At 38.7% G+C, this 471,779-nt stretch overlaps 3 protein-coding genes across 12 annotated transcripts; 2 read left to right on the top strand and 1 right to left on the bottom strand.

Moving 5' to 3' along the window:
* Positions 1-9,535: 9,535 nt before the first annotated feature.
* IRX3 (iroquois homeobox 3) lies at positions 9,536-13,378 on the top strand. Its single transcript, XM_065641063.1, has 4 exons — positions 9,536-10,067; positions 10,620-11,733; positions 12,297-12,363; positions 13,067-13,378. The coding sequence occupies exons 1-4, from the start codon at positions 9,849-9,851 to the stop codon at positions 13,119-13,121; spliced, it is 1,455 nt and encodes a 484-aa protein (XP_065497135.1). The 5' UTR covers positions 9,536-9,848; the 3' UTR covers positions 13,122-13,378.
* A 111,653-nt stretch (positions 13,379-125,031) lies between these two features.
* FTO (FTO alpha-ketoglutarate dependent dioxygenase) lies at positions 125,032-364,971 on the bottom strand. Of its 3 annotated transcripts, XM_065640793.1 has the most exons (10): positions 364,798-364,971; positions 323,528-323,605; positions 318,459-319,119; positions 310,376-310,519; positions 301,980-302,059; positions 300,059-300,202; positions 293,128-293,247; positions 259,576-259,700; positions 126,600-126,753; positions 125,032-125,250 (listed from the first exon to the last, which is right to left on the bottom strand). In XM_065640793.1, the coding sequence occupies exons 1-9, from the start codon at positions 364,834-364,836 to the stop codon at positions 126,603-126,605; spliced, it is 1,542 nt and encodes a 513-aa protein (XP_065496865.1). In that variant the 5' UTR covers positions 364,837-364,971; the 3' UTR covers positions 125,032-125,250; positions 126,600-126,602. The 3 variants fall into 3 exon arrangements, with proteins under 3 accessions (XP_065496865.1, XP_065496864.1, XP_065496866.1); XM_065640792.1 differs by lacking the exon at positions 125,032-125,250 and having other exon boundaries at positions 125,357-126,753; XM_065640794.1 differs by lacking the exons at positions 125,032-125,250; positions 364,798-364,971 and adding an exon at positions 364,387-364,504 and having other exon boundaries at positions 125,357-126,753.
* Positions 364,972-365,077: 106 nt separating this feature from the next.
* On the top strand, positions 365,078-436,127 carry RPGRIP1L (RPGRIP1 like). 8 transcript variants are annotated; one of them, XM_065640714.1, is made up of 27 exons: positions 365,078-365,132; positions 367,587-367,728; positions 369,344-369,435; positions 370,206-370,350; positions 372,701-372,999; positions 375,830-375,929; positions 376,874-377,017; positions 383,110-383,215; positions 386,923-387,069; positions 388,263-388,336; positions 391,316-391,455; positions 395,781-395,887; positions 396,120-396,170; positions 397,370-397,549; positions 398,197-398,314; positions 399,027-399,479; positions 401,036-401,187; positions 403,473-403,839; positions 405,616-405,830; positions 407,033-407,116; positions 407,923-407,994; positions 409,036-409,213; positions 410,353-410,450; positions 419,396-419,579; positions 425,782-425,866; positions 432,743-432,876; positions 435,571-436,127. In XM_065640714.1, exons 3-27 carry the CDS (start codon positions 369,351-369,353, stop codon positions 435,681-435,683), a joined length of 3,831 nt encoding a protein of 1,276 aa, XP_065496786.1. In that variant the 5' UTR covers positions 365,078-365,132; positions 367,587-367,728; positions 369,344-369,350; the 3' UTR covers positions 435,684-436,127. The 8 variants fall into 8 exon arrangements, with proteins under 8 accessions (XP_065496786.1, XP_065496787.1, XP_065496788.1 ...); XM_065640715.1 differs by lacking the exon at positions 365,078-365,132 and adding an exon at positions 366,082-366,111; XM_065640716.1 differs by lacking the exon at positions 365,078-365,132 and adding an exon at positions 366,611-366,757 and having other exon boundaries at positions 403,476-403,839.
* The last annotated feature ends 35,652 nt before the right edge of the window (positions 436,128-471,779 follow it).

Raw genomic sequence — 471,779 nt, 5'->3', positions numbered from 1 at the left:
TCGGAAATAGAATGCTTAAAGTAATGACAGCAAACTAAATTTGATAGACTTGAGTCTTTAGGAAGGTTTACGGTGAATTTTAAGGAGCAATTCATAACAAGGTATTCCTAGGCATTGCAGCCATTTAGCACATGCCACAGCTGGACTAGCAAGACGCGAAGAATCAATACTGGATCAATACAGAAGGCAAATCAATCACAAGGGTTTTCTTTTCAAAATATTTAATTAAATGTGGTGGCAAATAACTTCAGGATTTATTGTTTGATGCTAAGAGCATTACTGATTTTTCTTTTCTAAATTTCCACATGGGGACTGCCTGGTTCCTGGTCAGAGGATTATAAGAGACTAGGGAGTGGAGGAGACAGATTTCCAATATATAATAACTTGTATATCTACATGATTATAGACTCACATGGTGCTTTAAATAATCCGCTCCGTCGATGACTCATTCCATTAGCCCTGAAAAAGAAGGCATGTCTGACTTTAGTAGATGGTTTTGTGTTTACCCCCAACATAAAATCCATTCGGCCTTTAAAGTTAACTATGTAACGATTTCCATCCTTTCCCCTATTCGCATGTTTTTCCCCAGGTTCTTCATCATCCCTGTAGCCTGCTCTGCACCCGCGGAGCTGAGCGAGGGGACACACACAGAGCGGGTTTCTTTTAATGATCTGGAGCCACGGGTACGGGTGATACCCAGGGCCCTGACGGGAGGCAGGGGCGCGGTGGATGCGCGGGATGCGCAGCGCTGCCCGGAGCCAGCCTGCCCGCTCCCTGCCGCCCGCTGCCGCGCAGCCCGGCCCGGCCCCCGGGAGCTCCGCGCCCGCCCCGCGGAGGTTCCGCCGCGGCTCCGCACGCCCCCCCCGCCGCCCGCCCCCCGCTCCGCCCCAGCCCGCTCCGCTCCGCCCGCGCTTTCCCTCCACGGCTGATCCGGAGCTGTTCTCCGCACCTCCTGCTCACCCTTACTTACTTTTAACAAATCACTACAAGCCCGTGGAGCAATCAATAGCTCTGAACGATCGCGTTTGACCTGCTTAAGGAGAGGAAAGAGCAATAACGCCAGTGCCGGCCCGCTTTTTCATTGAAATTTTGCACGGTCCCGGCTCCGCGTCCCGCCGCGGCTGAGGCACAGGGGATTGCGGAGAAGAGCCCCCACACCCGCTCCGGCCAAGCCTCCCCCTTGCGCCTCCCGCAGGCTCCAGGTGCGCGGCCGCGCAGCGCCGCGCCGGGTCACTCCCGGCGGGCCTTGCCCGGCAAAAGCTGCACACCCCGGGGGGGTCCGCCGCCCGCCAAGACACGGGGTTCTCACCGGGCTCCCGCTTTGCCGGGCCTAAATCCACCCCCGCTGATCTGTACCCCTTCTCCGGGCTTGCACGGGCACCCTAAGGAGGGGGCTGAGCCCTGGCGCCCGGGAGCGGGGGTGCGCGCAGTGCCACACCACCCACTCCGCCCCCCCCGCTCCACTCGCCCGGGGCGCCCAGCTCCCGCCGTCCGCGCCCCCTTCGTAGGTGGAGAGCGGTTCCCTCCCCTGACGCGCTGCCGCCCGCCCCGCCGGGCCATCCCTCACCCACCACATCATCCATTTCCAGCCGCACCTCCGCCACGCTGGGCCCTATTTACGGCTCCACGTTCAGGGTCCCCCCCTGCCCCGCCGGTCTAGTGTCCCTTCCTCGGTGACAGGGAGCCGCGCCTTCCGCCTGGGGGCTGTTTCCAGCCGTGGGGCAGAGACACACACGTCTCTGGCACACTCAGCTTAGCTCGGGCTGCACTGGGAGGTATTTCCTATTCTTTTGGCGAGAGCTCTTCCTTTATTTTTCTTTTCCACATTTGAGGAAATGTTTTAAAATTGTCTAAAAAAATAACAACTTAGAAAAACGTCACAAGACTAGGCGTCCCTAGTTCATGTTGCACGCCGACTGCCTGTCTTGTTTCCCCGTGCCTGCCCACAGCCTCCTCACCCGCACACACGGGCAGCTCCAGCCGCCTCGCACCCTCCCGGTGCCCATCACTCTCCCAGTGACAATATCTCCTCCCCGGCATAGCACAGCAAAGCTGCCGGTCTCCCACCCGGCGAGCGGTCGTGAATTACTTCTCTCTCCGTATCGCCCCAGTTCCGATTTTGGGCACGGGGTTACACCTTACACCTTCTACCTCCTCCTAAGAGAGGTTTTACCCTCGGTGACTCGCCCCGTGTCCCGGTGTTGGCCAGCTGAAGGCGACAGTCGCGATTGGAAATCAATGCGTGTCACCGTCCCGATAACGATGGCAGAGCTGTGAAACCCGGCAATGGAGAAAACAGCGGATAAACCGGGCCAAAGGCGGCCGATACAGAGAGCTCTGGTCATGCTCCCACTCATCTCCTAAATCACTCCCAAAATACACCGTGGACCCTTCCCCCGGCCGGGCGGGGGGGACGCGGGCCGCAGGCGGGGCCCAGGCTCCCGTGCGCCCGGGAGTTTATAAAAACATATTTCCCTTCGCTAAGTGCTAACACCATCTGGTTATCTGCGAAACGGAGCACGCTGGGTTTCTGTTACACACTCTGAAGTATTTTTTGCAGCTCAGCTCCGCCGCGGCCGAAAGCCGAGGGGAGCCGAGGGCAGAGCAGCGCTGGACCGGCGGGACGGGCCCCCCCGCGGCCCGGGCACCGGCAGGGAACCCCTCAAACCTGCTCCCTGCAGTTCTATCCGGCGTTATTGCAGATCCAGCCTCTTCCACCAAACAACAGATGCAGCCTCTAATGCAAATATTGCCATTTCCCTGCTGAATTAGCCTTGTCACTTAGCCCAGAAGCTGGCAGCGTTAAGCCAGCTTGCATTTTAATTTGGCCCTGAAGTTACTTATTTCATTATTGATCAAACATAATGCTGAATCAATGTTCATCTTGTTACCTGGGCCATTTCCATGTAATACAGTGATAGCACTGCCTGGAGTTACTCATTCCCATCCCAAAGTGACTTTACCATAAAATCAATGCTTGTTTGTTACTGATATAAGGCAGCATCCGTGGGATGAAGAGCAAATAAAGCAGTTACGCCATCGCGACCTAAAAGTTTGGACGGAATATGTACGTGAATAAAGACTTTGATATTTAAATGTATTTTATCGGCATCAATATCATCCTACCCAGGCCGATGGGACAGAAAATCTCAGGCTGCAAGACGACGGGCTTTGATACTGTAGCTGTTGCCATTTGTAAACGCTACCTGGGACCTAATAGGGGAATCGTTTCTAAACCAGAGCATCATTACACAGCAGATGTGGGCTGTAAGCTCTTCCGGGCAGGGACTGTTTTGGAAAAATAGCAATTAATACAATAGTAATTAATGATTGTGTCACAAGATTAGACTCCGCGCAGTGTTATCTTCAGTGCAGCTGCTGCTCCTTTTCTTTTCTGGTATTTTCCCCTCCAGCTAACAAACCCAGTTACAAATGACACGAAGCTGCCCGCATCCCCCGCTCTCCCATGCGGCGGCCGGAGAGCACTGGAACATCTCACCCGGGGATTGCCCCGCTTGGCTTCCATGCAGACGCTAAAAGCGCCCAGAGTCGTCGTTTGAGTTGCATGTCCCTCGCACGGCGCTCCCACACGGCCAGGTGTGTCCCCCCCCCGCTCCAGATGCACCGTCCCCATCCCGGGGGAGGCACCTCCCGGCGGGCTGGGGACGAGGGAAGAGCGAGGGGGGTCCCCGCTCGGGGAAGCCGGAGATGCACTGTCCCCTCGGGACCGCCCCACGGCCGCAGTCCCGGAGGGGCAGGTCAATACCCGGGGCGGTGCGAGCCCCCGCGGTGCGAGGACGCGGCTCCCCGCTGCCCCGTACCGGAGGCTCCACCGAGGGCACACAAGAGGGGAGCAATCTGGGTTTAAAACTGCAGGTGAAGGTCGATATACCCGGGGGATCTCCGGCTTACAAAGGCTGCAGCCCGCCGCGCACATCCCCGCAGCCGCGGAGATCGGCGGGGGCTCGGTCCCTGCCCGGCCGAGGAAAGCCGGGACGGGAGACGGCGAAGGGAAGTTTCCACGGTTGCGTGCACTTTCTGTCCACTTCTCGGCTCCCGAGGAGCGGCGGGAACGGCCCCCGCCTGGGGTCGGAGTCAGAGAGCCACACGGACACCAGCGAGACACAAAAGCCACTCGTTCCGGTGGAAGATGGAAAGTCTAACCGGGTGCATAAAATATATTGGCATAAAATTAGTGAACTGCACTAACAGATTGTAAATCACCTAAGCGGTCAAACCACAGATATGAATCACGAATTCCTGTAAAGATTAATGTTTCCTAAGATTCACAGCAATTATGCATTTTTTGGACAAAAGCCTTCTCCCAGCCTCTCATTCCTGAGCCCTGTGTTTTAGGGGTTTTTTGTGTTTGCTTTTTGTTTTTGTTTTTGTTTTTTTTCCTGAAGTCTTTCCAGGTTTCGGTGGGGGTTCTAATGAACGATTTACCAAAGGAAAGGTTTTATTAACACCCTTAAAAACTATAAAGCTAAAAGGGAGGGAGAGAGGGAGCAGATAGGAAGTAAGGTAACACAATATACTGACCTACTGGCAACGGTCCGAACGCAAATCAGCAAGGCACCACAATGGTGGGAAAAAAAAAATCAGTAGAAATGAAAGGAAAAAAAAAAATAACAGCAAGAGGCCAGCTTTGCCCGAGCGGGGCCGGGGCTGCTGTTCAGAGCTGCCTGCAGCATCTGCAGCATCTGCTGCTGGCCCCTTACCTTTGCTTACCCCCTTGTGGTACACGGTGTAGTCTGAGCTGCTTAAAAGCAGCAGAAGGAGGAGAACACGATTGCTAGCAGAAAGGGGACATTATCTCTCGAGGAAATAGGCTGGCAGGAGGTGTACGGGACTTCAGGTCTCTCAGGCACTATTTTTCCCTTCTCGCCTCTGTGCAGAACTGGAGATAATAGTTGGGGCTGCAGGTAACGGAGTCTGTTCTTATTCAATTTCCCTAAATGGCCTGGAGAGCACTTAAAAGCCCGGAGAGCTTCTGGCCAGCACTTTCTTATTAACTAATTTCACTTCGATCCTATTAAAGTCTATGCTTTATAACCTTCAAATGAACCTCTCCTTCTCCCTCTCCCTTCTAAAACAAAGCCAATATATTTTAATGACAGAGCAAAGATTTTTAAAAATTTTGCTCCTTCCTTTACTAAAACTGCAGGTCGCGTGTCACACGAAGAGCCCCGGGGCACCCACTGCTGCTGCCCTCCCGGTCCCTGCACCCACAGCACCCAGGCGGGCTCGGCCGAGGCTCAGCGGCCCCAGCGCCCGGGAAGGGGCGGCGGAGCCAAGAGGAGCCATGGACAGAGGGCGCTAGGAAATGGGATTGGGGAGATTGGCTTCATTTCGCTTTGGGAAAAAAATCTCTGCAATAATGGGTTTTAAATGGACACATATATTTACCATATCAAACGGGTTCTGCTGTTTCCTGGTAAGGCTTACCACAAATGGTAATAATAACAGACGAAGCATTTTTTCTCACCTTAGGTCATTAGATTTACAGACAAGTTACTAAATCATTTTAGCTCCCCAAACCTTGAAGGAAAAGCGCGCACGCACTCCCGTCCCCTCTCTCTTCTCCTCCCCATTCTGAAGAAACTTGCAACGGGAACGGAGACAAAACATTCGCCGAGGCATGAGGAATGCCACCCTTTAATAGTTTACTAATAATAACAATAATAATAAAAAAGTTGACGTTGGCTGCAGAGTGCAGATTGTCAGTGGCCTCGTCCCAAAGCCTTAACATGAAGGGTCATTAATTGTGTTTTCTTTCCAAATCATATGTCACTGCAATTAACAGATTCTGATCAAGAGACTCCTTTCAGATTGATTCCATATGTGATAAGGAATGTGCAGCTTGTTATCTATCTGTCGCCTTGGAATTATGGAAAAGCTTCAAACGTGTAATTTGAAGAGTCTTTTACCCGGCGCTTTGATCTTTCCCTCTATTTTTTTAACCCTTTTTAAACTACGGTCCTTCTCCTAATCCGACTTGTTTGTTTACCCCCCCTTTTCCCCGGTGGCTGCGCCCCGTCCCCGCGTGTGCTGCGGCACTCCAGGGCTCCCACCCTGCCCGGGGCCCGGCAGGAGCCTGCTGGAACCCGCAGCCCCGCCGACAGCTGTCCCGCACCTTCGGGCAGGCAGCCTCCAGTTCCCCAGCAGGGCCCTGCGGCAGAGACAGGCACCCCCGGCCCGTGGCCACCTCCCGGGCCGTGTCCCCCGGTCCCCTCCGCCGCCCATGACCTGGCGGAAAGGGGCGCGGTGGGGCGTGAGCGATGGGAACCGGGACTGGAGTCCCAGGGGCGCCGGGGCGGGCGGGATGCTGCCCACGGACGGTGCACCTCCTCCCGGCGGGGCTCGCCCTGCAGCCCCGGAGCCGGCTGCGGACTCGGGGAAGCCCAGCTGCAGCCGGAGGGAGGTTTGGTTTTAGCTCGGCGACCGTCTGAGCCTGCCGGGAGAGGAGGGAGGCGAGGCCGGAGGGAGGGCGGGCAGGCAGGCGGGTTGGGGGGGGCGGGGTGCGTGTGTGTGTGTTTGGGGTAATAAATCAGGAGCCGCTCTCTCAGCTTTGACAGATCCCGGCCAGAAGACACGTGTCTGTCCGGCCGAGGAGCGCTCCGCCGCCGGGGCTCCCCCCGGGGACGGCGGCCGTCGGGCCCAGCGCGGCTCCCCCCGAGGACGAGCCGGCTCCAGCCTCCCCTTCGCATCTCCCTTCGGCTCCAGCCAGGCAAAGCGTCTCCCGCTCGGCTTCGCTCTCCCTCCTGCCCGCTCCCTGTCCGCGAGGAAAGGGCTTTGCTCCTTTCTCCGCTCCCGCCGCAGCCCCCCCGCTCGCCCTGCCCGGCTCCGCTCCCCGCCTCGCACCCGTCGCTTCCCGGCCCCGGGCTGGTTCCGTCCCCGCAGCGACGCTTCCGCTGCCGTGGACATCGCTCCCACACCCCCACCCTGCCCCCGGGAAGATCTCTCCTCTCCTGCCTCTCCCCCACCGTTTGCTGTCTTCTCCGCCTTTTTTTTTTTTTTCCCTCCCCTCTCAGCCAAGAGCTGCATCCTTGTAGATTTCTCCTCCTGTTCATTTGGTCCGGCTACGTTTCCTCTCCGTTTCTTTCCCATTAATAAACCATCCCTCACCCTCAGTCTGACCTGGATATATTCGCACCCATAAATTTCTCGCCTCCCGCGTCTCCCTCCCGCCACGCAGCCCCCCGGGGACCCCCCGCTCCCGCATGGCCCTGGCCGCTCCCACCCCAGCCCTGCTCGCTACTGCCGGCGGATCCCGCGGGGGAACAACTTGTATTGATTGTGCTGTTGTTTAAAAGTCACAAAATAATCCCGCCAGCTTTGCCACTCCATGCCAGACGTGCAGCCTCAAAAAGATGGGACCGGTTATATGGGACAAGCGTGTGACCCCTTGCCCGCCCGCAACACCAGCGTGGCGAGCACGACTGCATCAAACGGCGACTGATTTCTCCGATTTTTCATATTCGCCCCTTTTCTCTCCGAGGCAGATATTTTTAAAACTTGTGGTTTGCATCCAAACTTTCCACCGACCCCACCAACATCACATAGCCCCAACCGAGCGCTTCCTACAGAAAAGTTTAAAGCAAATCAGGACGGGGGGCTCGCTGCCTGTTTTTCTTCTGAACTAGAAAGAAATAAACTTATAACTGAATTTAAAATTGTTATCTCCCTTGCATCATACTATCAAAAGCTATCACAGGAGCAACGTTGAATAGAAAAAAAAAAATAAATTCCTCCAACCCAGAGTTGTTTTTGCACTAGATTAGCAGATAGGAAATGCTATAAAGATGAACTTAATACGATTAGAGATGTTTCCTACAGATTTTCATATATTGATTCAGGGAATTTTAATTCTGGAGCTTGCTTTGCTATAATCCGCATTTATTACAAGCTGATATAGTTTTATTATAGCAAGCTATCAAGGTCGATTCCTTTAACTGCATAATCTGACATGAATTTCATTTTAAAAGAAATGTAGTTATAAAAATCCATACTGTGGGCACAGTGGTTATATTGTACCTAAATCATATTTTAAAGGCAATAAATCCAGAGAGTATTTAGGAAAAGAGGGAAATATGCTTAAACAGCTCTCCTCCAGTCTCAACTCCTCAAAAGACCCTTCAAACTTTTTTAAAATTTAAACATCGGGTATTTCAGAAAGCAGATAACGGTGGCAGGATGAGGTCCACTCTCCCCTGCCCGCAATCCCAGCCCCACAGGTCGGATGAACATTTTCGGTTTCCCTCCCTCCGCCCGGCCGTAGCGGAGCAGGACATGCCGGCGCTTGCCAAAGACGAGCCGTGATTGAACTGTATTTTAACTACTCTGAAAAGGCTAAATTGCAAGTCACACGCTGGTTTCGGGGGAGTTGGGGGTGGGGGGGCGGCTAAAAAAAAAAAGAGCAAACCGTCATTTAAAATGTGTTGGCCATTAAAAAAAAATCTTATTAGGTAATTAAAACGTATCTTGACTCCTTCCCAATAGCTCCTTACAAGCCCTTGCCACTGCTCCCTTTGCAAATGTTGCACGTACCAGGTACTTCCTTCTAAGCCTTGTAGTGATTCAGAACAGAGGGAATAAGCAAAATGATCATAAATTTCCTAATTAGAGATTTCGCACCAAGACAAAAAGGTGTTAATGAGTTTAATTCCAGTGCCTGTCATTGTCCCTTTTTTCACACCACTTATTTACTAATGGCCCAGAGGGCTGCTCCCGTCTCTCCTTTGTTAAGATTTTAATTTGCCTTCTTTTCTGCCTTTGATGTAAAATTGTGACCTACAACTCTTTGAAGTCCCTTATTAGGAGGAAAATTAACTTAGCTTTTCCACTGTATCTGCCCACTGTTAGCCCAGACAAAATGCAGAGAACTCCTTAAAGATTCAGCACACTAGGAAAATTTTCAAGGTAGCTCTGAAAATGCAAATTTAAAAAAAAATCTAATAGACTTTTAAAGCTATATTAGGAGATGTAACCCTCTCCAGGGCTGGAGAGGGGGAAGGGAAGGAGGGAATATCTTAATAAAGAAAACAAAATGAATCCAGGCAAGGAAAGGCTGTAAATTTGAAAACCTGAAAAGGGGCACTGGGGCGGGGGGGGAGCCTTTATTTTTAAATGTCACAACTTTTTCCTGTCCCTCTCGTGTGCCGCTCACAGCTGACACTCCGGCTTCCTATGCTCCGGGGGAGAGGGGGGCTATGAAAGAAATTATATCTAAATCTATCTCTATATAATTAGACTACCATGAGGCAGGGTTAAACCTTTGTAAAACACACAACTGATTGGCGATCGCTAAAACGAGATTTGAAAGCAACTCAAATAAAAGATCGCGACGTCAGTAAACAGATTTAGGGAAGAAGAAAAAAAAAAAAGCAGCTAGTGACAAACCCGGCGAGAGCGAGCTCTGGGCATGAGAGAGAGAGGGAGGCAGAGGGAGAGAGAGAGACTTAAAAGAAATAGGAGGGGCTTGCGAGAGACTAGAAATGTCAATCAGAGCCCGGAGTCCCAATAATCTCAGGCAATCTGTTAGGACCTGACCTGGGTCCACTCAGATCAATAGGAAAAGTGAGAGAAGAAAGAAGCGATCGGATCGTTTACCGCGGCGGCCGAGGACAGGAGGGAGCCCGCGGCCTCCGCGCACCCCCAGCTCCCCCCCATGTCCGCCGGAGTTTGCGGGAGGCGCTGAAAGTGCGGGCGGCCGGCGAGGGCGAGAGACCCGACTCCCTCCTCCGCTCCCGGCCCTGCTACTTTCTCCCCTTTCTCTCCCTTCTTCCTCTCTTCTCCCCCCCCTCCTCCTCCTCCTTCCCCCCCTCCCCTGCCCCCGCTCCCCCACCATGTCTTTCCCCCAGCTGGGCTACCAGTACATCAGGCCGATTTACCCAGCGGAGCGCCCGGGGAGCGGCGGCTCCCGCGGCGGCCCCGAGCTGGCCCCGTCCGGGACCCTCTCGAACGTGCTCTCCTCCATGTACGGCGCGCCCTACGCCGCCGCCGCCGCCCAGGGCTACGGAGCCTTCCTGCCCTACGCCGCCGAGCTGCCCATCTTCCCCCAGCTGGTAAGAGGCCCCCTCCGGGGCCCACCGCTCGCTGCCCGGGACGCTCGGGATGGGGCCGGCCGGGGCGCCGTTAGCGCTGGGGATCGGCGCGGGGGACCGCAGGGGAAGACGCCGGGAGGGCTGTCAGTGGAGACGGGGCGTGATCGCCGCTCTGCCCCGGGAGCGCCGCCGCAGAGGTGCGGGGCTGGAGCGGCGACCCCGCGGCTTCCCCCGCTCCGCCCGCAGGGCTTGACGGCTGCGGCGAGCGGCCCCGGCTGCCGGCGGCCCCGCCGCGCACACGCACCTGGGGAGCCGGTCCCTCCGCCCGGGTACCCCGCGGGCACCGGCCACCGGCCTCGGCCGGGCCGGGGCTGCCGGGGCCAGAGAGTGTCCGGGGCGGCGGGACCGGGGTTGGGGAGCGCGGCGGCGCGCGGAGGCAGCTCGGCCCGGCCGCCGCGCTGGTGTCGAGCGGGCTCTACTCCCGGTAACGGCAGCGGGGCGGCGGGATGGAGAGGCTCCGGGCCGGGCCCGCCGCGCCGTCTCAGCCGGGCCGCCCCTTCCCTCTCGCTGCAGGGCGCCCAGTACGAGCTGAAGGAGAGCCCTGGGGTGCAGCACGCCGCCTTCCCCCACCACCATCCCGCCTTCTACCCCTACGGGCAGTACCAGTTCGGGGACCCGTCGCGGCCCAAGAACGCCACCCGGGAGAGCACCAGCACTCTCAAGGCCTGGCTCAACGAGCACCGGAAAAACCCCTACCCCACCAAGGGCGAGAAGATCATGCTGGCCATCATCACCAAAATGACCCTCACCCAAGTGTCCACCTGGTTCGCCAACGCGCGGCGGCGGCTTAAAAAGGAGAATAAAATGACCTGGGCCCCCCGCAGCAGGACGGATGAGGAGGGCAACTCCTACGGGAGCGACCACGAGGGGGAAGAGGACAAGAGGGAGGACGAAGAAGAGATCGACCTGGAGAACATCGACACCGAGAACATCGAGAGTAACAAGGACGAGCTGGAGGACGAGCTGCAGGACGCCGATCTCCTGCACTCCGACTCCAAGACGGACTCGGAGGGCTCCGAGGGCTTCGAGGACCTGCCCGGCTCCGAGGAGCGCTACCTCAAGGCCGCCGAGGGGGAGCCGCACCACCTCCGCCACCATCACCTCCACCACCATCACCACCACCACCACCACAAGTGCGAGCCTCCCGCCCCCGCCACAGCTGCCCCCGCAGGCCTGGAGCCCCTCAAGCCGCCCCTCCAGCCGTCGCCGCACCACCTCTCGCCCCCCTCCTCCACCTCCTCCTCCGCCGCCTCCTCCCCGACGGACGGCGCTTTGGCCGGCACCCTGCCGAAGCCCAAGATCTGGTCGCTGGCCGAGACGGCCACCAGCCCGGACAACCCCCGCAAGTCTCCCGGCGGCGGCTCCCCGCCGGCGGCCGGCCCCCAGCCGCTGCCGCTGCCCCCCCCGCCACCCCACAGACTCGTCTCCTCCTGCCCCCTGGGCAAGTTCCCCAACTGGACCAACCGCGCCTTCCCGGCCCACCACCACCCGGCCCCGCACCCGCTGGCCTTACTGAACACTCCCCACCTGCTGGGGCTGGGGGCCACCCCTGCCGCCCCCCCCGCCGCCGCCGCCGCCTTCCCGCGGCCCGCGGACCAGGCGCAGAGCGCGGAGCCCGCCGGAGCAGGTGACCGCTGAGGGACGCGGCGGGGACGGGACGGGCCGACGGCCGCCGCGGGGGGCTCGGCGGTGCTGCGCAGTGCGGCGCGGAGCTGCGCGGAGCGGCGCGGGAGGCCCCGCGGGACCTTGTGCGAGGGGCCGAGGCCGAGGGGCGCCGGCCCCGCGGTTTTCTGACGGTGCCCCCGGCCCGGCGCAGCCGTCGGGGCGCAGGTGGCGGCGGGCGGGCGGCCGCGGGGCCCCCGGGGCGGCGGCGGCGGCAGTGGGGGGGCCTCCTCGTCCGGTTAGTCTCAAACCCCGAGAATTACCTTCCTCCGACGGAGATGATTTTTGTTGCTGTTGTTGTTGCTGCTCAAATCGTCCTTGTGGGAAGGACCCGGCCGTAAGGCTTGCTCCGGGGCTGGTTTGTTTTCCTTTTGACGGTCACTCCTGCAGCAAAGCAGTCGTTTTGTCGTATTTGCAACTTGCTAAGAAGAGATCTTAAGTCTAGAGATTTAATTCAGGGATGTGGGGAAATAAAACGGGGCTATAAAGGAACTTTTTTTTTGTTTCCTTTGTTTCTTCTCTTTTTAGATCGATCTAGTGCCTTGGAAGTAGAGAAAAAGTTAATAAAGACAGCTTTCCAGCCAGTGCAGAGGCGGTAAGAGATTGCTTCCTCAGTCTCCTAAGGATATATAGAGGGAGTTGTAAATGGTTAGCTTATTTTATCCGCTTCTTTAGTTCCCTTTCCAGGGCGGTTTCTTGTTCTTCCTCTGCGTGCGTAGTGGGTTATTCTGATATTTATATATTTTTGCTGTTCTCTCTTCCGGAGCTCGGGAGCAGTGCCCAGGGCAGGCCGGGCTGCGGTTGCGGCGCCGGGCGGTGCGGCTGCCGTGCCCGGGCTCGGCTCGGCTCTGGCCGGGCGGGAGCGGCCGGTGCCGGCCTTTCCCCCGGGCACCACCGACCCGGCCTGCCCGGGACGCCGATAGCAACCGCCGGTGCCGCCGAGCCTGAGGGACAAATACAGCGGCAGTGGGAAAACAATACATTAAAATAAAAAACCTCAGCTAGTATGAAAACTTAAGAGACTGAGCCTTGCTGTCCCGAGTCTGGTGTAGCAGTCGCTGAAATCGATTACCCTTTTGATTGATTGAAACCACTGGGATCGAGCCCGTGGCATTTTCGTAGCTAAATAAATTTCCTATAACTCACTCTGAAAACTTTTTATATTTAGAAATCTATTTTTTTAAAAAAAATAACAACAACAACAACAAAAGTAGTGCTACCTACACTTAAATATATTGTGCCAGCACAATCTAACTAGAAAACCTATTAAATTTTTTTTCTGTGTCATTTTTTTCCAGGCCCCAGAACCAACTTGATGCCGCTATGGTTCTATCGGCGTTGTCATCATCATAGTTAATTTTTTATTGTTGTTGTAATGATTGTAAAAATAAATCTCTGTATAGTTACAACTTGTAAGCATGTCTGTATATTAAAACTAAAAAGGAAAAAAAAATTACCCGCTTCTGTATTATCATCTGGATTAGCCGAGTTTGTGAGGTTTTTGGAAGTCCAGTGAGGATTAGGTGTTTCGATTTTTTTGTTGTTGTTGTTTTTGTACATATGGTAAAAATGTACATATGTGTGAACCAAATTGTACAAGAAAGTATATATTTTTGGCTAATAAATAAACTGTTGCCACTTTGACTACACTCTCTTTTCCCACCTCTGGAATTATTTTTTCTCCTACCCTTACCCCCCTCCCGTCCCCGCCGGTGACTTGTTTTTCCGCGGCAGGCGAGGCCGCGCTGGGAGCGGCGCATCCTCGGGCGGAGCGCGGGCCGGCGACGCCGGGGCCACCCGGAGGCGGAGCGGGTGTTCGCGGTGTCCGGGCGCCGCCGGGCAGCGCGGCCGGGCCGGGCCGGGGCAGCGGCGGGGCCGGGCGGGCGGGCGCGCGGCCCTTCCCGCGGCAACGTCGCGGGGCCCAACGCTGGAGCCGCAGCGCCCCCTGCAGGCGCCGCCGTCCCGGCGGTGCCGGAGGCGGGGCGCGGCGGGGGGGGCGCGGGGAGTGCGAGTCCGTGTGCGGATCCGGGGACAGCGCCCTGCCCCAGGGAAGCCGGGGATGGCGCCGGGGGGGAGCCCGAGGGCAGCCGGCAGCGGCCCGGCGGTGATCCATCGCCCCCCGAGGACCTTATTACCGGGTGCCGGCTATTGATCCCCTGCCCTGTCGGAGCGCGGTGGTAGCGCGGAGCGCGGGAGGGGTTAATTGAAAGGAAACTTCGGGGGTCGTCGTTGCCGCAGCGGGTCGGGAACGGAGCTGCGTTATTTCTCCTCCCCACCGTGCGCATCCCCGGGGTCAGTTTTGGGCGGGGGGGAAGGTTTCCCCCGGGCCCGCTGTGCCGCTGAGAGAGCCAGGGGCTGACCGAGACCGCGGGGAGGGGGCGCCGGGGCTGGGGACATCCCCCCCAGCCCGTTCCTGCGGGTTTGCCGCCGAGCGGGAGTTACCGACCCGACCGGCGGCACCGAGAGTCGAGGCGCGGCGGCACACACCCGGCAGGGAGCTCCGCTCCGCTCCGCGCCGGGCGGGCTGCCCGTCCCGCTGCCCCCCCGCGCCGCCCCGCCGGGCTCCGGCCCCGGCAGCCGCAGCTTCCCCGCCCCGCCCGAAGCCGATCCGCGGCCTCGAGGACTTGTAGCTTCGTTTCTTCGGCGAAGTGCTGAGAATTGTCCCGATCCGGGAGAGGTCCGGCCGATCCGGGAGAGGTCCGGCCGCTCCGGGCGGCCCCGGCCCCCTCCCGCCTCGCAGTCAGATGAAAACCATGCCAGGGGGATTGTTCGGGGCGGGGGGGACGGGAGCTTCTTCCACCTCCCCTCTTCCCAATTATCCGTTAGCAATCGGTGCCCGCGGGCGGCCGTGCCCATCCCCGCGCCCCCCGGCTGAAGCGGGCAGCTTGGGCAGGTAGAGCCCACGGGCCGGCCCCCTCCTGCTTTTGTTCCCAGGCTCTTCCTTAACATCTCTGGGCGGGGGAGCGTGCCTCCCACCCTTCCTCTCCTTACAGTCCTGGAAATGGCATAATTACTGAGGTGGTGATTAAATAGCTGGTGCTTTTCTCGTTTTGGTGACAGACACTATGGAGGGGGGAGGGTGCTCGGAGCTAGGAAGCAAGAGTTAAAATGAAGTTAAAGTACAAACAGAAGCACATAGCTGACATGCTTCAAGTTTAGACAGTACAAGATATGCAAATGTGCAGGGCTGCGTGGTATTGACATTTTGAGGTCATAGTGATAGGAATGTATTATTTATAGGATTGGGTTGCACTAGGCCGATAAACTACATTTTAAATCCTAGGCATTTGTAAGTGATAAGATTTATATATATGTTTACACTATATATATATATGTTTACACTATATATATGTGTGTGCACACACACATTTTATATACGTGTTTTAATATTTCACGATTAATATTCCTCCTGGCAGGAATTATGGGACCCGCAAGGTTTGCGGCAGTGTTGCGATCTCTGCTTTCTTCCCCCCACGTCCCTTTCCTTTCCCTATATGTCCTCTCTGGTCACAGCTCACCCTGGAAACAGCGTTTGCCTCCTCGCAGCTCTGTCCTTCTGCCAGGAACTGTTCCCCTCTTTCGCTCCAACGGGCTCCTGAAAAGAGGGGAAAGTCTGTGGGTGGGTGGTTAGAAAACAGATTGTTTCTCATGTAAATTTTACCCAGTGTCTCTACACTTTGCATCCCTGCTTTTTCCTTTATCCAATTCTTGCTGAAGAAAAAAAAAAAAAAAAGATTAATGGCATGTAAAATGGGAGGGGTAGAGGGAGAGAGGGCTAGAGGCAAATTTCCACCTCCCCTTCCTCTGGACAGCCTGGTGCGTTTTCCATAGAAACTTTCACACAGTGGCCAGACAGATGCTTAAAGGGGATGGAAGAAAATAATGAGACCACGATGAGAAAACAATTGTGTGCCCAGCTTTCCACCTCCATTAAAGGCTCCTTTGCCTTTGCAGCAGAGCCCTCTCCCTTCGCCCTGACCGCGGGGATGCTCCCGCAGCAGCGGCGGCTGCGTGGCGGCCATGGGAAAGCCGCCCCTTTGGCTTCTGGAAGTGAGAACTTGGTTTCTCTGCGGGGGGAAAGCAGCCTTTGTGCCTGCCTGGCTTCCTTAATGTGGAGAAAATTCCCATTAATTTTGTGAGGAAGCATTTTGTTATGCGTGTTTCAACAAAACGTTAAAAATCCTACTCATGTTTTTTTTTTTTTTTAGAATCACTCTCGCAGCGTGACAGCCTCGCTGGAGCCCCAGCCAGGCCTGCCCGAGACGGCGCAGAGAGGCCTCTCTCCCTCTCTGTTGGCTGCTCTTTTCCTGTCTAATCAATTATCTCCCTAGCTAGTCCTTCTCAAAGGTGAGAGCTCATTATGCATATTCATAAATCACAGCTCCCAGACCTGACACTGATTGATGTAATCATCCCCCGCTCGCTCCCTGTCTGCGCGGGGCCGGCCGGAGGAAGCGCCGGTGAGGAGGAGGAGGAGGAGGAGGAGGCAGGAGAAAGAGACTTCCAACTTGTCAGCCCCACTTCTGCTGGGAGCTGCGCTGGGTGTAGCGGCCGTGTCAGGCTTCCCATTCACCACAGCCAAAGTGCCCATCGCAGCCCTGGGAGCTGAGAAACGCCAGCGAGCTGCCTCCAGCACAGCTCGCTGTTACGCAGGCAAAATTACAAGAGTGAGGAAAAGATCTAGCATAGTTTTCATAATCAGGCAACAGACCATGCATTAAAATAACCCCCCAAATCTTTCATGTGAGCTAATGTGCTTGCTGTTGGTTTTGTTAGATAGTTAAAGCTGATTTATCCCCAGATGTATTCTGGTATGGATTCTAATCGTGAGTATTTAGCTATGTGATATAGCAAATATACTTAATGTTACACCTGCAGCTCTTCTCAGTAGCTATACTGTAAAAAAAAAAAAATAGAAGGAAAAAGTTGCAAATGATACAAGTTATTGCTGCAAGGCTTTGAAGGCAAAAGGGCTCCTCCAGCCCAGCCTACCAGCTTCCCTGAGAGCGACATATACCTCAGCTAGGATTTGTTTCCCAAAGCATGCTTCGGCATGGCAGTGTTCAAGATGCTGCTCGGTTTATGTGGTTTACCTGTATGGTTAATATTTACACTTCTAAAATACCTCTTTTTATCACTTTGATCAGAACGATCAGTGTACTAAAGGAATAATACAAAAATATATGCCCTGGAAATCATAACAAGATACAAATCAAAGGGAGTCCTAATCAAGTACTTTTGAGGGTGTTATCTTCCTTGTTAACAAATGGTAATAAGAAAATTAGGGCTTATAGCTTGCTTGTGTTTTATCTAAGAAAACCAATAAAGATATCAGATGTTCTTTGTTTTATATGTTTGAATGTAAAGCAGAATAATGAAGAACATGTACCTTCTAAGGCTTCATTTGCTTTATGGGTATTAACCCTTTAGGATGCCAGTGACATTGTGAATTTGCAGAATGAGGATGAGACCGTGCTGCCACCCGCAGTCGTGAGGTCCATCTTTGCTGCAGTCAAAGACAACATTTTTTTTTATTAAATGCTGCAATTGGAACAAAGCAACAATGGCTGCTTGCTAACTATGCATGTCCAACAGGCCTCTTTACTATTCAGCAAATGGAAGATATTAAACAACATTTTGCTTAAAGGTACACTGAGGCCATTTCCATTAGGACATGGTGTCATTCATTTATTCACATGTTAAGTGGATGTCCTTGTGGCTAATGAGTAATAATCAACAGTGACTCCACTTTATTCCTTTGCTCCCAGCAATGTTAAATACTCTGATGGAGTCTCTTTGCTGACACACTAGAGAATATGGTTAAAAAGTGCTAAAGGACATTTTCAGCGTAGAGCAGCCACTTACACGCATGCTGGAAATAGCACTTTTATTACCGACTATTCTATTAGGCTTTGTTCCTGTTTAAGACACGGTGTGTGGAAACCACTGATGTTTATTTGAAGGCAGTTTATGCCTTAAAAGCTGAGAACTGTCTCAGTTTGAGAGTCAATTTGGTTATTGCTGGGAGATGAGCTCTTGTCCAGCTGGCTTATTAAAAAAAAAAAAAAATCAAACTACACGTCCCAGCACCCTCTCCAGGTTTTGTACCTGACTTCAGAGAAATGTTTAGTGGAAAAGTGATTTAGGACAAAACCTTTCCTGCAAAAAATCTAGTTTGACATTTATTTATAAAATAAAGTAACTCCCCTACCAGCTAATTAATCCATTTTATTACATCAGCCTCAGCAGCTAAGTAGGTTAATAAACTCTATTAATATATATTTTTTCCTTTACATGATTGCTTACTCTGGAGTCTGCAGCTTGGTTGTCTCCTGTGTCAATTCCTAAAGTCTGAAAGGTATAAATGAATCATCCTTGGTCATGATTAAGCTTAAGTTAGAAATAAAATATGTCAATCAATCTGGTTGGAAATGTTCCTGCTGTCTAGGTTGGTTATGCAAAACACTCTAAGGTGTGTAGGCATGCTCAATTAGGTCAAGGGATCTGATGGCACTTCTAGCCATAAATGTGTGTCACTTGGATTCCTCATTATTTTTAGCAGTGGTGAAAATGCATGTCAGTAGGCCAGCTAGCCAGGCTAGAATAAAATTACTTACTGAGTATGCATAAAACTGAGGTTTTAATACATTAGTATTATACTTATTCTCAAGCAAAACAGTGAAAGGAAAATATGTCTGTCTCTCTCTCAAATATATGAGTCACGCTATTGAATTTCTCAGCAATCGTTAGTATAATTCACACTGGACTATGCAATACTCAAGATACCTTAGCAGTAAAATTCAAGTGCCTAAAAACATAGATGTAATGTGAAATTAGATACAAGGAGTAAAACATCAATTTGCTCTGTTACAGTCTAACTCGCTTCCAAGAGAGGTAAAGCGCAAGCTTCACTAGGAGATTAGACGAGCCCCATTCCAAAATAATGTCATGAAAAAGGACACTCGAGACGGGTACTGAACAGTGGTGCGAGTGCTGGTGCTCTCAGATGGAGCCTTCTGCAAGAGGTTCCTACAGAAGACCATGTCAGAAATTTATGCTTGATAGACAGGTTTCCTCTGGTGTACTAAATCATAGCCCAATACCAACAGAAATGTTTCCATGTAATTCCCGGGGAAAAAAAAAATGCCAGGAAAAGCAAGTTTTAGTGTTCGTGGCTGCCCTCCTGGCATCTGGTGGAGTCACTAAGGTTACCCGAATTGGTGAAATGACCAGGGTTAAATCCTCCGGTTTTAAACTTTCCCTGCTGGTACTTTGCACCACACTGAGATCTTGGGCTCGGGCACAAGAAATGGAAGGAGAAATCGGCCAGAAACAACACAACGCTCCAGCCTAGTTTTGTTATGCAGAACAAAAATAAACAAACTTAATGCAGGGAAGTGGCAAACTAAAATAAAAACATTGCTTCTGAGAACAAGAGGCAGGACTGGTACTGCAGGTAAGGCTGGTGCTTCTTAAACACCGTTCTTAAACGTGGTGTTAGAGATGGCAGAGTCCCTTTAAGAACAGCACCACGCAGCTCATATTTTCTTTGCTGCCAATAAAATGCAATTAAATCTCATGAATTAATATATTAACTTCAGGAAGAATTCCCATTCTTTTCTTTGGATATCAAAATGGAGCCATCATCAGTCAGTTAGTTAAATAGGAGAATCCGGAGAGTAAGTAAATGGAAGAGCTTTCAAATGCAGGGCTGAAAATGCCCAATGAATGTGTAGGGGGCTTCAATAAAAAGATTTTGACTTGTGTTTTCACCCCTTTCCCACTTTGCTCATTGTTTAGTGACACTGCTATGGACACAGTATTCAGTCCCTGCCCGCCCCAGCCCTGGGATGTAAAAATGTCATCTCTATTGTGCTGCCGGGCCGGCTTTGATGCTGCCGCGGCCCTTTGTGTGCCCTTCTCAATCCCTTTATAAGGCTGTCCTGATTGTCCATACTGAACATCGCCACAAAAGCTCGTCTTATTGAGAAAATAAAAAAAAGTCAGAGAGGGGCCAAATGACGGGAGATTGGGCCTTTGCTGTAAAAGACCGACTATTCACATTCAGCAGTCATTTTTTCACTAAGGAATTACAAAGTTGGGTCTGTAGCCGTGCCAGCAAAGCCACTTTAGACACTTTCTCCTTAAATTTTATTTATAGTTACTATTATGGCTTTTGCAAAGATCACGTACTGAGGACAAATGTTAAATCCTAGAAGCAGTTGAGGATAATTTCCCTTTTCTGAAGGAAAACAACTGCGTAACTCTCGTGTGCGTGTTCCATTTGAGAAGTTTAGACAGATTGTACGGAAATTCAACTACATATATACTACAAAAAGTGTTCGTTGTGACAATAAAATAAAGTCAGAACCAGACCCCATCTCCCCTGCTATGTCGGAACACACATCTTTGCAACCGAGGACCCGAGACGCTGCGTTTAAATTATCGGTCTGGAAAAACCTCTCCCAGTTGTTCTTCCCCCTAATGCTACCCTGACTTGTACCGAGTGTCCGTGGGCAGGACGGAGACAAAGGCAGGATAAGGTCTTATTCTTTGGGAACGGGCTATCGGAATGGGAGGACGGTGATTTCATGGCTTTTGTTACCGAGGTTAGGGACCGAATTCTCTCACTGAATTAGAATGGTAACAAGTGGGACTGGGGATCTCTGGGGCTTTTGTAGTGCACTCATCTGAGAGATTGCGCTTTTCTCAGCCCTTCAGATTTATTTTGCCAAAGTTACAGGGCAATTATGGAAATGCAGCCTTTGAAGCTGGGCCGATTTCTCTTTATTTTCTCTCCCCCCACCCCGCAAAGCAAAGCCTCCCTCGCCTCCTTTCTTCGGCAAGTCAGCAGTCATTAGGCAGCGGGGTTTCGAGCGGCCATTCAAATATTCTTTTGAATAGCGCGAGAAAGTTTTAATAAATATATGTTAAAAAAAAAAAAAAATAGACTTCGAAGCTTTTTGGGACGGAAGTGTAAAATAACAGCAAGGTAACAACATTAGAAAGCAGGCTCTGCGTGCACGAGGTGCCAGGACGTGAAATGCTGCCCATGGAGAGAGGCTCCATGTGCCCTGCGACCTCCCGGGCGCTGCCGGTCCCTTGTCACCCCCACACAAGCCACAGCTCTGCGGCAGCGTTTGCTCCTCGTCCCTCACATCTCCCTAACGAGAGGCCCAGCACAAACAGAGTTGTAGTTTCGCACCTTTGTACATTATTTATCATGGGGGTTTGGAATCTCAGTGCTGCGTGTGAACTAAGACGACATATTTTTTTACTTTACTTGGCACACTCAGGTTAAGGAAATACATCTGAAACCAGATGTCTAGACCCGGAGCTGGGCAGGCTGTGACCAGCACTGCTTTTTGCCCAGAAACTCAGTTCTGCACATCTCTGTTTACTCTCTATTCCATTTCTTATTTGTATCGAACTGTTTTGCTCTTGTAAGATAGATCAGTGTTTTCCTAGGCCATTTAACAAATACTATGGGCCAAATTCAGACTTGATGTAAGGGGGAGGAGATATTATTGGTATCTCTGAAAGTTATATACACTTACACAGGGCCTGAGCTTGGTCTGAAATATGGACCTTCCATCATCAGCAAAACATGGTAGGAATATTAAAGTTTCCTCTCTGACTTTTGTAACTGAGGTGCAAATCTCTTTTTTGCTTTCTATTGAGTGTATGAGGGATCCCAGGACCTCATCTACAGCAGCATAGAACGTAAGAGATTTGTGTTTTCTGGATGTTAGGGCTTACAAATTTTGCAGCAGGAAGTTCCTGCTAATCATGAATCTATTCAAAAGCACGAAAACCTAGCTCAGACCTCTACAGAAGTGTGCTTACAATAAATTAATACTAGTATTTCCCATAATGGATGCAGAAGGTTGAATGCTGCATCTATAGCACTCAGCACTGCACACGGAAGTCTCAGCATATGAATTTCATATGAGCTGGGCTTAGTGGAGTTGCAGTAGATACCATGGGAAGAGCACCAGCTCTCCAATCTTCTCCTCATCCTCCTCCCCTAGTTCCCTTTCACACATCTAAATTTCTTCCCCAGCCTCACACAAGTGCTGAGGCCTCCCTCCTATTCCTCTGTACCTTTACCCAATCTGGAATCATCGTAATTTTTTCTGGAACTCATCCCATTGTTAGGGTGAATTCCAAAACCTGCTCCGACTGGATCCATCATTTAAAAGCCCTTCAGGAACTTTGGGGTATCTGATTCACTTCAACACGCAGCTGGGTATGGTGTGCTCTCATTGGGTTTGTGATAAAGAAAGGAGGACTTGTGGGATACAGATCTAGGTTCAGTTTTGCGTACAAAACCTTAAAATGGGTTCGGGTTCTAATATGGTGGTCTACTCCAAGAACATTTCTAACCTTAAAAACTCACGAGTCAAATTAAGAAAAGGCAAACTTGCTAATAACATTAAGAAGCTATCCCAATTGTAAATATAACAGGGTGGGGAGTTGACTCCTGTGAAAAATGGTAGTATTCATACTGTTGGTACCTTCTGATGTAACCCTGGGAAAAATGCAATGGCAAATGACCATGCCTTGCTGAGGAAAACATTCAGGGAAATGAAAGAAACCCTTCCATTTCTGCCTTTAACAATTTCTACTTGTTTATTTATTTTAAAATCAACATAAACACCAAACAGCACAGATGCTGCCAAGGGGCAGCTGGCAGCCCACAAGCCAGGATCACGCTCTGAGGCACAGGCTGAGCTTGTCTCCCACGGCCTTTTCCTTGGGGGAGATGGAGAACAGACGGGCAGCACAACCTGCCTCTCCAGCTCTGTCCCTGCTGCACCCAGTTCCCAGGTCTGCACAGTCCCCATGGGAGGAGACACATCTTCATCCTACCTCTAGGTACCTCCAAGGTGAGGAGAGGACAGTTCCATGTGCCTTTGTTGTCCTTTATAGCTATAAGTAATTGCCACGTGCATCTCCCCTGAAAAACACCACGGTGTGACATGGTTCGTGGGCTCCTCAGAGAGTCGGGCTTTCTACTGTTCTAGGCTTTAAATATCAATAATTAAAAAGACTTTGAATCATACCTGCTGACGCGGTTTGTGGGCGCAGGGCTCTCCAGCATGCCCAGGTGAGGGCCCTGCAGCAGTCACGCTGCTCCTCTCCGGCAGCCCCAGCCCGCAGGTGGTTTTGGGGGGTGCGTTTTGGTAAGCTGGCCTGAAGCCCACAGAGACACAGATCACCACGACGAAGCCTCTGCCTGGAGGTAAAGGTCACAGATTTTGAATACTTCAGATATTTTGTAAGCCACTTTTGAAGACTGTAAAGAAAAGAGGTTTCCATGCTTGGTGCTGTCAAAAACGACCCTCGGGATGCAACGCTTCTCTGCGCGCTTGGGTCAAAGCCCACCAATAGTACAACAGTCATCAACGGGGTGAGATCTTCCAGATGTCTTGTCTTACAAGGAATAATTCTGGCTCATCTGGGCTGAGTTTTAACCCCTGGGCTTTGCATTTACTCTGTAGTGCAAGCAAAACAGCAGGTCAGAGTTGTGACAGTCAGTGTCTTGAAGGTTTAGAAATAGAGGCGTGGGCATTATAAACTAAAATGATAAACTAATTTACGGTACACGAGACGATGTTGTCCTACTGCTTCTACAAATAGACTTCAGACACGGTTGTCTACTATTTGACTGTCAGTGGGAAGTGTATATCTCATAAGGCTCTGACCTGGTTATCTTCTAACCCTGAGCAATTAATCACCAACATCTAATAGGGAATAGCTGCGCAGAGGAGCGTTTGGTGTCCAGCCTGTTCAAAATAATGCTTTCACCTTTTCTCCAGCTATCAGACCTATGGCTTCCCTCAACGTGGGACCTCTGCTTTCCTTTGGAAGAAGACGTGGCACAAAACAAACCTCCCTCTGCAAGGGGAACCCACCAAATTCAGTCTCTTTAAAAACTAAAAAAAAAGCCCCAAAACAGAGCAGCTTGTGCAGTAAAGCCACCAAATACCAAGGTCTCAGTTATCGGCCGTGCTGCACATGGGAGCAGAGGAGATAGAAAGGGTCCCTGTTCCCCCGCCATGTGGGTTACCTGTGTTTCTAGCGCCTGTGCCTGCAGGAGGGGATGGGGAGAGAACCAAAACCCGCTTATTCTTTCCTGCTGGTGGGGGGATTGGCGACTTTCCCCACCGTTTCAGCTGTAAGCGAGAAAAATGGCTTTGTCTGTAGTGGGCTGTGCAAAGTTGGAGTAAGGTAGTGAAGAATCAGGCCCCATCGATTCTTTGTAGTACTGGAGCTGTGTTTTGAAGTGCAATAAAAATACAGGTGGTGGAGAAGATAATGCACGGTACCGTTCCTTTGGGACACTCGGGGAGACGGTAAAGAATTCCAAAATACAGAGCGTGGGTTTTTCTCTAGCATTGATCACAAGCATTAGTTCAAGAAAACACCCAGAAGTAGTAAATATGCAAATTTGTTATGAAAGAAGAACCTAAAAGTACCCGCTATGTTAGAGAATTTGTTTAAGGATATTTGATCCTCATGCAGAGTTTATCAGATTACGGTTTAATTTGTGCATTCAGGTTTGTTTGTTTGGTTTTTTTTAAAAAAAAAGGGGAGGGTTCCCTTTTAAAAATATTTTCTTTCTCTTCTGCTCCACTACTTGTACTGGAGCTATTTCACTTCTGTTAAGATACAAGAAGTGTGTTTACGGTGTAATATAAATCTGGGTTGGAGAATACCAATTTCATATAAATTAGATGGCAGAGCACTGTTCCGCTATTTTGTTGTCTAAATTATATGGAAATTGGTCTTATGCAAGGAGTAAGTCCTCACAGAACAGGGCCCTTAGGCTTTTGGTTTAATTATCATAAGCTTCCATTTAATTAAACTTATTAAATGGTTTGGTGTAAAAGCAGACTATCGTTTTGCAGAAGCTTTCTGGAAGAGAAAAATATTTATGCCCTAGTTGCTTGGGAAGTTGCTTTCCTTCAGAGATGTTTCCCTAGGTACAAGAGTGAGGGTCACCTGGGCCATCCTCCCAGGCACCTTCACACTCTTTGCACCCAGAGGCATTTCAACCTGTTCCTTACTACAGGGCCAGTGAGCAAGCTGAGTTTTTCCCATGGCAGGTATTTCAATTTATGGGCTGGGAATTATAGGATAATACCGGCATAAGAAGCAGCAGATGTAAACGAGTCATGAATACCTGGAAACTAAAATAAGCTCCTAAACCATCAGAACAGAGAGGTTCTGTGACAGCAAAAAACCCCAAACCAACAAAAAGCCCTAACCCCCTAAACAAGCCCTTATTTGCTTTCAGATCAGCTTGATAAATTAGTTTTGGACATCACACGATGTGGTGTCTGTATTACCCAGAGATGACACACGAAGCCTCCTCCAGCCTTTTGTTCATACGCAACCCTCCTGTGAGGCTTTACTTTCACAAAAAATACGTAGCTAATGGGATTCACCCCAAATGTGCCGGCCACTTTAATATGCAACCATTGTCCACAGTATACACCAGTTTTACCAGGAAAGAGCTTAGCTGAGATTTGGATATTATAAAAATCCTTGTTCGGATGAATTTGACTTTCGGTGGCTTCCTACAGAATCCCAACTTTAAGTCTATGACACAATCACTGGCATTGCTAACTTCTGGGAAATGTTACACCTCTTACTTTATTCTGCAAAACATAAACTTTATCTGGGTTGAAAAACAAATATGTATTGATCCTGTTTCTCCAAATACAACGTTGTGGAATAGCATTATGTATTCCAATGTGCGGTACTGTCTACTGACTCCTTTAAAAAAGGAATAATTAGACGAATAATTAGCTGAATATGCGAAATTGAGATGCTTCTTCAGAGACATGTGAGAAACTGATTAATAAGAGGAAGGAGAGCCGCTGTGTGTCAGGGATCTAATAAATATATTTAAGGACAAATAAGTAGGAAAAGAAAGCACACATTACTAATGTTGATAGAAAGCCTTAACCGTCTAATGAATTTCAGAAATTGGTTGAGAATAGTTAATCTGTGTGATAACATGACCCTCAGGGTTAGTTAGATCTGTGAATTCTTATCCCCCTCGGGACTTAGCAAGTTTCCAGAGATTCACAGCAAATTCTTACAAGGAAAAGGCATTCACAGTTGGAAGATTTCATGCAGGTTTTCATTCTGAATGCTCGTGTTACGCAAAACCCAATATACTGAGACAATGGCAGAGAGTGAAACTCAGAGCTAGCCACACTGTTAATTAAAATTTTCACTTTCTAACAAACGATCATGCACATTTGGATGTATTATGGGATCATATATAGCTCCAGATGAAAGGAAGAATTTTACCATAACAATACTTGATTCTTAGTTGCTTCTCTCTGCTAAATTAAACTCTTGTGTGTATGGCGAAAAGCAAATGTATCAGTTGGTATTTTCTTCATTGGATCAGGCATTTCTTATACACCCTTTACAAAAATTTCACGGGAAACTGACAGAAAAACCCACCTAGCTTATGCAGAGTAGAGCTATAAAATGCTTAGTGACTGCAGTCCTATCAGTGTTTCAGGAACACCGGCAATGGCAAGGCAAACCCAAATATTTCAGAGCGACTGACCCGAGCAGCAGCGTGATCCTGAGGTTCCTTCTCCCGGAGCTGAAGGGCACCAGAGCTGCTGGGGGGACAAACGTGTCCTTTTGTGAGCAGAGGGGCTGGAAATGCCGCTTCTGGTTGGCTTGAGATGCTGAGTCCTGGCTGACCTGGGGGTGCAAAACAAAAAAGAACATTCCCTCACGGAAGGCAGTTTTTACACCCCCCCAGAGGACTATTAGACTAGGGTTTCCAAAAGAATTTAGGGCAGTCAGGCACCCAAATCCCACCGAAATCTCCTCTGAAAAATCTCAGCTGTAGCTCTTAGTGACACGTTATAGCCGCAGCTTTTTCTTTTGAAGAATGGGATGGATTTCATTCTTCTTGATGTGGATGTAAAGGTGCAGAAGGGGGCAAAAAAGGAAAGACCCTGAGTCCGCAGAGTTGGCAGGATCACGGATTGAACGGATGAGCGCGTCCCCATTTGTGTGGGGAAAATGTGTTCATGTCCAACCTGTGCTCTTCTCCAAACTGTAATCCAGGGCTTGCGTTCCTGCACAGTGATCTTCAAAGAGGTGAGAACAGAGAGTGATGATCCTGAAAATAAAAAGCAGACACACCTTTTGTGCGCACATCTCTGACTATATACCTCTGGCTCACCCTCTAAAAAGAAAGATTTGTTCGTAACAGTGACATTAATATAAATGGTGTTGAAGGCATACTTTTCAGCTGATATTGCAAAAATGAACGTTCACTGCATAGTTGTGCATAGGAGGTCCTGCTGAAAATACTTTTATATAATTTAACAAAAAAGAAGCTTTTGTACTAAGAAATTATGTCTTAAAGCTTTCTTATTTGGGAAAATTCCAGCCTTTGTGCTCATATCCCAGTTATTACAGTAAAGACTTCCAAATGGGAGATATTTTAGAAGAAAACAGTACCAGAGTGATAAGGGTACTGTGCTTATTTTTCTTCAAGCAGTGGTATGCTTTTAGTTTGAGAAGGAATTTTAAAAGGTTCTAGATGAGATGGTACAAATCAAACATATTCTTATAATATTTATCTAAAATATGTCAAGAAAAAGGAATAACAGGGACTAACATTTCCTGAGAAACAGAACAATAGCAGGGCCAGAATGCGTCTTATTTACCATAGCTAAATAGAGCTAAAATATATGAATCTGTCTGTAGCACAGGTCACTAACAATGATTATAGAAATACAAACCTGCTACTAAACAAGAGCAACATCTCCATCAACATCATTCCTCTTAACTGCCCATTAAACACGGCTGTTGCAGGCAGACTTGTGCCTGGAGGACTTGCATGGACTGCTATTGCTAAAAGTACACACTCCGGCCCAACCAAGGTGATGTCTCTTGACTCTGAAATTAGTATTTGCTACAACAGTATCTTTTCCTGTAGGGATATTAACATACAGATAACATTAACAGAAAGACGATTTATTAGCAGTGACAGAAAGGCAAGGAAGATTGGTGAGCAAGATCCAAGGGTATGAGGGGAAAGATCAAAAAACATCACAGAGTCTATCATCAGTCTGTTCCCGGGTACCTACAAGAGAAAGTGAAGCTTCAAAAAGATGAGAAGAAAGCTGATGATGGGGTGACAGAAGCAGCTCCTCTCCAGGACAATGACAGAACAGTAATTATAGACAACGATGACATGTGATGGAGAGTTTTACCCTCCACCTTTACAGGGAAGGATCTAGGCAAACACATGTATCAACATACTCTATGATAGGAAGGATAGGGAATGAAAGGAAAGGTGAAACTCTTCCTCCGCCACAGCCACACTACCATGCGTACGGTATCAGGAGGGAGGAGAACCTAAGGCAAGAGCAGCAGACAGACGTGTCCCTCTGCAAAAGACAAGCGGGGCAGCTGAGCAGCCCCTGCTCCGGGACGATGCTGGGGGCTGCGTGAGCCTTCCTCTCGCCACGACACACCGACAGCCTGCAAGAATCGCACGTCAGCGCTGGATGCTGCCGGCAACGACTCTGAGAAGCGGTACTTAGGTATTTATTTCAATTTGCAATACAACTATTTACAGTGCTTCCCGTAGCCTGCAGATACCACGCAGCGAACAGAGCGTCACGGGAGATATTTGACCCACAGCCTCTCCTCCAGAAGCACCGAACGACGCCGATGCCGAAAGCCAACCAACAGCCCCTACGGTGGCGACCAGCCCACCGGTCAGAGCAGCACGGAGCGGCACACACACGTCCTGCTCCAACTTGACCGACGTGGGGATGTGGGATGAGCACCTCGCCAGTGGCTCCCCACACACCGCAAGGACTCGCGCTGGACCCCAGTCCCTGCCCGCACCGCAGGACAGCAGGGTGCCTCAGACCCAGCTTTCCGGCACGGTAGCTTGTGAGCTGGCGTAGTTTTATTCCAAACAGAGGTTAAAGGATGGCTGGGTGTGAGAACGACGGAGTCAAGAGGCTGTTCCAGGCTATTTGGTTGTGGTTTCTCAGTGCCAAGTCCCACCGCAGCGCTGGGCTGGTCGGGATCACAGCACCGCGGCTTCGCCCTGTTCTACCGCCTCGGCACAGGCCAAAGGGGTTTGTTTTCATCTGGCTCAAAGTGGAAGTAAAGCAAAATAAAAAGATTCCACGTTTCATTTGCAATAAGGCACCAGAAAAGTACCAGTTAAAAAAAAAAAATAGCTTCAGTAAATAACAGTATGTTTCTGAGACCAGCTCTCTTCCTTTCCTTTCCTTTCCTTCCCTTTCCTCTTTTTGTCAAAAGAACGAGCAATTAGTTTATTAGTAATATTCAAAGTCACAATTTTCTTTATATCTCAAATTGAGTCCAACTGACAGCAAACAACCCACTGCCAAACTATTTGAAATTATTTTCCATCAAAACGTTTCTAGTTCATTTGGCTGTAGTTCTTAAAATTTCTTTATGTCTTATCTTGTCAAGAACAATTGCCTCCATGAAGCTCCTGTCAAAACTGCCTGACTTTTTGTTTACAGCATATTAGCATCTAGGGAACCAGCCAGGCCTGTAGGACAGTACTTCCTTCTAAATAATACCTCAGGAAAATAATAAGCACTGAGGACACATTTATGATGTCCTGTAAACTCAGAGCTCAAGCTTGCGCTCCGTGCATTTCTGTGCCATCCTAGTGCTCACATACGGACCTGTCCCCTGCCTCCAGCCTGCACCAGGGCACTGGGTGACCAGCCAGGGAGCACTGGGAACACTGGGAGCACCCCGTGGATGCTGCTGGTCCATGCCAGCCCACGTACAAGCATCAGATATAACCAAAGGTCCCTGCTGCCAGCTCTGCACAGTGTATCTAGAGACCGCTGGCAGACTGAAAAGGAGTAATTGCAGAATTTTTTCCTCTTTGCATGCACACATGCCTGCTGGCTCTCTCACACACACGTATACTATAAGGACCAATAAAAGATCAAAAGCAAATAAACGAAGCAAATTAATGAAAATGAAGTGGAAGACTGTAATCACACCCAACCACGCCAAAAAAAAAAAAAAAAAAAGCTCAGAACAAATTAGTATGTAATACACTACTTCAGACAGATGTTCAAATAGGAACAAAAGGAAATAAGGAGGAAAACCATACAATACTGGCTTGAGAACTTTCAGGAATATGAAAAAAAAATACAAAGGATAATTTCCCATTTTGCCTGGAGCAAGCAGAAATAAGGCCGGATTCTGATCCATTGAAGATACTCTTCCCATTGCCTTCAACAAAATCACCATCCAGCCCCTGCAATAACAGCTGAGAAACACATTTTCCAAACAAAAAAGAGCAGGACATAGGTTAGCAGTTAACCACAGGCACAGCATTCTGCTTGACTTTCACAGTATTTTTCTTTTTATTCCTCTGTAACTATTAAAGCCCACTATTTTTAACCAGGAAAATCACGAGTGTTTTCTTTGACATGCTAGGATATTTAAACATTTGAGTTCAGTCCTGCTGATGAACAGATGAACAAACTCCTGCCAGCAGGAGAGCTGCAGTAGGCATGCATCTGCACCTTCTCACGCACAACCCTCAGCTCCCAAAACCTCAGGAGTTTCCCAGTCTGTTCTACCTACTCGCTCCAAAATAATTACATATATCACTGTTTGGAGCCAGAGGGTACACACAGTCACCAGTGATTCACAGCAGCTTCACGTCCTCTGCATTTTCTGGCATCAAAACATTCAGCGTTATTGCAACCACATAACTGGTTTTCAATCTGCTCCTTTAAGACAAGCTGTACTGGACGTGGACTGATGCCAGTAACCTTTTGTAAATTTATCACTGTAATTTTGCCATTTCAAATTCGCATTCTCAGATATTAGAAACGCGTGCTGTAAGGTGTAAATATACAATACATCAATTAAATGGTGGTCTTGATGGTGCCTGATATTGTTAAGAAACAGAAGGATTTCGGAGTGAAACCAGTTGTTTAAAAGTGAAGCAAAACACCTTCTCAGAAAAGACATTTTGGAAAACTCGTTGCCTTTCTTTGTCTCACAGTACCGATGGTCCCAGGAGCACCTGTGCATTCACTAACGTCCCCCCGTGACCTGGTTTGTCCCCGGACCTGCAGCATCGCCAGGTCTCTGCCGCACATTTGGTGTACCCTCTGCCCACAAGCAGCCTCCAGCCCACTGCCCTCCACAAGCCTGGTCTCAAGCAGGTGGTTATCCTTCATCAAGCAGATGCTTAAACAGCTGGAACTTCCCCCTCAAAAATGCATCAAACAATTATTCTTTTCTGTAGCTGTCTGTTTTCTCATTGTCTCATGTCTGGTGTGGTTTCACTGGCTGACTTTACTCAACCACCTGCAATACCTCATGTAAAGGTCAGCAACCTTTACGTGTTGATCTTCCTGAAGACCCATGTTTGTTATACAAACTATCCTTAAAAATAAATAAATCTTGAGCAGCTTGAATTTTCTACGGAGGACTATCCTTTATCTTTCCTTACTGACTCGACTTCCTCTGTGGAAAGGCTTTCTTTTTAGCATAAGAATCCGCATTACCCACCTTGTTGTTGCTTAGTTTAAGCCCCACTCAGCTCTTTCTTCTGCAGAGAAACATGACCCCAGCCACAACCATGTGTAATCTAAATTATTGACTGGAACCGTGGGGGAACTCCCTGCCTCAACAAGCCTTTCGTTCCCGAGAGGGGCAGCTCATCAGTGACCTTCCAATTTGCTGTTGGATTGCCAGGCTGCCTTTAACCTGAGCTCTTTTCCATCACGGTTCTCTCCCCTGCCTTCTCAAGATAGATCCAGAAGGTGCCAGGAGACACCAAAACCTGTCCATCGTTGCCTGTAATCTTGAAGCTGACACTTACCTTGCTGTTGGGCAGGATGGAAGATTGAGTCTCTTCAAATGGGGTTTTGAGAGCTGGATGAATGATTTCTTGTCCAAACAACAAAAGCAGTTCTTGCCTTATCATGCCAGATGGAAGAAAATGCCTTTTGGAAGCAAACAAAGAAGTTAAAGACTTTCCCATCCACTTATTTGAATTTTTCACAACCAGAACTTAGCGCACTGTCCTATCTGCACTTGGAATCTCTGAAGAATTTCCGAAGAAATCAACTCCCTGAGCGGTGAGACCATGCGTTTGCATACAGTGAAAAGCCAGAGACCAGGAACAGAGCCACGAAGCTGAAACCTCATCCCTCCATATCTCAGTTACATCTGAGAGCTGGGGAAAGGCAGAATTGCTTATCAGTCATTTTACAGCCCAGAAGTTCAGGCCTGACTTCTCTCAGCTGTGCAGGAGAATGACTCATTACACCACCAAACCAACCAGGGGTATATTCTGCTGCTGCTCGGTGATAAACACGGGTGAGAGGCACCGGAGATCCGGAGCACTTGTGAGAGTCGCAGCGACACCAGCGCAAATTGTCTTGCGTTGTAGTTATCAAGGAAGGAAAAGAAACTGGCCCCTGCTGAGCAGTCTGCTGCAGCAGCAAGGTTGCTTCTTGTTTCTGACCTACCTTGTTTATAAAGTTATACATTTACTTTCGAAGTCAGCGGAGCTACCACGGATTTGAAGTTCATGTAAGCAGGAGAAAGCGTCAGGTCATAAAAATGCAGAGTATGTCCTACCAAGCGAGGCAGGCGGGATTGGGTGGTCTTGACTGGAAGGGAAAACACAGAACCAGAGAAAGTATATTCGACAATAAACTGCAAAAATTGCGTTTGGCTGTGACACTCATCTTGATGGGCTTTACAACATTACGGTTATTAATTTAATCTGTCTTGTTCCATTTTTCCCATCTGTCCAGCTTCTTTCCCATCCACACAAACACTCTCTCTGAGTTGGTACTTCTTACTTTGTCCTGAGAGAGGTGTCTCTCTTTTTCTTTTTTTAAATAATTCCTATCCCGTTATGCCAAAAAATAAACATGACAACTCATTGAAATAATTAAAGGCTTATTATTAAAACAGAAAATGCTGAATAAGTTAATACAAATATTTAATATTTAATGCATTGTGTCTTTCCACTATTTTACATAGTGCACCAGGCTGATACTAACATGCTTTTATAGTGAATATACTCGGAGACTCAGCTTCTATTCCAGCTGCAATAGTACAGAATGGAAACTACGAGCTGTTGAACAGAATTGCAGACAGCAAAAGGTTTAACAGAATTAACAGATAAAGATGCCCATGAGCCTCCATTTACCCTCAAATTGTATATATTTTTTTCAAGTAGCATCAACTCTTTTGGAAAAAAACCCTACTTGATTGAGTATATACATATTTGTGTGAGGCAACAACAAAGTCTGAAATTACATTATACCAAAATAATTTTGTAATTGCCCTTAAAAGTCAACGATTTTCTGATGTTGTATTAGATCATAATACAATACCCCTTACCAGCTGAATATACAGTCAAGGCCAAGCTGTCCTGGAACAGTATTTATGTTAATTAAAAAGAATTTCTTTGCAAAAGTTTTGGTCTTAGCAAACAATTTAAACTTAATGTGCACCTCTGAATTTACCTTTCTTCTTATGTCAAGAAAGTATTTGCAGCAACATTGTCATCAGGCAGCTTGGTTTGTGATATTAGCTACATATGATGGCAATTAGAGGCAGAACCTCCGAAAATCCTGGTAGTCCAGCCAGGCATAGCCATAGCTATTTTAAGCAGATTTATACTTACAGCATCAAAGAATGTCACAGAGAGAAGAAAATATGGTAACTGTTGCTTTAAATTATAGCTATCATTACTTCAAAAGGATATTCAATCAGAAACCACTGCAGACTAAAACTATTTATGTCTTCTGACACTGAAAGGAAAGTAGACAGTTTCAGCCTGTCATCTCTTAATTTTTTTTTTTTTTTTTTTTTTTTTTTTTTTTTTTTTTTTTTAAATAAGAGAAAAGTACTGTTTGGTCTGTAAGAAACAAGTTATACATCCAGGAGGAATGAGTCAGAACAGGTCTCCTGCTTGTTTTTGACCTTTCCCTGCCTGTCAGCTCATTAAGTATTGCAGGTTCTTTGCTGGTTATTTTACAAATGCTATTGGAAAAATGAAACAAAACTGTGCAGAGGTGCTTTGGCTACTTGAATGCAGCACTCTGCAGTGTTTGCCCAGAAAAACAGTTCACGTGCCAAGAAGTAACAGGTAGAGACTTTTTACTCACACGAAAACCTTTCCCTACAAATCACAAAGACAGAAGCAGTGAAGCCACAGCTGCTTACAGAGTAAATTGTGAACAAAATCATAAGATCATGACTAAACTATCCAGAGGGATTTGTGACCTCTTCTAGCAACAAGAACAGGCCTCCCATTAGTAAAATGCTTGAAAGCAAGCAACTTTCTGTTCAACAAAACCTTTAGAGGTTGGCCATGGGATGGCCCTCAAATATTAGCAGTTAGAAGTTTCAGAAGCTGATCTTAAATAGAAGTGAAAAAAAGCCATTTTCTTTTGGTGCGCCTTCTACCCCTTCACTTCCAGACGCACTTAATGTGCTGAGCGAACTGTGACAAAGAGGTGTCATTACATAAAAAAAAAAAAAAAAAAAGAGAGACACCTAAAAATGACAAGAGAGAGGAGAAACAGATGTGTCACCCATGCAGAAAACATTCCTGAAGCAAAACAAGCATCTCGCATCCCAGCTGCAGGGAAGGTTGGTGAGTGCAAAGGTGAATTTTGGATAATGTTGTGGTCCAGGGTTTGGGAGACCAGCCAGTGGAGTCTGTGTAATTGAGCAAGGCAGATGGAAACAGCTCACAGCTCAGCTCAGGGAGTTCCTGCATTATGACAATGTGATATATAGTTTGAATTCCAACACGTTCATTACACAGATGTATGTACGTGAGGCAAAAGAGCCCAAATCAAGAACCAAGCCCATTTCGCATTTTCCAGAAAGTGGGACCGTTTCTGGACAACGTTTTGATTTTGAACCAAGTGTCTCCAAAACCACTGGCCACAAGCACGACAGCGACTGAGGGCTTCTGTGAGGGGCTCCGCCGCACAGAGGGAAGCCAAGCCCCTCCACTCTCAGATGTTTCCTGTTCATTTTTTTCTCCCAATATAGCTGGTTTAGGGCCGCACTACCTGGCAGACTCGCCCTAGGCAGGATCATGGCTTGGTGGAAGGCAGAGGGGTGCGCCAGACCAAAACAAGGCTGTTTCCAACGCAGGTGACTCCAGGAAGATGCTGCCGTGTCCCCAGCAACTGGTCCTCCCCAGGATGCTCCGGAGCAGCCGCTCCATGGCCTGGGATCACTGACACCATCCTGATCCGAGCACCTGACCTCACCAGTTCTGCGTGAAGTTGATCCTACGGTGACAGGAAAGTCAAAAATCAAACCAGTTCAGCACAGAACACAGGATCTGAAATCTAGAAAAATGTCCAGTAAAAAACAAGCAAAGAAAACAACTGAGTGTAACACGCGTGGCCAGTCTTTTCCTTGTTAGCACTTCGGCTGTATTTTGAAACACGCGTATAGCTTTTTTAACAATTTTCTATCGTGATTTTTTTTTTTTTTTAGTCTTTCCTTGGTAGAATAAATTTCTGCAATATCAACTAATTAGCAAGCAGTTTGTACTGTTTATAGATTTGTACCAATTGGCACAGTGAAAAATCAAGTTACCTGACTCGCATCTAAATAAATAAGCGGTCTCCTGCTGAAATCTATTCTCAGCAAAATTACTGATAGTAGTTTGCTCAGGCACAGAGTCCAGAACAGCTTTTCCCCACTGAGATTCTCGTGCCTTTCGGTCAGAAATGTCATCCCAGCTTGCAATTTTTTTTTTTTTTGCTGCATGAGCAGGAGAGAGCACAAAGACTAGGGAGCAAGAACAAATAGCTTCCCTTATGCAAATTAAATAATAATAATAATAAATAATCATTGAACGTCTAAAGGAAATTAAAGAGATAATGAAGAGACAAAAGATACTACACGGAGAAGTAGCTGAAGAATACGTACATAAATGACACAGGAAACGAGAAGATCAAAACCTTCTAAACGTTTCATTCCACGGGGCCGCTGTCCCTTCCCAAGGGGGTCACTCTACTTCTAGATGTCATAAAGTCCCTCCCTGACGATAGTGAGTGCCATTGGTGACACAGATGTGAGGAGCTGTCGGCACAGTCTCTGTAAGTCCTGGAGAAGGAAAACGGCTGCTGACAGTCAGCTATGTGTCTGTTCATTACAGGTAACTACCACTTTACGCAAATTGTTTCAGGGTTTGGAATGTAGCAATAACTGATCTAATTAGCGTAGGCTGTAATTTAGGAGGGTTCATTATGTCACAGACATTATGACTCCTGGGTATTACTAAAGGACTTATTTGTAGTACTTGAAATGAATTTCTCTGAACACATATGTCACCCGTACAACTAGTATGTAGCTTTAAGGTGATCTGACATATTTAAAATCTCTGACTTTGAGTAGGATTCAGTTTCCAGACAGTAATAAACAAATCAGCAAATAGTACAGATTTACCTCTTGCCAAGAGAAGAAAAAAAAAAATTTAATGGCTATTTCAGATAGAAATGGCAAGTAAAATCTGTGACAAAACTACAAAGAAAACTAATAAATAATGCCAGAGGAAATATATATTGTGATTAAAGACACACACAAACTTGACAGAGACTTTGCATTTCCAGGTACGATACCTGTTTACTTCATCTAGCAAGGAAAAAGTTTAACGGCTTCTTAAGAGAAGTCAGTTATTTATTATTTCTGCTCTAAAAGCTCCCGTGAGCCTTCCTGCAGCAGGAAAGCAAGGCTACACAAACCCAACTACATGAAATACATGATGAGACAAAATGCATTAAAAAGTATAAGCAGGTTTCAGTACTACAATGCTGAAGTAAAAAACGAGTTATAATTAAGTTCAAATGCATAATCTGAAAAGGTTACAAATAAAACCTCTATTATTTGCTTCCCTTCAGGGGTCTCTCACCAACGTGGTGTTTCCTAGTTCTTTGCTTTTATGACCTAACAGGTTCATTCGCACACAGATACAAATACGCTTTTCCTTTTTACTTACATAGTGTCTGATATGAAAAAAAAGAAAATTCTTCTGGAGAGCACTTATCCATGTGCTTAATGTTAAGCAGTCCTTAGGGCCCCTGCCTGCACCTTCTTAAATCAATATTAAAGCTTGTGGTAATTTCATTTGTTCATGATCCCCATTCAAAGGGAGACTGCTATCAAGACACTGACACTAGTGACTTCTATGGCATCCTATTCTGAACACACTCCTCTCCAGATCTGATCTAAAAATTAGCTGAAACCGAATAATTCTTTGTTTCCTTTCATACCATTTGCATTGGACCTGCCTTCTTTGTGAGAGTCAGAACTCACATGTTATTTCTTAGCTTCCTTTTGAAAACTTGAATTTTACAAAATTGATTTTAAAAGTCCTAGTTTATAAAGTAGAATATTAGGATTAAAACCTATGCACAGAATACAGCATTGCTTGATCAGAAACGGACATGTTAAGTTGTGTATGCAGCATGAGCTGCTTTTGTTTCATTGCAATATGTTCCAGGGGCCCAGAGCACCCCTGGACTAAAATTAGGAACTTTAAAAATTATTTTGAAAAAATTATTTCATCTAGAAAGCGAACGACCTAACTGGATGACTTACTGCCACTACTTCCTAATACAGGTGGCGGTTCAATATCTCTTAAATGGTTTTATAAAATCTCAGATATAAATTTAATTTCCAGATACAAATTAGATTCCCATTCTCTTACAAAACCTTCTTTAATGTTGTTACCACTGCTATCCTTCTTGGCTGTCTAGGTATCAAGTCTAAGTGGGTACTGAACCAGCTAGAAGGACCGACTGTATTTAGTCCTTAATTAAATGCTGATGGATTTCCTTCAATAGCATTAAGCTCAGAAGTGAAAAAACATAATTAAATGATGCTCCTACGCAGGCAATGATCAGCATTCTCGCATGCAAGGTGTGGTAGCAGAGTAAGCCGAGGATTACTTCTCAGTTTTAGTTTTCATATTGAAGTTCTCACAGCTCGTGAGAAACCTTATTCTGTATGCACGAAACGCAAACCAAGCAATTGTCCTAAGGATGCCGTGGATTTATAAAAGTCCATTAATCTTATTAATAATTGGATTGCTGACAAGTTAAGTGTCTCGGTGCTGTTAAAACTAAGTATATTTTAAACATATCTGACTTCCTCCCATTATCTGTCATCTCCCTGAAGATGTGGGCAAATAAAAGGTCGCTACCATAAGAGGCTGCTGTCCCGTGGAAGCCTTTGTATCGTTAACAGGCAGAGGAAACCCCAATGTGAAGAGCTGGTGAACTGTACAAGGCTTTGGAACATACCGAGGAACTGAGTGACAGCAGAAACGGAGGGCTGTTAAGGTTAATCTTTAACACTCCTGTTCTAAACTGATATATTTCAATACTAGTGAACTCCTGCAATTTCCACGTGTCTAAAACATTCCTTTTTCGCGAACGTGTTCTACGTGATGGCTTGGCAGAAACCAAGAGATACAGACTCTGATCTTAGCTTCGCCACTGACCTGCCCTGTGACCCTGGATAAATCATTCCACTGTTCTGTTTATCTTCTTACCTTTGCCTGCTTCGCTTCTTTAGAGTACAAGCTCTTCATATGAAGACCTAATCTCTAGTTATTTTTTTGTCCAACATGTTGAACTCAGATGAAGCCTCTAGGTGCTCCTGAAAATAAAAAAATGCTGCTGAGGAACTGGCGGTACTGACATTCACAATCCTCATTCCGTCCGAGCGTATACACCAGCACCAGCACAGCTACACCTGCAATACTTCATCGTGGATTTTGGCGGTGAGTTAGGGGCTGGAGCAGCAGCCATGACTTCGTGCGGTACAGGTGAGAAAACAGACCTCTGTCATCATTACTGCTCACTGCTGGAAGTCTAATTTACATAAATAATGGAGTCATTTTTCCATATTGCAAACATCGGACTAAGACCACAAACTCAATTAGACTGAAGAGCCAAAGGAAATTGTATCACCAATCCAGGCTGAAGGGAGACGAGCCATTCTTTGACTGCATCCTCCAGCACCGTGCTGAACACAAAAATGAAGAACAAAGCCCTGCTCATGCTAGCAGAAGGTGTAGCTACTAGTCAGGACAGTCCCGAGATGTGAATTTGAACCCCTCCAGCCAAGCAAATGCCACATCTCACGCACCTCAGAAAAGTATTCAAACAGTCACTCTATTTTATATAAGCCTGGACATACTTTGTCCTCTTCTTGAGGTCATGTTTCACGGACCCTGCTCTGGTATTCTGAGCCCCAAGCTCGGGAGATTTAAACCCTGCTCTGACTTAGGGTCCCCATTAGGCACACAGAAGGGCACAATTCCAGAAGGGCAACCTCTGGCACCTCCTAAACTTTCCTTACTCAGTGTGCTGGCCGCTGTGACTCCTACTCCAAGTTGCCTCAAATCAGCTGACTCGGTTGAATCCCTCTACACCCTCGTCTTACCCAGCAGACACGCTCGGGCACGGCCTCGGCAGTGGTGACGCGTCAGGAACCAGGTCAGAAAGCCAATCCCACCCTCCAGCATGGGGACGGCCGAGCGGCGACGCTTGAGCTTCATGATGTTGATAAGCAGATTAAGCGTAGCTCCCATGCTAAAACTCCATCACGTGTTTGGCACCAGGACTGCGTTGGTGGAAAACTTTCTGGGTAACTCAGATCTTCAGCTGTGGGATGCTGTAAGTCAGCAAAAACCGCCAAAAATGGTATTCCAGGACTAAGCTGGGATGCAGCTGCATGTGCACTCCAACCCCATCAGGTATTGCAAAACTGTGATCCCCTGGGCAGCTTCCATCACCTTATACCTGCAAACTTCTGCCTGCGTCTCTGAGGTACGTACCTGACCAGTGACTCTCAGCCATAGGAAAATTTTGGTGTACAGCCCACAAATTGGAGGAGGATTGACCGCTTCCTCACTATCGCCTCCATCCTCACCAACGATACCATACAACTCCTTCAACACAAGAGTTTTGGTTCCCCAGAGCTGTGAAAGCTGCCCTAAGGAATCTAGATAGATGAATAAATCTGTCCTAGCAATTTAGGGCATAAACTATAAAAATTCTGTGTCACTTTAGAGTTAAGTCACACAAAAAGCAAAGGAAACTAGTGGCGGTTTTGGTAAACAGACTTTACTAAAGAAACCACTGTGGGCCCAAAAACCCACTCAGAAATACTGAATAAAGCTAAGAGGGCAAGAAATAAGAAACGAACAGTTTTCTTCCTTTCCTCCCTTTACCCTTCTTCCTTTTTTTAAAGTAAGCTTGACCTAGTATGACTCCTAGAAGTTACCTGCTGAGCACATCAGAAATATATCAGTAACTAGAGAATGAAGAATATATCTTAGAGCATGGAAAAGAAACCAAAATGAAAGCTTTACCATTAGGAATATTAATGTTGGCCCTGTCTGAGTTAAGACAGTTACCGACTGGAAGACTCAGTTGCTGCTCTTAGTTTGCACAAGCAGGAATATCAGCAATTCATCCTGTGAAAAATAGTACTTCAGCTGGCAGAGCTGGAAGAGAAGAGTGAGAGAAATTGAGGCCTTTTTGTCTCAGATTACATGTCTAAGGGCTAGAAAAACCCTACTACCTTTTTTCTGCGCCCCCCCCTCCTTGTAAAAAACAAATAAAATGAAACAGAAGGGAAAAAACCCCACCAACAACATAGCAACATGACAGTCATGTGTATAATGATCTCTGGCAGCCTCAGATAAGATCACAGCCCTTGGGACTGGTGGAGCCTGGAGCTAATGGACCCCTGCTTTGGGGAAAAACTAGAAGTGTGCACAAAAAAAAAAAATTCAGTTCTCATATTAAAAAGAAAGGAGAGGTATGTCGCTAAATCTATTCCTTCTGAAGAAGCCTTTGAAAATATAAATGCATGAAAACATCTGAGTCACTTCTGCATCCATGAGTGAGTGATCCCCTCTACCCTGACCACTAACGCAAGGAACTTGCCTTACTCCCGGTTTGCCCCAGAACTACACCATTTTCGGTTAGTTCCATCAATTTTTTCAGTACAAGTCACATGCAGATATAATTCTCCTGTTGAAGTAACTTTATTTTTTTTTTATGTAAACTTGTGCATAAATTTTAAATCGAGCATATAAGGAATGGGGTTCATCTAAATTACTGCTGTTACTCCCCTATCCCCAAATGTCCCTCAGATCTTGGGAACAACCTTGTTCTTTTGGAGAGGTGGTTTGGAACATCTGTAAGATAATTGAATTTTTTTAAAAAAATCGGTTCTGTTCCAAGAAAAGACCCAGAAACTCAACAAAGCTGTTTGTGGACTTCAAGGTTTCTATTGATTTTAGAGGGAAGGTGTGAAATCCGATGACTAAATGGCAGCACCACTGAAAAATCAAGTTATGTATGGTTCTCTTCAGTTGGATCAGTTCCTCTAAATAATTCCTTGTTTATCTGCCTTAGTGTTTGGACTGGTGCAGTGCAAGGCAAGAGCGGGATGGCACCGGCTCGCTTTTCTGGGGTGCTATTTAAGCACAAGTCAAACCGTGCCCTGGCTGCTGCCGAGTCCTGAGCTCTTACGAAAATCCAGCCCTTTCACTGAGTGCTGAACAAAGACAAGCCAGGCTCCTGGTTAGCTTAAAAGCCTGGTGCCGAAAAAAGAGAAAATAAAAATCACGGGGTTGGCAGCCCTACGCATGCTTGAACAGAGGAAAATAAACTATAATCAAATGCTGAGTGGGCGGAAAGCGCAGGGAGCAGCGGGTCTGTGAATCATGTCCTCCCCCAAGGCCTCGCTGTCATTAGGAGTACAGGTGTGTGGTTTTAAAAACACATGTTGTCCATACTGATGTTTTAACAAGCGCTAGTCAAAGCAGGAGCGGTTTTAACAGGCATTTACTGGTAAAGATAAAGCCTAAGCTCCCTGCTCTGGGTTACTGCAGTCGGTTAACATGTTAAAACTGTAGCTGCCGGGTCCAAGAAAGGATTTTAACATGAGTTAAAAATAAAGTCCTTTTTGTACATGCATGGCTTAAGAGAGAAGAGTCCAAATCCCTTCTACCAGCAAGAATAATAGAAAGAAGCAGAAGAAAAAGAGGATTAGAAGAAGCATATGTGCTCTGTCCTCCCTGTTTTCTTCCCAAGCTTTTATTTTGCTTTGCTCCTCTTACCGAGCGTGCCTCTGGATGCCGACCCAATTAATTTCTATATTACCTTTCAAATCAGGCTCCCATACAGACCAGGGCCAAGGCACGGGTTTCTGCTGCCAAGCACCCGCCGGTGCAGGAACAGGTACATGTTCAGCAAAGCAAACACTTCTGAATGCGGCGGTTGTCATCAACTCAGAATCTGTCATCTCTTTAAAAGCATTAGAAACAGAGGATGAGGGGGATGCTCGCACATCCATCCAGCTCTGCCATTGGGAATGCCTCAGAAAAGCTCTCTGGCATTTTCTGAGGTGTGAGATGAGGCAGAATTTGCCCCAAAAGCATGAAAGCAAAGTTTACATCCACTGCTGTGAGACTGTATTCACACTAATACTGAATTTGGAGCTCAGTGCCTGGTGCTAATCACTCATTCTGAGTCAATTTGAACGTACCCTCTCTCTAGAGGCAACAGAAGTCTAAACTGAAACACTGTAGGAAATAAAATGTCATTTAACCAGAGAGAGGAAAGAGCCATGTGAAAGTAAGGGAATTCAAGGGGCACTCCTTTCTGCTGTCATTTGTCATGTATGACACAGGAATGTTGACATCATCCTCTGATAAATGACACTGGCACCTGCATCAGAGGGATATTCTTCAGCAAAATAGAAGTTTGAAAATCCAGCAGCAGGGCACTACTAGTAGGTTCCAGGAGCTTGCAAGAAAGGAAAGATAGATGATGGTAATTTTCTTCCAAAGAGAAACATAAGACTTTTTAAGAACCATTCTCTTTTTTCTTCCCCTTCTGCTCCCTCTGGGCTTTGGGAAATGATTCTGTTTTCTAAATCTAATAGTGGCTCAGACACAAGCTATATGTTATCCAAGAGCATTCATGCCACCGCCCAGTCTTAGGGGACAAGTGTCGAGCAGAGAGCTCCAGAAGACATACCCAAGAAAGGGCCCTTCAAAGAAGCCAGCCTGGCCTTCTCCTGTCCCAGGCCAGCTAGAGATGTCAATGAACCATCTATTCCAGCACTAATCCTTCCAAATCTCACCTTTGCATTCACAACCTGTAACGCAGAGATTTTTTTCCTTAGAAACAGCAGGAATAGATGTCTGCATCCCACTCCTGGCGGTATTCTGTACAGCTGCAGGCTGGGTTTGTGGCAGAGACAGATTCTCAAGCAACTTTGCATAGCCATGCAAAGTTTGCCATGGGGTGGTTTGACATCAGCAGGCAAAGATAACTAAATAAATCTTTTTACTGCGTCGTCGTAAGGTAGACACATCACAGGTTTTCTGTTTTGAAAAGCTGAAGACCAGTGGATTAACTGTATTTGTGAGGGAAAGTCTTGCTACTCTTAAAAATGAAAAGTAAATAGATACATTCCCTCTGTCAGATTTTCCACTTGGTTGGCTCACAGAATTTATACACAGCTTGATTTTTCTTCTAATTGTATGATTTATTTATCCCAGAAAAGAAAGAAAGGAAAAAAATCTATTTGATTTGGAACAGCAGGTTGGGAAGCCCACAAGCTCTGTGACCCAGGGAGCCTGGTTCATCCTCAGGAAATCTGCGTTCGGTGCCAAGGACCTCACCAGCTACCGGCTAGTCCCAGTTTGCTCTAACTTGCTAACCACTGTCCAGTCTATTTATCATTTGCCATCTCTAGGGACCCCTGTGCAGTGATACGGACTAATAGCCCAGCAATATGCCAAGGCATATCCTTTTCATCCCACACAGCCAGCACCGTCTTCCAGACCTCTTAGTGCATGAGGGAGACTGGAACCTGGATGAAGAACAGCTGGCTTAAAACACGCCCTGACAAGCCAATGCTGGCTGAAAGGAGAAAACACTGGAAGAATGAAGCAGTACACAGGCTCACCTTCTTTTGGCGGGCTCTTTCTCCAGGAGAGTTAAAATATGATGCTGCTTTCGGGTCTTACTGAATCCATCCACTGGAGCAGAAGCAATCACTGTGCTCTTGATTCTCCTGCTGGAATAACAACCACACATTCATGTCTTCAGTACCTTCAGGTTGGATTATTGCAACCCGGGCTATGTAACAAGTTCACCAGGAAAATACACTGTCATTTTCTAACCCAAAGAGGTAAGAGAGAGTGTATCATCCCGATGTGCTCTTCAGGCTGCTTTGGACTAGAGACTCTTCAGTGAGTGACTGGTGAACCCCAACCAGCTGGGCTGAGCACCTGCCCCCTCCAAAAGCCCAAGAACGAAAGGGGAATGATAACCGCAGCTGCTGATCCCTTGGCTTGATAGGGTTAGATCAGCCCCATTTGAAGAGGCTGCTTAGCAAAAGGCAATCAGTTTGGTCTCATCATGTCACACCTGTATGGCTATGGTCATCACAGAAGACAGTGACACAATTTTTATACTCAAGCATATACCAAATTTTAAGTGCTCAGGCTTGGGTGAGCAACTTTCAGCAGCCTGTTCTTTACAAGAAAACGGTTACTTCAGGGACTGAGGGAGAAGCTGAATTTTTATGAGGCCGGGCAAGACAGGGGATTGGTTTTTATTGTACGTATTTTCTTCAACAAAATATGGACATTTGTTATGCTTAGATTCTTGATACTCATAACAGCTTTCCTGTAGCAACCTATTACTTGATTAGTTTATACTGTTTTAAAGCACAGCAATAATGACATAATTTTTTGTAATGAGAATAAATACTGTCTCAGAATGTCAGAAGGCACCACATCACCCGTTAAGCACCATAATTCCAAAATACCCTGAAGAAAAGTCTTCTGGGCTTGTTGCAGGAAAATACATACACATACATGTCTGATTTTGATTAAAATACAAGTTATTGAAATGCTCGGTTCAGTCCAAGACTAGAATCAACTGTTCAGCCCCACAGGTTGAAACACAGAATAAGAGAAAAAAAATCCTCCTAGGGACTCTCCATATTCTCTATGCATTGGCCAGACAATGATCTAATAACAGCCGTGACTTCAGGGGTATTTGTTTATCTACTCTGAGCACAGTTGACTCAGAGGTAACACAGCGTTTTACCGATGTTCTGTTGGACCAAGCCATGTTGTACGAGTAACTTTATCCTAAAGGAGGCTATTCACAGTAGGCATCCAGTGATGCTGCAAAAGGGGTAATTCGAAGACGGTTGCAAAAACATCTGTGGATACAAACGAGGCAATCACAAGTCTTCATATTTTATTTGTGTAAACGAAGTATAAATTGGCAGCGCGGGAGTCCTGAGGGTTTCTCCCATGCTAGACTGATCCTTCATCCAGGCAACGGGGGAGGTCTTTAATAGTTTTGATTATTAGACTCCAGACTATTAGTCAGGAGCGCAGAATCAGGCCCTTAGCACTGACTAAATCCTGTGCTCAATCTTTCCCGACCTCTCATTTGAACATATGTTTAGACGCAAATGCAAAATGCAGAAGATTAATGGGAAGCGGGCTAGAAGGAGGAAAGCTGAAGGAAAATATGCTGTAAATATGAACTGGGTCATATAAAAAGTTTAAGTATAAAAGACAGCTTTCTTGTAATGTCCAGCTGTTTCTCCTAAATACTTCTAGCAAACCTACACATGTACCATTTCAGAAATGTACCAAGAGGGAATATTAGTACTTCACTTGAAAAAACTCCATAGGATTGCTAGTGGTTTTGAAGCTCTAGTGCTGAGATCTGTCAGGATAGGACAGGAGCTATTTCAACAGTACTAAATAGCTCTCCCACTGCTTTACTGTGGATTGATCCATTTTCACCCTTTCTTGCCTTTCTGCAGTCACACACAGATGTAAAACAGATTAAGGCTCTGTGGAAATAAAATAAAATAAAAAAGACACCTAGGACTTTTTTGACTTCCCCTACAATAAAGTGCAGGGAGAGGTGAATAAAGCCACACAAGAGACAGCAACAAAATGACAAAGGTCCTGACTGATAGTTTATCGAGATGACAAGTCAGTGAGTTTTTAGACAGCTCTGGCATGAAGACTATTTCTGTCTTTCCACAAGTTAAAACATATGTACGATCAAGACGACTGCCTGCCTATCTGTTGAAGCTTGTTTCTCCCCATTACCTCTCTCTAACAGAGTCGTACCTGACTGCAAAATATTCCTTCTGCATTTTAATGTACTTTGGAACAACAGTTGACAATGCTTGAAAAGAAACCAAAGCAAAAGAACAAACCATTATCAATGTATTATTTATGCGGGATCCAAAAATCTGAGCAACATCACTAACAAGTCACTTAAATTTTCAGCCACAGATCCGGAGTGTGGAAAAGCATCATTATCCGCACCCGGCTGCTGGGGAAACAGCGCATGGTCGCAACGAGAAGGGGCTGATGGCTGCCTCTTGCAGCAATTCTAACCAGTGCAAAGGGAACACAAGAGGCTTTCCCTCTGCCTTGGCAGCATTTTGTACTCGATTTCTTTTGGGGCAGAGCTCTGCAAAAGCTCCAGAACTGCAGGAAAATACATACACGGATCCCTGGGCTCCTGCTCCCCGCGCTGACCTCCGGCACCGGGTCTTTGCCTCCCAGCCCAGAGCGCTGTCGCCTGGACCTTGCACCCAGTATCCAGGCTCTGGAATGCCTCAGGTTTGGCTTCAGACACAATAAAGATTACAAATTATAGAGCACAGTGGGAATAAAAGAGATGGGTTGCCCCCTCTGACTATCCATCACTGTTTCCCATGTCTCTGGGCAAAAGCAAAGCAAAGCTTTCTCAACAGCCCAAAGACAATAATAGGTTGTATGTATTTTTTAAATGTTATACTTTCCCACTCTTAGGCTAATAAAAGTCAGAAAATAGAGAAGACATTGATTTTATACTTTCCAAAGTCACTAGTGTAAAAGCGTCACTACAATTTATATTTTCAAATGATAAAATAGTGAAGCAGGGTGAAGTAGTTGAAATAACATTTTTCAGCTCAAAGTGGCTTGCCACGGTTTCTCTTACACTACACGCAAGTTTTGCTATCTGTTTTTTGCCTACAGTAAAGTTAGGCACAAAACAATTAAACAAGTTGCTGCAGTCACATGGCAAGTGAGGACCAGTGAGTTGTTTTGAGGTCTAAAATGTGAAACTGACTGAAAACTGGAAGGTTTTTAAATTAAGAGAATGCTCATACCAAACCTGATCCTGTAATATGTTCATAAGCTCTTAGAGATGCCAAACAGAGTTTAAAACAAACTATTTTTGTGATGAAAATGCCAGAAGTCAGGACAATATTGGCCATTTCTAGAAGTTCTGGTTTGTTTCTTCTTGGCCAGCTCCAGGAATTTGTCAGGGACAAGGCACGACTGTCACTAGCAAGAGATCAAAGATCTCCAGGTGATGGCTGCAGCTGGGGCAAAGAGAGCGCCGAGTTACACATACATATGTCTAGCAGTTTATTGTTAGTAAATTTTAGAAAAGCCCCGAATACATACACAGATACACACAAACTCTCACGCACAAAAGCACGCATTTTAGAACAAGGCTTCCCTGACAGCATTTGTTATATGTTGATGTCAGTCTAAGGAAATATGTTGGCAGCTCCTCCACGCAAAATCTGTTTTCCACAAACAGCACATTCTGCCAGTATAAAATTCATCATCCAGCCATACAAAAGACACAGGGCCAAGGGGCTTGAGTGACACACCAAAAACCTCAAAACACATGTCTGAGCTGCCACATGACTTGCATAAAACACTATTCACATACAGCATGAAACCGGAGCTCTGTACGCTGCATCTTCATAACAGTTTGCAGCATCCTGTAAGCTCATTGCAGGGAAACAATAACAGATACTAAAAGTGGTTTGGCCACTGCAATGACAAAGACCCTCTAATTAATTTCTTTTTTTCTACAAAAGGTCAGATGGTGAACGGAGGGGAAGACAGTCACGCTGTTCATTCAACAGTAAATACCCAAGCCATGTATCTTGGTAAAGAAAAAAAGGTACATCCTCTCAGCTGCTTTTCACTGGAAATAAGGTACTGCTGAGGTCATATAATTGGTGGCTTGAGGCAACAAGTCACCTCTGAAACGGAGATAATTCCAAAGGAAATATTTAAATGATACAAGGAAAAATGGCCACTCTGGGGAAATGTCTTAATAAAGTCGGGAAGAAAAGGCCTTCATGGAATGTTGATTTAGTTGGTTCTTCAGGATTCAAATGGAAAGATAAATTTCATACCTCAGCCAAATGTGTTTGTGAAAGAGATAAGAATTATCAACACTTCTATCCCAAATTTATTCTATTTTTGTCCCACTTTTCAACACTGGGAGAACAATTTAGAAATTGTTCATTAAATTAATACTACTGAGCACAGAGGAATTTTATCATTTGTCCTGATGGGTAATTTCTGAGAAGGCGGCGATTTCTGCAGCCTCTAGCATACTGCAAATAAGCCAGCAACAACCCAAAACTTGGAATTTAAGAACTGCAGGAAAAGGGAATTCAGCTCTGTTTTCAAATCTCAGTTTAGTAAATCTTTTTGGTGGTTTTATGCCTAATGTAAGACTTTGTCTTATTTCATGCTGAAAGTAGGCAAATTCCATCTGTGCTTCATCTGAGCAGGAGCAAACACGCAGCAACAATACAATTTCATGAAAAAAGTGCTGGGCGATTTAACATGTGATCTACGATATTTTAAAGGCAGGAAGCACCTTTGTCGAAACGCCCTTTTTACTTAATCAGAAAAATCAATACAAGTTGAACAGGGAGAATATTTATCTTTTAAATAATAGTGCAGGAGATCCTTACAGAGCACTTCTGGTTTACTAATGAGTAACTGCTTCACCTCCCAACACAAAGACGTATATTTACGTGCTGGATAAGCAGCCTCCTTGCACAACCCCTGTGTTTCCCTGTCTGAGGCTGGGCCACCTCAGCACATCTGTCCAGGTCCTAACCCCCACCTTGCTCCCGTTGGGCTATACATCCACGCCACTAGGAACCTGCAGCATCCAGCTTATATTAATTTGCCTTCTTAGAAATGATTCTTAAGACTGCTGGGGACCGCGGGGCAGCACCTCGCCCAAGGGGGATTTGTTCTCCTTGCAGCAGCCGTCTCCATTGCTGCTTCTTGTGTTATTGAGAGCTGCAGCAATTCCTGTGACAATATTTCAGGGGCAAATTCTCTTTTGATGCTGTCGGAAAATCCTTGCCAAGCTGACACTACATATTAAAGGGTTCACAATAACAGAAGGTAGAAATTAAATTGAACAGGATATTAATACCTTGTAGTTGAGGAAATGATATTTCCTTTTGATTTTACTTTTTGCTTTGTGAATTAGCCAAAACCTGCAGCCCTGCGTAAACTGAACCAGCCCACCAGGTTCTCCACAAAGGAACAGCGGTGTCCCTCCTCCCCCCGAGAACGCAGCGACAGCAACTGCCTCCAACGCCTCCCTGCTAAAAACTCTCTTCAGAAACCTGGCAAGCTTAAAATAATCAGGTCTGCTTCATTCCACATCCCCTCCAGATCTTTCATCCATCCTATTAGTTTCCACAGCAGCAAATATTAGTTGGCTCATGATTAACTCATCTGAATAGCCCACAGATGTGAAGAGAAGGTTTAACGCATGAAAAAGGTTTTTCATAGTCCGATTTAATTCTGTTTCTTTCTTCTGTGCACCAAAACCTTCTATTTTCCCACTCTTTTATTGCTACAGAGAATATTAGAGTGCATGGACCCAAAAATGTGAATGAGCACTACCTGGGCTAAGACAGTTGGAAAGACGGAGCCCCCCTCTGATACCTCCTCTGTGTTTGAAGGGAGCCAGATTGAAACACCTGGATATGTTAAATAACAACACAAACTTAGTGACAAGGTTATTACCAAAAAGATTACAAGTGTTTTCTGTTGCATGACACATTCTGGTGGGTTGAGGACACTTTGCTTACGCAAGAAACTCTTACTGACCCACTGTGACTTACTCATGCTTCACACTCTGGAGTAAGCGGCTATTGCACGTGGCTGACGATGAGACACGTATATTAAGGTTCACATAGGGTGAAACATTTAAAAAAAAAAAAATCTATCACGCTTTACTAAGCTAGATATGAGAAGTGTGGTTTGGTTGTGTCCAGGGAGCTCCGCTCCATCATGGAAAAACCACTTCAGGAATGAAGTGCCAACATATCTCTGTCAACTGGATCCTTGCTAAAGTCCATATATTGGCACGAGAGGTGCATGCATAAACACACGTATGTAACAGAAACCCAGCTGTATGTATGCTCTTTAGGGACTGACCGTTTTAAAAAAAACCATTAGGTTGCAGTATTTGTACATTATCCAGGCTCAATTTAATTCAGCTTTTGGAGTGCTGGCATGGTGAAAATTAGTTGGTCTGCATGCCAGCAGCCATCACTAGCATAACAGCAGAGCCCAATTGGGGAAACATTAAGAAGCACATTTTGTGTACATAATTGTGTGTTTACAAATGAGGCATTTGAATATTATACAGTTAGTCCTGTGCAACATGGGGATGGGAGTCATAAGAGTAAAGAAAATTTGGCATCCTAGTATGAAACCCTGGCCAAAAACATCATTTAATCCAGACAAGAAAAGAGATTGATCAATTATGCCAGTAAGTTTGAAACAGCACTATAAAAAGTGACATGGCATAGGTTTGTGGTTCCCAGCTAATGGAGCTAAAACCTAGCATCAGATGGTTTGTATTTTACGTTATTGTCAAACAAAAATAAATCATAAAAAACATGGCAGAATCAAGCCTAACTGGCAGGACATACCATAAAAAAAAGCAGCTAGTGGTTGAAGTGAAAATTAAGAAGCGCTGTTCATTCTCCCAGAAATGCCAGGGCTAACCAGAAGAAGCAGCTCGCACTTACAGCCTTTGCAATTCATTCTCTTTTTTTTTTTCCTGCAAGCAAAAGGCTGTTTGGCCACAGCTGAGTTCTGCTCCAGTGAGATTTTGCTTCCTGATACTCAGAGATTAGCATATTAAGTACATTATGTACTGTATTTACATAACTATTGTATTATGGCACAGTTAAAATTTTGTTGGCATTTCCATTGTAAACGCCAGTTTCAGAGCCTAGAGTTGTGATTAAAGATTATCTCCAGACAACCGCCTTTACAGGGGTCGGGGAAAGGGGAGATTTTGTATTTATTTTTAAAACACATGTCAGAATTTCAAAAGAAACAATAAGCTGCCAAAGACACAGCAGTCTAATCAATACATCAATACCAGAAGGGAACAAGTATTCTTCCAGGAAGAACTGATCTTTCAAACGTGAGAAGTGACAGGCAGATGCTCAAATGACTTTATCATTCTTCACATTATCGCCAACTCCAAACATGCACCTTCCATGGCCTGGGTCCCAAAATTAGAAGCTCGCCTTAAAAATCATGGGACCTAAAGATTACAAATTTAGAGATAATTTTATGTTTCTTCTACTTTTTTTTGGAAACGATCAACTTCAACGTCATCAAGCTTTTCCTGGCCACTGTATAGGCTGTGCACTTACCAGCTAAAGAATACACCATCCTTTGAATCTGGGAGTCAGACCTGCATAAATGACAGTCATGATAAAGACAACAAAGTTGTCAGCCCTGTATTATGCTATATTCTAGGCTATTCTATGTTTTTAATACCTGTCAGAAGAACAAAAGTAGCTATTTCATCAAACAATTCCTAGTGTGTATTTCCACATGCTGATTTTCTTTCCACGAGCCCTCCCGGCTGTGCTGTGCTTTTCTCCTGGGCCAGTACGACCTGAGAGGTGGCACTTTCAGTGCAGACCTGGAGCTCTGCAGAGCTTCTGCTCCCCCCAGCCCCACGACAGCTCCCGTACTTTATCGGGTTAAAATAATCATTGGGCTTAGGGCATGGATTATCACCAGTGGGCTGCACGTGGCTTCAGCCACGGACTGATGCAGAGGGGCCAGGAAACCAAGCAGGTCTTCCAGGAGGGTTTGCCCTGCTGAGTTCTGTCCTTGTCTCTTAACCATGGTCCTGGCATCACGGGCCACCCACAGCCCTGAGCATCCCTGATCCCTGCTCTCCTGGCCAGTGAAATATACAACGATTCCACGATTTCATCTATTCAAGGCCCACAACTATAGAAGCACTGCTGCTGAGTCTCCACCAGCAATTTTCTTGCAGCAACTGAAGCAGAGCACTGGATTGAAGCGTTTGCGCTTGATCTCCTCTCGTCTTTGCTACAGTTAGGATGAAGAATTAATTTAGACTTAAACAGCCACATCAAATACTCAAATAAGTTTTCCTTTAAATTGCTAGCATAGACAAATGCATTGCTCCAGCTGACTTGGCATGGTATCAGCTCACGTTGTGAGCGCAGGACACTCAGATGTGCCTCAGGGTCAGATTCCCAAATGCAGCCAGGTGTCTGAAAGAGCAGAAAAATGTCTATGTGCATTCAAAACACAATTAAAGTGACTATTTCAATCTTTAGACACTTTAATTCTGGTGTATAGGATTCTAAATCCCAGTGACTCTCAATGAGACTCAGGCTCTTAAGTGCCTTTATTGCTTTATTGAGAGTGAGTCTAAAGGCCAGATTTTAAAAGCCATTTGGAGTCTTAACTCTCATCTGGCCCTAAGCCAGTGACGAGCTTTGAAACTTTTATCCACACCCTTGTCTAACCAGAATGGAGAAATGGAGAGGATGGTGGTGTATTTTAGAGCGAAAAATTAGATTGTGCTAAAATGGAACAGGACTCTAGAGGAACACTGTGGTTGTCCAGCACCATAGCCCTGCTTCACACACATCTCAGATGCCTTGTCACTCAGAAAAATGAACAAATGAAGGCCTTATTCATAACTTTTCAATGAAAAGTTACTTCTTCGGAAAATAAATAATAGAAAGCTACTTGTAAACTTCATGTTGAAACAGGTTTTGTTTCTAAAAAAAAGTTTTTTGGCTTACGTCACATCCCAGATCTTTGCAATGGGAAATGTTTATGCATAAATTATAATGTTCTGAAAATAGGTGGCTATAGTAGGAAAACACATCCAGACCATTAACCGTAATGGCAGACTGGGGCAGTGTTGACACATACACACACATATCATATTTATTGACAAGTTACACCGTTTACCAATTTCTAAAGTTCTGAAGCTGGAAAGTCTGTACCACATGTGGAGCCAAAGGCTAAGGGCAATATTTCAGCACTGAGGTAACTTTCTTAACCCATGAATTTACCTGGCAGTAGATCATCTTAAAAAATATCATGTGGCAAGTCTACATCAATGAGCAGTTCTTTCAATCCCCAAGATTATCATAAGTTATATACATTGCACTATGCAGACGGAGGCAAAACTCTTTAACATGCTGCAGCATCTCACCTTGCTAAAGTAAACACCTACTTTATTTTGATTAACAGGAGCAACTGATTTAGAGCAAACTTGGCCATTCTCCACTCAACCAAACACTTACGAAACCTCAGTCAGTTTATCCTTCCAACACATTATGAAAATATTAGTATTTGCCGCACTGAAATATACTTTTTCTTGGCATCTTCATTTCCCATCTCTATTCTAAGGTAAACACTGACAGCTGATGGTATTCAGGAACATTGCCATAAGCTCCTTTAGAAATGGAATTTTGAAATATGGCTGTTATCCACCAATAGGCATATTTACTAATTAGCACAAGATTGCTCAAATCCATTAATTTCTCCCCTCGGGGAGACTCCTCCTGAAGAATTCTCATCTGATGCATCAGGATCTCCTACTCACCACTTACTCTCACAGTTTCTGATTTAATGGTTAACACAAGGAATCAAACGACTATTCAAGAGAGCAAAGTCAAACTGCTCAAGCTGTCTATCTTCTATTGCTGTTTTTTCCAGACAAGCAATACAAACAGCACTCATAGAGTTAATATTTGAATGCCTTTTCTAATAAAACAGGCTTCCACTTTTTCAGCCTTTTGTGCAAGTTTAATAAAATAAATTTTGAATATCAATGGAGTACATTCTATTTTTCTTGGCATGTCTCTGCCTTGCTGTGTCCTTCTATTGCAGGAGTCATGCCATAGGGAGAGCACTTTTCCACAGTCCATTGAAGTTGTGCCATAAGGGCTGGAGATGATTTGCTAAAATGCTCCAAAAGTATTCAAATTTCTTTAAAGAAGAAATTCAATTTATGTGCATTTATATTGCAGTGTCTGTCAGGAAGAAAGGTTATAATCACCAGCATATTTTAGATTTACATTTTCTTCTATACATGAGGTAATGGTATTAGAGGTAAACTATGAGGTTTAAAGTTGAATTCGATGTATGGTACTATTTTCATTGCTGCTAAAAGCATGGTTTTGAAGTTCTTGAGGAAAGCATATGTTAGCATATGTTACTGAAATATCAAGAACAGGATGCTGGGTGGCTTAGAGGATAAACCATTTGTCTTTCTTCTCTGCATTCTTATATAAAGTCCGGCTGGATTTCATGAGCAAAATGAATAGGGGATTCTCAGCTCACAGATTAGTTCGCATCAGAAAGCTGCAGCACAGTTTTGTTAAGTGGAGCTATCAGGTGCATTCCTGAATTAACATGCAAGTTAAATGTGCCTTTAGTTGTACCACGGAGGAAGGGAAAAAGAAGGCTTAGAATTTTGTGATATCGCTTATGTAACCCTCAGAAGAACAAATACTCATCAAAAATTAAAAGGAAACCCCGTCTCAACCATATTGCTGTAGGAAGCACTTCGCCTTATTTTTCCTCTGAAAATTTACTTCATTTAAATTTCCTGTGACCGTATTAAATATTTAGATGTTTTCAACTCAGTGAAAATATCAACATTATCACAATTCTTATCAAGTTGGGTTCCTTTTGAGCATATGTTAAAGTTATCTGATAATTAAATTGCCATGCTTATCTCATTTAAGGCCCCACTAATTATAGCCCAAGTACTTCAGTGGTATATACTGCAACTGATTTTGGAACTGTAGCCAAATCTCCTCTTTTAAATCAACACTCACAGTTGGCTTGTAGATTTATTTTATAATTTCACTGCTACCTCCGCAATCTCTGTCAATAAGGGAGCATCAAAGCTATTATGATGGGTTTTGCACAGCAAGCTAATTGTATTTTAAGCCTACTTCCAAATGAATTCCCGATAGCTACCCTACTTTGTAAAGAGCTGTTTAAGGAGTGCGCTTTGGGGAAGTCTGTGTGCACACACACACATGCTATTTGCTTCACAAATTTCAATAGATAAAAAAATCCTGTTTCATTTCTCACAGAGTGTTTATTTTTAATACATTATAACTAGATACCAGGCCAGATATGACAACAGCAGATATTGGCTGAGTACCCGACTGGCCCTTCCATCCTGCAGTCGGGTTCATGAGCTACGACCCCATTGTGACTTTTCTGTGAGCAAAGAGTTTCAAGATGCAGAATTTCTTGGGGACAAGAAAGAAATCTCAAGAAAGGGACTCTTATTTGTGTAATTTCATTTCCTACCTATGTCTAAGCCCAACTGAGTGAATACTCTTATCCTTGCCCTTCCCTTACAGGCTCCTCCTGACTATCAAATCTGATGTGAAACATTGACATAACATGGGATACTTTGGGATTCCCTTTTTAAGATCTCTTTGTGTAAAGTTTTGTAAGGTATTAAATGCCAGTGTGTGTGCAAACACACATGCACACACAAAGCATTTCCCTTTGTCAATATGGAAATTTCACTTGGATGCACAAAGGTCCAGGTCCGATGCAGGATCTGAGCATCTCCCAAGGAAATCCCTTATCTTCTCACCAGAAAATGGCTAATCAATTGGTTGGGAGTTCTCCACTGACACGGATGGACCACGAAGTGAACTCTTATTTTCAGTGTAAAGTCTTATCCCAAGCATTATTTACCACCGTCTTCCCACCAACTGAAAAAATCTAACAAAACCTCATCTACAAAAAATGACTCATGGTGACACAAGCAGGATGTAACAAGGCTATTATTGAAAAAATAATACAGATGGAAAAATAAATTTAGGGTATACTCTGTGCATTGGACCATGCAACAAGGAGTTACTATAAACCAGACAACTAAAGCAACTGAAACCAGGAGAACTACCTATAAAACAGGGGTATGTTTCCCTCATTACTTTGCACCGTCTGAGCTTTGAATGTACCTGAGTGTGCTCAGTTTTGGAGGGCTTATTCTGAACATTTTGCATTCTGTCCCTTTCTAAATGGAAGTGACAGATCAGTAATGCATGCAATATCATTTATTTAGGATCTGAGGACTTCTAATTTCTCTCGTCCATTCCTGCCTTCCAGTTATTTTCCAGAGCAGCTCAAATCTGTTTTAATTTTGTTTCTTCTCTGCAGTGAAACCAGTCATCATTAAGAAGTTCAATAAACCGCACCTACCATAAAAGACTTTCACAAAAATAAAGTATAAGTTTCCAAAAGTGTATGCTTAGAGTCAACGTTAAAAATCAATCGCCAAACTGTTCCCAGATTGCTATTTACATTTCTGTTCACTCATCTGAAGGCCATTTGTTTAGCATTGGAAAATTAAAATGTTGCACATGATTTACCTGCTCTAGACTTGCCTGGGAACTCCTCCAACTTGCACTATATTTTGGTGCAACCAACAGTGGCAGCAGTATTAATACACAACAGATAATAACATTCTTATTATGTTGTATTATCTGGGTGGCTTTTGTTCTCTTCCCATTGTTGTTATCAGTCGCTGGAAGATATTCCCCAAATTCTAGCTCAGGGGCGTCAAACTCATTTTCACCAGGGACTGTATAAATACAGGAGTAGTTACATTTATACAGCCCTAAAATTATATTCAGCCATTTGAAGGCAACCGTGAGGCTGATGTGGCCCCTGGTGAAAATGAGTTTGACACTCCTGCTCTAGAAGTATTCAAAATTAATCCAGCCACGAGGCCTACTATGCATATTCCAGTCTATCCAGTGCAATACCAGTGGTGGTTAAAAAAAAAAAAGAAAATAAAAAAGCTTCCGAGAGCTCAGTTGTCCACGGCAGAACCTGACTCTATAATAGTATGCGCTGAGCTGAACATGCATGAAGATGCTATACAGTGTCCTTATACTTCCATAAGAGAACATATGTTACCAACAAAACGTAGCAACACACACTTTCCCTTGCTAAAGAGGCACACTATTCCTAGAGGCAAAAACTAAATCCTTCCTTAACACCGGCACTGATGTTCACAAGAAATACAAAGGCTGAGAAGCTTAGTTTATATTTTAAATGGATCATTTCCATTCTTATTGCAACATCTAACATTCAAATTCCTTGAAGACTCCTCAAATGCACTTTCTGATGCTCAGTTCCACCCCTTTAAGCAGTAATTTCTTACATCGCGCAATAACCTCCTGCCCTTGCACTCACACCTGTGCCCTGTCAGGTCTCCATTTTAAGTGGGGATGGATTGTATTTCCTCACATTTGCATTTTCAGTTGTGTTACCCAGGACAGGACGTAGCTCCTTTACACTGGCAAAGCAGACGAGGATTTGAATTTATGATGATGCTGTACATATAAGGATGCAGCCTTGTGTTTCCACAAGGCTGTGTAACACTTGAAGTGTCTGCCCATGTTAAACCTCTTGCAGGACACAGTCTGTAAACTCTTCCCAGATTGAGAGGAAACTGCACAATAAGTAATAGTAATAAATCTGTATGCTCATCTGCTGTCCCAACCTAAAAGACATACATTTCAATTACTGACAAGTCCATGTGAAATTAAAAACATAGGAGAAAATTTTAGGAGCCCCAAAGAAGGCAAATCAATTAAAAGAAAGGCATATCTGAAATTCAAAACAGTCCTACACGTTCGGATCCGTTGAAAGGTATTACATAAGAAAGCACAACCACAGTCAGTTCAGTGAGTGGCACTGACACTTGTCTGCACTGTGTTTCATTGCATCCCTGCACATGCTACTTCAAAAAGCATGGTAATTTGCAAAAGTAATTCTGTAAAAGCTTCCATACATCTCCTGTTAAGAGCAATTTGGCTAGTATCTGATGCTAGCTGTGAGCATGCTTTTAGATATGAGATGGATGAGTGCAGACTAGCAGGAGGAAAAAAAAAACACAGAGAGGATAAATTCTTGGCAGTTCTCTAACAACTTCACTAGAGGATCACAAAGTGATTTACAAACATCAATTAATTAAGCCTCAAAAAGCCCCAGCGAGATAGGTAAGTATCATTACTCTCATTTCACTAATGCGTAAACTGAGACACCAGGAAAATAAGTCTTTCACCCAAGGTCACACAGCATGCAGCTGGCAGAGCCAGGGATAGAAACCAAGCAGGCTGACTTGCCTTGCTCCTTACCTACTAGACCATTATATTCCTCTTAAAACAGTTTCTAGCATCTCTAGCACTTGATATTAGCAAATGCAATGCCCTGCAAACTCAGAGAAGTTTCCTTCTACGCGTGGGATCGCAAGTCAGAAGACCTCGTTGGAGCCAGGCCACACATTACTCCAGCTGCATAACACACGAAGGTTCCTGACATTTGGTTCCCACTTTCTATTGCCCAGTCCCAAACTGATCATGGGGGCAAAGAGAAAAAAACAAACCAAACCAAAAAACCCCCCAAACCACACCAACAAACAAACCCCAAACCACAACCCCCCCAGTTTTCAAGGCTGAAAGCACAACCAGAACTGATGGTTTCTGTGCCCTGGCCCTGGGAAATGTTGCACTGACCAGAGCATAAAAATCACTCGGCCATAATCAAAAATATCACTTGCTGTTTAATGTGGCTCCGCTGAGGAAGTGGTCAGATTCACAGAGAGCACTACTCAGGGTAGGCAGAATATACACACAAATGCAGACTCACACAATACAGAATAAAAGCCAGAATGGTCATGTTGACAGCACGAGGTAACACCATATGCTTGGAAAGCAGCACATGTTTCTGTTTTAAACCAGCAATTTAAAAAAAAAAAAACCCAAACTTTTGATGCCTAGGGTTACTACTGAATACATTACCAGAGATCGGTTTACAAGGATTTAGGGCGTTACTTAAAAAATTGGAGTACTGTCTAGAAATAGAAATTGGCAATATATATTATATGCTTGATATGGCTGCAGCAGGACACAGACACTATGTACAAAATATTTTAGAAAACACCTGACCTCCGGTATCAGCAGAAATAAACTCCGAGCAAACAAACAGCTGTGAATAGATTTGTTTCGGCTCTGAAAATATTTGTTTATATACATACATATATTTATATATCTAGACAACCAACAATGACACCTCACAGGCAGACAGATAAAGGATAGAAAACCCTTGCACTATTGCCCAATAATTCTCAAATTCAGATGGACCAATGGGGCAAATAAGTTCCAAAGTCTCTGAACTACCCATATTAACACAAAAGTGCTCGGTTTGGTAATAAAGTTAACTAGTTAGCTTCCGAGATTTGGCAGCTGACTACAAAAAACCCAACAAAACCAAAAAACCCTGCACAACAGTCATGTAGCTGCCTGCTGGATGGTCATGCAGTCAGGAAACAAATTATTGTCCACATGTGTAGATATCACAAAAAAAGACACTTTGTCCATTCAGCTATTTAAAACGGAAAACAAGAATCACTGAAGAAAGGAAAATACTTGCCGTTTGCCTATCCTGTTTTCCCATGGAAAGACCTGCAAGGACTGGCAGAGGAAAGAGCATCTTCTTTCAGACGGATCCAGTGTTACGGCCAGATTCCCTCACTCGAAAGACTGGTTCTCTTTTCAGCGTGGAGAATTAGGTAGCAGACCCTGTGATTTTGCTGCTGAGGAAGGCCCCTGTAGCATCGCTTGGGTAACGGCTCTGGGAGCTGAACCGAAAAGGCTGCAGGAGTTATGTTCTCCCAGACCTTCTGCGAAGTGAGACCCTGGGGGAGAATGGGACATGGCCCCTTCTTGTGCTGCCCCAGGGACCACATCGCACCCACATCCTTCACCTCTTCCCAAATGATTTAGTCTCACTTTATTTGGTACTTACTATTGTTCAGCATTGAGAAAAGAAGGCTCGGGGAAGATCTCATCACCACGTTCCAGTATTTAAAGGGTGGCTATAGAGAAGCTGGAGACTCCTTCTACAAGGAGTCCCATGCAAAAGACGAGGGGCGATGGGTACAAGTTACCCTTGGGAAGATTCCGACTGAACACAAGAGGAAAACTTGTCACAATGAGAACAATCAGCCATTGGAACAATGGAATAATTGGATTCCCCAACATTGGACAGTTTTAAGATTCAGCTGGACCAAGTGCACAGCCAGCTTGTCTAGACTGCGCTTTTGCCAAGAAAGGTTGGACCAGATGATCCTTGTTGTCCCTTCCAACCTGGTATTCTATGATACAATTGAATTACAGCGAAGAACTAATCAAAACCCATTCTTGGTTCCTCATGGGTGAACTATCAGGTTGTGGATCATCCATGTTCCTCACTAATCCAGTGTTCTGCCTGGAGAGTGTACACTGCTCACTCCACTTGTTAATGTACACAATTTGTCCTTAGAGGCTAATTTACATAGATTTTATAATGTAGGAGGCTCTGTTTTGCATTTGCCTTGCCCCAGCCCCTCCCCAGCTTGCAGATGACTGACAGAAGACAGATGGACAGAAGGAAGTCAACATTCCTACTCTTCCCTCCATGCACCCTCATTTCTATTCCTTAGAGCCAATGCCACAATCTAGCTGCAAACCCAATCTGCCAGGCTAGCACATCTGTAATAACATAAACATAAGAAACAACTAAAATCCAGGCCAGCTACACATAAGACCATTTTTTACATTTATCCATTTATGTGAAAAGTAATATTAGTAAAACTGTTGCCTTTTAAAAGCAATTGGTTAACAATATTTATGTGCAAAAAAAGGATATATGTGGTATGCTCAGCTATTGCGAATAATTCTGGTGTACTCCCAAAGAAAGAATTTCAATTTGAATTATTTATTCAAGATTCCATATTAAATCATATAACAAAATACCATTCCTACACTGAAATTAGATTTATTGCACACAGATGTGCTAAAAGCAAAACATCTGCACATGAAAAATCATCAATACCATGATTTTTTTTTGTCTACTTTGTGCAGATAAAGCAACCAACTAATTGCTTTCTGAAAAATTCCGGGCAAAATTTTAATGCACCAAATATTTATGGGTTAAAAAGAAATGTAGTAATTACAGAATCCTGTATCACTTCCATTTGTACATAGTATTTTGGGTGTACGCACGTGCCATCAGCTCAAATTTTGCCCATTACTAGATTCTAGGACCACGCCCTCTCAGAAGACAATCCCTTTCCAGAACCATATGTAAACTCTGGAATACGATCTAGAACCTTCAAGTGACTGAGAATACACTCTAGAACCTTCAAGCGAACTCGAACCTGTTCTAGAACACACTCTAGAACCTTTAAGTGACCCAGAACCTTATCTAGACACACATCCACTCCCACCAAACCAAACAGCTCCAGAATTCATACCTGCTCTAAAAAGGAGGATTTTTTTTTCAGTGAATGGGTTTCTGATATTTTTGTCAGCAGAGCTGGCTGCGACAGTGGAGGGGAACATGTGTTTTACTGCAGTCCCTTCTTAGATTTTGAATTTTATATCATTTAACTGCATTTTTTAAGGTACTAATTTTGGCTACACATCTATCTCACTGACACTGTCCTGAGGTCTCCAACTTTTAACATTCAGCCATTCGTAACATTTTCAGACAGCTTTTTGGGGCTATTGTTAGTGTTAAGCTTTATAGTACAGGACTTTCTTAGAAAAGCTGGGATCTGACTTAGCTTGGCACTTGCTCAGTGGCCTGTCATTTACAGACGTCCTTCTGCATAAAAAATTATCACAGAATCACAGAATGTTAGGGATTGGAAGGGACCTCAAAGATCATCTAGTCCAATCCCCCTGCCAGAGCACCACTTCTGCTTGTTTTACAAAATCAGATGAAACAGAGGTAGATCTTTTACTTCTTCCTAACTGGCTGCAGTTAGTAGACAGACATTATCGAACAGGATTATTGCATAATTTTCTCCCCAATCTAATCTGTTTTGCAGATTTCTGAGTAAAAATGTAAGCCAACCACCTTAGCAAACAACTCTGTTTATTACTTTTGATAGAAACGTTCATTACGTCTTGTCATGTGTACGCATTTTGTTTCTGTCTGGCTACTAGACACTGAAGTCATTGGGGACATTTATTAAAATGCATTCAGCTTCTCTTTAGTATGATGTTAATTCTGAATTTATGCTTCTGTAGAGCACGATGTATAACACTAAAATGACACTCGTTTAGTAATTTATCCACATACAAAATTGTTGGCTGTAAAAATGCAGGGCATGTAGAGAGTGGTTGAGTAGTGTTAAAAAATATAAAGGTAAGAAATCTACTGAAGTTTGGGGAAAGTATTATTGCTTATTTTAAAATATACATTTAAAGAGCAAGGACATAGGTGGAGAAATTTGATTAGTAAATGTGATTTTGTCTTTGCTTTACAAACTAAATATCTACGAGGATGGGTTTTGTACTATAGGAAGTGATTTTAAAATTAAAAAATTGAGATACATTATATCCTAAGATGTTGTCTTAAATATTTGATAGATGCAGGTGCCCGACTCCAGAGCCTACACAACACATCTGATCTCCTCAGATAACAATACTACCATCCTCATTTTTATTTAATAAATCCTGTCAAAAAGAAAATAAAAGAATGGTCTCTGAGTAGAGCATGTATAATTTGAAGGAATAGGCAAATTGTGACACTTGGGCAGCTGTTACCGTACCCAAACAAGACACCAAACCAAACCTGCAGCTGTCTGTAGGAAGGATGGATACAAAGGTACCAACATTTGGTTTGTGATCAATGCAGAAAACACGATGAAAAAGATATCAACATCCCAGATGTATTTCGCCTATAGCACCAACCTGGAAACCAGACTCACTGGAGAAATTTCCCCAAGGAATATTCCACCTAGTCAAAGGTGGGATAAGCAGACTTGCTTCTTTCCCACTATATTTAGGAAAAGTATCGCATTTCAAGCCATTTAAGGGAGAGGTGGCCTTTCAAGTTGGGTCTTGGAACTGTTATTGCAGCAACCTGAATTAGCGGCTCTTTAACTCTACTTTTTCCACATGTCCAAAATCCGTGTGGGCGGACATGATAAAAAAAAAAAAGAAAGAAAAAAGGAAAGCCCTCTAAAAGAGCCTCATACCAGAAACTGTTAATTTGTCAGCCATATTACCAGAGGCAGTTTCCACTTGCCTCTCCAGGCCTTTGAAACATCATGGTACATCCATCTCTCTGAAACAACGTTTACAGATGCTCTTTTTCTGGCATGTGTAAGGTGCCTGGACTTGCGCTATTAACATAGCAAGCTCTGTTTGACACCTTGCCTGGCCTCTACATAAGAACACATTTAAAAAGAAAAATTAATACGTTCTATCTTCCTTATTTGCAAACTGTGAAATATATTAAGAATCAAATAAATAAGTACATTTAGTATTATGAAATGTTGACTGCTCCTACAATTAAGAAACTGGATAACAAGCAACATCAATATTATATTGTACATAATTCAATAAAATCAATAGCTAAATAAATTCAGGATTTTCTTCGGCTGCGTGGAATCATGAATGCCCCAATGTTTTCAAATGAGACACTGTCAATGTTGCTGCTATCTAATAGTACTTGTTTGGTTTGGAAAGCAGCTTTTATTGCAGCTGAAATGAGTTGAGAATTTGAAAGAGGGATAAAGACAGCCAAAGGTTTAGTTTCCTGATCGGTCTGGGGATGAGATGTTCATTTGAGGACAGCGGAACAAGCGCAGCGTTGCGGGCGAGCTGGAGGAGTGAAACACAGCTATAAATCGGCTATCGGTGCCATGTTCAGCACTTTATGGCTTAGGCTTCAAAAGCACAGACCCATACAAACGCCTTCATTTGAGCACATAAACTGCCAATGTTAGGACTAAGGACGGCAAGATAAGGGTGGACAAACCTTTTCTCTGGTATCTCCTGGAGCCTTGCCGTGTTCTGGTTTCTCCTGCATGAAAACTCAACGCCTCTCCTCCACAGCACTCTGCCAGTTTGAGACACTTCTGCTCTGCAGTGCTGCCCATATATACAATCCATACCTGTGTTTGTAGGGAGTTGTGGATAAGCCATGGGCTATATTGCTGGAACCAGCCGAGGAACCTTTTCCTCTTGCTCATAATTACAACTACTCATTATATCTCAGGCTAGAATTTAAGCACCTCTGAATATAAGCATGAAACATAGTGTGACAGGACTGTTCTCGCAGCTGAGATACTCAGGTCTTATCACAGGTTGAGTACATTACAGGGTGTTTCAAAAAGGCGGACCCCATTTCAAAGATATTTCAAATTGGGTCTATCTTTTTGAAACACCCTGTACTCAGTTTAGTATTCTGTGAATGCTCACTGTATAGTCACGCAAAGACCACAGATGGAACCTTGTCGAGGTTGCTCCAAATCACTCAACAGCTGCATAAAAAACCAGACAAACTAGGGATACAGACCTCAAAAGGAAACGGTTGGTTATAAATTATATAAATTATCTAATTTCCTCTCTTTTCTAGGACCACTGTTGTCCACTATTTAAAACTGTGATTATTTTCTTCCTTTTCATCCACCTTGGCTATACCAGGCCAGTTTCTACACAATCCAATTCAGAGAGTTTTGTGGACAAGACAGGTTATGTCGCATCACTAGTGTAAGAATGGGAGTTTCCATCACCAGGAAAGCAGCGTAACGCGTACTCATTCCTGGAGACAAACTGTGCCACGTCCTCCAACCCCACAGCACTGAGCAGACACAGGAGTTACAAGGGCATCTGCAAATTCAGGTCCCATATTTTGTGCCGTGTTGTGCTACTTGAAGGCAAGCGGTACAAGAAATATTTTTGAAGGAGGATTCTGCCCTTCATTTCTCGTATAGACCTTCAGAAGCAAGAAAATGACAGAAATGGACATATTCTGTGAATAACGCTTCTTGTCACAATTTTGCCAATGCATGCTTTGACATCAGAGGAATCGATGTTGTCTTCTCACAGCGCATTTGTTTAATTAGAAAATAAAGACTGCCAAGTGTAGGCTGTGATACGTGTGACTGAAGACCATTCTTGGCTCTGAAGTTGGGTACGGCAGTTCCATTTGGTAAGACGGGCTGGAGGAGATGACACGAGCACTCTGATGGTTGGGCAGTGGGGTTCAGCAAACCTCAAGAAGGCTCTGGGAGACCTTCATCGTACTTGATTGGAAAACCATTCCACACGCTGACGCTCGTGCTCAACTGTTATAATCCAAACTTAAAACCCGTAACAGGATCTAACATTGCATTCTTTAATATATGTGTTAAAGAAACACTAGCAAAGCTTTGGCTACAATCAGATTTTAAGAACCACCAGCCGTATCTCCCTGCCACAAAACTGTTTTGTTGATAATCGTGAAAGAATACATCCATTTTTCATTATTACTTCAGGAACTGAAAAAACGTCATTTTTCAGTCACAGACTGTGATAGCGTTATCCATGTTATGTATGTGTACGACCACATACACGTATACATGTAAAGAAACACAGATTAAAATGAGCAGGTGGGTAAGCATGTAAGTACATATGCAATAAAGACAGGTAAATGTCAGCAAGCCCTACCTTAACTGAAATAAACTCCCAAAATAAAACATTTAGCATAGGGCTGCAGAGTAACTCCTCTTTCTTTTTGCCGTGTTCCAGAAATCCTTTCCTAGCCACCCATTACATTTCTTCCTGATTTTTTTCTGTCCTTGTTCTCAAATTTGGTTAAGCCTTGCCAAGGGAAATGTAATGCCACTAATTTTATTCAATGTTGTCGATCAGCATTTTAAAACATTTTTCTTTTAAACTCCTCTAGCTACTTTTCAAGCCTTTTTTTTTTTTAATGGCTATTACATTTCAATCATTTTAGGAAAATGGATGGAGGTAAAATAGCAAAATCATATGAAATTGCTAAGTTCAGCAGCACAATTAATGCAGTCATCATTGGCAGGTTGGGAGAAGACAATCAACAATCAATGGCTGGAAGGTGACCTGGCATCACAGTTTTCTGCCACAGCAATCAATATTATTCTTACTGCAGACAGGCTACTCCTGATATGTGATGTTTCATCTCAATGGCTTTTATTCTTGTATAAATGCTTTAAATAAATAGCACAAGAACAACACCTAGGGCTCCTTTAAATTACATCCATATCATGCAAAGGTGAAAGTAGTTCCACTTGCCAGAATTCACCCATCTGTCCAAGACAAGACACTTTAAAAAGGAAAAAAGGAACTTAATATAGTGTTATTTACATACTGTGCAAGTTTGCATCATACTGTTTTCACGTTATAAGAAATTTCAGTTTGATAGAATCTAGCCTTAGTAAAAAAAGTTGTTATAATTTCTTTTGTTTCCATATGAAACTTCATGAAGCACTTATTGTATTTACTTGTTATTTTAATAACAACAAAAACCAGTCCCAAAGCAAGTAGCATTTGCCTAGGATGTGGTATGCTGCCCTTTTTTTTTTTTTTCTTCTTTCTTCAGAAAACACTGTATAATTTCCTTAAGATTATATTCGATAATTTTTTTTAAAAAAATCATTTTAAAAGCCTTATCTTCCATCTCTTTTTTTTTTTTTTTTTCCTGATATGTAAACAGGTTGGAAAATTTTTGTGCAGATGTTCTCAGGTAGGAAATAATACAAACAGGTTGACAAACAATTCGTTTGGGATGTTGGGTTGTTGACTAGTAATATTACTTATGTTTGGACCAATTTAGTCAGGAGTACACTGGGCAGATCCTTTACAAAAACCACTTCTTCGATGTTTTCCATATATGCAAGGTTTCCCACAGCATTAACAACTTCTTTTTCATCTCTCCACCCAGACTAGCTTCTACAGAAGCCTGTGGGAGTCTTTCCATCAGCAGACAAAGACAGAACTGCAAATTTCTTTCAAGTGCACTCCGTTAATTTGAGACAGGCTAAGAAAATCCCCTTACCACTCTGGAAAAAAAAAAGTTTCAATAGGCTAGCAACTAACTTCCATGCCAGGCACAATATTCTCCAGATACTTCCCAAATAAATGCAATAAGATAAAATTATTAAGATAGAATTTGTAAGGAACAGTAACACACTGTTTAATTATATGAAATCAAATATTTGAATGGTGGTGCATGACCTCACAATTACGGCTTGAAAACATACTTTTAATTATCTGAACAAATGCAGCTTAGTAGCTCCTTATGGTACCCAGATTGCGAGACAGTTCGGCACCTTCTTCAAAGCCCTGAGCACGGGGTGACCCCGATCACAGGGAGATTTGTCCCCAAGGCTGAGCACGAGAGGGTCTGATGGAAGCAGCTCGTTGCTTCCCCACGCACAGATTATGTGGGGAATGGCAGACATGTGGCACGAGTTGTGGAATTATTTTCAGATTTGTTTTGCGGTGGCTGTTCTTGTAGCAAAGACTGAAAATATTATACTAAATACTCGAAGCACGCCTATGGCCCCCAGGGATAGACAAGTACACTTTATGATCAAATTACTGTATGCTTCTGGCTTTTAATTCAACAAGCTCCACCAGTACACACGTCCTTAAGTAAGAGTATACGGAAGCATATGCTTAAGGACAAGCACGCCACTAAATTTTTTTGTATAACCAGAATCTGGGATAAGAAGAGCAAAATAAATAATTTAGACCCGTGATATCTTTAGGAGGAGGGCAGCAAATCTCATCCAAACTAAAAAAAAAAAAACCAAAACCAAAAAAACACCATAGACATTAAACTTTCAATGCTAACCAAATGTCTGTTTCAAATTATGCCCCAGCCTTGCACCAGTTCATCCAATCTCAAAAAGCTTTAGCAAATTAAAAGAAAAAAAAAAAGATAAGTTAAAAGCCAAACAGAATGGAAGTATATACTCAAGTAACATTATTTGTCCTACAGTTGTTAATGTTACATTCCTTTGGTTAAAGAAAAAAAGATATTCAAATCACTTTGTTATTGAAAGATTATAAAATATCTATTATAAAAGATCTATTTTTGCTCTGATTAATAGGGGGTTTTTTAATTGCAAAGGAGGTTCATCACCAAGCTTTCTTGTTGCTGGAGTCTATTAAAGCACCTCAAAGTTGCTGAGCAATGAGCTTTTAACAGCCGATAAGCATATGCAAGAATAAGGCCTGGTTTTAAAAGCACAGATGTAAGTTATCAAAAGTAACCATTCATTTGATGTCAGTTTTAATATTCTCAACTTGATATACTTTTGATGACTAACTACTTGACTTGTATTCTTAAAAACGATAGCCTTTGACTCGTGGCACTCAAAATGAAGAATGGTAAGTAGAGTTTCAGTTCATTTAAGCACATCAGTATTCTTACCAACTTTGATTAAACTACTTACATGTTTAAAGTTGGGCAGATGCTTTAGTAATTAGCTGGATTGGGCACAAACTCCAGTAAGTATAGTTAAATTTCCTCACGTTCCACTATATAGAAATCAAGGCATAAAAATTTTTAATGAACATCAGAGAACTGTGTCAGCATTGTTCTAGTAGAACTACAGATTTGTACAGTTTAGATATGTTCTAATTTAAAGATTTCCACAATAGGGAATTAAAAAGACCTGAATTATAATTCCTTTAATGGCAGATCATTTGATAACACTGCCATCTCAAGCAGTTCTATTTTAAAATGCATGGTAGTGCAGACAAATACTTTTTGAAGGAAAAGTGTTTAACATTATCTTTTAACTTTGTCTAATTAGCTGAATACTGTGTTTTTTCACCCTGCAGCTCTTAAAAAGCCGATCTAATTTCACAACGAACACTTAATGCCATTATATTTGGAAACAGTTGCATTTGCCAACTCTTGTGCAATCACCATTTATCCTGCTGCACTCACCCCTTGCTTCTGTTTCCTTGGGAAGGATTCTCTACTTTCTGCCTAGATAAGCTCCTTCCATTAAAACAACTGTTTTGCTGATTCAAATAAAAAAAAAAAAAAAAGTCAGAAAAGTTTCTCTGTGGAGGTATGCAGATATCCTCATACCACCACATACTGGCTCCTTTTCAAAGAGAAGATGTTTACCTTCCACACGTACCTTTCATCTCTTCCATCCATGGAACCTCTTCAGCACTGCTGAAATGTAGATTCAGAGGAGGTTCCATGCTCACCATATGCCCTTTGCAATTGCTGAATCACAGAGTCGCCCAGAACAGATGAGGTGGGAAGGGACCTCTGGAAATAGTCTAGTCCAACCTCACGTTCAAGCAGGGTCAGCTGGAGCAGGGTGCCCAGGACCAGGTCCAGTTGGCTTTTTAACATCTCCGAGAGTGGAGACTTCACAACCTCCTTGTGCAAACTGTTGCAGTATTTGACCACCCTTACAATAAAAAAAGGTTTTCTTATGTTTAAACAGAATATCCTGTTTGTCCAGTCTGTGCCCATTGTCTATTGTCTTTTCACCAGACACCACTGTAAAGAGCCTGGCTCTCCATCTTCTTTGCTCCCCATGCCATCAGGCATTTATTCACACTGATGAGGTCCCCTCGAGCATTCTCTTCTCAAGACTAAATAAACCCACCTCTCTCGGCCTCTCCTCATATGACAGATGCTCCAAACCCTTCATCATCTTTGTGGTCTTCCACTAGACTCTCTTCAATACACCCACGTCTCTTATACAGGGGAGCCCAGAACCAGACACAGCACTCCAGATGTGGTCCCACCACTGCTGAGCAGAGGGGGAGCGCAAGTCCCTACCACCATTCACAAAGTAAATTTATCACTCTCAGAAGCCAGCGCATCCCCCACGTCCTAGGCTTTGGGCACACCCTTCCTTCCAAGGCCAGCTCCAGGAGCAGACTGATGACTGACAATACCCACCTGTGATCACTGCCCTAGCAGAGGGTACAGGCGCTTGGTAGAGCTCATGCGAAATAATCAAAACTAGATTACACAGCTTATGTGAATGGTCTATGTCGACCCATCCGCACTCACCTGATGTGAACCGAGCCCCCAGCAGACCAGGAATGGCAGGAAGGCCTCGGAATGGGCAGGGAACGGCAACCCACACCTGGGAGCAGTAGCTTCCTTCAGTGAGGCAGCTAGATCTGGAAGAAGAGGTCTCTCCACAGCTTAACTCGTTAGCAGCTTTGAGCGGACTTTCTGGATAGTGACAAACTTCACCTGATGTGTTCTCATCACTCCAAAGCCAGGGAAGCTGATTTTGGCAGCACAGGCAATACTGCTCCACATCCCTAAAAAGATTTCTGCAGCGATGTGCACCACTGGGGCTGCCCGAGATAAAATACTAATGCAATTGATTAATCACGACAGCTATTGAACATTTCACCAGATCGGAGGATAAATACGTTATACAGTAACAGGAGATGTTGCCTCAACCTCTCTTTGACTCTGTGATTGCAGAGGGAGAGCAGCTCCCAGCTGGAGAAAGGGGACCTCAGCTCCTATAAACCGCCCGAGACATGTCTGCATACATTTTAGACAAACATTTCTTCAAAGCTGGGCAATTGTTTTTTCTTCCATTTTCATTTTCCATTTGCTTGCTCAACCTCTGCAGCCCCTTTGTTGCTTGGTAATAGGTGAGATTGGCAAATACGGGCTCCAGAACGAAAGGGCCTTTCATGTTGTCGGCACCGCAGAATGAGCAAACGGTGTAAGCCCTCTCTGCGGTTTACATACTGTAGTGGCCTGCTATAGAAACTATGTAATTTGGTTTGCTTTGTTATTTGACAAACGGCAAGGAAAGCTTTGTAGCGTGTTGACTGACCCTACTTGTAGGGTCATAGGCCAGCGCTGGAGTGAGGACACAGCCGTCTGCGCGGTCCCGGCATGCCTCGAGACTGCCTGGGAGAAAGCAGGCTTTATTAGAGGTACAAAGAGCTTGCCATGAAGAGCAGCAGCTCTTAATTGGGAAAAAATATCAGGGGAGTTCTCTCCAAAAGGATACTGAGAAGTCTTCACGTGTAATGTAGCACATAACGTACAATATAGAACAGTGAGTCACAGAAGTGATACTACCTACTTACAAACCTACTGTCCAACCCAACCACGGCTTGTTCCTTTTATGACCCAGACGGGCCCGTTCAAAACACGTGAGTTGTAACACCGAGACTAATTTATATTTGAGAAAATGTATTTGAGTGAAAGATGTATTCGCTTCACCGAACTGTTACTTGTGACAACACCCAAGGAGGAATGAAGAAACAGAGAGTGGAGAAGATGTGTCAGACTGTTCACATCAGCTTTTACATCCAGGAGCCGTTTGTGACACAAGTTGGTTAACAGGAGACTGTGCCCAACAGTGGCTCTGAACTTCAGGGACTTCTGGACTCAAATTAGTTGAAACACCTAGAGATGGAAGATAAAAGGAATTTTAGTCAATGATTTCCATCTCTGCTACACTCTGCCCCTGCTCCCTCTCCCCTCATGCACCTGTGAGATCACAAACTGGGACCATTTCTTTAGCAGGTCTGAATTGGCTGACACGTATTTTTAAAAAGCTCCTGAAACACACCAAGGAAGAGGCTGCACGTTGTCGGCACGTGGCAGCGCAGCGGGCAGACGGGAGGAGCAGTCTGAAACAGGACTGTCCACCTAGGACTGAAGAAAGGCTTTGAATCGGAGCACAGTTACAGTACGAGCCACTTTATATATAACGTTTTTTTTCCCCATGGAAATACCTGGCACACTCTAGTTGAAAGCCCTATATTTCACATGTACCATTACATCTGTCCCACTGCTGAGAACTCACCGACACCAGCAAGGACCTGACCCCAAAGACATTCCATGAAGATACCCACTTAATGGGAGCAGCTACTGTACACAAAAAATTTGTCTCTCTGCTGCAGAGCACACAGAGCAAAAATTCAGTTGTCATTTTATTCAATGCCTTCTGATATATAAACTTAATACTCCAAGGTAAGTACAGATGTTTGACTTGTACTGTCACTCAAAGCAGGGCAAATCCAAACTGCCTCTGTAAGGAAGGGTGGGAAGTTTGCAGAGACAACGACGGACCCTGAGCCACAACAGCTCTGACCAGCTGGCGAGATGCTGATCACACACAACTCCAGCTAAAGGAGCCGGCTCAGTGCTCGAGACAAACCTGTTGTCAAACGACAGATGTGTCAGAGAAGTAAAAATCAGTGTGTGGGAAGCCTGCACATTAAATCTGGAATTTACATCTACCATTTTCATAGCAGATACAAGGCAGGTGACACTTAAGACAAACTGAGATCCCTCTTCTGCATTATTTGGCTTGCTTTTTTTTTATTTTATTCTCTCCCAGCTCAATTTTGTGAGTCAGGGAGAAGCACTGAGTGGAGATTCCTTGTTAATCACTTGGTCAGACCCGCACTAGAGAGACAGTCTTACCAAGAATCTCTGCAAACACAAAACAAGGGCTGAATTAGCCCAGGAAAACTCACCTGGAAGCAAGCTGTTACAAAGGGGGCACCAAAGTTTGACAGGCAAGGAATGACACTTAATTAAAGCTGAAGGCAGAGAAGAAAGGAAGAAATTAAATGCTATTTGGGAACACACAAAACATAAATAACTCAAAAAATGAAATATTTATTATTTGTAGCTGTGAAGGGTTATTTGGGAATATTTTATTGCTCTTCCTCTGTCCCCAGTGCTTTTTATAGGAAGGGAGAAAAAGTGGAATACTTCAAAGGATGTGAATCAGGAACAGGAGAAAAACTGGGGAGGGTGTAATTCATGTACTTCTGGTCTTTCTTTCATTCTCTTATTCCACCTGAACCTTGATCTTACTTGGGTTGAAAAGCCAACACACACAGATTTGGAAGCAATGGGACTATTCTCACTCCAAGCGGTGGTTAACTCATTACAAGGACGCCAGATTTGGGGTAACTCGGGGCTCTCTGGTGTTGAAAGCCTCCCAGTTTTGGGCAGCAGGAGGGGATGTGTTACCAGTGGGGGCTGTGGATGTATCCTCATCCCCTCTTCAGCCATCAGGCTGCTCACATCAGAGCTGGAGCCGTAATACTCTTTGAAAAAATGCAGTATACATGCATATAAGCCCTTCTTTAGTTACTACAGAAGAGGGATTCAGCCTACTCCTAGCCTCTTTGAGGTGTCAGGCTTACTGAATTATTGAGCTTTTCTGCTCCTTTGAGCATGGTTTCAAAATAGGTACTAGGCTAGTCTTTAAGTATATAGATTCTCTATATTAAGCAATACTCCTTGCAGTATCTGGGTTCTGTTGATTGCAACACCACTATCCCTTTAATCATTGCTGTAAAAATCACAAACTTTCTGAAAAAATAAATGCATTCTGGATTTTTTTTTTCCTTTTTCTCTGATGCTAATTTTGTTACAGTTAAATTATTTTTTACATTTTTCTCCACAACCAGCTAGGCTACAAATTTTTGTGTATTTTAAACGAGATCTTAAAGCTGGGGTCCAAGAAAAGCATCAGTTATCATAAGACATAAACTCATAGAAGCTTACAAAGCTGGAATCTTCATTCTAAAGGTGCATTGTAATTGTTAAGTGATCACTGCAATATCCACCTGAGTAAATAGTACTAATTTCATGTGGTGGGAATGGGCTAAATTCAGAAAGGAACCGTGTACGACTGAGCCAGGCGGTGCGGTCTCTGACTCCTGCTGACTGCACAAGCCCAGAATTTCACTCCCTTGCGATGCTCTGCAGAGCTGAGCCCCATGTAAATTCAAACCCGAACAAGTCAAACTGCTGTATAACTTCACACACCGACACATTTGCTAAGGTGTTTAAAGTTTCTCTTCTATTAAATACCACAGTTATTCAGGCCAACCTGCTTATTCACATAAACCTACCCCCCTTTTAAGTTTTCCTTCCCTTGAGAACACTAAACACTCTTATGTGACCGTATCTTCAAGTTAAACAAAGCATTGCAAATGCCTGTCTTCCAAAGGAAATGCCATACGGAGACGGTGCAGTGGGGGATCTACATTAACAGGATCCTGACAAAAGGGAACAGCTTAAAGCAATACAGATAGAACAAAATGAGAGATATTCAAGAGTCCCCTGTCCCCCTTCAAACATCCTAAAGAATTCAAAAGTGCATTTAAAAAAGAAAAATCTCTTTATTACCCTCAAGATTTTGGTATGGAGATACTGCATAAGTAAGGTCTACAGCCAAAGATTTAAGGAATAAGGTAGCGCTGTAGGACCTTTCAAAACTGCTCACAGCTTCAGGCAGTAGAAAAGGTAAAGCTAAATCCACCAAAGGACAATAAAGTTATGAATGTAGCCTACACTATTTTTGTGATGGAGACTGCTACTACCACACCAGAGACAGCAGAATCCCTTTATGTTCACCAGCATGCTGGTATTAGCTGCTCCATCAGAAGGGTAAAAGCAAAGCAGAGCTAAAACCGCGTCTCTGGGTGCAGACAGGTGGCTGGGCTCACTACCATCAGGTGCAAACCCACTGGCCAGATATTCATCCAAACCAAATCAACACAGAGACGCTACAGCCTGAAACCAAGAAAATTACTGCTTATTTCCCCAAGGCTACTTACAGGTCATCTCCAAGAGGAAGCCCCTTCACCGACTGTGTCCTTCTGCAGTATGGATACCTGTTGTCCAGGCCAAAAGTAGGGGCCACCTCACCTCGCCTATCGTGGAGTGCGTGGGCCAGCTGCTCCCCGAGGGACGGGGATTGCACAGCTCGCAGGGCAGGACCCGTCCCATGGTACAGGGTGACAAAGCAGAGCCGAGGTCAGGCGAGGAGATCAGCTGAGTGGTTGGGGTCTGGATGAGTGGTCCATGGCCAGGTAGGGGCACGGCTGAGCTGGAGCCCAGGGTTGAACTGAAGCTCAGCACGTGGAGTGGGGGAGTGGGGAGGACCCAAGTGGGGCTGGTCGGGGCCATTGAGACGTCTAAGTGCCCTCAGGGCCTTGACAGCTTCAGCCCTTTTATCCCAGCTATAGCACACCCAAAGCGTTCCCTCTGCAGTCCAGGGGAAGGGAAATAAGCCATGCATGTCCACTGGGAATGGTCTGTGCCCATCTGATAGCCAGGGACGGGCAGTCTGAATGCATGCTGAGCATCCTTTAACCAGGCAACACAATCCATGGTCTGCTGTTCAAACCTGCAAATAGCTTGAGAAGATAACTAAGGAATTAATTGTGGGTTAAGGCAGGATGTGAATTTATTTTGCTACAGCATTGTAAAACAACTGAACTAAGCCCAGGTAGGAAAAAAGCACTTTTAGTGTCTGGTCCCTGGTTGCAGCTGAGATGGGTTGGGAGGTGTCTACCCTGTGCTGCTCACCTCCACTGAGCCCTCATCTGCTCTGCCAAAGCCATTGACTTAGGAAAGTAAAAAGTGTTCGAATTAAACCAGATAATCCTGACAAAACACAACAGAAAAAATGTGCACCGTTGTGCCAGGAGATATGTCAAGACAGTGAACTTATGTAAGGCGAGTGCTCGTGTGTACGGGGGAAGCTCCAGAACCTCCTGACCCTGCTCAGCTCAGGTGGGACAGCACAGCTGGCTCTGCCCACCTGTGTCACCCAAATTTCACAGCTTGGCTGTTCTCATCTTCCTAAACCAGATGTCCCTAGTCAGTTCTGTGCTCACTGGGATATCCCACTGACTGGATCTGGTTATGTACCTACTCATAAATTATCCTTTGAAATACAGATAAACAGTCCCTGCAAGAGAAAAAAAAGAAAGTAATAGAAAACATAACCTGAATGGTGCTTGTGATATTTCCCATGTAAAACACTAGGCCAGTATTGAACAATTATGCAAACTTTCTGAGAGAACTGGCCATAAACCAGTTCTTTTACCAGGTGTCAATACCATGGCGAAACAAAATCTTTACACATTATATTGATCTGCATCTATCACATCTTGCTCAAAGTTTCCTGCCTTCTGTTAAGGAGCTAATGATTTCCTAAGCAAAATCACACACGGCTACTTCAACTGTCTGAACAAGTTAGATGAAGTCACTTTAATTGCTGACTTTGATGCATCTTTTCTTGCATACTAATTTCAGCCAAGTGAGATGGCGAGCAAGCATTACACTATGAAAAAACGCAGTAGCAGAGCCAGCTGCAGGTGATCTTGCAAAAACCATCTCACTCATTCCTAAGCCTCAGTTTCTGGACCTTCCTTTTTGTTCTGTGTTCACACAGACCCATAACAAGAGGACTTGTTCCACAACTAATTCTTCAAGGCCCAAATAAATAAGAATATCCCAATGACAGTTGCAATATTGCTACAAATACAAAGATCCACACTATTTTCTAACATTATCACAATACCACTATCTGCTGCATCTAATTAATCACCTTTTGCTCAGATCTAAAAGGGGAATCTGAAGAACAAAAGCAAAACTTAAAGATGTAGATGGCAAAAGGTATTTAAATATGTAAGTCTAGTGTGCACATGTTGGCCCCCGCGAGGTACCGGTGCCTCGGCCCTCGGCAGCATCTTTTCTATGTGGCTCCATCTTTGTCTCTTTACAATTCCACATGGAGAGGCTCATATTTTCTGTCTGGGTTTTCAATATGATGAAAGGGAAAAATTAAAGGGAATGGGGTTCTTATAGTAACATATTAGTATTGCTATTGTTAAACTAGTGTCAAGATCTTAGAACTTGACCATAGAAAAATTGGTACTCGGAGGAATTCTGGAAAGAAAGTGCTTGGCCCTGGAGGGAATTTCCTAAAATACCAAATTAAGAAATGTCAATTGGGTTCTTAAATTACGCAAAGGCAAGGCAAATAAGATACATCAGCGGCTTCAGGTGCTCTTTTGTAATCAAATGATTTGTGTTTGAAACCTGACATTAGGCAAGTAATTAATTCCTTCTACAGATTTATTTTGTATTTGCATGTTTAGAAAAAGATAGATCACGTCATAATGTAGTAGAACATAAATTTTATTATTGTGGCATGAATTTCTTAGTCTGTGTCTGATTTCTTTTTTCTTTGTAGCATACATAAGTGCTCTTGGAAATTCTTTCTCCAATTTTACAATTTGCGTCTTGCAAATTTTATCTCTCAACATGTTTGCTTAATTTTTGGATGACTGCCATTGTGTGCACAAATTAGGCCTCCTGTTTTGAAGTGCCAAGCCCCTTATCCATTACATTTCCCATTGCTTTCAACAACCATTCAAGGTAGGATGTAAAGGACCTCTGCACTGTGCAGGACAGGGCCACTGGGTCACATGTGCCTATCAAGGAGTTGAACATCTCACCTGCCACTTGGTTCTCACAAATACTGCTTGTGAACTTACCGTGTTTGCTCACACGAAGATTTCCCACAAAAGAATAAATGAAAGAATGGTTTTCAGCTCCAGTGGGACAGCTTAGCGCTCAGGACTTCTACAAATCTCTCTCAGAAATGCTTAGCGTAGATTTTAAGCAGAGTTGATTAACAGCTGGTGGCTTCTGAAAACATGGGGAAGTCTTTTTAAATAGGCACATACACGAAGTTATCATCTGGCAGACACTCTTAATTCACTTCTCTCCTTTTCAAGTCCATGCCTGAATCACGATGTTTTGTACCTGCGTTACACAACCTAAAAGTACACACACCATGCGTTTCACAGTGCAGGTCACTAAGAGATTGGTCATCTGCAAGCTACAGCTTTCCATCAGGCAAACTGCACCGAAAAGAATGCGTGCCGGCTATTGTTTCAGTAAAGTCAAGTACATTTGGAAAAGTTCAAATACACACACAATTACAACGCTAATTTTTGCTGTGCTGTCATATGATACTTCCAACGGATTCACACTGAAGTTTCCCGTCTGTTCTGCAAGGCACCGTGTCCATCTGCCAGGCTGCGGTACGGCCCCGGGGTTCTGCAGCCTAAAGTAACCTTGTGCCTGGCAGTGATGGAGAGGTGCCACTCACTGCCGGCCCAGTTCTGAGCAGGATGAAGGGCTTTGCCACTCATGGAAAACACACACAAACGCCTCAGCAGTGAGGTGGACATTGACCCCAGTTGCACTTGCAAGAAGCCTGGTGCGAAGCCGCCTTTCGGTCTTGGGCTCCTCTTCTCCAGGCACAAGTAACCTGTGCTGGGGGCAGAAACAGAGGCCATTGCCAAGATGGATGTGTTCATATAAGCAAAAGTAAGAACTTCAACCCCTCAGGAGGCCCCAGCCCCTCACACTGATGCCCAGCAGCAGTCTCTTTGTGGGACATCAGAGGAGGGAAGATCTGCCAACCATGCCTGGTGCCTTGGGTCAGTTCCCCAGGAGGAGAGACCTGGTGGAGTAAACGGTTGCTCGGTGTGATGGGAGATAGCTCTAATACATGAAAATCTTGCATTTTCATTTCTACAGGCAAAACTCTGTGATCGTTGAGAATGCCACAAAGCTCTCATACATTCAGAGATACACTGGGTGCAGGATAGGGATAAAACAAAATGATTTCCTAAGGCCTAGGACTCTAAAGTCCCATTTTCTTCAGCCATATTGGTGATCTCATTATGACCAGTACGTAAAACTGTTAGCACGAGTCTAGCCTCATAATATTTATTATCAATGCATAGTATTTATTACCAACAGAAGGAACACATCCCTGCCTCAAGTAATGAACACAAGTGCTCTTTCAACGAGAGCAGAACAAGGTATCTTTTTATATACTACAGGCCAAATTGCTTCCCTCATGAAGGGCACGTAAGTCTCCTTGGGAGGAATGAATATGTAGGGGTTTTTTATTTTAAAACGATTTGCTATCCTTTCATATAATCTGAAAGTCCTGAACCTTCATCATCGGGGTGAAACAAACTACATCTTTTCCCTTCTCTTTTTGTATATACCGTAGCCAACGTTACTACCATGCAAAAGGTAAGCTACTTTGGATTTGTATTTCCCTTTATGCCGTAACACTATTCACTTAGCTTTAACAACAAAAGTATTTACAATCTCCAGGTTTGAATGAATGCATTAATTGTTCTTTATATTCATGAAAGGCTTTGCTTTTGAGGTTGGGAAATATTTCTACTGTAAACATCAGACCAAGGAGCACAAATTCGGCTTTCTTTTTTCTCCATAGTGATCTTTGCATACAACTTATGACACAAGTGAGTCAATATGTATAAGAGCAGCAACAAAACATTTCAATAAAAAGAAATTCCATTTTGTTAATATTTCAGTTGCCTCTGCAAACAAAAGATTTGCTGCTATGCCTGTGAATGGCCGGTTCAGGTGCAAGGTGTAAGGTATGTGTAAGGCTTACAACGTAAGTGTTGCCCTTGTACTGAACTGCCCTGAAGCAGGAGGATCATGAAATGTACTCCTGATAAACTTATTTATATAAGACTGAAAACCAGCAAGACTTAGTTACAAAGCTATAAACTCTTACATGTATGTGGATATATGTATTACCGAGTAGAACTAACAAGAAGGAGTGCAACTCTGAGGCAAAACCTAGTATGCCTCACCTACTTAATGCGTTTGGTTTTTTTTCCCCGTAGAAAAGGAGTTTGGTTATTCATTAGGCCATTAACATCAATTATATGTTACTCTGTGTGAACATACATATAGGTCACTCCTAAAAACTACACACGCATGCAATATTTTCTTTTTTGTATCGATATTGTATGTACTAAAGCCTCATCAACAGCTAGATAGCAAATAGAATACTTGTCCTCGACGTCCAATTTCCACTCTGCTAAAGGCAGAGACAATTCCCAGTTTCAGCCACCCTCACCAGCACACCCATCTCAGTGCTGTGTATAACCAAAAGCCATGGAAATTCCAGCCCGAAAACCTTAACGTACCTCTTTGACTGACAGATATTAGGTCCTTTCTTACAATAAGTGATCATTGGCTTAAAATCATATTCATGCTGGAGACTCTACAATCCATTTTTCTACTTTTGTGTTAAATTATTGCATTATGTAGTTGTAACAATTTTAAAAGTCCAATTTCCCTTTATCAGCCATAAGTCTAAGTCACAGTAAGATTTTTGCTATTAAAGAGTCTCCCTAGGTACACCGCTCTGCCACAGATCTTAACTCCAAATCATTTATTTAACATCTGTTCCACAATCATTTCTTAAAGATTTACTTCCTTTAAACACAACTGGGACACTTGATCCTCCCTTGTTTCAATCTGCAATATCCTTAAAAATAACAGTAAAAGACGTTATGAATACAAAACCAAAGCTGACACCAATAAATTTCAGTGACTCATTTCTCATGCATTATTCCTGCCTGGCTGCTTTCTAGGAGGAGATGAACTATAGAGACACTCAGAGGCAATTCAGCGGTATTACAGAAAGATCCATTCATTCTGGATTGAAAAGATCCTCTCAAAATGACAGGAAAAGTTTTTTTGGGGAGGTGGGGGGAAAAGAGAAAGAGCAAGTTCTCCAGAAAGAAGCCCCGGATCACTGCTGGAGCTGCGTTTGGAGCGCAGTGTGCACCAGAGCCCGGCGCACTGTCCCTGGAGAGCAGGTAATGCACAAACACTCTACACGGTCAGACTAAAAAGTTGTTTTTCTTTCGCACTGGAGGTTATCTTTGCAAAATTCACTGTGGGGTTTTTTGCCTCCATAAAGCTAATAATATATTAAAAGTATGAACAGATTTACCAGGTGTTAGAAGATTTTTTGTCAGGCTACGACGATGTTGCCATGGACTTGTTCCTCTTTTTTTCTACCTGGAAATTTTGCCTGGGCTCAATTTAAAGCTTCTGGCCATCGTTCCAGGATTTCTGGCAGCCCAGTCAGAGCAGTAACCGCTGCCAAGCCCGCGGACGTCCAGAAATGCCGAACAAATGGCTCCCAAGCAAGTACAGATCAACCGTAGCGCACGAGCACCCATCAACTGTACGGGACACGTGCTGTAGGTCTCGTGTACCAGAGCTTTGCTGCAAATGCATAGGCCATCTGTGCTACACATGAGCATATATTTCAGTCCAGGAAATCCTGGACAGAAATAGGGCTACCTGAGCTGGCGGCTGCCCTCCCTGTGCTTCAGATTACAGCTGCCTTCCCACCCGTACCCTGAATTTATCGGGTCTTGCTGAGCACCACGGGCTGCTTTGCCCTTCAGCAAAGCTCAGGACCCAGAGCACACACAGTGACCAAGCCAGGTTACGTTTTCAAGCAAAGAGATTAAGCGAACATTGCGAATCTTACCGTTTTTATCAAGGGTCTTGCAATGTCTGTTGTTCTTATAGTTTGAATTTCTGGAGTCATTCGGATTGTGTGGGAATCGTAACTGTTCATTTAAGAAAAAGGCTTTACAGATCAGAACTCTGCAGCTGAAAAAATGTAAATTATCTGATGATCTGACCCCAGACTATAGTTTGTCCAAACACATAGAATAAAGAGCTTGCAAATGTGACCTTAGGGACTTGAAACCCAGAGGTATATAAAAAGAATCCATAACACTCTGTTCCTTGTTAATAATTTTTCAGCCACTCATAACTCAAAACTATCAAGAGCTTTGAAAGTCCCTATCCTGCTGGTAAACTGGGCAATTTTGTGTGGATGAAAGTTTGATTTTAAAATTGGATTTAAAGTGCATTTTTGTGGGGCTGAAGTGTTAATAATAATTGCTAGATTTTCCTAGATGGAGGCTGTAGCAAATGATCACAAGCACTTGTGCTGGAGCTGTTTGTCACAGTGGGCACCGGGGGTCCCCTCCCAAAGGGACGGAGGGTGCGGCTGTTGGGTCGTCTCTGCGCCAGCCCATTGCAGCATTTCAAATGGTGGATGCTTTGGATTGAATCAGCACGGTCAGAGATCATGGGCCTTGATAAATTGTGTCAAGTATCAAGGAGAGAGAGCAGAAAAAAAAAAAAAAAGGAAATCTGACACATAAAAATTGTAGCTTATTAAAAAAAAAGGTATTTTTCTCAGTCCTATAGCTTCATGCAAGCATTTGTAAGAGGTGACAACTACGTTTTCAGTTTGGTTCTCAATAGCAATGCTCGAGGAAAGAGTTTTTTTAGAAAAGTGAAATAACTAGAAGTCTAATTCAGGTCAATCTGAAAATTTAGGAACATAAATTTTCTGAATATATACAGACAATCTCTACAGAAGAGCTGTTTGTTAAAATGATTCCGTATATATCAGCTTATAGATTTGTCTTTTTCCAGAAGAAACTCACTGAAATTGGTCGTGACACGTCAGTATAGGAATGGTATGAACAGGTGGAAAATCCATCACGACTGGAGTAAGGAATTAAGCCTGGTCCTCCCTCAACCACAGTTACAGAGCTCCAGCCAAGTTAAAGTACTTAAGAAGGGAAATGAGACTCATGGTGTAATGAGAGAAGTCTCATGGGACATTTTATATGTTACTGAAGTACCGTTTTGGTGCTGGCAGTGCAGATGCTGCGAGAGGCTCTGCTCACCCAGCACCTCTGCCCCGTGCAACACGCACCCGGCCGCATCGCCGCATCCTACCAAGAGGGTGCTTTATTCAGAAAAAGCCATTCCACATCACTTAATATATTAAGCTCGGTGTCTGTACACAAGAACAAGTAACTGAAAACTTTTCAGGCATCTCAAATGCCATCAGGACTTGAGGAATCCTGTTTTCAGAGTGACTCACAGCTGCCCGAGATGTCACTGGGCAGCCCAGTGACCCTGTGCTACCTCCCTCTCTCTGCATTACAAATCCCTGGAGTTACTGTACCATGCTCCTTCACAACTTGACAAAAACCACCAGTTGTTCAACCAACTTGTGAGCAGCCGGTCTGCAGTTCTGCTCTGTGAACCCATCGGACGGAGCCCTGATGAGCTGTGTGAAGACAGGTTGCAGGGCTGGAGCCTGCGGCTGTACTTGGAATAAACTAAAAATAACCAGGAGTTATTTTAGTTACTTTGGTACCTAAAGGGCCATCGTGTTTCTATAGAATCAGGTCCTCAGACCTCCAGAGCCAAAACTGAACCAAACTCCTTGAAGCTGCTCTTCGTCGCCCCCATATAGAATGTGAGAGCTCGGCGGTGGCTCCGCTGTGCTGACACCTCTGCTGGTCCCTCTGACCCTCAGCACTGTCCGGGTCCCTGTTTTCTTGGCTTTATTGCCATGTGTTCACACAGTGCCGAGCACAACGATGTTCCTGAGTCCAGCGAAGCATTTTGGTCCGTAACTACAGCTCCTTGATGTGAAAACACTGTAAATAAGACATGACAACTCACAACTCATTCCTTTAAGAGCAAAGTGATCTTCATTTGAGGACATGCTTTTCCTACTTATGAATATCCACATTTAGAATATTTTTCAAAACACTAAGTACAACAGCAGATTCCCACACAAACGTGCATATATTTTGACTTCACACACTCCTCCTTTTTTGCTGGCAATGACTTGTTTTAACTATTTGTCAGCGCTTGCAGCAATATCTCCTGCATGCAGCAACAGGAACTACCCCCAGCTCTATTTTCCACTGACTCCCCAGCAAGTGCAACTCTGACATCTCACTCCAATGGGAATCTGTAGCTCAAGCCCCCTAACGTGCTGCCTGCTGTCTTTTTCTTACTCATATGTTATTATTATACATACTTTCATTATTTTATGTTTATATTATATTTATTTAATATTTCTATATTAAAGATGTTTATATAAATATATAAAATATATTACGAATATATTGTTAAAATCTATTAAACATGATATTTATTTACTAGTATATTTTATATATACTATTATTCTATATTACACCAAGGTTTGTGGACTTTCTGGCAGCAGCGATGCTGTGTGTTCCCCCAGCTTTTCCTGGCAGCCCCGGTCCTACCCGGCTGAAAGCCCCATCAGGAGCTGGGTGGATGGGGAGAGCCACGTGAATTTCGGAACATTTCACCAGAACGCATCAAGGTTGCTGCTTGTATTTCGGACCTGAAAAACGGGCTCGTGTGCCCGATTGCTTATCTGGTTTTCCGTAATTCTGTCTAATATAACTATAACATCTATAACGCCTATAACTAATAAGAGATACTGAATCTTCTTAAATATCTAGGCTATCATGACTACAACACCACTACTAATAAGAGCACTTTACAATCATTAATGGATTAATCTTCACAGCACTATTGTAGAGATAGAAGACAAAAGCACAAGAGATAAAGCAAATCGCTATTTAAGTCAGTGACACTGCAAAAAAGGGAAAAAAACACCCCAGAATTTCCAGTTCCTCTATGTTTTTGTCTGCATTGCAGCTTGGGATTTTTTGTTTTGATTTGTCTTTTATGTTTTTTTCATAGCTTTTTAAAAGATATCAGAACTGAAAATTTTCAATGCTATAAAAACCTTTTTATTTTCAATTGCACAGAATACTAAACTTCCAATATTACAATCCAAAGTAAAGTGTTGTGGTCAGCGTTTTCCATACAATTCCGACCGGATCTGGTTTTGACAACGCAGCTACCAAAGCAAAACATGATTTTGCTGAAGGCTTTATCGTAAAAAATAATGGTTTCCTCAGTAAAGCCAGCCTTACAACAAGTCTAATTACTTATAGGCAAGAAATTACTTGTTATTTTACTTACTGGCATAAAGATACTAAATAACTTGCGAGATTAGGATCAGATAGGGATCTAGGGCAAACCCCCGACTTTGTGTAGGTGTGAGATTCTGTGAAAACTGTGTTCATTTGTGAACGGGGGAGTCTGCATTTCCAGAAAAACTCATTTTCACTGGTTAATGGGCTAAAATGACCAACATGCCTGAATACCAGCGAGAAATATGTCCAAACATTTACACTTGTGGAAACACAATAAAGTTAATGCTATCCTTGTGTTGATTTTTCATTCCCAGTCAAGCATATGAAAAACTGGAATTCATTTATCTTAAAGCTATTGAAAAAAACCTCCTCTGCTGGATCTGCTCTGGATTTCCAATTCCTTTACTTTTCTGTATCGGCTATCCTGTACAGATGCTTCATTCTTCAATGAGAGAGCCAGAAAATTAAAATCAATAACTTCATTATGTTTACAGTCTTTTTTCTTTTCACCTGAGTTTTCACAGTCTTAATGTCTGACTGTAAGTTAAAAATCACTGCTTGGTTTTACTGAAGTATTCCATCTTTATTCCTTTCATATAAAGGTTAGGAATATTCTAATGTATACCTTAATGTTTTATAAAGTATATTCTGAAAGGACTAAATATAAATCTGAGTCTGCTTCCACAAAATATCCAACTCAGTGCAGTATAAACAAATATTTTTATAGTATATTCGACTGGATTGTGAAAATAATAATAATTATTTTAAAAGGTAACCATTACCAGGGATCTTTTAAATTCATATTCTGACAACAATAATTCTTCCTGCACAGTTCTTCCTGGTTTTTTTGCATATACAAAAAATAAATAATTGACATTTTGTACTATATGAACTTCATGTATTATTAATTTGATGGAAATGAACACATGATGGAGCACCTTCTTTATCTTTGTGATTGTTTTCACAGATATGTCAGTAACACTGATATGGAATTGTATGATGTGTCCTAGGGACTGTAACATTTCAACAAAATATCTCCAGAAATATATGTGCACCCACAATGTCGTCTAACAAACTCACCTTTCATTACAGTCATCTACAGTAAACCTGAGCTTGCATTTGCAAGGCAAATCTAGAAACATATGAAACCAACGTTGAAGGTAAAAAAAAATATTAATATAGCAACAAAGCCTTAGAGATTACTTTTCCTATAATTCTAATGAGACAATAAAAATAAAAATCCAGAGATTCAGATTTGATGGTAACAGAGAACTTCCTTCAAAAGAATACTTGGGGTCTTCATTAAACGATATACTATGTGCTATTTCTATCTCATCTAAAATTCTGGCATCTCCTGACAATGTATTCTCCCAGTGATATACACGTGTGTAATCACTCATTTACATTAATGGGATTATGGGTGTTTTGTATCTAGGAGAGGATACCTTTTTTTTTTTCTTTTTTTTTTCTAAGAGCAGTTGCTCACTATGCACTTGGCAACTGAGCTGTATTACGTTTTTTCCCTAAACAGGAATTAAGTCTCTACTGTACAGCATGTCATACTTGCCTGAAAGCAAAAATGCTGCCTACTAAGCAATAGACACCCTAATTAAACTTGCCCAGCATAATATCAGCCCATTAGAATAAACTAAAGACCAAAGAGAATAATGGAGGTGGTATTAGTATACCACAAAACATAACCTAAGGTCAAGCAAAGATTACTTTGCTTTGGGTAATTTTTTTAATTTATACATTTTCGACCAATTTTCAGAAGCTTTCCAAAGCCAAATATAGACGGGAAAATGCGTGTCAGTTTTTAAGTCCCTGTCAAAGCAAAAATGATAACAAATAAACAGCAATAAAATAATTGTCAATCAGATGCTTTTGCATGAACATTTTGCAGTAATGAGATATAATAAATATTCATCAACACATAATCCATAAATGTGCATAGGAGCACACTTTATGGCTCTGTGTAACATATTCTGCTGGACGGTCACAGCTGATCGTGGAATAGTAGCAGTCTTATAAAGCTTTCTTGCACATTTACAATTTCTTTATCCTTTATACATAGTCTAGAAAATCTCAACCCTTATAAATTGTGAGGGAAAGAGGGGGAAAAATTATGCCCTTTTCAACCCAGTCCTTTTGCAAGGCATTCTTTAACGCGGACGGGCCATGCTCCGGAAAACAACCAACCCTGGAATTCCCGTTTTCAAACTTCATGTTTCATCCATAATCACATCCTTAATGGCCTAATTTAAATATTCTTTGATTAACTGTTTCAGATCAAATCACTTCAGAATACCTCACAAACAGAAAAACAATTCATTTGGTAATACTGCTGAGTGATCACCCGTTAAAACGTCTTTTTTTTTTTTTTTTAATATGATCCTGATCCTGACAATTAATCAAATAAAATGGTAAATTATCCAGGTTCATTAAAATGCTTGTATGGCACTTTAACAAACAGGAATGTGTTTCAAAACAGAGGAAAATCCTCCCAGAATGGCTGATAAAGGAAACAGCTTGCAGAGAACCTGGTTTTGTTTCGTGATACTACAAGCAGAACCGAAATGGTTTCTGCTGAGTGTCTGTCATACTGTTCTTCGAGATATTTATCACTGGATTCAAGAAAATTGGCATTAGGTGGAGTCCCAGGCACTCCTCAAATTAAGACAAGGGGCCAAATCCTGCCCAGGCACATACCCCCTCACTGCAGGATATACTTTGCAATAGGGTCTATCGCAGCCTCCACCTCCTGTAGAGGGGGAAAAAGGTGATTTAGGGAGTCAGGGTCCCCCTCATCTGCTTCAAGGGGGACACAAGAGAACGGCACAGTCCAGCCCTTGATCGGTTCCCCCCACTTTTAGGAATAACCTGAGCACTTTGGTTTGCAATTTAGATTGAATTCATTAAAATAGAATGTATCATGCCAAGGACTCCCTCTCTGTTGCACCAAATTAATTAATATGTATATAAATATTTATCTGTTCTCTCTGTAAACAATTACCAGAAATGCTTCTACATCTGGCGCTTGCGCTGGCTTTTATTTTTCAAAAGTTAGAGTGTGTGATCGGGTATGTTTAAATTATAGGCTCATGATCTAGATTTATTCTGAATTTCTTCTATGAGAATCATGCCCAAAGACCAAATGTAAGAGGAACACATCAGTAAGGATATATTCAAAACCTGATGCCCCGTGCCTGGAAAGCAGAGCTCAGATACGGTGCTTGCTTTGTAAGAGCAGCTGGAATTTAGACATGACATATCTGTCTATTAGCCAGTGGTCTGCAAGTATTTGATAGTTACAAAATTGTCACTGGTAGGTTGTTTGGCTAGAAAATAACAATAGCTGCAAGAAACATTTGAAATCTTTTGCCCGAGTGCCTGCTTTAGTGAAGGCCTGAGCTGTTCTCATTAAAAGTCAGCGGAGAGGATCCCACTGCTTTCAATGCCACCAGCTCGAATCCTGCGAGCATCATTGTGCCGCTGAAAGTAGGTCTGTATGAGAACAATTACAGAGCACGGATCCCAGATACTTGAGCTCTCTTCAGCTGTGCAAGACTCCTGTTATCACATTTGGCACCGATACTCAAAATAAGGCTTTCACAGGTTTAAAATGGAGATGACGGAATATCTTGTAATGGGACCCTTTGGGTGAATGAATTCCTTTGCTCCTTGAGCAGCGTGATTAGACAGGCCTTGCAGGGAGGCACGGAAAGAATGACCGATCTGTACCAGACAGGAACACGTTTTTTGGAAGAAATGAGTTAGACCTCTTATTATGGATTATGATCCTCCTAATCTTATACATCGCAAGACAGGCAGGAGCTGCTGAAATAACTACGCATCAGGCAGTAACTGTCATGCTCATGTTTTACTCTATGGAGAAATTAGGAAACTCAGGTATGGCTAAAACCCCCAAAGGTGGCATGGAGGCATCAAGAGCAGCTTTCTGGACCTGTCCTTGCCATCATTTCTACCTGGGACTCCCGCAGCAGGACCGCAGGGTTGCCAACCCGCCCGTTGCCTGGTGCTCCGGTGGGTACCCGTGGGACACTCCTCTCCGAGAAGAGCTGTGCAAACGACCAAGGTGACAGCAGCACATCTGAGGCTCGGCCAGCCCCAAGCCCTGCTGAGTCCTGCAGGGTTTCGGCAGGCTGGGTTTTAGCTGGGCCAGATCCAGAGTCTGTTGGGTTTGATCATCGCTACGTTTCATCACGGTAGCCTTGGGCCACAGTCCAGTAATTGCCAGGGTTTTCCAAACGCCGGGATGAAAACAAACTCCCAGCAAAATTGAGTGGCTCTGCCAAGTTCAAAAGGTGAAATAAATGAATCTTTACACATTATAAGAACAAAATCAACATTCTTCTGTGGCATAAAGTGCCTGAAAAACTAGCAAGTAAAAGCAGGTGTGATGTGCTCCCTGTCAGCTAACGACACTGATAAGCTTGCCATGCCTGGTTCTGCTTCATTTCAAACAGACTGCTGGAAAAAAGGGGGAAAAGCCAGAGCAGAAATAATTGCTGAAGCTTCGAGTTAGCTGAGAGAGCCTGCAGGCTAAGATCAACGCGACTGATTTCATCCTCTTCCTTTTATTTCTATAACCTTAAACGTTCTGCTATTATAAAAGTCATCATGTCAGCTTTCCCCCAAGCCTTAGCAGCGGCCTATTTTAAAATTGTATCAATTGGTAAAGCTCTTGGCTGGAGTATTTTCATCTTGATTTATGGTTTTTGAGCTTTAAAGATGAAGAAAACTCCATTGACCTGATCCAAGCGTGTATGTGCATTGTCCCACGCATATGTTTATAATCAGACCCTACAGAAACAATGCACGCTTAGGGAAGCTTTAAAATTACAGGCAAAGCAGCAAATTGCAAGGGAACGCTGTTTATCCTGTATTTGTCTCCAGAAAAAAAAAAAAAAAATCAAAACAAACCAACACCTATTTTGATTCTAAATGTTTTCTTTCTCTGCTTAATATCAGGGATTTAGGACTTCCTGAGGCCATTGATAAGGTAAAGGTTTCAGAATTAAGAAACTCGTAAATCAGTGTAACAAACGCGGACATATAATACTGTGGCCTTGTCCTTGCTTCTAGATCAATGTAGCTGATAAAAGAACTCTAGGCTGGTGAGGAAGGGGGCAAAAGGACTTTTGCTTTTTTTTTTTTTTTTTTAAAGCTTGGACTGATCAAAAGCAACCCCATAACTTAGGCTATTTCAGCAAAGCAGCAGCCATCCAGCGCTAACGCATATTGCTGCCTTTTAAACACTTGCAGCACGGACCCCAGAGAATGCATTATTAAAATGTTCAAGAGGATCATATTAGGGCTTCAGAATAAATACTAACTTCCCACAATAATCTTCACACATTCGTCCGTAGGGAACGACGGAATAATGACCCTTTGAATTTGTAATACAAAGGCGAGGCTTTTCTTCTCCCCCTCTCCTCGCCAGCGGTGCGGTGGCATCGCACACCAAAGAGCCGCCGCGAGCGGGGAGGGAGCCGGAGGAAAGAAACTTAATCTGAAAAGATGGCGACTGAAGCGGGCACGGGGAGGTGAGGCTTCCTCACCTACCGGGAAACGCGGATCACAAATCAGACACGCTCCTGCCGCCGCGGGGCTGGGGAGGGCGCTGAGCAGCGCCTGCTTTCAGCCTGCGGCGAGATGCCCGGGATTTACCTGCGGCGTTGCTCTCGTCAGCCCGCGCGTGCCATCGCACGTGGAAAATACTAAAAGGGTTTGAGCAGAACAGGTCTTTTTGAGGCCCTCCGTCCAGATGCTTTCATTTTTAGGCGTGAGAACTAACCCAATTAATACCTTCAATAACCTCAGATAAGTTATCCATCAAAAGTGCCATTTCGTATAATGTGGGCAGCATGGAAGCTCAATCCGAATCAGAGAAAATTCTCTTTGGATTAAGTGGAATTTCGATAGTCCCCTAAAAATGATGTGTGTCTACTCTTCAGACAGACAGCAGGTCAGAAAAAGCTGTTGTTCTTTTAAGGCGAGCTGGTAGCCGTGTTTCTGAAACAATTCTTTCTCCCTGTCTTTTCTCTTCTCTTTTGAGAAATGGCTCGACAGAGCTCACCTTACCGAGGGAGATGCTTGATAGATTGCACGGGAAAAAATCCGATCTAACCCTTCTCCCAGGACAGAATTGTTCCCTACAATATACTTCGTATCCGTTAACAAATGAATTAAAACATGCAAATAGGAGAAAGGTCTGCTAAGTTATCCCATTGCTCTGAAAGAGCCTAAAGCCACAATTTATGGCAAGTGGGAGTCTTTTAAGAAACAGCAACTGCTTTAGCTGAGCTGGGGGGGAAGAGAGGTTGAGCATGCAGTCAAAGCCATAAACGCAAGCCTTAGTCTGAAAAAAGGTAATTGTGCTGCAAACGCTGACAGGTTTGACAGAAAGTGTCTTCATTGAGAAATTGCATTTTGAAGTTCTTGCCGTTCCTTCAGAAATAAATGGACTAAAGCACCAGGGCTGGCTCTGACAGGAAGCGGGGATTCGGGACTTCAAATACAAACATTATGAAAAACAAGCAACATCTGCAAACAGTAAGTACTTATTTATATTTTATGGAGTGTGTGCTTGGGATTTTGACAGGTTTTTAAACAGAGCCTATATTAGGCCCATACAAAGGTGAGAATGTCCCTTTTTAAAAATACATTATGCTGCTGAAAAGCAGTCTAAATCTGCAGTCCAAGCCTCAGGTGAGCTCTGACCCCTCCTAACCTGGTCTAACAAAACACACATGTGGTGTTTGCAATGGAACAGTTTACTGCTACTTTCTCAAGGTCAGGACAAGACAGACACTTGAGGGTTAGTATTCAGCAAGCTTTTCCCTCAGCTGCCAGAGTGGCTTTGAACTTTTCCCTTTTGAACAAATAGGAAACGAAACTGTGAGGAAACAAGTGCTTGGAATCATAGAGAGGAACACATAACAAAAAGAGAGGTGGGGAAAAAAACACCAACAAACCAACAACAACAACAAACCTAAACTATAAACAGACCTTTTTCAAGCAAATAAAAAAAAAATCCAAAACCAAAACCAGCCTGACATCTAATTTAAGGGTTTAAAATTATTCTGTGTGTAGTTCTGAAATTTTAACACAAACTCCTTTTCACATGCTACCCCTTTATTTTTTTATATAACAAATAATAACCAGTTGGCAGGTATGGTGCACTGTGCACTATAAAATATTTAGGAAGGCAATAACGACTCCCTGGGCAGCATAAGAAAACCGCGATTATATTCAGAGAGAAAGCCATGAACAAACAGAGGGGAAAAAAATACAAAGAAAGATAAAGGAAGGCCTTTCATCAGGCCTTCCTGTCCAATAACACACTCAGGCTTGATCCATATGTTTTGAGAAAAATCAAAGTGTCACGACTACCAAAAATGTCAATAGCTCCAGTAAGGAATATTGTCTAACATTTTCTATTACACCGTTGAAGAATTTGCCTCCCAGCGCAATTTGGAAGAAAAGTCTTTTATTTCTAAAACACTAAAAAAAATGAACAAGGCACGCTTCTGTGCAATGTGTAATACAATAATGCTGTGGGCTTCCAAACTATCCTGGAAACTGATACTTTGATGAAAGTGAGTCCTTCTCCACACCTCTCATATTTTCTGTCCTCCATGCACAGACAGGGCTGCGAGGCACATCCTGGGCAGTGGGATCCAATAGCCTCGTACACCAGTCGGGGGGAAACTGGAGAAGCCAAACTTTCATCAGCATTAATATTTTTATAATCCTGTGTAATGACCCCCAAGGATTGGCTAACCCTCCTCTCCCCCCCCAAAAATCGGGGGGGCTGTCCAGGAAGGGGTTATTAATTGCACTTTGCTCAAGGATGTGCATCTGCCTGGGCGCTGTTTGCATCCCCGTGCATAGCTTGCTTTTAAGGACATCCCATTTCTTCCTGTCATCTGTAAACAAGCAATTTATTGCTGTCTTGGCAAAATGTAAACAAAACTTAGCACCTTGCCCTGGGGAGAGCTGCAACTAACATATGGTTTGTCTGTACCTTGGTGCACAATTTCTTTCGTATTTGTCTTTTCCAGCACCCTTCAAGTTCCAGGGGGAAAAACACATCAGTGCTGCTGTGTCTTTATCCTGTGGAATCTAAACTAGAATTGAGCGTGTTGCAGGCAATCAATATTACTGTGCAAATTAGCCTTTATGACTGAACCACTGTTTGCTCACAGGAAAAAAAAAAAAAAGCTGGCACGAGTACAGCGCACTGAACAAATTGCTGCTGTGAGCACTCTGCACCTTCCCCCAGGTCCTGGGGTTCTTTTCCAGAGGGAGCAGTGCCACAGGAGGTACGTGGGGTTCTCAGGGACATGGTTTAGTGACGGTGTTGGGTTAATGGTTGGACTCCATGATCTTGAGGGTCTTTTCCAACCAAAATGATTCCATGATTCTAAGAGTCAGAGAGCTACTCGGCACTATGAAGGACCCAGAATTATTTTTTTTTGGCTTCTGCACTAGAGTTTGCTCCTGTCCTCTGGGCTGGAGGAGCTTGCTGGCAGCCAAGGAAGCGTGTGGGCAGGGTGCTGCTGCTGTCAGCAGGGCTCAGTGGGTGCTGGTGGTGCTTGGTACATCCCCAAAGAAGCAGGAGCAGCAGGTCCGTGCATCTGCCCCACCAGACTGACGCAGAGGTCCAGCACGATGGCTGGGGATGGAGCGCGTGTCCTGCAAGGACAGGCTCAGGGAGCAGCACTGCTCCAGCCTGGGGGAGAGAAGGCTTCGGGGGACACAAAAGCAGCCCCCAGAACCTGCAAGGGGTTATGAGGAGACGGAGCCAGCATCTTCACTGTGGTACAGGCGGGAGGATGAGGTGCAGTGGGCAAAAGGTACAGACCAGAGATGAGGAGAAACTTCTCCCAGAGGCTGGCCAAGCAGAAGTGCAGGTTGCCCGGCGAGGCTGGGCAGTCTCCATCCTGGAGGTTTTCAAGACCTGACAAGAAAAAGCCCTGAAGAACCGCTTCAAAGCCCACAGATGACTCTGCTTTCAGCAGGAGGTTGGACGAGAGATCTCCTGAGACCCCGTCCAACCCAAATTACGAACCCTCACTGAGTTACTCACAGGAAAGCCTTTTACTTCAGTGAGACAGATTTTTTGAATGAGATGCATGGTAAACCATTTCAGAACCTGGCCTTTGGCATACTATTTGTCATTAACTTTTGTACTAAATTTACATATTTCCAGTATTTGCACACTTCTCCCATAAACACACCCCTTTACATATTGCTGCATGCAGAATATCCCACATGGCTGCCCTTGCAATATTTGGTTTTATCACTCAGTGCAAAGCAGTTTTCCACCTGTATGTTATTAAAGGGGAGAGCTAACACAGTAATAGACATTAGTAGTCAATAAACTGAGCATTGATACTCATCATGTTAATAACAAGGTGTTCAAAAGGAAAAATAAATATTGCCTGCCTAAACAAATCATGTGGTAAGTGGAAGAAATGTTCTAAGAATGTATTTTGTAGAGGATAAACAACAGAAAATAACTATTACCGAGATACGTGCAATGAACAAGTTATTCAACAAATGTAACTCCTTTTTCTTGTTTACAAATTACCTGCAAACAGAGAGCGAGCTATCTGTGTATCTGTTTGCGATTTAGAACTAGTCAGCAAATGGGTCATGTCAGCAAACTGCTGCCAGTGCTTTACTGGCAGGTTTTTTACCACAACTGTTACTTTGAATATATGTTTGTGCAATCAGCAATTTGTGCTCAGCACTCCCTCACCTGAGTCATGCGGCATTTTCCCCCTCTCTCTGCTCTATCGGGTTAGCCTGTTCCCGTGCCAGCAAAAAAACAAGCACAAGACGACCAGCTACTTTTGGCACCAGCCATTTATAATCACACACGTTCTCGCCGCAAATGTTTTCGTGCACAGAAAAGAGCTCATCGTGTTGCCAGGAAGTGAACAAAGATGGAGCAAATACTGTCAGAGTCACTTATTTCATTTGAAATAACACTCCGAAATTTTTTTTTTCAAGTATTTGCACACCACTAAAAATAACCCCTCTTAACTTCCTGCTATAATAATGGGCTATATTCTAAATACTATATTTTAAAAGGACCATGGAATCCACGAAAGCTTCCTTCCTTTATGCACTGGATTTAGGGTTCTTTTTATCTATCGTGCAACCCAGACATTGCTTATGAGATGAGCATACACGGGAAAAATAGCCAGAAAGGATGCAATTGGACTGACAGTCCATCCATCCATCCATCCCCGTTCCAAACCCAGGGCGGGATGCGATCCTGCCCCTCCTGCGCTGCTGAGGGCACATGGAGCCTCAGCCACTTTGTCAGCAGCATTTTTATTTGCGGTCATCCACCACCCTCACTGATATTCCTGCAGGTCCATTAGCTGTGTTTTCAATGTATATCACTCTAGCTGTATCACACAAAGAGCTACATGAGAAGCGTTTCAACCGTTTTCACTTCCTAAGTTGTTTTTTGAAAAGAAGTCTGGCAAGAGATACTACGGCTAAGATCTCAGGCATAACATTGCCAGGGAGATGACACCGTCCTATTCCTTCAGAGGAAAAACGGTCCCCGGATGACTGAAATTTCCCTCTAGTCAGTGTCAGTAAACAGCAACAGAAATCAAAAGTCACAAGGGTACAATTGTCATTAGTATGTAAATTTTAAAAGCTCAGTCAAAAATATCAATACTTTCCACTTAATTTATTACTATATAAAGATGGATGACAGTAAAGTGAAACATTGATTTTCAATGCCCTTTAAAAAATGGTGATGAAGAAAATACTCAAGGACAACTACTTCAAAATACACAGACTCAAAATTAATTATTGTATTTTTTTACAACTGCTTGTTCAGTTCAGTCCTATTTGATTGCTTTTTTTAATGAAGAAAAGGAATAGACCATTTATGTAAAGAGCCATTTCAAAATTGATTAGATGTAAAGACAGGTTAGCATTTTTACAGTATTGACAGAAAACCATTAACCAAGCAGCCTATAGACACGGTCACTGAAAGTTAATCGAAGTGACTAGTAATTTGGTCGGGCTTTGCGTGACAGTCATACAAGCTCACTGCTTCTATTCACAGATTTTGGTTGTAACTGATCTCTGAGACGCATTGAACTGTCTCTTTTGAATGCAGTGTATAATTACTTTTTTATTATAATCATCGAATTTAAGCATTTTTGATAGTGTGTAACTACTGTCGCATGCTTGTTTCTAAAATTAACTACAACGTCTTTAACACTGCACTGAGACTTGGATTTAAAAGCACTGTAACCCGTCTTGGGTAATAACTTTCCTTTGATTATTTACCTTTCAGATTACTTGAGTCTACGTTGTAAGATAAGACTAAAGCTAAGAAATTATTTTTAAGGAAACAATACTTGTGGGCATTTTGGGTCGATGGTTCTGCAAGAGATTCTGTACCACCTGACAAATATCAGATGCTTGCAGCAAACATGTTCTTAATAGTGATAAGCTACAACTAACCACTTTTTCAAGTGGTTCTGGCATATGAAACAACCAGCAGAAGTGAAAAACAGAGGGCAAAATAGACAGAGGGCCTGATTACAGATATACTCAATTTAACAATGTAGACAGCAAACGAGCACATTTCCTTCCACATGTAGAACTACACTGCAGATGGTTAAAATCAGGGCAATTTTTAAAAAGAGGGTTTTTTTACTTTCTACTTCACACAATTGAATCGACGTTATCTTTGTTTCACTTTTACATTTTTTAGTGCATTATTTGAAGAAAATGCACTGCAGGCACCTTTTAAATTTTCATGTTATTGAAAACATAGGCAGCAGCTTCTGAGTGTAGCATAGCTCAGTCCTATATTGCAGGGAGAAAATATTTGGGGCTTTAAGCTTCTTTCCACATTTGAAATAGTTAATCAACTAGCAACTTTGTTGCCATCTTCCTGGAAAAGGTTCATTCTAGATAATTAAACTTTTGATAAAGTTTTATTTGCTATTATCTGTAATGTCATGAACATAATACAGAAAAGATGAAACCAGGGTTGAATTTCATTTGCATTTTCTGCACCCTGGCTTGCATGCCCACCTGCAAGGTTCCATCAGTGACACCGCTGAGCTGGAGAACAACGTCCTTGTAAAACTTATTTGTTTCACCATCTTATCCCAGCGTAAGAACAAGACGACTGAAAAAGATGGAGCTTTTTGAGACAACTTCCAAGTGATTAGGAGGGAAAGCCCTGCTTTCCACCAAGTCCTGTGGCAGAAAACCCCTGTGCTGAATTTGGAAAGGAACCGACCACAGCACGGCCATCCTGAAGAAGTTTTTATTTCGACGCACCTCTCTCTGGAGGTAGTTTTTAACACAGCAGTAGGGGGCCTATGAGCTTCTGTTCCCTGCTGGCCCCACGTTACTCAGCTGACATGGACACTAAACGCCACCGGAGAGTCCTTGCACAGGTCATGAGCAACCGAGGAGCTACCACGTTAATCCTCCAAAGAAAAGGGCAGAGGCCATTTTCCATCACCACTGCATAATGCCCCAAAATATAAAAGGGATTTTTTGCTGAAGGTCGAAATTTGGCCCTTGGGCAGTACAGTATTCCAGCTCTAAGGGCATTTTAAAGAGAACAAAGTGAGAAGCTGGAGTACGTTCCTTGTCAAACTGAGATGTGGTCCAACCTTAAGTTTGAATATGTGGACCTGGCGAAAAGGCTCTGTGTGCAAAGACTCAAATTGTTTCCTTATTTGTCTTGAAAGGAAAACAGGAGAAAAAACCCGCAAAGATGCCAAAAGCTCAGAGGCATGCAAACTCAGAAACACAAAGTAAAGGCTGTCTCAACCTGCAGCTGTTGCACAAAATACACTCAAAATCTTCCCCAAGTAAATATCTTCCTTGCCTGCCTCTTTATTAGCAAATGCTATGAACCCTGACCCAGCTTAGAAAAATTTAATATTTTCCTCCTAAATACTTTAAAAAACATATTCAAGGGGCCTGGTGGAGTCAGGAAGTCTGGCGAGAGGTAATTTGACATCTGAATTATTTCAAGGCCAATATGGAAAGGTATTCAAAGGCTTATTTGGAGATACGTCAGTCAAAGGACCACTTCTACCACAGAGATGGCATTGGAAACCTAGAGCAAGGGAACTACGCAGAATGTCACATCTCAATTGAAGATGTCTATGATTAAGAAAATTATCTGGGTAATAGGCCTATTTCCACACCTGTAAAAGCATTTAGAATTTATTAAAAATGATAAGCGTAAACAATGAACATGGTGTAAGACCTTCCCTCTGCTAATTTGGTTGCACTGATTAAGATTTTACGTGATGCTTCAAAATCGGGATGTCAGCCCCACGCTCCGTGACGCTCCGCATCTCGGGGTCCGCAGCGCTTTGGTTAAACAAGCAGCTTTGCAGGACTCTGCTGCCTCGAGGGGCAGGCAACAGTAAACATCCCTTCTTTCATTTTAGGTAAGGTGTGGATGCTTTAATTATTCCTTATTTCCATGCAATGTGGCTTAAAATAAAATGGCCAAGCTTCTGCTTTGCCTTCTCTTAAGATACTTCCCTCCAGAAAAAAAATAATCTAATTATCCACTATTAAAATCTGAAAATGCACCATGGTTGCAATTATGCAAATCTGGAGCCATTTGGCTAAGAAATGCCCAAGTTGTGTCTGAAATGTAATCAGCAGTGGAAAAAGAAAAAAAAATAAATTCATTAATGTTCATTTCTGCAAATTGTTAGTAGTAACACATGGCTAACAGCTACTTAACAGGGAGAGAGGAGGTGCACGGATCCTGGGGTTGCCTCTCTAAGATTTCTTTTTGCACGTAACACAGAACAGTTACTCAGCCTTTCACTTCATAGCTTGATCGGTTTTATATGAACCCTGTCGCAGGCTTTGCCACTTCTCCTAAGTGCCGGGGTTTGTTATTCCAGGCCCAGGTGCTGGGAGGAAGGACAGTCATTGTAACTGCCCGGGGAGCAGCTCTGGCACGGGACGGTTGGAAGCAGTTTGTTGTCATGGCTCGTTGCCACGCATTACGGACAATTAAAACTATTTTTGCATTGTGCAGAGACACGTATGGCACAGGGCTGAGCAAGCAGAGAGGTACCTCTGACCGAACAAGGCAGGCTACGTGTTTTTGAATGGAGACAGGACACCCGAAAGGACCCACGCACACATACATTTACCTTTAAATGTCCAAGCAGCATGTATGTACTTATAATTATATTTCTCAGCTATTGATATATTTTCTGATATTTGTGGCATTCGTCACCTATAATGATAATATTAGGTACAATTTAATCTAAGGTCCTGGGCAGGCAGTTCCTTGCCTAGATCAGGTCTCCAGGTCTTAAACTCAGTTCTGTGGCTGCAGCTCTTAAGTTCACAAAGGGAATTTCACAGAAAGATTTTTTTTTTTTCCTGTATTTACACACACAAACTTGCTACTTACTGATTTGTTCCTTAAAAAAAAAAAAAAAAAAAAATTTCTTCTGCCATTGGCATTTTCTTAGTACAAGCATATTTTCTTACCTTCTGCAGAATTTTCTATTTTATGGCTCCCAGGCTCAGATTCCAACATATAGAAACTTCAAGTAATATTAGAAATATCACCTAGTTCCAATACAAAGGTGCACTCCAAGGATAAGAGCCAGTCAAGTGCTGGCCCACGGTGCATTGATGCACCTCTGTATCCAGCTGTTCCCCTGCACCTCTGGTGAGGAACCCTGAGATAAAACCGAATCACGGCAATACCGCCTGCCTCCTCCCAAGGAAAGAGAGACCGGCATTAAAAATAAATCTGCACTGTCAGTTGTAGAAACAGATGGAGTCCCTGCTGCAGTACCATTTATCAGAGGGGTAAAAGCTCCCGCAGGTTTTGCGCCCTGTTCTCCACCATCTCTCAGAAGGTGCTTTTCTTTACCATCACTTGCCACCATTTCCATCTCAGCCCAGCAAGAATAGGCATCCCAGGCCCCTCCCTGGAGACCAGCTTTGCTCTAACCTCCCATCCCTTGCTTCAGCTCAGCCCCACCACTACGCTCCACAAAGATTTTATCCCCCAGCAAATCTCTCGCTAAAGGCTTTGCTAATGCAGTGCTGATTGGAGAGATAGCTAATGCCTTGTTGCCAAGTGATTTCTACTTTAATTGCATTTTAAGTCTCTTTTAATTGGTCCTCTAAAAGTCTTGCATACTCTAAGTGGAATAGTTATACTGTGTGTCTTATTAGTTCCCTCACAAAGTATGTTCTGTAGAGGATTTTGCTATGGCATTCTGGCCTTTCCATCCATTACTCTGAGCCAATGATTTGGATATTACTGGTTAAATGGTCTCTCTGGAATTACAATTTTTTTCCTTCTATTAGAACTCCTTAAAATTCCACATATGAAATACAATGGATGACATCAACCTAATCCTCACTAATAATTTCTGACCTTTAGCTGCAGGTGTATATTTTCCTGGGTTTTCAGGAACGAACCCCAACATTATGCTTCAGAGCCAGCTGTTTCATCTCTCTGCACACTCCTAAGTTTAAACTTTCTGCTCTGTGTCGCTGGTATTCACAAAGCCCACATATATTAAGGCCATACTTCCACTGACTTTGCTTTTAATATTAAACAGGCACTACATGATACCCTCAGTATTGACTCTACTAAGTCCATTAATGACCCTTTTGTGGCTTCACTTTAATTTACGCTTTGAAGGAAAACTGCTGTATTATGAGTCAGGGGTGAGAGAGAATATTGCTTATATTAAAGCTCTGTATAAAAAGAATATCATCTCTGACCTACTAAGGCAAAGTTGAACACTCAAAATAATTCCTACCGTAAGGCACATGAAAAATATTATTATGGAATGCCCAGGCTTTCATCTGACAAGGAAGATTTAAGGATTTTGTTGTTTATGTACATAAGAGGAAAAAGTCAGTAGTTTTTTGCTGCAGCCAAGCTGCAACAGAGCCAGGGCTGTCCAAAGTCAGAATACATATATCTATCTGGAAATCCATGTAATTACACAGATCTGAAGTGCTGCTCAGACTGTATTAAAAACATAAACTGTTGAGAGTCCTCTTGAGTACTTAAACCTTATAGGTCACATTAAAGACAGTTTCAAAACTTTCCGAGTCTTGCCGGTTTAAGTGAAACCCTTAATAATTCAGTCTAGCTCTGCATGTCTGTATCAGACCCTGTGGTAGAGCTAAGCACGCTGTAACGAGATAGGAGCAGATTTGCATTACGACAGAGGACGACACGGGCTAATGGCTTTGGCTACAGCATCAAGCGTGAGATTTAAATTGACTAAAGTGAAACGCAAAGGTGAGATTTGCTTGAATGCGGTCAGCTGAGGCATATTCCTTCAGATCGCCCTGGGGAAGAAACAATTCAGAAAGGACATTCTGGAGTCTGCCAAGGAGACTGGGAGCCCTCCAGCTGCTGGGGATGAGCAGCAAAGTCCTGCCAGCCAAGGCTCGGGGCTCATGAGGCTTTGCCAGGACCAGCTCACAGACAAGCATCTAAAGGAAGAAGTTTGAAAGTTCCTACTACACACCAAAAAGGTGCTTGAGACACTGAGCAGCTGCAATAAAAAAGGTAAAAGACTCACAGGTCAATGGTGCATCAAGAAGTGCTAAAAGACTTTGAAGGCAGGGGACAGATTCAGAATGCAGTTCAAATCAATAAACTTCTAAGCGCGCAGGCACAGAAGATGCCCTGCAAGAAGCTGATGAGCTGTATAGCTACTACATAAGCGTTTCTAATGTAGGTTTTGCAATAATAAAGGCTTGTTACTTGGGGAATTGCAGTGAACTATAAGAACATCGCAAAAGGTTAAGGAACACTCAGAAAATTTTGTTTTAAAAACTTCCTCGAATAGCAGTTGGGAAGAAACTAAATTATAACAGCCGCTGATCCAGTGAAACTGGATTGCGTTGGATGGCAGCTGTAAAAAGCGCAATTATCGCACTTCTCCTGTGAGTCTGAACAGTTTTCTGTACCATCTCTGCCAGTCTAACTTCAGTTATTGACCATGTCTTTGAATTGGAAAAAGACAAGCAAACTCATCTGAAAATTAATCTACTGGAAGGACAATATTTTTCTATAAAGATCAAAGGCAGAGAAATACATATATATGTGTGTGTGTGAACTGCATCTGGTGCACTGTTTCTTTTCATCTGGCCAACACTCAATAATGCAATTATATTTAGATAAAAATGTGAAACATACCTTAGCATTTTACAACAGAGAGTCCTTGCTGTAGATTCTCAAGCAGCACTCCTCTCCCCTACCCAGCCACTCACCCTCAATCTCAAACCAACTGTTAATTTCCACTAATTGAGTCCTACGTCAGTCAGGAAACCAAAGCAAGGCTTTTTTTAAGGTGAGCGAAGTCTGGAGTCTCTCAGGCAAACAAGAACCAAGAAGTCTGTAATAGCTATACGGACCCTTTTCCAGCCAACGGCTTCCACAAGCCAAAATAAAGCCTGGCAAGACGTAGCTGGGCAAATGTTCACATAATATGCTAATTTTTTTCACATTTGTGAATACTTTGTAAAAACCTTCAGTTAAAAACCAGATGTGGAAGAAATGTCTCTGCAACCTGGAAGGAACAAGGCTACTTGTCGTTAAGGGGGCAACACAAGTTGGTTTGGGCTTCTCTGTATCGGTACTACTGACTTAGGCTGGTTTAGAACAGAAACAGACTGGGAACAACCTGAACAGCCCGAGCTTAGAGATCAGTGCTTCTGACAGTGAATCGTGCCAAGGAATTGCAGTGGACCAGCCCTTTGCCCTATAAATACTTTAACAGAGGGTTGCATCCTCCTAACACCTCACAAAGGAAACTGTTAACTTAATTCCTCCCTATTTTTCTGTATTCTGTAGCCACGTCCCTGTGTGAGAACTTGGACGTGCAGAAGGAACAAAGCTGCTGAACAGAGCTCATGCCTAAACCAAACACGGGGCTTTGTGTCTCCCAGGCAAACGTCATTCCTGTCGCCCTCCGCCGAGTCCTGCTCGTCTCTCCCGTGTGCAGGGTAACAGCAATTTTGCGGCAATGTCCCCTCCAAAGGGCTCTACCGGTCTCATTTTCATGCAGGACAGGGACACGACATTCCCTGAAACACCCACAGTGCGGACTGCGCGTCTTCAGCACCACGCGTTTTGCTTTACAGGTGCTCCGATGGGGCTGCAGGGCTTGCTTCTGTAGGCTTCGCCTTGTGGACCCGGAGACGTCAGGAGACCAGATGTACTCAGTAGGGGTGCAAGGCTGTGATGCTTGAAGCTAAGTGGTCCGATTTCGCCCCCCTTCTCACTGTATAACCAGAAGTCACAAAACCCCCCCAGCAATCCAAGTATTTTCTTGTTAGATGCCACTGTTTAAAGGCAAGGGACCACGTTCTGCAGCTCTTCCATAATAAATACACAATTGCGGCAGGAATTTATGCTGAATGAAAGACTGCAGACTTTAGCCCATTAATTTTACAAATGTCTTGTCTTCAAATGCTACAGTAATTAGCTTAACTCCTTCACACTTTAAGATGCTTTAAAGTGTGTTGCAGGAATGCCTTAGATTTTAGGGCAAAGCTAATTTAAACTTCACTAGGAGTATGTTCTCTTGGGATACTGCAGGCAATGTTGATTTTTATCTGCAAACTCTTTTCTTAACTGTTGCCAAGGCTTTAGATTTTATCATAATGTATTCACAAATATTTATGGAAACTATAACTCAAATATGCATTGGATAAAATTAAACATATTTTACACAAGGTAACATCAGAGCCAGTTTATATAAATAACAGTTCTTAGCTGGTTCAGCAGGCTTATTTGTCATGTTTAGGAAAAACACCTTTAAATCCTGACAAAGCTGTCTCATAAAAGAAAGCTAAATCTGTGGTTATGGCTTACTTGCCAACACACCTTTTTAGCGTGCGGTAGCTATCGCAGAAGTCACCACAATGCTCAGAGCGTGGCATCTGCCTGGCCTGGGAAGTCAGAATTAAGGTGGATGGGCTGTTCCATAGGAAAGCCAGTGGTCCCTCTGCGGTGCAGAGCACAGCAGAGCAGCACGGAGCAGGGTTGACATCTCATGGGCTTAGGGAAACCCATACCTCGGGATCCTGCATGTTCCTGGGGAATGGACATTTTCCCATGATTGATCTGACTATGGGAATACTTTGGACACCAAAATAATGCAGGTAAAATAATACTCATCGAAACTTTTCAGAGAAAATAAGGAAATGCGATATGAGAACTCGTCAACTTCTGGATGTTACAGATACGGAACTTGTTCAGTGTAATAAAAGAATCATGGGAAAAGCTGAGGCAGAAAAAACAAAGCAAAGAAGGTACTCAACATTTCCATGGCATATAAACCTAAATTCAATATTTTCAGTCTGAATACTTACTCTTAGCCCTGCAACCTCAAAAATGCCTACAGCATATGCATGTCATTCATGATTTTCTACAGTTCTAATTCAGCATGCTGCTCAAGTTGTTGGGAGAAAATTTGTGAGGAGAAAGGGCAACACTGAACAACGGCAAAATTAACCTTACAGTAACCAAGGCTGGAATCCAACTTGGCTTCAGATAAATGGATTTACACCCTCTTTGCACCAGAGTTTGTGTTTGACCCAAATCACACTATTTAAGGGTTTACCTCTGCAAGAACAGTCACAATGCAGGAAATATTTATTCTGATGCTGCCTCTGTTTTAGCTTGGCCTAACTAATTGTAACTGGCAAACCTTCCTGTCTAACCCCATGCCACCATCACTCCTATGTCATTGACTGGTTTTCTGCCCACCTTACATTTCTTGACAGGGTAAATTAGCCTGTACAGAAGTCTGTGCTGTTACATCTCAGATATCAGACAATGGTATCACTGAACGGCTGAGGTTGGAAGGGACCTCCAGAGGTCATCTGGTCCTGCTCTCCTTCTCAAGCAGGGCCACCTCAAGCTGGTGGCCCAGGACCATGTCCAGATGCAGGTACTAGACCTTTAAAAGTTATTCAGCCAAGAGGAGGATGAACTAACCTGAGCCTGTTAGAAACTGGCAGAACAGACACGCAAAATACATGGGTTATAAGAGCAGCATATCTGGTATACACTTGTAATGAACCTTTCCTCATCCACATGTGACAGTGACCACAGTATCTCTACCTTACACTGAGGTCCCCTGTATGTATGGACCCAACTCAGGCCCTCAGTGATCAACAGAACCCAATAAGGTGCAGGAACAAAGCTTCAGCCTCACAGCTGTAGACATCCTTGGCTGCTGAAAACAGTTCTTACTATTTTTTCCAACCGCTTTGGACTAGGTTATTACTCACGAGAGGTCTTGTGCTATCACAAATACTACACAGGTGTGTCTATGACCTTTAAAGCCCTCAACTACATTTTTAAACCACTTGTTCTCTGCTTACTTCTTGACTGGATTTTTTTAAGTTCTTCTGGCTCTGAAAGAAATGAGCAACTGTATGAGATCAGTCATTAGCTTAGATTTTTATTTTCCATATACAGTGTATGACTAAACTGGCAGTTCTGCTTTGATCTGTTATGCAGGTCAAATTAGAAACAGGGAAGGAAAAAACCCTATCAGTATTTGAAACACTTATTCCTTTCATACGTTGTTTTCAGCTACACACAGCGTTGCACGACCCTCTATTTTCTAGGCCTTCTTGGTTTTTTTCTCTATTTCCACTCGGTATGTGATGTGACTGCTGCTGGAATTATGCTGCAGCCCACCAGGATTGAGAGCTAGGTACTTCTCATAATGGGAGGTCAAACTAAATGAAAGTCGGAGCCCCACCAGTTCTCACAGCTGAATTCCAACATTGGATATGACATGGCCAAGGGGAAAATATTGGATTTATTTTTATGAGTTAGTCATAACCCTAATGCCCTTAAGAGGTACTGTGAGAAGTGAATCCATTCATAAGGCCAACAAGGTCACTTTTAACTTGTAAAAATAAATCCAATATTTTTCACTATGTCTTATTAGGTTTGTACAATGCAGCAACCACAGTGGTTTGTTTTAAAAACGTCACTTCCCACAACTGCTTATATTGCTTTTTAGCATGATTCTCCTCTCCCCTGTTCCTCAGCTCCCGAGGTCGGTATTGTCTCTTCTGACAGTCTTTGTGCTTTGAGATGCACCGACAAAACACATCCTGTCACTGAAGGTCCTCTCGAGTTTTATGCTCGCCCCTTGCTCTAACACAACTTTGTTGTCACAACTCTTTCTGTTCTGCCTTACACGTTTAATGCACCCTTGGCATTTCCCTTTATTGTTTCCACACAGGTTTAGCCTTTGCTGACCTGTCTCAGTGTCTACCGCTAATTGAACTGCAATCAGCAGAAATTCTAAGTCACATATATAATTTGTTGGTTAGCCTGGTCTGTGAAATAGTCTAATAATCAGCCTTGATTCTTGAGCTTTCTTTTTCCCCCTCAAGGCTGTCCACTTCGAGGAGAACAAAAGGGCTGCGAAGTGAGCTGGAATACTTGTCCCAGCCCACGAAATCTGCCGTTTCAGGCCGCAACAAGTCCTGCGGCCCTCAGCACTTTGAATTTGAACAGCATTTCCCCCTGCAGACAGCAAGAGCTGACTACACATTCCTTTTTCTCCCCTGTAGCCCAAGTTGTAAGTCAGAAATCAGCAGGCAGAGGGTGGGGAAGGCTCTGCCCGTGGGCAGGCTGGAACAAGTCTGCCGCGGTCCTATAACCAAAGCCGGGAGGTCTCGGGTGACTGTCAACACACAGGGAATATTTGGGGTGGCACAGTCACACCTTCTTGTTTGCAGGAGAAGGCAGGGCAGCGGAGTTTGGACAGCTGAGCCTCAGAAAGGCCGGAAGAGCGTACAGGGCTAAGACAGATTTTCAGAGGTGGTGAAAGGTGGAATGAGATACTCATCCTTGCAAAACACGGGGAAGAATACTATTTCAGTGATGACACTAATACTTGCCAGCAAGAAACCAAAGGAAAGCAGTGGATCAAAGAACACGGGCGGAGTAGAACGGTTTGCTCTCAATATAACTCAAATTCATTGGCCGGCTTCTGCTTCTGGGCAGAAGCTTTAAGGGCATTCATAAAAATCTAATTAGAAAATAACATCTCTCATGAATTATTAGCTCTCCTCATATCTAGTTGTAATACATTAATTTAAAGTCACAAAACCAGCAAAATAAACTAAATCAATTAAAAAGGAAATTTTTAAGTCATTCAGATTCTATTGCTTCCTTTTAAAACACTTAAAAAGCAATGCTGCTTTATGCCTTTCTAGAAAATATTTGCTCTTCACGACAGGGGTGTTCAAAAGTTCTGAAGGCAATAAAACTTGTATTATCTCTTCCCTTTAAGACTAAGCAAAACACATACCAAGCTGTGAACAGTTATAGGAATTAAAAAACCTGTCTCTTTTCTTGGTTTTCCCCATGTATCCGTCTGCATGTTCCCATTCACTTAAATGTGATGATCCTGCATTTTTACTGGTGAAGACAGAGCAGAATTTGGCTTTGACTGATCCATAAATCAGATCTATACAACTACAATTTGTCCACCCTTTATCCAAGTTCTGAACTTCACTCCTTCCCACTAATGATTTTCACTCACTTTGTACTAATGTAAATGATTGCATAAGGTGCAAAGGAAAAGCCGATCTTCAGCTGTGCATCTCGGCGAGAAAAGCCTCTGCATCGGCAAAGCAGTTCTCCTAAAAATGGCACGGCCACATCTCTGTAATTTCAAAGCTCCAGCTCCCTGTTTGAGTAGCAGCTCCAGATCATATAGTGCAATTTGAAATCTTGGCACTTGGCTTTCAATAATTCTCTGTTAGATTACTGTCTGTGGAAGAGTATATACCACAACTGCTACAAATGCTGGGAGCAAAATCTTCAATAACAACTTAGCGCATATGATAACTTTCCCAATTTCCTGCATCTACACCACCTATCTCTTTACTCTGCTCTGTAGCAGCTTGTTTCTTTATTGAACATCTGCCTTGGGATCCCCTGTCATAAAAAGTAATAAACACATCAATCCAAAAGAAAGAGTATTGCATGGCCCAAAACTACTTAACCAATCAAATTGGCAGCTGGTAGCATGAAACTAAGGGGATAAAACTCAGAGGTGCTTTTCATACAGAGTATTTCTAATGATATTACACACCTGCTGCCATTTTGCACACCTAGCTGCCTGGGTGCTTCTAATAAGTTAATTATGGTTTCTAGCACCAATTATAGATTTCAACCTTTGCGGAAATACCAAGCAATGGGATTAATTTGTGAATCTGCTGTCTCTCTGATATTTGACAGCTACTGCTTTGATTCTCCTTCCTACAAAATACAGATGGATTGTCTTGGGAAAAAAGCATTCTTTAACTAAATAATAATAAAAAAGCACAATAAAAATGCCTTGTAGCTTATTATCTACAGACCCCACAACTTGTAACTGTGACTGTAATTATAGTTGTTCTAGTTTCCCCTGCAGGTTTTGCTAAACAAACAAATGAAAGAGATACCCAAAAGGAAAAACAAAAGCAATTTATGCTCTCCAGTTATCATAATATAAATATCCATAGATTACTTGCATAGAGATCAGATCTAATCTTTCACTGGAGTTTCTTGTAAATCAGAAATTACATTTTCTCCAGGTGTGTGTTGTTTGCCCAGTTCATATCCAGCTGTAAATTAGAGCAGTTTTGCCTTTTGGGAGAAAAAGCTCACTTTTGAAATGTGTCTTATTGACTGTGTATAAATTACCAGCAGCTGATCCATGAAGCAGATTTGTAGGTAGAACTGCCTATAGGCACCTTTCTTTATTGATTGTAGATTGATATTCAGTTGATTTGAAAGAAAAGCAAGACAAAATAAAGCTACAATGTAATTGCCAACCCTTTGTAGGAATAACAGAAACATTATCTCACATAACGCTGTGGTTTGACAAGCTATTTGTTCTTCATCCTAGGATGCAGATTAGTACATCTGGGCCACCTTTCTTTTCAATGCTCCCCTTCTGTGAGTTCAGGAAGGTGAAGCAGGGAGGGAGCCTGTGACCAGCCATGGACATCGCTGCGTTGCTGCTGGATAACGCAGGTCTGTATTAATGTGCAGCCTGCCACAAGTGTCCCTTAGCAACAAAAAGTTCCCCACTTTGGGTTAAAAATTCTGAACAATTGTTCTGATTATGGTGTTTGCTTTTAAAGCTTTATCACAGTAAAAACCACAGGTCTGCCTGAGCTATGTGAATTCTTACTTGCTATGGAGCTCTATCTCATCATTTAACACCTGTGTTGGGTGGCTGATTTCTAGGTAGGACCGAGTTCTCGAAACAGCCTTTTCCTCACTGGTATTAATAATGCCCCTCTTCTAGTTTCATGAAACCTGCAGAAACTTACTCTCTCCAATTAAACCTGGTTTAAATAGGTCCTTGGCTGATGAGGGTACAGAACTAACACATATATGTCTGAGCATATAGCACAGCTGCAAACACCATACTTCTCTAGGAAACCAGGTTAAATGATTTACTCTTCTGAAATAACCTCTGCTCAAAAAGTTAGAAACTTGAGGTGCAAAGCACCAGCCCTGATCCAGCAAAGCACTTACACATTTTCTCAGCTGGGAAACTCATGCATCTTAAATCTAAATATACACTCAAGTGCTTTGCTGGTTTGAGGCTGAAAGCTCAATACCAGCCCGGTTCTACTCAAAGTGTCACACTGACCATTACAAGCAAACGTGAATTAAGAACGTGCCTCCATTGTGGGTAATTCTTGGAAGCTTGAAAAATGTTAGTTTTTATAAAGCCAAAGTGCTTTAAAAAACATCACCCTTGATTTATAAGTGTAAAACAGACTTGTGGTTTTCCCAGGGTTACCAGAAAGAAGTTGTGTTGTGAGCAGCAGAACTAATGAAGCCTGATTTCCCATGGATTCAAGTTCTTTGTCACCAAACTCCTGCCCCTATCCCCTCACCACCACAGCCCCGCTCTCACCATGTTGTTTAGTGTTTCCTGTACCCAGCCCTGGCTGTGACTGACTGACCAGCTGGCTGCTGTGAGGGGACGGTGACGGCCACGTTCTGCTGGGTCCTCCTTGGAACAGACACCGCTTATACATCTCTCTTCTTTTGCCGTGTTCCGAACTTTACAAAAATGTCTGAACTTCCATTTTAGAGACTTAAATTTCTATTTCCTATTTGATTAAAGCTGGCCACAAACTCAAAACTCTTTAGGACAACTCAGAGAACACACGATGAAAACGCGTTCTTAGAGGACTCTCCTCATTTAGATGGAAGAATTAAAATGCATCAGAGAAGCAACGGAGCCTGTCTTCCCAAGCCCAGCTTTGTTCACAGGCATACCAAAGCCTTGTTCCTACAGATGCAACAGCCGAGCTGAAAAATTTCCGTGCCTGAATTTGATTCCTCTATTAATCACAGAAAGCGTTGACTTATTTATTTGACTAAAAGCATTACTTTCTACAAAACACCACAGTAAGCTCACAACACACTCCCACCTACCTTTCTGCCTTCAAGCACGTCCACAAGCTTCTTCCAGCCTCTTTGAGTTCCTTTCCACTACGTTTCCACGGCCACGGACTCGAGGCTTCCTCCTGGGCAGCTGGGAAAGTAACTGGAGCTTGTGGACATTTGCTTCCATTTCTTTTCACCTCAGACTTCCTAGAGCTGTGGATAACCATGTCCGTCATGCTTCAGGCCCAGAGCGAGGTGGCATCTTGTACATCAACGAATTGCAATTTTCCCCTGCCAAAGGAAGCCATTCCTGTGTATTTGATGCCATTATTTTGATTTCTACGTAAGCCCACGCATATATGATAACCACCTTCATGGCTTACGCAAAGCAAATTGAGGACATGACGAACCCACTAAAGCAAAAACCTACTATTTCCACTAAAAACACTTGAAATACTTATACTGCAGCTATCATTGAATTATATCTGTGGACTATCTATAGAAGAAACCACTAAAGCATGCTCACCAGTGCATTACATTTGCAGAGTGCATAAGATGATGAACTACTCCTTCCTAGCTGGCACATCTCAGTTTTCCTGTAATAGAAATATGCAAATTACAGTATTTTAGAGGAGAAACTGCTATAACAGCAAAAGATCACACACTGGTGCACAGTTTGTGAGATGGGCCTGTCTTCTTTCACTGCTGATCAGTTCACTTCTGTCCCCGATTTTCAGTTTTCACCTTTAAAAAGAGTCCTTCCTGCTCTTTAATCCTCATACTTTTTACATGGCTGCACAACATAGACCCCAGGAAATACATAACAATTGAAAGATACATTAAATATTTTATATAAAATTCCTAATGAAAATCAGCAGGTAGATGACTGATAATTACACACAGCTGCTTCTATCATTTGGGGCAGTTAATTTTGATGTATGTGATTCTCTCATTAATGTTTGAAGGGTTTCTTCTCTCTGATTACATTCTCTCTAAAATTGCTGGCAAGGCCATTTGCTTGCATAGGGTGGAACTGCAGCACAGCACTTCATTTCAGAGTACGTTATTCAGTGACGGGCAGGCAAAATTACTTCACTGGGTGTTTATCTGCCTTCCTAATGGACATAAGGTCTGAAAACTCTTCCTTGTATGACTTTCCTATGCTTAAGTACATGAGTTCCCTGAGCTATCGAGTTTGTCTGCTCTTTAGCATTGGGCATGGCACGAAGATTTATGTCGCTCTGTGTGGCCATACCAATCATCCATCACTATTAGTTACAATAAAATCTTTCTCCTTGTTTTTAAAAGTCCTTTGAATTAGATTCCATTCTGAGTTAACATACCACAGGTGGTCAAGTGCTCGTGAACACAGAGAGGGCAAACATCCTTCAAAAACACCTTTGTGATCTACCTAGGCTTCTCTGCCTGGGAGAAAGTCAAGGACTTCGATGACTAAAGATGATTTTCCTCAGCCAAATTTAGCTACCTGAAAGTCGGACAAGCAAGTTACCTTAGCTCTCCTTAGAGTCAATGGGAAGAGATAGGCTTCTTTAGATACAGTTCATCCTAACCTGAAATAAAGACCAAAACCAGGTGGAATGATTAACCTTCTGGAGCCACTTCTTCCATTTCATTTGTTATCTTAGAATATGGACCTAACTGTCAAAACATCTTTGCTTAGATAAGATGAATTTACAGTTTTCCCAGCGGTTCTAAAATTATGGCAACCTTGTACGGAATAAAAGAAACAGATAAAATATCTCAGGCGAATTAATAAATATCTGGACACAATTATGCTATTTTAAAAACAAATGTATCATATTCTTCTACTGAAGATGAGGAAATTATACTAAGAGTGAACATAACAAATAGTTTTGTCTCTCACAAAGGAAATAACTCAGGCTACCTCTCTTCTTTATCTGCAGAATTTCCTTTAAAGGAGTGAGAATATGGTACTTCATTTCTATTCAGAATAAGAAACACAAATTATATTTAAACTATGCCAAATCCTTCCAATGAGAGGTCTAATTGCATATATGCTGCATCTCTTTAACCACTGATCCCATCCTATCACACACACCCAGATAGTACAACCACTAACTAAACGCTACGAATGGGGCAGGCTGCAACAATAGAGACTGTGCTTTTGTTATTATTATACGTTTTTAATCAGGACCTCTGTATTTGCCACCTAGTGTTTGAGTTTGCAGGGTTCACTTCTATTCCATTCAGCTCTAAGCAGAAAGTCTAGCTACTTACTTATATGAAAGCTAAACCAACTTTCTTACAGAATCACTGATATCCAGGACTTGAATAAAATACCAACTACTGCTTGCCTTCCAGTTGACAATAGGACACTAATATGATTTGATCGTAGCCTTAATACAAATTCAAAACCCTACCTTTTGATACTTTCCTTGCTCTTGGATTCAGAAAAAATCTACACAGAATGGCCTTGATCCAGACTTCTCATATCCCAGACCTAACAGAGCCTCAGCCTGGGCCACCAAGGGCAACTGAGATGCACATCATAGATTAAATACGTTCTTTCCTCTCTAAGAGCAGACCTGTATCTTCTCCCACTGCCTTTAAAGCATTTTTTTTTTCTTTTAAAATAATTGGCTGTCCCCCTCCCACTTCGCCCAGCATCTGGCCACCTCTCGCTGTCAGCAGGACAAGAGCATCAGCATTGCGCAAGAACAGACACACTGGGATTTGTTCGCACACAGTGCCTTCGTATTATCAGATATCTCTGGATTTACTCAGTTTTACATACACGTTCTGAAGAAGACTACTTACCACTCCCATGAAAACACAGCTCTTGCGGTGTGGAAAAAACCTCCATTGACTCCAGCACTGGCACATCCACAGAATGACTCCAGTGTAATTTTGCTCGTTTGATCTGGTTTATATTGTAAGAGCATTACCCCCTATGACCCCCTATTTATTTATTTTTAAACCAAACACGAGGTGTATTACAGTTTCATCATCTGCTCTTACTGCCCCATTCCAGGAAGCCCCACTGCAGTAAACATTTTGGTGGGACCTTATTCATCCCATATGCCAACAACATCCCTCTGAACAGCGCTTGCTACCTGTCTGATTGTGAAGGAGTTAAAATCCTAATTTTTCTATTGCGTGGCACTTTCAAGATAAAACCCTTTTACTACAGCTTGGTTCAAACCCTCGGCTCGCACCAGCACTGCTCAGCAGAGCATTTGGTTTTCTCTTTACATCGTATTTTAGCAAATGTTGTGGTTTATAAGATAAAATGATAAATGGCCTGACTTAAATGACCGGAGGGTATCCACTTTCCTGCTAGTCTGTTTAAAAGGTTTCTGTGAACATTTTACACACCTTATTGTGTGACTGTGGCTGTCTAATAGCAAAGGAAACAATAGCCTCTGATGTCCACAAAGGCAGGGCATACCACACAGGTGCCATGTTTTACAACACCACTATATCTTGTCATTCAGAAGTGCTCCCTGAACAAATTGCCTGTCATATTTAAAGATAAAATCTGACAGTGCCAGAGCTGACAAGTAGTCCTCAACCCTGACATACAACATGGAGCTGAATTTTGCTAGATTCACAGTAGATGGATTTGTCTTTAGAGATTCACAGCAAATCCAACTGCTGGCAGAGCAGCAAAAATTATTTCAAAACATTGCTAAGTGTCAGACTTTATTAAATGGTTGCTTTAAAAAAAAAGGAAAAAAAAGCATCTGTGTTAGCTTTAGAAAAGAACTGTATAGAAATGTTTTTACATATTTTACTTCTCAGTAAAATAATGATGTACAGTGTTTCTAAATAATAGAAAATACTGCAGTACATTTCAGGAAATGTATTTTCATTACTCTGAAACACTGGGATGTATTTACACTACAGGAGCCTATGTTCTTTTATCTTTTTCCCCGTGAGGCTCTGAAAGGTATGTACAGTAAACAAGAATTAAGAAGGAATGACACAGCCGTTTCAGTAATTACCGTACTCTGCCGGGGTGGTTAGCGGGGAAAGGCAGAGGGGTAAGCAAACACCGCTGCTCCCGTGCTGCTAAAGGAAGCAGAGGATTTATGTTATAGAACCCTGCACACAAACGGCCCAGGTGATGGCAGACTGGCAGGCCAGGGACTCCAGAAGGATGTGAAAATCCCAGCCTGTAACTCCTTTCAAATCATCCCCTTTGTGTTTTGTTTTGGGGCTCTGAGGGGGTAAAGAGCCACATACACCTACACCCTTTGTAACCATTTTAAGCCCACGTCAGATCCCTGTACATTGAACCCCTTCCTTGGCTACAGAATACAAACTTTCATACGCATAATTGGAGGGATTTTTCTCTTCCTGTTCATTAGCCCTTAACAAGGAGCTACATATTTGCTTTCAAAGAGATAGGAAGAAAAAAAAAAAAGCCCTAAAGCACTATCTACAGTTCAACATGCCACGTTGTATCAAATCATTTAGCAAAGACAGCCCTGACATTGAGATGTCATTTCATACCTATTTCCAAGGTAAAGGGAATGTGCCAGCAACAACAACCCGAGTGCTGCTGTCATAACCATGCCGTGCTTTGGGTTAAATAATCACTCGCCCGGGGGAAACAGGAGAGGAGACCGCTGTGCCTGAAATCAGGAGGTATTACACCTCCAGAGAGGTGGCAGATGCCCAGATCCCTGGACACATTCAAAGTCAGGCTGGACGGGGCTCTGAGCAACCTGATCTAGCTGAAGGTCCCTTCCAACCTGAACTATTCTATGACTCCATGACTCCACACAGGGATGTGAGCGGAGGCGAGAAGCAAGTCTCACCAGCAACCCCAAAGCCAGCTGCCAGGACTGTGATGCAAGTGTCCTGGGTATCCAAAATGAATGACTGATGTCAGTTAAGCTGGGAGCAATGACTGGAGAGCCTACTGGAAAACCGGCATGTGCAGAAGGCTGTGGAATTACAAAATTGAGAATTAAGTGGCCAAAGACAGGCAAGGTCTCAGCTACCGCTCACATATCCAATTTATATTTCAGCCACTGACCTGCCATGGAAATCAGGATTTGAATTCGAGAATAATGGGTGAAAATTCCAAGACGCCTTGGACTTTGTGGGAATCAGCGACCTCAGGAGGGCAAGCAAACCAAACCCGCTTTTGTTGAGAGACACATGAGCTCAGTGCTTGCTCTGATGCTCTCTGGCAGGATCTCCTGTCCCTGCCACCGAGGGCTGCTGGCTAGCAATGGTGCTCCCTGCACTGGGAGCTGTGAGGCCGGTTTGCTGCTACCGTGTGCGCAGTTGCTGCACAGTGCAGGGGAAATAACAGCTGTGAGTACAAGAATGATAAAGTTCAGGTGGAGACAGAACCCATTGTCTCCACTATAATCACCTGTGCCCAGCCTTACTCCGGCCCCTTGGCTGAGACTTATGCCATGGGACATGCTAAGTCCTAGCAAAGCCCTGCTCAGGTGTGAATTCTAGTTGCAGTTCTAACTTGATTTTGGCAGCCCCTTCTGAGCGCCTCTGTTACTGTAAATCTCAGCTGCCTCCCTGAACTGTAATCCCAGGGGGGGCTCTTGTGTTTTGCACCTGTTGGATAAAAATATCTGTTGCCATCAACAGATGCGTTTAACACAAGAAAAAAATAACTCAGATTTCACCAAGGTGACCCACACAGTGACACTTCTCACTGTCCCCAACCGAAAGGCCACTTATGTGAGCTTCATTTTCTCTCTCACAGAACTTTTTCATAGCATGGACCTATCTACTAGTCACTACACTAAAAAAGCTCCCTGCATACTCCATCGTCCTGTTTCCTACAAAGCATGACTTTGCCTTAGGAATAGTGTTAGTAAAAGATGTAATTGTCATTCTCTCGGGCTGCATCAAATCTTATTTAAGGACGGATCTCCTCTCAATTTCTCTTAGAGGCACTTTACCCAAGAGAGAACCAATTCATTATTGGAAGAAGACGTTTTGACCCCATTAGCTGCGCAGATGTGTGTTTGAACTCAGGACCTCTGAGCATCCTCAATCCACGACGAGCTAGCTCAGGCTGTGGTGTCTCGAAGGGCTGCATCCTCAGAGATCCTCAGCATCCTGCTCTGTACCGCACGGGCAAGTGCCGAACCCACCCTGCAATGGGCAGCTGAGCCGTCGGTGTGCCCAACAGGTGACCGACATGAGCGAACGTCAGGGTGTGCAGATAAATAAAACATCCTGAGAAGCGTCGCTTTGGACATACGCTTTGTTTAAAAATCCGGACTGGAAAGAAAGTCTGCATGGTTTATAACCCTCATATTGGCATGTACTAAAAATTAATCTGTAATACGGAATTTTTTAAAAGACTGCTCTGTTCCCAGCCTGCCACCTGCATGTTTGATTCCGGCCCTCTGAGAAGACCAGAAGCTGCATAATACAAGCGTTTGTAACCTTTAAAAGTGGAAATGTCATAACTTAGTCTTAGTTAGTTAATTGTGGCCCTGACTCTAATAAAAGTGCTGTTGCCCAATGAGCTTTGCGCTATATTGATTTTTCTTCTATGAGCTGGGAGTTCTGGTAAAAGAACAAAAGATCTAATAATATCAGCAAAGCAAAGAAAGCAAGGAACAGTGAGCTCTTCAAAATAAGTAGGTCAAGCCACAATCAATTTCCAGATTTGAAATTACGTTTTAAAAATGTATGTTTAATACAAGACCTTGTTCTACGTCTATCAAGTCAAAGCTTGTACGGTTTAAAGTTCCTGAATGACTGCTTTATCAGGTAGCCCAGAGTTGGGTCCCAGAGGTTAAGCAATAAAAGAGAAACAAAAATAACTTAACAGTTTCTGCAGCTAGTTGAACCCAGCACCAGCTCCTTAAACAGCTTTTACATTCTTACAGTTTGAAATGCCATAAAGCCACAGGACACATTGAAAAGCTATGAATTTGTGAAGTAGGATTTCACTTCCTCTTGTTATTAGAGGTCATTAAATTTATTAGATGTTAGTAAAATCCTTGTAAACAGAAAATATGAAAGCTTATAAAAGAGTGCTCTTTATATTCACCTTAATAATTAAGAAGCAACTAGGAATAGGATAATAACAGAAGCCTAATCTATGAAGTGCCATTAGTTCAAAAATCTTAGTGATGCTTATACAACAAGTTTCATACATACCTGCTGAAATGGAATATAGTTGTGCAAAGAGGATATCCTATAGATTAGATGAACACTTGCAGGTACAGTATCTTTAGTAGATGATTCAGTCACAAACTCTAAAACTGTACTCTTAACTCACTGAAAAAGCAAGTATCCAGAGTGATACAAACTTTCTCTACTTTTTCGTACCTATTTACAAACTCCGTGTGGTTCTTCTGTTTTGAGATGATGGTTCTTTCATTTGAACGATCTCAGGCTAAAAAATCCAACACTTCAGAAAATGTTTAGTAAATACCACTTCTAGTTATGACTGTATATCTGCAAAATAGCAAGACTCTGGCTGACAGCTAGATTGTACACATGCAACTTCAGCAACATAACTTGAGACCTTATGGTTCAGAAAAAATGTCTTATCAACTTTGTGAAACTCTTATTTATTTGTGGGGTGATAACTGTATGTAACAGAGCACTAGAGTCTTTATGACGAAAGGACAACTACAAGCCCCTCTCCTCGAAGAGAATTTAGGTTCTCATGAGAGATTTTCTACAGAAAGGATGGAACTAGGGTAAAATTCCAACTTCAACGAGAAATGTATCTTGATTAGTCTCTGCCTCATTTAATACAAGCTGCCTTTGATTGCAGAGACTGGGAAAGTGCCTTAACACGAAGACACCTGCTCTTGAGTGATGTCTCCTTGTGCTTCTGTCCCTCCAGAAAAGACCCCCTGATGGTTGCATTTTTTATGAAAGGTCCCTACTGCCATGTGTTTTACACATTTTTATGAAAAGTTAAAGAACAGGAAAATCTAAGGAATCTTTGGCTCGGAGAGAACCAGAAAAAAAGGAACAGCTTAATGGACTCTAGACCCCAGGGATGCTCATCTTGGTCTTTGTAAATACATGTAACATATGTTACAATGAATTGTAAGAAATGTTTCAGAATAACACTGGTTTTGCAAACAAGTCTTCAACCAGTTGCCTGTATACCGACTTTTGGTTAAACTAATTAAACTTTTTCTAAAGCCAAGGAAAGAATGTTCTAGGCTAAGAAATTAAATTTCTTACCTCTTGGATGCCATGCTGACTCTAAGCTGGAGTACCTGTGAATAATGCTCGCTGTCAACTCTCTTTGGCTTGGAGACTCCATTCCATCCTGGCAGGGAATGACCTGGCCTGTTATTCACACTTTCATCACCTCTTGGCTGGATCTTAGTAATGCAGAATAACTTGGGCACGCAGCCCTTGGCATTAAGGGGACTCCAAGTAACAGAGAAGACTGCAATGCCTCTCAGCCACACGGGCACGTGCATATCTAATCGTTCTGCTGTACTCTACAGTGGTAGAGTGTTGAAGGAAATTTGCAGTGTTGGTGCTTGCCTTGCTCTGTGACCCGAATCTGGGGTAGTTTGGCCTTCAGGTAATCCACGACCCGAGGTGGAGACAGCTGATGGTAACTATTCCTCTGACACAGCAGAACCCTCCACAAAATCCACTGTGAGTGGGAGATGAAACTGTGGTATGAAGTTCCCTAGAAACAGCAGACATCACAAACCTCATCACCTTTAACTCTATGTACAAGACACATCTCTTTGATATTGCCGTGTTTAACGTGACTATATATGTTTCAAATTGCAAACTTTACTGCAACAAACACAGAGCAGTTTATACACTCAAACAGGCTGATGCAGCGCTGGCAGGCACTGAGTTCTAACTACTCACATCATCTAAGAGTTTGTGTCAAAGATGGGAAGTACGAGGTTGCACGGCCAGAAGAATATCTTCTGCACCTGGTAGCAGGAGCCATACATTTTTGCTGAAGGAAACACTATTACAGGGGGTAGAAGTCAGTCATGTCCATTTACAGCACGAGCCTTACAAAAGTAACAGAAATTAATCTGCCTTCTTTACCAGAAGACTTGCAAAATAACCAGAATTTTATTAATTTAAAGAATCGGAGCAAATTCCCCATTTCTCTTTTATCTTTTTACCCTTATTATATTGTCAGCATTAGCAGATGGGGATAACTATACTACTTAACTCAGCCTTGCAATACAACTCAGGCAGAGAAAGATGCCCCACTGAAGAGCAGACCAGAGCATCTTTGAGTTTGCTGCTTTGAAGATGCTTACCTCGCGCTATTTAACATACAGGAAGCTTACAGAAATTAATTTTCTCCTGTGGGCACCTCAGGTTAGATGGTGTGAAAAATACACTCCTCTTCTTCTATGTACTGCAACAACAAGGCACTGAAGACCAGACCTAACACCTTCTGGAGGACAAATGATAGACAAACAGATTCTTTAAGTGGTTTATTTTATAAATGCCAGTAAATTAGAAAATACATAACACAAACTTAAATATCACTGTATATCTTGCAGTGTTATATAAATAGTCCTTAATAAAAACTACATGTAGCAGTACCAAATGAGCAAGGAGCAAAAATATCCTAATAAATTGGTTTCAAAATCTATGTACTTGAGAAAATGCTGGTTTTAAGTTCTCTCACTTTAAAGTCATGTCAGTCTAATAAAGAACACAACTTGTTAATAACATTACTGTTAATCCTGAGACAAAAGGGAAAGAAAGGGCACCAACAGACAGAAGAGAAAGAACAGCAGAATTGTGGAATGCTTTGATAATGTTTGGGTAATAAATTATTGGGATGTTCATCAAAATAACTAGAAAAGTAGTGCTCTCGGTAAAGTACTACCAGACTACCAAATAGGTACCAGACAAAAGTGCTAACAGGTGCATAACCAGCATTCCAGTTTGTTCCAGCAACGCATCTTCACCTTGATAAAAAGCACCCAAACACCCACACGGTATTTTCTTAAGAGTTTCCTAGTACAGCAGTTATACCACCACACAGCGGGGGCACTGGATGTACTTTAAATAGAGCTAGAGGAGTGTGGGTTGTTATATTATATACTGCAAATCTGTATATTCTCCATGGAATAATTTATTAGTCTCAATAAAATTTACTGTTCCCACTGAGAGCTCAGGGACTTAGAATGTAACTAAAAGATTCACTAGAAAGTTTAATCAAACATTAAGAGGTCTGAAAGATCTCTGTTACATGAGATGTATTGTTGTACGTTATGCAATTAAATAATATGTTAAATACAACACGAGGGGGACAGATTCACAGGTTCATTTTCAGCTATAACTTTGGAGAAAAAAAGTTCTACGAGAGCATCTTTAATCTGTAAGCCGAGCTGATTAACTGGAAGTAATCGAGACACACCAGGGATGGAGGGTTATGGATGCTCAGGTCCAGCATTTCCAGTCAGAACACAGCTGTACTTTTGACCTCTGCCTCAGTTTCTCTGTGTAAAGCATCCTGAGATCTTAAGATAAAAAACCACTTTAAAATATTACTGTAATTAGAAGTTAAATTTTTCAGTGAAGCTTTTGAGCAAAGGACTTTGGAAAATTTCTTCCCATTCCATATATGTTACACCTTGATGGATACAACGAAATAGGGAAAAATAGAGGAAAATTGTATGAGAATATACAGGTGATTTCACTGCATTTGTTTTTTCCTTTTTTATGTAGACATTCATCTGCCACAAGAAACCAAGCTTCTCAGGACATGCTGGACAGCAAAAAGCCCCAGTCATACATGCTTAGTTTCAAAGTTATTTTACTACTCAGAGAGAAAAATCAATGTATACTATATTAAAAACAATCATCACAGCCTTTTAAATGATTGGATAGTTTAGCTTTGAATCCAATTCAACCTAATAGAGGCTTTAATGGCTTTTGACAGATTGTTCCACTGATCAAGGGACATGTATGAAAATAACTGCCTACCAAGCCCTGCTTTGATTTTAAGAAAAGAAAACGGAAGGTTAATGGTAAACAGAAGTTGATTGTTCACATTTTCACTGAAATAACTCTATCTGACCTGTTCTTAGAAGCAGTGAAATAAAGGATAATGGGAATCCTATACACCTGACTTTTTACTTTAGCCTCTAATCAAGGGGACTAATCAGACCAAGATGTGTTGGCATGAAAGCAAGTATTTGACAATACGGAGGGGGAGGAGAACAAGTTTCATGACAAAATTCTGATTCATCACGGACAAGCACTGTAAAACCAGTGGAGTATTAGAGGATGTAAACCATAGCACAGTACACCCTTTTCTATCGTGTGAATTATGAATGCCATCTCCAAAGCAACAAGAAGATAAACCATAGTTTTCATGTCACTTGTGAAGTGCTCGCATGCAAACATCAGCATTTTAATGTGATAATTTTATCAGTTATTTTTTGGCTTTTGACATGTTATTCAGCCAGTTCTGCAGTTCTACTAAGTACAGTTGCAACTGCGTAAATTATCTTCTCTTGTTCGATGAATGACCCCAGGCTAAGGTGAAGAGGACAGATAAATGTAAATCAAGACGCAAGCCCAGCCACATCGAAGGTGATGAGTCTCAGTTTGGACTGGAAAGAGAACAGCGGTTTTATTCAGGATTGCCTCTGCCCTTACAAGTGGGGTGAGGTGACAGCCCGAACCGCGCAGGTTGGGAGCCCTCTGTGCAGGGCTGAGCTCTGCCTCTGCTGGGTTGTCTTTTTTCAGATGAGGGACCTCACTGTGAACAGCGTTCTGTTTGTTTGTCCAACCCTTCCCCAGAGCAGGTCAGCATCCTGGTGGGACAGTTCAGAAGATGAGCTTCAGCAACGTGAATCTCAAATGGGAAACAGATGTTGAGGGGAGGTTCTCAGCCCATAGAAGTGCAGGAGGACAGAGGTGGAGGGTGAAGCTGGGGATTGGCCTTTCTCATGCCCGTTGCTACAGTGGAACAACGACTCTCTTCCCAAATCTGTAACCTTCGTGCAAGAAGACAGTGGTCAGTTCCTAGCAAAAAGCTGAAGACCAGCTGTCAGGGGCATGCAGGGGGTTAAGCAGCCAACATTAACTTTGCACCAGGTGGTAACAGTTAAGGGAAAGATCCTGACCCACACTGTACAAGTCGCTGCTCAATGACTCCCATATGAGTTAAGCTAATAAAGTTGTGGCCTTGAGGAAGCACATCCCTTGCATCTCACGTGCATCTCATCTCTCTTACCCTCCTCTCATCCCAGCTTAGAGATCAGCTCCCCGGCTACTTCAATCTCTGTTCCATTTGTCCAAATTCCACTGCACAACACAGGACCCATGGAACTGCACTAAAATAAGGGAGGAGAAAGGCGCAATGCTCACTCTTAACACGCCACAATATTTTAGTGATGGATTTTGGTATTCTTTTCATTTTTTTTTCCTGTTGTTATGGCACTGGAAGGTCTGAATCTATCCACAGCATTAAGAAGTCCAGCATGATTTTAAAGTGCACCTTGCATCATTACCTGTGACGCTAAAGCTATATCAGGCTGACAATAAGACAATTTATTTGGGTATTTGTCATGTTGCATGTTACCCATCCTGGACAGTTTCCAGCTGGTGATTACTCATGGCATTCTTATTTACACTTCAGATAATCAGAATCTGCGGTAAAACCCTGAGCATAAGCATGATGCCTTAAAAATCTACTGTATCCAGATTAATATTTTTTATTTACATAACCTTTCAACAAGAAGAAAGGACCTACAGGATAAAATATTTTTTACATATGAAGATATTAATAAAGCATTATAAACCATTTCTAATTACATGGCATAATGCAGCAGTTTTCTATCAAATTCTTAAAAATGGCCTTTACCTTTCATCCCCCAAATTACAGAAACAAAAGTTTTTAATTTTCTGCCAACATTTTATTTCTACCAGTGTAAAACCACCTCTGCATCAGATTTTTTTTAAGAAGGCCCTTGCCTCGAGCATTTCATTTGTATTGGTTCCATGTTTAGTCAGTAGCTTTTGTAAATTGATGAATATTGTCTAAAGGCAAGTGCAGACAGGCAAACGGATCTGTATCTTCTGTAATCCATTTAGCCTGACACACGCACACAAGTGAACTATTTTACCTTAATTCTTTCATGGCTGATGAAAACTAAATGTAAGGAAAGTCGCGAACTTCACCATTTAAAAAGAATCACTGAATCTAATGTTAGAAGCTAATTTGTGCTCTCACCTCTCCCCTGAAAAAACTGACCTTGGTCCTCCTGCCTCTAGAGCATCCAGCCTTGGCACAGAGTTGCTATGCTCAGAACATCCATTAGAGGCTGTTTCTCAGCGCATCCAAAATGGAAATGGGCTTAGTGCTGAAATATAAATGGATTGCTAAAGTATCATTGCAAGATAAGCTAAATTATAACTATTTGAATAAAATAAAGTTTAACATATTTGTCTGCTTCTAGTATGTAATCCAAACGCAGTAATAATTTACACTTGACATCTCAGATTTTTAACAGATATTTACCTTTAACTGTGTTCTCCTCTCAGGGTACCCTTTGGCATTGCTACATGCTTCAAGCAGTTCCATCAACCTTACTCATGTCTTTGCTATCAGCTCCTGTGGGCTTTGGAGAGATGAAACCTTCTTATACTCCTGTTTTTCAGCTGAACTCCATCAAGTTACACTGATTTAGATGATGTGAGACTGGAATGCAACACAGAGCACTAATCCTCTTTAACCACTCGATTATTGGTATTTTGCCAGTGAATCTTAGGTCTTATCCATTCCAAAGGTGTTCATTTCTCTATGTCATTGCCATCCGTGGCTGTGCTGACTGCACTGAGCCTAGTACTAGTTCAGCTCGTTCACTAACTTAAATCTTCAGCATTGAGAAGACCTAAAATCACATATTTTTTTAAATTCTATTATTGCTGCCAGCAGTCTCCTAATACAAGGAAAAAAAAAATCAAACAACCAACAGTTGGTATTTCTTCACTACTGCTGGGAATAATTATTTGCCAATCATTTTTTAATAGTTATGCCTCCACTTCAGATACAAACTACAACATTGATGTGCCTTCTCTACCCTTTATGGCTGTCAGATTCATTTCGATACTGTGATCCCCATGGTTTCTAGCAGTGCTTAATTAAACACAAAATAACCATAAAGTAACAGCACAAACAAACAAACCAACCCCTCCAACGCTGTGTTAACAGTGTTACATCATTAGCTTGATTGGATTCATCTTGCCTGTTTCCAAAGTAATATCTGTTTCTTTGAGAACTGCCTTTTCAAAAGTAGAATTCCCACATCTTCAGCTAGCTTTTCTCTAAGTGATCTCCAAAGTAAACAGTATTTAGTGTGGCATTAATCCAAAACCACATTTTTTGCCCACCGGTAAAGGCAGATTTAGCTAGTGCAGGAAAGAAAAAGCTATGCCCGTAACAAAGTATTTCAAAACAAGAAATCTGTGGCACAAGAGACAACAGATAAATGTGTGGATCAAGGTTATAATATAATCAAACCTACTTTAAATAATAATTTATTCTTCAGAGAGTCCTTACGTTCTACAGGGTGGAAAACAGTTTTAGCAGAAGTCCATGGCTACAATGACAATGCTCGATGCAGGTCTTTATACTTTTGCTGGCACAGCTGCATCAAAGGTGTTAAGAGGAACAATTTCGACTTGACATAATTGTCCTGGCAAAAGCTGGTAGGTGTGGACACAGTTTTATACCACTAAAACTGAATTTTTGCTGGCACAGCTTCTTTAGCTCCAGGGAGGTCTGGCATATGTTTTGCTGTCAAAAGTACAATTTTTGGTGGTACAAGCCTGTCGTGGTTTGATTGCGGGGTGACAATAAACCGCGGCAGATGTATTGTTAACCCCCTCTCCCCCGCTCCCCCCTCCCTCATCTCCCTTCCCACTAAGGACAGGCGATTGGGAGGGAAAGAAGGACAGAGAGAAGAGAGTTGGAAAAACTAAAAATGTTTTACTAATGCTACCAGTAAAAATAGAGAAAGTAATACAAAATATACAAAACCAATCTTGAAAGTCCCGGCAGCTGCTCCGGCAGATGTGGGGCCGGCACCCGAAGTCCTGGACTGGACTCTGCAGCCAACCGGAGCTGGATTCAGTCTGTCACTGGGCCTCAGTTCGCAGGGACAACTCGCAAGGTCCTCTCCCGATGTCGGCCATAAGGAAAAGGGACAAAATCCTCGTGATCCCCCACTTTTATATGAAGTATCACGTGAATGGGATGGAATATTTAGTTGGTCAGTTTTTTGGTCACCTGTTTCAGTTCGCTGCTCTTGCGAGATGTGCATCCATCCTTATCAATGACCTCGCGTTCCATTGCTACGTCTACCAAAACATGTATCCAGCTTTCAGGAAAACTGCAGTTATTTAGAAGGCTTTAGCTGACAGGGAAAGTCACTAAAAGAGAAACGTGTTTTTAACCAAACCAGGACAAAGCCTCATCCGCACACAGAGCGCTTTGCCAGTGCAGTGTACTGGTGTGCTCTGGGTAAGCCTGGCCTCAGCGGGGATTTTAAACACAACATTAACACAGGAGGCGTTTTCATTTTTTGGTGGCAACGTCAAACTCGGAGTCTTACTTTTTTCTTTTGTAGTGGTAATACAGTCTGAGTGCTGTTTCACCATAATACCATTTTCTTCTGCTTTTTATAACAAAGGAAAAGGTGTACACCGGCTCAAGTTAAAATAGCAACTTAACAGAATGAAAAATCCCTCTCTCATTTAGGAGTGCCCTGTATCGTCCAACACAGAATTGTTCTTTTTATAGCACATTATTACAAAATAGATCACAAATAGCTTCATTTCTCATATTCTTTTGGTTTTGTTCTCGTAGATCTCACTAGATCACCACGGATGCTGCAATACCCAGTATCACACAACCTAAATCTAATCCATCGGGGACCCTTACTTAGGTCTACCAGCTCTTTAAACAACGCACAGAGAAACCTGGCCTTAGAATAGGATTCACAACACGCAGAAACAAAGGAATGATTAGGAAAGAAATTCTGACTTCCAGGGAGCCCAGGATTCCCATTGGAAATCTCTCCAGCACTACTCAATTGCCATGATGAAAAATGGCAAGGAAGTTTTGGGGTCTTGTCAGGATGGTCCTCACTCTAACAAGGAGCCATTGCATAAAGGACTTTCTCCATCATCTCCTGTACCTGTTTTAGTGCACGAAGAAGTCACCATGTTGTGTGCACAGCTCTATCCTGGAGATATCCAGCAGGCTCACCCCAAGCTGGCCACTCACTAGGATGCCCAGATCACGGATTCTGCTTTGTCAAAGTGTGAGCTACACCCTATGTGGCTCAAACCTGCCAAGGCAGAGGCAGTTCTAAGCACTCACGGAAGCTGAAATTCAGACATCGAGGGAACTTGTTGAAACACGGATATCCATGGGCTGTAGGGTCAACGGGATCTAGAGTGGAAAAGGAAAGAACTGAGGCTGGTGTTCTGGGCTTCAGGTCTAGCTACCTGTTTCTGTAGATTGGGAGCCTGGTCTTTTTTATTATGAGGCAGTAGCTAAGGTACGGTGTGAAGACTGGATAAAATCTGCATTGTCACATAAAATAACATATGATCTAGGAAACATAAAGCTGAAAAGATTTATTTTAAACTAAAAGGCTTCTCTCCAAAAGATGAACGTTAATAATTCTAGGCTGGAAGGTCACCTGTTATTCTACCCACTGAACAAGATTCTGTAGATGAGCAATAACTTCTTCAAGATCATATGGCAGAGGCATGTTACAGTCATTGTCTGTCCAGAAGGGATGGCATTCTGGTTTCTGGTCTTCTGGCAAGCTCTCTGCCGCTTCTGACTGGCATCTGAAAAGAAGGGTAAGCAAATGAACCACTTCAAGGAAAACTGTATCAAGAAACTGAATACTCAGCCAGGATACATTTATGCATTAATTTAAAGAGAAAGATGATAATAAAAGAGAAATATCACATCTTCTGACCAAATGGATCGTTCATTTAGAGTGAAGTTGATTTCTGTTGTAGGCTTTGTATTTTCTGTAGGGATTTCTCAAAAAGCCAATCACAGAGAAAACTCAGTTAGTGTACCTTTATATGGTGAATTATTTTTTCATTATCTCAGCTGTTATTTAAAGTATGTGATTAAACCATTATCAGATTTAAATGTTTGCCGGTTTCCAATGTATTACTAGATTATTGAGAAAGATTAAACTGAATTTACTGCATTAAGGTCAGGGGGGACAGATTAAACAATATTAAAGAAGCTGGACTAGCTTTGTAGATTCTGGAGATTTACAAGTGTATCAACCTGCTTAGCTCTGAAAAAGGCAATATAAAAAGAGAAAATTCTATAAAGATAAATGGAAATTGAGGTTAATAACAACTTCCAATGATGAATAGGTGGGCAAAACTTCAATAAAATTAAATTAAGAGGTTAGTGTATGTTAGTCCCCAGAGAAAATGTTTAAATTACAGTGGTTTTTATTAAATGGATTATTCATCAATGCTATTGAAGTCTAATTATAATATTTAACTTAACTGCAGCCTGCAAAGGAAAGTTTTATAAGTGGCAACCATCACAACTCTTAGGATTAGGCTGTAATATAACATACTGCATCAAAAAACCTGACACAGTTTAAGAAGGATTTCTCCCCCTCTCTTTTCCCCTCCCCTCAAACAATTTGCATGTTGCTGATTAATTAGTTAATGTTTGCAACGGGGCAAGACAAAGTAAAACGCTAAGCATTACTATAATTTTAGTACGTAGCACAGGCCTGTGTAGTTCTTCAACGACATAAAAAGCAAATTGTAGAAATACACTTATATCTCTTGCAAGATATTTTCTAAAATTCATGTTCTATAAAGCAACATAACTGTAACAGTTTTAAAGTTGTTTTCAACATACATGTGTCTGTCACCTCGGTAAAATGAACTCTGAAAACACAGACACACACAGCTTCCTTGTCTACACCGTTGGCCTTCTGGAAGAGGCTGTTGCCAAATGAAAGATGTCGTCTTCTCTTGGGAATTATTAATGGCAGTGTAATCCCCATGAGAAAACATACTTCAGCTTTACACCCATGTTGGTGTGTGGTTAATTGCCGCGGCAGCATCCTGGGCACTCAATCCATCGTACATTACACCACAAGGACAGTATTAACACATAACATTCCAATATATCTTCAGCTCTCCACATCAGCCCCTGATAATAGCATCTGTTAACATGCACTAAGTACTATTATGTAGCACATCACTTCATAAATAATAAGATTAGCCGACCTCAGGGCCCTGGGAAGAGTAATGTGTTTAAATGTTCTCATTATTTATTTAAAACAAGAATTAAAGGAACAGAAGCTACTTGTGACAATCCTCTTAGCATAAATATTAAACTGTTTGCATTGATAAACTGCACTGTACAGAATAACAGAGGATTTGTTTTGCCAGCTGCTTTATAATAGTTGTTAGAGCAAATGCAGTTTAGTGTATGAGTTCTGAGAGGTACTTAACTGATTGTGCCATCATGTTCTGAAGACATTTTCCAAATTATATAAAGGAACAGGAGAAAATTAATATGCAGAGGAAGCTGAAACTAATTACGGTATAACTTTATAAGGCTTTTAAAATCTTGCTTTATTTTCTGTCTTGGCACAAAATAATATGCTCAATTTGCTGGGTTGGATAAGATATTCCAGTTTAAGCATTTCAATCTAAAAGTGGATAAATTAACCATGTAGAGATTATTGCAGATGACAAATCAAGAAGCTCAGCTGGTAAATACTGCAGGCATATTATGTGGTCTGCAAAACTTCTAATAATAAACATTCTCTCTCACACACAGCTGCTACTAACAGTAGAATTTTCACTGAGAGAGAAAACATACCAACTTTTAGCTTCTTCACCATTCCAGGGTACTTTTTTTTTTTTTTAACCTTTAATGTCTCTTTTTCCCTTGCTCTCTCACATAAACTGATTGACCAGCTTTTCCCTCGCATTTGGGGTTTGGGCATCTGTGCCGCTAAAGTGTCAGCAGTCACAGTGATGCTGTGACTGAACAGCCCATGAGCAACTATTTCAGGTGGTATTTTCCCTCGTCTATGTTTCTTTCCAGCAGAGCCACCTCTGACAGGTCGCCCCACCACCAGGCGTGTGCCTCAACCTCCCGGCAATCCCGCACTCGCGAGGTTTCAGCCACATCATGTTCCATGGGAGGGACAGGAGGAACGGAAGTGTGCAAGTCTGGTGACAGAAATGCATCAGTATGTAGTAAAATTATCAAAAGGGGGAAAGCAGTGCCTTAATATTCCAAGTTCTGCAATCCCAGAGCTCCTTTGTCTTTCCATCCAGGATTTCCATGGCTTTGCTTTATACTTCCAGCAAGAACAGCAATGAACGTTACATTTTTACATTTTGTGAGTCACCTATTTTGACCAAAATTACAATCGCTGTGCCACATCCGCTGACATCAAAGTCAACTCCAGCTGCTCGTATTTAAAGAGAAGGGGCTGGGTTCTAAGCAGACATGGCTGCACCCAGCAGTGCATCAAGCATTTCACCTGAATGGCATCACAAGCTCGAACGCAGTCATCCCAACATGTGCTTTCTGAAAACAGTCCTTTCCAGGTGAGTACATCACTATTGATTTTAATAAATTTCTGTGGGAGAAATTGTTCCTGCAATGGTCGTAAATTTGTACCAGAGTAACAGATCAGAAGATCCTGCAAAAGGGTAGCAACACTTTCAACTGAAACAGAAGAATCGTAGGCGCTTAAATAATTGCACAAAATTATTTCAAATTCTTTTGTATCTGGGAAAAGATAACTAACATAAGTTAGCAATGATAACTCAGAGTAAACCGAAATTCTGTCTTTTCCTGGATACAAAAGAATTAATGAGGCCTCATGTGGGAAAAATTGGAAACACTGAGGTAGGGTGTAGTGGGAAAGCACCAAGATTTATAAGTTAAAATATTTTATATCAATTAAAAACTGTTATTTGAGTAAATTAAATTAAATCTCTAAAAGACAATAGATCTTATATGTGTATATTGTATGTACAAAATGCCTTAAGAGTGGGAAAGTACCAAGATTTATAAGTTAAAATATTATATATCAATTAATCAATGTTATTTGAGTAAATTAAATTAAATCTCTAAAAGATAGTAGATCTAATATGTGTATATTGTATGTACAAAATGTGTTAAGAGTGGAAATAACAGATGCTCTGAGATACAGAACAGACGTCAAATCGAGAGGCATCTCTCATACCTTATTTGCAGCATAGGAGCAGAAAAAACGCCATGATATATTTCAGAGCAATTTAGCTCTAACACCTTGATGATACATGTTCACCAGCATATCAAAGAAAGGACGATTTGTCTAAAGACGTGCAGAATGCACAAAACTCCATGGTCTCTACCTTCTTGCTAAAACAATCAAGATCTGTGCCAGTTTCAATTTTAAAAGCCCGCTTTTAAGAAGTAATCAGTTACTGTTGTGGTGCATACTCTCACTACCTCTCCCCTGTAAACGTCACAGATTTTTTAATCTCTTTTTTGTCCATTTTTGCCAAACGGACTTTGCTCATTAATATTTACCAATATTTGAATATTAACGTAAGTTAAATTAAATCACGACCACCACTTGTATAAGTGTTTGTAGGACAATATACGACTCTTTCCCTTGGAAGGTGGCTCATTGCCCCATGGGCAGGTGCACATTCCCTGGGACAGACAGTTGCCTGGCCCTGGTCCCCTGGGCTGCACTGACATTTTGACGAGCAGGGTATCAGCTACATTAGAGGACACTGATCATGATGCTAAAATTAACCAAGCTAGCTAAAGTGTGTGTTAATTATGAGTATGCGAGTAGTCAATAAAAGGTTAATGCAAAAGTCAAAGGATAAATTTATTTCAGTATTGCATCACTCTACTGACTAAATGACTAACATTATGCTTTGTTTTTAATCGATATATTTTACAGTAATGCGTGAGCCATTGATTTGAAAAACAGTCTTCTTTCTAACAGTTAACTTTTGCAACTATTAAGTATCAAGTATCAATATACTTAAAACACTTGTTTTTCAGAGCAGATACTTTTTTGTTCTGTTGTCAGGAAGAGGAATGCATATAAGCCAGGAGGCAGCCTCGGGTCCTGCTGATGAATGTGATTAATGCAAATAAGAATTATTACCTAGGAACCTAAATAAGGTACTGTGAATTAGGGTCTATTGCGCTGTTTGTCTGCTCCACAGAAGTGTAGGCAAATCAGATCAATAGGGGTCAATTTGTGGCTCAGACTGCACAGGCGTGTTAAGAGAGAGGAGATTATATGAACAGTCCCGTTTCCTGGATGGTATTAATTTAGCCGCTGGTGCCTGGCAGTTCACAGACCACGGGAGATCACACAGAAATTCACAAGGAACGTGGGTCTGGCCCACCGCTATGTTCAGAAAGGGAGGATGGGATATTTGCTCTGCGTGTACGGAAGTTCACACTCGCCCAAACACACTCACTCCAGCATTCCTGCAATGATTATGTTTCATATGGGAGTTACTCACTCCCTCCATTCCTGCGAGAATAAAGATGTTACTGAGCTGTTATTCAGAACTTCAGACTATCTTTTAAAACAACGGCCCAATAAAACCAGCGTCCGGATCACCCGACTAAGACAAAAGCATCCATCAAACCCACTCTGACACTGGTTAAAACGCTACAACACCGCTAACACGGATGCTGTTCTGAGTAACAGCTGTAGCTTCTTTCAACTGCCCCTTCCATTCTTAAGGTTGACAATGGCTTTGCAAATTTGGGTCTGATCAAATATGGGTTCTTACTTTTCCAACACAGAGCTCTGCTAGGTGAACGCAAATCCTAATAGTACAGGGACCCGGTACGCTGAGCTTCACTTGCAGGTTTGGATTTTTTCATCTTTGTTCTTCAAACCCTTCCTCTGCCCAAAAATCATTACGCAAACTACACGTAGTTACTCTAATCTTGGTGTTAGGATTAGCCCACGTCTTTTCAAGCTGATACTCTCAGTTGCCAGAGCATATACAACAAAATACAGTGTGTTCTCAGCGATCCGAATTGTTATGCTAAGCACAGAGAAAATATGATATTACATACATGAGAACAATTACTCAAATAAGTAAACCTTGATTTTTCCTTTTTCTAAATAGTGTATCTCATTGACAGGTACGACAAATTTACTTCCACTGCTGAACACATCACAATTAAAACCTGACACTGCCTAACTCAAAGCTGAAACTTCTATAGATTTCAACAAGGCAAAGATTTCAATCCAAATGCTTTTCCAAACACCATTCACTGTAGACACGAGCTAGTAAGCATAATAATAAAAACTATCCAAAAGAAACTACGGAGGGAATGAAATAGGCTGAATATAGTTTCTCCAAGTGAAATTTAGCAAGAAATACTCAATTTACATTTTTTATCCATTTGCAATGGTGGTTAAATTACTGGCATTATAAGTGAGCTGATATAATGTGGAGTAACAAGGTGTGATGTTCTGTAACTACAGAGTTGCCACAGAAAGAAAAAATACCTGTTTTATCAAACTGAATTGCTCAGTCAAGCACAAAAAACCTCCAAAGTAAAAACTCGGATTGATGCTGTAAATAGACATTCTTCTCCTTTGGACATGGATAGGATATTGGGATAAAGTCCCTAAAAAAGATTGAAAAAGTCACTCTCATTATTTGAAGAACTGAACTTAATTTATCTTCACAAAAAATTAACAGGTAGAAAGGATAAACGTAATTAATGATAAAATGGAATGGGCATGAGAAATCTGAAAAGCAGCTGCTTTCTAGCTGGGTGCCCATTAGCAATTTCAGAAATGTGCCTGATTTTAAGTTGTCTTCTACTCCAGGTGACTGGTTGGTCACAGTAGCTGGGAGCAAAACGTGCAACATTTTAGGTCACTGCTGCCCTCACCCCGCACGGACAGAGCCCCGGCCTGGAGCTGCTCTATCAGAGGGAAACCATCCGTACGATCTCCCGGGAGAACCTTTTCTGGAGACCTAATCCAAGACGCGACATTTACACAGGGAGCTGGAGCTGGACTGGTTTATAGTAAAAAAACATTGAAATCTTGACTTCTGGCTTGGCTTATTTTAGAGGAAATAATATACACAAAAACAGTATTCCAGCTGGAACCTCACCAGAACTTAACGGTGCTTGGAAAATGAGGGCTGGTTAATGCCCCATCATGACACAGGGTTAAGGTGGACTCTTTTCTGATCTCTTTGTTTCAACTCTGTAAAACATAAGCCAATAATTTACAAATCCTTGACTGGCTATTAACTTTGATAATTTGTACTATAAAAAACGTTTACTGAAAAAAACAAAGGACACAGAAAACATAAATATATTGAACTATAACAATATGAAAGATGTTTTCTTCTTACGGCTGTAAAAACTTGGTCTTTAGCACCAACAAAATATTACTTTTTCATGCCAAAACTGTAATTTTGAAAGTTATCAAGTTCAACCTAAACCTTAAACCAAAGATTTTCTTAGGTTTTTTTAATTAACCGATCAGAAAGTTGTCAGCCTCGGCAGAGAGCATTTCTTTCGGTTGTTCCATGCTTGTCCTTACTGTGACTCTGCACGACTAAAACCTTCCCAGGTTTACTCTGCCTTTTAAGAACAAAACGAATTACATCAATATTTGACATTGCAAACCAGATTTCAGAAGTACTGGTCCCAGATCGGCAGTGAAATGAAGTGGCCAGATGGAAAGAGAGCAGTGCTTCATTCTTTTGAACATCTAATCCCCAGCGTATTCCCAAGGAGTCTGTCCCATTTACATTAAGTCACTGCTGATGTTCTTTCATGTGCTGTAACCAGACTGTGCCCAGCCATTACTTAGTAATGGCTGAGACCAGGACTGCATTTATAGGAGGGACAAAATGAGTTTGCTTCCAGATAAGAAACTTGAAAAGAGAATGCCAGATTTAGGAAGGGAGGGAGGCAATATCAGTTACATTTTAATCCAAGAAAAAAACTTGGATCACCTGCACAAGTACAAATGTATGCATACGAAAGTATGCATAAGTACGAATACACACAATGGCATGTTAGAAGACCTCTCCTGGCTGCTTCTTTCAAAAGCTGATAAATGACTTGTGCCACTGATGAATTTGGCCCTTACTACAGAACCAAAGTTTATAGTCACTGACCCAAGAGCTTTATGCCTCCAAAGTCAGCTGTTCCATTGGAAATGAGGATGCTGCTAAAATATCCTGAGGCATCACTGGTGACACAGTAGGGCAGCCTGACAACAGCCAGCGTTGCCCCTGTGTGTGCTTCTACAAAGCAAATCTAGAGCAGAATCCATCTTCTAACGCTGGCCTGCAGAGCGCAGTTTGCTGTTCCACAGAGAGGTGGGACATCGATGAACCTGACACTAAAAAGATTTAAGAGACAGTTGCATGAACCTAAAAATGCTGGCGTTTCTATTATTACTCAAATTGTAAATCAGGTAAATATGAGAAAAACTTAAATTGTTAATACCCTCCAAATGTTGAAATAACGGCAACCAAAGCACTAGTGGAGTCCAGCTGCAAAGAGTTCTGAAGTGGTGCAGCAATGTGTTTCACAAGTATGTGTAGAAATATATGAAAAACTCAAAAAAAATATTTTTCAAGAACGTTTTGCTTTGCCTTAACTGTAGATAAATTCAAGTAAATTTTCAACTTTTTTTGGCTACAATACTAATTAAAATCTGTAAAAATATACTTCCGTCTTTCTAAACTATTTAGCTGACAATCTATGGGAAAAGAGAAAGATTTTTTGCACAGTATCTTCAGCTACAGAGCCCCCAAACCTCAGAAATATTCTAGCTCTGGGTAGAAAGAATGGAAGAAAAGAGGACATGAGAATCTCATTTCTCCAATATATTCATCTCCACCGTGGGTGAATTAATAAAGAAATATCTGCCCAAAAGATACTTCCGATGAGATCAAGAACCTTCCTCACCATGTCCACCAACCCCACCCCACCAAAGGGGAACACCTGGCAGACGGCACTGCAGGAACTGAAAGCCACTGAGAAGACAATGACCATGGGCATTGGGTACGTGAAGTCAACTTGACATCCCCATATGGAGCTTTTCCTTTTGTTCGTGGCCTCTGTCCAACAGACCTAGAAACCGTCCATGAGAAAATTAGCGCACATCCTAATCCCACAAGAGAATGGCTGTGTGGGGCAGCCTCCATTTCATGTTTGTTTGATTTTTTAATTAAGAAACATCACTACTCTCTATGAAGTGTAGGGGGTAGGGAAATTCCCCAGAGAAACATTGAATAAATAACATGGCATTTGCTGAAAGATGAAGTTTAATCCAATTTAACCTATAGGTTTACAAATTGTTCCCTTTCAGCCATGTTTCTCAGATGCTTTTGTTTCCTGTTTTTAGAATAATATGTATATGAGCAATGGATCCTGACTGCATGAGAAGCACATCTATTTATATACACACCCCTTCATACCAATAATTGCAAAAAATCCCATCAGTCCAAAAGAGAAAGCATTTAGGAGGAAATTTTCAGCACCACAGACATGGATTTAGTGATATACTTTTCATGATCAGCAATGGGATGAGAGTTATTCCCTCTGTGCTGAGAATATTTGGCTTTGACTTCAAACGACGTAGAAATACATCAACCTCAATGTAATTTATATTCTCTCAAAAGGAACCTAAAATGCTCTAAGCCTTTGCTGAGGCATCTGATGTTCCAGTCCCCTCTGTTGCACTGCATGATCGGCTGTTTTATTTCACTTGCGATCCTTGCTTTCCTACGATTTTTTCAGACAAAGACACAAAATGTCTGCTATACGCTGAGTATAAACACAGCTGACTTATTTTCCCCAAAGTATTGATTTTATGCACTTTTAAAATAACTATTTTCATTCTGTTTGCATAATCAGCTGGGGCATTGTTCCTTTACATTTGCAGAAACACAGATGGAATTGCTGATTTGGAGCCTTTAGAGAGATTTTACAGTATTCTCCAGAATCTAGGCTTCTATTAAAATAAGGTTTCAAGTACTTCTGGTTGTGAAGATAGCCTGGACAATGTAAATTGATGCATGGTTATCTTGTTGAGTCCACAACCAGACAGACGCAACAGCACCGAGGGACCTGTGAACTTCCCCCACTTATTTTATTGGGTGTTTACTTGGGGGCAGATGCTCCCCTCTGTTGCGCAGAATGGCGCTAAGTGACTGAGAAAAGGAGAGGAAAAGGAAATGGAAATAAAAACCAACAAAGAAGAGAAAAGGAAATCTCCACAGCCTGCTTCCCAGGGGGCTACAGATGCCCTCCTCTGCCAGTATCAGACTGCTGGAAGATTTGGGACCGAGCCACGCATGCGGCACGTTGTTTGAAAGACACTGTATTTTCCAAAAGAAAGCTACCCGAAAAGTTAATGATGCTTTCAGCATCCTTTACTGATCCACTTTATCTTTTGTACTCCTTCTACATGTACGCCAAGGAAAAATGTAAACGTAGGGTGGTTTAAGATGACACTGCAGGAGGATGGCCCTTCCACTTAATGCCCCCTCATTTAGAGTAAGCAATCCCATTTTGCAAAGAACTTCAGGGTTTGCAGGCTCTGCCTTTCTGCAAGAAAGCTAAAACGTTTTCCTTGAGTGTGCATTTTTCCGTAAGGTGACTTTTCACGTTAATAAAAATCAACGGCTGTATGACAAATCCCTATTTGTTATATGTGGAAAGTAAAATCAAAAGAAACATGACTGAATGCAACTAACTGAAACCATCCCTCTTGATCCTTACATCAGACTGGGCAGAAATGGGCTATATCTTTTCAGCATCAAAGCTTTGGTCCCTTTCAGTGAATCTGCATGTCTCATCAGCCAAAAGGAAACCAGGAGAGACTGATAGCAAGCATCATACAAGAAAGCCAAACAACCACAAGACTAACTCTCTTTTTCGCACATTGAAATTAAGATCTTGCTTATCACTATAACTTGTGATATAAATACCTACGTGTACATATATACATCTCCCTCCGTATACATAGATACACATATACTCACGCACTTACGTAAGAGTAGCTTACACCAACATTTTCTATGAAGAGATAGGGTCCTGAACTCCTATGTGTCTTAGGGCACAAAAAAAAATGGTTTATTATGCTGCAGAACTACATTGTCTTCCCTGTGTTGTGCACCTTAGCTGTAGCCTGCAACCAGAATGTTTATAACATATATTGGAACTAATACTATAAGAGCAATGCAATCCTATGGAATAAAACACAGTTTCCTTTAGGTCAACATGAGGTCAAACAGAAGCAGGAGGGAACAAATAATAGGGAAATCAGAAAACAGATACAGGAGAGGCAGAGAAGCTCAAAAAGAGGAAAAAGTAGTTTAGGGAAATAAAAAAACAGCCTCATGTAACTAATCACATTTCAATCACTGCAGAATTTCTCCATGGCTGCTGTTCTGTTCAGTGATATTTTATCAATAAATCACTACAAAAATATACCACCACAAAAATTCCAGTGCTGGCAGAGAAATAGACTTGATGTCCCAGGAAATGCTACAGCACATCCAGGCACAAATAAAAATCATATGGCAACAATATGCTCAACATACTTCTTCTCTACTTCTGTAAGTGGAGTTAATCTTTCTGATTATCAAACAAGACCTCAGAATTTTTTCTGTTTATCCTTTGCGTTTCAAATAACTGAAAATATTATAAAGAGACACTAAACATCCTTTTCTACTTTAACTTGTAAATAATTACCATCACCCAAATACGAAGCAAATAAATGCATTTCTTCACTTATTTTCAACTGCATTAAGGGAAGAAATTCTATGTGAAAGTTCATCATCACTCTCCCTCAAAATTTTGCAATTAATGTAATTCTACAATATTTTTAATACCAACTAAAATTCCAGTACAGACTGAATGATGATTTAAAGTTATTAGACAGGAATACATTTTCCTTTATGGACTGCATTCAATCAATTTAAACACACGATAAACTACATGCATCTGATCCTACCCCCTACTTTCACCAACATTATTTCCATCAGTGCTTTAAAAAAAAGTGCAGGATCCTGATCTATAACATTCTATCAGTGGACTCGAATTCTCTCAACACCATGAAGACTTATTCAGCCAAGTGAGTACCAAAATGCCACTAGCAGGTAAAACCTAAAATGTCTATTGCAACAAATGCATAAAGCTCTTCACATTATTTTCCGTGGTGTAAAGAATATTTCTGACTGCAGTATCAACGACTGTAAACCACAGACTTTAGACCTTCCGGTGGTGCCAACTCCCTTGTTTTATATGCTATGATATATAGTCCTGGCTTTGAGCTATCTCTCACTACTGATGCTTTTGATGCTTTGTTCTCTTTTTACTTTAGGATGGAAAAAAACAAATAATGCTGAGTTCTTTTCTTACTCTCGAATTCTTCTGATGTCTATCTTCAGAACTCTCCTAACATCCAATTTATGTCATTCTTTTCCTTTCTTATGCTGTGAATTTGAAACGAAAGAAGGTAACATAATATCATAAGATCTACGGACGATTGAAATGGCCTTCAGAGTAAACTTCAGAGTTATTCGTAAAACTATCTTGCCTCAACAGAAAGTAAGAAAATGGCTTTTCAATAGATAATGCAACTACTCTTGAAATTCTTCTTGGATGAAGTTATTGCCATAGGGAACACTCTAATGATAATAAAGTATATGGTGCCGATGCCTTGAGAGCAGTTCAGATGGGTTATTTTGTTGGTATTTGCAAGGCACAACTCAAATTCATTCTCGAACATTTATATGATTTCTCTTGACTAATTCTTTATTACAAAGTGGCTACAAAACCTGAAGTTTGTCAGAATGAGAGAAGCTGGCATTGGCTGTGCTGATTGACCTGAGATGCTACTCTGACCTTACTCTGTCATATAATTCCTCTTAAAACATCACATCAGAATTCCAAAGACCTCCTACGTTAGTTAATTAAGGACTTGATTCAATCTTCTATCAGGTATGAGCAAAATGCACAGTTACATATTTAAATCTCATTTAGCTCAGAGGAACTTTCAAATATATTTCAAGTTCAGCACAGGCTTAAAAGCTTCGCTGTGCAGGGTTCCTCGAGATGATCTCTACATCGCACCTCAATGCAGAGCTATACACACAATTAACTGCAGCTTTTCTTAAGAACTTGAGGTAGCCATCCCATCCCTACCCCGGTCCTTATCCTCACATTTAGTCCCTAGCTCCAGTACTGCGCCGACTCTTCCCTCTAATTCATTACACAATGGCCACGAATCTTCCACGAATGCAGATTCAAGGGAAATCAAGATACACATAACGAAAAATATCCATTTCATTACTCTCATAAGACACCTACTGTTTCATCTTCTTCTGTTCTGTGTCTGCTAAAGAACAGTTACTTAAACTTTATGAAAAGTGGATGGTCTTGCCCTTCCATATGTTTTATTTTGTCTACGAATGTTATATTTCAGAGTCTATTTTTCCTAGTTTATTGCTTGTCAGCTGATCTATGTCAGTTGTTCCTTTGAATTAACTGCTGATTAAATTTCTTCTCTTCCTGTGTTACAAAAAACACTACTTCCCTGAGCATGCAACAGACCCAATACCCCTCCTACTTAGCTTGCTTTTTCAAATAATATTGTGATTATACTAATCTAAAATACAAAGTATATGTTCAGCTTTTTCTTTGTTGAAATGATATTACTCCAACCTGTCTTAATGCCAAGGAATTAGTGTAAACTTTAAGGGTTTTGGCAATAGCTACATAATCCTCCTCTTTCTGGTGCAAACAGGAGGTGTCATTTCTTCTTTTTTTCCTTTCTTAAGTACTCCTGAGGAGTTACTAATTTGTAATTTGTATTTCTTGGATATGTGCAGTACTACAGGGGAATTTCACACACTCTCCTGTTTATTGAAGTGCCAGTAAGAGCATCTAGGGAAGTTAATGACATTCCTCAGCAAGACAAAAAGCCCATTTTCTTAGACCTTCTCCCACAGAGTTTGTCCTTTCCACTTTCACTTGAGCTTTTCCAGCATTTCCCCAGTCCTGAGCAGGTAGAACACCGCTGCCTGCCCAAACTGTGACAGGCCTGGGTCAGCGATGTTCTGTTAACAGACAGCAACTTGATCTCCCTTTTTCTGAGCCTTAATGACTTTACCAGGCTCAGTTCACCCAATGTTGGGCTTCTCAGTGTAGCCAGAGTGAAACACTGGTGAAATCACGCTGGAACCGCAGGTTCTTTTCAAATCCTTGAGGACTGCTCCATGTACTTCTTCCTCCTTTTTTTTTTTTTCTTTCCTCATGGCCAGGTATTAAAAAAAATACTGTTCGCTTACATTTGTCTCCAAATTTAAACTAGGTACCAATCTTCTAGAGATATTTGTGACCTTTCTGATTGGAAAGTTTAGAATACATTTGAAAGAACACCTTTTCATTATGAAAACTTTGGGCTTAAACTCTCATTTGCCAGTGTCTTTTGTATTTTTTACTCAGAAACAATGAAGGATGATATTCTCTGCATCTCTGGATTTTAGGAATCAATCTTCCACCAGTAGAAGTCAGCTAGGGCTGTGCCAGGAAGCTTTTACGAGTGTTCAGACCCATTCTCTTCTCAACTTGTTCCAGAACACACCCACAAAAGAACAGTATCCATCTTCGCATACAGCCAGTCCTCTTTGAGGTGCGAATGTCTGGCACTATGCTGTGTTATTAACTTAGCCCGAAAAACTCTTGTGGCCCAGTAATGTTGATTTGAATTCTGGAAATTATAAAGACTGTTTGAGTGCTACTGTCATGACAAAGGAAACGGAGAGATCCAGGTATCTGCAGGCCCTGTGGCATATCATTAGACAATAGGTACGCGATTCATCTGACAGACAATATGAATATATAAAGCAGGCCAATCAGCATGTTTTTTCTGGAAAACAAATCTTGTTGGACAAACCCTTCAAGATGACCAGTTACTAAAGGAAACTATAGAAGAATAGGATGAATTGATTTATGCTAGCCAGTGAATGACTTTTTTTTTTTTCCCAAGTAGCACTGAATGTCAACATAACATATACCATAAGTAGTGACTATCAAGTAACATAATGATAAACATTAACGGAGAATCACTACTGAATGGTGACCCTCATAAGGGATTCCTCCAAAACCCAATATGGTGGCCAGTATTAATCACATTTTCATCAGTATTCTTGAAGTAAATAGCAATGATCAACTACTTGACAATTTTTGCAGATAGCACAGAGACTGATATGGTTCAAAACAACGTGGGCAGGACTTAGCCCTGCCAGGTTACTTAGTGATCAGGACCAAATGTGTTATAGAACTAAATATAATGATAAGGAGAAGAATGACCAGAAAATTGATGAGTTTGTGCTCAAAAACACTGCATCTGAAAACAATGTAGATATTATCCAGGACAACTCAAAATAAATTCCCAGCAGAGCACCTAATCCTTCTGTATTTCACTAGGAAGACAAATATGAGAGTAACATAGAATAACCTTGTTTCTAGCTTTTTAGAAGTACATTGAAGAGAGCAGAGAAAAGAGACTATGGAGGTAGGTGGAAAACACACGATAATTATTAACTCAATTTGCTTCACTTATCGGATTTAAAACTGATAGATTGAAGGAAAATACCTTCTATGAAAGAGTTCTCTTGTCTAGCAGAGAAAGCTGGAATTTGAAAACGAACCCGGAGAAATAGAAATAAGCCTGTTTTTTACAATGCAGTCAATCACACACTGGGACAAACTATTAAAGGAACAGAATATTCTTCATTTCTGACATCTTCCAATCAAGAAAAGATTCCTGCCTGGAAACCATGCAGTTACACAGCTAGCACACGGATAAAAGAATAAAATTTAGTAACTTGTGACAGAAGTCAAAACAGGTGACATAAAAATCCTAGACACAATGATGCTCAAACTTTTACACAACCACTCTTTAACGAGCATACTTTGAGTAAGACTTTTAAAATTCCTTGTAAGACATCTTGCTGTAAAATTATACATTCTAACTGGAACAGATACTCCAGGAGAATGAAAGAAGACAGACTTCTATTGTCAAACTCCCAAAAGTATCAGCTTAGCCTTTGAACCCAACACCACTATGGAGAGAAACACCCTGACGCAGGGAATAAAAACCTTTAGTACCATCCACGTTCTCTTGCACTTGTTACACACAGGCATAAGTCTAACTTTTTAATATATGTAGGCTTAACTGAAAAGAGAATTGGCCAAAAGGTACATACACACACACACGTTTAATTTATATTACGATTTGTAATGTAGTTTATGACAAATATTCAAAATACCAAAATGTAAGTAAACAGTACGTTTATAATTTCATTTTCTTTGTTTCTCTTAAAGCATCCTAGAATCACCAGGTCACACTGAATCAAGGGATATCATCTGCTTGTTCAAAATGTCACTATGGAAGAATCAGGAAAAAGCAGCTGTATTACAAGTCACCTTTCCAGCTCTCACAAACAAACTATCAAAGGAGAATGTTAGTCCTTTATGGTGCATTACAGGACCAAGGTCACTTGGGAAACCCTAAGGCCTCACTGGCTGCCCACAAGATCAACTTGATAGAGGCACAGTTATACAAAGCTAAATGTCTGAGATTCATCTGAAGCGCTTAGTTTCAATTACTGTACAGTGTCACGACTGTCTGTTGGAATTTCCATGAGCATCATCGTTATGCTGATAGTCACAAACTCTCTAAAAACAAACAGTCTAAACTCGAAGTTTGTGTCAAGACTCACGTCTGCTAAAGAACAGTGTAATATTGGCATAGCAACTTTTAATTGCCTTGTTCCTTTTGACTGCCACAAACCAGGCCATAGGAAGACAACACCAGGAAGTTTACCAGTTCACTACAATAAACAAATCATACACAAAATATTAAATGTGTGAGAACCCAGTGCAGTTACCTTCTATATCTTTATTATGTTTGAGTAACTTGCTACATTAGTACACTGGAGAATGTTTCACTGCATGTGTGACACGTTATATTAAATTTGTAGACTGGGGGAACCTCATAAAAAGAGGTGATATGGAAAAGGGAGAAAAAAAATCTCTAAGTTGTAACCATTTCTTCCACACAAATATTCAGTCTCAGGTTCTCTTTATGACACCCCATGTACTGGTGAATGAACAGGATAAGGTTCTTTCTCTATCTGCGATGAGCCCTTTGAAGATATTATGTTTGTTTGTCACGAATCTCTGAAAAGTCCTGTGATTTTCCTCCTATGTTGGTCATAGTAAAAATATGGTATTTTACCACCATTTTCTCAGTAGAATTCTACAAGTATGGGATCACTCAACAAATAAATCCGTGTTTTATTTTATGAGTTTTTTTTATTTTTAATTTGTGAGAAAGAAGCAAATTCTGAATAATGGTGAGAGAGCACAGACACTCTTTTATGGACTTTGTGTGTAACTCCTTAATCTGTCCCCAAATTTGACTATGACCTGGGGCATCTCATCTAACTTTATGTTGCTGCAATCTTTTCAGATATAAAGCATAAACCATGGTTCCATACCAAAAACTGATGAGAGGATGTTAATTAATTTTAATTGTTTTCTGTTCTTTAAAGTTGTCTTCACTTTAAAACATTTGGCTGGATACACCTCTGGATGATAACCAAGCTGTGAGTTCAGACAATGAGAACCAATATTAGGAGACACCTGAAAATGCCATTTATACTATTTATGGAACTCATACACATTTTCTCTGTAATGCTTACAGCTGTCATCTGAAGGGAAATACAGTTTCACAAATTACTATAGAATTGTTTTATTTAAAGCCCTATACAACTAAATTTATAATTATATACAAATAAGTGCACTTAATTCAGCCTTATCCTAAAACAGTGGAGAATTTAGAATCATAGAACTATAGAGTCATTTTGGTTGGAGGAGACCCTCAAGATCATCAAATCCAACCATAACACAACACTGGCACTAACCCGTGTCCCTAAGAACCTCGTTTATGCATCTGTTCAACTCCTCCAGGGATGGTGACTCCACCACTGCCCTGGGCAGCCTGTTCCAATGCCCGACATCATTTTCCATGAAGATTTTTTTTCCTAATAGCCAATCTGAACCTCCCCTGGCGCAACTTGAGGCCATTTCCTCTGGTCCTGGCGCTTGTTCCTGGGGGGCAGAGCCCGACCCCCCCTGGCTCCAAGCTCCTTTCAGGCAGTTCAGAGATCAGAAGGTCTCCCCTCAGCTCCTGTTCTCCAGGCTGAACCCCCCAGGTCCCTCAGCCGCTCCTATCACACTTGTGCTCCAGACCCCTCACCAGCTTCGTTGCTCTTCTAGACAGCTTTTCATTTTGGTAATTTTTAAATTTCATTTCTGTGAATTAGTAATTATAGTACAAATCTTCAAATATATGTATATTTCATTTATTAGGAATAATCTCTCTTGATTTCATTATTACTATGGATATAGAAAGTGCTTTTATTTGACTAAGGCTGGAATAACTGAAATAGTAATTTGCTCTAATTCTCTGTAAAGTTGACACAAAGCAACAACTTGCTTTAATTCTCTACGCTTTTTTAAATAACTTGCTCTGTTTCCAAGACAGCTTTACTGTACTTTTTTCTCCACAGCATTTAATTTGGCTTCAGTTAAGAAATTCATTAAAACATCCACACCTAACTTCAAAAATATATCCAATTTAAAACACAGACTTCGTGGTGTAATAAAAGAGTACCAGCTGCTTCAGTATACAGTATTTACCTGTAAGCTCACCTGCGTCTTGTGCATATTTAACTAGTTTCTCTGCCCTCATCACTGCTCCCTCCGAACGCCTCACCTTTCCCTGCTGGTGTCACAACAAGGTGCTCTCAGCACATGAGAAATCAGCCCTTGGACTAGTCAAGAACTGAATTAACTTCATGGATCTCAGTGCGGTCCCTAATCCACCGGACAAGCTCCTTCCCACCAGCCCACTGCTGCCTCCTCCTTCTCCCCATTCCATTCTCTCTCTGAATTTGGCCATGCACTTCTAAATCAGAATCCAAACCTACAAAGGATGCCGTAGGCAAAGAAAGAAGCAGGCTGAAAAACCAAATACAGATTACAGGTTTGCTTAGCATACCTGCGAAAGTTCTAGAAATGTAATTCTGTGATTAAACGAATTTAAACCAATTCAAAGTTCAGAAAGTGCTCTGTCAGCTAATGCCTCTTCATCCACTCCTTCATAGACAGCAACTGGTTTGAGGAAAGAAACAAGTGGTTCTCATCAGTCACTCTCACCTGATCATCACCGTACAGGAACCTGGCACAAACAACAGAACCCTCTCTAGTTTTCCACAAAAATAAGAGTTATGACAAATGTATCTTTAAGACATTTTTTTCATTAATTTGCAGCAATATCTCACTACTTAGGAGCTGCTAAAACCCTCTGTTCTCTAGAGATTTAATGCTAGAAGGTGCTGAACATTCAGTTCTCAGTGATGAAAATGGGAGCTGACGGCTCTCAGCAGCTCATCGCATTAGACAGTGGGGATTGCTCTCAGAAAGAGTGATAGCTGTACCTGAAAAATGGGAAGCAAGGTCCCAACAGCTCAGTTACTGGCTGGCATGCACCCAGAATTGGAAAACAAAGTGATGAAGACAAAGTAAGCATCGCATTTTATGCTTACTTAAAAAGTATTGCACAAAAAAAAGCCTATGCATTTTATGCTTACTTAAAAAGCATTGCATTTTAAAGCTATGCTGATTTTAAATCATTTATATTGGTTCCACTTATACACAATCTATTCTGAGAGAATGAGCACGGTGATACCAAATTGTCTATTAGAGCTACTCACGGGCACAGTTTCTGTTCATAGCACGGTACAAAGAATGCTTATAAGCATTACCTAGTCATCTTAAATTCAAATATACCAGTCTGAAGTATTCCTAGGAATTTCTCACATTATAATAGTTTAACTATATGATTTTCTGTTTAATATTTTCCATTATACCTTATATTTGCATTAAGAGTCCTGGTTTTTTCTCATTGAAAACAATCCATGAGGAGTGTCATCATTCTACAGCTAGCAGATAATTATATTTCAGATGTAAACTTCTTAGATAGAAAAAGATGCATAGTCCAAGTCTCATACCAGTTCTACACTGCCTTAATCAAATTGATTTATCAACCTTTTAAATCAGTTTTACACTAGCATAATTGAATGGAGTTCAATGCTTACTCTTATTTACACCTAAATAAGGGATCAAGCCCACAGCATTTCTTTTCATGACTCAAATACTTTGTCCAAGGATCCAGTAAAACTACCTACTTTCAATCCCACATGTGTTTTTATGTAGATACATCACACACACACTTTGAACAGTTATGCCAGTGACAAGAACTGATGCCATTTAATCTGGGTTGGTTTTTTTTCCCCCTCAAAAGGCAAGGGCACTTGGACGGCTTAATGCAGTCACATCAGAGTACAGCATGATCTCTACTTGTAAGAAATTTCAATTAGTTATTCTTTGCTTTCAGGTACTGTAGTCACTAAAGCAATTTAACTTTAATTCCATCTGACTTCAATTGTGTTCAAATTATAGTAAAAAGGAAGAAGACAACAAGCTGTAAATATGAAAAGAGACAGAAAATCATTGCGAATCATGCCTTTATGAATATTTGATGAAGAAAGGTTAGATCTACTGCTGGTAAATTACGAGAAATTATGTCCATCATGTGACTCTGTCAGCAAAGGTTAATACAAATAGGTTTGGATTTAGTTAAGATGACAACGAGGATTAAAAAAGATTTGTCCTGTCCTCGCTGCAATTAGTTTTTCTCCTATTATTATTGTAACGGAGTTTATTGTTAGGATTATGGTAACAGAACTACCGCTCAGTGAAATCATTTTGTTTTTCATAATACTGTGTCAGTTTTGCAATAAATTTTTCATCTCTACTAATCTAGCTCTTTTTTGTGCATTTGCTGAAGCAGAGATACAATCATTAACCCATTTCTTGCTGTAGCAGGTCTCGCTTTGACTGACGGGAATTTTGGGCACCGTCTCATGGGCTGCAACAAGGCTCAGAGCTGCCCAACCACTGATCTCCACCACGGCAGCAAGGGAGGAGCTGCTCAGGAGGTGGGATGTCACACCAGCCCCTTTGGACAACACCAGTGATGACATCTGGTCTTGTCTGCAGTTAACAGCTTTTCCCGTGCTTGTGGTGATGGAAAATGGGAAATCCGGAGTTGTTACTATACGTGTAAGCACAGCAATGAGAAGGAACGTCTTGAAAATCACACTCTGCCTCTCACATTGTAATGGCTGCAAAACACAAGCTAATGCAGATTAAAAACTTGATAATATTTTCCATAGTAAGAATTCGTTCATAAACCAACTACCAATGTGTCTATGCAAAAGCTGTCAGAAGCTTAGGAGAAGTTAGGTTTTCTTCTGAGACGCATTTCAAATTTTAACTTCGAAGTTCAAATATTACATTTCCTCCTGTTCTGACAAATTGCTTTAAATACAAAATTCTGCTATCCTGGAGTCTGTATTTTCTTTGCCCGCTTTTGAGTTTGAATATACACTTTTAGGAATGCATGTTTTAGGCGCAGCAGAAATTTCATTCAGTTTTTTTTTTTGTGCAATCTCTTCCGATTAAAACTCTAGAAGTACACAGCATATTAGTAGGGATACCCAGAATTGCTAGAAAGTGTTAAAAGTGACAAATTGGAATTGGCATGCACGGCACAGTTGACGGCAAGCAGTCCTGCTTCGGTGGTGTCCACTGAGAGTTACTTCTGCAGTTCCACGTACTTCTTCCACACTTAACACCACGTGAAAGAAGGAAATTTAACACATCAGGAAGCTTGCTAGCTTATCAGAACATCTAATCAATACCATTGACAACAACTCTGTCTAAAAGCACTGGGGCGACCCTAAGAAAGATACGGACGCAGGCATTCAGGACCTTTGCCAATATATTACCTCTGACCCAGGGCTTCCACTCCATGCCCAAGAGGCAACGTGGCTTCCACCTAACCGCTTTCCAGCTGCCTAGTTTAATAAAATGCACCCTTCACGGTAGCTTTGACCCAGCTAAAACCAAAACAAATAAAAAACCCAAAACCCCCACTAGTGCCACAGCCCCTGAGGCATGAGAAACAGCGATTCAGGTCATACGGTTGCTACCCCGCTGCAGCCGTCTTATCGGCTGTGCAGATCGGACTCGTGTAAATCTCAGCGATGTTCTCAACATTAAGGGACTCGGTGGGATACAAATGGCTTCTTCATGTACCAGCCTTGCTCACAGAGATTTGAGTTACCTGTGGAGCAACTTTCCCACTCGCTGACATACACCTGGTGGTCCTGAAAGACATCATGACAAATTTCCACTCGCCAGATTTAATGCTCTAAAAAGCACCCGGATTTTATTGCTCGAGTTGAAGTTAACTCTGAAAGACAGAAGACAGGGATGCATATGTCTCGAAATACCTCAGGTAGCATTAGGGAAATGAAGTGCAATGGAAAAAACATTAAACTCACAGTATATGCAACATATCAAGTTTGACTGTTGTTCGCATGTACTGGTAATGGCCATCTATCTTAAAAAAAGAAAAAAAGAAAGAAAAAAGTAATCATCCTGTTCTGAAAAGAAACATCTCAAAGCACAAATGTACTACACAGGAGTCACGGATCAGTATGTAAACTTTTAAACATGTTGGCTGCTATAAAAACATCAGAAAGGAGTACAAGGAGAGTCACAGCTATTTGCTAAAATAGGCGCATTACCCCCCGAAAAAGAATTGCATGTCACAGGGCAGGAAAAATGATTTTGTCATGTTATCACTGACTTGATTGTGTGTTTAGCCCTGAGACCAGACAGCCTGTGACAATAATTCTCCTATGTACCAGTGCAAGGCATCCATGGAGCACAGGTTATTTTAAGGACCTGATCCACATTCCACAGCTGCATCAGTCACTGAATTTTGTAACTTTTAAATAAAAATGTGAACTTTGCTTTAGGATTGCCCAAACCATCACTTTTTCAAAGACTACCAAATGAATTCTTTAACTTAAGGATATCTTTTTACACTGATAGGAAAGTAAAAAAAAAACCCACACACACAAAACCCAAACCAACCAACCAAACAAAATCAACAAAAATACCCACAACAAAAACAACACAAAGAACAAACAACTGAGGTCTTCAGCTTTAAAGACAACATAATGAGATCAGAGATTCTGCCTGCAAAGAAACTAACTTACGGCTGATTAATGAAAGTAACCTTAAATAGTAGGCATATTGCCAAGAACAGGATACTATAACAAAGGGGTAAGAATAACAGGCAGCTTTCACGGGGCTAGAGCACAGCAGCCCAGAAGATAAAATTTGAGCAGGACACTGCTTGCAAATTTGATCCTACATTCTTGGAATGACCAGATAAGTCATATCTGCTATTAAGTCCTCTATAAATTCCCCCCTCCCATGTATCCTGTAGATAATTAATTTAATTGGTGAAAAAAGTTACTATATATGATCCCTAATAAAAATTTTGCTCGTTGTTATAGGAATTACCAGAAATAAAAAAAATCTGCCAGGCCCTCTGAACCCTAAAGGTTCTCAGCTGTACTCAGAATTTGCTTCATTTTATGTCAGCAGTATCTTTTGTCTATTGCTGTAATTCATTTAAGTGTCTTAGGACACATTTAATTACTACTGCTCCCTCTTCTCTTTGGTTGGCATAAGATCAAGCCCCAAAAGAATGAGCTTCCAAAAGACACTTAGCTGGTCTCTTTGACCTTTTTGCTACCTCTTCTGCCCTCAAATATGCCTGGTTTCATGTTCATACACTTGCTTCTTCACCAACCTCCCACAGTTCCTTATTACATTTTAGTACATCAATCATTCTCTGATCCACCCCAAAAATGTGCCTTAATATTTTATTCCACAGAATTTCCTTTATCACAAGGGCTAAGGCCTCAAACAGATGTAAATCAACAGGTTTTTTGTTTTCTTTTAAATGATCTTTGCGTATCTTCAGCTTGTTTTACCTTGGCAACTGAAACTAAAACTTTTCAAAATATAGAAGTGAGAGGCAAACATAAATTGTTGCTTGGATTCTGCCTTATTTTCTTCTCCTACAGTTGTTACTAGTAATTCAGCTTCTAGGTACACAAACAATATAGCATGATTGTCATTACAAACTGTTTGTAAGCTCATCTGGGTGCTTATGTTGCCTTACATGATAAAACTAGTTTCATTTTTACTGATCTGGATGACATTTTTCTGGCCGTTTTCGCCTGCCTACATTTCTTTAAAATAATAACATCGTAAGCTGTCCAAAAGCTGGTAGAGGTCATTTGTGTATGCTTTTTCCAAGCCCCACACTAATATGAAATAACAAAAATACTTTATTCATAGTGGACATGGGTGTTTTCAATAGGCTTGCCTATATTTTCTTACTATATCTGCCAAATAGTACGCAGACTTATAGATTAGTAACAAAGAGAGAATCTATGGGCTGTATTAAGGACTTAGATGCAGTGGTACTCTAGATGCCCTTTATTTTTTTCAGTTACAAACCAGTTTTCATTTGTTTTAATTTATTTTAGATCTCCAAATTATACCTTTAAAGGTCTTCATACTTCCACTTAAAGTCTCCACAGAAAACCTACCTTTTGTTACTTTAAATAATTCAGCAGAAATGTTTTCAACACTTGGCGGTTTGTTGTGCCCGAGCACTTTCACTGCCCCTTGAATTTCGTCACAATCTGCTCAGTTGCCTATAAAATGGTGGGGGTTTGGTCACTTTTCATAATCTCAGCACCAAGGAGCTCATTAAAGCACCAGTTTTGTCCTTCTATAACTAGACTTTAGCTGTAGCTTCTACAGTTAAGGTTTTTGTCTTCGTCCTTTTGTATGGTATACAAAACTGCCACGTTTTGTTCTTCATCGTTGCACTTATTACCTTTTACCTGTTTTTCTCTCTGATTATCTACCACTCACTCTTCTTAACTATCTCTCAACAATTTTTCAGACCCTCAAACCCGTTCTGGATCGCTAGCCTGTTCTTGTCTGCACTTCATATCCAAAGAGTTTATTTTGTCCCTGTTTCATTCAGCACTTTCACCAAGAAAGGACTGGAAACGCTAAATGCTTTGAGGTTGTGCTGATCAGACATCACAGAATCACATCCTTGCTCAACTGAGGGAATAATGGGAGAAATGAGCACTAAATTCATCAAAATAAGCATTCTGCTACAAATGAAACACAGTAAAAACTTAATGAAGAAGTTAAATTGACACATGATAGTCTTCCAAAGTAGGATGTTCAAATTAACCTGTATGATGGTGACGCTAAACCAGCAAGAACCAGTGCAAAACCAACAGAAACAAGCCAGTTAAAGTATTTTCATCAAATATGCTGTGTGCTCGTGAAGAATCTTATATATTCATAATAAGAATAATCAAAAGGTATTATGTGTGTTCAGAAGGCGGTTAATGTCGAACGGGAGAAGGATACACTTATCATTTCAAGACACGATAGTAATATCGATTACAGCAAAAATCTAGCAGATTAACTGCAGTTCAGATTGCTGTCTTCTAGGAAGATGGCAATATGTAGATTTCCAACAATGAACAGCTGAACAGACAAGCTGCCCAGACCATTTATACCTACACATTAAGACAATTGGTCACGCCATCTTTTAAAAGCTGATATTTCTTTTCCCCTTCAAAAACAGCGAAAGCACAATTTTTGGATGGAAAATTCAAGATTAAAACAAAATCAAGACATTTTACTTAGGTGTACTTACTGACCCTGCACCTCAATAAACTGTTAACTCAATCCCACAAAATTTTGTATGTTCTTGCTCTGTCTCAACGAAGTCATTCCACACGCACTCATCTTCAGACATGGGTCTCAACACAATTACTGAATCTCTTACACAGAGATCCATATAGCCTGCATAAGTAGTCCTGGAATGTTTAGCAATCTGTGGAATTAAATGCATGTGTAATTTTGACACGAATGTATACACAGAACAATTCGTGACTTCCATAGGAGGAAGTTAGAAGCTCTAGTTGCTGTCTGAAACGATCCATCCATCACAACAGAAACCGCTAAAAATGTGTATGTTATTAGAAATGGATTTTCCTGAAATAAAATGAAGTCATTTCAATATGACCAGGTGAGGACAGTAATTTCAATTGTCGGAAGGAATGGGCAATGTGTTATTCTACAAATCAGCTGGCTGTAGCAATGGCTGTCAGAAGAACTCAAGATTTTGATATTATCAAGGGAGTTATATTCATCTCTCAAAATTGCTCATGTGTGGCTTTGTATTTAATAGTTCAAGAAGAAACCAGGCAGTCATACTTTGGTTTTCTTGTTCTTCCTCTAAACCTTATGCTGGACACATGAATCTGACACAACTTGTAATACTATGGCATGCTGACAATGAACTTTTTCTCATCAATCTTATATAAGCTTCAGTGCTTAATTTCCCGTGTAAATGTATACCGCGCACCTCTGTAAGAGCATATACTACATGCCACATCCTATGAAAATTAGTGAAATTAACATGAATAAAGTGATCAAGATGAGCAATGTTATACCATACTTCTGTGTAACTAATGTCTATTTTAAGTAAAAAAAAAAAAATTTCATCCCTCATATTAAATAAATCTGTTTGGATTTGAACCCAACAAAACTCCTACTCTAGGTCTGTGGAACACTGAATCTAGACTGATGGAAAATGTACATTGGCAGGCTCTTAGTAGTGATTATTTTAAGTGAGTTCATGCTGTGAACTACACAAATGCAATGTAGAATTGCTATTATTTTAATCTTTCAAATAAGAAAACTTTAAAGTGCTAGTTAAAATTTGGCATGATTATGGCCATACATCACTATTATGTTTCTGTAAGACTAATGATTTAATTGAATTTCACGTACGTAGAACCAAATTAAGACATTGAACAACCAACTGGTTTGAGAGTGTGACCAAATGTGGGATTTTTCTGATATAGGCACCTGCAAACAACCATTGCAGGAAAAAAATATCATCACAGGTTGAATGGACACATAGAAAGGTAAAAAAAAAAATTTAAAAAATAAATTACTTTGATGTTTGGGGGTTCAGAGCATAGTGGTTACTGGTTTGCGTTCTACCTGGATGTCAGGAAGCAAGAGAAGTACCACAGAGGTTTACAGCAGGACCTCTCACTTAATGGTTTCATCAATGATCTGGGGCAGTAAAGGACTGCATGTTCATCATGTTGGTACATGACATCAGACTGTGGGGAGACACGACTACTAGTCAATATGCTCAAGGGCAAGGCTCCCATACAGACTGGAGGAATGGGTCAACAGGAACCTTATGGAATTCAAGACAGAAAAATACAAAGTCCAGCATGCGGGAAGGAATGATGATATAAGACTGACCAGGGTATTACTCTGCGGAAAAACACCTGAAGGTCTTGGTAGACAGAAGCTGCACATGAGCCAGTAATCTGTCTTGGCAGCAAAGACGACCTGTAGTACGAAGGGAAGTATGGCCAGCAGATCATGGGAAGTAACCTTCCCCCTCTCCTCAACAATTTTATATCACATCCAGATACTGTGTCCTGTTTGAGATCTTCCAACACAAGACAGATATCGATCAACTGAAGCAAGTTGAGCTGCTCGGATGGTTGGAGGCTGGAGCACCTGCCCTGTGAGAAGAGGCTGAGGGCCATGGGGCTTGTTTGGCCTGCAGAGGCAACAGCTTTAAGGGGACTTGACAGCAGCTTCCTCGTATCTGTGAGGAAGTCAGCAAGAAAACCCCAGAGCCAGGCTCTACAGAGAGCTGCGCAGGAGCAGGACAAGGGGGAACAGATACAAACTGAAACAAGAGAGATTCTAAACAGATATAACAAAAACCATTCTTCCCATGAGGACAGCCAAGTAGTGGAACAGGTTGCACAGTCTCCATCCTTGAAGGTTTTCAAGCTCCGACTGGTTAAAGCCTTGAGCAACCTGATCTGACCTCACCGATTATAATGCTTTGAGCAGGAGACTGGCCCAGAGAAGTCCTGAAGTCTCTTCCAATCTCATTTATTCTACAAACCTGTGAACTAAAGTTTCTGACTTCATTTCATTAAAGATATTTTAAACGCACATTATCTGTCTCTTTTCAGAGATGCAATCTCGCATCTGCTTCCACAATAATAGACAACTTATTATGTTGCGGCTAAAAATGCTGACTTACTTCCAACTTCCCAAAGCAGGATGGGCAAGAAAAAAAGACGAAAACCCAAACCTTTATTGACATAAACCAAGACAGAGTGGCTTAAGGTTTCCCAAAGTATTAACATTATAATTAGGAAACAAGAGTTTTTGTTCCAGCTCTGGGTTTCTCACAACATCCTGCCTTAACAGGATCTCTTGGAATTTGTGACTACTTTAAGCACAAATTGTTCTTCCAAAGAGATGTTGACTTTTGTGGTCTATTAAGCAAGCAATACAAAATTGTACAGTGACGCAAGTGCTGCAGGCTAAGCTGTACATAAATCAGCTCCTTTTCCCTAGGGATTTTGTAAAAGTATAGACAAGATTAAAAGTAAACTTCAATGTTTTAGCAATAAGTGGTCAGGAAACAAAAGCAATTCATACAAGCTTGCTCATTGTTTCATTTCCAGGTGAAAATATATGTGTCTGCCTACAGAGAGATGGAGTAATTGCAAGGGGAAAAATACAGATAGTCCAGTCTCTTGGGGTGAGTGAAAATCAACATGCATTTCCAAACCTTTGGATCCTTCTTCCAGGGTATGCATCTCCCATTTACAGAGAGCCAAAGGCTCAGAAAAATCTACACTACTGTCTGTAGGACAAAAGGGAGAGAACCAACATGTGTGTACCAGCAATCACAGCAGGGATTGTTTTAGTCTGCTACAGCCTGCAAGAAATCCTGACGGGCACGTATCTGGGCTCGGATGGAGAGGAAAAAAAGAAGTTAAAAAGAAATCTTCACAAGACAATGTTTTACGGAGCAGCAGTTCCACAGAGGCTTTTGTTTATTTACTTTTAGATTGTGCTGTTGTGCACTTTTTTCCTCATTGGTGTGGAATGACCTATCAAACCTTCTGCTGGAAAACCAAGTTCACCAATAGTATAAGCAAATACAAGCAGATACCAAAAACCTACTCACATCAGTGAAAATACTGACTATCTTATTTGCAGAAAAGTTTTCTATGTCATTTTTTGGCTAATATGCCAGATACAATGATAGTCATAGTTTGCATTTGAACTGTTATTTAGGAAGCCAAGTAACGGATGAAGTGTTTATTTTAGGATAGTTCTATTCTGCAGTATTTCCAGTGAATATTAAAGTGGAAATTTCCAATATACTGACAGCAACCATGGGCTCAGCATAGGATTACTTCCCAAGTACGCAGGTTCTTACACATGTTTTGCCTAATGACATTAACTACCAGTGGTCCCCATCTATTGAGAAAGCTGCCTTCTATATGTTTCCACTAGATACACTTAACAAGAAATTTTCATGAAGCTTGAGTTTCCTTTTTCCAAACACACTTCTTTCAGTTTGCAATGCCTCATATTAATGTATACAGTTCTATTCTGCTGTTCTTTCAGACAAGACTCCCATTCACTTTCATATAGTCTTCAGAATTAATCTATCTTAAAGAGTAAACAGCAAAGTTTTTGGAGAAATTATATTAATGTGCCAGCAAGATTAACCCTATGTATTTTTTTCCCAAAATATTGGATCACTATTGCTTTTTAATGTAGACCTCAACTTCAAACTGTTCTTTCTATTCAGATTTCAAAGTACTCCAGACACTTACAGCAGTTTCTGCAATTGCAAGTGTTATTTTCTTCTAAAGCAACCTTTTAAAATTGATGTTACATAATGATATGAGTTAAGATATCTATTATATGAATGTACTAAGTTCACCATCCATAAAAGACCAAGATTTCATGCTTTGTGAAATACTTTTGTATACTCCATTCAGCAAAGCTGTAAAATGGTAAAGACTATGCACTAAAATTTCAACCTTAAAAATAAGCCCTTTCCACTGGGAGCTCATGCTCAGTTTGGCAATTTCTGAAATTTTATTTAGAGGTTTTAATTGTTCACTTGATCTCCACCTATATCAGTAATATAAACATTAGCAACGAGTTTATGACAACTGCAATGAAATATTAGTAATGTGTGTTCAAGTCAACCCTTGTAGGATTCAAAAGGGAAAGAAAAAGACTTTCTTTTTAAAGTCTTTGACAATTAAAAGTTTTTCTACAGAACAAAAATAACTCTGCTCATAATGTAACTTCCATGTTCCAGCTTCTATTTCTCCCAGCTCAAAGCACTTTATAACATTGGTCCAAATAGTTCATGCTTTATGCTTGGAAGCACTTTCATTAACTATTTATGTAGGTACAGAAAGCAAGATTTGGTCCACGATAAATAATAAATCTTCAATAGATATAGCTGGGATCTTTTCAATGAAACATGTTTTCCCTAGAAAATCCTAATTTCTTGAAGCCATAAAAGTTGGTGGAAAAGGTCAGTTTCAATTTATTAGACATTTCAAAGATACTTTGGAAAGACATTCCCCAATTGTAAAAAACAAAACAACACAAGCCAATAAAAAAAAAAACCACCCTCATTTTGACATATTTAAAACAAGTAACTTCCATTTGGAAATTTTCAGCTAAATATATTCAAAAGACCTCGCAAAAATCATTTATGTTTTGGGAACACAAAACACTTTCACTAGCTTGTCTCAAAGTGTCTTTTGAATTGAAGTTTACAGTAAATTTTTAAAAATTTGACTTTGTCCTTATAGAATATACCCCAATTGTTTACATTTTTTCCTGAGACTCACATCTGCCCTTTATATCAATATCTACTATCTACACTTTCCTGTAGGGATATAGTTGAATTACTTAAGATTACAGAGTAATTGGATTTTAGATCAGTGAGAAACAAAACCAGCCTGCTTTCCACAAACATGCTGAAATTGTATTGTTCTTTACTTCTGTGAATATAAACTAATAAAGCCTAATTCACAATCCAAAGGTGTGAACCTATTCTTCTATGCATCCCTGAGCTAGCTAGAATACACCTCACGGTTTAGCTAACAGTGAGCAGTGTGTGTATATATATATAAAAATATATGTATATATAGTATTTGTCTTTGATCTTGCCAAGTCAACCCCGTACAGTTGTTCTTCACCAGTCCCCAACTGTTGTGCATTTAAAGCCAACGAGAGTATGACTATCTAAAGCAAATTTACTGACCTAATTTATAAACAGTGAGTCCAGTCAGCCCATCTGTAGATGAAATAAGAAGCGACACATAGAAATTTTCTCCCATCATTTCAATCGCCGGTAAAGAATTGGACAAAACCCATTCTGGCTGAGGATTTGCTCTGTTCTCTAATCACCGTAACTGCTCAGAACCTAAGAAAAGGAGCAGACTGAAGCTCAGCAAAAAATCCAAGCCAGACATGGAACAGAAAGAATATCACATAGATGCCAAGGGTGTGTAATTGAGAAAGCCCCATCAAACTAAGGAACAAGTTGTGTCCTGTCCCACCCCCAAGTCTGCTGCTAAAACCAACAGCACTCTGCTAACTTGGTCATTCCATCTTCTGTGGACCTGTCAGGCAAATATTTATGTTCTGACTTTGATTCCCCACCAAATACAAAATTCAGTTCTAGGTCTGTTCTGAGATAAACCCTTCTAGGATATTACCAGCCACCTGACAGACTCCCAGGATCTCCCCCAACGGCAGCCCCAAAGTGGTGCAGCCATTTGGGTTACATAAATAGACAAAATTAATGATTTTTGGACCAGAAGGGAAGCACAGGCAATTCCTGCCAACAAGGTAGTCCTTGCTACCCTATCCTGCACGATCACAGAATCTGGCTGGCAGCTTCTCATATGTGATACATATTATACATCTATATCATAAATGCGACCATTACTTACGACAACAAATAAGAAAACCTGCTATTTGCACATAAATATGTTCTGAAAAAAAAAGAGAGATGGCTTAAAGAACAAGAACTTAAAGAACATTTTCTTTGTGATTTAATTTTAGCATTCATGCAGTTACAAATAACCTGAGGCATTCAAAATTGCCATGCTAAGGTATCATAGAGGCTGAGTCAGGACTTATTGTTGCCATGAAAGACCCTGAAAAGTAATCAGAATACGGTCATTTGTCCTTTGGATGTTGTTTTGGTACTAGCTCATTTAACAGGGTGCAAGGAACCCAACAAAATCAGTGTTACTGCCAAGGTAAAGTTGAGGGTTTGGCTTAAATTAACAAAGCATGCCAGCAGATATATAAACTTAACTAAACACAAAAGTCTCAATTGAGCTGGAATTTTAGAACAGCTCAAGTAGACAAGTTTTCATTTTATATAAAAAAAGGGAGGAAAAAAAGTAGTGATTTTGTCATGGAGGGAGTTTCTGAGCCCTCCCTTCACAATGGCAACAAAGAACCCGCTGCCATTCCCTAGGAGACCACCCACAGCACATACGGTATATTGCAAATGTCAAGAAAGAGCTGCATACGAAAATAAAGAATATGTGTCCTATTTCCTATGAAACACTTCAATATGGCATGCATAATGTTTGAAAATTTTCCACTGAAATATTGGCAGTTACTCCGGACCAATCTGGGTTGTCACTCAAATGTCAGGACAGAAGGAGAAAAGGCTGCGCTAGGTTTTTTTCCTTTGCTTTAAACTTACTCATAATCTGTGTGCCAGCTACCACCTCTTGCTACTAGTGGTAACCCCTAAAAAATCTGAGAGGCAGCCCGAGCATTTGTAAAACCTGCACTGAGCCGACCTCAGGGCAGGCAAAGGAGACGGGCACATCACACCACTGTGACCCTGTGGCACCCGGTCCCCACAGCTCCGAGTTGTCACATTCCCACTTACAACACAGAAACCTATTTCTGGAATTGTAAAATAAGGTACTAAATGCCACATGGCTATCACACTGGTATAAGGCAGGGACTTTTCTCTACAAAAAAGATGATAAAGAGCTGACAAACAAGAGCACATGTGACTGCACAAACGTAGCCAGATAGTCCAGTTCTTGAGCAGTCAGAATGTTGTTACTGAATTATTTTCCCAAGAAAAATCTTCAGAAAGGCAGTGGTAGGCTGCTTTTATCAGATATACACATATATTAATACTAGGGCATACAGTAAACTCCACAAGGTGAAGCTGTAAAGAACAAATATGACATCGTATTATAAAAAAAATCCTGGTTTACATTATTTTCCAGTAGGGAAAAAAGACAACTTACAAAAGCGTGGAAATGAAATATGCAGGTCATCTGTGTTAATTTGCTGCTCTGACTCAAACCTCTAGATTTTAACACAGAAATGCAAAGCACAACTTTTTAACATTCCCTGCTAAGCAGCTGCTTTATGAATAACTGGAAGAAAACCTTTATGCTTGGTCACACCAGCAGCAGGAGACAACTGGCTTTTCTCATGTAATACAGGGAATTGCAGCCAGTACTTCATTAAAACACCAGACACTTTGGCAGCCATGGATGCTGAACATTGCTTACTGTTCACATCTGCGGGTAAATGACAGCAGGCTGAAACTGTTGCCTTCCACTAAAGAGCAAGTACATGATCCAGTGCAGTTAATCAATAAGATAATGGAATGAATCAATAGCAAAGATTTTTAGGAGGTCTTAATTAAACAAACACTTGCAGATACAAATGATGTCTTCAATCTATTGATGGTACCAGGGTGAGGGGTTAAACATGAACAAAACCATCAACTTTATTTTACCAGCACGTATTTCTCTAAAGCACCATATAGTTTCTTGGCCTCTGCACTGGCCCATCACTGCATCCCTACTCATTTTCACCACCATTTTACACAACCCATAATAAAGCAAAAGCAGAAAAAAAAAAAAGAATTACTGAACAATTCAAGATGTGATGACAAAGTAGATAAAAGTCACTATTATCCACCGCTATTTCTTCTCCATGAAAGGTGCGACTACCTCGTCAGAACTCCTAATAAACTCAGTTTCCAGCTGCAAGGTGTACAATTAGAATAATTAAAGAACACCTAAATTGATGGACCCATTAATGCAGGAGATCTCCAGCGGGCCTCCTGCACAAACACAGCAAGTCGATATTTTTGATTCCCCCAATGGTTCTGTGCTAGGCACTGTTTTAAAGAGACATCAATCTATGATGTCAGCATTTATCTAATGAACCTTCAAAAATCAATGTCAAGATGGTCTGCTACATGTATGCACCCAATTTGTCTGTTCTCCAAGGGACACCAGATAAAACAAAAACATTATAAGAGGAGTGAAAACTGGCTGCGACCACTCCACCTGACCTTGAGGATGTTAATGGAAGGAGCAAAACTTGACCTGGCCGTAGGCATAAACAATAGGTTTCCAAAGGCAATCGGTATTCCAATACCTACCACATAATATATATGTATAAAGAATAGGTATTCCAAAGAGAAAAGAAAATGAGGTGGCTTAATTTAAGGATCTCTGAAAGTGCCTTTGTCAGCCTTACAGTACAATGACAAACAGGTTGTTATTTTTTAAATGACTATAATCAGGATTCTTAAGGATAACAAGATTACCTTAGTTATTAATATAATTCTCGTCTCCGTTGCCAGCAGTGCTTTCCTTGGCAGAATTCTCGTTTGCACCCGACAGCCAGCGTGTTCAACCCCTTCCACAGCTATTAGCAAGAGTGGCCATTTAGCTTCACTGAACCCCCAGATTCTCTTAGCTATTTCCTTGTTAGTGTTTAGACTCAACTTATCCTCACTATTCCGTCCACAAGATTCCCTGAAACTGATGTTTTGACACCGTATCAGACAGCAAGTGGAGGTCTGAGTTAGCTTCTTCCTCTCTCCTGTTTGAATAATAACCTGGTCTCTGGTTGCTGTGAGGTAGAGCTGCTCCAGCTCCTAACTGGAGGTGACAGGTTCTCTTTGGCAGATGGGCTGTCTTGTAATCTTTTTTTTTATTCACAGCAACTCCGTCTCTTCCTCCTGTTCAGAGTATTTACTCTTGTTGGTAGCATGTAAACAGTCAGGTATGCCTCACACAGTTCAAAGATGCGTTACGCGGGTGAATTAGTAGTTGCAGGATGCCTGACTGCCTTCATTCATGTGCTTCTTGCAAACATTGCCGGATTTCTGCCCAATTAACTGATGGTGACGGAGCCCCATCCTGAGCTCCTCGCTCAGAGGAACCTCCCCTGAATTCGGGAAAAGTCCTCAGGAAGCAGGAGGCTGAGAATCAGTCTGAAGATGCCCCAATTTCTCCAGTGTAAAACGCTGCATTCCAAATATTTAGGAGACTAGCAAAACGTTTACACTCTTATCAAAATACAAAACATGTAATTTAACTCCTTTCATAAACTTTGTGTTTCTCAGTGCTACACCCGGGTTCGAATGAATTCAGATTTTTTTTTTTTTACATATAAAAATTACAAAGAAATATTTCCTTAAATACGTGTATTCTACAGCAACTAGGGCAGCACTGACAAACGAGACAGCTTCTGCAAAATACTGATGTCTCACAACACGTACACTAATATTTCACAATGGCTTTTTTCTTTGCCTGTCTGTTGTAGAAGTACTGCTGATTTGTCTTTACTCACAGCTAACACTGCGGGGCCAAGATTTCTATTTGATGCAATCACATGAGGACTGAATTTGGCAAATAGGTAGCCGGGTTTTGTATTTTAATACTAACAATGTTCAACTCGCCTCCTTTTGGGAAAACTAATTCCCTGTGGAATGAAGTTGCCCTCCACATAAATACACACTCTTGTATGTTTATGAAATATTGTAACGTTTTTATTCTTCTTAATGCAAGTGAAATTTTCAAAACTGCCAAAAAACCCTCATTAACCTTCCTAGGGATTCTGTATTTAATCCCACCCTTCTTTTATTAAACAGAACGCAACTCTGTTTTCAAAAACAAGCATGCAAATTAATTTTAAAAACGACTATTCAGTTCTTCAAAGAGATATCTTCTATAGATATCTAATGCTATAACCAGCATGGTAACACAGCATTTGCTGTGCAAAATGCACCACCAGTCAAGTAAGTAATTATTCATCCGTTAGCTCACATTTTAGTGGCACAAGAGAAGAAATTTTCCTATACTTTATAGCACCTACTTTATTCCGATATTTTGGAAGGTTATGTCAGGCTTCCTAATGTTATGTAAACTGAGGATAAAGATTATAGTCCACTGCTGTTGGCTAAAAAAAATCCCATCCAAATAAACATGTAATTTGTAAAAGTTAATACATATGTCAGGTATGTTGTGTACTGGTTAATTTTACTAGGTGTTATCATACGCTTCTCCTCATCCTTGGGTATTTCCTAGTGCGAGTATTTCTATCTTACATTGGGAGTTCTCATTCTCTGGGAGATGCCACTAAAACATGTGCCTCCACGGCACTTTGGCAGGTTAACTTATCAACAAAAACTTCTGTGCAAAGACTGAATGGGACTTGAGCATAAAGCAAGTGAAATCACTCATTCTTTAAAGAAACGCTTGCAGAAGTTATATTGCACTATATACCCATCTCTAGCAATTGCTGAAGATGAAATCTGCCCCAAAGTCTTCATTTTACCAAGAGTAGGACATGCAGGCAATGAAACAACCGGCTTTTAAATGGCTCTGTGAGCCCAAGCCTGAGCAACTACATATTTGTGCAGAAACAGGTCACCATTGACAGTGCAGAATCCCTAGTATCGTGCTAAAATATTCACTAATAGCTCAGAATGCCTGCAGAAACAACCAACTATTCTTTAGGAAGCGTTAAAATATTCTTCCACGATCTCTCAAGAACTGACTGGTCTCAATCTTTCTTGAGAGATCCTTGCAAAGCAAATCCAGACTTAAAATATTATGCTGTTGCAATTCTAATACGTGTGATTTGTACTCTTCTTGAAAAGGTTGAATTGAAACTCTACCCCGACACAGCATGTGTGCTATGGTCTTCAGAAGCATGTTATAAACGCGATCTAAAATCAATAGCAAGAAACAATTACAGCATCTGAATACCATTTGGGTGAAATAAGCTGATGGTGGTGGAGCCACCAGCAGATGTATGTCAATACTTGCAACAAAGTATTCTACAGCCTTTGCACAAAGAGGGGTTGAGTAAATATCAATAAAGCAACTCCTACTACAAACAGTAAAAATGATAAAATCAATATTATAAAATAAAAAGTTAGCACATAGATGAACTCTGTGATCTAGACAGTGCTGTGTCCAGAGTGTTCCCAAGTTCCTGGATCTCAGGAAAGGAACAGGCAGGGGCTGAATTTGTCCAGCGCTCTGATTAATCAAGAAACCAAAGTGCACTGTAAATGTTATGCAAACGTTGTACAGAGAAATTCATACAAAAACATATTTATGTCCTACAGCAGGAGGAACCGCATATCTGCTGCTCCTGCTAGCCCTGTGCACTCTCAAGAACCCATCTAAGAGCCCACGACACGCCGTGCAGGCACCGCCTGCTTCACGGGAAGGCCCTGAAGGACTTCACATCTGTCTGTGAAAAAGGATAGAATAAGAAGAAAAGAACCTGTTCTTGACAAAAACATATAAGAAAACAGCAAATCTCAGTAAATTCTTTAAAAACCCAGCAACTAAAAGGGTGAAACTGTGAGTGACAGCTCATCTGCAAGATGCTGTCTGTAGCTCTGACCTGCATTTAAAACAGGCCTCTTTAGCCTTTTGAGCACCTAAAGTTGGTTCTGTTGTTTGCATTTCATAGAAACTACTTTTGAAAGTAAACAAGAACCTTTAGTGAATTATTTAGCATACAAATAAACCAGCAAAGAAGCCTAAGTAGGCCAATATGAACTAACCGGATTGAAATATTCATCTGTAAATAACTTTTCAATCTGCTGCTTTCACGTACAAATACTACATGGAACATTAGACACAACTAGCTTCAAGGGATATTTAGGCTCACTGGAGAGCAATTTTTATGTCTACTGGCATCTGTGGGTAGTGATATGGACTGACTGTTAATATAACCAACATAAAATTTATGTGAACACTCACTGCAATAGCAACACACTGTCAGACAGCTGGCGGTTGATGCGTAGCACATGCGGATTTTATATGCACTGTGTAAACTAACCTTTGCAATAAAGATTTAGCAGGTTTATTAGTTTAGGAAATCGCTATAATTAAGGATAATTCATAATGGCCGCTTATCCACTCTATAGCAATAGCTGCTTTAATTTAGACTCCGTTTCTTTGAGCCATAAATAAGTGTGCTGATATCTTCTGCACAGATGTGGCACTCAACCTGTTCAAGTTGGTTGAGTTTTGCTTGTGTTTTAATCAAAAGAATTAGTAGATAAGCCCATAAAATGCACTTTGCTTGAAATAAATTAGCAAGAAATGCCGTTTGGAAGTTCTGAAACTCTAGTAGAAGCTCTTTTTTGGAGGAGGGAGTAGAACACCGAAATTTTCCACAAAAAAGGGAACACGCTATATGGTCATAGATCTCACCTGAGACAGAATACCAGATTTGCATAATTAATCATAGGAAAAAGGGATATGTCTATGACCTACGTGTATTATTTACAATCTATTCAGTTTGTAATTGAGGGTTTGACCTTTGTGAGCCCTTCCAGTAACACTGTGACTTTCCTCCCTTTGTGCACAACCCAAAGCTTCTCTGCAGAAGAATACATATAGTGTCTCGTTACTTCAATTTCTATTAATAATTCCTGCGAAACAATTCCTTGTGTCCACACCGCTCATTCACTGGAAAGCACTTTTCCTGAATTTTCAGCCACTCCGTGTTCCAACCAGTTGAAACACTGTGGGGCTCTCTAATCAAACACCCCACAAAGCCAATTTTCTTTCCATTCCCTCCCCTTGGACAAAATTTCATAGTCTGGGCTTAAGTATTACACAGGCACCCAGTATCAGCACTCCTAAAGAACAGAGAGGGATTCTGCTCTTCCAGCCTCTTGTGAAGAGCCCATTTCTTTCCAGCAGCTAATTTACTAGAAGATCACTCTGTTGTAAATTTAAGCAGGGTTTTTGGCTACATGGCCCTATTCCAGAATTCCCCATTTTCCCCCTTATCCAAGTTACTCATTCTTGCCCAATGCAGAGAATTTCCCCTTCACCATCTCATGGTAATGGCGACGTTGGATCCCCCCCTGTCCCCATACCTACACCTCTATGATCCTAACAGAGGCCTCAGCTGGAGTAAGAGCGCAGTAGAGAGTACAGCACATGGTGTACCAGCCTGACGATTTGTAGGAAATGGAAGAATGTAACTGTACAATCATTAGGAAGGATATTTGAGGGAATAAATATCATAAACAATATAAAAATACCATAAATAACTGTCCCATATTACTCTTCCCTACACATCTGCTTGTGGTCACTGCTGGAGACAGATACTCAGCCAGAAGGATCCTTGTACTTCTTCTGCATGGACCTGTCCTGCTATGCAATGAAAAAATATTTTAAATTGCTAACGTCCTGATGCAGAAACACTTGACTTATTGAAGTGTCACACCCAGGTATAATACAAGTACTGGCTCTCCATGAGCACTCTCAGCAGAAACTTTCCGCAGATAACTGCTTTGCATGGGAAAGATATGGACACAAACTGAAAACACTCAGAGCAACTAAATAAAATGAACACGATCTAAAGGAACGTGAGCATTAGAAACTCAGATATCCCATTATCAGATTTCTAAAGCATATTATCATATGTTTCTAGTATGTTGAATCATTACACTCAACTTTTTCATGAGTGTATAAAAGTACAAAAAAGTCTTCCAATTACCTTTGCAAATCCATGATGCAGTAAAGCACAACTACTGTGTTAGCACCATTCAAAGCACAAGAATTGCAGTCATTATGTACCTTCTGGGTAAAGGCACTACAAAAAGAGAAGAAAAATGGGAAACAAACTTTTTTTTTTTTAAATATTTGTTAAGCGGTGTCAGGAAATAACTGTATTTTGCTTCACCAACTCAGAGCCAAGATTAGAATGGAAATGGGAGAGATGAGCTCTAGAGCTAGAAGTTCTGCTGTCAATGCAGGACACCTTTTGGCAGTATCCTCTTGCTTTCCGGGTTCTGACTAATATGTTTCGAATGAGATAAAAGCTCCTCCATTAGCATTCAGTTCAACCAACAAGAGCAACTGACTATAGAATTGCTTTGCCAATGGCGTATTGCATATAAGCTGAGCGAAAACGCAAATCTCTGTGCCAGAGGAAATGTTGACATTTCCATTGCTTTTTTATATATTGCCTTTTTTTTTTTTTTTTTTTTTAAATCAAATAATGCCCAAATCATCCCAAATTGCAATGTTCACTCTGGTTTGTAGTACTGAGCTGAAACACTTGGTTTTTAGTCAGTAAAATATTGAACTGTATTTCTTCATGGTGACATATAGCTTGATGGCAGTTGTGGCAGGTGAGCCTGACGTTCACACCCACACTATGGTCAACATCCCTTATGGGAGACTACATCTCCTATAATTTATGCAGTAGTCATTTAACTCCTACAGGCCATTACATAGCTTTATCTTACAAAGTCCAAAACACATCAAAGATACACTGTTTTTGCCAGGGTGCTGAACGAACAGAACAAAATGGTAGTTTAATCTACACTTTTAGAAGACGATTTCAAATCACACAAAATAAAATGTTATTGAATAATCAGAAATCTAAACTATTATACATCAGATCAAACTCAAAAAATTAAACAGTTTTTGTTTTAATAAAACAGAGTTATTTACCATGGAAAGCTTTAGCTCAGCTTTAGCTTTGTAAAAATTGCACTTTTTCGTGAAAAAGCACGACCTTAATTTTGATTAGTTCAAATAATTGTATCTCAGCAAAAATATGGTAAAATGGGAAGAGTTAGACACTGCTTTGCTAGTTCTTATCACTTATAAAAATGTCATAGTATTTGCTGCGTCTTTATTAAATAAGAAATTCTTGGACTTGAATAACACGTGTGTCTTAATCTCTGCTTCAAAAGACTTTACTGTTCAAGATTGCAATGGAACTACAAACCCTAGCTGCTCAAAAACAGAAGCTGAAAACACATTAGAAATGGTCTTTTAGAATCAAAAAATGTATGTTACTAATGATTGGAGGGGGCATCATTAACACTTGAGATAAACTGATGTATATTTAGCCTAAATTTATAAATATCTATCATCATTCTTCTCCTGAGCCTTTTACTGTAAAACTGTTATCTAAGTACTCCATAAAGTGCTGTACCAATCAGAAAGGGTCAGAACAACCCCCTTATACTAGGCTAAAATGGCAACAAATGATTCTTGACAAAGGTAAAAGGTATTACAGCCTTAGACAAGGAGAAGCAAGCAGACCAAGAAAAAGAACATATAGGCTGGTAGATAGTAAGAGAAGAGCTGCAAGCACTAGAAGGCTTGTCTGAATGGGGACTCTACTGCAAGGGATGGGCAAAAAAAGTAAAAAAAGAACAAAAGGAAAGACTGAAGCAGTGCAGGAATGTAAGGGGGAAGATCCTAGAGGCTCCTAAAAAGCATTCTGTGATAAGGAACTTTAGACAGGGAGGGGCAAGGCAGGAAACAGGTTTCAAAATCTCTTTATTAGGGTTTGCTCTGTGCTTCAAATAAGATACATCAATGGAGAAGCAAGTTAGACATTTGCTAAACAGCTGGAAAGTGCTGGTAATGATGACCAGCGTATCTTACTGCACAAAACATCATTATGTGGCTTGTCGTTAGCGGGATCACGTTCTCCAGAGGACATCATCCTCAGGAGAACAAACCATTCACGCTGCAGCAGCTCAGGGAGAGGGAGACGGGAGGAAGGTCAGCGCAGATCATGTGGAGAGGGGGCCAAATGGCCCACCACGTCCCACCTTGCACAGGGCATCCAGAAAACCTGTGCCCAACCTTGCAAAAGAGACGAAGAATAAAAAAGGAACTAGTAGAGTATGAAATTAATAGTGAAATAGGGTTTGTATGTGATGTATGTAAGTGCTCAGCAAGGAAATTGGGTTTGGCACTTGGAGCTGAGCATCAAAAATAATCCTGAGCGTGCGGGACGTGAGGAAATGTAAGGGTGGCAGATCTTTTTGTTCTCTATTCCAGAGATCAAAATGACTTCAGAAATTGCCTCCAAAGGACAGCTTCTTAAAGTGAAGGCCAATGGCCAGACTGAAAAGACGGGGGGAAACAGACATTATAAACTAAATAAAATCAAAACCCAAGCACGTGATTTGCCTTAGGTTGTAACTGATTTATTTCCCGAGAAATAAACTTCAAATTATCAACTATGAATAATGAAAAGAAGGTCATGAAGAACGACTGAATTCAGAGGTGGCATTCAAGGTTAGCTTACATTCCTTTGTCTTAAACAAAAAATGCACTAGACCTATCATTAAGTTTCTAAAGAATATTTTTTAAACTGCAAGTCATTTTTTTTTCCCAAATAAATGCATTTGCAGTAGGAATTAACACGTTCTTGAACATAATAAACAACAAGGGGTTCAGTCCTGATTTTTAGCACCTATGGTTGACTGCAACAGCTGAAGTCCAGTATTTTCAAAAAGCAGAATATATTTGTTAAGTCACAAGTTCCTCCATTTGATTTGCAGATGGGGACCTCTATTGGTATAAAATAATTACTAAAAAAATCACACCTAGAAACAGACCTACTGGTTCCCAGGAAAATCACATTGGCCCAATTCTTAATTTCACTATGTCAATGTTAACCTATACTGATGTCAATTGAAATCACAGGAATAGGCAGAATCAGACGTAATTAATATAAGATTTGGCCCAATTATTAAAGACATCAAGTATTAAAAAAAAAAAAAGCTAAAAAAAAAATACACTTGGAAGTTAACCTTCTCCTACTTACACCTGGGGCTCTTCCGCGCACCTGCCTTACGTGTATTTTCACAATGCCCTTCGTGTACCCACACACCATTCCAGCTCAGGCCTGCCAGATCTCTGTGCCGGGCAGGACTTCCAACCCGTCACGACTCTCTATTTGTCACCGCAGGTGAGTGGTGGCACTCAGGCTGATCCCCAGCCACTTTCACAGTCACTTATCTGTCTTTATGGATTCTTCCCGCGTGTCAAGTTGGTGCATAACAGCATTACTGTCAGGGTGACAAAGTTGTCCCCAGAGTGTCACAAATGATTCCCCAGCCGTATGGCAGGTAGGAACACATGGACGCTGCCGCGCTCAGCTCATCGCTCGCCAGCCCCGCCACCCCCAGTGCTCCGTACGCACGCATCCCGACACGTGTGCAATGCTCAGCTAAGGATCAACACAGTTCTAATTTCGGTCCTCTAAAATTACCACCAAAAAATGAGCAAAGGTTGTTTTCAGGGTGAAGTCTTTTTCTCTGAAAAGGCCGTTGCTCTGCCTTGTTTTTAAATAATAGAGTTTTAGGGGAAGAAAACACTGCAGAATTCCTCTTTTCTAAATATAGAAACCACGATTACAAATTCAAAATAGTGGCCTAGAGCCGTACATACTGAATTCTGCTGAATTCTACATGCCATCCAAGCTCTTAGTTTCTCAAATCTAACATGTATGCAAGGCAAATAAGTATCAATACTCTTAGTTTCTCAAAGTATTTCTACCATGTAAAGCCTATTTTCTTTCTTCCTATAATTTTGTCGCATTTTCTTCTTAATTGTATTTTGCATGCAGTAACACCTTATTTAAAATAACATTTTTTCCAGTTCAATGCTGGGTGCGGATCTGTGTTAAATTAAAAATCTTATTTGACAAGGGCCCATTTAAATACTTTCCTTTACCCCTGTAATGTAAAAGTATTCCAAGGTGGGGGGAAAAAAAAAAAAATCCATCAAGCTATAACAATTTATATGTTATTTGGAGAAGGCTGAGAATCTTGATGAATATATATATAAAAAGAATGCTTCCGCAGCAAAGCTTACTCAATAATCTAAAAACCATTTCATGGTCACATAGTACAATCTAGGGTTTCGATGATTTTTATATGAACTATGTTTTATGTAAAAAAGTTTTGCTTTGTCTAAGTAGACTGTATTTCAACTCTTCAAAATGCCTTCAAGGTGTTTGCAGACGACACCAGCTGACAGGGCTCCATGAAGGACAGTCCCGTGTTCCTGTGCTTCCATCACCTTGCTAAAACAGCTCACCTCACCGTGCCTCAGTTTCCCCAACTGTGAACTGAAGCATGTTATATTTTTCATAGATGCCAAACAAACTGCAGAGCAGCAAAACTAGTTAACCTTAACTGTACATTGAGATCAAATGAAAGCCTTTTATCCAGAAGCTGACCGTTTAAAGATCCAGGGGTGTGTGTGAAACGTATGGGCAAACCCCGGCACGCGGAGAAATGCAGCTGGACTGAGGGTGGCTGATCCTTGTCACCACGACCAGGGACAGAAACGTCGCAGCAAACACGTGTTTGGGTGCCTGCGCACGCCCTGCCCGCCCCTCGGACCGTTTGTCCTTCACCTGATGAGCATCCATTGTCCGAGGCTTCAGATGGGTTCAATATGATTTCTGACACTGGAAAAACAAAGCTAAAAGCAATTTAGAAATACCTGCCCATGAAGTCAAAAGGCAAAATATCTAAAGCTTCTTCTGGAATCTCTGACCTCAGAGGCTGACATGGTTTGATGGGAAATTTAATGTAATAGTCTGAGAAAGCCAAAAGGCCTATTGTCAGCAATGAAGTCTGAAAGTTAGCAGAATTAATATAACTGTACAATGGAAGTGCCCTCGAGGGACAAGGCTGCAGAGCCAGGGCAGAGGGAAAAATGACTTTTGAAGTCATTTCACGATGACATTCTGTCATCACTGCTAAACGGAAATAAAAAAATCATCTGAATCACCACATGCTTCAGTGTGTGTCCCTTCCTTATCTAATATCAAGTAATAACACTGACGTCCCATGCCCCTCCGAGCTGGGAAGGGGCTCTGCAGGGACTCGGCAGCTCCATTTTGAATTGCTAAATGCAATAAGAATAAATGCAAGTGGGAGTCTGTTTAGCAGAGAATGATGTCTGGTCTGTAGCCCATCAAAGCCCAATAAATCTCAATGCTTCAACAAGAGATGAAAATGGTTATCTCATCATTTCAGTGCCAGGGTGAAATTTTCTCTGAGCCAGAGTATTTTTACAGATGATTTATGTCTGGGAAGAGTAGTTGTTTAACAAAATGGCAGATAATGATAAATAGAAAGTAAATAGAAACAGCAGCAAGGGAGTGGTTCTTAGTTGCAGCAGTAGAATAAACAATATACTTACATAAAGTATATGTCACATATAAGTGCCATTATTCTAAATCCTATGAGCTATATGTTACTTGGAACATCACATAAAAGATCTGGTAATGTGATTTACAGGATAGGGAATTTAACATGTATGCAAGGCAAATAAGTATCAATATTCTTCTTTCTTTTACATATGTGTTAATCCCACTTCACTGAAATTACACTGGATTTACAATTCTATAACAAACAATAAGTGTCTCTGTGTTCACTGGGTTTAATACATTAGTATATTAAAAAGAGAGGGATCAGGAGATGGGCTAATTTTGCTTTCCTTATAAATTTATTTTTAAACACAAATACTTATATTGACTGCGTGCTAAAATTCAAATACTTCTGCAGAAAAGGCAACGACTGACACATACACTATCTACATGTTTTACATAAAGTCATCTGAAAAAAACACTTTTTAAAAAAGACCTTAGTTTGGATGACACAATAAAACAAATATTCATGGAGTTAACGATGAGAAGAAAAAAGAGTAAAAAGCAAACAAAGCTGCCTTTTTGAGTTTTTTTGAATTAGAGATACTGCAAACAATGTCCAACTGGCAACAGAGATTTGAGGTCAGGGTGCTTGGTTTGGTTTTCTTTTTCTTTTTTTTTTAATGCATTTTTCCTGTGGCTGTACACAAAGGAAAAAAAAAAAATCTAATTACAGCTTTAAATGCCCAAAATGCCATGTCCACCAAAAGCCCGATGCTCATTAGTACTAGTAATTAACTTTACAACTGTCAACACAAACACCACACAAGCTGACAGATAGATAGTAGCTCTGAGGGTGCTAATAAATCCGGAAATAACAACTTGACACGCAGATGCACAAAAGGATGCAGGTGATAAAGAAATGTTGACATCAAATCTAATTATCTTCGAAACAGCCAACTCCGGCCCAATCCCCAGTAATGCCCTGTTATTGCTGGTGATGAGCCCCACTGGAGCAGCTCTTAACCACAGCCTACAACCCAGCTTTTACAGCCTCTTGTCATATCTGCTGAGGACAATATCAAAAAGGAAATTATGAGTGTCATGACCCCTCCAAGTCAAAAATCTCGTGATGAATATAGGCTCAGCAAGGCATAGCAGATTACCCCCTTACGAGTTTTAAAGCCAGGATGATATATGACATTTTTATCAGGCACTTTCTCAGGAATGTCACCAAGAGGGAAAATAAAGGCCCTGAAAAGAGACGACTAGGTGAATTATGCAACTGTAATTGCCGATCATAACCTGATATGAGCTGAAATTGCTCTGTTTTCATATTGAGATAGCATAAAATTGTCGGGAAATGCAATGGCTCCTTAATGTGGCCTAGATGAGTCTAATATTCTGATCATTTTTCACTCAGCTGCTAGGTAAATAGTGCTTCTTTAACACAACCACCGTGGCCCAGGGCAATCTGGGGGCCCAATTTTACACTTGAATTGAGAAAATATGTGTAAACTACAATTTTTCATATTTTCTGCATACATAAGAAGATGAAACATCTTTATCATGTGTATTGTCTGGCTGAGCTTATACAAAATATTAGTTTATCTCTCCCACTTTGGTTTATTCCATAAGCAAAACACATAGATCTAAAGGACAGGCAATATTCTATATACAAAATAGGTCCATCTTTTATGCAGCCTCATATGGAGAATTCTATCATTTTGGTTTTGAAAAGCTGGCAATTAGCAAGTGCAGATTTTGCAAAATAAATTTAAGATATTCTAAAATGCTCACGCTTTTCTGCAAATCTGGGCTTAAAAAACCAAAACCAAAACAGAACAGAAAACAAAAGGTCACAGAAACATTCATCTGCACAACCTAAGATATTAGTTTAAACAATAACCTCCAGGAAAAAAGAAAGATGAAATGCAGTTCCTTATTACCATGCTATAAGAGAAATTTATTTTATCAGAAATCTGCTGTATTAAATGGTTCATAAAACATATTTGGTTAAAAACCAGCTTGAGTTAAAAAAACCAACCAAACAAACAAAAAACAAACAAAAAAACCAATACACACACAAAAACGCCAACACACACACACACACACACAAAACAACAGTGAAACAAAAAGCATGCTACTACCCATTCTCAGATAATAATCAGCAATAATACCTGGGGTAGAAAGGTCATAAACCATACTTCCAAGACAGGAATAATTCATTGTACTACTATGTGTTTAAGAATTAGTTTGATAGAGTCACTATCTAGCCTGTGAGATATTGCCTATCAATCTGACCTTCTAAAAATGAACCAGCAGACTCCCACTTAGATCAAAACCTCTTTGCTTTTACGATATGCAGTGTCTTATTTATGATGGATTTTAGGATCAGGTTTACGATGAGCGCAGCATCATTTGCAAAACACATCCACGTAAAAGTGAAGCAGTGCAAACTCTTCAATAATTAGGTCTTTCTAAATTTCTAAACATACTTTTCCCCAAAGAGACCATATTGAAATGCTCTTTGCTTAAGAATCAGTTAATAAATAAACAAGTACAAAGGAGGTCAAAAGGTTTAAATGTCTTGGTTTGCCTTTATGCTCTCTGTTCTTAGTTCCTGTATATCCACCTTAGCTAGGTGTTCCAACACTAATTGCGAAGCAGCACTGACGAGCAGTAATAACCAGCACTTGGAAAAACCCAGTGTGCTGCTGGTTACTGCAAATAAGAGCCCCTTAGCAAAGTTGGATATATCTGCATCAACTTCCTTCCCACTCCCTTTTACATTTTAAGCTTTCTAAAGGCTGAGATTTTGTACTAAACAACACAGAAGCGTGATACCTCGCACTACAGAGTGGCTTCAAGCACAGCAGATTTCCGAAAGCTTAGGGGTGTGGGATATACGGTACTGAAAATAACACCCTGTTACTTCAGTAATCACACGAGGCTTTGCAAAATATTTCACTGCATAAAACAGGATTGAAATATAGTTCCTAGCAATTAATACTGTGTGATCCTAAATGCAGAGTTGTTCAGATCTCAAAAGAATTTAAAATTGTAGACCCATCCATATTTATTACATTACCACTAACTCTATTATGAACAGTGTTTATGTAATTAACGTACCAGCAGGGAATTTAAGAGGTATTTGGCATCAATTATCAATCCTTATTCTCTATGAATTCGGTACTCAATTGTAGTGATAAATAGAAGACACATGGTTACGCTTACGTATTTTCTGTAACGATTATGCACCATAGCAGAAAATACCTCATGATATAATGCAGGTTCATAGTTAGCAAGAAAACATTTACTGCTATATTTTCCTTCCATTCTAGTAGTTCAGTAAGTCAAGTGACCAGTTTCCATTTTTTTTTCCTTTTCACAGGATCTGTTTACAGAAGACTTTTCCCGCAGTAACTGGCACTTAGCAGAAAAATAACTTACAACCTTTATCATTCTCTTACAAAGTCAACCACGCCGAAACTGTATTTATTTCATCTTCCCGTCTCTGTATCCCCCTTCCGGAGACCCAGCAAAGAGGCTGCAGCGACTGTTGCTAAGCAACTCGACCACAGCACTGCATCACCAATTACAGATTTCCCCCATCATTTTCAGCCTCACAAATTTGGGAGCTGGTATAATAATAGGAAGTACTATGGATAACAAAAGTATTATCCATAGACAGGTAAGTTAGTAGATGGATCCTAAGAACTCAGAAAGAGACTACTATACCAATAACACCGAAAAATTATTGCTAGTTTTATTGTCAATCAGTTTTTTTAATCAGTACAGCCTCCATAAATAACTTCACATATTCGCTATATGTGAATGCAAAGGTATTTTTCAATTCTGGTGATTTTTTTTGGTGGGTCTTTCTGTGCAATATCTGTGCTGCTGAAAGCTAACACGAGATCTATTAGTAATCAAATTTCAGCCCAGATTTTATGGTTAGTCTAACCAAGTTAATTCCTCTAATGTTAGCAATTCATGGAAGAGGTCTCTGGTGGCAGCACAGACCTGGGATCCACAGCAGCTGTCAGAAGAGACTCGGAGGAATTCCTTATTAGCCAGAATGCAACCAGGCAGAAAACTCATTACACAGTGCTAAATATACTTAATCACATCTATTAGAGAAAAATGAACTTGATAATTACAACAAATAACTAAAGAGCAAAAAGTGTGCATGGAAAAACCCACACCAGGATGCGTAAGAACAGGGGCACATACAGACTGTGTGCGGGAGAAAGCCATGCCTCGCCAATCTCCTCTGGTTCTACTGGAAAAGGATTAAACCACAATGTACAAATGATTTAGGTTCCCCTTGAAAGTGAAACATTTGCATTTAACAGCTTACATAAATTTAATGTAATAAGTAAATTAATTACTTAAATTTTAAAAATTAATTTGGAAAGCTCTCCTGTGAGTTGACACAACCATATCTTCTCAATGTGCTTTTTTTAGGAAAGGAAGCCTGCTACAGACATTCAACACTATAAATAAAGGTAATTTCACAATAGCTGACACTTCACTGCAATACATAACACAAGGGCTCAAAGTCTCTCCTTGTTGTGTAGCCTTCATTTTCCTTCAAATGGGATTGGGTTGTGGGGTGACACACTGTTGTTGAAACTAAAGATACTGACCTCATAAAGGCTGAAACCAAACATAAGCATCACATACTCTTTGTGGAATCACATCCCATACACAGGCCCTCCAACCAGACTTCACCACCATCTGCCAAACCCCCCTTGCTCTGCTGTCCCAGAAATATCTAAAGTCTGCATTATTTATATTTGCACGTTGCTTAGCCCATGGGAGGTGTGAGCACTCTAATTTTGCAGCAACTGATATCCTGATATACAGACACCTGAAGAACACAACAGAGCAGTGAACTGGGCTCCTTACCTTTAGAATAGGCCTAATAGCCAGACTTTTCATACCCAAATCCTCTCACATCTCATGAGAAGCCATTCATTTTCAAGCAGATCTGTGAACTTGGTTTGGAGACTTTTTGAAGCCAAACTTTACTTTAAATTCCTACCCAACTGTAAATATTTTTAATTCAACAACATCTAAATAAAGAAATCGGGCATATTGAAATCATCAAATAAAATCTGAGAAGGGATACTCTGAGGTTTTCGTATAACTTTTACTTTATTTGAAGAGGGAAGCTAAGTAACGCGTGAAGCAATCCGTCTGGGTTTTCTTTTTTTATTTAGCCATATAGCATTTTCACCTTAATTTATATGAAATACCATTAAAATATTGGATAGTATCTAGCAAAAATAAGACCTTACATAAAGGCTGTCAAAGACACACAAAAAGTCAGTGCTTTGGCAAGCCAGAGTTAGGAACCTCAGTAGGTTCCAAGTGAAAGGTCTACAGTGCCGTCTCCCTCTCTTCACCTCATTCCTTTCCTGCAGCTGTCAGGAAGAGAAGCAAAAAAACTGCAGAATTCCATTTCCTAGGACCATAACTTAGAATGGTGGAAATTAGGAAACAGGATTTGATTCATTGTGTGGCCTAACAGCAATGAAAGATCCAACCTCTGCATGACGATAAATTAAGAGCAGATGGACAAGACTTTGAACTGATGGAAGAAAACTTCTTTCAATGTTTCCTTGCACTTGCTTTCCTTTGTTCTAGCTGATTCATACCTCCTCCGGGTCATTTCTGCCGTCTCTGTATCATGTCGGACTCAGCATCTTAGAATTAAAAAAAAAAAAAAAAAGTAGCCACCAAGCTCGGGCAGTAGCCACTTCTCCAAAGCTAAGCACCGTTTTCCAGTATGTTTCTTCCAATGAGTTATGCTTCTGGAGTGATGTTATTTAAAAGAAAATATGTAAAAGGTATTCCAAAATAGTCTAAAAACGGAATGCTTTTTCTTTTCCAGTGAAAACATATCATCCCATACACACATGCGTACAGTACTTTGCTTGGCAGGGTTTTAGGGCAACATGGCACATTTTTGGGGGTGGCAGTAATTCTGAGGATGTTTTTGTTCTTTTACAATCTACTATTTATAGAGCGGACAATGCTCTTACAGAAAGAAGCTATTGAGCCCTGCAAAAATTATTGACTTTATGAAGTCTGTTACTTATCCTATAAATCTAAATAGTGAACCTTACTATAGAGAACATGATACAGCATTCCTCTTGTGTGAGGTACTACAGAACATATACAATTGCTTACTCGGTTCTGTACATCTGTTAATTGGTTTTTAGAATTTCAGTTTGTGCAAATAATTTCAGGCCATCAGTCAGAACTGAAGACACACATCACACCAAGCTGAAATCAGAATTAATACAAGCACATGTGAATTAAATTATGGGCACAGAACTGCATGTGAACTTTTAAGAAATTTGTACAACATTCTATTGTATTTCAGCAAATTGAACTCCCAGTAAGTGATACCAGATCTTCTTCACACAAATGTCCAGTAAGGTTGAGATGTGGAGAACCAGTTCTGTCTTCCAGCATCCTCTATCTCCTTCTCTGTGCTTTCAAAACCGGGCAAAGTTCAGACTGGATTATGGAATTAGATGAACCTTTCACCTGAACTTTCATAGCAGTTTTATATTCTTATGATTAAGATACTCTTTAACCTAGAAAGTTAAGTTGGCAACACAAATTTGATATTAACTGATATGAACAGAAAGAGAGCTGTGGTAGCAATGATAAGATACAAAAATGAAACAAGCAAGTTTTAAAGGGCATAAAAGGCCATGATCTTTCTTTATATGTACAGAAAATGCCTACAATTGCATGAGAATTTTGTTCAAAGAGTAGAAGTTACTGCCTGCTCCTTTTACACTATCAGCCTTCATTTCCACAGCGAAGGGTTTGGACAAGAAAGGTGGGTTCTGTCATACTTCTGAGTTATACAGTATGAACCCTGAGCATAAAAAATCCATACTTGTATAATTGGGCAGTGCTAGCAGTGACAAAAAGGAGGTATAATACCCTTATATAACAATCATGTTCAGGAAGGCTAAACGCGATGAGAACACTGTCAGAATATCAGAATTCTGACATTAGTGTTTTGGGGACAAAGGTACATTGCAATCTTTTCTGTCCTGCCATTCAATAAACAATAATAACCGCTCCTCGCTTGAAGCAGAAAGATTATCTATTTTAATCTAAAAGTTCATTAGAATTTACTGAGAATTAAATTAATAGGAATGGAAAGACTGCTGCAGAATTAGAATATTAATAGTATACTTTTTTAGTCTAGATAATCCTTGCAGGGATAGAAATCCCTATTCTTCTTTAATTCTTTGTTGAGGGGCTTTTATATATATATATATATCTATATATATATATCTATATATATATATATATATATATGCCTTTTTGTTGTTTTTTGTTGTTGTAGTTTTGGGTTTTTTTAATGAATGTTGTGTTCTTTTCCATAGAAGTGTGGCATTCTAAATAGGAAAAAAAAGAAACCTGTGGAGAAGTTTGCGGAACAAGCTTATGTTTGAGAACGAAGAACAGTTTGGAAGTCACCACAGAGTGATGCACCGTGGAAAAACAAGAACAGAGGAATCGTTCCTTTTGCCATCCTCACTGATGGTCCAAGGATTCCGCAGGTGAAAACTTTTCATAAGAAAGAGCCCTACATTCCATCTGATAGCAGCAAAAGCAGAAAATGTGACTAAAATGGCTAAAAATCGAGCTTTGCTGTTACAAAGCACAGAAAACCTCATAGCTCCAGCTGTATCAGTTTGTGCAGTCCCTAACCAAAGCCTACAGTTGTCATGAAGTTTTTCCTAGTTTCTTCTTTTTTTTTTTAGTTTTTTTCCTATTTTCCAGCAGTCCTGCAGCAAACCCTTGAGGAAGGCGGCAGAGCGGGGGGCGCGCTGGCAGGAGGATGGAACACATGGCTGGCACTTATCAAACGACACAGACAACCACCATATACCAAGGACGGGGTCCATCTCTGTGGGGTTCCACCACAAGAAATGACAAGAAGAACTGTCTCTGTGACTTTTTCTAACGTTCATAACTCAAAAACCCCAACCTTGATCACTTTAGCAGATGGTTTTGCTCTGCTGTGGTTGCAATTAAACAGAGTGTGCCAAAGCGAAGAGCAAATTACCTATGCTATCTATTCCAGTTAAAAAAATCTGCCGTCTTCCAGTATCTAGTGGGACAATATCCAAGATTCTCCAGCCCCAGCCCATGCTGGATTGCCATTATATTTTATGTCAGTCAGTACTTTGGAGAGTCCAAGACCCTTGGCATATGTTCTTAGTTAAGAAAATGGAAAATTAAACTTTGTAGCAACCCCCCGTCACTCCCAAAATAAAAGAAAAATTCTATCTGCATCAATGAGCAGGAAGTCTGCTCTTCCTGTGCCAGCCAAAAAGCCTGCAATGTAAGGACGTTTTGCTGAAGAAAGGAATGTAAAATAAGCAAACTAGCCGATATCACGCTTGCATTTCAGGTACTGAGCAATATTCATAACGAATACAGATTTTAAAATCACCTCTGATATTGGCAAGCAGAAGTTTGTGACTTCGACAGAGAGGTTATGCTTTTTAAAAATGAGTTGATTGTTTGAAAATGTTATCCACATGGAAGAACCGCTCCTGAGCTTCTTCAACACACTAAAACCACCACAATCATAAAGACAGTATATATGCAACAACAAAAACCAGTATTGCAATAAGCCAGGAAGAGGCGTCTAAACATTGCGGCATTTTCACTGATTAACGACCGTGTATGAGACCGCATGGAGCCTGAAGGACAGAACAAGACAACTCGTAAATACGAGACCTAGTCTTCAGTTCCCAGCTATCGGAACACACTTGGCTACACCAGAAATGAAACAAGAGCAGCGTCTGCACATGGATTCCCCACCACATTGCAAATACCCAAGTACAGTAGTTTTTCATATCAAATGCATGAAAACAGCAATGAGTAGACTTACAAAAATGATACTTGAGAGTAGGTCTGAATATGAAGAAGATATGCAGATAAACTACCTCACTGGCAAACTCATGTTAAGTTTTTTACAGTCCAGATGGTAAGGGGTAAATGAAAAGGAGGCATTTATGTCAGAGCTTGTACAATAGGAACAAGAACGCTGATACGGTTTCTTTCTTTATATATAGCTGGGTAACGAGATCAGAGAACGCTGGAACGTTAGCCAAAACAAGTTATCCAGCTGCACTGTGTTTCATCACATATCAATTTTTACTGAAAGAAAACCATACAAATTTAATCAGTTCTTCATATGGTAATATTTAACATTTTTTTCCAAGTTGTTTGATATTATTGTTTTAAAAGTTCCTTTTCCCCCTCTCTCAAACGTGATGTGTGATAGTGGTGAACACAGGAAAAATATCTATCCCTGGCAAGACCGAAAGTCTCATTTACAGTAGACTCAGTAATAAACGCACTGGCGTCTGTGTCAATTGACTGTCTCAACGAAGAACAGGTCACTGTAGGGAACAGCACAAGCCGCGTCTACATTTGAACTCCCACATCCTCATCCCATGCATGTTTGTAGCATCAGTAGAAATTAAATTACCCTAATAAACCTTTCTGCCTCCTTCCCTCCTCAAGAAATAGGATTTTTTTTTTCCTGACATCTTAAACCACATGGGTTTTCCCTCTCTTCTTTTTTTTTTTTTTTTTGGTAAGGCTATCATATGGCATTTGTATAGCACTTTTAATTATTTGAAAATATATAATAGAGTGGAGACATGGATCCCACTTATATAAATGCCTATTAAAAGGCCATGTATTCTCTCAGTAACCATAAAACGTAAAACACCTCTTAAAAGAATATATTTCCTTTGTTTCGAAGCCAAATACATATAATAAGACAGCTTGCTTCTTTTAAGTAAATAAAAATGATTTGTATTAAATAAAATGAAATATTGTATGCACTATATAATTTAACAATAAGACACATCAAAGCACACATTACTATGAGCTAACCCATGCCTCAGAGGTGTTGCAAGCCAAATACTTTAAACGATCCAAGAAACATGTTGTTACAGAAAAGCAAAAACCACAGCACGTCATAAACTATTGGTCAGATGAGATGTAAAACCCAGTTCCCAACCATTTGTGGTCACTAAAATCCCCTGTACCCTTAGAATGTTGATTTTGCCCAAACGGGAAGGTTTTTAAGACACAAGTTTTATGCCACCTAGCTTTATTCTGTATTTCTTTAGTGAGAACCTCCCTGCTGCAGCTGAGCCAAGAGCTACCATGGCAGCCACTGCCCTTCAAACCATCCAAGGAGTGTCCTGCATGGAAACGCCATCCTATGGATTTCTACGTGCTCTCTCAAAAATGGGTGAAAATTATGGGATTTCCTGCAGGTTCCAGATAGTGAAATTTGAGCCAAAGTTTGTAACGCAGTTTCAAATCCCTAATTTAAAATGCAAGTATAAATAACATTATTATGTTATATATAACCCCAAATAAAATGATTCAAAAACTGTAATAATTGAGAACGCACTAAATCCCTTGACAGAACACAAAGTACGTTAAAAAACATAGCAAAACCAATCAGCGCTGAAATGCTTATAGGTTGTTTGTATCAGTTTTGCACGGATTTAAACCACCACATTGCATCCACGCTCCCCATTTATGAACTGCTCTGTAGTTTGGACTGTTCTGTTTTTAACGCATTTCAGCTCTATCAGAATGCCGCAAAGCTGCCGAGTCAGTACTTTTTCCTAAAAAGGAGCAGAGGTTTCTCTCCAAGCACAGAGCAGTTTAGGTTCTGGTTGTGCCAACTGTCTAGGAGCAGAAGAGAATAAATCCACCATCTCTAGCAGCAGTAGTAAAATTATTTAAGAAATACGCCACGTAGCAAGGAAATGTACTGTAAACCTATAGATTTCTGTTATTTGGGAGGAGTGAATGGGTGCATAAAGTGGAATGTGAACTGGAAAGTTATTGATGTAGAGAACAGTTTACAAACACTGATGCTATTTCATAAAAAGAAACCTCTCCAAAACACAACAAAACCGCTGACCTTCTGCTGCATGCAAAACCATCAGTCCTACACAAGCAACTGAGATAGTTATACCTTCGTTGTTATTTCCATGACTATGTACTTTTACAACGTTCCGAACAGGTGGCACAAGAAGCAAAGCTGCATTCTACTTTATTCATCTAAATACACTTGTTAGGCAGGTAGGAAAACCACTGACACTTGCATACCATCCCTTTTATTCTATTTTTATAGAAACGGCAGAAAATACACTTACATATTTCAAACATTTCTATAAAAACTTCCATGTTAAATAAAACCATGGAGGTGATTTTTTTCATACTGTAATGTCAATGAAAAATTAGAGTGTGCTTATGCAATTTTTTCTTGTTAAATTTAATGAATAGTGTCTGAACTTTTGCTGCCGTTTTGCAAATTAACCTGCACCTGCAGTTTCCTGTGGCTATAGATTTCACCACCAAAAGTCATATGGTGGTACAGTAATATTTAATAAACACCTTTTATTAACCTGTCTTCTAGCCACAGTATTACTACAGTCAGTAAATGTTACAACAACACTCTTATGTTGCCTACAAATTGTTATTAATTTGCATTTGATCAACTCCACGTGTCCTATGAGCCCAACAGCATTGCAAACTGTTTCTAACATGGGGCTGAAGCTCTTCTGAAGCAGATTCACACCCATTCAAAACCAAAAGGATACACCCGGTGAACAACCAGCGGCCAGCTCTACAAGTGCTGGTGAACTGTTCACAATGATTGGCGTAGTTCAACTTTTAATAAAGGATTTGCTGAAGTGACAGATACTTGTGGAAATAAACTGCCGACAGATTTGCTAAGTTATGTGAGTAATTAAGTATGTAAAGCTACAGATGTTGAACAATAGCACCTTCCACCAAGATGTATGCCATAATATCAAAAAATAACCTGGCATCTGGTTTATTTATTTAAGTACCTTTCTTAGGGTTTGGATCTTAATTTTTTACAGTTGACAGCAATGTTATTTGAGCCAGTCGGTGGCATCTGGTTGCTGGGGTGGGGGGCTGAGGGGGCAGGAAAAAAGAAAGAAAAAAAAAAAAAAAAAGGACGGGGAAAAAAAAGCTCTGTGCACTTTAATTAATTGTGGAGAGATTACATGATCTTCCAACCGTGTAGTTTGTCATCAGAGCACATTACAGATTTATATTAGATGTTTCTCCATGGTGTCAAGAATAATTAAAAAGGGATAGGAAACGATGCCAGCTAGCAATGCTTTACATCAGTGGTGAAAGTTTTATATTTATTACAGCCAAACATTTTTAAAAGAAGATGTCAATTTTGTAGTTATACTGTGCAAGGAATAAATATTAGGTAGGTAAAGCGGCCAATACATTTCAGCTGCTTGAATAATGAGAGGTTCATGTTTAATCTATCAGACCTACCAGAATTGGTGTGACATGTCAGAGTTATTAATGAAGCAGCATCCCCTTTTCTCATAAAAACATCCTCTCAATACAATAACTAACATATGTTTTTCTTTTCTTCCTAAAAGGATCTCTGCCCAACTCTTCCTTCTGATTCATGTAAGACCAGACATGCCAACTGTACACAATTTTTTTTGCTCAATTCATTTGCTAATAGTACAGTGTTTACGTGTACTCAAGCTCTCCTTTCACTAAACATAAAGCGCTACATTTCTCTCCTCCCCTGCGCACAGCTTTCTTTGTACATGTGGATGAGAGAAGCATATGGACCTAAGAGCAGTTTGCAGCCTAAGGAACAATTTCTACTCAAATACTACAGGTCTCATTTTTGTCCTCATATAGACTCATTCACAAATTGCACCTCCCAAATCCCTTCAATACATTTGCATTTATTTCGTGCAGTTATATTAATTCAGTTTCTGCTGCTTTAAACATTCTGTAGCAAGAAATCAGTGCAAACAAGTTGCTTCCTTTCACTAGGAAACAGCTTTCAACCTCCAAGCTCAAATGGAGATTTTCTTTCACGTGTCAATGTTAAAATGAATTATTAAAAGCAGGTGTAATTTGTCCCCTCTTCCTATTCTGTCATGTTTTCAGAACCACAATGAGAAAATGGTTTCAAATTACTACAGTTAATGGTGATTAAATCACTTGGCCCTCACTGTTGCTTTCACTGAGCCCAAACCAGGCAACAAGAACGAATGAAGGGGCCGGTGGTCACATTCAGTTCTTGTCTTTCCGTGACTTGCATTTTATACAGGTAAAAATTTCCATCCTACACCTACAGCGCCATTCAAACCTGTTCAGAGCTCATAAACCAAGCGTTGGCCTGTAGGAAGCTGGAGCATCTCTCGGTGTGAGGCAGACACGGCTCCGGACCGGGATCCTGAAGACGGGAACGCTCCCCCTTGGCGTTGCTGGGAACTTCCCGCTGGCCTTGAGCAAGGCTCCGTCTCTTTTCTTTACGGTTTGTGACTACAGAAGGGACCATTCATTTCATTTAATTGCAGGCACTTAGGCATCTGTTCATCACCATCCACAGCGTTGCCCCAATTACAGACGGAGTTCTAAATGTTATTATAATGCGTGTAGATTTAAAAAAGAAAAAAAAAAAATTAAACCCCAGTCTTTCAATCTTTAATTGTTCTGACTTCACTGAGATGTGTAACCATGCAACATAATGTTACTGGGTTAAGACACCACAGAACTTTCCTGCTTATTGAAGCTGCTCTGGCGTGCTTCATAATTGCTTCCTAGCTAGTGACGGCCACCACGCCACCTGCTTTTGTTTGGTTTGGTTTTCTGCTGAATGATCACCTCATTTACCACACAAACCATGGCAATGACAGTTCCATGATGTTTCATATCTATAATAATTCTATTTGGAAATGGTAGCCAGTGTGCAATTTGTTTGCTAAGTGACGGTTCCCTAAACATTGCAAAGCTTCGCAGTGGAAATTTATGTTTACTGCTGCCTTCTAAGCACATTTTAAAACGTAGTTTGCCCTGTAAATTTCTAAAACTTGAGGAAAATTACCTGTCTAAATACCCTTTCTCTCTTTTTCATCTGCCCATAGTAGCAACCGCTGCAACTGTACACCGAAGAAATGCCGAAGAAAAGCACCACTGGTGAGCGAGATCTCTTTCTTTGAAGCCAGACTATTGGTTTTTTTTCCCTGCTGTGGCATTCCCTTCTCCCTAAGAGCTGAGGAAGCATTCTGGGCAAAGTCAGGTAATGGCTGCAGGGAATTCTCAACAGATTTGCTGTGATTATTTTTAGGCTGATAAGGTATTTGACTCGATTGGAAGAGAGAAAAAGGGAAGAAACTGTTGGTCTTCTTACCAAGTAGCATCAGATTTATTTTAAGATCATTTCGAGCGCTGAAAGCAAGGAAGGCATAGTAAATAAAACCTGAGCACAAAAATGGAGGAGGAAATTGTTCACAGCTACATACTGCATTATATACTGCATTTTATTTAGCTGACGTCTTGCAAGTGCCAGTCAAAACAAAAAGTAGTTTCAGCTTCTCTCAGATTTCTGTGTGTGCGTACGTGTGCTACTGACAATTCAAAGCCTTTTCAGTCTTCAGAGTACCAATAAACATATTCCAACGAATTTGAGAGGTGCTGAAGAGGCAAAGAGAAGACATCTTCACGTGTGCCCAAACTCAAATGTCCTTTTATTTCAAAGTTAAAAATTAGTTCTCTAAACTTCATTCAATTTCTTCATCCAAAAAGATCACTTGATGAAAACCCACTGCTAAGAAGAAAAGTTCACAATGACTGACAAAGCTTTTGGTTCTGAATCAACGTACAACTAATAATACCAATACACCAAACATCATGCCAAGTAGCTCCTCCTGAAGAATTCGACCGGGACCTCAATGTATCTCCTGAACTACACCTTCTAGCTCAGTAAAAGCCATACATCTAAAATTACAGGATAATACTCCCATCTATGGTGTCAGAAATGACCCAGGGACTCAAATATCATGAATGCGTCTGGGAAAATAATCTCCCTCCCATGCTACTTTGTCCTCGGAATGACTTTTCCCCTCCCTCTCTCTGCAGCTCGGTGACAGGCAGACAGCAAGAGCCATTAGTGGAGATAGGGCTGGTACAGTAGCTGCTGCAGAGGTTGATGATCTGCTTTGATCATCTTGCACCATATTCATTAGAGAACTTCTTACCCTTTCCCTTCTGTGGAGGGTGGATATCACCTTTAAAAATCCCCTTCTCTGATTACTATCAATATTGGGAATTCATAGCTCGCAATGTAGCCTTCAGATCTGAGACACCCAGAGATGACAATGTTCAAATTTAATGCTTCAGTTGCATCAATATACAACTGCTTTATGGTCAAATCAATCCACTGATTAACAATATTGTATTATCGACTTGAAATTTTGCCCATGCAGAACACAAGCAAGTTATTAATATTTCTTCTGATTTATCCTATCCTAATCAACACTCAACTGCTACCTATTTTAACTACAAAATATTTATTAACTGGTATCAAAAAAAAGGCATTATCTAAGCTTTGGACATTTTCCAAAGCATATTAATTTCTTATGAGACCCATCCAGCCTTGCTAAAAACATACACACAAAAGCCACTCGTTCGCATAAAATCAATGAAATGTATAAAGCATAATTATGGATACTTCTCAAATTATTTACCAGAGCAATGCCTGTCTTCCCCAACCTGCTTTTTTAAGGAGCAGGATATAGAAAAAAAAGAAACAGAACTGCTCCTAGTCTGGTTCTTTACATTCTATACGATAACATGAAGTAATTACTCCCCTTCCAGCCCACCCCGTTAACAAACCCAAGGGCTCCAAATGCAACTAAACCACATTAAACCATAAAGACTAATTGTGCTTTAAGACGACTTGTCTTTGGAGGGGATTTGGAAGCTGAGAAACATTCCCAAGCCAAACAATTATCTAAAAAGATCATACTAGAATGCCAACATGGTTTTCCAGACTTAAAGATACTTTGTGACTCATGCTACAAAGTGATGGTGAACGTTAGCAAGACAGTCAATAGGGTAAGAAGAAAAGTAACTCTGCTTTCTTTGACATTTGTGTGTTCACTTAACAACAGATTAATTCATTTACAAAAATATTTACCGCTTACTTTAGACTGAAAAAGGTCTAAATGTAATCAACATTGTCAACATTTTTAGTCAAATACAACAAATTAATCAAAATATTTTAATAATAAAAGCTAAACTTATTCATGCAACTACCAAAAAAAGTGAAGTTTCTTAACCAAAAACTTTACATCACTGGACTTGGAGAAGAGTATTTTTCAGGTCTCTTCCAAAAAATGGCTATTATGATAAATACTTAAAGTGAAAAGTGTTTTTAAGAATTATAATATACTGCGTATTATCAGTGATCTTCATCAAGATCATATGTTCTTGATAAAGGATATAAACACATTTTTAACACTGTTTGTATTACCGTTGCGAGATAACGCTAAGGATGATTTTTTTGATCTACCACAACATATTCAAGCACTTATTACGACTCTGAATTATGAAATATTTTACACGCAGCAACCCTGATTGCAAATACTCATATACTAAACAAACAAAAACCCCAATTCCCTGGTGTTGGTACCATTCCCAGTTTCGGGGGCCGCGAGCCTGCGCTGGCTGCTGAGGTGGCACGGAATATCTGTACGAAAGAAAAACCGCTTGGGTCTGACTCAGGCTCCCCACTGGAGCACAGCCAGTACCGGCACTGGGAAATGGGCACCACGAGGGGAAATTTAAACCACAGCCAACCCCCCTGGTGCCCGGACAAGCTGGGTCCTGCCGTCCCGGCTCCAGCCCCTGGCTGGTGGCCACAGAACCAGCTGCAGCAGCAGCTCCACTTCGCGTCCCTTTGTGCCACCAGCACCTCGAATGCACATCCTGGAGCGCCCAGCACTCACCCAGACGCTGGACATGGTAAACACTAACTTTGAGGGGCAGAACTGTTAAAAAGACCACAGCTTTGGTTTCTGAGCACTTTCCATGGGAAACAGCACGACTGGAAACCAAGACTGTCAGTTTTCCCTGGCTGCACTAACAACATCGGGCATCTCTGCTTTCAGATGAAAACCAGCAGCTGTTAAGTCCTACAGGTGAATTTTAAATCCGTACACCTTGCTACAGTAGTTTTCATGTGCATTCATGGGTATAGCCTTAGGCATCTGTCTTCTTGAAAGTTAGATCAATCCAAAAATAGCAACAGAAGGAAAAGAAAGTCAAAATAGGACCTGCCCAGGACCCTGAGCACACAAAATTGAAATAAGGAAACCACCTGAGTTAATATAGAGAGGAAAACTACTTCTACCTTCCCTCTACAAATCTTGGAAGCATTTCTTATGCATAACACCATGAACTACATCTATACAGAGACAGACAGGTAGACAGATAACCTTAATATATTTTAACAGATGTTAAGTTTTTATTTATTCAAAGCCCCAAGTCCCACCGTAAGTCCTCTTCTCTGCTAACGTAAGCAAGATTATATTATATATAATGTTATAGTCAAAATAACACCATCCATTCTACTCCTAGTCAAAATGCATTTTTTTCACTAACTAAAACCCTACTCACAATAGAAAATATTCTTGAGTTTAGGCACATGCAACTCAAATTACACTGAAACAGCTTAAGAGGTCTCTTTAAGATCTGAAATCATAAGCAGTATACAAGTGATTCTGTAAAACTACAGGGTTTTTTTGGGGGGGGCGGGGTGGGGGTAGAAATAGAAAGTGCTTTTGTTTTATAATCTGCCAAATAAAATTGTGATGTTTCCTGGGGTTTTTTTGTGTACCACTCAACAAAATCAATTGAAATAATTCAGTGGCAGTTGACCTGGATGCTTAATGTCTTTTGTATCTACGTTTTTAAAAATAATTTTACTTCTTTAAAAGGCCAGTATGTGTTCTGTACCACAAGCGCCAATACTCTAGTGGTATGCTAGATGATCCAACATGTGTTAAGAGTTTTCTAAAGTACTTCGGAATTCCTCGAGGACAAAAGGTGCTATGTAAATGTAACGTATATTTTTTAAATAACAACATTGTGTCTCCCTTATAACACGTGTACATCTAGATGTTTGCAGACTGTACGCAAGAAGCTGCATTTTTGTTGTTGTGAATACCTTATCACTGTCTCTTTGTGAGAGACACAGCAAAAAAAATTTTAATAAAGAAAAAGAAAACAAGCAAACAAACAAAATCATATACTCCTCCTGCCATTTAGATTTCAGCCTGAAAACGTGACAGACCTTTTGCTATAAATACCCATATTGAACTCACAGTAAATCCTGTTCTAGGCATTTATGAAAAAATGCACAGATAAAAAGGTAAACATTAATTATACACGCTAATATTTAAAGAGGTTTTACGCCGGATTCTAAAATAGGTGCAAGGACTTCAGAAATAAACAGCTTTATATTTTATCCCTTGATTTCAAATAGCCTAAACGTTTTAGCATTTGACATGCCTTGACACTTGCAGCCTTTGCAGCGCACCTTTTGACCTTTCAGCACTCAAAAGTGGGGCTGAGATAACTAAATTCTGGGAAAGGTAGTAAAACATGGAGCACATAATAAATTAAAGGCTTGGAAAATGGTGGTAATAAGCCCTTTGGGGTAAGTCTCTTTTAAAGCAGTAGCACTGTTTAATGCTACCGGAACAATTCTTGTTTTATTTAAGACTTGTGTTATGGAGCTTCACCTACTGGTTACAGATATGTGTTTCTGTTAAGATGACATGATTCTGTTTCAATGAGTTCCTGGCTTATTTCATGATGTCTTTGGATGGAAAGACAACAGTTGGGTGAACTGTTTAGTCCCATGTACACAGAAAAACAAGTTACTCCTTGCATCAAATGCTTCAATTCTCAAAGCATGAGGTTTGGTGAAGAAAATTAGGTGAATCAGTTGACTAAAATGAAAATTAACTTGGGCAAAGAGTCTCCTGGGATACCTTGTTTGTGCAAAGCCATATATGAATGGGAACCACAATTACTGTCTAGATCTCACCTATGTTCCTTTATAAAACTGATGGCGAGCAAGAAGGCTGCCCTCGAGAAAGGAACAACCAGCAGCTGGATCCAGATGCAGGAACTGTCACGGTAACAACAAAGAGGCAGAAGCGGTGAGGAGCTCCTGACACTATAAAGAGTATTTGCATGAAGCCCTTAAGGAATCTCAATAAGTTGTGATAAAGGTAGACTGGTCTTCCATTGAAAATTAGTAATACAGAGATGGCGACCATGTGCGTGCACAAACTCCGGGGAATTCTGTTTTAAGCTAAGGAAGTTGAGAAAAACTGAGGCGCAGGAAACCTGAGACTGTTCTTCAGGTCTTTGACATCTATATGAGGGGAGGTGAGATATGCACAACTGCGGAAAACACCCAAGCACCAACCTCCTGACGCCATCAGGATAAGTACTTAATGAAGGAGTTCTAGTCACTGTCTACAAATCTGCAATGAAAAAAATGGATAAGCAACCAGCAATTTTGCAACACATGAATATCAGAAATTAATAACTGTTAAATAACTGTGAAAAACCAGTCCCAGGTGACTGTCTAGTCTATCCTCCCGCAATGGGGCAGTACTGATGTAATTATCGGCATTCATGTTCTCAAAACAACAGATGTGAAAACACGCTAAAGGTGTCAGTTGACAAATGATAGCAAACATAGATCAAAATGAAGCAAGCAAATTGGCAGGAAAAATGAGTGACTGAATTGCCAGAGGGATCACACAGGTGTTATATATATGACCATGTGAACAGAAATGCATACGAGTATTCACACGGAGCATCTTTTTACCAAGAACATTTTTTATCTCCTCACCATTATAAAACTGTCAACCCAAATACATTTATTAGCACCCCAAATTAAAAAAAAAAAAACAGAATGACTCATTGCTATTTATTAGTTTGATATGTTAACTAGCAAAAGGGAAAAAATCCAGATGAATTAAGTTTGTGGAGGCTGCCTCCTCTTAATAACTAGCAAATCTTTGATCTATGTTAATCTCATGTTATTATAGTAAGCATGCACAACCATCATTCATCTCACATGAGCAAGGCACTCTTGTGTGTCATGATAGATGTTATCAAGAAGAAAATGAAGTCAAAGGTGGCTGTCAAGGCAGCAGGGTTTTGAGTGGAGAAGCTCAGAATGAGATTTTTAACTTGCAGAATTTGATGGAGGAAGCAAGGAAGTTTAATCAATCACTTTACATACACAGTACTTCATTGATCACCAAAAATCTTTCCTTTTCTAAATTTGTATAGAAAAAATCTTGCCCAGTTTACCAGGTAGAGGGAACTTACAAAGTAATCAACAGCAGTTCAGTGCACACATGAAAGAACAGAGTAGTTTGATATTGGAAAGGATGCCCTTCCATTATTCCTTTTAAATAGTATGGAGAAATGGGTTCTGAGCACAGCAGTAAATGCAGGGCATGAGACTGTTGACAGGATATTAGAAGGAATCCTGTGGTGGCAAAGTCAATGTAATTCTCATCACTCCATGGAAACAGGCCTATGGTATTTTATGAGCAGTGAGTACAAATAATATTCACTTTGGCTTTTAGCAGAGTAGTGACTGGCAAAAATACAAAAATTCTTTCTAAAACAGAAGTCAGAAAAAGGTGTAGTGGTCTTCCGTGGTTTTGTTTTGGTTTTCTTTTGTTTGTTTGTTTGCTTTTAATTTACCAGGCTATGCTAAAAAAACCCAAAATAGTACAATTAGAAGCATACTTTGCACTTGAGTTTCTTTTTTTTTCTTTTTCTTTTTTTTTTTTTTACAAGCCAATGTTGCATTACGGCATGGCACATGAAAGTTCTGACGTGCAGCAGGTAGTGAAGGCATTTCACTGTGTTGAAGTTAATCAGGAAAGCCTCTCTCTGACCATGACTGAGAGGAGTTATTGTCCTCACTGTCTGCGACAGATTCAATACAGATCGGACAAGTGTTAGACTGTGACTGTTCTCCTGCTGGCCCCCTGAGCGGTTCCTGCTCTGGCATCCTTACTCCAGAGCAGTGTTTGGGAGGTATTTGCACCAAGACCTCAGAACACACCTGTGCAGGCACAGGGGACTCGCTGAGTTTTGATAGCTGCAGGAAAGCAACTACAGCACGGCCACAAAGATCCAGCATCGTGATTGCTTATTTAACCTCCAGCGAATACAAATATTTATACCACGGTCTTCTGAGCTCATCCATCTATTTCCTATCCTGTCTTGTTGTTACCAAAATATTAGCACTGCGAGTTGCTACTATGCTATATTAAACTCCTTTGTAACCAAAACAGTAACGGCATTTGGATGCTAATTTGTCCTGTATAAAATGTTACACCTGCACGTTTTTGTTTTCTGGGCTTAGGGGTGAATATCTATATGAGAGCTGGTACTTTCTGGCCTCTTCTTTTACCTAATGTATTTCAAATTTTCAAACAATTCAGAGAGAAACTATACATAGGCAGAAGCATTTACATCCTGCTGGTAAGGGATTGGTTTCAGGTCTTTATTGAGAGCTTCAACAGAATGTAAATGGTACATAACTCTCACGGTACCCTGCTGCACAAGAACGAGCATCACCTATAACTACCGATTGTACAGAGGACGATCCACAGCAGAGTTCTCATCATATTAACACGTAAATGCCACCTGATCTTAAAAATCACAAGTACCATAGGATTAGTGTGACAGAAATAATATACTTTCAGTTGATTAGTAAATTAGAGGTCCACACATATATTGTGTTCATACTACTGACACGAACCCTAAAATTAAATTAAACAGGAATAAAGGTCTATATTTCGCCATAGATGCTTGAAGGTTTTTTTTTCCTCCTACATGGAGACAAGACTCCACCCATGTTAAAAAAAAAAAACAAACCCAAAAACAAACAAACCAAAACATCAATTCTCTCCTTCATTTTCCCACACTAATGCATTATTGACTACAATGTACCAAACTTGCACTTGCAGTCTAACCCACTATTACAGCACCTTGTATCAGTACTTTAAACATTGCTTAACAAGAAAAATATGTCAATATACAATGAAAGCTTTCATTTATGCTTTCAAATTGAGCAAACTGCCGCAAGCTATGTTGTAAATTACCCCCAAGAATGTTTAACTGGACAAAATAGAGAACAAATTTTAGTGACATTAGACGTGACTGGAGTCATAATTAGCAACACTTAACAATATATTAAGTTTATCTCCTTTCTATTCCGGTGACCCTTTCAGTTCTGAGCAATGTTTGCATACGCTACCATAAATCATGTCTCAGATTTGTCAACAAGCTCTGAGTACTTTCGTTATTTGTGGAAATTACAAAGTGAACTCCTGGTTCAAAAACTTTTTGAGACTGCGTTACAGGACAGGGTAGAGCTGCCTGATCTTGCCTTCACCCCAGTCTCTCTTGAAACTGAAAAAGAACTATAATTAGTGTCTGTGTAGAAGTCCATTGCTGCAATAACTGATGCTACTGACTGGTGGGGCCAGAGCAAACTGATCAAACCCGGGTACCAATGCCAAGTTAGCACGCTGCCTAAAGCACCTGTCAGGTCATGAGAGATTAGACAAATCTGATTGCTCTATCAAAACATTCATCTCAAATCTTGATTAGCAAACCTATTGAATTATGATTAATTCACAAGTATGCTGCTGACAGATAAGGTGCTTTATCTGACAATGTATAGTAGTCGCTTTGCAAAAAAGCTCTGAAGTTGCTGATAAAATAACCAGTATCAACTACCATGCACCGAGAAGGATAATGAGGCTACACACACCTTTTAATTTTATAAAGGCTGATCTATGAGAACTGAGCTTCAGCCACAGAAACATGGGAAATGGAGGGTAAAGGTCAGGAAATCATAGAAGTAAATGGCAGGAGAGGAGGTAAAACTGCCAAAGTTCAGAGCTGAAAGCTGCATTGGATGGGCTGGGGGGACTTCAAGGCATCCAGGACCAATCAGAAATCCAACTATCTCTGGCTTTGATAGAAAAAGCTGATTCTAAAATCATGGCACGTGGCCTCCACCTATTGCATCATCTTGATTTTACTGTCTTGTTTAGGAGTAACACACCACAGAACACAACGCTTGCGCGAGATGTGATGGCATCTGCTTTGTGCTTCCAGTGAATGAAGTGAGTGCTTAAAAACTGAAAATTGTCCTGAATACATTACACTAGGAAAAGGGACTGGCTTCAGTGTTACTAAAATGATATTAAAATATCATCTTGCATTATTTAGAATTTGTCATAAAAATAAACGATAAATAAAACAAATTATCATGTTTCTGCAGCTTTTCAAACTATTTTCAACAACCGCATTTTTCCAATATTCCAATGCCACCTCCACACACTCACTATGAATTTGTCCCAGGCTCAGTATATCATAACAGACCTTCCTTTACAGGGTAGAGTGAAAACCTACCAGTTTCAACTCAATTTTGCTATCCCAATACCTGCATGTGTACATGGATAGATCATTAGAAAGCTCCCCATTATTTGAATTTGCCGCACAGTCAGTGAAAAATAAGTACTGGAATATTTGGCGTGACTTAATGAAGAATCTACTTTCTCCGAGTCACTTGTTAGCTTATCCTGACCTAATAATTTTACAAAAACTCTAATGCACTATAATTATGTTTCTCCCCAGCCAGTATTAACCTTTCTGTGACTCTTTTTTCTTTCTTCTATCTCACACATATTTATTTATTTTACCTAGCCTCTGTTAATCAATGTGAACTGCAGATGGGGTCAAGGAAAGCTACTTCCTCCTTTGATAGCCTCCAATGCTTTCACTCCTGGGGATAAAAATGCTTTAAATGGAGTTATATTCTAGGAAAATCAATATATGATTACTGCAAAGATTTGTATCGATTGCCCTGTTGCATTGCAAAAAGGCTAAAGAAAAATTGCATGGCACATTCCCTTCATTTTCTACTTCATAGAACTTGCTGCAAATATTTTGAGCAAGTAAGTAGTGTTGGAAGTTTATTTAATAACCTAAACTTTTCTTCGTTTAATCCTGCTACTTGTATGTTTACTTTGAAAAACAAAACAAAAACAAAACCCCATAGACATCTCATTCATAATGCCTGAAATCAGAGAGCTACTTGTGATCCTGAAAAACAAATGTGTCACAGTAAATATCTAGCTGATAGCAGATCTAACTGATAGCAGTTTTACATATTTCACCAAAAAAAATTAAAATATTTTTATTACTTTACAAGAATTGTTCACGCTTCTTCCTAGCACTGACACCACACCAAGTGTTCAGGCTGGGACTTTTTTCCACAGACGACAGTGTTGGAAGAACTGGTGTTACTGACCCCGTTTCACTTCTCTTGATGTAACCAGAACTGGACTTGATCTGGCCCCAAAGTCCTAAGAACTGGCAAGACAACATCAACAATTATTTCACCAAAATAAAATAAATTCTCCAACAGAAACAGATGCTCGCTCTCTTCTCCTCTGTCTCCAAGAATTAGGTTCAAGTTTGAAGAGGATCTTATTAAAATTCTGTACAGGAATCTCCATTTTTTAAATGCATGCTTATTTGGCAAGAATGCCTGAATTGTTTTCAGACAATAGTTTCTGTAAACTTCTTGTTTCTTGTCTCACCTATTCTTTATTTACATTACATGGCATGCTATCCAGATATCAGACCATTGGTTTTACTGCTTGAAACATTAAACAAAGTAACACACCATGATACTTCAAAGTCACTTTGGATTATTGCATTTCACTGTTCATCAGTTTCCTGCAGGATAATATTATTTACCTCTTTGTAAATATTTAGAGATCTACTGCCAAAAAGTACTACAGAAGGACTAACACAATGATGTTTGTATCACTGAACATAAAATACAAATATGAAACTATATTTTTAAAAGTACTGAATTTGTACCAAAAGGTCCAAGCATTTCCCTGAATAGACACAAATTCTTTGAATGCTGTGAAGAAATAATATGAACTTGGAATTCACAACTATCTAAACTTACTGCTTTTATTTCCAAATTACACTTGTAAATCAGTTCATCTAGTTCTAGTAGCCTAATATTTAAAAAGAAGTTGCTCCTCAAATCCCTCCTGACTATTATCCAGATCTGATTATTTTCACATGCTCGAGTGATTCAAGTGTTGTCTCACAGTCATTTAACACACAGCTTTTCCTGTGGCTCTGTTAAGAAATAAGGAAAACATATAAAGAATGAAGTGATTTTTCAAAATCTGTTGGTGAATGTAAAGTTCCTCAGACTCTTACTACTTTCTCCAGTTTTACATATCAGTGGCTTTACAGTTTTATGAACACTTATTTCATACAAAGATCTTTTTAAAGCCTTTCTTTCTCTAGTCCACTATCGTAGAATTAGATCATCCTGCATAGGTGTTTTATGACCTTTGTCGTTCTTCTGTAAGTCTTCGCTTTTACCTTTGTTATGTCTTTTGCTTTCTGTTCCTCTCTCCATCCCTATCGTATTTCAGTTTTGAAGCAGTCCTGAGGATATCATACTGGCTCCTTCTGTTACTTACATTTTTCTATTTCAGGAATACTGTAATTTTTTTCAATTTCAATTACTTTAAAAGGTATTTCACGGCCTGCTTCATTACAGTAACGGGGAGAATTCTTCAGGCTTTTCTCATATTGCTCATTATCATTATTAACAAATTCCTGACACTAGGTTTCTTTTGTTAGTTCTTCGCAACTTTGTCTCTGTAGTAGGTGCTAAACATGCTACAAATTAATGCTAAACATACTCGTTAACTGAAAAAGCGACATCATTTATGTAAAGAAAGGGTAATACTAAGCCACATCCAGTTCATGAGACTAATACTCAGAAATTTTTCTTGTATAGATATACACATGCAGAAAAAAAATAAAATTCTGTTTCAGGTGGAGTTTGATAATTTGGATGTTTGGCCATTCAACTGTTCTGGTGGGAGACAGTAATGACTAGGAATAAGGTTTGTTGCTGGATTACGATTTATGTTAATTACTGGGGGAACGGAAGGTCCCGAGCAGCCTGTTTGTGTAATTGCACTTCTGACATTCCTCAAAGAGTGCCGGGAGAAACAGATAGGCAACACCTTCTCCTGGAATGCATATATAAGCAGAGTAAATACATACACGGTGCTTGAACTCCTGTGAAAACCTGTCTCCTTTAATGAGATTGTTAAATGGAAGGTGTTAATTGCTAAGCTTTGTAAACATATGAATCCTTCTATTTTCCCAATCTTTTTCCTGCAAGCCAATCTTACACCAGGCTGTGACATTGCTGCCCAGCCTCACACACCCGTGTTCGTGTCCTTGTCACCCTCCCTGCCTGTGACAGGCAGATGTCCCCACTGCCAGGAGCAGGGACACTAACACTGGTCTCCTGGAACAGTGTAAAATGTCCCACACTAGTTACACATTTTAGGATTAATATGGTTTGGAGTTTTTGGATAGGTGTTCTGTTAACAGAGTAATGCGTGGAACATGCACTAATAGTCACAAAGCTAAGGAGAAAAACAGGGAAATAACTCAATTCCTATTATGATATATTTAATAAACATATACAGGAAACACCACATGCCCTTCTCTGTAAAATGAATTATACTAGTCAGTATATTCACATATGCAGAGAGGCTTGCTCCTGATAAAAACAAGTAAAATATATGAGAACTTACTATATTTTTAATAATTCCACTTTTACCTATGGAAAAGTAAACAAAATAAATATAATTTGAATTGAACACTGCACATCCAGAATAACTGGCTGTCAAAATGCCCCTTAGATTTATTGATGGCTTTTACTAAACCAAATGGAAACCTATACATAACATTTCTAAACTGAGTTTCTCAGATTACTTTTCCTGCCAATTCATGTCCAATACAGCACATTGTTTTACAGGAGAAAACTCATTACCAGCAAAAAAGCAAATGCTTTTTATCTTCTACATCCCATTCTAAAAATTCCAGCCAAGTATTTACCATCAAATTTAAAAGCCTGCTATTAAATATTGCTAGTTTACCTCCACTTCATAACTCTAGTGATTAAATAATTTAAGATTGTACTTTTTAATAGGATAAATCTTTACTGAAGCCTAGACCAAAACCCTGGCTGGAGTACATGAGTATATTGTGCGAGATGTGAAGCTTAGTGCCGCTCTGGATCTCCTGCACACAGACAAGCAAAGATCCATGCCATGTGTCTACACCAAGTTTGTTGGTTCTAAAATGCACATTCCTACCTACCCAATGAAATAACGTCACAAAGAACAGTCTCAGTCCAGCTACTCCCAAAACTCCTGCAAAAAAATCAACCATTAGCTGATGTTAAATGTCTTTGTTCCGCTGAATTCTGTAGAACTATAGCAGTTGACTCTAGGTGAAAATGAACTAACTGCTCCCTTGTAAGGATAAGACGTTCATGATAAAGCACGATGTACAAAACGAAGAACAACACATTTCTGTGTTGGATGAACCCTCTGAATGAGGTCTGGATATGTTATGGTGACACAGTAAGCACAACCTCCGCCTCAACCCCTTTCCCATTCTAAAAAAGGTAGCAATTATCAGGCAAATCAAAGTATGTTTTAATTTGGAGATTTTCATACTTTGACAAATAACTACGCAAAGAGGCGGTACTTCCACTCTGCACTTTCAAACTGAATTGACGGTCACCCACAGATGCAGAGTCAATCCCACAGCAGAACAGTGTTTAGATCACGGCTCTGCAGTTACAGGGAATTCCCTGTCGTTTGATAAACACCAAGGACCGACCACAACACTGAGAAATGGTAGTATCTGTTACAGTAAATGTGATGTAGCCCACAGAACAGAAGGCAGAATCTCTTCCAGACATTTGGGCACCACTGCCTGGTCAGTGAAAGTCAGATTATCATCTCTATTAGAAGGGCTGTTAGGCTTTCACAAAATAAAGTTTCATTTTAATTAAACCAGATTAAAGATATCGCTTAAAATCTACAGTAATTATAACCAGGCAACCTTGCAAAATACCCTGAGTGCTAGTAAACAATTCCAGGAAAAAGGCCTAGATTTAAGAACTCCAATAAAACATACGTATAAATATAAACACATACACACACACATTTTAGTACTGCCTCATAAAAGGACTAAGTTAAAATTTAATATAGACTGAAATACATGGAAATCTAGATCCCATTTACTCCATACATATACAATTGCTATTCTTGTGTAATTTATGAGTAAAAATGTGTTTTTGTTATGTTCAGAAACAATTTCTTCCATGTACAAAACTGTAGTTTATTAAATAAACACAAACTGGGATATAATGGCATATATTTGTTTTCATTACAAGTAGTAACGCAATTTTTCTCTAAGGCTTCCTACATTAGCATTTCTCTCCATGTTCCAAATGCCTTTGAACTTTCTGAAGAGCTACATCTGTTAGCTCCCTTGTACACTGCCGAAACTTACCAAGTGAATTAACTTTTAATATAAATTGCTTTGTTCACTATTAAGATTGATGTGCGACACACTGTACTGTAAGTTGCAAACTGCAATTACAATTCGCTGCAATTATCTCTGGTTGTTAATAGCACAAGATAGCATGTCACTTGCTACCAAGTGGATAATTTATCATTCGGGGTTTTTTTTTTTTTTTTCTTCCCTTCATGAACTCTTGTGGTATTCCAAATGTATAATCTTGTTGTATTTATTTCCCAGTGGTCCAACAAAATGCACAGCAAGTGCTGACTAGAACAAACTAAAAGGCAGCGCTATTGACAAGCCGTCACTTGAGCAGTAATGAACACTCGGCCTCTGCTTTCACCTCCCCAAACTAACAGCTTTAATTTATGATAAAGCAAACGAGAGACAACCTCCAGTTTTATTATACCCTCAGTGCTGTTTCAAATAAAGTAATTAGAAGGTCAAGAGGCAGGTCCAGAAAGCCAAATACAAATGCAAGCCCTCTGCACTGACATTTTAAAAAAATCTCGACTGTTCAAAGAGTATTTTATCCATCCCTCTTCTACAGAGCAGGGCAAGGCAGTTTTTACCACCGTAACCAATCTGAAACAGTGTGGTTCGATTCTTTGGTGAGTAATTCAGCCCATATGTTAACAGATGTACCTAGCAGACAATGTTCCTTCCCCGGGCCTTTAATTTAAAAGAAAGGTACAGGTGAGTTTTAAAAACATGTTTTTGCAACAGAAATTTTCACTTGAAAGTAGGCTGTTTTGTTTTGTTGTGGGTTTTTGTTTGTTTTGGGTTTTTTGTTTGTTTGTTTCTGTTTGTTTGTTTGGGTTTTTTTGCTCCTCAGGAGAACAAGAAATTTCATGGGATACCATAAAAAAACCAGGAGTGAAGAGAATTTGAAGAGAATAATAATAATAAAAAAATATTGGAAAGGTGAGCTTAAATCCTCTAAAAGCTGATTTATAACTTGACAAATAAACTATTCCTAGAACTGCTGAAAAACCAGTTTTTCTTGAATGTTTGGACCAACTGGAATAAAAGCACATAAATATATTTGGTCTTTGGAGTATTGTTATATAAATATTTACAACTAGAGACAGATAATTATGCTAATGCAGCATGTCTCCGTTTTCATTATAAGATATCATCTTGAATTTCAATTTCAGTCAAAAGAATCTCATAACACCTCAGAAGCTAGTCAAAATTGTTCCTCAGCTAGAGACAAAGAAATCTACACAATTAGGCATTCTTATTAGGCAGCCGTATGTCTTAAGCTACATCAAAGGATACTCCAATGTGTAACTACGGTTCTGTTATTTGTTGATTGGAAAATTACTTCCCATTAAGAAACTGTTTTTGTTGAGCCTTTGATGAGTTGTCTTAGACAAGCTTCACATCTTCAGATAAATCACTGAACTCCAGCCAGGTCTGAATAAAAGGCAGCAGCTGTTTAACACAGATCAACAGTTTAGGAAAGATAAATCAGAGTCTAAATGAAATAGTCCAGGGAACTGAGTCAGAATAGGGGCGTTTGCATGGCCAGCGGGACAAAGCCCCTGCTCGTCACTAGAGCGCGGGTGGAATACACGCTAGGAATTTTCACTATACCTCAAAGATGGAACTTTGTCACATCAAAACATTGTTGTTCCACCAAGGATTTATGCAAACACCTCTCCACTGACACTGCCGCCTCAGGAACTTGGCACCAAGATTTCCTGTAATGCATTCTTGTAAAGCTATCAAGTCCTTTTGTTCAGATTTCCTTAGCTAAATATCACGGCAGAATTCATACACAGAGGTTTATCTGACTACATCCAGAACTAGAGTTCTCCACTACTGGTATGATTTCTACGAAGCACGGACGTTTGATGAGTTTAACATACACAACAAAAAGTGCAGCTGAAGGTCTCCAAGGGTATGCACGACAAAACCACCAGGACTTTGCAAGCACTTGTGCATCAGAGGATTTTTTAGCCGTTACTATATACTGTATTTGGGTAAGAATGTCTTACATACTTAATGGACTTCTAATTAAGATTCTGTTATATCATTTTTCTCGAAGTAATTTTTGCTCTATCATGGCACATTCACATAGCAAGTGCAATTATACTTAATGACATAGGTGGTGCAAATGTGTGATTATATAATTAGAATATGCAGTTATGCTGTGAGGGTCCTTGTGGAACTGAAGAAACCCCAGAAGATACCAAACACATACATGAGATAATCAACATAGCTCAGCAACCTTCACTTTAGTTTTTACGAAAAATACCAAAGGAATCAGAGATTTTCTTAAAACAGCTGTTCAAATAACAAACCTTTATATAAACTACTATAAGAAACTTCCACTTTCCCTCTTCCATCGTTTCTAACAGTGATTTAAATGTTTGTAGTGCTGACAGGGACTGAACAACTACAATGAAAGCAGAGATGGAGTTATATGGACATCCTGGTGAACAGGAATTCCCTTCTCTTTCCACATCATAATTACCAGTCCTCCATCACCGATGCAGGTACCTGTTATTTTAATTCAATTATTTGGTCTAATTGTCCAAATGTACACATCCTGTTTTCTCACAGTATGATTCGGTTATACACAAACAAGCAACATCACTCCAATAAATCCAAAGCAGTAATGACAAGCACTTTGAACTGTGAAGTTTTGTCCTGGCTTATATGAAAAGTCTGAAGCTATTTTACTTCAGACTGAAGTCTGAATCCCTCACGACTCCACCGTTTTCCCCTGGTAATGGTCTTCGGGGTCTATTTCCTCAAACCGGTGTTTACTGTACAAGGTTAAATTTCTTTTTCTCTATGCTGTGTACTCCCACCATATATGTAGTGAACCTGCTTTCTTCCTACTTCACAGGTCGCCAGCACCTGCAAAGATCACTTTGTTTGTCACCTTCTCCCACAAGACACTCTAACTCCCGAGCTCCCACCTTCGCTGTACCCTCAGGGTAAGTCGGTTCTTCCCTCGGACGCAGCTGAAGTGGATGGCTGTCCCTTTGCTGTCCCCTCTCCTGCTTCCATCTTATGTTTACTACCTCTCTTACTCAAATGGGTCACACATACTGAATACAAAACGTCTGTAAACCTCTTATAGAAGCTTAAAAAATAAATACAAAATACATGTATCATGAAGTTCAGGATGCAGTAAAGAAACACCAGATGCCTCTCCTACTCGGTGTATTTTCAGACTGACACAGTTGACGTCTATGTATGGCAGGCAAAAAGTAACTGAAATTGTGAACTTCAACAGGTGGCAGCAGGTCGGCGTGTGAGAGAATAGAAGAAACTGAACCTTTGAACTAAACATCTTAAGAACTCTTCTTTGTAGCATTACCTGCTGAAATGCCATCCAAGCTCATCCAAGATTCAAACCAGATAATATTCAGTGTTAAGCATTTCTTTAGCAAACCTTTGATGGGTTCTCAAATTTATGACCTTTTGACAAATGGACCTTATGAGGATCATTACAAGATATTCTTTTTTGAAAATCATTCATTCCCTGATTCAGATGCAGCCACTGCAAAGCGAAACAGCGGTTACCTCCAAACTACTGCTCAGATTGTTAAGCAGTAGAGGAAGTACAGAGGATATAAGGAAATCTGTGAATCAGTGAAAGATGTTGGTATGCAAGAGTGAAGATATCCCAGCTGGTCTCCTGCTTCAGCTGGTTACCAGAGGGCCAGGAAGAAATTAGTCTCAGACATCAGTTGCAAGAACACCTGGACATTAACCTGGGGCACCAATGCCCATATGAACAAGGTAATCTTTGTTTTCTCACCAATACATCTAGAAACTAAATTACTATTAAAAAAAAAAAAATTCTTTCTCCCAAGTGTACTTAAATCACTTCAATAAAGAAAAAAAAAAAGGAAATATTTATGAAAAGGGTAGGGAAAAACACAACAATAGGCTTTGCTCTAACTTGGAGATACAAGTGAAATAAACTGCAATAACACCTCTGGCTGCATTGACAGAGGCACGAAACCCAGGGCTGTGGGGACAAACTCACTGGAGAGTCTGTATCTAATTTATTCATAGTAAAGACAAGAATAAATAGTTGATGCTTTCCTCAAGCATTGGGCTTGTTGGGTGAACGTGGAGCACAATGTAATGGAGTTTGCTGCTTGGACAGACTGAACTTCTACACTGAATAATGACAAATAAAAACTGTGTTGTATTTTGGCTGAAGATTATACTGGTTCTCAAAATCAAAACTATGCTGCATTTTGGCTCGTGGCCTGTACCTTCTCTTATTCAGAGATCTTGCCTTGGGATACAGAATGAAGACACGGTTTGTATTTGCATATTTAGATCATCCCCCAAAAATGCGTATTGCACAATTTCCATAGACATTTACAAAATCTCACATATGGCTATGTAGAAACTGTTAGTGGTGTGTGAATCATATTATATTTGGCAGCACTGGCATTTAGACTGCCAAATACCACCCAGTTCCAAATACAGGACTAAACCTCTGTTTCAATACTCCAGCAGACTCTGCCCTTCAGAAATCTTCAAAAGGAAATGCTAAAGAATTCACTAATTGCCGTTTCCCCTGTATACAATGGCTTTTTCAAAGAAAAACTCAATATATTTTTCAGAAGATATTCTCCTTACAAGACATTTGACTGCTTTGCAAGCTAAAATAAAGATGATGTTATTTTATTTATAAAAATCTTACATTTGTCATCTGGTTCTCTGGGGGCGGGGAAAAGTAGAGTCATTTCTACTCCCATACCAATATACATAAAGAAAAATGCACTTGCCACTCAAACTGGAAACAAGGCTGATAAAAATAATTGTTTGCAATGATTACATTAAATTCTTAAATTGTTTTTATTAAACTGTCAGTGCAATTTAGAAGAAAATTCAAATTCCACTACAAAATCTGGCATGAATCTGCTTGCCAGTTTATTTTTTCTCTAGTATTCTTGGTCTGTGGGAGTATTTTCACCCTTCTGGAGGCAGCCAGCAGCATCCTGCCTCAGCTTTTGATGATGCACATTCTGTCTGCTCGGTTCGTATGAACAAATTGTTGCAGTAAAAATCTACATCGCTGTTGAAGAGGTACCCTCCCCTCTTAGAGAAGTAGGAAGCTTTGGTAATATGTGTACAGACCAGGGAAGGGAATGAAAGGAGAAGCAGCCAGAAATCCTCCACAAGCTGGAGAAGCCAGAGAAGCTCACTCAGAGACTCAAATTTTCAGCTAGAAACCAGCTAAATGCTCCTTGTTCCTCAAGTCAGGTACTGGTGCTGCTCGTCAGCTACAGAGCTTCCCGAGCAAAACCTGCGTTACTGAAGTTGTAAAAGTCCTAGAATGGTATTTTTCCAGTGAAAGATTCAAAATCCAGAATTAGTTTTACATAATCACTTGCATTTTCAAATAACTAGTATTTTTTTTTCTACTGCTGATGTCTGCAATAAAACGCACAGCGTATTTTACATTCCTACAATAAATACTATTTTCTCCCAGTTAGTGTCAGCACTCAAGCCGGTCTTTGGCTGTCACCACTCAAAACTATATACTGGGACTGCTAAAAGTCCATTGGGGTTTCATGGCTATATTTGGATGACAGCAAATTTGATCACTATCTCATACAACCACATGCCAAGTATGGAAACACATATTTTGCAAAGTTGCCAAAGGTAGCCAATATATTCTTAATGTGCAATTCTATGTCAGTTTTCTTTTGTATTTTGAATCAGTTTTAACCATCGACCTTCAGATGACATGGAACAGAAATACTCTTCTCTGACACCAGATTTCCTTACTCTGGTAATGCAATACCAATCCGACTCCAGGCAGATAGTGGATAATTCCATTTTTTGGGTCAGCCTTCATTTGCATGTTACACACACCCTAAAGATGTATATTTTATCTCTCAATCAGTTCATATTGGTACATGAAAGACACTTCCTAGAAATTCTTTGCTACAGCTTCTGATTCATGATGTATTTTATGGGAGACATATTTTAGGTTGTATGTCCTTTGATTTCCCACAGAAACTAATAAATAATCAACAAAAATATGATTAAAGACATTGCTTGAACTCTCAGCCAAAATGAATACTAGGCTAGTTGAAAATCTTTCTGATCCAAATCTGTTTATCTTAGAAACAGAATTCTAACTTAGGTTTTAAAAAGCATGATGAAGGGTTGAGCTAAGTTTTGACATGATATTTTCATATTCAAAATATCTCTTGAAATAAGAGGGAAAGGTTATGAAACTTGAAATTATAGGAGGTTGAAATAGAGCTTAACAAACTAGAAAAAGATCTATTTATATATAATTGAAATTCTCTTAACCGCCCCCCCCCCCCCAAACAAACACACACCACCACCTTTGAAAACTTATTCAACCAGTACTTAATGTGTTTTTGTGAACACTGCTTTAAGACTTTGTTTAGGTAACTATAAGATCATGGCCAACAATAGATTGAAAATATTCCAACTTATGTCTGACTTCCAGAATCAAGAGGTGAGGAAAAACTAAAATTAAAACTTAAAAATGAGTCTTTCCTGTAATTCAATTCTCTGTAAGTCCATCTGTTTATCTAAACCTCTATTCCAAACTTCCCAAACATATTCAACAAATTAGGAAGTGGGCTGATATTTTATTTATTTTGAGAATATACACAGGGCTTCTTCCTTGTCTAAACTTGCCTTTACGAGTATAGGAAAAACACAAAAGACCTAGTTAAAGAATATAATTTATCAAAACACATATGACCTCTAGTCTTTTTAAAGAATTATTTATTTTCACAGGGCCAAACCTGAGATACTTTTATAGATCAGTTATTGTTATCTGTAAATGTTTAAGATCTGATATGTGAACCTTATATTTTGTCATGGAAGAACAGTTTTAGCTCAAGGGACCAACATCAACTAAGTAAACAGAAGTGGAAGCATCAAAAGAAAGGGATTCTTTGGAAGAAGCTGAGAAGTACTAATTACAACTTTAGCTGCTTTCTTAAAAAAATATTGCTAAGTAACTAGTAACTATTTAAAAAGTTTGTTTTACAACCCGGTACAATAACTACAACACTTGATAGACATATATTTTTGTCAGTTCTATATTATGCTTTTCTACTTAGCCAATTTAGCCATTTTAACACTTTGGAAATAATTACTAATTACTTAAATATTTAGTAAAGATGATAACAAGTGTGATTTAAGTACATTTGGAAAAGAATTGAAAATGTACAAGATGACCATTTTTTGAATAGTAATTTTTTAGTTAAAATAAAACCAATGTTAGTGCATTGGATATATATATAATCTTTTATTTTGTTTTTTAATGTTGGGCAAGCATTTGAAACTTGTACCTCAAGTCTTCTTATATGTCAATTTATTTAAATGTTAAAACAGGAAAATCAGCTTTCCTGCATTTTCAACTCTCAATTGGTTTCTCAGCTTTGAATGAATTAGTCACTGAACTGAACCATAATGAAGAAAAAACTCTGCGTGCGGCTGCTGCCAAACGCAGCCGAGCAGTTCAGCAGACTGGCTCCAGGTGTTTAACTCTTTTGGCCTCTTGTTTTCTTTTAAAACTTCAGCCGTAAACAAGTGCTGCATCAATTTTGGTAAGTCTGTATGTCAACACTGTCATGTTTATTTTTACACAATTATTTTTCAACAGAATGATTCAAATATAAACCTCAGGTTTTATTCAGTTTCTTGCATCAATTTTTCTTTTTTTTACCTACTCTAATTTCTATGTAGCATATTTAAACTTGCCTTTATATTTCTTAAGAACAACATGGACCTTTACTTCACTAGACAAAACTGCTTTCCCAGAGCTTTCTCTGCCAGCCCTGCCCAGCGCTTCTGGCAGATCATTCTCGCAGGAAATTTTACGACTGAGGCAGGAAACCCTCCTTAACTTTAAAATTTAAGGGAAGATCAGAAGCAAATTTTACTTCCCAAAAGCCTCTGCAGCAACTACACAAACGTGAGCCCAAGCAGATCAGCACTCCGCCTCCGTCCTCAAAGCCGTGTAGATGTGGTGTGGAAGCAACGCGTCCGCCACCCGATAAACCCCAGACGCAGTTACTCAGTGCTGCACCCAGACAACTTTCTCTGTTCATGGTAACGAGCTTTAGCAGTTTAGAAATCTCGGTGATAAAAAGCAGATGCCCAGAAAAAAAAAAAAGAAAATCTTAATTCAATTTAGAAGAGAGATGTATCTCTAACACATGACCTAACACAGAGGGCTGGGGCTGTTTTAACAGAAGCTGACAATGATTGACTTGTGTCACGCTTCTGAGTGACAAAGTTTGCACATAATCAGTAGGAACTAGTCATCTTTCGACCCTTGTTTATTTTGATTGAAAGTCAAAATACTAAAAGTTCACAAGCAGGGATAATGCAGTGTTCCCAAGAACTGCATTTTACCGACATTCCTGCATTCTTAGTAGCCTTTTCACCTGACTCGAAGCAACCATATTCTCAAAAAAGGTTTTAAAACCAGTGCAGAAAAGCTCTGAAAACAGTACTCAACTGCGCCGCACTGTTACGATGCTCTAAAATATACAGAGCTGATTTTCTTTGACAGAAAGGACATAGGCCTAATAGAAATGCTTTTGTTTTCCGTCTTCTGTGCAAACATGGTACCTTTTTTCCTCATAGTCCATAGAGGACATGCAAAATGATTTTATAGACTTCCAAATAAATTTTGCAAAGGAAATGTGAGGATTTAGGTATGCACAGTAAATACAACTCTATAGTCAACAGTTTATGCCTTTGAAATGTTTTCATTCGTTATATAATTTACAGGAAAAATCAACAGCATTGAAACACTGTCACAACATTATCCGCTATTAAAAAAAAAAAAAAAAAATCTAGCATTACTGAAAGATGATCTGACATTTGCCCTTAAATGAAGAACACGAGCAAGTTCCACAGCTCCTCCTGAAAGGGCATTCCTAACAGGGGATCTCAACCCAACCTCAACGCACAGACACATTTCACTAAAAAAATCTTGTGATTACTGGTGGTGTTCCTGACATCCTTTAAACATAATATGCCAGCATAGCGCAAACATATCATTTAGCTTGTGAGGAAATGCGATTTTAAATATCCCTTGTGCACGGAGGCTGGAGACATCTATTCTCCCGTCAATGCAAGCTGCTAACTGACGCTCGCTCCTGTTTCGGGAAGAGAGGGATTCCTGAATGAACTGTGAAATTCCAGCCGGAGCCACCAAACCAGAGCACGAACCATATAAAAACTTGGCCTCCTTTAATGCAAACAGCCTCTAGTCCAGAATTCAGAATAAACTAAAAACCGAGCAATTAAAAATTACAGAAAGCACAACTGTCTGTGCAACCTCGGCAACAACTCTGTAGGTTGCTTTGTCCCAAAACCATGTAAACTAAATTTTAAATAAATATTTCTCTCTCAATGGCAGTCCTTTGTGCACATTTCATATCGCTTATGGTATTTAAGAGCAAAATATCAACAACATTAGGTGTTGATCAGGTACAATCAGCGCAGAACTGAATGACACATCGGCGCACACAAGCACCAAGGTAACTTCTGTGAAGTACAAAGAGGCTAAAGGATCTCCTAGCAGAGAATAGAAACACTTGAAATAAATTGATTAAAAAATATTTTTGTGCTACTTCTACTCAACAACTAAGCGTATAGCAAAACGTGTATTTTCAGTTTTCTGTCTAAAAATAGTCCCTTACGAACCATTTTTAACATAAGAATTTAAAGAATTCAACTTTACCCCTAAAACTCTATACTTGCAAATATTTAAAACAGCATGCATCCCACCAACAGTTGTATAGAGTTGAGTTGTAATATAGTGAGCTGAAGATAAAGCTGCTGCAGATGTGCAAATTAGCACAGTGTTAATTGAACATCTATTGTACACTAAAAGGGATCTGAAGGTGTGAGTTACTGTGCGTAAGTGATGAACGTCAATGATGAGCCCTATAAGTCATAGTCAAACTAACCTTTACTTACCTATTGTCTGCTTATAAGAAGGATTAAAAAAAAGTCTTTTCAGTACAGAAATGTCTACTAACATCTCATAACAACAGAATTAAAAATATAACAACTAAACCAAATGAATATACAAATATATTTACTGATTCCAAATAGTAACATTATTTCTTCCTATGCTCCTCCATTTTGATTTGTTAACTTAAAAAAATTATTCTGGCATACTATAATAAACACTTACACATCACAAACAGAATATATACAAATACAAATGCTGACAGAAATGCCAAGGATGCCTGGTAGCAAGTTTTTGTTGACAGTTTCTCAATGAAACCAGGCATCTAAAATTCTAATCCTAAACCAGACACAACCAACATCTATTTCTACAGAATTAATCTCTAGCTTGCATCTTATTTTCTGTAAGATTATTAGGTCACTTCCTCAGAAACACGATACGTACATTATCTATAATCCTAGACATTATTTGTGGCTCTGCACCTAAAACAAGCAAAATCTCTATTGAATTCCTGGGTCTGCTGTAGTTAATAGCAAAGTTCTCACAGGCATCAATGTGGCCCTATATTTCTTCACATCAGGAAACTTAAACGATGCAAAATATGAATAAAAATAGCAAGCTTCAATGAAGACTAAAATACAGGGCTACTGCCTGAATCACATTGCCCGTTTTGAAGATAAAAGCCTGAATAGCACCTAGGGACAGTGAACAAGCTGCATGGGGATGTGCAGCATCACAAATTCTCAAGCAAAGGCCGTGAATGGATTTGTGCATCTTAAATCTCATTATTATTCACTCTCAAATCAACGTTACTATGAAGAAACCAAAGCATCCAGTTTATTTAATACAATCCGCCCTATTTCTACCACATACTGTCCTTCGGAAAAAGTCTGGTTTAAAATTTTAACAGCTAAAAAAGACTAATTACTGCATTTATAAAAGCTATTTAATAACTATATTAGCAAAGAGGAAAAAAACCAAAAAGTTTTTGTGATGACCAGTGATCATACACTCCCTTCAACCGCAGCCACTCCTGTCTCCAGTATACAAACTATTTATCTCTGAGAATTCTTTTTAGCCTGCGTGAACATAGTTAACTGTTCGACTTGTTTTGCAAGTTGCCTGTAATTGCTTTAATGGGAAAAAAACAGTGATAATTAAATTATCATACAGATCTCCCAACTGTGTTGACAGTTTCAGTAAGAGGAACATCACATTAAAGTACAATTTCACAGCCCAGAGTAAACCACAAACAAACCCTGGGAAATTGGCCATGTTGATACTAGCAGTGAAAGCTGAGTAAAAATATTAATGTAATACAAGGTAAAGTGCTATAGCAAAGTGACAACTATCCTTCTATTTTAATGATTATTTTTAGAACCAGACAGAGAGAAGAAAAATATCTACCGTACTGCTTTCGTAAACCAATAACACAGTAAATTCATACTCCTTTAGTATGATGCCAAAATGAATATTTTTCTTTAAATTTTTATCACACTGTGAATTTGGTAGGGATCATTCTGCCTATGCCATTTAGATTAATGCCATCATATCTAGACTTGCTAGAGACAGAACTGAGTTCTTCATTGCCAAATATCTCCAATCATGCAGCACTCTATGACGACAATCCCTTTGTTCCTTCGGAATGATTCCAGACAGCAGGAGAGCATTTCTGGAAGTTTACAAAATACTTTTTAGTCGTTCTGATTTTCATTTGTCTCATATGGAAGTGGATTTGGGGTATATGGATTGCTGGGTCTCTCAACAGCATCTTTTTTCCTCAGGCTGCTTTACCCCTCAGCCCTGTTAGAACTTCTGGGCACATTTCAGAGCTGTACTAGGTGAGCTCAGATAACAAAATCCTATCACTTAGAGAGAAAATCTACACACCAGATTCCCACCTTTAAGACTTCTTGACTTAGTCTTTAACATTTCTTTGTTCCCCCTCCCAAGCAGGCTAAGCTAAAGAAACCCATGTCCCAGCTTCTCATTCTCTAGACCACGAATCTCCAGATAAGTCCACACGTTTTCTCAAAGACACAGGTAGTGACTCTGATATGCTGCTGATTTTAAATGAAGGCTGAATTCTTATGCCTATGGCACATGCTTTTCAAAAGGGAGATGTATTTCCGATCTTATCTTCAAGAACGACCAGCATTCTGACGGACTCGAGAGCCTGCGCCAAGAGCAGCGAGCGCGGAGCCAAGTCCTGGGGGACGGAAAGTCAGGCGGGTGGAATTCAAGGTGACTAACTGCCCACGTTGTGCTGCCAGCCAGCACGTTCCAAAAATAGGACACTGCGCTGGCTAGGGAAGGGTTCAGTTACAGCAGACAGAGGATATTACCAGCACAGTATATGTCAGCTGCTATTAGTCTCTACCAAACCCTACTTAGGGCCAAGCATTCAAAGACCACCCCTTGGTTTTGGGCCAGAAGGTTTAACCCCACAATTCACTGCTACCGCAAAATTTGTGGTGTACACCAGGAGGTTGTCAAGACAACATTTGCAAATGTGCTTACAAATCAAATAGTTTCATTTGCAACTCCCTTCACTGCAAGTGCAGAAGCACTAGGCTACTGATTTTTATTGCATATTTGCAGTCAGCTGTGGAAGCAGCGCTTCCTGGAGGAGAAACTTCATTTAAAACTTGCTCTTTCTCATGGTAGGTGAAACAAAAAGCAAAATGAGGCCACTGGCAATACTTGTACTGTCCTTCAGAAGCATAAAGAGCCTCTTTGACACCAAAATACTCCCTCCCCACACATATACAGACAAATACATATATGTACATAAACATACATGTGCATAAACACTATCTATGTAGTTTAAGACAACCTTAGCTAATGTGATTCTGATTGCCTTTCCAAATGTCGATATAGGACATGAATTTTAGTTCAATCAGTAAGAACTGAGGCTTGCCAACTTGCCTAGCCTAGAGGAGTGTAAGCACTGCCACTAACCAGGGACACATTTTGCCTGCCTTGCCCCTGCATGCGCTAAATGCCAGCGGTCACCTCCTGAGGAAAATTGCTGAGGCCCTTCTCTGTACATGCTAACAGCTTTTCGAGCTACACACAATTCTGCTGGGAAAAAACAGGTTTGAAAGGCACAATGAGTTACCTTTATTCAAACATTTTCTCACACTTACTAGCACATAATAATATTCGAGTTAAAAATGTGCTAGTACAAAGTCTACAAAACACGCTTTGTAATTTGTGTAACCGAGACTGTGCTGCCTAAAGATTTTGTGCACCTCCACAGGCAGACACCGAGATGTCAGTGGTACGTGCGTGATGTCCCTCCAGCCAACGGACTTGACCCCAGAAACCCAGGAGGTGCTTTCAGGCATCCAAAGAGCACATACCCCACCGCACACTTAACAGCCTTTGCGGTCTCAAGGAGATGAGCAAAGACACCGGTCATTTTGGCCTTTCCTTCACTTCCCTCTCCTTCTCACTCACAAAACCACCAAATTTACACTTTTTTTTTTTTTAAAGTACATGAAGTACAACTAAAATCCAGACAGGAGAGATCTGTCCTCGAAGTCTTTCTAAATGGTTCAAATGTAAGAACTATGACCTCTCCACATTTAACAGCACGGATTCCACTTCCAACGATGCTAAACACTAGTCTTCGAGACTTCAAGTTATTGGAAGCTTAATCTAATAATCAAAAACTATTATTATACTATTAGAGAAACATCTGTCAATTGTGTTTATAGTTTTTAAGAAACTATGCGTTAATGAGATGCTATGCTTTGTGATCAGACAATGCCCAGTAGATTACGGCTGTGCCCTACAAATCTTGCCATTATAACGTACAAAGCACAGCCTTTACATTTTATCACTCTTATAAAACATTCGACAAGATTTTCTTTCAAAAATAACACTTTTTTTGGAATGGAGTAACAGCAAAAAAAGGACACCTTCTTATCTGACATCACAGTACTACCTAAATAAAACAGATACTGAGGTTCACGTTAACATGATAAACATTTGAAAAACAGAATTTGATTATTTCAAGGGTCTTAAAAGGTTTTTTGAAGAGTGAGACATAAAAGAAATAAAAATGTAATATAACCACTCTTCTGCTATAAATCACTGAGCTCCTTTTCCCAAATCCATTAATAAAAACAGTGATTGTATTTCATGTTACAGTTATCTACAAAAGACCATTCTTAATTGCTCTTAAGGCATCATGTTTTATTTTAGCCAGGTTCACATTTTATTATAGAAGACTAATGGGGCACGGACTCCCAGCAGAACTTATTTTAAACCTCGAGCCACTCAACTATAAAAAGGGTATAAAAATAGTTATAGAGGCAAAATAAAAATTAAAAACTATAGCTAAGCTTTCAGATTTACAGGTGTAATAAAATGTCTCATAAACTATTGCTTTCATTCCAAAGCTTTGTCGTAAGAACACGCAAAATCTTTCCCCCTTTCAAAAGTGTATGTTCAAATGTTAAATTTTTCTGGTTTCATTTTTAGTTTATAGTCTTGCTTGGGTACATGTAATTTTGTAAAATTTATTGCTATTTCATTAAATATCCTTGCTGATCAAAATGCAAGAGTGAAGAGAAGGAGAACTATTACAGGATAATAGTAATAACTTAATGGCATTTCTTGTTAATGAGGTAATAAGAGGCCTACAGGCTTGCTGCTTCAAAGTTTATTTAACCAAACTACTTTCGTTATTATCTTATTAAACAGAACCCTCAAGTTGTCATTGACCTAACAATAATTCAAAGACCTACTTGGTTCACTTATAAAATTAGTTAAGGAATCAAATAATAAGTTAGAGCGAAGAACCTATATAACCTCATTATATTAGACAGAGATGACATCGCCTGTATGTAGTATTGAGTTAGCGCAGATTCCAGACAACGGCATTGCTGTGCTGTTTGCAACAAGAAACGACTGAAATCCTCATCATTTAAAATATGTAAGTATCTTCTAGATCAAAGAAATTAGCACTTATCCTTTAAAATTCTAGCTCATTTATGCGATCTTGCCCACTTGCTTTTGCTTATTAGTTGTAGCCGTACACCATTCCATTTTATGTCTGAATTGATGGACTGATCCTACTGATGTAGCTGAGCTGCAGTGCCATTACAAGTTTCTTGATAATGAGGACACAATTTGAAAAATGTCTTTTTAAAATAAAAAATCAAGTTAAAATTTCTTGTTGCAGTGGAAAGTGATCTGAACAGTCAGAACTACCCCAGGCTTGTAGGGGCTGGATTTCTCTATGTATTTCCTAATTTTTAATCTACTGTTGTAGCTTTTGAGGTCTATAACGAATTCCAAAGGTGGTTTGTTTTAATGGCAAAGACACATCTTCTAATGGCCAGCATGGTTTACCCGTCAAAGAGCTGCAGAAATAACACTATTGTCCAAAATGGCAATAATAAGGGAGGCAGAGAGGGGTAAAAAAAAAAAAAAAAAAATTCTACGAGATTGAGTGTACATGTGTACATTAATATTTTGGAACCTTCTGGTAGCAAAGAAGCAAAAGGACTTGGCTGAAAGTCTACTGCTGGCAAGGTGCACAGTTACCCAATGGTTTTTGCTCAAGTCTAACTAGAAATTGTGGTTATAGCCATGGAAGCACCATCTCTTCTTCACGGAACAGACCAGTTCTTCAGGACGGTGCTACAACACTCAGTTTTATGTGATACTTCAGCAGGCTGAAGTCTGCTAAAGATAACAAATTTTCAGGCTGAAGGAGCTTTGTAAGTCTGTATCATGTGAACTGAGTGTATTTTCTCTAACTGTTCTGCTCCATTTCTGGTTGTACTAGAATTAACCAAGGCAAATTACTCATGTGGAAATATTCTTATTTCCTAGGTGAACAGTAAGTCCTCCACAGAGAAAACCACTTCATTATGCACATACGCAAAATGACTTGTGCAAAAATGTATATGCAATAGATATCTCTATTACCCCAAGATATCAGCAGCTAACAGGTTTATTTCTAATTCCCCATCACACTTCCCTGCCACAAACACTTTTAAATAGAGGAATCCTGAACTGGCTTGGGTTTGTTCCCAGCAGGCATACTTGTAAAGATAAAAATAATAAGGTTTTTTTTTTTTTCCCCTGCTTACTCCCTGTTTAGTAACACGAAGGGCTAAGGAAGGAATGGAATGTTTAGCCCAGCACCACGGTCTGATCTTGGAGAAAAAGACGACAAGAGCATTCAAGCAAAGTAACTACATTCCTATTTCTGGGTCTAAATTTCCAAGCCGGGTTGTCTTTTAATGTCTCGTTCTCAAAGTTTTCCTACTCTTAATCCTTCTTGCTAAAAAATTGGGGTTTTTTTTTGGTTTTTTTTCATCCTGCAGCTTTTGGCAGCAAGTGGTATGTAAATGTTCAGTAGCCCATCTGAACCCTGTTTCAGAACAAAACAATTTCAGTTCCTAAGTGTCTGAATTACTTTAACTAAATCTGAGGATTTACCTATTGAAGCTTGAGCAGCTCCCTTTCAACTCTGAATGAAGGAAGAATTATGAGACTGGAGTTATTCAATGAGAGCTGTCTGTCCTGGCACTTAATCAAAGGGATTAGGATTTGGAAAGAAAAGCCTACAGGTGATCCTCCAGGAAGCATACCAAGCAGTTATCAAAAACATACAAGTTCAAAGCAGCTCAATTTTCATATGTTAAAAGTATTTGGATGAAGCCTCGGGCTTGTTTCTAGGTGAAGAATTGTGTTAAAGCTGTTTGTACTTGCATACTTAGTAGACAAGGGAATGAAATAGCATGTGGTGAAGCAGTACTGGGTCCATCTAACCCTGATGTAACACAATAAATCAATCTTGTTCTGTTAGTGAAACATGATCTGATACGGAGTCCAGGTTTCAATGCTCTTTCCTCACTCTGGCAGTTGTAACAGACACTCTTTTACCTCTTCATCCAAGAAAGCTGCCATAACACAAAGGGGAAAACGTTACAAGCTACACTGAGTGCTTTAATAATTGTTATTAATCATGTAGCTATGTTCTCCCCCACCACACAATATTTTGAATTTAAAATATATTCAGTATCTTTAGTTTGTAAGACTATTTTTAAACTACTAAAATACTAACGATCAGAGATCTGTCTTAGCCAATTAGAGGTGTCAATAATCAAAGTTAATGTTGAATCATAACCCAGCTACAATGATTTTATTTACCACAAGCATACACACTGGCATAAAAGGGCAGGCGAGAGACAATGAACAGCATGTTCCATTGCCCTGCCAAGAGAGGAAAGAATGTGAGGAGCGGAGTTGGAGCAGCTCTGGATTCAGGACAAAGTCCTTCAGCGTTGAGAGCCTCGCCACCACCTCTGCCGTGGCCTCCGTTGCCAGCCACGTTCTGCATAAAGTAACGGAGCTACAGCTGTCCAAGAGGAGACAGAAAGAGAATCCATCGTACACAGGATGCTCCTACCAAAGTCCCCGTAAATCATACAGCCAGTCGCCATGGAAGATAACACGGAACCATTCTCTACAAGGCTGATCTCCCCAGTCTGTGAATACCGCGAGGGGTGTAGAAAGCCAGGTTATCCCCAGGAGCCGCAGCTGAAGGACACGGGGCACCAGTGGTCTGGAAACCCAGACGGTGCTCAAAGAGCTGAGTGCATGGCTTTGGGCCACACAAAAGTGCGTAAAACTCAAGGGGGTTTAAATACGTATATATACATCTCTCTGTGTATTTATACATCCGTATACATATACCTCTCTCTATATATTTATACATCTATATATCTCGATAAATCATTATCTCAACTTGAGGGTGAGTACTTCACAGCCCAGTCCACGGAAAAAGAGAATGGCACTGATTTCCCAAGAGGGAAAAGAAATTATTTCCATGCAGAAAGGAAGAGGAGGAGGAAATATGTTCAGCACTCCAGCTTTCAGTCTTTGCCTGACAATTTTCAGAAAAACACCCTTTGTGTTTCTTCTTTCCATGTTGTTTATATTACCATCCTATGCAGATGTTGTCTGTATAACCCTGCATGACAGCCAACCAATCAACTGAATTCTGTGTGTGGGAAGTAAAGATTTCTGTACCCATCAATGTCTCTGGCAAAGCAACAAAGAGAATTTGAAGTATCTTATACGGTAAAGTTAACTTGACCAACTCAGTTAACACAAAAGCAAAAGATAAATCCTATGAAATGACAGAGCTTGGAGTTGCACAGTATATATGGAAAAAGTACTTTAAAACTAGATGTTTAAAATACTCTATAAGCTTACAAAAGTATCAAGATCTGTCAATATTTACAAAACTAATGGGTAATAATTTTTAACCAAGACTTGGATTGTGCATTTTTTATGGCTAAGTCCTACTCTTAGATAATTTAAACAAATGAAGGAAAACAAATAAATTCTGGATTTGGAGAAAATTGTTTTGAGTGGGTCATTATGGATCGTTCAGAATAATTAAGTTACACACTCCTGAAATAAAATCCTTTTACCAAATGTAAACTGTAGCAGAGCTATCAGGCACAACTGCAAAACAATACCATAATTCTGACTCTCTGTGTCTTCCTATCATCTTGGCCTTAAATTACCCATTTAAATACTCTTTAGAGGCAATCTTGAAGTCCTCATTTGGGCCAAATTCACACTTAAGAGCAGCAAGATTTAGCCCTTCTAAAATATTTAATAACAAGGAACCAGAATAAATTTAAATTTATATTCTGATTCTGTCTCTCTATAGTCTCATATGCTTATGTTCACAGTTGTAGAATCAGAGCCTTAAATATAAGAAGGAAAAGTGTACGAAGAAAAACATGCAACAGTTTTCTTACATGTTCTTCATAATTATTCTCTAAAAAGGCAGAATTATTGAAAAGAAATACATATGGAAAGAAACTTGCTCCAAGTAAAATATACATAGTTTATTTTGAACTTATGTAAGTAAAACTAAACGAGTAAGAAGTCTTACCTCATTAACGCAGCTTTCAAGGCACTACATTATTAAAAAATTGTGTGCTACACTACAGAATAAAGATATTAATGCTTAATATTTTTAGCCTACTGATAGACAAATTAAGACAATGTCTTAAAAGGTACTAGTCATCTTTAGGGGACTGCCAGGCTCGCTTATTTGTTTATCTATTTCACTTAGGATATGACTTACATCTCTATCAATGGACGCTACTCACAATCCTTATATTGTGCTAGACACCTTATAAACAAAGGGTAGTAGTCAGCCACAAAGAGCCCACAGTCAAAAAAAGAAAAGGACAAATAAGGCAGGAGAATTTCTGTTACGATTACAGTAGTACAGAGACATCAAGTACCTTCCTTAAGTACCTATATAAAGACGAAGGGAAAGCTGGAATTGAATCCATACCTCTTATCTCTCTTTCCAGAGCACAGAAAAAACCCCGATCAAAGTCAACAATAGCTGAGGGCACTCAGCACTTCGTAAGATCAGCCCAGCAAGAAGTTCACCTTTCTCTAAAATAAAGCTATTGAAAGCCAAATATCACTGTCACTCATAATGGTGCAAACCCACACAAATTCTTTATTTCAGCGGAGATGCTTAAGAGTGGGATTTGACTCTGGAAAGAGTCAGTTATTGAAAGTGATGAGTTTAGTAAGGAATTTTAACTAACTTCAATGGAGTTCCTTAGGATTTACACCATCATAGCAGTGTACTTGTCCTTTACAACTAAAATAAAAGGCTATACCAGTTAGCTCCCTGTGCTATCTCTCAAAAATAGAAAGGGCTGTTACCATCACAACATAAACACTGGAATATGTCTTGTGTACACTATTAAAAAAAAAATGTATTGCATGATTGCTACAATTCTATTCTTACGTCTTTTTGCCAAAAAGAAAATATGGCTCTAATATAAGTTTACATCTGCGTGGTATTACATGCATGTAAAACAGATGTAACCTAATTACATTTTCATTTAAATTGCTAAATAGCTACTTAAGTAAAAAGCTAAAATAACATACAAACAACAGTTACTATAATAACAAGTGTACTTAGAATTAAATGAAAGGGATCAAAGCTACGGCATACAAAATTTGAGCTGGTCTTTGAAAAAGATACAGTGACATAACAGTGCTGTATTGATTTACTCAGTAATTTAATGTCTCTACAACTCAGCCAGAAGACACATCTCAGTTTAGCAGAGACACATGGAGGAAAATTCAGAGAGTTTATACAGAGACTTTGGGTCTCAAAGATTAGACACACTCTAGTAGAGATTATGTAGCAAAAATCCAAATTGGAAATTAGAATACCAATGCAATACAATCGACTTGATTATAGTTTTAGGCAGGCCTGTCTGAACTGGTGGGACTCAGAAATCATGTTCTAACAGTGCAATCAGAGTGTGCCTTTTTTTCTTTTTAGCAAAGAACTGCAGCCTTCAAAAGAGATACCATATTTATTTCTATTTCTCTCTATGCAAATGTATGTTCATCAGAGCTAAATTTTGGGGACTAAACAAAATATAGTGAGTACAGTGGACAGACTAGAATCAGCTCTCCTGGACCTTTAAAGAAGGGAAAACAAATCTAATTTTTATTCAAACACATTTACCAGAAAGGCCTGAAATTTCAAAGCCTGGACACAAATACAAAAGGATGTCTTTCATTGGTAAAGCATATTTAAGTGTATGCGAAATAGTTAGGAAAAGAAAGCACAAATGCAGGATTCCATATTCATACTGTTACCCTCAGGGACTTAAGATACTGGTAACATTTTGTATTAATATATTTCCATTGCATGCAAATAGCTGTGACTTCTATTAGAGTACCACTTTGGGGAAAAAGCAGTCACACATTTTTACCTGCAATAAGTCCTATATTTTAAACACCTTAATTGTTCACACTTTGTATTTTACAGAGTTCTCCTTCTGAGTGCTTCACTTTCTAAGGCCATCGCAGGTGGATATAAGACAGTGACATTTATACCTGCTGTCATGAAGCAGCTATTACACAGGTTTTGTGTGTACATCTACACCTTGCTAGAGACTTTTCTTTGTATCCTATTATATTTCTGTTCACATGTTTGGTTGCAAATGACTGATGCCAGTAAGATCACAGCCCTGCAGATACATGCACATCTCTGACTCCTAATTTGTTCCCCACGCTATGTGTGTTTGCATAGAAGCATTTAAGTTGGGCCCCCGATAAACCACACCTCCTGTCCTCTCATAATTTGTCTTGGAATTTTTTTATCTTGAATTAGAGCAAATTCTAAAGAACAGCTCAGCTGAACACGTGGTTCATCTACCAGCAGTTTGAAGGCAGGAGACCAAGTTAAGTAGAGAGCACAAGCTATTTAACCTTCCCGCTTACATAAAACCATATGTAACAACATATGCAAGAGAAACTTGGGGGCTGATAAAGTGGTAGGAGACACATTTGAGTCAACTTCAGTTCCCAGCCAGGTCAACAGAAATTTCGATTGCTCAGCATTTAATTACAGGTACTCAGTACGTGTTGAGCTCAGGACCCAAGTGAAATTACCATTTAGGGTCCTCATAATCCATATTCCTTCATTTCTGTTTTATTAAACATCTACTCTACTCTTGATTTTATGCATCCAGACATCACTACCAGAGGTTTAGTATTTACAGACAATTACTTAATGCATAATATGCAATCAAAGTGTATACAAAAATATCACCTTGAAACCAAAAGCTGAAAGCAAAACGTATTCTATTTTTAAGGCACAAATCAATTGGGGGGTATATGCAAAGTCAGTAAGTGGATCTGAGTACTCCCTGTTGTCACTGGACATCAGAAGGAAGTGGGACCACTGGAAAGTTCTACTATTAGTACTCTGTCTTAAAAAGATAGATCAAATAACATCACCAACATTAGGTGCAAGAAGGTTTTGAAGTAAAGGTTTGGTCTCTCTCCTGCATCCTTTATGCTACCTAGAACAGACATGACTCTCAGCTGGTGACAGAGGCTGCTGAGATTGCAGAAATTCCTGGTTTCCCAATACATAATGTTGCACACCTCTCCTTTTGTGTGCTACAGCTAAGCACATCCAGGCTGAAGGACATTTTGACATGTTTTGGTATTATACATGGATCAATTGAAAAATCATATACATTTATCTTGCAGAAGAACAGCTTTTTCTTTGTTTGCTTTAAAGAAATTATCCTTATTAAAAAAAAATAATCCTATGAATTAACTTGCCAGGCATATATTATTCTGGTAGTCTCTTCTGTGCGGTCTGGATAGAACAAATCATCTTTCTGAAAACTTCAATTTTTGCGTAATTCTGAAGCCCTATATTACTATTTATAGAAATCTTATGACCTTTCGAAAGAAAAAAGAATTCCATGTGTTTTTTCCATTGGAAAAAAAGCAACAGTAGTTACTTCATCATGAAAGGTTCAGTGTATGCAGTAAAGCACATTAGAACACTGACACTTCTAAAGGAGGAACCAGCCTCTGACCCTATTTTGAAGTGCCAATACAACTTTAGTGCTTGCATTTTAAAATATTTATTTCCTTCATAGATATTTTATGTGTAGATCTCAGTCCCTCAGCAGTTAATATTCTTATTTTCACATTAGCAGAGGCCCAAGACTAACATGATGCCCTAATAGGAAAGATTTTCCTCCTTGGAAATCAGATTGTCTTCTGCTGTCTTAAACTCAGAATCATAGACATAAAATCACGTGTGCATTTGGTGATGGACAGATGTAGAATCATAAACATGGAAATGCAAATTCTTCACTGAAACGGTGAAGAAAGACTTTTTTTATATTCTTGTCTCTGTGGGGGAAATATCCCTTGATTTGAATTGTTGTTTTTAGGCTTTGAGATAATTTACGTCACTTTCCAACTTAGCTCTATCTCCTCTATCAATACATAACTCTGTAATTTTTTTTGTTTTGGAGGCCGGCCATGATTATCAGTAAGTGAAGAATTTATTTTTTTCAATTATAAAGTCATCACATTTTTAAGCGAGTTTCTCTCCCTCACGAACTCACTCTCCCTCACTTTTGAATGCTGCCAGAGCTGAAGCCAACAGTTTTGCACAGAGATCTGTTAATCATGACTCGTTAAGCGCCAGCTTAGGGGAGTAGCCATTTTTTTCTATAATACCTTCTACACAATTAAAATCAATACTGTCTGACAGGATAAATCACTACCAAGAAAAACACGCCACCTCCTGACACAAGCTGCCTTTCATAACACAAGAACAAGTCACGTTACCGTCAAGATATTTATAAACTTTTGTTTCCTAACGGTCAGGATACTCCAGTAGCGTGCCCTTTGGACACATTTTGTGTCACGTACTAATTTCTCCCTTCATGTTCAAGCCCATCATCATTCCTTCTCTTTTCTCTCCCTCATCTTTTCTTTTTGGCAAAGCCCGCCCAAAACACTGATGTTTATTATCATGAGAAAAAATAAAAATGGTATTTCAGATCTCAACTTCCTCTTCAATCTTCACTTTTTCTTCCTCTCATATGCATTGAATGACAGTTTACTAGCATTGTGTCAAGGGCCTCTGAACTTCCTTTCTGATCACCTCAGCTTGGACCACCTTTTGTGCACAGAAACCGCTTCCACTAACTATTGTAATACTTTACTTGAAAAATTTTAGACCCTTTCCCATTTCCATTCTCCTTTACATCCTTATTGCCCTTTATCTTCTTGTGTCCACAATCCTTGAAATCTGTTGCTATCTAAGCATTTTTCATTTGACATTCCCTTCCACATGTCTTCCAGCAGGTCCTTCTCCCATAAGCCATTCTTGGTCCACTCATCTCTCCACATCACCAGGTCCTTTGTACAGAATTTATTAACTTTTCCTTTCCAACATAATAAACCCTTTTCTGTCTATTGATTTGACCCCACTGTCAAACTCACATCATGTCTCTGACATTTCTTTATGAATTTCTTACCAACCTAAAAAACTTTAAATGACTGATCCATCTTCTACAATCCCTTGAGACTCTGGTTTTGCATGTTGGGTTGGGGAATTCAGAAAATTATGCCACAACACACAATGAACATACAGTAAAATAAAATGTGTTACATTTAATCCTCGCTAATAATTTATTTGGGAGCATAGATATGCGATTATGAGTTGATCAGGCTCCTTCTAAAGAAATGAAGAAATTTGTCTCCCTTCTTTGTGAAATTTAATATTGCAAGACATATTCTTCCTCTTCTTCATAAGAGTCAGAGATGTTCCTCACCTCTGCCTTTCTTGTCCTTGCTCTATACTGTGTTTTATTTGACATCATGCAAGCCAATATTAACTTATTAGTTTGATAAAGTAAAACACGTAACTTTTTACTGAACTGTTAGAACTTTATCCTATACATTCCTATGCTATGTAGACAAAGTGGCTACATCCAAGGTAAAATGCTTCCAGAGAAACGTCGGACCCAGATCAAGGAATACATAAGAAAATAATCTTTCTGAATTTTCCTCTAGAGGATGAGATAAAATACCTAACTAACATTGCTTATTTTCATTTGGGCTTCTGGAATCCGTGGGGATGGAAAAGTATCCCCAGGGATTTTTGTCACTGACAGTTCTGCATGTTACACCAAACAAGCAGATACTTATTTTTGCCATGTGTGTATAATGAAGAAAATGATCGATTTCCAAACTTGTAAAACAAATTCAGAATTCAGTCACACACTTAAACTCCACTTGGCTCTCCATATATAAATCTGTTGAAACAAACCTCTGCCTAAAAGGCTAAAAGAAATGTTATTTTATTAAGCAGCACATGGAAAAAAGCCTAGCAATTTCAAAGACATAATATGGAGAGAGTAGCAGGGATAAAATGAAAAGAATAAAAGTATAGAGAGATCCTTCTGGGACCCTTAAAATTTTATGAGAATAGCCTTAGTGAAAGATCTCTGAACATGTAAATGTAAATTAATTGAAGAAATTGAATCTTTACCTGCATAAATTTGTTATATTTAACAATTAAAATCTATTTAAATGTTAATGATCTAAAATTTAAAATGTGCACCCTATTAACAGCAGCGAAACCTTCTACAGTTTAATCAATATTAATGAAAGAAAAATGTTAAGGTAACAAAACCTGGTGCATTAGTAGCCATTGGAGAACAGGATTTTTTTTTTAAATTAAGTTTTCAATAATCAGACAGATTATAGCATCAGATAGATGCATATTGTATAAAAGGAAATCCGCAAAGGCTGATTTTAAGAAGAAAGAGACTAACAATTCTGTATATGCTCCAGAAGGCCATTCGTCATTTGAGATTGTTACCTTACATACACCAACCAATTTGATACCAGAAGCTGAACGAGCAACTCTTAAGAAGCTGAAAAATGACATTCGAGATAATCTACCTAACACTACCTAATACATGCCTCTTGTACGCATAATGTCAGTAGCAAACTCAGCACTCTCAAAATTGCTAAGCAGCAATCAACTATGGAAATGAAGCAATTATGAGATGTGTTACTGTGTACCCTATAGTTGTGTCTCATATTTTAATTCATCATGGTTTTATGCAATTGTTAGCAATACCTTCTAAAACACACATCTTTCTACTGAACAGTATTTTTTCTGTTCATTATTTGTCTTCATCCACAAATGAACTGCTATACAGATTGGTTGCATACTTTTTTTTTTTTTTGCAGTGGCTTTTAAACTTTACATACATGCTCTTTTTACTTTCTGTGCACAATTGCCTTCTTTCCTTCCTGAAATTTCCAGATGTCAGGAGGCATATGGATCTCTCAAATTTTCAGTTGGATGTAAATCCACACAAACATTAAGACTTGATCGTGAAGCCCTCTTCAACCTGAGACCTTCTAAGAATCAGTTCACATATTACTAGCTCCTCTTTCAAGACCTGACACCACTCTCCAGCAGTAGAGGAGAAGATTACTATAAGGTCTTTAAAAATCCCATGGAACTTTTTACAAACCCATGTCCTGTCCAACATCCAGTGTCAATTACACTGCCCAGTGTATGCAGCTTCCCCCATAATTTGAGTAAGTCGGTTTTCTGATTTCTTGCCCCAACCTATATGAAGAAGGTACAGGCCGGCATATGTGCTATGTTACATTCTTCGTCAGGTGGCACGGTGCTATGGGATTTTAAACATACTGTCTGTCAATCACTTTCCTTTTGAATAGCTAGATCTATATACAGCATACGTTTGACTATTATTATGCCATTAAGGACCATGCAAAGTGTTTTGTCTTCATTTGAAACAAAGTGATTAACTAAAAATTTAGTAACTGACTACATATGGCAATCAGAGTGAATAAGAAAGCACAAAGGAATGTTAAATGCATTTCCATGCTTTACAAATCACTAACATTTTCAGTATGTAATTGAAAAAAAAAAGTATAGGCATTTACTGAAAGGAAACCTTTAGTTGCTAAAACTTAACAATTGCTATTTTAGCAAAAAGGCTGGCTTGTGCCAGAAATACACAGAACAGCTGCACCGGAGAAGTTTTTGCGAGTCATTATGAAACTACTGATTACTAATAGTCTGGCACTAAAAAGAAAAGATAGTCGCTGCATGTAGACAAATCTTCCAAACTAAATATTAATATAAAGATCTCTATACCTTTTCAATGGCCTATTTATAAGGAGGAGCTCCTGAATTTAACTTCTGCATAAGTTTTCTATAGCCAAGGTATTCCAGACAGAATATAAACTCAGTTTAAAACAGATATTTGTGAAGTTCCTTTATATGTGCACTGATATCTCAACACCAGTATTCTGCCTAGCAAAGAGAACATACATGTTCTCTTACTCAAGGCAGATAAACTCTGATTTGATTTCAGTTCCACCTGGTATGTTTAATGATACACACAATTAAATGAAGATACAATTTTATATCTGAATAGCAGAAGCTAGACATCTATTGTGTTGTGAAAGTAATAATTATTAATCGTGTTTATGTCAATTCCTACATTTCACTTCACAAAAAAATACACAGGCTCTTTTAGACAAATTAGAAGTAAAACAAAAAAAATATTCGAGAAGAAAAATGAAAATATTCAGGAAGAAAAATGAACATAATTTATATGAATATGGTGATGTTTGTATAAGATAAGATGCCGAAGCATGAAAAACTAAACAGTTTTGGTTCCCCTCCTCAAAGCAGGTACCCTACAATGAAAAAAAGACATAAAGAGCACTGATACAGAAAGGACTCGATATGAAGAATGATTAAAGAGAGTAAGGCTGTTCATCCTAGAAAAGTGATCACAAAAGGAAAATGCAATGGAACTCGATGAGATCATGAATGAACACAAAAACCAACCAACCACAAAAAACAACCAACCAAACTTACCTAGGAAGTTGCTTTTCACTATTTGCTAATAATAGAAACAAACAAGCAAAAGTAGATAGGATTTTTGGGTGTTTTGTTTTGGGATTTTTTCGGTGGGGTGTGATCATAATCTTTAGTACATAGTGCAACTGCTCGGAACAGAATATTGAGTCTATGTAAATCAAAAATTATTGCATAAATTCGCAGAAAAGTAGTATCTTTGCAGGACCATTAAATGCCAAGATATCAGCTTGCATCAGGAATTCTGTTAGGCACAAGTTACTGGAGCTAGATCAATATCCAGAGAGAGAATCACTATATACTTCCCTTATTCTCATTTTTTTCTTTTGCTGTCTGCTGTTGTCCACCAGTGGATGACACTGAGCTAGAAAGATCTTTGCTCTGCCCTGGCATGGTGCTGTTTACCATGGTGGCAGGAGAGCAGCACAATTATCAGAGCAACATCACAGCACTTTTTTTCCACTCTTCTTATCAATAGACACATTCTTTATATTATTGTATTAAAACCATGAATGGAGATAGTATTAAAACAACAAACAAGGAGGCTACTTACAAATTATTAATCTTGACTTGCATAAACATGATATTTAGAATAGTGGTACTTGGTATTCAGGCCATGCATCCACCACTGGGAGCAGCTATGGGCACTAATGAGCTATAGCTGGTGTGAAGTTGCAGAATTGTACCTGGGCAAACGTGTGTTGGGAAGGAAGTTCATGCAATCAAGCAAGGCTGCCTTCCTGAAGGGGGAGGGTGGAGTCTCTAACTCGCAATTTTTATGGAGGAAACAATCCCAAAATAGGTATCTGGCTCCGATCACTCTCTCACTCTCAAGCCTTTGCCTTCCCTCCTCTATACCACAAGACAGGCTTATCAATAACAATAATTTATCTACAACTCTACTGCATCCTTGCTGAAGCCTTCCTTAAATCATACATGCACATGATTAGATTAATAAACTATTCAATTTACTTGCCAATACTTATTAAAATTCAGGAACGAGAAGGAAAAATAAAAGGGGGAGGGGACACACTAGAAAATATGAGCATAACCTAAAATTGTGCATAGGTTTTGTAACTCTTTATAAAAAAGAATTTTTGTTCAGAATAAAGGACAAATGCTGTCCTTTTAATTATCAACATTTATCTCTGGGACAAGAACATCAGGTATATAATACAGAAGATTCTTTTAATATAGAGGACAGATGGCAACTTCACTCCTGGGGCTTCCTTAGACTGCCCCAGAGAAAAACCAACAACTCAAACCAGAAAAACAAAAAATACAAACGACCAAACAAAAAAACCCCCACCAAACCAAACAACACCAAAACCCCCATAATTTTAAAAAGCTTTGAGAATTCCCAAAGGAATGCTAGTCTGGATACAGGAAAGCCTGACTGCCTGGTTTGCAAAGTAAATGATAAAACACTTCAAGAATGTACAGCAGCTCCTTAGGATGACAATGTACAAAATTAACTTAAAAAATACGTTTCCTTGTCATCTAATCATACAAATTTAGAAGGCACTTTCAAATTTCACTTGGTTCTTTAAATATAAATCTGCTGAAACAAAGCTTTTTGGAAACACAATTATGTTGCAGAACTTATGATGATGTAATCCGTAAATGCAGTATGGCAGGTAGGAATGCTAAGGAAAGATGTTATTTGCTTGTTTTGCAACATAAAAACATTTCAATAAACTAATAAAACCAAAGCAGACTCCATAATCCTTTAAAAAAACACTTCTATTTGTCTAAAATCACACATGCATCCATAAATGCACGTGGCATTTCATAGGCATGTTTCTTACTTCGCTTACAGGGTGTAAATGTCATAAGCCGTGAATCCACACTTTCTCCTTGAGTGTTAATACTATTAATGTCCTGCTGGGTAAACAGCCAGAACCAAACCGCTGTTCTCAACTGTCTCTGACAATCGTCAGCCTTCTTGCCCTTGGTTTTCAGCACAGTAAACCCATTTACTTCTGTAAATATTAAATTTCTCATGGAAAAAAAAGAGTCTGAATAAAAGAAGAGTTTAATACCAGTTTAAGAAAACTGGAAGAGATACTTCTCGCAATAGCATTGACGGAATATTCTACAATTGCAGAGTAATGTGATTGTTACTGAGGTTTTACACTCCATGATCATCTCCATTTCTGGTGCTTTGAGCCACAAATGATAATTTTCACCTCTCCCAGTTTGCTTAAAAAGCATAAAACAATAAGTTTCATAATTTTTTCTTAAGCCTTTAAATATAAAGAATGAAATAAGGCAAATATTTTTCCTCCTTCAATTTAGACCAAAGTTTCAAAACAGCAGTATTTTATATTGCACGAAGTGCCCTTAAATAATTAAACCATTCAGCTCCAGCCCTAAGTTAAAAAAAAAATATAGAACAAGCACAGCCATCAATACAGGATTTGCCCCTCTCTGAATTAATCCAATTATTCAAATGTCAGTTATAACTGTCAGAGAGCAGTTCCTTGGGCTGGACCAAACTGTTAAAAATTAAAACTGTTTTACCTCGTTTAGTCTCTCTGCCTTTTTAATGTAAAATCCATGGTCTTGACAAAAAGTTGTGGGATTTGACACCCAATGCAACACAACCCTATTTCTGTCATACATGCATAATTCACTTTGGAAATTTGCACTTGCTTTAAAATATTACTAAAATATACATGTAACATATGCTAATTGAGCCGCACTGGCTTGTAAGCTCCAGCCACTAGGTTATATGTAAACTTTGCCAAGTGCATACACTGTACATAAAGGGATTATAAATGAAAGAAAAGATCACTGTCCCCAGCTCTGCGTTTCCAGCCTTGGCCAAACTGACAGCCCCAAATCCCAGCAACATCTAACATGCCCTTCCTGTGGAGAAGACAGCCTGTTCTCAGAGTCTTAATTACATCCCAGCTGACTGCCCAGCCTTGCCAAAACCAGGCAACAAACGAGGCACCTTCACTTGCAATATGGTCTGCTAAACAGACTCCCGGTCACACCGAAAGGAACTTTCACAACAAGGAGAAAGAAAGGGACACGCCGGAGCGCAGGGGCGAGTAGAGCAGCGGTCGAGACAAGGAAAAAGCCTTTTCCCCAGCTCCCGAGGGATGGGGAGCAGCAGCACGTTGCAAACGCGACCGTCCCTCGCTCCGAGGTGCCTGACGCCAAGGACCGCTGTTCTGCAGGACGGGCCACCGCCACCGAGGCTGCGAGATTAATGATTGCTAAGGAAGGCTAACCAACCCCTCGCTGCTCCGGCCATTATAATTACAGAAGAACAGCATGCCGCATTCTGCAATCGCAAATGGTATCATATGTTTTCCTGGCTGGCTTGCAGGACGAGCTTTATTTACAGAGATGAAACATGAGAGCTGCAGATTTAAAGCAACAGAATTTTAAGATTAACAGAATTACGTGTGCTTATGGATACACACAGGACAAAGTTACACTGAGATCTGGTTTAGCGTGCAGACCGATGAAGATCAAAGTCTCTGTGAGGGAAAACGCTCACCTGTCCTGTCTGAGCCTGACGGTTATACAGAAAATATTTACAACATAGAAAAAGTTGCATTCTGTTAATGAAATGAATTCAACTTTACTGAAGTGCTAATAAAGCACATACTTTTCCTAAGACTACACGACTTTTTTAAAATCTGTGAAACAAAGCTTCACTCTTACTAAACACTCTAAGAAAATGTAGAGTTTATTTTCTACTAATTCAAAGAATACAAATATCACAATTATGTCAATTAGCTTCCAGAAGATGGACCTCATAGTATTTTCCACAGAAGTTTACTATATGCAAATGTCATTACAGTCTAGAAATATGATGTATGCACTGACACTTAGTAAATTTTAATTAACGTATTTCCAGAATAGCTTACAATAGTAAAAAAAAATATTTTGGCTTACTCCAAGCACCAAGGTATCTATTCCATTGATAAAGCTCAGCAGTTCTACCTAATAGTTATACTTAATTTTTAAATTTCAATCCTTCTCAAATGCACATTTGATGAACTAGCTTAATACATTTATTTAAAAATTTATAGACCCTATCAGTTTAATACTCCTTTAATCTTATCTCCATGTTTAAACTTGTAAATGATGGACCATCTACTTCCATAAGAGTCAAGACATTTTTGCCACTGACTTCGTTGGGAACAAAACTAAGCCTGCAAAAACCGGCTGTGTAACACTTAAACCAAGGAGGATATGCCACAAAGAAGAAATCTTAATGCACTATGAATGAGATATCTCCTGAAAACAGTTCCAGATTAGTCAGCCTTACTGATACAAGTTTACGGGACAGAACCTAAATATAACAACTTGCAGAGCTTAGTTAGACATTTGTTCCCTTTCCAGCAATTTATATAAAAGATGAATTATAAAAATCAATGGCTATAGAGTAAATCACATTTAAACCAAGAATTACAGTTACTACCTTTTAATACAAACCTGTTAAGGAAAACTCTTTAAAACACAGGACAACTTTCATCAGTACCTCAAAGGCAGAAAGATTTACCTGAATTCAGAAGTCTGCACTTGACAGAACGTAACAATCCTGTTTTAGCACTGGAAAAAAGTCTGTTATTATTTCATTTTAATATTCAGCCTTGAAACTTATTTAATAGGATGCAACTTGCCTACTAAGACACAGTTTAGCATCTGATGCTTTGCAGAACCATAAAACCATAGAATGGTTGTCAAAGTTTACATGCAAATATTACAAGCATTTAGTAGTTCTTGCACATATTTATTGCTAAGTATTGGAATTGTCAGTTCCACACGCCAAAACTATAGCAGCAACACGACCAAAGCCACAGCTGGAAGATGGGTTTCTCTGTGATTCAGATGACACCAAGCTATTAATGCAGCCAGGGAAAAAAAATAATGTTATTTATAACTTTGGGTTTCTGTTCTGCTAGATTAGGGACTGTACACTATACAAAACTAATCTTTTTTGGGCCTTAATAAAATCATCAAAATGCCTCCTGGCCATATCAGCACTGACAGCATAGAACTGGTGTCCTCAAGATGGTTCTGAAAGACTGAATGCAAATATTCACAACCAGGTACAACTCATTGGAAATTTACTTACTCTTCATGAGAGATTTAAATTCAGGAAGTTTCATCTATTGCATTCTAAGGTTATTCTGGGTTCAAGGTTTCTTCGGTGAGCATGTACGGCTACATTAAGGAAATATATGAAGTTAGATTTGGATTTTATTCTGAAATGTTACTGTTGGCAGGAATTCACAGGTGAAAGAACTCTCCTCCCAAACAGAAGTATTTGTTTTCCTACCCAAGTCCTACATATGCACTTTTGCTTGACTTCAGGAATTTTCTGATTTGCTTTCCCTCTCACAAAATACAGAAGCATTTTTCCTTCATGATTTTTTTTTTCCCCACTTCCCTGCCATCTTTTAGGTAAGTCTTGCTTCTTCTCATCACAGATGTTATTTTTTTATTATTTTATTATTTGCACCACAAAATGTATTTTTTAAAAAAAAAAATTTTTTGATATTTTTGTGAATTGTGTTTTCAAACCTATGGACCTGCCTGTGGCAGCCTCTCTATAGGAAGATGGAGTGAAAGAAACCTGAGGAGGTCATCTAACTTTGCAGGCAGATGACCATTTACAGGGCTGGAAAAAAAAAAAAAACAAAACACACCACCAAACAACAGTTTTTCAGTGCAATAAATATCTAAAAAAAAAAAAAAAAATTCACTCCACAATTCCACCCTTTCTCCTAGGATGCACCACAGACATAGGCAGCCTCACAAGGGACTGTACCCTGTACCTTTTACAGTAACGTGGTAAATCCCTTGTGTTCCCGACACTTGCATTAAGTGGTGCTTTTTCTTTTGCAGATCTTGTGCCATGTAGTTTAAGAAATAACGGAGGGTGGGTTTTTTGTTTTGGTTGGTTGGTTTGGTGTTAAAAACAAACCCCTAAAATCTGAAAGAAAAACCTGCCCTATACATATTTTTATACTCATGAAATGGATTCCTGCTACCTCAGAACACTGAGCTTAACACGAGCATTGCTGCAAATATTAAAGTGAAGAGCAACAGGTAAAAATAACCCCCAAAAAACAAAATAGTGAATATACCACGATATGCAAAATACCCTTCCAAAACTCTAACTGACACATAAGCAACTGAAGGACATGTTACCAGCCCATATTCATGTTTTGAGATTATAAATAAACCGAAGTACTAGTTTTCAAAGAATTTATTCTCGTAGATGACAATGAATGATGATAATGACGAGTAAAAGGTCACAATAGGAAAGGAGAGGCAGAGGAAGGATGTGGTAGGAATATTATCACAATATAGAAACAAAATTAAGGAAATAGATGTAAATTTATGACTGGCAGATAACTGTCTGCTTTTCATATGTTAATGCTAGTTAAATATTTCTTCTTTTTATAAAACATTTCTTACTCTATAGAAGTTTGGATTATTAGTTATGTAGACACATTTCTTTAGATTCTTTAGACACAAATCTTCAGATTTGTAAATAAGGACGCATATATTTTTCTCCCTTGTCTCTGGCTGCTGCCACTGGTACATAATACCTTGGTAATGTGAACGCTCATTTGCAGAATATTCTACTTCTGTGAAAAGCCCTAAAGATCTGGCTACAATGTCTGCTTAAAACAGAGTAAATTCTACACAACATAAAACAGATTTTGCACCAACTAGACAAAACAAACTGATAGTTTCTTTCTTTGAATAATGTACAGTATGAATTTCTGAATATGCTCCAATAAACTTCCATCATTCAGCTGGAAGATCACTGTTTTGCTGGGCACGAAGAGGTTACACTGGGGATGCAAATTCACAGACATGAAAAGACATGAGGAATTAAGAAATTATTACGACAAGGTAAAAAGATTTTGAGACCTTCGTGGAGAAGTCAGTCTCTTCTTCTGCATGTTGTGTGGACAGGCACATGGCTTGTTCCTGAGTCACTCTGAAGTTCAGTATTTATCTCTCTTGCAAAAATATAACAGAAAAAAAAAAAAGCAACATCCAAGTTTTTTCTGGCACAAACAGAATTAAAAGTAGTCATGACCCATCTATTTCAAGAAATCAAATCCCATACGACCAAAATCCTAATTCAAAAGAAAACAGTATTTTTTCTTGGCTGCTGTTAGCTATAAAGGACAAACCCTAAAAACAGAGGGCAGATAACAGCCAGCAATCAGGAGAAGTTCTCTAGAACTTTTTTTATGTGGTAGGAACAGTATTTGTGAATAGACAAACAACAAACAATTTTTAAAAATAAAGTAAACTGCACCAGATACACTACCAGCCATACAGAAAAGATGTGAATCAGGTAGTTCATGGTTATCCTCTACAACTCCAGGATTAAAAATTAATCACAACACTGTTCTAGCCAGCAGATACAAGAAGCTATTAAAAGCAAGCTTAAAAATACTCTTTTATATAAGGAAGTTTATACTACAGCTTTCAGGTATCACTTAGAAACAACGTAATAATACTTCTACTACTGATCTATCTGGAAAGGAACTCAGCTTGAGCTTTTCTAAAAAACCCTTTTCAGAGAAAATAAATGATCTTTAACCACCTATGATTAACCGGTTTTGTCATCACCCAAATGTGCCGAGTTCAGAGACGGCATCCATGATTCAGCTCAACAAATTGCAATGTCAGGCTCTAGAAACATTATTATTATTATTTGCTTTTAGCAGAAGTTGTTCAAGAAAGTTTCTCTAGAGTGGAGTTTACGTGTTTTAAAGTAAACACCTTCCTTCCAACTCTGCAAGAAAAAATACGCCGAATTGCAGCTCCTAGGATCAATTTGGCCTCCTAGTATTTATACCCTTATTAGTACGCTATGCAGAAAAGTCAGAGATATTCAAAGCACACCTCTCTCAGACCTGGAAATAAGGAACACAACCTAGTGATGCAGGTGGTGATGAACTTGTAAAAATTCACCAGGAGTCAAAAGCGTTAGAAATCATCACCTGTTGAGTATAAGCTTTTAAAATGAACCGTATAACTAGGTATCCCAGAGTTCCCTTTGTTTTTTTTTGGCTTGCTGTTCACTTTTAGGTGTTAAACACTAACATCCTATATAAACTTCTCAATGCTGGAAGTACAGCCCTACAAGTGTCTGACAGAAGGAGATGCAGAGTGTATACGTTTAGTGTATACAGCCTCTTGAACTCAGAACAGAAGCTCTGCATGTAGCCTTGCTGTGTGAGGTACATACCCCTACAGATCCCAGTCTGCTGAGCTGTTCAGAAACAAGAGATGCAAGTGAAGTGACTGCTGTTAGAGGTACTTCTGTAGACAGAAAGTATTGGACACCTATGGGTTTTTTCCTGTCTAGCGGGAAAAAAAAAAAATATATAGTAAGGACTAGAGACTGAAAGATTGCTGAAGCCAAGCATTCAAATAGAAAACAGAACTTGTGAGGTTGATTAACAATTGAATTGAATTCCAGAGAAGTGGTAGATTGTCCATTTCCAATCGTCCTCTGACCAATGGACGCCATTCTGAAGGATGCATTTAAAACCAACGACAAGTCATTGGACTCAATACAGGGAACAGCCAAGGGAAGGGTAATGCCTTATGATACACAGGAGGGCAAACTAGATGATCTAATGGTCCCTTCTGACCTTAAAGTATACAAATCTATGAACACAGGACAAATACAAGAGATAGAAAATAAACTACCAACCTTTTAAAAAAAATATTTATTCCTTCAAACAGAACCAAATTCTACTCTGTAATTTAAGCCCTCTTATTTTTACCGATGGCATGCAATTGTTTTGCTTTGCTACTTGAAAATTTATTAAATTTTCATTCAAAGTATTTGTTTAAACTAAGAGTGGGTAAAATCACAAAGGTAAAATTTATCTTCATTACTAGAGGCTATAGACTTCAAAATGGCATTCCTTTCAGATCAAGGAAATACATCCTCTAACTACAGTATTCTATCAGTGCAATCCTTGAATCCAGCTCTGAACATCCACTGAAATGTGCTTTTAAAGAATGCACAAGATGAATGTCATATTCACTCAGCATCCATAAATCAACTTGAATAATTTAATACCTGTTGAAATTTTCCTCCAATTTATTATATGAAATAATAACATGAAAAGTAATTACAATAAAGAAAAAGTTCAGGTGCAACAGCATTAGTTCAACATCTCGGATCAAGTGTCAGTGGAGATTAACAAATTTCATTCATTTTATCCGCAGTACTGGAGACATGCTGCTCCTAGCTTTAATAGTCAGGAATGTCTGTTAGTTAAATGACTTTGTAAAGGCAGTCAAGTGAGGGCAGACAGCGACAGTTTAATTAGGGAGCTTGCTATAACTCTATCTGCGAGCTGCAGGCACTGGACTAGAACCAGTGTAAAATGGCATTCAATGCTGACTAGTAACCCCTGCCCCCCCAACCAACAAAAACCCTCCAACACAAAAAAAATCCCAAGAAGATACTTTTCATGGCAGGTTCTCTCATTTATTCTGGCGTCAGGTTGGCTACAGGTGAACAGGAGCAACAGAACTGCTGCAGCAGAAGAAAGGTGAGGTTAAGAGAGCAATCATTTATCTTGTATTGATTTCTGGACACTATGTCCTAGATACATTCCAAGATAGAATGACAGCTTTCTGGTTTGTGTCGGTACGAGAAAAAAAAAATGACTAGCATCAGTACCCATTGTTTTCCTATCATATTTCCTTTTAGAAACACGCCACACTTAGATTTTTATTCAGACAAGGAAATCCAAACAAGTTTATCACAGAAAAGGAGGGTTAGGGGATGGTTAATCAGCCATTTGTCTTTGCTGCTGGGTAGTTGGGAGTCAAAGGGTCAAAAACGAGCACAATTGGACCATTTGGTTTTATCTCAGGTAACCCTACATCTCTGGTAATTGAACCCATTTCACTCGGTCAGAGTTCCTGTCACTCATATTCAATGTCTGTCATTACTGAGAAATGCTTCATGACATATTACACTGACAGAACCACCACTGCAAGACTAGAAAGAATCCCCAGGCACCAGAAGTAGAAGACAATGGAAGCTTCTTTCAGACCAGTGATGTTTAACATTTTATGTGCTGACATTGTGACTGTAACCACAATATAACGGAAGTCTAGCAAATGGAGGATCAAAAAAAAAAAAAAACCATAGTTTATCTGCTTCAGGGACTAGCAGGCAACATCAGAAATGAAGTAAACTGGCAGGTCCAAGGTTACTTGCACAGAACATTAAAAACCCTTCGAAAAAGTTACACACTGTACTCTGCGTATAAACACACACACTTAAGACTGGACCTAAATACGATACCGATTTTATTTCTGACAGGCTTTATAAATATTACACCTTCCTTAACTACAGGACATGCAAATCCTTTTCTTTTTTCTACAGTTTCATTACTTATAAGCTGCAAATAGTAAGAGGAGGAATAATTTGCATACTCTCTGCTACACTGAAGACAAGGGGAAACACCCAGGCTTTTTAAAACCTCTGGAACGCTCCTGCATGTAGAAATTCTAAATGCAAAAATGCCAAAGTTAACCTCCCACTTTTCAGCTTTATAATCCTTATGAGTGATCCCCCAATTGATTTTTTCCAGAGAGGCATTACCACCGCACTTTGTTAGGTCACCTCTGCACACCCCTCGTCACCACCCCCAACTTCATCAGATCCATTCCAGCCGCTTCCTTGGACCACACCGATTTTTGCCAGAACCTGCCTCAGTCCAGGGGCTTAAAATTCTATATATGTATGAACTGCACTTTAACACTCTATTAGCACCTCCATTAGAAGAAAGAGTGGATGGAAGTTGAGAAACTTGGACTGGGAGATGGGAGGGGGGTCAAAAAAGAAAAAGCAACAAAGTACATTGAAAATTTCATTGTGATCTTAATAGGTTTAACTCAGTTTTACCTTCTTTTCATAACAATGTGGAAGCTAGGTGTCTAACAAGTCATTTAACTGAATCTCTTCAAGTAACTGAAAACTGATTTCACCAGATTTAAAACCTAATTTCTAAGAACCAGCTTTAAACTAAAAGCATTACTAAATTCCCAAAGCCACTTTCTACATATTCAGTACAAATATTAAGATTTGTGCTAGCTACTATCTACTATTTCTGGCAGTTTCTTGTACCGCTTTAGCAATATCCAGACGAAGCAGGGGAGAGAAAGAATTTCTTTCCAGTCTGAGTGCCCTAAAGGAAAAATAGACAGGATTAAGTTGTTCTCCCAAATTTGGTGGGAGTCCAGAATTTTAGCTGAAATTATTATATTAAACACTCATAGCTTCAAGGCTGAGGCAAATACCAAAGGAACACCGGCAGTGCAAACAGGTTGCATCCATTGAATCATGGAACTTCAGCATTATTTACTATCAGCAAAAGAAATCCAAAAGTCAAACAAAGTCATCTTAAACTATGAAATTGCTCCAGGAAGATCTGAGAATATACTGCCTGAAGTTCACAAAATCTTTAATATTAAGTGCATTATTTCTAAAGCAACCATTATTTTCACTTTCAGAATAACACATAACACATAAACATAAAATAGATTTAGAAACTACAATTTGCAACAATAAAAGCAGTTAAGACGTCCAAGAAGAAATATTTGACAAAGAACAGCACAATAATTCAGCCATTAATAAATCTGGCACGATAACCATTATCTTGTCATAAAGTAAGATAATACATCTCCTATCCCTCCATGCTGGATTTTTATACTGTATTTATAAGCTAAAAGCCTTCTTAGAACCAGATGCTCCAATTCAGAGCTCCAAAGCCCCACTCATATGTACCTGCTCTAGTCAACCAGCTATTTTTGCTCGTGGCCCTACACTGAATATTTCTATATCCAAAGCAGCGAGCAGATTTTGGAGTTCTAAGGCCAAAGAATCAAAATGAATGATATTCAGGTCTAGAGCCTAGCAGGGAAAAACACGTTGCAACAATTTTTCTAATGCTGAAATACCATTTCACCAAATGTTCCTGTCAAGGCATGGTTTAATTACCTTGGCACCCATGCCACTTATAATCACCTGTCATTAGCAACAACGCTCGCATCTGTTTACACGTCTGTCAGAAATGCCAGCCCAGATGAAGTCTAAGACTAAGATAACTTTTGCTGGCACTTGACCCCAGATGTGGAAAGGTCATCTTAAGGTTGTCTATCCCCAGAGTGAAACATGTAAAGTAACTAAAAGGTTCTGTATTAATTCTTTAGTTTATAATCCATTTAATTACTTCTACTTATAATCCATTTAATTACCGCTCTAAGCTAACAAGACAATACAAAACAATATCTGCATTCTTTCAAAATTCTGATTTTATTTTTTTAAATTTGGAGAGATTTTTGTGAAACTGTTTCCAAATTTAGTTATCCAGTATGCAGTTATTTGCTCCAGTCCATTAAACTGCTTATTTATTGATTAGCTGCTTTCAGAGGTAATCTTAAAAAGAGAACAAAGAACTAAATTCTACCTCAAAATATAATTTTATAGGCAATATTACCTTTAAATACGGGAGTGGTGCAAGCATGTCAATGAACATTTTAAAAAGCTGAGTCATTACAGACTCACAGAATGTCCATCAAGTTTTGGGGGACTACAAATTCAAATGTCATCTTCACCCTGACTCAAAAAATGTGCATTTTAGGCCATCTGCTTTAATAACTGGTATTAATGGTCTTCTCAAAAAATTATGTGCTTTTAAGCTATTCCTTGGGATACCTGGTTTACAACCTTACCCACACAAGGTATCTTTCTGAGGCAAATACTTCCATCCCTTATGTCATTTATATGGAATAAAGGACTGCTGTGGATTTTTAAAGTACTGGAAGTCAGTGGTATTTTGGTCTTTGAATTCCTTTCAGCAATCAGGAGTTGAAATTCATAGCAAACATTTTCTTTACGAGAAGCAGAAGAAAGAAAACTAGATAATAATCGACCGCAGAAAAGAAATAATTACTACAGTCTTTGACAGAGAGAAAAATGTGTAATGTGTATTTTTGTGACATGTATTTAAACTAGATGTTACTGATTGTTATTTCATCTATTCCAATTCCAAACTAATTACACACGAGAAGGGTCCCATCCTCGTGTACACGCTCTGATGGGGGACACATTCTGTACCCAGTTTGTCACAAAATTCTGTAGCTTACATACGTCTATTTCGAAGGCATTCAGCAAAGGATAATGACAACATTTAAAACTCTTTCACAACTTCCAACTGTAAAGAAGTCAGTATTACAACAATTTTGCCATACATACCGCTTTCTCACTGTGGATTTTGCAAACATGAGGCCTCTCTCCTTTTCATTGTTACATATATATTACATAGCAATTTCATCCAGGAATTGCAAAGTGCTATTTAAGGTAGAATAAATAGTCTAACCTATACTAAAAAGACCCTTCTGGAGATACAGAAAAATTACACCATTGCTCTGCATCTTAAGTTATTTGTAACACAGGAGGACAGGGCAAGACAAGACAAATTCTGAATGATATTCAGGCAAACTCTGCTTACTGGGAAGACTCCCCATGTATCAATTCAGCATACATACCGGGAAATCGGGTATGCATGCACATGCATGTTGAGTGGTAGGGCAATAACATACATAAAGGGAATAGCCTATTTTAATGGTTTTTATAATTATTTGACTAAGACCCCTGGAACAAAATAAATATATTTTCCACGTTCTTGTGCTATGAAACTGGCATACTCACTTCAAGCTATTCTAGCTATTTGGCAAGTATCTCTAGAACAAGTACACACGTAAATTATGGAAGTAATTTTATAGTTTGGTCCTACAAATACTATCTGCTGCAGCACTTGCTCTTTAAAACCATGGCAAGTAGCTGTGAATTCAGAAGCACTTTGAAGGATCAAAACTCTTAATAAATGTCAGCACTCCAAGGGCAATGCCCCGCACAGAACCGACCCGCACCTGCCCTGTCCGTAATACAGCACATGTACGGCATCGGCGGCGTCACTGCAGCGCAGCTCCTGATCGAAGGCCTGGAGAGAGCTTTTTGTCTACTCTATTTCTAGAAAGTTAAAGGACCTTCTGACAAGCTCATCAGCTGGTAAATTAAGAGCATTTATCACGCAAGTATTTTCACATCTTTAAAATAAAAGCTTGCAGATGTTGCAGAAATAGGCAGCTACAGCGAGTACCACAATTTAACTGCGCTTTCTGTCCTTGTGAGATACATGAAACAAAGCCAAGAACTCTTTGGCTTTACAGTCTAGTGAAATCCAAACTGGTCTGAACGACTATAAATGGTTACTGTTTGTCTTGGCTCCTACCTATATCAGATTCAGACTGAAGAATCTTAGTGAAGAAATTATAAGGGATAAAATGGATATTTCTAAATTACAAGACTGCAATTCCAGTGGCTCGGTGTATCAGTTTTCTGTTTCATCCAAGTCTGCTGTAGAGAAAATTGTGGGATCTGACAACAAAGGATCGAAAACATTTACTTTCATGAGCCAAAAGCCTCTTGCCTTGATTATATTGAAGATTAACTCCCCCCAGAAAAACCAAAACAGATCAGGATCAGTTACATTTTGTTAATGACTCAAGGGGGCATAGGTTACCAATAGAATGGTTACCAGCAGCATTTTGAAGTGCACTCAATTAAAAAGGTACATAACTGCAATTAAATTAATCTAATGCTGAGTTTTAATGCTAGAGTCAGTCATGTGTGCTTTTCAGGCAACTTTCAGGCTCGTACCATTAAAAACTAAGGGAAGTAAGCTCTGTCATTGTGTCTTCTGTTTGATGGGGAGACATAACACTTAGAACTGACAGTCTATCACCACTTAAACCCAGCATCCTTTTTTAACTTTTTTTTTTTTTTTAATCTGACATTAATGACTTCTTGGCCACATAGCCAGGTCATGTTAGTGACACGCTACTGACATTTTAACCATCAGCACTGCTCACACCCAGCGTGGAAGGAGAACACAGCATCTGTGGGAGTAAAACAGATCCTATTGCCAGCTCTTGTTTCACTTGAGTCAATCAGCAGAATCAGATTAACAAGTAGAAAGACAATCTATTGCACATAGGATGCACATTGGAATGAAAATTCCTTCTTCAAGGTTTGTACTAAAGCCATAACCACTATCTGAATAAGCAACATCATAATCACAACTTCAATTGAAACATAGTGCTCACAGTAATATTAACACTGACAAAGCTTCCTGCAGTCACTATACCATTTGCTGGATACTGAGTATAATAAAATTTGTGTGTATGACAACCAGAAACCAGCTAGAAGAGTCTTGGAGCCCAGGCCAAGCAGTGCTGAGGATCATGGCAACCCACACCTCACAAGACATCTGCCCATCAAGGCAACTGTCATTGCTACTCTTACTCATCAATAGTTGATTTTATCAAAATCTTGGAAAATATAAATATCAATAGAGCATTTGGCATTGCATAAGCTGAGAATTACAGTGGGTGATGCACACGGGCCAGGACAGACAAGGATCATTCTCCTGCCTAAACTGGACTATAAATTCTACAGAACATGGACCATACACTATTCTTCCAAATTCTCCCACACTCAGCACATGATCCAGAGCTTAAAATACACCATTTTTAACATATTACAGATTACTAGTTCTGTTATATGTTCTCATAATACATGATGAATATGACTAGAAGAGAGAGATAAATCAATACAATATAATCCTTAAAATCCAAAAATGGAAAAGAATTAGGACCAAGGACACATAGATGACAGGGTGACGGAGGAAGCAGAAAACAGAAAATTTCTGAGGAAAAAAAAAAAAATAGTTGCCCTTAAGACTTTTTTGAAAGCATTGAAATCTATGGGGAAAATATGAACAAGTTGTGGGATTTTTTTTTTGACTGAATAGAAGAATAATCTGCTGAGTAACATTTCAAGTGTTACTACTATTGTGACACATCAGCCAATCAAAATATTTTCTATAGCTACTTCATACAATATAGTAGTTAGAAATTACTATTTTTGTTTCTAAAATATAACACAAATAGATAAGGAGATAGTCTATTTTCTAAACTAAGGTGATGTGATAATGATGTAACATTGTATTTATTTTCCAATTAAGATGGAACTTCCCCGCCGATGTTTAGAGATATATTAACATCTAGAATAAACAAATATAAACTTCAGTGTGCAGTGACACTCCATGTCCAAAACTGAATGTACTCAAAATTCTGAACGAGAATACAAGAGCCAGTTCAGAGTAGAGGCTACATCTCCCAAGGTTTTTAGATACCATTAGCGCGCACAGTTTTTCCATGAGGAAAAGAGGAAAAAAGAAGAAAAGGGGGGGGCGATTCTAGACTGAAAACACAGTACTGTGACACACAATACTCCCAGTTTACAAACTTATTAATAAAAACCGTATTATCAATTGCTGGGGCTTTTCCATCATGTTTCTGTAGCTGACAATCCTAAACCTACAAAAGCTGTCAGTCAGGTTCCAGAAGCCACGAGCATATATGTGTGTTTATAAATACCTAAAGTACAAGTTATCAAGTCCCTCTTAGCAGCTCTGTAACAAAGGAAAGCTGAGACACACAAACACAAGTCCTTAAGAACTAGTGCACTGAGGAAAATACGAAATATTAACCGATCTGAGAGAACACTGTGATGAAGACCACGGCCATCCCTGCAGGGGTCACAAGGTTGGAACTCTGTCCTGCCATACAGGACATTGTTGTCCCTCTCTTGTTAGACAGAAACACTCCCTGACTGCTCCTCATCACAGACCACAAAAGTTAAACCACTGCTAGAATGCCTCGTTCCGAACGTGGCTTAGTTCCATGTACATAAACCCAGCATTTCCTCTTTCACTGCGTTATTCAACACCAATTAAAGATGGGATATTGTATGGGAATCACTCAATATTCCAAGCCACAGTTTAGGGTGATGCACAGCTACCTGAAGTTTATGGGTACTTCCTCCCAGGAGATGTATTCAACCACACAGGAAAAAAAACCAAAACACACAAAAACACCCCCAAAACAAAACAACAACCAAACAACAACCAAACAAAACAAACCCCAAACCAAAACAAACAAAAAAAACCAAACCCCAACCTGTATTACTTACAAAAGCTCATTATGTTCACACTCTTCAATGTCCTATAATTGAAATAATTATTACCAATAATTGTCCTCTAAAAGTAAGCTCACACAGAGAATTCAATCGTCAACCATCTGGTTTTAGTTTTCCACCTTCCAGCACTGGTGGTGATAGTAGTTATACACTCTAAAATGAAGTTTTAAATAATTTAATCAATATACACAACATCCGAGTAACGAACCCTGGAAGTTTCAGCTTTCTAAGGCGTTTTTATTTTAGAAAAGACAGATGACTCAGGAAAGATCAGTTGGCCTATCTGCAACAAACATATTACCGCAGTAGAACCCAGGCCATAAAGCTTGCCATTTGCACCATTAGGTTTGCCGCAATAAATGAGACGTTGTCCGTGATGCATCGCGCAGGAGAGAAGCCCCAGCTGTTGGCGACTGCAGAGCAGCACATAGGTGCTCTGCACCTGAGTCTGCAAATATTTATTAAGCCCTTAACAGTGAGGTTGTGATGTTCAGAACAGCTACTGCTGAAAACCATTATCTATGGATAATTAACTATGTCAGGACACTGAGGTCCTAACATGAAGTCCTCATAATTCCCCACTAAGAAAGACAGTATAACATTATTATAATATATCAGTAATATTGAACAACAGGACCATACTATTTGTATTTTAATAATGAAGGCTGAGTACCATAGCAGGATTTAAACTATTATTAGTTTCTGATAATGTGGTTTAAGCCAGGATTAACAAATTCTAAGTTTTTTTTACTCCTAACCAAGGTGATACTCTAACAAACAAGGGCAACATCTAATTAGAAACTGGTTTTATTTGTAAATAAAGCATTTTTGTTCTCGCAGGTTTAACTATTGCTAATGCTTTTTTTCTATGACTTGCCAGAGAAGTCTATATTTATTGGGAAGGAAAAAGAAATGGAAAAAAAAAGTCTTATTTTTTACTTGACCAAAATAATTCACTTGAACTTTGGAAGCCCTTGTATTTTTTTCAAGCATTTTTAGAAACAGTTAGTAAAAAAAAAAAAAATTCATCACGCAATAAAAAGGCTTTTTGACACATGAAGACAAAAGCTTCAGGCCGTTTATTAAGACTACTTCCTACTGTGTTGGGCTTTGTTTTATCTCATAATTAAAATCACACCTGAGCTGGGCCATCTGTGAGAGTGTATTAAGTTTCTCACAAAACATGAAAATCTTCTCATTTTTTCCATACAAATGCCAATAAATCTTGTAGGGTTTTTTGGTGTGTGACACAGAAAAATAATATACTTAAATAAAGGTCATGCTTTTGAGCAAAAAAAATGAGCAGGCAAACAAAATTATTTTTCTGTATTCATCATTTGCACCTCATAATAATGGGCACATTTTAAAAAGTTGTACACTTAAAAATGTAACCTCTTCTGATATTTGACAGTATGTTGTTCTCTTACAGTTTATTTTGTAGGATAAAAATAAAAATTAATACAAGCTGAAGGGTTCGTATTTTCTGTATCAGTTAGCAATTAAGAGTGCGCAGAAAAGGTCAGTCAGCACTTTCTTTATTCTAAAGTTCAAAGGGTTTTTGTTGTTGTTTTGCTGTTGGTTGTTTGTGGGTTCTTTGTTTGCTTTGCTTGCTTTGTTCATTTCTTTTCAAACACTCTGAATACAGACCAAGAGTATTTCCTTTTACAGAAGGACATTGTGGAGAGGGAAAAATCCCTAAATATAGTCCAAGTTCATCAAATCAAGTGTATGTCTTCTCAACAAAGTACTTCTGAGCGCATAGTTAAACTGAAGGACTAATGACAAGAGGACCTATATTTATGCTAGAAGACAAACACATACTTAAAGTCGATTGCATTAAATTCATGAAAATTCAAACACGTGATTCTATTTTGTTGCAGCTATATTACTTCAAAGAGACTATATATACTCTAGAAATTAACTTGTTTAATGCTTCTGTTGAGCCAGGAAGTAAATACATATACAAATACAAGCTTCTACTTCTTAATCATGTAACTTCAATTATACAATAAAATGTACATAGTATTTGGGTAGTCTAGCAGTCCTACTCAGGAACTCCTCACCCAAGACAAATTATGAAATGGCTTTTACACATCGAGAGCAAATAGATCAGAATATTGTCAAATAAAAGAAAAATTATTTCACGTCAAAATGTACTATATTAGAGTACCGGAACAGAGAGAAGCTCTACTGATAACTTGTTTTCATGGGCAAACTGAATAAGCAAATGGTCAGCTGCATACAGCGCTCCACTGCTTCCACAGGATTCAACACGCGCACAGGTCTGCCCATTACTGGAACTTATTGCCAAGCAAAAAACAAAGAAAAAAAAAATCCTGTTACAACAATATTAAAAATTACGATTTCTTTATACATTTTGAAGCACCAAGCTTCAACAGCGATCTGCACAAACTAACACCAATTTAATTTCTTTTATATTTACATATATGCGCTACATAATTATTTTTATTCTTAGAAATACATTTGGCTGATAGTGCACTTAATTGGCAAACATATTTCATTTGAGTTTGTGCTCTTTTAAATTATTTATTTTACAAAAAAGTCTAAATTCTATGTGTCATAAATAAGACTCTAAAGCCATAAACAACCCCCTTTTTTCCAAATGTTTTTTGGAATCTAACGACTATCCAGTATTGAGACTATTTTGAAAAATCAGTTGTCTTCTTGGGTTAATGATATAAGAATCATGTTAAGCAAGAAAGCAACTTTTTTTAAGTGTGTCTGCCTTCGACAACTGAGTGGTCTGGATCCAACTCAAAGTTGTCCTTTCTCCCATTATTTTACAGCTGCTTTAATCCACCTTCCTAAAAACCACGTTTGCAATACCAAAGAGATCTATTGCTTTCCAAAGGCAGCTTTTGCTACTGAAGTCAGCCAAGAGCCAAGAAACAAAGGCAGTTTCTTTTGAAGAAGGTTTTCTTATTGAATCCACAAAAATAATTTCTTATACTTAAAAGATAATTACTTTGGTAACGACCATTTTATGTTCCAAATTACAAATCGAAGACTTTTCATCGGATGCGTCTTTTTGCAGTAGCGTCACAATAAAAGTCTGAGATTCCATCACAAGAAAATGTGAAGGATATTTACACCAGGACCCGTGCACTGATTCTCTTCTCACCTACACTGACTTAAATCCAGAGTAAGTCTCTTGAACTCAGCAATATGGCAATGGTGTAAAAAAATCAATCTGAGAGGATGATGACAATGATAATCAAGATACTTTCCCATTATTTTAAGCAAAACAAATGTTACGTTTTTGGATATTCTGCAGTTGTGTTATCCTTTTATAAACCAGTATTGGACATGAAAATTCTCAGCTTGCTTCCCTGTCCCCAACCTACACAAATTCATCAAAAATACAGTGAGAACCACACTACAGCAACTGCACATATTGCAGAGAGTTCCCAGGCATGATGTAGAACCATAACTAGGAAATTCCCCACAATGGAGGGGGTGCCTTGGCAATACTGAAGGATAATCCTTGTATAGTAATGGACATCCTGCAGTCTAGGAGATGATGATGATGTAGATGACCAGGTGAAGCATCCTGGGTTGCCTAATGCACAGCTTCCCTCCAAATAACTAAACAAATGGAAATAGAGGATTCTGGGCAGTTGAAACTTAGGAGTTTCTTCTCTGAATACAATGAAATGCAATTGTTGACTCTGCAAAAAGAATAGACCACTAAAAGATATCACAAAACATTTACTGTAAATTCCAGGGGAAAAGCAATAATGCATATACATTAGAGATGTACTAATACACACTCAGCCTTTTTTTCCCCACTTCGCAAACATATAAAAGGTCCAATTAATGAAGTCTGCAATATTTTGAAAAAGTTTTCTTCATTGTATAATGAATGATCAAAAATACCAAACTGAATGAAGACTGTCAAAACAAATGAACAATAGATACCTAAATACATGATCCCTGCTGTTTTTCATTATTGTGTTTGCTCATTTTCTCCCCAATTGAATTCACAACATTTCCTCATTCGCAATGGCTCTGTACATTCACATCTGCACTGCGGTTGCCTATGGAAATGCGTTAAGTATCAGCTTTCAGGGTCTCTTCTCATATGCCCTCCCAGCTGTAAACGAGGTTAGGAAACACCACTGTAAACACAGAAGTCCTTTCAAAAGGTAAAATAGTGGAAGAAAAAAAGCCTCTCAGGAAATTTGATTTGTACTTCGTTTTCATTCTTAAAGGAACACCCAAAGCTTGACATGATTTTGAACTATTGAAATACAAAGTATTAAAGGAAGAGACAGCAGAATAAGACATTTTTATAGTAGTCTTGTATTTTCGCTACAAAGAGCAGAATAAGGTATTATAGTAATGATGCAAGTATACTACAAAAATATGAATAGCACTGAATGCTGAGCTCATTGTTCTGAGTAGTGACTTGCTTTTTTTTCTTACAAAAAGAGAGAGGAAAAAAAAGAAAGTGTTTGCAATTCCTTCAGCAAAAAACCAGGACACACACACAGATGTCATAAATAATTCCAATATAAACCTATGCTAATTTATTTAATGTGCAACTCCAACACAAATTACTTAGCAGTGAAATTGCACCTCCTCATATTGTGCATGCGAAATAAAAGCAAACAGCTGTGCTCTTCCAAACCAAGCTATTGCTACAATTAAACCAACAGTCATTTTACAAACCAGCGAGCTATTTCATGTGCGTCTCCGGCGCTAATCATCTTTCCTCCACTACCGCAGCCCAACAGAACAGCAGTTATTTATAGAGTTATCTATCTTGCACTTTGCAGATGATGCCTAACGTTATGACAACAGTGAAAAGGTCTCCGTACCTGCCTACTTAAAACAAGTTTCTGTAAAGTAATGAATAGAGACAGCTCGGGGACCATCCACCTGCACCGCTTGCCTTCTCCTGCCTGCAATGGGAACCCACCGGGGACCAGCAGAAGGTACTTGTCTGACAGGGCCAGGACAGCCTTTCTCCTCGGTGACAGCCTGGGCCTCGCCTCTTCAACCTGACCCACCATAATTCCTTCACAATGCAGCAGCGAGGCAGCTGACAGTAGCAGCTGCACCTCCTAAGCGAGATGGATGGAATTTTCATAACTAGTTCCCCAAGTTACATTTTACCTTCAAGATAATTTATGAGCTGCTGTGGAGCCTTGAAGAGACAATATGCTTGCCATAAAATTAACTCTAACAGTCTTGTAGGTTATAATTAACACTGGGAGGGTAGCACCAACTGGATGAAACACATGGCATAATTGATGGTGAAACTGGAAATTAAGGAAGCTAACAATATCATTACTGTGCCCATCACTTTAGTGAAACCTGTGCTTTCCAGGGGTTAATTACAATCCCCTTCTAACGTACACATTCTGACGGGGAGGGGATGAGTGTCACAGCTAGGAGGAGGCAGGTTTGCTGGCAAGGCCACCTTGCACCTGGACTGATGTATATATTGGTTTTTTTGCCTGGAAGAGATATACATGTTAAAGCAGCAGCACCAGCACCTGAACATCTGGCAGCAGGCACACTGTAGCTTAGAGATAGATGATTGCTCAAGCCTCATAGAATATTTCATTTTCTCTGTAGCCAGCATACTTAATGGCAAAGAAGAAAAAAATCCTCTGTGAGATTTCAGTTAATGGCACACATTATTAATTTAAACGGCTTGAGCAAAGAAAAACATTTTAACTTTATATTGCCATAACTTAGCAGCAAATTAAGATTTTTTTTTTCATCAGTGTATTATCATCATGGTTTATTACATTAGTCTTTAGAAGCATGCAGAGCAATCCTTTTAGCATCTTGCCTGTCAAGGGAATACTGAACTGAAGATGCAGTGCTAGTGAGCTAGTTAATCAGAAATAATATCATAAACTGCTGCCATCTTTAAGAAAGAGAACATGCAATTCATCTACCTGCATCTGACTCTACATTCAAGCCATGACTTAAGGACTTGTTAGTATAATGTATTTATTTGAATCTCTCTCAAATTATTTTAATGAAACTTTTTTTTTTTTTTGTCCCTGGACAAGATATGTGAAAACGTACAGATAAATGATGCAACAGTGTCACCTACAGGCAAGCAAAACAGTTAAAAACCTTCTCCGACGTTGCACCCTCTTCCCTCTCAAATCCTCTTTCATCCCCACCTTTCCCCTCCTCCAACCTCCCTCCCAATCCCTAACACACACACATCTGGATTTTGGGATTATCCATATGTCCAAATATAAAAAGGAGGGCAAATACCTAAAATGCTTTCAGGATGGCTTAATATTAAATAATCACACCCTAAATGCCTTACTAACAACATGCTGTATGGCAAGCAAGTCATCTCCACTGGAGTGGATACATTGATGACCTTAGATCTCCTGAGCACTTGTTCAAATCCACCTTCACTAGGTGATCAAAAAATAATTCTGATAAGAGTATTTTTCCGAACTCAGACCACATGTTGACATAACTAAATATGAGAAAATAAAAATGGGAAGTGTCAACTTGCTCAATACAACTAGCAAAAATTAAGACTGTTGTCTAGACTTGTACAAAAAAATGCCCTCCAGTGTAATTTGGAGCTAAATCTGACTCCAGCAAATCCACAGGCATAACCGATAGATCCATTCAGTTTACCCTTGTAGAAAGTGTGGAAAACCCTCTTATTAATAGCTCTTAAAATTCTCAGAACTCCGTTTTCTCAACAGAATACTCTTTTCTCCTAGTATTCCTGCTTTTGCTTTAATACTTGATAGCTTTTTCTTAGCTTCTCCCAGAAATCCTGCATTTTGACAGCCTGTTTCTCAGTTAATCTTTTTGATACATCTCAAGATACCTTTTTGTTTCAATTATTTCTCTCAATTTCTAATTATATCACTGACGTCCACTGATGTTCCTTTAACACACTTCTCACCCGTGCTCCATCACCAACTCAGGATAGGTAATTTCTAGAATAAAGCAATATGGAAATATGAGTATTTTGAATTAGCAGTAAGTTGAGGTGTTGCATAACTCCAGAAGTGTTCTCAGTTGGCCAGGCTACTCAAGATTAGCTTTTTTCCTACTGCTATTACATACACTTCAAGCACTGTTCCCATTTGGGGCTGCTGTCATTTACCAAAAGAAGACCAAGACAAATCGAACACCACATGCTATGTAACAGGTTCCCAAGTTCTCCATTTTTGCACAACATCTTAAGCGTAAGAAATGCCAGCTTCCTTTTTTAGGTATTTTAAACATCACTTTATAATACAATAATTCCACATCAATATTACATTAAGAATTGAAAATTCAGAAAAAATAAACAGCACAAATCATACAGCCAAATTAAACTGCTTAAATGCCCAAAAGATCTCATTAAGAGGAAAAATAAACAAGTAAAGCTAATTCTGTTTTCCAGTTTGTCTTGGTTTCTTTGCCTAGTTGAAACATCTCCAGCCCATTCTTTGACCTCCCAGTGGATTGTGTTTCCTTCTCGTCCAATGCAGTTGACATCACCCAGGAATTTACAGCGACTCTCAGCAGCATGAGGCTATCTGGGTACGGTACCATAACTTTTAGCACAAGCAAACCATAGAGCAATGGAACAGACAGACATCCCCTTTTTGCCCACAGTCAGCCCCGATATTCACGGGCTTTATCTACTCTCTCACAACCATGGTCTAGACTGCGTAGAGCATTGACAGCATCTTGCTCAGTTTCTACATCCATTTAATTTTTGGCTGCTCCCAAAATGCCAGCAAGGGCACCAATTAGTGTCAGCTGTAACAGTTGCTTTATGTGATATACACACCTGCCTACCAGGGCTGGAGAACCAATGCATTTTACATAGGCCATCAAACACAGATGCCCAGTGGGAATAATCTTTGGCACTATCTACCTGAACCATATTTGAACCACTGACCTGAAAACAAAAGGCTTTGTATTTCATTACCAATCCCTGGAGCCATCAAGTTCTATATATGTGGAAAAACTTTAATAACATAAGGCTGACAGCATTTAAGACTTAAGTCATGAACTTATGTAAGCATCTGCTCACTCATGCCTCATTCTATGACATGATAAGCACACCATTTGGCTAGGTAAACCCCTTATGTTACCCTGTGTTTTTCTGTATTGGTAATATATACAGATTATTTAACCCAGATCCTCCAAATTAACTTTATTTAATTCAGCTTTATGACAGAAAAAGCTGTAACGAAGTGGTAATAACAACAATAAAGTCCTGTTTGGATAAGGCTTCTATTATTTTACAGAAGAGACAATTTCATCTTTGGATTCAATTAATTTTAAATATCTAGTTTTAGACAAAGTTTTAGTTCATACTAAGTTTGTGAGTAGTTCTATGAACATGTTACATACCAAGACATTAGCACATTTTGCTGAAGGCAAAGGAAAGCATGGATTGATATTACAGAAGAAAGAAACCTCACAGGATAAAGCAAAATAAACCTATGATAATTTGTCGTTCTTTGGACCATCCCTATTTTCTAACAGTAGGTCTTTAGCTAATATGGGCAGCTACAGAGCACTGTACAGCACGCTGAATTCTCCCAGCTTTGCTCCTTTTCCCCTGCCTCTGGCAGCCACCATTCTCTCTTACAGGAACTACAACAGCTGATGCTAATGCTACTTTGTGCTTCAACTGGCTGATGATGTGGCTGACACTTGGTCTCCACAGATTATAAATTTGTCACCTCTGATCTACTCCATCTTCAGTATCCTGTAGCCCGGCAACACAATAATCTCCATTGCCAGCATTCAGATCTTCCAGTGGTAGTGAGCAAATCGTTGTCAAACCACTGGAAAAACAACACGAACTATCTTTCTTGTACTGCAATCATGAAAGCTTACATGAATAAGGAAATGTCACCCATGTTTACTTCAAAAGCCTGTCCAGGTGAACTAAAGCCAAACCTCTAAGAAATTTAGCTAAAAAAGAAAATATTTGTCAAATGCATTCTGACAGAGTGGGAAAAGTCTTTATCATTTTTTGTTTTGGAAACTTAATTGCACTGTAAATAAGGACTAACTTTGTGTTAGTTTTCAGTTTTGGCAGTGTCACTGAATCATTTTTTGAAAAATCCATCTAATATAACAAGAAAAAAGCACAAAATCAAAAAGGGAAATGTCAAAGAATTTTGATCCAGTAGTTATTCAGGTATGGGATAGTGCATCTCTCTATGGTTTTCCAAAGTGGGGCATTAAAACGAAATAAAAATGATAAAGTAAACCCTCAAAGTAAACAATCCCTACAAAGCACGTAATGAAAGAGCCTGACGCACACGAAAGCCATGCACAGAGCTGAAGTTCTGCGACTTTTACTGGACTGCCCTATAATAGCATTTGTATTAAGTCCCTAAGCCAAAGAACATTTTTTGCCCCATATTTGCTGTGTATATAGTGACATCACAAGGTAAGAAGCAGCATTTTCTGTAAGGAGCCACAGCTTGTGAACATAAAGTCTTTTCATGGGTAAAGGGCCAAGACAGTTTCAAAGGCAATAATAGGGGTGGTTAAACAGCAGCATTTAATCAGGCAGCATTTCCATTGTGCTGGAGAGCACTGGTACCTCTTGATCCCCAGCTTGGCTGCTTCAAAGGCTCCTCAAGACAAGAAACACAGGTGAAGGACAGAGGCAGGAAACAGGAAGGGTCAGGAGAAGCAAAAGGAGTCGGGTAATAAGCAACTGGAGCAAAGTCAAAGGTCAGCAAAGGCAGCTGATGCCCGAGCAGAACTGCGGCAGGAGACCTGACAACTTCATTGAGTCGCGGCGCTCGCTCCGGTCGTTTGGAAGCTGCAGGGCTGGTTTGCAGGCTGCCTAAAGCACCTTCCCCATCAACACGCAGTACTCAGCATCACCCTCTAACTCGCAACGTACATTCACTTTCCGAAAAACTGTTTCAGGTTATATACTGGGTGCAGAAGAGTTTTATCTTCTTTTAAAGAGCATACACATGCACACACACAAAATACGAATAGCAAAGAGTACAAATATAATTTTCTTTTTTAGTTTTTTATTCCTTATGATTTCCAAAATGATGAATCAAAATTTTTATCTATGGCTGTTGCTGACTTACTGAGTATCCATTCCAGCTGACACACGTATTGTCCAGAGAAGACAACTGTTACCACTGGAGATCACACTGTGGTGCATATTGAGATCCTTCAGAATCTCAGAAACAGGGATTCCTCCACATGGAAAAAAAAAAATCTGTCATTCTAATGTTACACAAAACCACTACAAAAGTTTTAAACCACCCAAATACTTCCCCTCGCTCTCTGTCAGACTTTGATATCTCCACAATTTGTCTGTTAAATCTTTGGAACTCGTGTAGCTCCCATTGCAGTAGTTTCTGAAGGGCTCACAATATTTCATATGTTTAGCATCTTGGCAGGCTTGTGAGAGTGTAAAAAGTTTCAGTATTTGTCAACCAGTCTTTCAATCAGTATTACCACATTTCACTTAAAAATTAGCATTTAGTGAGATTGTGAAAAATACAAAAAGTCTGTCAAAGAAGGAAAACGGCTGCTCCAAATTTCCCAAAGCCCAGGCTAACTTCTTAACCCATGGACTATTCTTGTGTTACAGAAAGAAATACATTCCCTCTTTACATCAACACCACTCTCTCCTACTGGAGCTAAAAAGAACAAAATCTACCTCAATTACCTTCTTAGATCTGATCTAAAATTCCAAGGTATATTTAAAAAACAAAAAAATAAACTTTTTATTCAAAACAGAAAATAAAATATATAGAAGTTGTCCTGTTTGTGTCTCATTTACATACTTTTTCAGGATTCCACTCTCATATTCGTCATTATTCTTACTACAGAACACAACAGTGTTATCACAGATTAGGACTCAGTTGTCACGCTATGTACTTATAATTCGAATTCCTCTATAACTATCCACATAATAATATAGATTTCACTGCTGAGAGGTAAGACTATGTCAGTAGTTTGACAAGTGTTCACTGCAGCTAGAAAAAAAAATACCTTTACATTGTTACGTCAAAATTGTGAGATCTTAGAAGGGGTTTGACAAAGGCAAAAAACTCCTAAGGAATTACAGCTCACGTTTGACTTGAAACCTGAAACTTATACAATTTTCCATGAGTAAGAGGTTCTTTTTTGAAGTGTTGTGTAAAGATGGAAGAATATAACACTTCTAAAAATACAATCATCCTATCTACAAAATGTTACGGGTTGTAGAATAACTGCATAAAATAGGGGTTTTTTTAATTGTCTTATTTCAATGAATCAAGGTTTTAAGCTATTGATTCTTATCAATTATAATTGATTAACACTTTTCTGCTGTTTATCTCATGAACCAGAAGAATTTTGCTTTTATTGTGGTCCAAATTATTTATTGAATGTTTATTCTGTTTTCACTACGTCAAATTGTCATTACACGATGACTTAGAGACAACTCAAGATTTCAGAATTTGACTAAGTAGCACAACTATGAAAATACAACCATCATAAATAATTTTACTTTTCCTATAGAACTTTCCACTTTATTATGTCTTTCTCCAAAACTTTACATTTACTGGCTGAATTTCCCCCCAAGAGAAATTGTGCAATTTCACTTAGTGAAACAGCAAAACAGGCATCAGAGTCTATGTCAAAAGAAAACCATTTTAGACTAATAAAATTTTTGTATGAAAAATACTTATTTTAGTAATGGGTTAACTAACCATGTTTTTTTCCTAGCAGTTAGTAATTTCAATGCAGTTAAACACTATCCTTTAAATTTATCTACTGTTGATTTCTTGATGACAAATTAGTTTGGTAGTAAATGTATACATATGAAAAATATAGCAGAAAACTACTAGCAATTAAGTGGAGTATGTCACGCAGGCATTGAAGACAGTATTATTATAACACGATAAGAGTTCTATTAGAGGAAATAAAAGATACAATTTTGATTGAACTATACTGTCTAGTTCTCTTGGGCATTTACTGAGCAGGTAAAGTACAACATCTTTTGAAATTCAAGTACTTTTTTTTTTTTACAGTTTCTTTGTAACAACTTTTCTGGTTCTAGTTAAAAAGTAAAATAAAAAATGTCAATAACATCATCAACAGGCTAAAAATATTAAGGCCTTTTTTGAAAATGAATCAGGTGCAGATATTGAACTGTACTTTTTCATCCTTTGTCTCACTTTTCAAATGATAATTTCTTCCACAGCCACCATTAAATCTTGATCTATTCCAGCTCTCTGTATGGGTCATTGATTCTAGATGTACCATGGTTATTTTTAAATGTTTCTCTTTCGTAGAGAAAGAGAGGGCTGTCTAGAGCCAGATGGGTAACTTCACACTTCATTTATCAAACCCAATGCATTAGACTCCGCCCTCTCTTTCCCACTATTGCTGTTAAATTTCCATATAATTTGGTAACAATTTTCATTATCATACAGTGACCCTAAAAAGTCTACTCAGGTTTGCATGGTTAGTCCAAAATTCACAGCTGTTCCCTTTCCCCTCTATTTGTTACAGTAGAATCGAAGGTTCCCCTTGCTTTAGAGAAGCCGAAGAGTGACCTTGTGTAGGCAGAGGTCGAGAAGGGGTCAGTTCAAAGGGCTAGAGCAGCTCTTTAACAGCTATAACAACCTGTCCATCAGGCACTATCATGCAGTATAAACAAATCTGGGGCTTTAGAAACTCTGGGCCATTTCTATTAACACTTAGAGGACATTCATTGAGTCCTACCTGAAGTATTTTGGATCACTACCACTCAACAGCAGAACAACTCGAATCCCTAGAAGACCAGCTCAGACACTTAAGATACCGATGACACCTTCGAGGCAAAAGTATATGAAACGGCAAAGCATAACATTAAGCACACTACCACATGTTTTGGGCTATGGAGCTGGAACAAACACTTAAAGGGTAATTTCAGCTGGTTAACGTGCAGAATCACTGGTACAACTTAAATAATGCAATGACGTGCTTTATCCGAGTAGATACATACACACATCAAACAAGTCCAGATGCCTTTCTCTGAGAAAGGCTAAATTTCTAAAAGTTGAATTAGTTTGTATTAACAGCTCCCAGCATGGTTTGTTTTTTTTTTTTTATTTAAAGCGTCAATGACACAAAACCCATCAAAGAACAGAATGCCCACATAACTCTACAAATACCAAGCGCAGAGCAAAGTTTTTGCCAGCTGCCCTCCCTTCACTGACCTAAATTTCTTGAAGTTGTACTGTGCATAATGTGCTCTCTAATGCACAATGTAAGATAATTAGAGTCGTCTGTATTTAACTTCCAGAGGAAAAAAATTCTATTATCTAATCTAGCTGATCCCCTGATAGCCTGTTGAAAGTAAAATACTGTAACCTATTGCCTGCCCTTTGACAAGTGCTAATTATTTCCTGTCCAAGCACATTTTTCTCATGTAATTCCAAAGTACACAATAGACTGATCTCTAAAACATGGGCAGCCCTGCTAGTACCACGGCGGACGTTTTATAACTTTCACCGCCGTATGCTTGATGGCTACCCCAGTCAGCGCTTCATTCCAGACATCGAGCCAAAGCTTTGATGAAGCAGAGTGAGGTGTACGGTAACAGTCTGTTTCTGCAGATCATATGGATGAGACTTTCAGATAGGTCGCTGGGATGGGAAACATCAAATGGAAAGAAGGAGGATTATGGATATTTAATACTCAAAGGACACTTTCTTTCAAAACTTCCAAGGCACAATACTCTTGAAATGTTCTTTCAGGTGTTTAGTTTGAAGGAGGCCTGCACTTTGTCTGCTTGTGCCTCTCCCCACCCCCAACCAAGAACTTCAGTGTTTTCAGAGGCGAGACTCTGTCTGCGACGGCAACGCTGCTCCAGCCTCCATCGCAGCGCAAGCAGAGGCCATGGACACTGGAACCCGCCGTACTTTTAAATGAGTCCCTGTTGCCATGATTCTTGATGACTTCGGATATTAGGAAATCATTGTTAAACTAAATGAACGCTAAAAAAGACACTCCCCTCATTAGAATTGCTCAGCCTTTTCCAATCTCTAGGAAACTTTCTATTCTGGTTCACGGAAGAGACGCATGTGTCCCATGGAGAAGCCTTAAGTGATTTCCTCAGTTTTCAATGTAGCCAAACCCTTTGCACTATTTAGTAAGCATGGTGATCAAGGCAACAAAACCCCACAGAGAAATCCTCTGAATTCCTCAAAAAGGAATAAACAGAAACCACACGATAACACAAGACTCACCTTGCTAAGCTCCTTTCCACTCCGAGGTCTTAACTGATTAGTATACAAATTAACATTCCATACTCATCAGAATGAAGACTTGGAAAACACACCCTGTAATTTGTCTAATAATCACTACTATATAATAATGTTCAATTTTTATCTAAAGCTTCTAAAATGTTTCAAGTCCACTCACTGTAATTACCGGGAACAGCAAAGCCGCTGGAGTGTCAGATCCAACATCTACAATTAACTTTTTAAAGTCAACCTCATAGCATTTTCATGAACTTTTCAAAATTATACACTAACAAAACACAGGAGAACTCTCTTACCTGGAGCATTTACCACATTTACCAATTAAATGAGATACTGTTATCAAAACTAGCACTTAAAAATACTTCAGACTACAAACTTATTTAATTTTAAGCACAGAACATCCGTACATTTGGTAGAAAATTTTTGTAGACTGTTACAAATTTTATGTAAATATTATAAATTAAAAAAAAAAATATTAAACGAGTTTATATCTATAGCTTTCAGAAACAGATGTGAAAAAGGTACATCAACTCATTTAGCAGCTAAAGAGAAGGACACAAGGTGGCATACAGTGGAAACTCCCTTTTTTGAATTCACGTATTTCTGAACAAACTAGGAGCATGATGTATCTGTAGTTTCTGAAATGCATTCATTTAACTACAATCCAGTAACAAACTTTTTCAAATAAAAACATAAGCAACTTTTAAAAATAGTTAACAACATCACCTGATTTATTACCATGGCAATGAGTTCAGTTGAAAAACTCAAGTATAATAAAACAGTCGCATGAGATGAACTCTAGCAATATATATATTGATGCCAATCTCATCCAATACAACCCAGTTAACACCAGTAGGACGTCACGTGAGGACCATGAAGAGGGCAGAGCAGACGGGTATCTACGAGCACACACATTGTCAGCAATATAAGGAAAACCTTAGGGCATGTGACACCAGTTTTCAAATACATATGCTGCCTATCAAGCCATTATCAATAGACTACGCTATATAAGCACAGAACATTCTACCCCAAAAAATAACTCTGAAATCAGAAGCGGAAATACTGACTATTCCATTCAAGGAAAAATACTACTTAAGCGGTAAAAATTTTGACTTTTTTTTTTTTTTTAAAGGGTCAACTTGCCCCCTGCCAAGAGAATTTTGAGGAGTGTAAATGATACACTTGTTTCTAATTTTATTAACTTACTATTTTGCAAAAATTTCTCACCTTGCTGTCCATTCTTTCCGCAGCCTTTGTCGCTCAGTAAGGACTAGCAAGAAGCAGTTGATGGCTTCTTTCCTTTTTTCCTTAACTTGTTCCTTTTTTCCAACTTCAGAGAGGACCAGGCTTGACTTAAAGGGAAAAAAACACATAGAAATTATAACCTAGAAATAGGAAACAATGTGTAAAATTAATAAAAAGCCCATAAGCAAATAAGGACAGTAAATCAATAGCTTTTTTTATTACAGTTCCACTGCTGACAAATCAATACAGTAAATGATGGTTAGAAATGGCCACCATATATTTGGTATTTAATCAATATACATGGCACATAAGGTAAACTTTAAAATCTCATTGCCTTAAGTAACACAACAAGACATTGTGCACTCCAGCTCTCATTTTCTTGAGATGCAATTCTTTAATTTTCTAAATATTTTCTTGTATCAAATCATATTAAATTGTTTCCCTCAATACAGCATTTGGGGGATTTCCCCCTCCCCTTTGAGCCTTTGTGAAGCTAAAGAATAAAATACCTGTTTGTATTTTATCTTCTAAAATGAATTTCTGATGATGTCCCCATGTTCTCTTTATCATGAAATATTTCAAGTAAGCAAGTAGTAAAAGTCTACCTTTTTCATTTACGGAATAAATTAAAAACTGCTGAAAAAAAAATATACACACACACGTGCCATGGATTTAAAGCATCTGTGTAGTAGGATGACGGTCTCTGCAGATCAACAGTTACTGGCCTTCCCAAATGTTGTGTCCAGAGTTGATGTAATGTTATTGTCCTTCATCCACCCCACAAGCCAACTCCAACCCCCTCACTCCATCTTTGCCTTCCACTACTAACCTGCCCACCATTTTCCCCTCTTCTTTCCCCTACATTTCCCCACTCTGTCAACTCAGGAAAGAAACAGCACATGCTGATGCTCACGCCATGAACACAGATCAACCGGTGCACGTGTGCTGACCTGAGGTGCAGCGGTCTAGCCACAACAGAGATCTGGGGTGGATGCTGCAGGCTTTTCCTTCAGCAAAGATACCATATTCGCCTTTCTCACCTTAATCAGCCACTGATATCCTCTTAATTACGTTTGCTATTCTAACCTGCAGTCTCATGTTCTGCAAACATACCAAAGTATCTAAATGCTTTTGGGAAGGACAGCTGAATGGACAGAATTCTTGCAGAAACCTAGGGGTTTTTTTCAGAGAAAATGAGGCAAAAAAATTTTTTCTAACCTGAAGCGTTGTGGAAATGAGTTTGAAAACACGACTCAAACATCACCAGGAGGTGCAATTCCTACTCCCAGTGTGGCCTCTCTTATAGAAACAACATGACACAAAGACATGGCACGTTGCCTCCTCCTCAACATCCCATACACGTTACATTATGCCCTGCCCAAATGTACACCCACCGAAATTCCCCTGGGGACTCTGCAAGATAAATAGTTGTAAACATCTTAAGTTTGTGAAAATAGAAAAATCCACCCCTGGTCTGACAGGTTGCTTTTTTTTTTTTTTTTTCCCCCACAAGGAAGAACAATATGCAGATTATACACTTCTTAAGCTGAGAAAAATAGCAGTAACATTACTACAGCCGTGGTGGTTCCAAGAGACAGGGTTCATAGAGACAGGAAATAATTTTATTACGCCAAATGCAAAAAGCATCTTCCTCCCCACCTCCCAGCTCTATCAGTCAGCTTACTAAGAGGCATTACCCTCTCATATGGGACTTAGACATCAAAAGAACATTTTCTTGTAAAAAACCCAAAATGTTCAAAACTCTGCCTATACAGATCACATTCTTGACCCTGCTTTGACATTACAAAGCAAACAAAAAGCCGGAGAGTATTTTCAGATAAGGATTCCTTGACATGGTTTTTCCTTGCACTGACCTACATCATCTTTTCTACAAGCTCTAATATCCGCCAACTTCAACAACCCTGAACTTACAGCCTCCATTTCCAGCAGCTGCACAGTTTAAAGCAGGATTTGACAGAGGACTTCAGCTGGGAGAACATACATGAGATGAAGAGATGTACATTCTTTAATTGATTAAAATTAATACTCCTTTTCATTCAGAATAAATACATTTATTAAGGCTTCAACTTTTACATTTGCCATGTGCAAGACTTGACACAGCACTTTACCTAAAGCTTACCTCTGTATTATAGGATGATCAGATGTAGCCGTACAGCTAGGTCACAGAACACCAAAATTTCACTTTCAGAATCTTCATTAATCATAATGGGGATAGGGAAATCCACTGGGGATGCTGTAGAAGTCTACTTGTGTCCAAGACCACATAAAGCCCCATGTTTAATGATGCTATGCCTCACAAAGCTGCAAGTATAGTTATTTGCAGGCAAGAAACATCAAGATCCCCTAAATAAGTGATTCCCAAAGCACCGTACATGGAGAACTGATAGTTCCTAAAGAATTTTCAGTTAAAATCTGATGAAAAGATGGTGTGATGAGAGTTCCACCAGTCAGAGAAGATGGGTGACCACTTCTCCAAGGATTCACAATCACATAATGCTTTTGTATGAATTCTGATGGCCTGGCCAAATTGCAGCTTTAGTACTGAGTTCAACTACCTTAAGTCCCCTCCATCTACAGGAACATCATAATTCTGGAAACGGAACATAATTTAACTTTTACTGAGAGAACAATCATATTGCTCCAGCCTTCTGTTAGCACCGTGTATTTCTGTGGTGATGGACACAGTTCAAGCCAAACTCATAGTTTAACAAGGACATCTTTACTGAGCCCTGCGAGTGCATTTGAGCTACCTGGAGGGTGAAACAGTACTATTAAGCAACATCCAACAACAATACATAGCAATTTAACTGATCTACCTGTTTTCTAAGAGTGCTGAGGGCAGTAAGGTTACCCAGAACGCCAGTGTATGGCTTGGTGTGTAGCTTTTATAGATGCATTTCTTCAAAATTTGCTATTCTTATCATTTTGATAAAAACTCCAAATTGTAAAAAATAAAGCAGCATTCTGGGTAAAATAATATGATAAAACATGGTCCTTTGAAATTTTTTTTTCCATGTAACTTGTTTTGGGATTTATTTTTAACAAGGTGATTCAACATATACCTTGACTGATAAAGGTCAAGGGTTCAAGAAACTCGGTCAAAGATGTTATCAGCTGGGAAAGCCATTTCCTCACATCAACACTGATAAAAATCCATCAGAAACCCAACTGATACCACCCTGCTCTAAAGGGCAGGAATGACCTTCTTTTGAACATCACTACAGTTGCACGTCCCATCAAAGAAAATCTGATCTTGTGTCTCAATTCTTTTAATGCTCTTTAATGACAGATAGTTGTCTGCAGAGGCCCCTTTGCCCAACGCTGAGTGAAACCTTCACATTTCTGAGCCGGACTCAACACTGACTCCGTGTTTTTCAGCACACTTGGGACTGCAGGACAGTAGAATAAATAAACAGTGCGACCAGCCCTACAGCCTGCCTTATCTCATCCTTGTGTTCACAGAGATTCTTGAGGGTGGTAATGTTTACAAATTGTTGAAACTTTCTTTCTTCTGCTTCCTGAGCTGGCAAAAACATATCCTGGACAACCCTAAGCAAGGAGATTACACAAACCGCTTATCACTTGAGGGAAGCAACTTCACTTGTCTCATTGGTCAGTATATCTCTTTAAGAAGTAGGACTGTTAATATTTTCAGCAAATCTTCCCCAATTCTCCTTACAGATCTATTAATGTATTTAGGGCATTTCCTTGTAAATCCCAAATTGCATGGTCTTAAAAACAAACACGCAATCCACGTCTCAAAAAAGCACAAATCTATATATTCATATATAGCGCAGTTGCCAAGCCAGCCTTCTCTGTTAAAGACAGTATTTAGGAAATTACATCCTTTACCTTCCACCTGGTACAGCAGCAAAACTAAATCTAGTGCTTTACTGATATACCAGGCAACAGCCATCAGAGCATCTTCTCTTACTAAGAAAGGTAAGATAAGATTTTAAGAGACCAATATCATATTCTTCTCATTTCCACTGACAAAATATATCAGAGACATGCAATCAAATAGAAACTGCTATAAAACCAGGTTGTACTATTCACCTAGGATACACACTCAAAATTAGATGCCCTTTATGGGTCTTAACAAAGCTAACCTAGGTATTGTAAAAGGATTACAATAATATTTTTTTTCTTAGATACGCAGCAGAAGATACTATGTTTCAACATCAACAGGCCACTACCCTGCTTAACTGTGTGTGTCCTGGGTGAATACCAGGACATGTTTACAAACGAGCAAGAAAAGCAACCTCTAAACACTCCAAAACCCAAACTGGTCCATTTTCAGTCTTTTAAAGCTACATTTTCCTTCCTTCAATGCAGACCTCTGAAGAAGCCGGACTTAAGGTTATGAACATTGTATACCTGGAGACGTGAAGCCTCATATTCTGTCGAACAAATTAGCTTCAGTCTGAGCTAAAGTGGCACTTGGGACAGTTTGTCTCTTGGTCCCACTTTATTGGGCCAACAAACCAGATATTTCACTCTGAGTTAAGATTATATTTACTCACCACCAGTTTAAATAGGATAAGCTTCTGTATCTCTACTAACCACTTCTACTTTAATTCAGCAGTCATCTCTTAATAATCAATAACTACTACAGAAAGGAAAAATATACACTGTAAAATCTGTAAGTAGGGCTAGAATTTTAAATGTTTTTCTGTATCTTCACTGTGATTTTTGGGACTTCATTTTGCTTTTAGTGCAAAAAGTATCCTGATGAAACCCTGTAAAACGAGAACACCATGCCTTCGGTGTGGGGGGGGAAGAACCCATACTCTATTAAACCACGTTAATTTAACATGTCATAACTTCTACGTGATAAAAAAGCAAGTAATTGCCTACAAACCGCTGCTCATTTCTTCTTTACTTTTAAAATTTTTACTTAAAATATGACCAAATGCACCCATTTTCCTTGAGATGATGGAAGCTGCCAGTATGGTTTAAGTTATCACCCAGTAATTTGGGCACATTAAACTCAATTCTCTGCCTTTTGCTTATTAATCCACTATGCCAGATATCACAGTTTCACTCAGCAACCCTCATGTTTTGGATGATATCGAAAAATGGCTTACGTTTGTCAAAGAAAGCAGAAAAAAAAAAAAAAAAAGGTAAAGAGGAAAAAAGTGTTGTTTATAGAAGCCAGCTGCTCCGGCTCCGGCGCCAGCAGCTCTTCATCTTGCTATTTTACGCTCACAGCCCCCCTGCCCCCACTGGCACAGGTACAACTAAATGTTGACTTCAATGCTTCAGAGAGCACTCAACTGATTCGGTACATGATTAATTGCCAAAGACATGGCTGACCATATGGAACAGAGAAAGCATCAAGTAATTCATACTTCTGTATATGATCATTTGGCCCCTGTTGTTTTAATGTACAGGAAAGAGCTAGTATAGCACAGACCTGGTGTCTTGCCCTTGACAGCCCATTAAGAAATCTCAAAGCACCTAGTTGAAGTTATGCTGTTGGCTTTTCAATAGCAGCCTAATAAAACAGAAGCAAAGCTTTCCAACTAGTCTTAAATCTTTCACATACAGTACATTAACCACCGCTGCTAAAACAACTGGTTTCTTATGATAGGAAATGGGATTTGATTTCTAGCCTCTGCATACTTACTGAAAGCCTTTTTCTGACCTTTGGAGGGTTTACAAAATCATTGTTCGTTTTTCCTGCCATTTTCCCAGTTTCTTGCCATGGTGATCCTAATAGATTTGTTTAAGGTTCAGTACATTCTACTCTTACTAGCTGTTATATGCAAACTGTACAATGAAGGTAGGCTCATGGGAGCTGAAAGGAAAGAAATTATTATTAACTGTTTTTTTCCTGAGAGTCAGAGAAGTCACTGCAACATCTAAAACATAATTTACTTTTAAAAAGCCTATAAAACAAAACAAAAAATTCCTGAAAAGAAGCAATATACTAGCATGTGCTTTCTTTTATCAGACTGGAGACAAATCATCAAATTTCATTTGAGAAGGAAGGACGATTTATTTTAAAGCTGTAGTATTCTCAAGGATGTCTGACACAGAGCTCAATGAAAAGAAAAAGGTGCAGACTTGGAATATGTCAGTATCATTAACTGCTTTATATTAGTTTTATCTACCGTTAACATCTTTTCAGTCATATGCAGTCAAAGAAAAACGTTTAAATAATGTTTCTCTGTCAAGGCTCTTAAGACAACAGTGCTAAAAAGTTAATCCCAATCCTCACAGATCTTCTGGCAGTTTTGACATATGTTGGCAAGGATGTATTTGCTGGCACCTTCCATTAGAAAATATTTACATGGAGTTTTCTTGTCTGTGGATTTTCTAGTTGTCTAAATGATCCTCACGGTCTGAAGGGCCTTATGTGGGAAATCCTAATCATTGGACATTCATCAGGGGTAATTTCCCAGGCTACTGAATTCAGCTAACACTATTAATACTCCAGCAGAATACATAAATAGTTCACGAGCCAACATAAAACTCCACAACCATTCTGGTTATTGATAGAGTACTTCCGACATCAAAACTGTTTGTCTGAGTCAAATATTATGGCTGTATTTAAACAAAATATAAAGGAATAGAGAATTTTGTGAGTCACATAATTTTTATATTTTTGTAGGGTAAAAGCAACGGAGGCTCAAGTCATGGGTGTGAAACCATTGCCACAAAGATTATGTATTCTCCCCTACCATTATATTCAATGGTGGACAACTAAAATATGCAAGTACATAACCAAATTGCACAACGTGTTTCAAAAAGACAGACCCAATTTGAAATCACTCTATCTTTGAAATTGGGTCCATCTTTTTCAAACTCCCTGTAGACTAGAATGCTTAAAGTCAGGCATATGCCTAAGCTCCATATACAAGTCCCCACGCATTAAAATGTAGGGAGCCCTGCCTCTCTTTGAGGTATTCACTGCCGACAACAAAGGATGAATACCTGACTTGATAAATGAGTAGCTCGACCTAGAAAAACCTACAGAGAGCAGATCACTTAGACATTTCCAAAGAAACTTTGGGTCTTGTCTATGCTAGAAAGTTGTACCATTTAACTATACGTGCGGAGCTAACATAGTACATTTTCTAGCTATATGAGTTTAAAGGTCATAAATTAAAGCAGGTAGAGCTTACTTGGAAATAACCATTACCTTTATGCCTATATAAGAGTACTTATTCTAGGGTCTTGAACCATATATTTAGGAAAAAGAAATCCAAACAGAAGACCAAGTAATTTTTCATTACTCTGGCATGCCAAAACTGAATTAATTCCCAGTGGAGAAAAAAAAATATTTTTTACCAGATGATTCCATGCAGTTACAGTAGGTCTCAAAGATTTTCAAGACTTAGTTACAAAGAAAAAAAAGTTATATAAAGATCAATACTTGCAAAATATTTTTGCTGCACTAATCAGTTTGGCAATGTTCTAAAGCTGAAGTATAACCCGTCTCATCAAGAAAGCGCAACTGAACCACTCAAGATGTTTGGAGTAAAAGTGGCTTAGCATCTTCAGATGTATGGGTGAGCGAAAGGTTATCCTTTAGCCACATTCTCCTGGAGCACGGCCCCTCCACCTCTGAATCATCAATAGCACAAAGGCTGAAGCAGGCCTACCATGCACAGTGCATTATATGAAGTGTAAAACATTGTGGGGAAAAAGCTTTTGAAAGAAGTCAGGAAAAAGAAATCACGCTTGCAAGAAGATCCAGCTGACAGGCTAGTCCCTAACAAGTGAATATGTTTGAAAACATTGTGAACACAAGAAAAGAACATGCCTTTTGTTTCCAAACCTACAGTGTGTCTTTACCCAACTGTTGCCTGCATGGCTGAACATATGTTTTCTGAACAAGAACTGAGGCGGAAAGTGTTCTTTGTTATAATTCACTCCTTTGTATACACCTCCCTTTTCCCATTTTGGTCACATGCAAACAGTAGTTACACTGAACACTTAAGTTCTGAAGGGCTGCACAGCAGTGTATGCTTCAGTGATTATTTACTATTGCTGGAATCAGTTGAGCTACGATGCAATACAAGACTCACTTCACTAATGTGTGCTCTGGACAGCTCACATTCTGCAATCCCACATCGTGCCGAGTACAACCTGCATACAAACACCGAGCCACCAGACAGAATCTCCTTCATCAACAGTTATGTGCGGTTGTAATAAGCATCAAACAATCATACAACAAATGATCTTACACATTCAAAGGAACTCAAAACAGTACCATATAATTTTATTAGCATATAAAAATTAACATCATCAGCTATTATGAACAATTTAGGGAGGAGGGAGGAGAGGGGAAAAAAGTGATGGACTTCAAAGCCAGAAGTAGGTAATACCATCTCATAAACACCAAAATGAACTCTAGCTTGAATTAAATACTCAAATAGTTTTACCGATCCTAATGAAATAACTCTACATGTAAGCAAGGCTTTGCTTTGACTTATCTAATTTCTACTGAAGCCCTAATACACTGATACATACACATTCCTCAAAATATTTACAGATGCAAACTTGTACTAAAATCTCCAAACTAGACACCTGGTACGTGTAACACTCAAAATACAAATTGAAAGAACTAAACTTAATATTACTGGCCACACGAAAAATTATTTTTAAACATCTGCAAACTATGAAGAAAGACAGAAATCAGTGAGTGCTGGATTCTGAATTCATTACTGCATTTTCATTTGCAACTGTCTTTTAGTGGTTAATTGTATGTCATGTTACTGATTTCCTTGAACAGCACATCTTAGTATCTATTAGTATGGAAAAGCCTAGAACACCAACATTTTCCTCCTCCTGCTAGCGGTCATGGCAAAATGGACAGAAAAAGAACTTAGAGCACACTCCTGGGAAGAGTATAGGAAATAAAACCAAAGCAGAACCCGATATACTACATGTATTTAACGTATGGGGAATATGACATCGTCAAGCAGCAAGAAGGACAGCACCATCCCTTGCTAGAGGTTGATCATGACACAGCATTTAGAAATACACTTCTATGGAAGCTATGATCCTTGTTCCTCAGCTTAAAACCAGGCAATCTGATTTCAGGGCCTTATCCTCCTCTAGTTTAAATACAGTACAGAAATATTTTTAAATGAAGTCATGTGCGAAGCACTTCATATATAGGCCATGCAAATGGTGACGACCTGCCATTGAGGGTGTACAGTATAAAGCGTACAAAGAAATGCAATATACTGGCAAATCAAAAAAAACGAGGGACTGACAAAGAGAGAAGTTTACTGATTTAACTCTCAAACACTTGCTCAAGATATGTACAGTCACTATTTCGGATGCAATACTTACGGTAAATATAGATACCTCCTGGGAGGGTGAGACAACTACTTATTTTTAATTCTCTTGCATTCACAGAATGGTTAGGAACAAAGTCAGGGTGAGGTGCAAAACTTATGAGTATACTTACTAGTATACATAGACAAGACAAATTTTACAAGAAAAAAGATAATTGCAAAATGAATTCAGTAGTTCAGGTACACCTACAATGCTAAATAAGGCAATGCTTCATTATAATTAACATGTCCGGTCAAACAGAGCAAGAGCAGCGACTCGGTGGGCACAGGACAGACCCCCACGACACTCACTGCCCCAGAGCTGCTCATCCTCTCGAGACACAGCGGCCAACCTCCATCACGCCAGGAACTAGTAACATTTCTTGTATTTATTGTTCTTCTGAATGCGACATAACTGTAAACCCTTCCTTTTCTAAACCTGTCAATGCAAACTAGAGCCAGTTATTGACTATTCTATTTTGTTGTGTTCCAGTAAAAAGGCAGGCTATACACTGCGCTTCCTGGACTTCACTTTGGGATTCTGCCCACGTTTTCCTTTCATCAGAGAGATCTAATGTCATGACTACATGGATATGATAAATACCACTTTTCTTCCATTAATATTCCCTGATAACCCATATGGGTTTGTTTTCAGTTTATTTTGATTTTGTGGAAGGATTTTTGCTGGTTCACACTCATAGGAAGGGAACAATAAAGGTTTCAGTAATTAGTTTATCTTCTCAGGAGAAAGAAAATAAAAGGTTCATTCTTCATCCTTAAAAGGAAGACTTCCAACTAATGAACCCAACAATTAGAAGTACACACAAGGAAAGATCAAGGAAGTAGCTCAGGGGCAAAACAAATCAGTCAAGAAAGTTTTAAAGTTTATTTCCTGTCACCTACTAGTGCATCAGAAAACTACTCTGGAAATACTTTTATTTAGAGTCTAAACAAGTTCTAAATGTCAATTTGTCATATTCATTTTCAATGAACATTTGAGTATTTATAGATGAATATTTGAGAGAGAATTTAGAGCTTGAATGGCCAACTATGAGAAAACTTCACTATATCAAAAATCATTATATAGACAATTTTCATGAATGACACAGCATTTAGCAGGGAAAATAAACTTTCATCATCTGATTCATGTGCCTAACAAAGAAAACAAACAATGCGATCAACGCATCCCTGTGGCTACATGCACGTCGATTACTGTGAAACACAAGTCACACGCTGAAGATTCTGGCAATTCAACAAATACAACATCCGCGTGATGTGCTCACAAACTACAACAATACAATCCGGAAAAGGGAACACACTGCTACTCTGTGACACCACATTCTGTCACACCGTGCTGCAACATTCACATCTCCTACCCTGCTGCTCACGAGCGTTTCCTTCTACAGGCGCATGAAATAAGAGATGAGTTCTCAAGTTCAGCCGCAAAGTCCAGCTTAAGAGAGAGGTCAAAGGTGGGTGACTAATCACCTCTGCACTCTTCCAGAAGGATCAGTTAATCCACTAGTAAAAGTTAAAGCAACGTCAAGGATGTATTAACATAAACTGGGCCAAGCACGCTCAACAGACACGTAGTGAGTACATGCACAATGGAGGTGTTCTCCACGAACCCAAAAAAAGCTTTTGGATCTTCTGGGTTGCAGCAGAAATGAAAACTAGCAGGTTTTGGAGGAGGGTTTGACCTGTGTTCTCTCATACAAAAACTTCTACCCTTAAAGACACATAATGACAAGCTATATTGGAGCTCTAAATCTCTATTTAATGTTACCATCTATCTAATTCACATTCTGCTTTAACATGACGCTACAAGGTAAGTCACACTTCACAGCATTCAGAGTCCACACAGATGAGATATAGTCTATATGAACAACCATCCAAACTATTAATGTGGTATATAGAAATATCTCTCTTCTTAAACAGGAAAACACGTCATTTGATTAAAAAACTGGTCTCTTCAGTATCTGGATTCTGGAGGTTTGTGTGGGGTTTTTTATTGGTGGTGGCGTTTTTTGTTTTGTTCTGGGTTTTATTTGGTTGTGGGTTTTTTTAGTGGTTTTGGTTTTTTTAGTGTTTTTGTTGTTGTTTTTTCTTTTCCTTTTAAAATTTTTATTTAGGATGCTATATGCGTCTTTTTATATAGACCAAATTAATTTTCAGCAGGGATAGTTTTACATTCATTTAGGAAAAAAAAAGTGAAAACCTTTTCATTAGGATATGGACTGTCTTTTAACAATATTTTTTTTCATATTCATCAACAGAAGACTGCATGTTGGAAGACTTATATTTGTTGTATTAATTTACAGTCTAAAATGCTGTACATTTCTTTTTCCTGTTTCACAAAAGTGTTTCTTAAGTGTTTATTAACAGACAGAAATACTCTAACATCAAGCTATCATTGTATTGAGCATTAAATAATCTTCCTTCACAGTTGGCAAATATCCTGTTTAAACTTCTATGACTAATCAAATCAGTTATTCTCGTACTAGAGAGGTCACTAGATACAATAAATTGCTCTATATATAATACCTATGAAAAAGAATGCAGAAAGTTTAGATGAACTGTAAGAAAATTAAAACCCAAGACAAAATTTCTCTGTCAAAAGCACAGAAGCATAGCAGCCATTATGAGGGGAAAAAAATTTTGATAATCATTTGTGAAAACACGTTGTTATTACACTTTGATTTTAAAATACGGCAACCAAATACTATGAACTTACATTTACACTGTAGAGATTTCACTTCAGGGAAGTCCCCATTTTTGTCTCAACTGCGAGGTGGCAAACGAAAAGAATTTTCTACCTTAACACAGTTTGAAAATGAACAAAGTACTACTCCTTCTAAACTACAACTTGCTGTATTCAGAGCAGCGTTATATTTTGATAGGCACGTGTTATTGCTCCATCTTCTAGAGAGCCCAGTTTTCCCTTGCCCTGCTCGGTCACTGTTTGTACATTCAGTACACGCACAGAGACTGTTGTGTACATCCCTCCTCTTGGATCAAATTCACCACACTGGATGGATCACAGATACAGGTATATACTCTTTTCATGTGCTAATATAAATCTGTCTCAAAACCAGATGTGAAATATGTTGTATTCATGGCCCAAAATTATAACCAAGTATTAAAAAAACCCCACACAACCCAGAATGGAGATATCCCAAAAAATGGGCTTGATTTTTGACACAGTGCTGAACTTAGTTAAGAGCATGACTTCAACTTTTTTGGCCTACAAAAACAGCTACAGATACCAGCCACGGATTATAATCAGCATTGGGCTTGAAATCACCTGAAATCTTGGGACTCAGGGCCAATTCTAGATAATCAAAACCAAAATAACTCACAAGATTTCAACAGTATTTTTCCTCCATACATCAATCACTACCAGTAGAAAAGCACGACACTTCCTTAAACCTCCTGAAACCATTCAAAAAAGCTATACTTTGTTCATTTTAAAACAGATTAAAAGCACTGAGCAGCTCCAGCTTTGTTTACTACTTTTAGGATATCAGTAAAGGAAAGAGAAAAAGCTTCTTCGTTTTGTATTACTCGAGGTGGATCCATTAGCTCAGTTTAAAAAAAAAAAAAAAAAAAAAAAGAAAAAGAAAGAAAAAAGTACCAGAGGTCAAAAGAACAAAATGACACACAAAAAAATCCATTGCCAAACTGGCCGACGGTTGGATGCACAAGAGTAATGCTAAACAACTGTGGTATGGAGACAAAATATGCTTTCTTTACCACACTTTTACAATAAGTTATTGAAGCCTTGTGAACAGCCTTGCCTGGGCACCCACCCCTCACACATTAATGAAAACAAAGGGGGCCCATTTACATTGTAACCCCGCAGTGGGGTTAAGCATGTGACCTTAAAGTATGGTGTGCTTGTGCTCGGTGGAAAGGTTCTTGACAATATAAACAAGAATTACGGCTGTTAGAGAAAGGGAAGACAATTAAAAACAATCTAGGATGCATGTTGTACAGCTGTTGAAGTTTCAGCTACATCTGACCTCTAAAGATGCTATGTGTTTTACTCCAGAAACGTCAGCCATTTTAGTTTTATTAAAATAATCCTTCAACAAAAACTGAATTTGTATGACAAACATGAGGTTTTAGATGAGTAACGCAATGAAAATTGTGTATTGCTGGCAAAACTTGCCATCACTACAGTTAAAAAGATGGTGTGGTCTGCACATCTCTTTCCAATACCTAAGTTCACTAACAGCTAAGCAAAAAGGAGATCTTCATGAAGAACACAAAGAAAACCTGTTGAGGAAAATAAACAAACAAAAACTGTTCTTGAAACAAAAGGGACTTCAACAGGTCAAATCCCAGAATCAAATCTGTCTGACAAACCTTTGTGCCCAGGCAAAAAAACCTGGGTGATTTCAGCAAAAGTCTGCAGGCGCAGTGTCCCAATATAGATCAAATTGCAGGACCAAGCAGCCACAGTATTTTTTCAAGCTTAATTTTGGATACCATCGATTCCAAACGCAATAAAGACAGACTGTAATTATGGCTAGTATTTTCTTTATACATGCCTACAAATTTTCTAATGACTAAGAAAATACTTAATGTTTTAAAGAGAAAATGATAGAAAGAACTTTTTTCCTTTGGGCACTAGAACTAATTGGCCTAATATTGTCCTTAAAAAATAGGGGTGGAGAAGAAAAACTTCTGAGAAAATAACAAAGATCTTGGCTAAGTTTCTCCAAACCACAATTTTCCTGCCCGTTTGATCTTGGTACAGTCAGCATAAGCCACTGAAACTCCTCCACAAATGAAAGGCATTCATGGGAAGCCATCAGAAAGCATCGCTCTTCCTCTGGGACCCAGGACAATAAAAGAAAAGTTTGTGTCTGCCACGTGGGCCTACGATCCAGCTTAAATGAACAAACCATTGCAATATCCTTCAGCTTTGTGAAAGCGATACTTCCTACTTTTTTGGAAGAGAGGAAGTCATATATAAACAGAACAAAGGGAAGAGGCAACAGGAGTAGAGCCTCTCACAATAAATATTACAGTGAAAGTTTTGCTCATCAAACCAAGATTAAAAACATATTTTAATCTCCCAAGTTTTATGCCTTTGATGTATGTCGAAGAGGAAAGCTTATATATTTTGTAAGACTTACAACATTTCTAGTGGGAATAGCTTCGTATTTCATTTTTTTCCCTGTTTCTGAAATTGAGAGTACGTTGGGTTGATTCTGTCCCTTCATGCTGTGTCATATTGAACGCTCCTTTAGAGAACAGAAGTTAGGACGTCCTTTGGATGTTTTTCCCCACAAATAGGCTAATGTTTCACTGAACAAAGCACTGCAAAATCACTATAGTGGTGTGATAGGAAACTTTGTAACTATGAAATACTTCTTAAAACACCAGCTTTCCTAGACCACAGGGAAGTTCAAATATTTGCGCTAATCTCCATAGCGCAGTGAACCACTAAACTGCATTTCTTTGTGGTGCTAAAAGTAGGAGAAGGTTATATAGCTTCAATAGGAAGAGCAGTAATTTATTATCCGTAATTTTGCCACTACATGCCCACAACAGCCTAACACATGAAGCATTAATTTTCAGAACTACAACACACAAAGCATAAAACTTATGCATTGGGGCTCCCTTTATCGCATCTTCTGATAAATTCCGCACGATCTTCTTGCCCTCCCGTAAGGCCTTTCTATGCAGTTTTTCTTATTCTCTCTTGATACAGCACCCATTGCTAAGACAAAAGCACCTGCACTTCAAATCACATTATCTTGCCGTAACCCAGTCAAATAGCTGCTCATCTCCACAACCTTAGGTGAGGTCAAAAGCAAATATAATACACTAATGATCCCCTCACATAGTGTGAGGTAAAATAGCTGAAAGTTTCCACGTAAGTAACAAGGAAGGAGAGCGGGTAAGTATGCGCTCGCTGGTTTTGCATCTTGTTCAACACTCTTGCTTTGGTCTTAACAGCCACCCACAAACTTTAAGGAAGATGATCAGAAGAGGCAATTTTCAAGTATAGTTTCGCAAACATTGAAGTCAGACAAGCAAAGGTGAAAGATGCTAGAACTGACGTTTTAAACAACTATTCCAGTGAAGATAACTGTATTGAATATTGGTAGACTTAAACAATTTTTAAGGAAATCCTAAGTGAAAAAAACTCTGGCCAGCAGATAGGCGTGTAGTTCAGACAGTGGGAAGGAGGAAGCGAAAATCTTTTCCTAGCTGTAGCAGCCCCTATAGGGCTGATAAAGGCTCTGTTCCTACATATCATTTCAAAGGCACACATACAACTCAGCCATCTTTCCACAATCCCAATCCTTTCAACATCTGCTACTAAAGTACTCTCAAGGAGTCCCTTTGATTCCAAAGAGAGATGCGGAAAGCTGTCCAGAGATGGTAACTCTCAGAGAACGGAAAAAAGTGAAAGCAGAAGTTCCAGGGACAGCAATAACACAATCACAGCAGATTACCTTTCTAAAGTAAAAATAAGTGAAATGCTGTAAGAGAAGAAAGGGTTATCGTACCAGAAAATGAATATAGATTTCAATCTAGGAACAGTCAGGCAAAGATTATTCTAGAACTATTAGGAAAAAAAAGCAATAAAATTATAATCAGAAGTGCCAAAGCTGGAATGACACCAAAGAAACTTCAAGGAACCTGACAGGGAAGACAGGTGTCTCGTCAAGCAATACTGTACCAGAAGAAGGTTCATGCACAACTTAAGTCTTTTGCCCAAAGCAAATAACAAGCAAGTGAAAGTGTGAGGAATAACAGGATTCTTGTCTCCTACTCTCCATTTCCCTTCATGTTGCCATATGGTATCCATATCTGTGAGGATAAGCGGTACTTTGTACCCTGGTGTTTCAGTTTTCATGACACTTTACAAGTCTCATTGCTCATTTCACCGCTTTCCACTAGCTACTCCTTAATGACACCCAGCCATTGCTTCCTTTGCTTTCCCATAAAAACAACATACTCAGGAAATAATGAATGTATATTTGTCTCTTTCAAGTAACTGCAGCTCCGTTTTAACCATTTACTTTGCAATAAACTTTTTAAAGACAGCCTTTTTCTCCCCACAAAACAAGACGATATATCTTAAGGATCACAATATACTTGTTTTTAAAAAAATATATACAATATCCCATAGTTTCCTCAGTTACAACCTACATTCATTCCCCCACCTCAGAGGGGGGGGGGGGAAAAAAAAATCACAATAAATGCAATAAAATGAGCTATGGAGTGCTCAGTTGAGTCTTCAGCCCAAACAAAGACCCAGTTACTGGTATAGTTCACGGAAAAGACTAGCAAATTACTTCTAACAGCACATTGCTACAAAGTGTACTTTGCTAGATGGAGTTACTTAAGAAGTTGCTGTGGAAAAAAGAAAGAATTGGCGCAGAGAGGAGCAGTGTGAGCTGATGAACAGCAGCACGCTCAGGAGCTCCAGCCTGAGCTGGGAGAACCCCCGCAAGGCAGAGTCGTTCACCTCCTCTGGCGAGGTGAACAGTGGCCCAACAACTCCAACCAGTTGTCAGGGCTGAGCAGGTTTGGTGAAGATGCAGGCAGAGCCAGATGAGAAGCTAAAATGGAAAATGAACCGTCCAGAACTACAGAAGCCAATAACCTACCATAGGAAAAAAATGAAATTGTGATGAACATGATTCAGAGATTCATCTTTTGGCAGGGCAGCCTCTCTCTGCTTAGTGCTCAGTGCAAAACTGCTGCATAGTCTATATGAGAAAATTCTTTATTTTTCTGCATTAAAGTAGCTTCTGAAGCAGGTATCAAAACTTGTATTTAAAAAAGAGAATTCTCTGAAAAACACTCAACATGTTAAAATGTTTTATAGCAGGATAAGGTAATGCTTAATACTGCTGAAGCCCCTGAAAACAGAATACTGCTCATAATAAATTAGAAGAAACAAAATTCCTGGGAAATTGGAAATCCTTCTCCTCTCCCCAAACCCCAGATTTTCACAGAATTTTAAAGCCTATTCCATTCACAGACCGTTGCAACTCTCTGGAAACTGTCCTAAAGGGTAAACTTTCCCTGTGTTTAGAGAAGCATTTGCAATGTGGTTTACAACATGACCTAAGAATGATATTCGAAATTTTTCACCTTTAAGTGATAAACTTGAATATGAAGAACATAAAGAAACCCAAGTTGGACTTCATTTTTTGGGAACACAATAAAATTAATATAGCAAAAGGAAAAGATTCATTACTGTTCATAAGAATTCATTCACCCAGGGAATTTCTTCATCTGTCCTCTCCTTTACTTAGCTAGACAGAAAATAGATTTTGCTGGCTATGTTTAATTTCCACAGCTGTCACTGTGATCTAAAACATTTATATTGGAGCAATCGCATTTATCCTCAGGAAACCAGGAACTCGAGTACCAGCTCAAACGCTGTGCAGGCTGCCTACTACCTTCTGACCCCAGTGGTGTCTCAGATTTAGAAGTTGTACTGTGCAAATAAGCAAGAGAAGGTTTTTTGATTAAAATATATTTGAAAAATGCAATTATTTCTCGAAACAGCAAAAGCTGACACGGTTCATACATGCTTATTGACCGGTTAGTACAACTGTAAGACAAAAGGAGATATGACAGTAAAACGAAAACAGGATACAAATACTTCATATTTCTGATGTACCTCTCTCAGCTTATTTCAAGTAGCATACTTTGAATGTCCAGTAACTAATTTAATTGTATGAATTCTGCTTATAGAGTGACCAAAAAAGAGCATCAAAGTAACAGATCCATAGCCCTAGTGAGAAGGTCATAGCGTTTACTTAAGTCCATCACACAAAATTTCCAAATGATTGTATTGAAAAAAAGATTACAACACTTCTGCAAATATTTATGGTTCAACCCAAGAAAATAAATAGTAGTTCGTGACAGATGTAAAAAGGAGTCAAGCAGATTTCAGCAGACTTTGAAACAGGACTAGCAACATTATAATATATTTGTACATAACATAATCTTCATTAAAAAAAAAGAGTTAAGTACATTGTTGTATTTATGTCAGCCAAATTGGCAAACACCTTGCTCCATCTTTCCTGAAGCAAAAGTTAGTTTCCAAGCTAGACCTTATTATTCACATTTGAAGTGTTGATATGTCTACAAGTTTAAGCTACGCCTTCAATTTATGTTCTTCCAACCTTTTCTTCCTACTCCCTAACTTATTTCCTGCACTGCCCTCACTCCCCCCACCCCCCTTGTAGTAGTAAAAATGGATTTACACAAAACCGATAATGAGTTTCACTAAAAAATATACTCTGGCTTTAATCAAGCAGCTCGTCACTTAAAATCTTACACATACACACTATTGCAAATGTTCTACCTACAGACTTTCAGACTAAGTGTTCTGCCACAGTAAGGCCACAATACAACTCCTTCGAGAAAGAAATATTTCAACAGACAAAAAACTACTTTGGACATATAATGTGAAATAATACATTCACACAAAAGTTGCATTTTTAACTAGTTGCATCATGCATGATTAGTAGTTTACATATTCAATTTTCCCAGAGCAAGACTCCACTAAATGCTGCAGCCAAAAAGTTTAATAGATGAAGATCCAGATCTTTGTATTAATATCTTGCAGTTCTTTTGATCCATGAAAGCAAATGTCTGCCTAGTTTCTCTTTCCTGTGCTATTACTCACAGTGGTATTTCTGACTTCAAGGAGTAACAGAAAGGAAAAATAATTTTGAAAGATGAGGCATCAACTTTCACATTAACTTCATTATGCTGACTACAAATAAAGTTTAAGAAGTACAGACACTTGAATTTATTACTATTCTCTTTCCTGTTACACCATCTCTTGCACTTCCAAGATTCTTTATACTTCCACTGTCTTTGTTCCCATTTCTCTCTATTTTTTAACTCTTCTCTCACTTTGTTATGCTATCTTCCTTCTCACAATTGTTTCCCTTCCCCGTTCCTCCAACTTCTCTTCCCAATTTCTCTCTCTGCTCCACTCAAAAACTCACCTTGGCCTTAAATTCTGCCTCTTACTAAACCCTCCCTCAAATTCTTATGCTTTCCATACATTTTGGGGTGCCAGACTATTCACATTCTCTCCGCAGAAGTAGAAAAAAACATTTCTAAGCGTAAATGAAACCATTAAAATATAAGTGGAACACTAATGGAGCAAAAAAAAAAAAAAAGAAAGGAACAAGGCCAGTGTAGTGCTTAGTGTTTGTAGAAGAGAAATAGAGCTAACCACAGCCCAGAATGGCAGACAGCAGTTAAACCAGCTTAAACAGCAAAGTCGTGTAGGAAGCCACAGTGCTGTATGCACAGTTCCCTCTGGAGCATGTAGAGGAAAAAACCCTCCTAAAATTTTAGCATGTCTGCTTTTTATCCCACAACATAGAACTAATTGTCCTCAGTGTCTGAGCTGGATCCCTTGCATGCTGGAGCAGAACAAATGCTACTTTTTCACCTATCTGTCACAGCAAACATGAAAGATGGTGACAAAAGCAAACAGCACTAATCTTAGCACCTCACAGAGCTCTGGGCAAAACACTGGAGAGAAAAGCAGAGAGAAAGCGAGTACACAATAGACAGCAAAACCAAATCATCACAAGTGGCTGGACAGGAGCATCTTGCCTCCGCGCTTCCACTGCATAGTCATCATATCGGCTCTGGAGCAACATTAAGACACCCTCAAATTTGGTACATAGATTAAACACAGATTATTATAATATGTTTCCATTTTCTGGCAGACCAAGCAACTTCATCCAGCAGTTCAGGCATTAAACCCATAGCTGGTGACTGAGCTAAAACAGAGCTTTTATACACCAGTGAACTCACGTTCCAGCTCTGCAAAATACACATTGTTAACACTTGATCAGCCTCACAGTCTGATGCTGAGTTTTCTTAAAACATCAAGTCCAGCCCAGTTATGCCCCTGTTGGAAAAGCAGAGGCAGGCTGTCATCTCCCTGTATGGTTTCCAAGACTGGCATCATTTGAGCTGAGAACACACTGTAGTCTGAAGCCCAAAATACTGACCCCACCAGATGAGCTACTCTTCTCTTTGGCTCCTACCATGAGTGTATCCTCCCTTGCTCCTTGACCTCCTGCTTTGTTTATATACAACACACAAGTCCTGAACATTGCAAAGAGCTACTGCGTAGCAACAGAATTATTCTGGAACTGGCTTTGAGCAGCTCCAAGTACTGCCAGAATGGGTTTAGAGCGGAGAAATGCCAGTGAGGGAACTCTTGCATGTCTTCTGCCATCCTAAGGCTTTTCCACACTTGGAGTAGGTGGAACAGCACAAAGAAACCTCCAGGCAGAACATCAGCATTTGCAGGTAAGGAACGTGTTAGGTGCATCTTTATAGAAGGGAGCAAAGCCAGGGTCACAGCAAACTTTAGTAAACCCCAGCAATTGCTGTAGACCACTGGTAAGTCTTTGCAGTTGGACACAGCAACTCAGAAAACCTGGATACACAACTGAATTCTCTGGGAGACGGATGAACGGTTACACAATCTCAGCACCATGTGAAAACAAAAAAGCAAAAAACCCTGTCACTGCTTCCCCCTCCCCAGGTCCAGTCCTGGAAGGAACACAGCTCAGGAAAACACAAAGATGACCCCACTATTTAGAGAAAGGCTTGAAGTGCTGGGCTAAGGGTAACTTCAGCACAAAAAATTCTTTGAAAGAACTGAAGTCTTTAAAAATAGCTCCTCAATTCTGAAAACACAGTAATTAGGAGACAGCTGAAAGCTAGAGAAGAATCTCTACAGGATCTCCAAATCACCTGAAATGACAGCCATATATATTTATACGTACACACAATTTTATAGCACATATAATATGTACACATATTTATTTTTTTCTTTACTAAATCTCTCAAAAATTGCTTAGACTGAGACACAGGTATCCACCCTGTTAGAGGCTAAGTAGGGAATGCCTTCTTCCATGTGCTTTTGACTTTCGGATAAGAGATTTTCACTGTCTTTAAATGAAAGATTTCTGGAGGATCTACTCATTGCAAAGAGAAATTATGTTCTAATGACTACAGTTTCAACAGACTTGAGCCCCTAAAGAAGAAGAATGCTCCTCTCCCGACCCCAAATTACTTCAAAGTAATTTTCAGACAAGAGAGACCACAAAAACTTCAGTAAAAAAAAAGAAAAAATCCAAGGAGGAAACACTGAAAAAAACCAAAACAAAAGCACCAAATAAAAGAATGTACCTTTGACCTTTTGACCTCTGGTAATTCAAATAGAGTGTTAATCACCAAAGGATTAACACCCTCTGCATTATAAATACCATAACCAGTCATCAGGAAATTATAACACCCCATATAATCAAGAAACACTGAAGTCTACCATAGAATTATGCCCAAGCAGTGGGAGGTACTCAGATGCAAACCCAACATATTGTACTACTTCAGTGAGATTCTGCAACTTCAAGCCTTACGGAGAACAGCTCAGCACTTGAACAGATAAACCTCTCTACCTCTGTGTGCACACGTGTTAATCTATATATAATAAACACACAAATAATTCACACATCTTAAACATTATATTCATTTCTTAAATTGTTAAAAATCTATGCTTACATAATCTCCCTGGGGTTTTTTTGTTGTTGTTGGATTTGTTTGTTTGGGGTTTGTATTTGGTTAGTTTGTTTTGGTGGTTGTTTTTTTTGTTTTTGTTGTTTGTTTTGTTTGGGTTTTTGTCATTGTTGGCATGTTTTATTGTTGTTCTTGGTTTTTTTCTGTTTCCCCCTACCCCTCGGGTATTTTTGATGTTTGTTGCATTAAAACCAAGTACTTTAACACACATCTGCATTCGTTGTAATTATTTTTTACTTAAACAAGGACTATTTCTCCCTTATTTGGTTCTGTAGTATAACTCTGTAGCATATTAAATGTAGTATTATTACTGCACAACAGCATCAATGAAGAAATTTCTATCAAAACACAGACTTTTTTAAAGGAATTGAAAAAATTGAAAAATGCCTACCCACATTATTCTGCTTTGAAGGAGACACACAGCTGCCTTATCTTCTGCCATCTTCCCCATAGCCACTTCCCCATCCTATTTTCTCCCAAACCACACCATCCCTTTCGGCCTGGGAGCCCTCACCACCCTTTCCTACTCTTTTTCAATCTCCAAAGCTTTTCCTGCCAAGCTGGTTTTCTATTCCCACTCTACCCCAAGGTCCGTTCCACCTACACACCCAGCTTCAAGTTTTCCAGCCGCTACAGCCCTTCAAAACTCACATTCCAGGAGTCGTCACTCACGTGGGTTTTTGGTCCTGTTGTTCTGCCACCAGAACAGCTCCTGGTGCCTCCATCCCCTGGTGTCACCAGCTTCTAGCACCTGCTGCCACCCTCAACCTGCCATCTGCTGTCCCACTTGCCTTTTCTTTCCCACAACTTCCTCCTTCAAACACCTGAACAGATCAGTAATTAAGTAAATGTTATCAGATGAACCAAATGAGATGAGAAGTAGAACTCACTCAGTATTTAGTGTTTTCAGCTGTGCCTTGCTAATCAGTCTTCTCCTGTGACCTCCAGACAGGAGGGTTCCACTAGGACCAGGACCCCAAGGTTTCCCCAGGAGGAAAAAATCAGACCTTTTAACATGGAGTAACTTACAAAGAACATAAAGAGCAACTCATCTCAAGGAAGAATTCAGTTCAAATTACTTTAATTTATAATCATACTTTCTGCTGAGACCCAAAGATCAGGGGAGAGAAGATCCACACCCTCAGAATCACACCACACTAGGTGACCTTCTTCCAAAGGACAAAAGAAGGTATCGTCACCGAATCTGGTGAGAGAGCTGCAAGCAGGCAAGGCAAGGCTGGGACGAACAGCAACAGCCCTTCCCACAGATAAAAATGTTAAGATTAGACAGGGAAAAAAAAGGAAAAGTAGACTTCCTCAGTTTGAGGAGCCTTTTAAACTACAATAGAGTGTCTCATTAAAATCTTCAGTAGAAAGACACGCTCTTGTAATTCACTTCTTCACATCGCAAAATAACTAGCAAACTTCACCTTTTTCCAGCCCACTATGAAAACCCATGGGATTTCTCCAACTTTGTGTCATTCCACAACTAGGAAATACATTTGCTAAATGAAATACACATTAAGGTTGTACCATGATAAAAACCCAGCTTAATTAAGTTAACTAAGCTGATTAAACCATGCTCTTTCACCTATTACAGGAAGTATTTAGCCGTGGAGCCATCCTAAAGGCACCTCACTCAGCGTATGACTTGTTTTCCAGAGATACTGTACGTATCTCATCACTGCGGAAAGGGAAGAGCGAGCACCGAGCACCCCACGTGTCAGCACGCCAACAAAAGAACAGAAGCACCAGCTGATAAACCAGCTGTTTACATCTGGGTCTGGTCTGGAAGGCAGGTATTGCATTACAGGGGAATAGATGAAGTTAAGAGAACGTTATTACCCCAACACCTGAGATCTGACTGTTATAAAATAATCGCAGTAGGAACATTGTCTCCAAAAATCTCGGTCACTGATATTACTACTTGGGATCTTTGTATGGTTACAAACAACTCGGACAAATGGATTTAATATTGAATAGATTACAGCAGCCATATTTTTAACTAATTAAGATTTATCTTTTTCCTCTGTTGTATCTAAATGAGTTTATATAATCAAAAGAATTCCTTAAAATTTTCAATCCTTTCAAAATGTCTAAAAGCAATCTCTAAAATAAAGACATAGCTAAATAGCATTATTCTTATCTTGGTTTTTGCCGGTACAAGGGTGCTGCTCTGTGTCTTGTAAAGATTTCTGGCAGAGTAAGAAAATCTGGTCAGCATCAGAGTCTTTCCTGGGACCTGTCTGAAGTGTCGACAGGCAGCTAAACTGAATATTAATACACTCCCCATCATCAAAAGCTGTTGCATACCCAAAGGATGAGAAATATTTTAATCAGCTTTCAGCTTGTCTAGTAGAAGTCAGTTTATTCCTTTGGGATTATACATCTATGTGCTCAATTTTTGTCTTCGTGCTCTCTATATATAATATTTTTGAAACTAGCAGCAAAGAGCCTAAATCTGCTGTTTTGTTGGGAAAAGCCAGCTAATGCTGTGATTCAATTACAGTATTTTATATTTAACAAGAAAACGTAGAAGATGAAAAGCAAAGAAAAAAGATGATAAACGAGTCCTGTATCCTGGTTTTTAACAGTAGAATGTCTTAAAGAAACCAGAGGGGCTTTTTCTTGTTTTGCTCAGTATTTTTTGCAATTTTTACGAGTTTTCAAGACTTATTAATCTGTTGAGTCACCCATCTTTTCCCCTCCCCAGTAGATTCCTAAGTTTTGATACGGTAACTTCATAATTCCTTTAGCGTAATGATCACCAATGGAATTGACTCATGAATAGGTTTTATAAACATGTGTATCAAGTATGTCCTACATGAAAGCCAACCAAAGATCAGTAATGGAATAATGGTCTGAAAAGCCTTGACTGTAAGACTATAATTGCGTGGTAACCTCTCCTTTCTCGACTGTCAATCGCCTGAGAGACAAAGTAAGCCACTCTAAGGTTGCATTAATACAGATTCCACCTGCAGGAGAAGACCTTTAAAAGCCAGAAATATTAATAATCCTAATTACGTATATTTTTAATCCTTTTAAAAGCGTCGTAACATTACTGACTGAGATAGAGCCCAGGACTTGTGTTGGCTTTTGCATTGAGCATCTACATAAATGCACTATCGAATTAATTTCATGTTACTTCATCCCTGCTTCCTTGGGGATAGACGTATTACCATTGTACATGTAATACCTGGTGCTCTTTGCTCTTCCCCAGAAGACAAGACAGAAATATAAAGCCTAGCTGCTGAAAGATTTTCAGATACTCTGTCGCCTCAAAGAATTCTGAGAAGTACAACCTTTGTGTACTTTGGTACTACACAGCATCAGCATAAATTGGTTTGTACAGGCTAATCTTACGATAATTTCTATCCAAATCTTCCATCAGGAACATAACGGATCACTAGTTTTGACCGAAGGAGTGAATTCTGTGGTCCTACTCCTGCAAATGACTTCAGCACAGAAACTCGCATTTCATGAAATGGAAGCACGACCTTGGACAGAATATGAGAACAGTCAGTACGGGATGACAAGGAGTAAACTTACCCTGCCATGTGGCCGAATTACAAGAAAAGTCTAATAATTCACTTATCCAAGCTGAGTCCCACCACCACATTGACAAAACAACAGACCTTCTGGCTAGCTGGTGAAGCTTTAATCCATTAGCATGTTGCACACAGATGAAGATTGAGCTAAAATATAATTATTAGCAGTGTATATATGCATACATATACACGCACATAAAAATAAAATAATCACTTCCATTTACTACACAATTCTATTGATCCCTAGGCAGGGAGACAGCATGAACTATTCCCAGCACAAAATGGGGTTCATATCAAGCTCAGCTCCACCGCCGTCATTCCTAATGACAAGCAGGAATCTGGCCTGTTCTCACCACTCCATCATTCCATTATACTACAGAAATTCAAAATTCCTCCTATGAAAAGAGATGCCATTTGTCTGATTGTGATAAACAATCACATTATTTTTACAGAAATAATTCAGAAGATTTGCTACATTTAAACTTTGTCTTAGAGCCTTTGCTGTGAGAATTATATAGAGTTCAGATTCCCTAGCAGTCCAAGGAGAACTGCCAAAATCTGATGTTAACTAGAGACATTTGAGAAAAGCCAGTAATTATCTTCCTACTGCAGAATAGTAAACATTATGTCTACAGCTTCAGGATTACTAAGCAGAAGCATGTGTAGTAAGAAATGAAAAGTGCAGAAAAGATTCACTGAAAAGCTCCTGAGAGCTCAAACTGGGAACTGCCAGAAGACACTCGGGGTCAGCCAAAACACAATCAGCTCCTTCTGTCATACTTAAATGGAAAGAACTTGCCCATCTGCAGAAAAATAACCTTAGATGTGGCACAAATTCTGCAATTTCCAGTCATGGTAAGGGGGAGACAGAAATGTGTTGGGTTCCTTCAACTGCAGAATGTTCTCTCCCTAGGACATAGCCAATAATTAGCTTTTTTTCAGTCACGGTAAAAATCACAGCCTCATTTTATTGATGAGGAATTTAAGATCAGAAATAGTCTGCAATCTAAAACCAAAGTAAGACCTCAAGGTTTTGATCTCCACACTGATTTTGAAAACCACGCTTAAGCTACTTGCACAAGTTAAACAGCAGGTCAGTGAAAGAATTAGCACCTAATCCATCAGGCCGTAATGCTTTCCATGGCAAGGACTGAAGCCAAGTTTTATTTCTTTATACATAAAATGAAAGTTATAATTTTGATCAAAAATTAAGTAACTGTTAAAAAATACACTGCAACACTATCACCCATGATCTTGTTAGAAATTAGAAGGACTGATGATCAGGGAGGAAAGAAAAGGTGTCAATGCAGCAATGGCAGCTTTTTGGAAGATGTCACCTCTTTTCCTTACAAAAGCCATTTGGAAAGTATAACAGCTGTATTCTATTTTACAGTGGTTACATAGCCACTTAACATACAATACAAATAAAACCACAATTAGCAATACTAGTTGTACTCTAAAAAAAAAAAAATTACAGCAATGTAGATAGTGGCATTTTAGTCATACTGCCATTTGATTGCACTTTCATTTGAAATCACAACTTCCCCTAGTTCATAACAACCATAGTAAAAATTATTCCTGGCAAGCCACCGTAATTCAGTTCTAACACCAAACCAAGTCCTTTTTTTTGCATCTATGTAGCATGTCCATAAACGTATGTACACAAATGTACAAATCTATAAGCTCTATCTATATCTGATCAATTCCATGACTGCCTAAATAAGAACTAGAAATCACTTTAACCATATTTCACCATTTATCAAGTCTTATATAACATATAGACATACACATTTCAAAAACACAGAATAATTTCTTTTCAAAAATTGTTATTCTCAATGTTCAAATATGGTCTTTTATTCAGTTTTTCTAATAGGAAATGGATTTCTAAGAACATGAAAGGCTTTGCAAAGAATAACTGGACTAGTAAAACAATAGCACAATACCACTATTTCACTATTTCCACAGCAAATAATAAGCCTCAATAAACATACTGCTGATAAAAGGATCTTTTATTATTCCAGTGTATGTCCATCCAAGGTTCTAGGGAAAAACGGTGGAAACAGCACACGATTTTATTCCACCTACAGTAGCCCTGTCACACTGATTCTGCTTTCCCTGAAATCAACCACATAGTTCCCATTAACAATAAAAGGGCAAGAGCAGGTTGTAAAATACCCCTGCAGGATGGACACTGGATTCCCAGGGATGCAGCAGGAGCTGTGCTGTGCGCTCCCCACGGGTACCCGCAGTGCCACCCGCTGCCGTTCCCGCTCCTCCTGCTCTGCTCCTGCTGCTGAGAACCGCAAGCAGTTGCCCCCAGCGCTCATTCCTATAAACGCCTTTTCTCTAAATATAACTTTATATGAATTAAAATTTACATAAAGAAACTGATTAGAAGATCATCATCATAGTTAAAAATCCCAGGATACCTGTACATGTATTGGTGTGTAGACGTGTGTACATACCCATACACCATGGACTGGCTCTGGCAGTCTACCCAGTATGAAAATATTTTTACACGATGGAGAATCCTGTTCGAGCCACAGTGCTCAGCTCAGACACAGAGATCCATTTACACAATTCAAATACGAGATTGGGGCATAACCTATATGGACAATTTTGATTTCTGCTGATTGTGTGTTGTATGTATTTATGTTTTAAACACTGACACAGAGCTCATCAGATTTTCCATGCAAGTACATGTATATACTACACACAATCATACACATCCAATAGTATAAAAATATAGTGAAGACAAAAGAAAGCATCCCTGTTACAGTGAGTTAAGCACAAGACAACAGAATTCCAGACATCCAGACCCGAAGCTCACCAGGACACAGCTGTGTGCACACCACCCACGGGCGTCACGCTTGCAGCGCGGGTGCAAACGCACCCAGAAAGGGACAGGGGACAGGGGAGGGGACAGCACGGCCACCTCCCAGCTCCTCTGCCAGAAACACATCCCACTTCCCCACAGGACAGAAATCGCCCCAAATTCTTCCTGGCTTCTGCCACTTGACATTATAACCTCAATGTTTTCAGCATAATTCTCACAGTATGCTAAGTTGGACGACCGCCCTTTGAACAATTCCAGTTTATAATAGAAATGTTATAGCGGTTCGTATCGACAGAGCTTAGATCTCCACCAGCGCACAGAAGGGTTAAAAACAGAAAGTGCTATCCACTGGTTTGCTCTGATGTTCCTGCAGATATTGTCACTGGATGTATCCTCAGTAGAATTCTATTCAACACCTCTGTCTTTAAGTACAAAGCTGTAGGCTGTAGCAGCTTTAGGAAACATAAGTATCCTTTTTTCTGCTGCACAGTATCTGTGTGTGAAATTCTCTAAAGGGGTTTAAGTATTTACCCTGAACACTATCAGACAGTTTCTAAAATTTTCCTTATCCTGTTGCAAAAACACTTCAAAGAGAATCATAAACACAGTCCTTTGTGCTTTCAGGACACACTTTGTTTTGGAAGCTTAAGTCTGAATTCCCTCAGAATTGTAAATATTTTTTTTTCTGAAAGATGTGCAAAAAAACTTTTTTTTTTTTAAACAGATTGATAGCGATCCTACTAAACACAATGCTGAATCCTTTTGCCCATTTCTGACAGCTAAAAATATTGAGGTCAAGGAAATTAGTGTCAAAAAAAGAAAAACAAAAAAACCCCAACAAGTCTTTGGGATCAAGTTGTTTTGTTGTTTCAGATAAAAGGTACGTTTCCAGAAACATCTGACTCCTACTGTACATAAAATATAACCTGCCAAAAATTCATTTATTGAAAGGGTCTGGCCTAAACAGATAAGAAGAGCCCCAAAAGACAAGAGATAGCTCAAATGTGGGTGTTTGAGCTGCCATGTTGTGCATTTCACAGCTCATTAGGCAAATACGATGGCCGGGCACCGCGTGGCCCTCCAAGCACGGAGGGTGACACTGCAATATCTGAGCACGACAGGAAAGCTAAAAAAGAAATTAAAATCATACCTCGGAATTTCTTGAACTTCGGGTGACAAGGTCAAACCAATTCAAACAGCAGTTAAGTTGTATTTTCTGAAAAAAGCTGAACAACCAACCCCCCTGTTTGTGATCCTATTATCTGTTTTTTTCTTAGTGTAATTGGTTAGCTGTTTAAAGTGCCAAAGTCTTCAAAAGCTAGGAGGATTTCTTTTAAAAGCACATTTTGTCTTATAGCTTTTCATGGTTATTCTGGAACAGAAATACTCTGATTTAAATACATATTTAAACCCTTGTTTTAATTTGAGAAAGGAAGGGGAAAAAAAAAAAAGAAATAAAAAAAGAAATATATTATGGCCCTGGGCTGAGATTTTGTAGCTCAAGTTTCAGCCTAGACTCAATTCTAACTGTCAGGCTGTAAACCCCTGACAATAGTGGCTTATAGCAGAAACGATTACATACTTCATATGTAGCACTCATGGTAAATAGTAAAATAGACCTCAAAAAGGAAAGAAAAATAATTTTACAAGAAAATAGCCTTGCTCTCCGATTTCAATTTAGTTGTATAAACTGATAAAATGTGCTACTGAGAATTAACAGTAATAATAACATGACTAGTAATATAGTTTTTAAAAGTTTTACAAATCAAGAAGAAAGTTGTGCAGAAAGACACCAGTTTGCATGAAATGCCACTTTGCTTTTATAACTATAGAATGTGCACACTTCCGCTTTTAAACAACAGGCATAAATTAAAAGGTGTGCTGAATTTCATTATCATCACCTGTACTTTAGGATGCCAAAAAGTGAAACAAATGGTATAGAAATTACTTGTGTTTCAGCCATACCACTAAAAATCAGTTCTTTAAGATCTATGTTCCATTCCTTTAAGTAAATCCTTTATAGCAGGGAAACAAGTTATGCTGTTAAATATAACTCCAAATCAGTCATAATTTCTCTATATTTTAGTTGTACATTTTTTTCCATCTTGCCAAATTCCTGCATAAATAGGTGGGATTAAATGGAACCTAGCCTACCTAACATAATTATATATGTTGTGATTTTATACTGCAATGAAACTGATACATTTTAATAATCTCAGTCTTGGCTCTTACCCACTAAAGTCAATAAAGGTTATTAAGGCCAACTGCCATATAAATACATTGCTACATTGCTAAATGGACTGTCAAAGCAGGAAATACAATTCACGCCATATAGCACTACTAGGGTCATCATTTATTTTTTTTTTAAAGGAACACTAGATATGTTAAAGAAGTCTTTAAAGATTCGATATTTAAGTACAATTATGTATGTTTACCTTTCATCCCACAGACAGATACCATTTAATTGATTCACGTTTTACCTATTCAAACATGAATCAGCCTAAAACAAAATAAACCACCAAAAAAAAAAAAGACTGTAGGACTTGTGCAGCATGGTGTTGGAAGATTTTCATAGCTAAAATAAATGTCAGATTGCAAGGCTTGCATGATATCAGACCCTGAGAGACAAATTGTCTCTCCACTGAATCTCAGAACAGCTACGGCACGACTTGCTCACATCACATGAGATTTCTGCTTTTCAGACTTCTCTTTACCCAGAAAGCAAAGCTTGTCCTGCCTTTTTTCAAATGGTAACTCTCCCTTTGAATTCAGCACGCATTTATCCTGATGTTGCAGATGATAATGTGTTAATCTTGGATGACTTTTAAAAAAAACCCTCAAACATTTCAATAGCCTTCATATTTTCAAGGGTGGGGGGAAAAGAGAAGAAGATTGGTTAAACTGCTTTGGATTTAATGGTTCATAAATTCATGAGGTAATATTGTGGGAAATGTGATGTTTTATCAGAATGTCATTCAAATGAAAGGTTTAACATTTACATCACAAGAGCGAGCTCTAAGTAAAACTATCCTCAGGGAAAGAAATGCCAGGTATAAACACGATGATAAAATTGTGTGCTTGCCATAATGTTCAAAAATATGAAAGAAAGCCCAAAGGTTGAAAGACACTGGGTTAAACTTCCTGCAGTATCCGACTTGGCTGTGACACTGGAGCAATTACAATTAGCAGAATTAGAAATCATTTTGGAAAAGTTTATTTTCTTCTCTAAGACTGCAATACTAAACAAGAGTGGGGGGAATAGGAATTAAAAAAAAAAAAAGAAAAAAGACACACAGGGAAACCCAAGACTGACTTTCGTATCACTGTAGACACATATATTAAAAAGTAAGTCAAGAGTTGTTCAGCTCACACACAAATGTAAAAAATGCATTGCCTAAGTATTTTAAGAAATAATTCATTTTAAGCAACAATATCGTGACAAAATCAACAGCTCTGTGACATTTTAAATATAAGCTTTTTGCGGCTTTTTTTTTTTTTAAGAATAATCCAGCTGAAATTATAAATTTAGAGAAAAAAAGCATTGACTGTAGACTACTGAGTACCTTCAGAAATACCTTTTTGATTTAACTTAATGCTGTGGAAGCTAAGCATGCACCAAAACACTGCACTTTTTATGTTAAATTGCTGTTGAATTTGTTAACCCACAATTGATTTCCTGTGTTATGGAATCTTAGAGATTACAGCTAACTTGAAGCAACAGGGATAATTCTTGATGTTAATGCTACATTTTTATGTATTTTTATTAAGTCTGTGCCTGTTGTTGCATTAAAACTGTGGCTCAACATTGCCCTCTACTGTCATTTCGTGAAACACTAAAGGGCAAAGCATAGGTTAAATCCCAAAAAACCCACTCTACCTCCAAGTCTCAAACACAGTAAGCATCAAATTTACGTAGAGACTCAACAAAACAGACATTCTCAATTAACGTTCTCTTCTGTCTCCTTCAATAGCTGAAATTAATTGTGATTAATATGTTATAAGTCATAAAACATTAAAACCATTTTTAAAATTTAAATTAGAAGCAGCTTCTGTCTTGGCCCAACCTTCAGTTTGCTGATAAATATCATCCTGAGGCCTGTTGAAAGGAGATCCACTGACGCCACCGTGTTTCTAATTAGAGACACATGGTAATGTCACACCAATTGCAGAAAACCTAACCCTTGAGAATTCCTGAGTTTGCTGTTTTTCCATGTTCTCAACACACAATGGATATAAAATAACAATCAAACATACTTGTCTCTACCTCATCTAAGCCTGCGTTACAACTGAGTAAGTTGTCATTTGAAAGAAAAACAAACCAAAAGATTTTTTTTAAATTTTGAAGATCATTCAAGAATGTGAGCATATAAGAACACAAAAATGAGGAAAAAACCCAACATAAACAAGTTATACATAACTTCTCTCCTTTTGTAGGAAAGTTTAACGCTCTCCGATTCCTTGTGGCAACTGATTTCACAAATGAAAGTTTCACTTTTCCACACTTATTTTTCAAGTCTGAAACTAGCCGCTGCTGGAAAAGCTTACAACACATTTGAGCAGCTCCGTGCATCACGACATTTCCCTCTAAACTCAAGAGCACATTCTGGTTGCACTGTACCTCCCGGGATTCAAAACCACCTCTGCTACAGACCATACTCAGCACCCTCAACTGCATCACAAACTTCTCTAGTCAACCACAGGCACATTGACGTACTTTATGTACAGGAACCAAAATCACTACAATTATTAAAGTATGTACAGGAACCAAAATCACTACAATTATTAAAGGAACTCATCTCCTCTTGTTGGCTTAGCTACGGTGTAAGTTGTATCTCCAGAGCACCAGGTTTTACTCTCAACCTTCTGCAGGTGCATTCACCACTGCTGTCACTGAAGAGTTGTCTCTCGGTGTTGTATGAAAAGGTTGACAATGCACAGTTTCATGTGATGTAGTATTTGACATATGACATTTTATGAGGCTGTCAAACTTTGAAAACAAGCAAAGTTGGGAAATAACTAAAATCTTGGGGGTTTGGATCTTAGTTTGCTCACTTTTCTTCTGACTACCGGGGGAAAGAAATCAGAGGAGGCAGTGGAAGGCTGACATTGATTCCACTTTTCATATGTTCTGAATAAAGTTTAAATCCCGTTACTACAGTACAATTAAAAACATACTTGTGAGTGCTCTCGGAATTAAGTTTTAGAGGCTTTAGACTATAAAACTAGTACTCACCATAATCTCCATTTTTTTCCAAAATTCTTCCAATTTAACCATAGGCTTAAGCCACCAATCAGTGCACTTCAAATACCGCTTGCCTTGAAACCAAAACTGCCTAAGCCACTCAAATTCAACCTGCAAGATAAAAACATGTCGTAGCGTAAACATCTATGTTCATTATTTGGGACAGGAATGGAGTAATGCATGAAATACCTGAGCAATCCCATAGAAAAGAAGGCTACTGAAGAACTCATTTCTAAACACACCCTTACACCCAGTTGTTTATTTCTATTCCATATGAATTTTTGGCCTGAGCTACTCCCTTCAAATCTATAGGTGCAAACTCCATCTCTTGTCTTTACATGTGGTACATGTACAAAGAACATTAAAAGCTCAGGTTTACTCATGATTCAGTCAAATATGTACCAACTCTGGCTTATTTTGATGAACATTGTGGGTTTGAAAATATTGCAGTCATATCAAAGACTGAAAAATCTTGCAGGAATAGAATTGCTAGAACGCAGCCGAGCCAATCGCTGTGGAATGAGAGCACAGCATCGTCATGAACCAGAGTTTCTCATACTTTCCCAAACCACCTGGTTCCCAGCCAGGCTGCCCATCACTTTTGGAGCACTTTTTAGCTTACTAAAACATAAATATATAGCTCATCAAATATTCTTTAAGCAAAATAATTCAATTTCTCCTAATTTCCATTGAGCCTTTTTTTCCTTTAATAGTAATTCATCATTCTGGTGTTTAGAATTCTGTATTTATCTTTGTTGTGGTAGTTATGTTTCACACCAAGTTCAAAGCTGCTTTAATCACTATTTGTACCATGAAGGTTTTTGTTTATCCCTGCTCAGCTCCAGTGATGCAAACAGAGACAACCTGCCAAGGTGACAGAATAAAGAAAACTGCCCAGAGCCATCACCTAACGCTTTCCTCTGCAAGGGTGAACAGAATGGCTACAGAAATCTGAAAGTGTTCGTTAACATTAACTGTTTGGTCAATATATGTTAAAGATCACAATTAAAGATACTTAAATTTGAAGTGTATAAAAAGAATATTAAAGCAACTTTGTGGGTAAAATATAACAACATGATTAGTTGGCAGACACAGGTCTTAAAATATTTTCAAAAAACCTGACTGCTAGCCTAGCGACTTTTTATTATAGCACAGAAGTTTGATGACATCCTTCCTAAAAAAAGCTGAAGGAAAGCTTGCTTCCTCTACAGTATTAATGAGGTATGAAGGATCTAGTTATGGTTTGCTATTATAAAAAATAAAAAAAAAAACCAACCTCAGTATAAAGAGTTTTGGGAAGGCAACAGTTCTACTAGAGTTTTAAGCACTCAACACTTTTTTTCTCCCTCTACTACTTTCTGTTTTTGCTGGCCTCTACCATGAATAGGCTATAACATACAACGTCTGGCTAACATGTTTTGTGAAATGAATCACATGAGGCCACTAATGAAATTTTGTTTTCAATTAAAATCAATGTTACAATATGGATCATCATAACAAGAATTCATTTCAGTCAATCTGATTTTTGACTGGTCATATTGATTTGTTACATTAATCTATGTAATTTCAGTCTAATTCAAGTCTGGCATCTTGGCCAAATTTTAAATCGGTCTTGATCCTACACCCAATATATAACTTGACACAGAAAAGCTGCTTTTTAAGTGCAAGAGGTAAAGTTTAGCAACAGGGCAGTTAATTTTCTGCAGGATTCGGCTGTCTCATCAGAGGTCAGTGTACCGAATTGCAACATGTGGCTGTTCAACCACATGGACTACGGTTTACTCGGGGTCTCAAACTCAGGTTCATATTCAACTCACAATGTCTCTGTTTAGCTCTAAGCTGAGTGAATAAAATGGGTGCTGGGGAGAAAAACAATGTTTCACCCACCAACTTAGCCATCAAGTGCTTGACAAGTGACTGCTCTGAACAGGTAACTGTTGATTCTGGGAAAAAAAAAAATCTCGATGGGGAATGGTGACAGGATTCCTCTATCGCTCTGTCCTTGGTTTAGATATATGAAAGCATAAATACTTTGTTTTGCTAAAAATCTCCAGAGATTCCAGTCCTGCTAAGTTTGTTTGGTATTTTTAATTAACGCACGAACACTTTTTACACCACATCCATTACTAAATATGTGTTTTAACAAGAATATATGCCGTCTGCTTTCCAAGTTCTCTTAAACGCTTTATGTCCTCTTGCTTCACTGAACTCTACCCTGTAATAACTCTTCCTGTAGCAGAGCAGGGCTCCTTCTGGTTTGCCTCCTTCCAGAAACAGGAGAAGCTGTACCAGGAAACAACCCACAACAGTAAATACTGCAGAGAGACAAAGAGCTCAATTCCAGCCTTAGTGGAACTGAAGTTACAGAACATTCATCTTCTGTGACAAAACTCTCAGGTTAACAGCTCCTGCCAAGCGTTTTGCCAAAGAGTTTTAATTTGGAGACTCCCATACACCAGACTTAACTTTAACGGTCATTAGAAAGCGTTTTACATGACTGAACAGGACAAAGCTTAAACATATTAGCATGTAAAAATACATATGCTGAGTGTTTGAGGAACAATTTTCATCTCCTAATTAATTTTCACTGATGACTTAGATCTGTGCAAGTAAGCTCAGAATCAGGCCCCATACGTCTAACCTCAACATATTTCCAAGTTGTCCTTTAAACAATGATTAAAGGCCAATTTTAGGTTATAGTCAATACTGGGTAGTAAAAGGCCAACAGTAGCATTTGACATTTTGTGAGGCAGTGCTCCTCAGTCAATTATTTAAAAGTATTGGTTATTAAATGCCACACATGTAGGTGATCTATATTTTCTCTCTGTCGTACTAGCCAGCCACCAACCACGCTGTCAGCCCACTGTGATGTACTAAAACATATTAACCTTCCTTTGGCTGCGGACACCGATAGCCTTTCTCAGCAGTGATCTCAGTGTCTAACACCAGACACCTTCAACTTACCCGGCCCAGGCTTTTCTACGTCCCTGCGCATTCACCACACTTAATCTACTGCTGCCATGAAAATGGATTTGCTGTAGGAAAAAGCGACTGCACCTCACAAGCAACAGAGCAACCAGTTCAGTCTCAAGTTTTAATCAGAGTAACAGGGATTTGCTAATCAGAACTGAGCAAAAACCCTGATGAGGACAAAACCCCACCTTTTCAAACTTGAGTACTTACTGTGAAACCTGCTTCATTTTCAACAATCCCCAGATGCTAAAAAACCCCCTCTAGTGTTTTACTTCATCGAGAACATCCAATTATTCATGTGGTGCTGGCAAATAAAGAAGACTTGAAACTACCTAACAACATGAACTATTTCCAGCTTTTGCATTACTCAGAGCAAGGAAAACAAATTTTCTTTGAAATGTGAAGAATAGGCTGGCGATGATCTTTTCTGCAGATTTATTTTCATATGTATGAGCATTTACATCATCTGACCAGCAGTGTTTTATTACTTTAAAAAGCATTTACTCACCAAAGGGTTTCCCCAGGTCCCCTGTAGCTCTGTTTGGGACATACCCAGCAGCTGTACATATTTTGGAAAGCCAAGTGTGATTCAGTAGGGGCAAGAGGTTCACATTCAGTGAACTCTGCAAGATCATTTATTTCAGGATAAATTATTACTGGCCAAACAGCAATCTAATTGCTTAAAGGGGTAACTTCAATCTTGAACACTATGTGTGCATTGTTAGGCTATTGTACGTCACAGCTGCCCAGGTAATTACTTCTGCTCACCCTGCTACACTCTGTTCACCGGACACCCTGCCATGGAAGTATTTGTTCAGACTTCAAGCCCATAAGCTACTCAGACAAGCAGCATGTGAGCCCTTAATTAAGGTTATCTTTACTTAAAACTACAAAGTACACACTGGGAGTGAAGTGACTCACACATCTAACAAACAGCACATACCTGGCAATTACTCAGATATTCCTTTGAAGGCTGTTTTAGTGAGGGAGACCATGACAACAAAGCTAAGTCTAAAGAAATATTAAACTTCTACCTGGCTGCCCACTAGAGATGCTAAAAACCTCGGGTTAGCATCTCACTTTTTCGACAGGAAGACCTTTGTCAAGACATCCAAGACAAGGCTCTGACAGATGAACTCTGGGAAATGGAACATCAGTAAAGACATCCCCCGGATACTCACCCATACCTCTCTTAGAGGTTTCTATGCCCACCACAGAAATGGAAGAAAAAAAAAGTTGCCACCTATGCTTCAGATCTTCAGTTCAAACCCACTTTATCAGCACAGCAGGTTGATTTTCCTGCCCAGGAGTACGAAAGTGAAGGCACAGAATCGTACCTCATTCTTTCAGACTTGCTCTTAGGCTTTTTCCCTCCAGCAGACACAGATAATTCATCCAGACCTCATTTGGCAGAGCAGTTAATGCCAGTACAGACTGTGAATCTGTGCTCAACTAGTACATTTTAGCTGAGTTGCACATGGGCTGGTGGTACCGCGATGGTTCTGCTTTGGTTAATGAGCTCCGGTGACCAGGTCAAAGGTGCCAGGCAGAAGGCTCAAAAAAAACCCAGGAAAATAAAGAATCTAGAACAATAGCTGTATCTGGTTACCTGAGTTGAATTCTATGAAGAACTTCACTTATGATAATATTTGAATATAAAACACAACAGCATCACCATCTCTAGATCTGCCTAATTTCATGCTCATGACCTCTGGTCCAGAGGAACAGAAAAAATACACAAAGAGGTTTAGAACTAGCACAGAAAGACGTATATCAGACAGAAATACATGGGCAAAATTGGGTGGCAGTCCTTCATTAATTCTGTGTTTGACTCTTTGTGCAATTTTGACTTTAGTGTTTAAATATACTAACAAAGTAAGGAAAAAGCCACACCAGTGACCAAATCTTGACCACACTGATCAAAGGAAGACTAATTTCCATCAGTAAACAGTTTGATTCTTTAAAGAAGCAAAACGCATTCTTCTTTTACACCTGCCTGAGAAAATGTGGACCTAAAACCTGTATTTGTGCCTGAAAATACAAAGATTTATCATACAGTGAGTAAAAGAAGGTCGGAAGCTTTTATATGCAAAAAAAGTTGCATTAGCCTCGCAAATCTGTATGTTTTCACTTCAGTGATGTTCAAAAAAGAAAAGTGCATTTACCATAGTGATAAGCCTCTAGTAACTTTGTCTACTTGTGCAACAAATAAATGAAATTTAAGTAGCACTTTAAAATATGGAATTTATCCTTCAAGTGAAGAGGTGACTTTGGGATAAAAAAAAAATAAAAAGAGGTGAAGGAGTATTCTCTTTTCAAATGAAATATAGATCCAGCGTGCCTACTACATCTAAGTGCGCAATATGTACAAGTTCAACAACGATTTCTCTTACAGTATATCCCATATGTGTAACAGGAAACATCCCTGTGTGTCACACAGCAAAATTATTCAGGTGACTGCAAACACCAGGGGCTAGTCTCTCACCTGATGTAACCGGCACATGTCTTTGATGTGAAAGGACCCGTGCAAATTTACACCAGCTGTGCATGTGGCCCTAGCTGTGCAAACCACATATGCGTGTAGTTTTATGGACTGAGCCTGATTAATGTTTTGTAAAACCCTGCGTGCATCAGACTTCTTTAAATTACTCTAGGAGCTGTTTTGCTAAAAGTCAAGGGTGCAAATCTTTTGCCATCACTATAGTCAATTTTACCAGCTGTGAACAACACAGATAAAAATGTGTTCTACAAAGTTTTAGTAACAATACACAATATTATATTCCTCAGTAGACAGCAATTTAAACAGTTGATGCTAATTCTAATATGAGTGAAAATTGCCTATGTACTATATGGCTTCTAGTAGTGATCATACTTATCTTAGTAGAAAAACAGCACAGCTCCATCAAAATGTCTGCATATAGGAGTACTGTAGAAAATGTTCCAGAAGTCTGTATTAACTGGTTGCTATAGCTGTTTTTAAAGAGAGATAATCATCAGTGCTTTACAGGTGGGTCCAGCTGAAAGCTTTGTTTCAGGTAGGACAGCTTTGCAGGGCACCTCAACAATCTGTCATTTTAAACTCCTAATACACAGCCTTGACTACATTTTCTGTAACTTACAAAATAAGGGAAAGAAAAGAAAAAGAAGTACTAAATTTACCATCTTCAGAAACACTGCCCTTGTAAGAAGACCCAGCCCACTGTGTCACATTCCTGACTCTATCCACTAACAGAGATACGCAAAATTACATCTTTTGTGATAATGCCCGCTTTTATACCACAGGAAAAATTACCTTTATCCACAACTTACCAAAACACTGTCTGATATTTTCAGTTCATTTGTCAAATCAATGCATTTGTTAAGACTCCAGGTCTGTACTTTCAAGCAAGAAAGCACTGCCAGCTTCAGTGGAATCCTGAGAAAGTGTATTGTTACATTGCATATTTTATGGCACAAAACGACCTACGTTCCTCACAATTACTTCTGCTGTGTTTTCTTCAGAACACACTTTAAAGCACACACTCACAATTGTGTCACATCTGGCATTCTCTAAATAGCCAATTCAACACCTGACAAACCACCATGAATTTTTACCCACTCTTCCCCTCTAACTTTGTTTTCTCTCTCCATTTTTGTCAGAGAAGCTGTAAAGTACTTTGGTTTGCCCCTCACACTATCAGGTTTGGTGCAACATTACTGAAACTACTCTTTTATTCTACCAGCAGAGGGATCTTAAGAAGGAAAAATGAAAACTTCGTGGGAATGAAAGAATTGATCCAAGTTAATCCCAATTACTGTACCCAGGTAAAAAAGTCATGAAAAACACATTTTGAACTTCTACAGACCAACGCCTTGTGAGCAGCTGAACACATTTAATTGCCATTAACTTCCCAAGCAGAGTGCACCTCTCAGAACCTTGCTGAAGTGTTTTCAGTGCAGTTCATCTCACCTCATTATGTATTTCTTCTACTTGCTTTACAACTGCAGCTTCCAGTGATTTCAAAGATAAAGCCATTGAATCGGAATCAGTCTGTAAATTCTGGAGTGCCAGTTCACATCGTCCAAATATATATTCCAATGTTCCTCTTGAACACTATAAAGATACAATGAAAAAATTTATACATAGTCACTTCAGAACATATGTATTTGCTTCTAAAATAGTCAAAGTGAAGGAGCAGAAGGGATGTATTTCTGAAACTATTTCATGATCTTTCAAGCAAAGGCGTAATGCCTCCTGGATTGTCTATACAGTTATTGGTATAAATTATGCAAAAGTCTAAACCATCAAACATCTAGCCAGCCAACACAGCATAGATTAAAGGGAGAAAGAAAATAATTCCTTTTAAATTTACTTTACAAATACAGCATTTAAAATATGGCTATACTTCCCATTGCTTCCTGGTCATTTTTGGACAGTATTTCAGAATCAGTTGTGTTTGCCCAGTTGCACGGGCTCCTAGAAACACTAAAATGAAGTTCTATATCCAACCTGAGTGAGCAGTTTGCTTACAAGGTATACAGAATATGAATAAAATAATTTGGCACTTCCTCTTCTTTTATTTTGTTTTCATGAAATTTCCTTCAAAATTAGAAGGAAACTTGTAGCAACCCTTTTGAAACAAAAGAAAGAAGACATCTGCATATTTTAATTATTTTCAATAAGTACTTGTACATACAGTTAAAATTCCAGGAATAATCTTGAATAAAGACCCCCTGGTCTTACATTCTTTGTAAAAAACAAATTTCCATACTATACAACTTGAAGTCACAACAGTTTACAAAAAACAAAGCATAAGAAAAAGCAAAGAAAATTTTTGGACTGTGAAAATAAGTAACACAGAGACAGGAGCAGTAGATCAGAGCATTCTTAAAATGAGAGATGAAAAATACATAATTATTTGTTTAAAAATGTACATATATACTTTAAATTCATGTCAAAGCCCCATTTAGGTAAGCAGACTGTATATTTGTTTGGGAAATAAAGACACTTTTGTAATATTACAACTTATATGTAGGTATATGTCTGTGTTTGGTGCCAATCGCTTCATTTCCATTTCTGCACACATTAGGAAGAGCAATGGGAAAAATGTATATGGATACATGTATCTCTCTTGCTCCAATCGTGGTATATTTTGCCTTGCTGAAAGAACTGGTCATTGTAATTTTAAAAATATCTTTTTACAATACAGTATTTTTATTTTCCCAAATGTTTTCCCGTCTTTCCCATTAGAATACTAAACAAACAAAACTGCTAATGCTATGGACAGGAATAGGGAGGAGAGGTCTAGTAAAGAGAAAAAAGGTGTCTTAGCACTTCAGAATATCAGGCTGAAGCCTTATTATCTCAGAGTGACTCTGAGACAAGGGACTCTGTACCACTTTTCTTCTTCTTCAATCCTCAGATGCACAGAATCATCCAATTTACTCATACTCATGACTGGTCTTGGTCTGACCTCCTAAAGGCCATTTTTGCCAGTGGACACTGCTGACACAAGTGTTTTAAGTATTTCTATCTCATCATGTTTATTGCCTTTCAACTAGGGCTGGGATACGAACACAGCAAAAAAGTTTTACAATATTTCAGGTTAAAATACAGTTGTTTCTACATTTCACCAGTAATCCATGAGGTGTGGTGTAGCACACTCTTAATTCATATCTTACATGCCTAACTGTGAGTTTAGGCAAACTACTAATACGGAAACGAGTGTACCTCAACCCAAAAATAAATCTACAGTTGTTCAAGAAAACGGTTTGAGTCACAAGCTTAAATGTGAACCACAGTTCTGGAAAAGACAACATGATGCTACACATACGGTATCAGAATATTAGTTTAACAAACAACCAAACAGCAAACCATTTTTGATACTTACATCTGCCACTCTGTGAGTTGAGCTGAACCGAGGTGAAAAACCAGCCAGAACACAGTGCTGATGTGTCATATTGAGATCATCTGAGGACAGATTAGAAAACCTTAAGTACAGGGGAAAATTATGCCTAATAAAACTTATTCTGGCTGAATATGAATTAATGACACTACATTAAACACTTAAAAAAAATACAGAATTCAGTCAGATAGCACTATCTTCATAGAGCTCTAATGCTTAGCAGAGCACGGCAACTATTCACTGTACTAGTGCTACGAAGATCTCTATTCACATCAGTTTTCTCCCAGTTTATACAGTTTAGAAGTGGCACTTTCCCAACTCTTATGGGAAAAGTTCAACTAAACAAATGAATTTTTTCCAAGTTGAGGATCACTATAAACAGACTACTGAGAAATTACAATCTCTTTTCTCAACAATCACTAAACATTATTGACATGTCTTGAAAAATGAAACAAAGAAAAAAGACAAAGACATATTATTTTATCTTTTTAACCAAAACTTATCTAAAGTTCCTCCATCAGTTGAGGGAACCCAGAAAGCACAATCTGCTCAGAGACCTGTCTCCAAAGAATTTCAGATGTGACTTTCTTGCAGCACCAGAGCTCTGCCATGCACCTGAGCTCATCAACTGGCAAACAACCAACCCCACAAACCCTGTAGACAGAAACTACTGGGTTGCCATCAGAGTTCCCTCAAAATTATCACAACTGAAGAATGCTTGAATTCTGGCAAATTAGCGCTTTTTAGAGGAAACATATTCCTCTGGAGAAGTTCAGGCTAAATCTAATATCAACATCTGCTATTATGTTGAAAATTATTCATGAAGTGCTTTCAATTCAAACAGTTTTGGTGTCAGATATATGCTGCCCTCTCAACCTTAACAAGATGTTCGGGAAAATCTACCAAAAATTTATGTAAAATCACTCCTGGGTTATAGTTTTGCAAGTTAGTAAAAACAGACTAATAAAACCATACGAATCTTGAAGTTTTACCAATCAAAAAGCCATCATAGAAAAAATTAGAAGAGAATAGGAATAGAGACCTACAAGACGCTAGTTAACTTGGAGTCTGTATTTTCAACAATATGTACTCTCTAAGGGAATTTAGCTTCAGTCATCTTAATACAACATAAGGAGAAATTATCAAGCTTTGTCTTTCCACCACATAAATATAATTTCTCTTTAAGGGATCAGTATTTGCATACCTGAAAATTGATATCACAAATTCCTACTAATTTTTGAAAATGCTCTTCTGACCATAATAGCCTATCAGACTGAAGAGAACAGTGTGCAAGGTTTAATGGTATTCTCTTTGTTACTGAAAAAAGATGTGCTCCCAAAGTTTTACTTTACCTTGCAAGAAGTGTAAAACTTTAAAACTGTTAAAAGTCTAATGAATAAGAATTTAGAAAAATGACTGAATTTATCCTAGTTATAAGAACAGTGTCGTCTTTTTATGAATTTTATAAGCAACTATTAACAAAGTTCATATATAAGACAGCAGACAGCATCACAAACTTGGAAGAAAAAAAAAAACCAGAAAATTTCTATAAGGAAGAGGCAGACAAATGTTATGAAATAGGATTGAAATCCCACTGACAAACAGGAAGCTTATTTCTATCTGTATAAGTTTTGCAGATAGGTGAACAGGAAAAGCTTGAAAAAATGCTCCAAAACAAAAACATTGGAAAAAGCAACTTCGTACATAAACATATGAGGTTTAAGTGCATAAAACCAAGTGTTGCAAGGGCCAATGAACATTATCTCTGGACATCACAATATTTAAATATCAGAATCCTGACAGAAAACAATCCTAAACACTTACACCACCCCACTCAGTGCCCATTCATTGTGGTGTGTTTCATGTAGCAAACACAGCATTTGAAGTATTACATTTTGATTTGCACCTTTATTCAAACCCTTGGCAAATCTTCCGTTGTGGAGCTTCCCCTTGAAATTGCTTCCAACTGTCTCTAATCCTTTATGACTCTTAGAAAGAAGCCTGTAATTCTAATGTAAGAGTTTATAATTCATCTAAAACTGTAATTGTACAAAAATAGTTGAAGCTTCATGGATTGCATGTCTCAAAGGATATTTGAAAAATATATTCTAGGTCTTAAAAGATTACAGTAAAGATTTGCTTTTCTTCTAAAAACATATTAATTGAAAAGAAAAAGCACTCTTTGTTAAATTGGCCATTGTCCATTTGGCAGCAAAAGCTTTTATTCAGATACAGAACACTACATCCAGATTACTATTTTGCTTTTAGAGCCAAACCAAAACTGTTGCCTTCCCTGGACGCCCATGTCAAAACTGCCATAGTACTCCCATGGTTTTAGGCAAAATACAATCCATAAGGAGTTAACATGAATTTCAAATGACTAGATACTGATTGGTGAGGTTTGGAAAACCAAAACACAACCTCTCCAGTATTATGTTTCACATGAAATAGATGCATATAAAAGTAGCAATGTACATATCAGTCCTGCTTTGGAAACTGCATGTGTGCAAGTTATTTGTCTGACAGTTGTCCTGCATTTGTGGTAAGAGCCAACACGGCATCTTTTCTGCCCTTATCTTACCACAAATTCAGGATGACTATAGCAGGGACATCTCATTTAAACACGTATTACAGAAACAAAACCCCTCAAAACTTATGTGAACTGTATAATGAATATGAAAAGTGACTTTTTGTTTTGAATTGGCATGAACACCAACTTAACAATATATTTAGTACAGTTTCAAGAACTACCACACAATCCCTTCTTCTCAAAACAGTCTTGCCTTCCATATGGATGCTTACGAGACATGTATGACAATTAACTCACTGCTAAGTAAGAGAGAAGTTTTGAGAACCGGACTACAGTTTTCTGCTTGCACGACTGTTGCTCTCTCAAAGCTTTCCCACGTCTATGAAAAATGCTGTCATTTACACAGACTATTTTTCTGAAGTCTGATCAGGCTTTTTGTTTGTTTATAAATTTTAAACCACTACAAATTATCCAAATTTGAAGTAGTATTTCTAGAAAACAACCAAGGAAAACTAAGTCTAAGACATGCTAGAGTGCTACACTGACCAAAGAGAAATTTCTGATTCAAAGCCCAATGTCACCCATTAAAGCTATTCACATTTACCTGTACTAACAGGACAACATCGTGTGCCACCAGTCACTATGAAGTGTGGATGGTTCCTCACACCTCAAGCAGTTTAACGCCTACAGTAGTGTCCCCAAACTAGACAATATTGCAGAGGGCTTGTTTGCATTCAAAGGAACACAACCTGCATGGCAACTGACACTTGCTGCTTGAATGCTGGAAAAAATAATAATTTTTCTGTCTGAGGTGGAGCACCTACGAAACAAGACTATTTTCTGTACACATGTATATGGCAAAATCCGTATTTCTTTTAAATGGATTGTTTTACTCTTTTATTTCAACTACTTTCTGCCTGCCGCTTCCCAAGGAATCATCAGCAACCTTTCAGCCAGATCCCACTACAGGGTTACTATAGCTGAGGCAAGAGTTACTAAAAGAAATTAATCACATGTATGATTGTGTACAGGTGGCCAAGGCCACCTTGGAAAACAAAGTTATCAACTCAAAGTCTGTTTCAAGAATTTGGAGGTCAGATTTTGACTTTACAGATGAAATACTAAGAAGTCATTAGAATGTTTAGCAGATGATCTGATTAGTTGCAAATGCATACAATTATTTGACAGAGAATTTCCAGCTACAGAAACTACAGATAACACACCTTGTGTAAAACATAAGCGTTCAGAGAGAAACAATGACTGCATACCCATGTCATCGCAGGTTATTGAGACATAACAAAGTAGAAAGAAAGGAAGTTAATTCTTAGCCAATCATTACTGAAAGGAGCAGGCACAAAACTGAAAAGTACTTCCCAGCAAAACACAAACCACACTGGAAGATGCTCTCAGAATTCACAACTGGGTTTTGTATCATCGTTTCTACCTCCTTTCAAGTGTTCTTCCTGAACATTTTACACAGTTGTCTTTTTGTCGTCTATTTCATAAAGCAGACAATAGGTACGGTGACATTTCAAGCGCTGGCTTTAAAATTCTAAACACCACAAATATCTACAAACAAAACCGAGATGGACTTGTGCTATTATTTTTCTTAACTACCATAAACAAATAATTTTATTCTTAACCATATTACAGTGCAATTTTCCAAAGCACTAAAATGCTTTTCCGCATTTCCAATTGTATCTGTATCCAACTGCACAAAGCACTTCAACACGAGAAAATGTAGCCAAACTAGTTTCACTGTATGTATGTCAGCGAAAAGCACCAGGAAGGTATCTCTCCTTCCCCAAGAAACTATGGGTCAATGGAATACTACCCTCATAACAGAAAGCTAGAGGAATGACGTTTCCCTAATTAAGAAATACTTTTACATTTTAAACAAAAAAAGCGTGTGCAAACAAAACAGAACAGATTAAAAGGCTGAATTAAAAAAAAATAAAAGAAAAAAAGAAAAAAGATATGTCTGGGATTTGCTCAACTTCCTGATCAAAGTTTTGTAATGACAAATACGTTTCAGGGGTTCGAAGTCTTAATAATCAAGGAATATAGCATTTGGATTAAATGTGGCCTCAAGAAAAAAAAAAAAAAAAAGTTAAAAAACTCCAACACATTCAAGATGCTAGAGAGCAAAGAGGGTTCAAGTCAGTTGGTGGAAATGGAAGCAGATTTAATATCTCTAGAAATAGTTTAATGAGCCACTATATACATGTGGAAGTGTTTCCATTAAATGCTTATCTTTAACCACAAGCCAACCTCTGCAATGTGTGCACTCTACTTCTGGTTGGTTATGAAAATAAGTTTTTGGTGCTTCTTGAACTATAATTTGCTGAGGATGGGGAGCAGTATAAGATTCCAAGTTCATCTTCATGCTGTTTTAAAACCCTAACCTTCAAGCAAGAGCTTGATCTATGGGAAACAGCTGCAGAAAAGTAAATCTCCCTTTGAAAAAATCCAGAATGTATTTTTGTTAAGTATGTTTTGAAGTCATGGTAGGAAAATTAGTGAAAATTGTAAATCTGCTTGCAAATCTGGTCATGTCTAACTTAAAGATTAGGGGAAAGATTCCAATTTAATAGTAAGACCATGACAACCCTAGTTAAGCATGCTCTAGGACAGAACAGATGGGGCCCTTTGCTCACCTCCACGCGTTTTGGATTTATTGCACGCACCCAACACGTTTCATATTAGACACCCCTTGACTGTGTACTTGAGACAGCAGGGTTCAGCGTGCACTTCCTCTGCAGACCAATATATTATTCTAAATTGAGCTAAAGTGTTTCCGTTTCATGAGTGATATAAAGTTCAGATTTGAGTTTTTAGGCAGCAGATTTGCAATCATTCACCAGATCTTTCTTCTACATATTAGGAAAAGAAAGCCTTAAAAAAAAAAATCTGTCTTACTGAAAATAATTTTGGACTTTGTTTGGTTTTGGTTAAACAAAATACATTTATATCATTGTAGTAGCTTGCTTGGAAAATGGATTTGATCACCTCATGTTTAGTACTAACATCCATTTAAGTTATTTCTTATGATTTCATCTGAAGAGGACTGCTGATAAGGCAGGTGTAAATTTCCATTTTAAGACAGCTTTTTACTAAAATTCTACCCAGATTAATAAAAACATTTTATAGAGCCAATGAAGAGAGGAACACAAACATTACTAAATGTCTACTAGAAATGTTAAAAAATACCCCCAGTCTTTTTGTTACTTTGATATACCCATTGATCAGGATTTACAAGTTACCGTAATTGCACATTACTATTGGAAATACCAAGTTACTAGACTTTGTTATCTAAGATTTGTGTGTACAATATTAGGAAATAGTTGGGGTATTATAGGCACAGGAATTGACAGCTCATGACTTTTTAAATATAAGCAACATGCTGAATTTGACATTTCATTCTTGTAACAACACGCATACAAAGCAGTAGGCACTATACCGCTTCAATAACTGGATAAGAGACCTGCAAAGTCACCAAGTTTTTTTGCAAGAGCTGGATGTGTGAATGCTATGGGCTGCAGGATGTTCTCTTTTCTAGATGCCTTCCATACGGTTGCCACTGCTTTTAAAATAATGCCAGCATGAAGACTCTGCTTATTGAAATGAGGTTCTGGAACGTATGATGTATAAAGGCACGAAGTAAATGAATCTAAAGTTGGCTTCTTTAGTGTCAAGTTACTTTTTATGTAAAGTTTTCAAATTTTATCTTTTAGATGGCATCCTCAAGATGGCTCCTCTTAAAAGTCAGTTTAAAAAAATCTGAACAGTCAAAAAAATACACTGAAACTGTATACACCCACTTATATTGTCTTTCACTTCAAGTGAAAATGGCAGTTCTGCTGTATATAGAAATGTAATAAAAGGGCCAGCTTGAGAATACTCTATCAGACTGTACAAGATTATTTTTTCTAAGTAATTGAGAAAAAAAAAATACAAAGGCTATGGAAATGCAGAAGAGATTATCAAACACCTGGCCTACAGAGCTCAAATCTGTAGCTCTTCACCAAGTATTAATAAGAAAGTGATTTACACATTGTCTTCAAAAGAATGTTTAATATATCCTTTCTTTCCATCCAAACACGACCATAATGTTATGTATTAAATAAACTAACTTTCTGACCTGCCCTTCATATAGCATCCCTGATAATACTTTAGTTACTGTTTATAAATTCCATTGGGCAATTAAAAAAATGCCTTTATGATCTGGTAACTCAGTCAACTACAATCTACAGTATTTTGCAATAAAAATACTGAAGTTCGACTCCTCCTTTTACTGCTTGCATTTTGAACCTGTTGGCCAGCAAAGCTGTGTATGCCCAAACCTTCCCGTCAGGAGGGATTAGATAAGAAGTTTACTTGATGCCCGAACTGCTATTGCACTAAAACGGATTAATAATTCCCTTTCTAGGAATGTTTAGCTGCCACTTAAACTTCAGTTCCATGTAAGAAATGTCTCCCCCTCCAGGCTGCTATTCTCTCTTCTCACAAAAACAGAAAAGGGAGGCACATACATCCACATGATTTTGCCAAAGGATCTCACATCTTAACACTTGATCTGTACACGTCTGAACATGCTTAAGAGCACAGACAGTGCAGGTTTTTTTCTACAAGATACTTCACTGATGACTGCACAGGAATTGATGAGGTAACAAAGAACAAGGAATGGTATTCATTTTTTAAGATCCCCTACAAATATAGTGCTTGTAGTAAGCAAAGCATTTTTATATTTGTTGGAAGATCAAAGTGAAAGGACTGTTGAGCCCAAGCAGCGGCAGAGGGACAGCCCAGCCCAGGGGTGTTCCACGGCATCTCCCTTCCACGCACAAACACACCAACAGGGAACGCTGCACGTGCTCTCACCCATCAAACATGATGTCTGTCAAGCCAAGTCACTAAACGGCAAACATCGTGATGCCAGAAACATTGCTGATGTTTTGAGTTGTGTGATTTATAGCTAAATTTGTTTAAATAAAAATGACAACTAAGAGAAACACAAGAACTCAGAAACCAACAGATTTTGTGTCAATAAGCCTTAGCCACAGTTCTTGCCTTGTTGCTTTCAATGGAATACCTTAGTGTGTGCGTGCAGCTGCTCAAGGAAATGAACTCCATTTAATTTTCTTTTTTTAATCCTCTACACTTGAGACATGGAGACTCAGTGTATGACAGCTCTGTTCGTTATCATCTTAGTATAATCCCACTACTAGAAAACAGTATGTTTGAATATGCACAGCAGGAGAGAAGTGTCATGTCTAAAATTGGTGACCAATAAACATCCACGGATTGGCATAATGGTTGATACTTCAAGAACCACAGTACCAGAAAACTTTAAGACTGCTACAGTCACAGTTCACGTAATCTGTAGCCAGTCTATAAGCCACATTCAAGAACAGGAATTGTTTTGTTGAACATAACAGATGCAGACGTTCAGTAAAACTGCACGAAGAATAAAAAAAGGAATCGGCATATATAAATATAAGGATGGGACAGATACAGCTCAACTTCTCACAAAATCCGGGGAAATTCTGCTTATGGCCTGAAGCATGACCTGGACTAGCAATTCTGACTGCACGACAGACAGAAAAGAACCAAAAAGAATATTTTCCTTTTTTAACTGTGATGTGAAAGAAACATTAGGAAAAAAAGATTCTCCAAAATACACTGGAAGTTGGCAGAGTGGGAGGAATTTATTATACACTGTAGCCAGATCTCATGTCTTTCTAAAGACAAAAAGTCCCAACTGAGAGGAAGGTACGATAGCTTATATTAAAAGAAGTGTAATTTCTCTGTTTTCAACAGGAAGTTCACCACCTTAGCACTTGAAAATTACCAAGCATCAAGTAGAAGTCTCCTTGGTGGAGCGGTATTGCTAATCCAGGTGTCTCTATGTCCCATGCTACCTTCAAGCCCACGTGCCAAACAGCTGGGTCTCTTCCCTTGGGTTTTGGTTCATCACTTTCTTCCATGGCTGAACCTTTAAAGGGAAAGAGGGACAAATACCACAAAGATGACAGACAAGGTGAGAACCACGAAATACAAAATCTGGTCTAACAATACAGACTTAATGATACCCCACATTGGTAGAATCTTAATAGGCTTAAACTTCCCATAATCTCCATTTGGTATAATCACAATCTCCAAATTCAAAAGTATGTAATAGGTTAAAAAAAAGCCACATGAGAGCAAGAATTTTTTGCAATCATCTTTTACTAAGATGAAAACTTCATGTTAACTACAAAGTCAAGGCAAGTCAAAGCAAAGCTTTTAATGGACTCAAGTTTTTCTGAAGTTCTCAAGTACATGTAATGGGAATTTTAGTTAGCCTTCATTCTTTTTTTTATTCATTACTAAAACTATAAGCATAGAAGAAAAAAAAAATGCAGCAACAGACATAAAAAGAGATAACTTCCAAAAGAATTTCAAGTCATAAATTGCCAAAGCATTTTATGAACAATTTCACTTGTTTACATACTTGCGATTTTACCAAATCATAAACTGAGGCCAAGTAAGGCACAAAACATGACCTACACTGAAAAAGTTGAGCAAATCTTGGAATCATATCTGTCATTCTTTTCTCAAAATTATTAGTCAAACATGCTAGATAACATGTACAAGAGCCAGCGGAGCTTCAATACATTTGTCACAACATTTTTCTTATCATTAAGCAACATGAATGTGTTGAGCTTGGGGAAAAAATAATCCACTGCATAGAAATAGTATTTAGAGCTTAATCCCTCAGAACTATTTTCATAAGCTTACTTCACTGCAGTATAAATTGAAAGATAGAGTCAGCATTTATAACCAGGTATTTGGGAGCTACGGTATAACAGTTTTACGGCTAAAGGAACATTGCATTTTGACAGTGGGAGGATAAAGTTTTAATAAGGAGTTGGCGCAGAACAGCAGTGAACAGTTAGAAATAATCAACTAGGTAGCATGTCTCATTATAGCTTATAAAGTTAGTAACTCTGCGTGTCCACTCCTCTGTCCATTTCAAATGTGCTTTCATCTAATAACTTTTAAAACTCGTCTTTATTTAATTCTAGAATAAAAATACTGAAATAAAGATTTATTACTCTTATTTATAATATGCACACATAAAAAGTGACCTTGAACTCACACTTTAAAAATCTTCCAAGTCTCACATGGTTACTGCAATGGTTGTTTAGTTGGGAGTAGTCTTTAATAATTAATAAGTTGTCTTAATTTCCTATGTCTATTACATATTGCTTAAATTCAGGAAGAAGAGAGCCCAAACCTTTCAAAAAGCCAATCTAAAGTTCTTAGTTAGAACTCCTGCTGTAAATCCAGTCCCCACGTCCCCTCCCTGCACCGCCGCAGTTCTCGTTCAGCTGAAGCTTTGGCTCAGGAGCAGCTCTAGGCCTTTCCATCAAGGAGCACACAAATGAGAAAACAAGAGCTAGCAAATACTCCGAAAAATCAATACTAAAGTCTTCAAGGGGCTTTCATATTTTCTGCCCTGTTCAGATAAATCGTAACTTAATTTAAGAAAAATGTTTTCTGAAAACTGCAAATAGGATGGCTTTCAAGGCATTTTTAATGCAATACATCATGGAAATTATAAAAAGAGGTAACCTTTCTGGGTTAACTCTCTCTCTTATGCTGCTTTCCCATTCACTTTGGCAGCAGCACTGTTCACAATATGGCACCAATAAAATATAGAACTACAATCAGAGACAGCAATTTCAATCAAAGTTTCCTGGGGTCTCCTCATAAATCCAGCACCTTTGGAATGTGCTCGTTAAAATGACTTATTTTTTGCAGTTTGATAAATTTTTTATTGCTTAAGTACAGAGTTCAAATGTAGCTCACGGTCTCCTTTTCTCTATATTCTCAATTATTGCACCTTATAATTACCAGCAGCAATTGAAGCTGATTGCTCCTACCATGTTATTTTGGTAACAAAAGGAAACAAGCTGCTACTAGCTTTTAAATGCAAGCTATTCTGAAAGTGAGAGCAAGAAAAAAAAAGAAAAAAGACACCTTAACATTTGTGGTATGTCTCTAGGTAGCACTGACAAACTTTTACATAAAAATAAGTTATTAAATTCTCTTTGTCCCACCCCAAGCATGACTGAATGCCATGTATTCATTGATCTAATTACAGTTCCCGTTTAAGTGAAAACAGTTGGATGCAGCTAAACCATAGGTATTTGAGAGTAAATCATGTGGATCTTGCACATACACGGCACCTTAAGAACATATATTTATTTTGGAGTAGACCATACAGAAATAGTCAAATGTAGCAGTATTTAATGGAAATATAATAAAACTATCTGCAAATTTGAAGTCTGCTCATTAAAGATTTATAGAATTTGGCCTGCAAGAAACCTGTACACTTGCATTCCAATTGAAAGGGTGCAACCAGGTAATGAGCTTACCACAACATAACGATACGTCACCAAACCTCTAATTAGGGTAGAACCACGAAAGAGAGAATGTAGCTGCAGAAAATTGGCCACATTATGCTTCTAACTAGGGAGCTCAAATCTCAGATGTTCCAGCTCTTAGACCTGCTCCTCTCAGGTCTGGGTCATCATTACGTTCAGAACAACATCAAACTTGTTTCCCTGGATCTCATCTGGTTATTGTTCCACAGCACAGACAGTAAAAGTAGGCTTGAAAGATTTCCTTGCTATTCGGCACCAAAATATTCCAGAAGAGTTTGAGAGTTTTAACTTAAATATTCTCTACTCAAGTCAAATTGCAATGCCAAAGTATGTCCTAAATGTACTGTTAAAATCAAACACAATTTCTTACTTGACAGAATCACTGCCAACACATTGCTAAAAACAAGGACTGTAAACACCTACTTTGTCATTAAATCCAACTGACCACTGTTATGTAGATAGAGAAACAAAATTTTTACAGATTGATTAATTTTTCCAGAAATTAAATAATTCGGGCACATGTTCAGTGATTAATGAAATATGTACATTATTACTGTCTTCCATAGTGATTTATACATGTAGTATGCAGGAAGTGAAAAAAATAGAACATGCTTTGCTTCTCAGCAGCTGATGGGAAAGAAAGAGCATCTACCCACAGTTAGTTCTACCTTATTACTGAAAAGCCACAGCATAAGAGGTTAATTCAACTGTACAAACATTTTAACTTCTGTTTGCAACCAACATTCACAAAAACAAAAATCAAAAGATTTACCAACATTGTTTTTATCACTTCATATTTGGAATATTGTGTCCAAATACATCAAGAACAAAAGCACTAAAATAAGAACCAAGAAGAGTCTGTCATACCTTCATTCTTGAAGTAGAGACTTTATTTGATCAAATTGGTGAGAACATGGTTAAAAGCACCCTACAATCTACAACAGTTAATTCAAATAAGGATTTCTTTTTAGAAAACAAGGCTTCAAATCTATTATTATTACTATTATTAGAGTAATTGGATCACTAAATATTTGTGATTCTCTCAGAATATAATTCCAACTGGTCAGAATATACAAGTTACGGATGTGGCCATTTCACTCGCATACACATTTCTGAGGAAGTAATATATATTTTTCTACATATTATTTCTAGTCTTTCAACAAGCAATACTTCTACCAGATTACTGACACTAGAAACCATTTAATTTTTCTCATCCTGTACAAATATCTACTCCATGACTTTTATCCATTAAGCAGTACATAAAGAGGCTTATTGGTCAACTACAGATTTAGATTGACTTGAATTCTGAACAACTGTAGTAGTTTTAGGATTTTTTCTAACCTAGTGAGGAAACACACATCTGTAGTGAATCTCAATTATTTTTATTCACAGTTACTGTAGAAATGAAATAGCAGTCATTAGGTTTAGTGCTTGGATATTGCTTCTAACATCACAGTGTGAAAAATATTCATACAAACAGCATTTTCCAAAAGAAACAAGCGTTAAAGCTCCTTCAGATCAGTCATTACTGCAACTAACTGTAAACCTTTCAACAGCACCTTGTAGTGAACAGAGCCAGGTTGTTTAGTACTTCAAGACATTTATACAGCAAGCAGGTCTTAGAGCAAAGAAAACAAGATACTGTAAAGAATCTAGAGAAAACTACTTATCTAAGCTCAAACATAGTTTGTGGGATATCCAGGTAAGAGAAAGATGGACACTTCCAGTGACTACATTATTTTCCTTTAAGTCTCCACTTCAAAGAACATCTTTAGAACCAACTAGTGCTCTGCTAAGCAATAAAACTTCCTACAAAACTTACAAAGACCTGAGGGAAAACTGTTCATTAGGAAATTTTCATGGATAAAATCCAATTTTTGAAAATGCCCTCATTCCGCCAGTATTTGGATGGCAATTCACTTTTATAAAGGGAGCAGGAAATAAAAATGGGTTATTAGCTTACTATATTAAAATCCTAAACAAGTTCTACCTTAATGCTCTCATGTGATAGAATATTCGTAAGCTAACGTGTTATTAAAAATCCTAAATTGGTCAAAATTTGGAATTCCTGTTCCATGGTAAATTCTGAAAAGTAAATTCATTCTGAATAGTATTAGTGACGGTATAACTGAACGCACATCCTGTAATGTATTCAGTTCTGCATATGCACCATGGCTACCACTCATGCACTTTCTTGCAGTAAACACATTAAAAGGAAATTTCCCAAATTTCTGAGGGCCTATCCTCATCACTTGATAACCTGTTTTTAACCTAGTGTGATGTGACGCGTTTCATTTTAATGTAAATAAATGCAAATACTATTCAAATGAGCACTAAGCAAAACATCTATCTTATTTGTCGTTAAAAATGTACCTCACTTGAAGTTGCTTTGAAACAGTGTGACACTGGAAACAAGAAAATAAACAGTGATACTAATTAGAACACCAGCCTGTTATAATATCTGTACGTTGGCTCTCAAATTTTTTCTGGTATATTAAAAACTGCTTCTACTCCAATTAACACTGATCAAAGTTTCAAACATTAAATTTTCATTCATCTGTTCTTGGAGAACCACAGAGACCAGTGAGAATCTGAGTAGTAGAGAGTTGACACAAAAGTGTGCAAGATTTCGCAGAGAAGAGAATCCAACTAGTTTTAACAAAAATCAACATGCTTAATTCATGTTTGAATTTCCAACAGAATCAGTGCTTTCTCCCAGAAAATCAGTAATCCATCTAATCGACATCTTCTAAGGAAAAATTGTTCCATTACAAAATGTCTGACCTCCTCTACTCTTTTTATTATGTATTCTATAACGATTCTGTGATATATATGTATGTGTATATATGTCTGTATACGCAACAGTGAGAATTCAACGGCAACTTGATGCTAAATGAATTAATGGAGTAAGTACTAATAAAAGATACTGGTGTAGAAGGCAAGTATTTCTAGGGAAAACGGGAAAAGGAGTAAAGATACGATTCTACAAAGATTTAACAACAATCTTCAGGGAGATGTGGAGCTTCTTCATGCTTCATAGTTCTGGAGAGCTTGGTAAGAGATAAAGTAAAAACTGACAGTGTTTGTGAACTGCAGAAAAAACCAACACATTGAAGCGATATGGAACCGGAAATAACAACGCTATAAGCACTGGTAAGTTTATAACCACCAGCATTTGAAAGCTAATAAACAGGAAATCAGATGAGTAAAAAACCAATCAATTTAATCCTCTAAAATCAAGTAAACTAATTACTCCTCTTGGATGCGCTGCGTAGAAAACTTCAACGTACACAAGTATTTCCTTCACTTTAAGTACAATACCATATTCATCAACTAAAAACAGGTTCTATTTCCTCCAATTTATCAATAAGCAGGGCAACTATAAATCAGCTTCACTTTAGGGTTGTGAAATGACAACCACAACCTGAACACAGACAGATGTGAGTGAACAGTTTTCCCACAAAGGTATATATGCTACATGACATTTCCTCCTGGTGCTCAGAAACTCCCTCTAAAGTTCATGAAACCAACGTGAGCTCAAGAGCTATTGAAGTGGAATTCCATCTTGTTCAGATTTAGATTTGACTTAATAAATCATTTTCTTCCCCCCAAAAAGCATCTTTTACACTATCTCCAGCTACACTGAGGTTTTAATATCGCCACCTCCTGGCAAGAATATTTTCCCCCTCCTCAATACATACTCAAATTTCAATTTGATCAAAAACTTTTGGAATCTTTGCAAAAATACAAAAATTTGAAGTAGTAATTTTATTTTTTTTCTGTAAATGTAGATTATGGAATGACCAACTTACTGAAAACCTCAACTTTAAGTTTTCATGTCTAGCTTTAAATCCTTCAGAAAAAAAAAAACAAACAAAACACAAACAAAACTTAAGTGTATTTATGAGAAAAACTATTTTTCGTTTAAACATATCAAACATTTGTTTCTACTCTTGTCCACTAAATCTTGCAGAGAGTTTGCAGTGGTTTTAAAACAGCATGATTTTTACCTAACTTGCTGAATGTGAAGAAACAAAATCAAGTGATGAGTTATGAATAAACATCGCGGCTTTCTGTTTTGTTAAATTATAGAGATCTGAACTTAAAGGGACTTATTTCTTACCCCTCCACAAGCAAGTTTTGTGTTAAAGTTTTTTAAGAACATTACAATAAATCCTGACACACACTATTTTTACTTTAAGTTCTTGTTTATGTTTCTTTAACTTAAAGTGTTAGTGAAAAAATATTTATCTACAGTACTACTGAAAAAAAAATACATTTACTGGACATAAAAATCAACATCTTCGGAAAATAGGACAAAAATAAGCTCATAAACAAAATGATGCTTCTACTGGTCAGGGAATCTATTCGGTTTGCTAAACCAGCCGAAGTTTTTAAGTCCAGGAAAATGTAAATATGATGATTTCAGCTGAACTTTAAGTAACAAAATGATCCATAGTTTCAAAACTAATAATAAAACTAACAAGAGAACACACGTGAAAGTATAAGCTATTATCTTTACATCATTACCTTTAGCCAAAACCTACCAAAGTCAATGAGAATTCTTCCCGTGTTTCGAAACAAAGATCAAAGGATTTTTGGAAGGACCAAAAATCAGTTGTGAATTATGGAACATATGGAGTGTTTGTAAATTCAAATCGAGTGTCTAAATTCTAATCTTATGTTTGCAAAACTGGAAGCCATTAAAAAAAATTCAAGGCGTTGTTGAAAAATTGTTCGGAAAAAAATAAACCAAAATCCTCACGTCTGTTCTTAAATGAAGATAAAAATGGGAAATGTACTGTAAACTAAAAATGAAATATTTAATGATTCTTCAACTACACTTTTTCCCCCTAATGCTGCATTTAGATGTTTTTTAAATAACTAGGAGCCTGCAAAGCCTGTCAGAGAACAGGTCTTTTAATGGAAAACTTCCACCCTTCCCAACTACAGAAATGTTGTCAAGTCTCTGCAAATCATGCATTAGCACTACAGCACGCCTAGACAAAATGTATATACTTCCAAGTAAATACCATAGTATTTTTATACAAAACCAACCTTAAATGATCCTTCCAAAGAAAGAGCAGTAAAGTGAGCATAAAGCAGAAGCAAGTCTGTATATGATAAATAACACAATAAAGATGGTGATCTCAACTACAATGAAACATTTTACAGGATAGAAAATATGCACATGCGTTAATATGAAATAGATATTGGACAGATTTTGTTTTCCTGGCTCTTAGTCAGGAAGTTAATCACACCAGTTTTTAGAGAACAACTGATAAACCAGCTGCAGTAAACACAGGTATATTTTGAATAGGTCTTAGTAGAAATAAATATCAAGCTTAAATACAAGAAGTGCTGCATCGTGTTCAGAAACTTGTGACAAATCCAGAGTAGCACAGAGGTGTACTTACATACGTACACACAAAGAAACACCAAAGAGTATCAGGGATTTTAGATCTTTATACCTCTAGTCACCTCGCCCCTCCCGTCACTCACCCTCACAGCTGTAACTGTACACAGCCACCGTCGACCGCTCCACCAGATTCTCGTCATGGTGCCAGCTCACTGCCATGTTCCCCATTCCAAAATAAGGTTCTTGTTTCAAGTACAGCATTTGGAGTGGATCCATATAATTCAATAAAGTCACGTTATAAGACGTTCTGTTCCTGAGACTCATGTAGTCATCCTCTGGTACACAACAACTGCTTTGATCTTTTGAAACAGATCCTTTCTCTGTAAGAGAAGTAGTAAAATTTTGCTCCCTATCTATTACAGTAGTATCTTTAATTTCCTTGGTCTCAAAGAAATTTTGTCCTTCTAATGCCTTGACTGCTTCAATATGCAAGTAGTCATTAAGTCTGATTAATGCTTTACCAGCATCCTGTATTTGAGGACTGCAGTATTTTATATCATAACCTTCAGTAGGCCAAGGAACTGTAAATAATCTTGTGTTCAAGTACTTGTAAGTGCATCCCGGGTTTCCAATTAATATACGAGACACTGGGGTAAGAAAATCTTTTCCTTTGATCCTTACAAGGTCTTGAAAGAAACAATCGTGTTTTCGCAAGGTCAGGAAGCCTTCTTGTACCATTTGATGGAGCTCTTCAGGTACTGTATCGGATTTTCTGAAAATCAGTTTGGAATATTTGGTCTTCCACTAAAGGAGAAAAAAAAAAGGCAATAGAATTATTCTTTTTACAAGAAGCAAAGTATTTCATATATTCAAGCACATACAAGGCTAAGTTGACAAGTTATCAAGCATGAGTCTAGAATGAGGTGAAGAAATAGATGCCAGTATTTGCTACTTTATTTTCATAATCCAATATCTCGCAAAAACTGCAGATATGTACTAGTGGCCTGTAACCAGAGATTATCACCAGGGAAAATCTCTAAATAAATAAATAAATCTGAGGATTCCAGCAGAAATCAACAGGACATATAAGCTCCCCTGCTGAATCTGTAGTTAATGCTACCTTTAAGTATACAAACAACAGAAACCGAGCAGCAATAAAGCGGCGACTCTTTTCGCAATGGTCGCAAATATTCTTGTCTCATTCTGATGTACAGAATTCTAGAGGACTACACGATGAAGTGAAATAGTTTTATATAACAACAGTTTTTGAGGCAAAAATGACAAATTTTCAAAAAAGGCCAACATTGTGCTGCACTGCACCTTTGTCTTCAAAATACTCCTTGACATACTGGTCCTTCCTATATTCACATTCCTCAATGCGTGCCAATTAGCTCTCTGATTTTATATGGACGTTCCAACTTCATATAAAAAAAAAAATTCCAAACTTATTTTTCTCCCCACCACACCAGCTCTGGTGTCAGCTGGAATTCAGAATCCAGCAGTTTCTGGAGGCCACAACTCCCAGCAAGATGTGATGCTGCTAATCAGCAGTATCTTGCTTTGTATGCAAAATACTGCTTCCCACTCCACGAAGGCTTGGATAATTTTATTTTATTAATCTGGATTTCTAAGGAAGTGAGTATCACATAATCAAACCTTTTAGTGGTTGCCTATAAATCTCCTTTAACTACTGCTGAGGCTGCTTGGCAAACTGGACAAAGGCTAACGAATAAGTTCTTAAATACACTAAGTTACTATGTATTTCATTAAAATTAATAGATAAATAGGAGAATCAGACGCAAGCTATTTTACTTAGTAAGGGAAGGCTGTAATATGAGCCTACAAAGTGTCAACTGGCATGTGTGACGCTCCAAACACCTCACTACACCTATTTCCTTTTGTCCAGAAGTTGCTCCCTGGTCTGGGGAAAAGGTGTTGTGGGAAACAACTGATGCGGTTGTGGGAAAAAAAAATAAGGTAAACTGAAATCTGGAGGCATTAGGCAATGGGGCAAGAGCACGTGGATGTACAAAACTGACCTATCAAAACTTTTACTAACATAATAGCTTATGTTCAAAGTGCTTCAAAAAAAAAAAAAAAAGCCACCAGCACAAAAGCACCACACTCACCTATGATCCATCTGTGGGCTCCTTCTGGTACAACTCAAAACCACTTTACTAGCACTATCAACCTCCAAGTCAGATTTGAACTTGCCTTTCAGGAAATTAATTTTAAAACCAGAAAAGGTGCCTTTAAAGAATACAAACCAGGCAGTAAGTCAGTATGCACATTTTCCACTGCATGAAAACAGTTGGACTTTTGCATCATAACGCATATTTATCCTACTAAGAAACTCCATCACAAGCAAAACTTCACTGACATCCTCTTCCAATGCAACAAAATGCCTGAAAACATGCACTAGAAAGGAAGTGCACAGATTTTACAAAAGTAACAACCTTTTATTCCCTTTCTGAACTGCAGCGGTAACATCTTCCACATTTCACTGCCAGCCAAGTCAGAAGCATATTACCTTTGTGTTGTGTTGTAAGATTACATGCTTAAGAACTATTTTGTCATTAAGTTTTACACAGAATACCTCACATTGATATCTCAGAATAAATCAGGAAGTGGAAACACATTTCTGACACATCACATGAAAACAGTTTGGTCGTCTTTAAATCTCCAAGCAGTCATTGTGCTATGCCCTACATAAGGAAAGCGTTAAGGGATCAGAACACAGGGCAAATGCTGAGTTCACACTGGACACCTTGTTGTTTTGGGAGGATGCGGAAAGGGAGTAATCACATACTCCATGTTGTAACTCTGACAGGAAGTATTAAAGGTCAATTCACTGCTGCCTCTAAAAGTAAGCAAGCTACTGGCAACTACAGGATAAACAAAAAGCAGATTTGATGCTCAGTTCTTCATATGAACATTCCACACATGATTTTAAATACATACATGCTTTCACTTCTAGTGGTGGTACTCAACAGAGAATCACCCTACAAGATGATCTTAAAATTCTTTTCCAACCTAAACGATTCTATGATTTAAGCAATAAACTTTGAAATAGGGACCCTTGATAAGCAAACTGCCACTTACCTCATGAAATTATGGTTTGTGCTTCAGATATTTGTGAAATCTCTTGTTAATAGACTTTCTTGTTCATAACTGGTTTTAAACATTATATTGTTTCAGCCTATGGTTTGGGGCTCATTTCTAAAAACCTTCATCAGGCAAGATCCATTGGAAGAGGATGTCAGTGAAGTTTTGCTTGTGATGGAATTTCTTAGTTTTGTTAAGACTGTACATTTCCACACCTGACACGATACTGTATTTTTTCACTTGCATCCTACCCAGCCTTTCCAACACATTCAAAGACTACTGCTTTTTAAAGGGTGGATCATCAAAGGAGTAATGCAGGTCTCTCCAGGAAAGACAGACTATAAAACTAAACTGTATGTGATATGTTATTTTGCCAATTTTTTGTCTTCAAGCTCTCACTCTTCCTCTCCATCTGTAGTACATTTAAGCAACATGGAGCTTGTAATATATGCAGCTGTGATTAAAGTAACATTTCATAAGCAACATAAGAATTTAAAAGGTGCTTGCGATGCTTATGATTATCACAGATACCTAAAAATACCTAGCATGCACACAAGAAGTATACTTCTATATGATGCAAAAAGAACATATCTAAACTCTACTAAGGCTTGAACAAGTTTGATTTCCACTGCTTATCTTGTTCCCATTCTCTTATGGGTTACTAATACCAAGCAAAGGAGAGTTGCTTCTGGAACATTAGTTTAAGACTGAAAAGAATGTGTCTGGGTGGTTGGGGTTTTTTTGTTTTGGTGGGGTTTTTTATTTGTTTTGGGTTTTTGGTTGGTTTGGTTGGTTGGGTTTGAGTTTGCTTGTTTGTTTCGGGTAAAGAAAAAGAAAAAAAAAAAAATCATTCTATTAAGCTCTTCTACACTTTTCCAGCTCTTCTATGCTTTTGCTTGCCCTTATCCACAGAAATGCTTTTATGGTTAACAGCAAGTTATGCGTTTTCATATTACTATCCCTAGAGCTGATAAAGATCCCAATCAACAGCCTACTTCCACTATGTTCAGCACTTCAAGAATTCAGGGAAAACCATGCTTTCCCTAAGCATCCTACAACCCAAATGAATGAGAAAGATGAGGGAGTTTACCGTTTGCTCAATATCACAACTGCAATCCCATGGCAAAACTGGAGTTTGACTTCATGCTTGTGAGTCACAGTCCTGTACCTGACACATAAATGCATCTTTCCTTTTCTATAGTGTGATGTGTGCTAAACTTTTCTTGGCCTTGGAATCCTGCAAAGGAGAAATTCATCCTTGCAAGGAAAGAGTCAGAACCATTTTATGCTACCATATACATCTTTCAGCCATATGTCAACACAGGAAAGGTGACACACCTGTAATGTAAGCACGCTTGCTGTAGCTGGTCAAACTACGAAATTCTCTCTTATGCTTTTCATCTTACCGTGTTCCAATGTGATCTGATTGAACCTACAATTCTTGCCATATGTTTTGTAGGTGACCTGGAAATATCCAAGATAGATGCAGAACATTCTTTTAATTTCATGGTATTCTTCCATACGCTCATTAGGTTTACTACACATGTGGCTATTGGGCTTTTTTTTATTTTTATCTGCTTTAACCTGAGGCATGTATTCCAGTTTCCACAGTTCATTTTGTAAGCAAAGTCTTAGGGGTTATTTATTGTCTGAAAGCAGAATTTCGTATTTATATCTTATATTTTTTATTCATATTTAATATTTCTAAGTTAATATAATATTTTCCCTGTTTTGCCAAACCTGAGCTATAAAGAAAAGGTCTCTTCACAAGTCAGGAAAAAATATATCATAACCCTTAAAAAAAAAAAAAAAAAACAACTTAGAAGAACGGTGACATATTTCATTTTAACAAGACATAAGAATCTGTGATTCGTTGTTACCTGGCACTCAGGTCCTAAAACCAAACAAAGTTCACAAATTTTTCATCCCTGAATATCCCAGTTCTAGAGGTCTTATTTTGCAGTACATGGTAGTACATTATCTTTAGCAGCCATCAGGATACCTTTTTCATATCAGATTTCACAGTGTCTCTTTGAAGACTTATTTGTTGCTCAGTGCAAACAACCATTTTAGTTTAAAACAAGAACAGTTAAAAGAAATACATTACCAGCTGATGGAAATCAGCATCCTCTGGTGTCATATATGGAAGCCTATTCTCTCCAAGTTCTTCGAGAAGCTTTTTTTTCTGTTTTAGAGAGGTAAAATTGAAACAGAAAATTAGACTAAAAACCAAGATATAAACAGTTGTATTAAAAAGACACAATCATGCAATTATTTTTTACTACCTTCGATTCTGGATAATTAAAAAAATGCAAAAAAGCAGTGGAGCTTTCACACTTACAAAGCAGTAATTTAGGTAGTTTCAGAGGATGTGAGTATTTTTCCTCCTAAACTCTTTTTTAGATAATCAGCCCTCACTACACTGATGAAAATCCATCTTGGTCTAATGTTCTTCAGAACTATGCGTACTTTATACCCAGACACTAATTTCTTATTTCTTTTTCATTTTATTTTCCACTTCAATTTGTGCATGCAATGCGTACAAAGCTCATATCCCACTAACTGGCTCGATGACATACTTCATTAAAGCAATGAGACCCAATGTTGAGCCTAGTCTAAAACATTACCCGAAATGAGTGTATGAGGGAAAAACAAAACATCACCTACTGCACACCAAAGTCCCTCTAACCTGACAATATTACAAATGCCATGGTCGAGAACTGTCGTCCTAGCAGACAGCCGGGAATCGGGCTGGATGTTGGGAGCGCGCCAAGAACCAGTTCACCATGAAGAGCAGGTCTTCTCTGCCCCCCTTGTTCTCCCTTTTTACTTCTGGTTTAGACTGGGAGTATCTCCACCAATGTTTAGTCAGCATCACCATTAAGAAATTGCTAAGATAGAAACTTGATTTTCTCCAACTGCATTTTCCAGGTTTTTATTAATAAAAATAATTTTTTATGTATTATACAAATTGTGCAGCTAAATATTTGGAAATTGCAACAGAAGCTTGAAACGCGCCATCAGATTTTTGGTGTCAAACAATCCAAATTCATGACATGTCCATCCACGTTTATCTACCCACAGTCTAACTCAACACTAAATCAACATGGTATAACAACAGTGTAAAAATTGTTGCAGTGGAAGTACTGGCCTAGACAATTAATTCACTGTTTCATTTCATTCTTCTTTTAGCTTGCAAGGATGCTTTCTTTAGAGACCTTGATCATTAAGGAATCTTTACTAATACAAATGCAACTCAAAGATCATAAAACTACATCTCCCATAATGCTTGAATATTTCAAGTAACAGGATTCAGATTCTCATTTTTATTGCAAAATTTTCAAGTACATAAGTATCATTATGATAACTAATTGAAGTTGCAGCTCACTCAATATATAATTATATTGTAAGAGCAAGACTAGATGGAAATGCAATACAGTTTTTAGAAGAATTATAAAGATGTAATACAAAGGAAAACACAGAATAAGCTAAAAAAGAGTATCACTAACACTTTCATAAAACCAAGTTGCATGGGAACAACTACATATTTCATTGCCTAGATGTCACTGCAAATTGATTATTCCATAGATAAGAGAATTCATTGTTTAAAAAAATCTTGTTTTTCTTGTAACTTGCCCTTTTCATAATCTTTTTGGGTTACATATACAGGTCAAAAAAGACCTTCCCTATTCTGGAAATCCTATTTGAAAAAGAAAGAAGTATGTGTAGCAACTCCTGGCTTATAGCAAACACACCAACAGGGAATGCTGAACTCTGAAGAGTGTTACTGTGTATTTTATTCTACGTTTCCATGACAGAGGCTTAAAGTCATGAGGAAGTGTAGAAGATTAAGTTTTATACCTAATAGATCAGTCAACTAAAATAAGAGCAAGCAGCTTTCACGTACTCATCTCCACACTCACACTCTGCTGATCACCGACTCTCAAGTAGACTGTGAGAAGAGCAGAACTGAAATGACAAACTAGCAATGTAATTTCTCTGGGTCCCCAGCTCTCTTTGGGGACAGGGTGTTGGGATGTTGACCTGAAGTCATTCATGAAACTGGGCATAATGTAACTTCAGATAAACTTGGCAGAAAATTACATGCTAATTCACTGCATATTCTATAACAATAACACTATTACTAAAAGCTTGCTAGAATTTTATTACATGAAATCACTGAAAACATTAGATTGGCTTTGTTATCTGTAAGATAAACCATATTAAACTGCAGAAAAATAATAATATATTTCAACATGGACTCACATCTGAGGGGAAAAAAAAATAAAGAGGTGGGAAGAAGAGAGATTCTGACAATTCTCTGTCAAGTACCAGCCTTTTGGCAAAAAGCACACAACATTAAAATGCACTCTTGTGTATAGGCAGTGCTAGTTCACATTTGATTGTCAGATCTGGCTAAGTGCCGCTCTTCAGCTTGATGTACAGACTAATACACACACCTGGGTGGTATAACACGCTGCTCATCTCTTATGCAAGCAGCTGTCACACAGATGTCAAAAACATCAAGCTACTCACAAATACCTCCAAAAAGCAGAAAGAAAAAAAAAAGGAGAAAAATTGAATATCTGGCTCTACCAGCTGGCTGATGTGTAAGTCTAAGCACTGCTACATAAGCATTGCATATAGGCTGACTCTTCCAACACATAAACCTCTAAATAAAGAAATAATAATTAAAACAAGCCTTTACTCAAAGGTATTGGGCATCTTAAAAAGCATTTTTCTAAATCTGTTTCTTAAATCTTAAAAATTACTGACAGTGTAACAGTTTATTCAGGTTGCTATTATGTTGCTCACACTTTAAAAACTAGTGCGATTTTTATATGTACTTTAGCAATGGCAAAACATGAAAGACAATCTTACGTACACCATCCCTATAATATCATCATGCACTGCACACTGCTCCAGAAACCTTGTTAAGTGTTGTCCTTGGGCCTTCAGAAAGGAGAAAAACTCTGCAAATATCTTATTTTGTAGGCTGCAGTGAGTGTTAAGGGATCCATTACATCTGACTCTGATAACTGGAATGAATACCAGACGCACTAATGCCCAATTTTAGACTGTGCGATGAAACTTCCTGTAGACATTAACAATCTCTGCTCATTTATTAGTAATAAATGGGTTTATTAATGAGATAGTTGGTCGTAAAATCCCACAAGTGGAATAGTAATAAGTGGAATTGCTCAATCACTATATACATAATTTTTTATTTTTCCTAAGTTTCTTCATGGCAATAGAAGTAATTTGTTGTTTGTTACAGAGCAGGAGAAGTAATCGAAACACAGCTAATACACAGAGTCACAGGCTAAAATGCAGTGACACTACACACGTGTGGTTTCTTATTTTCACATTAAGTGGTATAAGGGAAAGATTTGACTTAATGACATTTTCTGGCCAAGAAACATGACAGTGTAAAAATTTTTGCAGTTGACATATTTCCCTTCAGGGTATCAATACCATTCTCAAAAGGTTTTATTTCTCTCTTAATTGTAAGATAAAAGTTCAATATCTAAGCTACAAAGGCTCGTGAAGGTCTTGGTGTTTCAAAGATAGAATTCCCAGTTAGTACCATCATCAAACGAGTCACAAGACAGTATTCATTTTCCAATGTACAGATCACTGTCTTGACTGCAACAATGTATTATTAAACTAATTTTATTGAAATCACATTGAAATATTACTGAAATTAGTTCTGAGAACAAATTCAAGTTGCACTGTGACAACAATTTCTAACATGTAAAAACACTGAAAAAGTCTTTTTTCCAGAAAAGATGGGATTTTGAAACTTCTAACAGGCACATTCCCAACCTCTGAGGCGATGCAAGCAATCTTTTTTCCAGCCATTGATTACTTACTTTCACCCTACAATCACCATTATGCAGCATGAAGCAAAAGATGAACCATGCTATGGAAAACACACATGAAAAAAGACAGTTTAAACAAAAAGTGAGTATCTCGCTGTTGCATTTAACTTCCTATTTTAACAATTCTTAGATATTTATTATTTACAAATATTTTATGTACACATCACACTAGGAAACAACCGTTTTTAATACTCTGCAGATGCCTGAGAAGTGGCTGGACTCCTTGATCTACACATCAGGCTGGTACTTGCCTGATGCAGAGAAAACAGCACAACCAGCAAAACAATTCTACGTACTCGTATACACTTTTCCCTGCAAAATAATACCTGACTCACGTTGCAATGAACTAAAGTCCCACCTAATGTTGCCTTAATTTCATTGGGTCAATGATTTTTTTTTTTTTTAATAAGGCGCAGATCAAAAATGCTTCTTATTTTTCATCCACTCCACCCCCAGCAAACTCAGAGCAAAGAGAGGTAAAAGAAAGTTGAACATTTTAACACAGGCTGAATTTTACCTATTTCATGTCTAGAGCTGACAAATAATCTTATTGGGCTAAAGGAAGGAACAATATACTGCTGGAGGCGAGGGTGCAAAAGGAAGGCCTGGGAGCTTTGAAACACCGTCTCCACCCACAGCCCACAAAAGCCCTTCTGCTTTAACTCCTTTCATTACAAGTCCTTCAAACGTTGGCCAATTTTTTCATCCTAAAATGTTTGCTAACTGCCCGCTGCAAGTTTTACACTTTTGAAAATACTGACTCAAGACTAGAACCAGTAGTTATCACGTTTAGCAAAGCACGCTGAGAATGCATGTTGTCATGACACCACAATCTGAATCACCAGTTCAGATGCAAACCTTTGGTTTTCCTAAAAAACCTCCTTTCTATCAGCTTCTTCCCCATACAAGAATGTACATTAGGGCTGTGTTTTTCTTTCATCCTTTTTTTTTTTTAAAACAAGTATAGTTAAACATGGATTTCTTTCAAGTCTTGCACAAAGAAAAGGGCTAGAACTCTGAAGTGAGACCTCAATGGCTTTATAAAGGAGAAAGATTACATACTTTATATAATAAAAATGTTGTGACTCAATACTAAGACTGCATCCAGTAAAAAGTCACCACTTTATATGAACTTCCAGAACCTTATCTCCTAACATTCTTTCACATGCTTTTAATAAATAAAATAATAAATTTTTTTAAAAATATAAAAAGCCACCAAATTTGGGATAGTTTCTTCAGGCAAGAATGTGATTTTGAAGTTGACACTTGTTTAAACTACAAGGCTTTCCAAGTGTTACCTATTAAAACTTCATACCAACCAAGATCATTCAAGCAGCTCACTAAAACCAGTTACGTCAAATGAATCTAGAGTAATAAAAAATACATTCAAAATGCACTATTACAGCTTTTATTTCTCCATTATCACATGTATTAGATTTCAGATTTTCTTTCTTCAAAATATTTCTGTAAACTCCATTCATTAAAAGATCTTAAGGGACTGGCCAATTTTACAGCACCATTTAGTCACATGAAAAAGTTATATTTCCAGGTTACCCTTCACTGCACTCAAGTCTTACCAAAGCCTTGTCTGTGCTATATTCATTCTATAATCCAGCCTGTCAAAAATACTGGCAGCCATATGAACATAGTGTACCACACTTTGCATAGTACAGCTCCCTCTCCCCAATACCATATGCCAAAAACATTTTCATACTAAGGACAAAAACTTGCCTTACTATTATTATTATTCTATGTAAACTCATATTAAGATTATCTATGGCTCTCTAACAATATTTAATAGCCCACAAATCCATTTTCGAACTATACTACAATAAAGGATGCTGATTATTTAATTAAACCACTGTGCATCTTGCTCTCAGACTGAGCAAACCAGTCCAGTTACAGCAGTAGGATGCAGTTCAAGTGATTTGGTCATGGAGAAATTAGATCATGAACAACCTACTCTAATGCAAAGGTCTCAGGTCCAACACCAGTATTTGAGACTAGCAGCTAAGAGACTGTTTGATATTCTTTCCTGTAAAGGTATTGTTTGGCTTTGCTTACTAATTTCAACCTCTCTTACCCTTTCTCGTACAACAATAGGCCCAGGTTTTGGCTCTCACACACACCAGACCAGTCATGCATGTGCACAACATACTAGACTGATGTAACTGAACTGGGAGTTAATTTATGCATTGAAGCAGCTTAGCAATGTGTGAGAAATGTCTCTGCTACCAATATCCCCTCTCTCCCCACCTTGATGTGTTAAGGGCCCCTTAATTGTTCTTTTAGCCTACAGGAGCATTGTTCCTTTGGCTACTGGCTGTTAATGGAACAGAAATGGCAATTTTCTTACCCACCTGAGTGTAGATTTGTCACACATGGATTAGTACTTTAAGTAATCATAATAAAAATCTGAAGTGATAAATTGTTCAAACACAGCCACCTTTTGGTGACAAAATGCCCCTAAGCCTCGGCATACCCATCAATAAACTTCTACCATCACTGCAAGCATCTTGACATCATCATCCATTACTTGTTCCCTCTATCAGTTATACATCCCCTTCCAAGTGGTACCAGTGGGTAAATGGATCAGCTGTTTAGGTGAGAGGTTAAGAACATTCAAACTTAGTTTGAAAATAATGATCAAGTTTCAACGAGATTTCTAATTCTTCCATTTTCTTCTATAAATACAGACACAAAAGCATACATGCACATAAGAAAATGTTTAAAACAGTGGATACTTTTAGATCAACATGTTTGTGAATCACAACGAATAGATACGGACACCAGGCCATTTCTGCATGCCACTCTTTGCATAGTTTCACTCGAAAATAGCCACGAGTTACTGAGAAACCAGATTTCTCAGTCAAGCAGTTCTTAACCAGCTCACCTAAAATAAATAAATACAATTCAGCAGACAGAAACCTTAGTGGCTGTCACCAATAACTGATTCCGCATGATATAGCAAAAATACCACTATACACCCAGTCCCAAGAAACCAAGTGGGTTTGACCAGTTGTGAAATTCTAAGCACTAATCCTTCAACATAGAAAAGATTAAAAGATTAAAAACAGATCAAATAAATCCATAAATGATAATAATGGTTAATGTTGAAACAAGGAGACATTTGACATTGCTGTCTGTAGATGTCTCATGTTGTAAGGCCACTAAGAAGTTACAAAAACCAAGGGCAGACACAGCTTGAGAGGCAGATTCGGAACCTTTGCAACAGGCTTATAAGTTCTGTAGCTGCAGATAAATAAAGAACGTTCACACACATGAGCAGGTCACACTAATACAGTTTTCCAGAACCACCAGCAACATCAAAGAAGCAATGAATTCCCTTGAAACTCGTCGTTTCCAGAAAATACTGAGCCTTGCAGGATTTCCAGTCTATATATATATTTTGACAGGTAATGGTAGAACTATCCAATGTGTAACAAGGATACTTAAAAACAGGGGCTGAGGTGGAGAAAATTTTAGATGTTAAAACATCACCCAGAAGAAACAACAGTCAAAAGTAAACTAAAAATAAAACGGGTACTTGCAAAGAGAAGAGAAGAAAAAAAAAAAGTCCTTAAATACTTAAGTTTAGTATCAAGCGTGGTTTCCAAAGTCCCCTAGATAACACTGCTGAAGATTGTGTTAATGCAGAAAGAGCAGGCGCTAAGTGCAAAAGCTTGTGCCATGCAATCACCTACATGGAAGATCAATAAAGAGCTAGAGCATTAAATTTCACATACTGTAACTGTCATGCCCATTACATAGTATTTGAACATCTTCATAGGCCATTATAAAATTGTTGACTTTTGATATTTTTTTACAGAACTGAATTATTTTCCAGATATTTTATTAGTGCAATGAGCACTATGGAAGTACAAAAGCACTTACAAACTTGGTGAAATTTGAAGACCTTTACAACCTTCTAAGATAACACATTTGATTATTTAACTGTATTCTTCACTCCAGAATGAAAAGACAAGAAGACAGTTGAAAGCCTTAAAAGGTAAGAGGAAATGTATTCCAGGAACACTTTTGTGCTAGTCACATTTCACCAGATGCAGAGCTAATGTATTTTAAAGGAGGTATTTGCAAGACAATTCTTGAGAGTATATGCCACAAGTAACAAACTCTGCAGACAGAATACACAGAAGGATGGGGTACACAAGGTCCCCTGGGGTTCAGCTGCAGATTAACCTGTGTAATAAATGCACAGACATTGTTTTGTATTTATAGCATAAAAGAGAATCATTTCCTAAGTTTGTATAAACTATGCCATGGTCAAATGATGATAACACTCACTCAGAAAAACTACAAACTACAGTTATTGCCTCAACTTCATAATAAGACAACTATTAATGAAACAGTTGACTTCTGGCATGTAAGTTTGAGAAGGATATTGCTATATGGGGTTTGCTAAAAGAAGAGGATTGTTTCTTGTAACAAAAATTATTTTAAGGTAAAACTCCCTAGTGAACAATGCAAATATAGTGAACAACGCAAACATAGTGAACAACGCAAACATAGTTAATTTTGTTTAGTATGAAGGCTTTGTTTTGTTCAGAGCCTCCAGAATAAGCCACATGGGGAACAGAAAGCTAACATTTAACATTTGAAGTTGGCAGACAACAATTAGCAAAATTCAGGTTCTCAACAAAGGTTAGACAAGTTCAGACCAGAAACACGGAGCACAATTTAAAAGAAAGGATAATTAACCACTGGAGCAGATCACCACTGTGTGAGATGAATTCTCCCTCATGGGAATTATTTTTTTATATCAACTCTGGATATTTTTCTAAATGATACATTTTAGTTCAGTGGTTCCCAAACTGTTTAGACCAACAGACTGCAATGAATCATCCGTTTTTCTTAAAGAAGTTCTGCACGTACAGCCTAACCCATAAACTGGGGAAGCAGAGCCACACTGACTGAAAGTCTGATGCATCTTATTCCTCAGTTTAGTTTTGACTCATCACTTTGCCAGTCACCAGTGAATCAGGAGACAAGAGAGCACTGATCTGCTGTGAAAGTAGAACTGTTAAGCCATTTGCTTTGTGCCAAGCCAAGGCAAATTTCATACTGCAAATCAACATTTTGCTTAAGAATATATGCGTCGAGCAAACTGAAGAACTGTTACTTTTTCAAATAATGCTGTTTTAATAAAGCAGTTCTAACTCTTGTAAAGGCTAATACTGAATTTCCAGTTTTCATCTTTATTACTTGCATATACAGACCTTATTGTTAACTTTTTCCCTCGCTTGCAATGATCAGATGTAATTTTGCAGAGCAGCACTACTCAACTAAAATGGACATGTGCAAAAATGACTTCTTAAGTGTTCTGTGTATATTCGTTCAGGGAAACTTCTGTCTGTTCTTTCTCCCCATACACTTATATTCCTAATTGGTCTAAGAGTCTAGATGGTCCTGCTGCTACCACTGTACTTTGTGAAGTAGTACAGTAGTAAGTCTCTTTAAAAATAATTTCTCTCCTTCTCCATGCTATTCTCAAACACAGGATGGATATCTGAAGGTGAAAAAGAGAGAGGCTGGCAGAGAGAAGACCATTCCAGATTTCACGACAACTCTCCTTTGTCCTGTTTGCTCCCTTCTGCTGAAAAAAACTCCTGGACTGATACTACTGCATATTCCTACTGCCAAACCTAATAAACAACCAACTCCTGCGAAGAGTATTCAATCATTCTAGAATGGTTTGGATTCATTATCTCAACAAAAGGAAGAAGAGAGACAGCCATACTGATCTGTAACAGATACTAAAGCCATACCAGGCTGATAGGAAAATACAGACATGTCTAAGCAGCTGTGTGGTAACATTCAAAATGGAATCCATGAAATGACCCAATAAAGAAAAAGCGCCAAATCATCTCTGGATGTATTTGTAAGGAAATATTTGTGTGTGTTATATAAGAACATCATCAAAAAGCCCACAGGTAAACTAGTACAAGGGAAGGGACAGGGATGGCAAGGAGAAGTAAAAACCCTTTGTCAAAAGAGACATGCACACAAAACCCCTAATATGGAAGTATAACTTGACAAAGAGAAGGATTTTTCTGAACTATCATAAAATTGAAGCCATGCAGGTAAGTCTCTGTCCAAATTAAAATATCGCAGACACCTTAAAATTCTAAACTCTCTTGTTTCCTTAGAGGCTATGGCAAAGACAAAAAGAAATACGGGCTGAAGTCAACCATTTCATAATTTGATACAGTGGTTGTGTGTGTTGGGGTACTCTCAACATGAAATTCAAAAATCTAGGCCGCCCTTTTTAACACACAGTGCGCACATCTGCAATAAAAACATCTGAGTGACAGCAGCTCAGATGCATTTATAAGGGAGGCTGAGGGCAAGGAATTGACATTAAGACAAAGCTGCCAGAGCTGCTTTGTTTGTATTTGCTGGCTTAACATACTGTATTACTGCCTCTTCTACCATGGAAGTGCTTCAGCAGTAACTAGAATTCAAGAAGGGCTAGGTGAAAAAAAGAATGAACACTGGGGGATTAAAAAAAAAAAAAAAATGGAAGTGAGGATTTTAAAACTAAATATCATCAGAGAACTTATGACCAACTTTTAACACCAGGTATGCTGCAATTCCCACCTAAACTAGAAGTGACAAAGGTTTGACGGTCTCCATGCAGAGCTGAGCTTCTGTATGGCAAATGCCTCAAATCACAGTTATATGAATTAATTTATTATATTGGAATTTGTTTTTTCCTTAGTTTAACTAAAGACTACCTTTAGCTAATACTTTTGGGAACTCTGCACTCTGTCCTCACCACTGCATTTGGAAAGAAACATGACAGGGATCCCTACCACAGCACTTATTCAAGGACCTTTTCCTTTTACTTCCATCAGAACCATTTTCAACATGCTCATTTCCAGCTAATAGAGTGCAAAAAAAGCAAGACATGTTTAACTCAGGCTTCACACCTCTATTTTCATACTAAGCAGAGTAACTGTTTGAACATCATGACAGCAGAAAGATCACCTTTAACATGCATCGGAGAATTGTTCCTCTCTAACAAAGTACAGTGATCTGTACCAAGCTTCATATAGCATTAAAGAGGCCTCTAAAGCATGCCGTTGTTAAAAGACTGTACTCTAATTTCTATAGCTCCTCATTCAATTTCTTTTGTTCTTTGACAAGTTAACTGTTCTGTGCTTACAAGTTTTCAATAGCCTATTATAAACAGACTCAAATTTGTTTGCATTACACACCCCAGGGATTAAATGGGAGTTAATATATATCTATTCAAAACTGTTGTGCAGAAAATAGCTGTGTTGTACAGGGCTTAGGCTGTGACCCGCTTAACTTTATACATAGAATGCACAATCCATCACGTACAAAAACAGAGAGGAAAATGTGAGGTGTTAGTAAGTACCGCTGTTAGTGAGAAATTCTGCTAATTATTACACCAAATAAGCATAGTCAACAGGCCAGAGCTGTGAGAGGGCATGTTTCAGGGCATTAAATGGCTGCCTTGGATGGAGATGAATATATTACTCCGTGCCCTTTAACAATAAAACAATTTCCCTGACACTTACAAATCCAGGCAGCACTTGGAGCCAGATGAGGAGCTCAAGCATGTGTACAGCGATGTGTCAGTGCCACCTAGTGCCGTGCACTTCACTCCATTGGCTCTTTAGATTGATGGTACATGAAAAGTTCAAAAGCTAATTCAGCTCAAGTGTGGAGTCCGCACAGGACCGAAGAGCAGCCTCAGCCTTTGCCAATAAAAGACAGACAGAGAGGGGTCCTGATGAAACAAACCCCTCTTCTTTTTAACTAAAAGATGCGCTGCCTTAAAGAGCTGATAAAGCACTACATGCATTTTTATTACAGCCTGCTCTTACAGTCAGGGGAAAAAAAGAAAAAAAAAAAAAAAAGAGAAAAGCCTTGCAGGAAAGGACAAAATCCAGTACATTTTAAAGCTTATACTATGCACAAGAAGGTTTAGATAGCTTAGATATTTTCTTAAATTGATTTTACGAAAACACTCCATCAACTTAATAATTTTGAATACAGTATTTTTTTTCCCTGTTTGAATGGACTTTCTTATCTCTATCAGGAGTGCTTTCACAGCTTACCAAAGTGTTTTAGAGACTGTAAACTTTGCACATTGATTTCTTGTTTGTATTTTGACACTCTGTATACTTATGCCACCATATTTATTATTACTACAGTAGAGATCTCAGCCATTTCACATCTCCGTTACCCTGTTGCACTTCTGCTGATTAGAGCTGCAGTTGAATGTTTAGGTTGACACAAACTAACTAAACTCCGCAGTGCAATCTAGACCAAGAAAAGCTGTGAAGAGGCTGAAATACATTTCATGCTGAACATAAATTAATATGTGTACTGAATAACATACACATCAAATCTTGCATGATGTGCAACTAAAGAAGATTCCCAAGCTAAAATTCTCACCTTGATGGTTAGATTAAGGCAGCACAACCTTGTGGATTAAAGCTTCTATTGCATTAGTCAAACAGTTTCGATGTAAAGTGCCTCAATACCGCAGGACTAGAAAGCCCTTAGAAATCCAACTCGGAAAAGCTTTACTCAGTGGGCAGCACACTGTAAATAAGTTTGGAAACCTCTACTGCAAATACACGTTAGATGTTTTAGTCTATACCCTGCCTCAGGATCTAAGAATCAATATTGTCCCTGCCTTAAGCAGCAAATAAAATAAGATAATCTTGTTCCTTACATGTCATATAGAATTCTACTCATGGCTTCTCAAATTCTGCTTCCAGCTTCAAAGAAAGTACTTGTACTTCTGGAGGACCTTCAGTGCCATCGCAGCTTGGAAAGCTCAAAGGAGGAGACTGGAGCAAAGATGGGCTGGTACAAAGTGATGAACAATGATGCAACAGTTAAGGAAATGTAGAGTCCGCAAGAGAAAGAAGAAATTACAAACAGCAAAAACCATCCGTAACTCCCTATTTACCATAGCAATAAAAACACCTAAAAAGTCCAAAGTTTGATGATCACCAACAGTTGTGTTAGAAAGAAAGAGGATTTAAACTAGAGTAGCTCCTGATCAGCATGTTAGTTTCCATCCAAAAAGATCCCAAACTACTAGTTGCCTTGAGAAATACATTCAGACCTCCTAGTAGGTATCTTAAGGATCCCGAGATGTGCAGCCCCTTAAAGCCGGGGCTATGACACTTACTAGATTGCAGATGCAATCTTAAAGCTAAATGCGGTATAATTTCCAATTCTTGACATCAAAGAAGCAAACAAAGAATATCGGGCAAGTTTTAGAGAGTGGAATGAGCCCACTTGGGTTTCAGTTCAGTCACCATTCAAAATATCTCTGCTCACATCCACTAGAATCAGGTTATCAGCATTCTAGCTCTGTAGTTCACGTTGATTTTACAGCCATAGAGGAATGCTTCTCAGAACACCTATCACCTGCAAAACTTTTTACCTCAAAGTAAAATTCATTCAGGAAGAGAACTGCACATTCAATTTCTGTCACATGCCTTTTGTAAAACATATCATTCCCATATTTGCAGGAATATAGCATTTTTCCCCCTTGTAGTGTACCAACACTTTTGTCCACAGGATTAAGATTCTTTCCTTAAAAGCTGGAAAAAATGTATTTGCCCTTATATACCTCCAGAAATGCTTGACTGACCAAATTCTAAAATTGCAGTCTATGTTCTCTTTTGCTATTACAAGAAAACAAAAAATGAAAAAGTGACTTGATAGTACTTCATTTTACTTCATTTTCAATATTAATTTGTTTTAATTATATTACATGACAGATTGTTAAATGCAAATATGTTCATCATAGTATTACAAGTTTCACAGACTGTTTTTAAAAAAATTCAATTTACTGTCACCTTTGTTTTACGTCTTTCCTATAACTGAAAGCGATTTGGAATGCACTAAAAAGCATAAGAACCTCTAACAAAATTCATCTGCTTTTCAGTATAAAAATTGTTATCCTATGCTTCTGATACAGTAATTTCTTCTTAAAATTATATGGAAAGTCAAGCGTGACCTATTTAAAAAAAAAAATGCAGTGCAAGCAACATCAACGATGATAATTTGCAGGTTCCTCCACCCACCCCCAAAAAAGGCACATAAACAAGTATCATGCACTTCAAGGACTCTGGACATCAATAAAATGGATTTACTCCAGTGAAACTGCAGAGCAGTGGAGAATGTGGAGGGTGAAGGATATTGCTTCTTGCTTGCATGAGTACAGCCACAGCGCAACTTTCCCTTGAACAGAACTCTCAAGACAGCTGCTACATTAGAAAATCCAATGTAAAACTAAGATAAAGTAAAGCAGAGGGATTCTGAGCTTCTAGTAACATACCGGTCAAAATGTACTCTTGGTTAATACTAAACATCTGATTATTATCCAACTAATAATTCATATTCCTGATCGTAGTAACCATTTTTACATTATAATAGGTATGGAGTGATATCAACACCAAGAGATTACACTTATGAAGTCTTGAAAATTGTCTTGTATGACAGTAGAGATTCACAGATTTTAAAGCGTCACATAAAATAGGCAGACTCAACTACAGCAGTTGTGAGTCCCAAACAACTACTTTTACAACACATCTTACAGAGAAATGATGCTAGTTATTAACAAGAAGTTGTCCTATAGAGAGGTATACTATATTACACCAGGTTTTATCCACCTTACTGCAGAGACAGTCTCTTTTCTGCTGTCAAGATGCTTTTGCTATATGTTAATATTTAATGTTATTACCATCATTCACTCAGTGCTCTTATTGTCTGTTCGAGCATCTATTACTGTCTGCTAGATACACTTGAGGATAACATTTATTCATGTTTACTGCTCAGTCACATGCAGGCTCTACTTCTCAAAGATTCTTCAAAGTTCAATAATTTATTGAACACTGTGCACAAAGGTCTGTATCACTTCCAAAACCACCTAACTGTAGAGCATGCAAAACTAGGATTTCACTTGTGCGCAGGTATGCACTGAATAGGCTACAGCAGTTTATACAATACCAAGCGTGCACTTTTACTCGGGGTTCCGTAAGCAATTTAAATTACATACATAAATTTTACGTTACCAGAACTCCCAGGTAAGAAACACAGATTTTAATAGGAGTATACCGAGTGCATTTTAGTTAACATAGTTCTCTGGGGGAAAAAAAAAAAAGGCAGTTGGTTTTACCCCTAGTTGTAGTTGCATGCTTCGCAACATTTCCAAAATGCTGAAGTCCTGTTATGACAGGTAAGACAAATTGCCAGAGTCCTCAAAAGGCCCGCCTAGGGTTAAACAAGTATCTTCAAATCAGTCTCTCAGTTTGTATATAACAGAGCAATCTGGATATGAAATATATGAAATGAAGCCTAATATTTCAAGATCTATAGCCTTAATTTCACCTGCCTACAAAACGTCAAATGAGGACAATCCGGGAGTGACTGGTTTTCAAGATGCTTAAGGCTGGTCTGTTTGTTTAATCTTTTAAGACTTGGGCAGAGGAACCTAAGCAGGGAGAGCTTATAAAAGTCTCCTTCAAAAGAAAAGAAGATAAGCCTTTAACAAGAAGATATTTGAAATATAATAGTGTCATAATTTTTAAGGAGAACGTTGTTGCTGAAATAAAAGAAAAATAATTAGCTACAGGAGAAGCAGGATGGTCTCTCTAATGGTCTGAAACAAGCTTTTGTTTCAAATCTGAGTTTTAGTTTAGACAAAAGGGTTTGGGTTTTTTGGGGTTTTTTTGGTTTTGGTTTTTTGTTTTGGTTTGGTTTTTGGGGGTTTTTTTCGGAAATAGTAAGCATCACAAACAGACCATCCTAGGAAGTGCAAGACAGCACAATTATTTCTTCTGTCCCAGTGGACCATCACCATCTTTTATGAACGTATGACAAGATCCAGCTATTCATCAATGAGGGTAGAAGGAAATGAAAACGTTGAATTCAAAAGATCTGCCTTTCAGTTAACATCTTTAATGTAAATTAGGGTTAAATGTGAATAAAATTAATATTTAATAATTTGAAAAACTTCCATTCATTTCTTCTCTTTAAACACTAAAACTTAATTATAAAATAATGTAAAACAAGTGTAAATTTAAAAGAATCATTTTGAAGATTTGCATTAATAGTTCAAGACCTATTGACACCGAAGAAAAGAAGGGGAATCCCAACATTATGTTGCTTTAAAGTACCGTGTGATTCAATTCCTTGCCAACAGCCAGCAGAGCCCGGAGACCCAGGGGAGCACTGCGGTGGGGAAGAAGGGAGAGCGTGGCAGGAACGGCTCGGCAAGGCTGATCGGGTGCAAATGCAGCCAGGGACAACTGCAGGAGCTTGGGGAGAACCCCAGTGTTCAAACTGCTGCAACAGGTCTCAATACATCGCTTCGTATGTCACCACAATATAAGCAGCTTGTGTCATATAGGAGCACAATCTGATATTTAATTATGATGCAGCATGATACACAGAAAATAGTACAATATCGGGAAAAAAAAAAAAAAAAGGGAAATGACATCAGCACAAAACCTCTCCAAAGGCTTGTAGATCTTATGTAATCCAAACTGCTGCTCTCTCAAACGTTCCTTACGACATCCCACACAAAGTGAACCCTATATGCCCAATGGTTTTGCACACAGTAGTCACCGTTACGCAGTCCACATTTACCATCAGTTACTATGCTGTCAGATGGGAAAGCTAACAATTATTCTTTGTTCTAACACAGAACTTATTACATGGTAAAAAAACCAATCTAAAACGCTCAGATTTTGATAATTTCCATAACCATGAAAGGCAATTTGGTTGTAAATAACTGAAGGGACTTACTCCACCCTTCTTCTCTATGCAAACTTTGAACTAAACTCAGGTTGGAAGTTGTTTCCACAAACAGTAATCAAATTCAAAATCTCTGAAGTGTTTCCCATTCCTTTCTGCAATAAACTGAAGCAATTTGTCACTTGCAAAGAACATACACAAATGAAAGACAAGAGGGAGCTTTCATGGGAAGCAGCAGTCACACAGGGTATGTGTTTGAATGCTCAAACCCCAAATCTAAGAACTTCTTTCACATCAGCTTTCGACTGCTCCAAGTTGAAATCTTAACCTTCCTCTCTTACACCCTAAAACTTCCTCCTGCATCTGCTGAACTTATTTTGATTAGAATTCTCTTGAAATTATAACTTACTTCAAAACATTTTGGCTTCTACGAGGAGGCAGCATGTTGCCTGGTGATGTAAGTAACCAAGTGAATACTAATACTAACATCGAATACTAATACTAACATCAGTCAACAAATAAATCCAGCAGCGTTGTCCATCACTGAAGCATACCACTCTGAAAAGTTTGGTTTTACTAAAGTGAACACACTGCTAACAGACTCCATCGCTCAATCTCACTAACTGTACTGGAACATAACGCAATTTTTCCTTCCAAAGGGAAAACTCAGGACCAGTCAAGTATTATGTGTAACCATTCCACATATGAACAACCTCACTTGCACTGTACAGTGTATTTCTCCCTGGAGCAAGCACAGGTGGTCATTTCATGTCTGCCCTGCTCAAGTCAAAGATAGATAGATAGATAGATAGATATGTATGTAAACGACATCAAAATAAGAAAGAGGAAACTTATCTGCAAAATATTTTTTTCAGTACAAAGAACTCAACTCTCCATTGAAACTACAAAGGTTTATTGGACTTGACAATCACAATGCTGGTATTTTGTTAAAGCCCTTTTTCTAGTTACTTATCTTCCGCTAATTGAACTTTAGTAATGCCTAGTTAAAGAAAGCCATCTTGTTTCCTCACAAAGAATAGTTTTTCTTGCCCCTTTCTGCAATCACTTTGTTTACATGGACCTTGTTGACTGTACCCTACCACACAACATTTTAAAACCTGAATCTCAATCAAGGGTACCCTCATTAAAAATATGACCTTTCACCTTCTATGAAGTACTGCTAACATAAATTATATTTTGTTGTAGCCCAAAGGTGATAGAGATGAGAGTAGGATAAACAAGGTATAATACAAAAGCCAGTTGGGTCAGCCTTTCATTACAGCCCTTTCAAAAGCTATTAATCTCGCTTGTAGTCAGTAGGCCGAAAATAATTACTTCTTCTACCCTATGTTGTACTCAAAAGTAGCAATAAGGACAGGTCATGCAAGACGCAAATAACTCTTGGTCCTCATAAAACCACTTCAAATGGTATTAGGTGAACATCATGGCATGTTACTTCAAATCTCTCTGACAGGAGGAATCTCAACAATATCAACTGTACATTATTCTACATTATAGCAGCTGCATTTGGCCACAATTTACCACAAAGAACGAATAAGAATTAATCATGGTAAATTCAAAACAACCATAAAATAGTTCTTTAGATTTTAAAATGTGAATAGAAAACACTGTTCATCAAGTTCAGCTTAATTTACCTTTCAAATCAGGGTCCACATTTAAATCAATATAGGAAAAGAACCTTACTTATCTTCAATCTACTTAGTGTGTTCTGGTTGCCTTTTGACTTAAAAGAATTAACACTGACCTTTACCACGTTAAAAGAAAAAAAAAAATGCCCATGTTGGTAGGGAACGTGAGGATTCTGAGAATCACACAATATTAGACAGCAGCTCCGTAAAAAACTTAAACCTGGTAACTCAATGATAGTTGTAAGTACTGTTTGGAGAAAAGATAGTTACTTCCAAATTACACATTAAGAAAAGTTTGCTGACAATGACCAGGCTACTAACAAATTTGTGATCAACTAGAGACACAAAAATTAGTATTTCCCCAAATAAAATATTTGCTTAAAAAATAATATTCTACTGAGCATAAGTCTCATGCAGATGGTTCTAGAATGAAGTGAATTTAAATACTGCCTGGAAGTTCTGCCAACTAACAGCAACCTAGTGCTTATTCATCTGAACTAAATAGCTAAGTGATAACAAGGAGGGGGGAAAAACAAACAAACCAAAACATACATACAGAAAGTTTTGGTTGTGTGACATGAACACGAATTCTATGTCACATTTAATCACATCAGCATTTTATCCATAACTGGGAGAGACCACGTGCATAGTATGTAGAACAAGAGAGATTCGTATCTCACTTAAGGCCTCTAAGAGCTGCTTTAAGGTGGATAATATTGTGGGACAATAACTGAAACTTCAGTGCATTTTCTTTTTTTAAATCTACTGGTCAACTAGTAAGCCAATTACACACTTAAAAGTTACACTCAATTCTTTCAAAGCCCGTTACAACTGTTCCACTGAAATCTCTCAAAAGACAACTAAACATTTAATGGACAGGTAACAGATGTCTAGAGAAGAAAAAACCAAAACAAAACATAACAACAAACAAACAGAAAACCCCAAATGAGAACAAAACAAACCCACCAACCCTCCCAAACAAAAAACACTTTCCATTGTATTTTTGTAGTGATAGGCTAGATTCCTACAGCTTTTATTTTGGGGAGGGATGTCATTGCTACTATTATTATAAAGTACTAACCAGTAGGATATGCTGTTAGAACAGACCTGGAGTCAGAAGAACTTTTTATTCAGTTTCCGGTGCTAATTTCCTAATTTTGCTTTGAATGTGACCAAACCAATCAATTTTCCTAAGGTTTATTTCTCCAGTCGTCTATCTTCCTCCAAGCTTGTTTCAAGACTTAAAAAGCATCAAGAAAATCTCACATTAATGATTTCAACCAAATATTCATTTTGTCCTTGTTGTAAAATAAGGACATCTGCAGATGTAAGCAGAAGTGATAACACCTGGTTAAATTTGGATCCAACTGAAGGGAGTTCAATGCCAGCAACTTCAGCACAGCTATACCACTCCACATCAGATCTACCCTTAATGATCAAAAAAATCAAGATGATGAAAGTAGGTAGGTTCAGTGCCTAGATATATCATTATCACACAGCTCAGGAATCTGCCCAGGGATAAAGGCAGACATACCAAAAAAAAAAAAAAAAGGCAGATAACTGCAAAACCAGTAGTAACCAACATTCAGGAAAACAAAAGAAATTCAGAAAGAGACGAATGTACCTACAGGCATTTTAGACATCTAGCCTCACTCAAGCAGTGTGAAAGGACCCAGAGAAAGCTCCAATGCTTTGGAAATTTCTCCTTTCTCCTTCCAAATAGAAGTAGACATTCTTATATTTCAAAGACGCAGGCACACACCCAAGTACAAACCAGTCCTTATGAAATACAATGACAGATTTTAGTAGTAGGCAACAATGATTTTGTCTACCTGCATCTTTCTTTTGGTACTTCATGGCCAATTACAGTAAAAGTTGCTCAACAGGATGCATACATAAGAAAATTCCCGTCACAGAGCAGATGCAAATTTAATTACTTTAAGTTAAACCTTCCATCTTGTCTAGAGGTCCTTCAAAAATGCAACTGTAAACAAGCACTACACTGCAATCAGGTGTCAAGGGCTTATTTGATCTCTTACAAAATATGTCACAAATCACTGGCAGAAAGTGGGTCGAGAGGGAGAACAAAGGAATAAACTGTCAATGGACTAGGTAGCTCACGTGAGCGTGCCTATTAGCGCACTGGATCTTTCTGCTCCTGTCTAATGCTGTCCATATAAAACCTGCTTAGTTTGACAGTGTTCTGTTATCCTGCATTTGATGTAATTTTTCTGTAGTAAGCAAAAAAAAAAAAATCTGTGAAAAGAACTAATAGAGTAACCAGAGAAAACATTGAAGATACCAAAATTATTCTGCCAAAATATCAGGTTTGTGCTATTCTTCATTTGTTATGTGTTACATAACTTCTAAAAAGCTCTACATGTTTGAGAAAACAACTACATAAAAGCTGGAAGTAAATTAACTTTACTTGGCAATAGAATTATAGATGGGTCCAAACAAAAAATAGGTATCATGTTCTCTTAAGAAAGAAAATTACAATATTGTACAACTGGCTGGAAGAAAAGCACGTGTATGTGGTACGCACATTTTACCTTTCACTGAAACATCAGGTACTTCTTAGGACTAGAGACAAAATACCAGACAGCTCTCTGCAGTCTTCTGGTAGTCCCAAAATTCTAGTAGAATACCGCTCACTATGAATCCCTGCATTATAATGTAGCTCAGAATGACAGAGTTTAAATGACAAATATCAGTGATGTTAGGAAATTTGTGAATACAGAACTACGAAGACATGCCTTTTACAGAAGGAAGACTGGGTAGTTATTTTATTTGGTAGAGGAATCCACGAGATGTACATAAGTGTACAGTTTCTTGTACACGGTCAGTTAAGTCATCTACCCCGTGGTTAAAAATATCATTAAGAAAATTCATCAAAAATTCAAGACCGAATATGCCAAACATCTCTGAGTCCTTTTGAGATCTGTGGAGTTAAACAATGGATGAACTGTGCAACTTCAGCAACAAAGACTAACTGGTCTGCATAGCATAGCTTGTTTGTTATCAAATACATGTTGGGGGGACAGGAGGAACTACCCCAAAATACACTGTGCTGTGGCAGCCATGGCAGCTGGAGGTACGGAAATACCTCCAGGTGTGGCTCTTACAAGATCACCCAGAATCACCAAAGTCAGATTAGCTTTAGGGCACAAAAGCCTCTCTTCAGCCTTGTCTAACTTTTATAACAGTACAAGTTGGTCTAACGCGTATTACTTCTACCTCTCAAACTTGTCTTAACACAGCAAGGACAACATCAGAACTGCTATTCTGACATCACGTACTTAAATACCACTGTCAGAAACTTCCTTTTCTCTGACTCAAACAGCGTAACTTCTACATAACATTAACTGGAGATTCTCTGTTTAAGTGCTTATCCTGAAAAAATAAGTGAAAAAAAAAATCAATTGTGCTTATTAATTATGGTTCCTCTGTGTACCGAATATTCCAATGCATTCTCATGAAAACAAATGTACCAAATATTCCAATGCATTCTCATGAAAACAAAGCATATCCTTACTACCTGTAATACAATGACTTCTTCAAAATCAGCATCTTAAAGAGTCAACTTGGAGAAGCCCTGCTTCACCAGAGGAAACAGGCTATGGAGTTTCTCCTTCATCCAATCAGAATTGCCCAAAACTAGAAAATTTTCCTCTGAGGCTTACAAAACCAAGCCTTCCTATATTGATCTAAGCCAAAAGGGCAGATAAAGAACAAGAGCTAGGAAGCTGGCTGCCTAGAAGTCATTTCCACTTAAGCAAAATTTGATTACTGCCCACGTTCTGATGCAAGAGATTTATCAGAAGCAAAAGTAACTTATGCTTCAATAACACACAAATATTTTTTTTTCTCTTGGAAAACAAAAGGTGAATCAAAGGTTGGAGGCAAACAAACAAATCCTATATGTAAACAGAAGGAGCCTCAAAGTTGCTTATTTACCATCTTCCTCTTGTAATAATGGCAACTAGACAATCCAAACAGAAAAAAGGATTTTGCAGTCTGATACATTTCCCTATGGAAGTCTCCAGTTGCTGCTTTAGAGGGCAGCCCAGTCCTTCTCTCATCTTGAAGTGTACAATCCTAATACCATGAATTAGCAGTGGGGAAAAAAAGTAAACAGAGTTAACACAACTGCGAAAAAAACCAGTACTGCTGTGCATGCCGCTCAAGCCCGTGTATGTACCAAGTGGAAAGTGAGACAGAAGAAACTGTAAAAACTCCTAAATTGAGAAGGGACAGTACATTAAACAAGGCCTTACTTTGCTTCCTATACCAGCTGCTATTTTTCCTATTTAAGCAGAGCTGTATGTCATATTTACCAAACTGGTAAATTTAGTTTAGCTACAAGATATGCATCTCATGTACATGTTCTTACTACTGGGCAAGGAAATCAAATTGCAGAAGTTTTCCCACCTCATTTCTTTTACTAGCAGAACAGACCCCTCTAAAAAAAAAAATAGAACTTGGACAGCTGATACTCTCACTTTTTTCTTTTAAAAAAGAAATTTTCCTTAGTTAAAAAAAAAAAACCCACAGAGTAGTTACAATCACTTTGCTTAGAACTGACTTTTTAAAAATCCATTGGACGACTTTAACACTGCATTTACCAGCAAGAATGTACTATATTTATCTCATTCCAATAAAATTTAAATGGTGCAACACATTCTTCATCTAGCCACATTATAAACTGCTGTGTACATTAAGTGGATAATATTATTAACACTAATCTTTCTGTAGGCTATTCATAAAATAAATGGTGGACAAAGTAATTTCATCTATTACACATGGAGCTCAATAACAGCTGTAAATGAGAAAATTGCAATAGACATACTGAGTAATAATCAGAACTAAAACCACAACTGTAACAATATATCCACTGTGTAAATGTTCTGATCAGAGAAACACAGACTAACCTGTAATTTTTCATCACTGATAAACATTGGTAACCAGACAGAATTCAGATTATACTTTACCCAGTTACTGTCTAAAACACAGCTGCAAAACATACTGGGATTATTAATTTCACGAGACAGATACAATAAATATTTTGTTTACTATGATATAGAAATATGTGCAGCATATCAAATCACTATACCTGCCTAAAAACTAAAGTTAGCAAAACGTACTATACCTTTGCACATATGTAGCTACAAATGCGACATACACAGTTTTGCCAGCATAATGTCATAAAGCTCTACTGGCTTGTCAGGAGAAGTTCTCTAAGGCTTCTCGTTAACATTCAGAGGCATCACGTGATCCCAGTTTAGAGCCTGCAAGAGCAACTGCTCATGTCAGAAGAGAGACTGAGGTAATTTTCTAGTTTGAGCGCTTCGGTGGTCTTAGTTAAAAGTCTTTTCATTATCTCTCATATCTTAACATTTTTGCTACTGTACATGTAATAATGCCTAGAAATTATCTGTAGAAGCACACACAAAAAAAAAGGCATGCTACAAACACAATTGAGTAATACCATAAGGGTAGCCACGAAAAGTCTGGCTCATTTCAAAGAATGATCACAATAAAAGCCCTAATATTTGGGATATGAGGCACTATCTGATACAAAATTGCTGCAGTCAAAACACCTGGCATGATTTTCTGTAAACAGTGCTAATTTATTAACAGGAAAAGACTCAACCTGGCAAACATGAGAGATAATTATATCAAGGCTCCTCGGGAAAATGCCATCTATTTTGCATTTTCTGTGTCTTTATCAAGAGGCACACAAACTTGCCGCTAGAGATGAAAGAGGTTGAGGTGTGGTCCGGCTTCGTGGTACTGACCAGATGGGGAAGATGCTGCACTTGGCACAGAGCCCAAGGAGAACAGGATCTGTGGGGAGCTGGGGAGAGACAAACGTATCTGACAGCAAGACAGGAGCTCTCTCCCAGACACCATCCGTGGGGATCCTTCATTCCCCTTTGCTTACATTGTCACTGCATATGCACAGGATGACTGAATCTATTATGCATGGGAATTAATCATGCCACTGGCACTGTCAAGAAGTCACTGAGCTTTTATTATGCATGCAAAGTTCTGCTATTTTGCACACGCAGATGAAATTTGGAATTCTCAAACAAAGAATTCCAAAACTAATTTAGAAAGGAGAGAAGATTAGGCCCAAGGTCACAATAGTACAGAAGATTCCACATGCAAATGACATTTTCTAAAATAACCGAAGAGGTCCTAAGCATTCTCTCCTCTGACAGAGGAGTTCAGACTTTTTCAGCCAGGTACCTCTCTGAAGGACTCAGTGGCCAAGTCCCAGCAGGTCCTCATGCATGAGCAGGCTGCATGCGCTCCTCAACTATTTGTTTGGAAATTTTTTTTTTTTTTAAATCATAGCTATGTTAACATTCCAATTTTTTTCCTCAGTGCCAATTAGCTTACTACTTCTCATAAAATAAAAATTAGCAGATGCCTAAGTGAAAAAATTACTTGCTTTTAAAAAAATTTGATGCACCTACATTACCAAACAGCCTCACCCGAATTCATCTGAATATAAAAAATTGCATAACCACAACCTTCTCTTTCTAAAATTCAGCTCCAACACCACTTAAGGTGTGGGAAGTGAGGAGGAGAGTAGCAAAAGCGTTCTCCTACTGCCCAGGCTGCTGGGTTTGGACAAGACTCGTTCGTGCTGCCCTGCCCGGCACAGCGGTTCCAGCTGCGCTCTCCAGTCCTGGCGGTGGGAGGGCTGGAGTGTTTGCCCTTCACATGGCTGTACATTAAGAGCTCCTTTTCAGAAAATGATGGTAAATCTTTCAAACAACAAAACACACACGTAAATTCATTTATATATAGTTTACATAACGGTCACTGATTACACTCCAGTTGAATAAACACTAGGATCCTGCACTGAAATCCACTAGGTGTCTGGCTTCTTAATTCATGTTTTATTGATTCTCCATCATTCAATTTCATGTCACTTTTCTGCTTGTTTAGTCTTCACCAAAAAATTAATACCACATTGCCTTAACATTTTAGCATCTTCCAGCAAGCCCCTATTTGCTGAGTTCTTAATTTGCTCCTTCATTGCTCAGTGCCTGCCTCCACTACTGACTTTATTCGCTGATTTATTTTTCTTAAGAACTGGATTAACTCCAGTTCTTCACTTAAATTCCTTGGAGTGAAAGTATTTAAAAGAAAAAATAAAAACCCCATAGGTCATCAAACAAAGACAAAAGATGATAAATAAGTGGGCTTGGTAATGCAAATTTCTAAACACTCTTTAAATTATAAACCCACATAACATGAGGGTCACTCAAGTATGAGCCAATGTAATACTGAATTCTATATTCACTTAGAAATTGAAAGAGGAAAGTTCTGTAAAGTAATAAGCTTTTACTTTATATCTAGCTACTACCTTTCTAGTATATCATTAGAAACATTCTACAACACTTGATAAATCCAAATTCTTGGGACTTAAGTGTTCTTTCACTTTTTAATCCATGTATCAGTTTATAACCATACCAAAAGATATCAGGATTGATATCTCCACAGATATAGCAATATTTTAAATACTTTAAAATAAACTTGATTTAATTCACCAGCTCGTCACACTTGAAATTCTTTCAAGAGGAAGTCAACTTTCTAGCACTTGATACCATGGCATAGCACCAACTTCAAGGGAACTGCAGACTTTTGAGGCAAAATTATCCCAGCAAAAGTACCATTTCACTAAGTCAAAAAGAATTGTCTGCTTATAGTACTTTTTAGGATGGTCCGACAGCTATCTACTCTCTCCCGTGCTTTAAAAAAAAAAAAAAAAAAATTCTAAGTAACTACTGAAAATGAAAGCTATATTGTTTAGGTTTCAGAAGAAGAATATGATGCCAGAATTTTCAAGATCTAGCAAGACACACTTCATTGAACTGATTTAAATGAGTTAATGTTGACTTTCTAGTTTTGTCTTATTCTACTGCAATTCAACCCAATACCAACAGATTTCTAGCTTCTTTATGAATACCTATAGCTTTAGGATACAAATAGTTTAATGAGTTTAGTTTGTAAGCAACAGATCAAAGTTTATGATGGCTTTCTTGCCTTTTAAAGAAACTTTTTCACTTTTTCTTATGGATATCATAGCTTCACTCACAAAAAAAAAAAAAAAAGCATATTTTGGCCATAGACTTTAGTGTAACCACAATAACAAAAAAAAGTACCAGCCTGGCAACAGAAAGTCACTTCCCTGTCCCCTGGGGTCTCATTCCTATAACAAGAAAAAAAATTTTTTTTGTTGAACACCAGTCAGCAAGCACCAAATTAGCCCATCGAAAGGGCCAGATTTTAAATTCATAATTTGTTTCTCAATTTGCAAATGTTACACTACATAAACATAGCTTTACACATTTTCACTATTTCAACAAACTACAGATTCATCCTCAGGCTTTTTTAACTGATAAGGAACAAATGATAAAAGTGACTGATTCAGGCATAGGGCTCATAAAGCTCCCAGTAAAGCACCAGTAAAACAAACTGCACTTATAAGAGGATGCTGTAAAAAAAACTAACTTACGGGCCTGTTTCATCATATCTCAGAAAGAAAGCTATGATCCTGCAAACCAAAGAAGAAATTATTATGCAAGGAACTCACACAAGAAGCATCTTCTGCATTTCCTTGCCATCTTGCAAAGTGTGAACGAACACTGAAACACACCCTACTCTTAAATATTGGTAAAGAACATAACAAAAATCTTTCCTTCACCCTCAAGTCCAGTCTGATTAGCACGAAGAGCACCTTCACTTAATTTACAGAATGCCACAGAAATACTACCTAAACCTAAAGTACTTTTAACAGTTTGAGATGTCCCAGATCTACAGTTTAAGTCAGCTCTCAAAGGTATTTATCTACTGTATCACTCACAGTTATAGCAAATGACTAACCATAGTATCTTCTAAATTAACAGTTAAAAACTACAAAGGCTTTGGAATGCTACAGAGAAAAGGTCTTCAATAGGACACCAATTAGTTCCAGAATATAAGACATTTTGTTAGTTGTATTACCTAAGCGCATGATTAAACTCTCCAAGTTGCACAGTACACAGGTACATCAGGATTTCAAGACATGACTCAAGAGATGACAGCTTTTGCGTACCAAAAGGCCACAGACAAGTAGAAAGCAGGGTTAAATGCAGAACTTGAACTTTGAGTGTCTAAAGTCATCAGAAGGAATCTCCTGATACGTATCGTGTCCTGTGATACCAAGGGCTCACACAATGAAGAATCTCTGCATTTCTTCACAACCTTGTTTAGTAGCATAAACCAGTTCCTTCTTTCTATCCCTGAGTATATTTTATCAGTAGCTAGAAATGTCAAATACTTCTATGGTAAACAGAAATATCCTGGCCTTTTTTATTTTTCTACACGCCAACACTAAAGAAAGTGACAATATAATCTGCCCCAGGCAACTCTATCACCATCCACAGTAGACAGGTCATTTTCCTTTTTATCAAAGAGGAGAGTAGGTCATCACATTTTAGTACATGTTGACACCACTGCTAGTAAAAAAAGATAAGAATTCAGTGCCCTTAAGGTGCCTTAACCTCTATTTTACCTAATACAGATATTTCACAGCTATTGCATTAAAGGCAGAAGAGAGACAGATTTGTACCCTGAAAGAATGCACTACAAAGGTCTCAACCCTTGTGACAAGCTGATATTTGTACTGCAGAGAGTATAGGTGACAACAAAGCATCCCCTTAAGGTACCTACCTCTCTTTTATTTTGGGTAATAGGATTTATTTTTCTCCTGTAACACCACAGAGGATCGTGGATGTTTAACCTCTCAGTTTTTAAATAATTTCTGGAAGCTGAAATGAAAAGCACACGAACAACTCCGGCCATTCTGAAAACAACTTCAGAAGTTTCTTTGCTTGATTAAAACACTTTGCTTTCAGTCAGGATACTCTTAATTCAGAACACAAGTAGTTTGAAAGTAGTTCAGAGACCACATCAACAAACACAATGGCTCATTATTTATTTGTATACTTAAACGCACTTACACGATTGCATATTTGCACATATACACTTAGAAAATTCATTCCTCCTTCACCAAAAGGTACTGTGTAGGTATACATTACTCAAGAAGAGGGAAACATACCAAAACTTAGTAACAGTAGCTTCGTGACCAGGATCAAGTGTTTAGAATAATATTATTTTGAAATCCAATAACAGGCCACTTTGCCAAAGAATTTTGCACATTCATGGCAAGCATATATACATATAGGTGTGCAAACACACATATGAATGCATCCATTTTATACTCCATTTCAGACTAGGCACAGATTAATGCATTAGCAAAGAGTTGGACTGTTATTAAACAGCAACAGCATTTATGATTAAGAGCAAGAAGATCAAAGACTAAGAGATCTCCATGACACAACTGAATTTTTTAGATCAGTGCATCTGAACGGAGGTCTCTTGCAAATGACATTGTAAGCAGAAAAAAATAAAACCAGGTTCAGAAAATACACGGAGGACAAAACTATTATTAAAATAACCATTTTTGTTTCTAAGCAATCTAACCACTAACCACTTTCTATTACTTTATTGTTTTTACTAAATTAGCATGACAATGTTTTGAAACATGAAGGAAAAAAATAATGTTATAGCCAGTTTGCAAGAGAACGCTATTTTTATGATTTGGATAGAAGTCGTTACGAACAAGCTCTACTGAATCTCCATTTTTTTAAGCTGATATTTATATTTTGTGATGTCATTTTCATATACCATTTCAATTGCAAAGGAACTGCGACATCTTGATAGAGGAAAACAGAGGTGTTTGAAATTCAATAAAATAAACTGCAGTTACAGATGGCTTTTGCCCAAGTGAATAGCGAATATTACACTAAAGCAGGATATGACTTTTCCAAGCATGAAGCAATTCAAAGTATTTGTTAATATATGATAGTTTGCATAAGTGATTTACCTACATACCAAGCCTATGTTCCTAATTAACCCAGGGGTACAATTCCCATTTGTTAATTTAAGTATGAGGCTCAGCCCCAAATGTCGTCAGCATTCATTATCAGAAGATACAAATATGTGTGCCTGTTAAGTATTTTCAATGTCAAGTATTAATTACTTAGCAATTTTCAGCCTGACTCTTCATATTGAATTTTGATGCTCTTTTATGCACTGTATTCTGTGCTTGAGAGAAAAATGACAATTTTACATTGCCTCGGGTTTCTTACTTTTTTTATGATAAATTTTATCTCCTCTTCAACTCTTCTAAGAGAAAAAAAAAAAGTACCTAAAATAAATAACATTTCAGGCATTTTAAGTTCACACAACTGCTTTACAAATGACACAGCCTGACCTCCCTCTATAATATTACACTACAGCAAGATCCAAAATAACATTCCAGTTTGACAGCTAACCTCAGGCACTACTCGTCTAGTATCTCGCTGCTAATACTGCTGGCTGAAAAGCTGATAGGATACGCAAGACAAGCTGAGAGTTTAACTGGCAGAGCTGTTGAAATCTAAATCGTGCTATTTGAAACTTAGACCACAGGAGACAACAGTTCACTTTTTACCATGGCAGCAGATTCAACCTCTTGGCCCTGTGAAAATCACATGAATATATTTAGCACACACAAAAAATATCTCCCTATATTATGATCAAAGATGCATTCAACACACATTTTTTATGCACATTTGATCGTTCCATTGACAGTCTTGGAAGTTAAGTAATATGGGCTGCTGCACATAGGTTTCAAACCTTGATGGAGCCCAATGGCAGGCTACTTTTGACAGTCAAATAATGACAAGCACGTTGCAAGCCGATGCCCGTCATTCACGAACATCTTGGCCTGCTCCAACCGTTGCGCAGCGACTAAGTAGACGGTCAAAGGTTAAGTTCGAAGAAGACAGCAATGAAGGGCAACTGTCATGCACCACTGAATACTGTGAGGCAGCAAGGAGTGGTTGTCTTCTGAAGAACATGCAAAACGGTCTCATTCTGTCCAGGCAGACACATATTTCAAGGTCCTAAATGAGACCATTGCCAATTCATGAAGAGCCAAACTGACAGCATGCCATTCAAACTGTCTCTCTCAAATTTGACTCTTTTTTTTGTATTTCCAATCACAAATGCATGCAAACTATAACGTTAAACAGAACTCCCAGGAGTCGTTTTAAGCAAACCAGATTTGGCAGGGTAGGAAGGGAGAGGGGGAAAAACATCTCAACTTCTTCCCTTCTCTTTCTTTTAATATTTAAGAGAAGTTCAACTGTTTCACAAGAATTTTTTTTATTTTCTTATAATGGAATGCATTTGTTTCCAAAATGTTTCCATTTTTATAAATATCAGCGTTTCTTCTAGTCTTGAAAAGCAGAGCCTAACACCTTACACTTAGGGCTAATACAATCACCTGGAATTTTGATTCTGCATTTGTATATTAATATTGTGACAGGAGAATATATTACAGCACATGACTAAATACTTTGCATCAGTCTCTAAATATCCTAAGCATTTCTGTTATAAATGGTACAATAACAGTATTTTCTATTTGTTTAAAAGCACTGTTTTGTGTGGAGTTATGGCTTGAACAGCATGATTAACAATGAAATTGCATTACTTTGCATAAAACATATACATCTTACTTTTAACCCATTGCCAGTAAAGATGTATGTTTTTTACTTACACATTTAAATTACGTGATCATATTCACGTTTGCCTCTATTAACATATAAAAGACTTCAGGAAAAATAGAAATACTTTTTTTTATTAGATAAACAGTGATGCCGCTCATCTTTCATATGAAAGAGTGCTTGACACTAAATTTAATCAGGCTGACAAAGGATCGTATGGGTTAGGTCTTTATGCCCTTTTCATGAACAGTTCATCTCTCCTTCACTTACAGGGACAAATATTGCCCTTTAACAAAACAGATCAACATGCAAAGCACTTGTTTCTTTTTGCTGGGTCACTGGTATCATCCCACTTGTGACGTTACTGCTTTATACCAATTTCTGTCATGATAGCAACACATTAAAGACCCTATTCACAAACTGTGCTTTGCAAACTAAAGGGAAAATGAATTGTTACAATTTATGAGGAATATGTTTGGATTCTGAAGCATAAAACCACTTGTCTGTCATGTACACAGAGACACACACAGAGCACAAACTCTTTAAGGCAGGAACTATATTGGTATGTTCTAATGCACAAGTCATACTCTCAGCACTTTTCAGATCATAGATAATGACCAATCTACTGCCCTGATTACAACAAATAGCTTTCAGGAATCCAGAAGCATAAATTCTTTTTGTAAAACAAACAAACAGCACACCACAAAAACACACACACCACCATGCACGCACACTGGGAGAAGGCACGAAGGCAGGAGATCACAGAACTATTTTTCAGGCACCAGTGACAGAAACTCAAGAAATGAAAGGCAGCGCAAACCAGAAGGTTTCTAAACTTGACAATGCAGAGGCTTAATAGCTTTTGTTTTAAGGAATGAGAGAAGTCTGGGCAAACTAACATTTGTCCCTGTACTTTTCCTCTTGAAAAGTTCAACTACCACCATCTTCATGAAGTTCAAAAAGAACCAAACCAGTAACGTTACACTTTTTACATTTTGTGTGCCAAAGGCAAAAACCAGAGCACTGGACATCCAGAAAAGGTAACCACCAACTGAACTAGTCATCACAGTAAAAAATCCAAACCAAAGCTAAACAATTTATCTTCCCTATTACCAACGATAAAAGGAGCCACACGACTGATTCAATCCATCTTATTCTAAAGGATTGACAAGGGAACAGCTGGAAAGTGGGGAATGGAACTGTCTGTGGATCTTACCGCCTATCAGATCAGTTCTATTATATCCAGCAAATACTAAATCTCAAATAATGAATTTAGTAAAAGTTAGCTTTTGGTTCCTACCTGGATAGAAGATAGAAGTGGATTTTTTGAATTTGATAATAGCTGCAGTACATTAAAAAAAAAAAAAAAAATTCTTCCATATTTCAGAAAAACTCCAGGCTTATAAAAACCGTTTCAAACTGATCAGAGCTTTGGTATAATTTCCACTGGTTTTATATTGCATACTAAAATATGCCACATAGCTGGTCTCAGAATGCATAATGGAAATACTCTAAATCTATCTCATTGGAACACCTTTCCACAACTTTTCTGTGTAAATGTCTTGCAAAAGTGTTAGGCTTGACAAATGCTAATTTTCTTTAAAAAAGTTTATTACAAAATTTCTAGATAAACTCCAACTCCAAATAAGTTTTCCAATGCAGAAAGATGGTCATTTCACTGTTGTTTATATGCACTGTTTATGATGAAGGCTGCAAATAACTTCCTCCTACACAGTTTATTTGGATTAAATTATTTGTTCTGTTTCCATCATGTGATTAGATACACATACATGCACAACACCACTCTGTTCAATATTTTATCACCTGCAGTTGTTTCCCATCACGTGATTTTTAGATAGCAGACCATGAAGTATTTCCTTCGAGCAGAAGAGCATCATTACCTGCTGCAATGACATCATTTACATTAGAAGTAAATGTAAAATAAAATCAGAAGAGAATACAGACAAATACAAGTTGTTTCCAGATGTGCGAACTGTTGTCTAATTTGCATAAACCTATCATTTTGTACACTGTCTTCAGTCAGTCCTTTCTGAATACAGATGTACATTTGAAGAGGCCTACTGCTTTGAAATAAGTCAGATTTTTAAAAGTTTCTTGCCCACCTTGAGAGCACATTCAGTATCAACAGGATTGGGCTTCTAAAGTCCTTTAAATGCTTGTGAAAATCTACCTATTTCCATTCAGAGTGGGGTTTTTTTAAAATCTATTAAATGTGTATTTGAACATGAATTTTACTAGTTAAACTGTTAGAAGTATAGGCAAGGTGTAGCATTTTACAGAGCAGGAACAACGTTTTCCAGTCTCAAAGTTGCATTAACTTACTGTTCACTTTTTGGAGATGAAAATCTTATCAGATCTTTTCCTTCATTTTTTCCCCTTAAAGCATATACAGTGTAACATTCATGATCTTTCACTGGCAAGATCCAGCGCGTGACATTTTTGCACTCAAAACAAAGGATGCAGCATGCATCAGAAGTGGGATGTTTGCTTTAAGTAAAATCTTTTGTCATTATAGACCAGAGTCTCTCCAGTGAATTACAGGCAGAAGTTTCAGTAATTTTAGTATTGTATAGAAATACACAAATCAGACCCTGAATTTAATATTTTGAGATACTTGAATTAAATACAACTTTAAACCTTAGAACAGCATCAGCAACCTATTTTAATCAGGTACCTCTTCAAGTATTCACTGCATGAAGTACCAGTTGCCTCGGGGTTATGAAATAATACTAAAAACTTTATAATCATTCATTGATTTAGTTTTGAGCATAGTATATCATTTGAATCCAATGGGAACATAAAGAGCTATTTGTGAGGTCAACCACAGTACAGACAGAGGCTGACATGATATCGATGGCAAGGTGGAAAGAAATTGCCAAATACAGCAGATCAATACTTCGTTTCACTGTTACAGCCTTCTGGAGACATAAAATATATATCTTTACAGCTACTAAAATAATAATAATGAAAGTGGGAGATAAATGCTTCCCTCAAGGTAAACTATTTGATTAGCTGAGGGCAAAGGTGACAATAGCAGTTACACTAAAGTAACTTTACAGTCTTAAATAAAAATGGTGGGATGAGCATCAGATAAAAGGGCAAAATGAAACCGAACAAGTTCTATGAGATAAAGATGTAATTCTTCTAGAAGGTGGTGTAGCATGTGTACAAAGGCAAAAAAACCCTGTTAGGATAAATAAGGTAGAACAGAGTTTCCTCTCATAGTAAGACTCCAGTAACTGAAAAGAATGTGTTTTGAAATTACAGCACTATCATCTTATATCCAAGAAGGCTTCAAAGATATGCTTAATCTGTCCCATACCTTAAATGCCACTAGATATTCATAACCATGTTTTGCACTTCACTAGTGAACCTAACAGAATACAGTAATACACTATAGGGCTTTATAGTCTCAACTGAAGAGGATCATCTGATATTTTGGATGCTCTTGGTCATTAAAGGTTAATTAAATTATTTAAGAAATTGATGAATTATTAAAAGCATGAGAGCCCAATCCTTCTTCAGCGGAAGGTTGCGTAAGTTTCATCACCAATTACGCTGGAACAGAAACAAGCTTTAGGCATTCACTATTTGGTCTGTGTAGTTTTCATTAACCTGGGTCAGATGAATCTGAATCCTACCTGGTGTGAAAGAGAGAAGTATAATAATTATTCATTAAACATTTTCCAAATCTATAAATAATAGTAGGCCCAGTACTGCACCTCCAGCAGGGACATTTCACCATATCTTCATTGCAAAAATGCCAATTTTCATCTGAAACTTCTAAGACTTCTAAGTTCCTAATCAGAAGACGACAGGAACTGGGTGACCTAAATCTCAGACTCCCTAGCTTTCTCAAATTGAACCACCTGCTAATGACTCACACAAGATTTCTCTCCAGAAGGATGTTCATTTGAAACCAAAAATTCAATATACATTAAGTTTTATTTTCTGCAGAAAACAGGAAGGATTTCCACAATGTACTTTCCCTTGTTTTGGAGCGGGTGTAAATTTAATTTTCCTGAATGCCACAAGTTATAGAAATATTTTAAAAAGAATGCAAACAACTAGCATCATGTTTTTAGACACTGCACATCTAATGCGGGATTTGTAAATGATTGTTTTATTTGTCTCAGTGTTGCTATTTAAGAACATACTCATGTTTAATAACAGTCTAGTCGCAAATTTACTAAGAAAACAAAAAACTGACAAGTTCGTCTTACATTTGGTAGCATAACTTTCAGCTGAGTAAGTCAACTCCTCCAAAACACCACATCATCACACAAGATGCTTTGCCGTACACATTTCTAGTCTGTCCTGAAAATTACAGTAATGAAGCTGTTCAATAGGGAAATTGGAATTAAGCAAGCAACATACGCTCCAGTCATACTCTTTGTTAGAAGGGGGGAAAAATTCAGTGTTCTGAGGCAGACAAGGGACCAAAATCCTTGTAAAGGTATTGGTACTCCAATACCTTTTAGGAAATATGAAGTCTCTCTAAACGATACAAGTTGAAACTGTTAAATTACAACAAAAAAAGAAAGTAGAGAAATACTTAGGTAAAGAAACACGCTGTTCATGTCAGGGGAAAAAAAAAATCTAATTGACACTACAACAACAACAACAACTTCCTCAAATGCATGGAACACTACCAGATTCTTCAAAATAAGGCACCAATTCTGCATCTTGTCCCACTTCTAGGATGCTTCTTGCCCCCCAGAAGCTGGCAAGATATCAAAGGCTGCTGTGTGGTAGGAACCTATATTAATAAGTCTAATGAAAGGTCAGGGTTAATGGAACCATTTCATGCAGCCATGTCCTACGAGGTGTCATGTACCTGTAACAGCTATTGTACTTGTGACATACAACTGAGCCAAAACTTCAGTTGGCTAGAGGCTATACAAGTAGCAGACATGAGCTACAATCTTAACATACAAGACTATGAAAAAATAGATGAGGCAAACAGGAAAAAAAAAAAAATAAAAAAATTAAAAAATAAAAAAAAAGCCACCTTCCCAAGAGTGCCTATTTGTACCTATTTGGATATGGAACATGCACAGCTCCCATACCACTGTCTCATGAGTGGATCACTAGGATTAAAGTAAACTGAAGACCTTTAGACCCCTGGCATTTGACTTCCCTTACACTACTCTCATAGAGAATAGTCTTACAGGCCATAGCAACAAAACATGAATTAGTGTTTTCAGTATCCTCACATCCTTAGCTCCAAGATCTTAGAGAATTCTAATATGGGAAGCATAGATCTGTTCTTATTTACAGCAAAAAAACCAAGAGACTGAATGTAAAACAACATGTTTAATAAATCTGCAGAGCCTAAAGTACCAATATAATTCAGAGCAGCAGGATAGACACACACTTCTTAATTAAGTGGGTGATGTTCTAGTTAAAACAAAAAGACGACCCTGGGCCATCACTAAGATTAAACATGTACTCTTGCAAAGGAAGCTCCTACTATTATCAATATAAAGGCTTTAAATCACAAAAAATAAACCATCTAATAGTCTGTATTCAATAGCAAGTAGAAAGCCAGGACACAGACTGATTTGGATTAACACATTTTCAGTTATAACAAGTAATTTTACAGAGGATTAGTATCTTGATGGTCTGATCAATACTAGGCACTGCTGCTATTACAGATGAAGAGAAAATTACCCCTCCAGTAATAAAGTGTGTATGTCTTGGTTCTCCTTCATTTGCCGAGTCCATTACTGTAATGGTTCCAGCATTAGCAGCTGAGGCAATCTAAGCAGCAAGAATGTGATGAATTTAAAAGCAAGGAATATTTGCCACTCATTCTTTCTTGTATTTTATTCTGCATATGCAAGGCTTCTACCTGGCTGTTTCCAAAATACAAATCATGTGTTATGTGACTATCAACACTATTTCTTAATTATTGTCTCATTAATAATGGGAAGGGCCAATAATGTGACTACCACAAAAATTGCTACTGGCATATTGGCTGCTGATTCTGCTAAAACCTGCAGACCATTTACCTAAGCAGAAATATGACATGACAAGAAGCTTATTTAACTGCATCTACGCTGTTTCACTAACTTTAATTTTCCTAAATACAGCTTCTAAAAAAAAAAAATCTATTTAATCCATCAATTAGAAAATGTTGTATGTTTTCATATCTTAAGAGGGAGAACAATAACAGGAAACAAGCAATCAATGTAATATCTGAACAAACTATGATAAGACAATGTTGAAGTTTACATACTTTTTTGCATGGTGGGAGTGACATTTTTCAGCATTAATCCTAAAATCATTCCACTGCTCTTCAATGCTCTGAAAGCACTTGCCTATTTTTTCCCTGAGTATTAATGTTGAAGCAACCTATTTTATCTCATAAATATATATTATTTTCCAGCCAGCAAAAATTAGCATGATGCAGGAAATAAGATTTTTCATTGAAATATCAGCCAAACCACTATATATTCCCTTTTCCTCCTTGTAAATAAAATACACGCAAAGCTTTGTGTTATTTAAAGCTTTATATTTCCTTGCCACTTTGTCTAACATGTCTCACAAATGTGAAATTGCACATGAATATCTCTGTAAAAGCCCTTCTGAATATTCAGTTATGTGCATATTGATGCATTTATTATTTGTATAGCAATAACTTTATTGGATTGGGGTCCCAGCTGTGCTGGGAGCTGTACAAACATAACAGTAATGTCTGTGGAATACATTCTCAGTCGCCAGTTCTGGTTTCACAGTAATGTGAATTCGCATAAACAGTTACATAAGGTAATTGTGAACCGAGTTTAGCGGTCTGTTCCAAAGACGTATCAATGTAATCCTTTTAAAGGAAAATAATAGTATAGACTAGCTGAGCATCTTATCTTTCACATGGTAATGACACATGGTCTTAATATGCACAGAGTGGGAAGAAAAGAATATAAAAGTAGTTACTAGAACTTGGCATCTGTCACACTGAAAATTACTTTAAAAAAAACTTTGACTAAGTCTTGAGAACAGTCTTACAAGCTAACCTGTTAATATTAATCAAGATAATAAACATTCTAAAAGCAAAAGAGCTTTCTTCCCAGATTAAAAGGAAAAAATAGTGTAAGTAAACTACCAAATAAAAGGTTTATGTTTGGTATTACTTTGTGTAGTACCTTCTCCTCACCCAGCAAAAAAGAAAAAATAACTTTACAGCAAGCTAACCAAAACTCCGACCAACAAAGAAAAAAGAATAACACTATACACTGAAACTGAATTCTAAGTTAAAAATAAAACAAACACACACAAATGAAACACACTCTCAGTGGACTGTTTCATTAAAATGCCTATCCAGCTAATGAGCTACATCTACTCTAACAGCTCTGGTTTTATGCACAGAAGTAATTCTTGCTATGGGCAAGACCAGAGAAGCTGATGACATGCAACATCTCTACTGGTGTCTTTAGAAACTTCAGTGGACAGCAAAACATTATTACTCTTAAGACTTAAAAATATTGTAAGACAACAGCATCCACAACATGGTGTTTCAGACAGCTGAGTAATTAACTATTGTTTTCCAACTTTTTCGGACCCTCTTCCCAGGAATGAATTTGTGTCCTCCTCCTCATGGGCTTAGAACAACAAATACTAGCATAAATAATTTCGTTTCTGCAACACACTCAATCTTACTTAATCAAATCGAGTGATCTGCGAAGTAGAAATTGCTGTATGACAGCACTGCACGCCAAAGAAATTCTACCACATGTACTTGGAACAGAAGTGCTCTTCTGTAACAGCATAAATAAAAACTTGCTATACACATGAATATTTGAGAGAGAGAACAGTTTATCGAATATAAGAAGCATACTGCATAATTACAAAAGCAAAAGCCAATCAGTTGGGCTTCTGATAGACAGGATTTAGCTGTACACAGTTATAGCAAAACGAGAACTTTTATTCAGGATTTCATTCTCCAGAACAGAGACATTGCCAGGAGATACATAATCCAAACCGGCTTCTCTATCCAACCACTTCCCTCATTAGTAGGCCTCATAAATCTTACTCTCCAGAAGAGGTCGGGTCAACCTCACTAATATTTGGGTTGCTATGAAATATTTTGATCAGGACCTAAATGGAAGTCTTGGCAGAACTACTACAATAAAGACACAATTCCTTTGTCTTCAGCATTTCTTAGGTGAGCAACATTAGCGAGACTTAGGGACTGAGGGGTGAACTGGCATAGTGCCAGGAGCCCAAAGATTACCATTCTAACTAAGTTGTATGAAATAATACTAGTATGAGGGTGCTCCCAAAAACAAACAAAAACAACAAACCACATATATTTCTTCTTGTATAGCCTCTCCTCTTCCCATTGCTGCCTTTTCCTTTGCCGTCCTTTATTCTAAGACATTCTAGAGGCTTGTTTTGTTTCACTTTCAATATAATCAAAGCTTCTCTCCAGTAGTACCCAATTTACAACATCCCCCCGAAGGCATCCTACAAGTAGTCACACCTTTAAATCCTCTATAAGGATCTCTTCTTAGTTTTCATCATTCTCTATTTGTGCACCTACAACATCTAGCTGTGGCTATGGCTGCATCCTTTCACTCCAGCTCCCTTGAGCTTCTCTTACACGTTGCTCCTGACACCCCAACTGCCTTGTCCTGCTCCAGCCTTTGCCAGGGTAATTCACAGCTCCACCCTCTTATTCCTTCACACACATGATTACCTTATCAATGGCAATTATTCTCCTAATGCAAACGATTTCCAAATACGTTTGAGATATATTGCAAAGACAAAAGTTGAACCCAGCCCTTGGACCGCTATTAAAAGGTATGGGTTGGTTTTCTTCTGCAATGTGATTACACTGGATTGGACGGGACAGCCTACATCTGCATGTGTTTTCACATATATAGACAGAGCAGAACACAAACGAGACACTAAAATTACTGTCCTTCAGCAATGAGGAAGAACAGAAACACTACTTACTAAATGACCAGGTTGGCCTTAAAGAGTTGTTAAGAATCTTACTACTAGGAATAGGCTATAAAGTTATTTTTCTATTAAAATATTATTTTGCAGACTTAGGTCAGATGTTTTCCCTACCCCTCTAGTGAAATAACTTTTAATGTTAAATAGTAAATTAATAGCAATACCAAAATCAGTATGTTCTGTATGCAAAAAGGTGAACCAGATTACCACCTGAGAAAGCTTTTTCTAAATGTGTAACGGAATGAGCCTTCCTTTCACTAACATCACTAAAGCATTATGCTTTCAAACAAGTAACTTTCTGGTTCATTGTACTACTATTTTGTAAACAAAACCAGCAGAAGTAAAACAACCAGCAAGAGCTGTAGTCAAATATTGTACCACGTGGCAGAAACAGACCCTTCAAAGGCACCTGAAACAGACAAGCATTCACCAATGCTGTTTGCTTACACTGGGTAATTACTTCTTCAATGTAAGCACATAACAGCATCACATCTATACGCATTATCAGGAAAAAGCAGTATTTAAAATGTTTATTTAGGTCAGGCTTGGTGTAGAGCAAGAGTACTTTAAAAGTGGATGATACCAGTGCAGTTACATAACAACGCATCATCTCGCTGATGATGTATTGACAAAATCATATATTTACCTCTATTTCTCATATCACAGAATCACAGAATGTTAGGGACTGGAAGGGACCTCGAAAGCTCATCCAGTGCAATCCCCCCACCGGAGCAGGAACACCCAGATGAGGTTACACAGGAAGGTGTCCAGGCGGGTTGGAATGTCTGCAGAGAAGGAGACTCCACAACCTCCCTGGGCAGCCTGGGCCAGGCTCTGCCACCCTCACCGGGAAGAAGTTTCTTCTCATATTTAAGTGGGAAAACACCGTGGAACTCGCTTTTAAATTAAAAGCCCAGAGAGTAAAAAGAACCACCCTTTATTATTAGCTACTCTCGAAGCTGCACTAGGTTCTCCTCTTTACAGAATGAGGGGAAGCCCACGCTCGCCAAGCGCCCGCAGCGCTGCGCAGGCAACCGCACCCCCGCCCCGCCAACCCCGAGCACCCACCTCGCAGCCCCCGCCAGGCCCCGCCGGCACCGGGGGTCACCGCACACTCAAGGCACGCTTAACCAGCGGGGCTGTGGCCCGGTGGGCTGTGGCCCGGGCCGGTCGCTGCCATGGGCCGTTCCGAGGCGACCGTTGAGCCGCAACCGTTGGCCGCACGCGCAGCAGCCGCGCGAGCAGGCGGCGCGGGACGGCGGCCCCGAGCGCGGCGGGGCGCTCGCGCTGCTCCCCTGGCACCGGCGGCTCCACGGCGGCCCCGGGGTCCCTTCAACACGGGGTCCCCCGCTCCGGCACCGCAACTGCCGGAGCCCGGGCTGGCTCTGCCCCTTGCAGCCCCACCAGCCGCAGGAAAGAGAGCTCGCCGCGGGCACGCTCCTCGGGGCTGGAGGGGAGCAGGAAGCAAAGAGAAGGTACCTTCAGCTCTTTCTCCCGCTCCCCTGCTCTCCTCTTCATAGCGGCACGCGGCGGGAGCTGTCCTGCCCGCGCTGCTGCCACCGGCACCAGCCCCGCACGCAGCTCCCGGCGCGACTACAACTCCCGGCACGCCCCGCGGGGCGCAGGTGGCCGCGATGAGCCCGCAGTCCCCGCAGTCCCCGTGCGTGCGGCGGCGGCGGCGCCGGGCCCCTCCCCGAACTACAGCTCCCAGCAGGCAGCGCGGCGCCGCGTTCCCCGGAAGCGGAAGGGCCTGGTTAGCAACAGGGGCAGTTGCTAACGGAGCGCTGAGAGGAGACATAGAACAGGAGGGAGTTGTGAGTACGGGGGGAGCGGCTCCTTCTCTCAGAGGACGGCGAGGGAGCTGCTCAGCGCGACCCGCAGCGGGGGTGTCGCTGAGGAGCGGGTGTGGCGGGGGTCGGGGGGAGCCCGGCCCGGGGCTGCGCTCCCGGAGCGCTGGTTTCGCATCTCTGAGGCTGCCTCGCTCGGTGCCCCTGGGAAAGGGCAGGGTGCCCCGCCATTCTTTTAAAAGTAGCCCCAGAACCCTCCTCAGTCTCTTCTGTGTGTGCAAAGCGGCTGCTGGGGGCAGCGGGAGTTGCGTCCCTGTGCCCGAGGGCGGGAAGAATTGGGGAGTGGGGGCGTTCCCTCGGGAGGGAAACGCTGCCGGCCCCCCTGCCCCTCCAGAGCTGAGGAAACATTTGGAAAACCCTTCTGAAATACGGTGAACGCGAGAAACGGTTGTTTTGATTTTTCTGTGTTGCGGTAGGACTTGCAGGTCCGAGAGGTGTTTCCTCCCTCAGACCACAGCAGGACGTGCTGCTCTTGTTTCCTAATATCTTCCATATCTTCTCCCTTTTTTTTTTTTTTTTTTCCCTTTCAACCTCCTAAAACTCACAAAACTGCAACAGGTGATGTTTGAAAGGTGATATGTGTGTATGCTCCTATCAAGTAATAAATGAGATTGTTTTATATGGTGAGCCCAACAGAGTGCAAACATTTGTCTTTAAGGAATCAAAGAGGAAGAATGTAGGCTGGAAATACTTTGAGATAGGCTAAAATAGGTGGGTGGTCTGTCGTGTCCCCCCCCTCTTTTTTTTTTTTTTTTAATTTTTTTTTTTTTCCCTCTTCCCTCTACAGGAGAAGTTGGGTCAGGTTTTAGAAGAAAAGCATCATCTTGGCCATGGCCAAGACTCATTCACTTCTAAATCTATGTTAAAACAATTAAGTCGTAACTTTTAAGGTTTCACTGGAAACTGCCCCTTCTAGACTCACTGGCTTGGAACTTTGGAATTTTAGGTAATCCCTCCTCTGTTTTGCTACATACAAACAGTGTTGGGAGAACAGTGTGCTTCTGGGAGTTATATAAGAATTTGGACATGAAGCATGAGCTTTGATACTTAACTTTAAATATTCATACTCGTTACTGTCTGGTCTTGCCAACACTGCAAACTTGCATGCAGTTTTTTGTGGTGATAGCACCAGTTTCATAAGTAGTGTGAGAAAAGTTGTGGTTTTCTTTAATTTCAATGGCTATATCTAAAATTCTTACGTATACCAAACTTGAAATTCTTATAGTTTAATACCAGAGATATGGACATTTTTCCTCTCTTTGTATGTGAAGTTCTTTTTTCTCATTTTTTTTTAGGAACAAGTGCTGAAGTGACTGCAGCATAACATTACTTGGAAATGAAAACTGGTTTAAATTGTTGAGATTCAGCATAGCATATATATCTGTCCAGATACACCTACAAATTTATCTCTCTTTTGCTTTATTATGCTTTATTTTAGGAAATACTGGACTCTTAAGTGCAATCACTTTTGTAGCAGTGTTGCTGTACAATTTTGTCAGATTTAGTTGCTTTGAAATTGCTTTCTAAAGAAGTAATATGGAAGTCTCTGGAGAAGTCTCATACTTCTAGAAGTAATGCTGGAACTGTTGACTGTAAGGAAAGTAATTTTGTTTTAAGTGTTTGTGATTGACACTGAGGTAATGTTCAATAAGTAACATATGTAACACATGATTTGCTGATTGAAGTGTCCTCTCTCAGAGAAGCAGCATAAATTATGGTTGTGAGTGATTAGTAAAGACATACGTGGTTCTTATGTTACTAATGAGGCAAATAAATTGCCAGGCCAAATTCTAAAGCTGTAATTATAATTTGCCTCCTAAAACCAGGAGGCAGGCTTGTACTATTTCTATCTAAAACCATTCTTCTTCATAGAAACAATTAATTTATTTTTTACTTTTCCTGTGGCCCAGGACAGAAAAGAAAGCTGAATACTTAATTTTCGTCACTTTGTAATTAAAATGAAACAACTAATTCTTCCTTTTACTTTTGAAGATTTCAAATTTCTAAGTTTTGGGGGACTTTATATATCAGCTTTATTTTGTCCCTTTTCTTCAAGTCATGTCATGTTGCCAGTAAAAAGTGACTTTTGTGTACAGCCCTGCTATGTTTGTTTGATTACACCTTAAATATTTCTCTGTTTTTTTGCTGCAGCCAGTAATGGATTGCTACTGACAAGGGGATTTTTGTTTGTTTATTTGAGGCACAATCATGTGTTGTTTTGTCTTTGTTTTATAAATGAATGGATTTCTTTCACGCTGAAAATAGCAAGGTGGTTTATCCATAGCAAAGTTTCTTTAGTAAGTAACAAACCGTGAAAAACAGTAACATTTGTCTGTCCTTGTTATTGTGCTGGAACTTTGAAGATTGATTTTAATAGATCACAAACATTGTGGAGTCATGCTGATTAAAATATTTGTTTAGGTCTTCACCTCTCTGAAATTTGCCAAAAAACTCTGCCATTTTTGATTTGTGAAGACTAAGACAACTACATTCTAGAAAGACATAATGTTAGCATCTTCTCCTTGCTACCATCGTGAGCCAAATTAGGATCGTTCATCTAGAGGTAAAGGTTTTTGTTTCACTTTAATCTCAGTTGCTGTAGTGATATTGATACAGTGACATAAAATAATGACCACAACAATGAACCTACACCTGAGTGAAGTCAATGACTGCAAGTAGCGCTAATTTAACAAATTACAAAAATGCTTTGAGGGATTTGTGTGAATAACATAAAAATAGCTGAGAACACTGAGGAGCTGGATTCCACTTGGTATGTATCTGTCATCAGAATTGTTCCATATCTTCCAAGGGCTGCATGCCACGGACCTCAACATCACGAAGCAGTTTTCTTTGGTTCAGTGACTGACAGCATTGAAACTGCAACCTTATTGCTAATCTGCAAGTGTAGATCAGTTCAGGCATTTCAACAGTCATGACACGGGAACATTTGTTCCACATGAAAGAAAAATGTGGTCAGGTTGTTAGAGACAGCGAATGCTGGAAATAATACTTTATCCTAAATGTTAATAGTTTAAAAAAAAAAAACCTGAAAACAAGATTGACTTCTTGGAAACTAAACTTTCATTAATCCTTTTCATTCCTTTTGGACAAAGCCATAAGGAGACTTGTTTTGTAGAAGAAAGGCAGCTCTTTAGCAGCAGTTTTGGTTATGACAGATTTAACAGATACTTCAAGGAATGTCTGTGGGTTGTGCTGTGTCACTTTTGTCCTCTTTAGTAACACATCACTGTTAATTTCCCAATGCTTTCCTGGATGTTTTTAGATTCACTAAGGATTTGTATCACCTGAAGAGTGTAACAACAGGGGGAAACAAGACTGTCCGAACGACTTCATGTCTTTCTTTTCATGCTATTTCAGCCTTACTTGACTCTATGGCCAGCATGTAATTTTCTGCACTAGAAGAAAACAAACAGTAGTTGTTAACAAGTATCTTCATATACTACACTGAAACAAATGGACTACTTTCTCACATTAATGCTTTCTTAATCTCACTTTGTCATTTAGCTAAGCTTTCTATTGCCTCAAGAAAGAAATATGTTCAGATTTATGAGAATCATTCATAGGAGAGTGTCTATCTTAGAAACTAATTTCTGTTATGACAGTGATTGAAAGAAGACTAAGAGAATGGTAGGCAACACTGAAATGACTTTGTAACCTCCAGCACCTGTGTTCCAAAGAGTCCCATTCAAAATGTGGAAGATGGCATTACTCATTTGCAGCTTGATGCCTTAAGCTTTGACCTGTCTTAAAATGAACAAACAATTAAAAACAAAACAAAACCAAAAAAATCCCACAGGTCCCCTTCCCACATACACTTAGAAATATAGCCTTAGCCCGAAGATTGCTGAAGACAACCGAACTAGAGCTTAAAAAAGCTAATTCTACATACATAAATCAAATTGGAGCTATTGCATAACAAAGAAGCCATATTTTGTTAATAGGTTAAAACTGGCATAACATTGAACTTGAAAGTTTAGATTGTCTTCTGAGTGATACAATTGAGATAGGAGCATTCACAGTGATGTATGAGTCTGTCATTTCAGTGAATCTGTCATTACTTTTTGCTTCTTTTTATATTATGTATTGTAGTTCATTTTAGTCTCACAGTTTTAAGTTCCAGGTGGAGAAGAATTTCTTTTGAATTTTGTTATCCGTAGATAAGCCATGTCTGTTCCAGCTGATGAAACTGTGGGGGACCTGCCTGTGAGAGACGTGGGTCTAACTCTAGCTGGAATTGGAAGATTACAAGGTTTGTACCAGCTGCTATTTATTACAGTTACAGACTTTGATCAGTGGCTTCTTTAGTTTCTTTCTAAAAATGCTTCTGACATTCCCACTCACAAAATGAAGTTCAAATACCATTCAAAATCTGGGTTGAATTCTGAAAGATACTATGACCCATTCTGTGCTCATGTTACTTGTTAAAAGAGGCGAGTTGCTGTGAGATTCTAAAAACTGGAAATCTCATTGAGCTATAACCTTCATCCTTCGAGAAGAAAAGAAGACTTGTTTGCTGAATTGAGGACAAGTCCAGACCTGTTTAACAAAATGGGAATCAAAAGTACCATGCAATTCTGATATGTTACTCAGCTGCTATTAGAATGGAACTGCTGGGCTTAGTCTTGTGTCTGAGTAAATTTATAGAATTGTGAGTTAATATTTTCAAGCTTTAAGAGAGTATTTTAACTTGAAACAGAGTAGAAAGTATCTCTGTGGTAATGATAGTCTTATTTTAGTATGTTTGACAGTACACTTGCTAAACTATTTTCTTTATGTTGTCTAGTAGGTAGTGAGTTTGGTGTATCATTTGACATACTTTTTTATGTGTAAGAAGTAGGAAAAAGGCAGTGATTAATATGCCAATAAACCTGAAAAAATTAATCAACAGACTCATACAAGTGTAAAATATCAAATTACTTGAAAACTTTAATTTTTTTCAGTATTTCAAAATCAGTTAGACTTTGGTTACATGTTATTGAATGTATTGAAGGTAATTTAAAGTTGTCTTGGTTTGGGTAGAATCGTCGAGTACACAGAATGTAAAAGCTCGACAAGCTGTATCACAAATCAGTCGAAAGGAACTGGAAGACAAACTTCTTTGTTTACGCGATGAGAACATCTTACTCAAACAGCATGCAAATAAGCAAGAGGAGAAAATTAAAAGGTATGGGTTTTAATGTTTTTATTTAGGCTCACAATAATGTTTTTGCCCTCTAAAGTATTATCAACAAAGGAAAATCTTGCTGATTTCTCTCTGAGCACTTTTTAAAGCAGTTGCAAAAAATCATTCATTGGGATTCATTTTTTTATTGATTTCTGGTTGTCTTGATGATGTGCAGGAAATTTTTTGCAGAGGACCGTGTTACACCTCCATGTAGAGATGTAATACTTTGGAGGGGTACCTTGGGTTCATAGCTGTGCTATCTGAGTACAAATACAACAGATATTTTGGGAACTGAAGAAGAGCCTATAGAAGCCTCATTATTCATCAGGAATTTCATCCTAGAATCAAAATGGCCTGTACAGATTCTGCCCCTTTTTGTGTCCTTCTCTGTCCTCCAGGAAGTTGACAAGTATCCAGCCTTTTATTGTCTAGTTAAACCTAAAATATCTTTATAACTATGTTCAGCTCTCCTTTATTCACAGTAATAGATAACTTCATTGAAGGAGTCCCAAATATCCTGGGGAGCACAGTACCCAGCGTGCCCAGACATATGCGAGCAACTTTAGGCTTATTACTAAACTTAATGCTGTGCTGACAAAACAATCTGGACCCGGCAGAATTGTTCATGGTGTTATTGTATTCCAGGAGGGCTAATTAATCTGAAAGCACTGGGGACTCTGTGTTCACGTGGTGCTGTACTTAAGCTAATAAAATCGTGCTGCATCTGAGCTAGCTTCTGGTCGGGAGCTAACCGATTTGCGAAAGGGCATCTGAAGATACTGCCTCTGTAGTGGGACTATTTAATAATTTTCTAAAGTCCAAAACATTATTTCTTTCTGACTCAGAATCCAGTGAGTCAGGTTCAAATGGACCAGCATGGCATAACTTCCATCTTTTGTCAGGCTACTGTCAAATACAAGATGGTGGAACAAATGAACTGTTTGCTTATTCCAAATGGCACTTCTATGTTGCTGTTAGATGACTGATCAAATGCCTTCATCATCCACTTAGGTAAAATTACAGAGAATGTCCAAATTGGAGTACCTGAATTAATATTTTAAGGCACAGAAAGTAAAAAGTATAGTGTTTGTCTAGATTGCCAGAGAAAAATCTGAACTCCTCAAGCTAAGTTTCTTTCCCAGCATCCCTCACACTAAATCCCTTGTTACTGAAAGAGCGGAATGAATTTGCAGTAGAAGTACATTGGAAAAAAAAAAAAAAAAAACAACAACCACCAAACAAAAAACCTGCTTACAGGCAAGTAACATTCTGTGACATCCTAAAGCTATTACGGATTTTTTTTGTTTCACTTTTGTTCTTTTAAGTAGAAGCTTCTGTCCACAACTATACAAAAATAAAACAAGCCCCTTTAAACAAATTGTGTCCTTATTTTCAATTTTCTTTCTGTGCCTGCAAAAATAGATTTCCTGTTAACTAGATACAGGTCTTGAAGATGTGCGACCAATTTTGTAAAGTCTTGAACTTGTCTCTCTCATCAAAGCCACCTTTTCTTTCTTTATATGCCAAGTTTTTTCCTTTCACTGCTGGGTATGTTTTCTGTTCTTGTATATTACATCACCCCCGTGTGCCCTCTCTGCCTTTTGTTCTAGCTTACCAATGTTTATCAAAACTAAAGGAAATCAAAGGTACAATTCTTGAGATGCCAAAAGCAAAATTTGTATCCTTTTAAAGACAGATGAAAACCATACCCTCTGTATCTAATTATATTCGTCAGCTAACCGTTCCTGCTCTGAAGTACATTGTTAATATTTACCAAGTATAAAATTGAGTAAGATAATGAGAACTATTAAGTCTCTTTTTCCGGAGTGCCTTCTTAAATACCTCCACCTCTATATTTTAGGCATTTTAGGACTGAAATATATATTCAAATCCTAAAATACTAGAAATGATACATCATTGGAATGTTGCGTGTTATTAACATTCTTTCAATAGTTGAATATTTTGTGGAATTTTAGCTTTTATAATTTGCCCCACCACATCCCAAATCTGTAACTTTACTTAACAGCATGCAGAGGTTCCTTTATAAGGTCATGCGTTAAAAATTACATTTAAGCAGCATATGGAGTAAATATGTGTCCTCTCTTTACTAACCTTAAATGATAAGCCTTAGGAAACTGTTATTTGTCAGTGCTATAAAGCAGATTGCTGCACAGTGGTTTCAATTATCTTCAAAGAGTTCTTCACAGGCAGTAATAGTTATATCAAAACCTGAAATTTATTATTCAGGTTCTATGCTGAAGTCTTCACAGTGATTATGTTCCTTTCAACAGAATGCTTTTTATGCTGACTTTTCACATTCTTTTTCATCTTTTTTTATTATTTTCCCTAGAATGGCCACCAAGTTAATACGGCTGGTTAATGATAAAAAAAGGTCTGAACAGGTTGGTGGCGGCCCCAAGCGGCTGGGTCAGGCTGTGGAGCTGGAAGAAATGATTGAGCATTTGCAAGAGAGAGTTGGTGACCTCGAGAAACAAAACGAGAGCCTCCGCAGCAAACTCATTTCCACTAAACAGCAGCTGCAGATCCAAGGCCACAGGCCTTGTCCGTACAGTTATGTTCAACCGCGTGTAAACACTGGTCTCAAAAAAGTGAGCGAGGCTGCTGGCATGGTGGAGCACGCAAGGAAAGGTATAATTCACCTTCATTAAAAAGAGTGGTTTATATACATATCACTAGTTATTGCTTCACTGTAGCAAGTACGTACCCTTTTCTGTTGACAAGTGGGCAATAGTGCCTGGAGGCAGAACGATGGTTCTTCCTCGTTTTTCTTGTGTTTATTTATAGCAGTCATGATAACTCGTTTGCCTTTGAAGTCCTTATTTTGAGAGTCCTCAGTGGTAGGGGTAAAATAAACGTACAGATTTGAAAATAAAGTAGTTATCAAGCAAGCTTTCTAATAGTTAAAATCACGAGACTTTCTTAATATATAACTTCTCTGCATGTTAAAGGCTTATAAAAGAAGTATATGAAAAAGTTTAGTGTTACCATGTTACAACAAAGTTTTACATCTGTAGTTTGTTTGCACATGTTTTTCCTTTTTTAATTTCAAAGTTTGTTCTGGTCTTTTGATACACGTGTGTACAACAGTGCAGACTTGAAAAATCTATTACATGTGTGGACTTCTGAAAGCAAATACCACAATGCAGCCATCTTTAATGATGCCTTTTACTGTTAAGACCTAGTGCTTAAGGCAGTCTCTGTCCTTTATTTATGGTAACTACATTTGGAAATTACACTCTTAAACCTTTCTATTTTCATGTGAACATTTGTAGAAGTAGTTGTACTCAGTTGACTTGTACACTGTACAGATTATATGTTTAAAAAAAGGTGACCGTGTTGGCGCTGATTCAAAACTGAGTCAGCAGAATTGTCTCCTTAACTTCTACAAGCTATGGATCAGGCTGGTAGGCAGTTATATCGTGTTTTTTCTCCATCTCACCCTTCCACCAGTCTTTCTTTTGGTTGCATTGTTTTTTTCTGGTGTATGAAAACAGAAACAATTCTCACGTTTTCAGACAGGCAATAAAAAGCAATTGGCTCTACCGCTTCACTTCTTTAATTTGAATACAATGCAAGTTTTGATATTTTAAATACACCTACATTTTCACACTTATGCCATGAATTGTTTTATTCCCAAATTGTTTTATTCAGTTTTATTCCCAAAATCTTTTTTTTTGTTGATTTTAACAATGCGAAAATAGGCTAGAAATACAATGAATGTATTCAGGCCCAGTGCTAGCAGAAGGAAAAAGGCAACTTGGTTCAGGGAATAGAGATCCATGTTGATATGGCATGTGGTGAGGACTGCTCTTGGCATAAGAACAGATCCAGATCAAAGACGTCCTGTGCAGAACTAGGATTGGGACCATGTTGATTGAGGCACTGGCTCTTCAACTGAAGAGAACATGAGGAAAGGAACAAAAAAAAGTTGTCCACACGACATCCAGTTCAGATAATAATATTCAGAAATTTCACAAAAATTCTAGTATGACTATCTCAGTTCTAAGACCTTGTCCAAACTAGAAGGGATTCTGATCAGTTGAATGCTATGAATATGCAGTTTCTTGAACACACTTTTCTAAGACTATTATTAAAAATTTAGTAACCAGTATTCAGAACTTGGACACAGTAGTGTTGTCTTCCAGAAGGTCAGGGAAGGTTTTCTATAGTATTCATTAGCATAGGGTGATTCATGTTTCTCTCTTGTGCGCTTTCTCATCCCACGCTTTTGATTAATGATGATAACCCTATCAGTCTGGTGTCGGGTATGTACCTCCTGTCTTTAAAGACTGCTGGATTCTTAGATTACTCTGTGGAACCACGAGGCCGAATCTCAAAACATTTTTAGTGCAGATGAGAAAATATTCAGAGCAATTCTCCAAAAATAAAATGAGTTCCTGGAAAAATTCAGGAGAGCTTACCTGTCTCCAGGGCATGAAGAGGCAAGAAGAATCCACAAATAATAAAGACACCTTTCTGTATCTGCTTTGTGTTTGGCTGGTTTACAAATACCGTAGCAAGCAGATCCAAAAGATGTGGTCAAGTATGTATGTGCACTAAATACTCACTGGTTTTTACTTTCTTTACTGAGTACAACCCCCTAAGATACATCAACAAATAAAAAAATATATATATACACACACAATCTAGGCATATATATACACATAGTTATATATATAATAGTTACCAATACCTTAAAATAATACTTAAAGATTAAAATATTGAAATCAAATTAACTCAGCACAAATGCAAAGCAGGTAAGTTTTTTTGCAGTCATTTTGTGAACCTTCTGGTACTGTTGTACCTTGAACCCAAATGACTCATTTTTGGGGACTGAGGGATGGCAGCCTTAATGCTGTATTTGGGATTTAATGCATAGTTTGGTCCCTCCTCAAAACTGCATTAGTTTCTTCTTGCTGAAAAAAGAGAAGTATTTGGAGAAACCATTACTTTTGTTCCTGAACTAACAATCATTCCTGAAGTAATTTCTCACTTTTCTTCTTCACCAGGGACTTAGTATGCTTCTAAAGAATGTAAGGAAATTTTTTGTGCTGCTGCTAAAATGATCCTGTAGTTGCTTGTCTAGGTAAATGACACTTGTGACTTTGTAAAGTGCTATCAGAGAAAAAGTGATTACAAGTTCATGTCTGTGTATCGATACTGTTCTTCTTTGAAGATACCATCTCTGTTCTCTTTCTTTAAAAGTAAAAATCTTTGAAGAAAAACATTTCAAGATGTGTTTTTAACACTTCTATTGAACAGTACGTGCTGTGTCACCCATAGTTCAAATTTCACAGCAATGTTGCAGATACTCTGATTATCTGTTTCCATGCAAATTTGACCTAAAAGTACTTTTTATGGCATCTATATGAGAGTTCCAAGTGTTTGTGCTGTACAGAAATTGTTGGTTTGCTTTTTCATTCAGCATGACAAAAATTTATCTCCTCTTTGTTTTCAGGAATGAAATTTCCGGATTTAGAAGTGAGATCACCTAGTCTTATACTCCCCAGAGATGGACAGAATCTGCTGGAGGATTCAAGGGCTGAAATAAGAAATTTGTATGATTCTCATATTTCTTAATTTTTGTCATTATAACTGTTAAAACTTGTGGTTTTCTTGAAGAAAAAGGACACTTCAGAAGTTTTTACTTCAGCAAATGAAGTTTTTGGATATGACAACAGTAACACTGGTAACAATGCAGAAGTGGTTTATGATAAGGAAGACATAGAATCAGGAATTTAGGATGCAAAATGTAGGTACATAAGAATTTGGCTGGAAGTTAAAATTGATATTCATTGGTGAGCCTCTCTTTTTGCCAGGATGCAATGCTGCCTGGCTTAGTGCTGGACAAAACGGACAAAAGCAGAAAGAATCTTAGCTCCCAATTATTACCAGCATAACTCGTCAGCAAAATCAAAATCGCGAAGTTATGGCCTACTAAAAAATATTCAGACTGATCCCTGTAGCTTTCTGCCTCTTTTTAAATTGCATTTACTGGATAAATTCCACTGTTACAGACACATCATCTGATTTTATTGCGTAAAGTTACCTAATTCAGCATAAAAGCTTAAAAATTTCTCTCATTGCTCCATACATTGAAGATCTCCTATTCTTTTGATAGCTCGTAATGGTGTTTTCCTTTTCAGAAAACACTTGGTACTAATGAATTAGGAGGAGGGTATGTTTAATATAGAGTATAAGAAACCATAAATTATGTTTTCAGCTAGGTTCTGCTAAACGTTGTTCAGTCCACATAAACGTTTATTTTAAGAGTATTATGTTGCTTGTAATGTGTTGGATAATGTGGTTGAATTAGTTATCTGTGGTACTATTCACAGCTTTTCCTGTGGTGACCTCTATTTTAGTAGTAAGTTGAACTCTCTCCTTAAGAAATACAAATTTTGCTGAACACTTTTAATTTTGTTTTCTTTCCTAAGTATTCATTTAATTGTTTTATTAAATACTTACCTGGTTTTGGAACATAAGACGTTTATACTTGCAGGGAGACTGTTATTGAGTCACAAAAGGAACACATTGAGAAATTAGAACATTCCAGAGAGATACTTGTGAGTCAGCTGAGAAGGACAGAAAAGGAAATTGAAGAATCCGTCCTACGGCTGAAAGAGCAAGAAACCACAAGCCAAAGGTATTGTGAAAAATAGGAATCTCCATGGTGGAAGCATTAGCAGAGCTATGTCATAATGTTTATATATAACTGTGAAAATTACTTGTTCTGTTAAAAAATATGTGCTTTATTCATGTTTTTCCTTTGGTGAAACTAAGTCATAAAATGTTTTACCAAATAGCCATGGATGATTCTAAGGAAGGAGATTGTTATGATAATAGGTTATTATGTTTTTTCACAAATGAACAATGAGGTTCATAATTACCATTTTAGATAATTCATTTCCAGCTAATTCAGATTCACTTGAAGTTCAACTCATTAAATTTTTATCATTTCTTGTTTCTTCAACATAGTTCTTAGCAAATTTTAGGTATAGGTCCGTAGTGGATAATTGAATGTTCATTAATACTCACTGATAATTTGGCATCTGGAAATAGTAGAAAAATAATGGCCCTGCAAGGGTAGATTAGCAAATTTTTGAAGGAATATGGTATAGCCGTCCTGTGAAACAAAGCTGGACAAGCATGCCTGCAGAATATGTTTCACGGTAAAGCCTCTTAGTTTTAATCTTTTTTCTTTCACTTTTGCAAAAATATATGCAAAATGATATCACTTTTGACTGTTTCAATTTCAGTATGTTACTTTTAGTTGTATTGAGAATCTAATACAGTGTGATCACGTGTTCCTTACTCATTTGATTTCAATGAAAGTTCTCCTTGGATGAGAAATACGTGGTCAGTTCTTTAACTGCCTTTCAAGAGAGGGACCTCATTATTATGGGAGCATTCTTTTGTGCATCAGTGGTGCTGCATAAATAATACATCATAATGTTTGCTATTAAATAATTCACAAAGTTGTAAGTCTCCCCTATTCAGAATTTCCTTTATATAGTTGAAATATATTAAAGAAGTTGCTATCATAAATAATTGCTTAGTCTGTGCCTACAATGAATTCAGAAAATATTTAAAAGATTTTTTTCATTATTTGAAAACAATCCAATACAAATCTCAAAGAACAACTGTGCTTAATTTTTCTATAGATAAACACTGTTCTTTAAGTACAGCAGTCAGAAACTGAACACAACTTCTGAATTTGATGTCAGCTACCATGTTTCTATGAAATTTTTTAGGTGTTTTCAAGTAAAGATACACTTCAAATTCAGCTAAAAATTCTTAAATAAAGTCAGGCTATAAAGGCAGTGCAGATCCTTATTTGTGTATGTTTATCAAATTACTTGTATACAATCCATGATATTGGACCTCAGCTGCAATCTGTGAATTCATGTTTGAAGCTCTGGAATTATTTCCATTTCTTTCTTGTTTGAAACTGGATAAAACATACATTAAGTATGTAAGAATTACTGGTTTTGGCTGAAGGCAGTAGGGAAGAAATTGAAAAATGTCCACTAGTGCATATCTAGAATATTGCAAGTTCTGTAATTTTGCAACTAGAATACTTTATGGAAGGCTCTTAATCCCCATGTTTTTCAAGCTTTTTTTTTGTGTGTGTGTGCTGAATGAAACAGAGCCAGAACTTGGAGAGATACTGTTCTCTCCAGGTTTAACTGTGACCATAGGTACCTATACGTATTATCTTTAGGAGATTTTAATTAGCTTGCTTTCTTGGAAGCCTTGTAGCTGCTATCTAGAACAGTCTATGTTAGTTGTTTTCTGACACAAATAGATGTATAGGTTCTATGTAATTTTATTTTTAATCTTCAGAGAAGAAACTGTCAATACTGCAATATTGGAAAAATTGGAAATCTGGGTGACTGATGTCATCTTATTTCATCTTTGTAACTCACGTCTTTGAATTCTGGTAAAATCAACAGCTTTTTCTTATGTTTCGTGAGAATACACTTGGCTGCCATCTAGCTGCAGTACTATCCAGAGACAGTTAATCTGTTTCAATTCTTTAGGAACTATATGGTACCAAAAGGATATAATAAATGTGCTTCCACCAGTCTTCATACTAGGTTACCATTTGATCTCAGCCTGGTGTTAACAAAATTAGGTTACTTTCAAACTTGAGGAAAACATTCTTTATTCTGCTACATGATTAAGAAATTCTTGTGATTGAAATAACTGTAGATTCCAGGTAGTGAAGCAGCCACGGTTGTTAATCATTGATCCCTCAGTGGTAAGGGAAATAGTAATTATCCTGAGTCCTATACCCACAAGAAATCCAGTAATATTTTAAAGCTGCCATCGCAGCTTCACTATAGTTTCTGTCTAACAACACAAGAGCTACGTAACAGAGCTGAGTTGATATGCAGTGTAGTCCTCGAGATGATTGCTGTAACATGGCTGAAATATTTTCAATATTTCATTAGAGATTGTTCAGAGATTTTCAGGAGTATATAACTCTGACTTAAGGGAAAAACTTGGCCTGTGGGTTGTTAGACTAAACACATTTTCTTATGTACAAAATTTAACTGCATTTAGCGTGGCTATTTTTGATTTAAATATGGCCAAAACCATAATAACCTCATGGTTTGATGTCTATGATACACAGTGCGCAAGTTAAAATATTACATCTAAACAATTACATTTTGCAAGCAGCTAGATTCAAATAATTTAATTGTTCATTTTTAAAGCCACCCCAAAATGCATTTTTGAAACAGGTACTTGGTATTTGCATATTTGGAGGAGGGTGGGGGGGGGAGTTCGTTTGATTGATTTTAATTAAAAAACTTATTTTCCAGTCAGTTTTGAATTCCTTTAGCATTTTATGCTGCAACATGACTTTGGAGTCAGACCATTAAATGTGTGGATTTTTGGACAAAAGTATCATATTTGATGCACTCATGACTTCTGTATTGCAGACCTAGATTAAAACGTGAAACATGTTAGTCACAATGCATTATGTAAAGGGTTTTGAGAGACTAGATGAATTTGCTAAATCATCATTAATTTTAAACAGACCTTTGTATTTGCATTTCCATATCCGATTTTTCATATTTAACCAGTTTGCGTAAAGATCATGACTTTCATTTGTAGAAAGCTCTTTAGCCAGGCAAACAAACTTAGAATTTCATATTGGTATTTAGATAACCTTTGTAGCTTAGATGCTAGAGCTATTGATGCAATCTGAATGTTTTGCTTATTGCAAATATACTATCAATTACAACATAAAGGTGCTACAAGAAGGTAAATATTGTTGTTTTCTTTCTCTTTTCTGCTCTATATTTGACTTCCTGTAAGGAATAAGAGGTAAGGGAAACAACATAATGTATATCATCATATAATCCTGTTAGTTTCTAAGCATTGTGAAATTAAGAATAGTACTGCACGCTGATGTTCTATTCTTTACTTCTCTGCTTGGGAGTCTGTGTGTCTATCTTGGCCACTGACACATTTGTGATTGAGAACTATTAGCCTAGAAACCTTTTGTTTTACCAGACAGAGGGTAAGTGATCCTGAGATGTACAGTGGTAATATTTCTATACTTGCCTGTTTTTCATGTTCTGAATGTGAATGGGGAAAGTTTGTGAGCTACTGGTCCAGTTGATACAATAGTCAGGCCTCTCTAAAACTGGTCTCAGTTTTGTATCCATGTCCTGCTCATATGGAAGTAAAGACAAGATGCAAGGGATGTGGTTTAATTAGACCTCAATTTTATTAGCTTAGCCATCTGGGATTTACTGGCATAAATTTGTACAGTGCAGGTCAAGATCCTTTCTTTAATCATTTCCTTCTGGTGTAGGTTGCTATCAGTCCCCATTCCCACACAGCTGGTCCCCAGCCTCTTATGGGGACCCCACTCTATACACTTTTAATCCTAATGATAAGAGGTCTGGGAAAGAGACTCTCTTTGCTGTGTTCAGGCATTAACCCCAAACACAATGCTTAGCTTTTTAAAGAGTTACTTTCTCCTAACTTTATTTCCAATTTCAGACATTTTAATCTAACTTTAGGATGAGGTTTAGAGTGGCAGGATGGTTTTCATGTTCCTCATTTCTGCGCTTGTGGCAGAAGGTGTGTGAGAGCTAAATCAGTATGCCTGTCAATTCAGGTTACTGTCTCGAAAGGATATTGGCTCCTTTTCTATTTCTAATTTCTGCTCCTGGTCTACCTCCATATCTTCTGGTTCTGTAGCAGAATTTTTGGCTTTTTTGGCAATAAGAGAAAATATTGAATGAGCATCTTAATACATCTTTGTTCTTATATGTGGTTTTGTTATTGTTTGAACAAAATATCGCTTTATAAGTGAAAGGTAGCACTGACTTTTATATCAAATCTGTATATATATAACCCCTTTTTGGAAGTTCTGTGAGAATACCTGGACGGGTGTTCTGGGAGCAGAATACATCAACTATGTGGGAGGAAGAAAGCTGTGTAGATAATCAATTTCTATTCTATTCTACTGTTCTGTGACCATTTATAGAAAAAATAATCCTCCCAAGAGAATCTTCCTCAATTAAATTTGCCTTTGTTCTTCAACAGCAAACTCCTTGTCATATACCTAGATGCTGGACATTTATTTAAACAAAAATGTCTAAGAAATATTATAGAAGTGCTGTAGAGAACTAATTTTGTTGCTATAGCCTATAAGGAGAGCTGAGATTGTGATCGATGTAATGCACTAATAAGAAACTAGGGGCACATGCTTTCGGTAGCTAGAAACTTCATGAGAGAAATACTCTTATAAGAATTGAAATGATCCCATAAAAAGTAATTTTTCACTTCCAAATCTGAAAAATTTACTTCATATCAGTACTCCAAGCCTGTTTAAATCAAATGCTGTTTCATTCACTGTTGAAAAAATAGTTAATGTTGATTATCAGGAGCCATGGGGTTTACATCTGTACGTCATAAATTTCACTATCATCTGCTCCTTTTTCTACTTAAAAAGGAAAAAAAAAAAAGCTCCCTGCTTAAAAAAATTTTTTTAAAAAGCCCCCTGCTTAAAAAACGAGAAAAAAAAAAAAAAAAAGAAAGAGCCTTTGAAGGCATCAGAGCCTTTTGTTTGATGTGTGGAACAAGATTAATAAAAACGTGCCACTACATTAGCTTTTAAATAGCTAGCATGAGACAGTGCTGCTGTCTATACTCACCACAACTTTAATTTATGTAGGTAACATGTTTTAGACACATGATAGTTTAAACATTGCGTTAGGGCTGTTTCTTGTGGAAGATCTCAGGTTCGTGAGTGTGTTTATCTTCTGTGTAAGGACAATTAACTGGGCAATGCCAAAACACAATAGGCTTTGATACTGTACAGAATAAAAGGAAAGTATTTCACATACTCAGCTGGTTTACAGATGTGTAAGCTTTGTAGTGCATTTTCTTGCTCCAGCATGGCATTGTGACAATTCCCCTGATGTGTCTAAAATAGATAAATATTGGAAGAGAAATTACCTTTTCAAATAAAGATTTAGTTTGATTTTATCATATTTTATATTAATGCAAATCAGAATTGGTTCTCTTCCCATACTTGAAGAAGCTGTGAAAATAATGAGGTTTAGTTTCACTCTTTGAAGTAAGGAAGAACATCAGAAATAAATTTTTATTTTTATTTTGAATTATTTTAAGCATCCTTTCTATTAAACAGTACATTCACAAATTAATCTTCGAATTGTAACAATCTAGAACATCTACATGGATATTAGGTGATTTTCCTGTAGTTAAGACACACCTGCAGCTTGTTTGAATGCCAGCCTTAAGGTGTTATAGTCTAAATTACTAAGTCACTTTTTCTTAGCCGTATTTGATAGGTTCAAACTCTAAGAGGAAACTCCATAAAATGGTAATCTACTGGCACCAAATACTTTGGGGGGTGGAAAAGAAGTGAATGGAAAACAAATAATCCCTTTATGTATAGGATTGTTTTCTTTTCCTGTAATGTGTAGTTTGATATGATAAGCAAAAGTGTGTATGTATTGATTGAAGCTGCTATGTCTTCATGCGGTATTATCTTTATTTACTTAAATTGTGTCATGTGGATCGTAGAAGAAGAAATTAATTTGCATATTACATGCTAAATCTTCTCCCAGATATGTTGTAGAAAGCTGATTTGCAAAGGATTTCAACTTTTCAAGACAAAAATAATAAGATAATTCATTTTGTATCTTTAAGCTCATCATGCATTTGTTTTTAACACTGTTTTTGAAGGCTAAACATTCGGGACAACGTGGAAATGATCAAGGTCCGTAAGCAGCTGGTTGAGAAAAGCAATGCTCTTTCAGCAATGGAAGGAAAACTTCTCCAGCTTCAAGAGGTAATTGCAATTTGGTCAGTAACATTCCTTTACTCTTGTCACATAAGCATGCATAAATGGAAAATAAATATACACAGTTCTTGATTCTGAGTCAACGCTGAGTACATGAAAATGAACCACATAATACATTGCACCCAAACTACTCCAAATGTGCAGGGTTTTTTAGTCTTACAATTTATTTTTTTTTTCAGAAGAGTCTAGTAGGTCTTGAAGATTTTATTTGCAAAGCCATCCCGGGCAGATTGTGGAGAATGAGCTGACTTGTCTGGCTATCTAAAGAGATTCCTGATTATTTTAAAAGAGAGCTTTGACTTACATGTCCTGATTTACTAAAGAAGGGGTACCAGAGCGCCTCACTTTGTTGGTCTTTGATCAAGTTGGGGAGGTTTGGCTGTTTAGAGTTCTGACGTTAGGACTTAACTCGTATTCATAAGTTCATGGAAATTTTTAGAGGGCTACTGTAAGTGATAGATTTTGTTTATAAAAAGACGAGCTTTATGAAAATATCACCACAATATGCAACTGCACAGTAGATTCCAAATAGATTTTAGTTATACAGCTTTTTTCTGCTGCTTCCCATATGTATTTGGAGAACCACATGTGTATACAGGCAGTGGTAGTGTGATAATAGCACAGAAACAAGAGAGTTCCTGTGAGTAGGAATCCTACATGCAATAGAACTTTACAAAGTATCCTTATGAGGTGGAAGCACTAGATATCATTGTCAACTCTTACTGCTGCCTGCTTCTTGTTATTTTAGCATGCTAAATAGCCATTGTGCATTAGATTTTTGTTCCATTCCTTTTTTCCTGTGTTTTTCTGCTTCTATTTTTGCTTTACTTCCCTCCCCCACTTCAGTGTAATACCTACATCTTCTCTGCCAAAGCAGCTCTTCTGTTAGTAGCTCAAATCTAATTTTTCACAGAGTGAACTATGTAGATTGTAAATTCCAGAGGAGACAGGTTTCACATGGCTTTTTGTGTTCTTAAATAGAAAGCGATAAGTAAACTGTTCTATTTTAAATCATATGTGACTTTTTGGTAATTTACAGCAAACATCAAGTACTTATGCCTCTTCCTTGGCAGCAGCTGAATAGAAACACATGCCTAGGATTCTAACTGGTATTTGAAGACATTGTTTCTAATATTCACAGTGAAAGCTGCATTTTTTAAAAGGATGAGTGTGTTTTGTCTTTTTTTTTTTTTTTACAAGATAATGGATGTACAATTTTTTTTCCCATTTCCATTTGCATGTTTAAAACATGTCTACTAAATGTGAATAACTGTAAACTCCAAAATTTCTTGTTTAGAAAGCATGTAAAGTACTTATCAACAGAACAGTTTTTAGTATTTTTTATTTTTATCTTGATAATTTTTATGACTATTGGGTTCATTATAATTTCCTTTATTTCCTTTTGGTTTCTACCAGTTAAAACCCATATCATTGCTCCATGTTCATCTTTGAACTTGAGTCAGGCCAAAATGTGAAACCACAGAATTGTAAGAGCCTATAATCCTGCTCCATCTAATGATATTGAACTTGAGCTTGCTACCAAACATTTACAGGACAGGTTTTTTGATAAAGAATTTTAACACAGCCAGTTAGAGGAAGGAATTGTGCAGTCTGCTTAGAAGGACCCTGAAACTGTTTGGGTTCTATATTATCCCACTGGCATATTTATTTGCTTTAATTACAGACTTTACAACTGTAATTGAGAGCAATTTATCACAGAATCATAAAGTGGTTTGGGTTGGAAGGGACCTTAAAGCTCATCCAGTTCCACCTCCCTGCCATGGGCAGGGACACCTTCCACTAGACCAGACTGCTCGAAGCCTCATACATGTTCATTCATGCCATTTTTCTAGGAGATATATATCCATTTTCTTTAAATGAGCTGTTTCTAATTGATACCAATATCAAGGGATGTTTCCCAAAGAAATAGAATTCCAGACTAGAAATGTTGAGCTAAAATAATCATCCCAATTGTTGCTGTGAACCAAGTCTTGGGATACTCCAGGGAGAGTGGGATAGAAAGCAGGTTGGGCATAATGGGGGGAAAAAAAAAAGTGCTGAGAGAACACTCGGATATGGAAGAATATCCAGGTAAAGAATGCATTTCGGAAAAACAAAATAGCAATGAGATTGAAGTCGTGGTCCCCTTAAAGTTAGTGAGGAGAGTTAATCCAAAATTATAATGAGAGTAACGGAGACACTGAAGGATTAGAATGAAGTTGAAGCAAGGAGGTTTTTTCTGGAGGAAATTATTGTACTTTTAATTAGATGTTTCAGTAGAACAAATGTGGTGGAATTTGTTTTCAACTCTTTTGGAAATTCAGGGAAGATAAGGGTGAAACGATCTATGAAAGGCAGCTTTGCCAAGCTGTGGGGCTGGTTTTGGTCACATCTCGTGAAACAGAAAAGAACTTCAGGAAAAAAAATGAAACTGAGAGATGGGGGAAGAAAAGATGAGTTCACTTGGACAGTTCGAAGGGTTAGGAATAGTAAGGATTCCGATTTTGAGGAAAAAGGAAAAATTTGTAGAGAAATTAAAAGAGTACAAAGGAATGATTTTTAAGGTGTAATTTTTTTTGAAGTTATTGAAATACAGTTCATAGATATAGGGCACAGCAAGAGGAACACTCAATAAAGACTGTGAAAAAATGATTAGTAATATACTTCAGTATCTCTCTGAAATAAAACTGATTGCTGATACTATTTATTCTCCATGACATTTTTCTTATGGAGAAATGAGATATGAGAGGCTGAGGATCAGGTTGGGGTTTGTGTTTTCTGTGGGATTTTTGATCGTTTCTAGGATATTCAGGCTGTATGTGAACCTAAACAATTTGTACAGGATTCACATTCAGCTTCTCATTTAACTGCTTTTAGAAATATTATATGGAAAAAAATGAAGCTTTTTTTCTGTCTACAATCATTAAACATTATCTCTACTCACACATATATTTGACATAAATTTTCATATAATCATTTTATTAAACAGGAGATGGGTTTGGGGGCTGTTTTGTTTCAAGTCGTACTTTGAATGTAATTTACATTAAAGTTCTTAACGAATGAGGCTTTATTAAAGCATTGTGGAATGTAGGCAGTATAATATTAACTAATATTCTGGAAATAGACGTTCTATCAGCATTCTCCATTTAGTATTAAAATTGGTTAAATGTTCCTTAATATAATCCATTGAAATAAATTAAACTGTAAAAGAAATCATAAGCCCCTCGTTAAATTACTGCTAGCACAGAAATAGAACTGAGTGCATTAAGACTGTGAAACAATTATATATCTACAATTAAGGGTTAACAGAGCTGTGGCAAGTTTTGTGATTAACATAACTGTGGTCAACATTCATTTTTGCTTGCTACTGCAGTGTTTTTGGTCAGCATGTCTAACCGCTGGAACCACAGCAAAATCTTTTAATTGCTTAACAGATGTATTTCTTGGTTGTTTTCATCATGACTGAACTGAGGGTTTAGTGTTCATGAGAGCAACGAGAATGCCACCTTCTCCTGGCCACGTGGAAGGAAAGTTGCTTTCGGTTACTCAGTTCAAGAGTGTCTCCTGTTGACCACATTGAGAATATATATTAAATACTGCCAGGAGAGACCACTGGTTGCATATGCAGAGTGTTGTAACTTTTTACTAAGTGTGATTTATTTTATTTTTATCTGGATTTTCCTTCCTTTTCATAGAACCAAGGGAACTTGAAGATAAACCATGATGCTTTAATAGCAAAAAGTGATGAACTGAATCTGCAGCTTAAAGAGGAACGGTTAAAATGCCTCCGTCTTGAAAAAGAATTGCAGTCAGTGACTATTTCAAACCAAAGGACAGAGGAGGTGAGAGACCTAGAATCTGCTTTGGATTGTACACATAGATAAGGGAAAAGTTAACAATGGGATATCTTTTAATTCCAGAGATATGCATAGACCTTTCAAACATGATGCTGACCTGGTTTTATATATATATATATGTGTGTGTGTATATATATATACACACGCGCACATTATATATATATATATATATATATATACTTTTCTCCTATTAAAAAGAAAATCCTGTGGCTGCTGCTTGCATTTCATAGAATCACAAACCATGCCTGATCCCCACACCACGTAATCACTGCACCAGTGTTTGGACAATATTTGAGATTAGAGCACAGGATTTCCTGTCGGTTCTGATACTAAACAAGTGGTTTGTTAACCAGAAAAAAAAAAAAATCGTAATACTTGATTTCTTGGTCACATATCGCTAGATTTTTAGTATTAATTCAACCTGATTTTGTGACAGTGCAGTGCAGTTCAAAGCCGTCACTTCTATTTCTTTCTCTAGTGGCTCTCAGAGACAAAAGTCATCACTAACAGCCACCCAGATATAGGGCTAAAAATCTAGTGGTTTACTCCTTATTCTTTTCAACATATGAGGAGTAGGAGTCTACAAACTTATTTGTTTTTCCTTACATTTTGTAGCACTTGAGTTTAGTTTTACCACCTGGTTTACCTGTTTTGAATGTATTTTACATGAACCAAGTTCACTAGAATTACCTGATAGATACTTTAAACTACTGTAATGCACATAGGGTTTGTCTTCTGGGTTAAAACATCGTCATATCTTAAAAACCACATCCTGCTTCTGTGAGTGTTTTGAGAGCAAGGACTTGTTGCTTCTATAAGGTCAATTAAAAATATTTACTCTACAGGAGCCATTGAGTAACTAATACTCACCAAAATGGGAATAAAAATTTGTAGTGCTATAGTTTGGTGTGGGGTTTCTTTGCATAAGGCAGAATGTGATTAGATACTGTCGTTCAACTGTGACATGTTAGTCTCAGCTTCATATAAACAACATGAAAAAGGCTATAAATTCATGTGGTGAAAAAAAGTTTTATTTTGAAGCTTCTAAGACACTGTTGTAAAAAAAGAACAAATAAAAGCTTGACAATGTCTACAGATTGTTAACTCATTGTCTTTACACACTCATTGTCATTTCCTTTTGTGCTGTGCGTTGCTTGAAACTTCCTTCTTCGTTTTAGTTACAGGAAAGAATAAACGATCTAGAAAAAGAGAAGGAGCTCTTGAGGGAAAACTATGATAAGTTGTATAACAGGTAAGTTATGGTTTCTCTATACAGAAAACTTGATTCCTGTCCTGTTCAACAGGTCTTCATATACTGTGTGCTTGCATGTGCATATGCGTATTGTATGTTTGTGCACAAGTGTAAATATAGTCATGCTATAATTCATCATATGAGTAAGTATATATGGAAACTTTCGTGGTGGTCTGTCTGTATTTCATCTGTTCTGTTGAAACAGAGCAGCTTCCGTACTTGTTCGAATACTCTAGTAGTAGATTACTTCTTTAAAAAAAAATCTAATTTAAAAAAACCCATCACTTTATTTTGAACATCAAAACAAAACGTTCTTATTTGAATTTCTAATTTTTTTTTAGGTTTACTGGTGAAAGAATAATACATCTAGGTAGACATATATTCTTTGGGGGTTTTGTTTGTTGGTTTTTGTTTTGGTTTTGAATATATTTTATTTGGGGAAAAAGGATGTTGTGTAAGTTCTTCCAGCACTTCTCAGTGGACCTATAGAAAGTCTGATACTGGACAGCTTCTCCAATGTTTATTTTTGAGGGGTGGATTGTTTGTTTTGATAATAGCTACCATTTCACTCCTACTAGTTTGGCCTGAAGTTTCTGTATAGGGTTATGTAAGTTTTTACAAAGGTTCCCATACCTCATAAGCTGTATAAATTATATCAGCAGTGCTTACAATGCAAATGAAAATCCATTTCCAGATATGATTCAGAATTTCTCTGGTAGAGAAGAGAACTGATTATAGTCAATTGCCACAAGCAATTACCTTCAAATGAACTTTTCCTTTATTGTGAAGCCATGTGTAGCAAAAGAAATTGATTGTTTCATTAAAACTACAGTTTAATGGCCAACTTCTTCTGTTGACTATTTGAAAAATGCAACTTTACTGCAGCTTACCTGTTCCTGGCCGTGGATAGGCCAGTGTCCACAGAGGCCAGGTAATTAGTAAATATTTCTTTCTTTTTTTAATGGAGGAAAAGAGATGTAAACCCATTCTTTGCTAATGTTATATTTTTGGAAATTCATTCGAAGTTGATGGGAATTTGCTGAAGCCAAGACTGCAGGACTGCATCTGAAAAGTTTACAAAGAACAAGCATGAATTTGTCAGTTGACTCGTATTATTTAGTCAGTATCCAAGAAAACAATTCGTTTGGATGAAAGGTTTGGAGGAATTGTTTTCATATGACCTTGTAATGCAAATCTAGCAATGCTTAAGCTCCCTCCAAAGGAAACGATGCCAGATGTGGTTGACCATTTATAGTTACCCAGATGACTCCAACTCCAGTGAAATACAGTAAATGTGAAAGAAATTCCACATGAATTCAAGTAAAAGTAATCTTAAAATTCAAAGGAAGAAAGCGACAGAAGGGGACTCAATTCACACTGACATAAACATTAGCATTATATAGGCTTGGATAAAACCTGTCTTCTATAATGCCCTTCATTTAAACATATGAATTCCGAATTACTGTCGTAGTAACTGTTAATGATTTTTCTGCCAGCACAGTCTTGTGAAAAACTGAAATAATGTTTAGCTACATCTTTACGTGAGGCAATTGTGCCTAAGTATAAAGAATGCTCGTATAACTAGATATCATGGTCATTAAAAGTTGAAAACATGTTTGTAAGTGTGAAAACTAAGAGTATTTGATGTCTTTTCTTGCAAAGATTTATTCTTTCCTTATGGGAGCTAATCAAACTTTGAAGTGTGTTAAGTCTAAACAATTACAGAACACACTGTATCTCCTCTGTACCTGTGCTGTATTATGGAAAGGATTGTGAGCTGAGCGCATTATTTTTGCTGCATATTATCTTCAAAATTATAGCAGAGTGAAGTATACATTACTGTAGGACTTAGAAGCATTGCTTAAGTTCTTTTTTCTCCTCTGTGTTTTTATGGTTGAGGCTGTTGTTACATATATCTTTGGGAAACATAGATACATAAATAGATATCAGATGGGGTTTTTTAATATACATTTCTATATGTAAAAAATAACACTTTTAACTGGTGAGCACCAAAGTGAAGAGCTGAGGAACTGACTCTTGCTTAAAAAAATCCCTACCATTTCTGATTTTTCACACAATACCAAAGTGGATAAACTGGTTTATGATTGGTTAAGATGGAAATAGTTTTTCCAGTCAATAAGAATGAAAGTATTGATTAATAATAATAATATGAAGACCATAGTACTCACTGTCTACGTTTATGAAAGCTCATTGCATTACCTTGTCTTTTTACCTACTGGGAATTATACTGTAAATTGTATCATGTACTTAATTTTGTTTCAATCTGAGCTGCACTTACTGTTGTGGTTTCAGCAGTTGTGATTCTGTGTCCATGGAATCCTTACTGCACAGAGAATGGTAGTTTGCAAGTAAATGATGTCTTACAGGGAAAATAGTTATTCTAATTCCTCTGTCCACCTCTGGTTTTTATTTCTTAAAGTGGAAGAAAGATTACTTTATATGTGCTTCTTAATCAGTATCAGAATTGTTGTTTTACAGTATGAGAAAACTGTTGTCACTTTGTGGTCAACATTTCTTTGAACGGGCAACTGACTTTAGGCTCTGTGTGTTTCACAGATTTAAAAGAAATCAGGTGGGTGATCCCAGTTCTCTACATTAAGAGGTTTTGTATGCGGAAAGAATGGTTTTGTCAGTTGTCAGTTGCTGAGGTTTGGAGTTGTGGATTACTCTGGATATGCATCTGAATTCCTTTTCTAGGCCCACAAGTGTTGCAAGCTGCCAACTTCTCTGACTTTGGAGCTCTAAATTAAGGCCAGTTCCTGTGCTCATCCCACAACTCTTTCATGTTTTTTAACCGCAGCCTGAGAAAGGCGCCTTGGTTTCAACAGCAGCAGACCAGCATATGTTTACTTAATTCCTAAGACATGATGACAGTGGTCTCTGTGCCACTAAAAGCTTTTTCCTTTATTATTTTCTGTTGAAGCTGATTTTTTTCACATGCCACATGTTTTATTGCAGTGTCTTCAGTATGACCCACGAACAGCAATGGAAATTAAAGGAACAGCAGCTGAAACTGCAAATTACTGAACTAGAGGATGCTATCCAATCTGATTTAGCTGACAAAAATGAAATCCTTAACATGATCAAAGTAGAAAGAGGTATATTTCTGAAATAACTATTATTTTCTCATTATGTGAGATTCTCCTGTGTTGGAGTTCAGGTATATTGCCTAGACAAGTGTAGTTTCTGTTGTTGGTGATTTCAGAGCTGCCTTTCAAGTGTACATTTCAGCAATAGGCTTAAGTTATGACTAGCTATTAAGTACAAAAATTGACCCAATGCAGGTTACATGCTGGATGACGATGATATAACTCCAGCTACCTTCATTCTTCATCTGTTGGGTTAATCTTTACTCTTTATTCTGTGTTTCTCTTCTGCACTGAAAATTCTTATGGAAAAGAGGACCATCTGGTGGTCCTTCTCAAATTATAAACCACTATTCTAGTTTTGTTTACTGTACAAAGTTACATGAAGCCTTTATAGGCCCCTGAAGATGGTTAATTGTCTTTCAACTTTGTGAATTAAAAATTCTTAAACATTTTCAGTGCACACTAATTTTTATCCACAGCTATGTTTATTTGCAATAATACAGTTTTCTGATCTACTGAACTGATTCATATGTGGTTTGCCTATGCTGTAGGACAACTTCTCAGTGAATCTTTAAGACCTTGCGATATTTTATTTTTTTGTCTCAACGTTGTGATATACTGTGGCGACACAAAGTTTACAAAGCCAGAGCACAGGCAGGAAGTAAACTAAATATTTTTAGATTTAATTCTTCAAATGTCTATTTTTTAAAGGTGTATTTCTGTGAGTCATTTAATGGAATGAAGTGCACCAACTTGTTGTGAATAATTCTCATGATTACAGCTCGAGTTCAGCATGTGCTTACCATTAAGATTCTGAGTAGCTCTACTGACTTCAAATACCGCATTAAATATTTAAACATTTTATTTGACCGCAGCGAGTGTGTGCAAAATTAGCCTTAAGTGATCCTAAAATAAATAAGATGCCTTAAGCGACAATGATATGAAGTTATGACAGACAGACAGCTAGAGACAGTTGTTAATGACAGCTTGCTTATGCAATGCAAAATTTAAAGTGATCTTAAGAGCATGAAAATGATACAGACAATACTGTTTAGTTGAGTTGCATGTGGAAAATCAGGCAACACCTTCCATCGTCTGTCCTTCCTACGGGCATCATGTCGAAGTGGCAACGCTTGACCGCCCCTTCCCAGCACTGAACAGCTGGTTGGGCTCTTCAGCTGGATCACCAGGTTACTACACTTGCCGTTTCCATTGAATTGAGCTTCCTGCAGCTTGAGTAGTTGTTGTAGTACCCTTCCAGATCTGTGTATCTAGGATCTGATTTACACCTACTTGTCTTGGACAAAGCTCAGGCAGTATAAATTTCTTCAGTTACATACTTCAGAGCATCTGCCTTTGCTTCATATCCCTCTTTTAAATTCAGCAGGAGAAGTGAAGTACTGTTTGTCTTAACCTACTGCCTGGAACTAGCGTAGAAGTAGTGTCTTGTCTACCTTTCATAGTTTGGCAGATTAATTTTTTTTCAAAACATCTTTTCCAGGACTAAGAAAGATCTTTAAATGAAGTCTTGAAAATTCTTAATGCTACAGCAGACTAACATCATCTTGCTTTTTTCAACATCCTCTTCCAGTGTTTCTCTTTAGGCTGATTGTGTAATTTGGATCTAGATTTTTTTAGTAGGATTTTTCTGTCCATAACTTTATAATGTGTTTTGTAATACTTAAAAGAAATACATTTAGACAGAAAACAGAATAACTTGTTTCACATTGTGATGTTTGCCCTTTTTTCTTTTTTTTGAATATGGTATTTGCGGACACTTTATCACCCTTCTCCTTGCCTTAGTCATTTATTCTTGTGTTTCTTGTCTTTTTGATATCTCCCAGATTCTCAGCGATAAATTGCAGTAGCTGTCTGGATCATGTTCAGCTGAGGAGAGTATGATTGCCCGGTCCCTTAGGTGTCTTACGAGACCCTTATCGACACAGAGGGCTCTCTGCACGTCTGCGTTCTGCTTCCACCCCCAGCTCTGTAGCCTTTCACACAAGCTGCTGGGGCAGTGTTTGCCAAAGCCTCTGAGACAGTGTTTTTCCCTTCTATTGTCATAACCTTGGTACTGAAAACCCTGATATTGTTGCGATGCTGTGTTCTTGTGGGCCGCGGTCGCCAATGGTGTGAGAATCGCCTCTTCTCTCTCCTCTTTTCTTCCCCTTCAGTTGCAGCTTTTGGGTTAAAATATGGCAAGCAAGCTTAAACAGCAGTCAGCATGCAGCACCAGCTCTAATCCAAACGAGCTCGGATCAGTGCCGATAGTATTATAAGTGGAAGCAACCAACAGAGTTTGAGCGGCTCCTGATGAAAAACGGCATCATTATGCAGGAAAACTAAATGGCAGGACCTTCCTGTCACTTCTGTTCCCTAAAGGCTGCTGCAGAAATGTTCCCTTTCCACCTGCCTCCTACCCTGCACGTCTTGCATTTTGTCTTAGGCTGGGATCACAGAAGCGCAGCCTGTGGAGAGTCTTGAGATGCAACACGGACAGTACTAAGGTAGACTGAGCCGTGCTGTTGACAGATTGGCCCATTTTGGCTCAACAAGCTGTTGAAATTCTTCAATCTGAACAACAGCTAGTTTCCTTTCTATGTGCCATTTATAGTTTTGAAGTTAACTTTTCAAGCAGCAAGTGTGAATCGATATTAAAATGTGTGCAAAAACTTCACAGAGGTTTCATGTTGAGAAAGAGTGGACTGAGCTTGCTGCTCTTGCCAGAAAATTCATGACAATGAGACAGAAGTACTTGAGGAGGGATATCTTTTCTCCTTATCCCTGGAAAAAGTGCCAGTTCAGACCTCAGTTTATATCATAGAGAAAAAAACATCAGCACGAGGGGCCCTTTCTCTCTGTGGGAGACCTCCCAACAGATACAGATCTTTCGGGGGTGTTATTTGGGAGAGTCCAGAAGACTCAATTGCTGATGAGTGTTTCACCATCTCTTCTGAAGGCCTGCCTTCTCTGCCCATTCACAAGCCTTAGTTTGTTTTCTTATTTGCTTTCTAATTTTTAGCCCCTAGTGTTTCTAATTATATTTTCTTCTCAGCTGAACAAATGCATTACATTTTCCTTATAACTGCGGAGAATTAAAACCTTACTGGTGATTGTGTTTGAATTGGAAGTGACTCTTGTGGAGTCCTAACGCATGAATAAGGCTACTGTGTGTAGGAGCAATGGCTTTACAGATGATTCATTTTTAGTGAAGATGTGGTTTGTATATAAACTCTGCAAAATTACCACTAACCCGACGTCAATCTTTGAAACGTTTCAGAACCCTTGGGACTTGCATGTCAGCCACCTGTTGTGTGCAGAGTTCAAGCCTCTAAACCGAAAAGCTGTTCTGTAGAAGTAACTGAGTCGTGCATCATGCCCTGAGGGTCACCAGGGAAGATTCTGGCATTAAAAAGATATTGTGGACTATTTCATTGAAAGCAGTAGCATATATTCTCAATTAAGTATGTAGTGTTTTACCATCAACTCCAATGAGTGCAGATGGGAATTACAAAGGCTAATGCTTGCACGTCAGGTTGACAGTTAACATTTATAACATTCTGACCTAAAATACGAATTCATAGCGTTTAAGTACATGGTATGAGAATATAACTTGAGAACTTTAAAAAAAACCCCACAAACAAACAAACAAAAAACCCAAAAAAAACCACCACACAGGAAAAAGTAGGAGAAAAACTATTGTTATCAAGAGAATAAGGAGCTTGGCCAGAGAAGGAGAGTGAGAGTACTTTGTTTTCCTTAGAAACCTCAATGATTTTGAGAAAAGCCTGGTTTTACTCTTTTCCACGTGAAAGAAGGTATGTTGTTATAGCTAAATTATTTTGCCTAATCCTTAAGGTATTCCTCACATCGTATTGAGAAATCATTGTGGATGTAGCTATGAATTAGTGGGTATTTGTGTCAAATTGGTGTAACCTTCTGCTGATAATTTTGATGATGTTTAGTAGTTCAGACTGAGTTTTATATCTTCTCTATTCCCCTCTTCCCTTCCTCCCCCAAAACAGAAGCTGTACTTGATTGGGCATATCTTTCTATTTAGAAATATACAAAGTGCAGATTTTCAATGCTGTAGGTTCCCTTTTAATGAAAGTAAGACTGTTTTGCCTAATTTCATCCATACACCTGTACCACATCAAAGAGGAGTTTTCTATTCCTCTCTTTCTGTTTGCTAATACCAAAGATTTCCCTGTACAAAACAAATTCTACATTTTAAAATGAACTTTCCATGCAAAAGTTAATATGAAAAAACAAGTTTATAGTTTTTATAATTATGTTCAATTAAGCAGAATATTTTGTTCTTTTTCTATGTTAAGACCAAAAGGAAAAGCTGATGCAAGAGAACAAAGAGCTGCAGTTACGCCATCTGGAACATCAGCAACAACTAGATGAACTGAAAAATCACATGAAGTTTTTGACCAAGGTGAACCAGATTTCTGTCTAGACTACAAGCAAAAAGCCCCATTCTATTTTTTATGCATAGTGCAAACACTTCTTGAAAGTAAAAGAATACAGAAATGTAACAGTGTTTATTTATTCATGATATTAAGCAAAATGTCATGTCTAGTGAGCATGCATCTTGTTATTGTGAATGTATTTCTTCGAATATTCATTCACATCTGGTAACACCTTTTCATTGACTATTTCTGTTTCAGGAAAGTGATATTGATGTGGCAGAACTCAGTGAAGCCATCTTGCTTATAAAGGTAACTTACAAAGAAAGAGCATATGGAGGGTTGGAACTGGATGACCTTTAAGGTGCCTTCCAACCCAAACCATTCTATAATTCCATATATTTTGCATTTATTCTTTTTTTTTCTTTTTTAAACCCTTGGTTGACCATTAGGTGTTTGCTACACAATGCCTGGGATTTTCAAGGGCTGAATTATTTGTGCATTTTTGAGTAGCTAATGCTTCAAGCTTATATGTGTGCTTTTGTCATTTTTTCAGTTACACTGAAGCAGAAGGGAAGATGAAAAAATAGCCAGGATGAAGCCTGGAGTTATATAGATAATTCATTATAACATCAAAAGTGAATTAAAGCAGAATCACAAGCTTTTTTAAAAAAAAACTTACTTTTTCTCAGTTAAATGAGTTATCATGCCTTCTTGTTGTTCCTATAATATTTATTTTAGAAAATTTTGTTTTTTCTGTGATTTATGGGAGTGTAGTATAAGCATGGAAGTTCTAAAATGTGATACAGTAGTGCTTAGCAACTTCTCTTTGTTTATTAATCAGAAAAACAGAAATACCCATAAAATGTTTGAGTTGGTTCGTTTGTTTGGGTTTTTTTGTTTTCCCCTCTGGCACATAAGTTGTTATTTTATTGTTTACAGCAAAATGAAGTGGGCGTGGGAGGAAGAAATCAGTGAAAAAAATAAGTTTCCACTGTTCCAGTGACTTAATGTTTTATTTTCTTGAGGAAGCGTTTACTGTAAATAGAACCTTTTTCTGCTACTGAAATGCAAATGATAATTCTCTAATTAAAAAAAAGGCTGGATGAATTTAAAAATCCCAGTATTAATATCAGAAGCAATGTAGACTTGAGAATAATAATTCAGGCTTTGTCCAGTCACTGAAATAGGATTATTAGTTATATAAAAGGCAGATTTATTAAGGGGTTTGTATTTTCATTGGCTAGACAGGAGTGATCGCTTCTGAATATCTCGTACATTTTCATTGGTTCCTGGTAGTCATGAGGTGACATAACTGAATACAATCCTGACACTTACTGGCCTACCTCATTCGTATTTTTTGTGTCACCACATGCTCAAAATTTACTAAGTTATGCTTACTGTCTTATTGTTGTTCCAGAGTTACATCCCAGTGTTACATTTAACCAGATACAAGCACATCAAAATATTTTGCTAAAGTTTGTTCTAGTGATTTTTCAAATTTCCTCCAGGGTCGAAAGCAGCAGAAGAATGGGGACCTCACGTTTTTGGAAAAAGTAGAAGATGACACCCATAAAGATTTAAAACACTCCATGCGGGAGCTGCAATTAAGGCATGCGGAAACAGTGCAAGAACTTGAAAAGACAAGGAATATGCTAATTGTGCAGCACAAAATTAACAAAGATTACCAGGTACTAAACTTTGTTCACAGTGGAAAATAACCTGATAAAAACTCTTTAACATTTGTAGCACTGGAACTTGCCATAATTCAGACTTGCAAATTCAGCAGCAAAGCCAGTCTGTTTGTAGGTAACTTAACCTAAGATTTTCTGTTGTTGAAAGTATTGTTTAAAAGCGTGAGATCCAAATGACTATAACTTTAGTCTTTTAGCTCACACTGATCAGAGCCCTCAGACCATCCTGCGTTGGGATTCTCTCTGAGCTCTTATCAGGTCCTCACAGGAAAAAATAGTGAGCGTACTTATCAAATAAGCTTCGTTTTCCACAACACACTGCTTTTACTCTCTTTTGCTAGATTATTGCAGATCATATTTTGACTTTTCAGTTAATCTGAGTTTAAAATAACAAAATCATCAAGGAAACTATTAGGAACATTGGCCTGAAGGAATAGCTAATCTGCTTTTCTTAATAATGTTTTTAGATTTTGCTGAAATTTAAACTGATTGCTGTATTGCTGAATTAAAAATTGCTGCTATTTTTGTGTACTCTAAATGTTCTTTCCTCAAAAAACCTGTATTTTAATTTGTAGCCGAAAGCATGTGCAGCATCAGTGCAGACAAGCCCCAAAACTTCTTTTTACATGCAATTTTTTTTTCAGACTGAAGTAGAAGCAGTGACACAGAAGATGGAAAGTCTGCAGAAAGACTATGACTTAAAACTGCAACAATATGTCCATCTTCTTGATATTAGAGCTGCACGCATCAGAAAACTAGAAGGTATATTTAAAGTACATTCTTCTCTAATTTTTTTTTGTATTTTATCTTGCAAATTATTGATGTGAATTTGTTCTTCAGTTGAAACACTTCTCCATTCCTAACGCTAGTAGGAAGGTCAGTTCTTTCATGGAAAAGTATCTGTGTGCTGTTTCATTGACTTAAATGATAAAGGTATTAACAAGGCAAAATTCAACAAAGCAGTTTGTGCATGTATTTGGATTTGTTCACAGTTTACCATCTGTGAGGCCGGGCAACGTGTAAAGAAAGGTCTTTGCTGATAGTTCTGTCCACTCAAGATGTTACGGAGGTTAGAAGTCAGATCTTTCCCTGGCAAATGTCGTGCAAGCCCACAAAAACATGTGTCTAGAGTCTCTGCCACATTTGTATAGTGATACTTATTTTGATCATTGAATAATTTCCTTGGTAACTCCCTTGTAATCTGTTATTAATTGTTAGGGGCCCATGTCTATTTTTATGTATATTGGAGCAGCTCTATTGTGGTATTCTTGGTTTTTGTCAGTGTGCTAAATGAGCAGTAGATCTACGATTTTATATATGTGAGTTCTTTTTTAGTAACGCCTTTAAGAAAGTAACATTGTTAATATAACTGAATTATGTTTTTTTCCTCTCTACTCAGTCATTAATTATATTTGTTTTTTAAACAAGACTGTCACATTGTAGCTCTATTTTAGCTCTTTTTTATTTGTTGCAGCCCAACTAAGAGATGTTGTCTATGGTACAAAATCACATAAATCCAGACCAGAAATATTACCAGGGGATCCAGTGGATGAATTTGCTGAAACTTTACATTTAGAAAGAGGAGAGAACCTTTTTGAAATTCATATCACCAGAGTGATCTTCTCTTCTGGAGCTATGCACGCTTTTGGTGACCATGAACCTGCAACGTTTTGTACTTACGCATTCTATGACTTCGAACTTCAGATCACCCCGGTGGTTTATGGGCTCAGCCCCTCGTATGACTTTACCTCTCAGCACCTCGTGCAGGCCAACGACTGCTTCTTGCACTACATACAGCACAGCAGCGTCACGCTCGAGGTTCATCAGGCGTACGGCACAGAATATGAAACGGTTGCTACATGTCAACTAAAGTTCCGTGAAGTCTTGGAAAACAATGGGAAGATCTACAGCAAAGCCAATTTAGTTGGTAATTAACATATCAAAATGTATTCTGTTGAAGTGATGTGTATCTGGCCAACAAGGAGTTGGTGTATGACTATTTCAAAAGCATAAGAAAGGGGTTTACACAACATGGTATTTCCTGTTGAATGTGCAGCGTGTTTTGGTGATTCTACTGTGAGCTGTGGGAAAGGTCTGACAGGTGGAATTTTGCCCATAATGGCTGAGGACAAAGATGGTGTTAATATAGTGATCCCAAAGTGCGTGACATTACAAGTATGACGTGCTGGAACTGGCATTAGAGAATCTTGTCTGAAAATAGCAAGTGATTTTTTTGCCTTACATAAAGGTTACTTGCGAAGTATTACTGCTACACATGTAGAGAATTACTAATGAAAGATAGTATCACCTTACTCAACAGAATTGTACAAAAACAACATGGAAAAAAGTAGTTAGTGGAGCAGTGTGCTTGACTGCATTGTAGCACTATGCATATGTTAGAATTTCTTTAACTTTAGAGAAAGACACTTCAAAATAAGACGGATACTCTTTTTCATTTTGATTTACTGTTTTATATATTAATTGATGTTTTAGTTACTTAATGCAAGTTTCTGTCATCCTCTAAGACTCTTATTGATACAAAGGGGCCCTACGTACTTCAACTATGAAACACAGAGTAATTTCCGTTGTCTTATATCTAATTTAAAGTATTCTACTTTTGCATATGCAATTTATCTGTTTGGCAGAACATACATGAAAAACAAAACCATTTGTCCATTATATAACTGTCAAACATCAGTGCTTTATATCTGGCCCAGGTGTCATAAATATATCCCCTCATTCCGTATCTATAAAGGAAGAAATGGTTACAGTGGTTGTAATTTAAACTGGTAGGACAGAGGTCTTCATATAGTCATAAGGCGTCAAAATGGTGCAAATGGTGGTGATTACAGTTAATAACATTTCATATAGTAGCATAATCTATGGGGGAGTTGATTTTGTTTTGTGCATTTTTTTCCTCTCAATTCATTGTTTTAAAATAATTTTAAGATATCCTGGATAAGCTGATTTTTAAGAAGTACTTAATATTCTGTGCTGTTTGCTTTTTCTTTTAGCAGTATTTTGTCAGGTCATTGTATTCAGGCACCTCTATACTGCCCACTCTTGTCAAAAATCTGGTTTAATAAGCCATTATAAGGTGGTATTTTTGCCAGTAATTTAAAGTGCATGCCACTTCAGGGGACGTTTCCAGCTGTTGACATACAAAACTGTTCTAAGCTTTATTTGCCTTAAAGAGATTAAAATAATGAATTTGACTTGACCCTATAGCTTGGAGAGTAAATATTGCAAATTACAGTATGAAAAAATAGTCATGTTTTGGTTTTGGATTGTACATGTAGAGCCAAAGGAGTTGTTTCTGTTTCTATAATAATGTGGACTCCTCATCTGATGTCACAAATGCTGTCATAATGCATAGTCACAAGATTATTAATCTTTAATTGTTGTTGTTTCCCAGCTTTTGACATTAAGTACTTTAATGTTGATAAGAAAATTAATGCAATCTCATATTTATTTATTCCTTAGGAACCAAAAAAACCATTCAAAATTATGGTACTCTAGAATACTGGATCAGGTTACGAGTTCCTATGGATCAAACTATTATTCTGTACAAAGAGAGGTCAAAGGCTCTCGGGTATATAACATCCAATTTTAGGGAACATGAACAACCATCCCAGGTATGTTTTGGTTTTTACTTCATAGTTTTGATAGAATAAACTGTTCAAAATTACTTTTCCAGTTCAAATAGTTTACTTCGAGTCTCAATATGTTCAAGGTTAACAAAGTTAAAGGTTCTTGAACTGGAAAATATGTTTAGCGGTTGAATGACATGTTTGTCATATAAAGAGATAAAGAGCCAGATGAATTGTAGCTTTCCTGAAGAGACCAATTCTTAAACTTCAGTTACTTATTTTTACTTAAATTGTCACCAGATTATTTGAAATTATTTTATTTAATTTTCCTAACCTGTAATGTCAAGTTTTGTTAACATTTTGTTCTAGTACAATATTCAGGAATGTTAAACCAACTGGATGTCAGACTGTCAGACCAGTATAACAGGCAAAGCAGTTCTTCAGAAGGGTCTCGAAGATCTTAATGTTTGAGTATTATGAGAGAGAGATTTCAATTTTATTTTTTTTTCTGGATAATGAAGAGCATTCTGGTAATATAATGCACTGAATAATCATGTCTAAATGAGGGTCACAGAAAAAGAAGGGACTTTCAGACATCTTTAACAATTGCTTAAGAAATAAAAACAATCAGGTTGAAATATATAAATGAAAACTCGTTAGAGTTTCTAACAGGCATTTTTTTGTCTATAGCTGTGTAAATTACTCTAAGTCTGCAGTAACTTCAATGTTTTATATTATACCATAATGTAAAATTATATTATACTAGAATCTCAATGGATTCCATGTTGTAATCTGAGAAGTATGTTTAGTGTATGAATTCCATTAAAGGTCACTGCAGGCATTTTCAGAATAACTTCATGTTTGATAACATTGTAACATTTGCTTTAAATCAAAGTATTTTAAACTAACTCACAAAATCTGTCCACTGATAAATGCCAAAATCTGTTACTTAGTTTCCACTATTCTCGATTATGTTATTTCTCGCTGGGTTACCAATCCAAACATAGTGGCAAGGTAAAACATGTGGAACAGAGCATTTTGGTGTAATTGTACATTTGCAAATTCAAACATGGCAGCTGAAATATACTGATTGTACAGGAGAAAATAGGAAAAATGGCAGAAATTAAGAACAGCTTCTACAGAGCTGTTTGAAACAGTGCAGTTTTCAGAAATGTCTTATGGCAGAAACTAAAAGTCATATAGTTATAGCAGATGGTTACATTATGTTAAGGGTTCTGTCAATCTGCAGCTGCAGAAGTAGCTGCAGTTGTGCGTTCCAAAATTTAAGCTTTCACTAGTTAAACATACATATAAAATTTTCTGTCCTGTATAGCAGCAGAAATGATGGAAGCATGAACTGTACATAAACTGCTATAAATTTCCAGTTCTAATGTAGCCAGAAGTAGTCGTCTTAAGTCTGCATATTAAGGACTTAAACTGTCATGTTTGGTTTTCTCATTAACTATCGATGTGGATTATTTAATGAAAATATTTAACATTTTATCACACAAAATCAAATGGTTACATGTTTCCCCATATACCGGAAGACAGAACTCTGGCTCCCAGAAGCAAGATAATTATGTACAATTAATGAAAATAACTGAGACATGTCACAGTAAAAAGGGAAAGCCTTTTGAGATCAATGTAGATGAGGATTACTCATTTATGACAGTCATGTTATTTGTTTTGTTTTTATTCTTTAATTTCATTAAAATGAATTTCCCAGTTTTCCAACTGCCATTTCCACAGAACGTACAAGCCATGCTGATAGGTGATTAAAAACACTTGTGATATCACGGAGTTTACTTCAAACATTTATTATTACTCTTCACATGCTGATTTATAATTTTTGTAAATTATTTATGTGGACAAGGGCTTTGGAGGAAAAAAAAAAAAACAGAGGAATCTGCAGCCCACTTTTAATTATTGAAAAGTACATATATAAAAGGGACTAGTGTTAGAAAAATTTCTTGACACAGAATAGCTGTCAAGATCAGAATACTTAACTTAAAACTAGCACTAGATATGAATCACTCTTAAAACTGTGATGTTCACTGCTTTGTAGATGATCAAATGACAAGCAGATCGTAAAACTTTAGAACAATAAAGCAAACAACTACAGACCTGAAAGGATTAACCTCTTATTTCCTTATACCACCAACACAAGAGAGAGATGTCGTTGAATTTAGAGAACAAGTAATATTTTGACAAATAAGATTAAACAGTAGTTGGACTGTCATTGAATTAATCAGTTATTTGTTCTATTTATGTAGTTCTTAGAGTTCACCAACATTCTAATGTTTTTAATTTAACTTCTTTTTCATTTAAAGCAGCAGATACACAGAACTGCCCAAGTCAGCACTTCAACAGATGGCAATTTAAATGAACTCCACATTACAATAAAATGTTGTAACAATCTACAATCCCGAAAAAAACATCTTCAGCCAAATACTTATGTTGTCTACAAGTTCTTTGATTTTGCAGACTATGATACTCCCATCATTCCTAGCAGCAACAACCCACAAATAGATGACCATATGTGTTTCCAAGTGCCAATGAATGCAGATTTAGACCGATACCTAAAATCAGAATCGTTAACCTTTTATGTATTTGATGATGGTGAAACGGAAGAAGGTGCTTATGTAGGGAAAGCCAATGTGCCTCTTATTTCTTTAGCACATGACAGATCTATCTCAGGTAAGAATTAGACCTCTTTAAACTTAACAAAATCTTCACTTCTTCTATTATATATCTTTAAATCTCTTTAAGAACCAAACTAAAGAAAGAGTCTTCAGAGATCTGTGGACCGGCTGGATCATTGGGCTGAGACCAGTTGTCTGAGGTTCAAGAAGGCCAAGTGCCGGGTCCTGCACGTGGGTCACAACAACCCCAGGCAGCGCTCCAGGCTTGGGGAAGAGCGGCTGGAAAGCGCCTGGGGGAATAGGGCCTGGGGGTGTTGGTGACAGCAGCTGAATATGAGCCAGCATGTGCCCAGGTGGTCAAAAAGGCCACCAGCATCCTGGCTTGTATCAGCACCAGTATGGCCAGCAGGCCCAGGGCAGTGACCTTCCCTGTGCTGGGCACTGATGAGGCCAAACCTCAAATCCCGGGCTCAGTTCTGGGCCCCTCACGCCAAGAAAGGCCTTGAGGTGCTGGAGCGAGTTGAGAGAAGGGAACGGAGCTGGGGAAGGGGCTGGAGCACAATTGTGATGGGAGCGGCTGAGGGAGCTGGGGGTTCAGCTGGAGAACAGGAGCTGAGGGGAGACCTTCTGATCTCTGACCTGCCTGAAAGGAGCTTGGAGCCAGGGGGGGTCGGGCTCTGCTCCCCAGGAACAAGCGCCAGGACCAGAGGAAACGGCCTCAAGTTGCGCCAGGGGAGGTTCAGGTCGGATATTACGGAAAATTCTTCACAGAAAGGGCTGTGGGGCATTGGAACAGGCTGCCCAGGGCAGTGATGGAGTCACCATCCCTGGAGGGGTTTAAAAGATGTGTAGATGAGGTTCTTAGGGACATGGGTTAGTGCCAGAGTTAGGTTAGGTTTTGGTTGGACTCAGAGGTCTGGACACAGTATTCCAGATGCTGTCTCAGCGGTTTCAAATAGAGAAAGCACGAAACTTCCCTGGATCTGCTTGACTCCATTCTTGCTCATCCAGGCCAGGGTACAGTTGCCATTCTTTGCTGCAAAGACACAGCTTGGCTGGCTTAAATTATGTTTGTCAAACAGGACCAGCTCTTGTTGTGCAAGGCTGCTTGTGATCAGTCAGCCCCCGCCTGGGCCATTAGCTGGTGCTATTCTGGGCTGGTGTGTGTCTTTGCATTTGCTCTTGTGGAACTTCATGAGGTTTCCATCAGCCCGTTTTTCTACTGTATGAACAGCAGCCCTGCCTTCAGTGCATCAACTGCTCCCCACAAGCTGATATCAGTTCCAAATTTACTGTGGTGGTTATAATATAAAAGCTGCTTAACAATTATTTCATTGTTATCTGTAAAGCATTAATGAAAACTTTAAAATATGATTCTATAGTTATCCCATATAGATGGATAATCATAGAAAATTTGCAAGTGAATTTAGGGTGTTTCTTCTATAAAGATTTAGCAACTCGCAGATTTTTTAAAAACCTCTTATTTTCTTTAGGAAAAGTAAGTATTAGTAAAACATGGAAATGTTTTAGTTGGATCTTTTGAAAGATGTCTGTAAGAATTAGTTATCTGGTATTAGATTATCTGAGAAACCTACAAGACTATTAATGAACACAGTAATCCAGTCCCTTCTATATCCTGTAGTTTTGAATATCCACAGTGTTATATTGGATATTTTTAATCTAAAAAATACAATATTTTGACGCTATTTAGCTTCTAAAATGAAGAGTATTCAGTTACTTAATTCCTGAATCTCACTCAGTTTTGCATTGCATTTTCTTGTATATGTATAGAATAAGATAATTTGAGACAAGATTCGCATTTTGCTTTCAGGTACTTTTGAACTAACAGATTCTGAAAGACGTGCTACTGGTACCATCACAGTTGAATTAAAATGGAAGTTCGTCTACTTACCACCAAGTGGATCAACAATGGCTGCAGACTTAGTGAATTACATTCAAAATGAGAAATCAATGGCAACTAAATTACCAGCGGAGGAAAAAACGCAGAGTCCAGCCCTGCCTCATTCTTTTACTTCATCGGTGACAGTAAGTAATTTAACAAATTCACAGAAGTTAAGAGATATAAAAGACCTATTACAGCAGTTCATTTAGTTCTTCCCTGATGACCAGGGTTTGTCCTTACTGTGAAATAATGCATAGTACAAATGCTTCATATAACCGCCATCTTCAGCTTCCTTTGGGACATGAAATCTTTCTTGTGTCCAAAATTTTTAAAGTCTTTTATAACGGTAGATAACTGGTTAGCAAAAGAGCAGGGAGAAGAGGGAGGAGAAATAACAAACAATAAATGTTTTCCCTATAAACCTGATGCTTATTGATTCTCTTTCCAGTGTACCTGTCCCACATAAAATGTAGTCACATGCTTGTGCCACTTTAGGGCTGTGGTTGAAATTTGTGACAGTCATTAAATCAGCAATTATTTCTATGGTCTCTTAGAAATTCAGACAGAACTCAGTCAGTTGGGGTAGCTTTGAGCCAAAAGAATTCTCAAGCAGCCAGACCCAAGCCATATGTACAGATCTGTAGGGGTATCTGCACCACACTCTTTCATATTCTGGTGCCTGGAGTTTGATGCTGAGATACCCAATAGCTTCTTAAAAATAATTCATAAATTAAAGGTAGTGTGAGGAATTTTTAGTTTATAAAAATCAGTGGAAAAGGACGATAATTTCTACCTTCATCAAGAGAGTAAAGCATGAAAAGTAATAAACCACTTTCTCTTTATTGTTTTTTGTCTTTTGTATTATAACATCATGACAGAAATATTTCTTCATCATTTAGTTAGCTTTGCAACTATTACCAGCCTCTTCTCTGTGTTGTTATAAAATTCTCCGAGGGAGTGAGGTGAGGAAAGGTGTCAAAGACATGGTACACCTACAGAACAAGAAAAGGAATCAAGTGCTCTGTAAATGATAATAATAAATCATTCTGCCACATATATGATACCACTGACTTCAGTCCTACACTTGTTTCTCACCTGGAACTCAGACTGCATTCCATACATCTTCTGTACGGTTTTATACCCATTTGTGGCTGAATTTGGAAAGGATTTTCAATTTGCAGGAGGTTGCTTGTTCAAACAACATCTCCATCATCTTGCCTGTTAAGAATTTAATGTAGTGCAGTTAGGTTTGGCTTTGAGAAAAATCGGCATCCCTCAAAATTTACTGTAATATAAGATGGTTACAAAATGGCAATAAATGGTCTTTAACTCTGTTTTATTACAGAAACCAACACCCAAAGCAAGGCAGCGTGCCACTCAAGCAGACAAGAAAGTATCTTTCGAGGATCTTAGTGCAAAACAGATGGCAGTAAGTTTTAAGTATTTTGCTCATGCGTGTTGAAGCAAGAAAGACTACTTATGTCTCAGTATGGACAATTTGTAGAGCTAATAATGAAGAACACTCAATTATTTTAGCAACAGCTGTGGAAAACTGAGCTGTTAGCCATCTAGTTACACACACAACATACCCTCAGCTGTCCGGACAGTAGCTTCTCAAAAGTCAGACAATTTTTCACAAACTAGGATTTTCTAAGGGAGACAACTACTCAGTCTCCATCAAAGTCTTCATTACTGGATGGGCAGCTCCCCTTGCTGTTCTAAAAATCCAAGCCTCACTGGTTAGAGACAAAAGGACTGTTAGAACTAAATAATTAAATAGCTGGTGCTTCTGTGGTGCCTAAATCTTGTGGTGAAATGGCAAGAGAGTGTCCATGCAAGGCAATTAGAAGCTCAACAGATTAGAACTGAGCAAGAACAGTCTGTTTCGTTTTCCTGATCATTTTTGGAATAGCACAGAATCTAGTTCTTGGATAACAGTGTGACACAGAGCAAAGCAAATAGTTGGTTTGGGACTCGCTAAAAGGTGGGAGGAATGGTTTGACTCGCCCAAACCATTCGTGAGAATTGTCCAGCCTTATAGGCAGAAGCTATAGCAGAGGACAGAAACAATAATGCCGATGTGGGGAAACAGAGGACATCATTTCCTGGCCAAATGCTTCTCCACCACTAAATTCATACTTACTTACGTTGTGTGTTACATACATACATACTTACTTTGTGTGTTATTTTTCTACTATATGTTAAAGGCTTCCTCTTATTTTTCCCATCATTTAGGGCTCTATTGTTGAAAATAACATGGAACTTGCACAGAAGACGAAGGCTTGGGGAGTTCCAGGTGTTTCAGAGGTATGAGATTATTCAGGTTTTGTTTTGTTATGTAATATATTGCATTTGAATTCCGTGTGTATGTTATTTCTTCAGAGTCATGCATCGGGAGTAAAACTACAATGAATTAAGATCTCAAAAAAAAAATCAGTAAAATATGAAATAAATTATTCATTTTGATAACAATCTAAGGGAGATTGCTCATTGGAAAGTGAGGAATATCTCTACTGATTGTCTTCTGTGGTTGGATGAAGTTTATTTTGTCTTCCCTCTAAAAATTACCATTATATAGCAGAGGGAAATGAAGAGAAGTGGTGGAGTAACTTTGGAATATTGCTAAATACATAGCATTCCAAGGAGCAGAAAAGAATTTGTAATTCGTAATGGTCCAATTGGTTGTAAAAGTAAATGGTGGCAGATTGGCAAACTAGTTCTTGGTGGTGTAACACTGTGGTGTAATCACTGGTTCTTATCTTCATTTTTCGACTTTAAAGCTCTTCTGGGGCTTTGATTGAGAAGTTAAGTCTCTTTTCCACCACATCAGGTGGTGTTGGTCAAGTAGAATATAGTTACTTCAGAGTAAATTATGCACTATTTTACCTGAGATAACATTTGTATTTTGTAGCAAAGCTGATTCTTTTTTATATTATTTTAGCTTGCTTTTGAAATGGAAAATATTGTCTAATGGGAGTTATAAAGTTGCCAACTGAATAAGGTGGTGGTGGGTTGGTTTTTTTTTGATAAAACTGAGTCTTGTAGAACTGAAACAGCTGAAATATAAATGAATCTGGAAATCTAACAGACTGTATCTGACAGGTACCAAATGATTATAATAGTTATGTTTTCACAAATATACATCATTAGAGAATTGTCTTTCTACTGTATCAATTGTTCGTTACGGCAGTTGACAACTTATTGTTTCTTGCACTGCATAAGCAATATAATTGTTTAAAACCTATGTGTAATGAATGCGAGCCATAATTCTTCAAGTTTTGAACTTTAGTAGCTTTTTACTATTCGAGGACTGTTATAAAGACTGTGGGTTTATCTATTTTTATATAGCATGTGGTATACGAGGTTAAAGAAGAAAAGCTAGCAGATGATAAGGCAAAGGAGATGGCTGAAGAGATTCAACAAGAAAAGGCTGACCTGTCACCGCTGTCAGAGGGGCAGCTGGCTGAGCAAAGCTCTGGTACCTCTGCAGATGAGACAGAAATAAGTGAAGAATTGGAACCAGAAGGTAGAATTCATTTTTATGAATAAGAAACAGTATTTTCTTAATAAATCTGTCTCTTTCCATTTTCTTAAGTGTTTCTTCCTAGCAGTGGGAGCTGCCTCATTATGAGAAGCTTCATGACAGAAATTATATTCTGGTGCACTGTGTCACCGAAGCTGGGTGGTGGGTATGGTGGTGTTATTTTCTTCCCAAATGGAAACAGTATTGTAATCGAATGCAAAAATCTGGTATCTGACCTAGATTCATAAAATATTAAAGGAAACCTGGCTTCTATTTTAAATGCCTTTGTATTGTCCTGTAGAACTATGCTGTTCTAAAGACTGTTATAATGAATATACTCCTTTTGTCTGCAGATAACAGCCAATGCTGATATTGGAAATACTTTCAGACAGTGAGAGGGGTGGTATGTCTTATCACATCTGTGACATAAAGTTGTTAGAGACAGATTTAGTTAAAGTTCATAAAAGCTGGGTCATCCTGTTCCACCTCTGAGCTTAAACTGTGTATCATTGAAATAAACCAGGTCCATGACACCAAGTTGAAGTAAAAGCACAAGCAGGATGCTAAAACTTTATGTGCAGTTGTTTGCAGCTTCTGCATAAGAATTCATTAGAAAAAACGGAAAATCATGATATTGAATCCTTGTTGTGTTTGTAAGTACTTTGCTCCAGAGGAAAAAAGACCTGAATGCTTTAGGAAATATCTACCTGCAAACAGAACTACTTTGCAGAAAAGAAAAAAAAAAAAAAGTAACACCATGCACATATAAAGAAGAGTGTAAATATGGTCTAAGGGAATCCACTAATTCAGACCACATTCTTATAGAACACTAACTGTTGTTCATACTTCAGTTAATGACAGGAATTATATTGTTCGACTCATCAACTTTGATCTGGGAAACATTACCGATTTTTTTTTTTTTTTTTAGCAAATCAGAAAAAAAAAATACAGTTTAGACAACTTTAAAGGTCATTGATTTGCCAGTGTTAATCTGCGAGGAAGAGAAGATTTACCTGGCACTGGTACTTTATTTATTAGAGAAGAAAATATATCACTCTCAGGTTTGTCAGCAAGTCTCAGATGGACAACAAATACAGGGGTTTTTAACTACACTGTTGGGTTTTTACTTTTTTTCTTTTCAGATCAAGATGATAGACAAGAAAATGATGCAATCGAATCAATAATAACTGACAGTGATGACTGTATTGTTTCAAGTCCACTATCCAAGAATATTAAACAGGTGAGTCAGAGTATTTATGGCAATTATTTAATAAGTCTAAGAAAAATATTTAGGTAAAAATATTTAAGCCTAATATCTCCTAAGCTTTATTATATCTAAGGTCAGATTCTAAGACATTTTCAACAAACGTATGTTTTCCTGTTTCCAGTTCAAATAGACACCTTTTCACAGAAAAAAGAAAAAAAAAAAATAAAAAAAAAAAAATAACCTGATGGTATTGTTGTAATCTTTTCCATTATTGTTATGCACACTTAGAAGTACACATTTCTAAATTTCAGTCTGAATTCAAATTTCAGTCCTTCCCGTAATCTCCCTGAAGAAAGGTAACTTTTGTAACGTGAATGTCTAAAGAAATTAGTCTCCTTATTCAGTCTTACCTGTTGCCTTTATATGGGAAAATGTGCTTTTCTGCTGCTTCCAGTGATTTCTGAGGAAGGGGGGGATAATTTCAAGGCCTGTAGTAGATCTACAATGCTTAGCTACCTGCTGTGTTCCATCCCAGTATATTGATCTGACTGAATGTTTTTGAAATGGCAATTGCATAAGCTTGAGGTTAAGAACATGCAAACCTTGCATATATTTTTCTAGTTTATCCACACAGATTTCTTTTTTCTTGACTTCCCAACAGTTTTAGAACTGAAGATCAGTTTGCCGTGAAGCTTGTACATGTACAGTGTCCGATGAATTCAGTGTACTTCTTTTCCTGTTATCATTTGTGGGCACATACAGTAACGATATTCTCTTGACTTGTTCTTAAAACCAGCAATTAATCGGCATAAAGTCATACGTACAAAATGACACAGCATAATACAAATTTGCAAGATTTACTTTGAGCAGTATTTCAGTAGTATACTTCTCTAAAAAAACAAGCGTATTTCATAGTTTTAGATCGAATGTTGACTGCACAATCTTAAAAAATATATAAAACTAGCACTTAAAGTTGATTATAGTACTTCTAACAATTAATACTTCTCTGGTCTATCTTAGCCTTTGTTTAAAGGACACGGGGTATCCTGTTATATCGTATCAGTGGAAGGGTTTTAGAAATGCCAGCCCTTACGTATGTTGCAGAAAGATACAGAAGGTACTTTTGAAGATGAAATTGCATTGTTTACATGTAAAATGTTAGAAAATTGTTTCACTTGTAATTTTGAGAACTGCAATGGCTGCTACTCATCACCTTCAAGTCAAACTGTAATACAGTTCATCTATATACTTCTAGTCATCCTGTATTTTATTTTATCAAAATTAAGAACACTTCTGAGAGGATTTTTACTGTAGATTCATTTCAGGTTCATTAATTTCTACCTGTCTCCATTGATCTGTTCCTCTGGTAACAAAATGCATGTTCAAGAAGGGTAGATAAGACAAGAAAAGCTATGAACAATTAAGGCAACATGTTTGATACAGATTGGATTTTAAAAATATGCATTGGTATATTTGAAATCTGGGGTTAATTATAGAATACAGCATGTGAAAATTGTGATTGAATTTGTATTTTTTTATGATTAAAAATCGGTGCCTTTTATCTTTTGAGATAAATATCCTGCTGGTAATCAAACACTGTAAATAAGACTTGTGATTTTTAGAGATCGTTATGCTAATTACCCTATAAATCTGAGTTGTATGCCAAACTGTTTCAGCCGTTTAAGATCATACTGTTTCTTTTTTGCATGTTGAAAATTAGACAGTTCATGGTTATTTCTTAGATATGTTGATCATAAAGGGTATCTAACAGATTTTCCAGTACTTAGCTGTACCACTTGCTTCTTTCTCTTTTTCTTCTTGTCTATGATGTATAATTAATCATAGATTACTTCATTTTGTTTCATTTCATTTACAACATTTATGAGCTTCACTTTGTCGGTATGAAATGCTTGTCCCCTTCTTTCCTTTCCAAAGTGGCGTAATTAGTGTTAGCATCTTTTTTAACAGGCTACATAAAGTTTAGTGGCTGGATTAAATCAAGTCATTAACATAATGTGCTATACAATTTGCCCCTATCTCTTTGCGTTTCCAGTACATCAAAGTGCCACAGAGTGCCAGTGTAATTGGGCCTTGCTAGCTTGTCAGGTTCAGTCAGGCTGATGGCTGCTGCTTTTACTAAAAAGCTTCCAGGCATGATAATTAATAGAGAAAAGAAGTCTGAGAAATGTAAAAGTTTGGACAGTTCTCTATGAATATTTCATACATTTGAATAATCAGAAGTTAACATTATCAATTTGATGTATAATACATTGATTAAAAGCCTTGTTTCAGATCCTCAAAATAGACATCAAAACTAGGAATTTGCATTTTCTTTGGCATGGTCTTTATATTAAAAAAAAAAAAAAAATCTTTTCTATCCTCTCCTCCATTTCACCCCCATGTCTACACTTCATCCTTACAGGAGATAATATAGCATTCAATTACCACCATAAAATTTACTGCTGTCAGGCTTCCAAGTTGTGTTAAAATGTGCCCACAAGGCAATTACTGGCCAAACCAATTTATTTGGTGGTGGTCCCATTTTTTTCTATAGGTGTGTTTACATTTCTCTTTTTTGTTGCAGAAACTGCGAGTGCATCATCTTGCACTAACAGCAGTTTATAGGAACTGATAATGACAGTTTTCAATAAACTAAGATCTCAGGGTCTAATTAATTTTGACATGAAAATCTCTTTAACACCATTAAAAAGCAATAACACTTGCTTATGGTTCTGGTGGGCAATGAAACAGGTTTGTGCAAAGGTGGGAATATGTAAAGCATAAAGCTTATGCACAGCAAAGCAGTAAATACTTTTCCTTTGATTATACCTTTTTTTGTACAATTACTTGAATGGTGCATTTCCTCCTATGAGATCTGCATTTGGGGAAGTAAAAGTGCTGCACCAGCATAGTTAGTAAAACAAGAAATAATATTCATGAGTAAGATAAAAGTAACTTATTAAAGCTTTATAATCAATATTTTCAAAGACTACCGATGGGTCTAAGATTAAATAAAATAAAATAAAATTTGCCGTTCTCCATCTGTAAGGTGATTGTTTGCTATTACGGTCACTATTAGACAGAAACTAAACTAAAAGAATAATCCAGGAAAAACCTAAATTGTCTTTCGCCACTGATAAGGTTTGAGGTGATGGCAACTTGAACAGACATTGCTCTGAAATGATGGATTTACAACTTCTAGCACTTGTCAAATATACTTTAATGTACTAATCAGGAGCATATCCTACAAGTCATTCTTCTTGATGGAAGAACTGAGAAAAGAGGGAGAAATAAATCCAAAAAAACCCCAAACACCAGTTTTTAAAATTATTCAAAACAACAGAATCTAAGTCATTAGGTAACCTGTTACTCTTTAGGTAACAAATAAAACTAATTAGACAGAATATTAAGTAGAAGATTTAAGGCTGAGTGCATAAGCCCACAGGAGTACCAACAGGAGCCATTTTTAACCACGCTGGTGCTATTGTTGGTGGTTATGAATATGAATACGAACGCTCCTCGTTGGCGCACGGGAGAGGCTGCATTTATCACAGCACGTTGACACGGGAGTCACTTGCGGTGACTTCACAAGCAGAGCGGAGTATTTTTCTAACTGCAGGTCTGAAAAGCAAAGGATGGCACTTGAGACTAAATTTGAGTTTTCATTAGCTGCGATATGTATCACCAAGCATAAATTTTTTTTGCACAGTGAGTAATATGAGAAAGAATCAAATTCCATTATATTTGAATGTCTGTGTTGCCCACAATACTATAATGGCATGATGGAGTAGAGGGGGGAACAGTAACAAATATTAAATATTAAAGCTATAAATAAAAAGAACAGCTGTATTTAAAATGTGCAATTCTGTATTTTTTTTCACTACAGATACACTCTTAACAAATGAAAATGCTATACCGATATTTCTGCTTTCTTCCCATAGTAAGGGTGGTTTTTTCTAATAGGATTAACTTTCAAATAAACATTTTAAAATTTTAATTTGTTTTTTAAATCAAATCAGAAGTCTGTGATCTACATATAGAAAAATACATGCATCGATACATAAGCAGAAATCCTATTATGTTTGTCTTTGTTTAGTTTTTTGCATAATACTGCTACTTATCTCATTTCTGTAGCCTAAATGTTGACATATATTAGTGTGCCAAAAATGTACAGAGTTAAGACCTGTTTTTATTGAGAAAATTTCTGTCTTTCATTCTTATTTACCTAAGGATCGTGCTTTCTTTTGAAATGAAATGTAATTGTAAGTTTATAGAGCGTTTGAATTACTTAATTCTGTGACTAGTTGGCACTGATGGAGCTAACTGGCTTTGAGATTTGATAAAGTTAGTATTTGTTTTTTATTTTATTTGGTGGTATAATCAATGGTATTTAAACACTAAAAAAATGAAGTCTTCTCTTTGAAATAACCTGCAGTAGAGATAGATGTAGTAGTATTGCTTATTTAGCCTTTCCCACTTTTTGGGGAGAAAATAAAACTTCGTGTTAGGGAAGTTAATATAATGTCTCACCAGTCAAACAGCTCCAGATATGCCTGGTTTTTTTGTATCCGTTCATCACTAGAAACAGTTTATGCCACAGGCAAGTTGCAAACCCAAATGTTTAAAAGTCTTTAAAAACAATTCAACTTCAGGAGAAACATAGAACAGTTTTTGGCTTATTCTTCAGAAAGGCTGGGAGAGGCAAGCCATTTGAAGGGAAGAAAGTATATTATTCAGGTGATCAAAAGTTGTATTATGAGCAAAATACAAATGTGACTAGAATTTCAGATGTATAGTTGTCACGGTCGTGGTGGGAAAGCTTCAGATCCTTTAAGAACTTAGTATTTTCTAAAATGTTTGGTGTTTTCTACTGAATTAGAAATTGGCTTTTCTGAAAACATCAATATGTTGATGGGCGTATTTCAGAATTTGACAGAAGAGGTAATATCTAACCATTGACTTTTCTCAAGCCGTAGCAAGGAATTTTTGACTTTGAACATATTAAAGATGAATTCCTGCTCTGAAAATGATGAAATTGGACCCTGCACTAGGTAAAATGGCAGCAACCAGAGACATACTTGCTGTCACAAATAGATTTTTTTTGTTTAGTGTGTTCTTAATTCCAGGCAGAGCCCAAGGGGTTGCATCAAACCCTATCATGGTGCCCACCTTGCACCAGTGTGTTCTCCTCCTAGCACACATGGAGAACAGTGGTGCTGGGGAGGATCATCCGTGCCTTGCCCTCCTTCCCACTCAGTCCATCTCCCAAAGAGCTGTTGGACAAGGGGACATCTCTTTGCCCCGGGTCTTAGGCCGAGTCTAAAGTGCATGCACCTCTCCAAAGGGATGGCACTTCCAGAAGGAACAGGGAGCATTGCTGTATCCCTCTTTCTGTTCTCACATTTATACCATTAGGGTGAAAACAGAGAAACAGATGTTTTTCCTAACATGAAAAGTCACTGCATACAGTTAAGGACTAGAATAATTTTTTTGTAATGAGTATTTTTATGAACATATATAAGATGCTGCCATATTAATCACAGTTACTTAACAAGTAATGTTTGTCTCTGAACAGTTAAATTAGATTGCCTTTGTTGCGATTGCATTCCTTTGCAGCTCGCTCTTACCTTGTTCGTAGGATGATTGCAGGAATTCAGCACTTTTTAGAGGAAGAGGATAATTTCTCATACGATAAAGATATTGGGTCATATTGATAGTGATTGAAGTGTTGATAGCAAATGGATGATTACCTGTGATTATTGAACAATAGCTTACATTTTATCTCATGTGCTCTCTGCTTGAAATAGCAGGAAACAAGTGAATCAGTAGACTGTGGAAATAAATACATGAAATATTGAGGAGTAAGGCATAAACATTTTTGAGCATTGGTCAAGATAGGATTCAAGTTGATGTTACAAGTAAGATGTTTCCTTAATTTTGAGTTCTTTCAGGGGCAATATATTACTTAAAACTGTAGCTGTAAAAAGTAAGAACATTGTTTCTATAAGCAAGGCACCTTCAATGCTGCTGTTCTCTGTCTGTAGAAAGCACAAACTTTGTTTCTAAAACACTTAATTCTGTGTGATACTATTGTGGACCATTTGAGTCAATTGGAATTTCATTATTCACAACGAAGTCTTAGCACTTTATTGTGACCAAAAAGGAAATAAAAATATGGAATATGCAGCGGCAGTCAAGACTTTTTATGGAATTAAAAAAAAGCTGGTTTTAATCTCAGACATCATCAGATGAGATAAGTTTTATTGAGAGTTCAAATTCTGATGTCATGTCCAATGCATTTAGTACTTGAGCTAATCCTCCAGCCTGTTGAAGGAGTTCAGTGGTTCTTCCAAATCTCTGGGTGCTGTCAATTACAACAAGTCAATATCAAATGGAAAAAATAATTTTGCTGTAGTCTAAGTATCTTGCCCATGTTTTGTTTTCTTCACTTAAATGACAGCACTGAACTAGTTCCTCAGAGACAGTCTTTGAAAGCATTTAGTACTCTCTAATACGTGTGTCCAGTCTCTCTGTTAGAGGAAATTTCATATTATATTTTGTTTTAAATACAGAATTTAAAGACTAATTTTATTCCCATCAAAGTAGGATGATTTGTGGGAAGTAATTGCTCATGACAAACTATCCATTTTTCACTTGAATAGTACCTAATAAGTGAGACCAAGGCTTAAAAAAAAAAAAATCACTCTGCATGGTAGGAATATGAATGGTTGTTTAAAAATTAATTCCTATCGTGTATTGGATGCCACATATATTTTCAGCATGGCTACAGAGTATGTGCGTTTTTATACTAACAGTGAAATATGTCATGCTGGCTATGCTGTTCTTAAGCAGTTCTATTTTTATTTGTAATTTTTTTTATCAGCTTGTGTTCTCCTTTGTATATGCTTTATTCATGTTTAATATTAATAAAAGCTGGCCTTGAAGTATTCTTGACTGTTAAGCTCGAAAGTAATTTATTTTTCTTACAATTTTCTAATAATATGACTCATTAGTTTCCGTATAAGTTAGAAAGCAGAATACCCGGGCTTACCCTACTATCCTTGAAAAACTGCAAGATTCTTTGCCTACGGTGTGCAATTACAAGTGTTAAATATGTCAAACGAATTTTAAGAGATGTAAAAGGAATACTTTATAATACAGGATATTGTATTTGGACTTAATTCGTAAACTACTGTCTGTGTACAAACTAGTTTGACATGGCTGCTAAATACTTTGGGGCAAACAAACCCACTCAGCATATCACTTTAAATACAGATGCTGATACATCTGTTCAGTGCCAGAAGAAAAGAGTTGTTTCTGAAGTAAAATTAGACAATAGAGCCAATTTCATTTTTTATGCATGTGAATGTAGAGTGCTTGAGGTTATTAGTTGAAACTGAGTAACCTTTCCAGGCTTTCATCTCTCTCTTTTCAAATTTGAATATGAAAAGCATATTCAAGTCAAAGACCATCACTTTAATGACATTTGGCAGTCATTTGATTTATTAGATTTTAGAAAAAAAAATTCCTTTAAATATTTCATCATTCTATGCTAATCCCAGTAATATTGCCAGCTGAAGCCATGTACCTGTATTAGCAGAGACAGAATGGTGTGGAATTTTCTGTCATCCTAGTAAAATTTCCATGAATCTGCTGAATAATAAAACAACCTTATTGAAATATTCAGATTTGGGTTTTTAGTTAAAGTGTCTTAGGATACATAATAAAAGGAAATGTCTTTTGAAAGGAGGGGGTAAAATTACTTCATCAAATATTGAAAGGGCTTGACAGCAATGGAAATTGTTCTATATGATGGATATTTTTACAATAGGATACACCTGCTTTTCAGTTTGATTAATTATATAATTTACTTGGAAAAATATGTTATCTCCATAATAAATTACAACATTGACTTACAGTTCTAACACTGAATCTAGAAAGCTAATCTTTTGAATATAATTTATTACATCAAATGATTTAAGTTTACAGTCAAAAATTGTCACAATATTTCCATGTAGGGGAATATTTTTAATTAAGCTATGAACTTGGATAGAAGTAAAAAAAATTTTTTTTGACATTTCTGAACTCCAACGTGTTCTGTTTGCTCTTTGAAGAATCTCAGCTTTGAATGCTCACCTATGTACGCCAATTTTGAAACCATAGTGGTTTTTCTTTCTTTGAATTACAGAGTTACCGAGAAAAAGATTTGTGACTCTTTCTCTCAAGTCTGACATTCTCCCTTAAATACATAAAGCTTATTAAAATTTATCTGTATGCAAATAATATAGACTTTGCCAAACAGTCTGAAACAGTTTCATGTAAGCAACAGAAAAATGTCATTTTAGCTGAAGATAATAAGAAAAAGCTTTCGTGAAGAACAATTGGGATATTACTTTTACTATCATTATTGTTAATTTTAACTTTTAAATGTATAGTTGTTTTAAATAGAAAGTTCAGTAGATGCAGTTGAATTCCATATGAAGTGTTACTTTACGTGCCTCACTACTTTGTGACCGGATGGATTTTTGTTGACCTATTTGTAGTGTAGTTTGCAGCAGGCACCGCATCTAACAATCCTCTTTCAGTTGGAAAACTTCGGTACCTGATATAACTGAGTCTGTTTCAAGCAGTTACAGGATCAAGATACAAGTCACATTGCTGTGTAGCTAAAGATAACGGCATCTGAAATTTGTGGTTCAGATGTCATTTGTACATGAAGATAACCTTAACCTCATCTTCTCCAGCAGAGTATGACTATTTCAAAAATATTTTCAACACCAAATGTGAATCAGTATCTGTTGCAACAATATTCTTGACTACAAACCCTCGGGCTTTAGGATCTCGTTCTGTCCATGTCAAAATGGATCAGTGTTGATGATACAAAATAGCCAATGATTTACATATACATGTGCTTTGTGTCAACACTTCTAGAAACACAAAATAATTTGTATGACGTTTGTGCTTTGTTTTTTAAATAGGCAGCTGAAAAAATCCGGATTGAAATCATATCACTCAGTCTTACTGACTCAGGAATTATATCAGATGAAACAATACAGCAGCTGTTTGTAGAATGCAGATTATGCAATTTCCTCGCAGAGGAGACCCCGCTGTCCCTTCCAAAACCAACAAGTGGGCAGAGGATTCACTACAACTATAGCAGTGGTAAGTACAATGTATTCCTGAGCAGCCTGGTGTCTTCTCTTAAATTCTGCCTTAGGAAAATGCCTCCTAATAAAGCCTGCTTGCTCCTCATATTTTAGTTGCATTTATCTGTGTACTGATTGTATTTGTCTATTTCCCAAATATTTTGGGAAATACTAAAGGTTGTTTTTTAGCAATGGGGTAAGGATGTGATTATCAAGTATAACATGAATTATTGAAGTAGGCTTGCATATGAAATGGTAACATTACAATATTTTTAAATTTGCTGCTAACACAGAATTTCAGTTATGCGTAGCCAAATTTTAATCTTCTTTTTAAAAGAACATGAAGAACTGATTTCTCTCTTGGTACGTGATGATACAACAAAAGAAAAACATTCCGTGTAACCATGTACAACTAAAAAACAGTTGAGAAGAGAAAATAGGTAATTGGACTTGATTATCACTTGGGAATACTCGGTGTTCCTTTAATAAGAACTTTCTGAAACAGGAAATTATTCAGCCATGTTTAATACTAATACATTGCTATTTACTTCATAATACTTAATCCTGCATGTTCCATATGCTATTCTCTAATAAATGAACATTTGAAAATACTTTGTCAAGACACAATGTAAGTTACACTAGTAGCATACACAGAACTATTGTAATAATTGATAATTCTCCTGTTAATTATTTTCCCAGCTGTTTCATAGTATTTCAATTATTCATTAGGTTTTTTTTCCTGTTAAAGTCTATTTCATTTAAGGTTTGGTCTGAGTGCTTCATGTTGTCTTGGACTTTAGTGAATATTTAGCCAAGAGTATCCTGGAGCATGTAAATCAGTTTGCTATTTGTGAGACACCACTAGTACAGACATTCAAATCAAGCATTCTTTTAAAAATAATTTTGTAGAAGTGGCTTTGCAGAAGTGATGTCAGTCAGATCTTTAAAATTGCTACCATCTAGAAACCGTCTGATTTTTAGCAGGAGACTTGCCAAAGAATTTACTCATCTATATCCCCCTAGTACTCATGAACTATTGCATTACCCCATAGCTGAAGCCTGAAATCCCTCGTAGATGTCACATCAAGCATCACTGTAGTGGGACTGCCCATTTGAGAGAGAATATAGAAGACAGGGCACAACGTGTTAACTTCTGCGTCTCTGAGAAAGACTGTAGTCTTTGTAAGGCTTTAGCAAAAAAACCCCAAACCACAGAACCTAATAGCGTTGCAACCTCTTTTGCATTCCCTCAGGCTTACTTTCATTCACATAAATAGGATTTCTGGCATCATATAGTAAATGAGACATCAGATAAGTAATAAATCTTTTTATGAGCTGAACAATATTCATCTTGCTAGCTGCTGTAAACACTTTTCCAAATGTTCTAGATAGGCAGACGTAATTGAAATAATTTTTTAAAAACCTCATTGAAATAACACCATAAGCCAATAAAAGCTACTTAACACTTTTAATTTCTCTTGCTTCTTGAATTGTCATTGAAAATAAGAAGCATTCAGAAGGTATAAAAATTCTTACACAATATTCTGATTCCTGTGTATATTAGGTATGGCCTAAGCATAATATTAGTTTTTTAAGTATTGACTCTGAAAAGTTAAAGTAAGAAAACACAGCAAAATTATGATGGATACAGAAAAATATTTTAGACTCTTAATACGATTGTGAAACTTTAATATATTTCAAGCTGTGATATTTGAAAATAGTATCATGCTTTGTAGAGACTGTAATTCATAAGACTTTCCAGTCTGGTAGTCCTGTATCGTATTACTTCTGCTAGTCAAGACCTGCCTTCAAAACTTTGATTTTTTTATTTGCTGCTTAAGTTTCAAATATAGAACTGTTTAAACTTTAGAATATCCTAATGAATCAATATCAAAAGGTGGGTTTGGTCTTAATTGCTTCAGGATTGTATTCTGCAGTATAATACTAATATGATTATTATTTGCAGAGTTTTGCTTAGATAATTGGTCATCTAATTTCTACTCGAGATTAGCTTTGCATAAAGGAGAAAAAAATCTAATGAGTCTGCTGTTTGATTAATGTCAGTTGGAAAGCCAGTAAGATAATAGTAATGAAATCTGCATGTGTGTTTACTATAGCTTTACTGCATCTCTTATTCATGTCTAATTAGATTGGAGTGTCTTGAATATTTGAGGTTAATTGAATATTTTCTTTAATAAAAATGAGATTTGCATGGATAGAAAGAAATTTACTTTGAGCTTAGATGGAAACTAATAGTCTTCCAGATTTTTGCATGGAAAAAATCAAGGTAAGTCCATAAGAAATCTAAAAAAATCATAGTTCTGATAAATAAAACATTTTACATTATTTATAACTGGAACAGCTTGACTGTTTTAAAAGCATCTTAACTGATACAGGAGGCTTCATAATAATTCATTGCTTGAAAAACGTTTGAAGTTTTTCCATACCTTTTCACATCATTTGCTGTCATTGCTTGGGATGTAAGATATCAGAGGATTAATGGAATCTTGTTGGAAAACTATACAGTAGAACTCCATGGATCTGGACATACAAGATCCTAAGAACTTCCCTTTTCACAAGTGGTTAGAGCATGTAAGTTGACATTAATTATTTTGACTGTGACTTTTTGACTAGGAGTGGTTAGAAGATCATCTTCTTTCTTCCAAGGTCTTGGAATAGGAGCTTGACTGGGAGGTTTATACGCGCCAGGGCTATACTGCATAACCGGTGAATTGATTTCCCATGACATCAAGTGCTCTTTCTGGTGATAGCTGTACTGACTGAGGAGAGGAGCTGTTGTGCTCATTAGTGGTGGAAAGAGGTGTTAGAATATCCAAGAATGCTTCCAAACACCACAGTCCCATCAATTCAAAGAAAAGTGGATTTGCCAGCTTGTGCTCACACCGTGACTCTGTCCTGTAACTTGGTAAAAAGGAAGGATTCTGGTTTTTTGATGGGATTTGTTTTGCTGTGGTTTGGTTTTGGTGCAAGGGTGTGGTACAGATCATAGTGGTACAGATCATAGTAGGCAACTAATTCATATTTTAACTAATGCAGATTAAAGTTGTGTGCCAGAAATTATTTCTTTCCAGTCATGTCATAATATGTGCTTTCAAGTCAATGTGATGGCAGTTTCACCGTGAGAAAAATATGGGGAACATTTTGCTCTGAGCAAACAAAACCCAGTCTCCCTCACATATAAATGCATGTGTTGATATTTGACTCTTAATTTCAGTAAAATAAACATTTTTCTTGTCACGGCTACAATTACAGAAATTACAAAGGTAAGGTTAGTTCGTAAATGTTGTTAACAAAAAGCATTCATCTTTTATTAGATATGAAAACTTAACTATGAAAATGCTGAGATGGCAAGAAAGTTACTAGAAAGTAAGACTGATAGACGGTCTGAAGTGTGTCCTTATTGCTGTATACAATGGTTCCCGAGAACAGGCAGCAGGAGAAGATTTATGAAATTTTGCAAAGATTTTATATGACATTTAATTGGAAAGCTCGCTCTCTCGAGTGAACAGGTGGTTACTTGAACAACTTGAAGTACCAAAACAAAAACAGACTGAAAGAGGAGGTGGGGGGGGAAAGATGATGAGGTTTATTTTTCTATTAAAAACAAACTTCTAAAGATCCATATCCTAACAGGTGGATTCCTCAGTATAGCTGAAACGAAAACATTAAGGCCTTGCATCAGAAAACGCTGTTACACTTCTTTACGTTTATTCCTTTTCTCCATTAAGGCTCAATGCTGTATGAGGCGTTTTTTTCTTCATCATTGTGGTGAAGCTGCTTCATCACATAATCATTGCATTTTGTTAGAAAGTGAACTATGAAAAAAATATGCTATGACAGAACCAGCTATGTTAATGCTTGGAACTGCAGTGATTTTTAACGAGGTTCCAGGGTCATTGTAATCTCCACATTTCAGTGCTTCTTTAGGACAAACTTTAGATGCAAACTGTCAAAGGTTAATTTCGAATGATTTTTGCAATTGATTGGATAGAAATATGAGATCTTCCATGCCTTGGAGCAATGTTGGAATTGTAAGTCCAAGCAGTACTAAGGGGTTATATGAAAGTATGTTGTTCATCAGGATCTGAAAATATTTTTTTGCTATGGTTAATCATTTTCCCCTTGAATGGAGTTCTTGTGCTCAATGTTCTACTTTCTAGTCTAAATTTTTCCATTGAGTGAAATGGATTTGAACTCTTTAGGTTTGTCAAGAATTTCTATTTAAAATTGTTTTAGATACAGAATTAGGAAACTTAGGAAATTCCATTTGGGATGCTCATGGGGAAGGGAGGAATCTGTTGATGTGGCAGCTCCTTTGAAGTTCTCTGACTGTCCATCTGTGTCCCTGCTGCCTCCCCGGCGCTTCCTGCAGTGGCCCCAGGAGCACTTGGCCATGAGAGCAGCACATGTGCAAAGTCGTCCACATGCCCAAAAGCAGAGCAGCTGACAGGAACAGCGTCTTGTAACCTGGCTGAGAAAGGAGGAGTGTTGTGGGTGGAAACTAAGAATTCCAAGACGGAGCACCAACGTTTTGCTTTCTGTTAGTAGAGATAAAAGGTGGTAAATTGTGGATTCCTTTGGCTGAATGATTCAGATACCAAATGTACTCACCGATTTCTTAAAGACAGGAATTTCTAATAGTTATTCTGCTGGCCAGGTAAGAGCTGAGGAGCAGCTTTGGAGAAAACCAGAGAACTGGTAGCTCTGGAAAAGTGGGCTTCCTAGAAGGGCTTTGGTAGAGAGGTGCCCCTCAATGATGACAACCAATGGTAAGACAAGGGGCAATGGGTGCAAACTGGAACACAGGAGGTTCCACTTGAATATGAGGAGAAACTTCTCAGTGAGGGTAACACTGGACCAGGCTGCACAGAGAGGTTGTGGAGTCTCCTTCTCTGCAGACTTTCCCACCCGCCTGGACACCTTCCTGTGTAACCTCATCTGGGTGTTCCTGCTCCGGCGGGGGGATTGGACTGGATGAGCTTTAGAGGTCCCTTCCAATCCCTGACATTCTGGGATTCTGTGAATTTGAGCCTTCTTATCGCTCTTGTGTACTCCTGTATTCTGATACTCTCCGCTCCTTGGTAGAATTTGTAATTTCTGTTTATACAAATAAGTTTGAGATAGTAGAAGAGATTACAAAATATGTGAAAGATTCTGTCAGTACGTAGGAAAAGGAAAACTTAATGTGACATGGAGAGTGAAAAAGAGCGTTTTTGAGTACACTGGTGGAGTAACCAGAAGGGAGTGAGGCACGTGAATATTAAAGATGGTGGAATTTAAAGACAGACAAATTTCTAGCTCCTCCTCCTTCCCTCAAAAACAAATGAAAAATGTTCCTTAGAGCTATGTTTGTTTCTCGGAGGGTAATAGTCATTCTAATACTGTCCTAGCAAAATTTTTTCAGGTGCATTTCTTTTTAAAAAAAAAAAAGGTAATTCCTTTAACACTGTTTTTCAGCGTTTGCATCCTTAATTTTTATAATATTTCACAGTGGTTTACTGATACTTGTAGGCTGATACCATTTGCAAGAAAGAAGCTGCTTTCTTAATATAAGATGCCCAAAAACTTCTGAAAGAACTTCCTAAAACTCTGTTTCTCCATTTATTGTTTATTTCCAAACTGAGGTTATTTTTCACTGTGGGTCATATTAATCGTACAAAAATTAAAAGCTGCTCCTTGTGTTTATATTTGAAATTAAACCAATAAAGGGCTTTCAGAGCACTCTCACACGCTCCCCAGGCCATGGATTTTCTCCAGTCCATTGGTCTAGATGTTTCTCTTACTGAAATATTGTGGCAGGAGAGGAGGATTAAATTACTGAGGCTGTCAAAAAGGACGAGCACTCTGCCATACATTATCATTATCACTGGCTTCCTCGGTGGAAGAAAATGCAGTAAATCTCTTCAAATACAAAGCAATAAAGACCACTGGCTTTTAAAATCCTGAGTGCTTTTGCTGCTAACAGCAGGTGACAGCTGTGTTGGCTGTGTAGTTGCTGCTCGGATCTTTTGTAACAGTGTGCACATGAACCTGCCGGTGACACCAGCAGATCATGTGGCCTTTCCAATTTGATTCTAACTTCGTTGCTTTTCCCTAGGAAAGACAAGGGGAAGAAATGGTTAGTTTTCTTGGTTCCTCATGCACTTTCTTGTCAAACAATTGATAACTAATGATACTAATTCCTGTTTGTTTTGCAGTGATACATGTGGATAAGGCAAATAATCGTGCAAGAAGAGAGTATCTCAAGTCTATGCTTCTAAAGCCAGATCTGCGTAGTGGCAGGTACATATTAGTGCTGAAAAACTCTATAGAAGGTCTTTGTAAATAATATTTATGGTTTGTCTTGTTGTTTGAGTTTGAGAAGGTATCCCTGAGAAATTAATACAGAACTAACTCATTAGAGAAAAATCTTGCTTTAGCTAGGAATGATACCTACATTGTGATGTGGCGGTTGATCCGCATTTCTTCCCTGGATAGGTTCGTGTGGCGTGGAATATTGCAGCCTCTCTTAATGTTATTTTAGTGCTGTGTATTGGTTTTATTTTTTTTAACAGCCTCATTTTGCAAAAGGAAGATTCTATCAGCATTCTATCAATAATGTATTTGAACAGCATATATGTACCTGATGGTAGAGTAATATATCTGTTGCTTTCTGAATTCAGAGTACTAAAAGGAGTGTAAAAGCTTCAGAAAGTGTTCCTTGGCCCTAGAATTCCAAAAACTTATCTATATATTGATGTAGCAGGCAGATATTACATGTATACATGTGAGAAAGAGTAGAAATTATGGCTGTCCAAGCTCATGATAATAAATTTGTTCTTATTCAGTTTTTTTGATTGAGATAGCATGTTCATTGCTTTGAGAGAATGAATGACATCCTTTGATTCTGTTTCCTCTTGAAGGTCAACCTTCATTAAAATGGAGCAATTATTAATGTAAAGATTCACTTAATTTGCAGAAACATAGAATAGCTGCTGATAGTATTTGAAGTGTAGGAGTAACTTTAAAATCTTTTAAATACATAATTGTTCACAAGTCACAGATTCACCCTGCAATAAGAGAGAGATTGATCTCCGTTCCATTTCCCTTCTAAAGCTGAGTTTCATGTCTTGGCCAGAAAACAGGTTTTACTGGAATGGAACAAGGAACACCATGAAATGATTACTTGTTGGGATGGAAATATCATACCAAAACATTCTTAGTTTTGGAGATTTAATTTAAAAAAAAAAAAGAGTCTTAATAAGCAAGCAGAAAGACTTATTTTACCGTATAGTTGGGAAAGCAGGTAACGTGTTTTACTAAAAATGTAATAATACTGAGGAGAAGAAATTATTTTTTTTCCTGAGGGGTAATTCAGCAAAGGAAAATAACTAGTGTGTGGACTGCAATTTCACCCATAAATACTTAGATATCTATACTAGATATTTAACAAACCTAAGGTTAAAAAAAAGGTAAAATAGCAGCTGCAAGCTTTTGCCCTGCCACAGAAGCATTATCCATCTTTTACATATGCTACCATGGTACTGTCCTCTGTGTTACTAGGTAGGTTGTTTTCTGCATTTACTGGTGTGTCTGGTCTGAGGGGAAATTTCACTTATGCATTGACTAAATAGCAAGGCAGGGAGTTCATCACTAGTCCAGTTCCCCACTTTATCTTAGCAAGAGGACCACCAAGAAACAAAATTTATGGAAAGATTCTGCCTCTACACCAAATGTTTTCAGCTCTTTGCGTTTTAAACCTGGCCTAGTTATATCTTCAACACGTGTTTTCTATCACCAGCCTTACAAACTAATATCAGAGCTTTTTCAGCTGAAATAGGACCTGAACTAAACTGATGCTTTAAAGCTCAGGAAACCAAATTATCAAGGATATAAATATCATTGAAAATTGCCTGCACATGGTTTAGCCTGACACTTTATTGGTGTTTGTGCTATGCCAGGTTATAGGATGGATAGTGTATTATGTATATTAAGTGATGTATTAAGTTCTCAGGTGAACTTTCTCCCTGTCACAGTAAATGCTATTAGAAATGATACTCATAATGATTTGGTTCATATTGGAATGTAAATAAATAGATACATCATGTGCTATTTTTGTCTTCCTAAAGGAGAGCCACTTCAATGAATGTACCTTAAAAAAGATAAACATTCTCAGGTGTTAAAAGAGATATTAATATAATACATAAAATTACTGCTAAGCCAAAGTTGCAACTATAGCCTAATCCTATAGTTGAAACAGGAGCAAACTTGGCCCTGAAAATGCATTTCACAGCTTTATACTCTACTTACAAAGAAATAAATGTAGATTGACATGGCATTTATATGGGAAAGTGTATTTATTTCATAGAGTCATTTAGGTTGGAAAAGACCTTTAAGGTCACACTGCCAAGTCCACCACTAACCCTTGTCCCTGAGAACCTCATCTCCACGTCTGTTCAGCCCCTCCAGGGATGCTGACGCCACCACTGCCCTGGGCAGCCTGTTCTCGGGGTTGACAACCTTTTCTGGGAAGAAATTTTTCCTAATATCCAATCTAAAATTTATTGGGAGTGGGGTTTGCTGTTCATTAAAAGATAAGATTTCAAAAAGAGTTGATTTTTCTCTTCTTTCAATTTCGTTTCTTGATACGGAATCACTGTGCTTATTAGAAATGTTGGGTTTGCTTCCGCATTTGGATAGATGGCTTTAATGGCAGAAAATGCAAGAATGTTCAGTATTTAAGAAAAGCAAGAAAATATGCTGCTAAATAGAATGGTGTAAAAACTAAAATATACAAGCATGAAGTAGTAGGAGACTAGAAGGCTGTTTGAAATCCTGTTTAGGTGAGTAGTTGTTGCACACCCCAAGGATAGCTCTTCTCTTTTGACAAGCATCTTTGTCTGTGTTTTCAGACAGACAATGTCTCTATTGTTAATATAGAAATTTTGTCAGAACACTTGCTGCTTCTTAGAGCTGTCTTGTTACATGGGTAGTCTTTTTGTTTCTTTTTCTGTATAATAGGGATTCAAATTACATTCCTTATTTATGGTAGGAGGCTATGTTTACTAACATTTGTAGAACTTTGGAGAAAAAAAAAAAATTATTATTTTATTATCTGAACCCCAGAGTTATTTACTTATGTTCGAGTCTTTAAATCAGTTAATAACAGGAGGCATTTCTGTCTGTCTGTCTAACTTACTGTGTCGTAGTTAGCTTTTATTTTTCAACCTGTTTGTGTTCCCGTGTTGCCTTTCAGCATTTTAAGAGTGTAGAAATTTGGGTTATATAGAGAAATGTACCTGATTTCTCATGCCAGGTAGTACCTGCAGCGCTTGCAGACCTGTGGTAGAGTATATGCTCTTCTGACAAGTGTCAAAAGCGACAGATGTGATGAATGGAGGAATCCATTCTTCTAACAGTCACCCTGCTGGGATAACAAGAATGAACAGGTTTATGCAGGAGATTCCTGACAGGTGCATCGTTTCATGGTAGGAAATGATTGTTACTTTGAGAAATTGACTGTATGAAGTCGTTGTTCTCCAAAGTAACAAAACCTGTGCGTCCATGTTGTGGGAATATAGAGCACGTATATGGTGTTAGCTTCACATTAATATGCTAAATTACCACATGAAGTTTTCTCCTTGTTGCTTAAAAATGACTGATCTCTGGAATAAAGAGTTAGAATCAAATCTGCCTACATGACAGCTTTGTCCAAGCACTCTAAATTCTCTGCTGGTGATAAGACCTTTAAATCTTCTCATAACAACAATAAATATTTGTCCAGGTTCTTCTGCTTCATTTTAAAGCACATTTTCAGCTTAAGGCAATCGTTATCTTTTTCTTTCCTTTTGGCCCGTGATTACCAGGCAAGTTTCATTTAGTTCTCTAGTCTCTCCTGCAGTGGCTAGCAAATATCTTCCCACATAGTACTTTGAACAGGATGTGAAGATTTCTTCTTATTCTGTCAGCAGCCATGGGATTCCTGCAAGGGGTGAGCACTGATACCTCGTGTTACAGAAATGTGGAAATGAGCTAGAGAGAAAGTCTAGGTTCCTACAGAGAGATACAGGAGAGGAACACTATATATAGCTTTATGTAAGAGATCCTAGTGGGAATTTGATATTTCAGCTTCCATCAAAGTTTCTTAGGGCAGCATTAAGGTAAGACGGGACACCAGCTGCACATTGCGTGCTCTGTGCTGAAGCAGCGCAAGGACTCTATTCACATGCAGTATGTTCCAAGGCAAGGTAAACTGTGTCTTTTTAGCCAGTTCAACCTGAAAACGAAACACTTGCCATTTTTGGCAAATGAAGAAAACAAGTTAAAGCATATTGAATGTAATATTTAAATATTTTCTACACGTAAAGCACTTGAAATATTTTAATAAATACAGAAGTCCAACTGATTGTGGTACCATTCTTGCAGTCTACTGGTTGGAGTATTGTCATGGGACCCAGAGTTCAAGCTCCTCCTTCCTGATTAGCAGCAAAGATTTAATCCAATATTAGGATCCTTTAGGCATGTTGGAACCGTGAGGTGTTAGAGGTGCAGTTCTTTTGTTCTGAACAGCTTGCTGTATTCATGTCAAACACTTGCATATGATTTGAACCACAAGGAGGACCAGTAAGAGCAACTCTTTGCTTTGGCTGTAAGGAATTGTCCCAGGTGTTACTAGGCCTGCTTTTAGTTCATGCTTTAATGAAAATTTTAGTAGTAGTTGGTACCCTTAAGTGATAAAAATTAATGCAGCACTAATCTCTTCTGTCAGTGTCTTAGCTGCTAAACTTGTTTCTCCTGTTAATTTTGTTAAACATTGACACTGAATCACAACAAAACAGATCTGTTCCCAATACCCAGCAGTTTTATAAGTTATTTATCTTGCACATCCAAGTATTTATTTCTTTTTGATTGAGTTTGGCAGTTTTGCTGCTGCTTAACTCTGTGCCACAATCTTAAGTTAGATCCATTACACTCAATCAAGCCACCCGCTCTTGGAAATAGCTGTGATATTTTTCCTTTTTTGCCTCCAGAGATTTTTTTTTTTTAGCAGCATATTTTCAGTAGGTGTCCGGTTTTAGTTACAGACAAATGTTTATGTATATATTTTCTACAATAAATATTTGTTAGTAAGGGCCAAGCACAAAAATAGACTTATAAAAACATACTGCAGTTGTTGCTATGTTTAACATCTTTTAGAAAGGTTTTATTATGTTTTGTCTAAGATACCCTTTCATGTAGACTTGGATTTTACACAACTTGATTCTTACTCATTTGGAATTATGCTTATTGTAACATTTTTAGGCTGTAAAGCTCACAAGTATTCACAGTTTAAACAATATTGCTAAGTCATACCAAAGAGCACTTAGCTCTGAATTCCTGTCATTTTGTCGTCTCTGTGTTTTTGGCCCCAGCACAAGCCACTAACTCGAGTCAGCTCCAGCACAATACTGGAATTATGTGCTTAAAAGAAAAGCCATACTTGGATGCAATGAGTAATTTAAGTTCACAGAAGAAATGCAAATATTTTGTATAGTTCTTGGGCTTGGATGTCTGGGATGGACAAACAGCCTGCGTTTAGACAGCACAGTAAACACCCAAAGGCCTTTGTATCCAGGCTGTACTCAGGGGTAGTTTTCTTATGTGTAAACCAGCAACAGATTAATGAAGATGAAAGACGAGATGTATTGCTCAGAGAGAACAAGCACAGGACAAATTTCTGTGTAAGGTCCAATTTCAAATAATGAGTACACAAGACAACATTAGAAAGATACTGTTTGGAGAGAACTGCCCTGAAGTTCCTGTTCTTTTTGTGGAATGTGTTCTTGGCTAGAATATGCTCTTCAATTATCTAAATGAGCTGTGAAAATTCTCAATAACTTCCAGCTAAATATTTTACGGTTGGTGTTTGGAAATACTTGCTTCATTGAATGTGGCTAGTATTTCTGATATCAGGAAAGCGTTTGATATGGTTTGTCTTGCTCATTTATCTCACATCTCCCACACCACTCACTGTGAAGCCAAGAAAATACACCGCTTAAAATTTACTAAGGCCAGAACTAAATTATCGAGTGGTGCAGAACAGAGAATCTCTACTGTGAAGCAGTTGTTGCTAATGGTCTGATATTCACTGTACATAGATTTTTAGGATGATTTGGAGAATCCAGAGTACTAGTTGATCCTATTGACTGAATATCTGTTGCAATGGGACAGGTTCTCCTGGGGCACATGTTCAGTTTAGTTTAGTCCAGCCAGCCAGGAATCCAATTAATATGTTCCAAGACTACTATGCAAATAAAGCACCAGAACTGGGGGCAACTGAAAAGTTTTACTTCATAAGTATGTTCCACATCAAAGCTGAAATAATCATACATGGATCTTATGTGGCCTGACTAAATTAAAGTGATCGAACTTTTAGAAGAAGTTTATGGTATTTAAAGGTTTTAAACAACAAAACATAACTATATTCAATCTAAACCTTCCCTGTGTGGATGAGGTTCTTGGGAACATGGTTTAGAGGTGGACTTGGCAGTGCTAGCTTAATGGTTGGACTTGATGATCTTAAAGGTCTTTTCCAACCAAAACAGTTCTGTGATTTTATTGCTTGTGATATTATTGCTTAAGAATTGTTTTTATTTCTTCACATCAAACAATTTGTATGGTATAGTCAAGAAAGTAAAAAAAATATATATATATACACCCCAGCTGTTTTGAGATATTTTATATAAATGAGTTTACCTATAAAAGCTTCAAAGTACATAGATACAATCTTAATTTTTACCAATTGAAGGTAAATCAAAAGAAATGAAGTGATTTGAAGAGTTCGTTCAGCAGCTGAACTAAACAAACTTAGCATTTTCAAATGTGAAAAAGTCTTTAATCCTTAGATTATGTTGCCTGCCACTGGCCTATGAACAAGAATTGTGCCACAGGGTGGTGGGGAGGGGGGAGAAAAATGAAGAAGATCCGTAAGTCTTAAGAACTGTGGTTACAACCTCTCTGTCCTTCCTGATTTAGAAGAAAGGGTCTCGGGCTATTCTTGTTATGGAAAACGTTGAATATGATAAAGAGTTTTGGTTTATGCTTAACTGGTAAAACAGAGCATGGGTTTTGCCTTATTTTCTGTTTACGTTAATTTTCCACCCTTTTAGATGGTAAAATATCTTTTTTTTTAATGCTCAGCCTACGATTTACAGTGGTCAGTGATCCCCCAGAAGATGAACAGGATCTTGAATGTGAAGATATTGGTTTTGCTTATGTCAGTTTGAGGGACATATTCCAGAAGCAAAGAGATGTCATTGAGCAAGATATTGATGGTAAGTTTCAGAGATTACTGTCTTGTAACCTTTTGTAACCTAAAAATTATTTGTTGAATTTCTGCTTTGTTCTGCAAGCTTTACTGTGCAAGTAATTGTTTGACATTGTTTCAACAATACATTATTTAATATTAATTAATGGCAAAAGCCTTTAAGATCTGTGTACTATTGTTATCCCTTCAAATCTGTTTAAAAACAATCCAAACCAAACAGCATTCCCCACTTAAAGTAATTAGTTTATAAAACCCAAGAACTTTCAGGACGTGTCCACTTAATATAATTCTTTAGTTTGTACAACATGCTTCATTCTAGTAAGACTATAAATAGATATTTTGTTATTAAAATTTATGTCTGTAATTTTGTATCGCTAATGTCCATGTCTTGTTTGAAGTTATGTTATATCCCCAAGAGCACCCCAAGCTTGTGTCCTCCCTATGAAACCTGTATGTGAGATGATAGGAGAGATTGCTGGCTTTGTTAGGTACCAGTTGAGAGTAGCATCCTTCTGTCACAGCCCGTGATCGGGCTCATGAGGGAAAGGCAGCATGAGCAGGAGCGGTGGAATCTTCCATTTCCTTGCTCTTACGGCAGCATTTTTATAACATCAATAAGACTCAAGAAGGTTCTCGGTCCTTTCATAGATGGTGAAGGAAAACTTTCTCCTTGTGTAGACTTCCCTGTTCCCCATGGTAGTAGTGGTTATCAGTGGCGCATTTTTTTGTCCTTACCTGTTCCTCGCCATCCTCCTTCCCCATCGTGGTAAAGATCAGTGAAGAAGCGAGAGTGAATCTGCTATGAAATAGTTACTCTCCGGTAAAGGTAAGTGAACCTGCTTGGTTACTGGACACAGTGTGCCCGCGCTTGCTAGGCACAACAGCGAGAATTCTATTTAGCCCTGTAAGGATGCCGAGCTAATGTGACGTTGCTTCTTCTGCTGTGTCTGATTACCTTACCCTGAGTGGCGGGGAGCTGAGAAGTGAGGGAAAGAAATGGGCTTTCTTATCCATTTCCGTTATCATGCATGATTTGCATCCATGCTGTAGCTAAAATACTCAAAGTATGCATCAAAGTTCCAGGAATACGATAAGGAAAATTCTAAGAATCATCACATTTCCATAGCCTGGACAAATAATATACAAATTTGATGCGCTTCTTACTGTGGCTGAACCACTTAATCCTTTCTCCACCAGTAATTTTTCTCCAAGTAGTTGCACATCTCCAAAAAGGTATTTCACAGTTTCTCACTGGAAAATTATTTTTGTTCGGGAGTCTATGGCCATAATTCCTAGTGTCATAATTCCCGTTTGGTAAGATCTGTTAGTGATATAAATATGATTTCATACCCATGAAAGTCACCTTTCAAAAAACTCTTAAAACTCTTAGTTGTCATCGTGATAATTATTACATTATGACAGGAAGGACTGTTTATTGTTACTAGCTGTTGTTCTGTCAAAAGGTAATCGTTACTATGTAATGACAATTGCTTCAATGCTGCGAGGAGTATTTCTTCCCCTAATCATACGACATTTGAAGTAATTTTTACTTTATGTACATTTTATCTATGAAAGTGACAGTAATAGATATAAATACTTTTATTCCTGTCCACACTTCTCCACTTCCTTGAAGATGCTGTACAGTTTAGATTTTTTTATTGCATCCATATCCATATTTTCTGAAAATTTAGAACTTTCAGAGAATTGAAATTATTTTACATTAATGCATGTCATACCATGGCAAAAGTAGAATATATCAGTATATTTTCTTTGAAGTCATTGTAAAAGCATCTGTTCTTCAGATCTGGACACAGACTTAACGACACAATAAACAATTCCTAAATAATATTGAACCTACCATATGAAGATCTGATAATTCTTAAGTGAGATACTACAAATTTCATTCTGTTTGAGGACTGCAAGCGTGTGTCTCTTTTGTATCTTGTTCCTTTCATTGCTGCTTGTGTGCCAGTGGCCTACGTGAAAATTGAAGTAATTAAGGGAATGGCTAAGCGAGAGGCTGGATAAAAAAGTGTATAGACAAGACACACAACAAAATGTCTCAGAGATAATATGACGATATTCAAACTGAGAAAACAGAATTAGTGTTATCTTTTGGTGTCATTAATTATGGTTATCCTGCTGTTCTTATAAGTAAAAAGAATAATGTCCCCTGAAGTCTGCACTTCACTATTTTACGACATACAGAAGCCTAGAATTGAAATAATTTTGCATTGCACCAACTGGAAAAAAAAATTTACTATTGAAATACTAGTAACTGTCCAGGCCGATTTGGACCAGTCGGACACGCAGTGTAGAAAGTGCATTAATCGGTATATTGTTTACTTTGAAGTATTAATAAGTATGCGTATGTGTCTTTAATAGAGTTTGGAACATCTATACTTATGTGTTGTGAAAAATAATTAATTTATATAGGCAATTATCCTGCAGATAGTTTCTTTCGAAGTTAATTCCAACTGTAATACTTTTATTGATGTACATTCCAGTTCTTATAGTGCTCAGTTTCCAGTAGGCTGAGTGCCTGAACTAGAAGATTTCTTGTTTATTTATTTACTTTTCTCTTTTGTTAGCATATGCCAGGTGCCTTTTAATCTGTCCAAACGCTGAGGAAAATGATCAGAACAAAACCTAAACCTTAAGTGAAATCGCTAACGCTGTTTTTCTGCTGTTTTCTTTCTAGTTTTCGATGCTCAGGATGATAGTGCGGTAATTGGGAAGCTCCAAGTCACAGTGGAAGCTCTCCACGTGCTGCGCTCCGTCGACAAGGAGCGGGAGGATGACTCAGAGGCATGAAAGGGAAGTTCGCCCACAGAAGTTCCTTCTCTCACTGTAAATACATGCTTGATAGCGCTTCAAGATGAGATATGTGTAATTCTTATGGTATATTTAATGTATAATTAATAGGAAAAGGATGCTTGATTTGTAGTTGTAAAGTTTTGTATACTTTTCAGTCTGTTTGTTTTGATATTTTCCCCCTAAGGCTAAGAATCTCTCCACAATGGACAACATCTTCTAAATAATTAATACCTACATGATTGAATGATGTGCTTTATTTGCATTTTCAAGACTTTTTCCTACATAAAACAGTAATAAAAATGCAAGTCAAATTTTTAATTTTTAATAAAAAACCGTACGCCTTAGAAAACTGATTAAAAATACTTTTATGTTATCCCTAATCACCCCACTAAATGGAATGCCTGTGATTAGCCTCATTAAGAATTTTATACTGTGAAGATTTTATTAAAAGCAATATATGAAAATTACTTGGATTAATGTGTTAATCTGCCTCTTTAAAATGCTAATATCCATTTTATGCACATTAAATCTCAGTATGTGTTTTCTTTGATGCATGCAGTTCCTATCAATTAAATATAAAAAATGAGACTAGTTGCAGGACTTATTAAATTACTGCAACCTTTTTTTAAATAACTTTAACCCTTCTCCTAACATTCTAATCAGCTGTTTATGATTATCATGATTTGAGGTAGGGGGAGGGCAGGCACAATCATTTTTCTGTACAGTAAAAGGTTTACTTTCAGCCAACATCTGTCAAAACACAAAAAGGAGCCATACGGTATCAGATTTTGTTTCACCTAGTTTGCGCTCTAGGGACAGGCGACTGTGTTTTCATTTGTTTTTTGTCACTTTCAGAACTTAGATGAAACATATACAGCAAATTGTTGTATCTGAATAACCAGCGTCTAGCTCGGAAAGTTAATTTTCCAGTTTTTAACCAATGTCAGTGAAGGATTTAATTGATATTTTTAGTGGAGCTGTGAATCAATGCTGCAAACGGATTGTCTCTTGAGAACAAGGATATAATACATTTCATTTTTTAATTTACTTTTTTATTTGTCGTTTTCTTCAAAGGATTTTATAGGCTGTGGATTTCCACTGTTTGCAAACAGGCTATGTTTCTTCATAAGCATATGTAAAGTATTCAGAGAGATAAGTAATTTATTAAAATCTACCTAATTTGCCGTGATATATTAAATCTCTGCTTCAGTGATCACAGACCATTTCATTTAGAGAATTAGGCATTCCCTCTTTGTGTGATTAAAGCTCTGGAAAATGAGTTCTTTGCTCCTATTTGTGAACATTCAAAGCCTGCTAATGGCAAGAAGATGGAATAGATTATGAGACAATTCATTACAGTTCAACAGAAAAAAAAACCCAGCTATAATGCAAAAATGCAAGTATGAATATCTGCATATAGTTTGAACCATCTGTGCTCTAATGGCTTCAATAATGGCTCTTCGTCTTCAGTAGGCTTTGAAATGACATCCATACAATATTAATTTGTTGATGTACATTATGAGGCCAATGGAATGAATATATTCTGACCACAGAAGTCTCTGAATTCCAGCATGAACCGAGGGTTGACTCCATTTTAGGACGCACCGTCTCCAGTAGTTGTTCTCCTCCAGACTTTGCCAGTCCTCGCAGTCCTGCCAGTCCTTCATTCCTCTGGAACTCTGTGCAGACCACAGACAGCTGCGTTCCTAAACCCCTCCATTCTTCACTTAATGGCAAGATGTCTGTTGTCGTTTGGGCTGGTGCTTAGTTCATCGTTTTGGCCCCCATTTCTAGCTTTTTTTGGCTCTGTGCATCTATATTGTCAGTAAGACTGTTATTATACATTACAATAATTTGAAACAGCTAGATTCAACACTGAGATTAACTGAGTGGCTTTTTAGAAATTTAGTTGTGGTATTCTGGCAGGAGGTTCTTATTATTCTACTAATACTTTGCAAACCAAACTAAATATCCTGCACATAAACAAAGAAGCAAATTGCATTGAGTTTTTTTTGTGTGACTGTTTACTGACTTGCAGGAGAGCTATGTAACTGGTGCTTGTTTTCTTCTGAAATAAACCACGTGGTAAAATTAGAAAATCAGTGATGTTCATCTCACTTAAACGTTTACAGTAACACCCTTAGCACTTAATCTTCACCATCTGAAGTTGAAAACTTAGAAACCAAGCATTCATCTATTCATTAAACACAGACCTCTTCGGTAAGTTACTGCAAAATATTCCAGTTGACATTTGGTTACATCGTGTTAACTGTTCTCAGTGACTCCAACATTAACGTGGATAATTTGCCTCAGGTTCCTAAAGCTATTTGTTTGTAAGGCTATTACTCAGGTTTGGATTAAAAACAAGGAAACAAACAAAAAAACCCCCAAACAACAAAAACCAACCAACCAAACAAACCCAACACCTTGATTTCTCTTCATATTTATTACTAAGATATGATATTCAGTGAGGATTTTTCCAACAGATGGATTGTATTTTCTTCTGCAACATAAACATATGAACATACTAGGAAGTTTTGTTCTTGCATTAAGTAGGCTGTATTTCCAACATGCTCTTAAATCTCAAGTCTAAGTACTGCACTGTGCAGGCAAAGTCGAAAATGTAATCTAGCACTATTTTGTCCTGATTTTAGCTCTGAATAGCTCGAAGAAAACCTAAGGCAAAAAGTATCCTTTTTTGTGTGTGCAATATGTTACTAAACACATTCCTTTTTGCATTTAAAAAAAAAAGGAACCTTATTAATGCTGGGTACTACCATGTTTTGAAATGTTACTTTCATTTAAATTAATTTTTTTGGAATAGATAATTTTTTCTCTATGGCGTAAATTGAGTGCAATAATAGTCCTGCATAAGGTGAATTGCGCGGGCTCAGATGATCAATTTTGTTATTTTATGTCTTTTCCCATTAATTGTTACATCTTATAGCTCTGTTGTGATATCTTCTTGTGTAATATAATAGCTGATATTCTCCAGGTGTCTCAGGTATGTTTGTCAAGATGGAAACTTAGGTTCAGCTCAAAAAAAATTAATTTATTTATTAAACGTTGCTGTTAACCTGTTATAACCTCAGCCTAGGGATGGAAATTATAAGAGCAAATACATCATGAACCAAGGTAATATCCATGTGAACTTGATCGTTTTGTTGTACACTAAGTCTCAGCTTATCTCATTATAGGCTTATAAGAGTAGATATCACATGACAAAAAATTGTAATAACTTGCCTCACAGAACTTGTACAATTGAAGATCAGTATTTATGTTAATAGTAGTATTGGTTTAAAATGCTTTTTATTATTTAAAGGTATAAGAAGACATTATGATAACTGAAGGAGTCACCAAAGATATCAAGACTTAATATTAGCTGTTAAATTTCATTTTCTTGTTTTGTATTAGAACTGAGAAATAAATTCAAATACAGACTTAAAACTGTGCAACAAACTTTATTGCACGTTTTGGAGCCAGAGAAGTGTTTTCTATTGCAGTTAGACAGGTCTTTTTGCAGGTAGTGATAATGATTTATCCATCAGTTTTTCCAGATACTCCACAAGTGACTTCCTTAACATTACTGTCTGATACAGGTCTTGGTAATTGGACTAGATCCCAGTCCTGCAACTAATAATGAATTGAATGCATTATATTGCCTGTATGAAAATAATTGCAGAACGTAAGTTCAAGTTGATACTTTTGTATGCATGTGATAAAAATTTGCTTTTGGCACAGTATGCTACAGGTGTACTGCTGTGTGCTTTTTATTAGTTCCTTTCTGGTATTGATGACAAATTTTAATTCTCTTTGCATCTATTAAAGCGGGATGAGGTCACTTTTGAAGAACTTGATTTCATCAGAATAATTTATCAAGGGAAGAATTCGACCTCTGTTTTATTTTTTATTATAGTATAATCTTAATATTCACAGGACATGACCTTGAAAGTCACCTTAACATAGAGACTTCGGACTTCATTCATAAGCACCAGACTCCTTCTAAATTTGTGCATCTGTGGGCTTTAGACGTATTTAAAAGCTTTTCTTATTCTGAAGTCCTTGCTGAATTAGTCAAATTTCCATCCAGTTTTGTGAAACAATTGACAAAAAATAGCTATGTTATTGTTAACAGTGCGGCTTGCTCAGGTAATTTTTCTATATATTTCAGTAGTAAAATGTTTTCCAATTTACTGTGGTTTATTGCCAGTTTAGTTATATTAGGCTTAGATTACTTTAAGAGTAAGAAAACAAGCAGATAAATCAAACAAGACCAGGTTCCCATTGAAACTATACTCTTAATGACTTTCATTCGTGAATACTTAACACATTTTAGATATACAAAGAAACTGTATTCCCTGAGCTGTGAGAAACAGGGATATAAAACCTGGTACCTCTGTCCACACCCATTCTCTGTATCAAAATATTCCTTATTTCAGTAGTCCAACATTAATAGCTGCAACAGTGCAGGACACGTCTTGCACATGATCTAGCAATGACTTAACATTTTTGTGGATTTGGAAAATAATATATTTTCTATTTAGACAAACTGTCATTCTTGTTGAATGCAAAATTATTTCCTTGTGCATGAAAGCTGCAAGAGCTGAACTTGCCCTGAAAAACTATTGGAAAAATGTGGTCCTTCTGCTACCAAAAAATTAAAATCAATAAAGTGCAGTTTCTTTTGCTTGAAGAACTATCATGCAACGACTGACTATTCTGATTACGTACTCATAAGTATAAATAGCTACAGTTGCTGATAGCATTTGACTTAAATAATAACGAAAAATCAAAAGTGTATTACCATATACAGGGCAATTTTCCCAGAGAAATGAAAGGAGGAAACTCCAAACAGCATCTGACTCCAAACACACAGTACACTAATAGTAAATAAAACACAGCAAACTTAAGAAGAGAACATACAGAAAGTCTTTCTACATTTTGGAAACTTTCTTTAAGCTTCTCTCCTCTGTAATAAGCGTTTATTGCTGTATACCCAAACCAGACCCATTTGGAAACTTTCCAATAGGTTGGTAATATCAATGGTATAATTTACATCTTAGATGAAATACATAAAATTTGAACTGTTTATAAAGCAATATCAGTTGTGTATCAGCATGCAGTAAATATAACCTGAGCAAGAATACGTGTGGGGTTTCTGTAGCCTATCTATATTTAAGTCAAACAAGTTAGTGTAACTTGTAATTTATTTTAGAATGGAATTTACAGTTATCTGCCCAGAGTAACAGAGCTTTTCACCAAAGTTTGTGAGAATAACGAGAGATTACATTTCCACCCACAAATCAGACAAATAGGACAGGGGCCTGTAACAGAGCCCCTGTGCAGCTATCACTGGATCCGACAGCAGCAAACGTGTTGTGGGAAGCGCTGGTTGCTGTAGCTGTGTTAAATACCTCTTTTTGAGTTGGCCTGTTCAGGGAGCGCACAGAAGTTGACTGTTTTGAAGTCTGTAGGGTGCAAGACTTGCTATTTCTCCATTTTCATTGCTCCCTGGGGAACAGTCTCCCTAGAGCAGGTAAGTGGAAGGAAGACTTTTCTACTAAAGGTGAGGGTTGTTTTTAAATCAATGTGTAGTAAAGCTTTGGGAAAAATTGACAAGAACTCCTTAGATGCTATAAATCAAAATACTTTTTGTGTTTGACTTGCACTTCAATAAGTGGGAAGTTCCCATCCTATCAGGCCCATGACCTTAATTTTTGCACCTGGTTGGTTGTAAACTTTAATGAACTTCGGGCAAGTTGACAGAAAAAAACCAGAGCACAGAAGGATGTAGAGCTTAAGCTCTTGGGATACAGACTTCATTTATTGTTAAGAGAGCAGTGACCTGGGTATTTCCATATTGTAACTGTGGATATTGTCTGTTAGAATTTCTTTCTTGTTGCACTCTCAGTGGACTTCAGATATCTTCTTTGTAACCAGAGAGCTCTGCCTCCAAAATCCTGGGATCACAGAAGGGTTGAGGCTGGAGGACCTCTGGAGGTCACCTCGTCCAGCCTCACCATGTCCCCAAAAGTTTCCTCCAAGCAGAAGGAATCCTTGAAAAGGTGCCAAATAAAAGCATTTGGGATATTGGTGAAATAGAGGCTTTTATTGAAATGAGACATGAAATTGGACACGAGGGAAATTTTTCACGATGAGAACAACCAGCCATTGGAATAATCTCCCCAGGGAAGTGGTGGATTCCCCAACATTGGACACTTTTCAAGACTCAGCTGGACCAAGTGCTGGGACAGCTTGTCTAGACCGTGCTTTTGCCAAGAAAGGTTGAACCAGGTGATCTTTGTGGTCCCTTCCAACCTGGTATTCTATGATTCTGTGAATTAATTAGCCTTTTCTGGAAGCTTCCCTTCTATCTTTATGCATGCCATGTGAGGAAATGAGGCTTTAGAATGGAGAAGAAACGTAACTCCTTGTGACTGTTCTGTTGTATTTAAGCTGATTGTGCACATCAATGCCCATCACCTGGGAGAAAACAGCAGTGTTTCAGAAACCGTCCAGCTTCCCCGCAGGCTGTGAAGTGCAGCCCCCCTGGAGCTGAGGCAGGGTCACCACTGCGTGGTGCTGCCCTCACCATCTCAGCCCAGGAGACGGCGGGAAGGAGTCTGGCTGCTGGTGTAGCAGGTGGCGAGGAAAAAGTGTAGGTAGGACCTGTGAGATTTGGGAGTTATGTCTACCTAGAGTAAGTTAAGTGGCTGTGAAGGATGTGGTAATTTTTTAATGTGCCCGAGGAATACGGGCTCCTTGGGTGTGCTGTGAGGAAACGGAGGGAAAAGGTGGGTCTGAGGTAGTCACGCAGGAGACATCCTGGGAGACGAGGAAGGAGGAGAAATAGCATGAGGAAATGAAAAAGAAAATGGGAAAAGAAGTAAGCACAGTAAAGAAGTTGGTGTCCTGTACAATGTGAGTTTCTTAGTGAACTTCTCCTCAGCAGGTGTGTGCGGGGCTGGTGTCGGAGCAGAGCAGAGGGAGGGCTGCAGGTGTGGCTGAGGGACAGGGGATGGCGTGACCCTGCTTTTGTCTTTGTTCATTTGCCTTCTTTAGTATTGAGCCTGTTCTCTTGAAGCTTTGCATTAAGAAAAAGGAGGTTTCCGTAAACTTCTGTGGGTGTTTTTTTGCCTTTGGGGCACACTTAACCAGGGTATTAACAGAAACGAGTCTGTCACATATAGGTTATTTTATACCACGGGAAGAGAAAGGACACAACTGAACTTCACAGTCCATTTGGCTGTCCCTCCAGGATGACCCTCAGCCTGAGGAACCATATTTCCTACTGTCCATTTGCAATCAAACCCTGCATACGAGTGAGGACGCAAATGAACTGGAAGCTCAGTCCTGGCACGTCAACTCACCAAAGGGCATTCAGAGGGAAAATCACCAGGGAGCAGGTATCAACTGTTGGGTTTCACCTGGAGTTCAGTCCTGTTAAAACACGGTAATAAAACAGCCAAATGCTTCTCAGCCATAGGTTAAAAGACAAAAAAACCCACCAAACAACAAAAAAATCCCACGCAGTAATTTGTATAACAGCACAGATTACAGGATCATGAGGTAATCTCAAGTAATCTCTTGTGGTAAAATGTCTGCTCTGCTCTTTTTCTATGCTTTTTATGATTAATTTTGTTTGTAAAGCAGTACTGTTGATAGCAGTTACACATGTGCATTAACATCAAAAAGTAAGTTCATTTCAGGAACTGCTGGAGGGTGGATGTTTTTCACATCTTGAAATCCTTGTTTATGTTATGCTCTGTCTATTAAGTAAAATACAGTTTGAGTGACTAACTGAAACTGGAGATTTGTATTTTAAGGTGGGGTTATGTTTAGAGAAATAATTGTTAGCCACATCACTGAGAAACAAATACATAGTGCATTTTCTTTGGGTTTAAAGCCAGATGAGACATTCAGGATAACTTATTGTGACCCCCTAATAAGGGGTTGCATTTAGTTGCCTACCTGAGTTATTGAAGGATCTCAGGACACTTTAGAAGACACGTCTGCAGCCCATTTCTCGCTTTGTTACTGCAGTTTGACATCCAGTGTGTTTCACTCTCACGTTTGAAGCTTAAATATTCCATGACGTTTTGTATGATTTGGTTCCCAGTATTTGAAATCCTTTGCTTGAAATCTTGGTTCTGCTTAAATCTGCTAAAAACCCACCCTAGGCCTGACCACTTCATTCTATGGATGTAAGACCAGCCATGGTTTTATGGGTTTATTACAAGTATCACTATTCTACTTGATTAGGTTTGGTGTGAAAATACTTTTGATGCTACCCTACTTCTTTACTTTCAACAATCTGAAAACTTTTAAAATGAAATATAGATTTCAAAGGGGAATCAGTTAGTTGCATATTAAATTCCATAACTAATATAATCTTTTAACCCACAAATCATAGTTGTATAATAGGGTTAAGTACACTTGGAAAAAATACTACTTTGTCTGACTGATTTTATTCTTTGATGCCATGCCTGTTTTTAACATTTGCTGTCAGGGGAAATTCGTGGCAAAACTTTTCTTTTTCAAGTGATACAAAATTTGACACAAAATAGAGAACACCAATTTATTCTTAAATATGGATTTATTGTTAAACATAGTCTAATTATGCATGTAAATATCATTAATATTTTGCTATTTACATCAACTTTTGTATTAGTCCTTGCTCTGGTTTTTAGGGTGTTAAATTATTGCTTATATGAATTGCTTATTCAAGGAAGAATTATTTATCAAAAAGTGCAGAAAAATAATCTTTTTGAGATTGGTTTCTCACAAATCGTGTGACAGCAGACTAAAGGAATATAATTGTTCTCCTCTTTAGTTTTTCAACAGCATTGAGATCACAGTTTATTTTAGCTTGCAGCATTTTTCTAGTATATGAACAAGATGTTTCCTCAGCACACTGTCTGGAGTACAAAATGGGAGTTTAAAAGTGAAACATTCCATTTTACAAAATTTATATAGACCACAAAATAAAGTTAGGTGAGTACTGAAAGTACCCACTTCATGTCATTGGATAGGCCATCAAAATGAGCAAAGTGTGACTTGTGGGTGAAAGTTGCCCCCTACTGTCTGATGTGACATTTACTCACAGAACAGTAATTCACAAAATTTGAGATTAGTTTCTCTACTGTTTCTTTAAATAACATATTTTACTTTTAAATTTTTGAATTTCATATGGACGTATGGTACATAAAAGGTCAGTTGTTGCAGGAAGAAAATGAGCTCAAAGAGTACACCAGTGAAAGTCAACAGGTAGCACTCAACTGATTAAATACTAAAATTAAGTGATCTGTTTACTTTTATTTAGACCTGTACATGAGTGTGAAGCAGATTTGGCATTTAATATACATAAAAATTGGAGGAATTAAATTGAAATGACCTTATTGTTTTTCCTACTTGTTTATTGCAATGGAAATTTCGTTGGTTTCTATGCAGTGTGACTCTACTGTTTAATGCACACAATGTTAGATGAAAGGTGAAAAGCCAATTTAGGAGGAGAAAACAGAGACTGCAGGTACAAGGAGATAAATGCATAACTAAAAAGAAAATGTTAGTGAGATATTGATCGGTGTTTCACTCCATGTATAAGACTTTGAGGTAAAAAAAAAATAATGTGATTTTGAGGAAATCTGTATCCATGCTGGATGTTACAAACCTTTAAAGGAATTTAGTTTAAAATATTCCATTTCAGTGCCTAGTTAGTTGCTGCAGACTACCCCTTTCTGACTTCTTATTTCGATTATACAATAATCCTATGATATACCAACCACACATGGTTAATTTGAGTCATTTTTTTGTTTGTTCAAATTTTTGTGGGCATTTAGATATATGCAAGCTTTTAAAATACACCTTTTCAGAATCTTGTAAGTTACCTTTTTGTTTAGCCCTTAAATAGTAGTTCAGCTTAGCTACCTATGGTGGGCGCTTACTGAGAATTTGTCAGCAATGCAAGTTAGCAGTTCAAAATCATTACATGCATAAATAATGTAAAGGCTGAGGAGAAATTAATCACAAATGCCGAACCTTTGGGAAGCTTGTAAAGCATTGTCCTACTCACAATGTGTGTGTGTGTTCTCATTTATACTGCACAAACGGGACTTGAAAACAGCTAGAGTGGTAACAAAGCAATTGCCAATGTTTATGCTTTCACATTATGTCTGGCAAAACAATTTTCATGTAAAGACCTTAAATGATTCCATAATTAATTCCAAGCATAACATTTTAGCAGATGACAACTGATATCACATTGATATTGTTAAGATTTATTACTTTCTTATTACTAAGATTTAGATACCATTTCGGTGGATATTTTTATGAAATAAGTTTTTTCAAATCCAGTCTTTGATTCGCACCTTCCAGGGAGGAATCCTTAAAGCATTTTAGAACCTGTGTAGCAACATATAAATTATTTTGAAAAGAGAAAACCTAGGGGGAGAAAAACGCTTGGAGGCAGTTGGTGGAAGTTGAGGATATGTCAGTGGCAAAGCAGCGACACAACTGTGCAAGAACTGAGACTGCAGGGATAATGGTGTGGGTTTGAAGGCAACGCATTCTTGTCCTCTCGGTCCTAGTACCTGTTGCTCCTGTCTGCATTACTTATTTCTGTAAAAGTCCTGTTTCTCTTTTTGAGGGCTCATTGGCACTGTTGGGGGGGTATCAACCGGGAGTGGCAGATTCTCCTTGGATGTTGCTCTAAATGTGAAGCTTTCACACGCCTGCAGGGGACAACAGGACAAGTGTAAGGAACGGTAACCCAGGGGCATTTGCTAAATACTTAGAAACCTCCTGTGGCTCAGAAGTGCCCTGAGTGGAAAAAAGGTAGGGGGTGAGAGAATGTTAGGAGGATTTGCTACGTAGCCTTTCCCTGGTTTTGTTATTTAGGCACTCTGAACATTGCAGCAATCAGGGTAATCAGCTAGATGAACCTTTGATCTGACTCCACAGTATAAATTTTAAGTCATTTATATAGGAACATGAAATTAAACATTATATGTTAGCTTCTTGGGTTTTAGGCTTTCTACTTTGCTGCTCACAGAGCTCTTCAACAGTGTACTGTGTTCAGCATAGACCCACTTGGGACAACAATATAGCACATGCTTTTAAACTGGAAAAAAGGACAAAAAGCAATTGGGAACTGATATTATGAAAGCTGAAGCACAAGATAGGTCATGTATTCTAATTGCTCAGGTTATTTTTTCTTGAATTCCTTGCGTGCCAGAGGCTGTGAGCTGTACACAGTTTTAAGTTTGGGGTCACAGTGGAACTTAACTACTCTGTAACCCAGTAATCAAATTATCACTCTGTGGTTTGCTGACTTGCCACTATCTTTGTTCTTTCAGCCACTACTATCATTTCGAGAATTTAGGGTTTAGTACATATGCTTTGAAGTCGTTAGTATATGTGAAAATACATACTTGAACAAGCAACCACTGTGTTGCACAAGTTTGAACTTCCTCTCATCTGAACTGTGATGTGGTCCCAAAATGCTCAGTTCAACAAGGTTTCACTCTAACCCAAGCATATACTGTAAATTTATCTGCATCAAATTAAAAACAAAAAGAACAACATAGCAATTGTATTTGTAAGCATTCAGACAGGGTCAGACCAATTAAGAGATCAGTATTTCTGAAAGCATGTAGAATGATAAACCTAAAAAGCAAGCATCTGGCAATATTACAGATATCTTTCTCAGAAGAAGAAAAAAGAAAGAGTAAAGTATTTTAATCCTAGAAATGTACAGAAAGGTTGACCAGATATTGGAGAGGAGATTTTTTTCTGAAGTTTCAGTGTTTTGCTTTTTGACATTTGCTGTTGTAGTTCAGATGTTATCGTATGAATGAATGTTCAGTCACTCCTTAATTTCACTTTTATATTGTCACCTTTACATCAAATGTTATTGAGTTTGTTGCTCTTCTTGTGGCACAAGCATCATTACCAGCATGTTTTGTCTTGTCCTTATCTACCATGTTCCTGCTGATCAGTGACCAGAAGTGAAACCCTACCATTAGCTGTGTATATAGTGGTGTATATTTGAGACTATATGCTGTATAAATTTCAAAGCATGTACTGGTATTTAGTATAAATGCAAATGTGATACAGAATATTGACTTTTTTTGTATTTCCCTCTATATTTTCACCCTATAGATTATTGATCTTATCATATTCCTTAGCTGGTATAGCACAGAAGCTCACTAAATTCTTCCACTGATTGTGCCTTGGATCAGCATAAAAGCAGCAACAGAGAGAGATGTTGCACTGGGCAAGCTGAAGTATCCCAGGGAAAAGCCTGTTTTTTGGTTTGTTTTCAAAAGGGCAAAAATCCATCTGTCAAATTAATAGCAAGGTCCTTTTTAAAGAAACAAATTTCTACTTGTGTCAGTACATTTACTGTAGTTTCCCATTAAACTTTGTTGCAATTTATTTCCTTCTTCACTAAATGCAGCATATTTGACTGAAAAGTAGTTGCAATAATGTGAAGTTTTCTGGAAAGTCATTAATACCTTATGTGAGTGGAAATGTGTTCAGTTGCCTGTTGCTGCACAGCCATTAATCTGATGAATAGGGTTTGCACGTGAGTTCACTCCGAGAGTTAACATCTGATTTTACATGGAAATATTTGAGAGAAAAAGTACAACACAGCCTGAAGCCTGTTAGAGAGATTTTGAGAGATTTATTTAATGCGGTTTCTTGCCTTGGTTCCTATTGTCTACTTAGAAAAGTATGTTGTTTTGAAATGTAAAATGAAATAAGGAGAAACAATTCAAACAATGTTTCTACTGGATAAAAAGAAAATATCCCTCACCTCAAACATATACAAAACCTGTTGGTTTTCATTACTCATCTGTTGTTCTATTTCATTATCATCTGCATTAAATCAGATGATTCCCCACCTCTACACCGGTGCTTTGGAGATAAAATAAAGGGGCAGGAACAACCTTCATTTATAAACATGAAATAACATCAGCATTTGTACTGGGATAGTATTTATGTCAATAATTCATTTCTAGAACAAAGAATGAAAGAAATTAGTAGTTATTGTTTCTCTCTGTGGAGACAAATGTTTGATGCGAGAGCTACTAGTCAGCTGAACATCCCAGGTCAGAGGGCAGAACTGAATCTCAGCTGCATCTCAACAGGGTTTCTGGTTTCCTACTGAACTCAGGCAATCTCCAAACATAAGTTGTGTCCCTGTTTGCATTTCTTGACTCTGGAACGTTGTTACTCAGAGTTGGAGAGAATGTGAAATAGGTGGGACTTCTGTATTAATTAGCTGAATATGTTGAATGAGCCATCATTAGTAAGATTGTATGTACTCAGCCTCTGACAGTTACTTCTCCGTTTCCTTATTATAGTGCACTGGATATGGATGACTGAAATAATATTTGATTGAAGTCTCCCTTGCTTCTTCCTATATTGTAGTATATTGTAATATACTGAAATATACTGACATTGTAGAGACCTAAATCTCGAAGCTAACTCACATGCAATTAGCAATTGCGTTGCTTTGACAAAGAATACTATTATGTTGTGTTCGTATTGTGTACTTGGCTTTAACAGCAAGACTGTTATAGATGCACCACCAGAAAATATTTTGTCTTCTCAAAATTGCTATCTAAGAATGCTCTGTGCCTCAAAATTTTTTAAATCTAATTTTAGAATCTTTTCTGACCTGAATTGGTAAATTAAACAAGCTCATGTCAATACAAAAGAATGCATGAAATCATCTGTCTCTACTGTCTTTGGCCTAAAATCTGATGCCTGTTTATCTCTGAGCGCATTCAATTCCTTAGTATGGTTGTACATACGAGGTTTGGGGTTGGGCGTTGTTGTTTTTTTAGAGTTAAATCTGCAGACTTCTACAGATTTTCTAATTACAAGGAGCTGTGAACTATACTCAAATGGCAGTAGAGTGTCCTTAGATATTTATCTAACATATATCACATTGTGACCTGCGTCCCGTTGCATGTGTGGGGTTGCCCATAGAGACCGGCTGGCCGAGGTGCCAGCAGGATAAGCCGGGGCTGTTTAAATAGTCCATGACCAAATGCGGAGAGCCCAAGGCAGGGAAATGGAAGCTCATTCCTTCACATCCTGCTCCTGTAGATCGCAAACATTGACTATGCGCAAAACCCTCTGATCCTTCAGACACCACTTGGAATGTTTGGCTGTGACTTGTCTTCTAAGCAGCTTGTTTCGGAGCCGGTTTTGCCTTCATTTAGCTTGGGTATTAACTCTGGAAGATTATAAAAAGACACAGATACAGACTGTGCAAAAAAGGGGCTTTGTTGGCCTGCTGAAGAGTGGGAAAAAAAAAAAATCCACAGCTCGAATAATGAAACGTGAAATGAAATGTTGGTGGGGGAAAGGTGTTTAACGCTGAGCTGCAGTCCTGTGTTGTAGTGTCATAAGGTGGTGTCTCCAAAAGCGGGTTATTCCAAATGGGCCGTCATTGAATTGAGATGAAATTACTCCCATTATATTTCTCTACCCAGTGTCTGAGTGATACAACAATAGGTACTTATACTCAGGGTGTGTTTTTTAACTGACACGTATCAGCTGCTTGTGAAAACTTACATCTGGGCTCCCTTGATTGATAAGAAAATGTGCTGTTCGCAGATCATATCCTGTTGTTCTATTATGAAACTGAATTTACTTAAACTTGGCTTTCCAGAAGAAGTCAAATGCTCTTGAATGGATAAAAACACCATATTTTGAGTCAGTAAGTTCTCTTACATCTTAATGTATATTGTCCAGAACAAGAGAGGCACGTATGCCCTGGAGTTAATACATGGATGTGTGTGGCAGATGCAAGGCCTGCATATGGATTTTCAAATCCACATCAAGGCTTATATCAACTCAGCGTGAGACAGCAGTTGAGAATGGCTGTTTGTAGAGCTCTGGCCAGCATTAGCAAAAAAAAAAAAAAAGGTAAAAAAAAAAGCAAGATTTGCATTCCACAGTGGTGTTGTAAGTCAGGCTCTGTAAAGCTTCCTTCATGTGGGTGCACATCATTCTTCAGGCACATCCTTGCTTTAGACTGTGACTCACATGGATAATGTGTTAATCTGACAGCTAATCTTGCTAAAAAATGGATTAACTACTAGGTACACATGACAGAAAATATCTACCAAAAGGCATGATTTTGCTTTTCAAATACTCTGTTCCAGTGGGTTCTGCCTCCTTTTGTTCAAGGGGACCATCTGCTCATCAAAAACTGTTTATACTTGTTTCTACTTCTTGAAGAAAGATGGCTCTTTATTGCCATTTAACCTCAGAAAACTTTTTGAGTTTTTTCTCCCTGATAATTCTTCTTGACATTTTCATATCATCAAAGTTAACTATCTTGCCCATAAAGCTATTGAGGATGCAAAAACATCTGTGAACCGTGCCCTGCAGTTAAATACTTCCCAAATCGGGATTAGCGGTCACTGTTTTGTTGGGTTTCTTTCCCAAGGAAAAAAAAATACAAAACACTTGAGTCTTTTAACAGAGGATGGATTTCTGATGGACTGAAATGACACCTTTTAATTATTAGCTTTGTCTGTAATAAAATGTGAAAAATAATTAAGTGTTTTAGAATACACTAATTTCTGCAGTGTATTGTTTCTAATAGGCTCTGAAATAACTTGGCAGGAGTTTCACAAAACACCTTGTAAAATAGGAATGAGGTAAAGGTCATTCCACCTGCTGTGGCGACAGTAAAACTGCCCTTGTTGGCTGAACTTAAATTTGAATAGAATACTGAGGGCGAGTATTCATCTTCTTATTCTTGGGAGCAACAGTGTGGATAACTGCAAATTGTCACCCAAAGAATGAATGGAATTAAAAATATTTAACTGATAACCAAAGATTCATCTTCATGACTAACATTCAAACTTGCCATCTTCTAGAGTTACTAAAAATAAGAAAAAGTTCCAAGGTGTTATTATATAGATAAATTATAAAAAGCCAATCCTATTATATGAGGTATTGGAGATAGATACTGCAAATTTTTTTTTTATTTTATTGCGGTTGTTTCAGTTGCAGTGTTTTCTGAAGTGAAAATAAATCCTGATTTAATTTTTCCATTATCTTTTCCCAGCAAATGCTGCAGTGTATTGGTTTGTATTTTGACGATCAGAGGCTTTCTTGCACAAGGCTGCAAACATCCACGTGTTCAGAAATTTGCTTATGTATTCACTGCCAAGCAGGGGTTTGCTTCTTCAATAGTGATCAGATATTAGTTTGACTGTGTGTGGAAATGTGCAGTAAATCAGTGATGAATTTTTCCATATGTCTTGCATAAAATCCAAAAATGGTTATCTAATGCAAGCCAGAACACCAGAAAACAAAATCTACTGTCATATATTAAAAAAGGCCTTAGCACAGTTATGAAATAAATAACGTAACATGTTGATCTTAATAAAATGAATTGCTATATCTGTTTTAGTTGAAGGATTCTGTTGTTTGGATAATGAATTTCTAGAAATGTGAGATTATCTTGCCACACCTAATTATGTAACATAACTGCCGCAGGGTTTAGAAGCTGCAGATCCATGAGTCAGTCTGTGGGTCAACAGGTACCCGAAGATGCTGCAGGTAAATGCAATTCCCTGACTTTTCAGATGTGATCCAAGTCACAAAGGAGAAGCTCTATTAAGTGCTTTCAAACACTGGAGCTCCAAGGAGAGTTCTCTGAACTATGTTGTGCTGGTTTAAATATATTGATTCTGTCACCATCGGACAGAACTGACCTATTTTCTTCATTTTCTCTCTTCTCATTTCTTTATAAAGAGAGAGAGTGAAAGAGATCTCTCGATGTTAAACATTATCTACCTCTCTTAGACAGTATTGTATAAGTGATTACAGATTAAAACAGTAAATATCACACACAGGAATTTATTTGGCGTCTTTTGGGCAGGTTAGCTTTTAAAAGCAACTTAATTTTATTTTAATTAGGTAGAATCTGAAAAGTGGTATTTAAATAGAACATCTATGATATTTCATACAATCTAAGTTGAAGCACATTTCAGCATCTGGATAGACTAAATTTAATGTCATTCATCTGTACAGACTGCCTTTCCCTGAGTTAAAAAAATGGTGTGTAAAAATTACCAGATATATCTGTCTTATGACTGAATAAATTAATTAAAGTACCTGAAGAGGATTATTATCAGTCATTTAGGGAAATTTTCTGAGTGATGAAAAGATAACTGTTGGTTCGTTGGTTTAAAAAAAATCTTCTCCCTATAGACAATTTTCTGTTTTATAAATCATTACGAAGTAATTAATTCAAAAATGAGGTAAACTTAATGAAATCAAGCTGCAAATCAGTATAGTATATTCTTAACCTTAAGTACCTTTATAGTCCAACTGAAAGAAACAACTTCTAATAAATAGAGTATATCATATTTCTCTTCTGAGAATCCATTACCTTGCAATAAACCTAGATATTCCCCAGTGCTTTTATTATTAACATAACAAGCTAATTGAATCAGCAAATAATTATCAATCTGAAAATCATCTTCATGGCAATTACTGATATTAAATACACAGTTTATATGAAGTGCATAGGGTGTGTAATTGACCCAACTAAACAGCTGTTTGACTTCTAGTTTATATTCAACTTCTGTGTCCATGTTCAGCGTAAATGTGTTGAACCTGAAGTACTGGGCAGCTCAAACTGAGATGCCTGTCCCGTCATTAAGTAATGTAATATGAACTGATAATTGTACAAGTTCACTGTACAATCAGAAATTCACTTGCTTGAACATGTACTAAAAAAATACTATTTTTCTACAATTAGTGCATGTTAAACTGTGAGTTTCAGAGAGTTGTACCAGAAGTTAACCTCAGTCTCAAAATAAACTCTAGTAGCTGTTCATTTCAGATAAATTAAGGGATATAAAGCATTTGCAATCGATTGCTATCTTTTAGATCACCTGTGGTTCACATGTACCTGAGTGTTGGTCAAGAAGCTTTGTCGTGTGAATATAGAAGGCAATTTGTGGCTTGTAAATACCTTGACCTGCGGACTTGAAGAGGGAGCGAGGTGACCCACAGGGGCCCTTTGCTGCTTTGTACGTGTGAGCCGTGCGGGTCCTTCCTTCCGTCCCTCCGTCTCTCTTGAGGGTCAGCTTTGCCCAGCTGGACTTCTGGGAATGCAGCTTTTAGAACCAGAGCGATTGGCCGACTGGGATATAAAATCAGATTATTATCTGATATTATTATTATTATTCAAGTGTTTCTAGTTGTCGCGGCTCTCCATGTCCAGACCCTGATTCCAAATACCAACGCTTTACCAATAGTCCCTGCATGTATTTTTGGACTTAGTGACACTGGTTGTTTCTTAGACCTCGAAACATACAAAGTGTTTTGAGAAGAACGAAACAATGTATCCTTTTGATATTTCTGCTTGTTTGTTTTGTGGGTATTGGTGTTTGTTTTGCTGGAAGGAGTCAGTAAATACTTTGAGTTTTGAACAAGTGAGGTATAGCAAGGAAAGGACTAATTATACTGATGAACCCTGTATTGTTAGCCAGTGATAACTGTAGACAGATTCTGTTCCTATAAATAGCTCCTCTTTTATCTAACATCTTTCAGTCAGACGGTGCTGAGATCCCTCCTTCTTCACTAAGATTCCTACAACCCATTTTTCAGCAGTATGTTTTATATTTAATACAATAAAATCCACAAAAGGTGCAGTTGCCTTGCCTTTTACTACAGTAGCAGAAAATTATGAAGGGAGTAATGGGTGTAGGGGATGAATAAGAATAGTCAGGTTTGGATTTAATTTTCTAAATGAATTCAGCTGGACTGACAGCCCTAGATGTGCCCTTAAGCAGAGAAATTGTTAGAGAAGGTTCGATTAGGTGATAATTGCAGGACAGAATAGAAGTTGAAGAACAGTTTTTCTTTCTGGATTTTTGAGAACTGGATCAGTTCAGCATATTGAAAAACCAGGAAAACTGAGTTTCTCACATTGTTTATCCTGAAAATCAAAACCTCAATAATGTAAACCTGCTGAAAAGCCTCCAAATATATTCTACAAAATTCCAAACTCGCATTGCCAAGAGGGTATTTACTTATGTTAGGGCTCCATCTACAGTCATGAGGAAGAAAATCTTAGCATTGATGGCAGCTATATCTGCTTCTGGGGCTTCTCGGGTTCACCATGTCTAACATAATAAACTCTCTCTTCTTATTTTGGTCAGCATGCTTCAAGCTGATTTGCAGCCACAGTTAAGTGTCTGATCTCTAATTATGTCCAGTTAAGCAGCAAATGAGTTTATATTGACCATGTATTTATATGCCAGTATTTTGGTAAGGTTGGCTTAAATTTGAAGTAGTTTTACTATTCAAAGACTAGCAGGCACAGCGAATCTAATCATGTAATCTCACACATTTATCAAGTTCCATTTTTAAAATTGTTAGGGTTTTTGCCCCCTCATTATTTCAGTTTGAGAGGCTCTTCAAGAACATCATTCTTCAGATGATGAGCACCATTCCAGCACTTTCAATCTAAACGTATTAATGACGTTCTCCTAGCCTCTCGATTTAAGCCACCTTGAGTTATGATAGATTAGATGTTATCCTCACCCTCAGTTTAAGATAACATTTAGAAACAGCTATAGTACTTTACGTAACTAAATAACTGGAATAGTGCTCTTTTATTTGGTACTTTTTGCCATTGACGTATGAATTGGAATTTGACTTGGGTCTCCATTTCTCTGGAACAGCCAACCAGAAGAGAAAACGGCTGCTTGCGAGGAAAATGGAAGCCGAGCAATACGTAACTGCAAGTGTTTTTATTTCTCTTCTCCTGTCTGTATACTAATCTATTGAATAATTAATCCTATATAAGTAAAGACAAGCAAACAAAAAATACCCAAATCTTCTCCTTCCCTTATAAAGTGGGGACAGGGTACCATCAGAGAATGCACACCTGATTGCTGTGAGGCAAATAATGGTGGTACCCTCTGGAAACCTGCATGTCAGGATGATTATTTGCTTGTGTTCTTGTGGATCTGAAACTGGAATGGTTTCCTGAATGTTTGTGAAGAGTAAGGAAAGAAACAAGACTTGGAAAATGAGAACAGGCAGCTCTAGAAGATGCTCATGTAGGAAAGTAAAGAATAGAGCTGGATGTGGGCACGAAAAATCTCTCTGCACTAGTTTCATTGCAGTGCTCCCCACTTAACTGAGGAACAGCAAAACTATGAGAGAAACTATCTGGTTAAAAATCAGGAATAGTTCTCCAAATCAACAAGACTGAGCTAATGCGAGTGTGAAAATATGGGAGAAACAGTTGTTAGCACAGTTATCTCACCGTTTACCAGCAGGGGGAAGGGAAGGGAAATTTCTTTACTGTTCTTAGAGAGGCAAAAAAAGCGCTTGCAGCACTTGTAGAAAAAGCTTGCAGGATTTAGATATTGGGTGACCTACAGGAAATTCAGTAAAATAATTTAGTAGGAGTTGTGTGTTGAGTTTTGCTTTGTGGTTTGTTTGGTTTTGGTTGATTTGGTTGTTTTGGTTTTTTTTTTTTTTTAAATCATTAATAGATAATACCCTTAACAGCATGGCAGGTTTCTGCTGTTCATCAAGGCTTTTCTAAAAATATATCAGCAAATAGAAGAAAACGCAGAAGACAAGAGCGAGCCTGCTTACAGAGAAGGACAAGGTCTGTGGTCATTTAAAGTGACAGCTTTTTGTCTTGTGGTGTTGTGTCACCAAGCTTTACAGGCTTACAGAACATTGTTGCACTTTTTGTTCAGCCTACCTAAATTGTGTTTGGATGCATACAAGATTTCGGTGAGCAGGAACCAATACATTTATAAATACAGTAACCTTACAGTATGAATTTACAATTTAATCCAAATACATGTGAATAGTTTTTAAGACAAGTAAATTATCTTGAATATACGGTCAGTGAGGAGGAATGTTCACAATGAAAACTGAGGCTGTCCAAAACTTGCCAACTCCTCGAATACTCACATATCTGCAGAGGTTTTAGGCCTCTTATTACAAAAAGTTCATTTGTAGGTTGGTCAGGAGAGCAAAACCACTACACAAGTTGGGTAAAGAAAGGAAACCATTTCGGTGATCAGCAGTGTGTGATTTAGCATTTTGAGAGTCAAAGAGCCTCTTGTGATTGCTCCTGTTTTAGTCTCCCTGTGTTTCAAACCCCCTTTCATATTGAGCACAGCTGCGAACACTTAGAGTTTGGGGGTAGTGTTGACACGGGAACACAAAGGGGTTGAGATATTGCCAGCTTATTGCCAGGGTGGGAGGTCAGGGGGAGGACGTGTGGGGGTAGGAGTTTTCCGAAGACAAACTATTGCGAAAGTAACTCGTGATTCTGGTTAAAGGCTATTTTCTTAGTTGGAAATTTATGATCAGGACAGACCATGCATCTCATTCAAAGATTCTGTAGAGTCAGGTATTCTGAAGGAAACATGCCAAGTAGTTACAGATCTACCACACTGTGCTGCAGACTTGGACACAGCCATGGTAATGCTACTATTGCGTTTGCTCGGTATTTTGATTGCTGTTATAGTTGCAAGTATGTCCATAAACAGGAAGGAGTGAACTTGGTAAAAAATTTTAAAAGGCTTTTCTATTCTAGACCCGTGACTTGCTGGAACTTGAAACTAGAATCTTGAGATTTGTGCTATATATGAATGAGCAGTTGATAAACCGCTTACTTGAGAAAGTATCTTTTTGAGCTATCACAATAAAAGCTTATTGCTCACAATGCGAACTATGAAGTATTCTACAGGAGGTGAAAAAGAGCTGATGATGGCAAGGATGGGGCATTGGTGTGCACAGATCAATGCGGTGGGTATGTCAGATCACAGGAGACAAAGAAAGATGAACAGAATCTGGCCCCTCTGTCTCATTTTAATGATGCTGGTCAGGCCATTCTAGCGATGGGTACCTGCCACAGCAGACTGCACTTAATTTTTTGACAAAAAGGAGATAACATCATGATTTTTAAACTGCTGGTCTGCAGGAACCGTGGCGTTTTGCACATTATGCTTGGACCTGAGTGAGGTTCTCGCAGTCTAGCAACTCTAGACGTTTTCACAAAATGGTTTATAAGAAACTATAGAGAAGCTGGTTGCACTCGGGCTGAGGTTCAACATTTAAATTGTTTCAGTACGTTTGTCAAGCTCTCTAGTCTGTAGAGAAGGACAAGTTGTCTGCAAAGTGACTCAGAACAGCAATTTAACCAAACCCTGATGGACCACCTTTTGGGAGGAAGCATTTCTTGCCAGAGAGAAGAAATCAAGAGGGCTTAAACCACTAGGTTAAGCATAACTTGTGTAAAAACCCTCAAGGGATTTCACAGAGTGTTTGCTAGCGAACTGAAAAAAATACTGTTCTCATGGATGAGGTTCCTAAAGAGGAAAAAAATTTAAAAAAATGTAGAAAACCTGTAGATAAAATCATGTTTATTTCTGCAAAATTTAAAACAGTCTAGCAGGTAAGGACACTTAGCTGTACTTTTTATAATGTCTCCAAGCATATTTTTACAATCCTAGGAGACAGAAAAGCAGGGCTCCTTTTTGGGGTCCAATAAAATACTGATACATATATAAGAAGTAATGAATAGGATATGTTGGGTCCCAAGACTTTATTCAGAGTTGTTCATAAGGAATAGATGATGTGATAACAAGGATTTCAGTAAAATTGCCTCAATATAATGGCTGTATGATGTGCTGACTAACAAAGACTTTGAAGCAAGAAGCAAAGAAACAATTTCCATCTGTTCAAATTGTTGTGCATTCTTTATAAATACACAGGATTAAAGGAAAAAAACACCTGATTTCAGCATCTGGTTCTTTTCAAATGGAAAGAAATGAAGGTTACTAAGCTTTCGGCTGTTGGAGTGGGTTTGGTGGGGGTTTTTTTCTTGTTTGTTTTTTCCAAACTCGGGTGAAAAATAATGGGGTAATAGGATGTCCAGTAACAACAACCTGGGGTTGCATTCATACAGAAAGAATCTGGATTCTGATCCAAAACATAGGTTTTTCTGTACAAGTCAGAAGGGGTCAAGAAAAGCCTCACAACTTTGAAGCTAAAGCAATTTTGTACAAAATGAACATGTCAGGATGCGTCAGCTGGCAGTGAGTTCCCTGTCCCCTCCAGTCACTGCACAGAGCTGCGGTTTCACCTCGTCACTGTGACACAAGCGAGCCCTTCGCAATTCCTTTCTCCTCCAGCTTTATGACTGTGAAAATTCTACACGCCCTGAACTGTTGTCAGTATTCTACTTGTGGTTACTCGGATTTTAATGCTAGGCTATGCCACCAAATTAGTTAATTTTAAGGCTTGCTGAAAATTGAGAGGTTGGAGCTGAAAAAGTAGGAAAACTTCTATTCCTTGAGGTATCTTGCTGAATTTCATCACCATCAAAATCCACACTTTAACCAGCATGGTTCAAATCAGTCTACCTTGTCACCATCAGCGTGCAAAGTGTCCATCTGAAGAGAATGTGTAAAGCCTTGACTTGTCAGGTGTTTGACTGGACCTTCGCTCTGCAAAGCATCCAGCGAACTCCTGCTGTTCGAATGGATTCAGAAATGCCTCAGGAGCAAGGTCAGTCCTCGACTTTGTCTCTTCTTTCCTCTGCTCTCATGTCCCGTTGCCTGAAAGTGCTGACATGTCAAGCTCAATTAAAGTTGTTTGCATCTTTCTAGATGTTTACACGGTAAGTTGTATGTGCCCTTACTGGCTTTGGTCCTCTGCAAGGAAATAAAACACTCAGAAGACAAAGATGGGGGAAACATGTATAACTTTAAGACGTTACATTATGATGTGCAGACTTCAATCAGAATTTAAGTAGTTGCATGCTTGGGCTTGGTGTTTTTACTTGAATTTATATTGATACCATAATGGAAGGATTATTTTAGTGTGCATGTGTGCTTATCACTCTTTTCCAGTCAAATGTATTACAGACAGAAGTTTTATTGTCACTTTTCTTTTCTGGTTAAATACATATACAGAAGATAAAGAGAACAAAACATGGGTTTATTATGACTGAGACAACGAGACATTTGTACCTGCAGCAGGCAGAGATTCCATATAAAATGTGAACATTTTCAACCTTGCTTATCAGGAATCAGAAGAAAGTTCTGCTTTTAACAATATGTATTCTATCTGGTTTTGTTTGTGGTTGAGTTTTGGTTGGCTTGAATGTATTAGCCAGCACAACTTGCCTAAATGATATGGCTGTATGCGGTGGAGTAGAACGGAGCTAATATTTTAAGTGTGTAAGCATCAAAGATTATGTTTATTTACATTGCTATGAAGTGATGAGCCTGAAAGAAAGTAGATCACAATTACAAAAGACAGTAAACTTTATAATGGTGAGATTTGTAAAGTTGTAGATTAATTTCACAAATGGAGTTAGGGAAGCCCCACTTCTAGAGTTTTCAAAACTATTCCAAATATGATGCCTGTTCTGAAGCACAATCTAGGACAGACAGCAAGGCTGAACTATGAGAGACAAAGGCTTCTACCCCATCTCAGTACTTAACATTTCACAGTATAACCCATAATAATCAGAGATATGAACAATTTTGAACAATTTCACTAGTGACAATTACTTCTTAAAAATTTCTGTTGTGATTCGAACGACATGACCTTGTTGCTTCTTGCGCTGGAGGAATCAATGGGAATCGCTGTAATATTCCCTTAACTTTCTAAAGGTTCAGTTGTGTTCTCCGACAGAACTTCAGCATTAACAGAGTCGGCTTAGGGCAGGGACATGCCAATAGATGCTGCTCCACGCCAAGGAGCTGTGAGTTGCTCTCAGGTCCAGGTAACCAGAAGTCTTTTGCTACTTACCAAAAGACATTTAGGCTACCCCACACCTACAGATCTGTCAGTCACCTTCCTTCGCAGCCCGTGTTCTTGCATAGCGCTCTCTTTTTGCTTCAAACTCCGCGTGCGAGATCCTTTGCCACCCACTGGCGAGGCCGAGATGCCGTGCGCGGGGCTGGCTGCATGTGCGGGTCTGCAGCGAGATGTGCAGCCGGTCCAGAGGAGCCCTTTCCAACCCCGTGTGCCCCCGCTGCTGCTCCGTGCCCCTCAGGGCCTCGTGTTTACACGGAGTACAAGTATTTGCGTAGGGAGCCAGGTCTGGATCAGGTTCACCTGAGATCTGGAGCAGCCACTTGCTCCATGGATTTTCTAGCCTGGGGAGAGCTCAGTGCCCTAGGGGGGCCTCGTGGAGATGTGGTGAGTAACTACACTTTTGTAAGCTCATACCCAAGTTTACTGAGGAGCCATTTTCTTGTGCAACAGATAATTTTCCTTGCCATAGTCCATCTAAGTAGATGATTAGTTGTATTAAATAGTTATTTTTGTCAATTGTTATTTTTTAACTTGGAATAACTTGATTTTTTTAAAGTACAAATATTTTGCTTAGCAGTAAAATTTTACAATTCTACTTTTGGTATAAGGTTTGTTAATTTTGGCCTAGGTTTTGAAAAATTACTTTGCGTGTCATCAAGCACTTACGTTGCCATTGAGGAGAATGATGGCTTTATAAGTATTTGACTTTTTTACGGTTGCATGTTTAATGAGGTTCGACATTGTCTATCCAACAATGTTGCATCTTCATTTTTTAAGTGACAGTACAATTAATAAGGTCCCGTGATACACCCAATGAAGTTGTACTAAGCTCTAACTGCCATTTTATTTGAGAAAACTTAGCTATAAAGCAATGAGACTTGCCTGAAGCCACACAGCAAATCTTTAAGAAAGCCAGAGTGGGTTTGGATTTATTCTTCCTATCTTTTGTTTTAAAGATAATATATATTTCTTCTTCCAGATAAGGTAAGACATGTAGGGAGAAATTATCATGGTTGCATACCCCAGAAAAGAAATAGATTGTGCAGCAATATCCATTAGCATATATGTTTGCACTTGCAAGTTTAAGATCAGTCATCGAAAATTTCATCTTAAATGAAAATTTTAATAAGTATGTGCACTTGAACAACTATACAGTTTTATTATCTGAACTCTGGCTTTCTCTAAAAATGCATAAATATGCATCTACTTGAAAGATTTCTAATATTGCTATATTAAAATTCTTATTATCAATAAAAAAAAAATCTGTGGAATAACAAATGATTTTTCCATATGCAAAAATCTTTAGAACTGTGTGGTCTAAAAATGAGACATTTCCAAATAAAATTGAGCTATGTGGAAGAAATTGAGGGAAAAGTCCTTAAGGTGACTTTTAAATGAAAATGAAATGTCTTTTAGTAAGTTTCAGAGGTACAATATTACAGACTAGTAGAATTGTATCTCATTAATTTCAAACATAGATTTTATGTGAGGCTATTTGATTATAATTTGATTATCTGACCCTGTAATTAAAGTTTATTGCCAATTTCAAAGCTTATGTGTAAAATGAACTGGTTTTCTTCAAAGCAATATACAATCCATTGGACTCATTGACTTCTAGTTTTGCATTTAAATCGAAAAGTCTGTTATAACATGACAAACAGGTTCAGTTTTTGATCATTAATCCTGCTAAGCAATATTCATAAATTCAATTTTGAATCAGTTGGAATACTTTTCTTTTATTAGTTTCTGTGTTATTAAATGAGATTGTTTCTGACTAATATATTTCTGGACTCAAACTGTAGCTCCAAGCTGTTATTCAAATCAAATAACATGCCCCTTACTTGTGCCTAGCACTAATAAATGCCAACTTGTGATACATTTGCTGGAGACTGTCACGAATATTAAAGGAGGCAATAATGCCACTAATGTCTCATAAGTAAGCTTATTTTTCTAAAGGGCTGACATCAGTCATCCTACTGAGGGGGGCAAAGGGGGAAGAACCTTTAAGACTTAAAGCCTAAAGCATTATTTTACTCAGCTAAACATTATTATTGAGGAGGTAAATGACCAAGAAATTACCACTGGAGAGAATGAAAAATATAACATGTAACTTCTGGTGCCACCCTGAGCAACAGAAATGCATCCACTGGCTAAACATAGGCTGGCTTTAGTAGAATTGCATGTTCTGTGGTTTGGAGGCATGTTTTTCTCCCTCTGAGTGTTTGAATTAAAGGAAGAAAAAAAATTCCCTATTGCTGTTCTTGTCAGCCACCTACTTCAGATCTTTCGCGATATTACTGGTAACAGGTAGGGGGTTTGGTATTGAACACAAGTTTAACATGTTGACATGAAATTATCTAATGTATAAATAGGATTAACTTTCTGAAGAGGTCACCCCAGTGTGGGCAGCTTGGGAAGGTGTCAGGTGGGGCAGGGGGATGCCTGGGACTGCGAGACGTGGCAGGGACCCTACCTGTGTCCCGGCTGGGTACAAGAGCAATGCTGAGATCTAGACGCAGTCATTTCACCTGTTTTTCTTTCTCATATCTCAGAATATTCCCTCCTTTTTGTTGGAGGTAGATTATTGATAATGAATGTCCATTCTATGACTCTACGTACTTTTTTAATGCCACTTTGAGCCACATATTTATCCCGTTGTTTCTCTAGCTTTCCCCAAAGTGTTTAAAACTTAAATTAAAAAAGAGGTAGTTATGTTTTGTGCAGTATGAGTTCTTAGCTTTCCTGCTTTCTCAAAAGTTCTGTGTAATAACCTTGCATTTTCTTTTCTAAACAATAAAACCCCCTCTTATCTCTATTGCAGTTCATTAGTGTCAGTATCACAGAATGTACAGAAATAACTGATAGGTTCTAGTGGAGCAACTAATGTATTTGGGTTTGGTTCACTTTTTTTTTTTTTTTTGATGATTCCTCCAAGTAGGTGTTTCAGAAAGGTGCTGTTTCTTACGGACATCACTGAGGATTCCATAGTGTAGCTGGGACACCAGCACTGTGCACACGTCTTGTTCTGGCCTCCAGCCATACCGCCTCACCTTGGGCACAGGTCTCGTTGTGGCTTTTTTGGGTTTTTTTTCATTCTAAAATGTTGCCTAGTTTAACAAATGCTATGATTCTCCCCGAAGAGTGACTGGTATCAGTGCCTCCTCTATCCGTAATATTCCATTATTTCTGAAGTTCGGTGGAAGCATTTGGTTTGAATGCTTCTATATTTTGTTTTTTAAATGGCAAATTTTTATCTGGCACGTGCTATGATACACATAATACTTAGTTCTTACAATGAATACAGTAAGGTGACAGATTGTCACATATAATGTAGACTGATAGCATGTGATCTTAAGCTTGGATAGTATGATGCAAAAGTGACTTGAAATGTACTTAGATTTCTGTCTTCTTGTAACCAGGATGGGTCATCAAATGGTGAATTAGAAGAGCCTCAGCCTGCAGGGTAAGACAGAAGCCCATTCAAAAATGCCCTTGGTATCTACCTGGCTGACCTACATAACAGTGGTTAACTTTGCCCACTGTTAATACTACATGTACTATATATACTGCACTGCTGTTGATATTACCAGAAAAACTCAATCCAGGCCAGGATTTAGTAGCCAGGTCCATTTCAATAAGTAGTTTTCTCTAACAGCAATTGAGTACTTCTTTTCTCACTACACTGTGTTTCAGATTTTTTTGATTAAATATAAGTTATTTTGGATGCAACCTATTTAGCTGAACAGGCATTTGATACCTGGATTTAAGAACCCACAAAATTTGGCTTGTTGCAGCAGAATAATTTATCTGATGCAGTGATATCTTTAGGGTAGATGAAGAGTTATTGTTTAATGTTAAAGGTAGACTGCTTTTCATAACACGTTCATCCTAAGCTAAATATCTAATATCAATATCAATTGTGTGGTGTACCAAAATGCTCTCAAGAGTTACCTTTAATATTTTTGGTTTTAAGAGTAAACTCACTGACTTCAGTTCACATCTAATTATCATTGTTCGTTTTGGAAAGATAGCAGAAGAATAGCCAAGTGTGGTAAGACCCACATCGAGCACAGCCAGTTATATTAACAGCAACAACAAAGGCCAAGAATGATGCATTGATTGCTGGAGCCTCTCAAAGAGCTTTGTGAGAACTCCAGAGCAATGAAAGCTTTTGCCTGAGTAGAAGACTAAGAACCTGGGGCCAGATGCGTGGGCAAGCTGGGGTTGTTCTTTGCTGCATGTTTACGGAGGTGTGCAGCGATACATGCTCGTTATCTCTGTTGCCATCAATTAATACATACTGACGTATAGCCCATAACGTGATTTGGTTTAGCCTTCAATCGCTCGTATCCTTCAGGTTTCCCAGAAGAGCAGAAGCTTGCAGTACCACTTAGCAGGTGCTTGCTCTTCAACATGCGCTTAAATATTTCACTGAATAAAGGTGGGAATGCTGAATGTGAAAATTAACACCAATGTTAGTGCTATTATTACTTCTTCAGTAAATCAGCTTAGTTTTTCAGAAAAAAATGAAGCATCTGAGGATGCTTATTGTTCGACATTTAATAAAAAATTAATTAGGGTTGGCATAGAATCATAGAATCATTTTTGTTTGGAAGAGACCTTCAAGATCATCGAGTCCACCTATAACCTAACTCTAGCACTCTAGCTGGATTGTTTAAACATTGCTTAGGTTGCAATTCTGCTTTGAAGTAGTATTTTAGAGAAACGTTATGGTAGTGACTACCGTAACATCTGGTCTGGACAATAATTTCAATACAAAAAAGTTGATTTTTCTTTCTTTTTTTTTTTTTTTTTTTTTTAGTGATTGGCAACGTCTTGAAACTGTTTTGTACTCCAGCTTAATCTCCCTCCACATTGTCATGGCAATTGGAGAACGTATTGGTATGGTGTTTTAATAAGTTGCCATACTTCTTTAATTTCCTATAATAACTTGAAGTGGTTTTTCTGGCATACAGTTAACAGCAGCTCAGTTAAATGAACAGAGACTAACATTATTTTCTCAAGTCCACTCTTTGTAGTCTCAGAAAACATCACTGTGTCAGTTAGCTTTGAGTATGTAATTAATATTTTTATTTCTAATGGTTATAGGTTCTAAACTGTCTCTTAAAAGAAATTTTGCATTTTAGATCGTAACATGCACTATTTTCGTAGCAACAGTAATTATGTGATTGTAATTTACACAAGAAGGCTCACAAGGACTCTAAGAAAACTCATAAAACTGCTCTAAGTAGTTAATATAAATATCAAATAGTTTACTTCATATTTAAATCTTCAAATCTAAAAATTAATTTCATTGTTAAATTTCAGAGTTTCTCGTAGAGGAAAATTAATTCTTTTAGAATGAGATGGTTTGGACTTCAATTGACTTATATTTAATTGCTTTGTGGTAAAAACATGCTGCCTATGAGTAATTAGGTTTTGAAGATGATCAAACTCTGGTAACCAGAGTATTTACTTTTATGTTTAATGACTAGAGTGCATTGACTTGGATACACTCTGAAGAATATTAGGCACTCTAAATTTGTCTAGGTTGTACTATTTCTTAAAAATGTTTACCAAAAGGAAAAAAAAAAAAAATTCAAAGTATTAAAAAACCCAAACCCATAAACAGCAATTTTAAAGCACAGGAAATTCTTATGCTGAGAGTTTTTTCCTGGTGCGTAGGTGGTGGTGTCTGTACTTTTGCTACATTTTACTCCAAAACAGTGAAAAACCTGCATCTGTATGAAATCTCATTCTGATTTTCATATAAACAACAAATTAGTCATTAATTTCCAACAACTGGAGCAGGTTAGTACAGTAACTTACTTTACTGAATACTCTAGTTCCTTTTTGTGGAACTAATGTCACCTCATGCTTTTAAATGATAAATTATAATATTTGTATAAGTACCACTTTTATTATAACAAATAGATTATACAACAAATTATAACAAATGGATTTTGTACTAAATATTCTATTGTGTTGGGCTTTTTTTCTCAGTTCATATGCTTGGACTGTTCATTCGAGTTTGGAGGGCTCACGTTGTGGCAAATGTCTGTAATATCTTTCCTGTAGGTAAGTCATAGAGGGATGAAGTATTTTTTTCCAGCCTTCAGTTATTCTGAGCATGTCAGTTCTCGAATGCCTCTGCTGAAGTTTACTTGCATAGTTGAAGTTAAGCACTAAATTTGTAGGAATCAGCTCAAAGTATGCCGAACCTTGCAAAGCTGCTCTCTTTGACATATGTCCAAATAGATATTCAAATCAGTATTGCAACATAAATCAGAAATGGTTTTCACATTTTACAGAGTACTTCATACGACAAGAACATTTCCTCTCAGATATAATTCTTTTTCAAAGAGAGAAAATCTTCAACTTGATGATACTTGATGGCAAAAGAATGTTAACTGAAGTGTGGCATAATGCTGTTGCTTGTTCACATGCAAATTTAAAATAATAAAAAAAAAATGCAGAAGTGGAGGAAAGAGAACTATTTATCACATGGCTTATCCACTGAAACAATTCCAACTTGTAAGCCCAAATTTATTCAAGATGTTGGTGCCATTACAGCACAGGTGATTTTATCCCCGCTGCTTTTCTTCCGTGGGCGTTGCTGTCAAAGCTTCCCAGTCACCTTGGTTAACTCATTCCATGTGCCAAAAGTAATTATCCCAAGTTCCACGCTGACTGCAACGATGTGAGACTTTGGGATCTGCAGCTATGATGTCATAAGGGAGTCATTAATGTAAGAGTGGCTTATATGGAGGCCTGAAGGCCCAGGCCAATTAATCACATTCTCATATGAAAGGTATGGATTTAATCATTCCGATGGCAGGCCTGTCAGAAATGTAATTGTCCAGTGAAAGTACAAATGTGTAAACGGACATCCCAGCAAAAGGCAGCAATCCTTCAAAGTAACATTTTACATTATTCAGATCATTCCGCTTGTTTTCCTCCTCCTCCTCAGGCTCCAGCCCCAGTCTGTTATTGATATAAAGGTTGAAGCTCAGGCAGCTTAACTGTTATGTGGAATGACCTTTACTTTTAATATTAATATATTATTGTAAAGTCTATGAGCCTCATAAATGCGATTTTAGAATTCATACGAAATGCCATGTGCTGAACCTATTGCAACTTTTCCTCTAGTCCTGTGGCAGGTTGCAAACTATGCGAATTAATATGCATCATATTCTTTCCCCTTTATTTACTTAGAGAGGTTTGCCAAGCAACTTTATCAAGAGTAACATTATCAGGAGCTTTCCTGCAAGCTTCTTTATCATATTCACATCCGTGTCTGCTCGACACTTGTCACTGTCAATCAAATCGCAATAATACGCAGATGATTTGCTCATTTGGTTTAATAAAATCTCTCTGCTTATTTGCACTGCAGTCATTACGCCACATAATTGCTCTGCCGCTGAGGTGAAAGGCAGCCAGTTGCCTGGGGGATAAGAAGAGACTATTGCTATATGAAGGATTTGTTTCTTTGCCTCTGTCTCTCCCTAGTCACTCATATCCCTAAAATTAATATTGTATTTGAATCCAGTCCTGCTATTCTTATGCAGGCTAACATTGTTATTACTTATTATTTGGATGTGAAGTCATTTATTTTTAGTTTTGATGTCCAAGCTGTCAAGCTAAATTTCATTGTGTACTGCCACATACGATTTTTAACTGCCATTTAAACTCGATTCAAAATCCAAATTATGAAGAGAACATGTTCAAAGGAATGGGCTGACAGGAAGTATAGCTACAATTTTTATTTCCCAGGAAATCAAAGTATAGATCTTGTTATTGTTCTGTGGTGGAGATATGTGCAGTTTTCATACTTCATAATCTTTTTTGTATTGGCCGGACACTGCGATTCAGAAAGAGAAAAAAGGGGGCTATTTATGCATATGAGCAGCCCTTAGGGTGCAAAACGAAGGCATTCACTTCCAGAAATGATATAGCACAGAACTAGCTCAACTTAATGTCGTAAATTTGTGAATGATTTGTACTCCATTTTCCAGTAGATTCTACTATGACGGATGGTGGAAGTAAAAATGAGGAATCTATCCCTGTAACACAAACCTTAGCTCCTTCACTGCACGCTTAATATAGCAGGCGCTGCCATGTGATAATAATCATGATCCCATATTTTGGGATTGATTCCGTCTCGGTGCCGTACTCATTAGGAGCCTAAAATATGTGTATTTTTAAATGTATTCCAAACAGCAAGCACTTAATGGTTCATTTTAAAGAAAATGAAAAACCAGACTAAAATTGCATTTGAGAGAATATGTCTACATTCAGCTCCCTTCTTTTTATTCAGAGGTCCTGCATTGAGCTTTAACTGGGACTCTGCTGGTAGATCAGAGGAAGTACTAATATTTTAAGGCAGTTGAACTTGAAGACATCTTTTCTATTGGTATAAACTCAATGTAATAGTATTCAGATAGAGAAAGAGAGAGTGATTAGTCATAATATTAACATGGGGACAGTTTCTTTAGCTGCCTGAGTACAGAAAGTCCCGTTAACTCACACAAGTCCAAGGAAGGACTGATAAGTCACCTCCAGCCTGTGTGGCAGGCGTTGCGTTTCATCCAGTCCATGTGGTATTGAACCCAGGAGCCAGATAAAACAAGTTTATACGGTGAGATTTTCAAACTCAGTTTGAAGAAATCGAGTGATGTAAAAGAACTCCTTTCAGGAGTTAGATTAAGTGGTTAATCACTCTCACTATTAAAATATCTACTGAATGTCTTGTTTGAAATTGGTTCCTGTTATGGCTTTCCACTAGATTAAAAAGATAGTTATCTCCCAGCATTTTCTCTCTGTTTTCTTTTGCCTTGTAATTGAGTTGTTTCTCAGTAGTTTTTAGCAAAATTAACATATCCCTTAACATGGCATTTCAGCTTTTTATGTGTACATGGCTCTTTGTCTGTTTTTATCACAAGTAAGTAATGACATCAGATATCTGAGCAGTGTTTGGTATAACATTAATCTTTATTTTGAGGGGCAAGGAGGCATAGCAATTGAAATGGGCAGCTAATATTAAGCTTTTTTAGTTCTATTTTTTAAAATATAAGGAAGGACTGCAATTCTTTTTGTCTTTGCTGTATCATTTAGTGTTTGGGTTATATTTTTGTTTAAATGAGCATACCTATGAAGCAGTCGTGACCACCCCTTGACTACATATATTGACCATTATTTACCTCTGTGGAATGGATCGAACATTTGTTTTATCCAAGTATGCTTGTAACTTTTATTTCGTAGGCAAAAATATATTAGGTCTGTTATCACCCCAGCACACAGGTCTCTCGTACTAAGACAGGTCATGATATAAAACATTCTCCATCTGACAGTCTGTGCAAACTGTGCTGCAGTGTAGCATGGAGATACCCAAGCATGAGAGGTGGGCTGTAGTTCTGGGAACCACATCAGATGCCACAACATTACTTGCCCAGGATGCTTCTACTTCATGAATGGTCTTGGACACTCTCCTTCTACATTACACATAGCAGCGCAGATTTATTCTAACTCAGAACTCTCATTATCCTTCCTGAATAATAAAATGTTCGTCAAAGGGAATTGTTACAAGTGTATAAATTTCATTCAGGTAGTTAAACACCCATAAATGGAGATGCGGTGAACAGGAGAGGCAGATGAGAGGTTTTTCTCTGAAATTTGAGACTGCTAAAGATCTTTTCACCAGTCTGTATGGCTGTTACCATTTACATGGCATTTTTTTCAGTAGAATACAGTTCCTCATCCTGTCCTCTTCCAGAATTTACCTTTGCTTTCATATTGTGCTCTGACCCAGATAGCTGCTCACTACAGACCAGCTGTGGCCTCTGTGGACAGATCATGAACCTGATGGTCTTGTGAGGGTGGTCAAGTCATGGAACAGGTTGCCCCAAAAGGCTGTGGTGTCGCTCCATCTTTGGAGATATTCCAAACCCAGCTGGACGTGGTTCCTCGGCACTCTGATCCAGCTGAGCCTTCCCACCTCATCCTTTCTCTAACTCAAGGATGCAGAAGTGCCCTGTGACTTGTAAAAGTTCTTTCTGTAAAGGATATAAAGTTACAATATTATTTATTGTCATAGTTTGGTAAGGAATAATTTCATAGTGAGATCAAAACATTAATCTTCATCACCAGTTGTAAATAACTTTATTTTGCCCGATTGCTTGTTTCTTTCTTTGTTTCTGGGTTGTTTTGGTTTGGTTTTTTGTTTTATGGGGTTTTGTTGGCTTTGTTTGTTTTAAGGGCATTTTGTTTTTTAAAAATACAGATCTACTTAGCTAATTTTAGGCCCAAACAATTCCATGCCATTTTAGTCAACAGGAGCATGTTCAAAATATTTTTAGCTAATTAAATGGTATGTAGGTTTTCTAAAGATTTCTGAAGAGGCCAGGCACAGAAAACCTCAACACCAAACCCCAAAGATTGTTTTGAAACAAAATCTTTACTTCTTATTAATCACAAAAACACTCAGAGAGAAAGGGGGGAAAGTTTTGTTTTCTTGTCCTTATGGTGGTTGTTGATCCTTTGTAATCTCTAATATTAAAAACATCTCAATTCTAAATATGCTTATTTTGTCACGGTGGTTGATTTGGCTTTATGAAATGTAATGAGTGTTTGGACGAAATGTTCACTATTATATGGTCATGGTTTTCTCACATGGAAGGACAGCTGGTGAGTGACTATTGTTTTAATGTTGGCTCGCTTTCTCCTTTCTGTGTACAATCCATTGCGTGTTCCTTTTTAAGAGCATGCTTATGCAATTTACAACGGGAAATAGCAACAGTCTTAAAAATGAATTGTTGCCTGTATTTTTTTTGTAGTGATACCTTAGTTTCGGACAAACTGTGTTTAGAAGTTGATAGGAAATTGAATTGCGTATTACAGAAAATGAAAATACTGTGAGAGATTTTCTGAAAATACAGAGCTTAGCTTGATGTGCAGCTGCTGTAATTACTTAAATAAGGTGTTAGCGTGTTTAGATTAGCACTCTATGCATTTGTATACACAGAGTTGTGCATACACATCCACACAGAGTGAGGCCATCATAAATTACAGAAGACGGGGAATTTCCCTCCAGCTCAAATACCCAAAGCACCCATCTGTGTTTGAAACTTTGGTGGGTGGGATTTTCAGAGGTACAGAAAAGAAAAATTAATTTATAGTTACACAGTCAGCACAGAAATAATGAAAAGTAATTCAATTGTGACAGTAGCTATTTGCTTGGCT

Source organism: Caloenas nicobarica, chromosome 9 (assembly GCF_036013445.1).
Source record: "Caloenas nicobarica isolate bCalNic1 chromosome 9, bCalNic1.hap1, whole genome shotgun sequence".
Taxonomy (NCBI): Eukaryota; Metazoa; Chordata; class Aves; order Columbiformes; family Columbidae; genus Caloenas; species Caloenas nicobarica.
This window is presented reverse-complemented; position numbering and strand designations above follow the sequence as displayed.

Coding starts and splice junctions, on each gene's coding strand:
- IRX3 (XM_065641063.1), top strand. CDS start 9,849: ATGTCTTTCCCCCAGCTGGGCTACCAGTACATCAGGCCGATTTACCCA. Junction 10,068..10,619: donor TGCCCATCTTCCCCCAGCTG/GTAAGAGGCCCC, acceptor CTCTCGCTGCAG/GGCGCCCAGTACGAGCTGAA. Junction 11,734..12,296: donor CGCGGAGCCCGCCGGAGCAG/GTGACCGCTGAG, acceptor TTCTCTTTTTAG/ATCGATCTAGTGCCTTGGAA.
- FTO (XM_065640793.1), bottom strand. CDS start 364,836: ATGAAGAGGAGAGCAGGGGAGCGGGAGAAAGAGCTGAAG. Junction 319,120..323,527: donor ATGCTGATTTCCATCAGCTG/GTAATGTATTTC, acceptor TTTCTCCTTTAG/TGGAAGACCAAATATTCCAA. Junction 293,248..300,058: donor TAGAAGAAATACATAATGAG/GTGAGATGAACT, acceptor TTTATCTTGCAG/GTTGAATTTGAGTGGCTTAG.
- RPGRIP1L (XM_065640714.1), top strand. CDS start 369,351: ATGTCTGTTCCAGCTGATGAAACTGTGGGGGACCTGCCTGTGAGAGAC. Junction 396,171..397,369: donor AAGCCATCTTGCTTATAAAG/GTAACTTACAAA, acceptor AATTTCCTCCAG/GGTCGAAAGCAGCAGAAGAA. Junction 401,188..403,472: donor AACATGAACAACCATCCCAG/GTATGTTTTGGT, acceptor TTTCATTTAAAG/CAGCAGATACACAGAACTGC.